At 40.6% G+C, this 576,716-nt stretch overlaps 7 protein-coding genes across 27 annotated transcripts in view; 4 read left to right on the forward strand and 3 right to left on the reverse strand.

The window, feature by feature from the left end:
- The first annotated feature begins 11,013 nt into the window (after positions 1–11,013).
- ZBTB20 (zinc finger and BTB domain containing 20) lies at positions 11,014–458,682 on the forward strand. 9 transcript variants are annotated; one of them, XM_015875890.2, is made up of 13 exons: positions 11,014–11,322; positions 59,219–59,351; positions 66,476–66,535; positions 98,155–98,276; positions 141,977–142,052; positions 168,088–168,173; positions 170,056–170,131; positions 283,811–283,915; positions 330,634–330,688; positions 408,922–409,018; positions 415,562–415,749; positions 435,589–437,202; positions 441,169–458,682. In XM_015875890.2, the coding sequence occupies exons 12-13, from the start codon at positions 435,609–435,611 to the stop codon at positions 441,585–441,587; spliced, it is 2,013 nt and encodes a 670-aa protein (XP_015731376.1). In that variant the 5' UTR covers positions 11,014–11,322; positions 59,219–59,351; positions 66,476–66,535; positions 98,155–98,276; positions 141,977–142,052; positions 168,088–168,173; positions 170,056–170,131; positions 283,811–283,915; positions 330,634–330,688; positions 408,922–409,018; positions 415,562–415,749; positions 435,589–435,608; the 3' UTR covers positions 441,588–458,682. The 9 variants fall into 9 exon arrangements, with proteins under 9 accessions (XP_015731376.1, XP_015731403.1, XP_015731370.1 ...); XM_015875917.2 differs by lacking the exon at positions 59,219–59,351 and adding an exon at positions 361,947–362,087; XM_015875884.2 differs by lacking the exon at positions 59,219–59,351 and having other exon boundaries at positions 283,806–283,915.
- A 20,713-nt stretch (positions 458,683–479,395) lies between these two features.
- DRD3 (dopamine receptor D3) lies at positions 479,396–490,391 on the forward strand. Of its 3 annotated transcripts, none has more exons than XM_015875863.1 (7): positions 479,396–479,471; positions 481,670–481,961; positions 485,836–485,948; positions 487,108–487,250; positions 487,729–487,925; positions 488,756–489,101; positions 489,472–490,391. In XM_015875863.1, exons 2-7 carry the CDS (start codon positions 481,680–481,682, stop codon positions 489,666–489,668), a joined length of 1,278 nt encoding a protein of 425 aa, XP_015731349.1. In that variant the 5' UTR covers positions 479,396–479,471; positions 481,670–481,679; the 3' UTR covers positions 489,669–490,391. The 3 variants fall into 3 exon arrangements, with proteins under 3 accessions (XP_015731349.1, XP_032303397.1, XP_032303399.1); XM_032447506.1 differs by having other exon boundaries at positions 481,673–481,961; XM_032447508.1 differs by lacking the exon at positions 479,396–479,471 and adding an exon at positions 479,590–479,976.
- Positions 490,392–496,958: 6,567 nt separating this feature from the next.
- On the reverse strand, positions 496,959–505,781 carry QTRT2 (queuine tRNA-ribosyltransferase accessory subunit 2). 3 transcript variants are annotated; one of them, XM_015875713.2, is made up of 8 exons: positions 505,672–505,781; positions 505,353–505,408; positions 505,188–505,264; positions 503,922–504,131; positions 503,078–503,277; positions 500,302–500,453; positions 498,782–498,902; positions 496,959–498,090 (listed from the first exon to the last, which is right to left on the reverse strand). In XM_015875713.2, exons 3-8 carry the CDS (start codon positions 505,260–505,262, stop codon positions 497,832–497,834), a joined length of 1,017 nt encoding a protein of 338 aa, XP_015731199.1. In that variant the 5' UTR covers positions 505,263–505,264; positions 505,353–505,408; positions 505,672–505,781; the 3' UTR covers positions 496,959–497,831. The 3 variants fall into 3 exon arrangements, with proteins under 3 accessions (XP_015731199.1, XP_015731187.1, XP_015731178.1); XM_015875701.2 differs by having other exon boundaries at positions 498,782–498,899; positions 505,481–505,700; XM_015875692.2 differs by having other exon boundaries at positions 505,481–505,700.
- CCDC191 (coiled-coil domain containing 191) lies at positions 505,779–522,216 on the forward strand. Its single transcript, XM_032447516.1, is given in 17 exon segments — positions 505,779–505,904; positions 506,069–506,267; positions 506,837–506,962; positions 507,467–507,645; positions 508,138–508,361; positions 509,166–509,322; positions 511,364–511,554; positions 512,293–512,378; positions 512,428–512,594; positions 513,553–514,019; positions 514,516–514,610; positions 515,248–515,330; positions 516,490–516,591; positions 517,704–517,847; positions 518,988–519,140; positions 519,482–519,636; positions 520,798–522,216. Coding segments are annotated over 17 exon segments (2,793 nt in total). The 5' UTR covers positions 505,779–505,796; the 3' UTR covers positions 520,955–522,216.
- A 2,210-nt stretch (positions 522,217–524,426) lies between these two features.
- Positions 524,427–531,885, reverse strand: ZDHHC23 (zinc finger DHHC-type palmitoyltransferase 23). Of its 2 annotated transcripts, XM_032447513.1 has the most exons (5): positions 531,679–531,883; positions 530,702–531,391; positions 529,794–529,961; positions 528,829–528,983; positions 524,427–528,698 (listed from the first exon to the last, which is right to left on the reverse strand). In XM_032447513.1, exons 1-5 carry the CDS (start codon positions 531,783–531,785, stop codon positions 528,685–528,687), a joined length of 1,134 nt encoding a protein of 377 aa, XP_032303404.1. In that variant the 5' UTR covers positions 531,786–531,883; the 3' UTR covers positions 524,427–528,684. The 2 variants fall into 2 exon arrangements, with proteins under 2 accessions (XP_032303404.1, XP_015731214.1); XM_015875728.2 differs by having other exon boundaries at positions 524,427–528,983; positions 531,679–531,885.
- Positions 531,886–532,125: 240 nt separating this feature from the next.
- Positions 532,126–575,190, reverse strand: GRAMD1C (GRAM domain containing 1C). 4 transcript variants are annotated; one of them, XM_015875660.2, is made up of 18 exons: positions 575,021–575,190; positions 573,520–573,648; positions 560,530–560,614; positions 557,632–557,735; positions 556,657–556,752; positions 555,449–555,529; positions 550,138–550,256; positions 548,840–548,960; positions 545,247–545,409; positions 540,377–540,520; positions 539,432–539,550; positions 538,268–538,410; positions 536,487–536,590; positions 535,599–535,778; positions 534,731–534,788; positions 534,117–534,227; positions 533,244–533,349; positions 532,126–532,350 (listed from the first exon to the last, which is right to left on the reverse strand). In XM_015875660.2, the coding sequence occupies exons 1-18, from the start codon at positions 575,093–575,095 to the stop codon at positions 532,273–532,275; spliced, it is 2,016 nt and encodes a 671-aa protein (XP_015731146.1). In that variant the 5' UTR covers positions 575,096–575,190; the 3' UTR covers positions 532,126–532,272. The 4 variants fall into 4 exon arrangements, with proteins under 4 accessions (XP_015731146.1, XP_015731136.1, XP_015731126.1 ...); XM_015875650.2 differs by having other exon boundaries at positions 540,377–540,523; XM_015875640.2 differs by having other exon boundaries at positions 540,377–540,523; positions 574,934–575,190.
- Positions 575,191–575,421: 231 nt separating this feature from the next.
- Positions 575,422–576,716, forward strand: part of LOC107320165 — an 8,860-nt gene continuing 7,565 nt past the window's right edge. For 4 of the 5 annotated variants that reach the window (XM_015875812.2, XM_015875820.2, XM_015875776.2 and 1 more), the window contains exon 1: positions 575,516–576,716. This exon is cut by the window's right edge and continues 661 nt beyond it. The gene's annotated coding sequence lies outside the window, so the exon portion shown is untranslated. The other variant, XR_004308950.1, reaches the window with a different exon arrangement.

Here is a 576,716-nt window from a genome sequence, read left to right on the forward strand (position 1 = left end):
TCAGATTGAAATTAGACCCTAGTGTTTCAGGTATCACAATTCTATTCTGTTTTGTTTTCATGGCAGCATTTCTAAGTGACAGATCCTAAATAGACAGCGCTAATAGAAAAATGCGGCCAGATTGTTCCTGTGCCTGACATTGTACATATAGGTATCATGACTCATAGGCTCTTGGCCAAACTCGATATAAGCAGCAGCAGCAAAATGTAATAACATTTCCTTTGGGACCATTGTGTAGTGCTTGAGGAGTGTTCTGCTGTCACTGTGTTGTCTGTATTCTCAGTGCTCCTTTACGGTTTGTGCTATTGAAAAATTAGATGCAGACCTGTTATCTTGGGTCAGATGTGTTTCTGCTCTTTAAACCATCTGTGGATTTGCCTGTTGGGATTCTATCTCATCAATCATGCCTGTGTGAGTTTTATTTTGGTGTTTAAAGTTGAGAAGGTGTAGGGAGCATCTCTCTAGAAGCTGGTGTTCCTTGGATGCTTTCAGCTGCCGAAAAGATATTCTCATTTACCAGTTTAAATACTGGTTTTGCTGCTTTTGTCCATATTTGCCATTGGCATATTCAGTAGTTCTCTATAGCTTATTGTTGGTGGTGCTGGATTTTTTTGTTTGTTTGTTTTGTTTTGTTTCTGTTTTTTCAAACTCTGGTGGCTGCAAAGTGCCAATGTTACCCTCTCTGCATGATTTTAGACCCAGAAGTGCAGAATCACAGAACTGCGTGGGTTGGAAGGGACCTCAAGAGATCATCTACTCCAACCCCTTGTTAAAGCAGGATCCCTACAGTAGGTCACACAGGTAGGTGTCCAGCCGAGGCTTGAATATCTTCACAGAGGGAGACTCCACAACCTCACACTCAGAGAGTTGCAGTCAGCAGCTCAGTGTCCAAGCGGAAAGCGGTGACGAGCAGGGTTTCTCAGGGATTGATGCTGGAATCAGTGTTGTTTAACATCTTTGTAGGCAACATGGAGAGTGGGATTGAGTGCACCCTCAGCAGGTTTGCAGACAACACCAAACTGAGCGCTGCAGTTGACACACTAGAGGGAAGGGATGCTATCCAGAGGGACTAGACAAGCTTGACAGGTGGGCCCATGCCAACCTCATGGAGTTCAGCAAGGCCAAGTGCAGGGTCCTGCACCTGGGCTGGGAGAGGAGCAGCCCTGAGATGAAGGATTTGGGGATGTCAGCTGATGAAAGACTCAGCACGAGGTGGCAGTGTACGCTTGCGGCCTGGAAGGCCAAATATATCCCAGGTTTCATCAAGAGAAGTGTGACCAGCGAGTCGAGGAGGCGACTCTGCCCCTCCGCGCTGCTCCCGTAAGACCCCACATGGAGTACTGCGTCCAGCTCTGGGGACCCCAACACAGGAAAGACATGAAGCCACTGGAGCAAGACCAGAGGAGGGCCACAAAGGTGATCACGGGGCTGGAGCACCTCCCCTATGAGGACAGTAGAAACACAAAACCATGAAGTTAAGGGTGCTCATGCCTGCTCCTAAAATGTGGAAGTGCTCCTGACAACGTATGATCACATTGGACTAAATCAAGTTACAATATTTTATTCCCAACTTTTAGAGTCTGTATTTGCTACAATTTTCAACATGCATCCTACTCTTAATCTACCCTGCAGTCAGCTGCTAGAAAACAAATTGAAACTATCATCTTTTACTCAGGTATGGAGGTTTTTTGGGGTTTTTTTGTGTGTTTTTTTTACACTCCTTGAGGGGAATGAGGTAACTCTATGCACTTTTCCCTGACTTTATTCCCCATTTTGCCTGTCTGCTCCTTGATGGCTTTCAGTCTTCGATCAATTCCATCAGTGTTAATTGGAATTTTTTTTCCCCATCTTCTCCTGTGATGAGAATATATTTTCATGTAATCAGTTTCTTTGGGCCCAGTGGTAAAAGGTCTGTCTTTGGGAATTTGGACATCTATTTTCCATTAAAATGAATGGAAAGAATTTGAGCACCTTTGAGCTATTGTGAAGCAAATATTCTTGCTCCCCCGAAAGGGATCTCTTGCAGTGAATGACAACAGATAATCTTGAGCTTTGAGACAGGTGGATAGTACTGAAAGTCTGTAAGTAAACTTTGTCATTTTATTTGCCTTTCACATAACTTTTCTGTTCTCAGAGGAGTAGCCTTTGAAGCGATCCCTAAGAACTTCCCTCATCATTAAGTACCTAACATCCAAAACACACCAGCATTGTTATGGTTCAGCTTCTTCAGAAAATGATGTAAATTTGTGTCCTTCATATTTTGAGGCAGAGATCTGACTGAGCTGATTTATGGCAGCATGGAAGACCATTGCTTTTTCCCTAGCGGTTTACTTCCTGTGCTCCAAAATTACAACTTTAATTTAGGAGGTAAAAAGCTCGTAGCCTCCCTGGCTGTGAGCTTCTAATTAAAGATTGCACTAGATGTGAGCTGACACTCGGTTATTTGCAGCCAGCTTCTTAATACATGAAGTCTTGGAGGCTTGAAGTTGTGTTGAGTTTGAAGACTACTGAAAAACATATAAATGGTAAAAATATTCGTTTATTTTATTTATTTTATTTTAACCATTTTTTCCAAGAAATAAGCAAGAAAAGACGTAATCCTATTATGAAGACTTTGTTGCTCTTCAAAACTTCAAGCCCTGAATAGACCAAAATAGCAGCTTGACAGAGTGATGCTCCATGCATTCTAACCCTACCTTTCTCAGAGCAGTTTTCTAACTGATTGATTACTAGCACTAGATGTGTGCACGAGCTGGATATGATGCCAGAGCAGCGAGATCCAGCTCTCATACTGATGGTGTGTTGCATCAGGTAGCCATTGGCAAGACACTTCCAGCTGTGTGCCCATCCCATAAACCCATATCTGGTAGCCCCCAGTGAAATTTTATGGTGTGTTACAGCTTTACTACACGAATCCCCAGGAATTCCAGACTGAAGTTCAGCTTTTCTTATTCAATTGGGTGGATGATGGATAGCTTGATATTTTTGTTGGATTTTTATTCAGACATGATGTTTCTCTCTTGCCTGGTGCTTGGACCGCAAATGGTCCACTGAACATGACTGGCACTTTCATTTCACTGTTGTGGTAATACCTTTGTTTCTGAAACAGAAAGCTTTAAGGTGTAGCAATATTTATAATTCTGATATCTGCTATGTTATCATGATATGGTAAAAACAAATGTTGATTCATTTGAGGGCCACAAAAGGGTTTCTTTAAAAGCCAGGTTTATATCCTGATTTTTACTCATTTTTTGTTGGCTTCTGGACAACTCACCAAAAGGAACAGTGGGGACAGCAAAATATCACTTAATACAGAGTTAACTTTATTCCAACTTCTGTTCATTTATTATTACTATTATTATTATTTTTTAGTTTGTTACGTGCTAGCAAATGCTTTGACAGTGTGACCTCTGATTTTGAAACAAAATAAATTAAATGTTAGTTAGTACTGATTAGTGGAATATTAACAATGATTTTTTATTTACTAAAAAATCAGGAAATTAAAGTTCCCCTGGCAAACTTAATTATGCGCAATTGCACAGATATTACAATGGGGATCTCATTATATGATCATAGACCATCCTGGTAGCAGTACTAAATATTACAGTTCTTACTAATAATTGCAAGGAACGTTACAGGAAAGGAGCCATTTGACCATAAAATAGTATCTGACTCAAGCTCTTCACAAAACCTGACTGAAGAGTAGCGCTGAAGTCGGTGCTCTTCATTTCCATTATGTCATTTTGAAAATATTATGTCACCTTGTTCAGTGTGTTCTAGTTCTGTAATGAAAGACTGTTTTGTTCAAATACAGGTAAAATAAAAGAGCTGTTTATCTATAGAATACTCAATCTTATTTCTGTCAGGTTTACCGGGTGACATCAGTACTAACCTCACCAGATCTTCCAATTTTTGATAGATTTGTTTGAAAGAAAGGCTCTTATCACTGTTCTTGCATAAATAAGACCCGTGGCTTAATTTTGAGTTAATACAACATTTTGCTTTTAATTTTTCTGGCTTTAAATAATAAACACTTTCTATTTTTTTTTTTTTCCTTCCAAAATAAATTTCAACTAATATTAAAAATAAAAATGTACCCCCAAAAACATCCTTTAAAGCAGCTGAGCAAACTGTGTTCACATTACCCCAAAATATTCTCCTTCAGGCCAAAATTGATGGTGTAATTGGAACCAGTCTTGCCTAGATTTTCTAAGCAAATTTACCTTATGTAATATAAAATAATATTCAGACCGGGACATTCCTTTTCCCTATTCCATCTAGTACATCTATTTGTTTTTTTTAATTCTTCAATTCTTCAAGAATATCTTGGACTAAAAGATTAGGAATAGGAAATCCTGCCCATTTGCATGCAAAAATAACCCTGCTGAGGTGATTTACTGATGGATCAGTTGTGTGAAAGGGAAATTTGTACGCTTAGTTTTAATGTTATTAGTGCTAGTATAACGTTTGCATCCTCACTAGTGTTTCCCCTGCATTTGATGTGGAGGTCACCAGGTCACCATTTAGGTTTTTTCTTTTTTTTCTTTTTTCCTTAGAGTGAGTTTTTCAGACTAAAAAGGACAAATCTTTGCTTGATGTTTTACTCATTTTCTTTTCCCCCCTGCTCTCTTGCAGTATTACTTTGCCCAGAGAGAAAAGAAAGAGAATGAAGCTCTTCTGTACACTGTCCAGGTCAACCTGTTGCCCTAACACCCCTCAAGTTCCTTTGTCTGACATTTCCTGTTACTTGGCTATGAGATTTTAAGGGAATATGTCCAGAAACTCTAAGCATAGGGACTTAGCAGAAATTTGGACCATCTGAATTTGAGCCCTAGGGTTAATTTTGTGTTGAGCTGCTTACAAGGGTCATACCAACCACATGGCCCCGAGAGTCATGACTTTTCAGTAACTTTGAGTTCTGGTCTGTTTGGCAAATGCGTTGATTTCCCCTTGCCTGGTATACATGGAGAAAGATCTCATATAGGAGTTTTCACACTGTGCCCCTATTTGAAGAAAGTAATCCTACATCCTATGAAGGGATTTCATGGTGAAGTAGTAGGTGAATAATGGCATTTAGTATTGCTAAATATTTTCCAAGTAGAAAGGAGTCACGCCCATAGGCTTGTGTGCATACACCAATTCACTCACTCAGATGGTCAAAGTTGCTTCCAAAATGTAGCTGGTAACACTTTTTACTTTTTTTCTCCATCTAGATCAGATCTTAATCAACAATAAAATCAATGCACCTGACCTGATATGACAATCACTAGAATCACAGAAGTATTTCTTTTCAGGTTATTTAAAGAGGGTAAAAATGAACTGCTGGCAACCTACAGCTTCAGCATTTTCACTGTGGTCCATATCAGAGCTATCTACGATCATTATGCCAGCAATTGTATCCTCCTTCATGCTCCCTGAATTTCTGGGACAAAAATAGAAATCTTTGATGGTCATCGTAGTTATGTGGTGGAAAAGAGTGATGGATGTGCTTCCTGACTTGTTTGTCACCATACTGTTCTTCTGATGATAAAACTACTTTTTAGCATTTGCTGATCAGCTTCTAAAGGATTTCCTGAAGTGAAACCTTAAATTTCTAGTTCTTTGAATACTGAGTTGCAATACAATACTTTATAATTAAATTATAGATAACCTTTGCAAAGCATATAGTTATATAACAGAGGGTGTACCATACAATGCAGTAGGGTATGTAACAGGATCCGATTCCATTGTAACTCCATGGCTTGGATGAAGGCCTTACACATGAGCTCAACAGCTAAATTGGTCACAGATTGCCTGCTGATGCAAATAAAGGTGATATCCCAGCACGCTGTAAATGGAGAGGGCAAACACAGATGGATCGGAGGCTGCATGCTTAGCTACAGGTTGTTGTATATTGAATAATTACAACATAATCCATACGTTCAAAATACGAAGTTCACATGTGACATCTCGAATATGTGCACGAACTTGTGTGGAGAGATGGAGACAGACTGTGTGAGAGTCTGATGACTGCGATGTATTTTTGTTCTTTTTATTGCAGAATGGCATTGTGGTCTGATATTGATCTTCTGGACTCTGTTTTATTAGGATTCTTAGTCCCTGTAGTACAAAAAACAAGGAATTGTGTGTGTCTGGACAGACTTTCTTACACTGCCTCAGCTCACTGATGTAGCAGCTATATTTACCTCACGCAGTACTGGAGTAATGCAGTACTGTTGTATCTGACGTGGGATGACTGTGCAGGCTAAACATCATTTTGCAGCTTTTGTGCAAGGTGGCCTAAGTGCTATAAAGGCACAGTCACTGTTCCTTTGCCAACATGCTGATAGTGTCATCATAAAAGAAAGTGGGCATTTATGGTACAGCGTGACTTGGAGGCAGATTTCCACAAAGCCATTGAAATAGTTGGAGACGTATCAGCTTTGCATCTGATCTATTATTCACCACATTCCTGGATTGCAAACAAAACAAAACAAAACAAAACAAAACAAAAACAATAGAAAAGCCAGTTCTTGTTCAGCAAACGTGCCCCAGCCTTGCCAATCAATTGGGCTGTCTGAGAGCCTGATCTATAAAGGCAACATAGCCTGAACTGACCAGGAAAGTCTGCCATCCCAGTCTCACTCTGGTTTTCAGCAGAATGGTTAACTCTTTCCATTTAGTTTTTACTGTCTGGGAAATGAGAATAGCAGTAGCTTTTTACCAAAGGGAATTGTGAGGTTTGATTTGTTAATAGGTATGTGCAAAAGGACTGCAGAATCATGGATCAAAGCTGCTAAATTAAAGGAAAATATTGCTTATTTGGAGTTCTGGCAGTAAGGAATGACTGCTGAGCTGGGGAAACAGTTGAGATTCTTTGAGTATTGAAAAACTCCAGGAGAGCGCAGTATTCCTCTCCTTCTGTCTTCAGCGTCTTCACCAGTAAATGTGCAGGGGTAAAGAGCATCCGCATGGTTCTTCTACATTTTTGTTGACCCCTGCTGATGTAAATCAAACACGCTGTCCTCCTGTTATCTTCAGATTTAGAAAACCTATTTTAATCACTTCATACAGGTACCTAATTTGAATCAGCCTGCCAAGCCGCAGGGCTCTTGTGCTTTTTTAATTGGCATCTTTCTCGTTACATTTGAACAAAGTTGTAAGGACACCGGCAGAACATGAATAGAGAAAACTAAATCACCATTCCTGCTGGACTGGCAACGTGATCGTGTGTATAGCTGGGGATTCTGGAGGATCTGAATGCGTTCTGAAGGGGACTACATGGAGGCAATCAAGTTCAGATATGTTGGTATGAGTGTTTCAAGGTCTTGTCCATACTATCTGGTAAAGAGCTGCAACAGAAATTTGCCTGGAATTTTTAACACCACTATGGTATCCTTACTTTAAGCCTCAGAGCCATTTAGGTTGTTGCAATACGTGGAGTTAGAAGTTTTCACCTAGGATCAGTCAAACAACCTATCTATACTGTCTATAATATCTGTAAGATAATCAAGAACCTCAAACTGTGATTCTGATCTACTCTTTCTGGATCAGCTGGAAGCAACAAGCAGGTTTATAAGAACAGTTCTTGGTATTCTAGTAAAGCAGAGTCCCTGGAGGTGGCGATGAAACTGTGACAGGGTAGATATGCAAAATACATCAAAAATAGTGCGTTAGCCCATCACAAGGATGAGCAGGATACCTAACAAGTTCATTGAGTCAGGCTTGCTTAAATGTCTGTAGAACTTGAAAACCAGCGTTTAATGAAGCTGCTGAAAGGCCGAATTCTTTCAAATGAAGCAGATCACAGCCTCAGGTGTGGTTATACGACGCCTTTTCTAGTTGTGGTTGCGTACAAGATCTGTCTGAACTCACCAAGCTGGTGAGCCTGGGAACATAAAAAAGAGAGAACAGGGCACTACAGAGCATGTTATTTGGCACTGAAGCACATTCCTTCCCTCTCAGTCTGTCATACAGAATCTTGTCATGTGTAACAAAGACTTGCACAGCCGTATCAGGTCTGGGGGACAGTATAACTTTCCCTGTTTCCCACTTGCTCTTGAAGATCAGCATGTTCTTAGGGCTCTGAGCTGAGAAGACAAGCTTACAGAGAAAGAAGAGTGTTATCTTTCAGGTAGACCAGTGCTTCAGGTGGCCTGAGGTATGATGAGAGCACAACCTGACCTCTGCTGTCCATGTAGTATGACAGGCATGTTCTTGAGCACACTCCATGTGCTGTGATGCAGGCTGGCTACTTACTCTTTCCTCTTCCTGAAGGTGAACCAAGTGCACTGGCACTAACCTGCTCATATACTTGAGAGGAGTCATGGAAACGAGGTGATGGTGAGCAGGCTCTCTCCAAATCTGGCCCTTTGAATCAAACAAATGGGCAAATAATTGCACAGACATTCTTGCATCGGGAATCTCTGTTCACATGCTCCACTCTTGATTGCTTAGGTGGACTAAATGGTTTATAAAGCAACAGAAAATCAGACCGTGGATGGTTTCTATTGATTCAGACAGGCACACGGGCGAGGAACCAGTTGTGCAGATCACAACTTGAGGGGTTTATCACTGAGATCACATAGATATTTTAGATAATATAAAACTTAACACTAACTGCACTTATTTCTCAATGAGGGCCAAAACTAGCTTATGCTGGAATATGCTTCGTACTTGCTTTCAAACAATCTTGATGTTTGATGTGCACCTAAACCCACACAACTTCAGAAGGGTTTGTTTCAGGCTTCAGTTTTGGTCTGGTTCTAAGAGTCTCCATATCAAACTCAGTTCTGGGGTTCTTACGGAGGTTCAGAGTTCCTCAGACTATGAGGAAATGTAACCTGTGATCCTGCTTAGATATGTTTATGGAATTTCTAGTAAGTTGCAGGAAGGAAGGATGTAGATGCCTCCCAAATTCAAGGTTTTAGGTTTGAATCAAAGACAAATCTGAGCACTGTTCAAACACAAGTGGTTCCACATTAGTAGATGTACTTTAACCTGAATGTCTGTTAAATATGAAAGGCTAAAGTCTGAATTTTATAAGAACTTGGTAAATTTGGGATCTCTCTTTAGATTTTAATCTCTAAAGTGAGTAGGACCAAAGAGGGAATGTCAGCTTATGGTAAGAACTCCGGAGTACTAAAACATTCTAATAACATCCTCACTTTGGAGTAAGTCTAAAATAGGAATTCAGAGACTTGTCGTATTATTTAAACTGAATATCAGTGTCTTGTGATTTTCACCAACTGGCTTTGATACAGACCACTCTTGATAAAGTATCTATTTCTTTATCCCATAGCATTGCCCATCATACAACTCTGAGATTAGAAAACAAAGCACTCCATATGTTTATGGTGCCATTTGCTCACGGAACTACAGTCGGGTTCATTTTACAGTTGGAAATACTGAGGCAGTGAGTGATCATTGGTCGTTTGGCACATGTACAGCCAGAACGAATTATATAGAGACCCACAATTAGAAATAAAGCCTCCTGGAGCACTTTCTGCTTTCCTAACCTTACATACCCTTCAATAAGGTGAATATGGTCATGGATTCCAGAGAAACAAATACATAGCGAGGCTAAGTTTTGCTGTATTTATATATCTATATGAAAACGGGCTGTTTCTAAGCGAAATACAGAAACGTGTAGCAGCTAACAGTGAACAAAACTAATCGAATTCACCAGTCACCCGGCTGGTTAATATTATAAAGCCTGCACATGAATCATGAATATACAGCCAGCCTCAGGGTACAGCTCCACGAATCTAGGGAGTTTACCTGTCTCTGTTAGTCAGTAGGCTTATCCCTTTTCGGTCACTACAATTTTGGCATATATTGCCTAATAATAAATGTGATAATAAAAATGCATTTGGGGGAGTCGGATGTTGTAATAGAGCTTTAGATCAAAAGCAGATTCGTTTTACTTAATTTTAGCCATCCTCCAGCTCGCTGCCTCACCTCATGGTGTTCTATAGGCTCCCTCCTCATTTAGGGCCAAAGGGGGCTGGGCAGAAGGGCTTTTTGGAGGTTCCTGTCTCTCCACCAACAACGGGGAGAGCCTACACAGCTGCTTCAGACAGGACGCTTAACTTTGAGTTGACTGCGAGTTACTCGAGGTCAATTGCCCATTAAGAGATTCGGATCCTCATTTGTTTGTCTGCTGATTTTCCACATCCCTGGAGGTGCTCAAGGCCAGGTTGGATGGGGCCCTGGTCAGCCTGAGCTGCTGGGGGGGGCAGCCCTGCCCACAGCACAGGATTGGAGCCAGATGGGTTTCCAGGTCCCTTCCAACCCAACCATTCCGTGATTCTATGACTCTGTGAATCTATGATTCATAGCATAGCCATGGCAATACCACTTAACTTTTCTTTTTTTCCCTTGGATCCAGTTTCTCCAAGTGCAATAATAGTTCCCTGCTGATGTTGTTGGAGGAGCTTTGGGGGTGAAATCCAGGCGCAAAACCTTGTTTAGCCACTTTCATGTGTCGTCATAAGAATCGACAGAATTCCTGTGACATCATAAGTTTACGTATGACGGGAGGCAGGGCTGGGTACAAATTATTTTGGAAGCAGCGTAGATGTGAGAGTATATTATAGAAATAAATGGAGATTGCGTGCATTGGCTCCCAGGTCTTTTGTCTGCGCACCTTGCTCCCAGCCTTTCCCCATCCAAAGAATACGAGCAGTGGGGTGAGCGTGTGCGAATCCAGCCGTCTATTTTAACTCCCCTCGGCCTGTTTGAGAGAGAGCTGAGAGTCTGATGTCTGCTCGCGGCACACCGCGCGCTGGATGCGTTGCACCTGTTCAGACATAAGCACTCTATTACAGATGCGGGGGAAAAGGTTCCCGATCCACGCGGGGACGTATTTATTGAGGGGGGTCCTATTATTTGCCGGGTTCTTCATCTGCGATCCCCGCCGTCCCCCCATTGTCTGAGGAGCCGAGCTCCGCGCCCGGCCCCGCCGCGCACCTCCCTGCCCGCAGCGAGCGGAGCCGGCGGGCGGCGGGGAGGAAGGTGCGGCGGGGCCGGCCCGGAGCCCAACCTGTTGCTGCGGCGGCCGAGCGGGGAAGGAGGGCGGTCGGCCGCCCCGGAGGAGGGCTTTGTCTGCGCCCGGCTCCGCTCCCCCCGCCGCCGCTCCCGCTCCCTCTGCCCGCCCGCTTCTCGCTCTCGCTCTCCCTCTCGCTGTGGTTTTTGTAAGGTAGGTTGCAGCGCGTGTGTGTGTACACAACATCGAGAGCAGGAAAATGGACTCATTAGGGAGGCAGGCGGTCGGGAGCGCTCGCGCTGTAGTGCCGGGGAGACGGAGGCTATGAGGAGGCAAACTGAGGACGGGGGAACAAGGTAGGCCAGCCAACTTTTGGAAAAAAAAACAGGGGGGAGATGGGGGGGGGGAAAAACCCGAGCCCGGCTCCGCTGCGCCCGGCGGCACTTCTTTCTCCAGCCCCCCCCAGCCGGGGTTTAATTTAGAGATGCAAGTTTGGCAGCGCCCTGTGCCAGCCCCACGGCCGGGACCACCGCGCCGAGGCCTGACCCTTGGAAACGTGCTTCCCCCCTCCACTTATCTCAGGGTGTGCCCCCTACCATTCACTTTAATCACTTTCTTTTTTTTGTGCGTGTTTATTATTATTTTTTTTTCTTTTCCCGATGGCGAAGGAAACAAACGCGTTTGTTTTCCAACACCGCTTCCAAGTAAATCAATATCTCGCACTCCTGTGAGCAGCCCTCCCCGCCCGGCTCGCCGCTTTCCTCCTCTGTTTATGCACTTCCATCTGTCCGTCCATATATCATCTCCTCCTTATTTACCGCTAAATGGGTTTTATTACTATTTGCCGACGACTTCTTGCCCGCAGCGCCGGCGACAGGGGTGTACGGGGACTCTTTGTTGTGTGGCTCTATGTCGGCTCTAAGTTTGAAGTCCAGGCTCGCCGTAGGTTAAATAAAAGCAGAAAAGAGAAAGCGGAGAAAGCAGGTTCCACTCCTCCTGACCGAGCTTTATCCGGAGGTTTTGTTGTTTGTCTGTTTGCCTGCGGGGGCGGAGGGGGTTAATTCGGGTGATCGTACATCGACTTTTTTCCTCTCGGGTATTTTTAACGTCTAATTTTTCATTATTAGTATTTTTTCCAGTTTCCTTTCCTGGCCAGAAAGGAGACTCAGATCTCAACTTTTGTCTCTGGGAGCTGATGTCACGTTATGGAGGCATCGCCGGGTTCGAAGGACCCAAACTTTGGCGGAGGGACTTGGTATCCTCGGCTGCCCCCCACCCTCCGCTCCGCGCTTCCGTCCGTGCCGGCGGGGACGGCAGGGGGAAGGGAGGGGATATATTTTTTTACAGCGGTGGCAAATTATGAAATCTATCGAGCCATTTTGTCCAGCACGAGTAACTATTTATTTACCTTTTTTTTTTTCTTTTTCCCCTTGCTCAAATATTCCTGCTTATTTGTCATTTCAAACCTTGAAGCTTTCCTCTGAATTAATCCTTATTTGTATGTATATATGGAGTTGGTTTTGGAGGGGAGGGGGGGGGTGATTGAGGAGGGATGTGCGATGCGTTTCGTCGCCCACTGAGCACTGTCGAGTTTTGGAGCCCAGATTTTACTGTGGGTTCCCGGGGCTGCTCGCAGCGATCCATTCGAAATGGTCCTTTTATGTGAGCTCCTGTCAGTGCTGGCTGAGGGCTGAGCTGCTGCTCTGCCGGTGACGGAGAGAGAGGAGAAAGGACAGAGGCAGCCGTGGAAGTGAGTTACATAAAATGTTCTGGAGAACCCGAAGTAATTATGTAAAATGGACGCTGATCGGTGGAGGTCTCTCCACAACAACAATCACCTTTTTAAAAGAGAAAATCATGTCTTTAATAGCGAGAGAGGCTGACTTCTTTCAAAATAACCACCACAAACAAATACATGCATTAGGCCTTTCCCCTCAGCACAAAGAAGTGCATAAAGCAGTATTCCCAACCCACCTGGGACTGCCTCGGAGATCCTCCGAAACCTTCAAACCCTTTAAAATGTTCCTTAAAAAGCCTTTTATTTTTATTCTGATTATTTTTTGCAGCCGGTGCAAACTTCTGCTGCCAACAGGTTTTTCTGGCTGTTGTTGCGCTGTTTTTTCTCGCTGTCCTTTAACTTGCAGCTCCCCGGTTGCAGCTGAAGTGCCTCCCCGCTGAACAAACTAAGTTAATTGAAATCCAGAGCAGCACATCTATTCACTGGCACGACAACTGCACAAACTACTTGCTCCATTTTGATCCAAAGCTTTATTCCAGAACCTGAGCGAAACTTTGCAAGGTTTTCTCTATCCCTGTGCCAAGAATTGGTGCCTCGTCTCTTAGCTTGGGAATGGCATTCATTGATTTTTTTTTTTCCCTTTCCCTTTTATTTTTTTTTTTTTCTTCTCTTTTCTTTTCTGCTTTTCACTCGGGCTTCTACATTAATACTTTGTTCATAGACTTCCAGTGCACTCATTGCTTTGCACTGCCTCTCCTCCTAAAGCTCGGACCTCCAGCTCTGAAGGTGGGACATGGGATCCCAAAGGCACCGTGGTCACCTACAGAGGGACGGCTGATATGGTCCCAGGAGGGGTGGCTGCGGGTTCTATGGGATGTCCCCTGTGGGCTGGCTGTGCTTTTGGGCTCCTGCTGCTGCTTCTGGGCCAGTGCAGGTGGGCAGCGTCCCACTGGAGGGCAGCGATCCTGGCGCTGGGGGTCTCACCCTTTAGCAGGAGCCCGGCTTCACCTTAATGTTTCAAACAACTTTTAGAATGACTGTGACATACCTCTGTGTCTCAGGACACCCCTGGGAAAGAAGCATTTGTGCACTGAAAGAGTTAGAATAGGAGAAATGTGTTGTTTTTTTCTGTATGCAGCAAGGCCTCTTTAAACTTAAAAACTTTCCTTCGGTAGAAGAAATCAGTTTACTTTGAAACGGTATATTCTATAAAAACAAACCAATCTTCGCCCTTTTGATGGCGCAAAGTCCATCTGCAAACTGGGCACAGCAGCAAAAGCTGCTTCAGGCTTCAGTAAACTTCCGACCGACATGCGATGCTGGGGCTGGCACCCAGCGAGCCCAAGCCCTGGGATAGCGTGGTCCGCAGGGCCGGTGCCCATGGAGCTGCCTGGCTTCGGGTGTGCGTTGTGTGGTGCAGAGCAGACAGTGATCCAGCACCCCCACACCGAGGTGCTGCCCCGGAGAGGTGCTTTCATGCTTGGTTATACCCTATGGTCAGAGTCAGCTTGGAGCAGGGCTGCGTGTGTGCTCCTGTGAGACAGAGCGAGGCAGCTGGGGCTGTGTGTGTGTGTGTCAGTTTGGGCCGCTGTTTGTTGTGGGTTTGGGGTTTTTTTTGTTGTTGTTTTATTTTTTGTTGGGTTATTTTTTTATTTTTTTTTTTCCCAAATGAGGCCAAAAATGGGGAATAAGGCGGTCAGATCCAAATACCAAACAAATACCGAGCCAAATTCATGTTAATAGTGGAGGATTTTGCTTTTTCTCTTACGGGAGGGAAAAAAAATACGGGGTTTGTTTATTTTGATAAAGGCAGTTGTAGCAATTTCCTGAGTTGGATATATCATTATTGTAAATATTGCTCATGCTTCTCCTATTTTCACATTTTCTTCATAGGCCCGGCTTATTCATAAGGGAAAACAGCTGCAGAAAATTAGAAAAATGGATTATTATTTATATAAAACTTTGATGTAAATAGGGAACGGTGTCCCCCGCTACAGATTTCTGTGGGCTGGCTTACAAATCCCGTACAAGAAAGATTATGGTCTTAGATAAATTGTTATTTAAATCATTTCAAGAGAACCCCGTTCGTTTTTGCAGGCCATATGAGTCTTTAGCAGCACGGTTTGAATAGGACCTCTGTTTAGAAATGGATGGCATGCTGTGGCCTTACAGATCCGAGCCGGTTTCACTCCTGTCCCATTTTATAGGGCCCTTTTACAGTGCGATCCGTGTGGTAAAGAGCTCCGCCTGAAAGAGATCTGTAACTGTTAATGGAAAATTAAACACTGAAATTTAACTTCAAGTTACTCCGTTGGTTTGGTTTTGTTTTGTTTGTTTCTCTAGCAAAACTTTCAGAAAACCCAAGCCCTTTTTCAGTGTTTTTTAAGACTTTTTGATGGAATAATGCACTGGAAATAGTTGTTTTTAAACAATAACTTGCTCCGTCCGTGAGGTCGGCAGTTCAGTCCGTGCTGCAGAGAGAAAAGGATGGCAAATCAAAGTGAAACTGACTTCATTGATTGCATCGGGGTGGCCCACCAAAATTCTGAGAGTAAACAAGCAGCATCAGCTACAGAAAATAAATGGGCTTGTTATTTAGCTTGTTATTCAGCTGGCCATTCCAATAATCCCAGCTCCTCGTGGTAAAGAGCAGCGCGTAACTGTGCACCAAGTTTAAAGGTGTCGTCGTAATATTTGCACTGTCTTAACTTGAGCAGATTTACGTGGGTTTTTCAGAATTTCAGAAAGGAGTGAATAAAGGCAAAAGCTTTCCTCTGGGACAGTTTTTGCTCTGACGGTGTTGCCTGTGTTCCTTATTATTTCTCTTACAAGGTAGCAGTTAGTTCTGACAGCAGCAATCCAGTCCTCTTGAATAGGTAAGTGGCGTTTTGGAATGCTTACTTCCACTCCACGTTTCCTCATTTGTATGGCTCAGATGTCAGGTTTCCCCATGTCCTGTGAAGGCTTTTTCCCTGTCCATACTGGTGGCGGCTCAGTCTTGGAGCTGCTCCTGCTGGGGTGATCACTGGGGTGGATATGACGCCAGTGGGACACTGCTGGTGGCCCCCCATCTCCAGCAGGGTGGGAAGGAAACAAGCCCAGCTTCTGCCCCATACACAGCAGCCTCTGTGTTTTGAATAGTTAAAACACAGCAGCGAGGGATTGGGCTGGTTAAATAGAGCTTCCCTTATTAAAAAAATGCTGTTCCTATGGTGGCTGGGGTTTGGCTTTGGTGAGACGAGAGCGTCCGGCTGCAGCCTGCCCTGTGGGGCAGATGCTCACCGTAGGAAAAAGCCAGCCAGTAAACGGAGCCGGCACTAGGTGGCACTATGGAAAGAGAGGCCGAGGAGCGTGCAAGCACAAAGAGCGAAATGTGGTGGTGCCAATCCAGGGTCCTTTCCCACCAGCTCCGGGGAAGGCAGGTGTTAGGGCTTTTAGGGCTGCTGGGGCTTCTAGGGCTTCAGCCTGACCTCGCTTGCTCTGCTGCAACCCGGTTCTGCTCCTCAAAGCCTCTCAGCAAAAAGAGGCATTCCACAAGAAACAAGTTCTGCCAATTCAAGCACTGGCAGCGTCTTCAGCACTTCATTCCTCAGCGTCGTGCCATACACCTTTCCTTGTGCTGCTGTGAAGTGAGCACAGCCCCCGTTTTCCAGCCAGTTTGCACGAGTGTTAACAGCAGTACAAAAGCTGAACACAAACCAGCACGTTCGTCCTCCAGTTTGAAACTAGCTCAAATATGGCCATTATATCCAGTTGTATTAAAAATCCTTCATGAGTGCTGTGAAGAGGAAAGGAAACCTGAAGGGGCAGGGCTGTGCGTGCGACCCTTAGCAGAGCGTCTGTGCTCTATCTGTCGGAAACATTTGGCAGGCCAGAAGTATTGCCATTCTGTAAGTCACGTCTGTAGATGACCTCTTAATGTTATGCTTCCGTAGTAAATTTATCTTGGGGTTGTGGTGGAGCTAAAAATGCAGGCAGCATGGTGCCATTTGATTCTGAGGTAAACATAGCATGGAAAGTACTGGCTTTCTTTTTTCTTTCTTTTTCTCTTCCCCTGGTCATAAGAACTGACTTTCTAATACTTTCTCTGATCATTGGCAGCTGAAAGTATGACCCATCTCTTGCAGATGCAGAAGTGAGAGTGGGAAAGTTGCCTTATGGACTTCAGAGTTTTCCTTTCAGCAAACTGAAAGTTAATTATTGATTTCTCTTCCCTCCCCAGGGATCCCAACGTCGTTTACTCTGGCTAGAAAGTTGGTGGTCACAGTGCTGGAATTTGGGAGTCACGGCTATGTGGCAACATGGGACTTTGCGTTCAGGCTGTCAGGAACAGATTAGATGGAGGCTGATATGGGAAAGAGTGAAAAGAGATGTGGGAGAAGCTTCCCTAAGGTTTTACGCAGGGTGGACGTAGAGACTGTTCTCCATGGCTTTGACCGGTTTGATAGCTAAGTGTGTCACCGGCGTTAGTGACTGAGGGGAATGCTGACAATAAAGCAAAACCAAACAAGCCCCCCAAACTTATTGTTTAGGCTCAGACACAAGAAAACCCCGTTTAACTGATAATGTGCTCCCTCTGCTGGCTCTCCAACATGAGCAAATGCAATTCCCAGGAGATTCGGCCACGCCCGCCAGGACAGTGCCCTGCAAAAACTGGGGTTAAGTAAGTGAATGGCTTTGGGCTCTCTTCTTCTGCTGTATTAGCTGGAGAAGCCTTCTTACAAAGTGTGCTACAGCCTTATATACTTGGCATGACACACCGAGTGTGGTCATGAAATCTCACTCCAGTAACTCAGGCTTCTTTTGCTTTGTTTCCAGTCTTGCTTATATTTGATAAGCTTTTTTTTCCCCCCTATTGGGAAAAAAATGGGGTACCATTTTGGTACCATTTTGCTGCTGCTTCCTCCAGGGTTCTTCCCATCTGAAGGAGTTTTAAATATGTTCTTGTTGGTGCTTCTGTCATCCATTACAGCGCACGTAGGATCTGAAGAAGCATGGGTGCAGCTAAGGCTTTGGCTGCTTCCAACTCTCTGTCCCAGTTAAATCTGCCTGTCAGCTCTGTACTGCTGTGCCCACTTTTTCATCCTGGCCTTTGGCTTGAATAGCGGCTGTTTTTTCGGGATGCTCTCGAACATCCTTCCTCGTTGTGATGCATCTGTATTTCTTTTCCAAACACAGACCCAATTGTTTCGTATGTTCCCTGCACAGCGCGTTTTCCCCAGTAGATCTGCTTTTAAAATCCAACATTTTATACTTTCATACTATGGATCATTTTGAAGTTCTGGATAAGGCTGAGTGTTGGAGAAAAAGCTGGAGAAAGCTTTATTAATTCCACTAGAATATTTGGGATGTGTGGAAGATGCCGGACACAGTAATCATATAGTGAAATACTGTCATGTATTTCCTGTATTTTCCATCCCTGGGGACTGTCATAATAAGGAACCTCACCTTGCAGCCACTAGCACGTTGGTGGGAGTCAGCCGTGCTGAGTTTCAATAGGGCTGGGCTCAAGTTCTCCATGTCAAATAGTGAAAAGTTTCCTCCCTGCGAGTCTCACGCTGCCCATCTAGGTGACTGCTTATTAAATCCTTACCCAACAGGGACAATAAACCAAACAGCCTGGTGGGTAGCTAATTGGCTGGAGTGACTCAAGCCACGTATAAATCTCATTTGTACTCAGAACATTGACTCTCTCTGGCCTCATCGGTCTTCCCAGTATTCATTCATTTGTAGACGGCCAGAATAGAATACAAAGAAAATCATCCCTTGTTCTTCTTTCTCAGCGTGTGTCTTAAGGTGCACATGGGATGATTCTCCGTTATTTCCCTTTCATAGACCCTGCAGTTTAGGGACCCATCTTCCTGGAACGTAAAGCAGGGAGCCTGGCCCCGTGTGGGCAGCCACAGCAGAGACATCAGGAAAGCGGAGCAGTGCTGAGAGCAGCTCACCCTCCTGTCACCAGGTCCCTTGCCATGAGGAATCATAGCAGGGGTTGGTATGGAGATGGCTTGCCCTCCTGCTGTACCTGCTTTGGGGATAAATAGAGAATTCAGCGCCTGGGGCTACCAATCTGGCACCTTTTGCTAGTACTAAGCTAATGACGTGATTAGGACCAGTACATGTTTTCAGCAAAGGCCGGGCCTCTGCTGACTCACGGCGAACTGCTTGAAGCCCAAACACTGTTTTGTTATTTCCAGCGTTTCATAAAAACGCTGCTTTTATTTTCCTCTCCGAGCCACGGCCAAGTTCTGAAAGCTTCAAAGGCTGCTCCAACCAGATAGTAAAAGTGCGTTTTTAAGATACAGACGTCTCCTAAATGAGTTGGTCTTTTCTGAGCTATATCAACTTCAAATCATTTATCCACTAAGTCACTCGAGCTCAGCCTGAAACATTTTGCTGCTGTGAAAGCAGCTGCTCCTGTATGAGGTTAAAAGCCAGTTGTGCTCCCGCAGTACATTTGGCTTTGCTGTACTTTGTGCTGGGCAAGAGAAAGCTCAGGCTTTTTCTCTGGCGCAAGGCTTTTTTTTTCCCTGCTAATCTCTGAGTTCCTTTTTACAGGAGACAGGATCCCATTCAAAGCTGTTCATAACAGTTTTTAGGCATTTTTTTAAACCTGTGTACAAAGATGCTAAATATTTTATTCAGCACAGAGGCGTGGAGCAGTATGAGAAGTGGCAGTCAGACTGCAGTGTAGTAGCTGGAGCAATGTATGCGAGTACATAGGTACCAGAAAGGATAACCCACTGATGATGGATGCAGAAGTCTTATTTTGGTTATAGTTTCTTTACTTATTTTCAACAAGTTGCTTAATTTCTCAATGTCTTAGTTCCACGTCTTCAAGATAGGGATAACGACACTTGTTTGTTTCTGAGAGCAGCTGGGAGATCGGTAGCCACAGCTTTATCAACTAGTTTTAATATTTCAATAATCTTTCCCTCTCTACTTTTAGTCCCGTCACCCTGAAAGTGCATTGCAGCCTCTTTCTTTACTTTAATGAGATTTCCTTATCCAGTCAAGGTTTTGAATGTGTAGTTTTTCATGGAGTCATAGAATGGCCTGGGTTGAAAAGGACCACAGTGATCATCTCATTTCAACCCCCTGCTATGTGCAGGGTCACCAACCAGCAGACCAGGCTGCCCAGAGCCACATCCAGCCTGGCCTTGAGTGCCTCCAGGGATGGGGCATCCACAGCTTCCTTGGGCAGCCTGGAGGTTCTCATGCATGTCCAAGAAGAATGGACACCTGAGGTCCTACTTGGTTTCTTTTTGGAGAAGTTTTCTTCACATGGACATAAGTGTTAGCATTTGCTTCAGTGGTAGAGATGGCAGTAACTGCTCAGCCTTAGTTGCGCACACTGTACCATGTAGGATCTCAGGTGAATTCTGAATGAGTTGTGAGCCATGTATTGCCACTGTAGTCATCCTTAGATTGCCTTTACCAATCTGCTGTTAGCAACAGAGCCGTCCCAGGTATGGCTGTCTGTGTGGCAGTGTGAGAGCCAACTTGTCTAGACCACCTCTGTACCCAGCAGCCACAGGGAAGTTCATTCTGATACCAAATAATTTTCACTTCATGTCTTTTTTTTTCTTTCTTTTTTCTTTTTTTTTTAGATAAAATGGAAATAAGTTGAAATGAACATTTCTGGAGTTCCCTGGTTGAGACTGGTTGTTTAGGAGCACTGTTGACTGAAAACAGCTTTAAAGAGTTATTGAAATCTGGTTGAGTGTGGTTTCTACAGAACATTGGCTTCTGTATGGGTGAAGGATACAAGTGGAGCATTTAGGAGAGGGGGGGATTGGGACAATGCGAGCAATAAAAAACAAAAGCTGAGACACAGGCAGGGGGCAGAGCTGCTCAAAGAAAATGAGGACCAAAAGTCTGAAGTTCATGCAAGAAGAGGGGCTGACTTGGTCCCACTGGCAGGAAAGGAAGAAAATATTAGCAGTGGGATTTGGTTTGAACTGGACCAGATTAGGGTGGGATGAAGCCACGGCTCTTCCCTTCTCCCTCAAAGGAGCAGTGAGCTGGAATTATCATCATACAGCAGTTACATTTAGAGGACCACGCTCTTGGGATAAGGAGTTCCATGTGAAAGTTCTGAACGCCTGTGTATTTGCTCAAAAGTTTATGGTTCGTGTTTTGCCTTAAGTTACGTTTGTGTAACAGTGGAGTAATTGCATAAAAATTAGAGAAGGATCAGCATTGAGCTGAGAGCCAAATTTAGCTTAGTATTTCTGGCTTACTGTCTGTAGCTGGCATCCATCTGAAGCAGTAAAGATGATGCATGGTACTCTACAAATGATTGTGGCCAGGAGACAAGTTTTCTCTGGGACAGTGCTACTGAATTTGACCTTATTTTTGCTGTTTCACATACTGTTTCCCTTGTGGCAGCATGCATGGGTGCATTAAAGGATTCTTACCAGATCATTCCTTGAAATTCAAGCTTAAGAGGTCCAATGAAAAGGCTTACTTTCAGGTGTTGGTGATTATTCTCATCATACCCAGGAAAGCCTGCAAAGAATTTAACATCCTCATTACCCAAAGAATTACCCAAAGAAGAGAAGTGCCAGTTCTGTCTGAGTCATTCCTGGGCTTTTTAGGTAAAGGAATGCTACCAGTAGTTCCCAACAGTGAGCAGTGAGCAGCTGAGTTCAGCTGGGAAAGGGGATGCCTACAAAAGATTCCAGGACAGTTTAGCCACATATAGCTGCTGATACGGATGAATAACACTAGGTGTTTCTGAGGAAACTTATTTGAATATCTCACAGTGTTCAACAAAAGTAATTAGTTTAGTTTTGCTTAACTCCAGTAGCTGAGTCAACGTTATCATTTCCATTTCTTAAATCAGGAACCGTCGAGGCACAGAGAGAAAGAGGAAGTGATGCCTTCCTTCCTTCCTCAGTTTATTGTATGAGCAAATAGGACCTGGAAGAGTAAAGACCATGTTCCATGGACAAAGGAAGCTCAAATGAGTCTTAACCATATTAAAATTGTTAACACTTCATATACATACATACATACATACATGCATATATATATATATATATATATATATATATAACTGTGTTGTCATAACACATATGCAACTTCTTTGCCACAGAAGTCTTGTACTTTCAGAGTGAGATAAAAAGACCTGATGTAACTGAAAATCGAGTCCAAATACATTTAATGTGCCCACATGTCAACAAAGTCTGACTTTTAACAGTGGAATTAAAAAATATGCATGTTGTGTTATTGTGTTTGCTTGTTGCATTATTATTTACTATTGCTCTGTTAGCTCAGTTAATGTAACTTCCAAGTCTTGTAAGCAACACGTAACTTTTGTTTTCCACTTGTCTTTTCCACTTTGAGATCTGTCCTAGTGAGGTAAGGAGTTAGAATTGAACCAGTTCTGCCCAAGAAAGAGGTGTCTGAAAACTCTACTGATCTGTCATTTCTATTTGTACATTCGAAAAGATAAGGGAGGACTATACCTCATATACATATATCATATATATATATACTGAAATAAACAGCTGGCTTCATGGGATTGTCATAAGAAGGAGGCTGAAGCTCTGTATTGCAAATAAAGACAAAAGTACTGACCAACAGTCATGTTGTTCTGGGCTTCTTGTGTGTGTATGGCTGCTTGTCTGCGTCACTGCTGGTAAGCTCTATGCGAGCTGCAGTTAGAAAGAGAGAGCATAGCCCCTCAGGGTTCTTTGGACACACTTATTTGAAGAGGATTGTTACTTGTCTGTTTAAACTGTCAGTAGAAACATAGCATATGCAAGTAATAATGGAAGCTTGCAAGTACTGGATTTGGGCAGAGCGCAAATATATTGCTGCTGAGGCATCTGTGAGGGAAAGAACTGAGCTGTTTGTACATTCGACCTGAAAGCTGTGCAGTAAATAACTGCATTTAACTTTTTGTTTCCTCTGAATGAGATTCAAATCTGAATTCTTGAAAACTTGCAGGCAACCTTTCATTTTGTCCTTCTTTCCCATGTCCCAAATGCCAATTTTAATGTTTATTGATTGGAAGGACAGCGACAGAATGTTTTGTTAGCCAGCACAATTAATATGTTCTCCTTTTGAGGGCCAAATTCATCTAGTTTAGTATGTTTACAGAAGAAAAGTCTGGAATTCACGGTAAGGTTTTTTCTTTATCAGACACATGTGGACTTACCATCATGGGATCTATTTGTGAGGTGCTCTAACAAAGAACACTCCTCAGGCATGCCTCACATTTGAAGAATCAAAGGGCAAAGTGAATGAATGTCCCTTCTAGGAAATGGATGAACCAGCTTTTTAATATGCGATCTCCAATTTCAGTAATCCTCAAGAAGCTTATAAAAGCCAGGATGGAGTAAAAAGCCTCCTCTTATTAACCTCCAGAAGGACACAAAGTGCTTTGGATCTCAAGGCTGGTCTGGATGCCAAGTGCACTCCTTAAGTACTCTCAGATTGTCTCAGCCTGCCATAACTTTTGGTAGACACAATGTGGTGCATCCAGGAGATGTAGGGGCCAGGTTTACTGTGAGAACTCCCACTCGAGAGAAGCTGATTGAGCTGCTTTGTACGGGGAAGCCAATAAATGACTTGTTTGTTTGCTTGTTTTCTCTCACTGGAGATTTTTCCCTACTATCCTTTTATTTATGCATAATGACCCGTTTCATAGATTGAATGGTCTTTGAGATTTGTCTCTGCTTGTAAGCATTGGTCCTAGGAAAGACGGTCCTCAAGACAATTGCATTTGAATACTCATGCCTTTTAGGACACTTAGATCCCTATAGCTGTAGGGAAATTCTGAGGATTAAATGCTTGCCTCTTCTTGCTACTGTCTTAATAAGAACCAGCGACTTTGTTTCCTCACTGAGCATTTCTGCTGTTATACCTTTACTTACATAGGTGAGCTTCTACATTATTGTTTGTATATGTCTTGCTTTCTTTCTCTAATTTGCTGAGGTACAACATTTGCTGCATATAATTAGGGCATGTGTATTCTTCAGAACTCCAAAGCAGTGCTTTATCTGGCATATTTGAGGTGCTGTGAACCATATATATCTACGTGGGTTTTGGGAAAAGGTGGATTGAAGAGCCAGTGGCTGTGTAAACATTAAGTCAGCAAACCCAATGGGTGCTTATTTCTTAACCATTTTATTGAACTCATCTTTTTGTAGCCCTTCCTCCTACTGCGATGGGATTAACTGATGTGCTTAGGGGGAAGTTCTCCTTGGCTCTCCTGTTTCTCAAAGCTGCAAACATGCTTAGAGCAATAGCGTCACGGGAGCTTGAAGAAAGGTTGGCAGGGCATTCCTCCTGGATGTTTGGGAAGCCTGGGTGTGTGATCTGCACTTCTGGCTGAATGAGTATTAACCAGAATGGGTGAGACTCTGTGTCTACTCAGAAGAGTTCTCAGTTTAATTCTGTGGAGAAAGACCAGGAAAGAAGCAACGCAGGAAACAGGTAGGCAAATGCCCACTTTACCATGTGCAAAAAACTAGAGAGCTTCAAATCTTTTTTTGCTCTTTGCTTATTTTACAAAGCTTTTGCTCTTCTCTATCATCTTCTCTTTTGACATCTGTATATTTGACTTTAACGAGAGCAGCATAGTAAGCTGAGCAAATGGAGTAGTGTTCTGTTTGCTTGCTTATTTTCTGCCTGAGCAGATCATATACCTGCTCCTTGTGGCAGAAAAGGCCATATGTCCTGACTTCTTTTCTGATGTGTTACCTTGTTGGGCATGCACAACAAAATGAAGCTGGGCAGAATTTAGTCATGGTGCACCAGGTTTCTCATGTGATACAGATGTAATGTCTGCGCTCAGGAGCTCCAAAGCTTCTCAGAATTACTGAATTTACAGTGCCTAGGTTGGTTGAAGTGCATCCTACATGACCTAGAGTTTCTTGGCTGCATTCATGCTAATCCTGCACTCACAAGGGACTGGGTCTTCCTAGGTGGCTGTCATCAGGAGTAGGTCACGAGTGAGATCAGTTGTCCATAAACAAAGGCCAAGCGTGCTTAGCACAATCTTCAAACACTGATTTTTAAATATTTTTTAATCAGGTACTGTTTATATTGACCTCAGATAGTGCGTCTGGAAGAAGTGAAGATGTGAGTACTGTAAATAAAATGACTTCTTAGTCCTTGTTACTCATCTAGGTACTTCACCCTTCTGTTCCCTAACTCTAAAATGAAGTGGCAGGAGGGCCTTCTTCGTGCCTTGAAGCTTAGCAAACATTTTGCCAGGCGTTGAGAAATCTTTAGGTGAAAAATGGTGGTGATGAAAAGTGTTTATTACCACATTTCCCTTCTCTTAATCTGGCAGGAACGAGCAGAAAACTCAAACACTTGTGTTACTATAAGAAACAGAGACATGTTCCTTTCAAAAACTTTCCTGGTAAGATGGGTAGCCTTTCATGCTGACTGGAAATTTCTCCACAGAAACATCTTCTGAAGCTGTAATCCTTTCCCTCTGTATAGTGTTTTGGCTGGTCACCTCATCAGTGGAAGAATATGGAAGTGAAACAAAAGAAGGATGTGCTAGAAGCAAATTTTGACTACTTCCAAACCTTGTGTTCCACTGAGGCTGGTGGAAGTTTGAACGCCAGCCCAGGGTTACAGTTTGCTTTCTGGGTAGCAGAGAATGAGCAGAGGTTGGGATGTGGGTAGAGAGGAAAATGAGACGAGCAAGTAGTGAGTGTGTGTGGAGTGGCTGGGGGAGCTGTCTGTAGCTGGGAGGAGGATCCGTGGGCAATGGGGAAACATGGCTTTGTCACGCTGAGGGACATTGCTGTGTCTGTACCTTACCTCCTGACAGAGGGGCAGGATTTAGGGCAGAGGTGAGCCTAAGTAAGATGGAAACAAAGAGTGGGAAGGAAGTGGAAGGTCCTGTGCTACGGCAGCCGCCGTTTGGTTGCCTGTGTTTATTCTTGAGTTCGTGGCGGTGCTGAATATCATTGGGGCAGTGCCGTGTGGAGTGTTCTCGGTATAAATAGAATCCATAAATAGTTTTGCAGAGAGTCGGGATTTTATTTTGCTTGTGAAGTTGGACCTATTGTGACTCTTGGCTCTGCCGTTTCTTTCCTTACCTTATTGCTGGGATAAAGTTTATATTGCTTAGCCCGAATTCACATATATATTAATACGCTTTCATCTCTTTCTCTGTTGCTTTGTTTATCTGTCTCAGTCTATCTCTCTGTGCGCCTGCTGCTTGTCTGCCTGCCAGTTTTTTCTTTGTCTCTATCACTTCATCATTGAACCCATCTGTGTAGAAAATGGGATATTTGGCTGTCTTGTATTTTTTTTATTATTTTTTTTTATTCGTGTCATTTTGTTCCCTCAGACTTAGGAGGATAAAACTCGCACTCCTGGGGGTGCCAGGCGTTTCAGATCTTGCATTTAGGAGGAGCTGTGATGCTTTTTGTGTCTGTTTGTCTGTCCATCTGTCTGCTGGTCTATAATAAGCTGTGCAGCGAGACAGCAGCTTACTATCTGTGTGTGTGAAATTAGCTAATTGGTGTTAGCAGCAATATTTTCACATGTTTTATAAGCAAAGTGCAGCAAGGTATATAAATGTAGATATGATCCAGAGACACACACACATACACACACGCGCGCGCGCACGCAAGCCTGTCGCTGCTCATGCATAGACGCTCAGAAGTAATTAATGTTAATAAGATTTTAATGTGCTTGTGAGATCATAATGAGGAGAAATGAATGCTGTGATTAGAAAAAGGTAACTGTGTGTGTGTTTTGGCTTAGAACAAGATTTCCCCTCTTTTTTTTATAAATCACAATTTCAGAACTTGTTTGTGATTGCATCAATCGGTTTTTATTTTCAAATTAGAGGTCTGTGCAGCCATTTGGATGATTAGCCAAATAAACGGGTAAAATCCTGATCGTAAGGAATTGTGCAGATTGGGAGATGATATATTTTTTTTCCCCTCTTAGAAAGCAATGCGAGGACGTAACAGGGCTGGGCACCCTCATCCTTCCAGCGTTACGGGGTGTTGTGGGTTTTTTTTTGATGCTGCTTTTAAAGCCTCATCAGAAACTGCTCCCAGAGACGGCGCTCATTTTTTACAAATAGAGATGTTTATCTATAGGTGTCTGCGGTGCATAATCAACCACTGAAACTATTGTGCCAAGGCACATTCCCGTTCATCAGTAATGATGAATCCTCAGAGTCCAGATGATCACGTGATGCTTTGATAATATTTTGAAATAATTAGTTTAAGAAAGAAGAAGCTCATACGTTTATATATGTATTTTTTTTTAGTTTAATCAGTCGCCTTCTAAAGAAGTCAGATAGGAAAGTGCTTGCAGGAAATATTTTACAAGCTGAGATGTTCTTTCATCCTGGATGCTGTGCAGCCACCAGAGCGAGGCTGGCTGGAATCCAGGTGGACACTAGGGGTCCTTCTCCCCAGCAAATCGGTGAAAATACTGTCCAGAGGGCTTTGCTTTCATTTGCATTCTTATTATTGTTATTATTTTGAGTCATAAAAGGTATCCAAATATTTAAAAGTTCTTACCTGATGGCACTGCACAAATCACCTCAGGTATCGGGGGTGGTTTTTTTTATTAACTGACGCCGAGAGAGTAAATATTTCGCTTTAAAAACGTACAATGTCTGCATTGTGTGCTCCCCACTTCTTTCTTTTGGTGCTGCCTGGCTCTGTTGGTGTTCAGAAATATATTAACCTGCGTTTGAATTCACAGATGATAATTAATTTCCCGAAATTGCTGGGGTAGCACAGCGGAGTTTGTGATGAGAAATGGCAGAACGCGGCGATCTGATGGCAATTTCCAAAATTGTGATGAATGAAACCAAATGTCAGTAGGTGCAACTGTGACGTGATGTGAGGTCTCCAAAGATGATGATCTGACAGTTCATTTATAAAGAATGGATTATTCTGGGGAGAAGAAACATCGGGCATTTTGTATATTTGTTATTCCTCTAAACACTCCCTTCAGCTAGCTGCTTTAATTCAGGAGTAAATTAGTCTTAGGCCAATGTAGCTTAACTGAATAAGGAGCTACAGGGAGCTTTGCTGTTGAATTAGAGCATCCACTCACAGCTTCAAGACAATTAAATGTGTGCATATTGAAGTTAAACTTTTGGTTGATTTGCCTTTCTGAACATCTCCGTGCAAAGTTGACATGAGAGACAGATAAACTGTCCCAAGAAATCCATTTGATACCAGGACCCCAGAACAAAGCAAATTTCAATAGTTCCTTTGCTCTGAAGAAAATATTCTGCCTCCAATTACTGCACTGTTCTTGTCAGAGCACTGGTTGTCCAGTCAGTCCTTGGATACCAGTGCTTTTCTGTGCAGTTGTTGGAGGGCCCACAGATAATGATGTTTTGTTAGTCACTGGACACGCGTAGGCTCCAGTACTGGGAGTAGAACATGACGGTACCGCACGCTTACAGTGACTTCTATAATTGCTAAAAGAAAGTGTATTCACAAGTTCTCTTTCCTTTTAGCAACTTGCTTATATTTGGCTACTCTGGTGTAGGGTTAGCTTAAAGTTGACAAAGAGAGATGTGCATTTTTCTTTGGTTGTGCTGAGAGAATATGTTGGGAGCCTAACAATGGCAAGCCATCTTGGGAGAGACTCATTTACTCTTAAAGAGGCCTATGCACACTGTGAAAATAGGAGCTCATAACAGTATGTTCAGATTGTGCCCTGAAGAATGTTTTAGAGCATGTTTGCCAGCCTTACTTGTATTACATCCGTTTAATTTGACTTTATTCCTAAGTGCACATATAAGGTTAAAATGCTATTGATTAAAGTTTATAATTGACGAACTGTGAGTTAGCTGAATAGAATCTCCATGCTAAGCAATGTGAGATTTGTCCATGTCACTTGCATGGTGAAAACTTCTGCATATGCATGGATTTTAGAAATATCCGCTTGTTCTGACTTTACCAGGGCAGCAGAAAGCGATCAACTTGAAGGGTTTTTTGGAAGTAGTCATCTGCTAGCCTCAAATTGGGTGTGTTTGTTCAAGTGTCCTGGCTGACCTTAGGTTTATCGTATGGTATGGAGACAGAGAAAGCATATATTCTGAAACTCTTGAGACTGAAGATTTTATTTGCCCAGTTCCATACCTGCGCTTCTAAATAAGCATCTACTTTTTCAAAGCGCTTAATACCGAGAGGCCCCTGCAGAAGGTGCTGGATGTGCAGAACTTTTAGTAGCATATGGATTTAAAAAGGGACAGTCTATATGCCAGTTTTGAAAATGCCATCCAGAAGACTTGGGGGTCAAGATGAACTTGGAAATTCCAGATAACAGGTACTTCTGGCAAAAACATCATTTCATATGTTTTGTAATTGTAGTATACAGTGATGTAAAAGCAGACAGCACCAAGCAACCAAATGGAGTCAGAAACACGAATCGCTACTGTAGTATGAATTTACTTGGTATCTCAGTTTTATTCTCTGGGGAACACGTGTCTCCAGTCATTAGCAGAATTCCAGTGGCTTCACAATGGCTACAGCCAGCACAGAAATATACAAAACAGTTTCTGTATGTTTACATGTGTGCTAACCCGTACACTTATGCCTGTGTTTACAAGTAGTGCATCTAGAAAGAGTAGGGATGTATAAGAGGCATTTGAATAACAAGTTTGGGTAATGGTTCAGCTTGTTTGGAAAATGTTGGAACTTAATCCTGTTCCTATTCCCCAAACTGTTCTGCCACTGACACTGAGAGAATTAGGCTCTTTTACCTATGCCTGCATTAGTTATTCAGGAAAAATTGCAAGCTTCCTGAGTTTCCTTGAGCAAAGCAGTATTACGTATGTATTACCTCAGTTAATATTTCCTATTATTATGATAGGATAAATAACTTTTTAGATTTTTATAACTTCCCATTGAACAAGTAGAACATAATTGAAGGTAAGAGCCTTTGTTCTGACATGTGAAGACCTTTCACATCTGACAGGCACTGTACATTGTGTTGGGGACTCACTTGTTTGGTCAGTCTCTACACATCCTAGTGATGCTAGTCTTTGCAATTCACATTGACCAACACAGCACTGCTGAGACTCCATCAGAGATGGAGTCTGAGATGGCATCTGACCATCCTGCTGGCCAGCTGAGTCTTTCTGCACGTGATCTGGGAAGCAGGCAGACATCACAGTGTTAGCAATATCTACAGGGCTTAATGTCTCCAAGCCCTGAGCAAAAGGGACGCTGCTGTAGTTACAGTCCAGGTAGTGGGAAGTACCACATGAGTTGGTGTGTGAAGTCTTATTCATTGGGCCACATGAGGTCTTCTTGGCATGCAAAAAGTTGTGAAATCTGATTCAGGAGAAAGATCTCTGTAGTTCTCTTTTGTGATCCATGCTAAAGATTGGACTAGTCCATTGAATGCATGAGCTGCTCAAGTACCCAGCTCTGCCCAGGTGGAGATTCTTACCTGACCACATGATAAATATCTTTCCTTCAGTAATGGTCTGGGTCACCTCAGCAGCACTTAGGGCAAGTCAAGTGGCATGTGGCCTTGGTAAGGCAGCCTGTTTTGCTCATGAAACACTGTCAATCTCTGCTCAAGATTGGGGAGAACACCCAAGGCAACATGGGGCAGGGAGCATGTGTAAGGTGAGTAGAGAGTAGGATGGAGAGCCGAAAGGCTGACATTGGGCCTTGCTTCTGTGGAAGAGAGGAAAGCAGGGAGGCAATGAAGTACAATCTGGAGGTGAGGCAAGTGACAGTAAGTAGTTAAATTTACTTCTGCTGCTTTACTGTGACTTGGTGCTGGAAACAGACCAGCTAAAAGGCCTAGCAGGTATTGGCTTCTGTTCTTAAGACTCTGTGTAGTCTCTGAACACAGTGGATTTATTTGTAAGCAATGTAGTGCATGCTGAAACCTAAGGGGTTGACAGTTGTGGTGTAATGAGTCTCTCTCAAAGGATTATAAGAGACACTGCCTCTTACTTCTGGCTTAGAGAACTTGTTCAAATACGTATCTTTCTGAAATCCAAGCATGAAGGCAATCACTTTATGGGCTGAAATTGTGTAATTCTGAGATATGTGATAATTTTGTAATGCTTGGTAGTTCTTGTCCCTCACATAGGTCTTTCTTTCGGAAGAGTTTTCTTTCAATACTTGTCCATGATTTTAGCCATTCTTGAACCTTGCAAACAAACAAACAAAAAGCCTAAGGAACACACGTCATCGTTTTCCCTATCCAAAAGAGGATAGACCATATATTTTGTTGTTTCTGATAAATATTTGTCCAGACTGTCATGAATACCACTTAATCTGATACAATTTAGTACCTCATTTTTCTTACCATCAGAAGGACTTAACCTAACCATAATCTTCCCTGGTGTAGTTTACTTCACTTCTTTCTTTTTCAGTCATTCACATTCCCTTTGCAACAGCTTTTTATGCCCCGGGAATTTGGGTAGCGCAGATATTTTTTTGCATTTTTTTCCTACTCTCTGATATCTATATTGATGACCATTCACACTTTTTTGGGGGTATTCCTCTGCTGTTTCTTGAACAGCTGTCTCCTTAGTTGAACAATTTGCATTTTTACACTTCCCAAAATTGAGTACAGTGGAAAGTTTACTTCCTGTATCCTCTGGGCTACACGTCTGCTATGATAAAGCCAGTAATGACAAATGAAAATGGCCCCTTGTTTAGCCGAAATGCCGCAAACTTATATTGGGTTTATAATTCCCCATAACCTTAGATCCTTTTCTGAAAAGCTGCTGCCCTTTCAGTTATATATTTTGTATTTATGTCGTTAATTATTTCTGCCTAGGTACAGTACTTTACCCACATTCCTCTTGAATTTCATCCACTGTCTCTAGACCATTACTTTTATTTGCCAAGGACATTTTGAATTTTATTCAGTCATTCAGTGCCTTTCCAGATTGAAGTTGTCTGCAAGTTTGATAAACATTTTTTCCCCCCATCATCTATGTTAGTGATGAAAATGTCTAATAATAATAATAAACTCAAAGCCAACAACCCAGTTGTTGTAGTCTTACATTTTAATAATGGTTGGACTCCTGTAACCAAGTGGTTTTTGTTAATCTGTGTGATGCTAAAACCGTGCTTGATTTCTTCTGAGTTTGCATAGAAGAATATTACATAAAACTGCCAAAAGGCCAAAATGAAGTCAAGGTACATTACAGTTGCTGAAGAAGCCACAAGGCTTCTTATCCTGTCGTGGAAGGAAATTAGGTTGTTGTTGACATGATTCGTTTTCAAATCAATGTTGATTGCTACTCATCTTTTATAGTTAAGTGCTCACAAGCTGTTTGGATTCATTCTTCAGGAATATTCTGGAAATTAGGCTCAAGCTGACTGGTCAAGAATTACCTTGTTCTTTCTTTTCCCTTTTTTCTTGCTTTTCATGGTAGATACTGTATTCATTTGTCTAGACTTCACCTGTCTTCCGCAAATTCTCAAAGACAGTTTCAGACAGTTCTTTAGGTATATTGGGATGAAATTCATCAGGACTAAATGGCTTGAAAAATGTCTGATTTTGCTCAGTACTCTCTAATCTGTTTTGCTCTTCTGGAGTAAGACTATATGACCATATCCTTCTTCATGAGTATCAAGTGAATTATCCATGTCTCTTCACGGGAAATTTTGAATGAAAGGTGACATAAAAAGGATGTTAAGCACTTCAGCCTACTCACATCATCTGTCAGTTGATCTTCCTCTCCATTGATTTACAGATCCACATTTTCCTTCATCTGCCTAATGTACTAACAGAATAGTATCTTATTATTCTTGGTGTCCCTAGTTAGTTTGGCGCTTTGTGCTTTGAGCATAATGATTTTGCCCCTTCATGTTTGTACTATTCTTGTACTCCTCATCATATATTCTGATACCTTGCTATTTTCTTTGGGCTTTTTATTCCCTGTCTTGATAGCAGTAAAGAGCTCGTAATTTAGTGACGTTAAAACCTTACTACTCTCCTTTATTCATTTCTATTGGGATAGTTTGTGTTTATGATTTTATTATAGTTTCTTGGAAGAACAGTTATATCTCCTTAACTTCCTTTTTCCTACAGACTTTCTCTGAGACTTCATTCAGCACTCTCTGTGTTGCACGTACACACTCTGTTTACCCATTTAGGCTACACAACTATACGGTTCCCCATAATTGTCCTTTAAAATTAATATTTGCCCAGTTTTTGTCCCAATGTTGTGCAAGTCTTCCCTGTTGCCAAACTCTGTTCATGTTCACTTGCCGTTTCAGCCTGCTGGAAACTAAAAGAAAGCTAGATGCTCTTTTTTTAATCTTTCTTAATAGCAATTTCAGAATTTTTTGATTGCAACTTGCTCCCCAGTTTTCTTTGTGTTGAAGAAGATACTGTCCAGATTCTTCATTTTCGTGTGGTTTCTTTTCGATGGGTCGTTTCTATCCCCCAGCTATTTGCTTTTCAACACTGCAGGTAAATACTGTTCCATGTTACCTTCCTCACAGATTAGCTAACATTTGCACATAGTTTTGAGTATGTTAATCTCTCTTTATAAGCTATTGTGCATTTTTGATGACTATTTTTACTTGTATTTAGGAGTGAGACACTCAAAATAAATGACCCTGGACAACAGATTAAACATATTTGTTGTTTCTTTGGAGAAGAGCTAATGTCGTTTTGGTGCCGCATAAGTTTTCCTCTTTATCTCTGTACAGCCGTAAGGTGTCCATGAAACCATTACTTTGGCCACTCTCTTGCCAAAAAATTGTCAAGAAATTAGTGGAGAATTCAGAGAAGAGCAACAGAAGTTAAGAGGCTGAAGAGATTGAAATATGAGCAAAGCTTACAAGAATTTCATATGTACAGTTTGGACTAAACGATGACTAAGACATATGATAACAATCTACAAGTATCTGAAGGGTGTAAAATATTAAGACAAAAATTTAAAAAAAATTAAAAAAAAAAAAAGGATTATTTTAAGATGTTCAGAGGGGTAAAATGCAGTGAGGAAAGATTTCAGCATGAACCACAAAACTTCCAGAGAACCACACGTGCTGGCTTCATGGAATGGAGACTCTAAGAAAGCCCACAGTTCCATGCAGGCCTGGGATAGCACACTGGTGTGGCTGAACAGCCAGGTTTGCCTGCTCCCCAAATTGTGTTTTCCTCTGTCTTCTGAAGGGAGAGCTGCAGCACAGAGGGTTCCTTCTGGTAGCAGCAGCCTGCCTTCAGCTGCTATTTTTGTGGATCAGCCCTGTTCTATCATACGACTGTACTTGTACCCGTCCATTTTAGAAGCGTAGGCAGAATCAGGCTATCACCAATAGAGTAATTAATCTAATTTTCAACTCGCTCCCTGCTGAGGTGTGAGAAACACCCAGGGAAGAGTAGGGCTGAGGGGACATTGTAGAACTGGTCTGTTGGTGATGGCTTGCCCTCAGCAGCTGTCTTTCCCACACACGCTCCTGACCTGGAAGCAGAGTGATTTCACAGGTAAAGTACAATGTAGGTCTGTAGCAAATTTGGTCATGTAGTTGTAAGAAGGTCTTACATGCTTCTAATCTTGGAAGAAGACACAGGGCCCATACAGAAAGGAAACCGCGTATCACTTAACAGTGCAGTTCTATAGAAAGTAGAGTGACGTAGGCAGAAGATCAAGGAAATGCAATGAGAATTGCATGTTACAGTATCTTGGCAAAGGACTGGAATGACATCTTAGGTGTTTTTCTTCTCCTTTTGTGCTCTTCTTTCATTTCTATAAGTTAGTGCAGTCACATGAAAAACTGTCTCCATATGGATTTTTTTTCCCCACAACCTGAGAGCACTCAACACCTGTTCATCCATTCCAATGAAGGCTGCAGGTTGACACTGAATGCTTAGATTAATTAGCATTCATTAATGCTTAGATTAATTATCATCCTAGTGAATCATAATGGACTAGTTTAAGCCTAAAAATACATAACTGTCCCAACCACTATTAACTGGGTTGGTATTTTTGCTTAGTAAAGACTTCTTCACTGTTTACAGCTTGTTTCGCGCTCTTAATAGATATTGACAGGAGGAGTGAGGAATACAGCTCTTGCTCCCCCTTCTGCCCTCTGTTCCTCATTTTTATTTCTGTGTGTATGCAAAACCATCATGCATGCCAGCTTGGGAAGCTGGCATCCCTCCTGTTAAGACCGAACTTACTCTCTGTTGCAGTATAAATAGTGCTTGCTTCCAACTTCAGAGCAGTACCCGTGCTGCATGCATTTTGTAGCTGTCTGGGAAGCAGGAGCTGTATTAAAGAGTTTTCCAAGTATATGAGGATTTTATATTTGTAGCTTTACATTTTTTGACTGACTTGAAGCACACATCTGGGGACAGGCCTTTAAGCTTTTGTGGTATTAGGGGGCTGGAGTTTTTCAGTTCTGGAGTGGTTCAGTTTAAGAAAGTCCTACTTCACTGGCATGTGCAGGAGAAAGAAAAGCAAATGCCATTCTTTACAGTATTCCAGATATAAACCTGGGAGTGCTCCCAGCTTTGGCAATCCTACATTATCTGTAAATCACTGGAAGAAGAGGGGGAAATTGCACCAGGTGAACCAGATATACTTGGAAAAGTCATCTAGTTTGCTAGTGTGAGTCTTTTGATTTGATAAAAGCACACTGTTCTGCTTTGTAAGCTGGGCAAAACTGAGGCCATTTGGTCACACAAATGATGCAGAGGAAGGAAGCTGAAGGGAGGTTTAAGAGAGGACATTTTGAGTTAGAGAGGTAAAGAGCCACTGCGGACTTTGCTGGCAGTATGTGAAGTTTTACCATCAGCAATTAGTCCTCAGGCTTTTGAAAAATGTTCTCTTAAAGTTACACAATAAAAAGAGATAGCTGTTTTTCTTAGACCCACTAAAACTGTTATCTTCCCCATGGAAAGTGCTGGTATATCTGCCCTAGTTATCACCCTTGGGAAGTACCTTACCCCTCCTTTCCTCTCTGTCACTCCTGGCCTGCTAAACCTTGGAGAAAAGGAATTACTTTATCCTTTTGTCTGTTGCATTTCAGTTTTGGAGTTGGGATGGTCTGCTGGAGACACTCAAGCAAATCTTGCCAAGAGGGATGCTGGGTTTTAGGGTTGTGCTATGTTGCTACAGATCATGTCATGTCCGTGGGTAAACAGTCCAAAAATAAAAGCAGTAAATGATACAAAAAGGAATCCAGTTATATTTTTATATCTCATTAAGTTTCGCTCCTCCTTCTGGTTTTACTGGCAGAGGTATAAGGGGAGTACACATCTCTGTCTGAGAAGAGGTGAAAAGAGTTGCATCGGTTGGGTGGGTGGACATATTCTTTTGCCCCCCTTCTCTTTTACTTTTTTTCTGCTGTGGGGATTAAATGGGAACAGGTTTAGGCTCTCATTTGTGGACATCCTTGTTTTATCATGTGTAGAAAACACCTGTTGATTTAAGAGTAGTTACTAGTATCCTACCCAGGCGTACTTTATTTAGGTCAACAGCTGAAAGAGCTGCTGCCCCAAGCTGTCATTTAACAGGGCAGATTATTTACTATTGCTGTGAGCCAAAGGTATAGGGTATAGGTGGGTGGACTTGTTTTTGAACCCTGAACTTTCCCTGTGTGGTGGTGACAGATGAGTAGGGTGGAAAACAGGCAAGGATCCACAAACACCAGCCTTGTGTCACCGTTTTGAGAGCTGTGCATTAGCTTGATCTGTCCCTGTGGAATACTGGCTACAAGAGTTGTCCTCTTTAGTCCCTTGTATTTATTGTGAGGCTGATAGCTAATTTATAATGTTATCTTTTGCTATTTTGGGTGGTCCTTGACTGCCTACCCTACAGGAAATAGCTAAGATGTGGTTGGACAGTTGTGTTGGAAGTTGACTGAAGAACAGAAGGATCCGGGGAGACCTCATTATGGCCTTCCATTGCATGAAGGGAGCATATAAACAGGAGGAAGAATGGATCTTTACCAGGGTGGATAGTGATAGGACAAGGGGGAATGGTTTTAAACTGAGACAGGGGAGGTTTAGGTTAGATATTAGGAGGATGTTTTTCACACACAGGGTGGTGATGCACTGGAACAGGTTGCCCAAGGAGGCTGTGGATGCCCCATCCCTGGAGGCATTCAAGGCCAGGCTGGATGTGGCTCTGGGCAGCCTGGTCTGCTGGTTGTCGACCCTGCATGTAACAGGGGGATTGAAACTAGGTGATCATTGTGATCCTTTTCAACCCAGGCCATTCTGTGATTCTCTGATTCTGAGATTCTGTGATTCTATGGCTGTTCTGTCCATCCAAACACCCAGGGCAGTCCAGAGCAGGAGAAGAGATGAGAGAGGTTATTGCAGGTGTTTGGGTTTTGTACGCACAGATGCCCTGAGGAATTCCTGCTATGTGTGTTTCATTTTGTTTTCTTCTTTTTTTTTCCCCCCCTTGCTTTGTGCTGGAATCCTCCAGCATTCTCAGCACCTAGGTTGTTAATGGCTTCTGGAAATGAATTACGGCTTCCAGGAGTGCTATAAGCCCCATCTCAGATTTGTTCCGACATCATGTGTGAGATATGGTTGGGTTCTGGTCCAGCTAACTTTTCAGTCTTTAAATTGGAGTAGTAAACCTTTTTCATAGGTTCATCCATTGTGTCTTAGTCTCGCCAGATTTTGATCCTGAAAATAACTGTTTTCCAGACAGAAGCTACAGGTTTAATAGAATGGGAGAATGTGGCTCTTTTTATAGCCATAATCCTGTGCTGTAAGAATTCTGTTTGTCTCATGTCCCCTACTTAGGATTTCTGTGTAGTTCTTTATACCATTCTTATTGCATGCAGTAAGGGGCATGACTCCCCAGTGCGGATCTGCAAACATGATGATGCGTGGAAAATTTCAGTTAGTATTTAATGAACTTCTTCATATATTCAGTACGAGGACATTGCTGAGGATGCAAGCCTTGGCAAGTAGAACTATCAACTGTTTTGTTTCGTTGGGATTTTTCTTTTTTTCTTTTCCTTTTTGCTACTTAAGGCACTGAACTTAAGCACACTTGAACTAGTAGCTAGAGAAAACATGATTTCTTAAAGTCATTTCTAGAAGCTAGTATTGTAAGATGGCCTTGCAAAGGCCGAAGAATGAGGTATTCCCAGAGAAAGTGTTAAAGAAAAGAAAATCTTAATTAAAGTATGTACAAGTTATGACTATTCTTCTTGTGAAAACACCAGTTTTCTATCGCTCCACTAATGGTCTTTTTGTATGGTAGACAAAGGCCCGTACGGAAAACAAAAGACTTTGTATCTGGGAATTAAAAAAGGAGTAGTTTCTTTGTTCCAAGTGACCTGTACTGTTAATTCTAAAAATGAAATAGAATATTTTTCTAAAAGCTTAGTGTGCAGCTCGTGCATTTCCATGGAATGTCCTTTACTATTCACTGACTCACTCCCTATTCATTTATAGTTAATATATGGCACTTTTACTGTGGTTCCTAAAGTATGGAGGTTATGTGAGTCAGATGCAATTTAGAATAGAGATTATCTTTAAATAATCAAAAACATACTTTGCCAAAAATACTTTAAAAAAGATAGAAAGCATCGAGTGTTCTCAAAACGAGAAATGCTTTTAAAAAATACTTTTTTCAGTAAATAAGGGGGAAGAAGTGTTATGTAAACCTGAGTGCTTAGCAGGCATCCGTTTACTTCCTCCAAGGAGACGAGGGGTTTTAAGATTTTCAGAGCTCGTGAGAAAGGCACATCCTTGAGTACTTGCACCAAGGACATGATGGAAACGTTTTCCCTTGAAAATTTGCAGTGTGAACACATAAGGTTAGAGGTGGCACAGATGATAAATTTCTTGAAGATTTTAATCAAGGGCGTTTTGGAGAATGTGGACGTCTGGATCTCTCCATAAAAACAGAAGGAAAAAAAGCCCCCCCCCCAGACAAGTACCTCCCTTTCTGCCCTATCTTTTCTCGCTTCTTTCTTCTTCTTATGTCGATTACGGTTTTCATAGTTTTTCATTAATGATATGGTGTTAGTAAGGGCAATTGTTAGTTTTTCTGCTGTGACTTTGAAGTCTCTTTGTTGTGACAGCTGTTAGGCTGGCGTTTCCTGGACATCAGTGGTGTATTATGATAGCTTGCCTGCTTCCCTTCTTTCTGGTGGATTTTCTCAGAAAGGATAGCAGACTGGCAGACTCAGATTCCTCTGTTATAAAAGCAGGAGGCGGATCACAGTGCACTGTAGTTGAGAGGAATGAGGGGATCCAAAGAATTATCAGCTTTTTTGTAACAGGGTTAGCGATGCGATCTACAGACGGAATGAAAGGGATCTCAAAGTTAGTAACATGCGTGCATCCTTTTGCTATTTGCTTTTCAATGTAGTGCAGCAACAAATACTGTTGGACAATCAAATTGATACCGAATGTAAGTTGAGGCCACATTATAATAAATGCATGTTTTCTGCTGTCATGAAAAAACATACCATTGGCCTAAGAAAAGTCCAAACAGCTCTGCAGAGATGACGTGTTTTCAACCATACACTAGATCTCATGTTTTTCAATTACAACAGGACTTTCTTCCTCTGCTGACATTAATTTTATTTTCTTTTTCTTTTTTCTTTTTTTTTTTAATAACCAAAGGAACAAGTATGTCTTGGCTTTCAGCTTTAATCTGGTGCTTTGTGTACTCTGATGACCTCCTAATCACACTCTCTGTGACATGGCAATCTACTGCTATGGAAAGTGGGTGATTTGGGCTGCCATGAAAGTGTTGATATGCTCGTGTATCGTGTGCACTTAGGACAGAAAAGTTCAAAGAAATGCATTAACCAAATGAATGAAATGTTACGGGAGCCCATAATTCAGCTACAGAGTGTCTCTCCCGGTTCATGAGTGGTTCTTTATCTGTGCTGTGACTTTAAATGTGAGCACCAGGTGTGAAGATTTCTGTTTATCTTTATTTCAGCAAAAACAAACACACACAAAAATTCAGAGCTGATGCAGATGATGAAATGTAAAGATGTGTGATGGGTTTAGTAAATAGTCATGGTGCATATGTCTAAACAAGAAAGGAGATTGTGGAATGTGGTATTAGTTTATAATGCTCTCCTTTCATTACTATAGAACCATCTGCCTCTCTGGCACGTTCCTTAAAATTTTACACTGTGGTTTATAACCTTCAGCATTGCGGTGGTGTTTCCTCTACTGAGTTAGTGGAATCATCTGTGCCTCCAGGTAAATACCATCAACATCTACTGCAAACTATTCTTCATCCAAACTGAAAGATATGACTGACCTTTTTTATTAAACGAAGAAACGAGTGTAGAATGTAATTTGAGAGGTGTGATGTAAATGTGAGTTGTGGGGCAAGCGTACACTCCTCTTGGCACCAGTATCAGTTCCTCTGTGGTCTTAGAGGCATTACCCAAATGTTCTACACGGAGTCACCCATCTGTAATGTGCAGATAAGGCTACTTGCCTCCCTGGTGAGGGTTATGGTGGGTAGTTAATATCTGTAAAGTCCTGTGAAAATGGAAAGTGTTCTATTAAAAATGAAATACATGGATAAAAAACATGTCCCTGCTGGATGTCCTCAATAAATTGAAGACTGGGTTAGTGAACATTTTCACCTTGACAATCCAGCACCTTTTAAGTGTGGAGTTGTGGTTGATAGAGGAATGTGTGGTCCAACATTGTAAATGCACATATCTTGTTTTCTTCAAAGAATAGTGTCATAATTTAACACTTAATGCTGAGCGTTTCTTCTGAAGGTTTTTTTTTTCTAAGGTTTATCTTCACCTGTTCAGTTTGATCAAATGGTTGGGAGATTTCAAACCACCCCAGCTTGCTAGGAATCTTGGAGCAAGTCAGTTTGCCACCTTAAGAATGGCTCTAGACAGATTCCTTTGGATGTGGTTTTAGAAGTGGTAAATGTTTCATTTGATGCATGGCTTTGGATGAAGGGTTAAAAGAGTAGGAAGTCCAAACTCAGTTTATTAGGTCTCTTGGGTGTTGTGTTTTATTTTTTAATTGTTGTGTTGGTTGGTTGTTGGTTGGTTTTGTTTAAATTATAAATACTTCATGAAGAAGAGGAACTTGAAGCTCCTTGCCTAGGCTGATCTTCAGTTGTGGTGTGGATACTTTGAGGGTATAAACCACAGAGGAAGTTGGGATAAAACAGCTACTTAAAAAGAGATTAAGGGATTTACTTCATTGCCTCTATGGGATGTGATTTAAAGGGAGAAGGACCCGCTTTTTTGTATCGCAGCTACTTTTATTGGCTATAGGTTTTAACCTCTTGGAAAGGTTCTTATATCTTTCTATCAGCCAATTTTGGCAGTTAATCCAGACCAGTAAACAGAATTGTATGCTGCACTTGATTTCTTGGTAATTTTAAAAGCCTTCAATGTCTTCTTTGACAGTGTAACTCTTTGGGCACGGATGGCATGGATGAGCAAGGACAATAGATAACTGTACTTAAACACTATTTTCCAGAGATAAAAGAAATTGAAAGTTGAGGTGCGAAGGGAAGAAGGCATTATATAAAAAGAATTGAACAGAGAGTGATGATTCCAGTTCAAATGACTTGCTAAACTCTCTGTGGTTAGTTAATTTTTTCCCTTGCAGAGTTATATTTGGGACAGAATCTGAACTTTGTCTTCCAACTTGCTTGCCAGCTACAATCAGTATGGACACTGTACTTTTAGACTGTTCAAGTTTGCTGACACCCTCAGAATTTTACAGTCACATTACTCAATAGCGTATTTTTTAGAAGGTTTTTGGTAATCCTTCATGGTGACTGATTTCTATGTGACAGTTTGAGAATGGTGTGATTTGGGGCAGTTGACATGGGAAGCTCAGTACTGTTATCACTTTCAGTAGGTGGAGGGTTTTTTTGTAGATCCAGAACAATATTATATGTCAGTTAGTTGATGTTGCAATTGAAAGGGTATTCTCAGTTGGTTCTTATTCACCTATATCTGCCTATCCTGTATGATAAAACTTTCAGCCTGCTTGAATATTCTTTCCCAAAAGCTTGACTCTAGATTTGTTGTCTATTTATTTGATCTTTATCAAATGTCCGCTCAGTATTTCAATAAGAGATCCAGTCATGCTTGAAGTTCTTACAATCAGTTTTCAGTAGTGGATCATTGAATTAGGAAGTCGCACCCTCTGCGCTTCTGCAAGGCTTGATTTACTGTAGGATTAAAAGCACGCAAAGTCACATTTCAGGAAAAGTTACCAATGCCTACAAAACTTTTCTTTATTTAAAAAAGTCAAGTATTGGAAATTGTATATTGCGACTGATTTGTTCTTCTAACTTAAAGATGGCCAGGAGGTGAGTTTGAACATCTTACTCTTGATCATCCATGCAGTTCATTTGCTAGCTCTCTGTGTGGTTACACTTTGAACTTTCTTAAGTAATTCTATCCAAGACCAGTGTGTTGTAGATAGAAATTAGCTCTGTGAAGTGTGAATTTGAGCTAGGCATTGTCGTGTAGGCTTAGGATTTGAGATTGGTCCCAGGTTCTTTTGTTTTAAAACTCTTCTCTGTTACTGTGTAAACATTGCTTCTGTGACCCAAATATTAGTCTGGAGAACAGGAGGCTCAGCTTATAGCTCTCTACATCTGCCTAAAAGTAAGTTGTGGCAAGGTGGGGGTCTGCCTTTTTTCCTGGGTAACAGTGATGAGAGGGAACGTGTCAAGGGAGGTTCAAGTTGGATATGAGGAAAAATTTCTTCTCCAGAAGATTGGAAAGGCACTGGAACAGGCTGCACAGAGAGGTGGTTGAGTCACCATCCCTGGAGATGTTCAAGAAGTGTGTAGATGTGGTACTAAGGGACATAGTTTAGTGGGCAGTATTGGTGGCAGGTGGACGGTTGGACTAGATCTTGGAGGTCTTTTCCAACCTTAATGATTCTGTGATTAACTGATGCAGAAGACTGAGGTAGTTAAAATGGTATAGGTTTTGCTGACAACTCTTAAGATGCTGTTGATTTGAAAATAGTAATTGGCTCACTTCTGTGTCTAATGAGAATTAGGAATTGACATCCTAATACACTTTTTTTTTTGCTGTGTTCCTTCATCAAGAAGGCAAAACAGCAGCAGATCTCATTGACTTTAAAGATGCATGCGATTCAATATGATGCTACTGAGATACTGCCATTTTGGGATACTCTACTGAAGTTAAATGAAGACTTGAAGACTTCTCTGTTGTAAAGGGTACAGTGCTCTACTGAGTCTGTGAACAAGTGGAAGCTCTCCTTTTCTTTCTGGACCCTCTGATTCCAGCATCATTCAAGATAAAGCAGACGGCTAAATAACCAGATGTTGGCTATCAACCTGCTCCCATGGATTCCGATGATTTATGCTTGCTAAGAATCTGCCTGATAAAGCTGAATCAAAATATGAGGTTTCTGTGCTGGCCGTGGCACTTCATTTTTGTTTATGGTCTTGGTCTTGTCTGTGAAAAGGCAAAGAGAATTTGATTAATGCTGTGATCATGGTTGCCTTTTTACTTGTCCTATTTCTGGTTCTTAGACTAGGTTGAGCATTTGTTAATAGGTTCCTTTGGAAGCCATTCAGTGTTAACAACATTCTCTTTCTTTGGAAGTGTTTAAGAAATCTTAATAAAAAATCAATACCATCCAACCTCCAGTGGTTTCTATCATGTAGCTTTTTCTCATTTATGAAATTTCGTTGTTGTTGCTTTTAACCAAAACCAGCCAGTTTTGAGTCTACATATTAAGTGTTCGTATTTTTGGTCTAGAGTTTGGAAATAGAAGTGTCTGATACCCAGAGCAACATATATATTTTTCCCCCTGTGTAAATCAAACACAATTTGATGGATTAGGTGTTCTTCATTTTTAGATGTGGAGTAGTCGTGACGTTGGAAGGAAAACAAGTGAAAAGGACAAAACCTGTTGATTCAGACTGGCAGTCAGTGTTCCAGAAACCTTAAAGTACTCTTTGAAACTTCTGGAAGGTTTAGCTCAGAAGATCAGGGCTCAAAAATGCAAGTAAGAAAATAAATGTAGAAATATTTCAGGTTAAATCTTTTCAATCTGTTTTTCTCCATGCTGCCTTCCAGCATCCTGTGTTTTCTCTTTGCATTCCATTCCCTGAAAACCTTTTCTACTTTAAGAAACCGTTGAAATGCTTATTTATGATCAGCATAGTATTCAAGGTTCTCCGGCTTTTGAGACACCGAAACCAGTTCTGTGCCCTTCATTTTTAGCTCTACAGCTCCCTAAAACACTGAGAGACATAAAGATGAGAAAAGTAGCTCCTCTGCACGTATCTCGTAGTTTTTGTTCAGTATGTCATAAATGTAATCCAAAACCACTCTGTTTTTTTAAACACAAAAAGCATTTTAAAATGCTCATCAGGACTGACAGCTTGTATGAAGATTCCACCCCTGCATAATTTAAAGCATCAGCTGCATCTTCCCCTAGTCCCTCACCCCAAGTTACCTGAAAATGAGTTTTGCAATGAGTTTTATAACTTTAAACAGAGAGCTGCTGCATACTGCCATAAATTTAGTTCCATATATTAAAAAAAAAAACAAAACTATATATTTAAAACTAAACACAACTAAGCCAAATGCATTTGAAAAATACAAGTAGAGAGAAATAAGCTAGCTTAGCTGGAACAACTTGGTCTTATATTTACTATCAGAACTTTAACGTGGTTTCTTGTGCAGGGCTGACATAGAGTTGTAAAAATAACAAAAAAGAGAAACAAAAGTAGTTTATAAGATGTAGAATTAGAGTATGGTTGCTGCTTGGTAACTGTAACAGTGTATGTGCAGTCTGTGGGTCTACTGATCATTCTTCTATTACAAACTCTCAGTATACAATGCATGCGCCAAGTTATTGGGAAAAGATCTATCTCAGCCAGTTAGGAAATCTTTTATGCTTTTCTCTCACTCTCAGGGGAAAAGAACAGAAAATCTTAAGTCTTATTTGCATTAACGTAGAGTTTGTTTATACATCAAAGCATCACTGTTTATACCTAGTGGAACTTGAGAAGAGCTCTTGAATCGACGAAGATTTGCACTTTATGGATCCATTTTGTACCTTTAAAGAACCCTTTTCAACCAAACATCTTCTTGAGCAAAAATATGCCATGAACTTACTGTAAAATGGGAAATAAGGAGACTGGGAATGGTCATTTCTTGCTGATATGACATCTAGAGAACAGTTTAGAAACACAGTCAGGCACTGGTTTTGGGGTTACCTTTTGGCAGTGAAAGAAGAGGGAAAATAGGAAATATGAAGAAATCACCAACTGTGAGTGCAGAAATCAGGCCAAATACAGTGAAGATCAGAAGTCAGCAAAAGAACATGCAAGCAAATGTGGGCAAATACATCAGAGAAAATTATATTTAATTTAACCATACACGATAATGTTGACACTAGTAGAGATTACATTTGGTTTGAGAGCTTTTAAAGGGTTTTAACTAATGTTATTAACAATTTCCTGGGGTTTATAACATTCCTAAAAAATTCCTGGTCAAAGCAACAGAACCACTTTCAGAGAGGTCACTTGCCTTGTGTCCAGTCACTTTACCCAAGATGAAGAACAACCATGTTCAAATCCTTTATTTGAATAAAGTTTTGTCCCTGATCCTTGAGTGTCTCAGGTGAAAGGCTGTGCTGTTTTAACCTTTTTAGTTTTTTATATAAGACTCAATGGGATGTGTTGGTTTTGTGGGGTTGTTTTTTTTTTTTGTTTGTTTTGTTTTCTGATGCAAAATAGTAAAAAAAAATGAAATTGTGAAGTTTCACGGAACGGAAAAAGTCAACTCGTCTAAAGATGCTGAAGTTGCGCTTTCAGTATTAAAGAATATTTCCTAAAATGTCTGTATTTAAGAACATAGGAAAGAATCGCAGCTTCTTCTGTACTGCTCAGGAGATGCGTAATCAAAACTCCTTTAAACAGCAAAATTGTTGTAAATAAGGACTTTTGTTTCCCACAGTACTAAGTTACAGGGAGCTGGTAAGCGAGGGAGAAGGTAGCTAAGCTTTCAACCTTAGGCAAATTTCTTGAGGAGGAATCTTTATAGAGGACTCTTGTATTTTTGGAGGGGTGACATATGAGTGCAGAGTGCAAGGGTATGGATTTGGGCATCCCACTTTCCTGGGGAACAGCGAAACTTTTCATTCCACAAAGCTGTGAGGTGCACATGCACTGAAAATCGGGTTTTACTTTGTTAAGGTGTGCCTTCACTCCATTCAAAAGTACAATTAAGAGATTGTTAGAGTTGTGATGAGAAGTATTCAGATATACAGGATTGGGAAAATCAAGATGGAACATTTTATTTCACAGAGGAGACTGGCAGTCTCACTTTTCTTTCTTACTGTTGTTATAGCTGAATGTTGAAGGAATAATCCATGTATTTTGTATGTTTGATTGGCCATTGGTTGAGGCACTTTGTCTCCCTGGTGTATGTATTTCACATTGTATGTTGATGCCTCACACGGCAATAGAAAAAGGGAAAAGCAATAAGGAAAGTGGTAACACAATGATTGTGAGGGGAGAAAAAATGAAGACATTTGTAAAACTGTGAACATTTGTAGAGAACATCTTTGGAGAAGCAGTAAAACCCTGATCTCTGCCTTGCTGATTTAAAAGGACTAGATTTTACATGGGTGGTTGGTCAGTTGGCTGTGTATTATAACCTAAATGGATGCTGGGGGGGGGGTGTCTAATATCCTATAATGGCAGAGGAACATGTATTAGACCTTTTATTTCTGCATATGCTAGTGCTTTTGTCATAGGTATTGTGTTTCTCTTGGCAGATCCACAAGTTTTAAATAAGAGTGTGTTTGAGCTTTCTTCTGGTAAACAGAAACATGTTTCTGATGAAATTTTATTGCTCTACTACTCAGGATTTTTAGATTCACAAAAAGGAAAGCATAAACTAAATGAAAAAGACATACGGGTTGTCTCATGTTAAACTTTCAGAGCTTTGTTTTACCCTGGATTGTGATTCAAAGGCGTTTGGAATCTTTCTGAGAAACTGTTATTGCTATACCTGTTTATTTACGCAGTTGGTACTGTGCATTTCAGTATCTCATCTGTTCACTATCCATCTGTCTTCAGTGAAGAGCTCCTGAAGCAGCATCCAGACTCTGAGATCAAGGTACTAGCCACCTATATGACACATCTCATACATCATGAGACCTAGTTCTTCTGAAAGCCATGATTGAATAGACTTATCTTCATGACATACAGAGCCCAGTCCTGTGCATGACTTTGGAGGTTTCGCCTTGATGCTGAGCTCCCTTTCCTTGGGTGCTGACTTTCTGCCCACCTTGCACCCACTGAACAGTCCTCACAGCAGCTTTCGTTCTGCATTTGACACCTTGCTCTGTTTACCTCACCTCTACCCCTGAAGCAAAAGCCTAATTCCATTGGTATTATTGAGTGGGTGGCCCATTATTAAGTGCTCTTTTTTCTTTTTTTCTCTTTCTTTTTTTTTGTCTGAAGGCCCATTATTCATTCTGTGTAGAGAAGTTTGCTCCCAGTCACATCTATCTACCTGTGTCCGTGTTTCAAGGATTTCCACTTTATTGACGTTTCCATTAGAGGAATTTGAAGAATGTTCAATTACATACAGGCCATGAAACATATTTACTTTCTTGTTTTTAATAGTCTGCCAACTGTTCCCTGCCAAGCTTTAAACCGGGCTTATGACTTTTAGATTTTTATTTTTTTATAACTGCTCTATTGTAATATATACAAGTAGTGTGTGCACAAATAAAAGCTCATACCATAGCATTAGAACACAGCGCTAGATTTTATCTGGAGGATTATTGCAGGCCTGTTTCTAATTTATATAATGTTTTCATTAATAGCAATACCTTTTTAAAATGCCCAATAAAACACTGTAGTGTTAGTTTAAATAGAAATTTCAGTCATTTTAGATATCCCCCCATTGTAACAGGTCAGGCTTTTAACAGATGTCTCAATAACTTTGCTATTAGCAGGAATATTTCATGAATTAAAATCAGGCCTCTTTGTCTCTGTCACTCATTCAAATGACCTACATATTTGGCAGATGGAGAGGACTTGCTTATGCATTAGTACTGATGGGTAGGGTTTTTTCAGTTGTGTATTTTCGGAGGAGAAGGATTTAACAAAAGTTAACGTCGTTTATTTTTTATTAGTATCATTCTTCAGTTTCCCTTTACAGAAATATCTTATTAGGCACATCTTGCCTTTTAGGCATAGACAACATCCAGGACATTTCTCTTGGGCACCAGCTTTCCATCTCAATGTAAACCTTTCAGTGAAGCAGTGGACAACTTTTTTTGCAAGTGTATGCACTAATGGAGTTGAAATAGAAGGTGTAATAATTCAGCAATTGAATAGGCTCTAGATAAAGCCTGAGACCTGGGCCTTCCCAGGCCTTTCTGGCTGTAGATTTGCTCGCTGCTGTCTTCTCATTTCTCTTCTTGGCATGGTGAGAGTTTCAGCATTATGCTAAGGGTCTCGCTTATAACAGCTCACTGAGATGTTGTTATGCCAGCACCTGTTCCTGAATCCTTTGAAGAATCAAAAAGGACCTCTTGAGTTGAAGATTTTGTTGACTTTCATGATGACAGCAGAGCTTGAGGCGTGCTGTGAAGAGTCAGACTACAGGGAGAGATTTAGTTGTAGATTTGGTCTGTTTGTCTTGTGCAAAATCACTGTCTGGTGTCCTGTGAACTAGTACGTACAGAAGTGATTGTTTATTGTTTTTGCTGTAAGTTTGATTGGAATGTAACTAGTTACACAGGCAATTAGAAAAACTCCACACCTAAATGTGCTGCCTGAGGAAGAAATATATTGCACAGTCATTAATCGAGAGATAAAGGATGCAGTGGGATGGAGTGAAGTTACCTGAGAGATACATTTGATCTCCCCTTTCTCTCCCCTCCCCGATGTGTACTATTGGGTAAGTCAAAGAGATGCTAAGCTTCTGTGATTTCCATTGACATCAGTGAGAGCAGCAAGTTCTTAACATTTCTTCAAATCAGACTATTTGAACTCTAGTGTATCAGTATGGTCTGATCAAATTCAGCGCCATTTGTCCAACAAATTCAATAAATAGGTAGTTAAGGGCACTGAGTAGATATTTTGTTGCTGAAGATTCTCCTTGTTTGCACAGAAGTTTAACTTTTTCTTCCCTGTGAGAACAGTCTACATGTTAGCGGACAGGAGAGCTTTCCCTGTGATTCCAGACCACAAGAATATTCCTGGGGTTGAAAACAGAAATCATAAACGATGTTATGTTGTCTTAAGTTTGCACTTTCCTAAATTCTCTGCTGTTCTTGTGAGGGGAAAAATGGATGAAATTCTTATGTGATGGTGATGATGATACTGCTACTAATAATGAGAAGAAATACAGTGTTGATGATACTAGTAATAATCACGAGAAGAAATACTGAGAATTTCAAAACTAAACAGATTGCTCCGGATAATATATATAGATGCATACAAGCTTTTGCCTTCTGAGAACTTTAGTTCTTTTTGTAGTTAATTAAGATAGAAGCTGAAGTCTGTCTGGTGGCCTAGTTCACTTTGGCTTTTAAGACTTTAAGGAGCTTCCAGTGTTTGAGGAACTGCCATCGTTCTGCTTGGCCTGCTATTCTATATGCTTTACACCTGTGTAATATCAGAGGAAAGAGTCTGAAAAGAGAGCATATATATTTTCAAAAGAAGAACGTAACTGTTGAGGCAAAACATGAAGTTGTGGTGTTAATCACCATCTTCCTGCATATCAGTGTTCTCTCTTAAATGGAGATTTTTGATTTATTCAAAGTTTTCCTGTAACAGACATTGGAAGCACAGTCCCATAGAACACCACTGGATGTTTATTATTGATGTTAAAAGTAAAAGATAAAAAATGTAATTATACTCTTTTAGCATTATCTTTTAACTCTTTTTCTTCTTAGGCTAGAAATGACCTTAAGGAGTGAGAAAGACACTTAGGCAGAGACAACAGGGGAAGGGATGTGGTACATCCTGCTCCCATTAACACTGTCAATTAGCACCATTTATCTTGAAATTTGTCCAGCTTGGAACACAAAGAATGTACGTCAGGGTTTGGGCCAGACAGAAACATAGAAAATGATGGTATTTGTGGAGACAGTAGCCAATGTGGGGGAGAGAGCAAAGGCACACAGTAATTCTAAAAAGAGCTGCATTTTTTGTGTGTGGAAATTTGATTATGAGATGATTCTTTCAACATAAACACAATTCTCTAAGGACTTATTAATGCTTCAGTAGCATAGTGGAGAGACACTAGTGCAGTCCGCTTTAATAGCTTTCTGGCTTGAACCCCAATACATAATGTTCTAGTAATAGTTTATGGGTGACTACAATAAATTGGTAGCAAGTGTTTTCCATTTTTTGGCTCTTCTTATCAGATCTGCTGGTGGAACATTTTGTTCTGAGAATATTGCAAAGGCAATTGATCTGCTTTGGATGTGTGCTCAAGAGTTTTGTGTCTTTTAAAATATATGTATATATGAGCTTTTTTGGCTTGTTCTTAGATGTACAGTGTGAAGCTGGGGGCCGCTAAAATGTTACAGGGGATCTGAACAGTTGGTTAAACCCAGCAGGACTCCACCTACCCTAAGTAGTGTTCTGTGAATACTGCCAAAAAGGCAGTTTTCCTTCCCCCCTGCCATTTCTCTTCCCAATACTGTTATTGTTCTGGTCTTTCCGTGCAACAGTGGAAAACTTGTTCGTGTCCATGAAGAAATAAAGATCTTTCACGCAGGTTCATTTTCAACCCAAATGGCTTTTTTTGAAATAGAAAGAAACATAGGATTTTTTTTTGCACTTCATGATGAGGGAAAAAAACATCTGACTAGAGATGGGCCTGATGATCACCTTTGATTTCCATTTGACATAGGGCTGAACTTAACTGTAATTACAGAGCGAGACTCCGTGGCCTCTATTATGCAGGAGCTGTCCTCCTTGGTCTTCAATTAATTCACAGCTCCAGATCATCTCTATGGTGAGCCTAATTGAAATATGCTGCTTTCATCTCCACTCCTACAACTAGAAGATGAACCTGGTAGCTGAACCCGGACCAGAAATGTCTAGCCAGTTTCTGTCAGTGGTAGGCCAAACAAGAGCTGTCAGCCCTTTTGCCTCTGGAATTTAATCCTCTGGATGTGACAAAAGAAGTCAGAGGTACAGGGTGTTGAGCAAAAAGCAAACATTGCCTACAAGCTGTTGAGTTGCGCCACTGAACATCCGGCACTCGTTCCTAACTCCATATCTCTTCTGTAAGCAACTAGAGTGCTGGTTCTTTGCACAGTCACCCAGCATAGTTTGTGGATGAGACTCAAAACAAAAATGGGTACGTTTCTCTCAGGTAACATTAAACACATGCAAAATTAAAGGACAGCCAAATACCTCCTTCGTTCCTTTAGTCTTCTTCACGTACCGGAACATTTGTTTTATATAAACGTTATATTAGAAAAACACTGGACTTGGGGCAAAAATCAAGCCTTAAAGAATGTAAACTAAAGTCTGGTGATCTCAAAAGCACAGAGTGAGCACATAGTTGAGAAATATTTCAAGTAACAGAATGTGGACTTTGCCTAGTTAATGTTATAAGTATCCCAGAAGACAGCAGGGGAGTCAGTTTGGTTGTCACATAAAGCTGCAGAGAGAGCTGGAGATGAACAGAGAGTACTGAAAACCTGGCCCTGAGACAGGATATGGAAGTGCGAAGTGAGTGAGAGTGAGAATTGGTGAAGGGAGTCAGAAACAGAGAAGTGCAAAATGATGGTTGCCATGCTAGAACCATTTGTATTGGTCTTTAGACTGTCATAAGCCTGATTAATGTGGATACTTGTTCTCCGATAAGTACTTACCTTATTATAAAAGCATGTTTATGGACTTAGTGAGGGAAAAGAGCATCTTAATAAAAGGGCATTCAAGGGGGACTCTGTCCACTTTTTTTAGTTTTAAACAGATCCCATCCTCTGGGTGTGCTCTGCTTTTACTGTCCATTGTGAACAGGGAGGGCTTTGGTTTTTTTTCTTTATTTCTTTATCTGAGTGAGATCACACAGTCATCACCCTGGGGGCACTGCTCCATAGCAGTTGGGTCCCATTTTCCTAGGGAAAAACCAACAACTAATGTTCAGATCCTGCTGTAGGAATCTGTTGCATATTGCATTTGTGGAAGAGCTGCAGTTCTCTGTCTTTCATCCTCAATAACAGAGAGGAGGCTTCAGGCAGTGCTGCGAACAATGCGTGAGCTTTCTGTTTCTCCATGCAAACAGAAATATATCCCATTTCCTGTTGGGGATTCTGGGCAGAGTCATCCAACAGATAATTTCCTGTAGTAAACATTGCAATAATTAGAGTTACTGTTCCAGAGCACTGAACTTTAAGTATCTTTTATTATTGCATTGCAGAAAGCATACAAGAAGCAACCCCAGTCAGATGTGGCTATTGTTGATCATTTCAATTCTGTTATGGCAAACGTACGACCTGAAGAATGCACTTAAAATATATGTGCAAGACCAAGCATGCAACTCGAGGCAGAAGTTGAGAAGGCTAAGTCAGAAAGGACAGTTAAAATTCATTTCCTTTCAAAATTTAAAAAAAAAAAAAAAAAGGTTTCTTGTGCTTCTCTTCTTTGTGAAGCAGTTTAATTATTTTTTATTTACCAAGGAGCAGGGTTTTTAAATGACTTCAGCAGAATATTCATATTACAGACAGTCTGTAAAGTCATCTGTAATAGTTAATGCTAACATGAGCATCATATTCCAACTCAGAAATGTGGTGACGTTGAGAGTGCCCTGCAAGAAGACTCAGTGAGTTTTGGTTCAGATCATTTGCCCTGGTTAATAGAGGACAATATTTCAATCATCTTATTTTGGACAAGTCTGAAGGAGAGAATTAGAGGGAACACGTTGATGAAAAAAAAGCACAAACCAAACCAAACTAAAAACCAAAAGTACAAAAAGCAATTGTTGAGGCATAGTTTTTACCTTCAATGTATTTCTTCATTGTATAAAGTGGTCTACTTACAGTGCTGTTATGTGTTTGGAATAAACAGTAGAGCTCTATATTTCACTGTAGGGTCTGTCCATAGAACGTGCTGGCTCTTGGCTCAGCTGTTTACATTTTTATGAAAAAGCTCCCATCTGTTACATCAAACTTGTTAATATAGGTCTACAGGATATAATAACATTAATGCTCTAAGTATCCAAATGAAATGTCAGAGTCCGGCTGCATACACTGAATTCAAATGTGGCAGTGTCCTGAAGCCACCCCTTCTGCTAACAGGCCATTTAATAATCCATGTAAGTATCTATGGATGTCTAAGTCTTCGAAGGTCTGTCAGGGGCCAGATGTACAAACACGGTTACAACATCCAATCCTCACGAAAGCTTTTCTACCATGATAGCACGACCATATAAAATTTGGCCTTGATTATTATTTTTTTGGCTCTGAAGCTACAGCACCATCAAGACCTATTTAAAACGAAAGCAGGCTTGCTAAAGGAAATCTCACAGCTTTATCCTGCTCCCAGTTACGTTAAAGGCAAATGAGCAGATAAGAAGAGTTATACTGTACTTCCATATGTATTTTGCCATTCATTAGACAAACAAACAAAAAACCAAACCAGCATCAACAACAGAGGAAACCAACACTTGGTGATTTGGTGTTTTTTTTTCCCTCCTTTTGTTTTTTGTGTTGGTTTTCTTTGTTTCCATTTAATACATAACCGAGTCCTTGATATTTTTATTTCTTGTATGAGCTACTGTAATTTATTCTTATAGTGGCCATCTGACCAGAATGAAGATGTATGCCCCCTGTTTTGATCCTTGTAATGATGGAGGGTGAAATGTAAGTTTGTTATATTACCTTTCTTGTTTCTACTCCTTTGTATCCATGGTTTTTTAATTTACATTGCATTGTGAATGAAAACCCTTATCTTCTGCTGGTTTTTTTTTTTTTCCCCTGCCACTCAAATTTTGCATCAACACAAAAGGTTTGTTCTTCAGTTCGTGTTTAGTATTTGGTCACGTTCATTATGAGGTGCATCTAGAATACACAGATCACATAATATACATAAAATATCATTTCTCACTGCTTTTTCCTTGATATCTCGTTATTAAAAGCTATTTTTTTAGCAGATAGAAACCCAGTCTATGCATAAAACTGCCTTCAAATGAGCTTTGCACATCTAATCATATGTATTTTTATTCCCAGATGCTCGGTGATCAACAGTAATTTCAAGTGGAATGGTTATAAATCATATTACTTATAAACAAATGCAACTGGCTAAATAGAACCAAGCAGAGGGTTAATAGTCCAATAATAATTAAAATAATCCTCTTCAATTCAGTAATAACTTTGGCCACCTGCCTTCATCCAACCCCCAACACCACCCTCAATACTCCTTACAAAAATATTCACATTACAGACAATCTTGTGTAACAGATTAACATAACATATCTGGAACATTACTCAGATTTTTGGGCAATGGCAATCTGAATATGTTTGGAAGTTCAGCTTTTTTTTTCTTTCTCAGACAGCATCCTGCTGTTAACTCTTGACTTTTTAAATCGGTGGGGCTTGGTGTAGCTGGAATGCACTGCCTGTGTTATTATCACATGGAGGATTTGTGTGAGTGCGTGTGTTGGAGCAGAAATACCACATGTTACAAGGGGTTAGCGCAGATAGGATTGTAAGGACTGGGTTTTCTGTCTTCGCTTTCTGATTTGAATGGCTGCAGTGCCTATTTGATGTTTGATTTTAGCCACGATAGTGAGTGATACAGAACAGGGTGCAAGTCTTTTTCATCAAAAAAAAAATAAGGAGAAAATGAATCTCACAGGTTCAGAAGCAGCAATGTGATCATCCAAGCACAAGGCTTGAAGTCAGGAAGCCTTTTTTCCTTTTGTTCTTTATCTCACCCCGAGTTGTTTTTCAGGTGAGTTTTTCTTGCTTGTAGAGCTGGAATCCTGCCAGGGACATTTGTGATGGAAAGCGATTGGGGCACCAGTTATTGTGGTAGCATGAGGCAGTTTTCAGACATGGTTCATCATTTTAGGTGTCCAGACATAGAAACAAAATAACTCTGTTCTCATTTAACATTGAAGTCCCCCTTTTTCTTTCTTCTTCTTGTTACAGATTTCGTCTTGTCCATTGCTAAAGTAATTGGCCTCCATAAATAAGTGCTAAGTAAACAGTCGAGCAATTTTTGCTGGTACATATTGTAATTCTCATTTTAAAATCACCTAATAAAGATTGCCTTTTAAATAGAGCTATTTGGATATATCAGGGGCATGTTGTACTAAACAAAAAAGAAAAAAGAGAATAATAATAAAAAAAAATGTCTCTGTCATTTGAAAGAGACCATTTAGCTTTTGAACATATTTGCTCCACACTAAATAATGGATGTTATTCTGAGACAAATAGAACATGGTCTCTATCCTTCTATTGGAAACTGTTTTCTTTTGTCTGAATACTTCACCCACTCCAACTGCCTGCCCCCGTAACAACAAACAGATTTGGCTAATGTGCATTGTAGGTAAATTTTAGGGCTGTAATATAAATTATTAATTTAATAAGGTTAATATTTAAATAACATTTTAATCATTAACAAAAGTGGAAAGTTCAGAGTTAAGATATTCTTCTTCCTCCCTGCAAAAATAAACATTAACAAATCAGTCTAATTCCTATGCATGATGTAGGTTGCTCTGGCTTGGGTAGTTCACTTGCAGTAGCTGACAGGTAGGAAGATATTCCTTTGGCACAGCATTATGATTACTTTCATGCCCTTATAAAAATCGTGCAGAAGTGTTATTGACAAGTTAGTACCTGAAGTAAGAACTATTATCATTATTAGCAAATGGGTTCTTAAAAGATGCTTGCCACTGAGTCAACTGTTTGTTTTCTCATCAACTTATCTTGAGAAAGAGTAGAGGCCATGGAGTGTTTTTCTAGTAGGTTTTGTTTGTTAAGCATAGCTCTCTTTGGAAAAGGCAGATCAGGGTCAACAAATTGTGCATGCATAGAAGGTTCAACTTTGTTCCTAGGAAAGGCTGTTACTCTTCTTTGGCTGTAGAAGACCCTTCTACTCTTAAATAAGTGAGCTGATTGACTGGGCATTGCAGACATGTTGCAGGATACAGCAAGAGTCTGTGTTTGGAATCCTAACGCCACCTTGGCCATAATGCATGAGCACTGGTCTGCAGCTGCTATTGTGGGTATACATCTTAACTGCCCAGGGAGGTTGTGGATGCCCCGTCCTTGGAGGTGTTCAAGACCAGGTTGGACGGGGCCCTGGGCAACCTGATCTAGTAAAGGTGTATGTTTGGTGGCCTTGCTAGGCAAGGGGGGTTGGAACTACATGATCCTTGAGGTCCCTTCCAACCCGAGTCATTCTGTGATTCTGTAACTGATAGCATAACCATTCCCAATGGCGATACCTGCACTACTGTGGGAACTGTTAGCTTGTAACTTTCATTTGAAACAGAGACTTGCCAAATTGAGAAGCAGTAGCCTGAGAGTAAGACCCCCACATCCACTCCTTGGGTTTACAGAGACAATGATACAAGCATTTCTCTTCTTTAAGGTTATTTCAGCCACAGCCACATTCATTTCTGCTGGGATTCAGAGGTACTTCCTTTTCTGAATACTAGGATTTCTGATGGCAGTCTGATAGTAGGCTGTCATGACCTTTCTTTTAAAAATCTCATTTTGATGTTTGCTGTGAGTTTTATTTATAGCCATTACTTTTATTGTGGCAGCACCTTGAGTATTCCTGTTGGAGTTCCACTGTGTGCTCAGTGCTACACCAGTCTCAGCTAGATGCAGCAATTTAGTGCCATTTGCTCACAATGCCAGCAGCTCCAGAAATGGTGGCCAGCATTTAGTGTGCCCAGAAGCTAAGAAGGAACGAGTTCTGATTGTCCAAATTGTCAAAACATTAACTGGTGTAGCAGAATGCACCTAACTCTTCATAAACTTCTTAACACAGATAGACCTTAGCCTGCCCTGGCTTTGCATCTGGAAAAAAGATATCAAGGGAACTCTGAGGAGACCTACTTTGTGCTGTGATAGGGATATACATTGCACTCAGTTTGACAGCTGGCACTTAGTCATGGCATCTGGGCTATCTCTATTGACAAAGGAAAAGGAGAGGCTTCTCTGGAGATTGACTTAGCCATGCGTATGATATGAAAAGGAGTTGCACTCTTGAGATGGTCACCTCATTCCAGTAGTGGAAGAAGCAGCCTATACAACATTCTTTTGGATGGACAAAGTTAGGTGAGATTATTTTACTCTTAATCCCTCTTTGTTGGTTTGTTTGTTTTTAACTGCTTCGAAAGGAAGAACAATATAGTTCTATTTGGTTTTGCTCCATCCTCTGTATACAGTACCTTGCAATTCTTAATGCTAGAGTTATACAAATGCAAAGCAGTTTGGAATTGCTGAGTTAACACAGCAGATTAATACTGGGATTTTTGTTGTGCCCTTTATATTAATTAACAGACAGGAAGGAAGGCTTTGTTGTTAACTCAGTGGATTGTAACTTGTGATGAAAGTTCAGCACTCTGTCACTGATTTCCTGAATAACCTTAAGCCAGCCACTTCATCCTCTGTGTCTCAAGACATCTGAAAAAGTAGCCCCCACTCTTTCCCTCTTGGCCTGTCTTGTCAGAAGGGTTCTTAACTGAAAAACAGTGATAGATTTCAGAAATTTGTCTAATTTAACATAAGAGGACAAAAACCTGGATAATCCCTTGACCTGCATTAAAGATGGGAAAAATTAAGATCTTTCTGGGTATGGTTGAGGAAAATATAGATAAAAGTCCCATACGTAGGTCATATGCATATATGTAATGAAATACTAGTGTAAAATGGATCGCATGATTTGAGGGCTAGAACTTCAAGAAATGGATTTTTACTATGTAAAGTATTTGTGCTCATAATTTAGAAACTCTACAGCATAAGAGACATAATTTCTTCATAGAAATTACTTGGAATTATTTTTGACTCTGACCGATTTAGGTAAAATTACGGTAAAGATTAGTTTGATCTCAAAATATCCATTCACTTTTACTGGGGAATCTTTAACTTAAATATAGAGTCTCTTTTGAATTGTTTCCTTCAGACCTTAATTTACTCAAACTTTATTCTATATGATAAGTAACATTCTCATAATGGAATTATTTCCTATCTTGCAGTAGAGCTTCCAAAATGGTCTTAATCCAAATACCGTGTACTGATATATCTCAGTTAAGGTTTTTGCTAAATCAAACTGTCCCGATGTCTTTACAGCAGAATGAATGTTAGAACTAAAAATGTCCTACTGATCCGAATATCTCAGTCTTCGTATTGATTAATCTCCTAGTTATTTTTGTAAAAATATTAATTTTTTATTAGATCCATCCTTACTACTTGGTCCCTATGTACTAATTTTTGCATGTTAATCATTGCAAAAAATAAATACTGCATCTGTAACAAATGATAGAAATTATAGGAAAAAATAAATGGAAAAGTGACATAAAGATTGGAGCTGTATTGTGGGTTTTAGTACTGTTTCAAGTGCATACTTAGAATTCCCCTTATATTTAGACCAGCCTAAGGAACTAGTTTGTGTCCATAACTCATTGTAAAGTGGCAAATATTGAATTTTTAATGTCCCTCGCTGAATATAACCGAGAAAAGATACATTTTCAAAGATATACTTTTTTTCCCACAGAGGAAATGTGAACTGAAATTCTGTGTTTTTGGATGTCAGTGTTGTTCATCCATTGGAATAATTTTGAAGAATTCAGCAAAGTACACGAATAAAAAGAATGTGAAATAGGCTCCATTTTGGTTTTGTTTTGTTTCAAAATAAAAAATTAATTGGTTTTGAATGTCACTTCACAAAAACATCAGCTGAAGAAAGTTTGGAAAGCTTTGGAAATGATCTTTTGACAGGGATGGCAGTAAACAGCAAGGGGTCCTTTGAAATAATACTGGTTACCTCATTATAAAGGATTTATGGATATAGTGACAAAATGGACAACAGAAGTATAAAAAACTAAAATATGTTGATTACTTACAATATTCCTGACTTTTTGATGAGGTTTCTCTGATTCACTGGAGTACTGTGAGCTTCAGAGGTACCTGGAGGTGTCCCTTGCTGGAAGGTTTTCATCCTGGGAAAGGTTCACTATTCTGGTTTATTGGAAGGATCATTACCTGAAGTGGTTCAAGTAATACGAAAGTTAAGAACTGAAGCCACTAGACCAAATCCATTCTTCATCCATACTTCCAAGGTAGTAAGAATTGCATTGGAACTGCTCTATTGGTCCTTTCATACAGGCCTTACTTAGATGAGGCTGAAGAATTCTCTTTATACAGCCCTTGCAAATGCCTGTAGGAGTACTTTTCATTCACTCTTTAAGTAGAGAATGAAAAGCAGTATGCTTTTCCTCACAACTAAAAGATGAAGACGAACAAATACTCCTTTCCAGGGGTAAGGTCTGAATATCACTACCTCCAAAACAGACATCTCTATAGTGAGATAACTGGCTGCTTTACTCAGAACTGCTTTCCGTCTGTTCCAGGAAAACCTGAGTCTGCTTTGGCTGTTATGGTCATTTGGAATGACCTGCTGCTCATGCACAGTACATCCTTCACTGGGGCCTCCAGCTAACATCGCTTAAGAACACGCGGGAAAGGGGCTGCATAATTCATGAGGTTGTATACAGCTTATCTACAAACCTAGTGAAAAAGTGGAAGTGCTTATAAACTCAAAGAGAAGTCCTACTTTTTCTTTGTGGATTTGGTAAAATATGAGAGGTTTAGGGGATATTTTCTGTGTATTTGGACAGAGTTGTCTCCACTGAAAGACTTTAGCAAACAAATTCTCTTTTCCTTTAGCTATGCAGCTTCTAAGGCCTCCAGTGGAAGATTTGGAAACAAAAGTTAAAGGATGGGGGGGATATCGTGCGTATATCCCCTATTCTGCCTCTTTTGTCTAGACACTGTAAACTAGTTTTTAACTCGATTATCATATACTCTTTTATTTTCTCTGTATGTCTGATGCTTGTCCTTATTTTCTTATAGTGGTAGGTCTGTTGAGAAATACATGTATTACTTATGCTTTTTTTTTCTTTACGTGTCAAACAGAATTATATAGCAGTACACAGTAAACAGTTCTTACACAATGCACTAAATATTAAACTTAGAGTATAACCTGCTAATAAAACGTTGCTAATGCAAGTAGGCCACCTAAATTTGAGACTGTGACAATTCTGTGATTAAATGCCTCATGTCCTGAATTGCACCTTTGGAAGGGTTTGGTAGGAACAACAAAATGTAGTACATAAATACTGACAAAATTATTAAGATATAAAACCAGTAACAAGGAAACAAATTAGGGTGGACCATGATAATCATTAGGAGTAGAGGATATAACATATTATATTTGTACAGGTTTGTAGAAGTATAGCAGAACTATCAGTGCACACCTCCTGAAAGGAACTTGGAACTCCTCTTATATTCAACATGTCACCAGGATAGACAGCATCAAATTAGCTCAGAGTTAGGTAGCATCAACAGCATATAGGAAGATGGTTAGTAAAATGGTTGGGTATGGACTAGTTAGTTGCAGGGCCATTATCATGGACCTGTGACATTGGGTTTTTTTAGAGGTGCAGGCAGGGTTTGCTTCAGCGTGGTGTCTTTACTGAGTGGAGAAAATGGGCTTTTTCCTGACACAATATTATCCTTCACTGCAACGCTTCTGACTGGATTCTTGACCAGCAGATCTGCAGAAACAGGAGAAGGTGCATATGCCTCACATGAGTCTTATTTTCACTTGGATGCAAGTTAGAAACAAGCCATCTCATTTACTGGTGAACACATGAATACAGGATCTCTTTACTCAAACTTTTATTTCTGTAATTAAAGTTCCATCAGGGTTCAGTGAGAGGAAGGTATTTTGGGGTTATAAGAGGTGTGTATTCTTCAAAACAGCACCACCTCTGGAAATACAAGTCCACACAGGCTTATAAAATATCTGTGTTGTGTCCTAGAATAAAGTACGTATTTCATGCTCTAAAAGTCTGAGGTTTGTAGTTGAAAAAGATTAAGTAAATAATTCAGAATTTGTTGTGTTTACCTGTTAATAATTAAGCAGGTTAGTCTGTGTACTTTTTATAGATGCTGAGCTTTATTTTTATATACTTGGCTCACATTCTGATTTAAACATTTGTAGATGTTTCTGCTAAGGAGATGAGAGAAAAGTCATCGAGGAGTTAAGTGTTGCTGTGGTGGTTTCACCCTGATGGGCAACTAAACTGCCATGCTGCCCTCGCTTCCCCTACTCTAATGGAGAGTGGAAGAAAGTATGATGGAAAAGAGCTCAAGGGTTGAGATAAGGACGGAGAGATCATTCACCAGTTGCCATTACAGACAAAACAGATTCAGCATAGGGAGACTGATGTCGCTTGTTGCCTGGAACTAACCAGCTATGAACCAGTCACTTACCCCTGGAGAGGAGAGTTGTCATCTTTATTTCCCCTTCTATTTTCCACCTACCTTATTTCCCGTGCTTTGAGGGAATTAAGGGTGATAATTATTTTTTTGGACAAAGGCAGATACGTTTAATTCCTACTTTCTGATGCCCATAACTACGGATAGAGGAGTCTTTTATTGTTGTAATGTGGCTTTTGGTCGACTTCAATCAAGGAAAAGTTTCAGCCTCTTTTTGTTTTAGAAGTAAAACCAAAATTTGGAGGGGAAAAAATAAGGTAACAGACACATCATATTTCTGTTTTCTTGAGTTGTGAATTAGTTACATTCTGGTGAAAAGTGCTAAGCTGACAGCTCTCGAGTCTGAAATCTTCTTTGTCATTTGAGTAGGTACAGAGAGGCCAGCAGCAGCATGAGCTCCCCTCACAGATATATTTAGAACTGTTCTTTGTGAGACTGTGTCCTGTGGCAGGTGATAGTTCAATTGAGTGGATCTGTCAAGGCATCTTTGTTTTCAGTGGTCATAAACAGGCCAATAATTTCCCACTTTCCTCTTGAATCTCTTTGTCTGTTTCTTGGGGCTGGGGGAGAAGTAAACAGTAACAAGAAGAAAACATGATTAGCAATGAAATGATTCTGTTTTACACTCAGTAGTTCTCAGTTGCTGTTTACGTAGCCCAGACCTTAGCACAGATTCAAACAGAACGAGATGTGGGTTTCTATTTTTTATTTTTCATGCTGCCAGGCAAGAATTCACCCCACTGTTGATAACATTCTCTCCCCACCTTATGCAAAGTCATTCCCTCATTTTTGGAATGTTTGAAGTGTTTCTTTGGTCTTGGCACTGTAAGATATCATTTGATATTTTCACTCCCCTTTTCCAAGGGTGAGAGAAAGCGCAGGGTATAAGAAAAGTCCATTGAAATGATTGGCATTAAAAGACAAAAGCTGCTGAAATGTGAGAGTGATCTTTGGTCTATATATTAAAAATCAAAGATGTAGAAAGACTGTTTATGTGAGAATTAGTAGCCTGATTTTTGTTGACAACTGAAGCCTTCATCTGTTACCATGGCATGTTTTATTTCACTGTCTGCATTGGTATTTCCTTCTGAAGAATTATATATGCTAGTTACTGGTACCACTAATATTAAAAATAACATTTGCCTCTCATGTTCCAGGCAATGTTTTCTGTTTAAGTTGAGTTAAATAAAGTTAAGAGGAGATTAAGCTGGTAGGCAGTGCTACAGGTACTCTGCTACTTCCCTTCCTCTATTGCACTAATTTGCCTTCAGGGGTCATTTTGTTCTTGGCCTGGACAGTTGATCTAAGTCTTCTGTATGGGTAAATATGGGCAAATAGTTCTCTTTGAATAGAATTTAGAAGTGCACAGAGAACTTGAATTGCTTTCTAGAAGACTTTATTCTGCATTAAGAAAGGGACTGGAACACTGAGTATTATTCTTTAAAACTCTTCCCTGCCAAGAAGCCAGTTCTTACCCAGTTTGTTATCTTATAGTCAGTGGTCTGTTTTTGGCAGTTTTCATGTAGATATTTTCTAGAATCTATGATGAAAGTTAAATGCTAGTCATTCCATTTATTTCTTCCCTCAGGGCAAACAAGCTTTTCTAGTGGAACAAGTTATAGGGATCACAAATCTAGTTCTCAGTAGACAGAAGTCCATATCACAGAAGACTTTACTACAGTCAGTAGTAATTGGTCTGTGGTTCTAAGTCCAATGGAAAAGACTGAATGAGCCACAAAAATCTTTCTATGGTCCCTCAGTTCAAGGCAGCGGGACAGCAATAAGCCTTAGTCAGTGAATCTTCTGCTGCTTGCAGTACTCTCCTGGAAATGAGATGAATTGAAACTCTCTTGCCAGATTAGGTTTTTTTTTCATAAGCAGTACATTCACACTCGAGTCTTGTTTCAAAAAGAGTATTGCTGCACTGCATTGTCCATTTTGTTAAGGGCATACTTTACCCAGTGTTCGTGAAAGGTTGACTGAACCTAAAAAGACCAAGAGATTTACTGGTAGTCTCACAGTGAGTCATTGTTTGAAATTCTTTTGGCTGCTGTATTCTTAGCATTAATCAACAGTGATTATTTTCATCTACTTGCTACCGGAGTTTAGTTTGCATATATGATGACTGTTTGGGAAGAATTGAATTGGAATAATGCTAATATAATTTATCTTATTCTTTGAATTTTACTGTTTGTTTATAGAGTCTTAAAATGGGAAGATCCTTGCTCAACTGTCATCCTATAATATCTTCTATCCCCTTGGCAAAAGCTCCATAAGCAAGAGAAACATAAATAAAATTTATGCATTCTTGACATACTCTTGAATGGAATGTAGTTATCTTAGTTTTACTTAATTTGTTGATAATTCACTGAATAGGATTTTTTTCATTCACAGCAAAAGTCATAAGGCCATGCTCCTTATATGGTATTATCATAAAGAAATGGATGAGTATATATAGTTCTTTCCTGTTAGCATTTATGTACTGTTGTTACTGTAGAAGCAAACGACACAGCAGAAGAAGCGTTTTTAATTTAGAACTGTTTATGTTGTGCATTTCTATGTTTCTTATCTTTATGGTAGATCTCTAACTAATATACTTCATCCTTGAAAACACTTTTTTTTTAGAAAACTATCTCAAGACTCTGAGGATTGTGATATATTTTGTGACCTTGAGGCCAGCAAGACTGTCCTAAGCCAGTGCTGCAGGATATTCACTTCTGCTTGGGTACATAGGGCTTATATTTCCAGTGGAACTGCAGTGTATTTCCTGAATTGTGTGCATAGTTTTTTATGTTGTCAGATTTTGAGTGCATTATCTGAAATAATTTGAGTCACCAATAAGCTATTGCTCCAACTGAAACCATTAGATGTAAACATGGAGATTGGAATTTAAAACAAAATGAACGGCTTCTAGTTTTAGATATATGCTCTGTTAGTGTGTTAGTCTAACAAGTGACTAACTCACATGAAAGTCTTGATTAACTCATATCTCATATAAAAGTAGTTGTAAAAACTACGTGGCAGAAATGTTATCACTTCCTAAACTTGGCTATACAGAAATTTGGAGCAGATCAATTAAAAATAGTGAAAATCAAGATAAGTAACCATTACAGTTACACTGACTTTTGCATAGCATCTTCTGGTAAGAATTTTAACTAAGAAAAAGGACAGGTGTTTGTCATGATTCGTTGTATGAAATCTGAGATTCCAGTAGACCAGAGAAGACCTGAGACTTTTGATTTCACAGAGATTGAGGAGATAATATCTAAGCTTCGCTGTAGGCCCAACTGATCAATGAGTTTAAAATAGAGAAGATTTTCATTCACCTCGTGATCGGTTTTCCTGTGCTTTTTTCTGCTTTTCATCCATTTTGAATTCCTCAGCGTAATGCACCCTTCTAGGTTCACCCATGGCTCACCCTGTAGAGAGATTCAAGCCATCTCTCACTGCAGCACGTAGTTTGCCAGCCAGTACAGAGCATTTTGTTAGATGAGTTAGACGTTAAGCAAAGAGCACAGCTTCATACCTGCTAGTATCATTTAAATCAAACAGACCCTCATGCAATACATCTAACAGCATCTAAAGGTCAAAATCTGATCCTCATTACTCAATATTTTAGGCCTTCTGTTTTGCTTTATTCATTGTCAGTGCAGAACTGTCAGATGATTTGAGACTGTGGTTGTGTGATGTTGGAAAGTGCTACCAGCTGCCGTCCAGTGTGTCTTTTCAGTCTGTGATAGACCTTATGAAAGCTAAAGCACATGCTGCACAGCCTTAGTTCCAGCAAAATAAATCATCTTCCCTGAAAACAGTGAAAGACACTATTCAGCAGCCTATGCTGCGGAGGCTAATGACTAACCCAGGAAGGCTGGGGAGGTGCCCTCAAGTGATGAACTTAGGGCATGGTTTGTTTGTTGCAACTGGAGGTAGAAAGCTTCCAGAAGACAAAAGGAACGCTGCAAATATGAAAAGAAGTTGTGAGTGTGTAGGCAGGAAGGAAACAAAAGCACCTCTGTAGTAGTAGGAGGGTGGTGGGAAGTCAGGCCTGGAAATGATGAACCGGAAGGCCTGCTGTTATTGCATTTTCTTTACCTCGAGTAAGCAATGCTCTGCATGCTTTCCTTCCTAATAAACTAGGTTGCTTCAAAGAGCAGTTCTTTTCTGTAGCAGCTTACTTTTAGCAGGTAGCAGATCACTGGTCCATTAATACAGCGAATCATCTGAGATGCAGGGAAACAAGTTTATGGCAGGTAATCGCTGTTGAATCAGTTCTTAAGTGTGATGGAGGGGTCAAAATCTCAGTGATTAAAATGTCTGTATCTTTGAATAGAGATCAAAAATGTCTGTATCTTTGAATAGGATCAAAAACCATCACCAGTGAAGGATTACAGAATACTGGTAAGCTTAGTTAGCCCATTTCTGCTATGGTTGAGCTGGTAATTGGGTTGGCCATGGGTTCCTAGGTGGAAGTTTGGTACTTAGGGGTGAGAAATAGATTCTGCTGCTCCTGTGAGAAAGCTCAAAGCCTGGCTGGACTGTGCTTGGGAACTGTAATCTGAGTGAATGTCTCATAACAGGATTTGGAAACTATGCTGGTTAGGTCCCTAGGCCTTATTCTGAACTGGTGGAAGTAAGGTGCCCAAGTCTAATTTGTGATGTCAAAATATTCCTGTTTGGTAGCCAGTCTGTCAATTAGTGTTATGCAGTACTAAGTCTGCTTTTAATTCTTTTTCAAAAAGCAGCCTATGGAGAGATTTTCTGATCATTTTAGTCACTGAAGCCAATTATAGCTGACAGATGGAGGGACATTATACATATTTTCTGTTTAAGAAAAATTAAAGAACCACTTTAAACTCTTGAACTTTTAGAGTATTTACTTGTAACTTTTTCCACAAATGCATTTGAACATGAAACATAAGTGGCGAAACTTTGGTTGTGACACCCATTTGTTTTTATCCCTGGCTGGAGTTAAACTACGCTTAATGGAAAAAATAAGTGTAATTTGTTTTCTTAAACATGAAGTCATATGAGTTGGTCCCTACTGGATCAGTGTTCAGTTGTGTAACTTCTCTCTCTGAAGTATGCATAGAATGCGATGTGTTGTGTGCTACTACATTTAGCTTATTTGTTTGTCACCCGTGTGCTAAATGTGAATGTGCAAGACTTTGTTTCCTTCAGGTCGCTGTATGTTGATGTATATACACTCTTCTGCTCACTTCCCTCACCAACTCCTACTTATTTGACTGTTATGAAAACTCAAAAGTGTTTTGTGTGCAAATCTCTAAACGTAAGCTCTAATATATTTCTTTTTTTTTGTTCCACAGCTGCATAAAAAAGAAGTGTTGAGAGCTGCTCTTAACCCTTTTGGAGCCCGAAGTCAAAAGGTAAAATTAAATGCTACTTTTTGGGTTTCTGAAGATGTTGGTAGTGTAATTGTTTGGAAATGCTATTTCCCTATCACATTTGAACTGAGATTTCCCAGAGCAGGGGTACAATAAGAAGACTCAAAATATTATTAGATCTCGTTAAGAGCACCAGCATATCTGGGCCTAAATTATGCAGGTAAGTAACAATTGGTAAACTGCAATTATGTGTTTTACTTAATATAAAAACATTGGCGTTGGGAGTCAGTGGGACTTTCGGTAGAGTTTAATATTGCTAAGGATTTAATGATTTTTGTCTCACTATAACTTGAGAGTTTTTATGATATATGAAGTTTTTTTCAAATTACAGTAAGACAAATCCTGTAGCTCTTTTCTCAGGCAAGAATCCCTCAATGGGAGTTTTGCCTGACTGAGAACTGAATGAGGTCTAAATAATTAGCAATTAAAATATTCAGTTATTGTGCTACTGTATATAACAAAGCACTGGAGGTATTAAAAATTGCTAATCTCCTCCTTATTAAAATGTTAACTGCTAAGCATAATACAGCTTTGCATTTTCTATCATTTGTTCGCGCAGTTCATTAGTAGAGGTGAAATGTTTGTGACAAATAGTCATTTGAACTTTTAAGGGATTGACTTTGTCGAGCAGAAGTGTGTATTGAAGCCATGATTTTTTTAGTCAAACACTAAATAATGTACAGAGAATAACTTCTTGTGTAGAACTTCTGAATATTTACAGAGCAAACTAGGTGGTAAGCTACTTGTTGGTAGGTGGAACTAAACAGTTTTAGGTATTCAATTAGTATTTGTTTTCATCATCAGCTTCTTGTAATGAACTCAAATAAAGAAAGTACAGATTAGAGATTGTCCATAGAGTATACTGGGCATGTAATCTGCAGTGAGAGTGTTGGGAGACTAGTATATGAACAGTTCAGTAATAAGTTAAGAAGAAAAGTTTGTGCATTTGTTCAATGATGCGTCCAGCTCAGTTAATTAGCATGTGAACTGTTTTATTACTGAGCTAGTCAAAATGAGGACCAGACTGTTCTCTCACCCTGTGTTGCTGCGCAAAAGAATAAAAACGTATATCCTGTCTCTTTTGGCGCAAAGCAGCTGTAGCAAGATGTGTTGGAGAGTGAGAAAGGAGTGGTGTGAGAAGGTGATAACTAGTAGATGAAAAAGGTGAATATAGTATTACTGGAATAATTTGGTGGTGGGTGAATTTCCCAAGGGAAGACATGCCCCCGAATACTGTTCCTCTCATAGCCTCTCCCTGGAGTAGATTTTGTTACCTCTTATGCCTGAAGATTTCTTCTAATCTTTCTGAAGAGCCATTCTAGGCCTGGGCATTTAATTGTTCCATGTAATGCTGTTGACAATTCAGGCCATGACTCTGTAAGGATTTACACGTGTATTTCACTTACAGCATTATGAGTAATCTTATTGAAGTAGATGAGATTAATTGCAGGACATAAAGCTAAGCATGTATATTAGTCATAGCAGTAAAAGAGGTGTAGTTTTATGTATTAGTTTGTGTGGAGTGTGGCAAACTTTTTAAAGATCCATAAATACATTGGATTTTCTACAGTTTGTGTGGCAGTTAAAGAGGAAGTAGTTTGTAACAAACTAAGCTTTTCTGCTTGTTCACCAAATCCACAATTTTGTCAGGTTCTCAGCTGTAAAGTGCGAAAAAGAATAGACTGCTTTCATTTTCCTTTTTACACGCACAGTTAAGATCATCTCATTTCTAGATGGAGGTTTATAATTTATTATAGAGGAGTGAAGAGGAAAGAAATCAAACAGGAAGATATGTGCTTGTGTGGACTCTTGTTTATAATTTCATCAGATTGGTACGCACCTCAGACATTTTCTTTACTGATAAGATATGCAAATCGTTCTGGAGCCAGCAGCAATACTTTCACCTGGATGTCGAAACTGACAGGGATTTTTAAATCAAACCTCAACAACAACTTGTATTTTAAAGCTGCTTTTCAAAAGATATAACCAAGTGCAGGTCAGTAAGTGCAGAATTGTTTTCATACTTTACTTCGTACTGTTGATTTTCCTTCCCTTCTGGAGAAGAGTTGCGGGCTTACCTGTGAGTGCTGGGTGTAACTATGGGCAACAGTGCAGACGAGCTATCGGTTTATGTGAAAGTATGTACAACAAAAAGCAACACAGCGTGAAAGTGAGGAGACTTACAAAATGAGATGCACCAGAGGTGATATCTCCTGGTTTTCAAGATGCCTGTATTGCACCTCCCATACCTTCATGTTGTCTGTTTATTCTCTCTTTTTAGTTTTAGTTTTATTGCACCTTCAGTTTCATTGTGTCCTTAATTCAGAACATGACAGTAGAAGCCTGTGGACCCAGTGGGAAGTTTGGGTGATAGCTCTTCCTTGGGGCTGAGGGCTGAAGTTGTTCAAAGCTCTGGATGTTAGTTGGGGTTTTGTTTTTAAGCTTGCATATCATCACAGGGGAAAGGGTACCACTGAAAGTACAGCTTGAGATTTAAGTGTTAATCGTGTTTATTTTTGGAATATTCAAGTCAAAGTCCACAGCTTATGATGGGACAATGGTTGAACCGTGTGCCTTTTCCTCAGCCTCAGTTCCTCTTCTTCCACCTGTAAATGTCTGCACACAAATGTATATTAACTCTTCCAATATAAGAGTGCCAAGGGCTTTTACTTAGAGCTTGTTTTCTTCTTTTTGTTGATTTACTATGTGTATTTATTAACCAGAAAGATATCTGAGCTGTAAACACTTAACAAAGGACAAAAACTTTTGCATTCCTGTTACTGTTTGTAAGTATATGTGTGGCTGTTGTGAGAGAAGGAGAGGTGATTGCTGAGATTATGGAAGATTGCAGTTTGCTTTTAATGACATGCCTACTTGTTTCTTGTTCAGTCTCTGCATTTTCTTATAACTCTTGGCTACTGTGTCTAAATTCTCATGTATTTCCCACTCTGGTCTGCATTGGTGAGGCCTCACTTCGCTGTGTGTATTATAAGCGCCAATGTATGAGAAAAACATAAAAATTCCAGAGCGTGTCCTAAGGAGGGCTTTAAGGTGAAGGGTCTGGTTTCTAAAGTGAAGAATCTCATATGCTTTGTGATTCCCATAGGTTATGGGGTCTCCAGAAATACACCTTGTGGAAAAGGACTTCCCAAATTCTCAAGACTTCCTCCTTATGCAGATTCAGACCACTGAAGAACATTTTGTTTATAGCATCTAACACTAGGACCTACACTGATGTTGTGGATACTTAATTCCTGCTGATTTGAGCAGAGGCACTTGCAAGTAATTAAAGCAAATGAAAAATCCATACACAGAGCAAAACCTTTCAGGGGGAAAGTGAGTTTACTGAAAGAAAGAACTCACTTTTTTTTTTTTTTTTTTTCTAAATGCTTTCTTACAAGGTCGTCTTAAATAAACAGTAAATGCTCTTGTTGGAATGGGAAAAAATGAAGCTCGAACTTTGATTTTGTTTTCTGCCATGGCTGAAGAAGTTACATCGTTGATAGGTAGAAAAGGCTGAATTTGGTTTCCCAAGGCTGACAACGTGATGTGATGTATTGTCTCATTGCAAAATGCTGAGTGAGGTATCAGTGAGAGAAACACAGTGGGTATTACGGTATGTTCACCCTCAGTGGACACATTGAAAAGAATCTGTAAGATATAGTAGAATTTTGCATTTTTGAACTTTTTCTTTGAAGGAATTCCTGGAGGGCTGTGAAGTAAAGCACCAATGGAGGGGAACAGCCACGATGCTTTTAATTCTTTTTTTTCCCCCTGATTGGCTGGAGGGATATTCATAGTTTAGTCTTTCAACTGAATGGATGCCCTTTAACCATCTGATCCAGTATTAGTACCAAGACTGCTCTTAACAATGCTGATACTTGCCAGTTGCCATTAAAGTTGTTTACTCCATGCTGTATAGAAAATAATTGCCTATAGCTGATACCAATAACTTAGCCTTACCAAAAACTATGTGTACGTATTAGATAAACAGTGATATTTGTCATGTTTATTCAACATCAAGCTTAACAGATGATCTTTCCTCTTGCAAGTTTCTTCCTTAGATGCAAAATCCAGGAGGGGAAATTCATCTACTTTCTTATGTTGGCATTATAGATTAGCTGTTGTTTTCTTTTTTCCTGTGCCGAGTTTGATTCCAGGGATCCAACAGCATTCCAGAGGGAGAGGAGAGAGCAGCGTCGCAGACTGCACTGCTGCTGCTCTACCTGCCATGAATAATAGCCCACTGGGCTAGTTAATCATTACGCTAACTTTTTCCTCTTCCTTCATTGCTGATTGCTGCCCAGAGGACATGGGTTCCAACAGTCCAGCTGTCAACAGAAAACTCAGTAGTGTGTGTATTTGTTTAGCTGCACATGTATATATACATATATATATGCACTGTGTTTCGCAGCGGATATTGAGGTAGAACTAACAATGCAAGGGCAGTGTATGCTATTCTATACAAAAATAAAAAGTATGAGAGAATGTTTTATTTTGGTGAAGACACTTGCAGTTTATCTAAGCAGCATACGAGTAGAACATGTCCTCATTTTGTGCTGTATGACTGAAATTGCAGGGTGTTAAAAACTTCTGTTCTTCATTGATTTGGGTTGATGAGATATGAATTATAAAAAGGAATGAGTGGTAAATCTTCTGTCTGGTGGTACAAGATTTCCTCTTCAAAACGTTAATGTCTCTCACAAAGTTCCATAGGTAAATCTTTCACTAAGTAGTATGCTGTAATCCCTTCTAATCTCCCTCCTTCCTTCTTTGCCTTTCCTTTTTCTCCCTTCCTTTCTCTCTCTCAACATCTTCCTCTTTTCCTCCTTAGTTCCTCTTTCTATAGGTGGGCATATGTTTGCTAGAGCTGATTCAAATATTTGGATGGTGACACTATGGTGGGGCCTCTGAACAACTTTCAGTGTGTCTCATTCAAATTTGCAAACTGTCCAGCTGAGACCATGCTAAGTTAGGCAATATTATCAATAGCAGAGCAGCAGCATTACTGAGTAGCTCAGTATTGTCAGCAGTGTGAAGGAAACCCTCTCTTCTTCCATTACCAGCGAATTAAATAGCAGACAACGAAGTGGGAGACAGCAAGACATGAACAGTGGTGTGAGCTGGACCATTTATATGTCAGCAGCAAGCATGTCTTAGTGCCAAGAAGATGATACAGACCATTCTGACTCTGGAAACAGCTCTGAGCCCATTTCAGCTATTCTCTCTGGTTGTTTTCAGTCAAACCAGTATCATTCTTATTGATATTAATAGGATTTTGGGGATCATACATGTCCCTTTGCCTCCAGAAGGCATGTCTTGACAGTGTGGCAGGGAGAATTCACGTAAATAGGCAGAGTCTGTTCTGAGAGACAGGAAGGTGAAACTTCTGTGTTGTTTTTTTTTTTCTGCAGGAAATGAATATCGAAGAAAATTAAGAATCAAGAAGCATTGCTAATCAGTCACTTGTGGCATGTTTTCAGTTCCTTAGGAATTTTCTTTTGACTTTTTAATTATCTGAGTTATGGTCCTTTGCAGAAACCGGACTAAAAACCATTTTCTGTCCTCTGAATTAAAATGTTTACAGTGATGTTTATAGGCATATGCAAATGTTCTTTATGAGATGGCATCGTCCCAAGATCTCAGTGCCCATTTATAAGAGGTTTCTTGTTAGTCATGTTCTAATGATTTGATTGGTAGGTGGTTTAAAGTCCTGACTGCTTGCCTGGCATATACCTTGAGGCTCCTTGAGATTCTGGAGGCTGCCAAACTGTAGGCAAGATCCTCAACCAAGACTAGAGAAACTTATTTACATGAGTCTTCAAGGGAGAATGTCTTAATCTCTGTTGAGACAGAGAAGCAGAGATTCTTGAAATTCATGTGGAGGTGATTGAGCTTCTGTAGATCTTGGAGGGGAGGGGAAACACCATGTAAACAATCTCACCTCCCTCCAGGGCTCTTCAGGAAAGTGCGTGGTGTTTTATGCAGCCAGATGTCTGGGGAGGAGAGCTGTGCAGGTTTTTGTATTAATGCACACATCCACCTTTCACTGAAGGAGATCTGCTTCCTATGGGTTGGAGATCTCCCTGTTGAGTTTTGAGCAGTCAGTTACACTTGAACGTACACTGAACTTCAATGTCCTGCAGGTAAACCTTTTGTCTCTAATTCTAGGAGTTCAGTAAACCAGGCTGTTACCCAAACTTTGTTTATTAAACTGAAACTCAGTGGTAGGTGAGAAGCAACATCAAATATGCACTTTCCTAGTACTGACCACTTGTGATAAGTGCTATTTGCATTATCTAGTTGTTTTTTTTCATAGCGTATGCTTAAATTTGATTGTTTAAATTTCCCAGATCCTCAGAGTTCTGTTGTTTTCTTTAACTCATAAAGTTATACCACCTGCCGGATTTTATACTCAAATGCTGAAAGGACCCTTCCTACTTCTGCTCCTTTCTTTGATAGAAATCCTTCCCAGTTCACTGAAAAAAATAAATAAATACATGTGCATGTAAATAATTTTCATGTCATAGTGCACTCCACGTTTATTTGAATATCTGATGTCTTAAATGGTGAAGAGAAGAATTTACTGTCACTTGGAAAGCAGGTATCTTTGCTTTTCTGGTATGTAGCTGTTAGTTTTGCAGCATGGTTAGGCTTGTGTTTAAATGCTTAGATCACATTTTTCTTTCTGGAACACATTATTGAGAGGGAAAGACCCCAGATGCAAAATGTCATTTTTCTATTAAAATCCTTATTCTGAACATTGAGTAATATCAGCGCTGAGGTTATATTTTGGCCCACTGGAGAATTAATACGTGTAAGCCGTAACAAAGAGACCTGAGCTTAGGTTTTGAAGCCTCAACACTCAGAGCATGTTGTTCTGGATTTAGCTTCCAGAATCAAACTTTTGCCTTCAGATAAAATCATACTTTGACTTTGACATTCACATATTTGGGTGTTTCTTAACAACAAGAAATGTGATTTAGCTGAAGGTTCCCCCCCCCCCCAACAACAACCACAACACACACACACACACACACACACACACACATTTTTTTTAAACCATTTTTTAACTGGAGTTTTTGTTTTTGTTTTTTTCTTGAAGTCTTGCCAATGGCAAAAGTAAGGAGGGAATGTGTGGACTCACATGGAGCGCTCACTAGGCCAAAAAAGAAAACTAAAAAGAACAACCCCCCCCTAAGCTATGTCTATGGAAACTTCACATCTCTCTGATATGAACAGAATGCAAGATTTGCTTCTTTACTGCTTTGGAAGAATCAAAAGAGCCTTTCCATTTACAGAACAATTTCTGTGTGTTCTAATTCAGTTTCTCACTGGAAATCAAACTGCTTTTTCTTTCTTTTTGAGGCATTTCTCTTGCATGCTTAGTCCTTCATGTACATACACACAAAAAAAGCACACAGATTCATGCATCCTAGGGAACTGGAGACTTAGGAAGGTTCGGTTTTCATAGGTTGTTATAAATATGTATTAAAAAAAAATTCCCATTGCATGTATTTCCCAAGGGGTGATAAATGAAATCACAAAGGAAAATGCTACAGCAAAAAGTAATGAAGCAAACTAAAATCTGGATTATCCTTTTAGGAAGTTACAGGCTCAAGTATCAGCATGGCACAGAAATGAAAAACGGAGCAGCGGGAGTCTTAGCAGTGTTTGGGTCTGAGGTTTTGTTTTTGATATTCTTCTAGCATGAAGTTACAGTACGATGTTGGCACGGTCTACAGTTGTCTCTTGAATCTTTATGGTTCTGGAAAATACCTGCTTGCGAAATACAGTTGAGATAAGAAGTCTTCATTGTTTTGCTTAACTTCCTTTAAAGCATTATTTGTTAATGCAGCTTTAGATGCGCTGAGCAAATATAATCACTCCTGGGGATGATTGCTTTAAACTGGGAACAAGTGCTTTCATTTTTCCTATTTAACTTTTCTTTTTTGCTAAGAGGAGGGGCTTAGGGAATGTCTGTTATTCATTCCCCCCCTCCCCAATATACTGCATACACTAAAATACCAGACAGTAAAACTTTCTCTTAACACAAAACTGCTATTGTTTCAAGACTGTTCTACTCCCACAGAATCTGTGTTGAAACAGGTGCCTCACTTGCTTGGCTTTCCTGGAGCACTTTCATGCCTTAAAGCACCGCACATACAGTGCACAGTGGCACTATTAACAGTGCAGAATGAGGCTGGGAGAAAAACTCATATAGGGGCTGCACACCTAGGTGCACTTAGTAAACAGAGACAGTTATCCTCATTAAGCATAATTAAACCTAATATTGACTGTAAACTGTTAGTTACCTTAAACTTCTCTGCAGACATTGTGGAGAAGGGATTAACTTAGCAGATAGGTACACTAATTACTACTTTCTTCACATTAAAGTTGCCATCAGGAAGGCCTATATTCATAAATAAAACATAGTAGGGGATGAGAGACTGAGAAATATGTAAATTCATTTGCAGAAAAAAGACCAAATTAAAAAAAGAAAGTTGAGCGATGCTACTGGAAGCAAAATGGCACTCTAGCTAATTACCATGAAAAGTATGATAAATCATGGACGTGTATCCTTGACTTCTGACTGATAGAGCCTGCAGAGTGCAATCTCTCATGCGTAGCTGCCTCTGACTGATTTAAACCCATACCACTATCGAGTTTGATGGGAAAGCACAAAAGTGTGTTATTTTATTTCCTTGGGTATTGTTGCTACCTCTTTTTCCTAGAAATGACTTGCAATTATTGTGAAAATACAGCCTGATTTCTTGTCTGCGGAAGAATTGTTGTTTGATGCAATTGACAAACAAAGGCTCTGAAGATGGTCGAGTTATGTTTTAATAGCTATATTTCCAAATGCAATTGATCTGGTATATGGAGACAATTAGAGAAATAAAATGTAAAGGGAGGGGCTGCCTCTGCTTCGGCGTATTTCTTCTCAGGGAAGAGATTTTGTGTCTTACAGCCAAGATCAAAAGTTAGAGACAGTTTTATTTATGAATTTGTTTATTTTCCTGTAGAATTGTAAGTGAGCCACACCACTTCTTCAGGGTTTTTATCTCTTTCTTTCTAAATTCCATAGTCTTCTGCACTTTACAATCCCTGCAAATGGCTGAACACACTTATCGAGGATTATTCAGATGAGAGAGGCTTCCAGGATGAGGCCATACTATGTGTTGTCATGTCACTGCTGCTACTGTCTAATCCCGTAAACACTTTACGTTTGAATACATAATAATTACATGATTGCTATTTGTGGGGGTATTTTCTGTTTTCCTACTGTATCTGTCCAAAGTGCTTTCTGCTCAGATTCTTTCAGAATAAAAGTCCATTCTGCTGGGTTAGTTCATGACAGGATAATGGGAGTACAGACCAAGCTTTATGAGTCACTGCTTAAGCCCCATGTTCAGGGGAAACTTGAGCATGCCAATGTTTTGGACTCAAGGTGGAAACTTATCATCACACTGGCATTCCTAAGTGGGTATTTTATCACAAAATTATTACTAGTATCTATTATCCTTTAGCTTTTTATGAACTTGCATCACTGGGCACACCAGAGAAGAAATCTAATATCTGTGATGTTTATAGTTTTACTGAAAGAAGTAAGATTTAATTTACTAGTGGAAGACTAGTTGGTTTGATTGTTTTCTTTCTTTGTTTCCTTTCTCTTTTCAGTTTCTTCTAGAAAAGATTTATCCCCTGTAATATTAATGAGGTGTGCATGTAGGAATGTGTACTTTCCAGATACCGGTATTATGCTTCAAGAAACAATACTAAGTAATTAACAGTATTTTCCTGCTCTGGTAACCCTTATTCTTCCTCTGTAGTTCTCTAGGTAGCCAGCTGCAGCATGTACTGATGTTATCTTCTTATCCTTCCAGCAGTTTTGCTGAATTTTGACAGAACAACCTTCAAATAAATGTATCAGAATTACATCTTAGGGCTGTGGATTTACGTAGCCACATTCTGTAGTGACGTGTACAGATGCAAGTTGGTCGTGACAGATGGTAAATACAAGAGGTACCCTGTGAGCAGTAGTGCCAAATCATTACCACATAGAAAAAGGCTAAAGGAAGAACGATTTGCTGTAGTAAGCTAGTTCTAGAGGCTGGTTTGTTCCAGCATGAAGGTATATCTGCATCTCTTCTCTTGTTCAAAACTATGGAAATGTATGGAGTTTTTACCTGAGATTCACTTTTGAGGAGCAGTTTTTTCAGTTTCTGCTTCGCTGGGAAGATTCAAAACAATTCTGTCATGAGTTGTTGTTGCTTATTTTTTTTTCCTCTTTTCCTTCCACGTCTTTTCAAAGGGAGAAGAGAGGGCTCAATGGAGAGGAAAAAAAAAAAAAAAGAAATAGGCTTGAGATGTGCAAGTTGGAAGGCTACTTAGTCTTTGTGAGTCTCTTTGTTATCAGGTTTCCTGGCCAGATTTCTCCAAGAGTTATTATCTTTATCTCAGGGGAAATTTTGGTCCCACTGCATCTGTAACAGTGGACAGTCTAAATGCCGAGCGAGGATTTCACTATTTGGCCTGTTAGTAACAGCTGCATGCTTTCTATCAATGGAAATAAAGATTGGGTTTATCAGCTTTAAGGGGAAACATTCAAAACTATTATTTTTTTTTATATTATTTGTTTTGTTAGCATAAGAAATAGGAATATAAATGGCAGCCATGCTTTTGGGAGGGAAAGAAACTATTCTACCTTTTATGTTAGAACCCTAAAACAAAATTGGATTCATTCCTCTCTTCTGCACATACAACTGGTGTCCACTGAACACTTTACGTTCACTGGGCACAATAATAATTGATCTCTTTGATCTCTTAACCAGCTCATTCCCTTCAGTCTTTTTAATTGTGTGCTTGATGATTCTAGCAAAACAATTATCTAAGTAATAATATGCTTGAATCCCAGTCATCTGCAAAGCATAGGCCAAGTTCTTTGAATCCATACTCAAGCAAAATTTCTACTGAAGTCAAAATTAGAAGCTTTGTTTCCTTGCAGATTTTTTTCAGACAAATTCCCAACTTACATTCTTCCCCTGTGCTAAGGATGACTAAACACATTTGTGGATGCTTGTAGAAGTTGGATACAGAGAATCCATTAAAAAAAAATAAAATAAAGGCAGATATTTTTGATTTTTTTTTTAAGGGAAAGAGACATCTCATTTAATAAATAATATTTCTTAATAGCCAAATGAAGTATTTAAAGATCTAAATTTCCATTTTCCTCACAGCTGGGTCCTAGGACAGACTGAAGGCAAAATGACAGAGTATAGACGTATCTCTGCAAAGAATAATATGCGGAGATTGGGGGTCAGGCTTTTAAAGATGGATGGTACTCTTCATGTGAGTTTAAGACGTATTCTTAATCAACCAGTTTAATTTTATTTGAATTAAGCAGAATGTGACTGTTTAAAATTCTCTCACATTTTCTACTGGATGTGTAATAGGTTTCAAACCTTTTTATCATGTGGATCATATGTGCCACAGAAGATACGCTCTGCTCTGAGCAAGTCCATCATTTCTTTTCTTCATCCAAAGTTGTTCCCTGTGGAATGATCTCAGGAATGATAGTAATAGAGCTTCCATCATTTTCCTTCATTTGTAATATCGGAACTCATAGCAAATGTGCTCGGCTGCTAAGATATTTCATCACCGAGGGATTTTAAACAAAAAAGGTTCGTAGCACATTTCACCGGTATCCTGGCATCTCCCCTGGGTGTAAACAGGCACCTTGAGGGAAATTCAGCTCTCACGTTTGTTCTTCCACCGGTCAGTTCAGCAAGTTCCTAAAAGAAATTCCTTGTTGACCTAGGGCCTGAAAGAAAGGGAAGGAGAGGCTGCTGCTGCTTTTTTCCATTATTTGCAAGGGAGGAAAAAAAGCAACAAAGGTTCTTTCTCATCAGCAAGATGTTTTAATGAGAGCTAGAGGGAGTCGTGCTATGAGTATGGGTGGGGGTAAGATTGTAAGAGAAAGCTGAAGGCTACTATTTTGGAATGGATGAAGAGAGGGACTTACAGAAACTCCTCCAAACGAGGACAGAATTTCCTTGTTACTGTAAGTACATTCAGCTACTTGTCTATTGGCATATTAAGTACCACTCTGTGTTGAGCAGAGAAATTTGCAGTCAGTCCTTTAAAAGCCTTGCAAATAAGTGTGTCCACTGATGCTTCTGTTTCTTATTCATACCCTTACGTTTTCCTGTTCACTGTTAGCCTTCCCCCATATGTTGTCTTCTGTAATGTTTCCTTCTCTCATTGTTTTCCTTATTTCTTTTTCTTATTTCTTTTCTTATTTCCTTTCCTGTTTCTCAGTAATTCTTCTCTTTTTGTGGCTAAATCCCCAAATATCTTGGTTTGTCCTTACACAAGTGAAACTCCTGTTGAGGTCAGCCAAGCCAAGGACTTCTCTTCCCATGGTTTAGCCTTCGCTTGATAGCAGGTAATTATATTATATCCATAGCAAACTCTTCGTATTTTGAGACATATACTTCAGCCAGTAAAAGGCTATTTCATTTACATTTACTTTTAGAAATGTCACTGAATTACAGATTAGAATCTTTTACCTATTTAAAGACAAAGATGGGAGTTTGCTTGTTTAATGTTCAGTAGGATCTCAGTGTTGAGTGTCCAGGGAGTATGAAGTGCTTAAAGCAAATAACTTAGGAACTGAGGAGATAATTATATATGAGAGGGAATATGGAAAGGAAAGAGAATGCAAATGCAGACAGGCCAAGACTGACTCAGTGCCACTGAATAATTCCTTATTTGCCCCTCCCTCAAGCACACAGATAGTAACCCTCAATAACCTATTTGCATTAAGGAACATTTTGTTGCATCTAAATTGTTGATGGAGTTGATGATTACTTTTAGCAGATGTTTGAGTGGCTGATCCCACCCTTGGTCTTTAAGATGTCAACCTATGCTCTTTTGTGCTGAGTAGAAAGTAGGAAATAGTGTTTCAGTGGTGTAGAGTAGCTTTATTTGGGAGTATAGAAACTCCTGTAAAGGTTGTTTATTTCTGCAGTGAAGTGGAGCAGATGAGGGCTTTATACAAAGCGAATGAAACATGAGCATCAGGTTCCTGTAAAAGAGTAGTCAAAACTGAAGTGGCATTGTCCATAATGAGTCTGACACGCTGTTACTCCCTGTCCTGAAACTAAAAATGACCACTCCATCTGGAGATCGTGAAATGGGCAATGTTGGTGTGTGAGGCAGAATTCTTAGTGGGGTGTCACAAGTCCAGTCCCCCTATTCCAACTGACAGTAGAAATGTATTTGGTTAGCTGTACTGAACAGAGAGGTATAACAAACAGACAAAAATGCGTACAGCCAAACTCAAGCAATGAACAAGAATACTAATATGAAAATAGTAGGACAGCGTTTTGAGTTTTGCCACCATCTCTCTGGACCTTGGAGAGATTACTGCCTTTCTCTGCACACTGTGGTGGAGAACAGTACTACTGTAGAGCTCTTTGGGAGAGTAAAAACATATATGTGGTTGGATGTGATGTCCGTGAAGGTCTTTTCCAGCCTAAATGATCCTATGATTGTATGACTTAGATTTGCAGGTATAATCTCCAAGATTTTTGAGATTGCATTTCTGGCATGCTATTACTCTGTAGTAGAATGCTTCACTGCTGGCAAATTCTTAATGAGCCAGTTTTTGGTTTTTTTTTTTGTCTTGTCCAGTTTGCCATCTTCATGTTAGATCGTTGCATTTCTAATGCAGTAGCTTGTGGCATTTTGTGGATATAGCACAGCTACTAGGTGCTTTGGGGTTAACAACTTCTAAGTATTTTAATCAGATAGGAAAAATGAGAAATGGTGGATCCTGTGTTTGGAATGACTACCAGTGATTTGTGGAGCTGAATGATGCTAGTAGCTATACAGCCATCAGAGTGAGCTTGGATTGCTAAGTGACTCTTTCACTTTCTATGGTGAACGGTGACTCTAAATAAGAAGTGTTTCCACCCCTGCCTTTAGGTTATAAGATCTGAATATCTAGTAATTAATGCCACTGTATCATTTTTTTCCTTAACTGCTACAGAAATACGAAATCAGATGCTCAGATGGCTTCCGTTGGCTTAGCTCCACTGAAGGCAACAAAATGTGATGCCAGCTTGTACCAGCTGAGGATCTGGCCCACAGTTAAAAGATTAAAAAAAAAAGAAAAAGGGAAAGGCTGCCAATATGGCAGGGAACATATTGAGATTTATGGTAGTGACTTAATCAGTAAAAAGTTCTGCTGGAAGTGATTATCTCTCTCTGCACGTTCACATTAGTCACTTGAGCTGGAGACATTAAAAGCTGGAGCGCTACCTGAATGGTCACGTTCCCACTTTGCACCCTCTCCTACTCTCTGTGCCGTGAAACACTGAGAGCATCCTGCCTCACCCACTGTTTTCTGGTTGGCCCTGTCTTCACAGGTCTGCTACACATTATTGGTGTCTGGAAATAAATAGTCTTTTGGGCCTGGCAGTTTCCTCGCTTGGTCCCATCTGCAGTGTAGGTTTATCTGGGGATCATTTTGACTTGCTGTAATATGAAGTTGAGGAAAAAGCCCTCTTCTGCTCTGAAGTGTTTGCCTATTCAACTTACTGATCAGTGACTTGGAATTTGACCTACAGTGTCCATGTCCAGCTGCTTTTGTATTACACCCTAAAAGTGCATGTTTAAGAAGGATAAACTTTCAGAAGTAGAATTATTCAAATATCTGAAGCCTACAAAGTACGTTGGGTTTTAAACATGTAGCGAATTTGCTCTTCTGCGCTCTAAAAAAAATAAAAATAAAATAAACTAATCATTAAAACATCTCCAGATGTAAAGCTCAGCTGCATTTTTTTAAGAAGTTTCAAAGGGAGCTTTGAATGACAGTCAGTCTCTTACCAGGATATATTTTCCTGCACTTCAAAGTAAGAGTGAGTCTTCTGTGGCATCTGTATCATGTAGGTGCTGAAAATAATGCTGGGGAGGCAGGACACAATGTTCCTCTCTTCTTTGTCTTTCACGCTCCTAATTATTGTGTATTCCAGGGAATGCAATACCTTAAGTGAAAAAATTGTTGTTTGTGTTGCACAGAAATTCAGAGCCCCGTCCATTTCTTACCGAGGTCAGTAAAAAGATTCCTGTCGCAAATTTAAACTAAAAGCATGTAGTATCTTCAAATTCAGCATACTGTAAGTATGATAATTGTAGCTGATTCACTTAAACAGTACATGGAAACACTTAAGCATAATGCAGAGTGCTTGTAAGAAAGGTATGGCTTGTATTAACACATGGCAATAAACCTTTCAAGCAATACTTATTCTTATATTCTCAGTATTTTTCAGATCTGCCAAAGCACTTTAAAAGTTTCCAAATGGAAATATATTTTTCTAAAGAATCCGAGAGTTGTTATACAAAGTATCATTATCCCCATGTGATAGATGGGGAAACTGAAACACCGAGCGGTTAAGTAACTTGCTCAAGGTTGTAGAATAATTCATTGCCAAGCTGGGGATAGATAGCTTCATGACACTGAGTGTTCCCTGCGCTATGCTGGGATTTCTTGGTGTTAAAGAAATGCTACCATACTTTTATGATACAATTTAAAGAAGCAGCTCAACTAGTTGTCTCATCTTTGCAAGTCTCTCAGAAAAGCACTGAGATGGTTGAACATCTCTATTAGCTGACGTGACCCTGTATAAGAAAACAATGTTTTTACACACACATAAACACACACACACACATGAGAAGAAGACTGAATGGCATCTTGGACTTGCCTGGGGCTGCAATCATAAACAGGGCAGATTCGGGCTGAAAAAGTATTGAGTTGAAATTCTTCTAAATGTACTTCAGCCTTCCAAATACTGTTCCCTGTATCTTGGACCAGAACAGAAGGTTAGTAGGAGATGGATGTCCCTAGTTATAAATAATTGTGACAACAACTAGCAGTACAGTGTACTTGAAAGAACAGTTAAGTCTCGCTGCAAAACGAATCCTAACTACAGAAATGACAGCCTGCATGGTGCTGTGGATGGAGGGCAGCTTGTAGTGCTATTCAGTGTAATAATACTTGTTTATATCATTCAGCTCAGAGTATCCCACAGTTTTGTAAATATCCTTGGGAAAGTGATCTAATGTTTCTCATCCTGGTATTATTTCTTAGATAATCACAGTTGGTGTAAGAAGACCTGGTTGATAAGAAGTCTAAAGGCAGATTATAGCACCTCTGGGGCAGGAAATAAAATCAATATATATTTTTTAAATTACAGTAGCTTTTACCTTAAGAGAAGAGTGTTGGTACATTTGTGGTCTGGCTGGCACCAGTAAAGCCTCTAGTTAATCCAGTTTCTTATTTTACTGAAGCCGCTGCAGAAAAGGATACGTTCTCTTTCAGATTCTCTGAAGCTTAGCTGAGGCTCAGTGCCTTGATGTAATTTTAAGGAAGAAGAGGATAACTTTAATATTGTTGCCAAAATGTTCACTTCCGGCAATTTCTAGAATCCCTGCTTAGAGTTTATATACATATATATGCATATATAGAGAGTCATTAATCTCCTTCACAGTATTTTGTCTTTTGACAACATAGGAAATATCTTTGTCCACCATTTGGTCAATAGCAACTGTGGAGACAAATCTGAGATGCATTTACTTTATGATCCTTCCTAAGTGCTTTCAGTGTTGCCACATCACTGTTGGCCTTAAAGTAGACGTTCTCATGGGCAGAAGACCCAGTTTGCCCCAGTATCAGATGCCCCGTTATTACTTCTGATGACAAGTAATGTTATATGTTGTATTTTGACAAGGTTACTTGTCAGCTTGGTCCTTGTAGCTGAATATATCTACATCTGGAACGAATAGGCACTTTCTTTTGGGAGTTTCATTCTTTTTTTTTTTTAAATGGGAGATGGTTTTGTTGTCACAATGTCTTTACCAGTGGTTCGTGTTTATTTGCCAAGCAATGTGATGCATTGGGTATTGTCAGTCTGATTCCTATAGTGACTTGTCAATAGGCACTTCATACTTGCACATCTTTAGAACTGGAAGTACATTAGGGAGATTCAAAAGCTTGCTTCTGTGCGTGTCACCTCCAGATGCTGCATCATCGCAGGCACAGAGAAGGAAAGATTTCACCCTGCACTTAACACAGAGAAACCTGAAGTAACTTGTGTTACTGTCTCACGATCTTGGAATCACATGAATAAAGCTGAAGTGGCAGTAAGAGAAATGTCTTCTTAGAACTTCATTACCATGTATGCTTTCTGAAGTCTATGCAGACAAAAAGAGATAAGAAGCTTTGTTGCCATTGACATTTTTTGCTGAAAGAATTGGTTTACCAAGTCAAGAAGAAAGTAGCTTAAAAGAAGCCGATAAATGAGCCTGTGTTAAACATTTCCATAGAGTTTATAGTATTATACTCCCCACCCTCTTGCCTTTGCTAGAATTGCCTATGGCTTACCTGATGGAAAATAAACCTGGGACCCATAGCGTGAAGCGGGCTTCCTATCAAGAACCTTGTACTCATACTATTGAGCTCTGACAGCAGATAACCTGTGGCAATGCTGTCCACAATAATTATGTGCTACCAACAGCTATCTTGAGGATGAGCTTAAGAAGAGAGCAGTCGCTTTGCCCAGGGAAATTTAGATTAGATGCAAAATTGAATTTTTCATAAGGCCTTGTTTTTACCTAGCTACGAATGTTTCCTTAGCACAAGTGAAAACTTTACACATTTTAGCTCAAACTGTACTCTACTAAGCCTCCTACATTTATACCCATCTTCTTGGCAGTCATCCCAAAATATGTTTGGGTTGAGGCATTACACATTACATTTGGTGAAGCTTTAGCATTCCCTGTTGCTCACATCAATCCTTATTTCTGTTTGCTCTTGTAATTTACAGTTAATGAAAATTCTAAGTTTACCTTTGTTTTTGTTGGCGTCTGTACAAGAGAACTCTTTAGCCTTTTCAGCTTCCCATCCAAATGGAAAGCTGAATCCAAAATGGAAGGTAAAGTCTATCTGAGCAGTTTCATTTTAGACAGAAGCCCTTAGCGTGAACGTCGGCATTGTAACATTTTTGAACAGAGAGCAAGAGAGCCTTCCTCAAGGCTTGACCTGTGCCTGCTCTTGTGAGCAGCTTGCTAAGTAGCAGACAGAAAACTAGACTAGTAGTTGATCATAACGTTAGGGAGCCAGATCCTAATGGCCTTAATCAGTTCCTGCTCTATTCCAATTCAGGCAAGATTCTGCCTGAAATTAACAGGAATTTGCCTGATTACCAACATGGGAACATGGCTAATAAACCCATACAGATGACCTTAGCGTAGTGTAAGCAATATTGACAAAACAAACAGGGAGTTATTGCAATCTTTTCTAACAAGCCTATTAAGACACAATTTGTCTAATTCTGTTAGATTTGCAGTTCAGGAAACGTGTTTTCAGTCTATCTATAGTACCACCCATGCATTGAGCTGTGTACTTGCAATATTCAAGTGGTAAACAATGGGCTGTAAGCATACGGGATGTATCTAATTTCTATACATACCCCAAGTCAGATAATTTTTTCAATTATATTATACCTGTAAAGACACTTTTAGTTTTGAGCCATAAGATTTCCTATACCGGTATAGAATTATCTTAAAATAAGCTTTTAAGTACACTTCTTTTCACTTGTTATTGGTACCTATAGGTTCTGAATTATTACTGTTTACACAATAATTCTTTTCCAGGTGAGAAGTGCTAATAAACTAAGGAAAAATCATAAGCCAGAGTTAAAATGCAGCTCTGTATATTTCTGGGGGGTAAAAGAAAATTCACAAAGGCAGTTCTGACCAGGCCTTGTTATATCTATCTGTACTGCTACGTACAAGCCATTTTTCTGTCATGTCGTAAAAGTGTAGCTTTATTGGTAAAAGAACCCTTATCACATTCGAAAACTTCATTTACTGCTTTCTGGTTCTTCTTGTGCTGCCATTGTAGGGCTGTGCAGTCTGACACACTGGAGGACCAGGCATGGGAGAAAAGCACTGTTTGCACCTGTTTAAAATCTCCAGTGCTTTGTGTGGTTCCTGGGCAACAGACAGGAATCCTGAAAAGCTAGGCTGCACTTACTCAATTGTTGCTGGCAGCTGTGACTTTGAGAGAACACATAGCAGCTCATTAGCAGGTTGCTTGTGTTATGTGACATGCACTGAGCATGAGAGACTCTTAGTTGAGCTTCCTCCCTACGCTGCTTATGAGCAAGACTTGGCTGAGGAAAGCCTCACAGAGCGGTGAGTTTCGTGTTGGTAAGGGGCAGGGAGGTGAGGCAAGTAGAAGTGAATTCATGTTTTGTGATTGGAAAAGAGGAACGACATCATGGGTTCTCTGTACCACTGGATGCTAGTTTCCTTTAGCAGCTATGTCTTTTTTTTTAGAGTGTATCTGCAGTTGTGTGATGTAGACGGTAACATTGAGTGTAATGTACGTGGATATGTGTATGCACACATCGCATGGGAATTGCAGTGTGGAAATAGAGGATGACTTCATGAGATAACTGTAAATTTTGTTATGAACTTTGATTTCTGGGTCTTGTTTGCTTTGAAGGACTGGAATTAAATCAGTCTTTGCGACCTTGATCTTGGCCTACTTAGGCAGCATCTTAGCAGCAGATGCAGTCACAGAGCATGTCTGATTGGCAAATTCAGACCATTTCATCTCCATACCTACTGAGTTTATGCCTGTTGGCTTAAATTAAGTATTTCTTTGCTCTTCTAAAAGGAACTTAATACGCTATAAATCTGTTTAAACAAACTGTAAAGCTACAGCATTGTTATGATCTGTTGAAATCCTTACCATGAGGCAGGAACAGACCTGCCATTGCCATGAGGTCTGCTTACACTCTATACCAGGTTAAACCAGGAGGAGTGATCTATAGACCAGTCTCTTCCTCATATTTGTATCAGAGATATCTTTTCTGCAGCACTAGAAAATCTCCTTTAGATACGCAGCGTAAATACTGACAACAGAAGTCATTATGTAGGATGAAGAAAAGCAAGAAGGAAGTCTGTCTATGAGGCAAATTAGATAGATAAACTCATGAAATAAGACCATCAGGGTGTGTGAATGTAAAGGTAAGATTATAACCACTTGTGTAGGACATCTGTAACCAGCGGATTGCCATCAACTGGAAAGGTTTAGTCATGGGCAACAAGTCTCCTGCTTTGCCCTGCCCACAGCTCCATTGTATAAGTAACTGCCCTGGCCAGTGACAAGGATGTGTGTTAAGCATGTGCAGCTGTCCATATGATCAGGAAAAAGAGGTTATGCGGACCTGGTAAATTTGGATTTGTCATGCTTCAGATGCACATACTCTGGTGCCTGTGTGTATTCCTGTTGATTTCTTTAGCTGAATAAAATAAAGCAGTAATTATTAGGTAGTAAGAGTATGACATGAACTTAGACTCTTTATTTATTTTGTGCTCAAGACCTGGGCTTTTTGTTTCCTCATCTAGAAAATGGGAATAACTGGAGATAGTTGCTGTTTGTGTGTCATATAAAAGCAGCATATTGTAAACTTTTTTTTAATTATTATTGTCTTCTTGTCTTTATCTGCTATCATTTCCTTTACAGTCTTAAACATGGGTTATTCTCTTATTTCATCACAGAGGGCCTTCAAAATTCAATATCTGATGTTAGCCTAAGATATTTGGCTACCAAATAATGGAATAAATGGAGATACATCTTTAGATAGATCCATGTGCATTTTTACTGTCTTTTGTCATGCAGTATGGAAACTGGACCACACTAAAGTTAGTGACTTGTATATTGGCATCACTTTAGTCAGGGCATAGCTTTCATTTGAGGACATTTGAACACATGGTGTTTATTCCTTAGAAAAACAGTTGTGATCCCTTTGGTTGGCCTTGTTTTGTGCCCTCTTGATACCATTTTCTTGATATCATCTTCTTGCTACAGGCTACCTCCTCCTCTGCAGGTACAGGGAACACAGAATTTGTCAGATGCCTTTAAATCCTGCTCCACTCTTCCTAAAATTCTCAGAAATTAGGTCTGTAGGATTTCTTCTGCTAGCATAGGGCATGCTGATAGCTGGTAATAATAACTGCTGCTTAGCACACACTAGCCATGGGTTGGATGCTTATGAAACACGAGATAATAGGTGTTGTGTTTTATGCACCAATTCATTTTATGCAGACCGTGTAATACCAAAACCACCCACTCACAAATAAAATGCAATAGAGAAATGACATTCAAATGTTAAAGGTATGGCTTAAACTCTCACAACCAAGGACAATAAAGTTGAGAAACTCATTCTGTTTATAAATCATTCTGTTTTCTCAGGCATTCCAGCTCATCTAGTCAAAAGGACAGACTCCCAGTCAGAGGATTATGTAAGATTCTACTTGTAGATACAGGAAGGTAGTTGGATATAGTAGCATCAAGTTTTAGTAGAGATGTGTTTGACAAGTCTGTTTTTAATTTCTTACTAGTTTGTGTTATAAATTACTCACATCTCTTTAACATCTTCAGGGGCTCACAGCCTCCAAAATAAAATGTCCCCTATTTCAGGGAGACATATTTCCTTTGTTACTGTAGAGTAGTACATCTGCATTCATATGCCATGCCAGATTTTTCACCATTTCCTCATGAACAGAGTTGCAGAAGGAAGATGTGATTGTGTGGGAGCTCTGCTATGCAAGCATAGCATGGATTATTCAGAAATATCAGCAAGTCTCCTTTCCTGTAGGCTCTCTGGTCAGAATTCGGAACTACCAAATACACCTTGATCAAGATAGTGTGACAGAAGGTAGCTGTGAGGTAGCTTCAGTATTGGTTAGAAAACCTACAGGGTTTAGTGACTTGGAATTGGATCATGTCTGAATATGTTTTTAGAGGGAGGAGAGAGGGGAAAAAAGTTTGTGTTGAGGATTGTAAGCATGGGCAGAGCTTGTCCTTTTCACTCTGCAGTCCGCTGCCTTTTTTTGGCCTTGTTTTGCATACTTCCACTTGTCCAGACAGGGAAATGCAAAGGCTCTTCAGAGGTTTGTGCTCATTCTACTCTATAAGTTTAATCATATGAGCAGGTACTGAGTGACACATTTTGTCATATTTGTGGTTTTTCAGATTAGTCAGAGCATAGGAAGAGTCTGCTTCAGCGCTTGCTAGCCATACTTGACTCCTGCATTTGAAGTGGCATGTTGATACATGTCAAATGGAAGACGAGGAAAAACAGAGGGGCGAAAGGAAGGTGTATAATTATTTAATAGATCTACATTGACAGATGGTATGTAATATGTATAACCAAATCAACTAGAAGCTGATTTTTCCTCCCAAAGTGCAGAGCCCTCCCTACCCAGGCTCTCAATAGCCAGCCTGTTTCACAACTGAACTTCCTTGTCAGCATTCCAAAGCACATAAAGCACTTGGTAGCATTTTTATTCTGCTTTTTCTTGTATGTCTTACAGGTTGTCTGCTCTGCTTAGATGCTGAGGGGCATGTCTTTAAGGGTCCATCAAGCAAACCTGACTGTACTGTCTTTGCTTTAAGAGGAGCATACACCAAGCACACGCTGGGGCACAGAAAGTTATAATATCAGGGCTATATTTACTAGCATTTGTTATGTTAGTATTCTCCTGCTTGTGGTTATCCTGTTGCATGGCACAGAAACTTAGCAGCAAAAAGTTCTGTTAAAAAACAAAAAAACCCACACACAAAAGTTAAAAACGAGATTTGCATGAGGTAATTTTATTGTCCTTGTTAATCACGTCTTCAGCTTTCTTTTCAAAGTTACTTTTATTTTCATTTTTTTTTCCCAGTGTTAGCTCAGCTACATTGAAATTAACTCGGAGAGGGTAAGGCTAATTTTCATAATTTATACAAGTGGGCCCAGATGGGGCTAGTTAGAGCCTGAGACTGGCCAGGTGGTACAGGCAAAAAGCCTTCCAGCATTTGAGATCGGCTATCGCAGTGGAGGAGCTGGTGGCATCAAAGATTGCAAAGTTCTCGTGGTATGGTTTTCTTTCTTTGATTTCTGCGTGAGTTGTTGTATAATGTAAGCTTGATTTGTGTGTTTTCATGTACTGGGGGAGATGTGTGAAGGAGTGGTTACGTTAAAGAAAAAGCTTTCTTTTAAAGAAAAAACACCATCTAGTTACTCTAACATTGTAGCTCTGGTTGATCCTGAAATAGTCAGCAGCGTGCTTCTCAGAGTGGAAGGAAAAACAAGGCTCTCCTGTGAATTGGAGCTGTATGGAAGAGCCACTAACTGAAGATTTCCTTGCAAAGGAGAATGCAGGATTGTGTTGTGCTTTTGCTAGGCTGTAGATCTGAAGTGAAGGCTTTGACAATACTAACAAGGTGTGCAAAGGGAAATCTTTATCAGGGAACTTGTTCATGGATATGGTTAAAACGAACTTGGAAACCTTTGAAGGTTTAGTTTTTGTGTAGAAGATGGCAGAATATTATACTCTTCTAACAAGCATATATCATTTCATTGCTATTTACACCGCTCCTTGATCATGCTTCCCCAGTTCTGAACTATCTTTATGTATGTAGCTGTCAGAGAAGACTTCCATTTGCTCCCTTACATCAGACAAAGACTCTAAGCAGGACAGATTCTGATTGTTGACTCTGAGAGTAGATTTTAGCCCATTTTACATAGATCAGATTTGGCACGTTATCCTATCCCAAGTGTCTGTTCAGTGAAAAACATGCAATTCTCGGTTCTTCCTGTTGTTTTGTTTGCCAGCAACCTGGCAAGCAAAACTCTTTTCAACTCCTGACCTGGCCGATGGCTATTTGAGGGCATAGAAAAAGGGAAAACAAATAGCGGTTAGTGATTTTTGGACTAGTCTAATTGTGTAAGGACTGAGAGTCATACGCAGTAATTCATTATCACACTGAAGAAGCGTGTTGAACTAACCACCGCACCTTTTCTATAGCTGTGGGTTATAGACTTCATTTTTGGCCATAGTGGGAAGCATTTTCTCAAGAAGGACAATAAGATTGTTAAAAGATGTGGGAGTAGGTCAGCTGGTGCCTACTATACAGACCTGTAGCCGTAAGAGTCTTTCTTTCACTTGATAGCGATCTGGCTGTAGTGTCGTTGTGTGAAACCCATGGTGATGCTGAAAGCAGCGTGAATTGTATACATCCTGTACATCAGTTTCACTGTCTTTAAAAAATGAAGTTTTTCTTTTTTTTTTTTTTTTTCTTTTCCCCCTTCCTTTGAAGTTTTAAAGCAGAACTTGCTGCTGACCCACTTTTGCTAACAGTTCTCTTAACTAACCCCTGTACTCGCTTATACTGTTTTTTTTTTCTCCTCTTCCACCCACTGTCTGTCTAGCCTGGTTTAAAATTTTTATATATGTACTTTTAAAAAATTGATTAGTTGGAGAGCTGCCCGTTCTTCTGCGCCGTATAATAAGGATTTAAAAACTGCACGCTGAATTCTGTATAGTGTAATTAAAACTGACCCAGATTTGGACCTGAGAACACCAGGACTTAGCCAAACTTGCCATGAGCTGAGTTCTGATGGCAGATGGGAGCTAATGAGGACACACTACACTCCAGAATTTCCCAGCTGCTTGGCCCCTTTTTGTACAAACAAGGTTTGGAGTGAAGTCCCAATCCCAAGAGCACGTTCAAGCAAATGTACTGCACCCAGTGTTTTGGGAAACAGGGCTGTGCTGTCAGGCTGTTTCAGAAAAATGTTAAGGCATTATTTCCAAAGGGCTTTTGCTGTGTATTCCCCTGTTACGCATATGCTGTCTTCCAGCTTCCATGTTATCGTAGACTGTGTATGACCATGTGATTCACAGTCTGTCTGAATATCCTCTCCTGAATTCTGCTAGGGAACTTCCACCTTAATTTAATAGAGTGTTAAAATCCCAAAGTACCGGGTCTTCATTTGACCTGTGGTTCCCTTCATTGGGTTCAGTGTCCTGGGACTGTTGAGGCAGATGTAATTGATTCCATTTGAAGCAGCTGTAGCTGGCATGTGGTCTCTCAGATTGCTAGCACCTGCTTGGGTATTTTTTTTCTGGTTGTGTTTTTTGTTTGTTTGTTGATGAATAGAAGTAGTGCCAAAACCAGCGTTGGTCTTGGAGCTGATAAAGCATTAGAGGTCTGTATCTCACTTCCCTCCTAGTCTAGCTGCCTCATTACCGGTGCCTGCAGTAATGTCGGTGGCAGCGAACACGAACAGCTTTCCATCTCTCCTTCCTGTTCAAGCCAATGCCCTGCCACTATAGATTCCCTTCTTCGTAATCAGTGGGACTTAATTGTGCTCAGGTGTGCAGAGTGTTTGTGCACTCCTTAGAAAATGGGGCAGCCCATGGTTTGCTGTATTAATGCATGTACCAAATCTATCTGGCACAGCAAAGTTACTTTTCATGTTTAACAGATGACCAAACAGTCCCAAATAGTCTCTTCAGTATTTCTGTTCTCTTCCTCTGGTGTTGTGTCCCCAGACATCAGTTAAAATGTTGCTTCTACAGTCAAAGTTTTAATAGGGTAAGATTTCAAAAGGGACTGTGAATCACTTGGTTGCCTTCCTGTATCATGTGATTTATCATAATCAGAGTTCAAATTAAACACGATGGTGCACTTGGTCAAATACAGTAACACACAGCAGTGTGGTTTTCAATATCATATTACAGGATGGCATATTGAAACATTAATTTTTCTAATATATCCCTCCACTGACTTCCCCTCACTTTGTGCATGAAGTTTATGTGCCTTTTGTCTTGTCTCTCTGCAGTCCTGCAGGAGAGATAAGGGCTGTATTAAGGTTCTTAATTCCATCTGTTTTTGTCTTCTCCATTTTCCCCACAGCTCATTTCTTGCTCTTTGCTTCCACAAGTTTAGTTCACATTTCAAGGCTGCTGTTCTCTACTTTGTCTTGCAAGGTGCCACTCCATTGTGGGGTTCTGACAGTGGAAAAGAGTGTATTTCTTAGTATAAGTGTAATTATGAACTCCTACTTTGTTTATTTGAAGCGGCTTTGAAAGCTGCTTTTGCATGCAATTAAGAGTCTAAAGCTGATTTTCTTCTCTCCTTTTAGCCTGCATCTCTTATTTTTATCAGGTATGAGGAGATGATGCAATCTGCCTGTGGATATCTGTGATAGAAGCAAGTTCTTTCCTTCTCTGGAACAGTCCATAGTTAAAGAGTCAGTCTGCAGGTCTCTTCATTTTGGTGAGCTCAGGCATTTGAGGTGTCTAGTAGTGACTTCCTCAGGGTCTGATAAATGCTTCCCTTTCAGCAGAAGGGAAATGGCAGTTGAAATGTATAAGATGATGGTATTTTGTTCTTTTTTTTCATTGAGTGTAGTACAGAGCAGATGCTTCTCTTTGTTTTTAAAGCACAGAAGACAAATACTTCAGATGTAGTGAAATTCACTTTTAAGTTGTTTTCTGTCATTAGGTACAGGTTATATGGGGTGGTTTAGGACCATGTCTGTGATTCTGCTGAATGTCTTTGAATGTTGTCAAGTAAAGGCACGGAGGAAGATGAATGCTAGAATTTCAGTTGCTCCAGAATCACTTATTTATAAATAGAGTAAGACGATGTCTCAGCTTGATTTTTCTGATGTCCCGTGGTGATCTGTTACATGTTGTTTGTTTGAGGGCTTGCTTTGTTTCTACCCATATTTACGCTTTGCTACTCCATTCTTGTTACTCACTAAAAAAATGCCTACCAATAAAAACATCTGTTCCCTGTGGTAGCACTTATAGCTCGCTGTAGTCTGGAAGTGACGCAACTGCAGATCCTATCTAATGAATAAAGCTTGAGCCATCATTCTAGAGGAGAAACTAATTGTTTCTTAATTTAAGCCTTAGCAAGGAGTGTGGCCCTCAAGGTTTGGGAATGTTTCTGTAAAGCATTGTTGCTATAAGTAGCTACCGTTGTGAATAAAATGATGGAGAATAAATATGAAGTATGTACGAGTGCCCAGCATTCTTGTTAAGATAGTAGGAGTATGGAAGGGAAGCTGTTCTTGAGACCACAGTGAATACAGCATCCATGGATTTGTAAGCAATAGCAAGTCAGAATTCCAAGAACACTTTATTTCATGTATTAATACTTCCTTTACTGTTGTAGGCTTTAAATAATTGTGAACTCTACTCTAAGTACAAACAGTACAAGAAAATAAACAGTATTTATGTTCATACGAAATCTATGTGGCAAAGATGAGAAGTGTATAATATTTTTTCTTTCCCCAGCCTACTAACATCCCAGACACGTGAGTTACAAACTAAGTTGTGTTTACAGTGCTGAACCATCTTTTTTTTATATCTTTAAGTTTTTGGTTTAGAGAGTGTACAACCCTTACCTGGATACAGTTAGCTGATTTACGTGAAGGATGCTCGCTTTTTGTGCTCGTGGTGTAGAATGCTTTCAAAAGTAAGATATATTAGTGACTAGCACAGTTGGATGACAGAAAGGACAACAAAGGAAGTTAATAAATTGATAATGAAGTAAGATTATAGAGGGTTGAACATGGATATCAGAACTATTCCAGACTTACTTCTTAATCACTGCTGCTCTGCTTTGATTCCGTCTATTGGCTTTCTAATGGCACCACCCTGAAATGTATTGTTGAGTTTTTGGAAAAAGACCACTCGACTTGTCACTTATTGGCAAGCATGTCTGCATCCTTGACAGAGGCCAGTGGGTTAAATGGATGACAGAGACAAGATTCTTCTGTTAGCCATGTGGTTGGTCCCTCTGGAAGACACTTAAAATAAGTTGACAAAAATATTTTGAAGCTTGCAGTACCCTGTCTGATCTATGTACAAGGATTTTCTTTTCTGGGCTTGTCATTCCATCAGCAAACTCCTACGAAATCAAGCAATCAGTGATGGATTTAACACTGGATTGAATATAGAAACTAACATACCGTGATTCTGACTAACAAATAAAAGCATGTATAACAAACTGATTTTGGGTACAGAGGAGGAAGTGCTAGGGAGCAGAGAATTGGCTTTTCATCTCACTGACTGTTTTTGAGAGGAAATCCCAGCCTGTATCTCTCCGTAATGTCAACCAAACATGTCTTTGCTGGAAGAGTGAATTGTAGTGTGCACTGCACACAGCTCCTGGGTGCTTCCAATATTCTCCCAATATGCTGCGCTAGACGACTGGGCAGAAGTCTGTGCTGAGCTAAATTTTATTGTTTTGGTGTTCTCCACCCATTTGCAATGCACATAAGCAGGAATTCAGCTCTGTCCCAGGAAACTTGTTTAACTTAATGAGAGCAAATGGCAGTGGGTGTTCCTTGCTTGGGACAGCAGTGCCAACATTTCCACTTAATTGAGACACATTTGGCTGGTTCCGGTGCTTCAAGTGGTTTTTAAACAGGTGTGTAATGGGTGCTGAATTCTAAAGCCTGCCTTTTTAATGCGGAAGTTGCCAAATGAAGATCGACAGAAATAAAGATATCTGTTGCAGCATAAATATTTTTCTTTGTATATTTATTCAGCTTAATCTTTACCTTAACTTGAGTCACAGGTGAATGGAGAGGTGTTTCTTCTCATAATTGAGAAAGCCCATTAAAGAGAACAACAGGATGTCTAACAAGGTGTCCTAATTAAAATTACCCTGCAATCTGAGCAAAACATTCATTTATACGTGGCTAAGGTTGACCTAAAACCTATCTAAATCAGGAAGATGATTATATACCATTCCCCCTCCCCCTCTTCCCACTGAAAATGAAACTTAGCATTCTGACACTAAACAGCCTGATTCTGTTCTTGGATTCAAGAGTAAGGGCTTTCTCTTCAGTGATTTCTAAAAAATGTTTTTGTGAAAATTTAAAATGGGTTTCTCTCCTACCCCCTCACTTTGCTAGCATTCATCTGTGGCTGCATTTCTGCAATGTTTTGAAAGCAGACCTGGTGTTGCTCCGTGCGTGCTGCAAGCCAGTCTGAAACCTTTGGTCGTGGTTAGCGTGCTGGTGAACTAATAAGCAACCGAGATAGCAGCTGCTTAGCAGGACTGATTGGCTCAGGCTCGACTTTGCTATCTGCGACTACGCAGTTTGTGACTGGCTTGGTTTGCAAGCTGAGTAATTTTGTTATCTCGGGGAGTGTGGGGCTGCATACATAATCTACGCCGTATCCACAACTGGATAGATTTTAGTTGTGTGTGTAAAAATGACCTATTCATGCTCTAGCTATTGTGTTTTAAAATACTGATGAGGCAAATTGCATTTAATATAATTTATCAAATCAAAGTGAATGCTTGAAAGAATTTGCTAGCTTCAGAAATATTGTTTGTATTTAGAAGGGAATTCTCAGCATCTTTAACATGACAGAATTGTACAAGCTGCAACTTGTTGCTACCCAGGCACAAGCTGGTGGAATTCTTTGTGCTGTACTTCTGTTTCTCCCCGTTTTCTAGACAGGCTGGGAAGGGGGAGGATTTTCAAAAGCATTTGGCACGGGCCTGAATGTGCTACTAATAGATGCAACTAGAACTATTTCCCCTTAATTCTAGTGGAAAGAGTATCACACCATTGCTCCTTTTTGATAATCCCACCCGTGAGGTCTAATGCAAAATGTAAGGAGACAGCTATGGCTTTTGAGCTGATGACTATCATGGGCCCACACTGACTCTTTTAATTTTCTGAGTTACTGTGACTTCCAGTTACAGTGAGTCATCTATGGTTGTTAACTGGCTAGTGAAGCCGTTCATTAGTGACTCCTTCTCCTGATGAAATTGTAGATGATGGTGCTGAGTGATTATTTGCTGCCATAGGATCTCTCTCATGTAGAGATGAATGTTCCAAATTGTCTGTTATCCTTAGAGCAAGCAAACTGAAGGAAGAAATTTGGACTGCAGTGTCTTCTGTATTCATCTGAAACCCAGATTTACATCCTGCAACTTCCTGCACAACTGCTAGGGCAGAGTGACTTCATAAATGGTGATGGTTAGAAAGCTTAGATCCCACTCTGTCCAGAATTAATGCGTGTACTCTGGGAAAAAAATAGCAAAAGGGGCGCTCAATATCATAACTGCAGCGACATAAAAGAAAAGTCCTGCTCTTTATTTCCAAACGTATTTTCTGTAGTCCTTGAAGGATTTTCAGGAGCTTCTGAATGTCCTGGTAACAGTAGTTCTTAATCGTGCGCTTTATCATTTGCCTTCGGCAAGAAAGCTCCATTCTTTCCTTTTGAATGTGGGACCTTGCCTTATTGCCTCAGGGAAGCATTACTGTAATGCATGTCACTTGAGGCTAATTCAATCTGCCACTTGGAAATTGCCCCTGGTGCAGATTGTAGCAGTGGACCATTATCTCAAGCTATTTTTCATCAAAGCAGACTGCATCTGTTCTGCATGATCTGTATAGCCCGTCAGTTTATTTTAGGTTAGCATGTGAGGTGATGGCTTTTCTTTAAACCTGTAAAACTATGATTGCTTTGGTTTCCAGTGATGTGGTAGGAACCTGTCTTTTTACCAAAGCAGTCCAAGGCATCTCAAGATATAGGTCCAGGGAAGCTTAGACTGACTAATGTTGAAGCCTCTCTGTTGCTGTCCCTGCACGTGTATATTTTTGCAGCCTCCTTAGCTCTAACCCCAAAATTTTGTGATTGGAAGCAGATTTGTCTGAAAAAAACAACACAAAAAAACATGGAAAAAAAAAAAAATCATTCAGGTTAAGGTTCCCTGGACCAGAAAATTATCTGATTCTGGCTCAAGGATGGGGTCAGGCACGTGTGTCAGAGGAAAGAGGAGAGAGTAGGGTAGGACTGTTGCAGCAATTTAACTTAGATTGCAGTTGGTGTGATACTGGAAATAGTAACCCAATGGTGTCAGCAACATAAGCTGTAAATACGGCAAGAAGTGATAGCTAAATGAACTTTGGCTTTGAAATTTACTTTCTTCACTGTTTGCTAAAACCTGCGTTTTGGTATGCATGACAAACTCTGAAGATGACACCTCAACCTTTCTATCCTTGAAAAAGGGAACATATGAAGGCTTGATTAATTTCTTTTATGAGATTTGGCTGTTGTACACCATTAGAAGCTGAACAGACAGGAGGGGGGGAAAAAAAGGGAAGAAAACATTTTTGTAAGCAGTAGGGAATTGTCCCTTTGAAAAACAGCTACAACTTCATTAACATTTCAACCAGCTGTAAATTAAAATTTGTGTCTGCAAGTAATCTATAATGTATTTGGAGTGCCAGAGAGGTACGTCAGGGAAGTGCTAGCACAAGCTTCCTCTAGGTACAGCTTGCAATATGGATCTCTTGCCAGTGTTTCTGTGCTGCGAGGCCTGTGTGAGAAGGCCCGCCACCCCAGCCTTGGGCCTAATGCTGGGCCTGCATGGCCATTACAGCTGGGGTGAGCGGAACCGAACAGATGATTGCTGAATGTGAAATACCACATCTGCTTGGTAAAAGCTAGCTTGGGTGAGCACTTGTTTCCATGAATACCCTTGTTCAATAGGTCTGCTTTGGAGACTGCAAAGCCTTTGGAGAAAAAGCTTTCTCTGATGTATCATGCTTTTGATGGACTTGTATTTGGAGCTTCTGCCAAGTGTTGCTAAAACTTTTTGTCTTTTGCATTTGTGAGATCTTAAAGATCCTTTTCTCCTCTTCTTGTAGGGAACTAGAGGGCTTGACACATCCCTTGCATCTTCCATTTACTCTGACCGCAGTCCCTCCCTGTTCTCACAAGTGGAGCTAAGCCCTGCTTCCCTTCCTCTTGATTCCCAGACTGCTACATGGTAAGTTTTCATTATCTCCGTACTTGTTGCCACAAGGTAAAATTCTGGCAGACTCAGTCTAAAATCCATTAGCACTGGGCACTGAGGGCAGACTACTTCATGCCCATCAGTGATCATTCAGTCCCATTCCAGGCTGACTGTGAGGAAAGGAAGATAGTATTGAATTAGCATTGGAGTTGAACTTCAGCATAGATTGTTATAGGAATAAAATATGAAGTAAAATATGTGACAGAATTAAATCCATCAGTTCTAATAAAGGAAACAGAAGAAAGCAAAGAAATCTTGGACCCTTAAATCCCATTAACCAGGCCAGAGAGAGAATGTGTTAAAAGAGAGCTGCGCTGTATCTTTTTTCATTGTTTGATGAAATAATCTTTTCTCACCCTTTAAGTGGTGTGTTTAAAAATCCTGGTATTTCTGAAACAAAGAGAATACACAGCCACCGAGCTAGCTGGTTTTTATACCTTCCTTTTCTGAGCATTGTCCTTCAGTACAATACAGAGCCATTTCTTTGTTCTCACAAGCTAGCAGTTAAATTGTATGTAAATGTATGCAAATTAGATGCTGTCTAATAAAGAGAGTCATTAGATGGAAGAAATATTTAGTTTAGGGGGGAAAAAAAGAAAGAAAAGAAAGCAGGTGTATTTTGCAATAGAAAATGTAAGATTGCAAAACCCCCTGAAACTTTGGGTGAAGGCTTTTTGTAAAACCATTAAAACATTTTCTAAGACTTGCCCTATTCTTGATCCTTTCTTCTATGCATTTTTATGTGTATATGTATGTATACTTCTGCAGTCTTTTCCACAGAACTCACATGGCTGTGCTGTATGTGTATGTACGTAATTGAAATGATATGTAAATACTATATTCATAAATAATGTTTATGATTACTTCAAACCATACAGCTATGAATTTACATGCATGTACTTTGTGTTAGGGTGTGTTTTTGATTTCTGAGTCTATACAGGTGGAGTCCATGTGGTAAATTTTACTCTCATGGATTGATTTATTCATCATATGCTTTGGCTGTATACATTATGCTCCCTAAATCATCAACACCAATTTTATGAACCTCTGTCTTCAACAATTTTAAAGCTCTGTTGTTTTTTTCTTCACTTTGTTCACTGAACCTCAGTGTTGGGTATGCTTCCAGTCTTTTGCTGGAATCTTTGACCAAGTAATTCCTTTTGAAGTATGGACTTGATTCAAGCCTTAAGTAGAGTGACTTTTCTGAACGTGACAAAGCTGCAGCCTGGAGCACTAAAATGCTAGGAACATGTCCTCAAAAGCTGGCGATCCCATGCCTATGGGTGGAGCACTCAGCATCCATCTATGCTCTGAAAGATTTAAAATAGATGAACCTTACATTCTTGTCACTTCTAAAGAGAAAATAATTAAGACTTTTATCTCTGTACCTTAGAATCTGTCGTTCTGATCTGTCAGTTCTTCTGCCCGGAGTGAGTAGCTTACGTAGATGACGTGGCTCAATTATTATAAAGTCATTGTTGTTTTTTGTTTCTGATGGTCAGTTGTCATGATTCTGTGTGGGGAGCCAATAGTTGTGCTTTGGGCATATTTTTTCAGTTGCATTTTTGCAAGTCTGGAAGCCTGAAGACGTATATGTGTATAAAATGTATGTATATAAAAATAATGTTGTTTAAATATTTACATATAAAGCCAAGGGATTGGCTTCCTTCCCAGAATTACTGGAACTACCTTCCCCAGGAACATTTGGACTTGAAAAATCTCTACAGCAATACTTTTCTTCAAAAACTAAACGACTTGTGTAATGAGGGACTAGCTTTGCACCCTTTGCTGTTCATACTGGTTCTGTTGTTTGAGGTGATAGAATGAGAGAGGGGAGAGACTCCTGTGCATGAGCAGTACGTTACCAGTTAATTATGACAAGATGCTCTTTTATTACTCTTCCCATCCAGTTTCTTACTGATTTATTTTATGAGAGAATACTTACCAAAAAATGTAGCACAATGGGGATTTTTTTCGTTGTTCTAGAACAGGTCCATGCAATGGAGTGCATCTGGGCCACATTTAGTCCAGAGGCAGCAGTTCCTGTCCAAGCAGCTGCAGGGCAGATGAACTGATCACTCAGAAAGAGCTTGACTCTCTGTTTACCCTTTATCCAAACTGTATTTTTTGAGCTACCAGCAGAGAAGCCACAGTGTGAGTCTTCTGCCTGATGGGGAAGTATAGACAACATCATTGTAAGGATGCTGTGGAAGGCCGGCAGTGAATATTTCCCATATAGAAGGAGGATGTCTTAATTCTGTTCAAGTTAATCTTGAACATGCATGGTATTCTTGGAAGAGAATACCTCGAATAGAGGATGTAAGGTGAGAATTGGAATGCAAGAAGAGTCTGAGCTTTAATATGAGGATGCTAGAGAAAGATAAAGTTAATAAAGTAAGGCAAAACAGAGGGCATTGTGGTGAGAGGGAGCTATGTAGTAACATTAGTAAACAGGAAATTTAACAATTTGCTCACTGACTTGGGACACTGCTCCTTTAGGTTGTCTGGAGGCAGCCTAGAGCTGAGTCACTAGTAATACAGGCATTTCACACAGATGTTTTCACAATTTGCAGTTTATATGCGTAACTTCAGCTACCTCTCAGAATCTGAAAACCTGTGTTAATCCTGAGACACTAACCAGGGATATTCCTGCAGAAGGCGGGACAAACTAGCTGTCCAAGACAGTACTTTGTCTCCCAGAAGTAGATTCCTCAAGAAGAACTCAAAACACATAGGCAGACAAGAACATGTTCGCACAGGAGAAGAACAATGCAGGATTAGGTGCAGTAGTATGATTAACTCTGTGTTCCTCTCCAGACTTCCTCTGTTTGATGACTAGGCACTTCTGAGGATACGTATGTCTCTGCCTTGCTCATCTTGATAATAAGGGTAATACAGCTTTCTACATTCAAAATATATTGTGGAAATATACGGTATCCTGAGGCACATTTGAAATGGGTGCAGACAGCGCTTTGAGGGAGGTGATCTTCCTCCACTGCTCTGGTGCAACCACATCCGCAGCACTGTATCCAGTTCTGGGCTCTCCAGTTCAAAAGAGACAGGGATCTCCTAGGAGCAGCCCAGTGGAAGGTAACAAAGATGATTAAGGGCCTGAAGCATCTCCTGTATGAGGAAAGGATGTGACACCTTGGAAGCTTCAGACTGGAGAAGGGAAGACAGGAAGGGGATCTCATCTAAAGTGAGGCAGTCAAGTCGATGGGAGTAGACTCTTCAGTGGCAAGCAACAACAGAACAAAGGGCAACAGGCAGAAACTGTAGGACACAGGATGTTCCATACAAGCACAAGGAAGAGCTTCTGTGCTGTCAGAGTTGCAGAGCACTGGAGTAGGCTGCTTAGAGAGGTGGTGGAGTCTCCTTCTGTGGAGATACTCAGGACCTGTCTGGACACCTTCCTGTGCAACCTGCCATAGGGAACACTGCTTTAGGAGGGCGGCTGAATTCCGTGATCTCTTAATGTCCCTTCCAACTCAAGCAATTCTGTGATCTTCCTATTGTAATTCTTCAGCAGTAGCACAGAGAGACACAAGGAATCTGAAGTTGTAACATGGAACAACTGGTATTTTCACTGACGATCTGAAAATAAATGACAATTTTTCTAAGTTGTATTCCTCAAGAGCTTGTGCCTCTTAAAAAAAAAAGTTGTAAGAAATAAAATATGCCGCAGTAAACTATTCCTAGAGCTAACGAACAGGCAATGGGACTAGCAGCTTTTGCTATTACCTACTGCTTATTATTGTTATTATTATTATTTCTTTTTAATTATGCAAAGTGCTAATCAGTTTGATTATGCACAGTGCTAATCAGGTTAATTATGCAAAGTGCTAATCAGTTGTTCTCTAAGCACACGAGGAGAGCAGAGGTGCTGGCAGTGAATGGTGGTTCTAGATGGGGGTAGTCACGGCAGTCATTCCTTATTAAAAGAGGAGTAGGTGAGATGACAGGGGTTTTTGCTTCCATTAAAAAATAAATTAAAAAAAGAAAAAAGCAGTGAGAGCGATAGTTCTGGTGGAGTAATGTCTTCTTTCACAGCAAGGCAGACTTTTATTCCAAGCTGGCTCACGCTGTTGGATAATTTCTGCTGGAGTTTGAGTGCACTGATTTGGGCAAATATATTGCAGAGGGGTCTTGTAATGGGTGGGATACAAGTTACCCCCACAAGAGAAATTGAGATGCAAAACTAGAAAATCACAAATTGAAGGACTTTTTCAGTCTAATGAGCACTCAACTTTTAGGCGCTGGTAACTAGAACATCAGTAGTGTAACATGAATGGCACTTGTTCACGTGTATGTAGGGTTGAATGCGTGAGTATTCATGTACTGCGTGAACATTCATCTTGTATTTCTTTCAGTATACGTTACAAACTATAGGAATGTAGGGTGCCTTATCATTGGGAGTGTACGTTCAGCTGCGTTTGCTCTTTCTCCTTAGTGCTAAATTGTAAATTAGAATGTTGTGTTCCGGTGAAATAGGATCTCTTCTCAATAAGCTGTGTTCTTCTGACAATTACCGAAGATTCAGTGTGCCCATTTTGCTGTGCTCAGTGTCTAATATCTAGCCAGTATTCCTTATTTGATTATATTTCACTGTTGGTGTGGGATACATAAGCACCACTTTTTACAGTTAGTAATGGCGATGACATTCCCAGAGCAGAGAGCTACGTGCTCATAAAAAGTCGTGGGTAAAGGATCATAAGAGATGATTTTGAAGTCATTAAAAGAAAAGATTAGTCTTCTGCAAGGCCTTCAGTGGTAGAAGGTTATTGCATCGAGTGCAGAAGAAGGTTTCCTTGAAAAAGTAATCATTGTGGATGGTTAGCTAAGGGAAGTCACAGGAAAAACTGAAGTATATTTAAGGTAGGAGGTGAAGCATCAATATAGCTTAAACCAAAGCCTAAACATTAATAATATTGCCTTCTTGGCATTGTCACTACTCCATAAGACAGAAGATACTCAGAATAAGTTTACTACCAAGTGTATGGACACAACTACTTTTTTTAGGTTTTAGGAAGCTAAACCAATGATCTGCTCTCAAGTCCAGTGCCTTATATCTGGAATAGAAGAGTATGTGATCTGAATGTTCAAAGGGATGCTCACAAAAAGCTAGGTTCCCAAATCTGCAGATGCTTTTCTCTCTGGTCAGAAAGAATCCTGTGAGGCTAATGCAGAGCTTTGCATACGCTAATAGTGAACCAGTTTGCTATTATTCCAGATGCTGATCTGGAAGAGCTCAGCCTGTTAGGCTCAGATCTGGATTTGACATGTAGTAGTCCAGTCCACAAGCAATTTCCATAGAATCACTGTTCTGCTTTCATTTGTTGTCGGTGGCCTTGTTTCTGTTTGCTTTTTCAGCACACTCTACTCCTCCCTCATCAGCTCTTTGATGAGACACAATGGGAGTGTGTGTACAGTCAACTTCAGTTGGGAAAAAAACTGGCTTCTTCATGTGATCCCTTGGCATCATACAGCCTTCTGTGAGGCAGATCCTTGCTTTGATTGCTGTTCCCACAGAGATGCACAGTTGCACACAGAGATATGTATACATACATACATATATATATACATATATATATATATATATATTTAAAATTAGATCTTTTTTTGTTTTTTGGAAGCTGGGCACCAAAACTGCAGCAGGAGGAAGAGAATTTGTTTGAAAGATATTGTGCTGCTTTAGGCACATTCTTTGTTATCAGCCAGATATTTTCAAATGGGGGTTTTATCCTTTGGAAATAAAACCTGACAGATTTTGTACTAGTATTAGTTATTTCCCCATCTCCCCTCTACCAGTTCAGAAGGTGCTGTATAGTTAGAGGATACTTACTAAGCCATTAGCATAAACCACACGTTAGTAGTATTGGTGTGGTACAGCTGTAAATATACCCGAAGCGTAATCATAATCTGTGTTGCATTCCACTATTTCAGATGACTGGGCTTCTGATGGATTGCGGAGCTAGTCAGAAGAATCACATTCTGCTCCAATTTTTTGTACTTTCTTTGTAACCCTGCTAAATTGCATTATCTTACTCTGCTTCACTTTTCCTTGGTAGTGAAATATGGATAATGATACAGACCTAACATGGGATGTGGGAGGAGTGTTAGAAGGCAAATGTATTATTTGCAAAGTGCTTTGATATCTCTGGATTAAAGGAGTTACGGAAGTGTGATGTATTACGGAGAGTTATCTGTGTTATTATGGAGCATCAGCGAATCTTGTGATCTTGAATAAATTTGTGCAAGATAACAAAGAAATATTTTGTGTCTCCCTAGAAAGTGAAACAAGTGGGTGAAGGAAGCTCAGCTGCCTTGACATTAGGGTGATAGGTTACCAACAGATGACAAAATCCAAGTAAAGAAATCTGTGCCTCCTGTGACTGAAGAAGCGGTTCTCAAGTGAACTGAGGGTTCACCTGTCTGTACAACAGTGTTGTTGCTGCCAAACTCCTTTTGTATCTTCTTGAGGACCTGGCCTTCAGAGGTGCACACTGTGTACTCTGTGGCTCACTAGAAGATGTCTGCTCATTGGCATTCACAGGACCGGGAGCTGAGGGGATTAATAACAAAAAGATCTAAAACGTTCACTCTGACCTTTTAAAGCTACTGACCTGCGTTCAGGTTACAAATGCACGGCATATTTCTCTTGAACTACAAAGGCTTTAAGTCAGTAACTCCATCAGGCTGGCACTTCCTTGTGCCCAGCTGCCATGACTGGAGTGAGGGAGCAAGAAAACTCTCTGTGCCCACGACTGTCTCATGGTGACACAAGTACGTGGAAGAAACCCCGCTGACAGAAACTAACACACTGACACTGTGTTTGTAAAAGTTGTTTTGAATGTCTTCTCCTATTGAGCTTATGCAACAGAGATAAATAAACACCATGTGTGGTGCAGCCAGGCTGAGTATTTTTGCTCCTAGAAATGTTTATACATTCTCTGGTGGTTGCTTGTATTGCTGTTTGTTGACTGTAAATTCCAGACCTAGATGTTTATAATGTATACATTTGTAGGAGCAGTGCATGTTGGGGAATATGGTGAAGGTAGGACTTTTTATGAACACAACCAGATGAATAGTGGATGGGTTTTTTCTACTTCCAGTGTGGTGAATTAATCTTTGTGCTCACAGTGAAAGAGAAGGCTGCTGCAGCAGGAGCTGTAGCTAAGCGGGACGTTTTCTGTTCAAATACATGCAGAGAGTTGCATGAGAAAGACCACCTAAGATCTGTCAGGTAGGAATCTAGCTAGATTATCTTTGCTTCCAATTAATAAGAAGTCTGTTTTGCTCTCGGTTTCATTGGTGATGATGACGAGGAAGATGTGTGCTGTTACTGGTGACAAAATTCCTAATAGCAGAGACCTCTGTAACCACTCTGCTTCTGGCTCAGTTTCTCTCCCTTGCCTTTCAGCAAACTTTTCCCTCTTTCACAACTGCTGTTGTCAGCATCTCAGTATCTTGAGTAGTGGGAGTGTGTAGAAAATTCTGGGAGCTGATGAATGCACTACTGTCCTCTACACTGAATGGGCATAGCTTCCCAAACATAACATTATGTTAAGTAAGAGTTAAGCTTAATCTGTCACCATTTTTGCTGGATGAGATGGGATTTTCCTTCAATTCCTGTTTCTGTTGTATTTGTGCAAGTCAAAATGAAATGTTTCTGATGCTCCAAACTGCTTAAAGCCTATGTAATGCTTTCCTTTTTGCTCCATCTCATGCATGTTCTCTCCCTTTGTTAGAGGCAGGTTTGGCTGACTCACATTTACTGTTACAGCAGCCTCTCTCATTTGCTTAGAAGTGTGACTGAGTTTTAACCATTTGTAGTTAATGTTATTAGCTTTAAATGTAACTTCCAGTGAGGACTTCCACTATGAGTTTGCTGTTTAGAGGTCTGATATGAATTATTTTGCCCATTCTAGAAGAGTATAATAGCACCTTCTAAGACTTCTTAGACCTTTGTGGTTTGTTCAAAATGAAGCTTTGAAAAGAGGCAATGACCTTTGTGACAGGGTTGATTTTTTCCCCCCCTTTCTTGTCAGTTGTGTATCTTGCAATAAGCTGCTTTGTGAAAATAAGGAGGGTTCTACTACCATTATCAGTTTCTTAATGAACTCAAGAGAAAGGTCTGTCAAGGGAGCCTGAAAGCTGTCAACCTGTTGATGATCACAGAGCGCTGATATGTTAGTGTATAAGACATTCTCTTTTTCAGTTACGTACTTAAAAATCCAGGGAATTAAATACACTAGCTAAGCAAGGTGAAAGAATATTTCACTTATCTGAAGTCAAATCTGTGAATGCTAGAATTGAAGCTGACTGAGCAGCCTTAATTTGACTTCCCTCTGCTTTTGCACTTGTTAATTATATGATCACATTCTGTTTTCTGTGGGAACCAGTCTTCTCTTACTACACCTAATGGACCTGGCTGAGAAAGAATATAGGTTCCTTAGTGGGAGGCTGTTTTCTATAAGATCAATTGCCTTTATTGCTGCAAACACTGGAAAATGTTTAATAAATGAGGCAGGAGAAAGCTGAGAAAGAACAGATTCTTAAGATTATGGTGAGTTTGTGTGTGCTCAAAGAAAAAGTGCTTGAATTGAGTTGCTTATAAAATCAGACATCTATAGGTGGGCTACAAATAAACCTGGTATTTCTGTGTTCTCTTATGAGTTCACTGCAACTCCTTTTAACTCTTCTACTTCAATCCTTCTAAAACATTCTGTTTATTTCCCTGTGTAGTGGGGGGAAAAAGAGGTTGTAGCAGCCTGCAATGTGAGTGTGTACCTGCAAACTGAGAGAGAAGGTAAATGATAACTTCCCTGCCAAAACAGCAGTTCCCAAGATTTTGGCTTTCGTTTGGTAGAAAATACACTATGTTCCATGTTACTCACTAAGAAAAGTGGGCACAGCTCTCTCTTCCTGACACTTGAACAGTTGCGTTGGCGATGCTGCTCTATGTAGAACCGGGCCAGGTTAGATCTCTAAGCACTGGGAATTCAGTTGTTTTCTTGTGCGTTCTTCTTTTCATATTTTATTACCATAAGGAGAACACAAAGAGTGCTTGTTTCCTTCTCTCTCTTTTTTTTCTCTCTCTGGTTGACACAATCAGTGTTATTTGAAGGGGGAAAAAAAATTGCACTCAGAATGGGAAATAGGGTGGGAAAATGTAATAGGATCTGCAAATCTTTTCTGTCTTGTCTGAGTAAATGGGAGCTGATGAGAGATGCAGCACAATGAGGGCTAGGGAATGCTAACTGAACTGGTATATAAAGATTGTTTCATTTTGCTTCATTTCATTTAACTGCGTTGAATTTGAAAAGGAAAATTGCAGCGGACATGGAAGTTTGCAGTGGAAACACCTCGGGTTGTTGTACCCTTGACCTGAACCTGGGCAAACATGGAAATGAATGTTAAATAAAGTAGTGCATGAATTCTGTAGGTGTGCTTCTGAAGCTACTTTTCAAAGAGTGCTCTTTCAGAAACAGCAACTCTGCCTCTGGGTTATTGTGCCGCTTCTGTCCTTAATCTCTTACTGTCCACTTAAGATACCAATTAAGGAAAGATGTGAAGTTTTTGGTATTTTCTGTTTTGTTTTACTTTGTTTTAATGAGCCAAAATCGTGCTGATTCTTAGACATGTATTTCGCAGGATTATGTGAAGGCATCATTTATTTTTTTTTATGCAGGCCTTCAGGACGAGAGAATGGGATTCTTTACCCCTTTTTACCCATCATGAAAAGTTCATCTTGAATTTCCAAGTCAATTTAATGCAGGCTAGGGCAAAACTTTGAGGAACTCAGTCCTAGGTGTGACACTATTACAGCAATGCATTCACCACTAGACAAATTTTACCTTCCGTGTTAGAAGCTGGAGTGTTTTTTATCTAACTGGAGTGGGTGCACATTGCTTACTGACGGGAAGAGCTGCAGTTAAAATCATGTGCAAGTCAGCTCAGTCTGAAAAGTTGTCTTTTGCATACTATTATGCTGCTTTAGGCATGGCTGATTTTGAAAAAACTGTGAGGGTAGGATATTTGTGGGTTTTTTTCCTAAGTCATGGAGGTCTGAAATAATGTAGCATGAACAGCAAGTATTTCTGCATAAAATTTCCAGCAGTACAGATCATAAGATTTGAGTCTCATTTAGGAGCCACAACTCTGGGAAATATCTTTGATGAGAAAACATTTAAAGATAAAGCCTTTTTTTTTTTCCTTCCCCCCCCCCCCCCCTCCAATCTGCTTTTAAACAAGTGAATAACAGTGTTCAACACTGGGATTCAACACTCTGGTTTTGGAGTCCACCTGATGTGATCCCAAGGCACATTTATGTCATGAGCAGATTTAAGCTGTTGCCTTAAAAAAAATTATAACTTCAGTAATTTTATGAGTCAGTCATACTTGGCATGTGTTTACCTGCTGAGCAGTTTGCTTTTGATGCTCATTTCCTTACCTGTGTCCCCAAGGCTGAAGTACTATTGGTGAGCAAGGGAAGAGAACTGAAGGGGATTGATTTTGCTTTCCTTCCAGGAAAAAAGAATGTTTTAATGGTATTGTAAAATTTCTGCCACTCTGATGGCAAGGGAGAGATTGTGTTAATCATTTTTTTTCCCTTCTCCTACTCATTACTAGACAATGCCACTCCCTCGTTAACTGAGGTCTGGCAAAGAGCAATGGTATCCATAGGGAAATGACTCCTCCTGGGTGAGACTCATTCCAAAGAGCATCTCTCGAGCTCGGTATCTAAAATCTGTGCATCATCAAGCACCGTGGATTCATGCGGCCTATTTTTGCACAGCTTCTTTTTTCCCCTGGTTGCAGTTTTGAAGGTGGAAGGACTTCCCACTCTGTAGACATAAACAATTCAATCTTGGACACCAGAAGAAGAAAAGTGAGGGGAAAAAGGTTCTCCTTTTTTCTGTGAGTGTGTGAGGCAGTGTTCCCACTGCGATGAGAAGGTGCAATGACCAGAGAGCTGTAGGGACTTTAAAAGCACGTTGTAACCCAGGAAGGTTTGGTGTTTCTAAGGGGTTGGGATGAGGAAGAAGGCTGTGTAGCAGCAACCAATCTTTTCTACCAATTATTTTACCCTAAATCTTTTATCCTGTGCACTCTGAATAGCTATCTTATTTCATATCCAATAGTAATTCGAGGAATATTCTTTTTAGCAGAATAAACAGTTTTTTTCTGCTTGACATGGAAATGCTTGTACAAGTAAATTTCACAGGCAGCTTATTCCCCCTCCCCCCCAATATTGTTTTGTCTGATTATACAACCTTGAAAGTTTAAAATTGACTGGTTTACTGTAAGAAGCATTAAGTAAATGCAATCTCTCTGTTTTTAATAACACTAGCTCAGATTTCATGTGAGATCACACTAGTCCTCCAGTGTAATTAAGTTTATAGTTTTCTTATGCACTTCAAATGCCTGTGATGTGCAGTTAATAGTATTTTTCAGGCAAGTATTAGGACACCTCGGCAGCGATGCCAATGTGGGCTGGTGTCTATCAGCAGTGCAGACACCACAAAGTAATGGAAATTGCAAGACACTCTGCTATAATTTGTCTAAAAATATGCATGACAGCAAAGCTTTTTTTTTTTTTTTTACCTGAGTTGAGAAAGTGGTGAGGCTCTGAATTAGAGTGAAGCTTCATAAATGAGTTGGGCGTGAGACAAGATTTTCAAGTTTGGCTTGAAGTCCAGCACTTATCGAGACAGAAGTATGGCTGAATATCAGAGATCTTCTGCATCTTGGATTTGGTATCATGACTGTACCAGAAATCTGATTTCTGCTTCATACATCTTGACTTAAAGGTGATACAAGGCTGCATAGGGAAATGTGGAACAAAAGTTTCTATGAACTTTTCCTCAGCGACTCTATATATATGTATGTATGTGTATATATGTATGTATATATATATGTGTGTGTGTTCACACGTGCACACGTATATGTATATAAATACATGAAGGGATCTGTATGTTCAATACTAGGGCATTCTTTTTTATTGCTAAGGAAATAACATTATAGAATAGATATATAGCAAGCTGAAGTAGAGCTCGCTTCAGCAAAGTTTTTTAAAGGCACAGTGAAGACCAATAGCTAGCGTGTGGGGCAGCTTCTCAGTGGCTGCCTTTTAAGTTCATGAGCTAACTCCTATGCGGTGCTTAGCCAAGCTGTGTGCTGTGGGGACTGCAGATCTGTGTAATCTCTGGCAGGGAGCCATAAACTAGCCGTTCCCTTCCTTCCCTGAAACAGCACATGCAAATGCTATCCAACTGTTTATTTTGTTCATGCAAATTTTTTGCCCATGCAAATTTAAGCTGCAGGTTTTATTCTTTACACGTAAAGAGGCTGGAATGTTCTTTGAAATAGGGGATAATAACAGTGAGAGTTAAGCAGCACCGTCTCTTTCCTTTTTCTCCTTAATCAAAGTAACCTGCAACAGACTTCATCAAGGCTGCTACTTCTGTGAGGACTGCAGGATTTGGCCCAACAGGTATTAACTCATATCAGTCTTCTGGGGAGCTTTCTTTGCCTGGTTGTCTGCCTTTTAGGAGGACTGCTCGGGGCAGGAAGCGAAGCAAACAGAAAAGGCTATTGGAGAACCTGCTGTGGCATCAACTGCCCATTGCTGGCTGGGAACTGTGAGCTGACATTTGAGAGAACGTGCTTTATATGAGAAAGTGATGAGTGAATAGAAATTAAAACAAAAGGATTGAAAACAGAGCTGTAATCAATCTAGCCCAGTATCTCAATAAACCAGGGATATTTTTTCACAGCGAATTTGGGGCAGATCTCAATGCCAGGGTCTTCCCCCTCTTTCTCTCCCCTTCCATTATATCTACATTTGGAAGGTGGATGGTGCTGACTCATAAATTAAATTGGAGTAATACATACAGTGTATATATATTTCTGTCACTTTGTCTCAAATTAAACACGAACCTTCTCCCCTGACAAGATGATAGAAAAGTTAATTGCTCGCCCTGGCTTTAAATTGGAATTTGAATTTGCAAAATGCTAAAGGTTTATGAGATCTAAATCATGAGGAGCTTAAATTACATTCCTGTGATAAAATATTAATAAATCAATTAAAACATAAGCCGAGTATAATATTACTTTTTTTGTAGGAACCTCGAACACAATAATTCATTAGAGTGTGCAGTAACAATTATTGTATCTTTTTTAATTTTCTTTTTTATTAGTTTTTTTTTAATTTTTTTTTTAATTTTATTTTTTTTTAAATGGGGGAAACAGCAACATCAGATGGGAAAGCACCACACAATGGTGGAATATTATCCTGATACCACATCTAGCCATCTCCTAGTAACAATGCATATACTTACAGAAGCATCTGAGCACCCCTTACTGCATACATTACAATGTGGCTCCCACATAACAAGATGCGTTCCCTAAAAGTTGGGGGCTGTTTCCCCCCTTTGCAGCATGGAAAAGAAGGGTGGCTCTATAGAAAAAGGGGAAGTGATTAAACTGCTCCTGCTTTTTCCCTTTTTCCAGACTCTTCCCTTCCCATTTTATTATTCTCTTCCTATTATCCTCTCCCTTTCTGGGTCCAAGATTGGTAAGATTTCAGTGTAAAAACAACTCAGTAATGCACGGGCCTTTCTGTGAAGCTGGCCTGAGTTTTGTGCAGGGGAAGCCTGGGCTGCAATGGATTTTGTTACTAGTTTTTGAGTTACGTTACGAACATCTCTCACAGCTCTAATCTTTACATAACCCATTTCTGCCTACTATATAAAGAGCACTTCAGGCACAGTATGAAACTTAGTTATTATTTGAAGAAGGAGGTGTTATGCTAGCTCAGCATGCATTTCTTATATGCAAACATTAATACACAAGGAATGCAATTATTATATATACCTGCACTCTTGTAGAGCCTGTCAAGGTGCAGATTCCTTAGTCAAGTGCTTTTTACCTTCTGAGAAATGACTGGACTGCACAGTTTATACAGCTCTGCTTGGTAAAGGGTCTAATTGCTATCATTACATTATTTGTGTTGCATTCTTGAAATGTTATTTATTACAAATTACATGCTAGTGCCAAATTGGCAGCTCAGCGGACTGATGCCTGCTGCATACATCCATAGCATAGATGCTGTGGGCACAGGGCAGGCAGGGTCTAAGCATTGTTAGTGCTGGCAAATTGACCACGTAACCCCCTGGTTTTACTCGTGTGGGCTGCTGGACCTCTCATTGGTGTGCTTTCTCCTACCTCCGTGTGGAGGCAGAGGGCTTTCTGAATAGACAGAGGGGGACTGAGCAGAAGCCCATGTTCAAGGTGAGCAGCCTGTGTAGGAGGCCTACAGATGAGAAGGAAGAAGTTTGTAGCTGCTGTCCCCCTCTGCCTGCTAGCAGCCTGCAGCCATCTCGCTCCCAGCAGTGGGGCAGCTGCTGTTGGCCAGCTGAAGGCAGTTAGGGCTGCAGTCAGCTGGGGAACGCAGCCAGAGGAGATCCAGGAGCAGGTGGCTGTTGCTCCTGGCCACCTGTCCAAGGAATGCTTTCTGGTGCTGCCCTGAAGCCATGCAGGCACTAGTTTGCCCAAGGCACGGGATTCTGCACAACACTCAGGGCCATCCCTGTGGTGAGAAGAGATCTGGGGGTTCTGGTACCTACCTTACCATGCTCCTGCCTGTCCTTGCCTGGGGGTGACTTCATCTGATAATTAACCTCAGGTTCCTACAGACTTCTCCATCTGCCATCCCTCTACTGACAAGGCCAATTGGGGTCCATTGTAATGACACAGGCTAGGAGAAGTTGATGTGGGTGTAGGGAGATGTTGCAGACTTTTCTTGCATACAGAGATGATTTCCAGTGGTAGCTAATGGAACTTTGAATGCCAGCTTCTATCTCAGTGATATCTTTCTGCTCATGAGGGGACTTGAAGTGGGAGAGTGCTTTCTTGTGTCATGCCACCCTTGCTGGGGAAAAAACAGATTGGATGCTTGAAAGGGTGAATCAATGCTTATGTACCAGCTCCTAAAATGGAAAGGAAGGGCATGAACTGGTCAGTGATAATGCAGATGATGGACTATACAGCTTTGTCCCATGACAATTTGTTTTTAGCTTCTGAAATGGGAAGACTTCCATACTTCTGGATGGCAGCTCTTGTCAGTTTCCATGTCTGCTGGGGGCACCAGGGTTCTCGCAGACTACGGTAAACACGATTTGGCTCCCAAGCGCTCATAATCAGGCTTACTTGTGCTGAAACAGAGATTGCTCTATTGCAGTGCCAGGCCTCTAGCAATACCAACTGTTAAATAATAAACAGGCCCTGCTTGTTGGCAGCGCCTGCCTGCCCCGTTGCCCCCGCCAAACGCTGGGCTTGTTTCAGGGTCTACCTGCCCACCTGCCTCCTGAAGTGCAGACCTGGTGTTTGGTGGAGGTGGAAGCAGTGCACAGACACCAGTCTGCGTCTAATCTGCTTACTTTATTATTCTTCTAGGACCTCGGGTGATATAGCAAACATGCAGTGCATTGGCAGCACTAGCAATGGCTTTGCTGTCATTCTGGATAATATTACAGACTCTTAACTGATGCATGGGATGTTTTTCTTCTCTCTGTTCATCTGCCTGTTCTTTAAGTTCTTTTTTTCTTGCTTTTTTTTTGGGGGGGAAAAGGGGGAGAGGGGGAGAGGGAGGGAAGGAGAGAGGGGTAGGTGGAGGATACTGGGGCTAATGGGAAGGACTAATTGCTCCTTAATCAGCTTTGTGTTTTTTTCCTGTGAATCAAAAATAAAGTGGCTTGTTCTCCTGGTGACAGAATGGTGTTGATCGTTTTACTACATTGAGAAGTATTACCTAACCCTTTTCCTGTTCTTTATGATTAGAATGGGCACTGGAATGAAGAACTCTTTGTTTTTTTTTCCTTTGTGAATTAAGGGATGCCATTATGAAAAACAATCTGCCAGTGGGGAGAAAAAAATACTGTATCAAATAAGCCCATATTCTTCTGTTCTGGGGATTTTTGTAGTTTTCTTTTAATTTCATTCTTACTGTGTACACTGTGCACGTGGAAAATGGTATGTCCTATTTTATGCAGAAGTTTGAGAGCTTGGAGATAAGTTAGGAAAAATATTATGATATTGTGAAGAGGAAGAGATTATATTGCAGAGTTAAAATATAACTGCATGAATAGATTAGAATGTACATATTAATTTCCCCTTCATTCTCTAAAACCTTGAATGGAACACAAGCCAGAATTTTCACTTGGTGTGATAATGATTTTTTATTATTATTATTTTTAATCCATATATGAAACGAATTTTAAACATAATATTATTTTCCCTTTCATATAATTAAAAATCCCTATATTTTGAGTCAGCTGAAAACTTTGTATGTTTCTGCACACGTAGCCCATCTCTGAGGGAATTTTCTCATCAGTGGCTTAACAGTGACATGGATGCTGAGAAAAAATTTCCTTTTTTTTTTTTTTTTTTTCCCCCAACAAATTTTACCCTGTGAAAACTGGTATTTCCTAAAAGTCTGGAGGGAATTCGATCATATAATTTCCTGTCAGCTCTATTTGAAACTCCACCCTTCTATGATAATTGTGGCAGGTGGCAAATAGAGGGGAGCAAATGTAATTAGTTACCAGAACTGGGAGCGCTGCCCTATCACTAGATTTTCCTAGCAGTGCATTGCTTTGCCATCAGAGGTCTAGGAACCCCTCAAAGCCTTTGCATTACTTGTGAATTACCTGTTAAAATAAGAAAAGCGAGAGGGTGAGGTCTACAGGTCACCAATGTTGGTCTCTCTTAAAATATGGAGTGTTTTGTACGCATATTGATTATGGATATTGAAAATGGATATCTCTGTATAGAGATATGTACAGTAGGTAAATAAATACAAATAACTATTAAAGGACAATCACTGAGTCAAGTTAAATACTCTAGGATAAGGTGGAAAAACTCAAGCTTAATGGAATTTTCAAAATAGCTAAATGTATTCTTGTCTTACTGTGGTACATTTGAGCATTTTTGAGTTATTTTTTAAAAATTATTATTTTATGTGATTGTTTATTTTTAATAATCTCTGGAGCCTTTGGCTGTTTGACGTAATCTGTGTTGAGACTTCAGCAGTCATCTACTATGTGTCATTTCCTTGAGTAAGAGCAGGTCTTTATGTATGGCCATTTGATTTATTCTTAATGGGGATAAGATGGAGATCAGTGCTTCCGAGTGTCTTCAGAATATGGGAGAAACAGAAGATAATGAAATTCTTGGTTGAGTTCTTCTTTTTTTTTCTTTCTGAAATGTGTAAAATTTACATAGTTTGAGACTTTTTTTCCCCATAAGAATGTTGAAGCGATGCCAACAGATAATTTTAGGGGGCTGAAGCAGGGCAGCTACAGGTATGCAGGGAGAGGCACTCAGGAGATTAGAGAAGCGCCTTCTCAGCTGCTATTGTAGAAGCTGGAAACCCTGTTTCATTAAGCAGAAAAATAAACTACAGAAACAGAAGACTCCCTCTCCTTCTTTCTGAAAGTGTTTCCTTTCTTAAAATGCACATTTTACTCCAGTGGGAAGAGTCTTTTCTTACTGCTGACACACTCCTTAAATCATATTGTTTTCAGGCAGTAGATAAGAGTGAGTAGATGAGTGACATTTGCTTGTAACTGTAACTAAAACATAGTTTTAGTGACATAAAAAAAATAAAAAAATTATTGCATTGATGAGCCGAACCATTTACTGCAAGTAGAAGGAAAATTCAAAAGTGGAGTTAGCAACAGAACCTCTCTTATTTCTGGCATTATCTGTAGCTGTACCATCTTGGAGTGGGATTTCTTTAGCAAAAACGTATTTCATTCTAAGAGGTGTCTGCTGAGTAACTGGTCAAGAGAATTGCTTCTACTAAACGGAGGCTGCAGGGAGCTGTAGAAGAGGTTCAGTAGGTGGTGCTGTTCCCTTGAAGCCAGTTCTGATGCTGTGCCCGGCAGAATATATAAAGGGTACGTACTCCAAAGATCCAGCCTTCAGGTAGAACCTGAAAAGCTAGCAATTTGTTGCAGTAAAAATCTTGTTTATTCGTTTCGATAGCTGTGGTGGTGTTGGTGGTGTACTTAAACTTTTGGGAGCATGGGTATGGGAAATACAGTACAGGATAAAATGCAGTGCTATCTTACATATACTTGAAGCTGGAGCTTGAAGAAAATTTCAAGGTCTGTGAGTTCTAGGAGTCATAACTGGAAGAGGAAGAAAAAAGAAAAGGAAAAGAAAGAAAGATTGAGTGTAGCAAATCAGTGACTATGAACTGGGAGATTTTTCATAGCTCCGTGGAAAGCATTCTTTCAGGTTGCACCCACTTTGGCCAAGAACAAGACAGAGCTGAATCTAGAAGCAGACCCAGTGAGAAATGCAAACATTCCAGAGCTAGGAGTTGTTTGACTGTGAGCTCTCAGCAATGGCTTTTCACTGAGCTATGTGCTAGTGGAATAAATAATAAAGAAAGGAGTGCATTTTTCAGAAGGTATGACTAGTGTATTTCCAAGCTGTCTCCAGATATCAGACTTTGTTCTTTCAGAAATGTTCAGTCATTGAAACTGGTTGCACAGTGCTGTGTCAATGCGTATCTTCTGCGAGAGGACCCTTTATTGAGGTTGTTCAGAAGGAACGTTCTAATTAGTTTTGGAGGTAACGTAAAATATAACACCAGAAGCTTCCTTTCATATGGTTTTGAGGACAGAAAGAACCATTGGATCATCTGTTTTGACATCTTCTGTGTCACAAGCTGTTATTTTTGCCCAGTCATCCCTATTTTGAACATAGTTATGCAGAGACAGCATCTCTCCATCTTGAAGCTATCAGGAGGTTGAAACTCCTCCCTCCCATTGGTAGTTTTGTTCCAGTGTCTAATTCTCTTGCTGTTTAAAAATGTGGGATTCATTTCTGTTTTTTGTTTGTTTGTTTTTTATTTGACTTCTTTCTTTCTTTCTTTCTTGGCATCACATCCCAGACTTTGGTTCTTGTTACGACTTTCTTCACCCGATTGAAGATCCCTTCAGAAAACAATGCAAAAAAGAAGAGTAAAAATGCCTTCCCAAGCCTACCCGCTACCTCCTGTTTATGCCTCCAGGGGCTGCTTTAGCCATCCTTGCCACACTGCACTGGGTGTTCTCCTGCAGTTGTTTACTTTGTGACCTCTAAATCCTTCTCAGAATCACTCTTTTCCAAGATGTAGCACACTCCCAACACTCAGTCCTGTAGATACGACATTTTCTTTAGCACATGCCATGCTAAAAAGCATTTCATTTGAAGGAACTGCACTTTGTGCAAGTGACTGATTGCTTACACCCACAGGTGCCCTGTTCTCCTGATCTTTTATCAGTCTACCTGTTTTTGCATTACCTGGATGTTTTTATCAGCTGTGCTTTTATAGCTTAGGAGTCATTGCTCTAAAATGCTGAATAATGCTGGGGGTTATTACAGTTTAACCTGAATCTTACTCTGGATTCCTCTCATTGAAGGTTCTCCAAGTAACATTTCTTCTGAGGGTTTCCATTAGCTGTTGGGCCGTTCAACATGTGCTTACATTGACAGAGATGGAATGCTGTGCAGTTGGTACTAAGTTAAAAGTTAAAAGACTGTTAAAATTTCACTCTGGGATGAAACTTGGTGTGTGAGATGAAATCTCAGCAAGTTGTGCTGAAAGTTCAGCTGTCCCCATGTGACTTCTTGGTGTTCAGATGCAGGAGGTGTGGGTATGGCTCCATTTGAGAGACAAGAAGAAGCGAGGGCTGTGCCCAGTGTTCTGGGCCCTTGGTGGAAAATGGTGTTGTAGGTGCTGAGTGGCCTTACTGGGAGGACTGCCAGGTGCCTCTCAACACTCTTGCATTCATCTCAGGCTGTTTAAATTTATGTAACTCATCTGTGCTAGTTTTACACGGAAAGAAACCCATTAAGCCCTTTCTATGTGTTAGTTTAAACGGGATAAGTGCTTATAGAACTGTAAAGGGTATTACATATATACCCCTATGTTCAATAAATGTATGTGCTTAGCAGAAAATGAAATCAGGTTTGTCTGTAACTTCCATGTGGTTGTGAATAAAATGCACTAGCCCTGGTGGCCACAGGCAGATTGGGGAAGGTCCCACATGCGTTTTAGTGCATTACAGAAGGTAATGCTGGATCTGAATTGTTCTTGTATCATACATAGAGCATATGTATATGCTCTGTGGGCATTGACACTGTACTCCCACGATCTTCTCTTGTTTGTACTAAAGCTCAAAGTAAAGCTTGATTTTCCTCAGCTGGTCTCCTCCTTTCATTTTTTTAAAGTTGACAGGCTGAACCTAGAGGGGAAATCCTCAAAGTACAGCAGAACTGTAGGTATGATGAGATGGCAGTGAAGAAGCTGTGCTGTTGTGGATGTGGGAGGTTGATGACTTCTATAAACATCGCAGTGTTTCTTTCTGATAGCTCAAGACATGATTTTATATTTTTTTTTCCCCTTTGAGCTCTTAAGACATTTTGCACATTAAACAAACCCTATTTTGTCTAGTAAGCCTGAAACATCTGCCTTTTATATTAGTCTCCAGATGACAAATGTTGAAGGGCTCTGCAAGCAAGACACATGGGTGATTGCTGTTGCTTCCATCTAGTATATAGAACTTCGTACGACATGGATGAGAGTTGTGTGTATAGATATATTTTAATTGCATTTGAAATGAATGTGTGGATTTTATTTTGTCCCTTGAGCATGTAGAACTCACCAAAATTTGGCTGTAATGCATTGCGGGGAAAAAGGAGGGAGATGGGGGGAAAGAATTAGAGTATACAAGAGTGACCTAATTAAAAAATTAAATTTGAAAAAAGACTAATGGCTTGTAGCTATGGGATAATGGAATTCGGGACACTGGTGACTACGCTTCATCCTAATCTTGCTTTTAATTGACAACAGGCATGTTTGTGCTTTATTATGGAAGGACTTTGTGATCAGTATACCTTTGTTCTGTGAAACATTCTTTTTATGAAGCTGTTCAGAAAAAAAACAAAAAACAAACAAACAAACAAAAAACCCACAAAAAACCCAAACATATAAAAAAATAGGATTCTTGTGTCCAGGGCTACGATTTTCATTTGGATCTATTTGTATTTTATTCTGAGATAAATTAGCTCTGACTTAAAACTTCCAAATCTCCTCCCTCAAAAGATACCTACTTGCTATCAAATCACTTAAACTTCATCCTGTTTGAGCTACTACAGAGTGAGGACCAATATTTCTAATGAGCATTGTGTGGCAAGTTAATGTTATCTTTTGTGAAAATTCTTTAGGGTTGGAACTCTTTCTTCCCTTGTAGAGCAAAGGATTGTTTTGTTGTTTATTTTTTTTATCTGACCCTTTGGGCATTACTATGGTACAAATAATTTAATTACCATAACGTATTGGTTGGAGAAGTTGAAACCGAATTTAAGTGATTTCAGTGTTGTAATGACAGATAAAATTCATGAGTCCCAAGCCAACTCTCAACTTGACAACTGAGCAAAATAACTGGAGTGTTACTTCACGTAGCAGCCGTTATCTGAAACTCTTTCAGGAGAAGATTCCTTTACAAGGCAGTGCTTAATGATAATGATTTGAAATAGCTTTTTTTTTTTCTTCTTTGTTTTGGTTTGGTGGTTTTTTTTAGCTTACTGTATTTTTTTTTTCTTTCTCCAATTTGTTGCCATTTTCCCAGTCTTCTTGATGAAAGCGGCATTGTACGTCTTAGGAGTTCATCTGTAAATTCAGTCTGTAAGCCCCTCCACCTTAAAAGTTCATATTAGATTTGGTGCGAGACCATGTGCCTTGGGGAGCCTGAATGATTTATTAAAATCCCCACCCTTCATCCCCTTCCAAATACGACAGTCAGAATTCAAAGTGAGAATAATTACAGCTATGCAGTTACAGCCGTTCTGAAAGACAGGGTAATATGAAGACTCCAGAGGAAATGTTAACAATTCTAATAGTTTTTCATGAAAGACAGAGAGACACTGTCAAACCAGAGGTTTAAACAAAGAATAGGTTGTTAAAAATAAAATATAAAAAAGGCTTAAAGGCCATCAAGGGCCAGCTGAGCTGTTAGACTGAGCGTAAGCATCCCAAATACTTCTTGTCTAAAACACTGATATCTTGCTAGCAAAAAAAAGACATGTCTATTATCTGCCCCACTAGATAAGTCATAGGGGGACAGTGAGGAAAGAAATAAATCTTTCACTGCCTCTCTCTGAAATACTAAATTAAGGTTAGTGGCCACGTTTGATAAAGAAAAAGTGTTTTGTCTGTGCTGCACGTAGTGAACTATTAGTACGGCTGCTGCATTTATACAACCCGAATGGCACGCTATTGTCCGTCATCTTTTTCTTTCCTCTTTTTTTTTTAATCCCCATTTTGAATAATGCATGAAAAAAAATGATCACTTCATAATGCCACAAACTCGCAGCAGGCAAAACTAATTCTACATTATATGAAAACAGATTTTATTTATTTAAGAGTAATATTTAAAGAGAACAACAACTTTTTTTTGACACCAGCTGCTGGGAAATAAATAGAATATTTTATGACAGGAAAAAAAAAAATCCAAATGTTTTAAAAGCTGTTCTTGAGAGATGGATTGGAAAAATAAAACATAGAAATTGGGCAGATAAATTTAAACTTATCGGTCACTGATGTAATTGGAGTCGTTAAGGGAGTGAAGGATAGTTTTCAGGAGGAGAGGGAAGTTAGAAGGAGTGGGAAATTGTGCAGGAGACAGTTTCTGGATAGCTGATCTCCATGTGCCACTCAGGTGTCAGCCCTCTCCTGTCCTCCAGACCAGATGTTTTATTTCAAGTGCTGGTATGTAACGAGCCAGCCACCTTTCTTTCTGTTCTTCTTGGTCTAGTTTTTCCATATCTGACCTCCAGTTGTAAGTGGGAGGAAACACGGAATGGCTGGGATACGAGGTAAAGCTGCAGCTTTCTTTTCCTTGAGGTCACCTGTGAGTGCTTCAAGAGTATTCTGGAGGAGGATGCGGGGACAAAAGGGGGAAAAATAGATCTGTTCCTGGCCCTACATGCTGCTTTTCCCCTCTGTGTAATCCTGCAACTGGTCCTGGCTTGGGGATGGAATGGGTTCCTTGGGCTTAATGCAGAGTGCATGAAAGCTCAAGGATCAGTCCCTCCATAGCTCTTGTGGCAAGAGGAGGAGGGCATGGGGAGCAGGGGAAAGCCTGTGCCACTGTTGTAGCTGGAAAGCATTGGGAACAAATGCCATCAGAATATAAATGCTGTTTATTGCATTTTCATTTAAAATTGTTTAACTTAAAAACTCTTAGTGACAGAGGGAATGTAAATCTGAGGCTGAGAGCCTGAGTCACCAGCAGAAGTTTATTATTGCTCCTGATAACAGCTGAATTCCAGCCTTCCTGTGTGCTATAAAAGGGGGCAGTTTTGTCTGTTATTGGCGCCACGTGCACTACTATCCTTATGGGTTTGTCAGCAATTTAACTCTGAGCCCCTATTGCTATGGGTTTAGAACTCGACTGTTAAAATTTCACTCTGGGATGGATCTTGGCATGTGAGATGAGACCTCAGCAAGTTATGCTGAAAGTTCGGCTGTCCTCATGTGGCTTCTTGATGTTCAGATGCAGCAGGTGTGAGTATGGCTCCATTCAAGAGGCAAGAAGGAATAAGGGCTGTGCCCAGTGTTCTGGCCCTCGGTGGAAAAGGGTGTTGTAGGTGCTGAGAGGCCTTATTGGGTGGACTGCCAGGTGCCTCTCAAGACTCTTACATTCATCTCAAGTTATTTAAATTTATATGAATCATCTGTTCACATTCATGCTAGTTTTACATGGAAAGAAACCCAACTAGCCCTTTCTATGCATTAAACAGGCTAAGTGCACTGCGGTCTTGCTGCAACTCAGGGTTTAAATACCACTTAACATCTTGCAACTAGATCCTGTGAATGTTAATTTTGTATAGAGCTTGGGCAATATAAAGTGCTCAAAGTATATGAAGTATATTGCTATTTAATACTACTAGTAACATTTTTCCAAAAGGTGGATTTCAAGGCAGTATCATAGTTGTAACCACTGGGTGATTATACTGATGTGACCTTTGCTCTAACCCAATGTATTTTGTTACAAAGCATGCTGTAATCACGTGAAGAACATCAAGGTATATGGATCAATAATTTATTTTTTTAATTTATTTTTGACAACATGCTGATTTTCAGATTGCTTAGAAACGTTTATGGGGTTGCCGTCTTGAAAATAATGCCATCAGGTTATTTTTGATTTTGTAACTGGTCAAGGAGATCAGATTGTACCTTTATTACAGGAAATTATTGAAAATCCTTTAAACAAAGCAAGAAAATAGTGCTAACAGGTTTATGTAGGTTTATAAGTATATAGGTCCAGCTGTGACATATAAAGTTGATTTGGGAAAATGACCTTTTCTGTACATCAGATTTAAAAGTATGGGCAAAAGATTTATGAGAAAGAAGATCTGGTGAGGGTACAACAAGACGCAAAGGACAAAAGCCATCACTAGTGGGTTACATTTTGATCCTGAGCTGTATGAAAAAGGGGTGTGTGTCTTTTGCGGTAATGAATAAATGTAAATGCCTTTTTGAAAGAAAATTTGTCCATGCTTTGCACATTCAATATTGTATGTACTTTTCAGTACTTGTTCATAGAATCATAGAATTACCGAGGTTGGAAAAGACCTTGAAGATCATCAAGTCCAACCACAGCCTAAACATAGTACCCTAGTTCTGTGAGGCATTTCATGGTTTGCTTCAATACAGTGATTAAAGGATAGCACTAGAGATGAAATTTGTCCAGTGAAACAAATTATTGTCTTGTGCAGTCACAAGTTGGAAGTAACTCTGGATTTCCATACAGATTTCAGTCTTCTGGATTTGCGCTACGTATGTGTAGCATCAAAATATGGTCAGCAACCTAAAATCAGGGCATTTAATTTTGTGTTGCAAGGTAGCAGTTCATTAGCTTAGACATTCTTCTGCTGAGGTCATCAGATCTGTCTATCCTTGCCTGCAAAAATAAATAAGTAAATAAATAAGTCGTTATCTTAAAATCCATCATTCTTGATACACGACTTTCATTCTTAATCATAATTATGTCAGGGAAAATAGTTAAATACAGTAATATGGGGATTTGCTACCAAATATTGATATGTGCTGCAGTAGAGATAGAAAATCCACGTAGCAAATGAGCAAGGAGGCTGAGTTCCATCATCTGGAACTAACTTTTTGCTAAACTTTATATGAATTTAGGCACTGTTAGTAGAGCATGTAAAAGGTTAAGGGGGTGCAAAACTGATAGAGTTCTGCTCGATCAGTCTTTGAGGTCTCAGTTTAAAAAGCATCATTAACTCAGTGTTACCTTTCAGTGCCATTCTAAAATCTTTCATTTTAGACGAGAGGCCTGTGTGCAGAATTTAAGAGGCTTATTCTCTTACACAGAAATAATGCTGCTAAGCTGCTAGAAATCTCAGCAGCTTAATATAAATGTTCAAATAAAAAGTTAGTATTTTAACTGTATAACCTTCAAATATAATTAATAATGAAATCCTAAGCAGGAGCCTAGGGGAAAGCATTTGGATTCTTTCTATTTGTGGAATAGGTGCAGGTCTCTAGTGTGCAGTTGAAAATAGGGACTAAATATGAGCTGATGATTTTGGAAATCACCGTGTGCTGCTGACTGTAGGGTTGGGGAATAAAGTAGAACATGGGAGAAAATGAAAATAAGAAAGGCCTGGGCCACCGACTTCATACTCAAAATTCCAAACTTTTGTACCAATTGGAAATACTCAAATGCAAAGCTTTTGGCCTCGGGATTTAATTTTGTTATTCTGCCAGCACATGAGCCAGTTATTTTATTTGTCTTCGTACCCCTACCAGTGCCACCCGAATGATGATTATTATATAATTGTGGGAAACTCAAATTGCAGTAGGAGGGTGTGTTGTGAGCACCTGTTGAGCTACCCTGTTAATACTTCTATCACAGCAAGATGCTTTCCACAAACACTGCCTCCCAGAGCAAGAAGGTGTTGTTGGGAGCTGATCCAAAAGTCGTGGTCAGATTTTAACTCAGAAAAGTCAGAAAGAAACCATCAGCTAACCAAGGGCATTCTCAAAAGTGGCGCGTGTTCTTCAGTACAGTCAGAATATGACTTCTCTTTTGGCACTTGCTGGATTTGGAGTCTGTGAACCACTTTCCCACTTAAAGAATGCGTGTGAGGGCCACTAGTTTGCTCCTTGATATTGGTGCTTAAGCTGTGCTGTGGTGTTAGGAACAGGAACTAGTTGATCATGTGCAAAAAATGTTGGCCTCAGTAGTGAAATAAGCAGAGAGGAAAACTGTCTGCATCTACTTTAAACATAAGGGATGTCCAAACTGTACTCCTCTGGAGTGTAGGTGGAAAAGGCAGATGCCCTGAAAATGACCGGTTATTTTTATTTTATTTTCCAGCTCTTCAGGCGGCTCGCAGCACATGCTGCAGGCAGGATTAAGGTATAAATGAGGGTCAAGTTATGGGTTACTGCACTGAAATCTCTAGAGTCACATGATTGTAAAAAAGATGCGAGTGGAAAATGAAGTTCTTTGTATCCAGTAATCAGCATTTACACGTTGCTGTCACACCATGAGACCTGAGGTATTGTAGTTATTTTCTGTATAGGTTGCCATTATGATGAGAGCTGCTGGAGAATTGATGGTATTAGCTAATGTAGCAGTCATGCCATTTGTTGGAGAAGAAAAATATTTATAGACTTTTAGTAAAAGACAAATGTCTGAAAAGACTGATGGTACCTTGAGATTGCTATATGGTCCTGAGGTCTTTTAAGCAGCCGTTCCCAAGTGATGGTCGTATCTAAGTGTGCCTTATGCAACTAAGATGTTGTTACTCTTTGATTTTTGAAACTAGTAGCTGCCTACTGTGAAGCTGTGGAAGCTGAACTAAACTTCCAGTCAATTTTTCTCCTTAATCCAGTTTCACAATAATGCCCTTGAGATTTTAAGATGGTAGCAGATAAAAATACTGGATATCCAGAATGCCAGCAGATTCCCCTTGCAACATATTCGAGAGTTTCATTTGAGAACTTTTCTTAGCAAAGTTTGTTAAAGCTCATAGGACCTGCAGATTGTTCATCTTGGCCAAAATCAGATCTGGAATGTAGGTTGAGACTTCTGACCTATGATGAAAAGCAGAAGACAATTATGGTGCTTCTGGGAGATGTATGCTCTCCCACCTCAGGAGGACTTCTACTCAGAAACGTTCTTTATCAAGACTGCAGAAGGTAGCAGAGGAAAAAAATGCTTTTTTTTCAAGAATTTGCAAGAAATAATTTTGATGAGCATAGGAATTAATGAATCTTTTCACTCTACCAGTCTACTACTGGTTAGTGTTACGATTGAGCGACTTGCTGTTTAAGAAGTTATGAGCTCTCACTGAAGCAGTTTTTTGTGTATTTGAGCTGTTTCTAAACCCAGTTGTGCACTGCTTCAGCCCTGAACTGGTACTAACGGATACAACAGTTCTTGTCTTGGGAAATTTGTACTATTTTTCCTACCTAGTTTTTGTTGTTGTTGTTTGTTTGTTTATTTCTTATTTATTTCTTCTTTAATGAAGCCTGTAGGAATCTGCTTTTTTTTTTTTATCCAGGTTTATACTCCTCTAGCATATTTGGTTGATATTGCTAAATGTATTTGAAGCATTACTAGGAACAAGGTATTTCCAGACAGCACACATTTTTAGCATTAAGGAAGCCAAGAGGAAAAAAAAACTGATATCCAGAGATGGATATCCTTAGTTATTCCAGGTTTAACCAATGATTTGCTCTCTGACCTTTGGTAAACCACTACTCTCTTCATGCTTTGTAAAAGATGATTGATTGAATCGATCTGCTCGTGGGATGAGGGCCATTTTCAGATTCCTGACTGAGATCAAGGATCTTTGTTGCCAAAATAATGAGAAGGTAGAAGGTAATGACAAACAGGCTGTAAGTATTTTCTTAAGATATGCTAACATATATATTGATAATGAGTCATACTGAAAAGCTTGAGCGGGTTCTTCTGGTTCAGTAATGCAGATGAGAATGTTTCCTGAATTAAGGAGAGCTTGGAGTATGGGCTGAACAGTCTGAAGAAAGGAGACCTAAAGGTTATTGCAGATTTTGAGAGGTTTACTTGAACGTTAGCTTCCCCTTAATAAAGGCATCTTCCAGAAACATAGATTTAATTCATTATGTAGTAGCTATGACTTACTGCCAATTGAAACCTACTGTAAGAGAAACAGACTATGCAAGTTTACTTCCCTGAATATAGTGGGGTGTTTTTTTATGATTTTTCTTTTTTTTTTTCCTTACATTGGCATGTCTGAAAAATAAAGCATCAGGAGCATCAAGGCATCCTTTTCATTCCTTTTATCTATTTGTGAGGTATGCTACAGCCAATTCTTTCCATGCCCCTTTGTTAAAAATTATTTTTATTATTATTGATAATGAGATGCAGCATGGAATCAGTGTAGTGAGTAGTTGTGTATCAGCGTCAGTTATAGCAAGGTTTTTACTGCCCAGACTATTATTTCCACTTTATTTCTGGATTAGAAAAGCCTGTAACTTGCTGAAACCGATCCACTGTAGGGCTTGCCTTACAGCTTTTCCAGATGATACTTTACGGGGGGGAGGGGATTTCAGCAACTTTCCCTGCTTCCTTGCACGTGCATGTGGCAGGGAATGGAACGTTACTCCAATGAGAGTGTTAGGAAGACTAGTAAGTCAGGCCAGTTTAAAGCTTTAAAGCAAACCTTAACTGGACACTGACATTAGGACTACAGGGAATGGCTTCAAGCTGCGGCAGGGCAGATTCAGGCTGGACATTAGGAAATATTACTTCTCAAAAACGGTGGTCAGGCACTAGAATGGACTGCCCCGGGAGGTGGTGGAGTCACACACCAACCCTCAAGGAGCGATTGGATGTTGTGTTGAGGGACATGGTTTAGTGGGAGCTATGGGTAATAGGTGAACAGTTGGACTGGATAATCTTTTAGGTCTTTTCCAACCTTGGTGATTCTGTGATTCTGTGATTCATTAATAGTGCATACGGGCAATAATTGGTTTTTAGTCATTACTATCACTAGATATTCAAACAATTGTTATGTAAAAACTGTATCCTACATTAGCTACAGGTGAGCAGTACTGCATAGTTCCTGTAGTTGGTTGACCTGCAGCCCCAAGTGGTCGTGGTCACCAAGGATGAGGTCATCAAAGTTAAGAGCTCTTTCATGAGGGAAGTGGCTTCTTCATTCCTGATCTTCACTTGCTCTTCCTTGAGGTTTTTATGCTTCTCAGCCCTCTTCCCACCCAAAACAGGAGTAGTCTCATCTGCTCCCATCATCACCTTGTTTTTAGGGCCAGCACTTTCCCTCTCCCAATTAATTTTCAGGATCACTCTGGTCCCAGCCTGCCTGCTATGTGTCATTTTTCTTATCTTAACAGTTTTAATATCCTTCATGTGTTTTGCTATAACCTCTTTTCTGCAACCGTAACACAAGCGTCTGTTTGTCCCTTCATAGTTACATCTTACCTACACAGAAGTGCCTAGCTGTGTTACAAAATACTTGTGCATTCTGCCCAGTTTTGCTTGTTGGTGTTATGGTGTTTTGAAATACTTGTATAGTTATTTCAGTGTCTGATTCCAGTGTACTTAGTCTGAGTTCAAGGCAAGCAAATATTTATATCCAGCCCAGCATACTTCTAATTTAGGTGTGCAACAGCCTCTCCTTTGGCTTTCCCGAAAGGCAGAGCTTTCTGCTTCAGTCATGCCCCCTTTCATGGTATTTGTTTGATTCCTTCATGGTGGTGTGGAATTCATCTTCATTGATGCTTCTCAGTATAGAACAGTGACCGGACAGTGAGAATAGCATGTAGAGTTCTGCATAGAAGATGACTTATTGTTCATGGCTTTTATGAGGCTATTGTGTAACCTCTCAAAGCTCATACTGCTTCTGATTAACTGAGTTTGTTACCCAAGTTAAAAGGTCACGCGTTAATTGCTTATACAGAGCTCAATTTCTGTGTGAGCATCAGGTATGAAGCTGAGCATTTGATATATCATGAATTTCACATTCCTTGATTACATAATGAAAGGGCTGGTGCTTTCAGAATTTGTTATAGTGCTTTGTATAAAGGAGATAGTGTTTTGTTTGCCTTGTTGTTTTCTGTTTTCGTCGTTGTCGTTCTGTGGTGAGGAAAGTGGAGATGAAGGTATTTCCTCTATGGGGCTCTGTGACGCTCTCAACTTTTGCCCAGTTACTACAGGCCACTTATGTTTTTTTATACTCTCTGATCCCCCCTACTGTGGGAAGTCTTTCTCCATCCTTGGTGGGAGAATGAAGTGCGACAGTGATGGTGTTAGGATGTCTCCAGAAGTAAAGTGTGAGGTCTTGACATGGGTAGACCTTTCCTGCAGTGGACAAAAATGAAAGGATGCTTGTCTGTGGAAAGGAGCAGGGTGGGTGTGACAGGTGAGTTCACTACTGTGTGGTTCTCATAGTATTGTTTACACAGTGTCAGTGTGCTGTGATGCCTTTCTTAAATATGGAATGTAGTACCAACTGTGAAGAGGTGGTTAAAAACTACAGAAGTTTTAGTTCGTAAAGGATCCTAGACAGTATTTAAATGTCTTTGCATGGTTGTTTGTTGTAGGCCAAGCAGGAAAAAGTTGCTGTTTTAGTTCTCAGTGTACATCCCAGTTGGCATGGCATTTATATAACATAACAAAGAACCATACTGCTGGGTTGCAAGAAGAGATTTGCAGTGATGATTCACTTCATTGTATTGCTCCTCTTCACCCTTGGCTCTAAACCTGAATTGTATTGTTTCAGCTTTTAATCTTCCATTAATGACACTGGTATTCTAGGGTGAGTGATTGTAACAGTTATCTGTAGGTGTTTCCCTGTCTGCAGCGCTATTTTAATTCTCCTCGGGTAGATGTGAGCTCTGTTTGAGATCTCTGCACTTTAATCTTCTTTTGAGAGAGTTTGGTATGATGAGAAAAGAAAGATCGGATTGTCATTCTTCCCAAAATTATTTGTCCAGTCTGGCTTATCTTCCTGTCTCTCTGCCAAGTAATGACTATGACAGAATAATTTTTATTTTACTAAAGGAGCTCACGAGATCCTTAAATGAGTTGACACACCATTTCAATTCCATACTGAAAGTTCTGTTGTTTCTCTTATCAAGATATGTCTTTCCCTGAGTATTTCTTGAGAACCTGCAGAAACTTAACAAACACTATTTTGAACTCCTGGAAGAGAAAAAAGCAACTTTCTGTTTAATGCTTCCAACTATAAAATTTAATATATTTATAATATATTTAATATAGTCAACCCATGTTCTGTTTCCAACAACTCAGAAGTTGTCTGCATTCCTTTCAAGAAAACTGCATCACAGATTTTGAAATGGAATGGTACAACTGGTATAAAATAAGGTATCGTTCTTAAAAGTTTTTACTTAAGGAAATTACTACAGCATTGTAACCTCAACTGTGACTTCCAAGTTGCCTTTTGTACGTTATATCTCATAATATAAAAACATGAAATCTGCATTTAAAACAAAAAAAGAAACAGCAAAGTTTACGATTGCTTTCAAACAATTGCCATTTTACCTAAAAGGGCAACGTGTTTACAGCCTGTATGTGAAATCACTTTTGAGGGTAATGCGTTTCCTGAATATCTCTATTTTTAACACAGTGATAGCTCAAAGCGAAGAACCCTTCCCAATGGGAACTGTACTTGTGGGAACTTAAAGATAGGGTTCTTAATTTTTTCCTGATACAAACACATATTAATGTGGGAGCCACTGTAGGAAATCTGAGACAGTCCTCCTCTTACTCGTCGCTGTGAGGCTTCTCTTCCCTCCAGGTTGGATTTGTGTAGCCCTCTATTTGAGATCCAACCACAACTAATTTCAGTGCAAAGTTAAATGTTGAATGCATTTTTGGCTGTCTTCCCACCACCTCAGATGCAGTTTAGCAACTGGGAATAAGGTGAACCAGAGCACTGCGACTAACCAGTTTTCTGCAGGCCATCAGCAGGAGTCCACCAGTGGTACATGAATTAGCAAGCTGCCCTATGAGAAATGGTGGTAATTCATTACTATTCTGAAGTGCGCTACAAGTTAACAGTGACCTGGAACATGTAATTAGTATTTTGCTAAATATAACAAAACACAGATTTAATGGGCTAATATGTTTAAGTGGCCTTTTGCTTAATGCAGTGGGATTTTCTACAGCATATAGAGGTTGTTCTGTACACATTTACTATGTAGAACTTCCTCTTTTTGGACTTTATGAGGCTTAGAACAAAAATGAAACAACTTTCTTCCAGTAATTCATCAATACAGTTATTTAGAAGGATCTTTATTTGTCTCCCTGGATGTCAGGCCTCTACTGTACTGGCTCTTTTTATTAATGCAGACTTCCATTCACTGAAAGCAGAGCTAGCAGCCTACATTTCTGGGCTTTTTTATATCATGGCTCAGGAGATGGTAAGTTCCTCTTTTGCCCAAACATGCACTCCAGGCATAATTAGGAAATATGAAGCTATTAATGTTGTAGAGCATTGTTAAAAAATAAAAGCTTAAACTGGAAGACAGAAACGAGTGAGGAAAAGTCTCATGTTGGACGATTGCTTACAGGGGCCCTGGCAGCCTGACTCTTGAGTTCTGTTCCAAAATCTCTCTATCTGCTGAAGGAATCATGTAGCTATAGTCAGCATTATTGTATTTGTGAGAAAATAAGGTGTTTCAAAACTGTTTCGAGGTTCAGGGGAAAAAAGGCTGAATATGTTTGGAAATTTCTGCCTAGTCATTGTACAAACTGATTATAGAAACATGAAATGGAGTTGAAAACAAGCCTCCATTTAGCTGACATTAAATAATACAGGGTTTTATGTAACAGTCTTTAGTAAACACAGATGCATAATAAGAATGTATAGTTGTATACAGTTCTTAAATTCTTGTTCTTTGTCTTACAACTATTGCTTCCCAAATCGGCTTCTTTTTACGTTTGTTTTTTTCTGCTTCCACACACAATAACAGTCCTTAAAGAGATCGCCACAGTGTGGAACAACATTAGGAGTTCCTGGTAAGCTCAATATATTTTTGCAAGCATGTTTACTGTGGAAGGTAACAGTTCTGACTTAGTGTTCCTTATCTATTGCTTATTATCTTTGGGGGAAAGAGTATGTAGTGCTCATATGCATAATTCCAAATAGAGTTTTTCAGCAAAAGGAACTAGAAGAGAAGCTAAGCAACTATTCCATGGTAGACCCACTTCTCTTGTGTAATATTTGTAGAGAACGTGCTTTGGAAGTACTGAGGTCTTTGGGGATGTGGCAGAGCAGGGAGGAGGAAGCTTTTTGGCTTTCCAAGCAGATTACTTGCACATTCCACTTAGTGCATATACGTCTCAGAGCTGTGATGATGAAATGTCTTGAAGAATCTCTGTTTTTATTCCCTTTAAGGTATAGTGAAGAACTGAAGAGTTTTGTTGTATAGCATGTAAATCCTTCTCTTTTTCTTTTTTTCTCCTTATTTGTGAATATTATTTTTACTGTCTTAGTAACTGGCCCTGAAATATTTTTCTGGGCTTAGTGGCAACGCAAAGGCATTAGATCAAGAATGTTCCAAGATTCAGATTGGCTGGTATTTGCTTATATCACTGCAACTGAACGGTACCAGTTTTAAAATGCTTTTTTTTTTTTTTTATGTTGTTCAGGAAATTTTAAAACAGCTTTGATTTCAAACATGAAACTTGGCAAGTGACTGTTCCATAATGTGTTCTAATCACTTCTGCTATTTTGGAAAAGGCTTGAAAATATTCAGTTATGAGTTTATTAGAAATCTAGTTGCCAATTGTGTATCTGAACTTTTCTTCCTCTTTATCTGACACAACACTGGAAGATAATTAGCATATGGTCTTGTAGTCCTTTCCCCAGTGTTAATGTTAACATGATGGAATTCAGTTTTGCACTTTGCTATGTACAGGATTTTCTTTTTTTCTTTCTTTTTTTTACTGTTAAAAACTTTTTAGACTGGTTTTGATTCTGCAGTTTTGTTGACCACCAGGGGGGTGCATTTGATTTCATCTGTTTAAATAAAACAGATTCTAGAACTGGTTGAATACCCAAACTTTTTCTAACAATAATAATTTCCTGCCTATTGGGGGTGGATGGGTTTTTTGTTTTGGGGGTTGTTGTTAGTTTTATTTTGTTTTTAATTGTTATTTTTATCTTCTTTGATGCAAATGGAGCCAGAGTGAATTGTAGTCTTGGAAATTTGAATAGTTCAGTCATTGCAGAAATCCTGCTATTCCAAGCTCATACATAGCATATACTCTTTATCATATGTATTTGGTGATAAATATTGCATTAGATATAAGTGCGTGCATGCTATAGCCCCTGCGATAACAACAAAGGTAATCTGTATTGGCCCAGCCCAACAGGATGCTTTGAATCCAGTCCTGAAGCCTATTTAAATATTCTTTGCGCCCCCCCCAAAAAAAAAGTATCTATTCTTTTTACAAATTCATTTGAAACTTATTTAGTAATTATGTGGATGCTTTAATGGTTGGTTTTGTTTTTGTACAATGTGGCTTGCTGCATAAAACTTTTGTTGTTTTTACTCATAGTGAAAGTAAATTGAAGGTTTTTTTCCGTTCTTTCAAATATTATTTCCTGTTCTGTTGGAGTGATCAGTTTGAGTTTTTGCTGATATGGTGGTTTTTTTGCTGTATTGTTTCCAAGAGAAAATGGAACAGAGCTTTACTAAATCGTAATGCAGGAGCAAAATTTTCTTGAACTTTTTTTACAGTGTCAACTTGGTCTTGTTTTCACTTCTCATAGGATGATATCTGATAAAGCAAGTATTAGGTGTGTTGACTTCACTGGGACATACCTGAAAGCTCACACTAGTATTACATTGAGGGTTTAAGCAGCAGGTTTACGATACAGTCTAAAGGTCTCAAAGTCCTTTGGTGTTAAGTTTCCAAAGATTTTGGAGATGAATGAAACTGGGGACAGGTTAGTAGCATTGTTCCTGGAATTTTGAATCTTTAAATAGAGTGTACTATAAGATGTTGTTCTGTTTCCTCCTTAGGCCTTGAGCTTAATGTGGCAGTTACATAAACTGAAATAATGTGAAATTTCTTGGCATAGTTTGTGTGTGATATTGTGCAAGATGAAGCTGGTTTTGGACTTCAGGTCAGCAGCCCAGTGGCAAAAGTACATAATGTGCCTAAGTGAAAGTGTGTATTGATTTTTGTTTGTATATGTGATAGAATAAGCTTACTCCATGCATAATCTGGAAAAGTCCTGATACTACTAGTGGTGCACCTGCTTGTGTGAATTCCTCACTTCACTTTCTATTACCCGTACTTTACAGTAAAAGATAACATGGCCCATCTTACATGTCAAAATCTCAAGATGTTTCCAAGGTTCTTGGTGGGCCTGCAGTGGGAAGTTCCAAGGAGGTTCTGCAGATGTTTTCCTTGCTGTTGCTACTCTGAGGGGTAACATAAGTGTAGTGCCATTTCTCATTCTCTTTATTCCTTCACTGTCAGGAAGAACTACAAATTCAGGTCTCTGTTGCTACCATTGCCCTCCTTGTCTTTTTCTCTTTTTTGAGGTTTGTCCCACCTTCATCCAAACTCTGTGCAGCAAAGGAAGGGGAATGGAAGCTCTGCAGGTGGGTTACAAGAGGTGGATTCTCACAGGGCAGATAGGGCAGCTGTTTGAGGGAGGTAGGAGGATTGTTAAATCCTGATACTTCTATCAGGCCCCAGAAACATAGGTGATGGGATGTTGAAAAGGAGCCAGGCTGCAGGATGACATCAGATTGCCTGGTAATGGACCATTAAAGAGAAGTTAAGAGACTGCTGCGTTAGTAAGGGACAAAGGACACAGTGGCATGCCTTGCTGCTGTTATGGAGCTTGTCCTGAAAATATTCAGCTGTCACCTTTAATTGCTGAATTCTTAGAGATATTGCAAATTCAGAAAGAAAAATTATCACTTTGATCTCCTCTGTCATATGACCTATGAAAAGAAAAAACACATGGCACTACACATACATCTCATCTCAGTGTAATGCCTTTCATCCAAGATCTTGCCCTTTCATGGATAAGGGTCAGACTGAACGTCTTCAAGGCAAGTCTTTGATGGAAGCAAAGGGGAGAGGAAGTTGCCCGTTACACAGCAAATGTTATGTGCGGGTAGTATCTCAATGGGGACAGCTCAGTGTTGCATCTTGTACCACAAATCAGCAGTGAAAAGGCTTTGACTATTCAGAGGGATGAAAATTCAAAATGACAATTGAAGAAGTAATTTGTTTACAAAGAAGAGTTTAAGGACGTTCTGTGTGATTAACATTTAAAATTTAATAATTAGAACAAAAATCTTTACCATAAGAAAAGAATCTAAATAATCTTGCTTTTTAGCTTGCTTTTTAGTTTGCTTTGTAAGGGAATAAGTTTTACCACTAAACTGGAGTAATGTGACATAGTCATATGTTTGCATAATAAAAACGTTGTATTTGTGACTTTAAAACCAAATTTTATGTGTGTATTCAATAACATTTTTGAATGTTAAGATACGTTAAAGCTGCGTTGCTCTGGCTATTTGGTCTTCACTGTTTGGACCTTATAATTTTGATCCTTAAGACCTTTTCACATTGGACATACATCTTATTTCTGAATCATCAGTTTTGAATGCTGTCAACATTTACATTCTTTTTCCTGTTTCTTAATGAATCTGTTTAAGGATAATAATCCTAGCCTCATTGCAAGGCATCAGAGTAGATTTCTATCTACTTCTGTCCTTTCTATTCTTATCTAATACTGTTGATTAATAACTCATTGCTTCCTATCTGTCAGACAGTTCTTATCCACCTCATTGTATTATTATCCAGACCATAATTCTCCAGTCTCTCTATGAGCTTCCTGTGTGGTACTGTGTCAAAGGCCTTGCTAAAATCCAAACAAATTATATCCGCCACATTTCCTTTATCCGCCCAGTTTGTCACTGCACTGAAATACCTATCACAATGAAACATTTATTGATGTAAGTTTCTGTGTTAAACCAGAATAAATGTGAAGGTTCTGCTGTGATTATATGATAGAGCCTGCTTCTTAACAGGTATTATCATTTTATGCACTAAAGATAATTTGAGCCAAGGGAGATGATACCATTCAACAGGAGCAGTGAGGCTGTGCAGATCAAAGCATTATGAACCTTGAAAAGAACTAGGAGAAGCTTATATGCTACAGTAACTTGCAAAAAATATAAGCAAAGTCCTTGAGCTATATTCCAATAAATGATCCACGAATGTCAGCTCCAGTTCTAAAAAGACAGGGATCTCCTGGAAGGAGTCCAGCAGAGGGCCACAAAGATTATTAAGGGCCTGGAGCATTTCTGATAAGAAGAAAGGCTGAGTAACCTGGGTCTGTTTAGCCTGGAGAAAGGAAGACTGAGAGGGGATCTGATTAATGTTTATAAATATCTGAAGGGAGGTGGGAGGCAAATGGATGAAGCCAGGCTCTTCTCAGTGGTGTGTAGTGATAAAACAAGAAGCAGTGGCCTAAAACTTTAACGGAGGGAAGTCCCATGCAAACATGTGGAAGAACTTCTTTACAGTAAGGATGATGGAGCACTGGTACAGGTTGATCAGAGAGGTTGTGGAGTTTCCTTCTATGGAGATAGGCAAGACCGGTCTCGACACCTACCTGTGTGACCTGCTTTAGCAGAGGAGTTGGACTTGATCTGTTAAGGTACCTTCCAACCCTTGAGATTCTGTGACTCAGAGCTGCTTCACAAGAAGCCGTATCTTTAGAGAAATAACTGTTTGGGCAAGGCCTCAGGCAAGCTGCATGCTGTCACTGTTCCTGTTCCTTGAGAACATAAACAGGATTTAGGGACAGCTTGTGCAAGAAAACAGTTGGAATAGGGAGTATCATTATTTTCAGCAGCGAACTTGATAACTATCATCACCCCTACATAGGAGGAAAGCTTCATGAGATGTTTTGAAGGATGCTGGGTCCCACCTGGCACTAACACAACCACCAGTGAAACTGCACTTCAGGAGTCCAGGTCAGGTCTTAAGTGCAGTTACAAGGAGACTAACTCTTCCCTGGGTTGACAAGTTCAGATACTAACGTGCTTTTACAACTGTGTTTCTCAAGTACTTCTTGCTTACTCTGTTAGCAGTAGGAATAAATGAGAGGGGTGGACTGTGCTATTAAAGAATCCAGTGCATTCAGCAGTTACAAGAGCCCTTGTAGTGAAACTGCATTCAGTGTGAATTTTGAAGTGACCGCTAGGGTTGATAATGTGACACATCTTCTATGTATTTGAGTCTCTAACTTTCTGAAACCTGGATTTCAAAGAGTGTTTGTCTTATCCTGTGGGCAGTATTTTTCATACTCAAATGAAAACAGTTCAAATGCTTTTTGGGGGAGGGAGAATGAAAAACAGTCAAAAACACACCTTTTTCCTTATCAAACTTCTTTTCTAAATGAAACAACCATAGCTTAGAAGCTGAAGTTTGTAATGGAGACAGGCTTCTCTGGTAAAGTAAGCTCAATAGGTGGATGCTGTAAGGAAGAGGAAATCTCTGTGGGTACACAGCTTTGCAGCGAGCTAATCACAGAATCACAGAATGACCCGGGTTGGAAGGGACCTCAAGGATCATGTAGTTCCAACCCCCCTGCCTGGCAGGGCCACCAAACATACACCTTTACTAGATCAGGTTGCCCAGGGCCCCGTCCAACCTGGCCTTGAACACCTCCAAGGACGGGGCATCCACAACCTCCCTGGGCAGCCTGTTCCAGGGCCTAACCACTCTTCTAGTAAAGAACTTTCCCCTAACATCCAACCTAAATCTTCCCTCCTTCAACTTAAAACCATTTCCCCTAGTCCTGCTATTATCAGCCCTTTCGAAGAGTTTACTCCCTTCCTGGGAGTAAGTTCCCTTCAGGTACTGAAAGGCTGCAATGAGGTCACCCCGCAACCTTCTCTTCTCCAGGCTGAACAAGCCCAACTCCCTCAGCCTGTCCTCATAGGGGAGGTGCTCCAGCCCCCTGATCATCTTTGTGGCCCTCCTCTGGACCCTTTCCAAAATCTCCATATCTTTTTTGTACTGAGGGCTCCACACCTGGACACAGTACTCCAGATGGGAATAACAGATGCAAGTTTATCATTATGACAAAGAAACCTTCAATCTGTGTTTTTTTCCCCCCTGTACTGCAGTGGCAGGGGATCTTGTTCCTAGCACAGTGCCATAGACCGTCCTCTACTCCAGCTCACCTGAACCACAGAACCCAGGTATCTCATACCTGCAGCCCTGTGAGCCATGAGCTGCAGTCCTGCATTAGGTTTATCTAAAGCTCAGCTCCATAGTTAATAGTGGGGACAGTGCATCTGGCACTATTGCTATACTGTGTAAGTGGCTCTGAGTTGAAAGCAGAACTGGAAATGTGCATAATTCATGTGTACTTTTGTAATAGTACAGTTTTCCAATTCAGGAGGACAAACTTGTATGGGAGGATCCTTTAAGCACAGGCATTAATTTTTGTTCTTTTTTTCTTTTTTTTGCTCTATTCCCTCAAGACAAATGTCTGACACAAAATAAACCTCTCTATAAAGATAAGACTCTTTGGAATAGTACCAACTGAAGGACATTCACCTTGAAATACAGAAGTGATGTAATGCTTTATCTACATTATTACGGTTTATACTTCTGGTTTACTAATGAGCCTAGACAGACCTTTGTGCTGATGTGCCTATACCACTTTCAATTTCAGAGTTTGCTTGTTTGTTTTTACATGGTGAGCCTGTACAGTGTAGATCTCCTTCTCTGATTCCTGTGACAAAGTCAGTCCATGACTTTGTGTTTTCAGATACAAAAGGTCAGAAAGTAATCTGGACTGTACCCTAAGCCATCATTTGGATTCTGAAATAGGAATGAGTTCTCTTGACTGGTCTGTGAGCTTATTTGAAAATTCTCTTAAAATTAATGGGTTTTCTGTTCTTCTTTTCTTTCTTTTGTTCTTGAAAGGGGCTTTCTTAATATAATCAGTGTTTTTTTTCAGTGAGTAAGGACATCCTTATTTCACATTTTGTTTGTAGTTATTTGGGGTACTGTCTTTATTTGCAGTTCTAGAAGCGAAAAAACAATATGATCAAGTACTTGGAAAATGATCAATTGATTGATGTTGTAAATTCTATGTAGGAAATGGAAAATATGTCAATAAATGTTGCACTACACTTTCTCCTACCCTTTTTTCCTCTCTGACCCCATAACTAATCCACTGCATGTGATTCTTATTAACCTCCTCCAGTTGACATCAGGTATTCAAGACAAATCAAGCCCTTACAGAACTTCCTTGCTGCCAAGAAGCAGATTGCAAAAGGCTAAGATGTCCTGAAATGTTTTCTAGTAACAAGTGATTTCTTTCTTCTTTACTTAATTTTTAGATTGAGTGAATGTGGTCCTTCCAAAAATGGTAAACAAGATCTCCATTGCCAGACAGACACGACATGTGCCTGTAGTTCATTGAATATTGCTGACGTGACTTCAGTCATGTCCAGTCAGTAGCTTTGCTCTCATGTTTTTCAGGCTCTGCATAAATTTAATGGCAAGCAAAAGTCATGAAAGAAATCATCAAAACATGTTTACCTTCCTGTGATTTGTTTTTGAAGCATTTACTGAGAGCCAACACTTGCCATCCTGTTAATGCTCCACTAATGGAGCTCATTTTCATACTCATAGTTCCTGTAATTCCAGTTCTCGGGCTTCTCCCAAGCAGAAGTTGACTGGCTGTTCTCAAGCCAGGTTCCTTGCTTTTCTCTAAGGGTACAAGGCTCTCCTTTAAGACAGGAGAGTTGACTTGTGTTAGCCATCTGGCTAAGAAGCCACCTCCTTTTCAACCTCCTGCTCATATGTACTTGGCTGAGTTTTACATCTTGAGACCACAAATTGCTTGGATTTAATGATATGATTAAGACTGCAGTGATTGGTGTTCTGTGCTTAACAGGGCTTTCTGTAGGTTGTGCTTTGGGTTTAACTCCAACCTGTAGCTGAAGCAGCTCCTTGCAGCACTCTGGCTGTGAACGCTGTGCATCGGATGTTGTGTTAACTCCAGCTTTTTCACTGCAGTTTTTCAAGATGGCAGCTGGAACAGTGTCATGAGGCTCCATTTCCTTTAGTTGGTGGCTCGTAGCATGTGCCATCTATGCCTGTTTCAAGGAGAGGGAGAGCTACATCTGCAAGCCTTACGCCCTGCTGCTGAGAGCTCAAATGGCAGCACTACATGTTGCCTTCCTTTGTTTTCCTTTTCAATTAGAAGAATGTGTGCAGAGCAGGAAGGACTTTGGGGTAACACTACTTGGAGAACATGCTGATGAACAGCTGTCAGTAGAGAGAAAGGGCTGTGCCTTCATGGTTTCGTAGGAGAGTGCAAAATGCTTCTTCATTCTCTACAATAAAAATGGTTATTTTGGACAAAATTTGCTGTGATCAAGTCCAAGCACCAATTTATTCCTATTTAGGTCATCAGAAAAGGGCTTCAGTGGTGCAGCCTGTATGCTGGCTCTCTGTACGAGGATACATTTCACCCTTGGTGAATGCTCTTTGTTTTCTCAGTTGAGGACACTTTTTCATTGCATTCATTACAAGAAATAGCTCCGGATTGCAAATGCCACTGCCCCTGTCCCTCCCAGCTGGCAAGCCAGCATTACAGTCCTTAAGATTTTAGAAAATGGGGTAAGGTAGGAAGGGGAAGGAAAACTAAAATGGAAATTCAGAGGCTGAAGCTTTTAGCACTCGTTTGATGGTTGTGCTGTTGCCTGGTTCTGATGGACTTGCAATTTCTATGTCTGGGTCTCTTCCCCCTTCCTCTGTATGGCTTCCTAGATGCTGATCAGAAGAAAGAAGGGAAGTTATGTAATGTAAAGATTGTGTAGGAAACAAGGAACATGGTTCTCAGATGATTCATCTTGCCAAGACACTTTGAGAAACATTTCATGCAAGGCTGCGCTGTGCAGGTGTTGTCCTAGGAAATCTGAGTGTGAAATCTTATTCCTTTTAATTCAGTGCTTACCGTTTCATTGTGCATGAGATTTGATGATGCTTGTTGTGCTCTCCCCTTCAATGTTGTCTGCTTTAATGTAGCTCATTTTGACAGACTTTAGCCCAACAATAACTGAGCTCACTTGTGTTTGTAGGATACATGTATGTATGAGCATGTTTGCACGGCGGCGTATCTCATGATAGAGCATGTTTCTTGCTAACATTTCTGGGGAAAGAATGGGGAGGGTTATATAACACCGAAGCCTGAAGAGCTGCTTTGTGTTTATGTCGGGTTTAATTTTGGTTTGCTTTTTGTTTTACTCGTAGGGGATCAAAAATAAAACTTCAGTGAGGAATTGCCCCCAGACTGTGGGACGTTTGAAATCAGTATTAGATTCGTGTCCAGAATTTATTCACGGCTCAGTCTCAGAATGCAGCAGTGAGGAAAATAGCTTTGACGTTGAATGGGGCAAATTAGGAAAAGTCTGCTGTCATCTTATTAAAAGAAAATCTGAGCAAGTTTTGATTTGTTTCTTTAATGAGTTGCTGCTACGTTGCATGTGTCTGTGTATATAGCTATATGGTTTGTTATTATGAGGTCAAATCCTGACAACTTACTGCAAAATAGTTTTAATTTATTATTAATATTTTTTGTTATTCTCACTTCTTCTGGTTTTGGAGCCTTTATAATTAGATATAATTAAAACCACAGGTTTATAATTCCAGTCTAACATTTAAACTCATATTTATGGTGTAACCCCCGGAGTTTTATTGTCATTCCAACTGCATTTTGGAAGAAAAGAAAAAAAATGTTTTTTGCATTTATTCAAATGCTTTGTCTATAACTACCACTTCTTAATCATTTGTTTTGCACAGCGAAATGACATTTTGCTTTACATGATACGAAGCCTTACAGGTTCGAGTGTAGCTATTTCATATCCCTTAACAAATGAGTGCAAGGGACCTTTTGCCTCGCGCACTTTAAAAACAGCTTTCCTCTTTTGGAACTTGTCTTTCTGCTCCTCCATGCAACAGTCTGAAGTGCTACATGCTGGAGAGCTGATTTTTAAAAGAATGTTGGCTGGCATTATGTAAAACCGCATCTTCCCTTTTGGTGCGAATGTTCTGGTCCAAACAGTGTCCTTGTTTTACAGCAATTAACGTTTTCCCCCTCACAGTCGCTGATATGTGACGGTGTTTTTCTGTCTTCTTTAATTGTGATTCTTTTTTTGTCTTTTTTACTTCAGTATAGGGTTGATGGTTAAAATTAAGTGGCAGAAGGCTTCTTTCCAAGTTATTCAGATATATATTTTTTCTGTAGAAATATGCATTGCTACTCTCAATTGCCTTATTCCCCTTCTTCTTTCACTGTAAAATAGTCCGGGAAGAGCTTCTTTTAACAAAAAAAAAAAAAAAAAGAAGAAGAAGAAAAAAAAAAGGCTACGCTTGACTGATAATGCATTGCTTTGGATGGTGAAACATTATGAAAGTTTAATTTTTAATTAAATCTGAAATACCAATTATAACTGAAAGAGATTTTAACCTGTTTCTTTTCAGACTGCCTGAAGTTACATTGTAGATGCTGAAATCACTGCACCTTAAAAACAAAAAGATTAAGCTGCGCTGCATTCTTGTAAGTAAAAGCTTTTCCGGTACCTTTTGTCAGTATTTTTCCTCAATATACATCCAAAGTGTTAGCACAGTAACTGCTCTTGGATAAAGGTCAAATTCCCCTTGAATAGGATTTAGAAGTTCAAAGGATGTTTTATTTGAAAATTAGAACTAAACTTGAATCTTTCAGATCTTTAATTTCAGACCCCTGAATAGATCTTTCCTTTTCGCTTTGATTTGATTATTATTAGGAATAGTGTGTGTCTGTTGACGTACGGTTCCTGTGGCTTTGTCAGAGAGGATTTCTGCTCTTTGGAGTGGAGATAATAGAAAATAGCAGAAGGTTCCTCATAGCATAAAATATAGTTTATTATCTTTATTTTTTGTAGTCGTCATAAAATGTCCCTTAGATAAGAAAAAAAGATGGAACATCTTTCTAATGACATCACAGGAGGCTTTGGCTGCTTTAGGACGTAGATGAAGGCAGAGATGCCTTATTCATCTGTGCTGCGATACAACAAAACAGTCAAAATAATGTCTTGTGTCTCTCAGTAAGAAAGAAGCCTCTTTCTAAGGGCTTAGTTATTCCATAAATGCAAGGCAGATTGTACATCTACCCTTATTTAGAATGTGTTTACCGAATATGTTTGGGTAAATAATTAAGATTTGGAACTTCTGAAGAACAAGCAAGTAAAAGAGGACTGGGAACTGCTGTAGATTCAGATACTCTGAATTTAATGAAATAATATATGAGTAAAAATCCGAGAATTTGAAAATAAGAAAGAATTGATTTTTTAGTTTGACAGTGCAAAGCTGTGGAGTATGACAAAGCAAAGTCAGTTTGTTTTCTTCTCTGAGCTCAAAATGTGCAGTCCATAATGAAACCCAGCGTCTTTTTCCAAAGTGCTACTTTCGTACTTCACTATTAAAGTATTTTAACTATTCCATAGTTATTGTTTTTTTTCCTTAACTCTCTATCTCCTCAATTATTTTTTTTCTCTCTCTCTCTTTAAATTGTATTTTAATGATTTAGTTTGAACTAGCTGAAGGTTACAGTACACTGTGGGCAGCTAATGCATGCCCCTTCCAGCGTGGAACACCAAGCATGACTCAGGCAGGCAGACTGTGCCATTCTGGCTCGACTCCATTGTGTTTTTACATTACTGGCAAGGGCCACGCCATTGTCTTGCTTAAATATTGTGCATCAACTGCAGGCTGTGGCTAGTGAATTGTATTTAACGTTTTCGCCTCATCACGGCTGAATATCTGCCACGAACAGCTTCCCTGGACATGAGAGGTTAACCTTGCAGTTTAAAAGGTGACATGAACTGCAAACACTGGTGGATTTGTTCGGTCCAGCAACAATTTAAAGGGAAATGTTAGGAGCAAGGGGAAAAGTTAGGGGACGTTTGTGAATCTAGAAATGCAGAATATCAAAGTTGTCTTTCTTTTTTGTGTGAATACCCAGGAGAAATTTTATTGGAAACCAATAGTAATTCTCTTTCCAAAATGTAACAGCAGAGTGAGAACTGAATTAAAGCATGTTGTTTGAATCCTTGGAATCCAAATGGTCAGTAAATCCTGCATAGACATCCCTAATGCAAAATACCAGGTAGAGATACATGGACCTCATGGATGATGCTGGAATAGGCTTTTTTGGTTAAGGAAGGGATGGGAATCTAGGAGGAGGAATAAATACACAAGTGCAGAACTCACATGCAGAAAAAAACAAAAAAATAACCTTTAAAGGGTCAGAAGAAAATCAAGGCAGAAATACTGTATAGCTTGCTCCAGACCAGAGTAAATCAAGGGCTGAACTGGAAATTGAGCTGGGGATCGTGACTCCATCTCTTTTCTGCTCGGTTCTTCTTTACATTCCCTGAAGTAGAGATTCAAGCGTCTAATTTTTGAATTTCTTGTTTCGTTTGTTTTATTTCCCCAATAATACCCCATCTGTAAACTCCTGGCTGCTCTTAAACTGTGTAGCCTTGGCATACAGCCAGTAATAGAGACAAATAAGTTGGGGAAACTTTTTATGTAAGCACATGTATGCTGTAAAATGAGACTGTGACTCTTACTATACCTTGTGCTTGTGTAACTGTAGGGGTACCCCTTGTTATGGAAGATAATATGCTTTAAGAATTTATTTTCTCTCAGATGTATGTTTACTGTAATCAGGTGTCTCTAATTCTGAGATCTTTAATGAAGTAAACTTTCAAGTATGACTTTCCACTGTTAACCTGAAAACAGTAAAAAAAAAGCAAGCTGTGCTTTGCTAGTTTTCTATTAGAGATCAGGATTGTTTTAATTGAAGGCTGGAACTTTGTTTTAGGTAGAGATATCCTTAAAATAAGTCATTAATAGAAAAAGGGGCCAAATTTTCGGCTGCTATAAAATATATACTTAATAAATGGCACTACAGGAAAATACAGATTCACAACACGTGAACATCTGGCAGGCAGCTGCACAAGAACACAGCCTTGTAAATGTAGTGCAGGCAGACTCTTAATGGGAAAGGTCTGTGGGCTGGATTCTTTTTATGTTGGGTGGTCAGATCAACTATGTACTAAAATTATGTGGATTAATAGGCAAGTAGATCCACTGAGAACCGTGAGTCTATTCAAATACTTAACTTTAAAGATGTACTTAAGTACTCACTGTTTGCAATTAACCCAAAATAGGATTAAGTCCAGTAAGAGGAGTCAGTTACCTCTGCTGATGTTCAACATGCATTTGATTTTAGAACTGGACAGTGGGGAAAGCATGTTGTCTGTGGAAGAAAATAAATTCTGTCCTCACAACCTGGAGACTTACACAAGAGATGCGCTGAATGTGGTTTAAGAGTAATGCTTTTAGTTACAGCTGTCTGATTTTAGGTGCCATTGGCTGAGGACAAGAGGGACATACAACACATTAAAGGAAAAAAATGAGAGTTTTTTTCAGTTTCAATCTTATATGGCCTTGTGGTCTGGTTACTGACCAAGAGGTCTGGAGTTTGAATTTTTGTGGATGCTGGCTCATTGGGTGGCTCTGGACAAATCATTTAACCTCTCTGCACCTTGTTTAGCAGATCAGGTTTTCAGTCTGGTTACGACTTCAGTACTGATGCAGCTCTGTGAACGTTATTGAGTTTGTTTTTGCAAAGCTCTTAGAGGAGAAATAGTAACCATTGTTATCATTAATAAATGTATTGTGTAGACAAAACATGAGGGATGGAGATGCAGTCACTCACGGAGGTGATCTTTCACAACTCACTTGTGCCTTTGTTTAATTCCATCACTCAAAGGTATCAAGGCCAACTCCAATTTATAGAAGTATTTCTCATGTCACTCTCCCCACTGTTGAGTATTTTATTGTTTGTTTTCTCTCCGTTTTTTTTGCTACTTTCCTCCATGCTGAATTAACCTTGCATACCAAACCTTATTCCCCTTTTCTGTATTATACAGCAGAGACATTCATATAGCCTCAAAATTAGAGAGAACAAATTCATTTTGTCTACTGATTGTTTGCTGATGATGTATGAAACAGACAGAAGACAGTTTGAATTTTCATAAGTTCAATTGAGCTTGCAGGCTTAAGGAAAGGAACGGGCAGAACCCAAGCCAATGTGACACAGTAAGCTGGCATCCCAGAGTGCATGCGGCATGTGTAACGTCAGGATGTCAAGGCCATACAGGGCTTCGTCCATCAAAGCAGTACTTTTAAATGAAGGAAGAATTTTGAAGCAACAAACAAGCTACCCCACCATGTTCAGAACACAGGAGAACTCGTGTTTCCTGATGGATACGGGATCTGTCCTTTCCTCCTATAAATTGCTGTTTTAACTAGAATTGCGTGTCTAATGTGAGTGTTATTGAGCCTTGCACATTCCTAGTTGCCATTACTCTGACAAAATCTGAACCCTGAATAGTTCACTAAGACCTTTTTGGATGCAGAAGGAGTAGCTGCATTGGAGAAGACACGTTTGAATGTGAAATAAGTATATAAGTGTGCTTCTTTGAAGAAAGATAAGTGTCTTGGGGCTGGCTGTCGCTGAGGAATTGTGTTAGTGCTAACAAAGAGAATTAATTTTGCCTTTTTCCCCCTCCTATACCAAGGCATTAATCCAGAAACTCATGGGGATAAATTCTGCCCTGATTTCTACCTGTGGAACCCCAGTGGAAACAGGGAGAGGTCATAAATGTTTGCCAAAGCAAAAACTGTCCCAGTGTTAAAATCGTTGAGAAAGTAGAAACTGGTTGGTTGTTACCTGGGTCAGGGGCATGCAGGGTACATAGAAGCGTCATGTGCTTCCAAAAATGTTCTTTTTATTGCATATATTAAGCAGGGAAAAAGAAAAAAAAAAAAAACAAAAAAAACCAAAAACTAGTGAGTGAAAAGTTATAACCAGGAGCTCAGTGATTAATTGTTCTTCATGTCCTCTGGGAGAAAGACCCAAAGAAATCAGTTCGGTGAGCAGTGAAAATTACCAAGGTACATATTAAGATCCATATTCTGCCTGTATAGGCAGTAGAACCCTGGGACACACAACCTCTAGGTACTGTGGAAGCAGGGGAAGTTTCTTTTTGAAGGAATGGGTTGCAAAACCACCTCAGGAGCGTGCCATAAGACTGGACATAGATGAGTTTTGTTATTCCCTTGCATTTCTCCGATTCAGCATACCATTTGGAAATGTTGGTATGTGGCTAGTACATTCCTGGTTAATAAAGCTTAAAAGATCCCTAGGGTTCTCATTTTTCCATCCTCTCATAACTAAAACCGTACTGTCTCTTCAAAGATTTCAGTGGGCTGCCAGCATTTTGTTTTGACCCTTCTTTTTTTAGAGAAAAGACAGGGGAGGGAATCATACATCCACCAAAAGGCAATATTTGGTTGCTGTGCATCTATATGGTTTCTTGACCGCCAGTGTACTAATCCTGATTAGATTCAGTTCCTGTTTTTGAGAAGCTGGATGAGTGGATACAGTCCAGGTATAGGCTGGTACAAAGGCCTGTGATAGAGATTATGGAGATAGTTTAAAGGTGCAAGTATGCAGTGGGGCTCAAGTAAAGCTTTGTATGAAAAGCAATTTCTCAGGAGATAATGAGCTTTCAGTTTTCTGAATTTTCATGCAAACATCCTTGAAAGATATTTTCACTTTGTGAGACTGCCAATCTCAGAATGCAGTTGGCCAGCCTGATAACATTTCTAGTTCTCAGGTTGGTTTTAATCAGTGCTGTTCACAACATAGCACAGAGAGGAGTTGGGAATGATTGTCAATCAAGTCTATCACCTTTGTTGAAAAAGCACACGGGGTGGTGCTTTTTCTAGTTCTATATGTTGAGACCATCAATTGCAGTGTACGGAAGAATAGAACTGACTTTTATTGCATATGGCAGCCCTTGTTTTATCAGAATACTGGCCACAATAGGTGAAGATAGGAAAATGGCTCTCTAGTGTGTGGTTGTTTTTGGTATATAAAGGAGTATGGTTGTGATTTACTTACGTTAAAAAGTCATGGGAATATCAGCACTGATTCCCTGAGTAGCAATACTGCAGTGCGTTGTAAAACACTGTAGTATTTCAGCACCTGAAGATGTAGCAGTGGAAAATCTCTAACTCCATTTATCGAAGCACTTGCTGATCTAACTCCAAGACAAAGGAGAGACCACAGATCATCGCGCACATATCAAGCACATATCATATAAAGAAACTATTATAAAGATTATAAAGAGCAGAGATGTCATTAGACAAACTACAGAAGAGGAAAAAGAACAACACAGGGCTGGCCTTTTCTGATTCCTGGTACTCTTTATTTTCTTATTTCCAAAATGAGATTCTTCAGCTAAATCAGTATATAACGGGAGGAACTCCACAGGAAAGCATTGTGGTTATTCCATATTTACATCAGCGCCCTTGGGGAGACTCTCACTGAATCATTTTAAATTCCTGCATCTGATGTAGGGCAGTCTGATGAATGTAAGATACCAAAAAATTCTGATCTGTTTTCTTCATTAGTGTAAGTGGTCTAGCTTTAAATTTTACGATCGAGTATCTGGTTCTTCTTATTGCCCTCTTTCCCGTCATTGCCCCTGCATCTAAATAATAGATTAGAACAGATTTTAATTTCAGTTGTGTCAAAATTGATCTATTGTTTTCAACAGTTTCCACTGGCACAGAAGAGATCAAGAGTATTTTTAATTTATTATTTTATTTATTTAAATAAATCATCTGCAGAACTGTACTGCTGATTTGTTCATTGCTTCGGTGCCAGTGAGTGTTCTGGAGGGTCCTCAAAATTCTGACAGGACATGCTGTGACTCCGTATGTGTTTTAGCAGTTCTGTGTTTCCTCGTGACAAAGGAATCATTTGTTTTGTGCATGTGATCATCCTATAGCATTCCGGTGATCCTGTGACTTAAAAGGACGTAGTTCTCGCTCCTTCCCTCTTCTTTTTGTACAGCTCTCCTTTAGAAGCATTCAGAAGATGGCAGCAAGATAGTCAGGTTGGAGGTAACAAGCACTTGATGGGGAACTCTATGCTTTTAGAGGCCACTGGAAAAATATCTGGCTTTGCAATATGCTTGTGTTAGTAATACTGATGGCATCTCTGAGTCAAAGATACATTTATGAGCCCACTGGTTTCCTTGGCAGTTGGGCTTTGTTGGTTGTTTTTCTGAGTCTTCTTCATAATGTTTCTACTGAATTTATTTCCACTCATGTGCTGTTAACATGGGAATTTTGAATAATGAAAATACTTAGTAGCATCTTTGTCTAGTACTTAGGAAGTACTGAGGGCAAAGGGAAGAATCTCACTGGGTGAAGTGTGATGCCTGGAGGATAAAGGTTTGGTGATCCTTCCACGGGTGCAGTTTCTTACCAGAAATCATATAATAAAAATAAGTATAATTTCAATTATACTGAAACAGAAAGGATCTTGTTCTCCTTTCTGTCATTAGTGTCCTGCAGAATTTCAGACGAGTTAGGTAAATTTCACTCTAAGAAATTATCAGCTGCTAAGACACATTTTATATCTCCCGATCCTTTCAGCAGCAGGAGGAAGACATAGATTTCCCATGGCTTCTGATAGTGGAAAACATTTCTGATGTCCCCGCGTTGTCAGACTGTCAGAGGCACAGCTATGTGATTATCGTTATTGTTATTTAATTACATTTAAAAGCATTTACTTTCGAAAAATCTTTTCCACTCTTTCTGTCATAATGTTTAGAATGTATCTATACCATACAGTAGTTATTCCTTAAGGCTCCTTATACCTAGAAAATCTTGTAAAAGAAATATTCTGTACAGTAAAGTAGACATTATTTAATGCTGAAATGATTCTTTGAGGCGCGTTGTGATTACACATGGAGGCTCTTGTGGAAGTCTAGAAGGGATGATGGACTTTTTCTTCTGACTTTTCCCTGATGAGATCGTAGGAATCACAAACATCTGTTCTTACAGTACACTGAGTCTCACTGCTGTGGCTCCTTGACCTTTATCCCGCTGTCTGAATGGGATAGGACTTTACCTGTAACCCAATCCCTAATGCTACCCAGAGACAGTGGTAGATGACTGAAATTTGGGGTGGCAGGTAAACCTGGAATTGTTTTGTGAAGGTTGCTCAGTCTATATTGGTTAGAAATTATTCCCCTTTCTCACCTTATTCATCTTTACTATTATCTCACGGAACAGCTTTCTTCTGTAGAGCTGAGGAGAAACTGGCAAATTCCATGTGCAGTTCAGACAAACTGGTCCTCTGCGAGGCTGGGCTGTGCTCCCGCTTGTGATGAAACCAGGTGTAAAATCCCCAGTCCCTGCCTCGATCTGTTTTTTTCTGCTCCTCTTGACACTGATCTGCAAATGGAGACTCCCATGCTGATAATTTCAATGTTGAGCTTTCAAAACTGAGTGCGTGCTGGCCTGTCTTTGTTTAAATTTAGAGAAATTGATGGAGCCCGTTCCACGTGTCTGAAATCCCAGTCTTCACACTTAGAACTAGCTCAAGCATTTGTCTGCCTCAGTTGACAATAAAGATATATGGTATCCATTGTCCTTTAAGTAGGGCCTCCCATTATGTCAGTGGGATTTTTGCTACTGGCCCGTTTCTGTGTTTTTCTCCAGTTTGCAATTATCTCTCTAATGTTAAGCTTCTTCCGTAGTTCATTCCTTGATGGCCACTTCCTGAAGAACTTTAGGTTACGGTAAGACCACAGTTGGACAGAAAGCAATAAACTGTAAGAAGCTAAACAGAAAATGTTAATGCAAATCTTACCTAGTTCAAATTATAGGGACTGCTGTTACACTCAGGTTCCTCTGCTTCCAGGCTTACTGTCACTGATCAGTTTACTAGTCCAGGCTAAAATGAGCTCTTCGCTGCCCTGTAGATCTCTATGAGAATAGAAGAAAACAAATTGTGTCCTCTTGCCTCTCTGCTCTCTCTACTTCATAACTACAACCCCAATTATCTTCTCAAAGAGAAGTTGTTTTCTTTAATGGGAAAAGGGTAACATATCACTACAATATCTTCTGAACATAGCTCTTGCCTGAGGATTTGGTGCAGCACAGAAGGTCATGTTTTACCTTCAGGCCCTGTACAAACAGGAGTAGCTTGCAGAGTGAGATAGCAAAATGTGAAATTAAAGAGGGGCAAACGTACACTTACTTTATATACAGTCACTTTATTCAGGCATGTTGTTTTTCTTTGGACTTTTAAAATAGAAGTTGTATCAATTAAAAATTTGTGAAGAGAAATAAGAGGGTTTGTTTGTATGTTTTGTTTTCTATCTATTGTGTGGCCTTGTTAGTTTTTACTTAGACGTTCATTACCTGTAAATCGTTGTGATGCGTGACACTGCATGTTAATCTGTTTCTTAAACTGGAAGGGGCACAGGTTTAGGAAAGGTAAAGGTTCAGTAGGTACTAAGGTAATGCTTAGTGACTGCTTCAGTAACACAGAACATAGTCTTTCTACAGGGACAAGTAATAATGCAAATACAAAAATATGAAACAATATAAGGGTTTACGTGGAAACTTCGATGGGTTCATTTTTGACTTTTCAATTCTGTGGAAAAGCTCAGTGTTGCTTCTTTTTGAATTCTGACTTTAAAAGGAAACAAGAAGTCAAACTTCCTGATTTTACTCGTATCTCTAAAATGCAACAAGAGGCTCATTAGCTTACTGGCAGAAGTAAAAGAATGCCCAAATTTTAAATCTCTAGACTCATTATATATATGTGTGTGTGTGTGTGTGTGTGTGTGTGTGTGTGTATGGGATCTGTTGCATGTTTAAATGCTATAAGAATGAATCTTGCCATGCTACAAGCTGCATCTCTTTCTGGTTTTCCAACATTGTTTTTATATCCAGGTACATCCGATTTTCTGTTTTCTGTTGGATTTCAAACAGAATTAAGGTCATCACCTCTCTCTTTGCTGACAAAGAGTACTATAATAGATAGATGAGTATTTGTTGTGAGTGCCAGGAGGAATGACTGTTTTGCGGACAGATATTGTAGTAGACGGAAGTATTGATTGGGTTTCATTGTAGTAAACATCGCCAGATGTTATCTCAGTGTGTACTGTTTATGTTAGTAAATAAATAAATCCTCCAGAGCACAATTATTCTCTATAATGTTTTTTCAAAAGTTTACTATTGTCTCCTTTTTTATGTCTAAGTGAACTTCCTCTGCTCTCTGTGCAGCTTGAGAAACTAATTAGAACATGTGAAACTGATTGCAAAATACAAATCCCGATCTAGTCTCAGATACCATGTCAAGGCTGGGTCTGGAATCTGTATATGCTGACATCTTGTCTTTGGGTACTCTTTCTTCATCTGAAACCATCTCTCATAGGAAATATATGAACTTCCCCCCCTTACCCCCCACACACACTGTTTATGTTTATGCTGGTAAACACCTTGTCATGGTTAACACCTGTGTTCTCTTGACTCTTGGCAGACTCTAAAAGCTGATGGGTCACTTGCTACACAAAATGATGATGAGGTTTCAACATGGGTGTAGTCTCTGAAGAAGACTGTTAAGTCCCAGTGCTTATAAGCTCAATGTGTTAGTTATTAAATAGGTTAAACCAGCTCTCAGAAGGGATCTCAGCTTCCTCAGAGGTTAAGACTCATGAGAGCCCAGATCTACTCTTCAGACTGCAGATGGACAGCATCACACTACATAGTAGTTCAGTGTGAGAGATGTGCAGATCTCCTGCTTCTGTGCTTTTCTAGCACTCCCTTTTTTCTTGTGTGGCAAGTGGCATGGCAGATTGAAGCATACTTAGGTTTTGAGTTCTCTTGGTATTATCTGCTCTCCCAGAAACACCAAGCAAGTTCACAAGAGGTTTTTGAAGTGTAGTTAGTACCCATAAAACTTCCTCTTAAATGAGAGCTGAAATTATCTACTGGGCATTCTGAGAGTGAGTTCTTTTTATTTTTGGTTAAATATTGGACTGAATATATTTGGTTAAATATTGGACTGAAGTACTGATCCTGTGCTTCAGTAGATTTAGCCATCTTGTAATTTATGACTTCAAGTAACGTGTATTTCCACAGACATCCAGGTTCCCTTGGCAAATTGGTTCACTCTGGAGATTCCCCAAAACAGACTTCAAACAGCTTCTGTAGGTTTAAAAAGATGCAATGTGTATATGAATTCTCTGCTGTGGACCAGCATTAATAACCTTACGTCTCCTAAGTAAAATAATCTTTCTCTATATCATATCTTAAGCTTTAACTCATATAGAAGATGTGCTTTCCCCCCACATTCTCAATATCATTATTGTCTGTTGTTTATGTGCCTTCCAGTTTATCAGCTGAATTTAACTGTAGTTATTCTCTGTATTTAGGTACCTTTAGAAATTCTTTCATTCAGTTTACTAGAACTTCTGTGAGGGAAGCATAAAAAAGTTGTATGTTTGTTTATGTATTTACAGGTATCCTTATAAAATTTGGCTATTCCTTTTAAAATATTCTGTGATTGTGGAAAAGGACCTTCAAACCCACATTTGTTCAATTAGGAAAAATGAATAGATAGCAAAGGAAGAGGAAAATATCTCAGCTTCTCACCTACTATTTCGTATTGTATCTGTGTATACTTCCAGTGATGACTCTGAAAACATTGAAGAGAAGTACTTGTTTCCCCAGGTCCCTGAGTAGCATGAGGAATACTTGTCCATTTAAAATGCAGTTCTGTTCCTCATCTCGCTTCCCTTTGCATAAAGTGCACGTCCAAGCAACATCCACTGAAGGAACAATTTCAAGCTGCATGCAAACGTCTCATCAGCTGTGCATTTTTCCTGTTTCTAAGGAATAAAGATCATAAGTGTGAAATGAAACATAACAGGGAGGCACTGGAGTGCAGATCTGAAGGTAGAATTTGCATTGGCTACACTTCAGCACAGATGGTAGGAAATCTTAAATCTACTCTTGAGTCCTGAGACCTTTAGCCCCTCAGGTTAGCAAACATATCTAAGGGAGGAAACTGGTGTAAGTAGTTCCTGAGGGACTCCGATGATTTATACTCCTTAGAAGAAAGAGCCACTGGGAATATGCCTGAGCATCTCTGTTTTGTTGGCTGTAGTAGGATTTTTGTTTAGTGCAACAGCTTTCCTAATCATCAGTTAACCAGTCATGTCCGTAATAAAGTAAAAGGTGCAGCACAACCCTCCTCAGGGTTAGTGTTCTGCAAAATTAAATGCCTCAATTGTTCCTCCCATCTAGGCAGGAGAAGTAGAGCAAAGAATAACCAAAGCTTGTGGTTACTGTCTGCACCCCCTTTGATTTTAAGGGGTAAGGAATGTATAAACTTGCTGTGCATCCTCCTCAATAATTGTGATAGAAAACATCTGTGTAATCTCCCATCCTCTGCTCTTGGCTCTGAAGTGATACAGGGACTTGCTATCAAACCAGAAGCTTTGAGGAAAATTTAGGACTCCTGATCTCTTGGAGAAACAGTTCATGTTTCAGGTAAACAGTGCAAATCTTAGCTGATTTGATTACAGGGGGATTGGTTTGTTTTCTGCTTGATAGAGAAAGAGGTGTACTTCTCTGTTCGTGCTGCACATTCATATATACCAACCTTGTCTTTTAATGGTAAGTTTCCACAATAAGGTGGGAACTCATTCTCATGGACCAGTTTAGTTTTTTGGGATCTCTTACATCACTGTGTGCAGTGATGCTAGTTAATGTTCATTGAGGCAGTGGGTTTGTGATTCTGGTTCTTGGCCTAAAGTTGATTGAGATTCATTTAAAAAAATAAATAAATATCAAATCACAAAGCCACCATGGGAGTTTTATAGCTTCTGTGACTATCTCACTTGGGCTAGATTTGAATCAGCAATCAGGAGGTGAACGGTTTTGTTCTTATCCCACTGCCAATTTCCTGAGCTAACATAATCTGTATGTGTGTGTTACAAAATTTTATTTTCCAATCGAATGCATCCATCTTTTAAAAACAGGTTAAAAAAACAAAAGACAAAATGTAAAGGAAATTTACCTTCCAAAATATACAGAGCAGTTATCAGGACTTTAAAACATACGTAAACATCAGTTCTTGCCAACTTAGTCATTACTAGGAGTTAACAACACGGGGGATTGATTGAGAGAATGATTGTTGCTGTAGAACGATGATTTAATAAGAGAATATCTGATAGATTTGACATGCTACATAAAATGTGCAGAACGGTTATTCTTTGGTAAATTGCAACTTTCGTTTGTACCCCTTACAGCCGTGTTTGTTCTGTGCCTTGCCACATTTACCTTCTTCCCTGTTATTCTCTTTCATTTCTATAAATCATTAGTATTCACCATTGTTAGACATGTCAGAAGAAAGGCACACACCATTTCCCTTCCCCTTCTTACCTTCTCTTCCACCCTCACCCAGTTTGTTTTCCTGTAGTCACCTACCAGCTTTGTTGTTCAGCAGGGCACTGCCAAATGTCTTGCTCCCCATTTTGAAAAGATGGCTACCGAGAAGTCCATTTCGTTGCCTCTTGCTACTGCTTTCTTCATATGCACCCACTTCTCACTGTTCTGGCTGATTACTGTCTATCCATTGCTTAGTCCTAGCAACATGCTTGGCGCTTTATAAGTCAGAAAATAAAGGCTGTCTCAGCTGTTGTTTTACAGGACAAATAGATGAAAAAGCCCTTCTATTGTTTCCATCTTTATGGAGGAGCCAGGCTCTGTCCTATTTTTCCAGCAGTAATTTACGAGAGGTTAGTTTTTCTGAAATGCCCACTACCTCTGTCAGGATCCTATTGCAAGTGTTGCCAGCATGCTTAGTCTTTTGTAAAGCCTGGTGGTGTATGCAGGCCATGCTCAGGTAATAGGAATCACCTTGACCTAAGCTTTTATGCCCTTTTCCAGTATATATGGTATGCTGAAGTTGGAGTCTGAGCTAAAAATGCTCTTTTATTTGCTTCAGAAAAATGTGGGGCTAGCCTTGCTGCTTGTACTGTATGAATAATAATAATTAAAAAAATAATCCTAGAGTCTGATTACAACAAATAAATTCCGTAACACCCTCTGCACTATTTCTGTTGTTGTGCCAAAGAGCATAACATAAAATGACTGAGAATAACATCAATTCAAAACAACGGCACATAATAGTGAAATTTGACCCTAAGCAAATTAAAAAAAAACAACAAGGTTTAAAAGAAACAGGAGGAAAAAGGCAAAAATGGGACTGTGGACTGACATTACAAACAGTGTCATGAAACTACAGCCAGAGGTGTAAGCCTAGAAGAAAGAAAAAGAGAAGGGGGTTGGGGGGCGAGTTACTTATGAATCAGTACAACTGTGCTTTGTTCTGCATGAGTGTTTTAATAGAGCAAGTGTAATATAAGGATCAGGTGGGCTCGTGGGAATGGAACAAAAGGTTTTGTAAAATTAAAGCAAAATAATTATAGCTCTAGGTGTAGAGTGAGCACACTCCAGCAGTTGATAGCAGGAACCTGTTCAGAATGGAGAAGGGAGGAGGGAGAAAGATGCAGTTAGAAAGCTGTTTTGGTTTTGTTTTTGTTTTTTTCTTTTTTAGTATTTTTGTAAATATACGTATGCACATGCATAAACATACCTACAATAAACAAATGTATATATATATGTAAGTTAGCAAAGGCTTATAATCTGTGACAGTTGCAAACAACTTTAGAAGTGATTAATAATACCCTCACCCCAAAATGCATTAAAATGAAAATTTAAGGAATAGTCTCAAATGAATTAATTAGCCCAAAAAAAAAAAAATCACAGCAGATCGCTGTCTTTTCAGTGGAATAGGGGACTAGAGTGTAAAACAGATGCGATCCTATGACATGAGATTCAAGTATGTTCTTCCTGTAAAGCCCAACAAGGAATATATAGAAAGTGCTAAATGCACCAATTAATTAAGCTCAATGTTACAGAATTGGATGTGATCTTCTGGGTGCCACAGGAAGGATTTCAGCAATACATTGTGTTAGAGGATCTCCCACATTTGGACAAAGCATTATTGCAGCTTTCTTGCAGAGGAGCTGTTTCCTACCTAAATTTCAGAGCAGTTTTACCTGTAAGATGGCAGCTTGGTTGATCCTGAGTTGGCCTTGACGTGTCTGGATTTTTGCTTTTACTTTCCTCTACCATCTGTGTTTGTATGCATGTGAGTGCTAAGGATGCTGTGTAAAAGTAACTCTCTCCCCAAAAGAACTTCTGCCCCATGATCACAGCCCTTTTTGAGCTGTTGGCTGTCCTCAGTGATGTGACGGAAGAAATACTGGAAAGACACCACAGGTGTACATCTTTCTAAGTAAGTCATGCTAGGTTCAAAATGTTTGGAATCTGTTCCAGTTGTGGGCAGTGACTTCCAGACAAATCCCTTACTTTTCTTTGTGTGTATATGAAGAGAATTAATGAACACCGGTTGCCTTGCATGGCACCTATGGGTGAGAATAGGTTCCTTTCTTCCTGTACACTGTTATGTAGAGTGCTACAAGGAAAGCAAGCATAAATTGATGCATATGTCCTGTGGAAAGGATCTGGTTTTGTCACAGAGCCACAACAGCTTCCCACTGTGGTGGAAGGCTTGTGACGGGCACAGCTATTCCCACCTGTCCGCACCGCGAGAGGCAGGCAGGCTGCAGGAGGGAGGTTGTGAGGCGGCCACGAGCTGTGGTAGCAGGCCCAGCTACTACAGATGGCTGGCGCGTGAGATAAAGCCCTGGCAAGGAAGGGGGCCGATCAGCCCACCTCCCACCACATTTCCACTTCTTCTGTCATCAGATTTCCCTTATTCAGAGTTTGCTCAGGGTAATTGTTCACAGACAATATATTTTTGTGCTCACGCTGTAATCAGAGGCTGTTGTCAGTTGGAGCAGAGCACATCTCTTAGGTGGTGCTTTCTGCCAGAACGTGGAGGCTGAGATCAGAGTGAAGCTTTACGAGCTCCATTTGGTGCTTTTTACTTCCGTCTTGTTTCTCTCTCTGCAGGGGATGTGAAACTAGATTTGTCCTGTTTCCACAGCAGGGTTTTGGTTTATTTTGTTTTTCCATAGCATTTCATTTGGTGGCGCAAATCCAGGGGAGAGTGTGTTGCAGAGATGGATTTGAATGTCAGACAGAAAGAGTTGTGTTTAATAAACTCTTTGTTATAAATTATAGAAACTAGAGAGCAGGAGGCCTGTGTTTAATACAAACATTCTGTGGTTAAATTATCACTTTAAGCGTTTACCCCATAACATAAAGAGCGATGTAAAAAAAGGAAACTTTGCTAGAGGGGTTTCTTAAGGGTACGAAGCTGAAGACTGAAATTCCTTAGTTATGGGCAGTCATCTCTAACTCCTTCTGCCTTCTGTCTTTTATTTCCTCTGAAGCATAAATTGATTATCATATAATCCACCCTGAAATTGAGTTCCTAAATCTCCTCTTTGTTCCTATAAGAGTTCTGTGGCAATAGGAAAGATCGGGAGTGTTTAAGAATAACCAAAAATCCCATTTACCCCCCGATTGTTCAGTATTGTGTCCCACTTGTATTCCTGCTTCTGTCTTTCATCTTAGAGGTGGCAGCCTAACAAAATTCAACTGACAGTATGGGACTACTTGAAAGAAAAAGGCAAAAAAATAAACAAACCCCAAAACTGTAGTAGGCTTTTAGGAATAAATAATAATAATAAAAAAGGTGTTTTAGCATCATAATGTGGTACTTGAAGATGACAGCCCAACATGCAAACAGTTGAATGTGCAGCTTCCCTTATATATAATGACTTCTGCTAATCTCTTGTGCTCACCAGCTTTTGAAAACTCCTTTCTGTTTCTATCATAGCATGAGTTACGTATCTGTGTTGATCTCATTTCAGAGTGATTTGTCAACATGAACCTATTGTGAAATTAAAGGTCAGTAGCAGGCCAGGCATTTGACAGGGTAGGCAATGCACACTGGAAAGGAAGAGGTCAGGAATAACACATCAAATCCCAAATCTTCAGATGTGCCTCATGAGTAGCGTGTTTTGCTCTTTAGGAACAGAGACGCTTCAGAGTGGAGCTCTCATTCACAACGAGACAATATGCCAGTATCTGTCACAGTCCAAGTCCTTGCAACACTATTGAAGTCAGAGAATTCAAGTCCCACATTTTTCAATTCTTTTAAGATCAACTCATTTTCCTTCTTTCTGTTCCAGTAAAGTTAGCATGCAGATATGCGCACACGTACATATATAGATGTACTGATTTTTGTTTTCCAAAGCATGGACGTAAAGTAATAAAAATAAAGCAGAATCATGTTAGTTTGTTTTTTTTCCTTTTTCCTTTTGTTTTCTGGTAAAAGGTACTTCATAAGTAGTTTATATTCCAGCTTCATTTTCTTCCTTTCACTCTCTGCTAGGAACAAAGTCAAAAGGATTAAGACAGGAACAACCCCGTATTATATAATTCAATAAATAAGCAGTGTTCCAAAATGCACTTAAAAAAAAAAAAAGAAAAGAAAAGAAAAGAAAAAAAATCCACTTTTGCTCAGAAAGAACTGATGCAATGCTATTCACATGTCCCTGCTTTCCTTCCATCTATTTTGGAATTCAATGAGCAGTAACGTACAGACAGAAGTAAAGTCTGCTATCCTTTTCTTTGTTCTTTCATCTGACTCTCCTGCTCCCAGTCTGTAGAAGAGTGAATCCAGTCTGGCTAGAGAATTTGCACCTTGCTTTTCTCATAAGGAAGATGAAGTTTTTTTAGATAACAGTAGGGACAATTTCTGGTCTCATTGAAGTCATTGGCAGTTTTCCAGATGATTTGTTATGAGATTTGGCCTTGAGAAAAAGGATCAGTCACACTCATCTCCTTTTTATTCTGAACTAGAATGACCCATATCACTACCCAGTGATGGCTGCCTAGGATACTAGCAGTGAATTTTTGGAAAGTGATCAAAAGTTCAAATATATGCAAGAATGCATGAAACCCACTGTCTGAGCAACCAGAGAGAATGCAGTCGGCCTCAGCAAAATACATGATTAAACAGAACCAAATAAAGCTGGAAGCTAGTTATGAAAGATCATCTATATCCATTTTATTATTTGCCTGTAAAATATTATGTTAGGATGAGGCCTGGAACAGTCATTTCAAACCTAAATGTAAGTATGCATCTTCCTGCATTCTCTAAAATTTTTTGGTTGCAGAGCACTATAAATGGTGCAAAACAAAGTCTCTTTTCCAAGTTCCCTACAGTGAACAATTTAAAAACATTTAGTTTTAGCTGGTTTTAGGACTTTATGTCCTCAGAGAATAAATACTGCCCCTTTGATCTCTAGATATAAAAGTCACTGTTTCCCAGGAGCTGGAGAAGATCTGGGGCCCCGGAGCAGAGACAGAGACACAAAATGAGAGCCTGGCAGCTCTGGTCCATTCCCAGCATTGCTGCTGACTCCCAGTAATTGGGGAAAAAAACTATCAGTGATCCCCAGCAATCCCTATTTCTGAAATGAATTTAACTGTACTCATTTGTTTTAGCAACATTCATTAAGGAAGGAAACAAAGTAATGCCAGATAAATAGTCGGTACTCTCTGACCTTACCATTAACTTCTTCCACATTTGTATGAAAGCAGGTAGTCTGCAAAGTAAATTCACACCTGATTTTGTGCATCTGTGTCCTTTGCGGTGCCCATTCCTATGGGAGAGGAGAAGATGAAAAACAATACTCGAATCCAACAGTTTTCCCTGTGTATTTGGAGGGGAGATGCAGAATGCGGGATGGCAGGTCAAAGAGAATATAAGATTGCATTACAATACAGCGGTGTCTGCATTTGAAAGCATTTCACTAACGTGTTGTTATCCAGAGTTTTCCCTTTCAACATTTCTTGTAGGAGGTGAATTTTCCAGTTGGTTTGACTTTGCTGTCAAAAAAGTCAAGCTAATTTTTTTTCTTTCTTCTGATTAAGTGAATAAAATGTTAAGAGTAATTAAGCCAAGGATCTGTGGGGTTTTTTTTTCCCTCTTTAGTTTCTAACCTAATAAACAAACTGCTTGTACCCATCTTCATAGAGAGATTTCAAAACCACTACTGAAAGTATACTGTAAAAACACCCTTTCTCACTTGAGAGACAAAATCGCTTTGATGACCCTCAAACCTCGTGTGTTAAACTCACAAGCAGAAATCATGTTTTTCATTATTCCTGTTACCTCAAGGTTACTTCAGGGCTAAGGTTTCCTGTGAAGATCAAACAAGAGTTGTGTTGTTTTTTTTCTATCCTGTCTTGCACATCCTCACTTATGTCCAGATTATGCCCTCTGAAGGTACTAAGCGGCAGTCTCTGTGGCCTTGGAGCTGGAGGGAGGATTGTTTGGTGTTTTAAAGGCTCTGATCAGCAGACCAAGAGAAATCTGGTTCTTTTCTCGTTTCTGGCTCTGTAACCTTGGAAAAGTCAGTATGTCTGCGCCAATGTTCCCCGGCTGCAGAGGGCAAGGGGATGCTATTTCCTTGCAGCATAGGTCCTTTGAAGATGAACTTGCTCTTGGAAATTGATAATAAGCATCAGAAAATACATATGTTGATCAGGTTCCCTGCATGTGCCCTGAGTGGGGATGTTTTCCTGCCGTTGCCCTGTCCTGGATATCTACCATGCTTATGGGCAGTCTGTGCTCATCGCTGTGTGTACCTTGTTAGCGGCTGCTTTAGGAAACTTTTGCTTCTCCCTCCACTTTTTCCCCAGCTGTTGAATAGGGCTGATGACATACAAGAGAGTTCTGCACGCTTCTCTCATGCTTGAGGGTGGTCTTGCCCAGCCTGACTTAGTACTTTGGAGTTTTCAATCCCCTTTTTAGGGAGAAAGGAGTTGTTTTAGAGCTCTAATGTTACATTTTTTCCAATATTTATTTTCTGCAAATGTTCATGTTCCCGATGAACTTCTTTTTGAAATGTTTTGCTGGAGCCTTATCCACATAGTCTGATCATATGTGCCCCAGATATAAACAGGAAGAAAAGGTTTCCAGTTCCATCTGCTGCAGTCTAGAACAATTTTATCCACCATTTGCTGAGGGAAAGCAATTCTGATTTAAAGGGCATGTAAGCTGTGTTATTAGTCTGATAGGATAATGTATTACATTCTTTTTTCCTGGTGGTTGTTTAAACCTGACCTGAAAGTAAGTGCAATGCAAGAGCTGTAAGTAAAGATGTAAAGAAACTGAAAAAAAAAAGAAAAAGAAAAAAAGCTCAGAGCTGGAATTTACATTAATAGCATAAACTGAGCACCTGGATAGTTGGTTAAAATCCCTCCAGAATGAATCTTTGACCAAACACCCAGCCAGCTCTTTTCCAGCAACTTTGAGCAGAGGTAAATGGGAAACCCAACAAAACAAAAAACAAAAGAACACCCAGCCAATTCATGGATGCAACTGCTTCAGGGGGACCCCAATTCCTTTACCACTTGGTAACAGTGTAGACCGTCCAAGTGGCTCCTACTGCTGGCCAGCCAGCTGGAGCACTCTCTCCTTAAGCTTGGCTGCCGACAGGCGTACCTCTGTAAATTTGGTGTTGGTAGCAATGGATTCCGGCAGAAGGAGCTCAGGGTTGTGTCAGGGTCAGCAGCTGGCCTGTGGATTTCAGTAGGTATTAACTGGATAAAGGCACAGCATCTAGCACCTGAATTTTAATTCTCCTGAGCCCGTTGAATCCTTTGTTACTCACTTATCGTTCCTAAACATGGATGGCATTTGCTGGATGTGTTTGCCTTTACTTTAAGTTTCCTATTTTGAGTTGTGTTTTACTCTTTTGTAGCAGCTGGAAGTGCCCAGCTATAGCTGGCACGTGGCAGTGACCCACTGTGTGTAATGCTGAGAGCCAGAACCGTGAGGATATGGGTTGGAGGTACCGGTACCGCCAGCCTTTGTGACCCCCTCCCAGAAAGCACCAAGGCGTGCTGAGAGGCACGCTGAGAGTGATGTTTCTTGCAAGAAACCACCAGAGGAAACCTGTTTAATTTTAGAAAATGAACGTACTTTTGAAACTGAAAGCAAACAGGGAGCTTCCACCGGAGACAAAACCAAAAGTGCATCTAAAAAGTTACAGTCGTCACGTATCCATTTGTCTGTCCGTTCCTAATTTAGGAGCAGTTTCTTGCCAGAAAGGACCCTGTTAGAGGCAGGGCCGCACGGAGCCCCGCTGCCGAAGCACAATGCCAGGCAGTGAGGAGGGGCGGCCGTGCTTCGCTGTCGGCCCCCGGGGGACGGCTGTGAAGGAAGGAAGCAGATCACAGTGTGTGAAGTCTGAGAAGTGACAGCGTTTTGCACTCAAGGCAACTGCACGAGGTTACCTGAGGACAGTGTCTGGCTCTGCTAGCTGATTGCTTTGAGCCTTCAAAAATCCAGTTAATGGGGGCACCTCTGAAGCAAACCAGATATCCCGTTTTACCGTGCAGTCCCTGTTGAGAAGAGTATAATTTTACATTAATTACACCGGATAAGTAAGAATTTGTTATGTTCCGACTTGATCCAGTAAATTCCCATTTAACCCAGTTGTCCCTATTAAGTGTGTCAGCTCTCCTTTCAAAAGCTCCACTGTGCAAAGACAAATTAGTGTATTAATGTGAAAATGCGCACTTTAAGACAACAAAAATTAGGAAACCCTTATCCTTCCTTTTCAGAAAGAATTATTTATTATGGAACATTACAACGAACTCTGCTTACAGTTGTTTATAAAAATCAAATTTATTTTTTCTTCACGCTTTTTATTTCCTCACTTCTAAGCCTTAACAGAATTCCAACTTGTCACTTTCGTTTTCATTAATGTACTTTCATTTTCTCTAATGTACTTTCATTTTGTCTAAAGTTGATTTAAAGTTTCATTTTCAGATTCTCACATAAATATTGAAGGGAAAAAAATGACCTGGAAGTACCTCCTAAGACTCATCTACTCTTTTCTGCTCTCCTTAAATTATACATAGAGTATACCAGACAATAGCCAGATCTAATTCTGAACTACTTTGTCAGTTTAAGTTCAAGCCTTGGGGAGAGCCATCCGTTTATCTTGCACGTAGATAGTACGTAACTCCATTCAACCAAAACTGAGTGTATTTTTCAAGACCTTCCCATTGGAGCACAGGTCCATTGCTATCCTATTGAAACCAAGAAAAGCTGTCTTTTATTCTGCCCTTGGATAAGTGATAGGTCCTAAGTGGACACCTAGAAATTCTCCTGCTTTTAGGAGGATTAACCATCAAGTGTATTATGCTTTTAGAATTTTCACAGGAAAGTCAGGCTTAGGGAAGAACAGAGCAGTGGAGTTTTAGTGTTTTGTGTGTGTGTGTGTTTGATTATTTTTAACCTTTCACATGCTATTTGTTTTGTCATCCTATTTCACTTTTGTTAAATGGTGTCTTGCGTGCAGAAGGTGGTCTCGGAGCTCAAAGATCTCCTTGCAGTTTGGCAGGTGGGTTTGGAGAGGAAAGTTAAATAATTTCTGATGTGAAATAACAGTCAGTTTGGGACGTGGCACTTTGAGATATGCGTACAATAATCTCAGAGAAGTCTGGATTGCTTTAGCACGTTATTCACTTGTTGCTCTTTAGCGTCTGATACATGGGGTACACGCAAAATAAATGCATTATACGCACAAAATAAATGCATTTTATTAAGAATGTTTGATAGCTCTGGTGCTGTTCTTGCTCAGAATGTGATATTTTAGAGTGCATGTTTGTATGCAAGGAATTATTGTTGCATTTTGTCATGTGATGGTTAGAATACGGGGAAAATGTGTTTCTGCAATATCACCGCAACATATAAAACACACGTGGTAATTCTAAATGTAGTAAAGTGTCCATGACATGATGTTAATCGTCAGTCTTTGGCTCACCAGTTGTTTTCACTCATGTAAGAAGTAACCAGACCCAAACTGACTCTGAAAGGTGATCCATTTCTATCTTAAAATGGATTTAAATGGAATCTTTCTGATGCCAGTCGGTCCCAAGTGGGTCATTTAATTTTTTTTCCTGCTGCTCTCTACCAGCGTGTTCTTGTTTTGTATTTCAGAACCTGGATTTTCATTTAGCAATTAATGTGGGTGATTCAAGTCACTCCTTCTGTATTTTATTAATTTTTTGCCAAATATAGTAGGCTGTTTCTCAGCCTACTGTTGATTGAGCAGAATGGGGCTTGCCTACACAAAATTTCTTAGGAAATACAAATTGCACATCCAGATTTTTAACTACACCCACTCCCCCCATTATTGCAAGGTGTTAATCTAGTTGTATGATGCTGCCTGCACAGATGCATACCCTCCTTAAAAATAGGTTATGTGCCTAAATCTTTGAGAGAACTAGAATACTGAATTTTTCTAGGTCTTGGTGCTCGCCAAATATTTAGCTCTTGTGATTTTTGTAACAGTTTTTGTGAAGGCTTTTCCATGCTTTTAAAAGGTGCTTTTAGTAATTAGTTTAATCCTGAAGTGCAGCCGAGTTCTTTCACAGCAGAAGCAACTCCTAATTTTAAAAGTGATTTTAAATTTACACATATCCATTTTAACGGTACGTTTGACTCGAGTACTTCTTATCCAGAAATCTACCCTGGAGAAAATGTTTTTAATCAGGTTAAAATGGAGGCAAGATAGGAAAAAAAAAGAGAGAATATGTTTGCTGTGGCTTGACTGCAGCAGTGCTAATGAGCTCTGCTCTAATACATGGAGGAACATATGGCCCCCATCTGAATACAAACTGGACACAAAGCAGTAATTCAGCTGAGATGTCCTGAATATTGTAAACTGGGTGAATGTGGTTGAAGGTGTTTATAAACGGTGGCTGAATCCCACACACTGACTCACTGCCTTCTAATGTCCGGGGCTCAAGGTGCTGTTTGTAAGAGTATAGAAAATGGCCAGAAGAGGGAATTCTTAATTAATGCTAACAAAATAGCTAACTGAAGTGTTATGTTATGAAGAAAAGACTTCTTGTGCTCATGACGCAGCAAGAGACGGATTATGGAGAGGGCGAGTTAGGAGAAGAAAAATCACAGGACAAGCAAATTGAGTATTTACTGGCAAATAATTGCTCTCTTAAGCTGTGGCTCTCTTCCTAAATTCTTGGCATTCCTGAGCACCAGAACTGTATTTTTTAAAATGCATCGTTACAGAGCAGATGCAAAAAAACCCTCAAAGGCTGGTATAACAGGCTTGTGCAGGTAAGACTGTGTGTTACTGCCTCTATTTCTTCTGAAGCTTTAGACTGACCGTTGCTTACGGACAGAATGCTGCTTTTTTTCTGTTCTGAAGGAACTGATATTTTAGTTTCACAGCTATATTCTGTCTGAAAGTTAGGGAACTGGAGATAGTCCTCTAGGTTGCAGTGCATGCTTTTGTGTCAGCTCAGATGTTCCGATGTGCATGAAAACAAAACAAGCTTTTAGGAGTCCAGTTTTATTTAGTTTAATTGGGTTCTGGCTTTTCTAGAAGTGCCTCTACTTAAAAAAATCTATGCAGCGATTGCATGTGGGCAGAAACATGCCTCTGTGTGCTTGCATTTCTTGGTACGGTTTGATTTCCACAAAGGAAGATTTTGGGAGATTGTATAGGGACAGAACTTTTCCAAAACAACTCTCAGAGTCTGCCCACATCCATATGTATTCCCTAGGTGTGGCTCTCCAAGGAAGTGAGATTTCTGGAAACTCCTCTGTTTGCATACCTGTCTCCGATTCCTTTAATCTTTTGAATATAGACACTTACAGCCAACTTTGATGGGAAAAAGTGGCCAAGGTACCGAAGCTTCAAAATGCTTTCTGGAAGTGGGCAGCTCTTTAAAGGAGAAAAACTCTTTTAATGATACCACTGAGGGAAAGGCTGCCTCACCATTTTACCCAAAATTATGCATCAGAGACCCCGCATGGACAGAAATCCATATAAGACAGCAGGTACTTTTGGCTCCCTGTGAATTGGCTCAACTTCATGGAGAATTTGATTTTTTGTTTATTCCACATGCAAACTTCATTTTGTGGTACTGAAAAGATCTGTTAGCCTGTCCTGTGGAGATCTGTAGTTAAGAATACTCTGTCTTAAATGGTTCTTTTTCACATCTTAATCACCAAATAACAAGACAGTATCATTAGCATGTTTTGTCATGCCTACAAACTGTTCTTCCTTTCTGCCCCCACTTCATGATGCACATTAAAAGCAATGGCCAAAACCATCTCACTTTCCACAAGTAAATAAAAGTAGTGTGTCCCCATGAAGAGTATAAATGTATTCTGTTTTACAGAGATTGGATTTTGGTTGTACCAGCCCTGTCGTATGGGGTATCCCAGCTGAACACTTGACTGATGAGCTTTCAGACCCCACTCTAGAAAGCCACCCAGTAAGCATTACAGAACCCAATATCTGGTCCTTCAAGAACAAATTGCTGAGTTCCTAGTGATTAGTAATAGTGATTTAACCTCTCCCACGGGGGCGGTTTCTCCTTAGAATGTATCAAACTGAAGTTGGCTTATGTCTTTAAACACAGGCAGCTCTCAGTCCTCATACCTTATTGTACCACAATTGTGGATATTCTGTTTATTGACTACTATGCCACTTATTTCTGTAATTATGTTTATAATGATTGTAATGGTTCTTTATTATTGTTATTAATATTATGGCAATAATTAGTACTTTTTAAACTCTCAAAACCTCTTGGCCCTTGTGATGTCTTCGTGCAGAGTCCTGCAAGTTAATTATATAGTATGTGGATAAAAAAATAATAATCCTTTTATTGGTTTTAATGTTCTGTCTTTTAGTTTTAATGACTGTCCCTTCTTTTCTTGGGAGGTCAGATTTATTTTATTTTCTCTGCGCAGTTACATTTATATCACATCTCCTATATTCAGTCTTTTTCATTTTCTCTGTCAGTTTGAAGATATCTAAACTTTTTGCATATGGAAAGCTCTTGGGGGTTTTAATGAGTCTTTTTACTCTCTGAACCCTTTTTGTTTCTTTTACATCATATTTGAGGCAAGGTGATCAGGGTTGACAGCGAAATCCGGAGGGACGGCATAACACTAACTTACGTATCAGCATTTACAGTGTTCTTGAAAGAATTTCCTTTGGAGCACCAGTCTGTGTGAGGTGCTGAGTGATCCTCACAATTGCTGTTTCCTATGTCTGAGCTGAGTGCTGTGAAATCATCATGTGTTGTGAGATGAAAGCGGTGTGAGTTATTTCTTTATCTCCAGTATTGGGAAAGGCTAGCGAGAGAATCCTGTGAAAAGTTTTTCAAAGTCAAAAGGGAGATATGTGGAGAAGGATCATTGTACCTTGTGTATTGTAAACTGGAAGGATTCCACAAGATGGTGATGGCTGACATCAAAAGGAAGTACAGCTTGTTCTGTGGCTTCTAGACCATCTGCAACTGACGTGGAAGAGATGAGAGGATGCCAAACAATAGCACAATTGTGATATAGTGGAAGTATGAATCAGGCATTGGTCTACCCTTCCTGGAAAACAGAGTCTAAGCCTGGGACTGTTCCTAGGAAGGCACACAGAGTCTTCATTTGTTTGAAAGAGATAAATTTTAGGCACTAATTCAAGACCAACAATCGCATTAACATGTCTGGATCAAGCTATTTCCAGTTTTGATTGTCAACTTTTATCTTTTTGTTTCTGCAGATTTATAGAGGCATGTTATAGAAATATGTATTAAGAAGTCCCTGGGTCCTAGGAGAACATATCAAGTTGACTCTGGCTAGAAGCAAGTGAGTTTTATTCCTGTTTCTTTCAGTTCATTCACCCCTTTTCCATTCACTTCTTGTCACGTACTGCTTTCACCTAATTTTCTTTTCCTTATTAAAAAAAGTTCTGACTGACCTGGTACACTTTAATATGATATAGATGATCATCATGAAGGTGATAAAGCATACTACAGTGCCTTCTCTCTTGTCCAAGAGATAACATAGGTTTCAAAAAGCAGATGGCTGACTAGAGAGCCCTGAGATATCAAAGACCTAACAGGTGCAGATACCAATTCAGCTTCTGCAATGCAAGGAATTTGTATTTCTCATAAAAATCAGGAAAAAAAAAACAACCAACCAACCAACCAAACAAACAAACAAAAAATCCCAAAAAACAGTGAAAGAGTGAACTCAAAGTGTCCAAATACATACATTTTAAAATATTATTTATGGTAGATGATGCATTTGTATGCCAGAAGTAGCAATCCATTGCTTAGAAGGTAAGTTTTGTAGCTAAAGCAAAGTGCTGAAAGGTAGAGACTACATTGAATTCTTGTGGTCATTGACCAGCTGAGTAACTTGCAGAACACTCCCAGTGTCTGTTTCTTGCACCAAAGCAAAACTCTCTATAGGAAAAGGTGTTTTGCTGCTGAAATGCTAGATACTGAAGTGGCTCAAAATGTGTTTCCAAAATGTATTTAATGTATCAAGAAAAACAGCACATGTAGGTCATTAGGAGAAATCACACCACTACCAATATCTCTTTCTATTCCTCTCCCCTCTTTCTTACATGTTTAATATGGGATTATCACAAAATATAGCCAGTGGCTACAGTTGGTTAAGGAGCTATGTGCACACTTTTTCAATTCTTTGTATTTTGACAGTCATGGTCTTCTCTGAGCTATCGATAACTTCAGATGCAGTTTATTTGCATGTTTGTTCATACTACCATAAATCCTGCTTTGGAATGAAAATGGCTGAGGAATCTAAATGCGTCATTACTAATAATATAATTATTAAAGTCATTAGGCTTTAATTTTGTGATTTTAAGCTTGAGCAGTCCAACTGAAATCTGTGGTGCGTGCTTATTGAATCAGTGCCATAGTGCAGGACTGGGAGACCTTCGTTGTCAAAGGTGGCTTTAAACACACTGAATCCTGGGATACCAGGGCACTTTGAAGTGGTTTTGCTTTTCCATAGACATCAGTAGGGTTATCCATGCAAAAGCAAGTAGTTTATACAAGATGACAAAATGACTCTTAGGTTGGTGGTGGAGAAAAAGATAAAGGTCTTAACTACTGACTTTCTGGTATGAGTACTAGAAAATAAGGTCTTTTAATTCACAGCAAAAATAAGGTGAGGGAAACCAAGAAGATAACTATTCAGAATTTTGGCTAGTAATAAGAAATTAGGATAGGGCAAATAATGAACACGAGCCTTACTGCCCTGGCACTGAAGCCTTTACATTTTAGATTGCAGTGAAAGTGTTTCTATATTTGGTCTATTAGAAAAAAAAAATCACAGTAATTCCGGTCACATTTTTAAAAGCTATGAATACAGGTATGAGAGAGTATTATAGATAAATTATCTGATAAGGAAGTTTTTCCCAGACTTACAAAATCTGTATTATGTCATATCCACAGTTTTTCCATAAAAAGATTTTTCCACTAGTCGTCAGCTTGGAACAGCATTTATAGAAGTTGGAAAAACAAGTCATGATACTTATAAAAAACACTGTGAAAAGTTAAAATGAAAGCTTCCTGAGGAGTTGATAGAAAAGAAAGTAATGGGGAGATTTTTTCTGCTTTTGTGTAAAAGGTGGGAGTGTTGACTGGAGATTACTATAGCCAACTGCAAATATATGAAACTGTTAGAGAAAAGATTTCTCTCCTGTTCCTATTTTCAGACAAATTACCTTCGTGGTCCTGGTCCTTTGGTTCCACGCAATTATCGACTGAGCTGAAGGAGATCTCCCTATAGCTGTGAGTAGTAATGAGGCTTTAGCATTTCTTTGCACACTGCTGCCGGAGAGTGAACCCTCTCTCCAGAAGGCTCACCTTTTCATTACCAAGGTGTCATTTCTTTTCTGCATATTTAAAGCACTGCTTGTGTTACTATACAATCCCTTCACTGTGGAGTAACTGAAAATTCAAGCTGACATAAGTACCAGCAAGCTTTTTTAACCTTGGAAGTGAAAGGTGGCCATTGACAGGCAGGAGCTTTGAAAGACAGGAGAAGAATGGATTCGTTTTGGATTGTAGTCAGAATGTTGTATAAAGGATGCGAAAAACTCAGAGGGATGCCACAAACACCCTATTAGGGAGATATCAGTGACAGAATGAGAGCTACTGCCCGAAACTGCTTGAGTTTTGACAGCATTATGTGATGACATCTGAGGTGTAAGTAGATGCCAGGCAGCGACAGTGTCTTTTGATGAAGTCATTTATTCATTTGACACTGATTTTTCCCTTGTACCATTGCATGTACTCTCCTGTGACATGGAATTGAGGTGATCTCGTGAAATTCCGAGAAAAGCAGAAATTAGGTAGACAAAATGGATGCCACTACCAAGGAAACTCTACTCAATACTCTTAGAAGTATTGGATACGGTGACATGAGTCAGTCCTCACCACACAGCACTTCAAGGGAAATGGATAAATGGTGACTGGGCACAACTCACAGCTCTGTGTGCTGTGAGGAGGTGATACCATGTGGCATATTTACTTGGGATTTCTGTGCTGGCAGAGAGACCAGGAAGGAAATCTTCTTATGATCAAGCAGTATACTCAAAGCAGCATTGGTTTTATGAATGTGAATGATAGACAGTGGTGAATCAAAGTATATCTGAATCCTATACCAGGTGATTGTGATGGGGCAAATTACAGAGGAATTTATGCGAGGATCTCTGCTGCTATAGCTCAGATGATTTGTCTGTGCTGCTTTTTCCTCTCTTTTCCAAGTTTATTTTGTATCATATATCATTCTTGTAATTGTGTTCTTTGTTGTTTCTCTCCTGACATGCTAAATCCCACAACACAGTCTAGTCTTGATGATTTCCTTCTCTTTCAAAGAGTCCCAAGAGAGAAAAGCAAGGAAGGTAGATGTATTTGACTTTGGAAAATGAGTTGATGCCAGTTGCAAAGGAAAGAAAATATATCACGGGGGTCTGCTAAGGGGAGGGGAATGAAAATATTACTTGTTTGTGACAAAAGATTGTCTTGCAGATTGCTTCAGCTTGATCAGTCTGAAGTCCATGTCTCACTGTTTCCATTACAAAGGCTTTAATGCTCCTGTTTCTTTCGGAAAAGGACTTCATCTATTTTGAATTAAGTCCAAGGCTCCCCAAATGTACTGTTTGCTTTCAGGCTCAAAACATGAGACCTATGCAGTGGCATCTCATTCTAGAGGGGCTAGAAAATGTTACAAGGTTTAGGTCATGGGCCAGGATAGCCAAGGAGTCAGCATGTGAGCAGCTCCATGGCAGCTGAGGATTGTAGAATCCACAGCCTTATGCTGATACAGTGAGCACTACTTCTGCAAGGACTTTGAGTATGGAGATATTTGAGCACAGAACAGGGCCATGGCTTCCTCATGCTCTGGGCAATGGATGCAAGCAATATGCTTAGCAGACAGGAGAACAAGCTGTCAAGCTATGCCTGGCACAAGGACCACAGGATGGGTGAGGAACTGAAGCATTCTGCTGTGCAGGGTGTCTGTTATACGGTGGGTTACTGCAGGGCTGTAATTAGATAAGGAAATCTCAGCCAGAATGAGTGAAACCCAGTAGATCTTTGTTTTTCATAAAGTTTGTCTGGTTTACTCATAGGAAACAGGACTTCAGGACCTGTATTATGAAGGCAGAGTACTGTTCATATAATACCTTCTTGGTATCAAGCCTGTAAGCAGACGCAGTTCATTCCTTCAGAGGATCCCAGTCTGGATTTGTTCACTGGGATTGATCATTACAGAGCTGTAGTACATTAATTCAAGTCCTTAGCAAACAGTGGCTCAGTATCCTCCCCAAGCCTCCCACAGCTTCCTGTTGTGAGAACATCGCTTTCTGCTGTTTTTCCTTTATCTGCTCCTGAGCTGTCCCTAATCCCTTCTGAGCATCAGCCCCTGTTTTTCTGCTCGCAGCAGAAAACTTCTTCAGTGCACACCTGTAGAGCTCATTCTTAACCTGCCATTTTCATAGTAGCACTTTAACCCTGGTGTTAGAATACAGCTATCATCCTGATATATATACATATAGAGGAAGAAAATAAATGCACCTTCTGGAAAGAGAGGATATGATCTCTAAATTAGAGGCAGCCACCCAACATGGTGTGTGATATGTTTTAAAGTTCAAGGTCTTTTTTTCTTTTCTTTTTTAGTGTGTTCAACTATTAGCATCAACTGCTGATGCATTTACCTTAGGCTTTTTTCTTTAGAAATCCTACAACCTTTTTGGAAATTTCCATTCCTCCTCCATTCTGCTTTTAAAAGAAATTTTTGTTTTTTAAAAAAGTGGAAGCAACTCTCATGTAAGATGAGCACATGTGAGTTGTCAGAAGGTAAATTCTTTGTGCTGTAAGCAGGCTTTTTTTTTTTACATGGGATAGCCACTGTGAAATGCAACAGCTCTGAACAACAGTTCACGAGTCAGGAAAAATACAATGAGCTGGAGGTGCTGCAGGTGGTGGCCAGAGGGAAGCAGAAAGAACTTTGGAGAGAGCAGTCCTAGCCAAGATGTTCTGGAGGGGGAGAACACAAAGCAAAAGGGAGCCAAGCCTGTTGTTTATGGGATAACTTGTTTAATTCATATACATTCTGATCTGTCACCAGATCCAGAGATATTTCAACAGTGAAGTATCGCTTTAAGGTTAAAGACTGCAACTAAAGGGGGGAAGACAGAAGTTCTGTTCTTTAGCTAGAAGGTGTGAACTTGGTGAACCATTTATAACATCTGTGTCTCATATTCTTTCTTTCTGAGAAAAGGATAGACACACGTGTGTGCTTCAGAGGGGAGCTGAGGTGCTTCATCCGTTTGGAAATGATTTTTCTCCTTTAGGAGACAGATGCTTTACCTTTCCCATGAAAAGCTGTAAATGTTTCAGAAACAATTAAAGAACCTTCCTGACATCCTCTTGGGTGAGGAAATATGATTGCTGTGGGAAAACTGAGGCAAAAAATCTGTCATGTGAATATTTTATTTTAATAGTTAATGAACAGGGAAAAAGAAAGTGTTACTATAAAACACATGAGCAAGATTGTGGAAAACTTTGGCAGAGAAAGGGACTGAGATAAATTCTGTCTTGATTGACATCTCTTGAAGGTCAAAGTGTCTACCCAGTGTATAAGGCAGTGTTAAATTTGCTCATGGTGTATATATGTAATCAGAAGACGTTGCCTCTTAGTATACTTAATTTCAGAATGCATGTACTGCATAAGGCTTGTTGGTAGAGTAGAATTAAACATATTGGAAAGTGACTACATAAAAAGATAAGCTTTTGGTTTCACGTCAACAATAATATTATTATTTTTTACATGCAAACCTCAAATTATTTTGTGAACAATACCTAATCACCAGATAGCATACCTCTTCAGGAGATCTCCAAAGGTCTTGATCAAAATATACCACACCATTTCAGGGTGTTTGTGCAAAATGGCATTTCCTATTTGGGAATTTGGAAATAGAGGCACAGAGAAATTAAGTAGGTCACACACCCGACAAGTGGCAATTGAGGAAGAAAAAACAGATGTCATGACCTTTTCCTCTTTCTTTAACTCAGAAGATCAGTAGTCTTGCAAGCATGCACACCTGTTTTCAGTTTAAGCTGATTCTTGTTCTTGCAAGGTGTGTGATGCTGCAGACGATCCAGTTGTTTTAATTCCTTCTTCTCAAGAGCCAGGGCATCAAATCAGTTACTCTAGGTTAGTGTCATTTCTTCACTAGGACAAGCCTTCCGTTTTCTATCTCTGCTAGATTACAGACTGAACACATACCAAATAGCATTTTAAAACGTGTTCACATTGTGGCAGATTGTAACTATATGGGTACTTAAGTACCAGTATAAATTGACCAGTTAACTCTAATACCTGTGGCAGTTGCTTTCCCCCACTAGACTTCTGTACAGTTATATCATTGTATTAATGCATCTGTAAGTCAAGCATTATATGAAAGAAAAAGAGAAACTTCAGCTGGTAGATTAAAAATTTATGGTGAGAAAAGACAGGGCCACCCATAAGCATCAGGTATACGCTGACGCTAAGTGATTATTTTAGATTTGTTTGCATGTTTGTTTTTAGCTCAAGCTTTTCAGAAATCGGCAAAGCCTTTATTGGAACTCAATGTGAGGTTTACCAAACACTTAAGCTGAACTATACCAGTACTGAATATTGTGAAAATCTCACTCCTACACATACCCACTTTCACTTTTGTGTTCTTAAATCAGATTTGGGAAGTAAATGAACAGAAACAGGCATTATTACATATCCCAGGAGAGCTAGTGCTTTCCAGGATGCTGTCTGTATTTCAGAATTGCTGTGCTTTTAATTGTCTTGCAGCCCGGCTTGTCTTTGCATCCAGTGGGTTTTCTCTCTGGCCTTGTAAAATCCATAGATTTGTGAAGTATACTAGGTAAGAACCCTTCACCAAGTTAGGAATGGCCTGTGCCTAATATGTGACATGAATAGAAACAAAACTAATTCTGTAAGATTCTCCTGAGAAGGAGGTATGTGAGGAGAACACTGTCAAGCCTTCTGAGGTCTGAAGTCTTAGGCTTGTTTCTTGGATTTAATTCCTTAACCGTGTCACAAGTTTTGGTCTGCTCAGTTCCTCTCCCTGCGCCTCCAATCCTGAAATCATCTAGATTCTCTGTGTTGAATGTTTATGGTTTTCTTTGTCACTTAGAGTCTGAATTATACTTTATTCTGTAGAAGGGAAATTCACTTCCTAGTGGTGTCGACAGCAGAAATATGTGAACTGGCCACTTCTGTTGTGGTCATGATGAGGTCTAGACTGACCACTAACTATATCAAAAGGAGGCTTAAGATGGAGGCTACCAACTGCCCTTTACTCCTAAGAACTAGGCATTTGCACTCTTTGTATCCTGGGAAAGAGAATCATCATTCTGAATGTCATGCTTATTCTCAGCATGATGTGTTTGATGAAGAAGGCACTCAAAGAAAGAATTAAAGCTAGGATGACATCAAAGCAAATGCTTCCATTTTCATTCTCCCTTCCATGGTGAATTAATGTGTGTAAGTAGACTATGGCAGTTTGTTCTAAAAATAAATTCTTCTCTTGCTCCTCAAACTACAGTTCCAACAACATAATCCCCTACTTTGCTTTCTTTGACACACCTTCTCAAATTTGCTGGCCAGCCCATATGGTTGCCTTGATATTTTTGCTTTTCTCTTTTGCATGCTTGATGTTCAGAGCTGTAATAGATAATTGCTGGACCTAGTATCTACTGATATTACATTGTGCTTTGCATGTGATATGAAGGGATGTTACTTCAGTGCACCAAACCTCTCAGAAGACTTTGAGATAAAAAGCTCAAACAGTGTCCCAGCTGAGCACTCAACACAAATAGTGGTGATAGGCATAAGAAAATGGGAAGAAGGAGCTTTTCAGGCAGGAGTCTAAGGAGACAACCTCAGTTTATGTCCTTCTTTAAATGGACAGTATCCTATGCATAACATTTTTTTATTTTTTTTTAAATAATAAATGTGACTGATCATTTTTTCTTCATTTTATATGTTACTTTATCATAACGTGACTTACCCTGTGTGGTGGTGTTCAGCATGCAAACATTGCAGATCAATACAATCCCAAACTCCAGCAAACTGTTCCCCTCAGCCAGACAGTGCTGACTGGACACAGTTGAACAGTCACAACATTGAATTGCATTCAGCTTGTAAAACTACTGGGGAAAATAAAAGTTCTGGAGAGTAAGTGGATGAGATCTGAAGTAACAAGCAAAGTGTGCATAAAAGGGATTTAAGACTCAAATCCCAAGCACATAATGTGGAAGCCAATTGGTAATCAATGGCTTTCTTTTCACGTGTTCAGTGAGGAAACACTTGTTTTCCCAGCTTAATGCATCATGAGGCAAGGTGGACTGCTGTTTGAAGCATATTTTGTGCTTGTGACTTTTTCTCTAGTCTCGGGCAAGTTATTGATTTTGTGTGGTTTTTGATAGCTGGAAACGGTGGCGCTGATTTCTGCCATAAACAGCTTGTAAAGATGTTGATATATTAGGGGACCAGAACACAGTGATCTGAGTAATACATTTGTCTGGTACGTTAGTAACATCTTTGTGAGCTCTACTTGTTTTCTTTCCCAATGAAAATGTACTTGCATACAAACAAAACTACATTTTCAACTTTTATTTCAGTACGTGAACATGAAGACAGAAGAGAGACATGCAGTTGCACAGTTGTGCTAAATATGTCCTCCGCTATTTGTGACAAAATTAGTTTTTGGGGACTCTACTGATTAGAACAAGACACAGAGTTATTACTGAGAATATCAGCCATAGGAGAGAAACATTCTCTGAGCTTTATACCACACTTCCCATTCTTTTGTCAGCTTACATTATAAATAAATAACAAAGCAATTTGACACATGCCCATTGATTAAAAATAAAAGTTGTCAGAGTGAGAGGAGAAAGACAAAAATATGAATTATTAATAACAATATTAAGCAATGCAAAAAAGATGCTTAACATGCAGGAAAGTCCCTGAAAAGTCACTTAGTGAAGGAGAAGAAAAGGACAGCCACAGAGACCATGCCTGCACTTCTTAGCGGCCACTTCCTCACTACCTAGTTTAGCAACTTGGTCCTTGAAGGTCAGGATGGCCATACGAGAAAGAAGGATGGCTCTGTTAATTTGTGTTATCTTGTTTACCTCCTCTCTACTATTTCTAACATGCGCTACTAGGAAGGATGAAGACATCATGTAAGGTATAGAGTAAATTGAAATCGATCATGTTCATGACTGAATTGACCATTCTGTGTTTCTGAGCAATCTTCTTGCCAGCGAGATTTGAACAACTGTTTGATAAAACCAATGCTTTTGCAGCAGAAGCTAGGCTAATTTAAACTCTTCGTAATTTGGTATACCTCAGATACCTGGGATTTAGTCAACAGGTATTTATGCATGCAAGAATATTGTTACTGCTAGTTGTAGTCGGTGTTCCGTGTATAGTGTATTGCCCCAGTTGATATATCAAACACTAGCTGGAGTAACTATGCAGTTCTTTTCCCACCTTCTGTTGCTTACTTTGGTTGCAGCTATTTTGATGCTTTCATTTACCAGGCCATTCTGAATGGTTACTGGGTATATTGACCATGATAGCAATACTTAATTTTCTATCTATGGAGATAAGATTTCTTTTTATTTCACTAAAGAGGAAAGGAAGAATAAGTATACTTGCAAAGAGCAAGAAAGACAACTACACGACTTCTCTGAAAACCGCAGGATCTCACATAGTGACAGTCCTAAGTCCTAAGCTTGCTGAAAAATGACTGTGCTCTGAGCAAATAATAATGCATGCTATTGCAATAGAAAAGCTAATCAGAAAGTTTTCCTGGTCAGGTAGAACCAAAGGTCCTATTGTCGTTAAAATGATGGCGTTTGTAGTGGAGCATCGTATATTTCACTTCTTCATGTCCAGTCTGAAGATTGCATTATGTGTAACTGGAGAATGATATCATAAAGAAAATGACTGCAGGAGTAGTAAAGCTCCTGGTCTGTGTTTATGATGTTAATGTTTTAAGTTAACAAACTGTTAATGAATTCACAAGGTGATCTTCTATTTATTGTGCTTTAACTCTGGAAAGCTCCCTTTTAAGCAAGCATCTTTGGTTCAAGTAAGGGCTAAGCACTTGTAGCTTTTATGGGTTTCATTAAGAGTCAGAAATGCTCAGAGCTTCTGAAAATGAGGTCAAATGATCTTCTTCCTGGCATTTAGTTGCCTATGGTGCAGGTACCTCCATCTCATCTCCTTATTTCAACTTCAGTTGCAGCTAGCTGGAGAATAGTAGGTACTTAGAGGTGTGATTCACCCGATCACAATGAAAGGCATCTGAATTACTCTTGTGTAAATGCCCACTTCTGTTCATATACTGTGAAGAAAATCTGGATGAAGCAGTTAAAAAATTAACCATGATTCTTCTGTGTGTGTGCCTTGAGCTGAATAACTGAAGTTAGGGAGTTGTTCTAGAAATGTTAGACTCGACTTTTCTGGTTCTGTCTGTAAAATGGGGGCACTGCTTTGTTTTTTATGCTGTGAGAAAATCACAGAATTGCAGACACAGTTTGAGCTGGAAAGGACTTCAAAGACCTTCTAGTCACAGTCCACCTCCCACTAGAGCAGGTTGTCCAAAGCCTCATCCAGTCTGGCTTTGAACACCTCCAGAGGTGAGGCATCCACAGCTTCTCTAGGTATCCTATGCCAGTGCCTCTCAACCCTCTGTGTAAAGAATTTCTTCGTAATGTACAGTTGCTTCTCTACAGGACTGTTCTCAATGCATTGTCTCCCAGCCCATATTTGTGCTTGGGATTTTCCCTACCCAGGAGCAGGACCTCACACTTGGCTTTCTTGAACCTCATAAGGCTCTCACAGGCCCACTTCAAGCTTACCGAGGTCCATCTCAGTGACATCCCTTCCTTCCATCATGTCAATTGCACCACTCAGCTTGCTGTCATCTGCAAACATGCTGAGGGTGCACTCAGTTCCCCTGTTCATGTCACCAGTAAAGCTGCTGATTAGTACTGGTAAGATGGACTTCTCTTATTAGGTACACTGTGTATAAGGGTAAGAGTTCTTATTAGCTCCTAAGCGGTTCACGTTTATGTTTTGTGATCTCTTTCTACTTTTACATGTAGTATGAGTAAACATTAGCACTGAGTGATTGTGTCAGTTGGTCTAAGCATGAGTACCATACACTGTTGCTAAATTTGGCTTTATATGAATTATTGGTCTCACTTAAATAATTAGTATTTCTAATTTGCTAGATCTGTTCCTCAGGGTTTTGGTGAATGTTAATTTGTACATTAAAAGACTGTTACTGGTTTGGAAAAGTTACACAAACCAATATTTGCGTAGCAGAGCCCAAGCACAGAACACACTGAATGAAACAGAATGGCTTCTGTGGCAGGAGTAAGGTGATGGAGAAGGAAACAGCCATCCTTTCTCACATGTACCCAGAACTGTAGCTGAAGTCAAATAAAGATGTGTAAAGAGATACTAGCCCACTATGCCCAGCTCTCCTGGGACTGAAAGGCTATCATTTCATAAATCTATTGGTACCATATTTAGCCTTATTCTAAAATCTATTTCAAATGTCTGCAAGGAAATCTTTAGATGTTTGAAGAATTTTGTCCTCTGATGAGGAGATTCTTAAAAAAAATGAGTAGGCTTTAAAATTAAGCAAAGAGAGTTAAGAGAAGCTTTGATAAGGAATTTTAAGAATCTGGGAGAAAGCACTTTAATAATACTGTTATAGTAATTTTCATCAGTCTTACTACACCCATGTGCAGTATTTCTGCTCTGTAAACTGAAGCATATTTATTTAAATGATTTGCCAAATATCCTATCATGGGTAAGTGGCAAGCTGCAAATGGAACCCAGGAGTCCTAATTTGATTTCTTGTTGAATTCAAAGACAGTATTCAAAGCCTCTGGAAGAAAAACACTCAAGAATTCAACAGTAACACTCTGCGTGAGTAGTCTCCCGTTTCAATAAATGTGTGGTTATGATATGTCTGCGCTTCACTGACCAAGGTCCCTGAGGTTGCTTTCAATCCAAACCCATGTCTCCTTTGTGGGTGCACATTGCACTACCAGATCCTTCACTGCTCTGAACCAAAAGTCTTGTTCTTAATGGACATACTGGGGAAAATACAGCCATCTAAAAACATCACCATTGCCAGTGAAAAAAAGCAAGTATGGGTGAAATAAAATCTGTAGAGTCATATGAATGCAAGCTGCAGCATGAATCCTTCTATCTGTGCTGGTTTTTTTTTGGTTTTATTGTGTTTTTTTGTTTGTTTGTTTGTTTTTAGAGAAGTGAAGATCAGACAGCAGAGGACATTATTTATCTCAAAACCCTGTTCTATCTATTTCCCATCTCTGTGAGATCTTGAATAAATGCAGATGAATCTCTGTATTTTTATATATGTATCTTGAATTTGACAGCACACTGGATGAGCTTTACAGAGAGGTATTTCAGTAGGATGCTATGGAGAGGAGGCTCTTCCCATCAGCTTGTCTTCCCAGTATTTTTTGCAGTGCGTGAGGACAAAAGGTGAGAGCAAGAGCAAATAACCACCTTAGAAAATCTCAGTAAACATTTAAACATTTGAAATCAGTAGGTTAAGTTGGCTGGTGAAAAAGTCTGGTGTAGATCTAGTCCATAAAATTCAACCTCATAATCTTGAAAGGAAAATTCAGGATCCAGGGGAGAGTCAGCTTGATTTGCACAGTCAGGACTTTTGTTTGTGAACTTCTGTCAGGACTGATCTCTGTATTTATATAAAATATAAAACTGTTGTTCTTCCTTAGAATTCCAGTTTATGCCAGAGTCAGAAGAAATGCTGTATGTTACAGCCAGTTTACTTTGCAGAGATAGACTATGAATTTCCTCAGCCAAGACATGGAGAGCATAAAGTGGAATTCTGTGAGCAGTTTCTCATTAATATCTAATTTTGTGTTTATTTGTCCAGAAACAGAAGGAATTTGATTTTTTTACATTTGTACTGAGAATAAGAAGGTCTGAAGGTGATAGAAAGGTACGGCTTAATACACATTCACTAGCTTTCTCTACAGTAGGTACTCGGTGCATTTTCTTAAGCACAGATATTTGGTACAACTTGATGCACCTTCTGATGCTGCTTTTCCTAAAAGCCAGGTGTCTCAGGAGTGGCAAGTCATATTTGCTAGTGGTGTCCAAATATGTTGAAGCTGTAAGGCTATTGCAATGGCTCTTGAAAGCTACATTTAAGCAAAAAAGAAAACTGCATATTTGTAACCACCTCTGGCACATGACTTAGTGATGATAATGCTACCATGCGGTGGTTCAGGAGAAATCCTTTTTCTAGCAGTTATTATAGGTGAACATACAGATGATAGATGTAGACCCATTGATCTCATTAATGATTACTTGATTACATTGGTTGATCCTCTGGCATTTAAGGTCAGCACTTAGGCCAGGATTTTTGCCTATAAATTATCATTCTGTGTATAATATATGCAATGGGCACAATGGACAGTTAAGAATAATTAGTATACAGTTTAACTTAGCTGACACGCGCTGAGTATGTAGTATGAATATGGCTTGAGTTCTCAGATTACCATGCATTTATGCTTACTGTTGGTATAAAAAGAAATCTTGAAGTTAAATTGTTTGGTTTTCTGGGCCTTTTTATTTTTTTTTGAAGATACAATTCTTATTAGAAGCAACACTGTGAAGTATGAATTTTTTTCTTCTGTTTCCTGCACTAGCACTCTCTACAGCTATTTTCTATCATGAAAATAAGCGTAATGACTTTTACAAACTCTTTCCTTTGTCCTTATCGCAGCAAACCTCCCATTGACTTCTGTAACTATTTTACCCATGTAGAGACCAAATCTGGGTTTAGAAAGGTACTTCAGGATTTTATGCTCTATTTAAAGGAACTTGAAAGGATAGACTTCTTTGGTGATGAAATCTGAGGAGCTCTCTGATACTGCCAACTGTTTCTAAACCTTTTCCAGAAAGCAGTCTATACATACTTTCTTCAGAAACCTGTATTTTGTTGATGAACAGGTCTGAAGGATTTTGCTTCATGAAACTTCACCTAGAACCAAACCTGGAGAAAAGAGATTACCAAGATCAGTTTGTTTATTTTATTCTCTGACGTGTTAGTGTTCCATACTGGACAGTTACATTTGCTACCTTTAATATTTGCTTTCATTTGAGCTACCTTGATAAAGACAAAGTTTATGGCCTTTGCTTACACTGTGAAGTGTTTTGATTGTATACAGTGAATTTGGTAAAGACTCTGTTTATTAATTTCATGACTTAATGATTTATTTTCTGGTCAATATCCAGCAGAGGAGATAAGAAGACTGAGGTTAACATCCCCTCTTGTCCTTGGGTCATGGTGTAGACTCTGGCCAACTATTTCTGATGCAGAGGGTTTAATAACTTTGATTAATTTATGATCACAAAGTGCTTGGGGCTCCTGGGATAAAAAGCAAAACAGAAGTGCAAAGCGTTATTCATGGAAAGTATGCTTGACATATTTAGTATACTATATTAAATATCATTTGGGGTTGAGTACATTACAAGAGTGCAAGTAACTCAGCTGAAGGTAGTTATGGTGATGTCTGTAATTGAGAGAAACAGGTTCTTAATCAGTGTATCACAGTTACAGCCTTCATGGTAACTTCATGGTTAGGTTTATGGATCAGTTTTATTCATCTAAATAACATATGGTCAAGGAACCGGATGCTTACAAAATCTGAGTTTGGGGAATGTTTGCAGTTACTTCTGGTATTGATGTCTGGGAATTTCTCTTCCTCTCCTATTTGGACTTAACAAGCCTTCAGCTGCCATTTAATTTCAGAGAGCAACACCATTCAACAAAGCATATATTCTCACCCTCTCCTAGGGGTTAGTAGTCGAAGTTTGTGTTTCTTTAGGAGCTCTGTAAAATATAACATGAATTCTGGATCTGTTTACACTGAGACAAATCTTCCTTTGGCTTTTAGTAACACAAGATTTTCCACTGTATCCCAAAGCCAGAATTCAGCATTTTAGGGTCTGCTCCTATGTAGTAGGAAGCACTGATGGAGCACGCTGTGAAATCATGGCTACGTTACAGTACCAACTTTTCTTCAGCTACAAAGCTCTCTTAGTGGAATTTTAGTGTTTATGCATAATGTGAGAACCAGAGGGATGTGCACATCTACATTAATATTTTGCTTTGCTGGCAATGGTTGCAGTTTTAATGAAAGTGTCATAAGACCTGGTGTTTTCCTTAAAAATTCCACTCTTGAAGTAAACAGATAATGTCAAGAACCTCAGTTCTTGTTTGTAAAAGTTTCTAGTCCTCATGATTGGAAAGAAGACACTGAATCATGATCAAAGCATAACACAGAGACTTAGAAATGAGAAAAAATACAAATATAAATATAAAGTCTGATACTTATTAGATTGCTTAAAAAAAATTTAAAAAACATGTTTAGAATTTTCAGGGAGAAAATGGTGAAAGACGGAAGGGAAACAGTATGAGATCAGCATTGGCGGATCTCATTTGCACTTCATTTTGAGTTTGGTCTGAGAAATAGTTTCATGGTCTGAATACCAGCTCTGAAATCCCTGTGCAAGTTGAGTATCAGCAGCATGACCTGGAATAAAATTCACACCTTCACACCTCTATAAAGAACCACAGCATTGAGGTTTTATTGCATATTTTGCTAGCCACTTACACAAAGATTGCTTAAATTATGTACTGTTTGTGCCTGCATCCATTCAAGGAAATCTTTGTGTTACTTATCAGTGTTTCTATTAGTTGACCAAGAGGTGCACTATCATCATTCATTCGTATGGTGTTTCTGCTTCTATGCCTGTTTGCATGGATGGGTTTCCTCTCCACACTCACAGGTACTCGGGCAGTGAAAGCATGAGCTCAAGTAAATTTCAGAAGTGTTATTTTGTTACATTGTGCTGGTTTAATTTTTTAAGCTAAGACTGTATGTATTGGTAAGGGGTATCTACCCATTCAGATGCCAGTTGTTAGGATTGCTGTATGAAAATCTGTGTCCTTTATTGTAAGAGAACAGTACTGTAAGATACCGAGGGTCTTCTGTGGCTTTGAAAGCTATGAAATAGCTTTGAAGATTTAAAATGTGTGTTTATGAATCATGGGGTGTGTTTTTGGTTTTTTGTTTGTTTTTTTTTCTTTCCAGATTCCATTACAAAAATAACAATAACAATAAAACTGCAAATAAAATAGTTCATTTGCCTAGGGAATTGTTTAGTTTGTTATTTGGATTGTAATACTGCCCCAGTTCCCAAACAGAATTAGGGTCTGTTTGTAGTAAATGTTTGAGTAGAAATTAAGAGATTGCCCCTGCTTTCGGTCTTCATAATCTACATGAGAGATTCATACAAATGAGAGGAGACGTTGCTATAGGCAAAATGTCAAAGGACATTTTGGAGATAATCCTGTTGTAGAGATGGGCCAAGCTATTCAGAGGCAGATATGAATCATGCAGACTGTGGTAGGCACAGTACCTGTTCCGTGGATGAAACAAAACAGTATAAACTGAGATTCTTTCCTTTCCTTTTCCTTTCTCCTTCTCCTTTCCTTTTCCCATTCCTTTCCCCTTCCCTTTCCTCTTTTCTTTCCTTCTTTCCTGTGCTTCTTTATTTTTTTTTAAATGCTGAATATCTTAAAGAATTCTGCTGAAAATTTGATTGTCAGAGAGAATATTTCTGATACTCAGCTGACAGTTTTGCATTAAAAAAAATCGTAATGCTGTCAGTAAAAGAAATTTCTTGCAAAACAGAAAGAAAAAGAAACACAAAACCATTCAGCTGCAAATAGATTGTAATTGAATTTTTCACATATATTATATATATATGTATATTTTAATTAGCCTTTGTTGGGGGAAAAGTTGGAACCTAGTAATAATGCCTGTGACTCACCGGTTTCTTTAACTGACATGGTTTGAATACTTGTTGAAAAGAACCTAAAATTGCATATCGGTTTCTAAGGGCAAATGCAATCACCCTCCATACTCTTTTTCAAACGTTTGGCATTCCCAATGGGGAGACCCCCCTAGATCTAACCAGAAACAGTGTTTACTGCAGCAGACTACAGGTGGAGATTATGCCTGGAATTTGAAGTCAAACCCTAACTGTTTTGGAGACGGGAGGGAAAAGTAGCCATTTGTTTGTTTTACATTTGATTATTTTTTCTGTCTCCCAAATAGAACAGTTCCTTGCAGGAGAAAATACAAAGAGAGAGATTCGGTTCTTTTCCCTGCCTTGCTTCCACCTGTAGATAATCTCCTGTGAGTAAATTAGGGCATATGCCAGGAGTGCTGCTTCCCCAGCCAGCAGCATAAGGAAAATGTCTGGCTGTGCAGAGCCAGATTTCCCATCTCTGTGTTTATTAAAGTTAGAAGGAGAAACAAGAGCTTTGGAAACTTAAAAAATGAAATGAAAACAAACAAACAAACAAATGCATCAGGTGGCACTTGATGTTAGGAATTTTAAATCACACTGACACAGAAACAAGGTTTTCAGCTTGTGTTTTCATCCAGTAAATATTATAGCTCCTTGAGAGCTTGAAACTCTTTAGACTTCATTTGCTAGACCACCTTAGAGCAGTTTTGAAGCTACTATCTTTTTCCTAAGATCAGGTGGATGTCTTTGGATCCTGAGGGATAACAGCGAATCTACGGAGAAAATGTGTTGTCTGCCAAATAGTTACGGTGCAGTTTAGGATGAAGGGAGCTGTATGCTAGCAGGCCTTAAATAATAATCTTCATACTGCCACAGACAGACACAGAGTATTTAAATCAATCTGAAATCCTTCCAGCTAAAAATAAAATAAAGGGAATGGTGCGACTTGGTGAATGCGTCTTGACCTCATGCTATTTTTACAAGTCAGACAGATGTGCAGCCCCTGATAAGCTGGTATCCAGGACTAGCTATCGAATCAGAAATCTGTGGACTCACTCTTCAAATCCCAGCACTAATCGCAATGATAAAGAGCTACCTTTCGATTAATCCTGCCCTGGACTTTAGACGAAAGATACTGCAGTTTAATTACTGAGTGAAATCCACTTTGTCTGATCTGCCAGCCTGCACTGTAATGTCATAATATAATCAGCTTCACCCCTGTCTGAAGCTCCAGGGCTGTGAAGTCCAAGGACTTGTTTGATTGGAAGAAATAAAACGATGTTCAAACAACCACCAGCCACAGTGCTGTAATTACCAAAATCTTGTTTGCATCTGTCTGTCATTTTTGCCATTGGTTTTTTATGACACTGAAAGGCAAGGAGAGGTTGTGGTGGATAAGAACAGCAACCTGACAGATGACAAATAAGATGTGGGAGGGTTTGCTTGAAGAAAATAATCATTGTAAAATATTCAGGCTAATTAAACTGGGTCTTTCTTATATATTTCCCATCGGCTTCAGTGACACATGCAGGTTCAAGCAAAGCCAGCCATTGGTACTGTCATCATATAATTAAAACCTGTAACTGATCTGGGATTGTCTCCAGCAGAGGTTCCAGCGAGGGGACAGGACATGTCAGTGAGTGAGAAATACATTTTTATCCATGTGAGAGCTCCAGCAGGGCTGCCAATGTGCGCAGTGTCCCCTAACTCCACCAGCTGCAGGCGCTGGCTATTACTTGAAGGTACCACTTCTTCAGACAGAGGGGTTGCTCCTGGCCTACTGGTAGGAATCACCAAATGAGTCTTGAGCAGATGTAGATCTTGGCTCCCACAGTTCTATGGGGTAGCATTACAAGTTCCACTAGAAACAATGGGAGAGTTCAGGGTGCTTCTGCTCTCTTAGTGTCATGCCTTTCCGTGTCTTTCTCCCTGACCTCCTTTGTTAGGAATGCCTCCAAGGCGTGTCGGGAGCAATTTCTTTTCAGTGAACCATACAGAAGTTCATTACCTGCTTCAGACTTGCTTCACAGTGCTCACCATATACTGATTGGGCAGCAGTAATGTCCTGTTGCCTCTAACCACAGCTGTACTGGTTCACTAAAAGAAGGTGAGAAGATGTAAGTTTTCTAACACGTGCTTTGTTTGAATATCTTTCTGGCGATTCAGGGAGGTTATGACAGAAGTATGGAAAGAAGCTGGCAAAGCTCTCAAAAATAGTTTGCTCTCAGTTTACTGCTGAGACAGAGATGCTAACGACCAGAGAAGGAAACAAAACTTTCATCTAGCTGCCCTTTAGGGAGGACACTCCATCCTGTGCTGGTGAGGTGAAATCTGACTGATTTTCTTAGTGTCTTTTGACTGCTTAAGCTTTCTTCCCCCAACCACCTTCAGAAACCTAATTTATCTCAACTTATTTTCTTATTGTTCTACATTCTTTGCTTTCCCCTTTGCATCTGTCTTGGCTATTTCTAGCTAGATCTTCCTTTTCTTGCTTGATGTATTCCCTACAACCCATGTCATTAGATTTGCAATGATTCTCTCTCCTACCATTCTACCATGGAGATCTCATCCTTTCACTCTTCTCCCAGCTCCACTCCCCTACAGACACTTACAATTTCCATCCCTATTCATCTGTTTTCATAGAGTGAGCTACTAGACTGTCAGAGTCACAACCACAGCTCGATTAAGGTCCCTGTGCCCCTTCCTCATCAAAAGACTGTCTTGTTCAGCACCTATGACTAAAGAGGCCAAGCATGGGATACCTCAAGGTATTCTGGAGTTATAGCCCGTGGGTGGATTTCTGTGCAAAGACCAGTTCTCTTCTGTACTGCAAAATCAGAGCAATGTCTTAGGGCAAAGACTGGGGATGAGGAAGAATAACAGACAGCGGTTGTTAGCTGTATGTGTCGCTGTCTTAAACTTGCAGTGCATTTACTTTCTTCCTCTTCCTTTTGTACCCTGTAGCTGACAGCGGTGCCTAGCATCGCCTGTCAGCAGGGATGGCATGCAGGGTGTTTTGCAATGGAAATCTGGCTTTAAACCTAACTGGGTTTGTCACTAGTGTTTTAACTTCTGAATAGTATTTAAACATTTCAGTCTATGGACTGAGTTTCAGCAGAATCTGTCCGAAAGAGGCTGCCTAGAGAATCATCTCCGAACCAGCTTTGACCAGCAGCAATGACCCTGGTGCTTTATTTGTACAGTTCTTTTGCCCTCGGTCTAATCCCTTACCTTAGAAAAAGAAATGTCAGAAGGAAGATGTGCACAGCTTCTTTTAAATCTCAGGAGACTACTTTTCAGTATGAAGGAGTCCATCTAGTTACATGGCCTTGCTAATACCCGCATACTACACTGATATTCTTGCTTCCCAGGGGAAAAATAGCAAGGGAGCCTGAAAAATAGTAATATGGACAGTTACTACAGATATTATTTCTTTTGCAAATGAGAGGATAATGGAGGGCACAGGGTTGTGCATAATGGCACTTTAAAAGGAAGGAAGAAATTAGTGTATTGATGAGAATATTTCTTCACAACTGGAGAAGGATATATGTGGGGGAGCGTATGTAAATACTCAGGTGTTAGATACGATTACAAGCATGCAGATGGGAGTCTTAACATACTGTCTGTCATATACTTTGGTGAGGTGTGCGAAGTTTTCTGTCTATGACACCATACTGAAACCTGGTTAAAACTTTAGGGCTTTCTGCATAGATAAGGCCTAGGTTATAAGCCTTAATAACTACCACCACGTTATTGGGGCTGCCATTAGCACTTCTCAGCAGACCTGACTTAGGGTGTTCCTTGCTGTATGCGTTGTTTGAGCTTCTTACCTTCTCTGGGAAAATGAGTTTCTCACTCTTTGCTCTCCATCTCAGTGATAGTTGTAGGTCCCAGTTGTTTAGAATAAATTCCCTGACATCTTCTAAGAAACCATGCTGCTATTAGCTCTAGTACTGTGTAAATTAATGTGTGGGGGTTTTTTGCTGAGCAAAGTTCAAGCAGCGATGATCTGTATTTAAAGGATGTAGCAGAGGTGGGAGAGCAGGATAAACAGGAGGAGCAAGGAGAGGAGTAATTTGAGGATGGATAGAAGAGAAAAAGGGTTAGGTTTATATCCCATCCTTTTTGGCCCAGTGATGTCATCAGCTCTGGTTCTTCACTGTTTATATTCCTCAGCCCCCAAACCATTTGCTTATCATAGCAAAATAGATTTGTTTGAGTTGGAAGGGACCTTTAAAGGTCATCTGGTCCATCTTCCCTGCAATGAACAGGGAGACCTACAGCTAGAGCAGGTTGCTCAGAGCCTGGAGAACCAGGGGCAAAATCTTAAGGCTACTCCTTGGCTGTGCAAGTTACTGGGAAATAATTAATTTTCTAATTTAAAATTGCATCATTGCGTCACTGTATTAGTTCTAGAGCTATTGACAAGGTGCCATTTCATCGTAATATCTTCTTTCTGCTTTACACTGGGGAGGAGAGGAGCCACATTCCCTGCTGAACAAACAGACCTGTGCAACAGCACAAACTAGCTTCTCATGTAGGCACTAAAGGGTTCCCTGATACAATGGGGCCACCAGCTTTGGGATTCACTAGAAAGCCCATCTAGATTTATACTGCTTTCTAAATGGAGGCTAAGGGAAGCCTGAATTTAAGCCCATGACATTCTGCAAGAGCAAACGGAGAGTTAATATTTTTGGTCTCTGGTCCTTCCAATGTTGCTAACAATATTTTAAGGGCAGAAGGCAACTACTAATTGTGATGTAACTTGAATGATTTCATCGCCCTACTCCTCTCACTCAGCTGGGACATTCATCAGCTTTCTGGTCACTGCTGACCTGGGATGCCAGCAATCTGGCAATCCTATAAAGCAGCTTAGCCAACCTGGAGATGATTTATCCGCTCTGGTTCATTTCTGTAGAGATATATATATATTTTATCCATGTATGTGCGGAAGACACTCTTGCTTACAACTGTATGGGGACTTTCAATTTTGGTGTGCTTTTTATGTATATATACTTAACAAAACCAAAACAAAACAAACAAAAAACCTGGATGAACTACATCATGTCAAAGATGAGGGAAGAAAACTTGTTTTAACATCTTGTTGCCAATCCCCTAGTCTATACATTTTTTTCTAAGCCCACTGCTCTAGTAAATAACAAAATATCCTTTTGGGGTATGTTATCGGTGGTAGAATCTTTCTCCCCTTTAGCATGAAGAGTAGGTGAGAAACCAGAGGGGCAGCTTGCGTGGCTGTCGGAGCCTCAATTGAATTCATCCACAGGTCTAAAGAGATCAAAATTGTTTGAATTGATCCTTTCTGTTGCTCCTGTGAAGAGAAATCCCTTAAGCTTTTTGCTTTCTTGTCATGTACAGTCTCCCTTTGTCAGTTCACGTCCAAGGTCCCCGTTTTCATTTTTTCATAGGGATAGCTGGAGCTGTCTTTATAATGTCTGCAGTGAGAGAGTAAGAGACCGAGCATGAGGCTGTGGGGAGAAGGATAAAATACACACGGTGAGCATCTGACCCCTGAGAACCTTTCAGTGTCTCTGAGAACCGCAACTTTATCAGGCATCACAGTTGTGGCTTCTGTGGCAAAGGATGACAACAAATGCAACTGTGCCCACCACAATTATTATTCAGATTTGAGACCTGGGTTTTAAAACAAGTGCATTTGGAGCAGAGATGTGGAAAGAAAGAGAAACACGAGTGTTGCTTATTGGGGACCCTGCAGACAGAAAATTATTGTGTTTCTAACACTATTGATTTTGTGCAGCAGCTGATATTTCAATCTGGGTGCAGCATGTCTGAGAGTCTACGCACACTGTCAAGAAGAAATATGATAGTGTCTTAAAAGATTAATAATATCGCTGGTCCTCAGGAGGCTTGTCTTAATTCACTGGCCTGTTCCTTGGCATGTACTGTAATTTATCTAGTCTGATTTGAATAGCAAATGGCAATCGGCTGCCATTAGGGAAATAGGCATCAGTCTTATTGATCCAGGATGGGCTGGATTTTATTTAAGGAGAGCTGCAAAATGTTATTAACTTCCGGATGAGAGGCTGCAGGTGGAGAATTTTTTTTGCAGTGTTCCAAGGGAGGGAAATTGCACTGAGTCTTGAAAGTCTTCAGATGGATAGGAAAAGGGGAGGATATGGGACGTGGGGCATCAACTACTACCCATTTGTTTCCAAAGAAACCCGTTATTTCCAACACAAATATTTGTTTTTCCAGGGCTATTTGTATGATTTTGTCAGTGAGGGACTGAGTTATCTATGAGTGAAAGCATTTGGTGAGAAGAAAGTGTGGTGGTTGATTTTCCATATTGATTGAGATACAGCTGGAGCTGCGTAAATGGTTTGTTTTCCAGTCCCCCTCACTGTGCTTAATAAGGGCTACACAATTAATCTCCAGACATCACACAGAACGTGTACTCCTTCTTACAGTCTGCTTATCTGTGTGTTTAGAGCTGCCACCAGTGCTACCTAAGGAGAGTGGCTGATGTGACTGGGAGGGAGGTATAACTCCATAGCTGTTTTAAGTCTTGGTCATGGGTTGCTCTTCATACCAGTCCTCATCTGAAATATCTGTGAGGGACAAAAGCCACTGTCTTTGGATAATCATTCGGTGCTGCAAATCTTATAGGTCCTTTTTTTCAGTGGATGTTATTGTTAAATATCATGCTAGAGCCATGAATGTGAGGAAAATAGAACTGGTGCAACTCCAGACTCTAGAAATAAAATGAGTGACTTGGCATTATGGTGATCCTGAAAACTAAGTTTAAAGAAGTAAAATTACTCTGAATACTTTGGAAAACTTCCAGTCTCACTATATGTCATAGTGAGATAACCTCCCCAGGAAGGGAAGAATGCCCAGCTATTTGATACGCTTTCAAGTTAGACTAAGTAGAACATCAGAAAAAATAGTGTAAGGAATACCTTTACTCAGGAGGGAGGATGGAGGGAATGATTAAATACCATAGGTCTCTCCAACCTTAATTGCTGTAATTCTTTCGTACATCACACTCTCCCAGCAGGAATCACCAGAAAGGCAGATTCAGGACTGTTAAAAAGCTTACAGATACTTCAGTTCCAGCAGGAGGCACTTTAAGGAACAGAGGAGGAGTGTCGTGCAGAGGGACTGCAAACCTACCCTTCAGTCTGATCAGGAATCACTCTTTCAGGAGATGGGAAATACATAATGGAGAAAGGGTTGGGGCAGGGAGGATGTCCACAGCTGGTCAGCGTTAGCTTTGGCCTTGAGAAGCTTCTCAAGGCTCACAGGGCAATCTCACAGTATTTTCAACCATCAGTCACAATAAGGAGAAAAAGGTGTGGGAACATTTCAGAGCATTAGCTTCTTGTTTCATGCATTTCTTTTGCACCTTAAAGACGGGAATAGGCAATAAAGCGCTACAGGAAATGGCCAAGCACAAAAGCAATAAAATAAATTGAAACTGACTTTGGGGTTTTTGTTTTGTTTTATTTTGTTTTTTTTTAGCAGCAGTAATTGCTATACATTGTGATGTTTGCATAAGAAATTAGTTAATGTGTAGGAAAATGACATGCGATACATTTTATTTGCCCAATGACTGTAGTCTCTGAGTGAATGACTTATTAAGGTTAATAAAAAATTTTTTGCTTGTGACTTGTAATAATCCAATTGCTAGAATTTAACATCCCCTCATGCATAGATGCCTAAAGGGGGGAAACTAAATTACACATACGTTCTAATGACCGACTGGCTATGCTTTTATTTATTTCTTAATGGCGATTTGAGAACAAACAATGTGTTCTAAATTGTTGGTCTGTCTGTCTTTCTGCCTGCCTGGGCAGGAACGTTATGGCTTTCTTAATTCTCCTGTGTGATTTATCATCTCCAATTCATTGTTTTGCATAACTCTGCTCAAAATGAAGAAATGTCATTATTTTGCAGTGAAAAAGTTGTCATTTGCATAATGCCTGCCATTAATTATTGTGAGACTAATGCAGTTGTTGATATTTTTAGGGCACAGTGGTACATCCTGCACCTTGTATAATGTCATTCCGAAAACATTGGTAGTTAATAGGTGCCACAACAATGCACAAATGCAAGAAAAGAGGAGGCAAAAAAAAAACTGGGAAGGGCAGAAAATGGAACAGGCTGTGATCTTTACTCGGGTTTTTTGTTTTCTGAAGTGCATGGTGGGAGGCGGTTACAGAAGCAAGAGATAGGAAGCTGTGACACCCAAGAGGATGAGGGAATGAGGAAAGTGAAATGCTCCCTTCTGCATATGTCAGTTGAGATGGACATAACTAAACATGCCTCGTGCTGGTGATCCCTGGAATATGAGAAAATTCACAGAGGTAGTTAGTGACTGTTATCCCATAGCTGCCACTTTCCCCCCTCAGTGAAGCCTTCTGTTATTTGTTTTAGTGTCTTATTTATTTTTATGTTGGAGTTATTTTATGATTTCATTTCAAAAATATAAAGTGAAAGTCCCTGCATATACATAACAAATATTATTTTATTATGTCTTCTGAGTCTGTGAGGGGAGAACAAAACAAACAGATCTGACCCCTATTAAGAATTTAATAAATCTAGTTATTGAAGTATAGTTCTTGATTTCATCTTTGCAGATGAAGTTCACTGCTATTTGAAAGGGTCTCTTGATGCCAGCCACCAGTAGTTGCAGAAAAATATCCTTTCCCAGTTAGACTTGTACGTGGCCAGAGAAAAACATCTTTTTCATTATGTTTTCATTGTAAAGTTAGCTGATTTGGTCTACAGATATTGGAAGTGGGAAGGGAGAAGAGCAACATTCTAAGGATCTATAAATTCCGTACAATGAGAACATGAAGCTGGATTTTTTCCAGTGCTTTTTCCAAGGACTTCCATTGCTCCTGAAGTACTTAAGTTGTCATGTTTTCTGAATAACATGCAGAGTAAATATAAGTCATAATAATCAAGTGAAGCAAACACTCGAGTCTCAGGCTGGCAGAAGCTTTCCTACATGTCTTGTTCAACTAGTACTGCTGCTGCAAGGTAGTTCGAATGCAATAAGCTTTCTTCTATGCCTTCTTCTCCTTTTTGGTCCTTAACAAGAGAATGTTAGTGAGCAGTGTGTTAACCTATAGCGATGGTTGCATGCTGATGGAGAGAAGTTAGTTCAGAAGGCCTACATCATCATAACTACTGCTTCGAGTGTATTTAGCAGGAAACAAAAAGCCCTAGATCCTTTGCTATTCTGTAAGATTGCTAGGTCCTCTCCTTGTTTGCTGACATGTCTTAACATGTCAGAAAGAGAAAAAATGGCGATTTACTCCTCAGATACTGCATTTCACTGCCTCCAAAGGGATGTTGTTTCTTCTCCTGTTTTCTGCCATTAGAATTAAAACAACAACAAAGAAAATTAAACCACAAAAGTTCAAATAATGCTAAAGAGTCTAACTGAAACCCACAGAGAGCAGGAAATTCATCTCCAAACATTGCCAGTCTGTCCTCAGCTCACCCTATTGTCACAGAGAACTGAAAGTTGTTTCTACAGTGGGTGATCTTACCGACCACAAATGCTGCAATATGTAGTCACAATAGAAAACAATAGAAGGACAGAGATGGAGCTTTAATCTTGGTTTCTTGGCTGCGGTAAGCATGAAACAGACCCATAATGTACATCAGGGTATTTTTCGTTGTGTTTTAATGTACTTGGAGCACAAGTGCAGTGTATGAAGTCTATTTCACAAGGTTGTAATTCATAGTCATGAACTACATCCCAACAATAAATTGCAATCTTTAACACTACAGAAATAATCTACATGTCAGTTGTTAATATACTCACACATACCACTGCCCCTGCTTTTTAGAAAAATATAATATGAAATACCTCATGTTTGCGAGAATACTACAGATAACCAATCAGGAGGAGAAATTTCTGCAAAACATTATAAAAACGAAATGCTAAAACTGATGATCTGAATACGTCCAAGGGCTATGCAAATCTCACAGCTTTTAATCCCTATAGCAGCTTTTCCTCCTTGGTCCATCCCTGATATCCCCACCCTGTTGGACAGCTTTTCTGCTATGGACAAACTGCAGGTCTGTTGGAAGAGAGCAAATCTTAAAAGTGCTTCTTCTATAGGATGAGTTCAATAGATGCTTGTCACTCTTTTGAATGAGAAGATCTAAATTGCCTTCCTGTCTTTGATATAGACTTCCTGTGTGGCCACAAAGAAGACACATCATTTCTCTCATAATTTTCTTAAATGAGCAATTATAATCATTCCAGACATCTAAGGATACATTGTGAGGATTAATTCATAAAGATTGTTGAGATATTCAGACACTGTAGTGATGAGTACCACAGAAAAGCCAGAAACAGAAAACATCTTATTTCATGAAAGACTTGGATGCCACTCAGTAAACAAGGCTTCGGGCCACACACTGAACAGGGAGGATAAAAAAAGAATATTTGAATTATTCTCATTCCCTGTAAGACTGTATTGTAACAGTGCAGTTGTTGTGACAGGCTTCATCTTGATATTTTCTTACTTTTGAGTGCTTTTCTCCGTGACCTTAGTGTTTCGAGTTAGCTTTTAAAAGATGTTTTTGGGTATATGATGGGCAGTAGACTAACTGCAGATCCTGGAGACATCCCTTCACCATGTGACTTTTGAATACACACTAGAACCAAAGTGGCTATCACTGGTGACTAAATAAAGTAGATGGTTTTTAACTGAGGAATGAATTCCACCAACTGGAACACCAGCCAGCAAGAAAAAACCTGCTGTATCCATATCACAAGTTTCCTGAAAGAATACCTTGTTCTCTAAACATTGTTCTTTCTGTTTCACTCTTAAGTCTTTGTTCTTAACAGTGAGTTTAGCTGTAATTGTACCTGGGGAAGATATTAATCAATATCCACCAAGTTGACAATGCAATAGTAAATCATCACTTTCAATCCTAATCCACGTGCTCCATAAATTCATTGTAAAGCCAGAATCTCTGTGATCTATGTGCTTGCTATCTTGAAGCTTAGCTGCTCTCTGATAAATTTGTCAGATTGGTTCATCCTGCTGTTTACAAAGTGGCAGAAGAGCCTTTAATTTTGTTGTGCAGGGCAGTGTGTTCTGCTTTTAGATCTTTGTGTTTTAAAGCCCTGGTAGATCTTACTGCTAAGATTTTTTCAATTGCTTTTAGAAACCATTTTTTCCTTTCAGCATTGAAAGCATCCCATGCCAATGAATTCCACAATTTATTTACATATTGTGTGACAAAGCACTTGCTTTTGTTTGCTTTGAACCTCGTACTTGATAACTTCTTTGGCTGCTTCCTAGAAATATGTAATTAGAATTTGGGAGCAGTTATTAACTGTTCACCTTGTTCTTGTCTATCATGATTTTATAAATCTCCTCTATATTTTCCTAAATAATTTATTTTCCAGGGCAAAGAACCCAACTCTTTTTATCTTAGTTTGTGCAGAAGTTTTTCCATACTTTGGACATTTTTGCTCTTTTCTCCATTATTTTAGATTGCTTACATCCTGTTGTGCAGTATAAACTCAAGCCTACATATAGCATTCAGTATGTGAATCTATTATGGATTTATTTGAAGGGTGTGATTATCTATTAAGTTTTATTTTCTATTTATGTCTTAATATTTCCCAGCCTTATCCTAAACCTTTACGATCAGTGCTGAGTATTGAGCTGATGCTTTCATAGGCATGCCCACAAGGATTCCCTACTCTCATTCCTATGTAGTAGTAGCTAATTTAGATTCTATTGTGTTGGATGAATGTGCGGGGTCATTTTCCCCGTGGACATTACTGTGCATTATTGACATTAATTTTTCACTTTGTTATGCAGTTTCTCAGTGTTACCAGGTCTTTTTACAACATTTCAGTTTTAGCTTTTTCCTGTTTTCTTTTTGTTTTGTTTGTTTGTTTTTTTGTATGAAGTGCAAAGTCTGTTGTGTCAGTAGTCCTGTTCTTTCCCCAGTCATTCATGAGCACGTTGAACACCACAGGTCTTAATGCAAACTGTTGTGGGACACTGATAGTAGTTGTCGTCCATTGCAAGAACTGAATGTTTATTGTTTCCATTTGTTGTGCATGTTTGAGACAGTTCTTAATCTGAGAGGCTCTTTTCTCCTATGTCATGATAACTCTCTTTTAGAGTCTTTCGTGAGGCTTTTCAATTGTTTTTTGCTCTTCTTTTTTTAGCAAATACAGCTACTTGAATCTCTTGCAGGAGTCCTCCTGAAAACTGTAGATTTGTGAAACAGGACTTTTCTCTGCAAAAAAACTTACATTGCATCTTCCCTTTTTGTTTTGTTTTTCTTTTTTTTTATCTGCCCAAATGTGTGTTATTTATTATGTTTTCTGCTGTTTCTATGTCGTACTTTATAGACCTTCTGAACTATGTGGATCTTCATAAAGCCCTTTTTTAAAATAGGCATTAAGTTCTTTTAGTGCCCACCCCAATATGTGCAATTGTTACTAGTTAAGTTCTTTCATGTATGACTTTCTTTATAACTGTTGCAGTGGAACCATTTTTTTTTAATTTCTGTTCCATATTTTCTCAGACTTTTCCCTTCAGAGAAAGGGTTTCACATGCAAGTCTTCATGAACTTCTCTGTAATGAACACGAGTCCAGCAAATTTGAGCTTTTGTTCTGTGAACATTTTTTTCACCTCGTTGTTGGCCTTACAGATTCTGTTCAGGGCATTTGGGAAAGTTGTTAACGGTATCTTCAGTATTTTCTTGCGCCTTTATTAAAAAATAATAGTTTTAAAAAGCACTCTTTATTCATTAAATATTACTTCCCCTCTTTGGATGATGTCTTTTTACTTCTAATAAACCCTTTCATTAAACTCATTAGAAAACAAAAAAATCCTATTAGAGATGTTCTTTCACAGGTGATTATGTGTTTGTTTTGTGAGTTCATATAATGACTCTAAATGCATTACCGTAGGGCAACTTTAAAAGTTCCTGCATCTAAAGATGTATCACGATTCTCTCCTGGAGATTTTTGCCCCCTTGCAATGTATTTTCATCTCAAGTGGCAATCGAATTATGACAGTTTACAACCTAACATAGTCAGGTAAATCAAAACTGTTTCTGGATTTGTTTAGTACCTCAGGCTGTAATTTGTTGTGCCTGCCAGACAAACTGCTGAGATGTTCCTAAAAATGATTGAGGCAGACAACTGGGGGTCAGGATTATTACAGCTATTCTAAGGTAAGGCTTTCCTGTTACATGTAAGAGACCTGAATCTCTGATAACACATCTTTTGACACTAACATCTTAAACCATTTTTCTCCTAACTTCATTTCAATTTCCTTTTTACTACATCCCTTACTTTAAATAGATTTTTTTTTCTTCTGAAATTATATACTGCCATAGTGGATTTTGCTATTATTTTTTTCCTATAGATAATCTGTTTTACTCGCATTATGACCATAATTGCAAGATGGTTCTTTAATATGAAAATTAAAGTAGGTTTAGTGTTCCTAGCACTGAATTAAACTTGTTTCTTCCTTCATAGTTTTTCTAACTAACTGCTGCTTCTCAAATCTTCCTTTCATTTCATGATCACTGTCAATATTTGGTATGATGTTGTACAGTATGATTCTAACCCTTTCTTTTTGGGCATGGAATTAAAAAACACAGCAAGTTTCACACAGCGTCTGACTTGCTGTCATCCTATTCAGTCAGTCTCTTATTCAAGCTAACATATTGCTGGAATCAGATATTGTCAGATTGTGCTTAAGAAATGTTTTTACATTTGTTTTCTGTATTGGTTGACACACTTTCCTGTCTTTTGGCTTGTCAAGAGTGCTGCATCCCTCAGTACTGGGGATACCTCTACCCCACAGGATGTACAAGATCTGGAAGCTCTCCCAGTAATACATTGTAAAAAATGTTTTAAATGGTTTTCAGAGTACATCAGAGTCACAATTATCTGAAGAACATGGGAAGAACACTGAATAGAGCTCAATAATCGCGTTTACGAGTAACCAAAATGCCCTGCATGCCCGTGGATCTGTGGAAATAATTAGTAATAGAAGCAATTTACCATTTAATTAATAAATGACAAGGGGCAAAACCTTGTCTGGGTTCACTGAATTTGGATAATTGAAGCTCCACTGTATTTTAGAATCTGAAATATTAACCATTATTCTGTGTGCTTGAGATAATAATCATTTAAAAAATGTGCAAATAACAGAATCTAAGTCTAGTTGTACTGTTTCTTCAAAGAGAAAGAATGTCATATAATGCCCTGAATGCAGGAAAAGTTTGTTGTATTTGATTGCTTTTTGAAGTATCTGGAGTCTGTTTCTCTTAATGTATAGATCCGTGAAAGCTTTGAACCTTTAACTACATTCCAGTGCCAGTGAAGGATTTCACAGGGCAGTGAATAACCTCTCACTGAAAGAAAGAAGAACCGGTAAAGCAGAACGTCTTGAAACTGGTTCTTATTTCAGCAGCCCACAAAGCAAGATTGATGGAGACAAAATTTTGAGATTGATGGAGATGAAATTTTTTAAAATGAAATAAGGAGGTAATAATTGTGCTCTATTAGAAATATCCATTCAGAATATGGAATATGGAAATTCGCTTCTGCTTTCCTCTGCTTTGCCTGTGTCTCTTGCCATCTCACACATTTTATAGTGCCTAACTCTGAGGCGTTGTAGCAGTATGGCTGAAGAACAAGGATAGAACTGCAAAAATGCAGTAGCTTTAGAATCATTCTTGAGCTATCAAAATACAGTGCACTTCTCTCCCTCATATTGTTTGTTGTATTCTATATTTTTATTTCTCAAATCTTCTTAATTCTGGCATCATCCAGAGGTATCCTAGACAAGAAAATAGATGTGGTCAAAAATGAGACCACACATTTCATTCTGACAGTAAGGACAATGGGTTGAGTCTAATCTCCTGCAGTTGAGCTGTCTATTGCTAGTAACCTGTTGGTAGAAACACTCTTTTGTACACAGGAGACTTACCTTAGTTCAATTCAGCTTGTACTATCCTTTTAAAGTATATGATAATTGTCTGAGGATAGGCAGTCCTTGCAGAAGCTTAATTCCAACCCCACCTTGGTGTTTCATTCACAAGGAATTGGAGGAATTTGCAATTAAACTGCTATGAAACCCCAGCTGTGCAGGTTCTGTCTGCTGCTTCCAAAGAGGTAAAACGATCATTGGTCATTTCATTCAAGTTTTTATTGTTGTGTCAAAAGCGCTGCAGAATTTAGCATGTACAGAGGTCTCTGCTCTTCAAGGGATCCATTACTGGAAAATCTGGGAGTTTGTTGCGTCAGAAATGATGAGTTGGCAGCGTTCATGGTGGTAAGGGAAGCTTGCTTATGCAGTGAGCCACATCCTGCCCTCCTAACTCTGTGAGTAACTCTATTGAAGTCAATGGTAATTACATCTATTAAAATCAGTGGAACTATTTGCATCAATAAGATAAGTAGGATTTGGCCCAAAGGTTGGTTAATATCAATGTTTTTAATCTCTCATTTTCATAAATGCTATATTCATTCAGCAATATAAAGTGAGGTGAATAAAGAACATTCTGTGCTTTGAATAGTTTGGCATCATATGCAGACAGGGCATGTGATTAATACCATATTGTTGGCTTTGTTCTTTGCTTTTCAGTTGTGGCTGGCAATGTCCTTTTCATAACTGCTGGTATCCCCATGAGCCTATACAATCACTCTACAGCTTTTCTGCGATGCCCTTAGAAATTTCCTGCACTCAATGCAAAGTATTTCTGTATTCACTTATCCTCCCATCAGAACCGTAAAATGTTTCTGATGTACTACTCTGACGTAGTAGTATGGACACTGTGCTCACCTGACAAAGTTTCCAACCCAGACACTTTATCTATGTTTTCATGGACATTACCATCACACTACAAAGTTATGCTTTGTGGTTGTGCCTTGGGGAAAGTCTGTAGAACTGCTTCAGTTGGCAATGTTAGACTGTCAACTATCTCAAATGCAAGCCAATTGTGCTTGCATTTGAGATAGTGTACTTCTCTTGGCTACCTAAGACAGAATTAGGGGTAAATAATATAAAATCCTGTTATCATCATAGATTTACAAAGATAGATGCTTTGTTAGAAAGTGACAGTATTAGTGCTTTCTCCTGAAAACAGCCAATTTACGATGCTAATACTGAAGTAGCATTTTGGTTCATGTAGAAATGTGACCCAGGAATCAAATCACTGAAGTTGCCTTCTAGTTTCAATGTTGTTAAAATCACATAATTAAGTGAAAAAAAAAGTTCAGTAGATAACATCTAGTGTGTTTCTTTTCCTCCAGTGAACTTCCTGATAGTGTTTAACTTCTTGGATGGCCATTTATTGTTACCAGGAAACTCCTTTTGTAAAGCAGACTGTAAGGACTGGTGGTTGTCTGTGCTATTTAGCATGTGTCAGTGAAGTGAAAGCCTTACCACAGTCAGAAAAGATTCATTAATGTGCCATGAAATTCTGCACTGCCTTCTCACAAGAGATTTCCGTTTTGTTATGTTCTCGCTTATGTGACATTCAAGACCAGATTCTGCTTTCAAAGAGATTTCAGGTCATTTGACTGACATTAAAGGATTTTCACTGATTTAACAGCAGAATACATAATTTATGACTACACATGAAGTCAGAAATACTGTCAATATTGTAATTGTTACATAGGTAAAACCTGCATGCATTCATTGTAATAATCCATTCATTTATTTATTAGTGTTAAGTTTTCAAAGGAAACTAGAAAATCCCATGAAAGACTCAGTGGAATTTCCTACAAGTTGTTAAAAAACCTGACAGGGATCAGCTCCCTTCTTATACTGTAGGAGTTGACAGTCCGTATGTCACTGTGGGTGCAATCTAGTCAGTTTTCCTGGATATCTGAGATATCTGCAGGTACTGCGCAGGCTGGGAAGATAAGATTTGGATCAGCAGCTGAGGGATGTGAAGGATTCATCCTTGTAAAGACAGAACACTATTACTCAAGTCTTTGCACAGTGAAGTATTACATGTGTTTACAGGTGATGTAAATAGTACCTTCCTAGCAAGTTGTATCTTGCGTTGTTTATCCAGTTGCACTTCTGTTCATGATATACTTCATAAACAGTTCATAAAAGCTAATGTATGATCTATCAATATTCTAAGAATATTTTTATATGTTTAGTACATATTATATATTTTGTAAGCGTAGCACAGATGGATCTACAGGCTATAAACATCAGTTAGTTTGTTAAACTCTGTCCTTTATAAAATTTAGTAAGCTGTTTATTGAATCTTTTATTGATTATCTACTAGTCATGGTAAGAGTATGATAACCTGTCCATGTAATAAATGTGAAGGTTCTGAGCTGAGGGTGGGATGGACAGCCCAAATGCAAATTCTTTTTAACATAGAATTGGACAGTAATAATGAAAACTCTTTTAAATTACACTGCTACTCAAACATTTCTTCTAACCAATTGTTGTAGAGCATATCTTTTAGCAATCAGATCCAAAAAGATTCTTACTTGTATATACTTAGAGAAATCTCAAGAAGGCAAATTAATTTTGATCCTGAACAGATGAGAATTCAGTAGCATTGAATTCTAGTTAAAAGCCTAGAAAGATTGATATGCCTGAGAACACTGTCTTTCAAAATAAGCATCTTGTAGACTGGTGAGTATCCAAGGGGTTCTGATTCTCTTGTTACCTTTACCCATTAATGGTCTTCCCCATATTTCTGATATTGGATTCGTGATCTCAGAAATATGAGGACCAAAGGTCGCGAGTGAGAAAGCAAACTGGGTTTTGTTGTGATCCCATCCATTGCTTTGTCATCCATGACTGGTTTTAATTCTTAAGGATATAGATAGCTCTATATGCATCTAATTGAAGCCATCTAGATTTAGGTTTTCTAGTTAAGATTTCTTGTTTCTAGGAGTTGAACTCCTAATAGAATGACTATTGCTTCATCTCTTTCTGTGATGAAATTACTGTGACTTTCTCTAGGGCTTTTTGTTTTGTTTTGTTTTATTTTGTTTTGTTTTGTTTTGTTTTCACGAAACAAAGGGAAATAATTGAACAGCATTTAAGAATTTTATTTCTATTTTAGCTTGTAACCAACCACATTTCAGTATTAAGAGTGAGGGAAGGTAAGGGAACCTTCATATTAGTATGAATGATGTAAGTCAGTTGGGGAGGATCTTTTCATTCATGTATTTGAGTTTCAGAAGAGTCTGTTAGCCTAGAAAAATATATATGGTTGAATGGTACAGAAGATCATTACTTCTTTCTGAGAGTTATTTCCACCACATGGATGAAGGAGTGGTTAAGCTTTATTGAGATGCTTTGATTTCAGTATGAATGATTTGATTTCAGTAATGCAGAGGACAGTGACATGTCAAGATAGGGAGAACTGATCATGTGTAGGTTATGGTAACCTAACTATCTGTCTCCAGCAGCTTTCATAAACAAAGTACATAAAAAAGGATGTGACTTTAATTCCTCACAGTATGTTTTTGTGCATACCGAGTCTTTTACCTGCTAATTCTACTGGACACAAAGGCAATTTGTGCTTATCTTCTGTTGTCCTTTCTCTGGAGAACATGGAGAAGAGCCTTGCTTTTCCTTCCCCACATCAGGCGTTTTTTACACAAGTGTGGTTCCTCTTCAGTTTTCAAGAAAATTTCTCAAGATTGTTATCCACAAAATCCCTTCTCAGTGTCTTTTCAATGCTTACTGCAGGGAAGAAGGTACTTTTTCTTTGTTGTGAAAGGAACGAGTGATTTGTAACATTTCTCCAGGAAAGCTGGGATGATCATTTTAAGTTAATAATGATATAATTAAATAGTTTCCTAAGGTTTTTGCCAGCATTCTATTTGTTGATGTCTTTCATTACTTTTGTGAAGATGATCTACAGAGCTAAACATTTTTCTTTTCCCATTTTTTTTTTTTTTTCAAGAACCTTTTTCTGCTGGCTTCCAAAGAGGGATAAGGCTGTTTTCTGTGTTCAAAGAATCACGGAAATATTTGAATTTAATAAAAAACCTGGAAGCTCCTGAAAAGACACATCAAACTCAGTGCTAATGCCCTGTAGAGCTGCCATTTGGGAAGGCCTGTTATAAAATTTTGAAATTCATCTGTTGATATTTCAGTTTCAAGGGCTTATTTTGTTTTTCAATCATTTGTAGAATGTGGGGGTTCAAGAAGGAAAGAAAGAACTCTGTGTTGTGCTAAGCTAGGTAGGCATTCCTGCAGCCTTCAAATTTTAGAACAACTTTAGTGTTTCTCTTACTGAATTTTCTAAGTCATACTTCTACTCTTCTGCAGTGTTTATGGGTTAAATTGTAGAGATATTGCTGTAATGGCACATTTCAGAAAGCACGCTTCCTACTCTTTTTCCATGTTTTATTTGCTGTTGGCTATAAAGGAGAGCTTCTTTTGTGCAGAGAGATGATAATGGTACCAGTTTGTAGTTGTATATTTTCAATTTCAGTTTTTGTTTGTTAGAAAGCACTATTGATCAGTTGTTGGCGATGAGCTTTCAGCCTCTTCTAAGATGAGCTGCTCATCAGACTTGGTCGGTTTGCAGTATGCATGTCATTCTTTGAGTTTGTCCCACAAGACAAAATAATTCAATTTTATAACTTTCCTTTTCTGTTTGCCTGTTGAGAAATCAAACAATTTTTATTTATTTATTTATTTAATCTTCAGCTAAGCATTGCTGGCCTCTGAAATTCTGATTCTACTTGTTAGTGCGTGGCTGATGCGTCTTGCTTCAAGTCTAACACGTTTGGGGCATCTTCAGCTTTGTTGAGATTAGTCAGGAAACGTGCATTTACCACTTTGTATTAGGTGGCTTCAGACATCAACTAAAGCTTAGTATGTGCACAGATTTTACACTAATATAATCGTTCTGATTAAATAGATTGATGTTTTTAATGAAGTAATTATACTAGATCAACTTCATGCATGGATATAGTTATACTAATACAAGATTGAGTTATATACCCATTGAGTTTCAAGATCATAAAACAACACAACTGTTTTCTTGATGCGAGGATAGGCCTTAAGTTTTTTTTTATTTTAATTTATTTGAAAGCAATGGGTTACTTTATCTAGTTTGAATTTTAACATACCATTAAATCTCCAAGAAATTATGTCCAATATTAACAAATCTAATAGAAGGAGTCCTAAGAAGGGATAGATGTATGTCAGATATTAAGGTAGTTTGGCAGACAGTGTGCCAAGAATTGAGAGGTATTTATGTTTTCACATAACTGTTTCCTTCAAGCAATATAAGATGTATTAGCTGTTTGTCCCAGCATGTATTTTCTCAGTGCATTGTATATGGAGGAAGGTAGATGCATTTCTTCTGCTCTGGTAACATTTGCTCTCTTTGTCACAAAAAGGAGGGATTTTGCATTAAACAGATCCCTTTTATGTTCTACCTACAGAATTTCAAAGAATGCCGAACAAATGAGGTAGGAGTTTATACTTCTGTGCATCAAAGAAATGCTTAAGTAGTTTCTTATATGTCTAAAGGCACAATGTAGGGCACAGTTTCTCAAAGAGAAACTATATTCTGTAATCAGTCTGTTGTTACCTCAATAATTAAATAATACTTTTCACTTTGGAGATGCTCTTAAACATGCTAAAACTATAAAATACCCTGCTGAGAAATAAAAATGAATGGACACTGCTAAGAACAGCATAAATGTACACTCATTACAGTCATCACAAGACTGCTATTTTTAGCAGTGCAGTAGCATTTTCTTAATAGACCCTTCCAGACTGAGGGAGCCCAGATACTACGTAGGTTAACCTAGAATTCTTCCTTTTCTCTTTCAAACTGGTATTTTATTTCTAGATATATAAACTTTTCAAGTACTGTTAATCTCATGTTACTCAGTACATAAAAAATTAGTAGTGCAGTTAAAAAATTAGAAAACTAAGATGATGATTCTTTTTTTTTTTTTTTTTTAATATAATTTTGAAATAGTTGCGTAAGCCATCAGTGGATAAGGTGTAACTTCAACAGTGAGGAGAATGTGAACAGAATTTTGTTCGACAGCTGCAATTGAGTGTACTGATCAGGAAATGGGAATAGGAAGACCGAAAATAAATCAAGTGATGATACGTGGAATAATTGTCTGCAGAGAAAATATATGTGTATTATATTTAAATGCCTTCTTGTCTGTGAATGATCTTAAAGCCCCTTTAGTTGGACCATCAAATACTGATTAAGCATGACATTAATACAGGTCCAGTTTCTCAGCATGTTGAAGTGAATGAAAGATGAAAATCCAGAAGTCTTTGATTTCAGAAGTAGTATTTCTGTTTTAGATAGCCAGCACGATCTTGGCAGAAAAGGCCTTTATAAGGATATTTTTTTTCTTCTTGACTGTGAGTTAAAGGACATTTTAGAACTTCTCAGTGGTTTTTAAATACACCCGATTCATTTCTTTGTCCATTAAGTTATAGTTATTTTAAGTTATAAGTATATTATAATGTTAATATAATATAAATAGATATTAATAAATAGTTAAATACATTACTTAAAAATATTTCTACAATTATAATCATAAATAATGATAAGTATTATAAGTTATACATTATAAGTAATGATGATCATAATCAATGTATAATTAGAGAATACATTAAATATAATGCAAATAAAATACATAAAAATATATAATTGTTCAGTTATTACCTGGATTACAGAGTAGATGTTCTTAGACTTGAACAGAGTTTTTCAATCCTGTAAAAAGATGAGCTATGTTGTTTGGCCAGTTTTGAAGTTTTGCGGGCTTGCATGAAGGTTATATGTGAGGCTACCTTTTTCAACTGCCCTTCATACCCAGTGGATTCTTCTTGTATGTGTATCTTATGTCTTTCCCCTGTATACCCAATAGTTTTTGGCATAGGGGTTCCTACTCCTTTCAGAGAACCCATGAGTGATGTGTTGAATCAGGAGTTCATTTTCACTGTCTTACAAATGACTGGAAAGCCAAAATGCAGCCTCTGCTAAGAAGGACACACAAACCTCCTGGGTGACTTTGTTGCTTAGCTTTGCTGTTATCTTGTGGAACCTCCTCCTCCAACATCCCTCTGAGCTGATAGGATGTGAATGAATAAAGTACTGAATTAGGACATTAAGATCATCCAGTGGAGACATGCTATAATCTGTTTCCATAACTGGCCTAATGCAGGCTTTATCATATTACAACATCACAGAGACCTTAGTATCACAGCATAAAGTTTAGTCAGTTTCTTTTGCAGTTCTAATAGACTTAGTAGAAGCCCAGCTAGCAGGAAAAAAAGGCTGAAACCAACCTATCTCTGACTGTGGTGACAGGACAGAGCATCTGGAAGCCTGCCTGGTGATGTGGGGAAGGGCGGCATGCTGGTTCTGCTAACAAGAAGGTGAATACTCCTGTTTATCCTCTGGTAATGTGGGAAAATGATGTTTATCCTTAAGGCCTAGGGAAAAGCACGACTAATGCTTGGCCTTAAAATTGCCAGATTGACCTGGATCTGGAGTCGCACCTTGTTCATTCCCTCTAGGGGTTTGTCTCCTGAACTGGCACAGGGTGGCTCAGCCCCGGCCTTTTTAATGAATAGCCTGGGGGAAGCTGCTAGTGGTACCATCAGGGAACCAGGCTGCAGACAGGCTGGCAGTGATTGCACAGCTGTGCCAAGCAAGCTTACACGGAAAAACTCCAGGCAAAATAACAGTCAAAATTGTTGCTGCCTGCGAAGCTACGGCAACAGAGGAATGTAAGAGAAACTAATTGTACACAGTCCTCTTTAGGCAGCCCACTGAATAATAAACCTTCCTACAGCCAGCTAGGGGTATTCATGTAATTGTTTGGTTTTCATTGTGTATCTGTCTTCATTTACGTTGTGTATGCTGCATATGTTTATATTTATACGAACCTTACTGTTGAACAGAAGCCTACTGTAAGTATGCATATTTTTGGATATACCCGTATGTGTGTTTATGTGTCTGTATATTTGTGTGCACGCACATGTGTGAGTGTATATATGTCTGTGTGTTTGAGAAACAGATGCACTGTAGGCAGATAAAGCAGATAAATATAGATTCAAATAGAAGCATAAGCCTATAAATATAGGCACTATATAGAGTGAAAGCAAGCAGATCAGCACACTTTCATTATTACTTTCGTTCGTGTAATAAACGAGTAGCTGACATTGAAATTACTGAGGGGATGACACTGTTGGCTTTCAGCAAATGTTGTGAAAAGGTAAGAAAACTTTTCGATATGAGCAGTAATTAAGATGAAATATTTACCATCTTTACTTATTTGCTTGATAGAATTTATCATATAGTTTTTACCAGAGCTGAAAACAGAGAATGAAAACTAAAGGTTTCTAACGTTACCTTAAAATAAGTAAATAGACATAAAAATTCTGACCAGCAGACTGAGCAACTGCTACTTCTAGTTTCTGTTTTTACAGTAAACCTTGTGCTCTGTGTTTGTTAACTTTCTGCTTCTGCTGCTGCACAAATCTTCTTTGCTTCAGGTCCTAGAGTCTTTCCAAATGATTTTGAGTGACAGAGTATTGAGAAGACATTTGAGTTCGTGACAAAATTAACTTAAAGAAACAATGTGAGTGTGTATGAGTGTATATGTGTATCAAATCCTTCCTTTTGCAAATCCCTGATGGCAGTTCTTGCATTTTTTCTCTCTGTTGCAGCAGTCCCCAGCTATAGCAAAGGTAGTTAGAGTCAAGAAGGTTTTAATCTTCCTAGATATAAAGAAAACGCTGGTTATTCAGGATGGCCTGGAAAGTCAAGTTTTTTATTTATTATCCTTTTTTTTTAATTCTGCAACATTTTGATGAGAGTGATCAGCTAAATCAGCAGCCAAGAGTCAGGCATTGTTTCCATCTCTGCTTCTTGCTTTGTGTGGAATCTTACCCAAAGTGTGTATTTGCTTCACCATTTGTGAGTAGAACGGATAGCAATTATGTCAGGGGGTTAGGTAACTGAATAGCATCCTGTTTTGTTAAGAGGTCTCATGGAACAAGGTGTTTAATGTCTCCTCTTACAACAGTGAGAAAAAATAAAAATATAAGAGTACAAAATGCTATTTGCTGTTTTGTACTGCGCCACAAACAGTCCCCTTATTTTTAATGCATTTGATTGTTTTCAAAATACACAAGTAGCTGATGTGAACTGACAAGTTTCTGTATTCCAGAAAACACAGTGTAAAGCAGAAGAGAGGTAAATGCCACCACACACTCAGATATGCACACACTCAGACCAACAACACTCAGTAAGACAAAACATATCCAAAGACAGAAGATTAAAATGTCAAGTGGTGGAAGGCTTGTTGTTTCACTCATATAACTCTGCTTTCTTAAAATGTCTACTCTTTCTTTCTTATTTTTATACCTAAAAATAAGCTCTTCTAGGTATATATCAACATTTAGATATCTGGATTGGACCTCAATTTACAATCACTTAGGTGCTTTTAAAAAGAGTTTCATTTTGTGTCATGAGAAGTACTCTGTTAAGGTGCTAATTTTTTTGCTCTATGTGTTGAGATACATGAACGCAAAGAGGAATCAGAAATTTTATAGGTACGAATAGTGAGAAGCATTTATAGGTACGAATAGTGGGGAAACTTGTGTCTGCCACAGAAGATGCTGGCACTTTTGCATTTCCTTGATGTAGTAGAAGAGTTTTGTAAAGCATGCTGGCTTTGTCCAGGTGCTGTTGCTAGTGGGTCCCGTGGTAGAAGCAGTCACAGATCCTCAGACATGCAACCTTGGTCTTACAACCATGCTGTTGGTCTGAGCATCCCTGAGTTACTCAGACTCCCCTAGATCAAACCTATAGAGTAAGAGTGATATTTGAGAGGTTTAAGGTGAACTAATATAATGAAGTGCGGTACTTCAAAAGTTAGCAAGTGCTATTGCCTATCCCATAAACACTTTTGAGTCCCTCCTACCCTAATACATCATATAGTATCCAGAGTAGCTTCAAAATAGGATTTTGCTCCTAGGAAACAACACAAATGTTAAGGTTTTTTGGATAAGGATTACATTGAGCCCCCAGTTACTGTAGAAATATGGTCTTTTCAAAATCTTGTAAAGAATATCTCCTCTGAAAGTTATGCTATCCCAGAGCATCATATATATCCCCCATATCACAGGGATTTCTGTGTTTTGTCTTCTGCATCCTTCCTCCCTTCTCTCCCTAATTCTGATACATTAAATTGATAGTTCCTCACTAGATTAAATTAGAATGCTATATTGTGTTTGCGTTAGAAAAAAATAATTTAGATATATTAATGTATTTATATAAACATTTTTATGTAGAAATAAATTTCTACATGATCTATGTCCTCGTATGTGTTGATTTCAGTCTGGATCAGATAATTGCAGCTGAGTTACAGAGCCTTGAAAAATGAGGTTTATTATGGAAACACTGACATAACCTCACTTATTTTGGTTTTGGCAGACACGACAATAATATCCAGAGACCTTTTTTCTGACTCTCCTCTTTGCTAGTCTCCTTGGATTTTATTTTCTGAGTCTTTGCCAATTTTACTGCTGCTCATTTTGACTAAAACCATCTCAGAAATATGTCAATCTGCAGGAACCATTAGGAAATAGATCATTATACATGTTTGGCTGGCTGGTTGGGAGGTGGGGAAAATTAAGTAACTTCTGCTGTGTCATGGTCATTTCCAAAATGGTGGAATGCAGGAGGTTCATGTGAAACAGCAGCCTTCACAAGGGAAAAAAAAAATCAAAGTAAATTGCCAGGAAAAACCTATTTCTTTCACTGCAATGAAATCCACGTTGCAAGAGGCCTGCAAAAGTTTTATTGATTATTTAACTAGCAAGAAGAGTTAGCAGGCATCTCTAATGTGTTTATTTTTTGTCTCTATCATTTTAATATTTTTTCATTATTTGTTTTGCCATTAAAAGTCCATGGCAACCTAACAGTATGCTTTTCTCCACCTACAGTCATTAAAAAGACAGAAACTGCATCGGAAAACATTAAGCTTGCATGCAAAATCATGAAATTCTAGAGTGATAACTTGTTTATAATGTTAGTGTCCCCCTCAGTCTTTACTGAGAAGTCACGTTGCTTTTTAGCAAATGCACAGCTATAGAATCTGATACATGCAAAAAGCATCTACAACTAATGTTTTTCTCTAATTAAAGACTAACAACAACAAAAACCCCAAGCTCCAAACCACTTACCTGCTGTAGTGAAAAATACGGCTACTTTGCAGTTATGTTGCATTGTAGGGAGAACATGCATCAGAAATGAAGAGCAGTAACATACCGTGATGCAGAATAAGAACAGTTAGTTAGTTCTACTGGCGTTTATTTTAGTTTTCTGGCCTAAGTATTTGTCCATGATGCCCTTGGTAAAATATTTGGTAGAATTTCGTAATTGAGTGGATTTTTAAAGCTTATAAAACTTTTTTTCTTGAAACACAAAACTTGCCAGTATTCACTTTTTAAGCTTTGAGTCTATTCATATTTTTCATTTTTAATGCTTTTTACAATGGATAGTTTAATCCTTTCTTTATTTCCAATTCTTTTAAGTCTCTAGATGTTCTTTTTTTTTCACATTCCCTATGTGCAAAACAGATGAACTTTTGTTTATTCAAGATCTCATGAAATTGCATATGAGGTAAACATTAAAAATAGAAAATTTGCACAGCAGTTTCCAACATTTTTTGAATGATTGAAGGCAAGCTGATTTTAATGGAAACTTTTGTCAGCTCCAGTTGACAGCCTCTCAAGTACAACATTCATGAGAACTGAACTCCATAATTTGTGTCCCCATATTCTTAGGGGATTTGGATCTCTCTTTGAACCTTTTCTGTACAGTGCTATTGCTTATAACCTAATGTTCAAACTAGTGTTTAAATGCATATCTCCTCTGGATGTTGGGAAAGCAAGCATAGCACTGTTGGCACTCCTTTTTGTACCATGAGAGCTTGCTTTGCCCCTCCTGAAAGTTCTCTATTTATGAATCTCTTTTACATATTATTTTACGAAGTTAATACATTTTACGTTTCTGCTCAATAGGATGAGGACATACAACAGTTTGTGGACGAACTTAAAATGTATTAACTAGTGCTGAAAATTTCCTCTTCACATGCATTCTATTAAACAAAGGGATTGTTTTGCTTTTTTATTTTTTTTTAATATTCTATTGGTCAGACTTCCTGAGACACTCACTCACCTCGTATAGCATCACTTACAGTTTGATTGTTAAGCATAATATCTTTGGATACCGGTACAGTCAGGTAGAGGTAGAATTTGTGGTAGACTTATGTGTCTCATGTCTTTAGCCCAGTCAACAGAGGAGAATCTACTTGGGCACATTTTTTTGTTGGCCTGACCGATCGCTGAATTATGCTAAGTGGAGAGAGCTGGGCATGCAATCTCAATCCTGTTCTTTTTTCTCTAAGAGTCAGTTTAATTTTAAGAAAAATCAGACTAGCTAGGACACACATGATTTTGTGTATAAAACATTTCTGGGGTTATTGCAATGCAGTTTCAGTTTTGTGCAAACAAAATGAATAAGCATGTGTAAGACAGTGAATTACTGTTTTCCTTTTCTCTCTAACCTAAAATCCCAACAGAGATTCTGAATGCATGCCGGCTGGTAGTATCATAATGTTAGTAGATGTGGATCTGAAAAAAAAAATATCAACAGAACAATCAAAGATGTTGAATAGCTGTTGAATTTCCCTAAAATAGGATCTACCTTTGTTATAATGACATGGGTTTTCTGTTTGCTTGACCTGTAAAGAAAAGCATGCTGTCCATTATATGGAGCTAGGGGAGAACAATATGTGAAATGCATGTCTTCCAGCAAAGATAATGCAAATGAAGCCTTAAGGGCATTGGTAGTTGTGGGTTTGTATGTTTCGGTTTTGGATGTTTGGTTTTTGTAATCAGCATACTCCTTTTTTTCTTCTGACACTAGGCTTGGTGTCTGCCGTGGCTTGCAATAAACCTGCTACTTTTAGTCTTCCAATTTGTCAGTATGCTTTAGAGATTTTATTAACACCCTCTGCATTCACATTGACATTATTAGCAAAATCCCCAGCCCAATATGTGAATAACTAAATTGGTGCCCAGTGGTTCAGAGTTGTGCCAGCCTAGTGCTGGCAGGGTGCTTTGTGGGACCCAGAGTCATGTAAGAGCAGGCAGCATTTGGAAACCTATGTCTTGTGTTGGAGGCAAAGAATTCAGCAATGTGTTGGGCATTCAGCTGTGGGAATGCAAGAATTTCAGCCTTTAGAATCAATATGCTTCTCTTTATAGAGCTAGGGTCATACCAGTGTCTAAATTGAGGACTCCAGGTGTGTGTTTGTCTGCGAGAGAAAATAACAGGAGTATTTTGGCAGTCCTAGTGAATGAGCAAAGCAGACTGTGTTTCTTGTTTCTGTTCTCCAGTTCCCGTATTACCATGTTACCTTAACATTTCAGAAAATGCCAGGCTTTGTAGCGCATAGTGTGTATCATGCCTTTGACTTAAGCACTCCTACAGGCCAGCAGATCCTGAAGGAGTGAGTCAAAAGTTGATCTAAAGTAGTGGAAGATTTTTCTTAACAATAACCCTCATGGCTGAATATGAGTTTCCTTTGCATCTTTATACTAGAGTGTCCACAGTGACATCAGTAACATTTTTCTGGAGTTTATAATGCAATTCAGGTGATCAGTATGGGAGGGAAGCCCCACTTCTGGCTGGCAGGTCTGGTCACTGAGCATTTGCTTTGCTGAAGGGCTGGCAAGGGGCATGAAAACATAGAGGATGGGAAACGTGCTTGGTTCAGAAAAGCAGAATTCTGATCCTGGATGCTTTGCCTCCCCTCTTTCCACAGGGCCACTGTGCATACGTACCTTACATCCCCAACTCACTCCTCTGCCTTCTTCCCTGCGCAGCTCTCTCCGAGCTCTGAATGCATTGTACGGAGCAGTGTAAATCAATAGTAACTGCTGACCGCCCACTCGGGGCTCCGTTACGCAATATCGCATACCGTGTACACTGAGACAAAAAGGGAAAAAGCTCACACAGGCTTTACATTCAAAAGCTCTTGCATAATTTTGCTTTTCTACAGCCAAAAAAAAAAAAAAAAAAAGGAAATAACAGATGGGGAGCCTTGCAGCTTTTTTTCCCTTTTCTCAGGCTTTACTGAAGGGAGTTCGTTGAACATCCGTGGTCATTTTCAGTGCCCTGTGCTGCAGATAAGCGAGCCGTACTTGCTCATGCTTTAGAATAAGGCTTTCTTCCATCTTCCAAGATGTGGTGCACTTCTCAGGTAATATGAGAAAAACTATTACAAAACATTTAAGGCTGAATTGGTGATTTGTTTAGCCTCGACAGAAAAAGAAAAACCTCCCTTGAACTGCTCGCTGCATGTTACAAAGCGAAAGAGGGACAAGAAGTACGGGAGGTTGGACTGAATTCTCTTGTGTCTTTTAATATCTTTTTTTTTTCCCTTTCTGAAAAGCAGAATACTCTTGCTGCAATATTTATGTAAAAAGCCAGTTATGTAACTCTCGCCTGCCTTTTGCTTTTGCTACCTCTCTGGACTGTAAGGCTCCACTGTTTTTCCTCCCGACAGATTGCATTAAGACCTGCAAATCCCAATGAAAGGAAGGAGCGACTGGGTGCCTGCAGCGCAGGCTTTAATTTCAAGCCTTTTTAAGGGCTTCAGACTGGAAGACAATGGATCTATTTACGATCTTTTTTTGGCTGCTGGAATTCCTATTGAGTACTTTCCTGTCACAGTGTGCTCTGGAACATCCGTGGCTTCTGCACTTTGCTGTGCTCTCCCCCCTTCTTTCTCCTTTTTTTTCCCCTCCAAACTTCAAATGTATACAATGGAAGTATCAGGTCACTCTTCACTTAACAGCAGCAAGTGCAGAAGCACAGTAAAATCTTATGTTGCTCTAAACTTATTCATTTTTATTGCATTTAAGTGATTGTTAGCCATAGAAATCTAGAAATTCCTTTAATAAGGATGAGTTGGGATATTTTAATTGATTTCAGTCAAATGTAAATGAAAAATATATAACCCTGCTAATTGGATAATTTAAGTAAAAAAAAAAAAAAGAGAGAAGGGAAGGGACTGTACTAAGAACATCTCATACTTTCTGATAACATTTCAGGAGGAAAATGTGCCTATATTGCAACCAATTTATTCATAGCTTAATCCTCTGAGGATCTGACCTGTTTGTGGTTGTGAGTATTGTGTCGGGTTTGTTTTCTTTTGCCCTTTACAAATAGTTCTTGTCTGTGTCCACATTCTTGGACAGATTCTTCCCTAGTGTAATGCTGCTAATTTTGTTGATATTACATCAGGGTGTATAAGGTCGATTAACAAGTTATAGGGCTTGATTCGTGGTTATTTTGAGGGGTTGTCCTGGCAATGTAAAGGAGTCATAAAGTGGGCATAATTTGTGCTCACTTCAGGAATAAGAGATAACATTTAAAGCTGACATCTGTTGATAATGATTCCTGAGACAAATTTTGAATGAAGCAAGGCTTTCTGAAAACAGGAAGTGGAGCATTTTAAGCTGTATCTTACGTATCTTATGTAAGTATGACGTACTGTAAGTATATTGTATAGGCTGCATTTCAGAAAATTGCTGGGCAGTACATAGATCTTCAGAGGGGTGTGAGAAAACCTGCATTCCCTGCTTGGTTCTGAAACCAACTCTTGCTTTAGCTCTGGGCAACTGAAACTTCTGCCTCCATTTCTGTCTCAGTACAAGTCTCTTAGGGATTAATGTAGCTACTTGCTTTATTGTGCCCTACTGAAGTATTCTCAAGTAATTTTACTTATTTTTATAAGGTGGATTTAAGTGCAAAAGCAAAAGGTGTTGAAATAATTTGGAAAGGTTATAAAAGTCATTTACGCTTCTGGTCAGTGTTGCCACAAAGACCAAAATGCAGGCACTAACTGTAAATAAATGCTAGCTGTTGATCAGAGGAAGTCCCTAATTGTCAGAGGATGAATTCTGCCATGTAGGAATACCAGGGCCTTGAAAACTCTGTAGTTGTAAAGGTGGAGCTGGATCAACTTATCAGTTGCATTTTATGACATGGCTGTATAAAGTGGAGGTGAGTAACCTGCCTTATCTTGACAATCCTTTATCCTAATGTCCTTAAGAGCTGTCAGCCCTTTATAAAATGCTTAGAGGATGTGTATGTGAGGAGCATGATTTCAATGTATAACTTCATCAGAAGAATGGTCATGTGTCTTTGAAAGAAAATAGCTTTCTGCCATTCTTCTCAGAGGTTTATTCTGTAAGTTTTTAGTCTGCTCTGATTACAGTGGAAGACTTATTTGAAACAGTTTGCAAAATGTGGTGATTTTTACCAGTAAACAGGTAGAATTCACTCTCCAAGGCATTTCCATGCTTTTCAGATATCAAGAAGTTTCTTTTTATACCACAAGGTTCTTTCTGACTTCCCAAGTCTCAGGTTCCCAGCTTCAATTTGCAGGCTTACACAGACTTGTAACCAGTTACTGTCCTTTCTGGATGGTCCAGTGCATACTTAATTATTTTTGGAGTAATTACTAATTAAACAAGATGAAAAACCATGGCAATGGCTGCTGCTAAAAGTTTAGTCATTTATGTGCAATTGAATAGCAACCAGAATGTGGAACTCTGTTTTCTGCAAAATATAAAATTTGGTTTGTGCTTGTAGTAGAGAGGGTGGCTTGACTTGACCAGACTTGACACATTCAACCTGTGTAGGAAAACACTCCTTCCATAAATTCATAGACAGAATAGGCAAAAATGATGGTTCAAGCAGCTTCTGGAATGGGATGCTAATCTTCAGTTTTACCAAACAGGATTTCATTTCATAACTTAAGAAAACTCTAGTATTTAAACCTAAGCTGTTTGAGTCCTACCACTATATAGATCTGTGCCTTGATTAAAATCAAGGTTGTTATTTTAGAGGAAAGTTTAAACATGAGCGTGATGGGGTTCAAAACAGCAACAACATGAGCTCTACATTAAATTTACTTTGAATTTTCATTATTTTTATTCTCTCACACGTGCTTGGTGTTGAATATATTAGGGGGAAAAAATAGTTAATACGATTTTACTATATCCAGCAATGTCCTGACTTAACTACAACCTCTTTTTTTCTTTTATCTATTACTTTTTTACAAGGTTAACCCCTACTTGTTCTTCAAAATAGAAGTCTGGTGCTTCAGTTTGGATTTTTTACAGTTTTATGTCCTACATTGTTAGCAATTCCCTACTGATACAATCAATACCATCATGTTTTGTTTGGTTTTGTTTGGTTTTTTGTTTTTTTTTTTTTACTCATAGGAGTCCCTCAGAGATGATGCCAGAAAGAATATTTGCAGAGTGGTTGTAACAAATGTGTCAGAGTCTTTTCTCTCATCACAAAACCTGTGTATGCTTGTTTTGCTGTTAAATCTGGTTCAGACAGGTGGGCCCTGGCACCTGCAGGGAGAAATCACTGAAGTCCAGCTACGTGGAGGGGTTCTTAGCATGAGCATAGTTCCTGTGACAGAGACTGGAAAGGTAGACACGTGGATGTGCCTTGCTCTTTTTTCTGGACAGTTGTTCATGTTTTAGATTAGATATTAGGAGTAAATTCTTTACTCAGAGGGTGGTGAGGCTCTGGCACAGACTGCCGATAGAATTTATGGATGCCCCATCCCAGGCAAGGCCAGTTTGGATGGGGCACTGGGAAGCCTGATCAAGTTGAATGTGTCTCTGCCCATGGTAGAGAATTGGGACTTGATAATCTTTAATGTCCCTTCCAATCTAAACCATACTGTGATTCTTTGATTCTATGATTTTCCTTGTTATGAAACACGATTGTTCTGTTAGAACTTCATGCCTTTTCAGAGCTAGCCCAGTGAGAGAATGGACCATGCAGTGTATCATACTTACTTTGGAAAAGGTGTAAATCCTCATTTCAGCCTCTGCTTTCATCCCTAGCAATTATTTTCTGCTAGTGTCTAGGGTAGGGAACGTGGCAAAACTCCTTTCAATTTACAGAATAGGAGACTTTAAAAGCACTCTTTAAGGCTTGACTCTTAGCCCATTAGAGAAATTCTTGCAGGGACAAGATACACCAAGAGTTCACCAGTGTAGGGAGGAGGAAGAGGATTTTTTGTCCCAAAGGTTTTGCTGATTTATTTGGGTTAGATGGACTCACTGCATTAACTGTACTGTGAACAAGAGCAAAATGAACTCTGTAATTTTTGCAATCAAAACAAATAAAAATGTCTTTCATAGAAAGTTTTTGTGGAACGGTGTTTAATAGAGAATGGTGCAAGAAACGTCTCTGCCCATAGATTTGGCTGCATATATTTCTTAAACAATTGTTTTGGTTTAAAGGCTCTATTCAATATCCTGATTGCCTTGTGCATCTTACATCAGTTTTAGAAAAAGATCAAGAAGTTTCAGCCTCGTCTTCTGGGATATGTCTTTTCAGCTTGCAAAGAGTCAATGGCAGCTGAGGCTGGAAATGGTCTGTTCTGCTTGGAGAAAGGGAGGGGCAGGTCCACGATGGCTGTTCGGCCGTTTCTGAGAATCAGCTGCTTTTTCTTTATACTGCAAAGATTAAACAAAGAATGTTAAACATTTCCCAATTTAGCATTTATAATGGAAAGCGGCTGTAGGGCCACAGCTCGCTGCTGCAAGGGCAGGCGTTCATATTTGGAGTTGCTGAAAAAGGCTTTTATTTTCTTTGAAGGCCTCTCCGTTCCTCTTCCAGCCTGGCTGCAGCACTTTGCAGTCAGGTGGAAGCAGCTTTAAATTTGTTACTTTCATTTAAGTAGGAGCTAATTTACTTCTGGAAATGGAAGTTAGAGCAGCCCAGCTATCTGCAAAGTGGAGAAGGAGACACTGTATTCCTTTAACTTTTCAAATGTCTGTGATTTTATTTCACACCAACGGGCAAGCAAAAATTGCCTTCCTTAGCTCCTGTTCGTAATAATATGTAGTATTAATGATCTAACGTCTTAGCTTCAACTCTTCATCTCAGTTTCTAAAAAAAAAATATCTGTTGGCTTTCTTCAGTCATCTTTATAGTTGCATCCAGCTTGGAACCTTTGAAGTAAAACGTTGGAGTTTAATTCTTGAGTGCAGCAGAATGACATTTTTGACCTACTGACAGCACAGCTTTTTCCATAGCATTTCTGTAGTGATTACATGGGGAACTGTGACTTTCTGTTCCTCATAGCAAAGGGAAAGAACTCCCAAGGATAGCTGCAAATGAAAAAGAAACAAAACAAAAAGGGGAGGGGGGAAGGAGGGGGTGGATTTTGACATGTTAGTGTTAAATATGGCTTTCTTGTTTTAGTTATTTGTCATGCTTTCTTCTTTTGCCTTACTTGATTGTCATGCTTTCTTCTTTTGCCTAACTTAAAGGATCTATAGTCGGAACAAATCCCTACCTCAAACTTTCTTAGTTGAAGCTGAGGGGAATTCCAGCTTTATGCAAATACATGTTTTGCTCTCTGCTGGAGTGAAATAAGTGTTAATAAAGTCAGTTTTTAACAAAGCAGCTAAAAATGTCCTTCGTCTCTCAATTGGACAGAATTCAGAAATTCAGCAGTTTTCTTGTCATCACATGTGGACAAAATCTAAACATCTCATATAATTAAAACATTTTCAGAAAAAAAATATTTCTGGTTTCTTTTATAAATTGTAAGCTCTGTAAGAATCAGATATCCATTTTGTGCCTTCTCTAGCCTGTCTGCAAGTAAGTTTTGTCTAAACAAAATAGCCTTGCACTCAGAGCTCACAAACATTTGTGTATTACTTAGGTATCAACATGACTAATTTTATTTCCCTCTTATAATACTTCAAATAGATTCGTAAATATTTGCCCATCTTTCTGTTTCTTAAGAAAAGTTTTTCAAAAAACCTTTTTTTTTTTTTTTTTTTAAAATTAAAAAAAGAAGTCAAAGTGTCAAAGCAATTGCATTTCTTATAGCATGTTGGCATTTTTGGACTGTGCATTTGCTTAAGTACGTGGAGAAAGACAAGACTGAGATAATGTAAGTCATGAAACTAAAGATGAATAATCCATACTTTGTTCTCTCACCATATTCACAATTTATATCCAGATGCAAGTAATAAACCAAAAAAGGAAAAAAAAAAATAGAAAACCTAGTTTGCATGTATTTTTAAAGTGATTAATGAAAAGCAAAGTTCAAATGAGGCCACAAATCCTGGTGGTGCACAATGGGTTGATTTATTTTGTAAATAGACCATGGATAATTAACCATAAAACAAAACTTTTCTTTTTTTTCTTTCTTTTTTTTTTTTTTTTAAACTTGCATAATGACACTGGTTTCTTTTAGTTGCTGTGAGTTACACAGAGGGATAACGACTTATTCACAACTGGTTGCGACTGGTTACAGCCAAGAAAGGAAAAATCCAAGAGCTGTTAGCGGAAAAAGGACGTTAAAACCCTGCTACACTTGTAGTTTTACAGTGACGCATTTGCTAACGGTTACAGAGTGGGTGAAGTTGCCCTTGTAGGATAACATAAAGAGAAGATACATGTGCTCTGATGGTACTTGCTGTGTTATCCCGTGCTTTGGCTTAAAACACATTAGCAAAAGACAGCCCTTGCAGCTGGGCTTGCGGTTGGCAACTTTATATTCACATCTAAATAACATTACTTCATGCTCTGTTATAAGCTTCTGTGATGGCTATATCCTCACTTCTCTGTCAGGGGGGAAGAGTCCTCCAGATATTCAGAATAGTCTGTCTTGCTGCCAAATCCCCTTGTGAGCCAGATAGCGGTGATAGTTTTTCAGATATATGATACAAGAAAACTGCCTGCCCAGTGTCCCCCAGGTTTGCGTCTTCTCATTCTGCAGTCATCCTTGGAAGAGATCTCTCGTGCCCAAGAAGGAGAATATCCAATTTGTTATGTGAGCACATTCACTACCGATCAAAACTACCAACTGGGGTTATAGCATGAAGGATGTAAATAAGCTGGAGCATGAGATGTTCAGATGGCAATATGTCAGCTTTCATTGCAGTTTCTATTAGTTGTCTGTATTCAAGTTTACTTGTCTCTTGCCAGCTTATTAGAACAATGAGAGAATTTCTGTAGGTAATGGTCAACTTGCAAGATATTGAATGCATCGCAAAGGTTCTATGTATGTGAATACCTTAGGCTGCTTTTACACACCATGATGTGCCTTAAAATTCTTTTGTCCATGTATATAATCTTTGAGGTTTGCATGGAGCTGAAATTAGATTGTGCAGTGTTTGTGTGAAAGTCTGCTATGTATAAAACTGAGCTGCATTTCACAGACATTTTAAGGTACTTGAAAAAAGCCCCCTTCATTCACAGCTGTAGCTTGGCTAGGCAGAAGTAGTGAGTAAAAATGCTTTAAATCAACACAGTTTTACATGTGTTGAATCAGTTTATCGTAAGAGTGTTTCAAGGCAGTGTTTGCAAGACTTCTGTGTCTTAAATTGGTCTGTAGGCATTAGTTCTCTTCTGCAAGTAAGGGGTACTTTTTTGTCAGCAAGACACTGTAGATACTAAGGAACAGATCATTAGTGTCAGGCTATCACGTGCTATCCCCATGAGTTTAATGTAGATAACAGGGAAGAAGGATTGCACGTGGAATTTTTAGTCTAGATCCCAGATGCAAGACATGACCTTAAATTGGCTCTTTGAACTTCTAACGAGAGAACTCCTGACTTCCGACTACATTGTTAATACCAGTAACTACAACACATGGGCTGCCACTTCTAATCTTTTTTTAGGATGAAGGGTCAGTTTGAAGTAGCACTTAATTTGAGCAAGAGACTCCTGTTTGTGGGTGGGAGTCGCGCTGCGGGCAACATGAGCATTCTATTTTCAAGTGGCGTTGCAGTGAAGACAAAACCCCAAAAGACAGTTAACTCTACTGTCTTCGGCTTCTGCTCAAGTCTGTCTGGAAAGGAAGACAGTGGGAAAACACTGCTATAATGTTAAGTGGATGCGATTGTCCTGTGGGCTTTCCCTTGAAACTGTTATTTCTCAGATTTTTACTTATGGAAATTCTAGTGACGTATGGAATCTGCTACATACTGTTTATAAGTTTGAACTTGGTTTTATTGACTAACTGAATGCTTTTATTTTGTGAAAGTCTTTTTCTGTGCTCCACATCATGCCAAAGAGGCAGAGGAGTGGTGTTGGCATATCATTGTATGAATAGGTCTGTCATTAAATATTTGAAATAGAAACATCTGAAATAGATCTTGCCTGAGAAGAACAATGGGATAACTAGAGAAAGCCAGTTTTCTCCAAATTCACTTTTGGGGGCTGGAATATTTTGCAAAAGAAAGGGAAAAAAAAGAAAAAGAACTGGGAGATCAGGTATTAGCATGGTGTCTTAAAAACATTGAAGCCTCAGAGCCTTGAAGTGAGACAATGAGGAAGCTGAGGGATGAGAGGGAAGAGGTATGATTAGCAGAGGGAGCTTTTTCTGCTTTCCTTTTTTTCTTTCGTCCCTGTATCTTTAAGATCAACTAGGGAAAAGAGAAGCTGATAATAGGGCAGTGAGAGTCCCTAATTTTGGAAAGGCAATTTGTATAGGAAATGGGAGGGTTTTTTTTACCATAATGTTGACCTAAGCCCAAGGACCATCCACTGCTTGTGCTGAAGATGCTGAAGGATGAAGTTGTGTTTGGGCATTTTGTGTTTTCTCTGGTCTCTAGATTTTGTGGTTCTGTTTTGCGGAGGCGAAGAGTGAGCAAGTCAGTCGTATTCCTCAGGCAGGGCTGCAGAACTCTGAAATCTTGCTGCTAGGAAGGGGTTACAGGCAGCCTGAGCTGAAGAAACATGCAGGATGAAGGAGAACACATTCAATTCATTTCAGACTGTGGAAGCTGTCAGCCCATGGACCCAATGTGCCAGAGGTACATTCAGTAGTCCACTTGATGTGGGACAGGGAAAGCTCTCTCAGAGTTGTGACAGAAGTAATTGCAGCTCAGGCATTTGAGCAAGCCTTTGTATTTCTCTCATATGGTAATGACCTGTTTGAAAGGATCTACAATCCAAACTCTCTGTTTTTCCCCCTACTCTCTTCCCATGTAGCGCTCCCCGATCTAATATTTGAAATAAAAAAACAGGAGAGCTAATCCCAGCAGTTCTCCCTGAGACTTTCCCCATCTTTGCTTTGTGAAGTGTGACATCAGTATTTCAGGAGGTAAGTTCAAGTTCAAGTCAGAAAGTGCTTTCATAGGGGACTAAGCAGTACTGTTATTTGAATCCTTGAATTTCTGCTCCAAGCACTGCATTTAGCAATAAACTTTATAACAAACAAATTATTTGGTTCTTAATGAGATTCTGTTCATGTCACAAAAAGCCCTTCACTGAACAGCACAGGGGGCAACCACTTCTCAAAAGCATCTCAACACTGAAAAGTATCCAGGGGTTGCCAATCACTGAGAATGATGTCATCATTTCAGGCCAAGCTGTACTTCAGCTCTCTACTGGTATTCCTGAGGGACTACTTTATATGTTGGGGCTCTTGCTGCTGCCTGGTTGAGGGGAAATCCCTGAATTCCACCTGCTTTAGGCCAAGATTTATCTTGCAGCTTCAGTCAAGCTTGCATGGCTTTGTGGTATTTTCCGTTCTATTCATTTGGAAATGCATGAGCACTGAGCAAGAATTGTAGTGGCTGAAGAAAAAGGAATTCCTGGGTACTAAATATCATCTTAATTTCAATTATTCTTGTATTTCTCTGTACATCAGACTTAAAAATACAAGACCAGAAACAACTAACATTCTCCTTCTCACTCACAATTCTTCTGTAAGACTCCCTGTGACTATATGTGCTTCTTAATCCTGGTCGGAACTGGTTTTGATATTTTCCCAAGTGGCAGTAGTAATTAAGGGTACCTGACCCAACAAGATTTGTGCTAGCAGTTACGTAAATGATTGTCTGAGAAAGCCTCTTGCTTTTCATACATCAGTAAGCTCTGCTGGTCTAAGGAGTACACAAGAACAATATACAAGCCAGATTATTAATAATAGTTAGATTGTCACTGATATGCCGATGGAATTTTAAAGTCATTACAAGCTTCTGAGGTGCACTAAAGAGTACTGAAGGACAGGACTAGAATCAGTGAAAATATCTGATGGAATTCTCTTCTGAGGGAAATACTTACATACTTGTTGATAAATAAAAAATAAAAACAAAAAGTAAGGAAGAAAGAAATGAATACTTCCAGGACTCAATTTATTTTCATTATCTGTATTTCCAGATAAAGCTTTTTTACATTACTGGAACAGAAATGCTTGTTTCAAACTTTTCTTTCAAAAAGGTATTCCATGTTCTCATATAAAATTCAAATGAAAACTGAAAGCAACAATCAAAACAGAATTATTTTGTCAAAATAAAACATTCGATTGATTGAAATGATTTTTATTTTTTATTTTTGATTTTTGATTCATGGGCAACTTTACAATATGCTGTTTAATTCAGCTGTGAAACAAAAGCAGATTTCAAAGGCTGTAGCTATCCTGTAAAGCAGAAGTGTTGGGTTATGCTTAGACAAGAAATTCACCAGAATTCTGTTAAACCTGTTTAAAAATAAAAGCAGAAATCTGCAATGCCTCTCATTCTTTTAAGACAGCAAAGTTTATTAGATGTATGAAGGCCCTTAGGCTTTGCAAAGGTCATGCATTGATGTCATTCAGAGCAATGGACTTCAAGTACACCCCGTATTCTTGAGGTGTTTTTAATGTTGATTTGACTTCCTATGGATGTTCATAAAATTACAATAACAATCCCATGGATTATGTGAGATTCTGTTATGGGACTTGCTGTGCAACAGTTGATCAGAATACGTCTCTTCAGTTATATGTAGGATCCCCTTGGAAATATATTGTCTTTCAGTCCATAAACAGGGAAGCTTTTATTACGTTATCAGCTCTACTGGCTTCCTTGAGTGGTTGAGTGGTTGTGAATTTCAATTTTCAAATTTTGGATGTATGACTTGGTTAAGTTGCTTGCAAAATCAATGTGTTTTCCTGTACATCCCACTTTCTCATGTAAGATCAGTATACTTAAACGCTACTGTTCTTGAACAGCGCCACAATATATGACGTGCCTCCGAAGCATATTCCGTTAGGCTATGTTTTTGACTAATCTGAAATTCTTCAGAACTGGCCTAAATCCAGCTCAGTGGGAGCGCTCTACAAAAGAACAACATGAGTTTAAAGGGGATATTTTTGACTGAGCTTAGGGCTGAGGGTAACGATTAAAAGAGATGCACATATTTAAGGATTGTTCTGTTGCTGGAAAGACTATCGCACATGGAATGTGAAGCACCTGACCTTGTCACAACATTGTGAGGACTGCTGTTTTTTGAACAAGGGCAAGCGTGATAGCCCACTCACTCAGTACCTCTGTTATTCTGGTGTGGCTTCTTTAAATTTGGCTAGGTGCAATATCCTATTCTTAAGTTTTTGTTTCTGTTTTTTGGACCTGTTTAGGGATATTTTGTCATTCAGAACTGTGGGAATACAAGAAAGACTATTCAGAGCAGAAGCTGTGGAGCAAGATAAACAGCACAGAACACCTGCTTTTAAATAAATATATGTTCTAAGGACAGCAGTGTAGTTTGTTCAGTATTTCTCAGTCACCAACCAGAGACAAGACAGGCAGGAATATGTGCTTTGTCTAACAGCTGTCTCCTGTAATCATTGGCTATTTTTTAATGCAACAAAGCATGTAACATGCTGTATCAGTAAGCACTGAATTTAGTGTTAAGAAAGCTGATTTAGCCTATGGAACATGTTTTGCACTGGTCTTGGACGTGAAGAGCTGGAATATTGAGTGTAAAGGCTTTTAAAAGTGTAGAAACAAAAGCTCCACCACTCCAAAGATCTACAGATGATTTGTTTATCTACCTATTTATTTATTTATTTATTTATTTAAGTTTATGTTGCATTTCTTGCATGCTGGTAGAGCACTGCACATCAAAAAGATAATAATGCAAGCATTAAAATATCCCAAGCCAACAGAAAGCATCTGTAGGTCTTGCTTAGCTGATTAATGTTGTTGGGTTGGTTCTTTTTAGCTTAACATACCATTAACGCTTTGCAAACTTATATATATGTGTTGAGGGTTGGCCAAGAGTTCCCTTATAATGGTTACGTTTGATTTCTGCAGTGCCTGAGTGTTTACAGACATTTAAGAGGACAGGAAAAATACACAAGAAACTGTTAGTGCAGGATCTCATCTACCAACTTTAGTCACAGGAGAATGTAGTGTGCTATAAACAGGATGTAAAGAAATATTTATAAAGGTACTTGGTGAAATCCTGGGATGCAATTGAAGTGTTTGTTAGCTGTTGTCCTAGGATTGATGGCCTATGTCCCTTTGTTGTACTGCTCTCTTTAATAAATAACACAGCAGACTCAGAGGTATGATTTAACTGGAAAGATTTGTATCATTAAAAACTTGTAACAGATGTAGAGAGAAAGCTATTCTGCCTCCCCTTCTTTTTTGGTGCCTTTTCTTCCCCCCACTGTGATAACTGAATGCTGACACATCTCTCTAAGCCTCCTCTTCTAGCCTGCTATTTACTTGCCAGTCTGACTTCAGACAGTCACTTCTGTAGTGTACAGGACAGAATACTTAGGGGTATGGACAAGGATGTGTAGTCACTTGAATACATCCTCTCTTGGAGTGAGAGTCTGGAGATTTCCTGATGTGCTCATGTACTCTTTCCATCCTGTCTAGAGGTATGCTTTTTCTGGACAATTGAGATTGTGAGTGAGCATTAATCTGAGGGAGTTCCCAACTGGAGGGTGTTGCCAACACTGTTGCCAGAGCCTTGCTAAGGAGACTGGCTTCCTTTCAGAATCAAATCTTTAGGTTTGTACAGTCTTTTAGAAGTCTTGACAGTCTGAAGTCACTAGAGATTCTATTTCTCATGGCATTGCTTCCAGTGGTAGTTCTAGGCAAGAAGGATAGATTTTTCCCAGTGTGGCTCCCACAAAACAGTTAGCAGTACAGTAAACATGGAATTGATTTAACTTGTCTCTGCTGTGTAACTCAGGTTCATTTTGGATTCCCTTTCCAGATCCAACTGTTTTGCAGCACTATAGTATGAAAAATGTCTGATTTCTATGTTGCAGACAATAAATTGTACAGTATGTTCTTAAATTCTTTCTTCTATAGCTGTTTGTAGAGCATCTTCATTTCCATAGCCTTCTACTATTCAGCATGAAATCAATTTAGGATTAGGATCCTTTGGTAAGAAGTCCTTCGGTCATTGTTTTATATGAGAACTTAGGATTCTTATGCTTCAGCGTTCAAATATAGATATGAGACTACTGTATTTATGGAGAAATCTTGATTCAGATTTGCTGTTAGGTGGGGCACATAAGAGATCGTGAAATATCCTTAAAGCTGAAACAGCGGGAAGCTGCTTACCTCATGATATAATAAGATAAAGTCATGAAAAAACTCATGTTTGCAAGTTCAGCAATAGAGCTGAATGAATTATTATCAAAAATTAATTTGGTTGCCATATATAACATTATTGTCCAACCAAATAAACACAGATTGATCAGTCTCTGATTCAGGAATCACTGGAGTTTATTTGATGACTACCTTCAACATTTGTATTCTATGGACTGTCTGTCAGTGGAGGTGGAAGAGAGGTGGCTGTGGGTTTAATGCTATTTAGCAAAAGCCTATTCTGCAGTTTTCCTCTCTGGCATCTATCTTGTCAATTTAGGAGTCTATAGTTTTTATGAAGGAGGCTAAAGAGTTTAACATTCATACAACAAAAGTCAACATTTAGCATACAGAAGATTTCTTACAGATTCACTGTGGCAAGGGATTGGAGCTTGATGATCCTTGAGGTCCCTTCCAACCCAAACCATTCTATGCTTCTACGATTCATGAATTCTCATGCATCCTTCGCATTACATTTATATTATTAACCCTATGATTGAAATGGTGGAAATAAACAAACAAAAAGGTTGGAGCAGGCTTAGCGCTGTGTGAGTGAGGTGGGGAACTGGGTGTTCCATGAGTGCATTGTCTTAGAAGACTAGAATGAAGCTCAGTGCCCATGTAAGCAGAAACATGTCAGAAGCAGCTGCAGTATTTGGAAAGGCAGTGTGGCACCTGTTCACTTCCCAGCCATCATGTAGTAGAAGGGTGACAGACTGCAGACCTCTGTTACTATGTTTGCTTACCTATCTCTGTTCCAAAGAGGTTTGGAATAGGTACTGAAGTGCATATGGCAGTCATTGTTTTTGACTATACTTCAGTATGTCCTACTGACTTTAAAGAGCCTGAATTCCGCCCTCTGTAAGTCAACCAACATACACAAAGAACTCTCAGTTAAAGGGCTGGGAGCAAAACTTAGTTCCTACTTTCCTGCCTATTAATTCAGTACATATCTAATTTGAAATCTGTTTACTACATACTCTTGCGTGCTTATTCCTTGGCACATGTGCTTCTTGCCATTATGGGGCAGATCCCATAGATTTTCTGCGTCATTAGTAGAGGGAGCCAGTCATTAAAAAAAATAAAAAGCTTATTTGCCTGAGCCGTTAAGATTTTTTCTCACAGTTCTGCCTGTGGCGCCTGTCACTAGCAGTCAAATAAGGACAATTTTACCATTCTCTCCTGCTGCTCTAATTTTTTTTTTTTCAGTGCCAGTACATGTATTTGTTATTCTTTATAACTCCCTTTGAAGTTGGGAATCCAAGGGGAATCTAAAACCGACCAGATGTTTCTTCTGCTGGAGACACAGAAAGACAGCAAGGATTAACTTTAACTGAAACTTAGTACTCTACAAAGCCCATTACAGTTAGAATATTCTTCTTTGGATAGATTTATTTATTATTTATATTTGCACTTGCCATCCTGGGTAGGTGATACCTCAAGTCATCTTGCCCGGGAGGAAAATGGATGATTTATCCAAGTAAACAGTGTATCAGCAGCTGCCTGCGTTGATTTCCCTTATGGGGTTTCAGTTCCATTACACTGCATATTTCCCACCCACACTCTTCATCCAGCATTTCATGTTGAGGAAAATCATTCCCATCTCTTTAGCTCCAGAGAACAGACATGTGGAAGCATCCAGTGGGAGGGCGGTGTCACTCGTGTGTGGGGACGGGTGGCACATGTGGGAAGGTACCAGCTGGAAAGCAGCATTATGTTTTAGCTCCTTCTGGCTGCTGGAAGGTGGGAGAAGGGAATGGAAGCAGGCACAGGAGAGGGGCTGTGGGAAGAACGGAATATGTTAACTTCTTAGATGTGAGGCAGAAAGAGCGGGTGAGGAGGCATGGGAAGGGCTTTTATTGACATCTAAATGCCAATTGGATGCTTTTGAAGGTGCGAGACCAGAGGAAAAAATATTTTAAACACCCTGTGATATTAAATATATTATGAATTCTTACAGGGTGACTGTGTCCAGGTTCTGCCACTGGCAGATTCTACTGATCTGAGCCTGCAGTTGTGGAAATAGCATGGTTGGACTTTGTGAAGGTCAGGATGGGTAGCAGCAAAGAGCACAGCTTTAGTTTCTCTGCTGGGCATATACTTAAATTACAGTTCAGATCCACCTCCGGATTTCAGAAACACCCCAGATTTCTGGAGAACTTTGTTGCCAAGTTATCTCATCTGAGTTTATGGGACTGACCGTCCCTTTGCCTCTCTGTCCCACCCGTATGTAACTTTGGAGCAGTGACCGTTTTCAGCCAAGTATGAAAGAACTTGAAAGATAATTCATTTTCTACAAAATGGATATCGAAAGAGAGGAGAAAAAACTCAAGCTAGTGCCCCTGCTGAGGGAAAGAATAGCAGAACTTATCAGTGGAGCAAGCTTAGGAGGAACAGCTGGCTGGCCAGCACATGCCTTGCTCCCAAGCAGTCACAGCACGTTGTCTTTTGCTCACTGAGAACTTTATCTTTCTTGTGGGAGAGGAGAGCTGCAATAATTGTTCTCATGTTGTGTAGAGCTTGTGAGCTCCAATCAGGAGCCTGTAGGAAGAGAGGCTTTGTTAGTATTTCTTTCATGTCTCGGCTGTTTTGTTTTTGTTGCAGTCCAGCTCTCCTTTTTGCTGGTAAGTCAAGGCACATCTCACATGTTTTCGCATTTCTCTCTTCTGTGGGGTTGCATCTTTTCCCTGCTTTTCTCTGTGTAGATTGGTTGTGTTGTTTCACACTAACTCTCAAGTCTTGATGTCGCAGCCACCATCATTGAGAAGTGGTGTTGGGTTCAGCCTAAGTTACTCTTTAATTGGCCAGATGGATTGCTAATGCCTTCACCGAGGTACTGCCCTCCATCATTATCTGTTGGATTTGCTTACTAATATTCCAAGGCCCTGTACAACACCGTAATTTGGTTTTAAACAAGGAAATCAGAACCTTGATAATTATATAGAACCTCCTAATAAAAATCAGGTGAAAACAAATGTACAATAACAAGGATTTTTAGAACAGCAAAAGGATTCAGAGTTCAGATTTGCCAGTGCCTCCATGTATTTAAAGCTGCTTTTTCTGATTTTAAAATATAGAAAGAAAACAAACCTTAGAAATACTGGGTGATTTGGGGGTTCTGTTTCTTTCTGAGAAAAGATAAAAAAAAAATAATCACATTTTCATTTTATATTCTGAGTTCCCAGCTTTATATTAAATGAAAACAAGTTAAAAATCGTGGAATTTGGGATCTACATATTTTCTCTTCTGTATTTTTTTGTTAAGGCGTCGAGGTAGATGGTATGAAAGGCATTTATATTGGTCCCTCTGCTGATGGAGCTTAACCTAATAATCCAGGACTTGGATCTGGCTGCTTTGATAAAAACACTTTCTGAGAGATTTTTCCATTCAACAAACAAGGAGAAGTTGTTTAATTGATGACATCAGAAATTAGTATCCTGCCAGGATTACATTTCTTTGCATCTTATTACTTAGAACAAAAGAAAAATAATATGCACTCATTCTGAGTTTTCAATAATTTTTTTCCTATATTAACCCAAAGACAAAGTGGAAAGGTCTACCACAAGATTGTGAGAGAAGATGGGGAAAGTCCCAGTTCCTTGCCAGTTAATACTTTGTCCTAGTTTAAGCACTTGACTCGCTTCTGGTGATTGCTCCATTTTCTTGTTTTTTATAGCATGCTTGATACTTTGAAATCTGCAGACACAGCTCAGTCTTTGAAAGGAAGAAATCCTCGCTCTGAAAATGCCAAATTAAGCTGTGATTCAGAATTCCCCGTAATTGTTAGGAACTTCGTGTACAGAAAAAGCCACCACTCTTCTGGGGTTTTCCTCCATTCAGCTTTAGTGTAAACTTCTTCTTCTGTCCTCTTCCCACTTTATGAGGCAAACTGGACAAGCAAAGCCAACATGAGGGAAAGTTACATGGTTCACATCTCGAATTTGGAGTTCGGATCTGTGTGGACACCTCCACTGCATTCTGAGATTTCTGTATGTATGTATGAATGTGTAAGACATTGAGTTTAAGTTATATACAGGAAACTAAGCCTAAGAAGTGTAGACTTTGTAAACATTTTCCTGTGTATATTTTGATGGAATGGTGAGGAAGGTATGGAGTTTTAAAATGTTTTTATGCTTTCATAATATGTCCATGGTCCATTTGAGACTGTTCTCTTTAAACACAGGTATTTAGATATGGCATAGACGTTAGCAAATAATTAAACAGGTCCTGCTGAATTGTGATGTTAACACTCCGAAGCAGCCCATCCAGGTGGACCTGCAGGCATCTTGCTTACTTGGGCCAGTTTGTGTTTTTTTTCCAGCTGCTATACAGTGGCTTAAAAGTTACTTCTTGTGCCTTTTACAGTGGTATTCTTCTGTATAGTAACACTACAAGGGAGAGTACACAGTGGAAAAGATTTGCTGTGGAAATGTCAGGTGCAAGGGTATGGCTTATCTATTGTCTGCGACATATTGTCTTATGAAGTCAAACAGGAATCCCTTTCTGCCTCTTGCAGTTGGGTATTTTCTGCCCAGAATGCTTATTTAGGGAGAGAGGATTAGGTAGCCCATAGTGTTGCTGCAGATATTCTCAAACACCAAGCAATTACTAGTGCTTCCTGCTGTACTCTCTGAAGGTGCCAAGTGTGTGGATGAGGTGGGGTCATGGACACAGCCTTAGTCTCCCCAGGCCAGCTGAATTATCCCAGCAAAGTAGTCTGGACCTCAGTGGAGCACGTTCTTGACTGATTCATATAGCTTTGTGTTCTGACGTTCATGGAATCAGAGGAATTATGCCTCTTGTGATCTCTTTCTTAAACAATGCTCCTCCTTCCCTCGTGATTTAACAGCTGTCTTGCAGCTGCAGTTCTTAGATCTACCGTTCTTAGATGTGCTGTTTGCCCCATGGCCTCTTTCATCCTCCTTTCTCAGGGCCCTGGTCAGACTCCTACTAGCTGTTGCTTTGCATCTGCCCTCACTCTGCTGGTGCTGATGTTCTGACAGCCTACCCAAATCCTTCTTTGCTCAGAGGAAATAATAACTCTCATTCAGTTGCTTTCTTAGCATTTATTGTGACATCCAAAGACAAATGCAAACTCATCTCTAGAATCATTATTCTCTTTGAAGAACAACGGATTGTCAGGGGAGGCATTTTTTTGTGTGCGGATTCACTTAGAAGTTCTGTCCCCCAGTGTGGTTCTCCAGCTGCCCCTGTCATATCCTCAGTTGTTGTTTATCCAACTTTTAATAATTTCCTTTTCATGCTAGAAAGGCCCACATAATTTTCTCTGTGCGTGCATGTATTTGTATTTACTTCATGTTTCTTTATATCCTTAAATTCATAGCATATAAAATATATAGGAAAAAAAATCTATTGCACAGGATAAATGTATTACGTATGCATATATTTTACATGCATATATAATTTCCTAAAATGAATATGGATTTTGCGTGCTTACATTTTAAGTTCAGTATTGCCGTCTTTCAGGGATCTTAATCACCTGGCATCACAACTAATTCTTGGAAGAAACCTACTGATACATGAATAGCTACACTATGCCCTATTTCTATGCAGAAACGAATTGAAAGAATACTTCTTTGTACTACTGAAAGAAATGAAGACTGGATATTGTTTCTCTTACTTAAAAAAGAGAATATCACTTAGTACATTAGCAATGGCATTACTTTCTACACCCGGGAATCAGCAATTTATGAAGGTATGTTTTCAGGATTGCCAAAGGTACCTTGAGCTACCTGTATAATGCTTTGATTAATGGATTCTTATTTTGACTGATCTCCATTTCCAGTAAAGATGGGAGTTCAGGCCTGGATTGGAACCAGCCCAAGGTGGCCTGAAAATCCCTAGCTTAATTTGTTCCATTAACATAAGCTTTCACCTAAAACTGTTAAGATGAGATCAGCACAAGGCTTGCCATTACAGAAGCGTGTGCAAATATGAGGGTGGAAAATTGTTCAAAGTAATTGTCATTCAAGTTCTCTGGGTAAGGTAGGAATATTGTTTATTTTCCTCTGAGTAACAATAGCACCTTTACTTGTAGCAAAAGAAATGGGAAGAAGTAGCAGAGAGACCATCCTTCCAGTCATGACTTTTGATTTGGCTGTCTCGGGTATAGTTAATGTTTAAGTCAGAGAAAGCCCTGACACTGGGGTGACAGAGGCCTTCCAAGAACTTGGTATGGAAACCAAGGCTTGATCTGATGAACGGGATTCATTGAACTGAAGGTAGAAAGCACAGATCTGTGCTGGAAAATGATTCCTTGCACAGGGGATCTGTTGTGAGTGTGCCACATGTGTGCATGGCTGCAAGCTGCTCACAGCTTTTCTTTCTGTGTTTCTTTTACACATTCTACACAATGAAAGTGTAATATAATGCTGGTTTTCCATCCTGTTAAAACAAGGGTAATCTATCTACTATATTTATAAAATGAACATTTTACAGGCACGAAGGACATTCATCCTGTGTTACATAAACTTAGGTGAGTTTGGTTCCTTTTTCCTCCTTTTCCCATGTTTAAGTTGTACAAAGAAGTTATTAAAGCAGGTGAGAGTTATGGAGATTTATCTTTAATCTGCACAGGACTTTAAAACCTTTTTTCACATCACAACTTATTTAACTACCTCTTTAAAGACAAAGAGGAACTCTGTGGCTGGGAGCTGAGGAATATGAATGCTTTAGTTGCCTTCCTGTGAGAGGAATACGATAATATTCTCTGACAGAGAAACTATAAGGACCAATTATCCCAAGCTGTGTCTTTCAGACAATGCTGTCAGGTTTTCCACTTCCATGAGCACAGCTGGGCATGTGGTGCTAGGACGAGAAATTCCACAGCAGCTGAAGTGGAGTGCACTGGGTGCAGGGCTGCCCTTCAGCACTGGATTTGGGAGCAGACACTAGAGAGAGGAGGCTGATGACTTTCTAAGGCTTTGAAATTGGAAAGGAAATCCAGTTCGGTTGCGTGAGGAAAGAGACTTTCAAAGGTGCCCCTTCCCAGATTGCTGCTTCTCAAAGAGTTTAATGTTGGGATTCAGACTCTTAACAAACCTGCACTGCCTTTGCAAAATACATGCCACCTACATCCAACTAAGTGTTTGGTTTTGAGCAAACTTGCTGAAAGGTGTGATTTTTTTTTTTTGGCTTGTTTGTTTTCTTCTGTAATACTGGTACCTGAAGTAAGCTACTGAATGTGGGGATAGTAGTTTGGTTTATTTGCTTTCTGTTAATTTTGTTTTGGTTTTATTTTTATAATAGAAGTACTTGCCCAATATTAGCTATCTGAATCTGGGAGCTCTGACAGGTAAAGAAGTGATCCAGATCAAACTCTAGTGGGCATTCAAATTAAAAGATCTCTTTCAGTCCCACTTTACTTGAAGTCAGACAATAATGTTGACTCCATCTCTGACTTTTACTTATGGAAAGCAGTGTATGTGTTAGCTAAACTTCAAGCTGGTAAAGTTCACTGCATACAAAGAGGCAAAGGGGTGAAGTGATCCAAACAATCAGAGATGATGAAATCCTGATCTGTTACTGTGTCTCCTATATACATTATGTTTTGTTTGATGTTGTATGGGGAACTGTTGGTCACAGTCTGAACCTCTGATTAACCATCTGAGGCAAGTGACGAGTCAGCTGTGGGAGCACAGGTGAAAGTAATTCAGCTGTGCTCCCAGAAGGGGGTGGAGCTTGACTCTGCCTCTCCTAGATCCCATTTGAGGTCTAACCACCACTAAGGTAGCATTTCTTTCTGGAGATTGCTCTTTCATGGAGTTTTTGTGGTGAGCCTCAACATTGGTGAGCATCTATTTCAACTGAAAGCCTCAGCATTGGTAAGTCTTTTCTTAGATACCCTCTGGTTATCTATTTACTCTATAATTACCACTATACCCTTGTATTATTCCAACTATATAGGTGTCCTGTTTGAAATATTAAATGATATAGGCAAATGTTTTATCTGTTTTGATCAGTGTGTGCTGTTCTTGGTAACTTTTCAGGTTTCTCTTTTAAAGAATGGTTTGCTGAATACTTGAGTTAGATAAACTTTGGGACTCCTCTTGGATTACCTTCTTAAATTATCATTTAGATTGCTCATTACATCAGATTACTTTGACTTTTACCTGCTGCTTTGTCCTAGTGCGTGGAAGGAATGGTCTCTTTTCTCATTCTTTGTGTGAATTTTTTCATAGAGCATTTCCCTGGCCTACCTTTTTAATGTTTTCTAATTTCTCCATTGAAAACTTGGGAATTCTGGATAATTCCCTAGCTAGTAAGACTGCTCAAATAATGGACCACAAAATGTAGGCTGTTAATTATTTTTCTGTGCAATGGCAATGTAATATGTGACAACGGAGCTTTTTGGTAACCAGTGAAATCATTTTGGACATACTGAAGTCTGGGATGATTAGCACTTAAATAACACCATGCTTCTGAGGATATCAAAACAATTCTGTAGCATTTAATGAAGGAGGCCTTCCTTCCAGACCCAAAGGATATGCTTCGCTACTTCTAACTCTCTTCATGGAGAAGAGAGGAAACTGGTTCATGGAGAGGTGAGGGACTAGGCAGTGTTATAATTAGCAGTTGTATTGCCTGATCAGGATCTCAGTCAAATGCAAACCGAAAGGAACTGCCTTTCAGTCCACTGTGTGCACCCTACTGGGACTTGCTGTCAGCAGGGCAGTCTTTCAGGAACTGTGGCATTGCTGAAGCTCTCTGCAAGCAGACAAATTGGTCATGCTGAGGGAGAAGACCCTGCTCCCAGCTGTTGTGGTGACAAGAGAGAAGGGAGAACACGAACATCTATAAAAATCATTCTGTTGTTTTCTAATGAAGAAGTTTTCTGTTCAGAGGGTGGTGAGGCTTTGGAACAGGCTGCCCAGTGAAACTGTGGATGCCCCGTCCCTGGAGGCATTCAAGGCTGGGTTAGATGGGGCCCTCGACATCCTGAGCTGGTGGGTGGCAGCCCTGCCCATGGCAGGGGATTGGAACTTGGCAGGCTTTGAAGTTCTTTCCAATCCAAGCCTTTCTACAGTTCTAAAATAGTAGGTAGATATCTGCTTCTAGGGGGAAAGACTAGATGAGAGCAAGAGTAAAAAAGAGGTAGGAAGTAAAAGACTGTGTGTGAGAGAGACTGATCTAGTGAATGAGTGAGACCAAAACATGTTGGACAAAGGAGGGAAAGGTGTGGAATATTAATATATATTTGCTTTCAGCTACTAGAACATAGCACTATATAGCTGAACATTTTGTAGTTTATGTTCAGCTCTGAACATTCAAGGTGTCTAATTGTGTACAGTTAACAGGTGTTGGAAAATACATGTAGTAAATATCACCATGATGTGTCTAAACAGGATTGTTTTATGATAATGGTCAACTTGAAATTTTTAGCCTTCACATGAGAAGAGATGAGGTCCTTGAGACATGTTGCTGTGGCTGATCTTTCTTGCAGTGTAAGAACACTGTGATCATCTTCTTTGTGTGCTCAGCCTGTCCATGAGATGAGGATATCAGACCCCAGACACTGTGTTAAATTATTTTGCAAATAGGTACCGCTGATTTTCAATTATTTTTGCCTCAGTAATTACAGCAAAAATGTACTCTATCTTGTCTTAGCATAATGGTGGTTTGGTGTGTTTGTTTGTTTTCATTTGTTTGCTTTGTTTGCAGCAGTATTTTAAAACTGCTGTACTAGGCAGATATTTCTAAGTTCAAGAGAGAACCTTCTAGGCAAAAAAGTACAGGACTAAATTTGCACTATGGGCAGTAAATTAATGCCTTCAGATTCCTTATCTCTAGAATGACTCAAGGCCAGATTGGATGAGGCTTTGAGCAACCTGATTCTCAGCTGTGTGTCCTATATCCTGGATACATACAACATGGGAGAGAAGTCAGTAAACTGGAAGAAGTTAGCCTGATGTGGGGTTCCATGTTGGAGCTGTGTCTTTATTTAATTATTCCTGTCATAGGAGGATGGTCTTTAACCTAATTTCATGTCATCTCTGTAGTACCAAGCAGATTAATCTTGAGCATCTCATCTAAGGTATTCTTCTGCACAATTGTTCTGTGTTTGGTTTGGAATACCAGGCTGCACCGCTGCTCTTCAAAGCTGGCTTCGATGCACAGCCATTGCTCCTCACTGGCTCCTGAGAGGCCTTTCAGGTGTATGTTTTGCATCTGTATGCATTATTTTCACTCTTTCTGCAGTTTTCTTTTCAGACAGTAGACAGAGCTGGCTCACTGCTGTTGACTCCATGATCTGTTTCCCATTTCAGCCCCCAACCTGCCTAAAAAGTTTAGTAGTTGGTAATGCATCTCCTGGAACTGATGTCTGAGCAGTGAAAGCAAAGTGAAAGGTAAAAATCCTTTTGGTTTGCATAGCAGGAGCTCTAGGGGTTCAAGTGAACACCCATTTTGCTGATTGTTATACCTAGGGATCTGAGGAAAGAGAAGGAGTTTCTTTCTAAGTAAATATGCCTATTGGAAGCCAACAGCCTCTCTTCCTTGGTGTTTTAGCTGGTAGGAACACAACTGAAAAGTAGTTTTTTTTGTGTTCTTCATATGGCAAATGTTGAAATATCAGGGAGATACCAAGTAGTTTAGTGAGGAGTGAGCGGTGCAGATGTACTCATATTTTGGTTTTGTTATTGAATCACTGCATGAATTTGATCACTTAATATCTGTGTCTTGGTTTTTCCTGGTATTTAGTGCAGGTTGCAAAAGTGCATAATGCAGTCACTAACGCTACGGTTTATTTCTGTAGATTCCAAGAGACCCATCAGTGCTTTAGGTAACATATACCCATTCAGTTAAACTTATGGTTTAACCAAATTGGGACTGGTAGAAACTTCATTATGCTAACTTTCCCCATCAAAACCAAATCTCTGTTTCAAGCCTCTCTGAAGCAACAGCAAATTTCTGGATACTGGAAAAGGCTCAGATATACTTGAATGAATTTATTAATAAAGTATTCCCTCACAACAAACAGATCTGGGCTCTTCTATAATTAAACAGTGCAGCAGTGCTACTTCTCACCTTCCCTTTAGAAAAAGCAAAAACAAGCACCGTGCAATGGTAGTTTTCTCTAAAATGAAAGTTTTGTTGCTTTTGAATACTTCCGAGTCTTCTATTATCATAAACATATGTTTTATTTTCTTATATGTTAATATAGTTTTTTGTTTGCATTCAAATGTTCTCCTGAAGAAAGAGCGTTGTTCACACATGAAAATCTTAAATGAGACTAACTTGAAACAGAAGTAGAACTAGCACATCTGTTTTAGTATCTCACAGTAAACCAGCTGTGTGTATATGATATATACATGCTAGTGGTGGATGTTAAATTAGATTTGAAGAATTTGTTTCAGCTTAATAGCCTAGAATGTTATTAGTAACACAGGTAAGGAAATTACTTAATAAAAAATATATGATTTTTAACCTGACAGTGTCCCTCTTAATTAAGTTATGAGATCGTTAGATGAATGATGTTATAAAAGTACAGCATGTAGCTTCTATTATTTATAACAGAATGCCAAAGAGCTAGCTCATACCGATTAAAGAAAGGAAAATCTCATTGAAATTTGCCATTCTGCGTAAGTGAATGGTGAATATTTCTAGAGAGTTCATAAAGCCTTATCTCAAACATAGCACACATCTAGCTCCTTTTGATACAGGAATTACACATGTTGGGAAAATAATGGTGATACCATTAAATTAATAACAAGAATATTCCTAACAGAATTGGGAATGTGATGAAAAATACAAATATTTCAATAGTGTTGCCTGATAAAATTTGAATTAGAACTGTGGATACCTTCACCTAATTTACAAAGTAGGAATCACATGGATTTTATTGGTTTATTTATAAGATCTTCAAGTATTGCTAATAGTTAGTTAATTGAGCTCCTCTACTAGGAACTCCTGTGGGAATTATTTCCTCCTGCACTAAGCTGGTCCAGGTTGTCTATCCTTAAGCACAGCAAAGTATAGAACTGCATCTCTTAAATCTCCAGATCTCCTAATGATGACAGCAAAGATTTGGGGTTTTCAAGTTTGACTCTTGACTTGTTGCAGGACTAAGGAGGGATGATGTATGATCCACGGCAGAGCTGTGCTGGCACAGGGCAGTGCTGAATCATTTCTGTCCTTCATAGCAGGTTGGGAAGCTATTCAGCAGGGACTGCAGAATCAAGCCCTAGCAACTCACCCAGGATGATCCCAGTTGCAAGGTAGTCCAGCTCAGTTGTACAGTAAAACAGCTGGACCCTTCAGAAAGTTTTTATCACCTATTTCTCAACTGCTGTTGGAGGTCCCTGACCTCAGTTCTTTGTCTGTGGCATGTCTCCTGCAGCTTGCAGCAGTATAGAGATCTCATGTGGTAAATTACTTTAAGAGAAGGAAGGATCCGGACATAAGAGAATCAAAAGGGTGACTATTCATTTTGTTGGTGTTTGACTTTTCATTAGTGGACTAAAGTAAGTTATTGTAGCAATTGAATTTCTATAGTTTAAGTGTGTTAGAAAGTGAAGCTATTGAAATCAATGGTAAAGTTTTGTTTTCTTACAGGGCTTTTTTGTTCATTCTTATTTTTTTTTCTTTCATGTTAAGTGTTCAAGACACTGCAGTTGAGTTGCTCTTAATTTCTTAATTTCTTAATCTCTTAATTTCTCTTTCCATTGCTTACCACTCTCCTTAGGGCTATAAAAGTAATATATGGAATTTCAGTCAAAGTACATGCAGCATAAGCAGATTACAGAGAAGATCTTGTAATGTATTTGAAAGATAGTCTGCCTTCAGAAAACTCCCAAACAACACAAATAATGAAGTAATTTGTGTTAAAGGCTTAATTCTGGGAATACAGTTTAAGGATGCAAACAACAACACACCTTCAAGAAAGTACATGTCATATCTTAACATGATTATCATTTTAAGCTAGTTTTCTATAGCACTTCAAGCTATAGCCCATAGAACTGATAGAATATAATCTAGTCTTATGATGATCATGCTTGGCATGGAAAATGAATGTATGCAAGGCTTTGGCTTAGATTAACCATGTGCCACAGATGAGTTCAATGCGTTTCCTGTTTCGCTTTATAAGCACCCTTAGTCCAATCCTTTAGAGACAGTTTTATCTGCTAATAAGCATAATTACAGTAATTCTGGCTGTCATCTATAGAGTTATAAGACATTCTTGTAGTCAGTTGTGGTGTTGAAGACTGCTGAGTTTCTCTGACCAGGGAAGTTCTACTGAATTCCTTAGAAGTCACTGGCACACCTAGTCTGGCAGTGCTTTTTCTACTAGATCATTAGTCAGTTATGAACCTTTGACTGTGCAGAGATTTCTACCAGGTAGACAAGAAGTTCTGGTTCTCACCTCTGGCCCCTTTGTGTCATTTAATATTGGATAGAGAGTGTCTGATTTTCCTCTGAATCATGTAGTTTTGAATCTGGACTGGTTTCACTGATGCTTGAAAGCTTCATCATTGTGCATTTTGCAGGCCTACAACATTTAAACCCAGCGTGGTGAGGAGTCTTGTAAATCTAACCATCTGCAGAGAGTTTTCAAGAGCATTGCAGAGGGAGGGAAGAGCTTTGACACAGCTCCACTGTAAATAGTGTGCTTTGAGGGACCTTGAGGTAGGAGGGCTATCCTGAAGACCTTCTGGCTGTCATTGCAGCTAACTGTAATATCTAACTTCAGCCATCCTTTCTCCTGTCAAGAGATTCCTTTGCCATATTTTTAAGATACAGTCAATCCACACAATTTAGAAATACTAAGCCATCCTACTTAGTTATTCAGTAGAATACCATGACATTCATGAGAAGTAGGGTAATCTGTCTGGTGACCGAACACCTGAAGACATCCAGAAACCAGAACTTGCTTATGTATAATAGTGGTACATATGAAGTGTCTGATACATCTCCTTATTTCAAGTGTTTGGTATGTCCTTTTAAACTGGTAGGGTATTTTGCCATTGACTTGAATTTAAATTGTGAAAGGATTTTTGTTTTGAGAAAAGATATCTAAAAGTTCCAGAACACGCACATCTGTTAGCCAGACGTCACTTCAAAACCCTAAGCTCAGTAGAAAGTTTTAGAGGCTTTGTGGAAAATAATGGACTGCTCTGGGGAACTGTGGAATATTGAGATTAATCATCTAGACAGAAGTTTGTGAGCCTAGGGACTATTCAGCACAGAAATGCTGAAGTCACTAGCAAAATGTTCTGGTAGGTCACTCAGTTCTACTGAAAAGGAGTTTCGTCCTTTTAACTTGTGAAATCCTGCTATCTAAAGGTGGGTTGGAGTACAGTAGTTCAAACAGGAACAGTGCTGATTTAAAAACTGTAACTGGTACTAATTTCACCCTCACTGGTATTTCTTTCATGCAACTGCTGTTTTCTCTTCCTAATTCACATTATAGTGAGGTATTTTTGTTTATTCATATGAATAGACAAGCTCATGAAATGGTCTCAAGCAGCAAATGGCTTTGGAAGCTAGACAAAGTGAACTAATCTCTGGTTTATAAATGTATTTCAATGCTGAAAGAGCAAATGTTTCAACAAGCAGCTTTAAAGAGGAATTGGGGTGTGGAGTTTCTGAAGGAAAGAAGTTGGAGGTGACAGCATACAGGAAGGCCTAAGCTCAATGGCAGACTGAGTAGAGAAATTTGATTATATAAAGAGGGATAATGGATGAATCAACTGGAAAAACAGACACCAGAGAGAGCAGGCAGAATACAAGAAAAGAAGCATTTGACTGTAGGAAAATAAAACCAAGCAAACTGAGCGGTTTCCTACATGCCAGTCTTTGAAACTGAATGGAGCATGCGAGGCTTTTAAAACATCATTTATTTCTTAGGGTGCTGGGGACAGGACCCAGCAAGGGAAGAAGTGACTGCTACCACACAGCTCAAGCTGCTTCAAAAGTTTGTCCTGTGTAATGAGTGGTGCAAAGCATCTCTGGATCAAAGTCACGAGACTAAGTACAAAAACTTGTTCAGAGGACAACTCCAGCATTCCCGAACCCCGATGGCAAAACTGCCAGCGTCCCATATGTGAATGTCAGGAAAACAGAGGATACAGGGGCATGGAGCCAGCTGTTCTGTTTTACTTTTTTGACTTTATTGTAGAAAAGGCTTTGTAGGATGAGAAAAGGAGGGGTCACCTGGTAATGCAGGGCTCAGTAGATTATCCACTGTTCTTTCCACTTGCCACCAGTTTGCCTTATCGTTTGCCTTATTCTTTGCATTATTCATCTGAGGCTGATCTTCCAGCCTGAAAGGAAGACTTTCCGAAAAGTTACGGGCAAGCAGTCTGAATGGGAACTGTTCTGCAAACTTAATTATAACATTTGCAGTTAAATGCAAACTAGTAACGATGCACAATGGGATTAACTGCGTTCAGCAAAGAGAGGCCAGGAACAAATGCTTCGGTTAGCTGAACCTGGGTTTGAATTAGACACCTTTCAGCATCTTAAAAGAAACATTCTCACCTCTGATTCAGGGTATAGCCCTTCTTTTTTCCTTTTTTTTTTTCTTTTTTTTTTTTTTTTCCCTCTAGTCTGTGAGTACGGTGAAATCATAATGAAAGCAAACAACTATGTTTGGTTCTCCTAGGGGCTATATTAAAATCAATGAAGCGTCTTTGTGATCTGTTGTTCTTAAAAAATGTACGAGCTGAGTCACTCCCTCAGCATCTCCTTCGTGCAGTCCAAAACAGGATTTCACCTCGGGTTTCAGTGATTGGTTTGGAAGCAGAGGGGAATTGTGGATGCTTTAATTTTGCTCAGGAGCAGGCATTCATATCGCCATTAGCCTCTGCGATTGCTGACTAGTGACAGAGGTGCCGTTCCTTTCAGGTATTGAAGCCGTTATGAGTTTGTAAGAGCTCAGTGCAGAGACTCTTCATGCCGGCAGGCTGAGCCCAGGCAAGCTCTTGCTGGAGTTGGTTGAGGTTTTCCCTAAGTGACAAATGAGTTAAAAAAAAATCTGAGGCAAGTTCCTGATCTTTTACCCAGGCACAACTCCAGCAACTTTGAAAGAGTTACTTTTGACTTACAGTGTTATAACACAGATCAGAGTCTGGGCTTCGATCAGGGCTTCGGCATTTGGCCTTGCTTCTGTGTAGGCTTTTATTAATTTATTTAGTTTAGAAAAATGGACAATTACGTTGACTTTAATAACCCTTACCTCAAAGTTCACATGAAAGAAAACTTTTTATTTAAACGGGGAGGGGGGGAGGGAGAAAAAAACCCTCTAAAAATAATAATAATAAAAAAAAGAAATGTTTAGCTATGGTCAGCCAGGGTGGGAAATTCCATTGTGGCTGCAAGCCCATGGCAGGTAGAGTGGAATTTAATGAAGGAAACTGCTGTGTTTTTGTGTCTTTCTGTATGTTTTTCCTTTAAAACCAAGAGCTGGGCAGGCTTCCCATTTGACCTGATGTGACCCAAGCAAATTGCTTCTTATATAAAAACAACTGCAGACTTGGAGAATGTGAAAATGCACTGTATCCTTTTTCCAACTCAGGGAAAATGAAAGCCTGAGAAACAGGACGGCCCTGTCAATACTCGTTGAGCAAAACTATCACTCAAACCCGATAAAGAGAGATTAGAACAGGCTTCCTTATGCCAGAGGGATTCAATGTAAGTTAGATCTCTTTATGTTTTGTGTTGGCTTTTTTAAACAGACACACTTACCGTCAGTAAGGGAAAAATCCATTTTTCAGATACTTCTTTTTGTAAAGAGAGGGGGGGAAAGGAGCACTTGTAAAGAAGGGCAGAGGGGAAGAAGGGGGGCGAAAATAATACACCCAAACTAAAAGACAGAAATTGATAATTGCTAAAACGTAGGCAAAAAGCCCAGGTTTTAGCTTCTGCTGTAAGTTGGGAGAGCGCAGGCACGGGGATTTCAGGGTGTGTCTGCTGATATTGTATTCAGATGTGTTGCCTTGGCATGTGTACTGACGGATTTATTTAAAAAACAAAGAAAAAAAAAAAAGAAAAAAAAAAAGCAAAGCATTGTGTGCTTGTGAAATGACTTCATAAAACCCTTCCCTTTATGAATTATTTTGATCACAGGGCTTGTTGTTTAAATTTCTAAAGTACGGTGGTTGTTTTTTTTTAATTGCCTTCTTTTCAGAACTGTCTGTTCTAAAGTTGGCACCTTCAGCATAACAGCGTGCGGAGATTAAAGGAGAGGGGAGGGAGAGGAGCTGGGGGGGGGACTGCCAACAGACCAAGGGGTGGCATGGTTCATAAATCAAACCCGCCTCTGCTGAGGGTCACTGCTGAAACAAGTTCTGAGCTCTCAGCCCCCTGCATGCTGTGCAGTGATCTTCAGTGGAGTGAAGAGCAAATACTCAACACGTCAATGTGCTGCCATGTTGCAGAAGGCAGAGTAGACTTCTGTTTGCTGTGCATTGCTTAAAATGGAGGTGAAGGACTTCTTAGTCAGGGAGGAAAGATGCTGTGATATGAGCTGGGTTCAGTGGGGCCTGTCTTCCCAAAAAGCTGGTTTTGTTTGTACTCAGTGAGCTTCTGACTGCTGGTTGGGGTGCTTCCTACCATGGCTTGTGAGCACAGCCTACACACTCTATAAGGACTCCAGGACTGCACACTAAAGGGACAGCTGTACAGACGGGCACTTACTTTTTAGATAGTTTTGCCCTAAATACTGTGTTAGGGACCTGCAAAGTCACTTTGAGCAACCGAGATCTACCATCATCATCATATAGGCCCTGTGTTTATTCAGAAGTTTCAAAGGCATGAAAATCAAAACATTCTACCAAATTAAGCCTTTGTGGCAGGGATCAGGGGAGCTGGAGTTCCCTTACTGTTTCTTTCCGCTTGCCAGTGGAGCATTTACAAGGTCCCTAGTATTTTTATTATTTCTTTATTCATTTCAGGCCTCTTGTTGGGGTCTGAAGGAAGGCCGTGCTTGTGACTGCTCTCCAAGGCTATATCTGCATATACAAAAGAGGAAGTCAGAATAGTCCTTAGCTGAAAAGAGCTTTTTATTCTGAGTTTCTATATGGAGTATTCAAATTTCTAGAGAAAGTTTAATTTTATTATTATTATATATATATTATATATTATTTATTATTATATAGTAAAATAATATAAAATATATAATATATAATATATTATATAATATATATATATATATATATATATATATGTATTTTTTTTTTTTTTTTTTTTTTTTTTTTTTGTGGGGAATGCTTGTATTTTCAGAAGGCTGTATGCAGAACCATGGGCCTGGCACTGATCTGAGGATAAGAGTAATAGTTTTATGCTATATTTATTATTTGATCATCTTCTCATTGCACTGTCTGCTAGGCAGACAGGTCACAGCTGTACATGTGTAAGATTATGACAGTGATTTAGGGTTCTAGATTATGATGAGGAAGATGCCGATTTCCACGTGAACAAAAAATCCTTGTTTGGCTGACTGGACACAATGTTAGAGCAAAATACATTCTACTTTTTCTGTAGGGAATTTTTCTGCTGGTAGCAGAGCTTTTGGGTCCTGGCCAACTTGCTTTTAACTATGTACAGAAAAGCTTCCAAAGGAAAAGAGTGGAAACCCTATTAACTTTATTCTGGAGAGTTTCTCTTGATTCAAAGATGCTTTGTTCTTAGAACCTCTTTCCATAGCCAAGTATATCGTAATTCTTATATAGATAAATATGAGTGTACTTAGAAATCTTCTATTAACTTCAGCCTCTTTCCCTTTTCAGATTAGACATCACTCTAATCTACAAAACTTTAGGCAACAGGAGATGAGTGCCATTCAGATTCCCTTGATGGCACCTCTTCTTGTTCCTTAGTGAAGAGAATCTATTAAATGTCACATGGTGGAGTTTGTATAGCATTATACTGATCTAAAAGTGCTTTTTAAGTTCCTATGCATAAATGCTATTGCCACTTTGGGTCTCTTCCATTACGGGCTACACTCTAAAGCTGACCATATACCTAACTTGAATTATGGTTTGTAAATCTCTGCTGCTCGTGCATTTGGCTGTAATGGTGTTTTTGAGAAAGAGTCAAATCCTCAACACAAATATTTTCAGTTGCACAATTTCTGTAGCATCTAATGGAAAGCACACCATAAATGTCAACAAAACGTTGTCATATTCTTATCATGCAATGTCTGGGGAGAATTCCTTCTTTTAAGACCTTACAGAGACATACAAATGTTTCTGTGGAACGTCTTAGTTTCTTTAAGAAAAGGTGTAAGTAATCCACTCCAGTTTTAGGTTAGTCTTACTGTTTCCCACGAGTGCTTCAAAATACATAGTTTTAGCAGAGGAATGTTGCAGCAGTTAGGATGGCAGTGCTTGTGGATTCAACACCAGAATTTTATGTAAGACCTATTCATTTCTCAGTTAAAGTCAAGCCTAGAACTATCACTGACTTCAGTGTAATTATTCATACAGATGCAGGAGCTTTCCCAGTAAGGCTGCATCGAGAGCCATTTAGCTAAGTGAAAATACTCCTGGGGAATGTCTATATGCCTTGGTCTGGGCTCAGTATACAGGTATTTCTGAACTTGAGTATTACTGAAGAAATTCCATATTGTTCTTTAAAGAATATAAAACAAATTCTCTAGTCAATAGTTCTGTTTCTATGCAGAATGTAGTAACAACAGTAAAAGCTACTGATGGAGTTATTAAAAATTATATGATAGTTACTGCAATTTGTAATACATAAAGGCTCAGAAAACTGATGTATTTGTTATGAAATTTGAGAATGTTTGAGAACTGGTTTTGGGGGGTTGTCACTTCTACTGGAAACTGCATTTGTGAGTATTGCAGTATTTTCACTACATACTCATTTTACTTTATACATTACCGTCACTGCTCTTTATAAAAATATAAAGACTAGTCTTAGTATCTTGAATTTGTATTTATCTGAAAATAATCTGAAGGAACGTATAAACTTAGGTCTTTCTCTTGTGAATAGTTATCAGTTCTTACTTAATTTTAAGTGTGTGGCTTATCCTGTAGGGCTAAAAATTCAGAGGAATAGCTAACCAGATGTAAGTTGAGCATATCTGTACGTGTTTTTGTAATTAGGGTTTTGCATTTTTAAAGAAACTGCACGGAAATCTTATCATCTGGTTTTTAAAACAACAAGAAACAATCACTTCTGGAATAAGAAATGAGAGCCTTATTCACTAACTTCAGACAGCCAAGCAGAGAACTGACTTTGATACTGCAAAATGGACTTAAAATAGAAAACTGTATTTATCAAATTTGAAGTGTAGCAAGTTTTTTCTTTTCTTGTACACAAAGACTTGCAGGATTTGAGTTTGGTCTAAAGTCAAAATAATTAGGGTACCTCACTCAAGTTGTTCTTGCTTCATTTACTTAAGAATGCATATACAGCATTTGACGGAGTAGAGTAGTATTCTATTTGGTTAAATTAGGGATTGAAGTTTGTGTAGTTTAAACTCATTCCGCTTCTAAGAATGATAAAGGACAGGAACACTATAATCATCTCGTTATATGAGGCCACAACAGGTGCAGGATATGGAAGAATGAGTGTTCTTTCTCTTCACATCTGTTCTCTGATGAACTATTTAACTCTTCTTGCAGGAATCTGTTTAAAAGCTTTTCCTAAGGCTTCTCTGTAGGCAGTTTGCAGCACTTTGAATGCACTGGAAGTAACATATACATGTGTCCTTTCTATTTCTTAGAATGGAATGAGGAAAACCAGGAATGTATGCTGAGGGATTCTCTCTCTACCTTCCTTCCAGGTACAGCAGAGATAGACATGGCTGAAAAGCAATATCGTTATCTGTTTCTGCTAGTAGGAATAACATTGATAACATTGTTTTCTGTTGTGTTTAAAACAATGGTTAGAATGGTTGTTTTACCTCCTATATGAGAATCTATCAGTTAGTCCAGTTTTGGTTTTTGAATCCCCAAAAACAAATAAGGGAAAGCAAAACCTCTTAAACATTTAACTTGAATTTCTTTCTGCTTCTAGATCAGGACAACTTGAGTTTTTCATCACACTAGATGTCCTCTTGCTGGGAAGATAAGCTGTGCTACAGTCCTTACCTCTTTATTTATCTCTGTGATAGAGATGCCCAGATATTTGAGCTTTTATTTCCTTTTTCTTTCTTTTTTTTTTTTTCTTTTAAATCAAGAGGTGTAGTCTCTTCTTAGTGCAGATTTCTTCATAACACTTATGGTGGTTTTAATGGGATCCATACATAAATCCCTTTTTTAGAGGAAGGGGTCTTGAGTGTTTTGTTTTTCCCATCTGCATGCTGGGAATGCCATCTGATGAGAAAGATGAAAGGAGTACCAGCTTACAGCAGAAAAGTATTAGAGGAATTTCTGCCACACATGCTTTCCCTGCAGTGAAATAAAAGCATGTGCTTATGGGAGAAGACACTTCAGCTTCCCTCAAGCCTTGAAGTGCTGGTATCCAGCATATGGGTCCAGCCCGTTGCTGCATTGTGAGCTCACATAATCGAAATCTCAACTGCGGGTGAAAATCCTTCCTGCTTAACCTTGGAAATGTGGAAGTTGGGATTTGAGATTTTTCTCCAAAATAACTGAAAATAAATTCTTGGTCTGACTTCATACGATGGGACAAATTTCTCTTTGAAGACACCTGTCTTCATTCTGACTAAATGCAGAACTTACAGGCAGTTTAAAAAAAAAAAAAAAAGTTAGATGAAATGTAGTAGAAGTGACACACGGAATGTACCTGTTGGTACATTTTCATGTCTGTAGAAGAATGATAGCAGGTTTGTATAATTTCTAATTTGACTCTTGCAGTTGAGTGTTCCATGACTGACACTGACCAGCTGAAATGGATCTCTACCTCAGTGAGAAATATGACACGTGGAAAGAATTGAATACAGGGAAACCATCTGTATTTCCAAGATGTTGCCATTTTACACCTATTCCTCAAAACCTTTGCATCTCTGAAAAATCAGTACCTGGCTGCAGTCATGCATATGCGTGTTGACATTTGATATTGAGCTTCCAATCTGGTCCACTTTTAGTGGAAGTTGGTCCAGGAGATATGAGAAAACTGGGCACTAGATGTACCCTGCACAGTTCAGCAGAGAGCCCAAGACAGCAGTGAATGAACTGCCTTTAGCAACGTAAGTCTGACAGCATGGCACTCTATCCAAACTAATAAGAATTGCCTATTCAAAGCATTGATTTGTTCAGGTTCACTATGATGCTTTTTCTGCTTTGCAGATCTGGGTTTGATTATACGTGTTCTGCTGTGCTTTGCTGGCAGGTTATACGTTCCTTTTCAGGTTGATATTGGGGTTAGCCATAGCAAAAAGGAATAGTACTGCCTAGAAGAAACAGCTCAGTTAGGTATTCATTGTTCACAAAGCTGTTTTTCAGTACGAGTGTAATGTGTTTACAGTTGTTTGTTACCACATAGTGATGCTTATATTTTGGGTTACTATTTTTACTATTGAATTCAACCCCACCTGCAGGTATAATGAGTATATATACAAGCCCATGAACTAGACTAGTGATGGGGAAGAGACTATTCTGGGAAGATATCACAAGAGGCTTTCTTTCTTTTTCTCCCATTTGTGCTAGATGCACAGTCCTGGACTCCACTGGAGATGGAAAACCAGGCTAAATGGAGCATCTGCTCTCTTATATCAACATGTGGCTTTCAAAAGACTTTATACATATATCTGTGTACCTGAATATATGCATAGATGCACAGCAAGCCTTTCAGTCTCCAGAGTGTGGTAATTATTTTCATCTTATCCTGTGACTTGGTTAGCAGGTCAGAGGAAGGTATTGGTCAAGAGCCCAGAGTCTCTTAATCCCTAGTTTTTCCTGTTACCAACACGCTTGTCCTTCCTGCTTGAACTTTTCCGCATACATCAGGGTCAGCCTGAACTGCCTATACTAGAGGTGGAATAGGATAGCTCTCTCAGAAAAATCCCTTTAGACCCCTAGATTGGACTATTAAGAGATTAATGTGTGAGGAGGGAGTGCAACTGACAGTATTCCTGCCTAGATGACAGGAGTGCTGCTTTCCTGCTTTCCGGTTGTTCTTGGTTAAGTTCAGTGGAGAATGAATTGAACTCACTTCACGGGACAAGTTCCAGGAATGCAGTGCTGCTACCATACCAGATAATTATATGTTAGTCACTGCATGTTCTTTGTGTGTGTGTTCAAATTCATATAGATGCATGTATAGTTTATTTATAAATACATAAAAATATACAAACGTGCCTACATTCATTCTGGGGAAACACTGCATTTAGGACTTCGAGTTCTAATGGCCTGGGGGTTAAGCTGTTAACATAATTTGAACATCTGTAGCAGTCCTTCTCTGGAACAGGACCTCATGTTAGTTTGTCTTCCTTGCAAACTTATATCTAGACAGTTCTGTATGATATGATCAGCACTTCATTTGTCTTAAAGAAGGGCAGATGATCTAAGCTGCTCATTGTATGATAATGAAAGCATGTTTTAGATGTGAGAGCTCTGGTGAGCTCAACTTTCTAACAGTGCTGTCTGACGCAGATTTCCTATTGTGGCCATGAGTAGATAACATCACCCCTTTGCTAGTGTTTCCCCATCCCAAAGACCATTGTGAGCCTTGACTAAGTAATATTTGGAAGGATCCTGGCAAATGAAAGCCAATTGTGGAAATCCATGAATTAAAAGAATAAGTAGTATGGTCTATAGGTATTCTGATGAACTTCATCTGAAACTTAGCTCTGTATCCTTGAGCTTTAAAAGGCAGAATAGATATCTGTAGTAGTACATTAAGTTTTATTCAGTAAAGAGGTGTCAGGGATATATATTTCTGTTTAGTTCAGCAAGCATTCACAAGTTTGAGTGGGCTTTTTTTCTGAGACCAAAGCACAGAACAGGAGAGTATTCTATTTTCCTTTTCCAGCTTTTGCATTGTGTCCTGACATTTATGTATATTGTATAAAACAAATTCTTAATGCTGCAGCTTCACTTACTTGGGAACTGACAAATATTTCTTGTCATTTTTACTTTCTTTTTGTAATTTTCTAGGAGGCCAAGCATACTGCAATGTGCAGCTCTTTCCAGACAGCATAGAAGGGCTTTGTTGGTGTGGTTAGAGGAGGCTACACTTGAACTGCTTATGTCCAACTTTTCAGTATGAAAATAGTGTGTACCTGCATTTAACAAAAGTTGTGTCTACCTCGTTGTATCATCTTTAGAAGCCAAATAATCTAAGCTATGCATGGTTGGATAGACTAAGCATATAAAAACTTCCTTTAAATTAGTCAGATCTTTGATTCACAAGTCACAGTTGAAATGAGTCAGTTTTCTTCTTTCTGGCACTGGGAAATTTAAGTAGAAAAGCAAAAGAATTCTTGCAGCATAACAATACCCTCCATTGTAACTCAGTGCCAGCCAGAGATACCAGGAAGCCAGGAGCTAGGCCAAATCAGCACTTATTTGTTAATTCCAGGAATGCTTCAAATATTTGAGGGCAGTTTCCGGACAGAGCGATGATGGCAGAGGGTTCTGGCATTACAGTTTGTTGAGGCATGATGAATCTTATGTTTGGATCTGTTCGCATTTGGGCACACGTTTCATTACACTTTAAGTGATTGTCCTTCATGCTGTTCCAGCAGGAATGGCAAAAAACTGTATGGATGAATAAAGCAAACAGCCCTTCATCAGAGTTCCATCAGAGGCCAAGTTCATTTTTCCTTTCTCTTTTTGGAACAGAATTTTGCATCAAGCCAGAGGTCAAAATTCAGGCATCGCAGTTGCGGTGCACTCACCTAACAAGTATGTATTGAAATTACTACATTTTTAGGTCATTTTTAGGAATAAAGAGAATTTGTCTTTCTTGTTCCTTATTTCCTTGCTTGTCCTAGTGCTTTCCTCACTGTATTTGTGTTACAGATTTATCAGGTCTTTTTTCAAGTACCTCCAACTCGTTGTACAGCCAACTATTTTTTTTCAAGTAGCCCTTTGCCTTTGTTACATCTGCATAACTCGCAGTTATTCTCCCATGCCAGGTCTAGCTCTCATTTCCTTGGTTTCTTTTATGTTTTTGGTGTAATTTTTTCTTATTTTGCTTCCATTCTCACAATATGAGTAAGTCTCTCACCCTATGATTTGAATGCAGACATAACGAAGAGAGATTCTATGGCTTATGTTACTAAGGGAAAACCATGCTACTTGGGAAGACTGTTGGAGCTGTACGTTCCTTAACTTGTTTGTTTCGATTTCATGGACAAATGTTTCCTTCTGACCTCTGTAGTTGCATTCAGGCTCTTGTATGATCAGTGCTTTACATCTTCTTGTGCGTACAAAATGCATACATATCAATGAGTTACCAAACTTGGTAGCATAAATTAACACAGGGGAAAAAACAAAATCTAACAGACAGTAAATTGCAAAGGGGAAAAAAAAATAGGTTTGAAAAGAAAAATGTAGATTTCTATTTTCCAGATTATTTTTCTGTAGTTGTAGGATTGTAATTACATCTCAAAAATCTCACAAGGCAATGCTGCTAATATCTGTCAAGAACGTATGGTCTTTGGCTTCTTCTTTTCCTGATCCAGCTGTGTAGTATGGAAACCAGCTTACTGCTCTTTTGTCACAGTCACCGTGCCTTTTCCATTTCTTTTTCTAAGCTAATAACTTCTTATACCTTCTTATGATCTGTCCTATTTACTCACTTGTATTAGTTTTTTCCCTAATTTACTGAATGTAGGTCTAGCATAAATCTGAATTTCCTTAAAACAACCTTTCTGCCCTGGTATAAGCAATATTCTCTTTATTCACTTTTTGTGCATTCCAGGTGCTAGGGCCAGACTCATCATTCTTCAGACCTAGATGAGCAGTGCTTGTTGTAACCAACTGAGAAAACTGCCTCTTGCTTAATTTCCTTTTTCTCTCCAAAGGCTTGATGGAATTTGTACCTTGTTCCACAAGCAGTGGTCAAGGATGACTGTTTCCCACTGGCCAACCTGGTCTTGTCTGCTACGCTTCTCTCATTTCAGCCATCACGCCTTAAACAAGGCTAAGATTAACTGTTTCTCCAACAGCAGTCTGTATTGCCAAATAGATACCAGAGATGAACACAGCTTCCTTCATGCTCACTAAATGAATTGAGACTGGAATAATGCATTTCCAAGAGGATGGTTCTTCAGCAAGTTCTGAGTAGCTGTAGAGATGGCCAGAAATGGTGAATACAGTGAATCCATTCTGATACAGTAAATAGTCACAGGAAAAAAGAAAAGAAAACAAAAAAGTTAAAATGGAGAGGAGCTATTCTCATTTGGGGAGTGGCAGGGAAACAATGGATATTCTTCATTAGTAGAGTGTTAGCTCAGTAAAATGTAGGGATTCATCCTGAATTTATTCAGAGGTCAGACTTTCCTGGCTTTCTTATTTCTCACTTTTTATTTTATTAACTGTGTGTGTAAGAAATTTAAGAAAACAAAAAACAACAACCATGCAACAAGCAGCATTTGCTTTCTGCAAACTTGCAGTGCGCTAGCACAGAGAAGGTATGTGTTCCTTGGGATAGGCCATTTTTATACTCTTATCTGATTAGCACTGTGTAGTTACATCTTCAATCAGTAAATGTGTGTGTTTTTAATATATACATATATATGCACAGATGCACATATATCATTTAAATAATTGTGGAAAGGTGGATAAATAGTTATAAAAATAAGCATTCTGAACAGCAAACAAGCTTAATGTACATCTAGAGGAAACTTGGAAGAGACAGGCCTTCATGAAGGAATAACATTGTTGAAACCATATGTTTTCCATGTACTAGAGAGACTGTTTTAATATACTACAAATGCATATAACCACAGAAAGTCTAAAATTAGTCAGGGTTTTAAGGAGCTGAAGACTGACACAAGTCATTCCAGTCAGTAGAGCACTTCTTTTCATCCAGATCCAGTGAATAAACTTATGTGACTGAAGTGAAGGAAGTAGTGTAGGGGCATGGTGTACCTCCAGCTTCTGAACAGAGTTGTACAAAACTTTGTTGCAAATTTACAGCATCCAAGAGGAAAAACTTTCTTCAGGCATTGTGCCTCATGGGAAGTATGGTGGACTAGACCACAAGTAACCTGAGTTCTGTCCTTTTTCTGCCACTGGTATGCTAACAAGTATTGAACGAGGCATTTCTCCTCCTTGTACTTTGAGAAACCATCATAAAATAGCAAATCTCTGTAGACCAGACTACTTTGAGAACTGCTGATGAAAGATGGTGGTTAGGAGTTGTATTTTCCCAGCTTTTACTCCCAAAGTTTGTTTGAGCTTGGAAACTTAAAGCAAAACTCAAGTGAGTGTTTATGGCCCTCAGAGTTTGTGCTAAAGTTCTACATAATGTTGCATACCGCATGTTTTCATTTTAATGGCTCCACTGCTACTCTGAGTTGAGCCCTCCTTTGTTAAAGAGCTTTGAAAATCTCAGCAAAACCTTCATCATCTGATCTGAATTAGGAAATGAAAACACGATCTTCTGTTAGGCTGTAATGGTTTTATCAGTCTTTGTAGCACTGTCTTACACAAGTGTTGTTCTCTTGCTGCAGGGCTCATGAGGCAGCTCTGCTCTGCTGCGCACCCTGCTCAGTCAGTTTCCTGTTTATCTAGATGAACTTCATCAGATGGTTTCATCCTTTATCAATTCTGGAATGTGTATGATAACTGAGGCATGCATAGTTATGTTGCGCTGTTCTGTGATACCGTGATACCATAGCCTCTACTGATCATGATCTAGGTTCCTTCATCCATGATATGTTGTTCTGAAGTGCAATGTAAAGATGACCTTCCAATAAACATGGACAGCTTTCTCATTGTAACAGCTATTTGCATTGTGTCTTGAGATACTTTTTTTTCTTAAGTCAAGTACAGAATCACAGAATGGCCTGGGTTGGAAAGGCACAAAGGTGAAAGTAGCTTGGAATCAGTAAGAGGGAACTTTGAGACCCGTGCTACCTGCTGCTGGTTGTCAGCAGCCATGTTGCTGCAGCACGCCGGCTCATTCTGCATCACCACTGTTTGCCATCCTGAGCCTTTTTGAAAGCCTGCTGGTAAGCTGCTAATTCTCAGGGCGTCCCTGTGAAATGGAAAACTGTGGTTCTACCAGTGGGACGTGTGGAGAAACTGAGATGAGGCCAAGGTTTTATCCTTGCCACTTTGTTCTCACACGTAATGTGCTTGTGAAGGCCTCCATCTTACTGCAACATTTTAACGTACTCCAACAGTGGTTTCCCTGTACGCTACAAAACAGGGTTGCCTTTGAATTACATCTGTGTTTTAGCTATGGGATGTCCCTGAATCTCTAAATCAACTTTATTTTAGTGGCTGCCTGATAGAAAACTCTTTCAGTACCCTGTAAAGCTCTGTGAGTGGGCTTCAAAGGCTTACTTTAGAGGGGCAAAAGGAGCACGTCCCAAGGGGGATACAATTCTCTGCTACATTGCTAGATCGTGATTCTTGTTTTCTTTAGAAATTGGTCTGTCCCAGAAAAACTTTTAAGGCTTTCATAGAGGGAAAAAAAAGCTTTTTTCCTTTCCTTCTTTTTTCATTTGGTAAATACAGAGTTTCTTGGATGAGAAAAGCAGAGAAAAAGTGGAGAATTGGGAGAAGGCATATAAATGACATTTCAAATAAGCTTGTTGTGTCTTGGTGGGTCTTTGAGAGACCAAGTGATGTCAGTTCGTGCAGGCTTTATCCAGTGATGTCCTCTCTCTGAGTTCTCTTCCTGTTTTTTCCATCCACTGTTCAGACAGTCTGCCCTGCAGCACTTATTTGTTCTTCTGAGATCAGTCACACTGAAGCAGTTGTATGGAATTAGGCTCTTTTTACCGTATCTGTCAAATAGCTTTTGGTTTGGTGGGGCTTTTTTTTTTTTTCCTTTCCTCCCCATTTCTCTCCCCCAGCATGTTAACTCATTCTCTATTAGTTTAATCAGAAGACCAAGAACATTCATCTGAATAGTCTCGAACTTGGGGTATATTTTAAAACTTAACCCTTTTTAATATAAAACAAAGTATTTTCATTTAATAGTGCTTACTTGTAAAACTCTTCATTTAATCGTAATAGGCTTCAAAGATGTTTGAAATTTAGAAGTGGGACTATATTTTACAACATTTCTGGTTTTGGTGTTCCCTAACCATGGGAATAACTGGCTCTTTCTTTTTGCTTGGTTCAGTCATAGAGATTATGCTAGAAACTTTGGGTTAAAACTGCAGGTAAAAGTAGTAGAAGGTAAATGTGCTTTTGGAAGTGAATAGAGTTTATAAAGCCCTGTGCCATGCATATCATATGGCCTTGCATCTTGGAGTGTATGTGCCCTCCTGGTGTGTTCATTGTAAACAGGATGCATTAATTTCAGAAATAGTGGCATATTTTTATCAACTCTGTGGAGATTTTTTTCTTTTATAATCCACATTATCAGTTACAATTTTCTCTCACTAATTATTTTAGGATTGAAATGGTTATATTTTCTTTGAGACCCGGGGGGATGAAATATACAGGGGAGAAAAAAAGCTTTAGTATTTTTATTTATTTATTTATTTAAATTTAAATGGTGATTTTGAGCATATAGAAAGAAATGGGGATTTAGAATAAGAATTAGAATAAATTACAGTATTTCTAACGTACTCAATAATATTTTTTGTTTCTGCCTCATTTCCAAACTACTTAAATGAATGTTGTTTAAGTTTGGCTTGTTGTAGATACCCTAGAGAACCTGGTAATAAATCAATTGCCAAACAAGTTAGTTCAGTAGTTTCAGAGTGGTCTGTATGCATAACATATGTAGATCGAACATCACTTGTGCCCGCATCTCACTATTTTTCTCTGTTGAGATCTCTCTCTATTCTCATGGAAACCAACCACTGATTGACAGTAATGCTGTGAACTTCCATTTATTAGCTAATGCATTTTCACTGACTTTTCATGAAAATCGGAGCAGAGTGGAGCGTTATGGAATATTCATGGAACAAAATTCCAGAAAAAGAGGTCTTAGGGTCAGGAGAAGGGAGGGAATGGGAAACAGATGCCAGATTGCCTGTAGAGAGTCCAAGCATGTGTTTTTGTTTGTAGCAATGATGCACATGCCTTTTGCGGGTGCAATTATTGCTTCTGCCTTTGAAAGTTTCACCATAAATCTGTTTCTCAATCTCCCTTCATTTTTGACCCAAATTAACCTCATCTCAGTACAGTTACTTAACCTTATTTTCTCTTGGGAATGTGTGTGCACCACCATGTTGTAGGTGTTCTTTCCTAAATGCTGGAGATCACTCTGAATTCAAATCCCTTTCTGGGCAGATTTAATTAATTAAATATTTCTGTCTATCTTCTTATAATCTGTATGCCCTGGATTTAATATTTCACTGAGTCACTGCAACGAACAACGCCACATGAGTGAAAAATGACATTCACCCTTTCTTTCTTGCCCCTGCCCTTGCCTACCATCCAGCTTTAAGCAAAGGCGTACGATCAGTAGGTAGCTGAAAACTGGGACTTAAGATATTTGAATATCCATTTAACATATCGTGACACTTTCCTTCTAATCTATCAAACACTTAAAATTCTGATTTCTCTTGTTCTGGCAATAGCTTGTCTCATTTGAGTGACACCTCAGGTCTAATGAAGTTGACTGCAGGTGACTCACAGCTAACTGCAACAGATGTGGGGTGAAAGCTTTTAGCAGCCGCGCACCTCCATGTGGGAATTCCCAGCCCATTGTACCCGTGACATTGACACGCTTCTATTTTCCCACATCAGACTCAGGCTTTAGCCTCGACCTGACAGATTTAAAGTCACATAAGCCGGGTCTCATCACAGGGTATTTTATATAAGAGGGAGTTAAGTGTATTAGCATTTATTAGTTTTGTTTGTGAAATGGACGGAGAATTGTATCTTAATTTTCCTGTACTCTGGGGCACTTTGAGCCTTCTATGAGTTTTCTAACTTGGATTTAATCCTTAGTCTGGGATGCTTGCTGCCAGGTAGTTAAATTCAGCTGCTGGTTGTGCTGTATCTTATTGAATAGAATACACACTAGTTTTAAATGTAATGTAAGTTGCTAGAAAGAGCTAAGTAACAGAATACAGAGCCACATTATATTACATACAAAGTGAGAAACTTCCATGCTCTCTCCTGAAAAGAGGAGCTCTTATCTCAAGAGCCTGTTTGCTACAGAGCTAACATACTGCCTATGGTTTTTTCCACATGCTTAAACTGAGTTTCCTGTGGTACATCCTGCAATGCATGGGACTGATGCTGGGAGAGTGAGAACTGTGAGACAGCTTACACACGTGAGCCCTGCATTGCCAGATAGGTTAAGGAGAATCGGATGAATCAACAGAGTTTCATAGTTTCTAATGTGCTGCTCACAGCAGTTTGAAGTAACTGCAGCCTGCATCAGGTCTGTCAAAACTGAGTGGAAGACTTCCCCCCACATGGTGCAACCAACCAAATGGGATGCTTACTTGGGATGGTGTATGGATGCTTTTGTCCTAAAGGCACCGTGAGCTTATTGATGCCAGTAGCTCTCTGTGATGCTATTTGTCAAGAAAGCCATTATTTTGAGCTAGAGGTGTGTATCTGGGCCCTCAAAATAGAAGCTATTTAAATGCATATATATGTGTTTTTATTTATTTTATTTTATATGGGGCGAAGTTGCCTGAAGCCTGTTTATTAGTTAATAACCACCTCCAGGTTACCGTCTCTAATCTCATAATGAAATTGAGTTAATAAATCCAAGATATTATTAAATAAAGTAAGTATTTAATATTACTTGTCCTCTTTGAATCCAAGTCGCAATACAACAGAATTTCATTTTATAAATAACACCTTTCGTGCTAGCACCACGGGGCATGATTCAAAAGAATCTAAATAGAACATGAATGCTGTAATCAAATGCAGACCCCGGGAAGGCAAATTAAAAAGGCATGTTGCTGGTTAGCGCAGCAGACGGGGTAAGTATAGCGGGTCACAGCAGAAAAGCTAGTTACAAAAACAAGGGCACAATCGAATGAAAATTGTTTGCTTGCCCACTCCAAACCATGACTGGCTGCTTCTCTGTCCGTGACCTATTTTTTTAAATAAAGGAATATTTAGAGAGGCTGTTACATTTTAATTGCCATATACTAAACAAGAAAACAAAAATCTCAACCCTGTGTTTGCATCTGGAGGACAATACCGGATTATCTATTTATAGAGAGCGAAGCTACATCTGGAGAAGACTTTTCCAGGTGGTTTATCTCATCTCTCTCAGTTTAACTCTCATCTGGTCTATTTCTCTTTGCGTGCGCCGCCATAGCCCGTGCATCTCCTCCTACACTGAGGAATGTATAGTTGAATGGAAAGCTGATTTGAAGTGCTGTGAAGCTTACCTTGAAGAGATCCTGCAAGTTTTCAGTTCAGAGGACAGGATTAGCAGGAGTGAAGGAAACTGGTCTCCAGGTCCTCAGAAGCCCAGTGTCAAAGACAGTCATAGCACAGTACAGCTCTCCTTGCAGTATATGTCTGGCTCTGTTGCCTATATCATGTTGCTATCTCTCCTCCCTAAGGGGGTTACAGAGGTGGAGCAGAGGTTAAGCAGAGGTTAATGGAGCAAAAAACAGAATTAACCTCTGTGAGTTTATTGGTGGCTGCTCCCAAGGTGGCCTCTGCTGCACTGGGAGATAAGGGGAGGAAAGCCTCTATCTCTTAGGCTCTGATGGGTCTCTTCCCCTTTCGTTGTGAAGGTGTGGGAAAGCATCAGCCCCCCTGGGGGCTTGTCCTTTCTTGGGCTACTGAAGGCAAGCAGAGAAACCCATAGGATGTATTGCTGCTATGAAAAGGATTATGGCTAACACTGAATTTTGTGTGTGTCTCTGTAGAACAGCAACAGAACACATTTAGTGTTCTAATAGCCAAGTCAGGAGGTGGAAATGTAACTGTGATGGTTTTCATTGTAAATATACATGTGCACGTGCATATGTATGCATCTATATTTATATAAGGTGAATATTACAAAACACTACCTAGAGAAACACGTTTTAGATGCCACCTAATTAAAACCCATAATTTTTTGAATACGGGTCCTAAGAAATAATGTCAGTTCGGTTACAGCATTAAGTTATATGGAGAGTAACAATAGTTGTTTGCAGTTGGTTTCTTGTGCTACAACGGGTAGGATCAGACCATCCCGATGCAAAGTAACAAATCATAAAAAGTGGTCTGTAAACACTCCTATGGAAAGAAAAATAAGATAAATAAAACCTTCTGGAGTGGTCTGCTGTGCTAGAGGTAAATGAAATATTTAGCGACGGCAGCAGCGGAAAGAAAAAGAAAGATGAGATCTTGCATCTCAAGTTATTAGTGACCTGTTAAAATACAGGCTGACAAGTGCCTTTACCAAATTAAAGCTTTGAAAAAGAGCACAAAGGGGAAATGTCAAACTAAAAAAACAGTAGAAAACGACCGTTTTCCTGGCTCTTGCTGTTGTGCAGTTCTGAGGCAGTAGCCGCTGTTAACAGGAGTGAAACAAAAGTGGCATGATTCTGAGGCTCTCCTGAAGCCTGTAATGGAAATAGGCCACGCTGACAGGCAGACAGTTGGAATTTGCTGAGATTTTGATCACAACTGCATGATCTGTTCACTGCTTGTGTTGTTTTGTTTAGTCTTTATTTTCAGAAACCTCACAGACTTTCTTCTTTTTTATTAGATTTCATTTGGTTCTCTGCTCCCCATTTTTATAGTACAGGCATTCCTCATGCTTAATGATAAATAATCAGAATGCCAGTGCTTAATGTAGTGTCTGCTATTGATCTCTGGACTGTTTAGTAAATGACTTACTAAACACACTGGACTGCTTTTACTTCCATCTATGTAAAGACAGCTAAGTTATTGGGAACCTAGGGTCAGATTGCTGCTTAGAAACATGGGAGGGTTTACTGTGTGTGAGTACTGAGAGGTGAATGATGAGCAAACCCAATGAATGAGCAAAGCTGCTGTAGTGGGACAGATATGCCAATGGCTGCTCAAACTTCTCGGGCTTCTTAGGGTTTCTCCCTTCTTGGAGAATGGAATTGGCCTTAAAGCACTTCACATGAGTGCTGGGAAGTGGACAAATACCTGTTCATGAATCCCCATGAGCTGTACATGTGCTGTGGATTAGTAATGCCCTTACTGAGTTTCTCCTTGAGGATATTTACTGAAATACCCAAGCAAAGTTAACAAGTAGCTATAAAGGTGCTAAAATAACCTTGGATTTAAGTCGATCATTTCACTGTGAATAGTGTTTAAGAGAGAGAATATTTGGACTCAGATTACACATTTTTAATTGTTTGGTATTAGCATGTATGACCAGATGGTCAGCTTTACAGTTTACCAGTCAGTCTGCTATAATCAAGTTGAGTTCCTTCCTTCCCACAGCTCCTCAGGTGTTGTATGGGTGTTGTTGCTTTCCTTATCCTCTACTGAGAAGTGTCTTGAAAATTCTTTTGTTTTATGAAGATCATCTTGGTACCGTCGATTTAGAAATGCTTTAACGATGGTTTCCCCCAAAAGGTGTAAATCTGAAAGAGCTGTGATTTACTATAGATTTCGCATTAGAAACCCTCAAGTTTTCCTTCCAATCGTTCTTCAAGAATCTTAAGCATAACTCTGCATATCTTGCATTCATAGACTGATCGTTGCTAACAAGAATTAGTGACAGCATTGCTTCGCCAGCAAGAACAGGCAGGTGTAAAGCTAATCAGTTTAAAAACGTGTTTTCATTTGTAACCTTGTGCATGCAGGAAAAACAGACTGTGCAGTTTTTTGAGCTTCAGGATGCTGAGATTTGGGACAGGTAGGGATAAGCAGTACACTCTTAAGGAATGAATTGCAGCTCTTTCTCAGATGGAAGAGTCCTGTAGAAATGAAGTGTAAATCGGGGCTGCCAAGACGTTTTCAGTATCTCATGGCCTTTTAGTCTTTTGTCCGACTTCTCTCCTGAAGTAACTCCTCTCCGGCTGTATTCTGCTTTTCTAGTCATGACCCGAAATGCAGCACTGCCAAGCATCTCGGCTCTCATCAGCAATCCGTGATCTTCTAATGCTGTACATGCCAAACAGATTTAATAAGCTCCCTAATAATGACTCGTAGCATACTGGTTTCTCATCGACTCAGGCCGTCCCCCCATTCTAGGTCTCAAATGTGCTTGATAAATTATTTGAATTATGCATTCTGTTGCCATCTGTGGTTCCTCATAAAGAGACTGCTATTTGCCGTGCGTTGTGCCAAATCATGCAATAGTTTTTGCAGAGCCAGAGACTGGACTGAAATCACCAAACTCGTGTCACTTGTGACCCACAGAGCAATCAAATGTGAGCTTTAAGTTGACTGTGGTTTTAGTGTTGTGAGATGAGCGAGTGCATAAAGTCTCTAGCCTGTAAATCTCAAAGATTCTAGAGAAATATGGGAGAAGTTTGTGCATATCTATTTTTTTTAAGAAAATACCTATATGAAATTATCTTACAGCTATGCATTATGAAATGCATAAAATGCTGTTTTTATATATATATACGCACAGACATGTATACACATGCACATGGACTGTGACCTTCTCCTTCCCCTTGCCTTGAACTTCCTCCCTGAATCTGTCCGAATGGCGGAGCGATGAGCATTTCTAAAGAAATGTAGCCCTGTGTGAAACCTTGGAATAGTGACATCTGTTGAATTTGGACAGTTTTGTTTGTCTACTGGGAAATCTCATGAGCTTCCCAATATTTTTTTCTGAGTTGGCGTTGCCCTCCTTCCCTCCCTCCCGGAAAGGGAGGGTGGCTTCAGGAGACATGGCTGCTTTCTCGTGTTCTGGTGCGGTGTAAAGTTTTCCGTCGAGAGACAATAATGTACATTCCTCTGGCAGGACGAGATGGATTTTTTTGTTTCTCTTGCTGTTGTTTATTTATAAGACATTTCCTCTTGCTTAGTGGAAGTTTGATCATAAGAGGCTCCAGTGATTTTCCTTCCCACCTCTCCCCTCCCTAATTTCTCTGCCTCGGCACTCGCTCTGGAACACAGTGAACTCAAAAAGCCCATCGGCGCGGGGCACGCTTAGCAGCCAAGCCTTGCCACTCTCCAGAGACTGTGAGGTGATTCTCCTTCGTCACCGCTTGGACCAGGAACCACAGCCCTGGTGAGTGGTGAGCTCCCAGAATTTGATGCGTCAAGGCTTCTATTCTCGGTGCTGCCGAGGCAAAGCAGGAAATAAAGGGTTTTTTGTTGTTGTTGTTGTGTTTTGTTTTGTTGGTTGGGGGTTGTGTGCTTTTTTTTTTTTTTTTTCTTCTTTTTTTTTCTTTTTTTTTTTCTTTCCCTTTTTAAAAAAGAATCAGCAACAACCACAGAGGAATATGGAGATGGGAGCGGACACTGTTGAGCAGAGAGAGAGCAGCTCCAAGCTGCAGGGCTGCACCCGGTGTCCCCTGCCTTGTGTCCCCGTGGGGCCGGACTCAGCAGCGGCTCTGAGGGGCCAGGGTGGGGGGACAAGAGGGCTGGGCAAGCTGGGAAGGGGAGGGCACGGGAGGGGGTCGAAACGTTAATCCCTCACTTAGAGTTTCTGTCTGGCAAGTTTTCATGCCTCTGTGTTGTGAGCATTTACATTATGCTCTGAATACCTGATTGCCCAGCCAAGCAGAAAAGAAACTCTACAGTGGATGCATAGTAAAAGAAAATGCTTCTGCAGAAGCCACCTCTGGGAATAGGAAGAACTGGTTGGTTTATAGGCTGCTGGTCCATTTGAGGGGGGAGGGAAAGGTTGCATTTATTTTATTTATTAATTAACTCTCTCATTTCCCTTTTTCTTCTTTTTTTTTCCTACTCTTGGTATGGAGAAATGGGAATTAGGAGGGGAAAAAAAAAAGTATTTTGGAGGACTTCATGTACAAAATTCTGGATACTAAAGAATTAAGTGTCTCAACCAACACTGAGACACTTAAGCAGAGTTATTCCCAGCTGATGGATAGGGAAGCTGAGGCACATAAAGTGCTTCCAGGGGAAGCCAGTGAAAGAAAAAGGAATGGGATATGCATCTGTAGTTTCCAACCCATATTACTCAGGGTCTCCTTTTGTCCTCTCCTGCCTGGCTAAATGTATTGCTTCTGTTAATCTTACGGTGCTGTAATGCTAAGGAAGGCTAGGGCAGTGTGTGGGTTGTTCCATTCATCTTTTATCAACTCTCATGTTATCTGAGTTGAAGAAGTGAATCATCTCTTGACTAACGTGTTTTCTACGGTTAATGAAGTAGGCATATAAGAAACACAGAGTAGCAGTCAAAATATTTTTATTTTGAGGTCTTATCCTGTTCTTTGAAACATGTTGTCCCTGGCAAAAGAACAAAATGTTTAACGGCACCAATGTATCTCACATTGGATATTAATTAGGAAGTGTTCTTCTCTGAGTTATCTTTTGAGTTTGATTCGTTCAGGAGGTATATCAGCATACATCTCTGACCCCCCATGGTAATACCTACCTCTTCAAGCACTGCTGTTCACCTGTGATGCACAGAGGAAGTCAAGTCACCATTCCCTGGTTTCAGGACCAGTATAAATTGGAAGGGCATCACACAATGACTGGTGTTGGCCAGTTTTTCACTGGAGCTGTCAGTGGCTTTGCCGTTGATTTCAGAACTGACCTAAATGTCAAGTCAAATGCAACCCAAGTTAAAAGTGCTTGCTATTTCATATAACTGATAAATAAAGCCATTGCAAGGGTTGGTGGTTTTTACTGCTTGGCAATTTTTGCAAATATTTTATTTGGTCCTGATCCATTTGGGGCTCCCAGTCCCTCCCAATGATTCAGTTTCAGTCTAAAGTTTGACTAAACCCAAAAACAGATGGCGCATAGATTAAGCCTCTGAGTGTCCTCTAGGCTTATTTTAGAACCATGAAGAACTGCGAACTCCTCTTTATTTATTTTTTATCTATGGAGCCCTAAGTTGACTGTAGATCTCCTTAAGCACTGTGCAGTGAGGGTTAGCTATTTCTCACGGTGCACTGCAGCCATGGAACCTCTCCCTGAACCTAAACTAAATAACTAGTTCTTAACAAAACCCACAATTAGGCTGGCGTATTCTCTCAGTAAAGAGTCATATACACACACAGAATAATCTTTATGTCCGTCAAAGCCCTAATCCATATGGTCCCAGCTTTTGAATAAATGGATGTTAAGATCCAAAGCTGGCATTTGCATCACCTTTCTACAGTGTACTCAAAGAAGCTGACAGATCAGAACATCCCAAACTTTCAGGCAGTTCACATCACAGGCGGAAACATAATGGATTTTTTCTTTTCTCTAAATGGGCTACACTGAACGCCCACACACGCTTTTTGGTCTGATCTTTGAAACTTATCTCTGATTTACTTTCTCCCTCCAGGCAGTATAAGTCTGAAAGACGTAAGTACTTCTGAAATGGAAAGTTCTTAAAGCACAGTGCAAAATGACTGAAACTTCAAACTTCTGCCTGTGTAACACTTGTTCTCTGGATAGACTGTAGTTGAGGGCTGTCACTCTGGTGACGTCCACCAAGAAGGCAAAACAATGTTGAATTTCTTTCTTAAGAGTCTCTGTGTTGTTCTAAACCTCTTGGTGTTTAAATTATTTAATTAATGTATTTATTCTGCAAGTCTCTGCAGTAGTAAAGGAACTTGTATTCACTAGTATTTGCATACAACAATGTGGAAAAAATCAGCAGTCTTTCTTATTATGGTATAAGCTGCTTATTGACTCTAGTCCAAGGTTATAATGGTTTGTCTATGGTGTAAAATCATTAGGGTGAAAATCTGCTATTTGAAATCATATTTTAACTGTCTTTTTAAACACTCTGGGACAGTAAGATGATGAACTGTCTCATTAGTGGTAACTTCTTTGCTTAGCACGTAGTGTATTTTGCCATGGCTTCTTTAAAAAATCAAAATGAATGCATACAGCTGCTCTTTTATAAATGCCCTGTTTACTTCTCTGGGGAGACATTTCAGTTGCACCACCCCTTCCAACTGGAATTCCCAAAGTGCTGTAGAAATGCAACTGAATTAAACCTCCTGCTGCTACCCGTAGGTGCAGTAGAGAAGGCATCATCTCCTGCCCAACGCAATCAAAGAGCAAATGGTAGTCTTTCACTTGTATTCAAACCAGCAGTTTTTGCTTTTGGAGAAGAGAATGTGTATTTATATAGTAGAATCCACAGCACAGTATTCAGCACACCGATTTTGTTTGATGTGATATGTTTTTTGTTCCGTTAACTGCATCAGCTGAGAACAAAGCACAGAAAAGATAGTAATTATAAAGATGCGCAGACTAATAGGTACTGGGACATTTCTGAAGTACAAGAACTTGAGCCATAGTGAGAATCAGTTCTCATAGTAAAAGCAGGTGCTTCACTGTGAGTACTTTTCCTCTTTTAAGGTATCTTAAATGTTCTATTAATTTATTTAATTCCCCCCCAGAAATTGATCAATGGCTTATTTCCCAGGGCCACAGCACTGAAGCAACGTTATTTTCCCCTTCTGTCAGAAAAGAAAGTGAAACTTGATTTGAAGTCATATAAGAGGGAAAGCTATGAAAGTGAAAGGAATTTGGTAGATTGGAGCCGGGTGACCTTTAAGGTCCCTTTGAACTCGAACCATCTGATAACTCTGTGATTTGCAAGGTTTCTTGGTAAAGTGGCAACTAGCTGCTGATCACTAATTATCAGCTGTAAAGTTGTGCTGTGATGTGAGACATTTGAACAGTTAACTCGTGATCTTAGCTGAAGGATAAAGGAATAGCAGTGTGCATGAGCTGTAAATTGAAGGCTTTTCTTACTGTCTTGCATGGGGAAAAGAGGGATGGATAAATAACATGATTAACACGAGGGGAAATATAATAGTCCCTGGCAGACCTGAACCTCTGTTGCAGATCTGTCACTGTGTGTTCTTTTTCTACATCTCACTTGCCCTTCTGGAAAATGGAAAGAGTTTTCTTTTCTGACCACACAGGACTGTAGGCAGCAAAACAACTTCATGCTTAGCAAGGCTGTAACGTGCTTAAAACTCCTTTAAATCCCGTGCATAGATCGCACCGCTGCTGCATTGTTTGTTTCTCCCTCCGTGTGTGTTTCAAGTTCCTAGAATAGATGCAAGTTCCAGAGCTAGCATGGGTTTGTGCTGCTGGCAAAACAAAGCAGGTGCAAATTATGGTGGAAATGAAATAGCTAGTGCTTGGAGGCGGTGGAGTGCCCAGTTCACCTCAGGGTATGTGTCTGAGTTCGCAAAACATGACTGTCATGCATACCCTGATTCATTAGATGTGTTATCCAGCAAACAAGAAAGCCTAATCATATTTGAGTGGGAACATTCTTATGATAAACTCTGCTTTAGTGAAACTCCATATATAGTGCAATTTCTCCCGGCCGCGTATATTACACGGTGAAGAAAAGCTACCCTGCTGCGTATCAGAAGGCTGTAATTTCATTTAGGGGGTCTATTGACATCGTAAACTGCAAGAGCAGAGCTCAAGTGGCTATTTAAGTCATAGGAACTTCAGACTGAAATTACTGCCTGGCAGTAATTGCCCCTCCCTGGCGGGCATGCGGGCCCCTATGTACGTACTTAATGTTTTCATCCATGTGCCTATAAATAATAAATCTCTTCCGTGGCCTCTGAAGAGAGCAGATCCAAAATACTGGCATTATCTGCCACTGTTGCAATGGGGCACAGCCCTCGGGGAAGGTCTGAGCATCTCGAGCTGAGGCGGTGGCACTTGGCGATGTGACATAATGACTGATGCTCCAGAGCTGGTCCTCTGCTGGACCCGGAGGTGTACACACATGGTGAGCAGTGAGAGGTGAATGTGCCTGTGTTGTCTGCCAGGGCCGTTTGTTGCCATCATAGCTGACACGTCTGACCTTTCCCACTTGTGTGTTGTAGACATCCAGCCTGGCACACGTGAAGATAAATGTGCCGTGCCACCTGCAGTCCCCAGGGCTACGGCACATCTCCTATTTATACCGTACCACCCTCAAATCACTGCCTGCAGTCCTAAGTCCAGCATGCTGCTGGAGAGGGGCAGTGGAGGGGAGAGGGTTCAGTGCTGCCCCAAACCTGTGAAATTTGGGAGCAAATCTGGATCCACCAGCAGCATCACCCAGTACACCTGAACAAGAATTTTTCCTTTTTGATTTTCAATGCACAGAGCTTTATCCAAATTGACAGACTTATGTATTTCACTTGCTTGGGTTTGTTTCAGGAAAAGAGTGAAGTCAGAGGGGGTTTGAGTTTTATCAGGAAGGTGATGTTAACTGTTCATTATAGCTTGTCAAGAAACCTCAAGTCTAAGCTGGGCACAGGAAGAGACTTTCAGTAGGGCTCTGGATGAGAATCATAAGGACTGTCTGCCTTATATGCCAGTGTAGGCATTTTAATTTGGACATCTGAAAACTGAAGAATGTCGAGTTCATGTAAATTTTAATCTTTGTTTCCCTTGTCCTCTTATTCTCTTTTTTCTTTTTTTTTCAGATACTGAGAAAAATAAGTATTCTTTGTACTCAGTGTTTCTCAGACCTTGGAGTGCAAAATAGGTGTCAAATTGCCACTGAGAACAGAAATTGTATTTCTTTCTTTTCTCTGAGCTGGTGTCCTGGTTTCAGCCTAGGCTACTAGTCTGGCCCTTCTTACATTTCATTTAACAGAATGATGGTTCACCATGTGAAATTCTCCAAAGTGTTTGGTCATAACATTACTATTTCCATTCTTCACAAAGAAAACTTTATTTTGATTTTGAAGCTGGCTGCTCTTTTTCTGGAAAATCAATTAAACCACGGCCTCTCCCTCTTAAATGGCACCATCCTGTGATTCCTGTGACAGCAGTATGGCTCACAGTGACACAGCGGCATGGAAAGTAAATAAGCAAGGTTTGCATAGTTATTAGCCATGGCAGTCAGCAGTAGCAGGGCAAACTTTCCTGGTCTGAGGGGAAGCTGTTCACGCTTGCATTTCATCTGAGTTTGAGCAATAAGCTACGTTTCTTAGTTTGGATAGATCGCTAATCTAGAGAACATGCTGAATATTCTTCACAAGTCTGTGACAGCACCGTGTAACGTGCTGTAAATGGGAGAAGTGAATTTTGATTCCTGTGTTGCTGACTGTGGGGATCACGGGTGCAGATATCAGTAGCATCTCTTTTTTCTGCTTGTGTCAACAACTTGCCAGGTCTTTTTGTGCCATTCCTTACCCACTTTGCTCCTTCTACTTTACTGGCTTCTGAATCATTATGACTGATGTTATTGTGCTGGCTGTGAGAAAAAAAAACGAAGTCCACAAACTGTGGATAACAGCAAATCCCACAATACAGTGAAATCAAAATAGGACGTTGTATGCCAAGACTTAGAGTTCTCATGGTCCTTATCTCTGTATGGAATAACTGGAAGTGGTTACAGTTTCCTTCGTTTAGTGTAACAGAATGTATTGAAGGCTGCATATCTTCAGTGAGATATTGGCTGCCTGATGGCATGTGTCCTAATTCAGGGACGTGATGTCCTGGCGTGAAGATAGGGGAGCCTTTCGTCCCACTGAATCTCAAGTGCCTGAAATCTAAAGCTATGTTACTGTATTGGTGTCTGTCCAACAAAGATGTGTGTTCTACTTGTACCATGTGGAAAAATGAATAAAATATCTAAAGTTAAAAAACAATTCATAAACACCATATGCACATACATACTGCATGCACAACTTCTCTTTGAAAATATTACAATGGGACACCCTTCCAGATTCTGATTGCAAAAGACTGTAACTTAATTTCTTCTACAGGTTTTTAGTCAAGAAATACTGCTACAGAGTCTGTTTGCTTTCAAATCTGCAAAAGTGTAAGAGAAGACATCGATCTGTCTGTCTAATGTAGCGTGTTTCTAAAGCTATCATTCTCTGTACTGGTAGGCAACAAAAAGTAATTAGTATTTGGGGATATTGAGGCTGAAATTGGCAAACTAACTTATCTGGCACCATGCTCTGATGGAGTCCACCTGACCCCAAGTCCTGTGCTGTAGCTACTTTGGTTAACTTGCCAGAGAGCTGATGTAGTCTTTATGGGAATGTAGGAACAGTGAGCTCTGCGGGTCTCTGAGTTGTGCCATGGGGAAGGAGTATCCTTTGGAGCCCAAGGTCTTAGGTGGGGGAAAAAGAACTTTTTTCATATGTGCAGCACCAAACTTCTCATGCTGTGTAGCTTCTCAAGGTGGCATCAGTGTTTCTGGTGAATTCCTGGCTCATCAGCAAGACCAACAAGTGGTTTGAGTGCTTTTTTGGTCCCATCTCCTGTTTGTCTGTTTCAGCCGCATCATCATTTGTTTTGTTGGCGTAGCTCTGCGGTTTCTTTATAAAACTGGAGAGAAGCTGTGGAACTGGGTTAGAAATGAGATGGATGACTTTGCTGCAGCAGGGGAAGATGAGGGAGTATCTGACATGCTCATTCTTCCCAATGAAATCTGCATCTGGTTTTAATATTAGATAGGATCGCTGAGGATAATTGTGGTTGGCCATTTTTACTTTTTAATGACTTAAAATGACCTGTGATGTATTAGGCTCAGCAGTGTCATTCTCGACCATGGCTTCAGTGTGAGACTTCCTGCTTTCATGAGGAGTGGAGAAAGCAAGGCCACTTCATCCATATTGGTGCTTTCAGCCTGCAGTATACTGTGGTGTAGAGAATGCTACAGCTGCTTTTACTCCAGAAATGCTAGTTGTTTGTTTGATATTATATCAGAGGGACTTGCTGCTTCTTCAAATAGACTGTACTATAGAGCAAAGAACACAAGTACAAGGGCACACTGAGTCACTGGCTGTATTTAGATGTGTTTTTGCATACTTTTGTGAGGAAAGATGTGTACTTAACAGGAGGAAGGCTGATTCTTCCCTGTCAGTCAATGGAAGGCAGAAAGTTTAGTGAGACGAGATCAGATGGGCTTGAATGAATTTTGTAGTTCTGAACGTATCTAGGAAGTAGAGCTGAATGATGTATAGAGAACTCCTCTGTCTGTGGAAAATTAGAGATTTGAACAAGATGAGTTTAATACTGAAATGAAATGAGAAGAAGTTTATGATTAATAGGGTCTGGCAGAGACAGCATACTTATATATAATTTTGGAGGGTTAGGAAATGATCCATGGGCTGACGGGAATCTGAGGGTTTAGGGGAGAGAGGTAGCCCCACAGCTGGCTTGTCTGTTCCAAAAGTTTTATGCAAGAGGAGTAAAATGAAAGAGCAAAATCTCCAATTTTAGTAATCCTAAGCAGCTCTTAAAACATTTTCTAAGATTAGAAAGATAAATTAGGAATAAAGTGTTTATTGAGCACAAAACAGGTTGTTGATACATCTTATCATTAGTCCTGCATGTGAAGGTTACTTCAGGGGAAGGCATTTTCTCTCTGGATCCTGCATCTTCCCAACTGAGCAATACTGGATGTGGAGGCCAGGTTCTTTCTGCCCCTGCGATGATCGACATGCCATCCTGAAGCATCAGTTGGCTACACTGACTTATAAATAACAAAATATGCAGATAGATGAAATTTGCCTTGTCTTACATGGCCACAGATGTAGCTCATAATCATTAAAATTACTCATTCGCCTGTGAGGAAAACAAAGAAAATTATTTCAGAAAAACGAAACGAAAAGGATAAGATTTACAGCTCTCTCGTTATCATCTTTATTCTAGGTAAATAATTTGTGCCTTTATTACATTCTAAAGAACTTTAGGAACTTGGATTGCATTCCCCTCCAGGACATGCTGAATTTCGATGTATTTTGAGTTGCACACTGTTATTTTGAATTTTTCCTTCAGAGCCACAATTCCTTCTCCTTTAACATTTTTCCCTATGTGGGAGAAAAACCTTGTATTTTCATACTGATGTTTTCTGACTTAGAATTGTCCTTCTATTCTACACAGAATAATTACTTTTAACACAGAGTTCTTAGTAAGCAAGTTTTGTTAGAAGTGAAGAAATTGCAACTTGTATCTTTGCCTGCCTCTCTCCAGAGCCCCATCCTTGTGCACTTTCCTTTAGGTGGCACTCCCACATTAACTTGTGTACAAGCTGAGCAGCTGTTTTGTGATCTGTCATTTATGTCTTGAAAAATGATGGAGAGACTTAGAAATTGTATTAATTGTGGTGTCCGCATCCTCTCTTCATTAGAAGTTGAAAATTGCTGTTCAAATATTTCATAATCAAAAATTAATCTCAGTCTACCTGTTCCAAATCATATATTACATCCTCTGGGGATGAATCCCAAATCCCCGTTACAATTTGGATGTTCTCTCTTCTGAGTATTGATTACAAATTCTGGTTATTGTTCACATACTTTGTCACAAGGGGAATTAATCTCCAGTTCCTGTCTACTGTTCTGGGACTGAAAGCTATCTATAATTAAGATTTTTCTATTAAATGGGTATCGAGAATGAGCTTTTCTGTCTACATTTTTTGGGTTATCTTTTGGCAAGGAAACTGAGTCTTCGCTCACAGAGAGATTATTAATACTGGATATTTGGGCCACCAGCTTGTAGGCTACTGAATTGAGGCATTTTGCAGGATTCAGTGGCATAGCTGTCTTGTTCTCTAATGCTGACATTTGGTAAGAAGATGTGAAAATGTTCACAGGACTTAGCAGAGTGGAGCAAATACGATGGCTGAGTGGAATCAGATTGCACTGCATCAGAATTGTAGAGCAAAATGTGAGCATATTTAGCGATCTTGAAGCACCCTACTGTTGCAAACCAGTTTCCACGTGAAATCAAAACAAATCTTAGTTGTGTGGAAGGGAAGAATAATCTGTGCTCTTTTTCAGCAGTGGATAGAATGAGAACAAACATTCTGTGGTGAGAGGTAGCAGCACAAAACCACCTTAGAGGCTGTATTTTTGATGTGTGAATCCGTGCTCTGATTTGCTGTTTCGCCTGTAAAAACAATTGCTGTATTTTTACATGGGTATAGTCTGTTGTGTGTAATGGTGCAGAGAGTAAAAGTTTTCAGTTTCAGAGCTGTGTAGATCCCTGGTTTTGTTTTCGTTTTAAAGGAGGGAAATCAGATCAAAACAGCTCTGAATTTAGAAAAAGTCGGAATCTGGACCTGCACTTTCTTGTTTCAGACCCACTGCTGCTACTAATAGACATGGTGTTTCCAGTGGCAACAGTTGGCTCATGCATTCTTTCACACTTCAGAAGATATCCCTGTTTCCCTTTTTTTTTCTTCTTCTTTAGCAGTGGGCAGCCCTGCAACCTTTTGATCATGCCGACTTTGTACATTACATGACTGAACTCAGCTATGCCAAACATCCTTTTAGAAAGTTGACATTTATGCCATTTGAAAATAAGAGAGGGAGAGAGAAGGGGAAAGGTAGAAGAATGAATCCTGACTGTTTCCTCCTGCCCTTTTGATTAGGAGAGCGGTAAGTCGGCAGAAGAGGTGGGACTTCTAACAAGCAGGGGTGCATGCAGGCTGGTTGTGGTCTGTGATGTGTGCACACACATGAAGGAAAGAAGAGGATGAAAGTTAGACAACAGCAATCAGAAATGATTACAATGAATTAATGGGTAGAAAGTGTAAGGAGACAATCAAAGAGACTAGATTAGAACAAGGAGGTGGCCTTTGATACTCTCCTAAACTAAATGAAGGAATTTGAATTCAAGAAACTTTCAAGGACCCTTTCAAACGTAATGATTGTGATTGTGTAATGTCTTTTATCTGTTCTTTCATTTTCAATTGATATTTTGCATGCATATATTATTAATTTTATTTTATGTAATCTTTAATACTTCCACTTCTTCCAGATTTCTTCCCACCTTTGTCTTGGAGATAACACTGAATTTATGGGAACAAAATGGCTGTTGTTAACATGCATAGCATACAAAGCAAACAGGGACAAGGAGACTCAGCAGTACTAGTGTTTGCAAAGGAAGACAGGGAGAGAAGCATCTTGCATAACTTCAGACAAGCCACGTGACTTTGTTATGTCTAACTTGATCCCTTCATTTGGTTAAAATGCCAAAACCTCATTAAAAAAAACCCGTGTCCGTTCCTGCAGTAAGTCAGACAGTTGCCCCACTTGCTCCCTTTCCAACACGTTCACTTAGAATTTTGTGTTCTTGAAGTGTTAGATTGCTATTTCAGTTCTTCCAGAAAAGAGACAGATTTCTACAGGCAGTGCTGGCTTTTGCTGAAGGTGAGCTACTGGGCTGAGTGAACCACTGGGTCAGTGCTTTGTGATGGCTCCTCATTTACATTTTAAAACAGGAGAGGGAGAAATGAGAATGGAAAAGGAGTGTGTGTGAAGAGAGAGTGGGCCAGAAGAGGCTGTAATGTTAGACAGACTCTTTAGAAACCTTAAAAACCTTTAAAAGTAAGTTTGCAATGATGTGTAAAATAGTTCTCAGTGTAAAAATCTGTATTGATTTTCTTCTTTGTTTGTCTACAGATTGTTCTCAGAATAGAAAGCCTTTGACATTTTGCCTTCTTGTATACTTAAATCAGTCATTTGTGTCACCTACTCTTACATGCGTGTGTGCTTTGCCTGATCTGCAGAGGCTGACTGCTTGCTACTTCCATTTGTAGAGTGGATAATGTGTTGGAAAGCCTCCTGCAAAACTGGCCGTTGTGGGATGAGTTATGGTAGGGAAGATCTGCTTTAGGTGGTGACCAGAGTGGGTAATGCTAATAGCTGGGTGTTGTAGTCTAAGATGCAGCTGATTGCCATGAATGCCAACTTGCAGGAGTCTGATGGCTTTCAAAACTTAAAGCTTTCTATGTTGTTAGGACCTGGAGATTAGCTTCAGAGTCCCTGTGCTCGTTTGCACTCAGAAAATTGATTTCATATTTCGGTTGCTTTTTTAATTCTTATTTATTTGCTTTGGTGATGGTAGTCCCAAATAACCTGCCTGACAAAATGACATGGAAACAAGCTGCTCTTGAACATTCCTTGTGCTTATTTTATAGCTGCTGGGGTCAGCAAAGGCTTCTATGGTCAGAGACGGAGGGTACTTAAAAGAACTTTGGGGATAGGATGAAGAATGTTGACTGTTCAGCAGAAAAATGCAAGTGGAAATCCACAGGGTCCTTCTCAGCTGCTGAAGCTGAAGGAGCCTTTGCAGCACATGTGTGGCCTACCTCACTGAGCTGATCCTGAGCACCAAGGCTGTGTTGCGCATAGCTCCTTCTCCATAGTACTCCCACTCCACAGCGTGCTGGCCTGCAGAGGGGGCAGCTAAGCCTTTTAGGAATCAATTGCCCAAGGGCAATGAAGCAAATAGCATATGGTTCCCAGTGGCTGTGTGCAGGGAGGCTTACTAAAGCCATATTTTTAACAGCTGCCTATAAATGGCCCATTTATACCTTTGCATACATCATCCCTTCACCTCATTCCTTTTTATGTGATGTCTTATGTGTAGATTTGTCATTTATTCTCCAACTGCATTTTGCATTATTACAGTTTAATGTTATTTGAAGCTCTTTCATACATATTTGAGTTCACTGATGTAAATGAAAAATGATAAATAATCAGCATACTTGGTTTATCTCATGACATGAAGATGTTCTATCCTAAGTTTGCCACTTGTTGGGTAGGATCAAGAACTCTATCAAGTTCAAGGAAGGGATCCAAGTACTGTCAGAATGACTCTAGAGTCAGAGTCCTTCAACATCCCTTCTTTGCAGTTTGGCCCCATTTGTGCCTCAAAATATGAACCATTTAACCAGTTCTACCCCTGTAAACTGTGTGACTTACATGTTTGGTTAAAGATCCAAGAGCATCCTGTCTCTTTTTCTTTCCCCCCCCCCCCCCCCTTTTCTGAGAACAGTCATCTCTCATTTTGGCTTTGTTTGAGGATGCTCTGTATGATCTCGAGGGTGTCGCCTCCTCGACCCTGCATCTACTGCTGACTTACGATCTGTTACAATCTATTAGAAATCTTGAGGCTTGAGGGCAGAATTTTGTGTAGGGATAAAAGATGCTTTCATGTTGGTGCTGTGGGATATATATATATATTTTAATTCTTTCTCTCATTCTCCATTTCATGAAAATTCATTAATCTGTGACATTTAAAGACTCTGTCTGAGAGGTGTCTGGAGCAGCGGCCGGCTGCATACATCAATAGTTTCTCAGAGTCTGGCACTCTGTCAATATTTGGGGGCCTCAGTAACAGCACTTAAATGCACTGCCTGCCAGCCGTCACGCTCTTAGCATGTCTGTAAGAGTCTGAATGAGCGGATATTAGCACGTCAAGTCCTTTCACAACTGGCAACACTTTAGAGACAAACTGCTTGGTAGGTATCTCTCCTCTTCCCTCCCCTCTTGTTTTCTGGCATGCCTTCTTTGTTTATCTGATATGATTTATGTATTTACACACAAATATGCATCCTGCAAGGAGGCATTATAAATCCCGAAGCTGGAGGTGGTATTATGGCATAATCTATATTAACAGTGGAAATGGGCTGAAGCTGGATTTGGACCCAGCACCAGATTAAGCTTGAGTTGACTCCTGGGCCAGTTGAGTCAGGAATGGAGTTTTGTTTGGATTTCACAGTGCCAAAATCTTTAGAGTTTAATTCCAAATAATGAGAATCTTGGACAAAAATTTTACAGGAAGTGCTACTGTGGCAATATTTCAACCAGCTCCAAACCAGAAGTGGAAAACAAGCCATTTCAAGACTTGGGTTGTATTCAAATCAAAGCTGTTAGAGCAGGTTCAGAATCCAGACCTTCTGTTCCTTTTTTAATCCTGTCCCACTGCATAAATTGGATTCACAGCTGAATATTACTCTAGAATACCCATGAAACCTCCCTGTTTAGTGGAAAAAATCAGGGAAGCAAAATACAGCTTTTTCTTTTTTTTCCCTGTGTGGTAAGCACAGTAAAAGATATTTTGATTCACAAATATTCATTGTGCTCCTCCCTTCCCCTCTTTTATTTTATTGAATATTACGATCAGAGAGTGATCGGTGCCTTTTATGATGCATTCATGACTATTTTCTCTTTATCCATTGTTTGCCACCTTTTGCTTGTGATGCTGCTGCGACTGGGGCTCTGAAAACATGCTGTCTAGAGATGTGAGTGTCTACAGTGTCTGTGAATTTAAGATGGCTTCTGAGAGCTGAAGTTTAGGCAGAAAGCAGTCCATGAAACTCCATCTGAATGTTTCTAAATATCCTTTTTGTAATATTCTTTTCTGTTCATATCTCATGCCATATATACCAAAAGGAGATGAAAGGATGGCTGCAGTGTGAGCCCTCCTGTAGGCACATATCCATGACTGAATTTTGGGAACAAATTCTTTGAAGAATGAATGTGAACTTGGGAGCACTCTGAAATCCCATCCTTATCATTCCTTCTTTACCACATCCAGTAACACCAGCCAGTGCCCCTCAGCTGTGACCTTCAGCACATCCTTCATTGCTAGCTGGAATCAACAGCTTCTTAATCCCTTTCCAATAACATCTAGAAACTTCTTTCAGTAAACTTCCAACCTTCCCCCAGTAACACCTGCCAAAATTTGGCACGACAACAAAACAGACAAAATTCTTCTGCTAGAACTACCTTGCAGGAGTAAGTCAGCAATATATATATTCATATATATATTTAACTATCCCTTCTCAAACATTTCATTGCTCTTTTTAACATATCTGATATCTTTATCTTGAATTTTCCCTTTCTTCAGCTACGGCTGTGTCTGATCTCCATTTTCCTGTTTGTGTCGCCAGAACACCTGCACTCATACAGTATTTTGTCACCTGTTGAAAAAAAATAAAAGGAAACCCCTGTGAAAGTTTACAAATCTCTCCACTGAGGTAGTGAGTAACAAGGGAGGCATTTATCCCTGCTCCAGGCCGGCAGCAAAGGGAAAATAAACAGGCTGAAGGCTTCCGTTAATATTGGTGATGCTTCTGGCTAGATGGCAGCAATGGCCAGTAAGTACAATCAACAGAGAGAAGGATTTATTTTTAATTATAATAATTGCTTCTTTAGCATGGCATGGAGGGGAAGCAGGGGCATTAGCGTGCGTGCGGGAATCGCTGACTGCAGATGTGGCCCTTGGACAGAGCACAGTTGTGTTGATGCTGAACAGCAGGGCCTGGAAGGCTTTAGTGGTCCCCTTGCAGGAGGCTGTGGATGAGGCTCAGCCTCACAGATGAGCAGGTTGTGAGATGGCAGTGGTGTGTTTTTGCCTGTTAAAGAGCAGAAATCAGAAAGATGGAGAGAAAATGGTACTCCAGGATACCTGAGGTGCACAGGACTGGGCCCGTACAACAAATACGATCATGCAGTTATTCTCAGTCTGCACTTTGTTCTGCCTTTTACGGTCTCAGCAAATTAGCACTCGAGCTCACAGTAACCCACGCACCTTTTGTAACCAGGGAGTACATCTCATGACATAATGGGGCACATTTTCAACTCTGTCCCCAGTGTTTTAAAAACGTGACTGATTTTATTGTCTGTGACAGCCCCGTACGCTCTGAAAAACCTCCCCACCCCCAGCCCTCAGCACTGCACGTCAAAGTTGAAGAGTTCGTCATTTCACGTTAGTTTCTAGATTATTTATTTTCTAAGAAACTCTAGTCACCTCCTGGGTAAGCAGTTGGGCCCTATAAGGGGGATGGAGTCTCCAAAGCAGAGGCACTCTGACCTCTTTCTTCCAGTCTCACAGACTTCTTCTACCTCTTTACAGATATGCCCTAGGACTGCATTAGGAGCTTGCATTTCTCACTCATACCAATTGTGATATTGTGGCCAAACCTCACAAGGATGTAGAGGTTACCTGCTAGGCATTTCACCAAGCAGTTTTAAAGCCACCTGTCTTGCCCTCCCTGAAGGGCTGAATGGATTTATCCCCAAATAATGGGGATATAAAAGTGCCAAGGGGATCCAGGGCTTCAGACATCATTCATTACATGTCCCCATTGGTTCCTAGTAGCAGTAAATGAGATGCTTTCTTTTACCACTGGAACTGATGACACAGGAAAAAACTAGACTTGCCATCCATTCATATTTTACCTCTATTAATAAGTAATTAATTAAAAAAGAAAATGATGGTCCCATGATGGGCCACTAAGTATATGCATGTGAAACTATTGGCATTAAAGAGATTTGATTGCAGTCAAGCAGTTATTTATATTATAATAAATCATGAAGACTCCAGTTAAGATAAGCAATCTGTTATATGAGATGCCATTCAGACACACCTCAGGAGGTGTATCTAATGCTTAGATTTGCTTAGAGGTGAAGGACAGACAGACAGCCATAAGGAATGAAATAACTCACCTTGGATGCGCAAGCTGGGATGCACAACCAAAACCAGAAAGCAAATCCCCCACCTCTCTGGTCAAACCCACTTGCATTGGTCAAGTGAGCTTATTCACTGCTGTGCATGTCTGACCCACACTGTCTTCTCCCATGTAGAATGAATGTTATAGAAGACTATGGCCAGGGCTGGTTTGCTGTTCTGCACTAGAAGGAAGGCCATCAGAAATAGCCCTAGAGAAGTCAGGAGCTGGTGGACTTGTAGTTTAGCCCTTAGATTTGAGTAAAATTGTTGAACAGGATATTTTCTGTGCCAAAATCTGCTTGTCTCAGATAGAAGATAGCTAAACCTATTGAAAATAGATAATCTGAGAAAAAAATTAAAAATATTTTGTGTCTAAACAAGATTTCTGAGTTTGTTTTGAAACAAAGCCTACTTTAATTATAATGTATCTAACACAAACAAATAGCTACCCCATTTTATAGGACTCCCAGGTGGTGGTGTTGTCTTCCTCTCTGTGTTCACAGTTTGGTCACCTACTCAAATCAGTTATTTGCACAAGTCTAATTCTAACTAGAACCTAGGACCCTGAGGACTTGGACTGTATATTTTCAATACAGTACATATTTCTAATGTCAAATACCTTGCACAGTGCTCCATATACAGTAATGGCAAGCAGTCCAGTACCGTGGGGTGATGGGGTCACTGGGGAAGACCCAGCACTATTTAGCTCTTTGTTTTCTTTGAGCTGCAGTAATATTTTGGAAGGTATTGCTTACAAGGTAAAATCTGCATTTATTTGAGCTACTTACAAATGGGATTCACTGAAAAGGTATCATTAAAGGGAAATAAAGCAGAAGGAACAAAAGGTGCATTGTCAGCAAAGTTTGATATGCAGTCACTTTCAGAGAACCTCGGTGCCACAGGAAAAATGTCATCATCTCACTCTAACACATCCTCTCTCCCTAAATGCTGAGAAACAAGCAAATAAATACAGGGGTTGTTTGTGAAGTACTGAGATGCAAATAGCGACCAACTATATCGTTGACTATTTCCAGTGTTTCTACCTCACAAATAATTTGGCTTTGTTCCTGTGTGATCATTCCTGTCTTTAAACAATTTCATTGAATGCAAAACCCCAGTGTCTGTTTATCTGTGATTGACTTTCAAGGAGAGGGTACTCTAGTATCTGCTACTTGTTACTTACATAGCTGGTAAAAATGGAAGGAGTTCAGAATTTCTGCTGTTACATTTTGGCAACTCTATATCATTAGTCTAACCTCAAAGTTCAGAACATTCGTATAATATTATTGTGCCGCTGAGACTTGAACCTTCAACAAGTAAGATACAGGAGCACACTTTCTCCTGCAGTTACAGTCAATGCCTTATTGTAGAAAAAATTGGAAAAGTGGAATTTTTACTGCTAGTGGTTGCATTTTTCTTTGTGCACTGACTACTCCTGTACTGAGCAAAAGCTTGTCTAGATCAGAGCACAGGACTACCTACTATTCTCATAATCCGTTTCCTTTTACAAACAGCAGTGACTGATCTGAGTAAGTCAGAAGGGAACATTCACATCATATGTAGCCACTTCTCTATGAACTTCATTAAGCCTTGGACCATTAGCTCAAGATATGTGATTATTTTGTTTGTTCAAACAGCTAGACGAGCCGAGTCTCCTCCGAGTGTTTCTTTCAAGCAAACCAGCATGACTGAAAACTGGGAGCGTGCCAGAAAATGTTACGTGAAATAGTAGTGGCAGGTTCATCTTAGTGTGGGCGGAGAGAAAACTGTACCTTCTATTTTCCTACTTCAAACATGCAGTGCCCATATGCCATAGATGAGCTGGTTTATTGATGGAGCATGAAGGCTACTACTTGATCTATTTCATGCAAACAGTGTGTGTGCTGTAGATATACTGTCTTCTGGATATGAGTATCAGCTGTTGATGCAGTCTAAACACACAGCATCAATATTCAGTATGCTATAGACAATCTCATTTTTCTCCTTTATATTTAGTGTTAGTGTGCAGAGCCAAATACTTGGGAAAAAAAAAAAAAAAAGAAAAAGAAAAGGCAGAGGGGGTCACATGATTAAATTAATTCCATTAATTATTTAGAAACAATCAAAGGAAATACAAGACATCTGGCTTTAAGCCCAAACAACTCATGGCACTGCTGTTGCCTTGTAACCTCATCAGCTCTTAGTCCAGTCATCTCTCTTCTTCTTTCATTAAGGACACAGGAGATGGCCCCCCTTCTTTCCTGCCTTATTTCTGGCAGCTTGGAACACAGATCACAAGACTGGGCTATACAGTTGTCTGATTCTGTGTGCATTAAATCTGATTAGTTCTATGATGAAAAGACATTCCCCTGCATCCCCGTGGTATACAATAATGTTTGATTAGCAGTGTGTTGCAGCCATAGGTTGCATTTTTCTCAGTATAAGGAACTAGATGATATAGGAAGGAAAATACTGTTGTTATTGCAGTGCTCAAGGTCCTTAAACACGTGTGTTATATTATGCAGCATACAACACACAGTGAGAAATGGTTCCTGTCCTGAAGGGTGCTGTGTGGGGCCAGGAATTGGACAAAGTGATCCTTGTGGGTCGCTTCCAACTCAGGATATCTTGTGATTCCATAACAGAAAGGCTAGAGAAGATATAGCATGACAGGGAATGGAAGGAGTTTGCCCAGGAAAGTGTAAGACCATGGCAGAACCAGAACTAGAGCCTGGGACTTACCCAGTCCACTGGTCTAGGCATACTTCTTTCTCTGGCTGAGGGCAGTGTTTCTGCCCTTTGTAGATGTGGCCAGACATTTTCCATTTGAATGATTTTTCAGCAGAAATTCTTTTTCTTGAAATATAAAATTTGCTTGGGAATAACTGTTTTACCCAAGAAACATCAAAACAAGTATTTCCCAGCTGCTCATTCTGGAAGGGTCTTTTCCTCTGTTCTCTAGCTAGTCTACAGAAAATGTCCATGTTAGTTATCTCTAGTAGATTTTTCTAAAAGCACTTATGGGGTAAAAAGAGCCACTTTTGTTTTCATTGTCCAGCTTAGGAGTTTTTGCTCCCACCCATAGTGATTACATCCCCATGATCAGACAGTGCTGTCTTCTGTTCAACTCTGATCCTTTGTTTTATTAGTATAGGTAGCTTCTTGCAATTTAATCATGCAATTCTCACGTTGCATAGCTAACTTAGTATATTCAACTCTGTAGAACAGTTTTACTGGAGCTGATGGTTAGGATTCCACTTTTCTGTGTACTGGTGAATGTGAACCCATTTTGATTAATAGCAAATGTGTTGAAGTCATTCTCATTACATTTAGTGTTAGTGGAGGGGTATTGACTTCTTGCATTAATCCAATGAGCGTACTTTCACTGGCTACTGTTCTCTTAATAGTTGCTGAAAGTTGCATTGAAGAACTCTTGGGGTTTTTTTTGTTTGTTTTAATTAAAAGGTGTTGAAACTTCTATCACTGTAAGGTTGCCTTGGCAGTCTTTTACTTACTCTTGACTATTGTTTTGAAGATGCACATTCCCAATTGTCCATTAAAAATGTGCTCCTGAAATGAAACGAGCTTCCTTGATTCTGTAAAGCTTACTTGAGACTACTTTGTGTGATTCCATAGCCTACACTTGTCCTCAGAAAATGATGGCATCAGATGAACATATTGGCTGTGATTTTTCAAAGTATGCAGTTAACCACATTTGATTCCCACTGCATTTGATGTGTGTTAACGCTACCTTCAACAAAGGCAGCGTTAGGCCCATGTAGAAGGCTTTAAAAAACAAACTCCACCTCTAGCACCCTGGGCTATTTGCAGGCAAGAACATATTGTAGGTGCTTATACTGCCTTACAGGGTGTTTGTTGAAGTCACTTAACCTGCTTTATGAGTAATAGTGCATTTGTTGCTACAATAGGTACGTTTCTCTAATGTTGTCCCTTTAGGTTTATCATATGTTTTCAAAATATTGTATCCTTTAAAGCTGAATTTAGGGAAATATTCTCCATATCCAATAACTCTCAGCTAAGGTATTCCAAGGTTTAATGCATTTGTTTATTTCCTCATTCTGAAGCCAATGGCTTTTATTTTGTTGTCTTCAAATGTAACCAGTTTGTTTATGTAAAACTTACTTTCTCTCTCTCTCTCTTTTTTTTTTCTCTCCCTTTACTTTGCCTTTTCGTAACATCTACATGGCGTGTTGATGGCAAGAGCAGCAGTGGTTGGCAGTTTTCCTCAACTTTGCAAGAGAGAGAGAGAGAGATTTGGTTGGAATGAAACCTTGCTCTTCGTACGGTCCACTTGAGATGCAGCTTTGAAAGGTATTGTCCCATTTTCTGTCTTGAAACCAAAGGTGAAAACCACTAACAGGTAGAGATCTCAGTGCCAAACCACCTGTTAATTCACTGCAGAAAAGCCCTTTGGCTATTTGATTTTCAGTATATCCACTTGGAACATTTGTGTGGCAAATAACCGCAGTATCTGTCTGTACCTGTGATTCTGGTAAATAAGTTGTTTGGGAATGTTTGGATTGAAATTTAGGTTGTTAGACAGATAAAGACTTTTATTATCATAGTCTTACTTTTTGCCTGGATAGCATTCACCACTCATATAATTGAGACTAATACTGAAAGTACCAATCCTGAAGTAATATTCTGTGCATGGTAAAGTGAAAGGAGATTCATTTAAAGTTCTGTGCATGGAGAGTCTAGATCTGCTTCATATTGGTGGTCAGAAGTGAGGTGTATGGTGAAACTGTGAAAATGAAAGCTGTCAATTACTCTGTAAGTTGTAGTAATACTTATCTTTCAAAATCACTACAATTCAGAAAATCATTTTCGATTGAGTTAAAATGTTATCCTCGGAGTGCTACACAAATGCTCCTTCTGAACCGTGCATTGCAATAACAGCCACTGTTTGTTAATATGGCATTAAAATTTTGGACTCCACCCACAAAAATTAATAACATTTTTGAAATAAAAGTGATGTAGGATACTGACACATTTATGTCCATATGTTCTTGGACGTGTGTCCTCTCCAGTGCAAGATAAAACTAGAAATATCAGATATTCTTATTTTTCTTATTTCCTGTAAAGCCATACTGAGAAAGTGGGAGAATGTAAATGATGGCAGATTGACAGGCCTTGGCCCGAGGATAACTGCACAGCCGTACCATATTTTATATTTTCGTATCCTCTCATCTATTCTGTTCTACTAGTAGTACTAGTTGACTTCCATCAATTCACATAAATGCAATTTAGAACAGACTTGGCCACGCTATTTACATTTGTGCAGATTGCTCCATGCTTGTGCAACCATTATTTCCCATGGATCTGCAGTGTTGTCCAGTGTCATGCAATGTTTCCATATGTATTTATGACTGGTTAAAGCATGAAAAGTGTTTTGAAACAACATGACAACAGTAAAAGCTTCATAGTAACGGGGCTACCCTTGGCTGTACATATTATATCCAATTAATGTGGTTACTGTGCTCTGAAGCCCTTCCAAAGCTGAATAAGATATTTGGAAACCTGGTTAAATACATTTTTTCCCCCAATTTTTCTAAAGATCTCCATTACAGATGCCAGAATGATAAGGAGACACTGAAATACATACCTTCGGCAGCAGTAATAATGAGGGATGTGAAGTATATCTCCAAAATCCAAAGGTGTGAATTCTAATCAGCAGTGAACTCTGCAAGAATTCTATGTAGTAAAACCTAATTCTGTGCTGAAGGGGAACACTGTCAACATCCAGCATAAAATAAAAGATGTTCTGTTCTCTGCTGCGCTATCTTGAGCCAAACTCGGGATCTAAAAGTGAAACAGGGTTCTTTCATCACCAGTCATAAAGATGCTGTAAGTCAGATTGTTCCCCTAGGCAATATTTGACAACGTAGTAAATTGAGCTTTAGGAACTTTCTACAAGATCGAGAACTCTGCCACATCAAAACACAGAGCATAGATCCATTATAAATTCATTCTTTCTGCTGCAGTTTTTGGAAATGTTTTGATGCTTTGACTTGGTACTAGCAAACTGCATACCTTATTCGGTATCTTGTGTCCCCCACTGCATCATTAAAACATGAAAGGGCTGGCAGAAATGTGATCTCATGCCCTCATATGATCCACATGTAATCTGCACTTTAGAGTTATCTGGTAGTGCATGGTATGTTAATGTCAATTATGATCAAGCACCATCGTCTGTTAATCCCCTTCATTTTGTCATCTTCCTACTTCCTTATTACTCCAGTCTTCCCAGAATATTGCACTGGCAGCAGTAAGAGCAAAAGCTGATCTGTGTTCAGAATGGGATCGGAAAATATGCTAGATTTTGTGTGTAGGTATCAACAGCTCCAATTCAGTGAGGTGTGTTGAGAAGAGTGAAAAAAGCTAAGTCTTGTTTCTTTCACTGAATGGAGCTAGAGTGGTACAGGAGAAATACAAGGACAAATTCTGTTTTATATAAACTCTAGAGAAACTAATGGATGGATAAAGCTTCAGAGTTTTGATTTTAGGATGAGTTTGAGCAGAATTAAAATTCATCTAAAATCCTTATTGTTTTTCTCTGCCCTCTTGCCCTTTGCTTTTCTGTGTTGTGTGATGAATGCTTCATGCCCAGATTTTGCAATTGCAGCTTTGTGCTTAAAAGCCACATAGACACAATGAATGTCTTTACTAAATTATATTTCAGAACTCTTGCAGGGAGTTTTGCAGTTTGGAAAGACAGAGCTGCATGCAGAGCTTTTCACTTCAGAAATGTTATGTACTTGGACCTATACAATTTCCTTTATGTTGGTAGGCAACGATCATACTCTCAGTCAGATGATTTTGGTCTTTGGGAAAGAAAAAGGGAGGCAGAGAAGGGAAGAACTTTCCAATGATGTTGATGTAGCTGTCTTTCAAACCTACTATTTGGAATTTGGAGAAGTTTTTTATTTGTTTTCCTTCTCTCTCTGACCTAATTAATTTCATGGGACCTCCCCATGGACATAATTTATGTGACAAATGAATTACATTAAAATTTGCCGTCATAGTATCAAACCTCTTGTTTATGTTAAATTTAATATGTTTTTGTTGTTTTCGCTCTGTAAATATTGAGCTACCAGTGATAGTTTGTTTTCTTTATTTTTTAAATAATTTTGGATATATAGCAACTTATTGTCAGTATTAAAAATATTTGAACACATAAATAATTGGGAAAAACTTTGTAATTAATCTGCATTTAGCAAGAGTTTTCTAAAGTGGCACTAGCTTCTCCTTTCTTAAAAACGTAGGTTGTTGTAGAAAAGAGTCAAATAGTTACTAGTATATAACTGTACTCACCAACTACAGCTTATTCTAGAGTAAAACCATTTGTTGGCTACCAGTCAATGTGTTGTAGGAAGGAAAAGCACATACCATTTTCCATGCCATTTCAGGACTGTCCCATCTGCAGCATTAGTAGCAACCTTTTGAAGCCCTTGGATCTTTTGGTTGGCAGCTAATACCGCTCTGTTTTCATATCTACTCAGTCTACTGACCTCACTAAGGTAATACACACATGAAAACATCTACCTTTTTCTTCCAAGGCTGTACTCACTTTTCTGAAGGGCTAAGGAGACGTGAGAGTGTGCAGATCCTGGTGAAAACAGCCAGCACTTTACTGACAGGAGCAGAAGACAGCTTGCTGTATTATGTGGCCAATTTGGAATTTATATGGGTTTTTAAACATCTTCAGTAACACTGCAGTGAGGTACTTATTCTTGAGGTTAGAGTATGACATTGTTTCCTTTTCCATAGAGAATAAAATGAAAAAAAAAAAATAGTTTAAATGTAGATAAAATTATGCACAGTAAATCTTTAATAATTTATGTTTTGATTATATAGAATAATCCAAGGAAAGGAACTCCTTTGGTAAAAAAAAAAATTAAAAAATGCACTAAAGACAGCAAAAAATCCCAGTGTTAATTCAGTAAAATATTCAAGCCAGTGCTTAAGGCTGTGCACCAGCACTGCACGGGTGAGGGACATCTGTGCCCCGTCACAGGTTTTTGTCCAAATGTGGCAGGGCTGCAGCGGCCAGCCAGCATCCAGAGCAGGATTCGAGGAACATCCTCTGTTAGCTGTGAGGAGCAGCAGAGCTGGTAAATTTGCCTCAGGGGATGATAGCAGGGAAAGGCTATTGTGCCTAGAATGTATTTTGAAACACTGGATGCACTTTTTTTTTTTTTAGTTTTCTATTTCCATGCCACATTCCCTGCTTTTATAAAGGACTCCTAAGTAATTTCCAAATTAAATTACTTCTTTAGCAGTTTTGTGACCCTCATAAATATGATAAAGACAGACACTCTGTCTCACTTTTTCTCGTGGTACTTAACCATCCTATGGCATGCTAAAAACCTTCCTTCAGCATCAAGACAGCATATTTCTTTGGTTAAAGTTCAGAGGCAAATATAAAATAGTTATTTATGTTAGGTCTGCTCTAGCTCTGACTTTTTTTTGCGGTGATAATTTATTTTCATTTCCTCAGACGGATTATAGAGAACATGGTGTTGTCCCGCAGTCCCCAGCTTTAATATGAAAATGGATCAAGTTCAGGTTCTGACACACTTGGCAGAGCACCATCGTTTCTCTACCCCTCCCTCAATCTGGGCCATAATTGTGGATATCCTGTGGACGGCAGCCCAGAGACTGCCAGTACTGGGAGCATACGGAAAGGAAGAGATGATGGCAATAGCTGTGTCGCTTGACCTGACATTTGCCTCATTTCTCAGCCACAGAATATGATGAAGGGAGCGGAGGGTCTAGTGTGAACTGCACGCAAGAGGTCGTGGTGTTTAGGAGCCATCTCCCCCCCCCCCAGCTAACTCTGATATTGTTACTAGGTGCTGTTTGTACTTTATGTACATACGAATAAGGGCTATTTTGCATAAGGAGAAAGAATGCAAAAATAGGTAAAATCTTACTGTAGGTAATTCCATTGCTTACAGTAAAGCTGCACTGGAAATAGATGTTAACCCCATAAAATCCCTGGGTCACAGACCACCTTACAATAGACCCTGACAGCTTTGTGGAGACAGATTATGTCAAGCCCTCAAATTTGGAAGTGTAGCAATTCCTCTGTAGTAAGATTGCAAATGAACACCCATTCGGAGATTGCCAACATTATCACAGTTTGTCAGGGTGATCTCACAGCCCACAAAGCGCCGTAAGAGATTGCTTTACAAGTTCTGAAAGATTAGAGTGTTGAAGTATGTGACACCAGAATGATGCTTTGATGCCTGGCTTTGTCAGTCAGCCAGACAAATAAATAATATCCGCTGTTTTTATTAGTGTAAAGCATAACAGGTAATGGAAAAGTATAGAGAAACGTTTCCTTGTCATGGCTACACAGAGCACTAAAATATAGGCTGAACAAAAATTGGATGCGTTAATGTCAAATCCTTAGAACAGGCAGTTGTGTACCTACGTGGGTCAGTAACTGCAGAATGGCATTTATGACTGTTTCAGCAGCTAGTACTTTAAAGCATTAGCATTATGGCATGGCTAAATGAAACAGCAAAAGTAGGCAGTCTTGGAGTTTGGTCCTTTACTGAAGCATGAAAACAGATATTGTAGTGAATGAGGGATGGAGTTCTGGCTAGCAAGGAGCAAAAAGGTCTGGAGTATGGAAGCCATGGGTTCCTCTCCCAGCCTTGGAAGAGGCCAGTGCAGCTACAATGTGGCATGGAAGTAAACAGCAAAAGAGTATGAGGTTCAGCATTTCTTTCCATGGAGGCAAATAGATGGGAACCATTTGTGTTGTAAAGAGTTCCGAAGAAGGCAAATCGGTCCATCTTTGTGCTTTAATACAGACTATTGGTATATTTTTATATATACTGAAGTTCTGCCAAGGTTTAGCCGTAGATCTGATTTATGCCAACTCAGCCTTGAAGTCTTGAGGAACAGAAGCTCTATGCTGCGTGTTTGTTTCCCTTGTCCAGTCTCAGGTTGCCATTACATTCTAGGAACTCAAGATCAGATGCAAGTTTATGTATCACTGATCCACCAACAGGTAGAAAACCATCTTTCCTGCCTTGACCCCAAATCATTATTTATCTTTGACCTTGGAGAGTTTTTGTGCCTAATTCTCCATCCCCAGGAGCAGCAGAGAACTTGCAAGTAGCCAAGCATCAGTTAACAGTTGTTTATACAAACCTTGAGACGCTTGGATGAAAGACCCTGTGCAAGGGCATAGAATTATTATGACTGTTATTAACTGAATGCCTAAACCTAGACAATGTATTTGCACATGTAAGTAATTATGATGCACTTCAAGGCATTCTGTTTGTAATGCTTTGTAATGCTTTGCTCTCCATTTCCTACAAATCAAATTACTGAGGGATAGATTTGATTTCCACATCATTTTGAAAATATTTTCTTTTTCTTTTTTTAATTTCCTTTGTATTAATTTTTTTTTCAAAGTTCAAAACACAACCAACTGTGACTAAATGCATAAAACCAAACAAAACCCCCTTAAAGTATAACAAAATTAAGACAGCCTAAGATGATATGCAGCAAACAATGTAAATCATACCTAACAAACATGGTTGTAATAATATACCTTATCCATGTCTGATCCACTAATAACAAATACTTATTCAGAGAACAAATAACTCATTCTTCTCCTTAGTGAGAGAGAGGCAAGCCCCAAATTCAAATTATATCTTGCAGTCTAAACAAATATGAAAAACCTGCCAAATCTTCTTATAGAAATCCCAGCAATCTTCCATTTTCACTGTATCTTTTGGGAACAATGAGATTGAGAGGAGGGGGAAAAAAGGGCAGTTTTTACTGGAAATGTGGGGCTTGATCTTGTGCCTTTTCCGTGACAAGTCCTTACTGCCTCCTGCTGAAAGGTTTCTGTTGTGGGTACTGGGTTCTGGCCAAAACCAGAAGGCACAGCCTGGTGTTGCTTTTAAGAATTAGGGATTTTCCCCCCTCCCCTCATGAGAAACTTCTCCAGAAGTGTAGGCAAAATTGTTATGAGAATCAAGATTGCTACTAGGCTATAATTAATACTTTCCTCTCTGCAACATGGCCAAATAGATTTCTGCCATCTTCCCATTTCCTTTCTGGTTGCAGAAAAGGTTATTATTTGTTTAACAGAACAGCAGCATCCTCTCTGTCCTACAGTCAGGGTGCATCATCCTCTTCAGCTCCTGCTGTGCTTCCCTGATGTGTATTTGCTTCAGTGGGGTTCTGGCCACAGTGATGGCATGGGTACCTGCAAAAGGGGCAGAAGGGGCAGATTTTCGGGTATCCTCCCAGCTGTAACATACCTTATTTGCCACACACTGCCTATTTGTCATTTGTGATCATGTTCTGGCTTGTCTCTGATGCCAACATTCCTTTTTCCCCTTGCAGTTTTTGCCTCATTGCCTTCCAGTGAGACCTCATTTCTGATAACTTTAAAAAAAAACCAGAAATTCTAAGAAAGATTTGCTCTGCCCTTTCCTTGGGGTAGAAAACACCTGTATTTCTCACAGCTCTTCTGTTGCCATTTCATGCTTTGTACTCGCCACCCTTTCCCTGTGGGCCAAGATTGCTGGTTTGGTGAGAGTCTCATCTCTCTGCATGTCTGCACCAGTGTAGCTGCTGTGGCTGCTGAGGCTCTGTGCAGGGAGGTGTAGCAGGGTGCCTCTGTGCGTCTTTTGACTTTCCCCAAAGCCTTTTGTGCTTCAAGCCAACCCCTTTGCCTCTTGCCACCTCTCCCGTGTGTCCCCTTAGCTGTTGCTTTACCCAAAATAACTCCGTGCCATCCCTCATACAGGGTGTTTCCCCTGCAGATGTGTGAGTTGGAAGTACTGCTTGGCTTAACAGTGACTCAGTGGGAGAAAGAAGGCAGGGAGATGCATGGTGTTGGCTCAGCTGAGCTCCTTCCCTAGCCCTGCTGCTTGTCCTCCACAACACATGGTGATGGATGCTTTGTAGAGAAGGGGAAGAAGCTCTGTAGTGATCAATGACAGAATGACCTAAGTGCTTGATTTGTGTTGGAGTTTTTCTCATATGTTCTCAATATGTGTATAAATACCTATATTATTTGGAGATCCTGCTGTTCTCCCTTCCTAGGGTAGATTTAGATTGGAAGTAAGGAAAAAGTCTTTTACCATGGAGGTGGTGAGGCACTGGAACAGATTGCCCAGAGAGGTGGTGGATGCCCCATCCCTGGAGACATTTGAGGTCAGGCTGGACGGGGCTCTGAGCAACCTGATCTAGCTGTGCATGTGAAGGAAGAGAGAAATGGCAATATCTACAGAAGCAGAAATGCCAGCCTTAGAGAGCAATCTCCTAGCAATGGACAAGCAGTCCTCAGTCCCTTTTGATTATCAGGAAGAAATTCTTAACATGCTTTGTGTATGTTCTCTTTGAGATTCTTATTAAATGTCAGATATATAGCCTCTTCCCCATGCATCTTTATAAAGCCCTGACAGAGAAAAGAACAGTTTAAGAAGGATTTGGGAAAATATAAGGATGTTTATGGCATATGTTCTGTGAGGCTGAAGAAGGTGAATTCACCTCCACGGTGGGTGGACTTGGTGAGGAAGGAGATGAAAACGCAAGTTCAAGTATAGGCAGAGCCTCACAGATCAGAAATTAGAATTTCCATTGCAAAATTATCTGCTTTCTGAAGCAGAAGCCTGGGTAAACCTACAGTGTTTTTGTAAGAATGTCCTTTTTGTAAGAATTCCTACTGACAAAGTGACAAAATGCCCAGAATATGGTTTAATGAAGGCAGAGCATATCATTTACATCTCAGTTGTATTTCTTTCCTTTTTTATTTTTCCTTTGCACCCATAAACCAAAATGTTTTGTATTTAAGTGAAAATTACTTATTTTTTATACTTTGTGATTCTTTGATAAAGAGAGATTGAGTTCTAGGCTTAAGCCTGTAGTGCCTGCCTTAGTCAAAGTGCATCAGAGACAAAGAGGCTCCTGGACTTAGCCTGCAGCACATCTGTGCTGCCCTACAAGATGAGAACTGAGTCGCTTGCTGAAAACATGGTTCAGAAATTGAAGTGATAGCATGCTGGCCCCGTGTGGGCTGATCTAAGCTGCACTGACACCTGCAATGAATCTTTCCAAATCAGGGTAGTAATTTACATGTCTCCATTCACATCCAGAGTCTTGTCTGGTGTTTATATCTCTCTCAGCTTGTCCTTATTTTTGTTGATTTAGTGGCAGTCGGTTTTCACCTTGTTGGATCTTCCTTGTGAAAGCTCCATTTATTTATTTGATCAGGATGAAGATGGTGAGTCTGTGGTGCATTCTGTGGTAGCAGGAAGAGTTTGCTTGTGTGTTGTAGGACTGAGGTGAGATGTGAAGGTGCAAGACCTGCAGAGCAATCCAAATCTTGTACTCTCCTCAGAAGGCAGCAGTAGCAGATGTTTGTGAATGTCAGCACGTATCCTTCAGTATGACCAGGAAAGTAATTCTCAGTGGGAATTTAACTTAATTGTGCTGAAGTGAAGCACAGTTTATTGATACGACTGAAGAGTTTTATACTCTGTTGTATTCTGGATATAGAAGAGTAATAAAACAGTTTCCACTTAGCACATCACCAGTACAGCCATCAGTTCTAGGGAATTCTCTCACGCACAGAGCCTTCAAAACAGGGAAAGTAGACTTCTACAGTACTTAGCTTAGTCTTCAAACTCTCTGCACACACATCTAAGATGTGCAACAATTCCCCAAGTTATGGTCTAGTGTAAATGCAAGCATATACAACTGCTTCCTTTAATCTTGCTGATGGGCAGCTAGAATGGACATGTGAAATCTTCATAAGGCATCAAAATAAACATGCAGATGTTCTCCATCTCTCTCTTCTTGCAGTCACCATGTATCACACAACACACATATGGTAATAGATTGTATGTCAGGGGAAAACACAGACTACACCCCGTGCAGCCATCACACCTTGAAAATAGACATAAACTGGTAAGTCAATATGAATACACAGCTCCTAACAGCCTAATAGAATAGATCGTACCACAGCCAGGTACATCTGTTCTCAGCACTAACCATTATCATTAGTTTAAAACACTTAAATTCACTGAGCTTCCGCAGGTCTGGGGACAGATTATACCAGGAAGAATCTGCTAAATAGATTTAGCAATGTAGCAAAGAGGGACCTTGACTACATTAAAACAGTACGTTTTGCATCTCGAAGGCTGTAGGCTGTTTTCAGAGGAGCACAGTCTGAATGAAGAATGAAGCTAACACCATGTAGCAATTTCTTTATCGCCATTTAAATGTAAGCTTGAAAGTCTTGGACAAACAGTTGTGCCAAACTGCAAAACAATTTATTTCTGAAAAATCAGGCTTGCCTTCTCTAGGAAGCCATCAGCTGTCCTATAGCATGTGTTCTCATCAGACAAATGCATGAGATACCAAGATGTAACTGTAACTGGACTAGAGTGCGAGTCTGACAGAAAGAATAAATCTCTCTTAGGTAGGAAAAGAAACAGAGAAAGTGAAAAAATATCTAATTTCTCCATATCGTGCTGTCTTCTTGGTCTAGTATCTGACTGCTCTGAAGTGTGAGATACAGGTTCTAGCACAGATATTGAAATCAATTCAGGGGATGCTTCAAAAACAAACAAAAAAGAGGTCGTAATATACATGCATCAACGACTGCTGAGATACTACGTTATTGCTTGTTTCAGGCTTGCTGTAGAGGGGTTTTTGAAGGAATGTGTGCGACTAATTCAGTATGAATAGAGAGGTCTGCCTCTTCAAAAGAGATGGAAGTGTAACTAGGCAAAATGGTGGTGATAATAATAAATATATGAAATACGGGTTTTGGTAATGAAAAAGGACTGAAAGATGTGGAAGAAAAATCCATGTATGTTTTGTGTGTTATTAGATATCAGGTCCAGGGAAACAGATAAAGCTTTAGCTTCTATTCTTCTAGATTTTGTCAGGGTAATAAAGAAAAGTGTTTCAACTACATGAATAGCAGTGGGAGACAAACACGGGTATCTTCTCCCAGACTCAGAATTCCTCAAGAATGCTCCTGCTATTAAGAGATATGACAGATATGAATGGAAGGGCATCCAATTTTTTTCAAGCTCATCCACTGCTGCATCTTCAGCAGAGGACTGAGATCCACTGCTTCCACAGCACCATCTTTTTCATATCCATCCCTTTACTCATACCGCAATTAAAGAGGAGGCCCAGCCATCAGGAGTTCTGTATTTCTCCACCACAGAGTGGGCTGGCTGTGATGTCCATTGCCATCATGAGAACTTATCTTTGGTCTTAGCCAGTTTGACCTGCAGTATGGCAAGCTGCTTTAATTGTTTTTTAAAGACCCACCCTTCCCTTTCAAAGTCCTGAGGATGATTCTTAATGAGAAAGATGGTGCACTGGAGACTTTGAAGCATGCTTTTCAGGGAGTCTTCTTTGAGCAAGGGGAGTTTGAAGAGTCATAAATTTTTGAGGCAATGTGAGCACCTTTGTGGAAAGAAGATAAGCAAATATGCAAGATGTAACTAAGCTCCATCACTTTCCAGAAAGTTCAGCATTGTCTTTGTGCAGAACATGCCTCTGGTGCAGTACAACAGCAGCACATAAAAGCTTCTATATTCCTAGCCTTATCTTCCAGCTGCCTTTGAATTTTTTGTAAAGCATTTCCTCTACTTACTCATTACCAGATCCTAGAAGTCCATGGTGGAAATCAAAAGGAAATTGATGTCAAAGGTGTGCAGTATGTAGTGTGGATGTCCTTAAGGAGCAGAAGATCACACAAAGCATCATAGACTACCACTTTCTAACCAGTTCTGGATATTAAATGTAACTATTATCTCATCTTAATGGACAGTACTTTCACCTTTGAGGTTCACTCCTTTTCTTCTCAAGTACAGTATAGTGTAATTAGGCATGAAAACTCTAGGACTTACTTAGAAAACTCTGCCTAGAAAAACAGCAGGTTGTGTGTGCTTGGGAGCATGGATCGTGGTGAAAAAACAAACAAACAAACAAACAAAAAACCACCACCAAGAACAACAAAGAAAAACCCTACTGGATATTAATACTGATTTCCTATATAGGCTACATCAAATCCTGCACATAATGCATGGAGTTCAGAATATTACTGTGACAACCCTGTTTCTCTGGCATAATCAGTCTGTCCGTGCTAAAGGACAGTCTGTAATTTTCTCAGGAGGCAGTCTGAGCCTGTGCACTTAATTCCCTGAGGAACTGCTAGTTAGCGTATACCTCACCACCCTTTGCTTCCCATGGGAAAGGCATGTCTTTCATCATGTCTCCTTAAATACAAATATAGGGCATCAAGCACACAGAAATGCCCTACCAGATCAGGAAACCATATTGTACCCACTTCTAACTCTGGAGAAAGAAGAGGGGGAAGAAATAATTCATAGTAGATGTGTGAGATAACACACGGACAGCAATACCTGGATGGTGCTCTGGCAGCATGGCAAAAGTTGAATAGAATAGGTGAAAAGCAAGAACTGTGGCAGGAGGAAGGGGCAGCTTGTGGCAAGAAATAACCCGCAGCGTACGCCTGTTTGTTCAGCCCAAGTGAGAGGATAGGTGGGATATAATCTTTGTAAGAAAAAACAACTAATAAAGTTGCCAAGAACAGATATTTTATAATCTGTGCTAAATCTCTGCTGGAAAACATGAACAGCAATGAAACTGAGAAGACACTAAAAGAAATTCGGGGCAAAGTGCCAGACGCCCAGACGGAAGCAGAATGTGGACCAAAAAGCTTGCGACAATTGGGTAATTATGGTTTATGAATTTCAGCTTTAATCTGTAGTTCAGTGAGTCCTGATTAAATATCTGTTAAACACAATTAAAGTTTGTTTTTGTATTTCACCGTCTTGATCAGAATAATTAGAGACTGCGTGTTTCATGTCAAAAGTAGCAAGAGGAATTTTAGTGAATGAACATCGTTTTTAAAAGCCATTTGTAGCACCAGCTGTTGGCATTATTTTATATTTTAGTGTTATCAGCATAAAGACGGGTCCTCTCAATGCTGAATGCTTTCCAGCAGGGCTAAGATGCTGGGAGAGGCGTGATATAACAGGAACCGTGCCTGGCCATAGGACTATGCAGAGCGCCTCAGTTGAAGCTCTCCAAGCTACAGCGTAAGACCATGCACTGAGGTGGCAGAGGGCAAGAAGTGCTGTAAGCAGGTCGTGTAGCACCCAGCCTGTGCTTCTCTGCCAAACATGTTTCAGATAGCAAGTGTGACAGGTGTTAGGAAAGATCGCTGGTTGGGGCAGATATCTGATGAGCTGAATTTGGCTTTTTTCATTGCAGCATCTTATCAGAAGCTCCAAGTGTCCCAAAGATTAAATGTTAGAGCGTTAACCCAGGATGAAAATCGTGGTAGCGTTACAAATGCTCTTGGGAAAGAACCCATAAACTGTGCCAACAGTACCTTAGCAAAGGCAGCAGGCTGCAGGGATGACCTATGTGGATACTGAAAAGGATAAGTATGCACATTCCAGTTTCTGCAGGGACTTCCTAAGTGGATTCATCTCCATTTATAGCTGTTTCAATTAAGTGATGAGAGGAGAAAAGGTCCTTTAAGCTTTTTCTCTAAAGAAGAGGAAATGAAAAGGGTTTAGTGGGAGGAAAGTGGGGTAGCTTTGAGTAAAGACACACTGAGATACAACTTCCATAGATAGAATATATTTTTTCAGGAACCTGAGGTGTATCCAAATGTCACCTGAGCATGGTTAGGGCATGTAAATAAATCCTGGGGGGTATGTGTGTGCATGTATGGCTGACCTGTTTTTAGCCTTCATCTGTCTCTTTATCCCAGTGAAGATGAATCTTCAGTCACATTTAGTGATGCCTAGGGAGGGGGAGTAAACCTCAAATAGAATAAGCTAAAAATTGAAAATGCCTACTAAAGACACTTGAAAGACAACTCCAGTTTCTCCTCTTGAGTAAGTGTTCCACTGCCTGTGTGTCTAGTTTACTTCAAATAATGTAGTTCCTTTGACCTTTTCAGTTTCTGTCTCTTTGATGAGTGTCGAAAGAAGAGGCATGCAGCTCTTGTATGTGGAGGAGATTATATTTTCAAGCATGGGACTGAGACAGCAGTCCTATTGAAGTCATCCTTCAGTAACAGCTTTTGGTCATCGGTGACCTAGAGAAAGGGGTCTGTGCGGTTCATCGCCATCATGCAGAACTGTTTCATTTGCTGGCAGTTTAATAATGCACCTGTGCAACAAGCTTGAAAACTCAAAAGTATTAGCTTATCCATAGCTTCATTTTTTTCTAACACAGGTCAGCTTTTTGTACTTTTTCACCTACCTTTCCAAGTAGGGGTGGGGGGGGGGGGGGGGGGGGGTGAGGGGGGGTGGAGAGGTGGGGAAGAAGTGCCAGAGGAAGGAGAATTTCTGAATTATCCTTCTAAGGAAACTATAGGTCTATTAATTCCTAAGTGAAATCAAGGTTAATGGTGAAAGAGTTGAACAGAACTTCAAAATCAAAGATAGTTTGGAAGACAACATCAAAGGCGAATCAAAAATATGGTGGTCTTTTTATAAGCTGCAAGCCCTGAAGAGATGGTGCCCCTAATAGAGCTGAGGGAGAAAGGATCAAAGTGATGATCGTATGTGTCTTTAAAGTAGAACGAATATCTGGACTGCATCTATGAAGAGACAGGTTTTGGATGAAACTTTCATAGCACTGGGATCGTTTTTATGATCCCACACAAGTTTTGATGCCCAGGTACAGTACAAATGATGAGATTTCACCAGGGAAAGAGGGAAAGCATATCTGACTTAGAATAGGAAAACTAAGACCAGTTCTTGTCTGCGGAATGGCTATATCTGTGTTTAAATGTGTGGATATTTATACATATACCACAAGTATCTTTTTAAGATGCTTGTTTTATTAATTTGATCCAAATCCTCTTTCTTCAAGAGAAATTTATTCTGGTGGGGGGAAATAAATAAATAAATAAATAAATAAAAGACATCCCTAGCATTTGGTTAAGTATGTGATTTTTTATTTTCACTTCATAAAGTTAGGAGGAGAAGGGAAATGGAGTTGGGGCTTTTCTTTGTCTTCTCTTGCATTTCTGGATTACTCTGATTTTCCCTCAGAATCAGCTGCTTAAGTGTATCTCATCAACTGCCTGAGCTTGTCCAAATCCACTACCCTTATGTCTGAGATAGATAAATAAAATCAGGACAGCGGGTATGTCTCTAATACAAGTGCCTTTATATGGGGACGGGGAGGGAAATGGAAATCCTGAGTAATAGCTCTGTGTGTGGGGGACTTTCACAAGGTGTGTACAAGCCTGGTGGGAAGAAAAAAAAAGAAAAAATGAGAAAAAGAAAGAAAAAACAAACAAACAATTCCTATAGTATATTCCTAGGAACTATTTCTTCTTTTGGCAATGGTATACATCGTTCTTCCACGGAGTTTTATACTAGCCTGAGGGTCATTTCTCTTTTAAAAGAAGCACTGACAGCTGTGATGAATGGCATTACCTGGGAAGAGGGAATATCTAGATGTTTAAACAGATCAAGTTTCTTCTTATAGCACAGTAAACATTAGGTCACAAATCAAGCTGTTCTACTTTCATGGGCAATCAGGATCAATTCTATGCTACTTAAATGTGAACTGGAAAGACTTAAGTATAGCCGCATGCTGACATTAACAGAGGATGGTGGTTTATAACCTGTGTACATTGTCACAGCTATCCTTTTACATGAAGTCATGGATGAATGCCATGTGCCCATGTAGAGTTGCCTCCTTGTCAGCAGGCAAGATTGCCCGTCCATCACTATTATCTGCAACGAGGCTCATTACCTGCCAGCCAGTAAACATCTCACTCTCACCATCTGCAGTGAATTACAAAGTGACTGGAAGAATCAGGATCAGTTTGCCTTGCAGAATGATTGTCAAGTTCATTTTCATCTTTGGAGGCCCTTTGGAAATGGAAAAGATGGTGACTTGGATGGGAAAAAGGATGATGTCCATTACCCTCAGGCAAACAAGCTGACTGATGCTATTCTTACATACCTTCCATTTTACCAGTGTGCAGGTGGCTGGAAATTTTCACAGCATGCAGGTGAAATAGTATTTTTTATTTTTGAATGGCTGTATCATTTGTGGTTTGTAACGGTGCCATTTCCACATGAGTGGTAATGTCTGATTCAGAAGAAGTTTTTTCTTAATAAAAATATTAATTGTGCTCAATACAAAGGCATCTCCCATTGACAAAGCTGATGCCAGCCCATCAGGACCAACTTAGAAAGGAGGATAGTGTGCCACAGTAGTTTGCTGTTAACATTTTGCCCATCAGTGTTGTTTTTTTTAAGGCCACCAGGTAGCTTGATAACGATTGTAAATTTTAGCATCACTGCATGGGCATACAACTAATTCTGAGCATCTGCTCTAGGGAAGACAGAATCTATTTTGCAAGCCTTTCAGGGGAAAATGTAACTAGAGAGGAAAATGAAGAGTGTGATACATTCTTGGTAAAGGATGTGTTGGTGATAGACAGATAGATAGATTAGAGATTCTGCTGTGGATAGCAGGAAGGCAGGCAGACAAAATGGGAGCATTAGGGAGCAAAGATTATTCTTATGGCTTCTCCCTCTGCCCTCCAGTACCCACATAGTGTAGAACCTGGCCTTGGGCTTGGATGTCCGTCCTTTCTCTTTGGCCTCTCTCCCAGCAAAATTCAGGGTTAAAAATAAATAAATAAAGAAAAACTGGAGTGATATGTGTTTGGTATGTCAGCCAGTGGCCACATGTGCAGTGAGGAAATTTTCTCTGAGAGCTCCCAAAGCTCATAATCATTGTGCAAGACATAATTATACTCTTTAGAAATACAGATCAGTCCATAGTAAGAGGAGGACGGGAGGGAGTGTTGCAGGCAGATTTTAACAAGTGTATGTGTCTCCTTTCTGCAACAATTTTGGTCTTAAGTGCACTTGGCTAAATTCTCATTCTCCCTTGGGAGGGTTACTGGAGGGATTTCCAGGCTTTTCTGTCTGCCTGCAGCAGGCTCATGGGGAGCAAATGCAATGACTACCAGTCATTGCACCTGCTTCAGAGAGGGGCAGTGCTTGCTCCCAGATGCTTGCCTCAGGGTGCCAACAGGAACAGGGGAGTAGGAAGAGGCTGGCACTGCTGGTTAAACAGACAGTCCTCTCTCCCGGGAGTGGTGGAGTGCCAGTAGGCACGCTATAACCACGTCTTTGGAGCTGAGCGAGTGCTAATGGCAGCATTTTGCCTGCTCCTCCATGGATAAAATGGAGAGGCTCGGAGGATGCTAATTTCCTCAGTGCTTACTTCACTCTCACAGTGCTTCAGAGGTAGCTAGTGTTCCGTTCTCTGTATGAAAAAAGCTTTGTGCTGCTACTTCAGAGGGCAAAATCAAATTAAGCTGGAGAGCAACGTGATTTCTAACTGTTTTTAACCATGCACTTATCCAGCCTAATCTTTGTTGTCAAGCTTTGTCTTTGATTGCTGAGGTGGAGAACCTGTTTAGGTCTTGTGACTTCTTAAACATCACTAAAGGTTTTCTGAGCAGAGATTTGTTCATAAAAAGGGTCTTCAGAATGACCTACCATTCTGCCTGTTTGTGGTACACAGACATCTGACTGACTACAGATGTTTCATCATTCTCAGATTTGCTATGTTTTGCAACTGGAACAAATGCTTTAATAAAGCAAATGAACAATACCCTCTGAACTCTTGAAGTGAATGTGGATTTTGCCTGGGGCAGTGGTGTCTGGAGGTTCACAGACACCCTTGCATTCTATCAAAGCAGAATAGTTTGCACTTAGTTGTTGAGAACAGCATTTTGCATTCAGGCATGATCGGATCCTCAAACTGGACGGAGGATTGCCATGTATTACCGTAACCTCTCTGGATCAAAGCTCATTATTTGGGATGAGAGGTGAATATCAGCCATACAGTGTTACCTATGTTGGGTTTGGCTACAAGTGTTGTCACTTTTTCCATTGACAGAGACTCTGTAGTGGAGGGATCTAGTTGTCATATGTCAGATTATCAAAACTGTGTAGGTGCTTAAAGGTGTCACTGACTGCCTGAAGGTATTTTCAGCACCACCTTAGCTAGTTAAGGTATGTTCCGTATGGTATGACACTGGATGTTGTTTCAAATTCTGCTTGCTGCCTGCTGTTATGTTGGATTATAGCAATTCTTCTTAAGATCTTTGTTATCATTGCCAAGGCTTGCCGGTTTTCCCACCAGAGGATTCTGTATTACCCTCTAGGCTTCTGTAGGAAGCATGTTGGAGGTGATGATGTGAGTCCAGTCTGCTGCTTTGAAACCAAAGTGGAGTGGCCATTCAGCAGCTTTGGTTGAAGCTGATAAGGGAGGGGAGAGGGACATCATGGTACAGCAGAGAAGGTTTATTTTTCAGGAACATACTGAACCTGGGTCACTGAGAAGCTGACTCTAGAAACAAGTCAGAAGGAAGACAGAATACAACACTGAGAGTTATAAATAAGAGGAAAGCAAAAAAATATGGAATTTCAACTGACTTTGTAAAGCACATAGAAATCTTGTAGTATGAGTGTTGCAGTGTAAGCCACAACAGCACAAATGCTGTCATTAAGCCTTGTTTTCTGAGGAAGGAATAGATAAACTTGAGGGGTGGCAGGCTTGGCGGGCATCTCGTTCACAGTGAAATACTGAACAGACAAATCAGCTGCAAGGGAGACTTCAGCCATTTTGCAGTAAGCACAGCTTGGCTTGATAAACAGCCTTTTAGAAGAAGATGCTTACATCATGAGTCCAGGCTTAGAGAAAAGCTAGTGACTGCAGCTCTCCTTTATGTTGTGTTTTGTCTATTATGTGCTTCCAAATGGTACATTTAGTGATGTCAGTAGAGAAAAGATGACTGTAAGTATCAAGCAAGAAGGAATAGATAGAAAAGAAGCTGTAGAAAGAGTGTATCAAGAAACCAGAAAGAGCGTCTGGCCACTTTTTTAGATGCTGTACAACCAGAATGATTGTTTTTCTCTTACTTGAAGCGTACTAAATTTACTTGCAAAATATCCAGCCCTTGGTTTGAGATCATTCATGTAAGCAAAAACTTTATTCCTGTGTAGGTTAATGTTTCTATAGGGATGTTGATAATCTAAAACATAAAACACAGATTTTTTAAGCTGAATTAGAATGAATAACACTCTTAGTTAGAGGTGTCAGCCTTCAGGAGTTTTGAAAGACCTGAGATAAACACGAATCTACGAATTGTGAAAGCTCAGATATCCTAACTCCAGCAGGTCAAGCATAAAGAAAAGAGATTGTCTAGCATAACAGCTGTGCCAAATAGGAGAAGTACTTGCAGTTCCACGAAGAGGAATTCAACACACTTGATATGCTGTTATAATAATTTAGGAATTTGTGTAACTTGAGAAGTGTTTTGGAAGTGCTTTAGATAGCACACTCTAAGAAGCAGAGAAAAATTGAAATGAGAAATATATCATGATTTCATAAATATCCTTTTACTTAACGTCATTTTTCAGAAGGTACATATAAAAACTCATTAGAGTTGATACTGAAATTCCCACAGAGTTCTGTGTGTCTTGAATCAGACTTTTGGCAACTCAACGCCCCGTAAACCGGCAAGAAAAATGTTTTGGAAACCTTTGATTTGGGAAAGTGTGATCACAGCATAGGCATTAAATTACTGCTCTTCCTTGTCATTGTTTGACAGTTAGTCCAGCTCTCACAACTCTACATCAAACTTATTCAGGAAGAGATAAGAGTGGAATTTTATACCAAGTGTGTGGTAGAATTCATATGAGGTGAACTTTGTGGGAATTTAGCTAGTGAAACACCTGCAAAATGCTGCTTAGATGTAGGATTTGAGGAGGACCTTGATTGAACTAAAGCTTTATTGGTTTAATGTTTAAATAACTGTGGCACTGTTTGCAATTGCAACATTCATTAAGGCGATTGTGGATTATTGTGTTGTTTGCTTCCTTTCCTTTTGTGCAATGTACTTAGTTCAGCAGAATGGGTATAAAGAAATGATGATCCAGTGTCCTTAATAGCATCTTTGTTGTGAAGACTGAGATGGTACAACGACTCCAGTGATGCGATCTTCTCATCTTTCCCTCATTCAGATCTCTCACTGTCTAGAAAGCATAAATATCAACTGTGAGACTGAGTTCTATTTCCCTTTCATTTGCAATTTCACAAGTTGAACAACTTATCGTTCATCAGAATTGAGAATATGTATGATTTTTTTTTTTCTGTTGTTGGAAAACTTTGTGAAATCCAGGCAGATGAGGGAGAAACAACATGCCCATCAGTTGCCAAATCCTCCTCAGGCAATGCCTTAGGACATGGTTGGCCATGTTTTAATTTACGTATCATGTTCCAGTGCTAAACCAAAAGGCCATGCTGAGGTATGGATGTGTTTGGTTACCAAGTCAGAGTCAGTGGTCATTTGGAAGCTTTTCTTGTCATTTTCTGTCTACATATCTGGAGCCAAAATTATATGAGATTAGTTTTCTCTTCAAATTTCTCCACAGTATTTTATTTTTCAAATAAGATTGTTAGAGGACAATGCTAGTGGTTTCTAGACGACACTAGAAAATGCACACCTTCTGCTTATTTATAGGGGAAATTTGAATCCTGTTACAAATAATTCTACTCTTTACTAAAGAACTTTTGAGACTGCATCTGCATGCATATAAGCAGGGACTTGTGATTATGTTGCAGATGATAAAGGTGTTTGAAAGCAGTTTTGTTATTTGAAAGCAGGGATGGTCTTAGTCTAGTAGGAATAATTGGAGAGTCTTCATTATCCAGAAATCTGGCTGAGCAAAATCTGTCTATGGCAAAAATTATAACCTTCAAAACCAGTGTTCCTTTATATCCAAACCAAGTAATTAGAAACTTCCTTCTCTTCTTTATTTGCCATGTTATCAAACGTACCTTTTGTTGGTTGTACAGTTCTAGAGCACAAAGACACGATGTATGGAGAGAATAATGCTTCAGATGTGTAAATGTATCTCAGGGTGTCTAAGGCAGAAGTTATGGGCCTGCCATATGCAGAGTTGAATACGATATCTGTGTGTATGAACTTGTAGATTGGTACACGTTGAGCATGGGAGGTTTTGGAAGAGAAAGATGGGATCTTATCACATTTTCAGTTAGAGATTACCGGTGAGGGTAACTGTAGTAATATATAGTCTTCAATATGTCGTTATTGTTTGCGGCCATTGGATACAACTGCACTCAACAAAGGGAGAGGTTTTCTTCACTTTAAAATGTAGCTATACTGCTTTGGGATCCTGAGGTCCTTCACTGAATCTTCTGCTGGGAAGAATTCTCCAGAAAGCAGGATAATCCTTCATGTGGCATTTACTCACTCGATTACCTTCCTGTATTTTCTGCAGGCCACTTCAGCTTTTCAAATTTTATTTGTTCTTGCCAGACCGCATTTATTCATTAGCTGTATTTATTGTAGTTATGGTTGAGACAGCACTTTTATTGTAAGGCCCCAATCTTTGGTGGTTTATAACTTTCTGAAACAATTACCTTTTTGGCTGAAATTTCTCAAGCTTGTTCTGAGCTCGGAGGTGAATAATGTTTCAGTAAGTTTGAAAAAAATCCATTAAGCCATTTATGAGGACTAGACGTTCCAATAAACGTAGGCGCATTTATTTTTTGATGACCTACTTATTCCAATAAAGTACATTATTATTCTGTTTTCTCCCGTTTTAATTTATGTTGTCTTTTAAGAGAGAATGAGGACATTTTATACTGGATTTTCAGACAGCTTTCAGCTGAGGTTTGTTGACATGCACGGGGAAGCGTGCTTGCTGACTGTGCTTAGCTCAGAAGCAGGACTGTTTATGGGTGCAAAGGGTTTTGGGTTTGGTGTCTTTTTCTCTGCAGGAAAACAACTCAATCCCTTCTGCTTGTAGTGGATGTTTCACAGAGTGCACATGCAACTCTAACTGTGCATTGCAGGACTAGAGAGACAAAATGGGGCCATCTTTGGAACTTGAATGGTTGTGCAATGATGTTAATGCAGTGTGAAGATTCAGATATTGCTTGTGCAAAACTAGTCAGTATACTTCTGCTGTCTGGAAGGCATGGGCTACAATTTTTTGTGGCAGTGGCTTTTTTTGTTTGTTTGTTTGTTTTTTGCATTGAACTTCTGCACAGACTGTAATTAATATAAATTCCATGTGCTTTGTCTTGTGTCTACAGTATTCTTTTTTAATACATGTGTAGTGTTTTGTGTTGTATGACTTGTATATTGTGTTGCATGTACTGAGAGGAAGGGGAATCAACTTCTGCATTCCTTATGCTACCATGTTGCTAATAGAACTCTACTTGATAAAAGAAAGATGCTCTAAGTCTATGCCAGTGTAACTGAGAGCAGAATTTGACCCAGTATGATTAATTGCACTGATGAACTTTGATGCTAAACTCCATGACCTTTGCACAATTAAAATCTCAACTTCAATATTGCATTAACCCAGCTTTTCATTTAATTATACGTATTTAGTTGAAAGCTCCAAAAACATTAATATTTTAAGTCTTTTCTCCTGTTTATAATTGAACTTTTTTGTGTGTGTGATTGTTTTCTGCAGTAATCAACAGGACATTAGCATGGACAGGAAATGAATCTGGAACTCTAGAGATTAATATTAATCTGCTAATGTCCTGTCCTGATGTTCTCAGGAATCCTTTCTTCTCCAGCACATTATGGTACTTTAGTAATCAGTAATTAGGGTAAGGTTTTCTCATGCCTGAACTATGTCCTCGTATATCTTTCATTTTCTGATTGCTATGGGAATGACGGTTCTTCCCCCCACGGACTCAGAGCAAAATGTAATGTTTCTTGTTCACCAGCCACACTGCTTAGACAAATGCAGGGTTTGAGGCATAGCATATTATCAGTGAGGAGATTTGGGGGTTAGTATTCTGGAATTTAACCTCAGGTTATATTTCTGTATGGCATTTGCCATGCCCCCATGTTATGAAATAGTGATCTTAATCCTCGTGCCAACTACATCAGTAATCATGTGCTTTGTAGTAGTGCTTTAGGAAACACAGAGCCATCAAGAGCTGATCCAGGCACTTAGGAGCCTGGGCTATGCAGAAATGCATGTCATGAGGGACATTCTCATCCTTTGATTAGGTAGTCCAGCAAGGTTTGTTTCAGATCCAGTTCCACAGCGTAGGGCTAAAAGTCAGAGGAACTGTGTAACCTTGATGTATCCAGCAGCTTCAGCATCTCCCTTAATATTCGTCACTTTTCAGCCCATTTATTCCCTTCTGCAAGAGACCCTGTTGTCTCAGCCCACAGACTGACTGATGCTACTGCATTCATTATTTGTAGCCTTAGGACTACAGTAGATTCCACTGATACTGCTTCCTTCTGTACGCATAGGAGTTAGCCAGGATATCCTGAGTAGAAAACAGCTCACTGAGCCATATTACTTGTTCGTTGTCATTTTCTCTTCTTACCACACCCCAGATGGCCCTGGAACGCTGTACCTCTGCAGCACTTAGGAAATGCAGACCTATCTATCTGTGTGAATACCATTTCATTTGCATAACAAAGCTGAACTGATTTTTGTTTCTTTTAGGATGTGTGTAGATCTGAGATAATTAGTTTTCAGGTTTTCAGAGAGTTGTGGGATTTGGGGAGGGGAAAGACAAGAAGGGCATGTTTGTTTTTTTGTTTTCCTTTTCTGGCATAAGTGCCCTTGGTTTTTATAATTAATAAATAAATAGATAAATAATCAATCGATGGTTCGTCAAAAGCTCACTGCATCTGTTCTGACTTCTATTTTTATTTTTATTTTTTATTCTTCAATTCCATCTGAATAACAGAAACTCCTCTAAAAGGTGCAATATTGGGATGCAGTATTGGCTTGATTGTAGCAGATCATTCTACGTTTAAAAAAAAAAGATAAATCATTGAAATTGTTGTGTTTTCAGTGTTTCACTTTTGAGAAGTCGGCATCTTCCAATGGCCATATGTTCTATTGGAAAAATCTCAAGTAGTCTTAGTTGTAGGCACCCAGATGATACTCCATTTCATGATATGTTCCATCGTATGGTATTTAGTATAAAAAAAAAAAGAAAACAAGAAAGTGATAGTAGAAATGACACCAAAGGCTGTTTTCAGAATATCCAGTTTAGAGTCAAAGCATTGCTTACAGCTTTAATTTCAGCAGTATTTATTTTAGCATAGGATACTTCCATTTTATCTCAGATTGGGCCATTTATGGCCTATTTGTTCCCATTAAAAATTCCTGCATTATCTTAGCCTTTGACTAGCCGATTACTTATTAGTGGTTTTGCATGATATTCTGGTAAATGAGCTTCTGCTGTTCTTAGAAGATGAAGTGGATGATAAAGTTGGAACAAGTTGACACTGTTTAACATAGCTGAAGATTTATGGAGAAAATGGTCAACAGTTAGTACAAGCAGGCAATTTCTGGGAGGTCTTTCTGGAATGTCACAGTCTTCTCCCCACCTTGTAGCCCATAACTATATATTCAGGTCTTAAGTCAGGAGTTAAGTTCAGCTGTTCAATCATTTTCCTCCTGCTGGACCACCAGCGAGAGAAAAGGTCCCATTTCAAAACCTAACTCCCATTTTGGTACTGAACATCTGTAGTAGTTAAAAGGAAATAAGAAAAAAAATATGATTTTAGACCTCATCCATAGTTGTTTGTTTGTTCTGTTGAGAGGGTAGAGGGGAAGCCCAGGTTCCTCTGACTGTACAATTTCTGCTGTGGCACTGAAGCTCAAAGGTGAGAGATTGACTTCAGGTGAGCAGAAAACTGAAGAGTTTTGACTCATGAGTGGGGATGGCTTGCACTACTGGTGTGATACAGATATCATTCCAAGCTATTTGCTTTGTCCCATCTCTTGGAACATCTGAGCTTGTTCTGAAGCATCCCCTGAACCATCACATTTTATTACCCAGCATTTTAAATAATGCTTTTTTAGACTTCTTCAGTTTGTGTAGTCTATAGCCTAGAATTGTGAGCAATATCATTTCAAAAATCTGCTTCATGAACATCTCAGGCATTGCTCTAGCAGTGGTGAAGAGTTGGGGCTGGCAGCAACACCAGATAGCCCAGTACCCAGGACTAGTTCTAGGTTATACCAGTTCATTGTGCTCTAGCTTTGAGGCCAGGTTCTTTTTCCATCTGTCTTCCATATGCTCAGCAGGAATGCTGATCTGATGTTTTGTACCTAATGCAGTGTGCCTACCTTACTATTAGATTTGAAAAACACAAAATTCTCCGAGGAAGTCCATAATATATATGTATTTTTAAAGCTTGGCTAGAAACATTTAAACTTCATGCTTCAATCAGGGGAGTTGAAGCAAGCAAGATTTCTTTAAACTCCCTTCAGAGCCCTTGCTTTCAGTATTGATCCAGTTTTGCTTTTCCAAAGGAGTCCTGGCTCTCAGAATTATGAGCAGAAGATAAAAGAAGCTTGCTACAGGCACAGCCTTTATGCTAAGGCTCTCAGTATCTTCCTGAGATATTGAAGGTCTTTGAGACCAATGGAATTTCATCATTTCTCCTCTCTTTGAACTGCCGTAGGGATCCAAAGTCCTTCCTTTTGATGATGGCATATTGTCTTTTAAGAACAACAGTTCATTTTGTAGCTCGAGTTTTTCCTTGGTGGCAAGGGGAAACTGAGGCAGGGAAAGACTAGATAGTACAAAGGAATGCAGAATGATTTTGAAGAGACCAGACTTTCTGCAGACTCCTCATCTGTTTTCTGTTCATTTGACTTTCCTCTGAGTGCTAATAGCTAAAGGACTAGGAAGATCAATTCATCTAAGTATCCAGAATGGTAGAAAACCCTTTGGATGTTTTTAATTGCAGAACTCAACTAGAAGTTTAAGGGCTGTGCTGAGCAGAGTGTTTTCTCACTTAATGTCATAGGCTTAGCAACATGCATTTCACATCTAAACAGTGTGGTTTTTTGTGGGTTTTTTTCGGAAGTTCATTGTATGTATCTAATAATAAAGAGCTGAATAATGCCATCAATGCATTTCTAAAGTTGTATAAAATTCAAAGTCCAAACGTGCAACAGTTCCCATAACAAAGTGCCTGGTACCTTTGTTGTTCATTCTCAGACTGGAATGGTTAAGGGATTAGTTACTCAGCAGCACTCTGGGTAAAGGATCAGACTGGTTTGCATTTTGTTCTAAGGCAATTCACCCTTCCCTGTGGCAGAAAAGGACAGTTGTATTTATACTGACAAGAACTGTAAATCAGACTTGGAATAAACGTTGACACTGGCTCTTTATTATTTCTGGGAGCTGGGATCAGGTATGCCTTACATTAATGTCCCAGCTCTAAGAGGCCACAGAGTACTTTCCAAAAACTAAACAATGCACACGTCCATTTTTTTGTGGGTTTCAGCTATAGTACATTGCAACCCACTGCTCAAACATCTGTTGAAGGAATGGGCCCATTAAAAGAACACTGTGTTGCTGTGATGCGGTGATGCATTTTAATAGTCTCTTGCTGTACTTTTTCATGCTTTTGTAGTTCTGTGAAAAACCAAGTTCTCCTCCAGCCTGTTAGCAGCGTTCACATGAACTTAATTGACCTGGGCTTCACTGTGGGTTCCACTTAAAGAAATGGGGTTACTGCTCAGGTATTCTTTCTTAGCATTGTGTTCTAAACAAGTCTCACAAAGCCTCAGTTTTCTTCCAGATGCAAGGATGGGGGGGCTTTGCCGGGCTGTTAATGGAGGGCTAAAAAGATCTCTGTTTCCAGTGTTTTTCATCACTCAGTTGTGTCAGATAGTCGTGGCAGGATAACTGCTCTTACGTAGTCATTTGCCTCGGGGCTAGTAGAATTTCATGATATTTTTCAGTAGCCCCTTGACCATGCTTGCTTCCCCATTTTCGCTTAAAGGTTTGGTTGTGACTAAAGTGCTTGCATATTTCATTGAAAACCATCTTGTTTTCTTAAGCATTTATAGGTTTGAGTCACAACTTTCCCATTTCTGGCAGCAAATAATGATTTGAGAATGGAAGACTGACCACTCCCTTAATGAAATTAAGATATTTTTTTTTCTTTGTACAATGCTCCAGCTGTAAATTACTCCTTTTTCGAAGCATAATTCTGCACTTCCACCCAGAGAGAAGCTTCTATATGTGCTTAAAGATTAACTGAAGCTAGGGGAGTTGCATGGTTGCTTTACTGTTATTATTATTATTGTTTTCTTAAGCAAATTGAAAGCCTAGAAGTTCAAAATACAGGTGATTCTTTCTATATGATGAGATGCTGAGCACTCACAGCTTAAGCAAGAGCTCTCGAACTTCCTAAGATCAGACATCTAAGACCTTTTGAACCAAATTCTGACTTCATCTACAAAACATATATGATTTATGTAATCGTAACTGTAAATGAAGGCATATTTCAGCCTCTTGTCTTGCTAACATTATTTTAGCTAGTTGTATACTGAAGGCTGAATGTCCCAGTTCTCTTTTGGTATTGAAAAACCCCACAGGTGCTTTATCTGAAGTACACTGTTTACAGAAGGTTATGGATGGCTTAACAACAATTTGCCTCGGTGTGTGTGTCTTGCTGTGGGAAGTCCCCAAGAACTGGTTAATTTTGTTTGAACATTTTATTTCATCACCAATCTCTCTATGTATTCTCAAAATATTTTCAAGATTTGGCCAGGACCAGGAGTTGGACTCAAAAACAGGTGCTGTAGCTTTGCAGTCCTGGTGCAGCTCCTCAATTCAGGGATGATGACGACACATTGCTTGGTCACTCCTAGATTAAAGCTATGTGCACAGGGGAATAGTTAAGCTCAGACTGGGCCCTCCTAGGCCTAAATCAAAGGCTTTCACCAAACTGAACCCAACCTTTGCTTCCATTAAAACGAGGTGAAAAGCATCTAGCCTATTGCGCATGCTTGGCAGAGCAAAACCATAGTTCAGTGCTGCTGTGGGAGATGGCCTCTTGAGACCTGAAGCTTCAGACCCTTGAAGTCAGGAACTTAATATAAACAAAGAGTATAAAGAATAGCACTGCATGTGCCTGTATAAATAGTGTACAAATCCGATTGTAATGAGACATTCCTGAAGTGATTTCTAAACTCTCTCATCTCAGACAGGCAAATTCCCTGTATGTTATACCACTGGGGGCCATGGGCTAGATCAGGAAGCACCAATGATGTGTTTCTTAGGCCTCATGGTTGCAGAAGTGTGACAGGAAGAAACATCTACAGATGTCTGGGTTGTACAGAAGAAACAGAGAGAATGGTTAAGGCCATCGAATGTGGATAGTTTATCGTGGCCTGGTTGTAACTTTACTTATATCATGAGGTACTTGATACCTTCTACTAACTGCGTAGTCCTGGGATCTGCCTTCTAGCTGTGATTTATTTTTCTAGTTAAGTCATTGTTCATCATTATGAACCGAGATTATTTTTCTGTGTGGGTTTGACAGAAAAGCATTCTTCAAGTTACACGCATTTTAGTTTTCAAAAAACAACAACCCCCCCTTTGCCCTCCTATAATCATGGTACTAAGTAATTATAACTCTTTACCCTTTGGTCTTCGCAGCATTCTTGTCAGATTAGTACAGAGATGGGCTTAAATCAGATTGCTGCCTCTGAGGCATGCAGCCGGCCCTGTACTATCAAGAGCTATTTAAATCTGCATCCAGATGCAGTCCTGTCTGAACACCAGGAAGTTAATGCGGAAACGTGCCACTAAAGTAAGGCCGCACAGTCACCAGATGCAGAAGTAATTGTGTTGTTATCTCTAAGGCTGAAATCCTAAAGGAGCAAAACTTAGTTGTGGAACCTGTTGAAAAGGAAAGGAAGAGGCCTGTTAGTTGACCTGGACAGATGTCGGGTGAAGGAATGCAACTGACACTTAAGAAGATTTGGAAGATCATTTGGGCAGTCCTTCCTGGCCACCCAAAATTTGGCATGAAGTGAAGAGCAGGTGCACCTAAGCACATCAGAGCATGTTCTACCTCTCCTGAAGTTGTAAGGTTGTGACTGCATGGATTTCAACATCCAGATGCTTTTAAGGGGGGAAGAAGACACGCAGCAAAGGATGAGGGAGCCCTTGCATGGACAGCAAGGGCTTGGGAGGCTGAGAACTCCTTTTCTGACTTTTCAGCTACAGCAAAGTTTGTACAGTGGTCATGTTTCTCACAATTAAAATTTTTCCTTATACTTGCTTAAATGCAATGATAGCCTCTTAGTTAAAGCAAAACTTGATATGTGGTAATGAACAACCCAAAAGCTGAGTAGATAAAGGAGTGTTTAATTGTCTTTCAGAATTCTTCCCTTTGTGCTACATAACAGAGTTTTGCTCTCTTTGTCCTATATATATTTTTTTGAGCAAATTCCAAAAGCTCCCTAACTTTGGTTACTTCTTGTTTGAAAGTCTTTGTGGATATATTTGCTTCTCTCTTCTCACTCACCCCCTCCTTTCCCTTCCCTTTGCTATCTACATGTAAGCTTATCATTCTTTCTATGGTTAAGGAATCCTGGTTGTCTTTGTCTCATATTTTGAGGTCTAGTGATAGGGGGAAGGGGCAGAAACTCAGAATGACTCATTAATCTTGGCGTCCTGAATGCTGGAATCATCTTCAAAGTGAGTATTAATTCGGGGGCAGTTGCACATATGAATCCCAAACCTTTGTAAGTTCTTCCCTTTCCTCCTCCTCTCTCCTCATGTAGTCCTAACAGATTTGGCAATTTCAGTTAAGCACGTCTGTGCAGTTTTTTAAAATCCATTACATAAGTTTGTTAGTTTAAGACTCTCTTTTTCAACATATGAGCCTAAAATGTCTTTGATTTAAAAATGGAACTTGGCAGAGAATTTGTTCATATGGTAAGATTATTTTTTTTTCAGTTTAGTTTAGTTTATAATATGTTTTAATCATTTTTGGTGTTTTCAAAACAAATGGTGAAATATGTATTTTCCCTTCTATTTTTGGCTACCCTCCTCAGAAAGGCCTTATTTCTTTTTTGTGCGTTTAATTTGGTGCTTTATGAAGCCTTTTTAGATACAGGGGCCTTATGCCGCAAAATTTAGACCTATGAAGTGGGAAAATGCGGAGATAGATCCTGCTGTCCACGACTTTGCAACTCAGGACTTTTCTCTGATGCCAAGCGCGGGGTCACTAGCTGGGGCTCGGAGTATGTACAAACATAGAAAGAAAAGGGAATACGAGGAGGAGAAGGGAGGAAGAAAGTTTCTATTTTCATGATCAGTGCCTCCTAGTTATCTGAGCAATTATTATTTTAAGGACATTTTTTTCACACTCTGAGATGCAGCTAAGCAGATTGCCACCAAGCAAAACTTTTTTTCCTATTCCCTTAACACAGGGACTCTGCATTTCCTGATTGCCCCTAATTATCTTCTTACAGATTCTTTTTTTTTAATAGTCTTCTTGGCACAAGAAAGAACTCATAGAAGTGATTTTTGCTCTTCAGTCGATGGTTCAAACCATGCTTCCTGTTAAAACCTGTGCACTGGAACTGGCTCCTCATTTTTCAGGGGATCATGTCTTCATATACCAAGGTCCCAACTCTGTAGGAAGTGGACAAGTAGGTTGTGTATTGAAACCTTCATGCCCAAGGCAAGTGCTCTCAGCCTGGGACCACAGAATAAGTCATTTCAAAGAAATAGAAAGCTCATTACTTGTCCTGCCAGTTGTATACAGTTATGCAGGAGACCCTGGCATATGTTTTCAGCCAAACAAGCTGAAACAGAATGCATTACATTTCTATAAAGACTAGCAGCAGTGAGGAGCAATATCAGCCTGTGGAACAGCCCTTTGTTGAAGCAAAGGAAGAGGTGATCACCCAAAGAATGTGTGATGGAGAGAAAAGAAGTTGAAATAGCACTTCAACTTGGTTAAGGTGTATGTGGTAAAGGGAAGGATGTTATACGGTCCAAGATGGGCTTTAGGAGATTAACTAGAAGCAAACACTCACAGAAATAAGAAAGCAGAAGGTGTGGGTGGTTATGGGGATTAGTACTGACATATGGAGCCTATCAGCTTGAAGTTACACATTTTTATCTGACCTAGATCACTCATGCCCCAAAACTCATTACTGTCAGACAGCTGTTGGGTGGCCTCTGTGAAGTGACTTAGGGGTCTGAGCCCAGTTTCTGGAGGCAGGTGTCCACACTGAACAAAACCAATCTGTATTAATTGGTCCCCTATACCTTGGAATCTAAGCAGAAAGACCAAGTAGTAACTGTTCACCGCAGAGACCATGTTGTAATATTTGATCTTGGATGTTTCTTCAAGGAAAGGGTTGAGAAACTTTGGCAGAAGTATCATAGGAAAAGACAGCACAGCTCTTTGTCTGCCTGTTCTGTGGTCAAACTCAGGCCATCAGTTTTTCAGATCTCTTGGACCAGCAGATTTCACTAGCACTGCATTTACTCTTACAGTATGCAGAAAGTATTACATAACTGTCAGCTCCTGCAATGTTGAATATACATCCATTTGATTTCTACTTTGGGATCATAGTAATATAAACAGGAAAACTACATTTTGAATTCATTAAGTTTTTCCTCCGCTGTTTATAAAAGATAAAAACTTCTCTCTCCTTTTTTTTATTTTTTTTTTTTTTTTTTTTTTTTAGGATTGATTGGTGTCATGTACATATTCGTTCACTTCTGTTTATGCAAGATAATAAGAGTATTAACATGGAGGTGGAATAATGGTGTTTATAATTCCATCACTACTGTTTGTATAAGATAAAAACAGTTTTAAAAAAAAAAAAAAAAACAGAAAAAGAAACCCCACAGTGAGAGAACATTTGCTGTTATGTACATATATTATTTTTTTCCACCTCTGTTTGTAAAGAATATGAAAGGAAAGAACATGTAACAAGTTGAAGAGGAGTTGGTTTTGTTTATATTTTTTTTCCGGGCTGTTTACCTAAGATAAATTAATTTATAGTTGATGTAGACTGGGAGAAGAGAATTGGGGTGAAAGAGTGACTAGCGGGGTTGTGCCTGATATTCTTAGTATGTTGTAATCCTCTCTTTTATTGAGAAATGTGAAAGATTTGTGCTGAACCTTTCTGGTGGGAATACGGTACCACCTGTGAGGCAAGGGACTTGTGGTGATGTTGTGCCAGCTAACAGAGCGCTGCCAAGGGGTAAGGCGTGCTCTCGGGGAGGAGGATTCTGAGAACAGCGAGGATACGGCAGTAGTCTGAAAAGATGTCGTGAATGTTAAACCCCTTGGTATCATCGTCTGTGGACTCAGTCCAATAATTGTGTGTCTGTATGACTCCTTTTTGTTCTGCAGCTTTTGAAGTCTAATCCTAATTCCTTAAGGAAGAAAGGCTTGTAAAATGCCTGCATTTCACTGAGAAAGGGGATGTTACCTTTGATACGAGATTTTACTGTCAGCTCTGCACCATGTTTAGGAGTCACCCTTGCTCATACTCTGGACATAGACATATTGATAGAGAAGGGAGGCTGGCAGATGTATTTCCTTGGGATGAATGCTGATACACAGTTTCTCAGTGTCAACCAGAAAGGCCATTTATAGCTAATAAAAGGACAATCGTGTGGACATTAACACATGCACACATAAAAAGTCCATGAGTATTCGCTTACTTTTACAAATGAGTTTGCTCCGGCTGCCGTCACACCCTCCATGTGTTTGCTTTGCGCAAACATTCGAGCGGACAGGCTTTACTCTAGTGAAGGCAAAAGGCCCACTTTGGAGTCACATGCTCCTATTCTCTTCAATAGTGAACTATCAGCTCATGCATGTATTTACTCTGCAAGTGGTAAGTGCTGTGAGATGTGGCTTCGCACACATTTCTCACCTCCATTGTGCAGTCAAAGTAAGCAGCTCAGGAGCTGTCCTGACCTTCTGCAAATGGCAATGGACATACTATGTGACTAGCTTAAGTAAAAACAGCGAGAGAAAATTAAACTGCATCCCTAACCAGGAAGCTACAGAGGGCTGGTAAATCTTGGGAGTATCACATCAAAAATGCTTTCTTTCTCAAAAGAATTCATTTTTAGAATTCCCAATCATGTCTTCATCTCTTCTTCCCAATTCCTTCTTCAGCTCAATAAACTGTCTCTGCAAAGCAAGCTATTTAAGCACATGCACGGGTCCATTTCTACTAAATAAAACCTGAAGTAAAGGTTAAATTTTAATTGCATGCTGGAGTCCCATTGCGTTCACACGTTTGAAGTTAAGCACAGGCTTGAGTACATGGTTTCAGGGCTCAAGGGTTTAACATTAATCCAGTCAGGAGGCAAAAACAATGCTGTTCATCTGTAGTGAGATATGGTCGATGGCATTGGTTGATCCCACCTCTGCACCCTTGTTCCAAATGCCAAGTACTTGAAGCAGACTACTGATGCTTAGTGAAGAGGAATGCTCAAGGTAGATTAAAAAAAGCATAGGCTGCATTGAAAAAAAACATATATATTGCTATCTGCTGGTGGATGTTCCAAAAGCAAAGAAGGACATGAATGGGCCAAGGAAATGATTCCTTGAAATTATCTCCCTACTTAATAACAGCCCCGTACTTTTCCAAGTGCTGACATTGAGATGGATGCAAAGAACTGGGATGGATTTCTCAGCTATGAAGAGAGCTAAAAGGGGCTGCAGCAGAAACTTTTATTTTTTAGGTGAATGTAAATTGTCACAGGTATAGAACGTCATTTCCTGAACCAAAGGCTACTGTCATCGCTATCTCAGAGCATTTCAACACACAATAATAAGTATCTTAATTATGGGGTTTCAGCACAAAAGGCACAAAAATTTTACTTTTCAGAGTTGTATAATCAAGTTGCTCCACCTTGCTATTAGGCATGAATGGCAGTAAGTGCTCCAGGGAAGCCTGGAATTGAAAGAACAGCAGGTGGGGAGCAGTGGGTCAGGATGGGTATGCATTTAGGAGAGCTGTGTGGGGAGTCCAGAACTAGAATAGCGGGAAGTGCTGTAAATTGGATTGAACACATCGCTAGTGGACAGGGTGAAAGATTATACAGCATTTGTCTGTGTGACCATAATGAGCTTCTTTCCCATAAAAGATTTGGGGAGAAAGTACTGTGTATGAATAGGGTCCCTTTAAGAAGCACTTTTAAAAGAGCTCATTTTCGATTCCAATCATGTATATGCCTCAGCAAGACTGTAGCCAGATGCTTGCGGATCTGAAGAAAACAGCCCAACCCTTTTCTTATCATCTACCAGAGATGACAGACTCTAAAAACTCAATGGCACTTTCGATAACTTCTAACAAGAGCTGGGACTTGCCTGGCTCCATTTGTCTGGTCAAGGCTGTATTTCTGTGATTTATCCCATGGAGGTTTTCAGCAGAACCTTACACTTAGTGTCTAAATTAATGATATTCCTTCCTTTTTGCCATGACAAAAACCACTCTGCACTATATACTTTATGCTAAAGTTTTTGTCATGGACATATTCTGTAAAAGCTTTTTCAGCTTCATCATTTTGACAAGCTGATTCCATTAAATCCTTCACGGTGATCGCTTTCGTACGGTGCGGATGGGAGACACTGTTTGCTTGTGTGATTTTCCCTTCTTTAGAGCAAGAAAACAGTGATCAACTTCAAGGTTATGCGGTGTAGCTTATCTCTGTCCTTTCCAAAGGAAAGTATATTTTGAGGGAGCAGAAGCATTTTAGATAGAGCAAACTTAGCAACTGGCATGTGGTTGTTAGCATAGTCCATAACTTTTCCTGGTGGCTCTTTCAGGATGTGGACACAAACTTAACAGGTTGGTTTGTTAATATCTGTGTCTATTAAAGATCTCAGGCCACAGAAGACATTTCTTCCCACTGTGTTTCTCACTCTTTCACCTGCACTGACATGGAAACAGTTGAGTGTTTTGACAAAGGACACCCTTCTTAGTTGTTCTCAAGTATGAGTTTAACTCAAAATCTGGTGAAATTTCGCCTTCGTTAGGTACCTTGTGTTATCTGAGGTACCAAATGAATCTGGACAAACACTGCTGGCTCTGCCCCTGCCATACTGGTAACTGCAAGGTATTGGTGATAAAAGCTACAGATGATAAATTAGAGATGATAATGAAAGATTCTTAATTTTTAAATTCATCCCCTCACAACATACCACGTGAGGAAGTGAGTTATTTCAATGTCAGGTTTCTGGCATGAGAAAACTAAAGTTTTGTGACTAAAGTGAAGAAGGACTTTATGTGAGGGACCAGATCCCACAAAATCTTGCTCCTGCCAAGGGGTGCTTTTTATCTGCTGTTGCTGCAGACTGACACAGTACCTCTTTGCTTGTTTCTAATGAAGCCTGTAGAAGTTTTCATACTGACCTCAGTGATGGGCATGACCACTGGTCTTTTCAGGCTAACTGTCAGAGCAGAATAGCATTGCATACAGCCTGCTTTTGCATAAAAAGAAAAAAGAAATCTCAGTAGGCTGCCAAGGGTATTCAAGCATCTCAGATTCCTTAATGTATTTATCCTTGCCACAAACCCAAGGCAAATTTTAAAGCCTTTTTTTATTTTTTTTTTCCTTGCCACCTGCTAATAGCTGCACCATCCTTCCTTTTCCAGAGCATTTCCACAGATACTCATATTTCTCAGGCTGACAGCTTTCTGATCCCCAAGACTGAATATCTGGTTATCTCAGCTTCCCATCTTATGCAGAGTTTATCTCCCTCATTTAAAACAGCAAAAGCACTGTCTGCATGCACAGACCATTATCCTGGTTGGGTTGTTAAAGTTATTGTAATGCTGACTTTATTTTCTGTAACAGTTCTGAACAAAATGTTTCCTTTGAAAGGTCTCAGACCTCTATCCTCCCTACTCCTAATCACAGTAATAACCAACCTCAAGGAGTCATTAGTGAAGACTCAAACAATATCCTGTAACAAGTCAGCTATGAAGAAATTGGCATAGTTTATCTCTTTGATTCATGTTCTTATGAAAATAATGGGTTGCAAAATAAAGCTAGCATTGCTCTTGTGCTATGCAGTATCCCTTCGATCTGATTCTTTCATCCTCCACCCACTGATCTCCCAAACTAACATGGAATATAACTACAATAGCTTTGTAAGATAGAGTTTGTCTATAGAAGTGATATGGTCTTACACTGTAATGCCAGTTTATTGTGCTCCATCTTAAACTGAGTCACCTGTGAACCTCCTTTTGTTTTTTGTAACTTGTTGCTGTTTTAGATAAGCTGGGAAAATGTTATAATGATTATATTCAAGCTCCACCCATATAGAAAGGTTTAGTTTTCTGAAGCATTTAGATGCAACAAACTATGTAAACTGAATTTGGATAAGTTCTTGGAATTGTTTGCTTTTGATTTTGTCTTTGTGAAATAGACACTTATGCTTAGTAGGGAAGCTGATAAATAATGTAAACAATGGCTTGCCACTAAGAGACTGTGCAAAATCTTTGTATCTGCTGTTCGGTTTGGCTTCAATAATCAAAGAGATCAGCTTTTCTTCATTGAAAGCAGTAGGCAGATGGCTTTTCAGGTTTCTTTAAGGACTTTTATTCTCACTTGATGTGGTTTAAACTGTAAACTGAATACGAAAAGAGACCATTTCTCAGTTTTGCTTTATGGATTAGAATAGTTTGATTAGAAGGGACCTATATGGCTCAAGTCCAACTGACTGACCAACTTAGGGTTAATAGAAAACTAAAGCATATTTTGGGGGATATTGTCCAAATGCCTTCGGAATGCTGACAGGCATGGGGTATCAACCACCTCCCTAGGAAGCCTGTTCTAGCATTTGGCCACTCTCTAAGTAACTCAGTTTTTCCTACCATCCAGTCTTAACCTCCCCTGGCACAGCTTTGTGCCATTCTCACACATCCTACCATTTAGCATTGAATCAACTTCCATTCCTTTGTTTATTCTTTCAGTGAAATGGGAATAAGGACAGTTGTATAACAAAAGGTAACATTATAGTATTATAATATATTATTATAATGATAAATTAAACTCATTATATATTCAAGAGCTTTAAGTCATATTAGCACTCCTCTGAATGAGCTGTATTGATTTGACTGAACTATACTGATTTTTAGCTTGAAAAAGCCTCCCCAGCCCATCAAATATTCTTGAGGATCATCCCATCATTTTCTAAGTGTGTAGTTGATCCAAAGGTAATGCCTTCTATTTATTTCCTTGGAAACTACAGCAGATAGTTGTAGTGACCTCTACATAGTCTCTTCTCACTGGTGACAAGTGACAGGATGAGGGGAAATGGCCTCAAGTTGCACCAAGGTAAGTTTAGGTTGGACATTAGGAAACACTTCTTTACAGAAGGGGTACTTAAACACTGGAATAAGCTCTCCAGGGAGGTGGTTGAGTCGCCGTCTCTGGATGTGTTTAAGAGCCGTTTGGATGTGGTGTTCAGAGATATGATTTAGCACAGGGTTGTTAGAGTTAGGTAACTATGGTTAGGCTGTGGTTGGACTTGATGATCTTTGAGGTCTTTTCCAACCTGGGTAATTCTATTATTCTATGATTCTATGACCTGCTGTTGCTACTGCTGAAAGCACACCACCTATCGCTTCACTGTACTCACATCCACTGCTTGGTCTCATCAGTTTTCATCAAGCATCAATGAATGTCAGTGGGTGCAACTTTTTTTGCATGGAGGAACTCAATCCCACACCTTTGTTTCATGCTGTTCTGTCAGACTGCCCCTCTGCTGCCATCTGTGACACAGCAACAAAACGTAGGGGAATACTGGTGGGAAGGTTCAACCTCTACTGCCATACCATCAACTTCCACCTCTCATGTTCTGGGCTAACATGATAACGCAGGAGGCATTACTTTCAGAGCGGCCCTTGTATTATTATTATTATTATTTCACTTGTTGACTGGGCCAGCAAATGAAATTGCCTAGCTATTTCAGGATGGCTTGGTGTCATATGAAAAGAAGTTCAGGACTGGAACAGTGTCACTTCAGAGAATTAAACCTATTGGAAAAGTTGCTGGAGACCTACAGTGTGGTTTCTTTTATTTTACGTTTGACAGACATTTACATTTTGTTTACAGTTACATTTTGTTATAATTTGATTCCATCAAATTATTATCTAGTGTTGTCCTCTATTATCAAATGGTTTCTCCAGGTAAGGTCAAAGATTAGTGGCCAGCTAAGCCACCCGGCTATCAGCACTCAAACCCCCTTTTCTGCAGAGTCACACTGGTGGTGAGGGTCATAGAGAGAGACATGTGAAAGTTAAACTGATCAAACAAGGAATGAAGAAGAGAGGTGGTTTAGATAAATGAGCAGTAACACTTAGATTTAGGGACAGGGTCAGATATGCAGTGGTAAGAGGATCAGATTCGGTGGTAAGAGACTGCCTTCTTACCTCTTCCACCACTCATTCCCACCTAAAGAGGAAAAAAAAACAATGAAAAATTTAATTCCCCTGAAACTCAGTTTTCAGGGCACGTGTCACAAAACTAACTGCATGCCATAGAGCACATTGTTCTTGTACCAAATAGAACACGAAAAACATTGTTCCCAGGAGCTGTTTTAATGGATCTTTATAAGATAGTTTTGATTTATTTTAATAAGCATAGAAAAAAAAGAAGCAAGTGAAAAATAAATTTCCAAGTATTGATTATGGCATCCTGGATTAAAAAAAAAAGTTGGTTCTCCTTATGGAAAACTCAGGAAGGGCACATACATAACCTGTCTTTATAGGCGCTCAGGGCTTAATGCTGCACGCACTGGTGCAGCTGCATAACCCTGGTGACTTCAGTGGGTCTGCAGGGGTTCACATGGGAATGAAATACTTTCTGTAATGCTTTTTGTCTAGTTCCAAGTATTTGTGTTTAAAGCAGTACAACTATGAAAAAAAAAAAGAGAGAGCATAAACCATATGATTAAGGATTTGACATCCTTACAACTTTCCAAAATGATCTCGCTGCTGCTTTGCTCCTGATTTAACAGTCACCCTCATATTCAAGTCCTTAAACACTGCAAAGAGTACACAGCTCTCTCCAAAGAGAACAAGATGGATTTTTCAAGTGCAGGGTAAGCCCAGCCTGAGGCCTCCCAGAGCTCTGCATTGCCCTCCACCGCCCCCCACTCCCCTGCAGCCCCCCCAGCCAGGCTTAACAGTGCCCCCCACTCCGTCCCACTGTGTTAGCTCAGCTTTGTGGTGCTTACAAACGCGGTGCCCTTTAGTTCTGATCTGCAGTGCCTTCAGGGAAAAATGATATATCGGAGTAGTTATGTCCCAAATTGAATGTTAGTCAAATGTTAAAATGAAAGAAATATTATGGAGAGTCAGCATGTCTCACTTTGGAAATAAATTACGTAAAGTACACTGGAGTGTCATGGCTCTTGGGACCACATATGATCCAAAGATAGCATTTAGAGGAGTGATCACAACATTGCTAGATTTATCAGATCATCCTAGAGGAACATTAATACCCAGTAAGAAAACAACAATTAGTAATAGACGGCTCCCAACCAATAACTTAAACTCATTTTCCAGGGTCACTTCCTCATATTAGTAACCTATTTATATGTATCACTAGAGTTTGTAGCAATTATCTCATTATTAATAGTAGACAACAAGCCCAACTTCACTAATTGCTTTTCTTAATACAGATGCATTTGGTTCATAGAACCATTCTTTTTCAACTTAGCATTTCAGTTAACTTAATTGGTTTGGTGTTATGTAGTGGTACTTTCTTACTCTGTGTAATCTGACTTCTTTGGCACTGCTGAGTTGAAAATGGGTACCTGAGTGTAGGTTAAGGGAACGTGGACCGTAGAACAGAGCTACAAACCTCCAAGCGGGGAAATAGAAGATCTGCTTTGCTGTGTATCCTGCAGAAAGGGGAGTGTGACTTGATATGGCTATAGTGTGCAACAAGGGATACAGCTTTTTAGCTGCCAGATTGACCCCATGCCTCAGAACAGCAAATTGACTTACAGCCACGTGCAGAGCTAATACCTTAGGATATAATTAGTACATTTTGGGTATGATACTGAAAGACACTTAGAGCCCTTAGGCAGGTATTCTTGCATATGTAGGTAGACAGGTGTTATATTTTCTTCTAAGTTTTTCTTCTGTTTAAGGACTGTTGGTGGGGAGCTTCCTTCTGTTGGTAGACCATGCTGTGTGAGACTGCAGCTGTGACGCAGCTGCCAACCAACCAAACCTCCTGGTTTACCTTGATTTTACAAATTCCTCAGACGCTGTCAGTAGTTACAGCTACTGAATGTTATACGTAATATCATTTCATGCCAACTTGAAGTCAAGATCCAGGCTTAAAACGCTATGTTTAAAATATAAAACAAGAATGTATTCAATCCCCACCTTTTTTACTTTTTTTTTCTTTTTTTCTTTTTGGCTTTTTGCTCATTTTGCTCTCATTTTGCTGAACCTTTTACAGCAACTGCTGTTGAAGCTGCAACGTGCTGTTGCTTCCGAGAGTTCTCCTGCTCTTCTTTGAAAGAAGTTTTCCTCAGAGGTGCTTTGTATAGAGACTTTTCTTGTCTGAAGTTCTTCTTAGGGAGCTGGAGACCTCCAATGGATGTTAATTAGAGTTCAGTCTGCAGATGTAAGAGATTCCTTTTCTTATTTCATCTACCTCATTGCTTTCACTGAGAACAGCTGGTAGGACTTACTTCAGGCTGAGTTACCTGAAGAGTGAATCGGCTCCTTGATGGCTTTTTGATTTAGCTTACAGAAACATGAAAGTCCAATTTTTGTTTGGATTTTTTTTTTTTGTCTTGTCAAAACCTAATATTATCCATCCTTGCTGGCAAGCAGTGTGTGTTGAAAAATCTATTCCATCAAGTATTTTCTTATACATTTTCTAGTTAAGGGTCTGCAAAGTTTTGTTTGTTGTTGTGTTGGTTTTTTTAATGCATTTGTGTGTGTGTGCGTGCATGGTGCTTATTTGAAGTATTCTTTACCCATTGCATATTTCTAAATTTGAAAAAGACAAGGCTAAGATTTTAGCTATCCTTAATTGAAAAACAAACAACAAAAAAACCCTCTCCTTTTATTACACTTTCTAGTCCAGATTTAACAATCTTAAGTAATATATATAATAATAATATAATAATATATAATATATATATATATCCATTACAATATGTGATAAGATATACTGCAAGTTTTTCTGTCTTCAGCTTTAAGAGTCAAATAAAAAGTCAGTTACCCTTTCTTCTGTCAAGTAAACTGTCTTTGGAAGATGAGTAATGGGCATATTCTCATTAATTGCATTTCAATTTTTTTCTCAGATCATTGTTGCATTCTTAATGCAACCATTACATGCTTATTTATTTCATTAGAAAGAGTATACATGCCTGTAGAACCAAGTTTTTTAGTGATATATAACCAAAGTACATGGGAAAGTATGTTCCAGTGTATAGCAACATACCTTAATTCTAACACATACAAAAACTCCTTAGCATTTTTAAAGATCATTTTATTTTGATTCTCCTGAATAGTAAGCTAAGACTTGATAAATGACCATACAACTGTCCCTCGAGCTCAACTTGTGGTATTGCCTTCCATTTGTGCTTTTTCACTGGAATAAGCTGTCAATTGTAAAACCATCTCAGTTTATCACTTTCCTAGCTCTAGCTCAATAGAGTGATGTTTATTTCCTTTCTTCCTAGATAGAGCAGCCAGTCCTTCTCTTAATACTCGTATGAATGAATGAATTCACAACTACGAGAGCTGCACTGTGGCACTGTCCCTGTTCTCAGAGGCTCACAGAAGTAAAGATGCCTAATTAATCCTTTGAGAAAACTATTGATTTCAAAGAGAGTAGGATTGGGCTTCTGAGGAGGTCAGGATTTGCAGAAGTGCTGCTATCAGGTAGAAACAGGTCTTTTGGACTGTTCCCATGCTTTAGCATGCTGCTGAAGTAGATGTCATTATCAGTCCCCAAGCAGACACCATTGTGCAATGAGGACTGTCAATACAGAGGAAAATGAAATTCTAGATACTTTGGTAGCTAAAGTAGGCATCATCTCAAGGAGCATGACTATATTAAAAAAAATATATTAAAATTCCTCCGTGTGTTGCCATGTAACTTTGGCTGATGTGGTTCCCTGCCTCATGTGATGTCTGAGGCTAAAGTGTTCTCATACGTCTGGTATCGTAGTACGAAATAATGGTTTGGGTTGGAAGAGACCTTAAAGACTATTTAGTTCCAACCTCCTGCAATGGGCAGGGACACTTCCTGCTCATCCAGGTTGTCCAAAGCCACATCCAACCTGGCCTTGAATACCTCCAGAGATGGGGCATCCGCAACTTCTCTGTGCAGCCTGTGCCAGTGCCTCACCACAATCTCAGTAGAGAATTTCTTCCTAAAATGTGATCTGCATCTATCCTCTTTTAGTTTAAAACCATTAAACCTTTTCCTGTCACTACAGACCCTAGTAAAAGCTCTCTATCTTTCTTATAAGCTCCTTTAAGTTTTGAAAGACCACTGTGAGGTCTCCCCTGAGAGAGACCTCTTCTCTGGGCTGAACAAGGCCAGCTGCCTTAGCCTTTCTTGGAAGGAGAGATTCTCTAGTCCTCTGATCATCCTTGTAGCTTCCTCTGGACACACTCCAACATTGCCATGTCTTTCTTGTGCTGTGGACACCAGAGCTGTACGCTACGGTAACATTTAACTGCCTTCCTTTGTATTTTTATAATTAAATCCTAATACTAAAGCAATTTGCATTTCTGGATTCCTCAGCAAGATGATTGAAAGGTGATTTAATTGCACAGCATTGCCAAGGTGATTGTTGGCTGTAGCATGAGTTAATGTGGAGGTAATAGAAGATATCACAGGGACTAAGATTTTTCTGGCCATTAGCAAAGGTGACTTCAAAAAGCAAACGATAATTAGCATGGGTTTCACTGAACCTAGTTCCCATCTGCTGCTATTCACTGGATTTTGAGCTGCTCCCCTTTGCTCTCCTATTAAAGATTTGCATGTATTTTCTCATATTCCCAGCGAAAAGGACACTTAGAGGAAAAGGATATAAATCAACAAATAACCTGCAGAAATATAAATCTATGTAGATTAATCCATGTTTCCTAAATTGCATACTGGATTGTAATTCAATCAAAGGGTATGGGTCTTGTGACGTTTATGAACATTTATGGATAGCATGAGTGCTCAGATTAAAATGTCAAACCTGGTATTCAGTTTAGAATCACATATTATTGTTGTTCATTAATATATAAAAACAACAATTATATCCACTGAAATCCTCAATTTAATTTTGTTGTGATCTGTCTGCTTTGTTAGAGATGCAGTGAAGCCTCTCTGCCCCCTCTGATCGTTTTCAGGGCTCCGCTGAATTTCAGATGGAAGAGTCTCCCATTCCACTGTATTTTCCCAGCACAGCACTGGCTCAGTTTGGCCTTCTTTGAACTGAGGGGTTCTCTAGTAACTAAATTATTGTCTTCACCCACCACTAGGACTGAATTGTAATTCATATACAGAGGAGGTATAGTGCCTCCAGGAGGAGAGGTGTAGCCAGACTCTACATCTTAGGTTCAATACACTCAGTAGGTGGCATGTGATAAAGCTCTCCCCTTTAGTGGTTCCATAGTGGTAAAGATTGAAAATGTTTTGAGGTGAAAGCACTCAGATTGAGATTATCTGAATCCATCTCAAGTTCTTCCTGTTTGAAGTGGTCCATAATTTATAAAGCAGTTGAATGAATAACATTTCTCATCTTGGTAACGTGTTACATCTGAGAGACCCTGAATCATTTTCACAAATGGAACAGAATCGCTGTTTTGATGTTTAACTCAAGCCATTTAGTGAATAAATTGTTAGAAGCAACTAAATTCCAATATCAGAAACAATCTGGCAGTTAAAATGTTAATTCCCTTGAAAGTAAGTGGTACTTGTGCTAACAAAGGTTAAAAAATTTCAAGTCCTCAGGTGGTTTACAGCCAAAATTTTAGCAACTACCAATGAAATTTGACAGGAGTGCCTAAGTCTCCTTGAAAATGATATTTAGATTCATAAATCAATTACCTGCTTACATAGCATAACTCGTATGACTGGATTTTACCATCTAACTACATAAGTAGAAATTCTTCAGCATTTAGAAAACTAATTCCTATTAAAATCATTGAGAGCTTCCTAAATATCCTTAAGGTTTATGTCTTACTTGTCTTTTTGTCTTTGTGATTTAAATGGCATATATTCACACAGCAGAGAAAGAGAAAGTGGGCAGAATCTGCCCACAATGAATCAAGAGCAGATTTAAGATTAGCCGCTGGCTATCCTGTCCAATGGCCAAAACAGCTTCCAAGTAATAATGATTAATTAACACTAGGGATTGAATATGAAAAAGATCAGTGGATTCCTTTTGTCTGCCCATGAAATAGTGCAATACTGGGTGGAAAACAAATGGCAGAGACTAGTAATTATTCTGCCTATAACAGAAAGAACTAAGAAAAATAGTCAGCTTTCTCATACTTCATTTTTTATGTATTATACAATAGTATATATTGAAGAAATCTACTGTGTTAATATAATGTAATTAGGTTAAGTATGTCTCTTGTGACAAACAGTGTCGTATGATGAAAAGTTTCAACCCAGCATTTTAATGGTTCAGGTTCTGCTCATGGTTTCAATTAAGTCTGAAAGATTGCACGGGGCACTGGGAAGAGAATTTGGCCCACTTATCTCCGGCATACGTGTGCTACAGTTATCTAACCTGGAATGAATCATAGTTTCCTCGGACACATTTTGTTTTTCAAATGCTTTACTTGGAAACTTTTGGGTTTTTTTATATATATATTTTTAGCAAAACTTGTAATCAAGTATCTGAACCAATTACGATCATTTAAAAAATTATGGTGTTTCAGTTCTGGTGATTTGCCAGATTCTAGTTTGCAGATTCCAGTATGTCCTGCCCGTCCAGGCTTACCCTACAGTTTTAATTGGGTATGACAGTCTTGCTCATTCCTTACAGCAAATTCTATGGTAATGTTGGTGTAAGTCATTACTCAGCACCTCCAGAGTCTCAAGCCATAATTTGTTGAATTCTTTGGCATCCGCGTCTTCAAAGTTGCTTGACGCTTTCCCTTAAGAGAACTTGTTTTATATTGCTTATAATGCAGCCAAAGTCTAACCACTGGGCTAAAATTTTCCATTCTGTGTTGTTTTTTTTCTCATGCTGGATGCCTCCCACTTTTTCTTTTTTTTTTTTTTTTTTTTTTTTTTTTTTTTTTTTTTACAACTTTTTTTTTTTTTTTTTTTTTTTTTTTCTTTTTAGCTCTGGGGCTCCAAGGCACATTCTTTGGCCCAGACCTCTTGTCTAAGGTTCTCCTGTGGTGCAACTCAGTGTCCCAGCTGCCCAAAAACCTGAAAAAAATAATTCCCAGCTACCAATCACTGCAGTCCTTTGCATACAGTTGTGTCTGTGGGCTTCATGTTCACTCTAAAAGGCAAATAAGGGATATAAGCTTAGCAGAGCAGGGTGTTTTTTCCACCTGAATTTCCCTGTTAGTTTTCATTGGAGTTATGGATTCTTGAAAAATAACAAACAGTGATGTGCTCTCCCCTACTCTGATCACCTCTGTCTTAATCCATCTTGGATCACTTCCGCTTTTCAGTGGGCAGAATGCATCTTCTCATCTGTCTCATGCAAATCTTTCAAATGTGCGGGAATAATCTGTTTCCTCTCTTCTTTAAAGAGAGATTTTGCAGTTTAAATAGGGTCTCTCTGGGCGGTGGCCTATCCGATAAATGCTATACACATCATTTGCTGTCTAGCAGTTTTTATGAATCTCTCTGTTCTTTGCTGTATTTCTTCCACTGCTACTGCTGGATGACCTAGCACTAGATAAGCATGCATGCTCTTTCTTGCACTCACCTCTACCACGCCCATAATTCCCACAAATAATAGCTACAGCTCTGAAGAAATTTTCTACTTTCCTTCCTTCTTTCTCTCCTGTGACAGCTCCTCCTTTTTCTTCACTATCTCAACTTAGGTTTGTACTTCTGTGAATATTTTTAATTGCTTTGAGTAATGAGCTCATCTCTTTGTAATTGGCAGGAGACGATAGACGAGGGCCATGGCTTGACTTAAGTACTAGAGTGCACCATAAGGATCCCGTGGTCTTTGTGCACTGTGCTCCTGGTACCCTGCTCAGCAATCTGTTGGAGGATGCAGTCTGTTCTGACTGCCGGAATTTCTTTCAGCTTGGAAGGCAGAACCAGACTGATCCGTAGCCTTTGTCAAATAGGAGTGCATCTTCTTGTTACAATTCAGAGCATTAGGCTTTGATTCATTTTATCCATTGCTTCATCCCGTGTTAATATGTTTTGCACAGTTGTTGGCAAAAAAGCTGAGATATTCCTTTGTAGGCTTTGGAAACCAGACCTTTCGCCTACCAAAAGTTTGTAATCCCTTAGCCTTTCTGTTTTGATGCATCCGTTCTCTTCTTGGGGGTTTCAGGATAACAAATCTGTCAAGTCCAAAAGATACTGTGTTGACAGAAGGAACTAAGACAACACAATTTTCCTGTGCAGCTATCAGCTGTAATGTAAGCATCCTCAGCCCTAATAATATGCCTAACCCCTCTTCTGTGAAGGTCAGGATCAAGAAGGCGAGTTCTGTTTTAGAGTCCTGTATCATCTGGCACGGCTGCTAAGAAGGATGCCATTCAAATCTGGCAGTGTTTTTGTGATAAGAGCATTTGTCCATAGGAGCCACAAGCCTATTTCACGGAGGCTGTTGAACAGCCACCAGAGGATATTTAGTCTCTGCTGGCTTGGAATTATCCCAGGACTGAAAAAATCCTTGGCCATTGCCAGTTTTCTCTGCTATATAGTTTTGGGGTCAGGTAATTTCAAAACTTCCAACATTTATGCAGTTCGAAAATTTTAAACACTTTTTTTTTTTTTTTTTTTTTTTTTCTCTCCTGTGGGAACTGCTACCATCTGTGAGGCTCCTCGATCCCTCTTTTATTTTGGTATCATTTAAAGTGCTTATTATCTCTTAATTTCATAATGTCCTTTTTTCTCCCCTTTCTTTGCAGATCACTCACAATCAATTTGTGGCCTTCCTCTGAAGGAACCTTTCCTGACTCTTGTGTAAGTATTTGCTACCAAACATTTTATACTTTTTATTGATTAAAGTTGTACATTTTGTTCGGGTTCCATTCAGATCAGTGCAAAACATTTGTGAACTCCTCTGTTGCTCCGTATGGCTACAAGATTCAGTACTGAGTTGCTGTACTGATGCAGTAGCCTAGAATTTTAAAAGCAGTATCACCTTCTGGCACTCAGTCTTAGTAACCTTGAGTGATCAATTGATCTGGAATTGATAAGATAATTTTTGGATGAGAGTATGTACATATCAGTTTGGAGATGTATTTCTTGTACAGGGTATTATGCTGTTGAACTCTGATAGTATATAGTATTTCCATGCTGTGCAAGAGCTGGGCAAGTGTAAGTAGCAGTCAACTAGCATTTCAACCCATCTCTGATGGATACTGTCCTGGTACCATGGAACCCTTCCTTATCCTAGTCCAATGTGCCTTCCCATCTAGTAATGATCTACTCTTCTGATCTGGGTAGATTAAATATATTGCATCTGCTTCAACACTTAACAGTTTCAGAATTAAAAACTTGTTAGTAGTTTATTTAGAAAATGTTATGTAGTGGTCTTTTCTTGCCTGTTCTCATTCTGTTGCATTTGTCTGCTGCCTCATAAGTTGCCATTGTAGTGACTTTCTTCATTGGAGAAAATACTACATAAATCCAGGTAATTGTGTTCTTAAGACCTTGAACAGGAAGAATTAAGATTTCAATGGTTTGAGGTTTTTTTGGTTGCTGGGTTTTTTTGGTATGTTTTTTTAGGGGAATAGGAGAATTAATTTTTGGGAGAGTTTGCTTTTTTCTTCTTTGTTTACTTGCCAAGCTCTAAGCCATGTGATGGTTTTGTGTACTTAGAACAAAAGTTTGCACTTTGCTAACAGTCTTTAATACATATCGGCAATGAAGTCTACTGTATTATAACAATGAAACTTTTTGTTGTGAGATAAGGGTAAATATAGCACTACCACATCATAATATTTACTATAATTAAGTAAAGACAGACTGAAGTTTTCCAGTCCACCAGCCTATTAAGCACTGTTTTCGGGTATTTAAGCTGTATTTAACGATTGCCAAAAATAATGAGGATTTTTAAATGTAGGATTAGAACTCCATGTCCAAATATGCCTGGACTTTGTGTTACTTCAGATCTCTATTTCACAATTTAAATTCATTCCTACAACCTGTTCAGAGTGGAAAGTAGATGGCTGTTAATATGCTGCCTGGCATTAAAGGAAAAAAAACATAGCACAGGAAGAAAAATAGCTCTTTCATAATTGGAAGAGGAATTAAACCTGCAAATTTATGTTCAAGTTGAGTTCTGGTTGTTGGAATTTCTTCAAAGGAATGCTGAAGTGCAAAGGGATACTCAGAATGTTTTTCAGGTGTGTGCTGAAACAAAGAGCTTTCTTTTGCTGATAGGAGACCTAAATTATGTGTCTTTAACATTTAAAGTTGACTCAATACTTTATACATGCGCAAAGAAATGGCACACTTGCTTCTCCCTCGCCCTATTGGCACAAACATGAGCTATGTTGCAGTGACTGCCAAAGGTGGGTAGTGCCAGCTACCACCGAGATGTATTTGAGCTGACCTCTCATGCCAATGATGGCCCCATATTTCTTTCTGTTCCCCTTTTCCTTTCATTATAAGGTGTCCCAAATCTATAATTTACAGCATACTATTCCTGTTTTGCTCTGATATATTTGCTGCAAATAAGTAGGAGTCTATGCGCGTGCATGGCTCCCTGTAGCAGTGTCAGGCCTGTGAGATGAGGGGAGCAGAGGCCCCTACAGAATACAGCATGGCTTACGTCTAATGTGACATTTATTTGACTCAGAAAGGCAATTGATTAAAGTCCCATCAGACCTTTGCCATCATGTATTATGTATTTATCCAGCAGGGGCGGTTCATAACAGCCCGTGACAAATCCTATTATTTTTGTTGCAGAACTTCATAATATTGATAAAAACTGTTAATGATGCTCAGGGCCTCAAAGTGCACACTGCTTGTGTTAACACTTCGTGCAGCAGCAACAAAGTCATTTATGTCTGTGGCAGGACTGCGTGCCATCAGCATTGGTACAAGCACATCAGTTTGTCTGTGCTGTAAAGGAAGACTCACAAACCTGTTTGTTCCTTTAAGTCAGGTTTATTCCACAGCTGAGGGCTTCTTTGCACTCTTCCATTCCCAACTCAACAAGCTCTGTAGGATCCTCAGTTTATTTCAGGCATGTGTATAAGTTTGTCCTGGTTGTACTGGCTCTCTTCTTTCTCTCTGTAAGGTAGGTCCTTCAGGTCTTTGATCTTTCAAGTTCTTTTGCATAACAGAAAAAATCAAATTGGACATTTTTGCATTAGAAGCTGTTAATGGTACCTATCAAACATGTTTCTGATCTGTAGATAATAACAGATTTGTTCTGTCTTCTGCTTCATTTCCCACTGCTTGACATACTTCTCGTATCCCTACCTACAACTTGATGATTATTCATTCTTCCTCCAGGTTATGTACTGTCTGTTTGTATGCATGTAGTCTGGTCTTCAGAGGTGGAGGGATTTCATGTCTCTTAGGCAATATTCCCATTTATTAATCTCTGATTCACTACAGTGTCTTCATGAGTTTAAAAGAAGCAGGTAGATTCTTTGTCGAAAACAGACCTTTTCAAGGAAGAAAGTCTTCTAACTACCCTTGAGCCTTTCTATCATAAAGCCTATGATGAGTAACAGTTACTGAAAATACTAAGGTGCTTTGCAGTAAGATAGACGGCTTCAAAAAAGAGAGGATACTCTTTTTACTTCTAGAGCACTACCCATTCAGGTGGAACCCATACAATATTGAAGAGTTATCTGCTGTTAGCTTTATGTAAGTGCATGGAACAAATGCCCCAAAGTGATCCAGATACAGAGAAGCCGCATGTCATATTAACCTAATTCCACGAACATCTGTTTGTTTCCTTGAAATAGGTTTCTGATCTAACTGGGGTGAACTCCAACATTATTCCTTATTAGATTCTGCACTGATTCTGATTCTCTTGCTTTGACATCATGTTAAAAAAGAAAGAAAAAAAGAAAAAAAGTGCCATTTATCCCTCAGGTTCATGAAGACATATTCTGTCAAGTAATGATGACCTAAGGGAAGATGAGCAGCATCTTACTGATCTCATCATAGTTATGAGAACCATCCATCATATGATCAGTGATTCGTGTGTCAAAAGACACCCAGCAGTGTTCCAGCCTACCAGCTGCCAGTTTTTGAGAGTATGTATTCACTTTATCAGACATCATGATGTTTGAACAGTCTTTGCTATCTGTTTACATGTTCTTGCTGGTGGTCCTTGTTTACCAGCAAACATTTACCTGTTAGCACTCTGAACCGTCATTGTGAAATATCTGCTAATTAGTAGCATCTGAACCCCTTGGTTTGTGTGCTCAGTGTTGTTTTGCAGATGAGGAACTTGAGAACAGCAGCAGTGAACAGGAACAGGGAGGAGGCATCTTTTCTGTTCTCAAGTTTCTTAAGAAGCTCTCCATTACTTCAGAGGAGTATAATAACCTCCAGGTCAAGCTTATTCATGAATCAAAAATGAACATTTGCAAAATGCCAAAAAAAAAAGTCTAGATGTAATAAGCGTCGTATTTACAACAGCTTTCAAGAGCTAGCATTTTTTCAAGAATTATCATACTTAATGTAATAAATTGACATGCAAATTGTCCAGAAGGGTCATTTATCCAATCATGAAAACAAGGAGTTGTTCAAAGGGAATGGTCACCTACACAGCGATTTGAGACAGGAAAGGGGTAGCACTTTCCCAGCCACTGTTTGCCTCCTGAAGAAAAGGAATTCTCCAAAAAAGAGAGATCATGAGCAAAGGCCCCATATTTGGTGTTTGTAAGTGAGAGGAACGGTGAAACAAGCTAGAAATAGAAGTGGAGGAGAAATTCTGTTCTGAAGTGTTTATAGAAATCAAACTGTGTAACTGAGAATGCACTCTGGGAGGAATGTTCCTATTCAAGTGCTGCAACTTCAATCTTGATTCTTTATCTGAAGACAACCAACAAATGGGCTTAAGAAAAGGACTTGCATTAAAAATGAAAGAAAAAATAAAAATAAATGGCTTCTTTAAAATGATTCTGATAAAGTTCATGGTTTTGTTCTAAAATATCCATGATAAAAATAGATTCTATCCAGAAAATGGTAGAATTAACTGGGAGGGGGGAAAAGGGCAAAACCTAGTACAAGTTTTTTATTTAAGCATTATTTTAAGTGTTAATATTCAACCTATTTAACAAATAATAATGGCTACCCATAGCTGTGGAGCTGATGTGTGGACTATGACAGAGGAATGTAAGCATTCCTGTTCATAATTGCAGAACCTACAAAATATCCTCTGATAGTGAATGAGATTGAATTTGAGATTGGCTAGCATGACAACTGAAAATGTCACCCTTTTCTGCCATTACGCTTATTGGAGATCCTTTTGTTCTGGGTTATTTTTCATCTAATTAGTGTAGTATAATGTATTGAGTGCTAGCTTTCCTTGAAATGTAACAAATTCAACAGATTACCACAGAAGAAAAAATGGACTTTAAACTAGAAACTTCTGGAAATGCAGTATTTTAGTTTTAAATAGAAAAAAAGAAAGTGACAGAAAGAAAATGCAATTGGCCAGTGCACTTTTTTCTTTTTCCTTTTTTTTCCCCTTAACTTCACACAGGCATCATTTAATCTGTTTGGATAGAAAAAAAAACACCTTGCTGAAGCAGTAGCAGCATTGCCTACAGCAGTTTGAACATCAACCATCCAAATATTAAGACGGTCCAGTTTGTTAGGTCTGAAATCGCTGTGCAAAATGGCACAGCGACAGAGTGTAGCAGAGCTTTTCAGAATAATCTCTTTGCAGTTATGGTGAATTATCTTCCAACCTGGGCAAGTGTGTTGCTGTTCTGCAGTTATACCACCACATGTCTTTCCCTTTTTTTTTTTTTTCTGAAAAATGCTGTTAGTCCTTCTCCTTATCTAAAAATTCTCTTTGATGCACCGAACTTTAACATCACGCTGTTTACCTGTCTCCTTAAAATGTACAACAGATATAAGACAGGGGAAAAAAAAGTGCTGAAAGCAAGTAGCACTAGAGGAGTGGTTATTATGAAACCAGGTATCCAGAAATAGATGGTTTCCCAAAAGCCACCTCTTTATCAAAAGGTCATAAATTTGACTGTTGAGACTGTCACTGAAATACTAGTACTCCCAGATGTCTAAATGCCAGACCAAGTCTCTAAATGTATGATAAGTGTCCTATGTATAGGACACCACAATTGAAAATGAGCTTTTCAGAGTATCTCATGCATTGCCTTATTCTCTCCAACTCTCACTTAAAAAACAAATTGAAGCCATCTACCATAGAGTTTTCCTGTGGGCCATTGCACAGCTGTACATATCAAAACTTAGAATCATACTATCCTTAGAGTTGGAAGGGACCTTTAAAGGTCATGTAGTCCAGCTCCCCTGCAATCAACAGGGACATGTACAGCTACATCAGGCTGCCCAGAGACTGATCCAGCCTCTCTTTGAAAGTCTCCAGGGACGGGGCATCCACCACCTCTCTGGGCAGCCTGTTCCTGTGCCTCACCTCTGTCCCTGTAAGAGACCTTTTACTTATATTCAACCTAAATCTACCCTCTTTAAGTTTGAAGCCATTTCCGCTTGTTCTGTCACCACAGACCCTGTAAAAGAGTCTGTCCCATTCTTCCTTACTAGCTCCCCTTCAGATACTGAAAGGCCACTCACGGGAGAACATTGATTAGTCTTCAGGCCATGCTTCATGAAGGCTAGTTTACCTCTTGGTGGGAATGGGAAATCTTAGATATAAAAGATTCATAGCAAATTAAGAAATAATGTTTTCTTCCTCTGAAGTTCTTGCTCATTGCTGCATCCATCATTTTGGATAATATCATACTGAATGTAATTCACAAATAGAGCCCCCCAGGTAATATTTTCATATGTTTGCATGCTCAAAATATTAGATTTTTTAACACAAGTAAAAGCAAATGCTTTTGGATTTGAATAGATCTTCCTCTCCTCTTTCACCAGATTGAGTTTTAAATTTAATTGAGTCACTGTATCAGTTTTCCAAATGCTGTTTTCTAATGTTTTAATTTCCTAAAGATATGCAGAATGGCTTGAATTTTCAGAGGCAAAATGAGGATCCCACCTTCAAATACCTTCAACTTAAGGTATTCTTTCTTTAACCAATCACAAAAGTAAGGATCAGTCACAACATTTGGACCTGGGCATGTGTTTAAATTTCATATTCATCTGCCTTCACTTATCCTAGATGCCAGTAAAAGGGATTAATAGAATTTCACTTTTTGCAGTAAACTCTGTTTTAGATAAAAGACAGAAATTAAGGTGTTACAGTCTGGATGCTCTGCAATATGCAGTGAAGGGTGTGAAGAATACCTACAATGTGTGATCAGCATATAACCAACCTCAAAGAATAGAACGTTTCACAAATTGTTTTTCAATTATTGCACTTAAATCCTTCAAGTTTTGATGCTTGGTGTGAATTTCTTGCTGTGAATGTCCATGCACGCATAGCATCATCTAGTTAGGACATTAAGAAATAAATTCTGCCGCAGAAAACTAAAAGAAAAGTGCAGCTTTTCTTCCAATGAACTTTAATGAGAAGGTAACATTTTTAGTCGTTGGATTACCTGTAGACTGAGGCATGCCTCAGGGAAGATTGTCAAGCTTGTTGAAAGTATGCTGCCAGATCATTTCTTTTGGAGCCTGCAACTTAACCTCACATCGATACCTTCTAATGTAACTTCTGTGGTATTGCCTTCACTTTACATCTTTGCCTGCCTGTGTTTTGATGCATGTCATCATAGCACAGGTAGTGCTAGTACGATAGTGTAGCCTTGCTACTCGTCAACCAGTTTGCCCTAACGAAGAAATCCATAAAACATCATAGCCTGAATAGATCAAGAAAAGCATGCAAATAGTTCAAGCAGAAGCAGTGGGGGTTTTTGTTTGTTTGTTTGCTTGTTTTCTAATTCTTCTGTTCACGTGATTTTTCTCCCCACCACCTTCTTCAAGCAGCACTTTGCTGTAAGGCAAGGACAAGTCTTTAAACAAGAGACCTAGGCATTCAGCTAGTAGATCTGTAGCAGAAGCTGCTTCCTGTTCTGGGAGTAACAGGGCTTCAAAAGCACAGAACAGAACTAGATGCTTAATGCACAAGTAAACTACTGAGCGACCCATGGCTCTCTCCCAAAGGACTGTAGAAATAATGTGGAAATGTTACCAAAAATTTATTGTGCAAGTGAATAATACCTAAATTTTGCTAATGACAAGTTTATTACAGATGATAAATCCTTATCTTGATGCTGACCGTGCTCCCTCTTTTTCCTCCTTCTTGTCCTCTCCTTTTGAGGGGTCTCAGAAAGCAAAATTGTGGAATTAGTCCTCCAAAACTTTTTAATTTAGAAAATGCTATTTATTTATTTTTTCTAAGTAAAAATTGTGTAAATATGGCCATCATTTTGCCCAACGATTCTGTTTTTAACACTGCCCTTCAGGTAAGCATTTGCTCACTTTACAATCCTTTTGCTAATCTTCATTTTACCTCATAATTTCCCTTGTGATACCATATCAAATGCTTTGCTGATAGATTTAATTTACTGCATTTCCTTTGTCTGAATAATCAGTTATCTTATCAAAGAAAGTTATCGGGTTAGTTTACTACAATCTACCTTTGGCAAACTTATGTTGCATTTTATCCCATTTTCCATTTGCCTGTATGCCTCTCCCTTTTTTGCTTGAACATTTGCTACGCTTGTGCTATTGAAGCTCCTGATGTTACATCAACATCAAACAGATGTGAGATCCGAATCAGTTTCAATAGACTGTAGCAGTCTTGCAGAATCCTATTCATACTCACACCGACAAAGTGTTAAGTTCTCGTCTGTCAGACAAATAAAATATCATCTATTATTTTCCATTGTCGTAACAGCAAAGGGCGGGCGAGCTGATTTTGAGCCTTGGCTGGTGAATGTTCATAGTGATTTGCAAAAGGGTTTCTAGAGATAGAATCAGAGACATCTACCTGCACATGAGAGTGCTTGGGCACTTGCATTAGCAATACCTTAATGTATGTATCAGTAATGAAAATCTTAATTAAGAATGCTGCATCATTGTCCATGAGCACTCTTTCTTTCTCTGTATGTGAAGTCCTTTGTGTATTGCAGCATCTACCTGGTCCAGACAGACAGAGCCCTTAAAGAGTGCATCTGGCAGATCTTCTTGTGATTATTAAAAACAGGCAAATGGCAAACTCTACTCTTCTTTTGTCTCGACACTGAAGCTTAGAATAGTGAGGCATACAGCATAACTTAGTTTGTTTATTTTTCATTACCTTTCCCACTTTGTTGTCATATTGGGTGGCTTCAGAATCCAGTAGCATTGACTAGAACTGAACTATGTAGCTTATAGTTACCAAAATGTGCACAGGCACCTAGCTACCCAATAATTTACTCTTCCCTTTAGAAACAATGCACTTGCCTGGGCCATGCTCTGTATGCACAAAAAGTATGCTAATGTGATGTGAAGACTGAGATTTTAATCTCTGTAAACTCAGGAAATTTAGAGTTAATGTTCCCACAGCAACCTTACCTCTGCCCCTTTCTTACAATTGAGTCTTTTACTGCACCATCCTTAGCTGTGGGTTTACCCAGGCAATACAGTACCCAGAGAAGAAAATGGGATGGGTAGGAGCTGCTGAGTTTTTCCCCGTAATTATATTACAATCACATTTTGTTTCTTGAGCACTGTCTATATGTGTGATGTGATTTGAAACAGATTCAGAAAGCCTCTCAAAAATGATGGACTAAGAATGAGTTACAGATGTACAGATAATAGCACAGACAGTGTAAGGTGAGGAAGGATACGTGCATGCACATATGCACACATTACTCTGCATGAAAGCCAATCAGAGTTGTGTCTTTTGCTTTCAGATGAGTCAGGCTGTCATCTCAGATTCACCGTCATGTCACTGACATTGATAGTTTCTCTGGACTCACACCTGCACAGTGGGAGAATATGTGCCTGAAGGGATGAGAGTAAAGTACTGCTATTTTCTTGAAATGAGAAGTAGTTAAGGAGTTCCTTCTTGTCCTTACAAATCCACAGAGTTTAGCCCCATGGAAAAAGCTGCACGTGCAGTGAATATCCTCTTGCACAGAAAGAGTTACTGTAGCCTAACCGGAGAACTCTTGCTGAGGCCATAGGTTTGCACGAGGCAGAAAAGTCACATATGCCTTTACATCATCATATGAGAAAATAGTTTTGAGAATGAAGTCTGTGTAATCCAATAATCAATCAAACTGCAGCTCCTGTTTCAGCCACCATTAATATTCTCAGAACCAATATTTACTTCACTAAGGCATCAAAAACTGAAATACCTCAGATTAAATGAAATGTTTAAATAAATGACTGCTTGATATCATGTCATTGCACTTTTATCTGGGCAGAGGATAAGCGAAGAATCTGATTGCAAAGATGCAATAATTAAAACTGCAGGAGTATTTAATGGTAAATTGAATTCAGAACCCTTACAGAAAACTATTGCCAGCCCAGTGAAGGCTGTATGTTATGGTAGGGGGAACAATGTTGTGTCCTTGTCTATCGTAAATAACAGTTCTGAACTTTTGGAGAGGAGGTGTAGAGCAAGAAGACAGTGCTAAAGCTACAGCAGTTCTCCTTAAAATGTGTTTGTGTCTATGGAGCAAACTATAGGCAGGACAGAGCCTCGTCCTAGTGCTCACCGGCCTCCTGTGTTGCACCTTACTTAGAAGTGACTCTCTTCACTTTTGGTGCTTGGGGTTTTGGGTTTTTTTTGGTTATTTATACAGTTGAGAAGTTTCAGTTTCTGTGGTGTCTCCAGTTAGAAAACCGTAGCTTAAAGTCTGGGAGAATCTTTAGGAAAAGAAAGATATTTTAATGTGGGAATAGCCTTATTATTTCTAAACCCAATGCTTTTGAAGATGGCAGGGCTGCTCCTTCTCTTTCAGGACTATGTATGTGTCAAATTTGATGTTTTAAAACAAAGCTGAGTTATAATTATACAAGCATGTTTAAGAAGAAGGAGGAAAAAAAAGGCTTATGGAAAACTTAGCAGCTGGAAACTGTTTTTTACATACTTGGATGACTCAAAAACAGCTGAATGAGTTTTGCAAAGCTTTACCAAAAATGTCATTTCTGGATTGAAACAAGGCATGAGAAATTTCTGCTGAAAAGGTAACGGTTTTAGAAAGATACAAGCAAATATAGACAGAGATTATTTAATTCATCAGCTTCGACTGTACAGTCCTTAATGTAATGCTAGAAAAATAAAAGAATTCATATTTATCTGGTTTTTCAAAGATTTCAAAGATCTGTGCTAGAATTTAAGGAACTAAGCTTTGTAGCTGTGAGTTAATCAAATATTAATATTTATATTTCATTTGAATATCACATATTCAAACAGGAAAACAAAGACACAGAGGAAGGTGCAGGGCTTGCCAAAGTTCGCGTAGAAAGAAAATGTGAGCATGTTTAGCACCCCCATGCCTTCAGATTGCTCAGCTTTTGAAGTGCAGCTGCTCCCAGGCGTGCTTGGCATTGTGGAGCCCAGGGCTCGTCCTTTTCCATCTCCCTTAGCAGGTGAAGAAAGAGCCTCACCCACACCAGGTACCCAGCTTGCCTCTTTCTGTCTCCTACCTCAGTACCAATGGTGAATCCTGCCCCATTCTGCCCCTGTGATCGTGGCACTGAGTTCAGGCCCCAGCCCCACACATGCTTACAATCCTCCTCCTTCTCCCCCAGGAGATGGTGACAGAGGTGACAGAGCTGCCACTGGCAATGTATTCTGGGGTCTTATTCAGGAAACAGTCCAATCCGTAGCTCAGCAACAATCATTTTACTGTTTGAAACCTCGGTTGGTGAATAAATGCCATTTTATTGCTGCTTAGTTTGGATGTTGAGCTGTGTTGGAGGAATCTGCTCTTCTTTCATACTGAATTTTGTTTCAGGGCGGTGTGTGTGAAAAATAACACAAATAGGAGTATTTTTGGATGACCATACTGAACAGTCAACAAGAAGAAAAGTACAGTATGGTGCAGGGAAATCTGTTTGTAGTAAAAGCAGTATGAGCTTGTGGCTTGCTGTTGGGATTGAGACGTGGGTTTTCACTTGAGCACTAGCAGAAAAGCTCCCTCTGATGCTGAAAGAATCTCATGCTTTCCTGTCAAAGCACCTCAGTTTCTCCCTCTCCGTATTAGCAGTAATCATGACCCAGCTCTCCAGAATGCTGTTCCATCTAGAAGTTCAGCTGTTATCAGCATTTTCGTAGAAATGCTGTTCTCACCTAAGAAACCTTCTCCTTGTTCAAGCTTTGCCCATCACGCAGGCTTCATGGTGCTCCCTCTTTTAGCTCTCCACAATGGCTGATGCTGAGATTGAGAGCAATGCTCGGCACTGCCTTGTGCATTATGCAACAGCTTTCCAGCAGCAACCCCAGGTTAAGGATTCAGCACTGATATTTCATTGGGCCATAAATATAATTCCATTTTCGAAGCACAGCTGATCTGAGGTCCTTGTGAAACGATAATCATGAGGGAGTCTTCAGCTTGCCATTTTACAGGCAAATTTGCAGCAGCCCCAGAATTAGTTAAGATTTAATCTGCTCACCTGCACTGTGGATTCACAAGAAGAAAACAATTGTATCTAGGCAGCTAGGAACACCTAACTCTTTCCTTGGAGAAAGAGTTGCATTCTGTAAGGCCCAGAGTTGCAGGCTGGCAAGTTCTGTGCATTTCCACTAACTAGTAGGAACAATACTTAAAAAACCTCACAACAGACCTTTGAATACAGTTGCATTGAAACTCTGTCTGAAAGAGAAACAAACTAAAAGCCAGTAAGCAAAGTCTTAAGAAACAAAACTATTTCAATGACAATACTTTGAATGCAACAGCTGACATCACTTAAAACAGCACAGGTGCACATGGGAGGCATGTCAGAAGCAAAAGAAACCCTGCGTCCTCTGTACAACCCCTCCACTTTAACCATTGTACCTTACCATGGCTGCCTGAGCACCTCCAGTTGTCACCTTTTTTGAACAGATTTTTTTCAAGCTTTGTCATGATTAATTAAAAAGAAATATGGAAGGAAAACAATGATCATTTTTGTTTTTTCTTGCCTACTTGAGACAGCAAAATTGGTTGCTGTTTTGGAGTGAGAGGCAAGTACAGCCTCTCATCTTCAGCAACATAACTGGTTTACAACCCATTTTGAACAAAGAGAGCCATGAGCACAGGCAGAAGAGGCTGTAAGAGCAAGAGGCAGCAATGCAAAGCGTTCTGTTGCATGTCTTTAACAGCAATATGACCCTTTGATACTGCATATGCACTAAGTCATGTTGAGCTTGCATAGCAAGGTTATGCTGGCAGTGCATGCATAACCAACTTGCGTGTGTATGCTCTCTGTGAACCGTTCTATCAGCCCATTTGCAGTTTGCCCTGGGATTTTGCAGTTTTGCAGTCTTGGAGATCTCTGGCTTGTCAGACAGCGATAAATGGAATTGGTTTGTATGGGAGCAGGGTTGGTAAGAGAATCAGAGCCCTGGTATAAAATAAAAGCAGCTATTTGGATTCTACTACCTTAAATGTTACTATTTCTCTCATTTTTTGGTGGTTTTTTTTGTTTTTTTTTTTCATTATTATTTTCATCTCAAGGTATTGGATTCTCCAGCAGTTAGCAAAATATTGTACCAGCATGGTTATTAAAGAAAGGACTGCCTCTTTAGTTACTGTGAGAAGGAGAACATGCCGCTTGTATGAAGGGTCTCAGAAACTGTGTTATTCTAAGGTTGATCAACTTTTTATTTTAAAATCACAGAAGCAGGCACCTAGACGGCATCACATACCTGGTAATTCCAGCTTACCCTGAGAAGTCTGTGGTCAGCTAGAAATCTGGCAGGTTGTCTCTCAGGTCAGGAAGTAGTTCTGGTTTACAGATTTAAAAGCCAAAATCTGTTTTAGTGTTTCTTAAATGTCAAAACAACCCTCTGACCTTGAAAATGGCTTTCTCTGTATGCTTTTTGTGCTCTTAAGTGAAAAACAGGCCTTTCTCTTAGTGAAACAGTGTAGCCTGGTAGTTGTCAAATCTGAGAATTGAGGGAAGAAAAAGTGACATTAACTCATCTATTCTTTCCCTTTGCCAGCACAAGAATGAGCGTCATTCGTATCAATGGCAGCTGGAAAGGAAAAGCCTTACTAACGGTTAACGCTGCTTCCAGTTTATTTCTGTGCCCTACACTCCATCTTCTCTGTCTGTATTATTTCAGAGCTTATAATAACAATACCCCGGAGGACAAGATTTTCTGCTGTAAATCAGAAGAGCCCTCCTCTTCCTCCATTTCAGTTTGTACCCTTCTAAGTGTTACAGGAAGGAAAAGGCTGCATTTAATGCCAGTTGCACACTTCTCCAGCTCAGACTGATGATTCCTGACTCTTAATATGACTACTTGCATTTAAATATGACATTTGAGCAGTCCATTTAGTTTATGTATCTCCAGTATTCTCATTTCCTATAGAGTCCTTTTGCCACTTCTGAATGTTTTGTGGTTTTTCTTCCTCTGAAAATGTGCCCTTCTTTCATCCCTCCTCCTTTTCCTCGCTGTTCACTCACTCCTCCAGTTCCATTACAGTGAATCACCAAACTTTCTGTGAGGTGAACTATTCTGTACCATAGTTATCAGTAGTAGTATCTAACATGAAAGCATTCTCCAACACTTTCTGCCTGAGGAGTTCCTGTGGATAACTGTTAATGAAGTAGCTCACCTTGGGGTTCCCTGAGCAGATAAATCATATTTTCACCATTTAGCTGAAAAGGAATCTGAGGGACAGTTCTTGATTTGACAGAACACCTAAACACAAATTTCTTTTATTATAAGGGTCATTTTTAAGACACTTTATGTGAAACCATCAGAAATGTCTACTTTGAGTTGTCTGCTGAAATGCATCTTGATGTGTAGTCTTTATCACAATCAATTAATTAGGTAATATTGTTATGTAGAGGTGAGGAAACGGGAGTATAGCATTTGCTTGAAGTCATACAACCTGAGTGCTGATGCTCACGGAGTTAAACAGCTTTCTTCTTAATCTTTTTGTGGTTCCATTCTTCACTTTCTTCCTGTAGCTGATCATTTGAAAGACTGAACTCTTTACAGACTCTTTGGTGAAGAGGCTGAATGTGGAGGTGTTAGCTTTAGCATTCTAAGGTGATGGTTATTCAGCCATTTTACCATGTAGTGTTATTAATTATTGAGTACTTTGAAATGTTAAAAAGTAATACCTGTCAACTTAATGTAGAGTGGTATGCCAACTTAATACAGAGTAAACACCTACTACTGGCCTGTAGTTTAATTATTTAATCTAGACCTAATCCACCATTCAAACCAGTTTCAAAATGAAGGAGGTTTCCCACCTCCTTCTCTGAAGAAGCCAGTCCACCTTCCTTTGCTGTTCCATTGCTCATAGCACGCAAAGATCAATCCTGCCAACACGTGGCACATCCTCCCTCATCCTGCTTCCTGCCATTCTTCCATTGTGGCCACATCCCCAGCTGATGTAGACTGGCATAGGGCCACCGATTTGAATATTTTCCCTGGTTGAACACTTGGCCCTTTGATTCTCAGAGAACTTCTCATTTTTAGTGGCACCACAACTGGCACTACTTGTTTACAGGCTTGGGACCATCTACAAGCAAATGCTTGCGTATTAATTACAACAAAGAGCAAATCTACTTGACATTTGATTTTGTTTTTCTTGTTCCCTTGCAAGTTTGAAAATGAGCTGCTTTTGGCAAAAAAATAAAAATAAAAAATAAATTCAAAATGCATTTCACACTTTTTTTTTTAAACTCGAAATAGGCCCCTTGAAAAATCTGACATGTTAAACACCACCAAGAAAAATGATTATTTGGACATATGGCTCTTCTTCCTGAACTTTGCAGAGAGGTTAGATAACGCTCTTTCACATCTTAAAAGACTACACTCCTGCTACAGCACTAACATATTCTTATGTAACAATTCAACACTGACGATGTTTCATCCAGTCCCGGTAATATAAGATTCATTTCTGGTTTGGACAGGTATGACGGACTGGGTTTTTCACAAATCATCTTTAATTTGTGGATGTTTTTTTTTTTCACTTACTCTCTCCTAAAGTAGAGTACAGGTTAGAGTAAATCACACACAAAAATACTTTGTGGCTGTCTTTTAATAGGGTTTTGCCTTTTTTTATTAGTATTGTTTCTATCAAACATTGCACATTTAATGCAGAAGTAAGAATAAACTTAAAGCCTCCACCCTTACATGGAGACAGACCCATTGAAACCTATCCAATTCTCTTCAGAAAACCTGTTTGATAAAGCTGCAAAAAAATTATGAGAATCAAAGAGAAGCGCCAGACTACCTGAAATGGTGAAGTTTCACAGAAAAATGATTAGCTTTGCCACAGCTGATGTTAGAATTCATGTACAGGCTGCAGGCACTTACAGAATGCATGGACATATAGGAAAACTGGCCAGGAAACAGCAGTTCCCCACAGCGAAAACATCTGAAGTTTTGGAGTGTGCTTTTGTCTTGGCACAGGAACTTCTTCAAAACTCTTTGAAAACTTAGGAGAGCCAATGGCTCAGCTGCCAACAGCTGCTCCCCGCATGGGTGAGACCCATCCAGGTTTCATATCACAGCCTCAACCACCGGGCTCTGGGGTCACTCTCTTTCTCCTTGTTGGAACCAGAGTTTCCGTCCTGGACTTAAGAAACTTCCCTAATAGTATTTGCATTAGAAGTTATGTTTACCAGAACTTGTTTAGCGTTCGGTGGCAAAACTTTGGAATGGAAAATTGTGGCATCACAGAATTCTGGAGTAACAAAAAAAATCAGGAGGGATCTTTTAAAGTCATCTGACTGCTGAGAGCAGAGCCGCTGAGAATCAGGTGGCTTTTTAACCAGATTTTATGTGTGTGTGTGTGTGTGTGTGTGTGTACACCCGTGTACTCATTTTTTCATTCATTGTGCTTCCAAATTTACATTTTTAGAGTAGTTTTAGATTCTTCCACCTAGAAGCAGAAACTCTTGGTCAGAAGCTGTCCTACGCCAGAACAGAAGTAACTCCTTTATGGCCACTGTCCAGCCTATTTCTTATGGTGCACATAGTTTGTTCCTTTAAGACCACTTTGTTTAGTGACAGTGGGTTGGAAAGGCTTATGCATGCTCCCTTGCTAAGTTGTAAAGCAGGACTAAGAACTGACATTGTCTGTGCTTAGACTGGACCCTCTTCCTGCATGGGGCAGGGACTCTAATTCTGCTTTCCTGAGTGTACTGCTGCTCTCTGTTGCGCGCAGGGTTGCTCAGCTGGATGGAGAAGTGGTCTAATCTGATATGACAGCTCCTACATTTTTATCTTTTAAGTGCTTTACTTATATGAATTAATTCTGGAAACACTCTTGTGACGTTACTCATTGTTATGATTCCCATTTTAGAGACCCTGTGTCTAATTCTTAATTACATTAATTCTTCCCTATGCTGGTGAAGTTCCAGATCTGTGAAAGGGTCTCCCAACTCAGGGAAATGGATTGCAGAAATGTCAAGGGCAAAATGAGAGTTCGTTGCCCTATAGCAATTCTCTGTTTCTCTAAGGTCAGAGAGAAATACCAGAAGAAGAATATAAAAGAGGCTCTGTTGATTTGTGCTACAGGCTATACAGGAGTGTGAATAGCTCAAGCCTGTAAGAGGTGTTGTATTGGCCAAAATGACATTACTGAAATTTCTGGCGCACTTTCTACAGTGTGGCCATAATCTTATAAAAAGAAAGTGAAAGCTGACTCTACGGCCCCTTTTTTTCTTTTTATTTGAGCATGTTATGAGAGAATTGACACACACACAACCCAGTAAAACCAGAAGGGGAGGCAATGAGCTGGAAGGAAGAGGAAGAGTTTGAGACTTTCCCAAGAAGGTGAGCCATTTCAAAGTAGGCATGCTGTCCTGAAACCAGGATTGTCTATAAAACTAATGGTAAACTGTGTTCCAAGATCATTAGGAGCAAACAGGCAGGAAAAATGAGTGATGAACTACTCTTGATTTCTTCCTGAGTGAGTTTTGTTCCAGTCACCTTACAAGCAGCAGCCGTGTCAGTGGTGAGAAGGAGATGGCAGTCAGCCCTGTCAGGGTATTCTTTTCTTGTATCCCCAGGATGTGATGGACAATCCTCTGTGCTACACCAAAGAGACAGAACTCTACGTTCTCCTGTAACTCTTTGGCTTCCTCCTTCACTCACATTGAAGTCAAAGAAAGATGATGGTATACACAGAGTTGGGACCCTTGCAGCTGGGAATATGTTCCAAAAACTGCCAAGGGGATTGGGGAGAGAGCATGTAGGTATTCATGCCAATGCAGAGCTGGTTGAGAGGAAATACTGGGTATTTTCAGAAAAAAACCTGATTGTTGGACAGAAAAGCCAGTGAGGTCAGTATTCCCCTACTGCAGTTGAAGTTGTTGGCAATATAGATTTCATTCTGTCATTCTGAGAGGGAGCAAGAAAATGTATAAAGAGAAGGACCAGTGTTGTTTTAGATATAAGTCTTGTGACTTTGGTGGGACTCTGATACTTTCGGCATGCTGAGGCTGTTCTAAGACTGCTAATAATACTGTTGTTCTTACATAGTTTTTGTCCTGTATGAGGAATAAAAAAAGAATTAATATTTCTGCTCACCACTCAGCCTATGGGAAAGCCTTCATGTCTTCCTATGTAAGTATGAGAGAAAATTAAGCCTCCTGGCACTCAGAATTGCTCCTCTCAGAAAATGACAGAATAGAATACAACCAAACAGAACAACATACAGTGAATTGAATATAACACGCAGTGCTTTTAATTTTGGAGCAGAGACACAGTCTGGTAACAGTATGGATGGCAGAGAATGGTAGAGTGAGATTGAGAGCTAATGTTTTCATTGTTTCCAAGTCTTCTGAGGCCCTCACAATAAACACCCATAGAATCATATAGAAATCATGTCGCCTGCAAAATCCACCTCTTTATTTATCTGTTTTTTAAGCAGTGACAGGGTTTCCTTCATTTATTAAGCAAATGCATGTGTTCCTCACCAGCTTGGTGCAGCTGAAGAAAGGTGGGAAGGAGTCTTGTTCTTCTCATGTCTCCTTAGCCAGATGTTTTATGGATCTGCCCTAGGTTGCACTGTTGCTTTTCCAGTGAAGGCGGATTGCACTGGTGGCTGTCAGAGCATGGCTCACTTTTCTGCATCTTACTGCTGGTGGTAATATGCAAAAGAGAACAACAGTATCTCTCCCAGCCCAGTTTGCAGTATTTTCACTTCTCATTCCACAAAGTAGAACATTGTATTCGTTTTGTCTAAGAGATAAATAATATGGAGTGTCTCTGATGTTCCCCTTATATTTCCTTGTCATCAGTTCTCTGAAGGGAAGTACGTTGGGAGATTCCTGGTGTCAGTGCTGGGTGCTTTAGGAACCAGTCCTGGGCATCCAGCAGAGTTTTAATACACAACTCTGGTAATCAATGCAGTAGGGAATAGGTTTGCTTTTGTTGCCCTGAAAAATCAAATTGTGTACAAGACAGAAATGGACGATGCTGCAAAGCAGGGCGGCTTTCTCACTTAGCATACAAAGCTGTCTAACATGCATAGAGATGTGAGTTTGCAATGATTGCATACCCAGATCTGAACAAAAAGAAGAGACTCACAGATGCCTGTGAGGATAAGCCAGTAAAACTAAAGGAATATATTGAAGCAACTTATCCTGAGATTACATAGTTACACCCTCTTTTCAGGTAGATGGAGCTCTTCACTATCCTTCATTACAGAGCACTTCATTCTCTGCAGAACCAAATTCTCCTCTGTGCCACCCAGATCTCTTAATTTCCCATTAATGTCAGCTCATGTCAGCTGAGTTGCACAGTGGAATGTTTCATATACATTAAAGGAACGAGGGCTGTGTCATTTCCAGGTCCTTCCCTGTCTGCTGCTGTTCTGTGTCCTCCTTTTGGCTGCCGCTGTGTAATACAAGTAGAAGTCAGAAAGCGAGGAGCTACTCTGGTGGCTTTGCCTTTCATAAATCCTACCGTTTGCCAGTGGCAAATGCATTTACAGTTCTCATATTTAAACATCTATTCCAATTCTATTGCCACATTGTCTTCCTACAGACTATCATGCAGGAGAGGCTGAAAGCTTGCTGCAGCACCGATTGCCTCTCCCGAAAGAAGCAGCAAACTTTATCCAACTGGTAGGATCGAGCTTTCAATTCTCACTTCTTTGGCAGAACCTTCTTGTTGCATGCAGTGATTTTTACGAAGGGTGAATAAGCTAGGGAGTACAATGCAAGAAACCATCGACGTGGACGCTAATGCAAGACTGTGATGAAATCTCAGGAGGGGAAGATGTTATGCATTTCTGGAGCTGCGCTCAGCCTTTTGCATTTAGATTCCAGGTTTGCTCTTGATTGAAATGCTGGCAGAAATCAGGAGGTCTTTGACTTGCGTAGCTTCTGGTGGGAGGGGACCTTCTGAGAGCAGAACTTAACAGCAGCACTTTCTACATTAAACAGTACAGGAGATTTGGGGATCGGTGTACCAGGAAGACATGCTAATAAAATATGTGCCACATAGTAGAAACTCACCTGGGTGAAATGCTGCTCCTTCTGATATCAATGGAAATTTCCTTTTGACCAGGGGTTGCTATGGCAGCAAGCACTGGAAATGAGAACAAGGACATTTTGATATGTCTACACTGTGGATTGCAAATTATGATACCCGAATTAGTTTTAAACAGTCTTGCAAGAAGTGGTCTAGTTAAGGCAGCCTGGAACATCACATGGCCTCATTTACCGCTAAGCAGCATGCTGTGCCGCACTCAGTGTCCACCCTGCCTGGGGTGGAGGAGAGGCAAAGAGGTACTCATTCTTGTGCAATGGGGTGAGGAACGGACTGTGACAAGGAGCAGTGTAGGAAAGAAGAAAACAGGAGGAACATAAGTCCAGGGAGTCACCTGAATGGAGGGAACGGAAGGAAGATGGCAGTGTTAGAAGTACCAGTTCTCCAGTCCAGGGGCTGAAGGGTCTCTACCCAGGGGTGTGCGTCTCCCTCTGCTCCATGGTATTCAACATAGGGCTGCTGAATCTCAGCATTTCCATTGTCAGGCAGACACTCTCGGAGCCATGGAGTACGTGTCACTCTGCTGGTGGCTGCTTGCTTATCAGCAGGTTTGTCCAGCAAATCTCTGTATGAGAGCTCTGCAGGTGCTCCTGCTCCACAGAATGGCATTCTGCTTTCAAGATTGCTTTAAGAGAATATCCTGAGAAATTACAGAGAAAACACATTACCGTAACATTAATGTTACTGAGTCAAGCACTTAAAAGTTAGGAAATGCCACAGTTAATGTTGCCTGTGCAACCTTACTGAGGGCCCCTTGTACCATTACTGTGGCCTGTAATTACATGGACATACAGTGGTTCTTGCAGTGAACTCCTGCATCAAGTGGTCACAGCATCCTTCATTAGAAACACAGCCCAGGGCTGTTTTGCACCCTGCTGGATTATTAGTTTGGTACCGACCCAGAAAAGAGGAAACAACCTGTCGGTGTCACAGTGCTCTGCAAAATCTCCTAGTCTGGAAGCTGATTGAGGCTTTGATGGCACTGTGTTCCTCTGAAATCTGCTTTAGTGGTGCTTTTGGTAGTGCCTTTTCTCTCATAATCCTGCTAGAGTACTGCACATTTTGAGTGGCAGCAATTCTTATTTTGGGGAGACAACTCGTAAGTAGCATTTAACAGAGCTCAATAAGTCCAGTGTCCCACATGTGTACGCAAGGTGTCTCTGTTCTGCCTAACCCAGTCGGTTCTTCCTCTTGTCTCTTCTGGGCAAATGGGCACCAACTGGCTCGGAGGGCCATCCACGTTAGTGCATTTTAAATGGAAGAAAGTTGCAAGAACCCATCTTTCCCTGCACAAGAGGCTGATAGAAGGGATTAATAATTTTGATGTCCCCTGTCAGCTCTCCACAGACAGTGAAATACATAAAAACTGCTACTAACTATGCCTGGAGATGTGCACAGAAGAGATGGCTGAATTAATGTAGAGAAGTTGCTAAGGCTTCTGTCTGCTTTTTCTTTTTTTTTTTTTTTTCCTATCTTTTTTTAAGCATCTGTACCCAAAATGTGAAGTGAGAGGGAATCCCTGAGCTCTCTCCTGAAGACCAGCAGTCAGCCGAGCTTTACACTCTTTCCCTACTTTCTTCTCAGATTTAGAACAATGCTTGCAGGTTAGCCGAGCCCATTTCAAAGTTTACATACAGCTCATAGAGCTGATTGGGAATTTCTGGATTTAGTGCTGTGGCAGTACAGTGGATGTATTTGACACATAGGGAAGATACCTGCATCTCACAATAAATTCGCTCCTCACTGTCCCTTTAGGGGGATATGTATGTATCCCAAAGCCCTGAGCAAGTCCCCAGCCCCTGACAAGGCACAGCACTTGGGGAGTGAGGGGACTGTGCTCAGCAGGTTGCATTAAGCTGCAATTACAGTGTGCTGGGGTAATGCTACTCTCTGCTGCCTGCTGTGGGGTAAGGGGTGCCCAGCCACACCTGTCCAAGGGGACCTGCGGAAGTGCCATAGGCTAAACCAGGCTCTTCAGACTGGACGGGGCCCTGAGCAACCTGATCTAGCTGTGGGTGTCCCTGTTCATTGCAAGGAGCTGGACTAGATGACCTTTAAGGGTCTCTTCCAAACTCAAAGAATTCTACGATTCTATCCTATGATTCCAGGTACCCCCTGCCTGGCACACAGCTCTGCCGTGTTTGTTGCCAGGATTAGTTCATTCAAGCTGCATTTCAGTTCACAACCTGGGGCAGAACGAATAGATTGCTTTGCCACCTATTTTTAGGTAGAGCCTTTTTTCATCCCTGGTGCCTGGGACTCGTCTATCCTAATAGCTGGCAGTGCCTTTTTACAGCATCCCCATGCGGATCCAGCAAACACTCGATTTGCCGGTGTGCATGTAGACACATCCGCAGCACAGATACGCTCTCAGATCTCGTGTAGTTCCAGGATAAGAAATTGTCACTGATCCACCAGGAAAATGTGGCTGAGCGGCCCCACAGCCCTGCTGTATGGGACCAGGGACGGCAGGGATCCAAACCCCTTCCCACCCAGGACGGGTGGCCGTGAGGCTCCGGGACTGTGCGTAGCTGCTTCGGTGGAACCTCCCTTGGCACGGCAAAGGGTGAGGGAAGGGATCGTCCTGTCCTGCTTTTGGGAGTGGGCCCCCGTGCATCGCTGTCTGACTCGGTACTTTTTGTTTGGTGGTAAGTTTTAATAGTTATCCTTGGAGGATTTTCCAGGCGAGCTTATCTGAATACACCAACAGTCTTTTTTGTAATATTCGCATTTCCCCTTTGGTTCAGCCGAGCCCACTGACAGATCATTCAAATTCAATTGTTTTATGTCTAAGCCGAACAGCTAATTAAAGTAGGGATGATTAACCTGACTGGCAGTGTCGCTCTCCCTCCCTCCCTCCTCCCTCCCTCCCTCCTGTTCCAATCAGTCTTTTTCTCACACTCTCTCCCTCTCTCTCCCTCTCTCTGTCTTTTGCTCTACTGTGGTTTTTTTTTTCCTCCCTCCTAAACGTGGTCTGCTTGCTGATGGCAGAATGGCACTCGGAGATTTGTGCATTGTGTCTGGTTTCCTACGGGCAGGCTGACCCAGTGCCTCTAGGGACTTATCAATAGACCACTCAGAAGAGACAGAGACAGGAGAAAGGAGGAGGGGGGGGGGGGGGGGGGGGGGAGAGAAAGAGAGAGAGAAAGAGGGAGAGAGAGAGAATCAATATCAAGAATAGAAGGAGCTCCGAAGCCATTTTTTTTTTATTTTTTTTTTTTTTTTTTTTTTTTTTTTAAAGAAGTATCAGGACTTGGGAAGAGGGTGACAAAGAAGGTTTTTCAAAGAGGCAGTGGAGGAGGTTCTAATAAATTTGGAAGGAAACAGTTCCCTGTCTTGGGAAAAAAGGAGAACTCCTGGCTGATTAGCATTCACACCAGGTATGAGATGTTCCCTACCCCTTATCACTGTCGCAACCGAGATGGGAAAAGCTTTTTTTTTCCTTTTTTTTTTTTTCTTTTTTTATTCTTTTTCTTTTTCTATATATATATATTTTTTAAACCCCCCCTCTCTCCCCCCTTCCACCCCCCCCCCCCCCCCAATCTCTGCTCTTTAAGGAGCCGGAGCGAGCGTGTATTTTGGTATGTCTGTCGCTGGTGGCAGGGGGAGAGGAGCTTGTGGGCATCGGTGTGCCGGGAGCAGAGAATGGAAGCAGGGCAGCGGGGAGGGGGCGCGGAGCGCGGCGCGGGGGGCTCCTCTTTGTGCACCCCCGGGGGCTGCCCAAGTTCATGGCCAGCAGGTGGATTTAGGCAGGGAGTTACTTAACGCTTGACCGCCAGTTTTGAAAAAAGAAAGAAAAGAAAAAAAGAAGAAAGAAAGAAAGAGAGAGGGGGGAAAAAAAAGACCTGCTTCCTATGTCTATTAAAGGAAGCTCCAATTTTTTCCCTCTCTCTCTCTCTCTCTCTCTCTCCCCTCTCTCTCCGCTTCCCTCTCTTCCTAACCAGACAGCGGGAGGGTTCCTGGCTCCCAGCCAGCCCAAAAGCCTCTAAGTGTTTTGCACTTGTTTCAGGGAGCCCGGGGTTTTTTCAGCATTTTCACTAGAGAACAAAGAGTTCTTTACAAAGGAAGGGGGAGAGCGAGCTTAATGCCGGAGATATGTTTTTCTATTTTTATTAGGGTTGGTTTTTTGTATGTGTGTGTGTGTGTTATTGTTGTTGTTGTTTTTTTCCCCCCTCCTAAAAAGAAAGAGGCAGAAGCGAGGCACAGAATGTGTGGCAGCAGCAAAATAGATTGAAAGGAAATTCGGTTCCCTTACCTCCAAATTAGAATTTGGAATTAATAAGAGCAGGAATGGAAGGGGGACGAGACCAAGTGAGTTTGCTATGTCGTTCTTTTCTCCCCTTTTTCACTCTCTCTTTAAATCTGATTGCTGTTTTGCCAACTTACTTAGTCCTTTTTTTTTTTTTTTTTTTTTTTTTTTTTTTCCTTTTCTGTTTTGGCATAAAAGTTATACCGTGAGCAGTTTCTGTTTACTTAAAAAATCAAGCAACAAATTCTTAGCGGGGAGGGGAAAAAAAAGCCAAAACAACAACAACAAAAAGAAGGAAACGGGGTGGTTTCAGTGGAACAGAAATACGTCGGTGGGAGAAGAAATCTTTCACTTTCTGGCACTTAGAAAAAAAGTTGGTAATGGCTTCTTGGAGCTGGAATCCTAAAATACAGATGGGGCACCGGCGTCTGTGCTCACGGCCCCAGATTTTCCCTGACCATCTGTCCAGAAGTCACCTCTCATTGGCAGCCCAAATGATCAGTCGGAGCTCAGGGATTTTTTGTTTGTTTGTTTGTTTGTTCGTTCCTCCTGGTAGATGGGACCCCCCTCTCATGGATCTCCATTTCGCCTTCTGAGTTGGGCTCTCTTGTAGAGCCCCAAATTGAGGGTTTGGGGACAGATCTCCTGGAGGTCCGAGGGATAAATGTGAGGGATTTTTTTGTTCTTCTGGCTGTGTTTGTCATATATACACTCTTTGTGTATTCACCTGTGGGAAAGGCATAGATCTTTTCACGTGCCGTATAGGGAGGAATAATGCATCATGTTTAGGGAGACAGTTAGACTGGAAATGTATTGCATCTGGTATATAACATACATGATATCTTCTTTTTGCTGCCTGCTGTACAATGGGTAGGATGTTTGAGAATATGTACCACTGCAAATCCAGTAGCTGGAGGAAGTGCTGTATTTAGCCAAATTCTGCCTTCCCTCCTTTATTGATTTGTATTTTCCTGGCACTGACAAATTACCTATCTCAGAGCTGCAATATATATCAGTTGTACAGCAAACAAGAGAGGAAACCATGCATTATATCCACTCTGCAAACAGAAGAAGCACCAGCTGTATAGAACTAGATGAAATGATGGGAGAGTTAGAGTGATCGTTTCTGGATATGGAGCATTATGATTACAATACCTTGATTTTTTATATTCGTGCTGCAGGCTTCCCTCAGAAGAGATTGCCTGTAAGAGCTAGACAGGTACCGCAGCTATATCTGTGGCACTGGTTGTGAGCAACGTCTCTGTGTGGTATGAGTGTGCACTGAGAATTAGTGCCTTAACAGTCTTCATGGAATGAAAGGGGGAAACCGTTTCCTTTGGCTCTGCTTGCACCGCTGTGGGAACACCGCTGTGCTGTAGGGAAAAAGTCCTGGTGGACGAAGCTTGTCCCTTGCAGAAGCAAAGTAAAACCAGCATAAATCCAGTAAGGATTTTGCAGGGGCTTTCCCAGGGCTCTGCTGGACGTGGCTGTGGCAGCAGAAGGAGGTAGCAAAATGTCCCAACCCTCGGTCTCATCTCGGTCCCTTCCCGACAGGTGATCGCGGCGCCCCGAATTAACGGGGACAGCAGCCTCAAGTCCAAACACTTTGTGAGCTCAATGAGGTAACATGAAAGGCTTGACAGAGCCACCAAAACCTGCTCACTGCTCTGCTGACAAACACAATGAATAGGCAAACTTCTGGCAAATTGCTAATTCCTCTCTTTTATTTGAAATGCTCCCTTTCCTCCTTCCTCCAGAGAGTTTTCCCAACTCCGGGTGGTTTTCATGGTCTCAGTGTTTTCAGTGACTTCTCTGTCCTGCTCCCTTACCCCTGAAAATGGGAAAAAAGAGAAAAAAAATCAGAGGAAAAGTAAACGAGAGCACTGAAATGGGACTTGGCCTTTGAAGTTTTCCGTAGGATAAGCAGTCTCTATGCTTACCCTCCCTGGATCTTTTTTCTTCCTCTCTCTCTCCCATTTTTTTTTTATTTTTTTATTTTTTCCAATACAAGTTGTTTTTGTGAGCAGTTTGTATCTGAACCGTGGAGCTGGTGACAGAGAAGAGAGGGCAGACAGGTCTGAAGTCTGGAGTTATCTCCTCAGTCTCAAGCAGAAGGCATCTTCCAGCCACTGTCCGTGCTCCCAGAAGTGCAGAGAAAGGCAGTCGCTGCCTATCGGGGACTCCTCATGGATCTGACCTGAGAGTCACACATTCACAGTATGGGAGAAAAGAGAGAGAGGGCAAAAAAAATAAAAAAAAAAGAGGGAAGAAAAGCTCTTTGAGCAGTCACACACTGGCTCTTTCTTCCTGCAGGCAATCCGCTCCAGCTCCTGGCGACGTGTCCTGCACTATCAGATATCATATGACTCTTTATTTGGACTCCCGTTAGCAGTATGGGCTTGCAAGGAGTCTGTTTGTTTTCTCTTTCTTTCATTTCCTTCTCCCTAGTTTCCCCCCAGTTTTATGTGTGAGTGTATTCCTTTTATAATCCCTCTTTTTGTGTTGAAGCTTTACAGAAAAGGGGAAAAAAAAAAAAAAAGAAAAAGAAAAAAAGCCTTAATTATTTCCAAGGGCTGTTTTTAATCCTCTGCCAAAATTGGAGTTCATTGTCAAGTTGAAAAAACATTGTACACCTTTCTGTTTTATTCTTCCCTTCTACTTCTTTCCCCTCCCTTCCTCTTACCCCTCTCTGTCCATCCGTATATGCATCCCTTTGGCTTTGCTGTTGTGCACCTGTGTCAGTCCCAGCAGGAATGCAGAGCTGGGGCAGCCCTCACTGAGCAGTGCCATTCGTTTCACTCCCGTAAACTTTTTTGCTGTTTGCTTGTTTAATATGGGCGCTTCTACCCACTGACTTCAACAAGCTGCTGGGTAGCGATCCCTTTGCCGGGCTTTCCTGCATTTAGCTGAGCAGCAATAAGTTAGGTCTGTCAGGAAATTAAATGTAGGGCCAGAGGTGTGTATCAGAGCCGCTTCGTGCATGCCGTCCCCAGAAGTTTGCTGTACTGGAGTGCTGGTGCCTAAGAACAGGCTGGGGAGAGCCAGACAGCAGTGAGAGTTGGAGGTGGGCAGCCAAGCAGACAGCAGTGTTCGTGGTCCTGAGTCCCTCTTCAGCTCAGTGTGATGACTTCTCTTTTCAGTGCTGGCTTGGGCTAAAAGGAAACTTGTTGCATAGAAATGCAATATCACATCAGCAGAAACAATTAGTTGCTTTAAAATATGTGAAATTGTTGCGAGAGAAAAGGTCTGTCTCTCCCAAACAGAGGTAATGTTTTGTTTTGGTACTTTCCTATGTGATGTTTTCATTTCTGTTTTTAAAATAAGGGTTTATTTTGACAATTAGTAAGAACCAATTTTTAAAGGAAGAGGAAGAAATCCTTAAGACATTTCAAAATCAGTAGGTTCAGAAGGGGAGAAATTTAGATCGTTGGGGAGGAACTCGGAGTGTTTGTTTCAGTTCTGTGCGACCTGAATTGTAATGCACTTTGGCAAGCAAACCAGCAGACGAGCTTTTCACACAACTTTGCTCCCTCTGTGACTCCTGCTGGATTTTTGTGAAACTCTGTGCTTTTCCTGTCTGAATTTGGTTGGAGCCGAAATCCTGTTGGCTCCTCAGTGTCACAAAGGAGCCGGTGACACTTCTGCACTCTGGTCACGGAGTGCCATGCCACTGGGCCTGGGCCCTCACCCCGCTGTGTTGCGCCAGGTTCTGGGGTGTGCGTGGCCTGAACACGGCCTGTGCTGGTGCTCCCCTCAGTGGGGCTGAAGATCTATAAGATTCAGTATTTCCTCCCTGGTGTATGCTTAGGCCAGCGTACAAAAGCAGTCTTGTATGTGAGGCAAATATAGGCACGGATTTTTATTTTGTTGTGAATCCAGAAACAACTGTGTTTCGCTCCCACTGTGCTGAACCACATCTAGGTCTGTCTGCTAGGTGGTGGTGTTTCTTTTCCCTTATCTGGCTGAGGCACCCTCCCACCGAAGCCGAGGCAGGTTTCCCTGAGAAGAAGCTAATGAAAAGCAGAGCTTCATTAACACTGGGATTTTGGATGAGCCACTCAAACTGGAAACCAGAAACTGCACTGTCACACTGCAAGGCACTGTCACACTGCAAGGCACTGTGTGTTAGACTTGAGGTAGACGTGAGCTGAGATGACTCTTGCATTCCCAAACTTTGTTCTTATATACCTCTAGTTCTGACTGAAAATTATCAATGGGGCTGAAGTATCCCTTATTCACTCTTAACAGCAGGCCCTTCCTTTTTGCCAGTGACCTGAATAAGAACTGAGAGAATCTTTGACCGCAGGCAATATTTTGCCTCTTCTCGTCTTTTCTCTCTGACAACTTGAAACAAGTTTTGCTTTAACGTCATGTGCTAAGGCACACTTGTGTTCCCAAGGCAGGAATCAGGGTCTTTTCTGGAAGAAATTTGGTTTTGAAATCAGTGTTAGAAATGCTTAAAATCTGCATGCTGTTTGTGCGCAACTCATTGTGTTCCTTGATACCCCACGTGTGCTTTGGCCCTCTGAGCCATTATAGCTGCTGATATTTATTTGTGAGCTCGTTCTCAAAGCCACCCATGAATTTGGGTGACTTGACAGTCAGCAAGAACTCGGCAGCAAGGCTGGAGCTCAAGGGCAGCAAGCCTGCAAGGCAAAAAGCAGTTCTCAAGCTTATGGCCATTTCTGCAGCTTTGGTTACAGATATAATCATTCTTCTCAAACTTTTGGAACTTTGCAGAGTTCTGTCTCAGAGTTATTCTAAGATAAAATCATGGTGAAATGCATATTTAGCTGCCTTTTTACGTAAATACAGTGAAGAGCTGCAGGAGCTTCAAAACCGAGTGTCACAGCTGATGTTTTCAAGCGTGGCTTTAGTATGGGCAGAGTAGGCCAGATGATCCCTTGCTAACGAAGTTTTGTTAGCATAGTTTGGAATCGGACGAATTGCACCAAAGTTGTACTTTGCTTTGGCTTCATTTCCCAGCTTTCATCTGACACTTTCTTTTTTTTTTTCTTTTTTTTTTTTTTCACAAGCCAGCCCAGTCCGGATCTATTCAGTGCCTGGGAGTGTGTTAGCCAAGAGACAAAACAGCTTGTCTGACACACGTCTCTTTAGTGCACCAGTGTGTGGCTCATGGGGCCTCAGACTGGATCACCACCATCAAAATATGTTTTCCTACAGCATAATAAGTCATCCTGCTGCCTTCCGATGTTAGGGATGCCCAGTCCAGCTCATGGTGAAAAGGTCTGCTTGCAGAGGGCATTTCACTTTGATTTAACATTTTATTAGGGCATAAAATTCATGTCAATCTAATGTGGCCAGTGTAAGGAACAAACTCAGGTTAATTTTTGCCAGGATGCATGTTTTTATTCCGTGTCTCTATTAGTGTTATGGCAAGATGATATTTCATCCTCAACACCAACTTTAGTGGTTTACCACCAAAAAGCAAACTGAGTTGAAACTCAAAGGTAAAGCTCATGTTATTTTGGAAAATATGAAGAAAGTCGTGGTTATTTTTTTCTTTTATTCTGTTTTTGTTTGTTTTCCATATGTGTTGGACAGTCACACTAAGACAGGAGCATTTCCTGATTAACTAATTACTGAAGCCCATTAATTTTTCCACTCTCAATCAATTTCTAATTTGTAGTGTTTCTTCAGATACAAAATGAAAATTCTAAAGATCTATTTTTTTTAAAAAGAAATTAAACTCACAATTTTTAATTTCATAAAACCCAGGAAATTCCAAGCAATGTTTTTTTGTAACTCTGCCATGTTGCACATGCCTCTCTCCTCTTTTCAATCTTTGTATTGGCCTTCAAAAAATCCTGGGAAAACACTCAAAGTTTGCCTGAGCCAGCCTTGTTGGTTCGAACTCTCCTGAACTTCTGGCACTTCCAGGCATCCATATCCAGATTTTGTGATTTGAGCTCGTATCTTTTGAAAATAACAGCACGGAATTTCCAGACATTATTTGTATGAACTTAAAATTTAAATGAAAATTAATAACTTAGCGTGATTCCGTTTCCACTGAAGCCAGCAGAAGCAGAATCCACATCCTCTAAGTGGACTGACACTTCCCAGAACATGAGTTTTGGCCTTTTTGGTTTTGACCATCTGGAGAGCAATTAGTTAGTTACATAGAATATTCTTTATGTAGTCCTTTGAATGAGACCCATAAAAATCTTTGACCTGTTAATTTCAACTACATATCCCATAAAGCCTTAAGGGCTAGCGTGAGAAATAATTTTTGTTCCCTCCTCCCAGAAAAAGAGGAGTTTTATGGTGATATCTTTGGCTGGAAAATCAGGAAATACCAAAGAAAACTAAGTGGGAAGAAGCCAGAATGTTCTTCAGTGAGATCAGCTGTTCTTTTTTTCTGTACTTATACATACAAACACACATACATACATACATACATATATATTTAAACAAACCCCAAAACTATATATATATTTTATTATTAATATTATTATTTTTCCTACAACTCCTGTTTGTATGACATTGTAACAGCGTGAAACCTCTGTCTGGAAAGCATGGCAAAAATGGAGCCTTTTAGAGCAGAGTCTCTGCTACTGATATAGTTAAAAATTCAACCTATTGTTCATGCAAAATAAATAAATAAAATAGTTTTATAGCAAAAGGAAATATTTATCTTGCAGCCTCTTCATTTTGTTTTATGTTCATGTCAGACAGTGTAAGATCATCTTGGTTCTTGCTTTGGAGGACTTCCGTGGAACTCTGTAGAGCTGCACAAAGCAGAAGCAGAGGATGAGAAGCTCTCTCATTTCTGATCAAAATGAAGTGATATGCCAACTAATGATGACAGAAATCTGGAGAGCTGTAGGTGCTCCCTTTTGTCAGAGATATAAAATAGAGATTCAGACCGCTGTTAGAGATTGCATAATGTCCTGGCTAAATTTCAATTAAGGTAATTATATTTGGCCTCCCTGAATTCCCTCTGAAGTGCCAGTTGGGCATAGTGATATTCAGCTCCTGGCCTGAACTCTACCACTGTGTTGCGTTGCACTGTTACGCAGTTGCCTATTTCTGTTCTGTGCTGAGTGAAGTAACCACCTTGGAATTTGGTCGTAGTAGCGTTAGCAAACACTACTCTTCCATACCTTCATTGGTCTCACAATATTTCTTATAGAAAGTAATGACTTGAGCCTCTTCTCCTGTGCTGCTTGGTGGTATTTGTAAAAATTAGCTCCATTTTACAGGTGAGGAAACTGAGGCATAGAGATTCTGAGTGACTTTTCTAAGTGCACAAAGCAAGTCAGTGGCAGAGCCAGGAAGATAACCTGGGAATGCTGGATCCCAGTGCCACGTGCTGACAGTTAGGAAACACTACCCCTCTGAATGTAGGTTATTGTTATTAAGATGCGGTTTATCTTTCATGTGAGTTGCCATCTGTTATATTGCCTACTCGCTATTAGTTACGAAAGCTATTCACATTTCAAATTGTTTTGCATTCTCACAGCAATTTAAGTTCGCAGTAGACTTTTTGACAACGGTAACGATATTTCTCATGTTAAAGTACTGGACAAATATTAACTCAAGGGTTGTTGGGGGTTTTTTTTGGTATATTTTTGCTATGTCATAAACATGCAGTTTAGAATGAATTTAATCAGAATTTGAAAATTCTGCTGTTTTTGTGATGGTTGGTTCCGTGTCTGTTAGTGGTACCATAGTTAAAACATGACTTTGATAGTTATGATGATGAAGATAAATATCCAAATGGTAATTGAGACATTGATAACTCTGTGTGTCTGGGGCCTAGCAGCTGTGTGGCTGCTAAGATCTTTCTAAGATGTAGTAGAAAAAAAAAATATTAATCTTGAGCTCTTACTGATGCTTTTGGGGATCTGAATGAGCCCAGGAAAACTAGGTCAATTTAATTGGAGGCAGGCTGGAAAAGTCCTGAGTATATGCTGGGACAGGGACTGAAGCTGTGAAATGAGAGAAGACTCTTGAAAATAAACATTGTTCTGTTCTTTCTGCATATGGATGGGCAGCAGTGGGACGCATTTGTTTCAATTAATCACCATTTTCAAGGCAGCCAAGAAGCCCTGGCTTGGGAAGGGAAACCTCAGCAAAAATGGAGAAATGTCCTTGTAATTAAAGGGGAAAGTAGTTGTTGCAAACTACTCAACATGTTCTAGCAGGTGGGAACGATGTGTGAGACTGCCTAACAAAGTCAGAGGCAGCTTGGATGCTGATGCCTTTTCATCTCTGAAGGTGGTCAAGCACCAAGGCCATTCATGATAAGTCTCATGTGGTTCCCTTCACGTGGTAATAAAGCCCATTGCATTTCTTGAAGCTTGTATCTTCTAGTGAGCCAGAACATATATTTCAGAAAGACAGGTAACCCGAATCTTTTAAGTCAATTCTTCTAAACATTTCAACATCCATTTCACTTTTTAATCAGAATTAGTCTAACTTCAGCCTTGATAGGATGCATAAAGCAGCCTTCATCTGTCAGAAGTCTTCTTGCCATACTTGTTACTAAGAAGTTGTGCTGATCAGGCTTCTTGATCATGAATTTATGGCAACGATAGTACAGTTTGAAGGCAGGGGATATGGAGTAGTGGAATTTGAAGGGTGAGGGATTTCTGGTTTCAGAAGAAATGGTGAAACAGGGAAGAAAATCTGTATGCAGAGGCAGTGATTTTCTTCCAGAGTAGGTGAGGCAAAAATGAAATAAATACTTGGGTAAATGTGAAGACCAGGTTATAAAGAGGAAGAGAGTCTAGAATAAGTGAGAGTCTTTAGAAGAGGCACAGAAAACAGTGTGAAGAATGAAGCATCATAAAGGTATTAAAGAACAGAAAAGAGAAACCAACATAGTTTGTGGTGGTCGGTAAGGTCCAGACAAATGGGGAAATAGCAGACTGTGTGAAGAAAGTAACAAAAAATAGTGGTAATTCACCTGAGGTAGCATGGACTATGGCTTCTAAGTCAGTCAGTAATTCCCTGTATAACAGGATAGCAACGAGCTTAGCTCACTTTATAGCTTTGAAAACGTAATGCTTTATTTTCAGGTTAGTGAGGGGCCGGTATGGTTTTAAAGCACTTGAATGCATTCAAACTCTGTGAAAAAACTGGCCAAATTTTCTGCCCAAGAACCCTCTGTGTTCAGGATTAAAACTCCGGTGTTAGGAAAAGGGAGGCCTAATTAGGTGAGTGAAAGCTCTTTCTGCATACATAGTTGGGTTTTGTTGTTCTTTTGTTTTGCTTTGTTGGTTGTTGGTGTTCTTTTTTTTTTTTTCACCCAATGACAAAGAAAGAGCAGGGTAAAACTTCCTGAGGATAACTGTACTTTGGTTTGCTCTGTCTCAGTCAGCCTCCCCTGCCATGGCACCACTCCTGGAGCACAAGGAGTTGGACCTGTTCCTCACCCCTCCCCCCTTTTGCAGCACAGCCTTGGAGGAGTCACTTAGCACCCATGTTCCAAATGGCTCCAAACCATTCCAAAACGAGCCAGTGGTTTCCTGCCTCAGGGCTGCTGAGATTTTTTCAGCTGAAGCTGAAAATGCTACAGAAAAATGCTACAAAGTCATCAGGTGCAAGCAGCAAGGTTGCCTTTATCTTTGGTTTTCACTTAGAAGAGTTGCTGCATCTTTATTTCAAATTTTGTCATTTCTCTCTTGTCTTCCTTCACCTGTGCAATAATTCTGTTAAAGTTTGTCCCTGGTGCTACAAAAGCTCTGTCTTAGAGTGTAACAAATCCTCTGTGCTTTGAAGATGTCGGTGTTCTCAAATCTTGATAAAATTATCTGGCTGGGGTAAAATTTAGGTTGATTTCTATTAAGAAAAAAATGCCTTTATTTCTAAAGGACTTTGGTTTTCTTTTCAAAATATGCCGAGTCCTCATCAGTCTGAGAAAATAGTGAGAGACAAAAGGTAGTTTCTAAGTTGCCACTTTAGGCCAAGCACTGAGATGCTGCCAGTCTGGACTGATCCTATCCGCAGACTGCAGAAGAAATACGTGTCTCATTTAAGAGCTTTTAAGAAGATATATGCTTTTATTGTATGCTTGGAGATACAAAAAAGAAGCCGGCCCTTCAGATTGGCTTTGTATGGCTGACCTGTTGCTGGTTTGATGGAAGTAAACTCTGTTGCACTCATTGCTTGCTAGAAACACTTATCTGGGTATTGTTGACTGACTGATCATGGAGGGTTGCACTCTGTCTGATATCTTTCAAACAAGGCTATCCCTTTGCATTTGTACCAGAAGAGAAGAGTAAAAATACTCAGAAGGAGAAAAAAAGAAGAAAACAAACAAAAAAAAAAAAAAACAACTGTTGGAAATATGAAAGTAATTTCTAAAGCCATTTCTGCCTGTCACTGGTGTGAGAAGAATTTTCATTCTCTTTAAGGCTATTTAAAATATACTTTGGGGCTAAAATAACAGAGAAAACGATCCAATCCATTCTTAGTCCTGAAACCACAATGGATAACAGATCCTTGTTGCCACATCACGTCCAATGAGATAGCTTACTGGAAGAATTGGTCAGAAAACTTCATTAGTGATTGCAAAAAAAAGTCAAAGAAATGAAAATGTTCTTTTCCCTTCCTTTTACTTTTTTTTTTCCAAGGCAGAGCAACAACAAATAAGTCAACAATGCTCGTATTGTTTAATTAAAGATAACTCTGTTTTTTAGGTTTTCCAATGTCTCTGGACCTTAATTCTTCCTATTTTATTTTATTATTTTTTTTTTTCATGAGATGAAATACCAGAAAACTGTGAAAGCAGTTAAAATTTTCATGAAAATTTTGCATTTTTAATTTGGTATAAAAGATGATTCTCTCGCTTTCTGCTGCCCTCCTGCCTCTCTGTTCCATATTCATGCACAGACTCCTAGCTGGCTCTGAATGGCACTTAACCATTCACTCCTTAGAATGAGCAAGTGGCGACTCCATAAATTTGTTGATTAAAGGTGAGATCGTGGTAGGGACCACCCTGGATTCTGGAAATTGCACTGCTCCTTGAAGGCACTCTTTGTGAAGCGAGTCAGGAATATGTTAGCATCACTTCTAATCAGGATGAATATCGTTGCAGTCAGCAGTAGTTGTCACAAGCTGTATGGGTACATCAGGAATCTGACATTAAAGCTTTCGTATTATAATGTTTCTGTCACCTACTTGATTCACAGTTTCTGACTTCTCTATTTTGGCTTTTTTCCTACGTTAGGACATCCTGGCATGGGTAATAAACCTAAATTTCTTTCATTTGTTTGAGAGGTTAGTTAAGGAGTTACGTGTGTGGTGGCACTAATATCTGGAGTTGTTCCTGTTAGAAGAGCAGTGCTGCTGGCTTGGTCAGAACTATCGTTTCTCTTCCTGCTGAAGGCACACCTTTTTTCTAAAGTATTAAAAGACAGCAATGGAATTCGCATACTCTGTGATGATGATAATATTAAAAATCATCATTTTAAAATAGATGTTAATACTGTTTCTCTGTCCACCTGTAGCACCTTTAATATTGAGCTGAATGAAATGGCAAGAGCATGAAGGAAGAAAACTAAATGGGCATTATTGAGCAGATGGGTGCATCTGCTTTGTTACTTTCTCACTGTTTTGTATTTGAGCTGTTTATTTTCACTCTCTGGCTGTCAGACATAACATGAATTAGAACTGAAAGACTCCTTCCTTGAAGTAGGACCTAAAGTCAGGAGTCACCCAGTCTCTCTGGTCACTCTGCCATTTTGTTGTCTTCTGTAGTTTCTGTCTTGCAAAAAAAAAAATAGTTCTGCAAATTGGAATTGCAGTAGAATTTACTTCCAAGAAATAGCAGACAAAAGAGAGGAAGAAATTTGTCCCAGTGGTATTAGAGGAAACCTTGAGTGATCTGACCTAGTCAAAAATGTCAGGAAACATTGCCACTTGTGGAAAAGTTAATGCTTCATTATTGCTCGTAGACAGATATACCTCCATAAAACACCTGGAAGTGGTCCACAGACCACAGACAGAATGTCACTAAGGCTAATTAAAAAAAAAAATAAAAGTGGGAAGAGAGCAGCTTTTATGAGATAAATTGGTCATCAGCTGGGGTGAGGAAGTAATCAGTCACATTTGAGTCTGGTGTAGAAACCCGGTGTGTGATAGGGTGATGGTCCCTTTCATCAGATGTTGACCACTGTAGGGGGAAGGCTATCAGACAGCCTGAACCATTACTTTGATGAGAGGAGCTCGCAGGAGAGAAACATAACTTGTGGTGAGGCTGAAGGTGAGCGAGGTAACCACAGAGTACACTGTAAGAATGTGGATTGTGGGAAGCACTGCTTATAGGGGCAGACAGATGGATTGATGTTGGCAGCACCGAGGACTATCTATTCTCTTTCACCATCCTGGAGTGAGGTGAAACCTGCTGCAAGTATTAACAGAGAATAGTTGATACAGGTCAGTCTTCACCAAAGTAACAATATTGGCATCGAGAGCAGAAAGTTTTGCAGATTTCTCTGTGTGTGCACTTGCTACTGGTGTTCCTGGTGGGTGGCTGAATCATCCTGATGGCATTCAACAGGAACCAGCTGCTGAGAATATTAAAATGCAAGCATTTATTCCTCTAGAGAGACAGTAGCATCTGCAAAGTTTTCCTGTCTTGATAGTACAGATAATCCCAGGGAGTATTCTCTAGTAGTTTTTAACTCTCAATTCATTTATGCATTTTCTTTAAAGCCGCGTGTGCTTTGTGTCTGCTCAGAGACAAGTCTAGTCTTAGATCTGAGGCCTCCGCAGGTCTCAGGCAGGTAGTTTGCAAGCCCTCTGCTCAGGCTGAGGAACGCTATGTGGGAAAAGGAATCCAGGCTTTCTCTCCTTCCTTCACCAACCCTTTTTTCATACTCCTTTTCTTGGGAAAGATGCCTTGGAGGCTGCTATAGAACGGAGCATGAGCCCTCTGCCAGGCCGCGGTTCTGTGAGTTGCATATCAGTGTGAGGTTTGGCTTAAAATTCATTGTGGCAGCGATTACAAGAAACGGTAAAAACTGCAAGAAAGCAATTTACTGATATGTTAGATAGGATGTTAAGCATACCCATTCCTATTTGTATTTGCTGTCATTAACCCTGTCAGGAGCAGGGAGTACTCAGCACCCTGTCAGGAGCAGGCTTTAAGTCCGACAGCTGTGACATATGAAGTTATAACCAGAACATCTGAGGGAAGGGGAAAAGAAGGCAGTAGAAACAGTCTTTTGCTCATCTCCTCACATCTTTTCTGCTTTCCCTACAACATGTTCTCATGCTAATAGTTTGTGAATTCACATACTAGCGATATTCATAGGAAGGGAATGGCAGAGATTCTGCCCGTGACATATGATGTGAGAAAAGGTGCAGGATTGTTTTACAGAGAGAGGGAAATGGAGTTCTTACAAGTGCAGCTGCAGTGTTGGCACAAGGAGGAGAAACAAGCTGTAGCCAGCCAGAGCTGTGTGGCAAAAGCAAGGGTGAGGACTGTGGGTTTGTTTAAAAAGCAGAATAATTTGGTGTGCTCGTCAATGTAGCATTGTATTAAAGTATTTTAACCTTATCGAAATAGGCTTGCATAAAATAACTGCCTACCTACAAGGCAGTGAATAGCTTAGCCCTGTTTTTCCAAGCTGAAGTATTAGCACGTCTGAGGTAAAGGAACAAATTCTCTCCGCACAGCAAACCTCCACTCCTAGGGTCCACCTTTCGTCATCTTTAGTCATCCTCAGAGCCTGGCAGGATGTGTCAACAAATGAAGGTTTTGACGGCATCTTACAGACACAACAAGTGGGACTACAAACACCACTCTTCAGAGTTTATTGATAGCCTCTCTCGTGATGTGACAGGCCAAGGAAAGCTGTTGTAGGAGAGGTGACAGCAACAGCAGCATTTTATAGCCTTTCCGATTTCAGCTTTGCCTTGGAAAGAGCTGCTGAAACCTCTTAGTGGTGTTAAGACATATAGTTTAATCTCAGTGAAGCATCACAGTGATGATGCATACATCAAAGACTCTGTTGTGCTTTCCCCTTTTTGTGTGAATTATGTTTGCTCATTTGTTTAGAAAAAAAAAATAGCATAATGATTTCAATTTTAAGAGGCTTAAGCCCAAAGCTTTGAAAAGTCTTAACAAAGAATGATTTAATGAACCGGCTATTGTGTTTATTGTTATGCTCAGCTACTTAAGTATGTCATAGGCTCTGCAATACAAACAATTAATGGTCAAGCTTCTGAGCTCAAGTGCTAAGGTCTTCTGCTTTTAGAAAGGGAGAAGTAGTATTTGAAGACTGTTCCCACTTAAGCCGTAGTGTAGTAAAATTGGATTGGGTTTAGACGTAATGGCTTGGGGTTGGATTTGTTGTTTGTTTGTTGGTACAACAAAACAACATAGAGCTAACTCCTGAAAAACAGCAGCACTAGAAAGTTTCAGAAAATACTGAATGATACTCAGCTTTCTTTCACCCCAGCATTTCCTCTGAAGGCAATTCCCTCTGTTAAAATAGTCATAGGGAAAAAAGCAGTTCTTGAGTTTTGCCTTAGTGTTGTTGGAGATACGAAGAGTGTTGCACCAGGACAGTCATCCTCATCAAACTTAGAGAAAGGTCTGATCCATATTGTGTATGTATGAGGCATCATGTTTTAAGTCCTTGGGGCATCAGGAGGCTCTTAATGCAGCTCTGCTGACAGTATGAGGTTGGTATGCATCTCAGAAGCTGTAAACTTTGTTTCCCAACAACTGCTGGAGAGCTGGGTTCTCCCGTGCAGTGAAGGCTATGAGTAATGTTAGGAAGATTCCCTTTTCTTTAATGCTTCTGTATTTTCTCATGGGTGCTTCGTGATTTTACTGCTTATCTGTGCTTCATATTTTGCACGAGTAATGAGGAGATGTGGGTTAAAGAGAAATAATTATTATTTTTTAGATGTTTATTGTGCTCAAATAGCACGATCCTCCAGGGCAATACCCCCCATCCAGTCAAAGCAGCCAGCAAAAAGAAATCTGGACACAGATTCAGCCACTAAGAATGAAGTCAGACTCAGAGCTATGATAATAAATTCCATCCTGAGAAGAAAGGAAAGTCTGAGGCTGCCAATGGAGCAACTGACTTGGAGCCATCTGCAGAGCTATGACTTGGTTCTCCCTTTGCCATCCTGTGGCTGAAATCAAACTACGTCTGTGAGTTATTTACCTCTTTGGCCACAGGAAAATAGCAAGCCTGAAATTCCCGCCAGTGCTGCCCACATAGCTGCCCTGTTTTAACCTCAGGATACTATGTGACACCTGAGTGGTGAGTTACACTAATGCTGTGGTAAATACACTACTCGTTCCAAAAGTAATGCCTCCTGTTTATTTCTGTGGAGACTGCAACAGATACAAGGAGCACAGTAATACTGTTTGATGGAGCAGATTCTCAGCTACAAAACACTATTTTTCAGCATAGTCACCAATATTAGCTATGCATTTTCATCAGCGATGAACAAGAGCCTGCATGCTGAGGTTGTAAAAAATATGCATCAGTGGAGATGAAGCGTAGTGGCTGTTGCCATTACTTAGAGACACCATCGACTTCCTCACTGTCAATGGGTGACAATGGTCAGGGTCAGTGGTCCTCAATGTCAGTGGGTGCTGTTTTTCTAGATGGAGGAATTCAGTGATATACCTTTGCTTCATCTACACTTCCATGTCAGATGGCATTCTGTCAGACTGCCCCTCTGTTGTCAGAGCAGCAACGTGTAACAGGATATTGGTGGGAAGGTTCAATCTCTACTACCATCCCACCAACATCTGGGTCTGACACAGTGGGCCATCATGGTAAGATAGGAGGTGTTACTGTCAGAGCATCGCTCATATCATGGTGGTAGTTATTACTGTGTTATGTTTTGTTAGGAATGTTTTATGCAACTATTTGGGTCAAGCCTTCTGCTTTCTCTACTCCAGTTTGGTCGATGGATGTTTCCCCTGACTGCTGTCTATTCTGTCAAACAGTTTCTGTGGGTGACAAAATGGAAAGCCGGGGCCAAAATAGTCGAGAGTTCAAAAGTTGCCCATTTGGGATATTGTTGTACTCTCTCTCTGGTTGGGAATAGGAAATGTAAATTCCAGAGCAGATAAAATTGAGGCTGTTTGAAATCTGACGTTTCAGACTGATACTGCTGTTTGGAAAGCTCCTACATGAGGCAAATGGAAGTGGATGCTGAGGACGAGGGCAAAGTAATGTTTGTCATTAGCGTTGTAGGCAAATCTGAGTGGTCCTTCACAGAGGTTTTGCAGAGGGCTAAAGGTTCCACAAGACAGAGAAGAGTTTTTGGCTTCTCGCAGTCTCTGATGTCCATATGCACAGAATGCTGTGAGGAAGAAAGAACAGTAAGAAAAATATCTCTTTTCCCATAATCTTCCTGTAAATCTCAGCCGCCCTATAGGGTAACTTCTCCATTAGTAGCTTTTATTTCCAGCCACAGGCGCTGGAACCACAAAGACAGGCATTCATTCAAAGATGATGAAGACTTCATTATGTTTAGAAAGTTCATCACAACACATTTACTTATACAGTGTAAAGTATTTTCACAAATTAAACCTAAGCGGTTGTCAAAATAAATGAACAAAGTATGCTCTGTGGTGCTTTATTGTGTATTTATTTATATTTTGCATTGTCTAATTTGAAAAATTCAGTTATTTGTGATAGGTCAGCATCCTCGCTACTAACTTGAATTAGGAAGATCATATTATTTTTTCTGACTAGATACCCTTCTAATAGCAAAAGCATTAGCTGAAAGGCTTTTATGTTTGGGCTGGAAGACCATGGTCACTGTAGATAATCCAAAGGATTATTTCATGAGGGATTATCCTAAATTAGTGCTTTCCCAAACTGCCTGCTCTCTCAAAGGTCGTGTCGCTTCTGCGCTAGACTCAGTGACAAGCCACATTTCAGTGTTTGCAGGAGGAGAGGTTCCAAAAGAAAGTGACGGAGGTGGCAGAACTGGGTGACATGTGGTAGGCATGTCAGCGAAGGGAACGGCATGCCACGCACCTGCTTTGTGGCTCTGCCATGCCACAAGTTAACATTTTGATGAGCAATTTCCATTCTGTTGTTTTCTCTCAACACATGGGGTTCAAAAAACAGTTAAAGGAAAACTGTACCCATTTGCTCATCCCAAAAGCCTGCAATTTCAGAAGTCTGCCAGATTAATTTTCACGTATACAGTGTTTTAGAGTCGAAGTACACATAGGAGTGCAGTTTATCGTTTGAAATTGTAGTGTGGTGGCTAAAGAAGAATAGGTGTACATTGCTCTAACTTTGTGAAATGCCTTTGATTGATGGTTTATAATGTAAAAAAAAAACCAAAAAAAAACCAGAAAATCTTTCTTATCATGTAATCAAAACCTTCAGAAGTTTCTCAAGTCTGTGTAATAGTTGTGAATACCAACCCCTACAGAAAGACTTTCTCAACAGCTGTGTACAAAAACAAGAGAAACACAACAATCCTTTTGTTGGCTACATTTCTGTAAAGAATCTGCTTTTTATAATCACCATGCTTGAACTAGACTGCCTTTAAACCTGCCCCAGGATGGTATAATATAATCTATTGATCTAGTATGCTAAAACACTTCATTGTTGTCTGTATTTGCTCCTTAGTACCCTGTGTGTGGTGGGCTGGAAAGGGGGGGGATGGCTGCAGAACTGGATGGCACTGAGGTGCAAGAAGTGATGTGGTATTACAGAAATGTGTTGTGTTGACCACATATTTTAGTCAGAAGTAAGCTAGCCCTTTGCTAACTTACCCTGAGAAGTAACTGCCACATGACTGAGGAAAGAATTAGACATGTATTTTCTAGTTAAACCTCTAATCTGATAGTCATAGAGCAGATTAGGTAGCAAATTTTGGCTACTGAAAAGTATCTGGCTACTGGTAGGCCTGTATCTGTGTAATTGGAAAACAGAAGAGATTCTCTCACTTTAATCTGACGCTTATCTCCTTCCTCCTTAAGGCAGAAGAAAAGCCAAGGGATTTAGTATCTTCCTTCTTTTCTTGCAGCCTACTGAGACTAACTATGGTTAGGAGCTCTTCTTGATGCGTTTTGTGGGAGGATGTCCACGCTGCTAGAAGCCTTTTGTTGCTGAAGTCTGAAGCCTTAAATCATTCAATAACCCCTTATTTTTGTCTTCCAGGAGAGCATCAGCTTGTAAAAAGTGACATGATCAGCACAAAAGTCAGCCTTTGACATGCCCTTTCACCTGCAGGTCATGTTCATGCACTCACTACTAGAGCAGTTTAAAGGTTTTCAGTAACCTTTTAATAGAGGTAATTTCACCGGTCCCTTTCAAGGGGTCCACTTGATTATATATCAGTAAGGAGAGATGGTATTTGAGAACAGTTGATATGCTCACAATTTTTGTAAGCAAAGACCTTGACGCGTTCCTCTGCAGTCAGTCTCCTTGGGCTAAAATTTCAACCTATTACATGGGGATTTAGCCACTCATTTCCCATAAACATCAATGGGAGTCATGTGGCTAAATCCCTGTGCAACACATTGAAAATGTATTCCCTTATGTTTAAAGTCATTTTGATGCAGATGTTTTCTTCTGCAGGAAACAAGTGAAACGAAGAAGCCATTTATTTCTTTTCATTTGTGTCTACCCCAGATCATCAAGCGCCCAAATTATCTTCTCTTCTGCCTAGGTACCGGAGTACCCTGTAGGATGTACTGAATCTATGTATGACACTAAGTTAAGAGGGCAAGCTTCAAGATGTTAGGGCAATGGATGCTAATTTGTATTTATTACCTACTCGTGTGGGGAAAAATTGCACAGATGACAGGCTCTCTCTTCACCCATGAGAACAAAATTTCTCATTTCTCTCAGTTCTCCATCACCTGCTGTGTTACATGTTAAAGGAGGGACAACATGTTCATTTTGGGGATTTAACTAGAGATCTCTGACTGGAAGTTGCATTGTAGGACCCACTATTTGCCTTCTTGGTTGACGTGTACAAGTTTAATGGATCCGTTATGATCACAATACAGAGTTAATTCTGCTTTACAAATGTCCTTGTTGAAGATGAGGAAGATCTTTTATGCCAATTATTGGAGGGAGTGGAAGTGAAAGGCTATCAAGATGTAGGCACAAATGTGAATATACTATTTCAGAATCATGAGGTATGATTTTCAATAATGGCATGTGTGTGCTAAGGTGCAATTTTGTGCCTGCAAAGAATTGTGTTCATAATAAATGGCAGGTGCTTTTAAAGCATTTAAATATTGCATTTTCTATTTCCACCTGCACACCAGGTAACTGGGTATTAATATGCTCCTAGTTGAGACCATGATTCATTGCAGGTGCAGTGCTCTGGAAATCAAGGATTGCATTGAGGTCCTGATGAAAATCATGCCCTCAGGCACATCTGATCTCCATTTTGATCAACAAGCCAAAAATAAGTCTTTTACTTCAATTACAGTTCATCTGATTTTGAACTTAATGATGCAACTCAAAGTCTATTGGCTTAGCTCCTGAGACCCAGGAAGGAGGATGTCTGGGACCTTGTCTATTCAGTGGAATAGAGGTTCCCATTAAAATCACTCTGATCTCATTACATGTCTTTTATTTGTTCAGAAGCTCTATTTTTGCTCTTCCTGGCCTTATTGAATCTGTTGTTGATTCATTGTGCAGACTTGGTATTAATGAAAAAGACTGCCTCACTCAGGTCTCTCCGGAGGGTGAGGTTTTCCATAGCCCTGTGTCTGTACAGCGCATTGGAAGCACAGAATCCGATGGCTTGCCTTGTGAAACTAGATTCGAGAGCAGCTTTATTAATAGGCTGATGAGATGTACCAGCTTGGCTGGGCTGTCTGCCTCCATAATGAGCGAGGGCTGCATTTTCCTTTCTTTAACGATCAGAAAAAATCCTCAGTTATGCCTTTCCTGTCCCCCTGCTCTCCACATTCCTATTTCAAAGGCCTCTTTAAAGGTCTCTATTATCTCAGCTGCCTTTAGGTGTCACTCGAAGCTTTGGGTTCCTCCTGTTCGCCCGGCCCTTTGTATATTTAGTTTTGCCCTCCCTGCCATTCAACTACTCTGGCAGCTGGGGACCCTTGGTCACCCCGCATCTACTCCATTCTCCATTGCCCCACTTGTCCATGCTCACCACATGCTTACTGCCGCTAATGGAACATTTTGATTCACATGGTTTGGTGCTTATGTAGGGCACTTAGTGGAAGGAATAAAAGTGTTTCATTTCAGTGGCTTTTCTCATTTTAAGGATTGCTAGGTGTCAGAGGCTGGGTCTGTATTGCTGGATTTGAAGCTGTGCTGCAAGAAAGCACCGTTGTCCTGCAATTTGTAGCAGATGGTAGACCTGAATTTTTAACTTTCGGAAGAGTGGAAGGGCTGCCTTCTGTCCTGCTTTTGTCAGGCACTGTCAGGCTGTCCCAGCTCCTTTCGCTACAAGACTTCAGGATCTGTTAATCTGGTCTTTTCCGTTTCAAGGCTGATCTGAACATTTTAGAGTGGGCCAAGTACTTTCTTGGCCTTCTGACTAAGCTTAGGTGGCTCATATGGTAAATCATTAATTTGGAGACTGTATTCCGCCTTTGCTGGGAGTTAAGAATGGTGTTCTAATAGCTTCCTTCCATCTGGAACAGTCATAAACCAGATGGATAAAGGATTGGCACCACTTATTTTGACTCTACCCAACTCACCCCATGTAAAGAGACCTTGCAATATTTCCCAGACAATTGTTGCATGTATCCAGAATAGCAAGCAAAAAAATATCGAGATCAGATGTGTGGGCTGCCATTTGGGAAAGCAGTGGAAAGGTGAGCAATACAATTATCCCTTCGTTTGCAATGCTATGTTGGAATCCATCATTAGAAACCACATATAAGATGGTTTTTAATCTAAGAATTACTTTAAAATGTATTTGCCAGGTTTCAGTTCTAAAGATTAGAGTACCTTGGGTTAAGACAGTTCAGTGTGGGATTTGTTTCTGAAATAGAATGGTAAGAGGTAGGCTTTCAAGGTTGTTGTGTACAAAGATCTTGGCAACTTGTCTAACTGGATCCATTCTCCTCCTCCCTGTTTGCACGAAAATAAATTCATCATGCTACATTTCACTGCATTCCTTTAATATGATTTAATAAGAATGAGAATATTGCCAAAGACTAAAAGTTGCACCTACATCGACTTATATGGTTAAATTAAAAATAATAATAGTTCACTAATGAATGGCTAGAAGGAAGCAGCCCTGATGTGTTGTAAATAACGTGTCTTTAAAGAACTGGTCTTTGGTCTGGGCTCACACTTTAGTGTTGGGAATGTTTCAGAAACAATTCTGATTCTGCTGAATACCAGAACAGATACATAATGGTAGCCTACTTTATTTTTGCTTAAAGAAATATGAAAGGGAAAGTCTGTAACATTCAAGTAGCATAATAAAAAGGATTCACAAAAGCTCCTTAAGCAGATCAGAGAAGTCATGTAGACGTGCATTGCAGAGTGCAGGGAGGTGAGTCTGCCTAAATTGGGAAAGGTACAGGAGGCTGTTGAAGCAAAACAAGTGCTTTTCCCTCAGTGCAAGTCGAAGCAGAACCACCAGAAAGATTGAAAGCCTCAGATAAAATGTACAGAAAAGAAGGACTCATTTGTGACTGGAAAAGCATACCCATGGAAAGATAGAGGTTCGGTATTTCAGCTTGAAAGACTGAGGGGAAATAGGTAAGGTTACTGTTAAAAAAGAAAAGGAACATTTAAGGGTAGGAAAGCTGCAAAATTGTAAAGATTAAAATATATATATATATATTTTCATTTATGATTATTGTGTTTATCAGAGATCTTTATGACTTTCCACTGATTAAGACCCTTGTAGACCACTTTCAGAGGGGATGTACGGAAGAAGAAACAAACATCAGTTGTGATGTATCATCCAGACCCATGCTGCATATGTATCCTAGAGCACACAGGGAACTGAGAAGAAGGTGTTGGAGCTCCTAGCCAAAAAAAACCCAAATAATCTGTTCTTGGAGTTATGTGGGGATGTAAGTAGTTTCAGGGGTTTCTCTGTTATTCTGAAAGACCAGGAAGTAAATGGATTTTGTAAATTTTGCTTCAGTAGTTTATAAATCATTTACCACTCCAGATAAAAACGTCAACAGCTTTTGTAGGCTTGTGAGTCTTCACTGGCTGTTTCCACTTGCTTGGAAGAGTCTGTCAGTGCCAGAGTGCTTAAATGCCTGCTGACTCCCCTTGTGAAGAGAAGAGACCTCTGCTCCTGGCTGTCATACCATAGAAGGCACCTTTTGAAGCACCGAATGCAAGGATATTCCTGCTACCACCTAAATTCTGTTCTGAGAAGCACTAGCTGGCATCTGGCACTGTGTATTGCATCCAGCATCCATTTCCTGGGATAGCCACAAAGATAGGAGAGAGGTGGGGGACATGTTATCACTACAGAAGTTAATAATTGAGTCCAGTCTGTCTTTGTGGTTTCACGATAAGGAATATATTAGAAGAGCCAGTTCCTTTTAACAGTTTCTGCCTGAAATGTGCTGGAATGTGAAGTGCTCAGATGAAATCCTTCCTGCCAGCACCTCTCTTTCTTCATCTTCTGCCATTCCCAAATAACAAATTTCTCTCAAGAAAGATGCTAAATTGAGGTGCTGGGTCAAAAAAAAAACGTGTCCCTTTGAGTAACTCATCAGCTTAACATACAGCTGTGCTTCTCATTATAAAATCAAATTAAACTGAACTATAAGAAAACGAAAGCACCACAGTAATAATCACAACATATTGGCTTTCAGTGTTGTTTCACCTGACCTTCAAAATGTGGAAATCCGTTTTCTGATCAGCTATTTACAAACTCCAGAAGAGAAAGCAACCTGTTAACGGCAGTAGTCCAGCTTCACTATTGCCGTGTTGGTAGCACTGGTACACAGCCCAGAGAGTAAAATTTACACTTGCACATACTATTTGCTGCTAACTCCTTATATTGGTGCTGAGTGCCAAAAACTCTGCTTGAAAAAGGGACCAGGAGGAAATCAGCAGTTTCTGTCTCTTGAAACGCCAGAGCTGTAGAAACTGCCTAGCAAATACCACGGGTCTCAGCTTTCTGAAAGCACATAGACTGTTTTTCATTATTCATCCCAGTCGTTCACAGTATTAAAGTTACATTACACTGGTCTTGCTTTTTGCCATTTTGGTTCAGTACGTCTTCAGTCAGCTGTTGCAAACTAGAAAAGCTGAAAACAAAAGACCTGATCCTGCTCAGAGGGCTGGTGTCGGTGATGTTAGTGAGACTACCAAAATAAGAAAGACCTGTGAGGATTAGGCTCTCAGTGCTCATACCGGCTGAAAATAGGTTGGGATCCAGTTCAAATCATCAGGCAGTGGTGGCAGCTAGAACTGCTCGATGCTGAAATCTGACATCTTGCGACCTGCCTGTGCTGGAGGCACTTCTGCGGCCTCATAGCAAAGCTCTGAAGGCCAACAAATCGTTCCAGCACCAGTCCCAGACTATGATCTAAGTAAATAAATAAATAAAAGAGACAATTCTCTCTGTCCTCAGCGCAACAAAACAGTGCATAAATACAGTCTTGTGAAATGACATCTGCTGTTCAGAGGAACAAAAGGCAGAACCGAGAAGGTCGTCATTTTGGCTTCTCTTACTTGTGCTTGCCTGAATTCTAACCATAGCGTTATTAACATAAAATGTAGCTGCTCTGCTTTCTGTGAGCATTTTCGTTATCTCTAATAAATTAACACCTTACAGAGGAGTGCTCTTAGCTTGCCATAACGACCGGCATGTTGGAAACATTGATCTCAAAATATGGATTACTGATGCGATCATTTGCCCCAGTTGCAACCTTTTGTGATAACCTCTAATGCAACAGGCATTAAAAAATACAGCATGTGATAACAGGGGCTGCTTAGATACTCCCTAGCAGAGCCAGGAAGAACTCTGTATTTTCACTTTGCAAACCTTGGCAAAGACACGATGCTATATATGCCAAATTTTCAAAAATGATGGAATTTTGCTTTCATGCCCAGGAATAAAATAGCCTAAGGTACCAACCAATAGAAAAATTGATTGGGAAGGGGAATACCCCAACAGTCTCGGATGCTGTTTTTGTATAGATTTCAGACACTGGCAAATATTGCTTAATTAGTACAGCAGGACAAAGGATTCTCTAGACTTTTTGCTCTGAGATCTACAGAAATAAACATCTGATGTTAAATAAAGCAGTAAAAATACCTTTGCATTCTGCATTCTGATCGACAAATCTCAGCTGAAAGTAAATGAAATAGCTGAAATGTCAACCCTGACAGAAGAGAGTACAGTGAAATATATATATGTATATAATACAGGTTAATAACTGCTTTCTCTGTTATTAAAATTGAGAGAACAAGTTAGTTTATCACTGAATCATTCCATTGTTAACTTACTGAATAGACCAATGCAGAAGTTTTCCAAATTTCTCTCCATTTTACAAAACACCAGTTCATTGCTGCAACCTGGAGTGAAGCTGTTTACAGCTCTGTGCTAAGTAGAAAGTTCAAATCAATTATTGTCCATTAGAGTTAGGTATAACTGATGAAATATCCCCAGAGGAGTATTGTAAATGTATCAAGATGTCCTCCCCCATTACAGAAATGGGGAGGCATGGCAAATTACTTACCTTCTCTCTTACACTTAATGTCTCTGAAATGCTGCCAGGCAGAAAAGGCTTATCTCGTCTCACTGGATTTAAGAGAGGTCTACGCTGTAGTCTGGGATATAAGGGAAGGAAAAAAGGTACTAGGAGAGGGCAGACCCACGTTAGGCTTTATTCTCGGATGGGACTAAGAAAACAAATATGGAGAAAAGGCGCTCAACAACCAACAGTGGATTCAAAATACATGCAGAAGATACCTGATCCAGAAGTCAGGAGAAGAGGTTTGTTTACAGCATAACTGAATTTTTGTGCAGTGAGCTATGTAATAAATGCATTCATTAAAACATACGCTGCAGTAGCATTGGGCCAGAACATCAAAACACATCCATGCTTAAGGTTGTCTCCTAATGGTGAAGCATGAGCATGGTACTGAAAGTAACTAGTATTCATGATTTGTTTCCATCAGGAAAAGAATCTTTAACCTGGTTCTCACTTGTTATCTATCTGGCTTCAGGAATGTACAGGATGTTGTAAAGAAGTATGGAAAGACAAGGTTCTTGCTAGGGATGTAATGGAGTTTGTAACTGCCAGGTGTACTATTCTTGACACCTGATTGCAATGCTCTCAGACTACTGTTGTATCTCTTCTGGTGTACAACATCTCTTCAGGATAGAATGTGAGTGATCTCTGTTGAATGTGACCATCAGTACCACTGAGCACGAGACAGTACAGTTAGGGAAGAAATACTGTCTTGGGCCCAACCACTCTCAGAAAGAACAGAGCAATAAGAATATCCTGGCAGAGAATGGAGGAAAGGAGGCACGAAGCTGGTGAACAGCCATATTCTTAAATGGTCTGTGAAAATGAATCTTGACCTAAGCAATGAGTTCAGGTGTATTAAAGACTCAGTAGTTGTCTGGTGTTCTCTTGAGCATCCAAAATGGAAATGCACAGTGCAATAGGAAGAAGTGTGCATCCCTCTTTAACATTGCCAGAAAACGTTACCAAAAGAAATTATAGCTGATGCTGCCCATGGAGAAGCTCAGACTCAAGCTTTGCAAAATGTTTGAAATGTGTGGAATGTTTAGCAATTCAGTGAAGCAACAGGAGAAGGCAGGGTCAGAAGTTAAAAGTCATGTGGGAGTGATTCCTGACTCTTTGGAACTTTTGGCACTGCAGCCTCTGCTTATCTCAGCTGCAATAAGAAACAACAAAGATGCAAGACCAGATTCAGTGATGTAGGAGTTCAGGAGAAAAGGGGTCTTGGCGGTCTTCAATTCTGAGGTGGACAGCCACAACTATTTCAATTGTTATGACATCACAGACTTGGAATTCCAAAGTCTGATTTTCAGATTTCTATGTATTAAGGATTTCTTATGTGACTCTTAGATGAGTAACTTCACCTCTCCAAGCATTCATTTCTAACCCTGTAAATAGGAATGCTAACCCATTAGTAATAATAGAATCAGAATCATAGAATCATGTCCCTTCTCTGGACATGGTCCAACGTATCTATGTCTCTCCTGTACTGGTCACGCTTCTTTTGATGTACCCCAGGATACAGTTGGGTATCTGGGCTGTTAGGGCACATTGCTGGCTCATGTCCATCTTGCCATCCACCAGTACCCCCAGGTCTTTTTTTGCAGGGAAATCTACAAGGATTTTCTGAGACAATATAGTATATTAAAGGTTTTGAGATGAACTGTAGCTACAACTATGTGACTCACATAAGCATCCAGGAATAAAGGAGTGTTAGGAATGCAGATCTGATGGAATGAGAGCACTGTAATCTGACCACAGTAAAGCATAGATTTGTTTGTACAAAATCTTCCATCACAATTACAAGAAGTATGGTGAGACCCAGCTCTCTTCTCAGTCCTAAATATAATTTTCAAAGCATTTTGCAAGTTTAGGTTTGTCACTCATAATGCATTAGTCATATCTCTGGTTGTTGGAACCTAGTGGATACTGGGCTGTGCACAAATTTCTATTGATAACAGTGGTATATGATCTCAGCATCTCGCATAAACAGAAGAAATCATTATTGACAGCTTTTGGAGTTTATCTTCTCCATTTTTCTCCTTGATTTTCCCTGTAAGCTACAGTGATTAAGATAAGCCAGTGGTGAGAGTAACAGCCAGCAAGTAGTAGGTGCAGCGAATTCATAGGTTGAAACAAGATGGTCTTTATGGTCCCTTTCAACCCAACCTGTCCTATGATTCTATGACTTTTCCTCTTGCTTCACTCATGGGTGTCATGGTCAGCAATGCTGAAGTGCAAACAGAGCAGCCTTGGGGATCATAGCTCCTTGACAACCATGCTTTTGGGGTAGTGAGAGGAGCATAACATGAGTGAGCTCAAAGGCTTCTTTTAAAGAAGACCAAGAAATGAGAGTTTAAGTTCCCTGCACTTTTCTGCTGCCACTGCCACCATGTGCTACTGTAGAAGTCTGTTCTCTGGGAAGAAAGAGCTGTATGTAGCTCTAAACTAGTAATCAGATTTGCTACCTCCACTTCCCTTCCACTCATGCTGGATGGAATACCTCAAGGCCTGAAGTGGGATTATCAGGAGACAACAAGCTGCAACCAGTAGCTAAATTGAGTAAGAATTGGAAGGTTTTTTTCTTTTGTTGGTACCGTGGCTGGACAGTGTTTGACACTTGGCATAATGTCTTCAAAGGCACAGATTTGGAGGCATTTCTTTCCTGGGAAGTAGAGAATTCTATGACAAGTTAGTAAAATAAATATTTCTATATGAATTTAACACATTCTTTATCACTCTCTAATTCCTGACATGCAACTCTTGGTAAAATAAAATAATTTACAGAGATATTAGAGTTTCCTATTTCAGTTGTTGGTGCTCTTCTTCCATCTTTAAAATGTCTTCAATCTCAGGCCTGGCAAAACGTCACAAAATGGTATCTGTTCCTATTTGTTGAGATAGTGCTTTTTGCTATAGTTCTCTCCTCAGGAATATTTCAAAAAGGTACTAGCGAAGACTTGTATAATTATGAATGCTTATGCATCATTTGGAATCTGTCGTCCTGTCTGAAGTCTGTCATTTAGTTAAAAACAGGAAGCATGTGACATAAGTGACCAGACACGTGGTATAAAAAACAAGGTAAAAATATGAATCATAGTATGAATAACACAGTAAAAAATATGAGTCCTTCATATATCACCAATGGGATGTAAACCAGTGATCCCACTTGTTCAGCACACATGAATAACAGTGTAATTTGTAAAAAAGAATTAAAAAAAAAAAGTCTTGCATACCAGAAATAAGAAGTCAAAATATTTCCATTCTGAATCACTTGTTCAGTCAACTCTACCAGTCCTTCATGACTGATCTTAGAGATAGGAAATAACTGTAAACAGATTGTAGAATAATTTGAAAACCACGTCTGTGTGGCTGTTCTGTACATAGTGTTGCTATATATAGTGTTGCTGATCTCTCAGGACTGTACAGGCCTCCAGCCCAGTTCTGTGTGTCCTCTGTACAAATGGAAGGATTGTCTTGCAGATACAGAATTCCCTTATTTCTTGTCAATGCAAAATTCACACCTCACATTCAACATTATTCCAGGAATCAAAATGACCTTTCAGGGGCTTTGGACCACTTCAGTTCATGGTCAGCTATTCCACAAGTGCTGAAAGAAAAAATGTGTATACAGTTGTTAAGATTTATACAGGGAAATGAAGAAGAAAAATTAATTTAGGAAGAGGAGGAAAGGTAGCTTTCTTTGTAAGTGTGAAGAAACTCGAGGTACTAGAAATCACACTGTGGAGGCAGATCAGTGACCTACAGTCTCTGCTGCAACTCCTGTTAAGGAGAGTACCATGATAAAGATGGCATTCATGTATTCATGATAGAGTACATATAGTGTTATTGACATGAGCGTAGGATAGTCTTGATGTCCATTTCGAAGTGGTTCTGCTCATCCTAAATAAAAGAAGATGCAGGGAAAGCGTTTTGTGTTCTTTAATGATACATATATTACAGAAAATATTTTAGGCAAGCTTCAAGCATGCTGTGTCTCTTAAGGAAAGTATGGGGGTAATTCATCTTATCTGTTCATCTTCAGCAAAATACTTCAGCTATCACAAAGTACAGCACAAAACTTGGGAAGTATTTAATGAGTATAAAATGCTTACAGGTTGTGCATATGAGTGTATGCGTTGAGGTATAAATATGTATTCATATACGCCTGTGAATATATATATGAAAAATAAGATTAAATAGTTTTTAATTTATATGCAAGTACAGGTATGTATTGTTGGAGTTCTGTGTGTGTCTGCAGACATAAACGTGTACCTTTATATATGAAATATGTGAAATGTGTTCATACAGTCACTAATTCTGGTCTTATAGCAGGGTCAAAAATAAGCATGACATGTCTGTGTATTAAATCTGTTTTTACTGAAGTAGGGACGTTTCCCTTCTCCCAAGGCAAGGCAGAGATTACAGATTGTCATAAAGACAAAATGCTGAACAAAGACTGGACTGTAGGCTGCTGCGGTTTTAAAGAGGAATATTGTATCTGAAACAGAGAAGAAAAACCTGTTTCATTGGATGGAAAGAAGCAGTTGTTTGAAATACACGGATTGGAGAATTGTTAATCTAATTCATGGGGGGAAAGGCTAGCCAGCAGGAGATGCGAATGTAGGACACTTAAAATTACTGCTGTGAAGAATAAATTTAGAATGCACATGTATGATTTATTACATGCATATCCCTTCCACATGTGTGACATACGATGCTTTCAGAGACAGGTAATAGAAAGAGATGAAATTGACTGACTGAGAAAGGCTGTGGCTTTATAGATTTCATTCTAGCAGTTTTGAGCTTTGATAGCAGGTTCTCTAAAGACATTACCCTTTTCAAACAACTAATTTCTGGGGAGAATAGCAAGAGTTTGTACTGTAATCCTTAGGTATGCAAGAATACTTGCTCCCCATCCTTTGAGCCTTATATCATCTTGGGACAGGTGGGTTATTGCTGTGATCATACCCCAGCAAATGTTCTTGCTGATGTATTTCATCAAAGACTTCTCTAAGCTGGCAATCTCCCTCTTGCCCTTGTTGAGCATATACACTGGAAAGCAAAGTGGAGGGAACTGGTGTTTTCATGGCTTTGTGATGAGGATGAAAAGCCCCCTTTCTGGATGTTCAGAGAGGAGACCTGGTGTATCCTCTGGTCAGCTCTGTGCCATTATAAATAGGCTGCTGTAAACAAGAGTACAAATTACTCTGACTTGTTCCAGACAGACATACAGTACGTGCAGCTTAGCAGGCAGCGTTCTGAGTCACTGTATGCAAAATAAGCTTCCCAGGAGACTCTGCGATAAAAAAGAAGAAAGCAATTTGTTGTTATTTCAGTCATCGTGACCAATGAGCTGCACAGACTATGGCTACCCACAGAGCCACCCATAACCCAGGAGTTGGACAGTCCATGGCTTCTGCCTTCCCTCAGATCATTAAACACACCGGGGTTCCCAAGTGTTTCTGGGCCACCTCGACACAGTCAACTTTTGTGTTTGGTTAGACTAAAAAAAAAAAAGTGACCTGTTAAAAGAGCGGTCTGATGTGTACAATCAAAGGAGAACTTAACCACTTTTGATGACGAGTCCATCCTGGCTGCTGCTGTGTGCTCCTGTCTGGATTACCTGGCTGCCGAAGGACAATTCGCTGCTTAAAAACCAAACCTCTTCTCATCATCTTGCTTTAATAGAAGAGGAAGTAGCAGAGGAGTTATTAACTGAGGAAATATCATTGAAAGTGATGCGTGATGCCTTGCATCTCAGCACGGAGCAGTCAGAAGAGTCTGAACAGACAGCCCAGCACCAAGGAAGGGCTCCAGTCTGACTGTGCAGATAAAGGAACGAGCTCTTTCTACAAATCCAAGATACTGCCATCCAGGATAGGTACACCCAACAGAGGGGACATGATACCTGAAGTTGCGGGAATCGTTTGAGAAAGTGCCATCACTTATAAATGTAATGAATTTCCTTTTCTCTCTTCTCTCTTTGTCATCTTCCCTATCCGTACAAAGCCACGGTTTATCTTTCTGTCCTCGGGAACAAGGAAGCTGCCAGGCAGAAATTGAAGAGCCTGCACTAGCACAGAATGGAGCAAAGAATTCTCCATCATCACTACCGATCCGACCAGCCTGTATTTAAGCTTTTTTTTTTCCTCCGTGCAGGCACAAATGCAATTAGGAAACCTGTGATTTCTCCTGAGTCTTGCCAGTCTGACAGCTTGGGAGAAGGAAGTGAGGAGAATGCAGGGAGTCACTGAGCTAACAATGATCGGCAGCCGCTCTCAGAACATCTCTCCAATCAAGGAGGGCGTATCGGGCACCAAGGTCTCACTTCACTCTGCAAACTGTGGCATCTCGGCACTTGCAGGCAGCGTGAGCATTGTCAATCACTCTGTGACAGCCAGCACTACCTCCACAAGCACTTAATTCCCCCTCCTGCCTTTCCTGGAGTGGTATGAACTGAAGAGGATAGGAAATCAGAGCTAACGAAAGGTGACGGAGAGAGACTGAGAGAGTTTATCATAATAAATGCAAGGTAAAGGTAAACACACAACTTGCAGCCCAGATTCTGTGGTCGTGTATGACACTGACAGTGCCAGGGATGGTGAGTAGGAACAGCAGAAAAAAAGATGCATTAGAGGGTACTACAGAATATATGCCTGAAAGTGGAAAGCAAGCATAAGGCTGGGGGAAAAGCTAGAAATGAAGACAGAGAGGCAAGTATAAACAGCAGATAAAGAAACAGACAGAATGAAAGGAGTGCAATGGAAGAGACAGGTGCAACTTACAGCGCATCCTTTCTTGAGATTGTCTGCCCAAAGGAGGTGGGTAGGGTCTTTGAAACCTTTGAAAGAGATTAAACTCACAATTTACCTTGAAATAAAAAGGGGCTTGTGAGTGTAACACTCTCGGCTGGTCTTAAAATATTTCTGTATTCTTGGCAGCATTCAGTAACACCAGCAGGACTTAAAGCCCTACAAATGAAAGTTAGCATGGACCCCAAACACTTCATTAAACACTAATGCATATACTGTGCAATGTCAGTGTGCACCAAAAGGCTGGATATTTTTTCTCAAAGCATTTCTGGTTGTATGTATGTGTTGCCTACATGCTCTAGATCACTTTACACAGATGAAATAGCTTGAAATTATCCATTCTTAGATATAAATTCAGCTGCCCATTACTTCTCAGGCTTCACCCTGGAAACACCCGTGGCTCTAAACACGTTCATGCTTCGATGTAGAGGCCTTCAAAATCTAGTCAGAGGTATTCCAGCTCGGGTGCCTGCAATTAGTGGATAGTTGTTATTCTGATTTTTCCTTGTTTCTCTGCAAATTGTGCAGCTCTGCTGCCTTTTCTCAAAGAGATATTCCGAAGACTAAGGAATGGGATTTTAGAGTGAAAAGCTGTTTGGCTACAGTGCAGTGCATAACAAAGGATCATTGGAAGCATTAGGTAGTGAGGTATTGCCCTCTCATTTTACACAGATACAAATAATTGCATATGGTAGCAAGCAGGGAAGGATGGGGCTTTTCATATCCTGAAGGCTGCAGCAGTCACTCAGGCTGAAGCCTCTTGCACCAAGATTGAAAGGGCAGCAAAGCGAAACAACGATGTTGCTCCTCTGAACCCAGAGGTTTGTTGTGTGCAGCCAGGGCAGATGCTTGCTTAGATGTGACTGAGCTGCTAAAACCAAAGCTGTGTTTACCTTCCACTGCCCTGCAGATCTGAAATGTAGCAGATCTGAAATGCAGCAGAACTGTTAGCAGCAGTGCAAGGAGAGCTGTGTGCGTGTGTTAAGTTTAGTTGTATATCAGACAGTGGACCCTGAAATACTGCTCTGGGAGGTAACAAGGAAATGTATAAACACTCTGCTCTGTCAGAAATGAAAAACACTTTGGATGGGAAAAGGTGCATCAGAAAAATGTCAAAAGGACTATTACAGCAAGGGTCAATAGAGAACCATGAACAAAATCTGCCAGATTTAACAGAACATTAATTTAACATCTTAAGCTTTAAAACCAAGCTTTTCTTCAGCTGATTTTGCAGGAATATTAGGGAATAATGTAAATCAGAGCCCAGCTGATGAGTCTGGGCATCTGTGACTTGATTTATTTTTGTAAATGTAAATAGTAAAATGACTGTTCAGCAAAAACTAACCTGTTATGTTCTGCTTTAGAATAGCCCCTTTTTAGAACCGGCTGCTTTTCTAATGTATAGCGTATGGGTTTCCATTAGCATCATTGGGATGACCTCATGCATATCCTGGGGCAAGTTTTGGCCCCAGATGTTCTATAATTAAGTTCTAGTGGCTCACACTGCAAGCTTGTGTTTTGGATAACTTACTTAAGGCTGCTAGCATTTAAATGGCCACAACCGGGGCCTTCATGTTAATGCCCCATTAATCCCTCAGCTCTGGGATCAGGTTTTCCTGCTTTAACATCTGTTGCACCAGCAGTCGGTGCACCTACGCTGTCAGCATGCAGAAGGTCAGAGGCACAGGGGAGGCTGTGCAGGTCTCTGCTAAAGAGACTGTTGCAACAGGACCACGGTTTGCATTGCATGCAGCCACGTTTGCTCCTCCTGCCTGAAAAAGCATCTTTATGTCTCATAGCCCACCCAACCTGGTAATAGCTTTGGGATTTCTCTAAATATCCCAGCCTCCTATTTGGATCCACCGGTATCTCTTATTTTAGTAGGAGCTGAATCAGCCATAAATTAGAGATTAGATATTCTAGTACCTAATACTTTATGTGCCAGAAAAATCTGAATTCATCCTTCATATGTGAAGTTACTTGTAAATGGAAATTAAAACCGGCTTGCATTTGACTGGCTTTTGTTGCTCTGGTCTTAGAAATCTTAGAAGCCTTGTCAGAGATGTAGTTGCTTTCTGAATATAGAAGCATGGTGTTGTTTACATTAGTATTTGGCGGGGAATTGTAACAAGATCTTTCTTGTTGTGGATCTTACTATGATTATCTGTGTGGGGGATGGTTTAAGAACTTCAGCTCGTGTGTACAGGGCAACTTCTTGATTGTGTATAGTATATTTTCTGCCACAAAATTCAATATATTGCTGCTCTCTAGATGGCACTGACTTCCATGTTGTTCTCAGGCGTGACTAAGGGATGCTTTAGGCATTCAAGGGGCTTTGTGGGTTTTGTTCTCATTCTCAGCTGATCAGTTTGGACACGAATTCACTCACACTCCTTGCCCCACTGGTTACAACACTGATGCCTTTCCATTCTTTCTCTCTCTCCAAATAGTTTTATTTGTGGGGAGAGCCTTATCTGTTTCCCATGCTTGATAAGTTGGCAGTGGGAAAGTGAACTATATGGGGTGTGAACATGTGGCCATGCAAACTGAGGGAAGAAGATCTGGACTTGTGTCTGTAAGTGGAGAGACCTTTTTAGATGTTGATATAAGGCACAATCAGGCTGTTCTTTGTGATTTTAAAGATCACATCAAACTTTCAAGAAGGCTTATTTCACAAATCTTAGCAAATTTTAAAAATCCCTTTCTGCTCTTAGAAAATTGCCGTGTTATCAAAGTGATAGAAAGCACACCGTTTTAAGCATTTTGATTCCCAGTGATTGCAATGCTCCCCTTGGTGTTCAGAAAAGCTATCAGCTGTCAGTCACGTCAGCAGAACCCATGGGGTTAGGAGTGCTGGTTTGGCCAGGCTGAAGGTCATTAAAGCATCCTATCTATATGGACTTACAGTATTAACTTTAAAATTAGCTTGCTCTTGGGGGAGTGAGGAGCATTGTGTTTCCTCCTCATATTTAAGTGTTATCCTAGCCATAATGGCTGTCAGAAGCATTTTGTCTGTCAGCTGCTTGGAAGTTCCACAGTGATGTACATGGGGTTTTAGGATACAAGGCCTGTCAGACCTGAGGTAAGTAATGAAATATTGCATGTATCTTATAAGCGCAGAGCACAAGTTATCAATGTGTATCAGCTGGAAGATGAACACACAACCTCAAGCCTGTAGCACCAGGCAGACACACGGTAGCCATGTCTTCTATTAAACTTAGCAGGGATTTCTTTCTGTTCTTTCAAAAGGAGCTATATTTGGCTTTGCAGATAGTCAGGTACATACAATTAGTTAGCGGGGAACTGTGGAAACTTAATAAGCTGCCCAGGCTGGAATTTGACAATACATGGGCTGCAGGGACCAAATCGGTTCAACAGATTTCCCTCTTGGGCTGCTCAGGCTTGCCAATGTATCGCAGTTCCCAAGTCCCCCACTTGTGCCAACACAGCTGTTAGTGGCACTGCACTATGAAGGGAGACAACTAATCTTTCTTTAAATCATGGATTTTTGCAGGGATTGCAATGGCCTGGGGAGTAATGAGAATACCTAATCTGATATTGCTTCTGAAATCACTGTTTTGTTGGACCTTCAGCTTCAGGGCATCATTTGCAAAGTAATTAGTACTGCATTTATGTTCAGCATTTTGTGCAGGAAGCACCATTGCTAGTGCAAACAGCTCAATTTCTCCAAAAAATCCAAAACTTAATGAGATTTTTTACTTCGCCTCATGAAAGGATCCCATAGTAGAGCTGTTCTCCTAGAGCTTAGGCAGTGCCAGGAGATGCTGCAACGTCAGGGCTACCTACTATCTGAGGTAGCACCTCCGGTGCAGGACCACAGGAGGCTAAATCAGTGTCTTTGGTTCCAAGCGGGATAGTCTTTTTCCCTTGGTTCAAAAATAGTGCAGAGAAGAACAGATGACATTCAGATATATCGCTAACCTAATTTTTGGCTTCAACAACACCACTGGTGTAAAGTTCATCCTTCTTGCTGAAAATAATCAGTAAAATCAAGTTTATTCCTCTGTCTCTACCTTTCCTTTGCTTCTCACCAGTTAGCTTTTTTTGCTTTCCAGTTTTAAAAGCTAGGAAGGCTGAAATGAGCTGGTACCTAGTCCCAGGTTTAGCTGGTGTTTTTTCTGTCTGCTGTCCTTTGCTGCTGGAGGTTATGGATGGGAAATGACAGGAGCGTTTAATCTCATCATTTTCCAACACCTGCCTGCCTTTCACTGCCACCCCCTGCATGGTTCTGTGATGGATTTTGTCTGGTGTGACTTTTGTGGTGTTTTAATACTTAAGTAAGAGGAGTCTTATTTTTTGTTTTATAAGCTTGTATCTGCTGTTCAGTAGTTTGGAAGAGTGCAAGACTCAGTCTTTCTGTCACTGTCTTTATGTTGCATTACAGAAAGACCAGCTCCCTTTTGCATGGTCAGATTTCTGGGTTTGTGATACACGTCCCCTGTAGCAGTTGATTGACTCACAGGTCAGAAGGTCATGTGTTCTTTTGTGTCATTTCCCCCCTGCCATTGTCACATCTGTTGTTTGATCCATACATGCTGCTCTCTCTTTATGCAATGGATTATCCACTCCTCTCGTGTGACCATTCCTTGTTGTGCCATCCAATGCTGAATGAGCCATCTCCTCAGTCCTTGATGTTTTGCTCCTTGCTGATCTGCTCCTTCCCTCTTACACAACACCATCTCATTCATAGTGCTCTTCGTCAACAATAATTTTAGTCTCCTCCTGGTTAATCATCATCTAACCTGCCAAAGTGTGTTTCATGGGTTTCCATATTTTTCAGAGATGGTTTTTAGGCCAGAAAAACACCGTGTACCTTGGAGTCATCAAACTGGAAAAACAATCAGGACCTGCTCAGCCCATCTCCCCAGGGCCAATGGAGGATTGTGTGTGCATCACATGTTCAGTGTTTTGTCTCGAGGAGTATGCAGCACAGTCAGCCTTCAGTTCCTTCCCTAAGGAGATTGCTCTTCAGACTTAGGCTATTTGCTCCCTGGAATTCATGTTACTGCTCTTGATTTTATCCATATTTTATCCACATACCTTCTATTAGTAGCTTTTTTTTTTTTTTTTTTTTTTTTTTTTTGTTGCATTTGCATTTTGCATTTTCACCCTTTTAATATACACAATCTTGGTTTCATGCCTTTATCCATTGTCATGTAACTGGGCTATGCAGATATAGCACTTAAGCTCTTTTTTTCTTCTTTATTTTTTTCATACCACCCTGGTCATTTATGCACCTCTTCTCTGAACTCCCCCCAATCTCTCTGATAAGAAGGTGCCCAGAAACAAATGTCATATTCCAGGTGATTTCACCTCAGAGCACCCACAGAGAGTTGCTGTATCTCACTGTTATGTGATGTGATTACTTAGCTTCTAATGGTGCTGATTTGTCTTGACTTGTATGTGTGTGTTAGGTCTAGACTGTGGCCATCATCTACAGCTCTTAAAAACAAACTTTTTAGCAGCACCCAGGCTAGTTCTATTTGTCTGATTTTGTTTTATCTTCTTTTAAGGCTCCCTCAGCCTCCTTGCTCTCCCTTTTTCCTGGAGCATAAGAGTATAAGCCTCTCATGTTGCAGGTGTTTCAGTTACTGCAGCTTGCTGCTGTATCTGCTTTCTGATCCACTCCTGTGGGCTAGGACTTTGAGGTCACCAGTTCCTATGTGTAGCAAATACCTTTAGCTTTCTAAGCCCATCCAAAGAAAAGGCATATGTTTCTTTGAGGATGATGAGGGAAAGGAATCACATTAACCTGTAGTGAATCTTTGTGCAACTAGGTTGTAAAGTAACATCAGCCTGGAGCACGTTTGGTCAAGGTACTTCACCCCAGTCTTTGTGTGGCTTGAACCTAGGTGTTATAGATGCATAGAAAGAACCAAGGAGAAACACACTGAGATAACATGAAATTTTTGGAGGTATTTGTATTCCAGTAGATGTTTTGTCCTAGCACTTGCAGTCAGCAGAGCTGGTGTGAGATTCAAGTAAACAAATAATCTGAGCAGCTTCTTAAAATGCATGAAATGTAAAAGGCAAGATTTTGTTTCTCTCCACAGTGCTCACCACCAGGTAAATCTACTTTGTCCATCTGGCAGTTAGATATTTTGATCGCTGATATGCTTAGGAACACTGTTATTCTCATGTTATCATGCTGTTTGTTCCTTAAATATTTACTCCTGGCATGTGTATATGCAGACATACCGAAGCTTATACCTTTCCATATGCCCAGGATGCTTTGGGCTCATGTTCAGCTCTGGTGTGGAGCCCCGTGGATAGCTGTGCTGTGGTGACCTTTGTGCTAACCACAGTGTCACGGCCTCTGTGCTAATTGCAGCTCAGTATTGAAAAGGCAGAATTTATGTCCTTGTTAGTGAAGCCTGTTCAGGGTAAGATAAGGAAAAGATACATACCTCTCCACTGTCTGCTAACGTCGATAGCGCAAGATAAGTAAACTGCGTAGAGTACAGTAGAAGGCATATGCTGTAAACAAGAAGCTATAAGTTGTATTGAAATGCAATATCCAGTGGATGAATGTGGCTGTGCCGGTCGTTTTGAACTGTTACCACAGCTTGGGTTTTTTTTGGTAGATTGAATTCTTAATCAGTAAGCTGGTCCATGTTTGGGCAGTTCCACCTCTTGGCTTCTTTCTTTACAATTAACTCACAGCAAGAGTTGGGGCAGTGATTAACCAAAACGTTGATGGATGGATGTGGTACAGCAGGTCTGTCACATGATAACCTGGTAGCTTCTGTTTGTCATTTACGTCTCAGTAAAATGATCTGGAAAGCTTGCATCAAATCAGAATGATTTTGTTTCGTTCGTATATCTTTCTTGATTTTAGTATGCTCATTTTGCATCTCTTTTTCTTTATTTCTAACCTAGCATATGGATTTAATCTACTAAGGGCTATCAATCTGCTATTACAATAACCAAAAGTTTTAAAAGGCCAGATCTATTTTAAACACAAGAGAACCACATGGTTGTCTAGACTCAAGGACTGGTGGGCTCTCCATCACCTCTTTTTTGCTAATTCTTCATCTGTTTGAGGGGAGGCAGTGTTGGAGAATGTGCTGAGCATGTTGCCCATTTGGCTGAGAAGCTTTAGACTTCCCCTGGAAATAGAATCCAGAGAGGAAGTGATTCATTCTTTTCCTGTGATTTCCAGGGAATTGTTGACTTATGCAGTCTCTTTTATTAGTCTCTTTTAGTTGCCCAAATCATTGCATTTCTTTCTGTCTCTCCTTCCTTATTATAGTTACGACGTAAAGACCTCAAAGTGTTTTCTCAACATTCAGGAGTTAAGCCTTATAAATTGCTCGTGAAGTCAGTCTGTTTCTAAGATGATTGGCCTTACAGAGAAGCTGAAGCACAGAGCACTGAAATGCCTTTCTCAAGGCTGGGCAGAGATTCCCCAGAAGAGGTATATAAGTAGGACCCAGATTTCCCTATTCCTAGTGCTGTTCTTTAAAACAAATCAAATTCCCTTTTGAATTCTGAAGATGCTCTTTGATGGTGTTGATGGCAGTGTAGCAAGCCTTGTTTCATATTTGTAAAACTTTGTATTTTCCCTTTTGATCTCACATCCTTTAAACCTTATTATTATTATTATTTTTACTGATGCCGGCTCTAATCTATTTCTATTTTTATTTTGGCAGCCCTGAGTTTTCCATCAAATTGGGGGAACTGGTGCTTCCTAAACTACTTCGTAATATTAAAATTGATGAGATTGACTTAAAGCTGCTTTTACTTTTCTTCTTCTTTTTTTTTCCCCCCTTTTTTCTTGCTATTTTAATAAAGGCAAATCAAACTGATATGTTCCACATTTAAACCTGTAACTTCTTTCACTTGGTATATTCTGATTGATAGCTCCATTTCTTACTACTCCTTTTCTATTATCATGCGTATCCATTTGTAGTAAAATACCTAGCTATCTTCGCTGTTGTATTTTCATACTCCAGTCAAAAAGCTCACTGCCTCTCAGTAACCAATTGCGAACCCTTTTCTTTTCCATCCTTTTCAGTTTCTTTGTGTGGCAGCTCAGTCCTACTGCAGACTGAAACCTTTGCTTCTTTTTTCTTTACTCGTACCGTGAAGTCACATCTGTCAGTGACATCACAGTGGGCTGCTGTGGGAAATCTTGTGATATCTGAAGGAGAGGATTATAGCTGGGTTAACAAAGCCATAGCAAGACTGGACTGATAAAGGTGTTTATCATACCATAAAGCATCTCAGTAATTAGAAATTGAAGTACAGACGTTTCCTGTTTTTTGAGGTAGAGCTGGAATTTTATCTGCTTTTCTGTCTTTTGCTTCATCGAGGAAGTTCACATTTATAAGCAAGAAGAATTAAAGCTGCACTGTTTTGCACACAGTAAGAGGGAAGGGAAAATGTGCAGGCAGGCTTGGTCTATAACATTGATTTGTAACCAACAAAGGAAATGTCTACTTATGAGACACAAATCAATGTAACCAGACTGTGAAAGTGCAAACAGAGATGTGAGAAAATTATTTGATCGTTACTCCTTCTTTGGAAAAGAGAGAGGGCCAGATTCTGCTCTCATTTACAAGGATGTAACTGCCATAAAAGCCAGAGATTCACCAGAATAATTATGAAGGCAATCTCATTTGGTGTCCTTCTGATGCCTGTAAGTGTAAGGCATTAGAATCAGGAAGGAGGCTAGGTGGCAATGGGAGGCAGAGGAAGGACACTGTAGCAAAGAAGATATGAACCAGGTTTTGTTATTAATGAGTTGTAGGTACAGAAAATATATTGATGTTCCTTCCCATGCAGAGATGACCTGTATGAACTGTGCACCTGCTTAATTCAGTGGAAAGCATAAAACGGTTTGCTTTAACTTCAGAGTTTGTTGCCACAGGGTGAGATATTTCCTTAGAAATGAACTGCTCTCCTGAGAATAATCTAGTCCTGCAGGTTCTAGCCTACAGGGTCCGTTATCTAGGAAAAACACATATTAGCAACAAAAGCCACCATATTTTGAAGATAATAAGAGAATTTTGTGGTTTCAGTCCATTTGGCCTGTTGGCACTACTAGATGCTGATTTGGAAGCAAACCGCTTTATTCTTTGCATGGGTAGTCTTTACAAGGACTTTATACTCTCTAGAGGGATACAGTTAGTTGTGCCAGTGCCAAATCTCTGGGGTAAACAGCTTCTGAAGCTGTGGTTTGGTGGATCTGGGTCCTAATACCCCATCAAAAACACTGTAGCCACATAACACAAAGTGTTGATCTGGGATAAACTTGCATACCAGTTCAAATGTTTTCAGAACAAATGGATTAACTTCATATGGCAGGCTTCGTGCCAGATCAGATATCACCTGTCTGCGCCACTCTGACTTCAGGCTAGATTATATGTCGTCTGTTCTCCCACAGCAACATAAACTCTTGCTAATTTGATAGTAATGTGATCATGTGCCCGTGCCCAGAGCAGGTCAGATCTATATTGCTGAGTGATCCAGTGTTAAGGGCTGTGGGCTGATAGTCTTGAGTCTGTTCATTAGTGGGGAAACTCCTCTCAACTTCAGCCCACAGAGGCTGAAGCAAACCCTCTTCTTTCAGTTGAGCACCTGGCTTCATTTTGTGTTCCAGTCATCCTCTTCCATCAGCAGATCCCTATTCTCATAGTGACAGTAGGCTTCCTCCAAATGTCCCCATTGAGCTCCATCAGAGAAGCGGGCCAACATGTGCATACATACTTATCCATCTGAAAGGCATGGAAACCCGGTCAGAGATAGATATTTTTATTCTGGTTAAACTATTCTCATTCCTATGGATATTGTTTTATTTATGTCACAATACAAGATTAAATCAGGACATGGCTTCCCAACAGGCAAACAAGGCGAGTCTGAACAAATGATGTTTTCAGAAGTTTTTGGGATAAGAATAATTTTGAAGCTAAAATGCGTGAAAGGAACATTCAGTAACAACAGAAAACTTACATTTGTTACAAGTTAAACTTCCCTTCAAAGAAGGAGATGCAACAAGTTCTTTCATCTAACTTTGTAAATAATTATTAATTAAAGTCCTCTTCTTAGTTTTTTCTCACTTCTAAGCCATATTGGGCTTTAAGATGGATGCCAAACTCTCCATGTTACTTGTCCCCAGCTCTCACATACAGCGAATATTTACCTTTGGGTTCTCCTTGCATCATGATATTTTAAAGTTAAAGTCTTTCTGTTGGGGATGGCTCTTATATAATACATGCTGTCATCTGGAGTGAGGCACAGTTGTGCATATTTAGCTGGTTACTTTGTAATGCGTCATTACAAGTGACCAAAAACATGGTACAGGAAGTTGTGTGCTTTTTTTTTTCATTGCTTATGCAACTCCCAAGCAGAAAATGTTCTAGAGAGCAGATGGTACAGAACAGTCAATTGCAAACTCCATTTTCCAGATGCATAGATGTTTCATGTCTACTTGAAACCAGTTCAGATGGTTTTGTAAACTTAAGACCAACTATTGTTTAACCCTTTGCTGTGCCACTGGTGGAAGTTTCCAGTGGCAGCTTCAGAACTAATAAAATAATCTTAATGCACAAGATGCTTAACTGGAATATGGGACAGTGCTATGGTAGGCAATTAAAATATTGATCCTGTTTTTTTAGAAGGGATGTTGCATGTTGAACATCTCATGCATGATTCGTGGTTCCTATTCCTTCCTCTTTCTTTCAGTTTTTTAAATAGTACACTGTAATGCTATGGCCAATATCTGAATTTCTTACTGCTCGACAAGGGGATTACTAGATAGTGAAAGCAAATTAATTTGACTTCCTACAGAAAAGGTAAGAACTTCTTACCCTAGGGCAGCAGCACAGTCAGCTCATCATGACTGCATGATACTGATAAACTACAGTTTACAACTCAGCAGGTTTCTTGTTTGATTTGTTTTTTTCACTTCCTTGGGTCTTTGGACTTTTCACAGTAGGCTTGTGGCTGCTCAGCCATCAGCTTTTATTTGATAATAAATAAAAGTACTAGTCCAATTTTTTCCTCAGTTGTACTCACAGAAATCTGAGATCATCTGAGTAATGCAGACTAACTTATTTGGAGGTTATCCAGGAAAGCCAGTGTGCAATTGTTGACCAGTCTGATCAGTTTATGTGTTCTAACACAATTTAGCTTCAGTTCAGTTCTGACTTTACTGTCAGGCAGATGGTGAATCCAAGACTGTCATAAGCAAGGCACTTGATCTCACAATACAAAATTGTTGGTGAATGTCCGTCTCTTAAACCAAGAGAATGTAGCAGTCTAGAATGGCTGAAGCCTGGTTCTTAATGTTGGTAATACTCATAATCCAAACTTAGATGGCAAGGTGTGTTGGGTGATGGTAAGAGAGGTCAGAAGAAACTTGTTTTTTGGAAAACTCGCCTGGAACAGCCTGGAATCTTTTAATTTCATTCTTCTCTTCCTTTGAAGAGTTTTGAGTTATTTGTTAATAATAATTGACACTACAATTGATGGACTTGAGAGCACATTCCTCTACTGCAAAGTTGTGTCCCATTTGGCAAGAGGACAGACAGTTCTATGTCTCAATGAACAGCTGCAACGTTACTGGGGAGAATTCCTTCTTTGGCCTGCTACTGAAAATTTAGAAGTTTTGTGAGGCTGCTATAATCTTGAGAAACTCCCCCTTTCAGCAGATCACTCGTGGATTACAATATGAATAGTATTTTTAAGATAAATAATTTTTATTGGAAGATCTCATTATTGATTTGCAACATTTCCTATTGGCCTTACAGTAATGAATGAGTTTCATATTTTCCTTCACTCCACCACGGAGAGAACAGAGGAGAGAAGAACATAATGGTTTGTCAGAGCTATGGGAAGGAACAGCTTCATTAAAATGTGTGCCTTCTCTAAGAGGCAGGTGGAGAGTTCATTTCTAGCAAGAGTTAAGCTTTCCCATCAGATTGACTCCAGTGATGGTCTTTGCCATTTAATGTTCTTTCAAAACCAAATGCTGCCGTTGCGTTTTCTTTCTCTCCCTCTTGCTGCTTGGGTTGTGAAGCAAATTGTATGTACTGAACTGGTTTCTCAAGGCAATAAGTAAAAAAAAAATAGGCATTTAAAAATAATAGTTGCCAGGTCCTGCAGCTCAGAACTGTTATATTGCATGTTAAAAGCTCTTTCCTTCCCAGAAGTGAGGTGTAAAAAGTAATATGAATATTTGTGTGTGAGTGGATGTGTCTGGGTCTGGGACCCAGACAGATTCCCTACCTGGAAATGGCTTGCTATTATTAGATATTCAGTTACCAGGGGTTATGTAAGACAATTGAAGCTCTGTTTTTTAACAGAGACATGATTCATGCTACTTGTAGTAACACTAACCACCTCCAAACGAGACAGAAAGCAGACACAGACAAAAGGCTGAAGAAATCAATGCTGGCTGAACACAGCCATTCTCCTGATACCTTCTCCCTCTTCATCAGCCCTCAGGTTATCGGCAGCAAAGTTTAATGCTAATTCTGAAGTCACCTGGAGTTACCAAGCTGATGCACCTGTATCCATGGCCTTTGCAGGGAGCAGCTGAGGCTGTAGGATCTGAGACAGGGGACAGTGCTGGACATGCTTTGCTGTGTTCTCAGCGGTGTCTCTGGTGTTCTGCTGGATGCTGAGGGAGCTGTGAGCAGAACTGACACTCCTACTGTATTTTCTCAATTACTCCAGCTGGGAAGGCTGGAACCAAAACAACTTTTGGCTCCTCTGCCATTAAAACTTCTACAGTCATTTTTATTGTAATGTGGAAGGAGAGTAAAGACCTGGAGTAGCTTTGAACTTCTGCCAGTATTCTTCATTAGAGCAAATTGTGAAATCTTATCGAACTAGAATAACTATGAGCTCCCCTGCAGCAAACGTTCCTGATCCATCTCTTATGGTGCCTCTTGTTGGTCATGGAGGAGATTAGAATATCCGCAAGCTCCTTTTTGATTTTATTCAATGGAGCAGTCTTCATATGACAGTTTCTGCTGGGAGATAGCAGGACTAAGGTAGCTGCCAGATTATCTACAGTTAAAGATCCAGTATCTTTCGTACAGGGAAAAAAGCAGGGTTAGGTTCAGAATACCAAAGTGAACACTGATGGGCTGTTTATCTACAGCATGTAACTCTATAGAAATAAAAGGTCGGGATGTTGCTGCCACTTCCAACCACTGCCATACCCTATTATGAATCCTTGTGGAAGACTGGGTCTTCTGTAAAATTTCATTTCAGCAGTGTCTAAACCATCCTGCATAGTAACTTCTGCTATCCGGGAAGAAGATGATGAAGACTTGGAAATGGTCTTAGCACACTGGAGACAGCCCTTCTACGTTAGCAGATCTTATTGGGAGAAAGAGCCAACTGCCTTCGGTTTCATTTAAGAAAGGTTTGAAATAACCAGAGAAATAGCCTTGAAGAGGTGCAAAGGAGAGCTGAATTCAAATACATCCCAGGAGTTCATCATTTGCTAGTACTGAAATAAGAAAACAAAAAATTAGTGATATGTTATTTCCCTTAATGCATTGTGCTCTATATATTATTGAGAACAGAAACTACTTCAGCAGCTATTAATGTTAGTAATCATTCTCCATCAGCCATACTGCATAAAGTTTTAGGAGAAGAGTGTGCTTTAAAAATGGCATTTAGTCATGTCTGTGACCTTTCCTGGCACTGGGTATTTAAAGCCCAGATCATGTGGCAATGACATCTCTACATTTCAGATAAACTAAAGAAAAAATCCTTTTTTGATGCAGCTGATACATAACTTAAAAAAGCAAATAATTATCACAAATATATATCACACCTCAGGACACATTGCTGTCAGTGACTTGACATTTCAAATGATGAGTTTCACAAACGTGCATAACCATCAGATTTGATTGAACGATGTTTTAGAATAATTCACATGTTCGTCTAGAACTTTTTTCATTGTGTTTTGGCAGTGAAGCATGAAACAGGAAATCTACAGTGGGTTTCTCTTTGCTTTTGAGGAAGCAAACGCTTTGATCAGTTCTACGTACTCCAAGGCTGCAGTCAGTTATTCCTCAATGAAACCAAAGCCCAGAGTGGCTCTGTTTCTCTGTGGATCCCGTGTGATATTTTATATATAGTTTTTGACATAAATCAAACAAGCTTTCATTTGTACAGTTTGAGGCCAGAGGCAGCAAGCACACAGGAAGAATTGTATGCATATTTGGGAAAACATGTTCATGGTTCTTTTTACCTAGTCTTTTCACTTTGTCGGTTACTGGCTCTTTAATGATTGACTTGCAAAGGAAATCTTCAGAAACTGGAGACAGTCAGACAAAACATCAACAAAAAACTTGAAGTCATTTGAGTATTTTTTTCCTGACTGTCAGTAACATCATTGTTTAGCTCTGCATTTGGGCAGTGATGAATCTTAAAACTTAAGGAAGATTCCTTGTCTCAAACGTGATCTTTAATCACAGAATCACAGAACTGCAGAGTTGGAAGGGACTTAATAGATCATTGAATTCAACCCCCCCTGTTAAGGCAGGCTCCCTACAATTGGTTGCACAGGAGATGCTCCAGACTCTTTATCATCTTTGTCAGCCCTCTGCTGGACTTCTTCCAGGAGATCTCTGTTTTGGTGGGGGTTTTTTTGTTTGTTTTTGTTTGTTTGTTGGCTTGTTTGTTTGAACTGGGGACCCAGAACTGAACACAGTATTCTAAATGTGGCCTCACCAGGGCAGAATAGAGGGAGAGGATCACCTCCCTCGACCTGCTGGCCACACTCTTTTTAATGCACCCCAGGATACCTGTGATCTTCTTGTCTACAAGGGCACACTGCTGGCTCATGGCCAACCTGCTGTCCACCAGGACCCCCAGGTCCTTCTCTGCAAAGCTTCTCTCCAGCAGGTCAGCCCCTAACTTGTACCGATGCATGCGGCTATACCTCATCTCATAGTTTCTGCAGACAACAAGTCTTGAAGGAGCAGAACTTGATTGCTATGACTTTTATCAGGTGATATTTTGTATCACCTTCCACAATAACAGCACTGCGGTTCAGATTTGTGATTGATGAGAAATACAGAAGTTGTGGCCAGGCATTGGATACATCAAATGCTATGGCGCTGAGACCATGATGGGAGGGGATTACGTTAAAATCACTGCCAGTAGTGTAAAGAGTGTAACACAGTTGCACTGTGTATTGGGATTTATTGTCCTCTTCAGTATCTTTGTTGATGACCTGGATGAGGGCATTGAGTGCACCCTCAGTAAGTTTGCAGGTGAGACCAAGTTGGCAGGAAGTGTTGATCTGCATAAGGGTAGGGAGGCTCTACAGAAGGATCTGGACAGGTTGGATAGCTGGGCTGAAACCAATGGGTTGAGGTTCAACAAGACCAAGTACTGGGTCCTGCACTTTGGCCACAGCAACCCCAGGCAACATTACAGGCTTGGAGCAGAGTGGCTGGAAGACTGTGTAGAGGAAACAGACCTGGGGTGTCAGTTGATGCTCAGCTGAACGTGAGCATCCTGGCTTGTATCAGAAATAGTGTTTCCAGCAGGAGCAGGGAGGTAATTGTCCCTTTGTGCTCAGCACTGGTGAGGCCACACCTCAAGTACGGTGTTCAGTTTTGGGCCCCTCACTGCAAGAAAGACATCAAGGCCTTGGAGTGTGCCCAGAGAAGGACAACGAAGCTCGTGAGAGGTCTGGAGCACAAGTCTTATGAGGGGCAGCTGAGGGAGCTGGGGTTGTTCAGTCTGGAGAAGAGGAGGCTCAGGGGAGACCTTATTGCTCTCTATAACTACCTGAAGGGAGGTTGTAGTGAGCTGGGGATTGGCCTCTTCTCTTGTGTAATTCATGACAGACTAGAGGGAATGGCTTCAAACTGTGCCAGGGGGGATTCAGGCTGGATGTTAGAAAATACTACTTTTCTGAACGAGTGGTCAGGTGCTGGGATGGGCTGCCCAGGGTGGTGGTGGATTCACCAACTCTGGAGGTGTTGAAGGAACAGTTAGACGTTGTGTTGAGGGACGTGGTCTAGGGAGAACTATCAGTGGTAGGTGAACAGTAAGACTGGATGATTTTGTAGGTCTTTTCCAACCTTGGTGATTCAGTGATTCTGTGATTATGCAGTCTGCAGCTAGGTAAAAGTACATTATACATTTGCAATTCTTGTTGCTGAAACTTTTTTTTTGTGGACATTCAGTACTTTCTTTAGTTCACCGTGTATGGGAATAAGAGTTTCAGAGTTTATGCTAAAGTATTTGCAAGGACAGCAGTCAATCAAACCACAGTAACGTGTAAGGGAGGAGGAAAAAACTCAGCTCATTCTCTTCATATGCTTTCATTGTTTTTGTTCTTCCTGAAAAATAATGTCCTTTCAGATTTCGTTTGACATCTCCATGATGTTGAACAGATTCGGAGAAATCACCAATATTTTGACAGGGTTCCTTGGCAATGAAACGTTCATGAAGCTCATCTGTCATGAGCTAATCTGGCTCATCTAGCCAAAGCAGTAGCTTAGGCAAATATATTACTGTAACAATTTAATTTCTACACATTTTCTTCATCTCGGTGATTGCAGTGATGGCAACTCATATTTCAGTGGCAGAAACATTGGCAATAACTGCAGCACAACAATACCTTTGTTTTTCATGTGAGAACCTTGCTTAAGCGGAGCAGTACAGTATCATATTGTCGAACCACCTTTTTCTTGATGACAAGGCAATATTCTGTATGTGCTGGCCATCTTCAGTGTTCATGGCACAGCTAGATCAGGTTGCCCAGGTCCTGATGCAGACTCATCTTGAAAGTCTCCAGGGACAGGGCATCAATCACATCACCAGGCAACCTGTTCTAGTGCCTCACCACCCTCACTGTAAAAGACTTCTTCCTTATATCTAACCTAAATCTATCCTCTTTAAGCTTGAAACCATTTCCCCTTGTTCTGTCACCACAGACCCTGCTAAAGAGTCTGTCCCCTTCTTTCCTGTAGCTCCCCTTTTGATACTGAAAGGCCGCTATCAGGTCACCTTGGAGCCTTCTCTTTTTCAGGCTGAACAGCCCCAGCTCTCTCAGTCTGTCCTCACAGGAGAGGTGTTCCATCCCTTGGATCATTTTTGTGACCCTCCTCTGGACACGCTCGAGGTCCATGTCTCTCCTGTACTGAGGACTCCATATCTGGATGCAGTACTCTAGGTGAGGCCTCGCCAGCAGAAATCAGAGGGGCAGGATCACCTCCCTCATTCTCTGGACTCAGTACTGCAGCCAGTTGTTTGCCCATTGAGCAGTCCAAGCATTAAATCTGTATCTCTCCAATTTGAAGAGAAAGATGTCAAAGGCCATGTCAGAGGCCTTACGGAAATCCAGATAGATGACATCAGTGGCTCTTCGCTTGTCTATCAATGCAGTGAGACCGTCATAAGAGGCCACTGGGTAACTATGCAGACATCCATATATATATGGTTGCTGTATATACATATACCAAACTGTATGTACAGCAGCATTCTCTTTAGCACCAGTGAGAAGACAGCTCATGGTCTGACAGACACACTGTCATGGTTCAGTCTGGCACTGTAGCTTGTTTTGCTGATGTAGATGTCTGCTATAGTGTTACATTGGCCTTGTAGTGATCTGCTTCTGCTCTGATTAAGTCTCCCTGCTACTGAGAAAACTGCCTCTTCCAGGTGCGAGTTTTCTTCACCACTTCAAATCAGGCATGCAAAGTCCCAGTAGATGCCTAACACTACTTTACTAATCAGCAATAAAGAAGAGTTCAGCAGGGCTCCCCTTCCTCTCTTAGTTCTTTCTGGTGAGGCAGAAGAAGCATCCATCGATTCTGCTCTCTGGACTCTGAGGTTTGGCTCCACATAGGTACCATCTACCTCACTTCTCTGCAAGAGTTAGGTTTATACACCTGACACACTAAACACAATGAGATCTTCATTAGTAAGAAAATAGGCAGCACCTCAGTTTATTTGTTAAATGGGAGAGAACATTTCCCAAAGTTCACAGTTGAGGCTTTGTATGACAGCCTAGGGCAGGAGAAGCCATTCAGCACAGGGAGCAGAGGGGAAGGTTGGTAGAAGAGTTGTTTATCCTTTCGGACCTTAGCTCTTAAGAGTAGTTAGCTGTTGCATTAACAATACCACTTGCAAAATAGCAAGAAATCTCAGCGAGAATCAGCAGATGAAAGCAATACCTAGAAAACGCCTTTTCTATGTGCCAGATTCAAACTGAAGGAAAAGAGTTGCCTGTTAAGGGAAGAGGAATTTTATACTCTCAGATAAAAGGGAGTGAGAGAAGGGAAAAAGAAACAGATACAGAAGAGTCATGCAGAGTGTGTGAGACAAACACTGGGAACATGATTTAGGCATTGCAACAAACTACACTGCTATCCCAGAATTCAGTATCAACCCCTGGGACTTCAGGGAGATGTTTTTTTTTTTTCTGAAGCACTTTTGAAAATGTGCCCTTATGGGAAATTGGCCTTTACTAGGCTAGAACAGTCCAGCCTCTTTAAACAGACTTTCTGCAAATGTCTAATCCATTAACAATTTAATTTCTGGATTTCAGACCTAATTACAGAGAGTGGACATACAGTGTTTCCAGAAGGGTACAGCAATGAACAGTTTCCTCTCAAATATGACTGTTGAGAAAAAAAATGTGTTATTCTGACAGCGTGACTTGTGCTGGTAAATGTTTCTGCTTTCTGTGGCACTCATTCTAGCCTCCATTGAGAAGGTGTTTTGTGAACAATCACATATCTTGATCTCTTTTTAAGGCACTGAATTTGGATATCCACAGGTAGCTGACATCCTACTTTGTTCACTTAATATAAATGCTGCCTTCTGCCCTAGGCAAAGGATGTGCCTTCTTTTGAAAAAGAATCTGGGCTCAGCCACCTCATGCAACAAGTTGACTTCTGAATCACACTTGCTGATGGCTAATGCTGCTGCTCACATCTTTTCCTTGTTGTTGCTGCTTTAAAAGTATCACCTAAAATGCTACTCCTGGAGAGAAAAAGTGGCCACAAAAGAATTGCATTTAGCCGAGCAGCTTAGTCTGGAAATATATCCATTATTGTGAAATCATCATTTAGAATTGACCCCACCTTACTTAAGAGACCTATACAATATGTGGATTAAGACCAAACGTGCTTACTTCTATGGCACTAGCAAGTTCTTATTTTCCTTTGCCTCATGATAGACTGTGCTGTGCCAGTGCAGCAAATAATAATGAGGAATAAGCTCCCAAGAAGCTCATCTTTTAATTTTTTCATTACCAGGGATCACACAGAAAGCAGAAAGGAGCAGAATTTCCCTGAAGATATCAGAGAAAAAAAAGTATTATGAGGATAAAATAAATAGCAATTAACTAAAGTATTGAGCCTTCTTGATCAAGAGTCACTAAGAGAAAGTAATAGAAGTCTGTGGTACCAGGTCTCAAGCCCATGCATAAAGAGCTGTTCCACCGATTGTCTTGTGCAGGACAGACATGTGTTGTTCCTAGTAACTATGGAATAATGAGAGTTTGATGATATCTCTAAGTGGAAGGAGTGCAGAGACAGAAATGCCCTATAAGAAATAAACCCAGAAAAAGCAGATTTCAGGACTGAGCGCCAGCAGGAAATTGATGTTGATAGTATTTCAGTCAGCTGTAAAGGAAATACTGTGGTGGTGGGTTGCTTAAAGATCCGTCAGGCCAATGCTTGTTTATGTGTGTTTTAAGTAATAGAATCTGACAGACCATATCAGATCAATGGTGCTGATTAATGAACAACTATGGAAAGGTAGCATGTGAGACGAAAGAGTCAAGACATGAGTTTGAGGAGAGAGGGGGAGGAGAGTCAATGCATCAGAATATGGAATTATGGTTTGGGATCCCATTAATCATTAGCATTATTATGCAAAGTACCATATTTTCTGCTGACATTGTGCCCACTGCATCTCCATTGAAGCTACTATAGAAATTGACCTTAAGTGTACATCTTAAATTACAATCTGTAGCACATCATAGCCATTGTAGAATAGACATTCCTTAATAAAAGCAGTAATACTGTTACTTGCACCTTCTAAATTAGTTAAAACTTTGGAAGAGCAAGGTAGAATGAATACGAAGATACGTCAAATGCTAAAGTTAGTGTCATTCATGAAAATATTAAAGAGATAACTGTCTGCACTTGTGGAATGCATTCATCCAGAAAAATTATCCTCTAAGATCTTAATTAAGAACATAGTACCTCATGGAACAGAGAAGTTAATGTTTTCCTTTTCTGAATAGAGAAGCACAGTTAGATCAAGGGAAAGTGGCTTAACCCTGTGTCACATGTCCCATTCATCTGCTGTCCTGTTTGTGTCTCTTTTTACCCAGTCTTCTCATGGTCAAAAGTTATTTTTCTCTAATTTTTCTGTAGCTAGATTATGGCTTTTAGAGCCTGTTGAAGTGTTTCCTTGTCTGTTAAGCTTTGTACGTCTTATGAAGCACCATCAGCATTGCTGGTTTTATATGCTTAAAAAGAACCTAACAACTGTGGATGATCTCAGTGCTTTATGTTTATCACATCATAGGAAAAGAGATGCATCTTCCCAAGCCATAGAAAAAATGATGGAGAAAAATTGAGATATTCTAAGTGCTTATTTCCGCGGGGGGGTTGGTGAGCAGATTTTATGGAAGACTTTGAACAGCCTATCTCTAACAACTTGTCTCTCTGACCCTTGATGTCAAGCCAGATTGAGTGCTAGGCAGCACTGCAGCAGAGAGCCACTTGGATTGGAATCCCAGCGACTGGAAGAAAAATAAATGACACACAAAGAGAGATGTGACAAAATATGCAGGATTAGTACATTCAGTTCCTTAGGCTTCTCTTGTGTGAAATTAGGAGTGAAGTGAGCAGGAGTTCTGCCGAAGTAAAGACTAAAGACCTCATCCTGTGATTTTTCTGCTTCTAGTGCAAGTTAAAAATGCATGTCGACTGAAGTAGTGGGCAGTCTTCAAGCCATGCGGGATTTATGCCTTAAAAATAGGAGGAATAGTCAGATAAAAGACAGACTGATGTGTGCAAAGTGGATACAAGAGGTGAGGTCAGCGTTAACAGAATAGGTGGAGCGCATATGGAAGTGGAAAGGAGAGTCTGAAAGTAAGCCATGCTGAGTGTTAGCAAGGGCTTCAATCTGCAGAATCGCTGGGCATTACTGCACCTTTGAAATTCAACCCTTTGTGCTGGTCAAAGGTGTCACTGTTTCATGAAGTTCTTTTGAGCTAACCTGATGCTGGCTGATGGTTCCACTCCAAGCTCCGGTGAAAGTCAGAGGTCCAGGCTGAGCTGAGGATATTTTTTTTTCCCTGTTTAAATGTTCTAAATCTGCAATTCAAAGCAGGCTTCAAAAGGGGAGAGTCCAAGAAAACTGGAATCAATGAAAATGTTTTTTGAGCCCCTGTGAAGTGTAGTTTGCCAGGTTTTGTGTAGCCTCTTGAAATGAGTACGTAGCATATATCTCAGTTCCCACTAAATATCGTCGTTACAAAATGTGTAAATTGAACATAAAACTGAATGTATATTTTGTGAAGCACGTTATTACGGTGGCATCTAAAATCCTTCACTGTGTCTTCTGGCACTCATACCAGTGTTCCTGCTGCACTAACAGTGGGGTGTGTTTTTTTATTGTGTTGCATTTAAGGGCATAAATTCCAGCTTGCACAGTGACATTAACTACCTGTGAGATAACAATTACATCTCTTATCATTTTTTCTTCACCTTCCTGATTTCTTTGATAAAGCAAATATTTGCTGCTTCTTGTCTGATCGGAGTAGGCAAAACTGTTTATTCATGGAAATAGCACCACTGGCTTCACTGTGGGTAGGACTGAATATGCTGATGTCCCAGGAGTTCCTTGCATAAGTGAAGTGAGCAAGATTTCATTCTGTCTGTGGATGTTAACTTCAGAAATACTTCCAATATCCACAACGAGCCACCCAAAGATTATAAGTTAGTAAAGGAGGAGTTCTGTTCGCCTAGCAATGGATTCAGATTCCCCCAAAGACGTAAATACTCCCAGAAACTTAGGTCTGGATGGTAAAATCACCCTCTAATAAATATTGGAGCTGAGGTTTCTCTTCTGATTCATTCCTGTATTAGTCCATTGAGTCCAACTCCCTCTTTACCTCATAACATTTCATCCATAAAGCTGTCCCTGAGCTGGACCTTCACTGGAAGGCTGACAGTAAGATATTTCACTGCTCTCACTGCCGTGGACTTGGTGGGAGATGAGTGGGGTTTTTGCTTTGATACAAACCATCACTTTTGTGATACAAGGACAGCAAAAGAAGTGAAGGAGGTTTTTTTCTTCCTTTTCCTACCTTTTAGTTTTGAGTTAGTGTTCGTCGCTGCTCTGAACAGGACTAGCCTTGTTCTGATGAGATGCATTTTAGTGCCAGGTTTGTGCTAGCTCTCCATTGCTTTTCTGTGCTCATGCCATAAGAGTGAGCAACTTCTCAGCAATGAATCCTACTGATAGCACTTTGCTGCCTAGCTCTCCCTGCCTCGACTTCACCAGAATAGGTCGCATGGGCAGCCTGTGGAAGCTGGGAGCCGATTCTGTTGTCATTTACAGCTGGAGCTGGAGAGACTGAACAAGGCTCCAGCCAGCTGTACTGACAGTGGAGAACGCCAGTTATCATTGCAGCAAGTTTTTTTGCTCTCAGTAAATAATTATTATTTCCCCCCTGACCTTTCCTTTTGCTTTTTTCTGTTTCAGACACAGCCTCTCTCTGTTCCCTGCCCCAATGAACGTGTGCACTAAGTCCAAGGCCTGGAGTAATTTACCTGAGGAGTGATACCATTTGGAAACCACTGTAAGTATATTTTATCTCTTACAAAAGACTGCTTGTTTCAGCAAAAGAAAAAAAAAATAAAATAAAATAGAAAGGATGTATTGCAAAAATAAAACAAAAACAAACTGCAGCACCTGTGAGCATTACTGATGAGTGTAAACTGAGTTTTTGCTTTTGGAATTTACAAGGAAATATGTGGGCAAAAAAATATGTCAATAAAAAAACTGTTAAATATTTAAGTCATAGCCTCAGAGCATAGTTCAGCAATGGCTGATGTGCTTGTGTCTCTTAGGTTGGAAGGTTCTACTTGCTTTCTGATCTAGTTTGTGCTCTTCTAGTCGGTTCATCCATGTTTGTCTTCAGAGTGTTTATCTTCTTTTTATCCTTATTACTTTTTAATGAGACACCTTTCCTCTTGCTGTTGTTTCATGCATTTTGGATTGAATTTACTGCAACTCCTTGAAGGTTTAAGCTATTTTTTCCAGGCCTCAAGTCATCTCTCATTTAGGCTGGAGTTTCTTTAGGCCACTGCAATTCGGTAAACCTAGCTGGATTATGGAAGCAGAGTTGCCTGAGACTGTAAATAATTTTAACTTTGTGTTGTGGTTTTACTATACTCTGAAATGATCAACTTCATGTTATCTGCATTGTTGGTTTTCCCTGTAGATCTCATAGTTCTAATTTGCTGTGATTCTCAGCGTATGCCCGTACTATGGCACTGTAGCTGTGGCTAAGATGCTCTAAGGGTGTAAGCGAGGCAAGTTTTGTAGGCAAGGAGTAACTTTCTTGAGATTTGTGGTTTAGGTGCAGAAAGGGACAAGTTGGGAGGCATATCAGCCTCACGTCAGGTCTGAAACAGACTCGGCAAATTTCAGTCTAAGTTTAACTTAATCTCTGAGTTTAACTTAATTATGTTAATCAGTCTCCTGTAAGGGATTTTGGAGTTTGTTTCACTTTTCTGCGTTGATTAAATTTTCCAGGCTTTTATTGCATGAGAACGTTGGGCCTCTCTTGTCAGCTCTCTATGCCTCCTATTCTTGCTTTTCAGTGTTCCGCTGGGATTTCCCTTTCATATTACATTTTATGGCGATGTATTCAGGAGTTTGTGTTTTCCACTGTATGACACAAACTTGCAATCAGAGATTTTAAACAAACTGCCAGTCATGTAGCTATAACAGCATGAAGATCAATGTGGCTGCAAAATCATCAGAGAAGCCGTGTGAATATTCAGGCAGTCAGTCTGTGCAGGACTTCTTACTGCTGAAGCAACACTTTTGGCAGGAAAACTGGGATGGCTTGGGTTGTTTTAATGCAAGCTTGTCTGTGGTAGCTTGACTCGTGGTTCTTCTCTTCAGTCACCCTGCATTTTGAGGTGAGGGCTCTGGGCAGATATGGCTATTCTCTTAGGCCCTTTTTCTTTTTTCTTTTTCATTTTTCTTTTTTTAATATACATATATATTCAGTAATTATACTCATCTCTCTCTCTTTCACTCTGTCAGTTTCTAAATATGTATTGTCAATGTCACGTCTGGAAGAGACACAACACTGGCAGTGATAAGCACTGATATCAAGAGCTGTGTTAGTCGTGTGCAGACAGAGGAAGAATGTGCAGCACAACACTCAGGGAAAAACACTCCTTCAAACCAAATGTGAACTGTTTTCACACCTTTATATTTTTAGTATCTGAAAAGCTGGGGTTTTAAAATTATAGGTATTTCTGTGTAAATTACTAAGATTAGAGACACCAGTGAGTTAAGTACCTGGCTTGGGCACTAAAGGCATCTCTGGCCTGAGGGCAGTTACTGGAAGGTGACATCATATCTGCTAAGAGAAGTAATGCCAGGGACATGGATGGGCAAACTCAGCCAGCAGCAGCACTTGTAACATCAGCAACCTTGTGGCGTGTTCCCTCCATGCTCTTTAGTATGCGATGAACAAAGGTCTGGTTAGTGACCCAGCCCTCCCTGTATTCAGAAGCTGAAAACTGCCTCATTATTGTTCATTATGTAGCATTATTCTCCTACAGTCACATTATCATAGCATCCCCCGAGAGCCAGGATGCTACTGTGTGTTCTGCACAGCTACACAGGATCCAAGACCTGAGCTAATTTGTTCACTGCTAACCTGGTGTCTCAGCAGAACAGAAGGCTGCCCTCTCTGTAAGGGTAGGTTCCACCCTGTGGAAGGCACTTGCAGGTCTACAACATCGATTTCCTTTTTTAGGGGGTTTGGACCTGATTTAGGGGTTCAGCTGTGAGAACATGGTAATCTGTCACTGGGAAATCCATTCTAAGCTCAAGCAGTGGTTACAAGGGCAACGCAAAGAAATCATGTGCAGAGCAAGTGGAGGTTGTGTACATGAGTGGCAGCAAGAAGAGGTAAGGTTAGCAGGGGCTTTAAAGGCGTTCCAGAGCTCAGTGGTGGCAAAGTTTCTAGATAGCTCTAAGGGTGGGATATCCAAAACATTACGTTCTGCCTTCAAATTAAGCAGAAAGGATTGTGTCCTACTTTGTAGCCAATGCCATCACTGCAGTAAATGTCACGTTGTGATTTGTCACCCATCTGAGGCCTCGGTGTGTGATACATTGAGGTAGATGGAAAGGAGGGAACACCCCACTGCAATGAAGACAGTGAGAGAAGTTTTGGGAAACAGAAATAAAAAGTTGGGAGGGATTCCTGCTTTACACAGGTCCTAGAAATCACTAATGCACGCAGTTTAGTTCAGGGATGTAAGTGGCTGCAGTTAGGCTCGTATTAAGTATTAAAGAGCATGCAGTTAAGAAAATGTATTTTAGATGGTGTAAGTGAACATAATGAGAAGTAACACAGTAAAAACAAAGGAATGCTGAAAATGAATACCAACAAAAGTACCTGAACACAGGATGTAATATAGAGATGAGTAGGTAGGATGTTTAGAGCTGCTGAATAAACTTCTTATAAATCAGAAGTAACTAGGAAATCTGTAGTGACTCTTCACATTCAGATTATCTTGGAAGGGTCAGTGTCATTTCTGTCCCTGACCTCTGGGAGTCTTTCCATCAGCTTCATATGCAGTTGTACCCTTCCTTTCTTTACTGTGTTGGCCTTCTGCTGTCCTTCACAAGAAGCAAAGATGATATGTAGCCTTCTGATGGTCTTCAGGATGAGTGCAGTATTTGGAAGGGCTTGTGGTGCACCTAAGTGTGGAGAAGGAGCTCAGAAATAACTGGAGGTTAGACCAGATTGCTGTGCTCCAAAGGCAAATTCCCAAGTCTTTTGCAAATATTTTCAACTTTCATTGCCCTAAACAACGAGTATATTGCCAGCTTCTTTGGATTAGTCTGTAGAAGAGGGCATGCTCACATGAACTCAAGTAACAAAGTAGGATGACTTTCACAACAGAAATCATCACACAAGACTGACAGTTAGTGAAGTCCAAGTAGAAGTAGTTATACTGTGGAAAGGTTTCACAATCAATATTTATTACATACTTCATTCTCATGGCTGTCCTTGTGCTTTTACTTATTTTTTTTACATAGCTAAGACAAGTCATACTCTTCCACAGTTAGTGTCCCATTTTACCTCTGGAACACTGAGATTTATTAGAGAGCTCACAGATGGAAGTGTTCATAGAAGAACTGTGCAATCAAAGAAGAAATTAGGTTGGAAGGGTCCTCTGGAGGTCCCTAGCCCAATTCCCATCTCAGAGCAGGGCTGACTTCCAAGTTGGATCAGGTTACTCAGGGCCTGGTTCAATTAAGTTCTGATAATCTCCAAGGATGGAAATGCCACAACCTGTCTTGTCAGCCTGATCCGGAGCTTAACAACTCTCCCTGTAAAGAAAGAAGCAATAAGATAGCAATATAGACTTTGTAAATGAATGCATGAATATTTAATTGGAACATATAGGTGAAGATCATAGCAGTAGGAGCTTTTTGTACGTGAGATAAGGTAGAACAAAAGGATAACAATATACTTCAAGCAATTGGAGCTTTTTTCTAGTTTTAACTACGTTCTTTAGTTGACACCTGCAGTCTGACATTGCAGACTGCAGAAGAGCAACAACATTTGAGTTTCTTCATAGGCTCTTTCCCTTACTGAGATTTCCTCATGTGGAGGCCTGCATTCCCTTCAGGTAGTGTGGAGGTGCAGAACATGTCTAAACAGCCTAAGAGAAATGAAGAGCTGCTGTATTGCGCTTAGTGTCATTCAGCACCACTGCTTCTCCTCCCATCCTATTGAGCACAAGTCACCACGCTACAGGGTTCTAATGTGGAAATGTGATGGTACAAGACCATCTGGAGTACATAGTGCCAGCCTGAGAAATATGTAGTCTTGGAAAGGAAGAAACAAGAGATGCTGTGCATAGTCTCACTGGTGTCATTTTTATTTCAAGTACAAATGAGTTCTGGGGTGGCAGTGTAGGATCAGAATGGATTAAAGGTAGGCCTTGGTCATTGCTAAGTCTAATAACACACACTGTCTGTGCTGGCAGCCTACAAGCAGTGCTTGCTCGGGCTGAACCCCTACACTACAAATAACAGCACTGTCCTTCTCAGTGGAGGAAGTTTTGTGTGGGGATCGAGCTAGAGCCAGAGGCTGTTCTGAAAGTGTACAATTTGAGCTAACCCTGGACTGAAAACAGACCTTAACTACGGGAGCTGAGCTTCCAAATGCACTCAGAGTCTAACTCTGTGTATATCCTTTGCTGCCTGGACAAAAGCCATGCTTTCTGAAAGCCTCTTGGGTAGCAATGCTGTTAAAAAACATTGATTTATACACACTGCAGTATCCGGCTTGTGCTGGGTGCACATGGGAAAGTCATGGGGTCAGGACATGATACGTGTGAGGGTGTGCAGTGGAAGTCACCAGAGTTAGTATGCCACGGATCTACACAAACTGCTATGGACAAAACACAGGCAGTCTGTACGCTTTAAAATATACATGCTCACGTGCAAGCTGTGCATCTCAGGCATGCTTAGCTATGTAGCAAGAGGTGGATCTTGGTGACAGGATGGGAAACAGACGGAGGGATGCCAGAGCTTGGAGTGACAAAAAATGCTATGTTTACTCTTCATGAAAAATATGCTTTTAAATGCTTTCATTTTCCTTCTGTTCAAGATAAAGTAATCTGGTTCAACCCTTCGCTGTACCTTTGCAATTTGAAGTGAGGTCCACTTTGTCATCTCCTGTTTGTTACCGTTTAAATCTGATTTGACGTTGGCCTGTCTTATTTGGAACATATCGATTATATACATGGAGAACATAGCAGCTTGTGCCTGTTGTCTGTGCTACATCTGCTGGGAGGAATTTTAGCCCTATTAGTCCAGAGCACATCGTGGCTTCGTCATTCAGCTTTGTTTTCCCCCAAATCGCCCCTGCAAGACCTAAAAACCGTCTTTCTGGGCAAGAGGGAGCACTTGGGGTCGTTTGGGCAGCTTAGGGATCCCACCGCTGTGTGCACATCGCCCTTAAATCCTGTAGTGCCTCAGTTTCCCCCCTTGATTTTAACTCCCCACTTCTCCTTCACCTTTCGATTCTGCTCGGCCTGTGGGTTGTTACAGGCGGGGGAAGTGGTTTGTTCCTTTCTTTTATGCTCGTTTAACTTTTGTTTTCTCCTCCTTTCCTTTCTTCCCCGAGCTTCGGCCGAGGTGACGCCGCCGGTCACAGTGGCGGCTGCTGCCCCCCGACGGCGGCCGAAGGGAAACAGCAGTAGGTCCCGGCCCTGCCCCCGGCCGGGCGTGCCGCCCTTATATAACGCCTTTATGTAAGCGCCTGGGGGCTGAAAAACTCCGGGTTGAGGCGTCAGCCGCAGGCTGTCCTAGGTGGGATATGGAAAGGAGAGCGTATGTGGGAAAGGAGCACCTGTGTGCCCATGCAGAAGACCTTCTGTGTGAATCAAAGCCTGCCACATCCCTTCTTTGTGCCTCAGTTTCCCCACCTGTGAAACAGATGTGGCAATCACCACCTGCTTACAGCTTCTAATTCCCTGTGTTTATGAAATGCTGCAAGGAAGGAGGCCTTAATGGCTTGTGTGCGTTGTGCTCATAGTACGTAGTGTCAGGCTCCAAAACTTAACGCTTTACTGAGCTCACCTCTGCATCTCAAAATTACTCCAGTGCTTTTTTTTCCCCACAAAACAAGTCTTTTCTCCTGATTCACGTTGAACTGGAAACTTGCATATTTGTTTGCTTTTCAGACAAATCTATTACGTTTCTGTGTAAGTCTATTGAGAATGCTACAGCCTTGGTTAATATTTGTCAAACGGAGCTCCGACTGTCTAAACCACTGGGACAGGTTTCGCTTTTATGTCATCAGTAGGAGCAGAATGAGGAGCTTCGTGCTTGGCCTCATTGCTGTAATACAGTCTCAGGGCCATTGCATCAGAGTCAAAACAAGGAGTAGCTTGTTTCCAAACAAGAAGCATGGAGGAGAGTCTTCTCTGCCTCCCTCCCTGCAAGGGAAAGGAGAGGAGGGAGGGGGGTGAGAGGGGGGGAAAAAGAAAGTTATCTTTAACAGATTCTAAAAATGCCTTTTCCCAAATATGCAGCCAGTCCCTTCAAAGGTCTCTTTGTTTATTTTCAGGAAGAAACCCAAGACAGCTGAAAACCAGAAGGCGTCTGAGGAGAATGAGATTACTCAGACGGGTGCATGCAGCGCCAAGCCAGGCCTTCCCTGCCTGAACCTTGAAGCTGTTCCGTCTCTGAGCCCGGCCCTCATCTACTCACCACATTCACCAACAAACTTACACGCACACACAAGGTCATCTGATTGTGAGTACACCAGTGCACTGCTGGGTTGCACTGGGGTTCTTGAAAGCGTGTTCCTTACTGTAGACCAGGTTTTCAAGCCAGTTGGATTTTCTTTCCATAATGGCACAAGCAAGACTTCCTCAGAGTTTACTTTTTCCCTTCTGTGAGAATTAACTCTGAAAAAAACAGTGTTTTATGATAAGGTCATGATAATGCAGTCAGACAAAGGAAGCTGAGAGCATGTTGATGGGTCAAGTTGCTGGCTGCTCCTACTTCTTACAAAGCAAAAAGGGAAGATCCTTTGAGCATGATTCCTAACTAGAGCTGTAGTTAATTCTCTCCAGATAGTCACATACTTCTCATTACCCAAGCACATCTACTGACTGGAATTTTCAGCCTGTTATTGTATTGCAGCGTCTGGCTCAAACATACTGCCTCATGAAGGATGTCTACTTCAACAGGGAGGAGCGTTTCTGTGGATGGAATCAGATTCAATATGTGGGAGTCTGGGAGATTTTTGTAGACCTGTGTGGTTGTATCAGTTTAAGGCCCATGTTTTCAGTGCATCCACTTTCAGATTCCTCAGCACAGGTTAATTGGTTTGTTTTTTTTTTTAAAGTTCATTTTGTTCTCCCCTACTTCCAGCCCTCTTCCATCTGCCCTTTCTTGCTCTCCCTCCTCCCCCACCAGAAAGAGGAAATAATTAAAACTGTATTTTGGAATGCCAGCACTTATCCTGTCAGGTGTTCAAAACAGTGTCATCTCACAGTGGTCCATACCTGAAAGTCTCTTGGGCAGGAACATAAAAGGTCTTGTCAGCCCTATCATTCGCTAGTTATATAAAACACAGCTAACCTCTTTCGTAGTAGTTTTAGGACACCGTAAGACTTGGAAGTGGGAAAAGAGGAGAGAGAATCATAGAATCATAGGAAGATGATGATGCCAGGTTTCAAGAGCTCAGAAGCCAATCAGACTTTGCAGAGGCCTATAAAAATATCAGGGCATGACAATAAAAAAATCAGATTAAAAAATATGTAGGTTTTTTTGTTTGTTTGTTTGGCCTTTTTAATTTAAAAATCTTGCCTCAAGGCCAGGCTTGGAAGCAGCTGGGTTATAGGGATCATAACTATCAAAATCACTTCAGCTGCAATTCATTCCTGCTGGCTTCTGACTGTATTCATTATGACCTGCTTGATTTTGATTATGAGATCTTGATTTTAGTAGTAACAAAAACATTTGAGAGAATTTCTTAAATCTCACCTAGTGATCTGAGGAGAAGAAAGAAGTGTTAAGCAGTTGAGCAGCAGGCAGTATGCAATTTGGTATGTAAAAATTCTCTTCAAATTAGAGATGTCAAACTCTGTCAAAGCTGGGATACAGTTTTGTCTTGTAATATTTTCTAAAAACAAAAGTCTTGTAAGAAGATGCAAAAATGAGCAGAACAAGAAAAAATAATCCTTATTTTCAAACAAAGAATCTCTTTATCCCATTCACAAAGATGAAAGAGTTCATTAGGAAATGGGATTTGAAACCTCACACTGATGGTTTTTGACAGTACAAATAGAAACCCATGAATGCAACCTTAGGACAGAGGCCAGCAGGAATTGTAGAGAACACAGAGAATGAACTCCTGCTTTTGTTTTCTGCGGTAGCCAAGTTTAGAGGTGAGGAATATTGGTGGAAGGCAGCGTGAAGAGGTAGAGCATGCAACTCTTCATACTCTTGTTCTGTGGACAAGGAGTCCTTTAGACCCCCAAGATTTTAATGTCCACATATCACCTTCCACTCCTGCTAAACAGCACCAATTTGACAGAAAAACTTCAAACCTAGACTAGGTTCCTTTCACATTGAAGTCAGGTTTTGAAAAAGGATTTTTAATAATGTTTTCAGCATTAAAATTGTTCTATCTTGGAAGCTGTTGAAATCTAGTTCCCAAAATACAGTTAGAGTCCTACAGAAATTCAAGAAATGCTAAAAACCTCTTGTGGTATTGATCTGTTAGTTGATTCCTTGTGCTTCGAAACCATTGGAAAAGCTCTCACTATTTATGATGGGTTATAACCTTCATCAGGCTGTATTTGTTTGGGGCAGTATGCCTATAATTAATGTTTGGCATTTTCTTGCAAAATATCAGTGCCAGTTTCTGACATGAAGATAAAATGAGGCAGGATGAATTTATGCTTGTATATTTACTACAGCTGTTTACCACTGTATGCGGTATTTTTTTAAATGTTGTTTCAGTCCCTGCTGCTGGAACACACCGATTGACCCAAGTGATTGACACTTGCAGTTCCCAGTATTTAAAAGTAGGCTCATTGTCATTACTAATTCCTTTCCTTTACCTCTTGCCTACCCTGTCTTTTGGACAGATTCTTTCCTCTCACACTGGAACCCCTCCTTTTACCCTTCTCTTTCCCTCCTCTTGGTATTATGCTGCCATATCTCTTTTTTCCCCTCAGCTTTTGGACCTGCAATTATGTCTTCCTTCTTTGGGCGGGCAGCACCTCCTGTCCTTCCCTATGCCTTGCTGACAATAAAGCACTGTTTCTTATCCCTTTTGCCCAGACCACTCTACAACCTCTACACTTGTAACTGAGTAGATTATATTTCATTCTCAAATGGACTCTTTAAACCAGAGTTACCAAACTCTGGTGGGATGTTTTCTAGAGGATGGCAAATATTCTGTTTATAAACTGGAATTAGACAGGATGTTTGACGGGAATTATTTCATGCAAGGTATCAGAAACATCCAGAAAGTCATCACGTAGGGTATTTCCATTCTTGGAAAAGTATACTGATGTCCAGATGGCTCCGTAAGTCCTCATTTGTGTATCTGGAAAAAAGTCTTTGATTTTATGGACCACCTATTCAAATCAGCTTGAAATCTTCACTGACCATGTTGCATGCACAATCCCCCCTTTTTTGGCAGAAAGCATCACCACATTTATTATGAGGAATATTCACAAGCCAATCTAGTTTGAAAAATCAGGGTGCATTTGGAATGATTCAGACCAAAATACTTTTTCCAAGAGTAGAAAGTAAAAACTCTGTGGTAGCCATCTGCTCCGCAGCCGTAAAAGCAGAGGTGAAGAAAGCCTAAGCAATAGACTGAATGCCAGTCTTACTGAAATGATTTCTTAGATGGGGGGGTGGGGAAGCATGTAAAAGTCATGCATGATACACAATATAATATAGAGCTTAAGGCAGTGTTTTCGACATGCTGCCTCTTGTGTTACTTCTTCGCAATGAAACAGGATTGTTTCCGACTATTTTAGGACTTTGGATTTGCTTGTAATGTATTTCCAATGCAGCTGAACCCTTGAAGCAAAATCCAGAACTCGGGAGACATTGTGTCCATTCCCAGCTTTTTCAGTCTTGGGAAATGCACGGTCAGGCAATGCAATTGTAGAAAGAGGTCACAGGAAGAGGTACATCCTGAGGTAACTGTTTCCATGTGGGACTTGGCAGACAGAAATCACCACTTTGAATTAATCTGGAATCAAATCACAGACTGAGCTGATAGAGCTCCAAATACCTCTAGCTACTCAGCTGTCGCAAACAGATGTAGCTGCTTGCTCAGAAGAAAGGTGTTCGTGCAAAAAAAACCTACAAAGTCAAGTAAGGAGTGAGACGAGGGTTCTGGAAAAGTTACAAACAAGCCACATATATGAGAGTGGTGCTGTTCGCAACTTTCCGTGCTCTTTCTTGTTCATGGGCAGAGCTACACAAGCTTGGTACTGTCCTACTTCTGGAGGCTGAACTCCCTCAGGTAAAGCTTTTAAAGATTTTCCTGAGAGGAACATTGGTCCATCAGGACTTGGCTGTCTGTTTAAAATGATTTGGTCTGTATAGGCCACTTATTTCAGGAGCCCTTTAGAAAGCTGTCACTATATATGTTTTGCAAGTGCCAAGAGATAAGATCATTTTGGCAGAAACTTTCACAAGTGCTAAGAGATACAAAAACTTCATTCAGACGCTGATGTATGCATCTTAACAGATGTGTCCAAATTCAAGGAAATCCCATGGGAACAGTGCAACTGAATCTCTTTGTCTCTATTGATAGTTAAAAGAGTTATTCTTAGATATTGGATGGTCCATCTGTGTAGGAATTTGTTCCAGACAAGGGAGAAGTAGCATCTTAGCAAAAACTTTCCATGGGGCTAAGAAGCAGATTGGATGGAGAGCACAAAATTCTTGGAGATCTGAGACTCTGATAGAGAGTGAAAGCTGCAAAGAAAAAGGAAGCATGGATATCTCTTTAAAAAAATAAGTAAATGATGAAACAATCATTGACAAGTCATTGCAATGGGGGAGGACGCCTTTAAGTCTCATCTTAGCAATGGGCTGGAGAGTTCTTGAGAAACAGAATGCAGTGTGTAATAAACACTTCTGACGATGGACCAGATGAAAACCACTTGTCCATTCATGCTCAAGTGATGTGGCTGACTGGGTCTGATCCCAGCTTTTTTTTTTTAACTTTCACAAGATGGGAACTTTGAAGCCATCATATTTCCCTTTTCTCTTTCTAAATCCTGGCTTTGGTATCTTGATCGCCTTCCAGCATAATGGGAAAAGGCAGAGAGGGAACCTCAGAAGATTCCTAAACAGAGCATTGAGAGTGGGCTTGAAACTCTAGCTTTTCATTTTCTTGAGCAACTAGGGGGATCATCCATTTCCTTCCCATGAATCAACAGGTTTGATTTGCCCACTGCTAATGTAGAGGCTAGATGGAGGTTTGGCCTCATCTTTATGTTTTAGGTTTCCTGTGTTTCTCTTTGAGGTTCTGTGGCAGGAAGAGAATGGTTATATGCCCTTATGGTCTTCCCACTTTGCCTCTGGAAATGTGTGATTATGATTCCCTAATAAGTGCTCTGGAGCTTTGAAATGGTTTCTACTCTGAGGGGAGAAGGAGGAGCCTGATTCCTTCCTTACAGAGACAGACAGTATGTTAATAGTTGTTTCATCTGTATTTTTGCTAATCTAAGTATGGTATGTGTTAGCTAATGCTGAATATTTTTAGGTTGTTTTTGGTGACCTAAGAAATGATGTATGTTTAGATATCTATTTTAGACAGTATAATAATGTTATAGGCCTTCTCTGCAGCAGCTCAGCTGAAAGATACCCATAGATCTCAAATACTGAATCTCATGAGACTTAGCTATTTGCTTATCTTGCAGAACATTCCGATATTTGTTTAGTAAATACTTTGGTTTTAAACAGTCATAGGTGTTTTCTGCATCTTGTTAATTGATATTTTTGGTCGTATTATTATTAAAGAAACGTCAGCCAAGAATGACTTGTGTTTTCACAGAAGCAGATGTATTGTTTAAATTGTGTAGATTCAGAAATAAATATAAGTAAAAATACGTAAAACTATAATCTGACCTCACTCTGCCTCTGTTGAAAAAGCCATTGCAGTACACGAAAGTGTTAGTTATATTATACTACTGATCAGAACTGGTCTCTATATTCCAAAGTGCACTAAGTGAGTTTTGTCAGGTTGGTCTCTCAGGCTTTTCTTCTCTTGAGAAATGACTAAAAACATACGGTACTGAAGTTTGAAAATAGATGAGTATGTTTTCAGAAACAGCTATGCGACTTCGGAGCCTAACTTTTACTGATTCTTAAATCACATGTAAAGTCACATAGAGGGTCTTCTAAATTTATCTGGTTCTCTTTAATGGTGATTCTCTTATTAGATGACCCAGTAATACTGACTTTATGCTAGCTTGTTAGCCATTGTGGCATTCAGTGCTTTTCTTACTGGTCTCACCTTGGAGAACTGTAAGTGGATCACGTGCATAACTTCAGCTTTGATTTGGAAAAGCTAGGAGGGTGTCTAGCTTTCATGGTTTCAGGGGAGAGCTTGAAGATATGTCCCCAGCATATGTATTACTTCTAAGTACAAGGAATAAGATTTAAAAATGTATTACTCTTTAAAATTCTAAATTTTCCATTCTTAAGATTTTGAGGTTGGTAATACAGCAGCATCTGTAAGTTATGCTGTAGCCACTGAGATGTACTGTCCAGTAAAACACTGGTAGTCCGTATCTGAGTTTACCTGTTCATGCTTTCAGAGTCTACCTCCCACAGATTTTTTGTTACTATTAAGTTACAAGTCTTTTTATAAATCCTTCCTTTATGTATTAAATCAGACCTTCAACTATTTCACTCGCTAAATGAGAGCAATGAATAATATGCAACAGAAAGTCTTTATCACTGTTTATAAAGACACAGTCATACTCATTTTCTGGTTTCGGTTTCTGGTTCGTTGGTTGGTCTGGGTTTTTTAATATGGTTTTGTTGTTGGCTGTTTTTGTTGTGATTTAGTTTGGTTTGGTTTTGTATTATTTTTGATAACAGTCTCCAGGACAGTGCTTTCTTCTTATCCCCCTTGAGGTAGCTTACCTTCTCCTATCATCCTCCATCCTGAAAATTAAAGCAAAATTCCACTGCATAATTTCTGTAACCTCTTTGATTACCTTTATTGCTTTCATAAATCAGTAGTCCAGCCAACCCACTGACTCTGCTCCTTGCCCGTTTAATCTATCAAACCACATAATCTAAGGCACTTCTTAGGTACCAGTCATTGCCCTGTAAGCTTTCTTTATCTGATATGTTTAAAGTATATTTTATTACGGTATTTGTCTTTATACTCCAAGCTGTTTTTCTTTAAATTTCCCATTTGTCCTGCCTAATCTTTGTTTTACATCTAGCCTGCAACAGTTTACGCTCTGTTCTATTAGTGTCACTTGGGCACGATTTCCTTGTTTGGAAAGATACATTTTCAGCTTTGATGAGCTCTTATACTTCATTATTTAAGCACTGTATTGTTTTTCTTTTTTCTTTATTTTTGTTGTTGTTGTTGTCCTTGCATATGGAGTCTAATACAAGTGTTGATAAGGCCACCTCCCTGCTGATCTTACGGATTGAAATTCCTCGTCTTTTCCTTCAAGACCCTTTCTAACTTCCTCTGTTATTTTCTTGCTTTTACTAGCTGTCTCTCCTGAAGATCACAGAGTCACACAGAGTCAAAGAACCATAGAGGTTGGGAGGGAACTCGAGGGATCATCTAGTCCCACCCCCCTGCTGAAGCAGGTTTCCTGGAGTAGGTTGCACAGGAAAGTGTCCAGGAAGGTTTTGAATATCTCCAGAGGAGACTCCACAACCTCTCTGGGCAGCCTGTTCCAGTGCTCTGTCACCATCAAAACAGTGCATTTTTTTTTTCTCATGTTCAGGGAATGTGAGCAGTCTTATAGCTAACAGTGCAAAAGGAAATCATGCAGGAGAATACTGTAGAAATAATCATGCCAATCGTTGTTATTTCATATCTTAATCGTGTATTCTTCTGCTGTCATCTCCTCAGTCCTATTCAGTTGAGATGACTGAACTAAATGTACCATTTCCTTAGCATGGTCCACAGAGGGACACTTCATGTAGCGGTCAAACACAAATGATTTTCCCATGTTTGACAGGTGACTTTTATTCAGGTTTATTGCAACTACGCAACTTCAAATCTACTAATGTAAAAATAGTCCTGGTCACCTTCTGTTCCTTTTCATCACTGTGACTTGCTTAGCACTAGAGCTTTTTGCTCTTTTCATCTCAGTTTCTGTGGTCATTTTCTCCTCTTTTCTCTTGTTTAGCCATGGTAGAGTAGCCATGTAATCCTTGTGCCATGATCCCACTCAATAACTTTAGAACAAGGTAGGGCCGGAACAGCATTCAAATAAAATAACAAAGTTAAACAAGAATAGAACAATTATTTTATTGTTCTTGTCTGACCAAAGGGAGCTCATTCATTCCAAACAGTTTTGAAGTGGAGTCTTAACATGGTACTGGGAGAGAACTTGAGAAATAGAAGCAAGATACTGCTTAATACTGCCTGTTAACGTTTATAAAATGTGCTGGTAGATGCTGCAGCAGGAAGAATTACATGTTTCCACAAGAAACATGATGTTTGATCTATTCCATAGGTAAAAATCAGTTGTAAGCCAAGTGAGTGCTGTTAAACTCCTTCCTATCAAGGCATTTGTTCTGGCAGTGTCATGAATGTATGGTAGAGCACAACAGCTTGTTCTTGTTGGCCAAGAAATGTGCTTGGTTCCAGAGTACACCAACTATTATTGTTTCTTAAGAGAATGCTGTTGTGCTATCTTTTTATTAATGTTTTCTATGTATGTTTTCATTGTCCATGAAGTCATTTACAAGGCTAAAATAACACGAGATCTAGATTTACCCATCTCCCACCCAGTAAGTGGAATATAAAGAGAATTCAAGATATCTAGTTAATCTGTCAGCACAAATAGCTCCTCCAGGAATTAACTGTGCCTATGAAAAAAAAAAAAAAAAAAAAAAAAAGATAAACAAATCCTAGAACCCCTACTCATATTTGCTTTGTTGTGTTAAACACTGAAAGGAGCTCTGCCCAGTTGGGATGAGCAATATATACTCTGTATCAATCTGTGACATGTGGTGAAATGCTTCTTCTTGAAAACCCAGGGGAGAGAAGTAGTATAAATTAAGAGTAATCTCACTACAGCTATTTTTGAGTTCTTAACCAGTGAAAATGTAAGTGTAGCAATATTGTGCATCTATTAAAAAATCTTGAAAGGCTCTTTATAACTAGATGATAGGAGTGATAACGTGTAATTTATTGATGTTACACAGAGAAAAAAAAAACACACAGAGTAGCAATTTTTGTGTGAAAAGGGGTATGATAGGAAGAAATAAAAACAGAGCAAGGGACTTCTCCCACCAGCTTCATGTCTGTCTGTGTGGCCATGTCAATGTCAACAAAAATACCACATGCTTTGATCCCATGTAGTGTTTCAAAAGAAGGCATAGCCCTTCAAAAGTAAAACCCCCAGATGTCATCTCTAATGTCCTTTGGCTGGGTAGAGGGTAAAATGTGCCTGAAGGCAGACCTGAGAAATAACTCTTAAGCACAACAGTAGTCTCACCTGTTAGTGTCTGTATGCATGTGTTTACCTGTAGTTCCCAGGCCTTCTCCCTGTAGAGAAAAAAATATATATCAGAAGTGACAATGTACATTTAATGGTACAGACCTTTCTGATGGTGTCAAGTCACCCATGAAAGCTGTGTTCTTTTTTATTACTGTCATCTATTGGTTTAAAGCATTCTGTCCTACATTGTTCTTCCTATCAAAACAAGCAGGTGGTTTTGGAATATGCCCATTTCCCAGGGTTGCAGAGGACTCAATGAGGACTGAGATTTTCCCTGTGGCCTTCAGCATCATTGACATGAGCATGTACTGTTTCCCACTGATCTTTGAACTGGAATTAGAATCAGGCCTGAACGCTTACCCCCTAAACTCAAAATAGAGAAGCCACAGTCTGGTGCAGTATGAATATCTGTCTCACGATATTTCTGAGTTGAGATATTCACCAAAGCACCCAGTTGTACTAGTTAACAATTACCCTTTCACTAACAGATAAAAAAGATAAATGGAAAAAAATAACGAAGTAAAATGTAGCTTTTTTCATGTGATAGTTTCCTTCTAGCCAGAACTGAGGGAGGCGCAGCCACTGGAAGATACAAAAGAGTCTTTTTCCCAGTCATGGGGACTGGCATTTACAGCTTTTCCTCCATTCCTTGTTTCTGCCATCACTACTTCTGTGACCGGAACAAAATCTCCTACATTTAAAGGCCTTTCTCTGGAAACACATAGGATATAAGCAGGCTGCAGTTCTCCCACCAAAGCCAACCATTTCTGTCCGACTGCACCCTTTTCCTAACAGACTGCTACTACAACTCCCCACAGAAGATTTTAGCTTCAATAGAAACCATCTAAACAGTTAATTATCTTAAGAGGTTTTAATCTATATTTTCCTTTTAACCAAAGCCCATAGGCTTTCAGGCTTGCTGTATTTAACCACGCTCAAACTGATAAGCTTTTCCTCCTTGTCTCTCTGCCTGGGGGGAAAACCTAACAATACAGCACAAATCTGAAAGGGTTCGTGGAATAGCAATTGTCTCTTTCGGGGACACATTTTAATATATTTCAACTGCTACCCCTTGAATTCATTCCTCCTCCGCACTCAGATCCCATCCTAAGCCCTTTCTCCTTCCGATGTATCTGAGAGGGGACATAAATTTCTAGAATCCAACACAGAGATGAGCAAAAGGGGACTCCCCATTCACTTTTCCTACATGTTTGCAATCTGAAATACGTTATTAGGGTTTACGCAAAAGCCCGTAAAGTAAGTGAAAGCATTCTAAATTAATATAGTTAGCTTTTAATACAGACCATAGAATATCAAAATACATCACCATGGTCGACTGTGTTTTTTCTAAAGTTTATTCTTTTTTTCCAAGAAACATCCCCCATTTTTTGTTTAAATTAAGAGTGTTTCAGCTTAATTCCGTGGGCACTGTTGGCCTATCTTACTTCTTTCCTAGTCGGTGGCTCTTTTGCTACATACCCTCTGGTGCAGAATGCCTTGTGAGTGACAGCACCTGGCACTATGGAGAAAAAAACAGCAATACATGCATGCACCTAGGCTTTTAAAGAGCCCAAATGCCTTAAACTTATAGCCAATTAGAACAGTTGGGCCATGCTGGGGCTTGGCATAATCGTGCATGAGCTGTCTGGGAACAAGCGAAAGCAGTTGAAACAGTTTTCATTTAGAATATTAAAATGTTCCCTAACGAAGAGGAGACAAGCACAGCCTGGTTTCTCTTCCTAGGAAATGGTGCCATCATGTGGCCGCGTTACTTTCTCTGTTTCCTATTACAAGAGGGTGGTTTTCTCACTTTCGGTTTTCAGTGGTTTGCCGATCCCACCTTTTGCTAATGAAAATCGGTTACAAGTGGTCAGAGCACAAGACTGAGCACCCATATCATGACATTGCCATCCAGGTGCTGTACCTATCAGTGCAGCTATGACAACAGCTCTGGTGGTTCATCTGTTGACATTGTGTATGTGCATTTGTGAGTAGGATGTTCATCATAAAGAGGCATAAAGGAATCAAGGCACTAGAGCAAGGCAGAGGAAATCTTGATTTTTATAAGCCTGGAGAACAAAATCTTATGGGACCTCTGGAATTAATTCTTGACCTTTCTCTAGTGTTGTTTACAAGTTGTTCTGCATTTCTTGGATAAATTGAGGTGCCCAGTTCTTCAGCAGATCTGGACACATGATGCTGCCCCCTCTTTTATATGCAAAACAAACTGAGGCACAGACATTGCTGCCCTGCAGATCAGGAGTAAATGGGGTTATGGCTGATGGACTCATCCTGCAGGCTTCCAGACAAAGCACAGGGAAGTGATTCACTACCTGCACCCCGAGCATCTTGCCTGAAATAGAGGCTTTAGTGCTCAGTGTTGAGGATTTAGGTCCACTGGTTATAGAAGCAGTTTTATGTGCAGAACACCTATGGTTTAGTCTTCAGTTTGATGAAAAATGGATATATCTCATCACTACAGATGCTGAAAAGGACAGGGCAATTAGCTAAATAAATCATCCGTAGGACATTTGCTGAACATTGCTTAGCCTGCAGAAAAAGCCCATCTTCTCAAAAAAGTTTAAACAAACTCTTATTAGCCATCTACTCGATATATTTTTTCCTTGGAGAATAAGGTTGTGTTCGTGTGTGCATGCATTTCTGTCTTTCAAGTAAACGTAGTTATTAGACTATGAAATTTAGAGAAGTTTGACAGCTTTCAGAACACGGTGATTCTTTCTTCCATAGATTGTATTACTGACACATTAATAGATGTTGTGCTGGTAAAAATACAGTACTTCCTGTTAAATGTAGACTGCTACATATTTTGATTCTAACAACAATCTGGTGGGGTTAGGGCAATTCGTGTAGTGTCATCTGGTGTTTGTTTTGGATAGATATTATAGAAGGAGATACTGATTTTCAAGATGTTCAAGCAGATGATTGGGTGAAAACTCCAGCAAACCTTTAAAGCAACAAAAAGCAAGGGCTGCTCCTGGTCAGATCTCCTGCTGAGGATACAAATGTTCTTCCTGTGTTCCTGAAACTCCATAAAGGCTTTGTGCCTTCAAGGCCCCTTTTCAGAATGAGGCCAACTATTCAGAAGAATTAATCTGAACAGTGTTGGATAAACCAGTCTCTCTGGCATCATTGGGATGTACTAAGAAGTCAGATACTACCAGGATTTCAGGATTTTATTCAGGTCACTTCTTTGAGTAGAAAAGTGTCCTTCTGTTAAATGCAGTCTCGGAGAGTTGAAACCCAATATAGGAGTAGTTTTGTCATTGGCGGCACCAGGTATGAATTTTTACTCCATTAATGCAGTTTTATTTTAGGATAGCTAATTTCAGAACAACAGAACATTAAACATTAAACTTCATCACTAGGGATAAATCAGGTCAGTGGAGCTGAAGAATGCATCATGGTTTTTGATTACTAAGGTTGGAACAGGAGATGCTGATGTATGGAAATGAGAAAACTTCCTATGGTAATTGTGGGGCTTTCATATGTTGTGATAGAAATGCTGTATTTCTAATGAACTGTCATGTTTATGCAAGACTTGATATTTTTCATTCCAAATTAAGCATTTTTTCCTGAGATGCTTTTTTTTTTAAAAGAAAATCTGTAATGGGGCTTTATTTGCTTGATTTTATTTATTCTATAAGGTATTTGAACAGTATTGTATCTGAGGTGTCTCAGGCAAGCCTTTCATTCATGTTGTTACTCAACAGAAACTCCAGCCTGAAAGATGGCTCCTTAAAACCAACGTGGATTTTAGAAAAGCAAACATTCTCTGTTGCAGTGCTGGATGCACAGGGTTAGGGTGCACATAACTTGTACATCCAGCCCCGAAAGTCTACAGATTATGTACATTTTACTCAATACATTACTGGTTGATTGCTACAGACTATTCGGTACAATCTGATTGGATTAAGGCCACTTGGTGAGTTTCGTTTGGCTATACATTCTATTGGCAAATCTAGTGGGTACTGTTTAGTTGTTACTGTTCTTTCCTTCCCACCCTATGTGCTACCTTCAAGAAGCTGAAGAACATAGGTAGCACAAGACACGCTGCAAAATATACCACAAGATGCAAAGCTGATGTGAAAGTATACATTGCGACTTAGTGGTAGAATCATTACAACATTGCTCAGCTAGAATATTGGACTAGAGTAATGGACAGATGGAATAGATGATGAAGAAGACAAGAATGAGGAGGGTATGTATGTCCAGAGAGTGTGAGGGGGAGAACAGTGTTTGGATTTTCTAAGGAAGACAGGAATAAAGAAGAAATATGAGGCAATTTCCAAGTATGTGAGAGTCTGTTGTAGAAAGGAAAATAGTCAACACTTCTCTATGTCTGTTGGAGGAAAGGATGATTAATTGATTTCCAAGTAGAGTACTAAGAAAACTTTCTTACTATAAAGATGGTAGACAGCCTGTCTGAGGAGAGAGTGAAAATCCCATGCATTAGTGGTATTAGCAAATGTCTTAGGCAAATTTCTCAGTGCACAGCATATCTAAGTTGTTCCTACCACGAGGAAGAGGAGTAAACTCAATGACTATACAAAGAACTTAAAACATTCTTTTGATAGAGCCAGCAGGCTGTGATCCTCCAGCACTTGATTTAGAGAGCAAGGGTTAGAGATTACCAAAACAAACCACTGCTGGGACAGAGAGTAAAGAGTAGATGATTATGCTGGTCTCCAGAAGCAGCAGGTTAATTTAGTTTGTGGTGCTTCCAGGAGCTGCATTACAGGTGTGCATATTCTATAGGAGATAAAATGCCTCCAGCTTGTCTTCAGTCTCTCGTAGTGGGAGGTCTTCTCAATGCAAGGCCTGAGAAGCTTGTCAAGAAGACAAGCTAAGGCAGCAATATCAAAATAGATCTAGTTAATCTTGTCTAAGAATCAGTGAGATGAGTTGCCAAACAATTTTCTGAACTCTTCTGCAGAAATTTGAGGCCAAAACTCAGTCCATTTACGTTTCAATAGGCCTACCAGCTCTGAAGCATATGAGGTGAATATTTCACCCTTGAAGTATGAAGTTAAGAGCAGAGCCTTTGGAGCTCCCCCTGCTAAGTTATTCCCGTGAAAGACCGCACAGTAAGCTTCAAACAAGAGCCTGGATTCCAACAACACAGGTAGTTTGCTCCAGGTGAAGGCCATGCACTGAGCTACTGCTGGCTTATGGCAGCTGCAGTGATTTCCTCATTGCTGTTTCTAGGAATGGTCAGTCATCACTGTGCAGTAAGCTTTGAGAGACTGTGATTTTGAAAGGCAGTAGGGAAAATCAAATCCCGTGATACCTTACAGTTAGAAGCTTTAAAGCAACAAACGTTGGCTTTGCAGAAAGGGACATCTAGTGGCTGTACAAAAAACCCTTACACTGTAAAACACACAGCGTAGCCATTTGTGCATGACCTTCAGTCTTCAGCATTCTGTACGTCTTTGTAATTGTGCTACACCATGCATTTGCTGGGATCATTCTCTATGTTTCTGACCAAAAAAAAGTCACTTTTGTGAACTGTATCTTTCCTCTTTTGTGAAGATCTATGGATTGTAGCTTTGATGTATAGAAACCTTCCTTCAAGCCGTACTTGATGCATCGCACGGCTTTACTTCCACGTATTTTAAAGCATCTTCCGAGAGTCCACTGCCTGCTGTTTCCTTCTGCCTTTGTACCCTCACTACCCTCCGGCACTGTACTTATAGAGGTTGTCACTGTCATTGTCATGGTAAAAATCTGCCTTCCTTCGAACACCCTTAGCATAGAAGTCAGCAGGAGGGGTGGATGAGATTCAAGGAAACACTAATCTAAGCACTCAGTCATGTATTACACAACAAAAGTTTTTCCCTTTCCCATCCATGTCGTGCTCCTTCTTACTGGTAGACGATGAATTCCATGCATGTTTCCGTGAATAGCCTGACAGTTTAATCGGTACATTTGCATATGGGGAAACGGTGCCTTTTTCAAAGTTGCACAGTGATATGTTTCACCTTTATGCCGTGCCAGCTTCAAATTGCATCTCAGGAGGATTGCAAATGTGCATAATCTGCGCTGTTGTCTGGGCTTTTATTTTTTTCCCCCTTTTTTTCTTTTTTTTTCTTTTTCGGTTTAGTTTTGTTTTCTTTCTTTTATGTCTTTTTTTTTTATTATTTTTTTCCTCTTTTTTACTTTAACTACCCGAACGCCCATTCATTGCCTATCTGGGTAAGAATGGCCTTTGCATTTTCAAACCCATTCTTTCCTATATGGTTTGTGAATACCCCTCCAATCAGAACTTACTTCACAGAAAGGGGACAAATCCATTTTACAGGAGTTTCTTAGAACGAGTCCATTGGGATCTCTCCATCATATTTACTGGACAAAAAGGGGAGGGGGGAGGCGGGAGGCACTTAACAAAGGCCACTTGAATTTCACAGAAAGTTTCCCACTGTCTCGTGTTTAAAAGAGTGGCAGGCCTGAGCAGAGCCTGAGACAGTAGTCTTTCCTGAGCCAGGCTTTCTATAGGTGAGTGAGTGTGTGTGTGTGTGTGTGTGTGCCTATGCACCCACACGTGGGTATTGCTGGATCTTGTGATGAAATGATACGCTCTGAGACATGTCTAAAGAACCGACACCAGCTGGAGCTTGCTTAAGATTCTAGCATTCTTTGTCAGCATGTCACATTAGCTTAGAGTTAAGCCTGGTTAAGTCCAGCTCTTATGGGAAACACCACCTTTGGTCTTTCTGCTTAGAACAATATAGAGTAAGAGACAACTCTGGAACTTGGATCTGGACATCGTTCCCTGCAGAGGGCGAGAGGCTGCACTGAACAGGGCAATCTCTAAAACTTGTTAGAGTGAACTACTGCTCCTTTTATGCTACTGCAGTTTGTGTACTAGCTTCTCTAACATAACCTTTGCAAGTGCTTTGGTTGTATGTTGAATGGATACGGTTTTCAGTGTTGAAAATCAAGGAAGGTAGACTGGGATAATCCATCCTCAAAACCTGCATTAGGTCTTGTATTTTATTTTAAAATATTAATTATGTGTCACTTCCATGCACCATTCTTCTTTTATCCTTAAGGAGTGAATTTCTTGTTTCTCTTTTGAAATAGTGAAGGTGTTTCAATTTCACTTGAAGAAGTAAAGAGACTAGACAAGGCTTTTTTAACAGAGAGCTCTGTTTATACCAGGCACAACTAAAATACCTTTGCCTTACATGGAGTGACTCAAATTGTCACGATTATATCAGTGTGTCATAATGTATATTTTAATGTCTACATTGTGTTTTGCTATATAGTTTGTAATGTGTCTTGTGCTACTACGTTTTACAACATAGTGATTAATCATGGTGGTAAGCCATAAGGAAATGAGGCAGCACATAGATAGGCAAGTAAAGAAGAATAACCACTAAACTTTAGCCGCTAGATTTGCCAATCAGATGTATAGCCAAACAAAACATGCCAACTGGCCTTAATCCAATCTGTTTAAACCAAATAGTTTGCAGCATCCATTCAATAATGCTCATGCTGCTTTAAATGTATTGAGTAAAATGCATATAATCTGGAGACTTTATGTGCTGGGCATGCGTGTTGCATGAAGTGAACCGCCATGGATACAGTGCTGCAATAAGGAATGCTTGCTCCTTAATACCACATTGGTCTTAAAGAGTTATCTTTTGGATTTGAATTTCTGTTCAGTAACAAAATGACTTTGAGTCCAGTTCATACACCTCGAGGAATTTAGTGTCCTAGATCAGTTTCTATTAGAGAGCTATTCACATCAGTCTCTTGTGAGCACACACACCTCTTTTTCTTAGCCTTGTTTAACCCTGACTGACAATTTTCATTGGCAGCTAATGACCAAATACATTGCAGCAGAGAGGGCTGCTGAAACTTGCAAATAATCTCTGCCTTTCCTTCTGTCTATGCTTGATATGTGAACAGGTAGTGAGATTCACTTGTCTGATTTCTTGATGTAGATCACAGTGAAAAGGAACTGAGGATGTATTTATGGGGAATTCAACTCACAAAATTAGTGCTTTCTGCCAAGGTTCATATGAACAAGGTAGAATTCTTTGTACCTTCTCAAATCAAGAGACCTGTCCATAGCATATTCCACCCTATGCATGTGCAAAGCATGTTTTTTGGTTTATTGAGTTAGACTGCTGCATATTAAAGAGTCAAAAGGAGAAACCAGTGAACTACAGGCCTATCATCCTGACCTTAGTGTCAGAGAATATCATGGCTTTAAGTTAAGCCAAGGGAGGTTCAGGTTAGATAGCAGGAAAAATCACAGAGGAGTGGTGGAGTAATGGAAGAGACTGCCCAAGGAGATGGTGGAGTCACCATGCCTGGAGATTTTCAAGAAAAGGGCACTGTGGAACATTGTGTAGAGTGGCCACAAGCATGGTTTGATGGTTGTAGTAGGTGATCTCCATGGTCTTTTCCAACCTTTATGTATGGAAAATTATGGATTCTGTATCTCTTCTTATTATCAAATTCCCCATTTGATAAAACAGAGGATAAACTAGATGTCATTCTCTTTTTCAGGAGAACATCTTAAATGCCTGTTCTCGTGAAGTGGAAGTAATAGGGTCAAACCAAGTAGTAAGCAGTGTTTTGTGATGGGGAGCATACTGATAGGCTGTCACTCAAAGGGAGATAAAGATAAGTGGGTACCCATGGAATAACTCACCATGGCCTACTGTAAGTCTTGAGTAGAAGTATTCTCTTTTTATCACTAATCTTCCACCTATCTGTTTCTCCACCAACACAGAGCTTTTACAAAGTTCCTTTCAAATCAAGGATATATATATTTATATATAATATTATATAATAATAATAATAATAAATAATAATAATATGTTTTCTGTACTTGTGTGGTCTGACATGCTGGGAAGGAAAGCATCTGGAACTATGTTGGAGGTCTCTGGAGAATAACTCTGTCTGGGTGGAGTAATTTATACATTATTTTGTGTAATAGTAATTGCAGTGCCCATGAAGGAAGGGCTCCAGACTGCTAAGACATTTTTCCAACCCTGTGATCAGCCAGATGATCAGAGGAAGAAGTTCAGGTTTCTCTGCAAAGCTTATAACCAAGACAGAAGTAATTCACAATATCTATGATACTGTTAGTAGCTTTCTCCTTGTTACAGCTTTCTGGGCATCCCCCTAGTGCTCTAACCTCACATCTTCTGGTACTGGCTAGCTCACATCTGTTAGAATCAGACTTCTTCAGACAGCTTGGCCTCATCAGGATTTCCAATTCCTGACCTTTATGCTTCCTTTTATCAGCATCAGCTTCACAGAATGAAAATGACAACCTGTGTCCAAGGAGATTTCTCTATGAAGCTCCAAAAGAAAAGAAGCTTGAGATGGCAGGAGTGAATAAATGAGAAGGAAATGGTGGAGGAGGGAACACTCCACATTTTCCTGCAAATTGTAATGCATAATGTTTCACTGCTTGCATATGAGATATAAGAATACCCATTGGGCCAGGCCAGAGTATCATTATTAGGTTAAAAAGCATGTGTATGAAACCACTTTTGATGCCATTTATTTTCTCTTTGTATTTCTGTTAAAGCAGACAGTGGCATTAAGCTTGTTTAATTTACTCATACTTCTTTATCAAATTCCACTTTTAGATTCTTACACACTCGCTGTGCAAGAGATGCTGTAGCTTTGGTAGGAATATTCAAGAAGAAATGTTCCATAATGCTAGTAGTGATTTTGCATTATTTTCCCTTCTGTCATTTTCTGAGAACCAAGGTGAAGCATGTACTGCAAGAGCCTAAAGAAATAATTTGTTAAGAATGATTTCTTTGTTTGCCTCTCAAAGGGCAGTTGGTTCCTCATAGTTAAAAGATGAAAAGGTAGTTTCTGCAACCAAGATCTAAGTAGATGAAAGCTGAGTAAAGAACAGGAAAAGAAATGAAAAAGCATTAAACCAAAGAAAGCAGGCTGGACATAGGGAAAAGTGAATCAACAGTTTAAGAAGTTATATGTGAAAGTTAATTCTGAAAGATACATTTGCTCTGTACCCGTATCAGTTAGATGCTTTACTAAACTATTCCCCATTTAGATTATTCAGCCAAACTAAGTCTTCCTTAGAGAAAATGTCTGTAATTTTCCAGTTTCCGTCAAGTAAATAACAGCAGGAGAACATTTGTTTATATGATGGCATTCTGGTGCCAATCAGAACTTGGGATATGCTGTAACTGAAGGGGACAGCTCATGTTAACTTTTTGCTTTGGGTTCTTATGGAGGACTGTTTGTCACTATTGGGTAGCAAATGTTCTCAACCACAACCCCAGACAAAACTGTGCGTGGGATTTTAGGAACATTTACAGTATAAATCTTGATATATTGGAAAGTGAATGCCAGCTTTTTGTACAAGTAGCTGTGGCATAAAAACCGGCATGCAAATTCCTTGAAATGACATTCTAGATAGAAACCACATTTTCATGTGGACTCTTTGCATTAACAAGTTGGTGTAAAGGGTAATTGAAGTAAGAATTTGATCATTTCTGGAGCAGGTCCACATTCATGCAGCCTAAAACCCAGCTCAGTGCTTACATTTGGCTGACTCTAGGCTTTTTAAAGCAATATAAGCTGGTAGGAAGTTCAAGGCCCAGAAATGTGGTTGAAACACCGACCAGCTACATTTTCATTGTCTCCAGAAAAAGGTTCAGAAGTTCAGAACCTTCTCAACTCTGCGAAAGAGTTGTATAATTTTACTTCTATCCTTAAAAAGGTGTTATCTTCTTATTAGTGCCTTTGTTTGTGACTTTTATGGTGTAATCTCTTTTGTTCTCCTAGTGGGCAGTCACCTTTGTCAGTATCCTGTCTGCAGAGGAAAAAAGACCCAATATCCTCTTCTCTTTTTTTGTCACCTGCTTTGCTACAGGTAACATCAGTTGCAAGGGGATGACAGAGCGCATTCATAGCATCAACCTTCACAACTTCAGCAATTCTGTGCTCGAGACCCTCAACGAGCAGCGCAACCGTGGCCACTTCTGTGACGTGACGGTCCGCATCCACGGGAGCATGCTACGCGCCCACCGCTGCGTGCTGGCGGCTGGCAGCCCCTTCTTCCAGGACAAGCTGCTGCTGGGCTACAGTGACATCGAGATTCCCTCAGTGGTGTCAGTCCAGTCTGTGCAAAAGCTCATTGACTTCATGTACAGTGGGGTGCTGCGGGTCTCGCAATCAGAGGCCCTCCAAATTCTTACAGCTGCCAGCATCCTACAGATCAAGACTGTGATTGATGAGTGCACAAGGATTGTCTCACAAAATGTAGGAGAGGTCTACCCGGTGATTCAGGATTCTGGACAGGAGACACCCAGAGGAACACCCGAATCAGGCACCTCGGGGCAGAGCACTGACACAGAGTCTGGCTACCTGCAGAGCCACTCACAGCACAGTGTGGACAGGATCTACTCGGCCCTCTATGCCTGTTCCATGCAAAATGGCAGCGGGGAGCGCTCCTTCTATAGTGGGGCTGTGGTCAGCCACCATGAAACAGCCCTGGGTCTCCCTAGGGACCATCACATGGAAGACCCCAGCTGGATTACCAGGATCCATGAACGATCACAGCAGATGGAGCGGTACCTCTCTACCACTCCAGAGACCACACATTGCCGCAAGCAACCACGCCCTGTCCGAATTCAAACATTGATGGGCAACATCCATATTAAGCAGGAGATGGAGGATGACTATGACTACTATGGCCAACAGAGGGTGCAGATCCTTGAGCGCAATGAGTCTGAGGAATGCACTGAGGACACTGACCAAGCAGAAGGCACTGAGAGTGAACCCAAAGGGGAGAGTTTTGACTCAGGAGTCAGTTCCTCCATTGGTACTGAGCCTGATTCTGTGGAGCAGCAGTTTATGACTGGTCTGGGCAGGGATGGACAGCAGGAACCTTCTCAAGCAGATCAAAATGATATCCCTGCTGATGGCAGTCAGCCTCAGCAGCAGCAGCAGCAGCAGCATGTGGATGCCAACTCTTCCTCGCCAGAGAGAGGCAACGACGTTGAAATGGACAGCAAAGGGCTCACAGTCAATAACAGCACCGAAAAGGGGGCTTTGCAGCCTTCTGTCAACACAACTGTTGCCCAACCATTGCCAACCACACAGATCTACTTACGCCAGACAGAATCCCTCACCAGCAATCTGAGGATGCCACTGACTCTGACCAGCAACACTCAGGTCATTGGCACAGCTGGCAACACGTACCTGCCTGCCCTTTTCACTACACAGTCTGCTGGCAGTGGCCCTAAGCCTTTTCTCTTCAGCTTGCCCCAGCCCATAGCTGGCCAACAGACACAGTTTGTGACAGTGTCCCAGCCTGGCCTGTCAACTTTCACTGCTCAGCTGCCAGCCCCTCAACCCTTGGCCCCATCTGCGGGCCACAGCACAGCAGGTGGGCAAGGCGAAAAAAAGCCTTACGAGTGCACTCTCTGTAACAAGACTTTCACCGCCAAACAGAACTACGTCAAGCACATGTTTGTACACACAGGTAAGAGTTTGTCCTATTGGCTTACACATGAAGCCAGGGAAAATCCTTTACAAACAAGGACTTAAGTTCCGTTTCCCAACCTGAAAGCCCTCAGCACAAACAGAAGGGAGAGGCTACCCAGGGAGCTGGTATCACTGAACACTAAGCTGACTGCATTGAAGTTGAGCCCCTGTGGATACACATAGGTCCCATGCAGGGGTCTAACTGTGCATGGTGCAGAAACAAGCTATTTTTTTTTGCTTGGAGTAAAAGGTGTCCTGCATCCATACAAGAAAATGGTAAGCACTTGTTTTCCTCTCCTGGCTGACCGGGCAACACTTGACAAAATTATAATAGAGTCATCGAAAGAGGAATGCACCTACTGAGGAAAGGCTTCCCAGTACTACAGCAGTAAGGGTTTAGGTTCAAATAGTGATGACTGGAATGACTTCAGGGCATGCTCATTCCTGGTGGAGTTGCAGCACTAGGTCCAGGCCTGGGTGTTACACACAGCACCTCATATTTTCTAAATCTCACATATTTCTATACAGTAGTACATTTGGAGTATTTCAGGAAGCTTTTCTGTACTTCACTGAAGTTGGCTTCTATAATCCCGTCTCTTGGTAAGCCAGATGTTTCACTAACTAGGACTACAGAAACATGGGACTCAGAAAAAAAATTAAAGTAATAAATGTAGAACACAGCAACAGCACCTTTTTTAAAAAAATGTTTTTATTATATGGTCTTTTGAGGCAATGTAGGTGACTGCTTTTACTACTAATCCAAAACTGCCTTTTCTAGCTTTGTTTAGTTACAAGTTTATAAATCAAGGAGATTATCTATCTGTCGATCATGGAGAAGCTGTCCAGGATTTAGGACTAAATTTTGCTTGCTTTAGCCCTCATCTCATTTTGATTTTGGAAAGAAATTCTAGTTTAGAGAAAGAGTAAATATTTCTCTCACCAACAAGTCTTTCTGTTAACATCAGCTCTTAAAATAAATGCTGGGTTTGTGATATGTAGAGTAGAACCTTGAGAAACTGCCTAAGGTATGGAAAGAATGTAAATCATACCTCCCTACTGTATCAAATAAATTTCACTTCCATGTGTGTAAGTAAACTTTTAACTATTTAATGTATAATCATCACTTAAATTAAAAAATCCTCTAGAAATCTAAGGCAATCATGTACATATAATTTACATGAAAGTTCACTTCTTGGGACTGATAAAATATGTATGGCTGCAAAGATCAAGAATCCTGAGTCCCAAGATTATCCTTTTGTGCGTGTTCATATTCTCTCTTTCTGTTGCGGATGAGTGGCTAAAATACTATGTAAATAGTATTGTGTTTTTCAAGAAAATATCCCATTAAAAAGACAGTCAGTTATATCAGCCTGCGTCCTTGTTTTAAAAGCTTGAAAGGCTATTTTTTTTTTACAAATAATTTCTGAGATCAGGTGCTTTACTTTTTCCAGTCTGAACTATGAGCTGCATGCAGTGCTTGAAGTCAGATAGAAGGTAATACTGAAAGACCTGTCCTAAAGTATTCCTAGATGTTACACACAGTCAACCAAGGAAACCAATAGATGTTTCCAGTCATTAATTCGTATTTTGTTTTTGTGGATCTAAGAATGCCCCAATTAATGAACTTCCATTAGCAAGGAGAGAGTTGTGTAAATAAATGATATCCGTGTTCGTTTAGAAATGAACTGGCACCTGGAATATCTAAGAAGCAATAGCCTTGAGCAACAGAGAGCAGGGCTTCCAAAAAACTTTCTAAAAATAACCTTTTATGCACAGTCCTGAAGGAGGTGTGTCTGCTGCTTGCCCGTTGTGTGGCTCTTGTGAGGATTCAAGGAAAATGAGAAAGATCTGGGAGATGCAAGTGTTTGAATTTGTCTTGCTGTCAAGAGAATTCTACTCATAAACCAAAATTTAACAACCCTAAGATCTCGCAATCTCTGTATGTTTTTAAGGTTTGAAGATCTATATTCTGACACAGCTTTTCATGCAGTGAAAGCACTGCAGTGTAGACACAGACCTACCTCCTTTTCTTCTTTCACATGTTGTTCCATGTGAACTGGCATTAAGGTATCCCACCATGTTCTCAGAAGTGTGGTGTTCTGGAAACACGGTGCTAGAACATATGCAGTGACCGGCACCTTATAAACCATTATTGCCTTCTCCTGTCTATCTCCTGCATATTAATACTGAGTAATTTTCTTGTGTTATTGGCCAAAAGCAGCCAAATATAAAAATAATGAACCAAAAGGGAGAACGTATGCATCTAATTCATGGAACAACTGATTTCAAGAGGAAGAACCATGGGAATAAAGAGTCTACAGTAGGAAAAGACAACACAGTGAGGAGATAAGAAGCACATAAATTGGCATAAAAAAAAGAAAACCTAAAAAGTTTTAAGACTTTTAGGAAGGAAGAACTCCCAGGAAGGTTTTGAAGCTAAGATTAGAAAAAAGCCAGAACTCAGCATATCTTAGAAATATGTGCAGGCAAAAATGAGGGTGTTTTTACAGCATAATCTTAACAAGGTCTAGAGCAGAGGAGACTGACTTATTACAAACTCTGGGAGATATGTTGCCTAAGGCAAAAATGAGCGCTGTAAATGTAATCAGTCTCTTGTAAATTAGCCTGACATGATTATAGCTGACACACTATCGTTTTCTACATAACACATGCCAAGTATATTGGCCTGTCTGTGCTCACCACACTACTGTGTTCAACAAAGCCAAGAAATGTAATTTTTTTTATACCGAGTATCTTTGACCAAGTCAGAACAAAATCATCATTGCTACATAGACATGGAGCTTGTGGATTCTATCCACAGGTGTTGCCATCATATGTGGAAGCTGTGGAATAAAGAGAAACAAAACCTCAGAAGTGACGAAAAAAAGTGGATCCCTCCCATCCAATCCATATGAATCATCCTCTCTTAAAACTGAATGTACCTCACTGCACAAAGAGTAAATAATGTATTACCATCGGAATGCAATGGTCCCTGAAAATTGACTCTTCAAGATTTAAAAGCAGATTTAAAGCAGTCCTAGGCAGACTGTAAAAGGGAGGAAGTAGGATGTGAAAGAAAAGGATCTCAAGCTAGGCAGGAAATTGCAGAATAGCCAAAGGAAAATTACTTTTCAGTCAGCAAAACAGAGGATGACTGTGTCTGTTTCAGAGTTATGAGAATGTCTCTCTCCTTGATAGGCAAGGGGCTGATGATTTGCCACATCTGAAATATACAACAAGAGATTTAAAAAGATTTTAGGCACCTTTTGATGCATCATTTGGGTTGTTGGATGTTGTCGGTATTATTGATACAGCTACGTATTTGTATTATGGAATACACAGTAATCCATATTTAAGATATTAGATTTGACCAGAAAAAAAGGGGCAGCAAATGTAAACTCTTATAAAAAAGCTGGATTCTCTCAGTAATCTTTAGCACCTCTCTTCCTAGAAATCTAAAGCAATTTGACAGAAAAGATGTATTACAGGTCAGCTGTTCGATCAATGATGTTTTTATTGCGTACAGGTAGGGAGATGGAGGCACTGAAAGGTAAAATAACCTAACCAAGACCTTCCTAGGAAGAAGTGAAAGGGAGCAGGACAGAAACACAATGTTCCTTCTCATGCCCAGGGCAGCAGAGGCTGTGCCATTGAAGCTGAGCATACATACCAGAAACTTATATCTCCACTGCTGTCTTTGCAATTGTTTGTTCTAGCGGATCACATGAGCTCCACTTTACAGTGTGTGAGTACCTATAGCATCCATTGTAAAGTATTGCGAATCCTCTGATCAAACAAGGTTTGATGTATCAAAACACAATTATTAACAGAATTACTTTTTCTTAGACAGAAGATCTCTCCAGAGATCCCTGCAGGGTTCACCATTCATTTACTGCGAAGGATCTTAACTCTGTTATCTTTTTTTGTTCTAATTTTCTTCTTCTCTCTCTTTGGTAACGGGCAGGTGAGAAACCCCACCAGTGCAGCATCTGTTGGCGCTCCTTCTCTCTAAAGGATTACCTAATCAAACACATGGTGACGCACACTGGCGTGAGGGCCTACCAGTGCAGCATCTGCAACAAACGGTTCACCCAGAAGAGCTCCCTGAATGTGCACATGCGCCTGCACCGCGGGGAGAAGTCCTATGAGTGCTACATCTGCAAGAAGAAGTTCTCCCACAAGACCCTGCTGGAGAGGCATGTGGCTCTGCACAGTGCCACCAACGGCACGCCTGGAGCCGCCGGCACCGGTGCCAGGGCCGTCCCCGCCGGGGTGGTGGCCTGCACAGAGGGGACCACATACGTCTGCTCTGTCTGTCCAGCTAAGTTTGACCAAATTGAGCATTTCAACGACCACATGAGGATGCATGTGTCAGACGGATAAGTAGAATCTCTCTCTCTCTTTGTTATGAACAAAAAAATAGAAACAACAACAACAAAAAGCTATGGCACTAGAATTTAAGAAATGATTTTTGTTTCATTTTTACCTTTATTTTCCTCTTTTTTTTTTTTTTTTTTTTTTTTTTTTTTTTTTTTTTTTTTTTTTTTTTTTTTTCCTTGCTGATGATTTGTTTTTTGCCTGCTGGTACATTACATTTCCGGAGGCTGGGTGAATAATAATTTTCCCAGCCTCCCTTGGATGGTGGCCTTAAGGCCAGGTAGTGCTTCACGAGCTCCACTGGTTGGATCTCTAACTACTGGCCTCTAAATACAACCCTTCTTTACTACAAAAAACAAACAAACAACAAAAAAAAAAATCATAAAAAATCAAAAAACAGACAGAAAAAATAAAAAAAAAAAGATTTCTTTTTTCTCACTTGTGAAGAGCACTACAAAAAAAAAAAAGAAACAAAATATATTACAAAATCTACAAGGCCTACTGTCGTTATAAGTACACCGCTCGCAGTGTTTCAATGGACATAATTTCACAATGCTGACCGCTTTTGGACTTCACAGTATCCAGTTAGAACTGTGGAATATTTTGCTTCTGGTTTAGCAGCAACCAGAGGAACCAAGGCCCTGCTGGTCTCCACCACGTGTCTGCTTTCTCACACACACGCATCCACAAACACACAAAAGGGCTGAGGGGAGTGCAAGGCAGTGTGGCTTGGATAGTGTGGAGTCCCTGCAGGGTGAGGAAAAAGAATCAGAGGTTCCTCACCTGGATTCTGCTCCATCCCACGCTCTCTGGCTCACCCTCCCCGCTGCTTTTCCCATATCATCATCACGTTACAGCAGAAACCAAGAAGATTCAGACAACGAGCAACGGTGGCTTTTTTTGTAAATTATTCAGTGTCTTCGCTGAGCCCAGGGCCTCAGCACAATCAAGAGGGACTTTCACAGAAGGCAAAGAGAAACACAGAGGAAAATCAAAGATATCAGAGGTTGCAACCTATGGATCTAGGTACAAGAGAAGGGTTAGTTCCCACAATCTTTGCAAAAAAAGAAAAAAAAAAAAAACAAAAAAGAAAAAAAAAACAAGTTGCATCAGGATTTATTCTTGTGGAAGAAGGAGGAATGGAAGGGTGGGCGGGGATGGGAATAATTAAAGAAGAAAAAGAGTTCTTGGGACTTTTTTTAATTCAAAATTTTATAGAGGGGGCAAAAGTAACGTTTACCAGATAGAATGCTGATTTTTTTAATATATTTACAACAGTATTTGTGTAAAAAAAAAAACAAAAAGTGAGATTGTTAAAGTAATTTCTCTTTTTTTTTCTGTTTGTTTTCTTTTTTTGTTTTGCGTACACTGCCACTAATATCTTCTCTTTTATTATATATATGAATATATATAAATATATATTTTATTTTAAATTGAGACTGTTAAGGTTAGCTAACCTGCTTCCAGATAGACGGGGGAGGGGAGATGATCTTGATTTTTATTTTAAAAAAGAGGAAGGATGTTTCTTAATTTTTATTTTTATTTTTTTTTCCGAGTATTATTTCTCTCTCTTTCTCTCTCTCTCTTTTCTAATGGAATCAAGAATTACCTGGGTCGATGAGAGGCTCTGTGAAGTCATCTGTGGGATTATCTACTAGAGTTTGTGCATCCTGCAGTGTTGGTTATACTTCTGCTTTGTTTTTGATGTATGTGGTTCTCTTTTGGCTCTTACCAAGGTTCTGTTATTTCTGGTTTTGATTCCATCTCAAAATTTATTTCCACTGAAGGGAGATTCCTTTTGAGAAAGAGATTTTCTCTCAGTGTTCCCTCGGTTTTGGGGATGGTTGAATTTGTAGTCTTTTTCTTGTCTTTCTTCATTTTTGCAAATGTATTAGAAGTTTTGGAAGTATGTAATAACTAGGATTCCCCTTATTTTTGGTCACTGGACGAGAATTAATACGCTGCATTGTTCTCTCATCCCTGCCTTGCTCGCTAGAGAGCTTCCATATTTGTATGGGAATCTGATCCTTCCCCTGGTAGTTTGTGCTGATGCCAAAATGACTTAAAACGTTACCATTGCGTATAACCTTCTTCATTTGCAAAAATTCTATCTTAAGGGCCACATCCCACATTCTCTGCATATGCAAAGCTATGCAAGGAATGTAGGATCAGTGTGAAAGGTTGATTCCTGATCTGCATATATGTGTTGGTGTATTGTATTTTGTTTCATTGTATTTGGGCTAGTGATCTCCCTAGTCATCTTATGTGTATCTGTGTGAGAATTTTCCCCCAAAGCCAACTCCCAAAGTACGTGGGTCCTTAGTTCAGTTGGATCAGAGTCTGACACTGTCTTTGTCTTGCTTGAAATCCATAGCTAGGATTTGCACCAGCTGCACTCTGGACTTTATATTTTAGGCAGAGAAGAAGCACCTAACAAAAAATATGCAAAAAGGAAAAAAAAAAAAAAGAAAAATTTTTAGTTTAGCTTTTACTTGCGTCTATACTTAAATTAAGCTTTCTTAAGTTTACGAAACTTTGCTTGTGAACTCTGAGCAATTCACATGAGACATTCTTTTATGCTGGACAACTTTCTAAATACTGAATCAATAGGATTACACATAAAATGTGTGATCTTTACACCTGCAGCTTCTGTATTCAGCACAAGTAACTCCATTGCTACATTCTAGGCCTGTTGCATTTCTGACTTTTTATAGGGAAAAATAATGGCACATACTTCAGTCTCGGAATCTTTCAGTAACCTGCAAGGTATTGTTCAGCAGATCCTAAGTGTCGAAGGCCTGATTCTCACTTGCACTAGACAGCGTAAAGAGACTTTGGGATGAGTGCCAGAGCAAATGAGCCTTTTATGTGGTAACGTCTTTTTTGTCACCAGTTTCTTCAGGTAGTTGAAGGATTTTCAAGAGGTATCTTCACGTTGTTTTCATGACCACACTGGTAATATCAGTGCTGACCTGTAAAGCTAGAAGTGAAAAGACTAAGCCTAAGACAAAGAGGAAGAACTAGTATCTGCTGTGTGAAGGCAGACTAAATCTGGAAATTCAGGTTGTAGAGACCAGGGTGGGTAAGATTATAGAATGATGAGCCTATACAAAATGATTTAAAGGCGTTTCTGTGAGGAAAGTTAGGCTCGTTCGTTCCTTTGTTATTCTGAGATCTTTAGTATTGAAATGCGTTGTGCTCTCCAGTTTGAAGAATTAATGCATTTTGCCTGGCTTAAAAATTTGTAGCTGTTCATTTGCCATCTGAGGTCTGGGGAAAAGCTGTTTAATTTGCCACTGTTCAATCTGGTCAACTATAGTCTAAATGTAGCCTATTATGAAATACGATTCTGATACCAAAAGAGATACCCATACACAGTAAGTAAGAATCAAGGTTTACATCCAGCAAAATCCTAATAATAGTTTAGAGTGAGAAGTCCTATCCAAATTTTAATTCTTAAATTTTCAACCTTTCCTAAATGAAAAAAGCATCATGTTTGAAATGCAAATTTATTACAGGGCATTATCAATTTAAAGTCAATTAAAGATCAGTTACGAATGAATGAATGTTGCCAATTAAAAGTAAACTCCTTGAAGTAAAGCCAAGGGATATAAATTGAATTCTAAATCACTTGACAGAAAGCTTAGGCCAAGGTCTTCGCTAACAGAAATATAAACAGATTTTGTCAAATGTCTAGGCTCAAAAAGCAGTGGCTAGAGTTTGTAAAATATGGAGCTGGAAATGCTCATCAGGTCACTTATGTATTTAAGCACCCCTCTGTGAACTTAGGAGCTCAAACATAGATCCCTTTGTCTTTTAAAATGTTAAATTATTTTTAGTAATGCTTCCTTCTGACCATAGAAATATTTGTGTACTATGTGAAAACAACTACAGTAGCTGATTTTTGCAAGTATTATTCAGCTACATGTATTGCTAGGCCCAGTGATCTACAAACTGCAGTTGACAGTGTTTAGGTGCATCTGTCTCAGTATGCTCAAAGGGTTTCCTTCAAAGCACCTAATAAAATTACATAGGTGAGCAAGAGTGGACAGTAACACGCATCCCTTTGATGTGTGAAACACACAACATCCTGCATTCCTTGAACCCGATTCTCACTTTCCCTAAAGCTCTCCTTATTTTGCTTCAAGCAATGGAAAATGGCATCAAATGGGGCACAAATTCACATGTAGAAATGAAGGCTTGTCTACACTGCAAAAGTGGAAGGAAGTTGTAGGGGAAATGAGAGGTAAGTGCCTTCTCGTACTGCTGCTGAGGCTGATGAAGTCAATTGAAAATGCAGGGACAGCCACAGCAGATTCACCCTGTGGACCACCTCTCTTGGTGTTCTGTCTCTAAGACTCATGTTGGATAATTACAAAGTAGTAAACATAAGGGAAAGATTTTCTATAATCCCTATTAGATATGTATCTGCTTATAACCTGAAGACATAGTGATTGATGGCCTTAACCTTTTTTTCCCATATAAAAATTGCATATTGTGGCAGATAATTCTCATTATCCTATAAAGATCTAGCTTATTAATTGATAGATGGCCCCACTGCTATCCTATGGAAATGAGTTGCTCCATGTAATTACTGCCTTACAGAAAAAAAAAAATCATTTTCTGGTTAAATTTGTGTTTGTTCATTGAAACACCGTTGTTCTTGTATCCTGTGAAAACATAAATCAGATGACCAAAATTTGTCTTCTCTTGCCCATTCCCCTGAAGCCTGCCTCTCTCTGGGAAATCTGAATCCACAAGGAATGCAGGACCATGAGATCAGTGTCTACTGGTCAGAAAGGAGATAACAGCTAGCAGCTCTGTGTGTGTGTATGTGTGTGTGTGTGTGTGTGTGCGCGTGTTGGGCATGTGCATCTGTGAGGTTCTCCTACAATATTTCTTGCAGAGGCACAGAAAGAACAGCTCTTACATAATCAGAAAATAACAAGAGAGTACACCAGTATTTAGACATTGTATTACGAGCATTTTGAGCTCATCACTTCTCTCACAAAACCCACATTAATCATCTCTCTTAAGGGAAACAGATGTAGATGTGTTGCAGGAGCTGCTTGGAACAGCAACTGTCTTGCTTCCACTAGACCCACTTCTGGCCCAAATTCACAATACACTAACGGAGAGAAGTATCATTTTCATCCAAAGAAAAGTTGATTAGTAAACCACATCAGCCCCCTTGTTTCTTACTGACCCCAGACTGACTGATTTCAGTCATCTTTAAGCTGCTCACTGAAAGCTGGATTGTTCATGTAGTGGAAGAACAGATCTCTTTCCTTTAGTAGTATTCTAGCATGTTCTGCCTCTCTTAGTATAGAAAATAAACCTTGCAGGGGGAAGGCACAAAACATACTCTTTGCATAAGCACTGAGTCCAATCCAAAAACATTTCAAATATAACCAGACCTCCAGTGTGCTTATGACTATGACCCTTTCAACAGTCTTATGGTAAGGTAATCCTGCAGCTCTCATTGCTCAAGAAGACTTTCTACTCAAAAAGAAGCATAGAATCAATTTAGTACCTGGTGACTATTCTCTCAAGAAAAACAAGACCTGGATAATCCCACCCTTTCGATTCTGCATCCAAATCCTCTGATCTGTTGAAAGACCTAACCTAACTGAAACAGCATCTCATCAGCCTAAAGCAAAATAGCTACCTTTCATTCACATTCTTTGATTTGTTGTTAATGTGACAGCCTGTGAAGGAGATGTAACCTGATGAGAACTTGACTTGGAGAGGTTCTGAGCCTCCTCAGCTTCCAAGGGGCTTGTCACTCGGTGGGATTTAGCCCCTGCTAAAGAATGACTTAAAAAAGAAACCCCAGAAAATGTTACATCTCTAGTCTTGACTTTGTAGATGCAATGAAAGCCCTTCCTAGTGCAATACAAGCAGTAAATAAGTTGAAATAAGGAGGGAAAAAAAAATCATGGAGAAAAAAAATAAGAAGCCTACCATTGGGGGTGGAAAGGTCTTCCAAAAACCTGGTCAGTTTGGATTTTAACCTCCCAGTTTGCACATTTGTCCTTAACTAAAGCAAAGAGCAGTGAAATACTTCTTTGGGAAGTGAATATGCTGCGGCTACAAACACAGTTGCTTAAAACAGAAATGCATCTGGACGGTGGAGTGTTGTTAAGTATTGTATACGTAGCAGAGTTCTATACAAGGCATTTTCTTCATATGAAGTGTATCTCGTGTTTTCTTGTATGAGAGGGAAGCAAAGAAGTAAAGTGATTCCAGGTGTTCTCTTTACACTGGATGTTGTTTCCAGCTGTTTCTTACCTTTTGTTACATCTGTGGGTTTGGTCCTCTTCCTGAGTCATCCTGTCTTTATCAAGTTGGTTGGCATCAGCTCCCTGTAAAACACTGGTGGATAAATCCTGCTCCTACCCCAAATTAATAACACGAGCAAAAGGCTGCATACTTCATTCATCTAACTTTGTGGTGATTTTTGCCATGTTCTGCTGCAACAGAACAACTGAGGAAAGTGCATAGCTTTGTTAGATGCACGCTGTAGTGCTCAGCTGTCTGTTTCTGCAGTGTCCTTTTCTTACAAAATGGATAGGCAAGTTTCTGAGGTCTATACATCTAACTAGGCATCTTTTCTATTTAACTTTGCTCCTTTTCTTTTTGTCACCTGGATATTTCCATGTTCTTTGTTGACAGCTGCAGAGTTCCCTAAAAGTATCCCATGTGGAAGATCTACTGTCTACTGACTAGAGGGGAGCAGTGCATTGAGGAATAAGGACTGCAGTCATGTAACTGCCCTGAAACACAACACAGCTTATTTCTCATTCTTCCCCTGAAGTCTTTTTCTTGGTTTTCATTTGTTGTGCAGTCTGTTGGAATCTATGGGATCTCTGAATAAAACCAAATTATATGTCCTCTGTGCACATGTGCATGCAGATAGATGTGTGAGTGTGCATGTGTACGTGTGCATGTGTAGCTAGGTAGCTAGCTAGCTCTGGATCAGGAAGGGGTTCCAATGCAACAGCAGTCACATTAACTGTGGAACACTGACATAAATCTGTAGTCCACTACTTAAACAGCATACATGCACACATATTTTTGGCTAATGCACTTGGTTGGCCAAATGCACTTATCTAGATATTTGCCCAAATAAAATGTTTGCCTCTGTTCAAAACTAGACTCCCAGACCTGGCCCAGTGTATTTTTGCTAATACCTACTCTGAGGGAAAAGATGAAATGTGCCTCTTGGACACTTAGCTACAATATAAATAAAGCTGTGTTGCTCAGTAGGTTTTGCTGGCTGAAGTGAGCAGCCAGGGGACTGGCAGCTCTAGGGCTGTATTGTTGAGCTCAGTCCCTCATTTCCACTGAATTTCACATTCACCTAACAGGGGAATAAAATGCAAAGAACAAAAACAAACTAACTAAACCACCCATAATCTAACATTCCTCTTTGTCTGCATTAAAAAGGATAGTAAAAAATTATCAAGTCATTGAACAGTTAGCAGTACAATTGATAGGTTCTAAAATAATCTCTTGTATCCAGAGACCCATATGAAACAGCTCTTTCCCCACCTCATATACTCTGCAACATCTTGGCTATGAATATCTTTGCAAATAATATGAATAAGGTAATCAGAATGTACAGCCACTAATAATTACCTTTCCTGTAGTCTTTGGCAGAGCCTTTTGAGGAACATCTTTAACGTGTCAAGAAGACTGGTAGATTATCAGGAGGAGAAGGAATTGGTCGGTGAGCGTAGTTAGCATGTATTCCACGAGAAGTGAAGGATCTCTGGAACACATTTTGCTCTCATTTCATTAGCAGGATGAATCAGTGTGTTAAACTACAGCTGCCTACTTTGGTATTGTGTGGCCCTGAAGTAGCTTTTTATTCTTTCTATTCTGGAATTCTTTTGTCATTGTCACATAAAGGGTAATTGATGATTTGAGGTGTTGGTTTTTGTTTTATTTTTCCTTTCCTTTTCACTCCTACAAAGTTGAGTAAACGTTATTCCTTTTCTTATATTGGTGGCATTTCCCTTCCTCGTTTGAGTAAGATGATAAATGCAACAGTTTTGGCTGGATGATTTTGGGGTGAGGTTTTCATTTTGGTTTGGGGTTTTCCTTTGGTTAAATGTACATTGTCTCTCTATAGTCAAAATGTCTGTGACTGTAACAGTATGTATTTCTTTTACTGGAGAAAATAGACTTTTTGGTTTTTGTTAACAGTACTAGTGACTTTGTGGAAAATGACAAGTTGCTATTTAGATCTGCTTAGTAAGTACAGTACACTACAATACAGTATTTCTGAAAACTAGAACATACAGTACACAATATATATAGCAATTCTATATCAATATATATACATAGTATAATCATTTAACTTTTGCATCTGCCTATGATCATAGAATATTTTCACATTTATCATTCACAACCCAACCAACAGCTGCAGCTACTTGAAGCATTTAACAATCATTATTACAGCTCTATTGTGCTTTTTCATATTATTTGCTTCTTTATTGTCTTTACAAGTATTTTTTTTTCAGGCTTTTAAAAATCTCTATGTAGCAAGATGTAGGAAAGAAATTTCTTATGAAAAGGTAAAACAGTATTAGGTTCTACAAAAAGTTAGATGTTGTTCCCTGCTATCCCTCTAATATCAGAAGAACAATTAATCAGGATGATTAAGATTACCTATTTGCTCTCTTCAAAGATGTCCTATTGTTTCATTTGCAAAAGCATCTGTCAGACTTTCCTCTTCCACTACCACCAGCCTTGGAGAAAGATGCCAGAAGTGATCCTTCACTCTTTCCAAATTCTATTTCTTTTGAAGTTTTATGATTTCCTAAAATTCTTCCCCCACCAAGAAGAAGAAATACAATTCTTTTTAACCGTCGTTCTGAATGTGGCCAGTGGAGTTTGACAAGGATTGGGTACAAAACACCTCCGTCCACTGCTATTAATATATTCCAATTAGATTTTCCATATCCACTTGAACATTTCTTTTTCAAAGGGCAACACCTCCCTGAAGTTGGGAGCTTCAGTTTGAAAGTTTCCCAAGGTTGCCTATGTCATCTTCCAGTTGGTTCTGAGCTTTGAGTCGGACCTATTTGGGTTTCTCCATGGAGCTGCTGAAAAAATGTCACTAGGGCTATTTCAACATCTGAACAGCCCAGAAGAAACTGATTAACACCCAAACATAGTGCCTTGGGGTGTCCTTTCCCTGTTCTCAGAGCAGATCACACAGGCAGCGAGTCTAAATCCAGACTTTGTGCAAATCCAGACTTATGAGCTTGGAAATTTGTTTGCTTTTCCAGTTTGACTGCATCTCAGCTGATCTTTATTCTTTTGGTCAGTAACATTAATTCGAGATGGAAATGTGTAATATCAAGTGGACGAGTCGTGGAGGAGGTATTCATTGTATCCCATTTCTTCCAACTGTAAGGACTGGAAGAAATGAGAAATGGTCACACAGATTATGAACTGTGCTTTCATTGAGAATGAAAAAAATCTGTGTCACTGCAAATCAATAAACTTAAAGTTGATTTTGGAGTGAGAGGAGAGGGAAAGTTTTTTCTATGCCACCTTTTGGTGTCATAGTGTTAGAACTTCAAGCACAGGAGTCATCAGGAGCTGGCAGTCTTTACAGACTCCTGCCATCTGCCATCTGCACTTACATGGAGGCCACTACCGCATCCTTTTTCTTTCTACACGCAGTTTAAAAGTCATGGTCTTCCAGCAGTGATTTCTAGCTCTGGCTTGTCTTTATACTGTGTATATCCATTTGTGAGGGAAGGAAGAGACTACTGACTTGCCCTATAACACAACAGATTATTTTGGTCCCCTTAAGCCAAAAAGGTGCCATTTCCCAAATTAATTTCGGTTAGCTGCTGTGACAGAGTGCTGATTCAGTGGTCCATAATTTCTGACCGTGGTCTTTGCCTTTTCCTTTGACTCAGTGCTAAATCATACATATTTTAGTAGAGAGTGTTCTCACTTCACTGAGAATGCCTGGTCATTTAAATGGCTGCATACTCATTCCATGCTTCCCCTGCTAATCCTTTGTAAGGTTCAGTAATTCATGTAGGATAATGACTAGTTAATATGTTTCTTGATTTAACTTCCTCATTGCCTTTTATTTTTCCTAATGCTTTTTTAAGCACCACCGCTCATTTTGCATCTTATACAGTTTACAGTTTATATTTTTAGGCTAAGAAGTGGTTTTACAAACAGGATGGTACCAAACAGGTAGATTATCCACACTAGAGATTGTACTTTTAGAATGCAGTGTGTACAGATACAATTGCCTAAGGGAAAGTGAAACTAACAAAATAATCAGCTGGTGAACACTATTTTAACATATCTTTTACATAAAGGATAGTCAGTCATTTGTGAATCCAGAAATCTTGCTTTTTTGTACACGTATCCTTTCTTTTTCATTCTCTGAAGAAACGCTAACCTTGAGAATCATTATGTTCTACAAACTTGTATGTGCACATTTTCTGTTTTTCTGAAGAGAGAGAAAACAGAAGGTGATACTGGCTTTGCAGTTTTCTAGTCTTGCATTGGAGACTTGCCTTGAATTGCATAAATATTAAGGGAAGACTCTATCCAAGTATTAGCTTTATCCTATTATATGGTTCTCATTGTTGTTTTCTGTTTCCATCTCCTCGTTGACCAAGTAGATCTCCTGGGCTAATGCAAGCCATATTTCTGCAGATCATAGCATTACTATTCAGCTCCCTTCTGCACTCCTTATCTGTTTATTACGGCTTTTGAGGAACGCGACAGTGGAAGCAGGTAACACTGTCACCACAAGAGGGAGAACGTTGTACTAAGAGAGCACTACCGTGTACTACTGTGCGGGGACAGAAAGGGATTCTAAAGCTCTAATCTGCAAGGCTGAATAAGAGGAGGGTCCCTCTGCCTTGGGGGAGCTTGTGCCAAAGACTGGGGGATCTTCCAAGAGAGAGGAGTGTTAGAAATCCATACAAGGGACTTGCTCTTCACCCACTCCACTTAGAGAAAAAGACTGAATTGTCAGCATCTGCTGCTGCTCTTTTTTATTTGTATATGACTATCTTTAGCTTTTTAAAATGTATAGTTCCTGTTTATTGATGGGAGAGGTGTCACTGTTTTAGTTTTTGGAGTCAGAACTAAATTAGTTCACAAGTATCTTCAACAAGTTTCATTGTCTTTTGGGGCGTCTCCTTTTTCCTTTGACATAATACCAGAATGTAGACTGGATTTCTGTGAAACTCAGGATCCTTTAAATCTTTGATTTATTCCCAGTTCCATATATAATGAGCATTCAGTCCCTTGGATCCCTGCTCCAAAGTTCAGATTCAAAGAAACTCTTACACTGCAGTGATACGAGAAAAAACCTGTGGTTTTCCCTATGCTCCATTCCTAATCAGCTTTTGTTGCTAAATGTAAGATACAGAGGCTGCTCAGTTCAGGCCAGATGTCCTGTATAACCTTCTTGTCAGCATCAGAGAGGTCTGTACTTAATCCCCAAAACAGAATAGACTGATGCTTTCTGGGCCAAATCCTGCAGACATGACTTGCAGACTCTTTTGTTGACTTTGTGCATCCTATCAGACTGGGAAAGCATACTTAGTCCTAAAGAAGATCATAGTCCTAAGAACTAATTTCATATACATCCTTTAAGATGTCACAGGACTGTTCCCCATAGCTTAGAATGTTCCTGCCCAAGGTTTTCACTCTTCCTAAAACTGACTTAAGATTTGATTTCATTCTGCCGGGCAGATTTTGCCATTTTTAAGGGCTCTGCGATTAACGGGACTGCTTCTTGCTGGGAGGCTCAATGAAAAGAATTACACAGAATACAGGGCAGGACAACCACTTCCCATTGAATAACACATTGTGTATTGGTTTTTGTCCATAAAGTCATAAATAGCCTTGAGTCCTTCATGCCACAAGTACACAAGTACAGAGCCTCTTTTGATTGGTGATAGCATGTTAATCTTAAATAATTAAACAGGAGGCCACAACAGCTAGTTTAGATATATGATACACAGCAGTTGCTTTTCCCTAATTTGCAGCATTGTTGTGTCACTTTTCTATTACTAGAACAATGTACAAGCACTTGGGGTGTAAATGAGAGCTATGACCCATGAACATTGCAGCAGTGATGTGAGTTAAATGATTCTACATTTCTGGCTATTTTACCCTTAGGCTCTCTTGTGGTACCTTGTTCTGTAATCATTTGGGCGAAATAAAAATGTTTATTTGTGATGTCTGATTAAAATAACCCAAAATTCAGAGAATACATAATGTTTTTCTTTAGACTTCCTTTAAAAAAACATATGATTGCATCTTGTGTGCAGGAGAATGGATGGGAGCCCGCATAGTTTGGCACGAGCTTGCCATTTTAGTGAACTGGACACCCTCAAAATACAGTCAATAGAGCAAAATTCATTGCTGGTGGTTATACTGGCTAAACTGATGTTTATAGACCTTACAGAAGAGCTAGCGAGTATTACCTGTTTTGTGTCTTGTGCATTCTTTGACATGGGACACACTGCTATGGCTCTGCACCCACGGACAGAGGGTTTAGATGCTTGGCCCCTTCCCATAGTTAGCAATTCAGTTGTGGTCTCTATTTTTTCTGACATTCTCATTGCTAAAAAGTAAACAGCAAGTATCCTCATGACCTGGCATTTTTCTGCTTTGGAGATGAATATTTAGGATTCTCACACTCTTAATTAGACTCTTCTTTAACTCCTTGCTTCTTTCTGTGCTTTTGAAGCCCTTCTAATCTTTAGAATGAAACAGAGTGTATCTGTGTGTCTGACTTGAGGACATGGTTCTTCTGTTTCTGCAAGAGAAAGAAAAAGGAGGAACATGTTTCTCATTTATGCTTTGGTTTATTTGTTGGTGTTTGCTTTTGTTTACGTTCTAGGTAGGCTGCAATATTCAACAAGGAACTGGGAGTGGGAGAAAAGGGAGAAGGCATGAGAAAGCATGTGCCTGAGCCTAGATAAAGTATCATGCAATATTACTCTACATACTGAGCAGCTGTAGACAGACTTGTACAGCAGCAGCAGGATTGCCCTAGTATGATTCTCTTTCTATACATTTCCCTTTCTTCCTCTTCCTCCCCCACTGTGGCCTCTTACACTCTTTCAGAGGTTCCCCACACTCCTTTCTCTCTGTTATGAGTGTTAGATGGAAGTTCTTGTGGCTGTCCAAACAGATGTTAATCTCCAAGTACTGGTGAAACCCCCGTTGTCTTTATTGTGTCTTTTCCAAGTGATACCTTAGTGAATGGCAAGCCCTGGCAGATGTTGTTTTGTTGAAACAGATCAATGAACTAGGGGAGACATAACCTGATTGGGATCTGGTAACCTACTCGCCTTTGTTAACTTCATAATATTTTCCTACGTATTTTCAGTTTTAGGTACGTAAAAGCTTATATGCCTGTCATTAAAATTCCTGCTTTTCCCACCATAGCTCTAGAAGAGCTATGAAAAAAAAGTCCTTTATATATATTTTGTGTGTATTTGAAAGGTGAGGGAGGAAACTTTTCCATGCACGTGTGACTCTGCGTGCGAGGGTGAAAACTGAAGTTAGTGTTGATCTGTCCATTTGTTTTAGGGCGGCCAGAGAGCTGCCACTTTGAGAAGTTGATTGCACTACAGAACCTTAGCTTGGGCACTGTTAAAATGAAGACTGTATATTGGGAACAGGGAAGTTGTTTGTTTTTTTGTTGTTTTTTTTTTTGTTTTATCCACACTTACACATGCCCTTTGCAAGGCGTACCCTTGCAGATTTTGCATCTGACAAGCTTGTGTAAAACCACTACTGACCTTTTTGCTGTATCCATTTAGTTCTCTCTTCTTTCTGCAGTCCCCAGAAAATGTTGTCTCGTTTCCATTTTCAGTCATTTGGTTTCTTACGTTTTTGATAATTATCCTGTCTACTCATGAGATCTCTGTATTGAGCAGGAGGAGGAGAGAAATTGAGGCATGTGAAAGTGTGACTGGGAGACTGCAAATCCCCCTTTGTTTGGGGGCATTCATATACTTTTACTGAGAGCTGATTTCTTGGGGGTTGGGTGGGGTGGGGAGGGAGTTTGTGCTTTTTTGGTCTGGATAAGGCTTTTTATTTTTGCACTAAGTATGACTGCACTGCACTGCATTGCACTACTGAAATGTATTTACAAGTGGTGGGATTGGAAGGGGCCAATTAAGCAGGAAGGGAAAGGAGAAAGGGATGGGCACAGAAATCAGATGTATCACAGACTTGACCAAGTTGAAAGATATCTGGGGGTATCTGTACTTTAAGAAATTAGTCAGACACTGAGATAGCTGTACTGGGTAGCTTCTGTAATAAGTAAATGAATAAAGAAATATGAGTAACAAAAAGCACTATAGCAAAAACAGAAGAGGCATCACAGGATTCAGAGCACTGTAGATCTTTTTCCCATATTTTAAAGAGTGTTCCTTGTGGCTATGAAAGAGTTAAGGGGCCTACTTAGCATAAATCTAGAGTAAGGCGCTTCAATTTGAAAATACCAGTTTCTAGTTTAAAATCTGCTCAGGATCTGCCTTGTCAGATGGGATCTTTTTAGAGAGATTCGGCTGTGATTAGTGTCCCTTGGGTGTAAGTATGATCTCCCAGCTCAAGAAGTGAAGCCACAAAGCAAGCTTACCAAAGGGGAAGGTCACTGGAAAAAAAAAAAAAGAAAAAAAAAAAAGCTCTTTTTTCAAAGGTTGTTATGGGAATGGTGCAATAAAGTCATTCTGAACACTCAATCAAAAGTGTTCCAGTCAAGCCTTTGGGGCAGAAGGAGCAGGCAGGACAAGTGGACAAGGAAGTGTGATGTAGAATTCAGTGTAATAAGGAATAATCCTGGTTGGACAAAGATGCTCTCAGGCATTTTTAGATCTCCAGTCTGATCTCTCTACTCAAACAAACAGTAAAGCATGGGAAAGGCTTCTGGCTGGAAACAAATGGAATTCATAGCATAGTGTTTTTACAATCATGATTCATGGTGGCCTGTATCTTGGTCCTCAACCCTTTAGCAAGGATAATAGGAGAAAAAAGAAAGCAATGGCAATGTGCAGCAAGGTCCATCTCTGCTGTAGCTTGTTGTAATCTATAAACTCTAAAATGTTTGTTTTGATCTCTTCAGTAAAATTATAATTACAACTTTTTCCAGAAGATAGAGTCATAAATAATGCTCTGTATAACAACTAGGAGAGGAGTGTAAAACATGAGGGCATCTGCAGTTGCAGGGGCCACCTGTCTAATGTGCACAGAGGTTTTTTGAACAAAAGAGAGGAGGCAAGCATCCTGTTCCTAAGGAAAGCCTACAGTAATTGCGTGTTCAAAAGTCTTTTCATGCCCCGAGTTTATCTGTAGGCCTGAAGCTAAGACCTTTTGGCATCCTTAGTATCAAATAGTGTAGGCCTTACACAGAGCTGCAAAGTGCAGAGCTAATTGTTGCTGGTCATTGTTGGGCTGCCTCATTCAAGAAAAGTAGCAAGAACTGGAGGAAAATAATATACCTGAGGCTGGTCCTGGGTGAGATGAGCAAGCCTGTCTGGAACCAGAAGAAAATTAATAGTTAAGAATGTGTCTGTCTAAGAAACTCTGAGACTTCCATTTTTGGTTAGATTTCATCAGTCCTGGCTTGGGAGTGCCAGAAGAAAACTGGAGATAACCCCTGATATGGTGCCAGGTGAACTATTGAATGGCTCTTCCCTCAGGAGCAGGCAATTCAGTGGAACACGTGGTCTCTTTCCAGTCCATCTGTGGGAATCCTGGAAGGCCGCCTTCCAGTAACGAGGCAGAGGTCACCCAACGAAAGCACAGTACGTTTGAGAGCCAGCATAATACAGTGTCTGGAGAGCACATTTCATTTGTAAAGTGGCATTTGCTTCCATGTGAGTGGTTATAGCTACAGGTTCATGATATGGGAGGGAATCAAGTCTTGTCTACTGAGGTTAGTTCAGGTTATGAGCCAATACTCCCCCTCCTAGGTTAGGTGAGTTTTTGTTTTGTTTTCTTGTTTAAAGCAACTGCATATATTGCTACTGTCAGAGTGGATTTGCGTTGTCAAAGAGGAATAGCGGACTACTCCCCCCAAAAAATGAAGCTGAGGGTTTACTGAGCCTGCTGTGTCCAGAGTGCCTTTCCTGCTGTGGTAAAATAAAGAACTTCTGTAGTTTGAGCTGTTCTGGCTGACTGATTGCTGCATACTCCTCCCTTGTGGGGTGACCTGATGTCAGCCGTGTTTGGACAAGGAGAGGAACACTGCATGCTTGCAATGCTGTGATAAGATGCCATTTGCACTAGTTTGTTTTGTTGTTTTTTTTTAAAGTACTGCGACCTGAAGAAGTGGGCTTTGAGCCATGCACAAATTTGAATTCAGACTGTTTAAACCTAGTTCCTTCTGACTCAGTTTCAATAAAACCAATCCCATCCATGTAAAGAAGAACCAAACCACTTTTAAAAGCCACATTCCAGCCTCTGTTCCTGTTCGGTTACAGCTCTCAGCCAGATCAGTTCCTGGATGTATAGTTGTACAGTGATTGTATAGCTTTACATGGCTTTTAAACAGGTTGTTCCTTTTTATGTGGTCAGTTTGAGACAAGTTTAACTGAAAATACGTTTAAATATAGCACAAACTCGGTTCTTTCAGCATGGTACTAAGGCCCCACATAAGACAGTGCTTGACTGAGAAACCAAGGATAACTTGAGGTTCATTTTAAGAAGCCAAAACATAAGTTGTTGATTAGAGATGCCACATAACTTAATGCCCTATTTTTTTCTCCAGATGGAGAAACACTAACTTCCATAATTCGCCTCCATATGTCATCCTGCTTCATTGTTGCACCTTTTCTCTTGAATGAAAATCACTTTGGCCAGTGGGCTAGATCCAAAACAGAACTTCCCTTTGCTGTTTGATAGCTAGTTTCTGTATGTTCCTTTGCTAGACACTGACAAGCACTACTGAGGATCACCTTGAGAATGTGCTGGGTCTGCGTGGCTTCGTTTCAGTTCAGTAAGATTCTAGTGATGTTTTCAATGTTATCGTAAGTGTGTAGCATACCCTTTAAGAAAATACTATGTTTCAGAAGTTCCAGTGAAAAAAAATATATATATATATATGATGGAGCTTCAGTCACAGTGCTATGACTAAGTTTGTATGGAACACACTTCTGATGGCTGGTGATGCTGACATTTACAAAGGCGATGCTAAAGCAATAGAGAATGTATGCCTTCCCATCCCTGTTGAACTTAAGAGAGCTTTTGCTAACAGAATGATCCCGGACTATCCTGTTAGAGTTCATCACTTTTTTTCCCCAATGGAGAAGGCTAAGCAATCTGTCACTTCAACTTCAGCAGTCTAAGTTTGACTCTAGACTATTCCCAAATGGCCAGCCAGCCAGCCAGGTGCCCTCCCTGACTGATCCCACTTACAGTCTGGCTGGTGGTTTGTCAGATCAGACAAGGTTGACCATGTCACAACCTTGGCCCCAGCTAGGAGCCTTGTTCCTTTTGGTTTCCATCAAACCAGGAGTGCAATTAGCAGTGAGTAGATGTCAGGTCAGCTTTGCTCCAAGTGACAAGAATGGCAAAGCTGGGCAGCACACTGAGCTACTGTTTTCCTTCAGGACACCAGCAAAGGCTGGGCTCTGGTTGCTGGTGTAGTTACAGACCTACAGCATCTGCTCCAAACTTGTTCTGATCAACTATGCTGTTGCCCTCAGATATGCTTTTTGTGTGAAAAACTGAATGCAGTTGTTCTGTTGTCTGTCTCCTCTATTCTGCATCATGGATGTGGCACCAACTTACTCTCACAGTGAACTTTGGTGTTGTTTTGCTGTTGTAATTAACATGTAATTCTACTGTAGACCAAAAAACATGGAAAAGAAAAAAAAATCAGTTTCAAGACATAGAAGAACAGTGAGTGAAAAGTGAAAATCACAGGAAGCAAAGGTGTGAGAGAAGCAGTGGTTAACTGTGCTAAGTTACAAATCTCTGAATAGCCTTACCTATTTCTTAACCAATGCTTACCAATCATCCAGTAGTGGGGTTAGATAGCTTTCTTGGCTCATTTGTACCTGTATTATATATATATAATATATGTACTATGTGTATATTATATATATATATATACACACATATAATTGTGTTTCTTTGGTATTGCTGTTGCACATCATGTTGTCTTTTATAATGCCTGATTTTATTGTATTGTACTTTATCAGTCTGGTTTGTTTTTGTTTTCCTTTTGAAGGACGGGAAAAAATAATGTTTCCTTTTTTGTTTTGAATTTGTGAGAAAGAAATGCACTGGAAGTAAACACAAACATGTTTTGCCATTTGAAAACTAAAAAAAAAAAAAAAAAAAAGAAGAAAAAAAGTGAAAAAGAAGGAAAACACACAGCCACGCAGTGGAAAAAGCTAAGAAAAAGCTCCCCTCTTCTTCCTTACAGTGGAAGCATCCTCTAAAATACATGCTAGAAAGAAAACAATCAATCTCAAACAAAAGAAGAGAGAAGCCTCTTTGATCCCAGCTCTGCAATCTGGAATATTTAAGCACAATGTTTTGCAGGGCTGGGCTCCTACTTGGCCAATGGGGCAAATTCATCCCTGGTGCAAGCAGATGTAATTGCAATGGAGTCAAAGGAGGTACACAAAAGATGGATTTGGCCACGCGTGCGAGATACTGCTGCCTTTCTGGTTGTAACTAAGTCCCCACTGCTAGATGTTACTTTTGTCGGTCTTTTGGCTGTATTAATCACGTAATACATATTAATCCATGTTTGAGGTAGGCAAAACACTTTCCCACTGAATAAGTCAATTCTGGATGCACCTTTGCGTGACACTTTGCCTACCAGCTTTCCACTGTTACCCGCTCCCAGCCGTGAGCCAATCTGATTAACCCTGGTCTAAGAGCCTGTCTTTGCCAGAAAACGGACTTGACTAGTAAAGTGTAGTAAAACGTTGCGTATTTAACTACTATAATCCAGAAATTGCCCTTGCACTTTTAAGGCATATGGAAAGATCCTCTCTGTCTTTCAAAACGGCTCTGGTTCTATTGCGAGTAAAACACACACACATGCATACAATCCAGGGGCTTCACACCCCAAATTCTTCCCGGGTCCCATACTCGGCTGTGTGCTGCCTCCCAGTGCCTGGCCATTTGAGCCTAGCGGGACAGATGCGCGTTGGAATAAATGCAAAGAGCACACCTTTTAAAAGGCAGATGATTTTCCTGTTATGCCATCATCTTTCAATCCCCATATCAGCTGATGATTTTCCTAGCCCGATGGCGTTCAATCAGTCGTTGAAACATTGGCTTTCTCCGTTTTGTTTTCTAAGGAGGGAATGTGGGGTGGGGAGAATAACGTGTTGTTTTTTGTAACTTCACAGTCCTGATAGTTGGTTTGTATCTTCCATATTTTATGCAAAAACAGACATTAGAAGTCAATAAACACTTGTGTGCCCTAGGATGAAAGTTAAGTGTTCAGGAAAAGAAAAAGACAAAAAAAAAAAAGAAAAAAAAAAGGTTGGCATTTTTCTACATTTTTGTGAAGACTCTTTTGGAAAGGAAGGGTACATATTTTTGTTGTGTAGTATTTTCTATTTTTGAATGCATTTTCTTGGTACAAGACTGTTTTGTGGAATTTTTTTCTTTTTTTTTTCTTTTTTTTTTTTCTTTTTAGTGAACACGTTATTTAAAAAAGAAAAAAAGAAAAAAAAATGAAAAGAAAAAAAAAAGAAAGAAAAAAAAAGAAAAAAACCTAATTGAAAAGTTTGCCCTTAAGGATATGCTGCAGTTTTGAGGTTTAAAAATAAATAAATGAAACATTCAAGGCGCGTGTTTAAAAAGTTGGGGGATTGTTATTGTTGGGAGTTCTTTTGTAATTGTTACGAGAAGAAGTTTGTAGCCACTGCTGTTTATTTTGTTTCAGATGAATAAGTAAAGGGATTGTTCTTGTGTTGTTTTTTTTTTTTTTTTTTTTTTTTTAATTAAAAAAAAAAAAAGTTATTTATGAAATGTCACAAACACTGGACTGTGAGTTTGTGTGGAAGCATTTTACCACCCTGTGTCTTCATAGAGCTGTTGGTGATCCTACTTCTCATTACTCTGCCTTATGATTTCCTGAGCACATCTGGGGGGAATGGTGGGAGGGAGAGAAACGAGGTGCATTTTTGAGACAGATAAATGTAAACAATGTTTGGGAATCCCCGTACGTGGACCTTCAGCTCTACTTCTTCTCATTTATACCACAGGAAAGAGAAAGGCTTGCAGGAGAAGGAAACCCTATGGTACAGTAGACTTAGCGGTGTGCAAGGGGCTAAGCGACCGAGAGCTGTGATGCTCATGATGACCTCTGTAAATGGCATCCCAGTTCCTTGGTAAGCAGCTCCCCTAGCTTGCCCATCCTCAAACCAGCAGCTTTTGGGACAACTTCACCAACCCAAGCCAACCAAAACCTTGGGGATGGTTTGCCTTTACAGTTGCCAACAAGCTTTTTTGGCACACCATCAGTGGGCACAAGCAGCAAGGAATGATGCTCAGTATGATCAGTGGGTCTGGATCTGAGGAGAAGTAGAGGCTGAAGGCAGCCAGAGAGGTGTGTGGTGTACACAGCTTGGGAGAATATTCTTAAAAAGATTGAAGAGCAGTGCTTGTGGTACTCATGGGACCAGAGAAAAGGGAAGGAGGAAGACACCAACAGCCGTAACAAAAAAAAACTGGAGATATGTAACTGGGCTACATACTAGACCAACCAGACTCTTCCTTCCTGGACAATAATGCAGCCAAATCTTGAGACTGTCAAGCAGACAGAAAGCTGAATGTGGCCTTCATTTCTCCTGCCTTTCCTTTTTATTATCCCTCTTCCTTTGCCCTGAGATTACTTCTCAGTGAGAGTCTGCTCCACTGAGCACTTTTTTTGCCCTCCGCCTAAACTGCCCTTGCTTTCAAAATGTGGGTTCAGTCAGGACTGAGTAAAATCATGTGCCTTCTTTTTCCAGTTTTGTACTTATGCCAACCTCCTCCCCTTCCCCACCTTATACACGCAAGACACAGAAGGAGGCTGCTAAGGAGTGCTGCTTGTCTGCAGGCATCCAGCAAAACATCAAGGTGGTGGTGAGGAGAAGGGGAGCAGAGAGAGCTGTTAACTCCTTTCCCTTTCAACAAATAGCATGTCTTCCCTGGCAGAGGGTGGCAGAGGAGACACCCTCTGACACCACCTCCTCTGATGGTCTCCTCTCCTAAGAATTAGTCCTAGCAGGCATGGGATAGCTTTTCACTCTGGTTCCTGTCCTGGCTGAGTGAAACGCTCACTCTATTGGGGTTCATGCCATTCACAAAGCATTTATATTGAGGAAACCAATGCAGTTTGTGGCCTTATCAAGATGACTTTTTAAACCACTACAAGACAAAAAGGCAACTCAATTTCTCCCCGAGATTTGTGTCGCTTTCTAAAAACCCAGTCCTTAGCAGTTTAGACTCCTTTAACCACAGTACATTTTAATGATGGTGGCTCAAATGACCAGCCAAGCAGTGAAGTACCGGACTATATGGTCTTGTGCTTTCTTCGCTGTAATCCCCACTGTCTGCTTGCTTTTCTTACTTTCTCTGTATTCTCTGCTTTACAAGCAGCCCTGTTGTTTGGTAAAAGGTGAGAGGAGCCAGTGGGATCCTGGCTCAGGGAAAGGAGTCGATAGATCATTTTTCAGTGTTTTAGCAGAAGAAGGATACACCAGATACCACAGCACATGCATATTATGATGGACAGGCTACGGTATTTTTAGGGCCAGGAAACCTCACCCTGTTATTGGAGCATGGCTTATTCCCTGGTCAGAACTATGAATCAGAAATAGCACTTTAGCTCTGGAAAAAGTGGCTTGCCACCCACAGCTGCTCTTGTGCACATGAGGCCTGGTTAGAAAGACACGGAGCCAGCTGCCTCTGCCCTCTCTGCTTACTTGTCTGCTGCACTGTGGAGGCTTTTTCCAGTTTTAAGAATCAGTGCAAGGCAGCCCCAGATAGTGCCCACCCAGCAGGAGGACCATCAACCCATGCTGCTGAGTGATGGCTAAGAAACATCCTTTCATGGTTTCCATCAAGGAGCCAGAAGCTGCTGTGGATGAGGGGCTGGGAATTATTCTGTAGGTCAGGCTCTGGGGACAATGAGGAGTAGCAAGGTAGCAGTGGGTGCATCTCATTAATAGTCTGCGCACGTACATGCGTAATCAGAGGAAGGGTGTAATCCTATCAACTTCTGGTGCTTATGGACAGAAGACATTTGTCCAAGGCCTTTTGTCACACTGTACACTTAGTATAAACTACATCACATGCAATATTTCCAAAAAACAAGAGAGAGAGGGAGGGAGGAGAGCACGGCGGGCAGTTGGGATTGTTAGGGTTGCATTATTTTGCATCTTTTGTAAAACTGTAAATTCAGCAGTGCCTTACTCCTAATAGATGCTGGCACTTGGGACACACATACACATGAAAGTATCAATGACAGAGCTAGGGAGAGTCAGACTCGTGCATCTGTAAGACAGAGGTCAGTGATCACGGCAGTGGAAGCTGTACTGGGAATGACATGGCTATGTCAGACGTTCAAATACTCGAGCTCTCAAGCAATTTCCTTTCCGCCACCTCCTGCCTTCCCTCCTTGCCAATGGTGCTGCCCAAGAATAGCTGCCTACACTGAGGCCTGTCACTGCCCCATTTGCTTTTGGTGTTGTCGAGTCAAGCAGTTCCGCATAGTATAGCTTTCCACCACTATCGTGTTTTCCATGGGGCATGTGAATGCCAGTTATTTTGCTTTAAATGCACTTTAAAAATAAAAATAAAAAAATCACATCAAAGCTCCAGACTGTTTCAAATGCATAGGGGAAGCTAGTGCATATATGTTTGAACCCAGTTCACCTTATCTCCAGTTGAAATGTACTCCATGCAGTGTGTATGTATAGAACAATGTGTATGCGTATGAGCACACACGTCAACCTTAACTATCAGCAGACTATAACCTTTCTCCTTAAGCTCATGAAACCAGATGCTACACAAACACAGCAGCAGCAGAGGAATTACGTTGGGCTCTTGAAACAGATCACAAAAAAAACAAAAGCAACTACTTGGTCCTTTCTGTAAATACAATAATTACAGGAGGAATTGGGTTGTAACCGGAATAAAAAGGAACGGTGCTAACTGAGTGAATGGGCAAAACCAACAGAAACAAAAACAGAAACTCAGCCCAATGACGCGGTTTGACTTTTACACTAATTCTTACATTGGGTTGTTTGGTTATGTTGTTTTTTGTTTTGTTTTATATGGGAAAAAAAAAAAATAATCACATCTAAATTGATCCACCTGCAAAAGAAAAAGCAAACAAAGTGAAACGCATCCTGGCCTGAGGAAGCTTTTTGTTTGTGGAGGATGTCAGAAGTCTCAAAACTCTCGGCCTTGCTCTCACATACCACATGCTCAATCAGTCCTTGTTTAAAAATGTCTGAAACTGAAAAAAAGAAAAAAAGAAAAAAAAGAAAAAAAGAAAAAAAAAAAAAAGAAAAAAAAAAACCTTTTTGAAGCACCTTACGTGGCTTTCCCATGCCAAGAGTGCAAGAGCGGGAGCCACCTTTTTTTCTTTGAGCACCTTACTGATGTGTTAATGCTATCTGCTGTCTTTTTGTTACCCATGGGCTGAGCGGTGGCTGCCAGTGCAGATGTGCGGGCGTGCGGGGCCACTCTGCACAATGTGGCACAGGAGTGAGCATGCGGCCATCACCTTCCACTTCCTCGTACATTGGCGGGGACCTGAGTGGAAATTTCTGGGTCTGTCTTAGCTCTGTTTTGTGGAGGGAGGAAAGGGGAAGACAAAAGTGCTGAGCAGTGGAGGGGAACAAATGGGGTGATTTCGTTTTGATGAAAATTCCAAACAGTCAGAGTGCGGAATGAATGGGAAGCTGCATCCCTGGGTCTCCACACCAGCAACTGCCTGCATTGAGCAGCGGCCTTGCCTGCATGGAGGCCTATGCATGTGGCTCCCCTGAGCCCCATTCGCTCACGTTGCTGCTCGCCTGCCCGTTACGCTCCACATGTGCACCGCGATACGGACATCTCCAGAGAAACATGGTTTGTGATGATGTGAAGAGCAGGTCAACAGTTTTGAGGGGTTAAGTTCCTTTTTTTTCTCTCATTATACTCTGTAAATGGTATGTCAGTTATCAAAAAACAAGCAAATAGAAAATTGTTAAAAAAATAAAAAATAAAAATACCTTGCATACGCCTTTTCTATCAAGTGCTTTAAAATATAGAATAAATACACACATCCTGCCAGTTTTTTCTTACAGTGAGAGTATCCTTACCTGCCATTTAATATTAGCCTCGTATTTTTCTCACGTATATTTACCTGTGACTTGTATTTGTTATTTAAAACAGGAAAAAAAAAAAAGAAAAAAAAAAAGGAAAAAAAAGAAAAAAAGAAAAATTAACTGTAGCGCTTCATTATACTATATTATTATTATTATTATTGTGACATTTTGGAATACTGTGAAGTTTTATCTCTTGCATATACTTTATACGGAAGTATTACGCCTTAAAAAAAAATACGGAAATAAATTTTACAAGGTTTCTGTTTTGTGTGGAAGAGTAATTGATGTTGCTAAGAATGATGTTTGTTTTTTTGTTTATTTTTTTTTAATGTTACCAGCACTTTTTTTGTAAGTTTCACTTTCTGAGGTATTGTACAAGTTCACACTGTTTGTGAAGTTTGAATATGAAGGAATAATTAAAAAAAGAAAAAAAGAAAAAAAATGAAAAAAAATGAAAAAAAAAAAAGACAAAAGAACGTGACAGGTGTCTTTGTGCATTTGTTTCTATTTTGGGGGATCCCGGTGTGATTGCTGTTAAGTCTGACCATGACCAGGAATGTCTGCTGAGCCCATCCGTGTGCTTGGAAGGCTGTCGTGTGGTGTTTGAGCTTGCTATAGATGAAATGAGTTTTGGACGCGGTCCTGGGTACCCTGCTCTTGGTGGCTCGGCTTGAATTGGGTTGAAGCAACCAACGCTGGGTTGGACCAGATGGACCCTACCAACCTCAGCCATTCTGGGATATGGTGGAGGACTTTCCACTCTGCTAATTGTAAGGGATTTGCACTAGAGCTGTGAGTGCAAGACCCATCTTGCACACCCTTCCCAGCACACCCCAAATGCCCAAAACAGATTCAATCTGTTTGTTCACATTGAAAGTGTGAAGATCTCACTAAGACTGGTGGGATCCACACTCACTCTGAAGGGCCTTTGGTGGTTTTCCCTCTGGATTTGTTTTCATTCACAACCATTAGTCCTCAATCCTTTTGTTTGTGTGTTAAAAAAAAGTAAATAAAATCCCTTACTCCCCCAGAGCATGTATGGGTTCATGCTGTTCACCAAAGAGTTTTGCTACACAGCTAAACTTAGAATGGTCAAAGTCATGGAGATGCTGCATGCAGTGGAGAAGTGGTTGATTAGAGCGGGACAGTGTTGCAATTCAGCAACTTTAAAAAGCAAATTTTTAAGTGATGCAGATTTTGTTAAATATTACATTTTAAAAATGACTAAAAAAGATGTCAACAGTGTCATTCAGCCCTACTCTCCAGCACTGCTGACTGAGCCCTGCCATTTTCATAGCAGATGTAATTCTTAAGTTTTCATACTGTTCCTACAGCATTCCAATTCACCCATGAGTTGCAATATCCTAAGACTGTGGGCATCCTGGTCTAGTAGTTGGTGATCCTGCCCGTGGTAGGGGGGTTGAAACAAGATGATCTTGAAGATCCTTTTCAACCCAGGCCATTCTTTGATTCTGTGATTAAGACTGATGACTTTGATTAAACACATTCAGTAGGCAAGGCCCACCAAGCTCACTGTGAGCTCACTCTTGAACCAATGCTATAAAACTACAGAATAGGTTTTTGAAAATTACACCCAGAATGATCTAAAAACAGGGTGTGGACATTGCCAATCAGCAACTTAGGCTGAGAATTAGAACTATTGTACAAACCAGAATTAGAAATGCAGATATAAGCTATGTTCCTACTCACTTCCTGAGCAATGCTTCTCACTGAAGTCTGTTCTCTCTTAACCAAAACCATATGGGATCCGGAAAAATATCTAATTTTGCTGCAAACAGCTTGGTTCTATTTACCAGCTTTCTACATGGAGCAGATTGAGAGCTCTAAGGAGAGACCAAGGTCTCCCGTCTTAACTTCCGCCTGGTGCAATTTAGGCCCATTTTGTCAACTCGTTTTCTACTGCATGCACTGCATATGAAACAGTTATCTTCTCTATTCTCCATAATGCAATGAAGTGTAACTGTCTCTACACTCCTCCAGTGCCTGTGTGATAGAAAGGAAGAGATTCTCTCACCATGGATAAGCCCCTCCACAAGGGGCTCAGAGGAGTATTTTGTCATGGAACTAGCATCCTGTTTCTCACCATCAGCAGAGATCCAAATGTGCCTCCCATCAAATGCCTGACAACTCCCGCTAAGAGAGTCTGACAAATGGGGTGGCTGTTGGGCATACAGTAGTTCACTCCTGTGCAGCTCAGGTAGGAGGCTGAAGCCTGGAAGGTTCCTATGGCACAACAAAGACACCTGACTATTCAGCAAAGTCCTCTCCACATTTGCTGGCAAACAAAGCACAGCACGCTCAGTCACTTTCACAGACCTCATGTATGATTTCCATTCTCAGTGCCTGGGGGTGAGGGATCACTTCCAGGCACTGCAGCTCACTGTGTTGCCGGTGGACCAAGCCACAGGTTCCTGAGCACGTTCTCTGTGTGCCACTGGCAGTGACTACCCTGAAGCTGGTTGGAATGACAAGATGCTGCGATCAGTCCTGCCAGGGCTCTTGTCCAAGAGACCTTGCTGCCCCTGTCCCTCATTATGACCAATGGTCCCTCATGATGAATGATGGTCACCTAGCTTCTCACCCTCCCTACAAGGAGGGATCCATCACAGCAGGGAACTCGCTGCTAGTTTTGTCAGTCTTTTTCCAATGAATTCTAGCAGGAACATTTACAGAAACCTGTTCAGAAGTGCAAAACTAATTAGGAAAAGGCTCATGAGAAATAGGGCAGAGTAGCAGCACAGAGCAGAGGCTTCAGTGCCTCCACTCACACCGCATCAATCCACAAGCATTAGGGCCATCCCTAGGCCCAGCTGTTTAGAATTTTGTCATGGGCTAGGCTTGCCATCACTTGCAAAATTCTGCCTGCCAGATAAAGATCTGTTTACCTTTCAGCCATTCATTTCAGACATTCATTTATACCTTCATACCTTTGCACAGCTCTGAGAGGTTTCCTTGCCTTCCTGGTGGCATAAACTTCAGGCACCCAAAGGGAACAGACAATGCAGGTAAACACAAAATCACCAATTTAGTGCGGGCTGAAGACTCTCTTTCTGATTTTATGAGGAAGGAAATCTTAGGGAAGCACTGTCAAAGGAAGCACTCTGCACAGTTCATGGGCTAAACAGGGTCCACCACTGCTCGTTACAAGCCTTTCCCCATCCTTCAGGCTTCTGACCTTCAAGAAGCCAGGCAGTTGTGTGCAGACTGTCACCAGACTAGCTGGCGTCTTCCCTACTGAGCACCTCTAGTGCCTCTGCCTGGGCTCAGACATTGCTCAACTGCACAGCCCAGATGTGCAACAAGTTCATTTTATGGCCAAGCAACTTGATTCCCAAGGGGTATACTTCACACTGTTTGACAACACAAGGACCACAACAGTGTGACACCCCCCTAGAGCCTCCATCAACAGCCAACAGTCCTTCCTAGCCCACCAGCAGGACAGATAAGCTTCATTGCCAGCTGAATGACACAGCTGCAGTTGTTTGTTTGTTTAAAAGTCAGCCTACAAAGGTCAATGGATTGATAAACTGCCCCACAAGAAAAATATCATCCATGTGCAATTGTATACAACATTAGCAAAGCCACACAGTATCCATAGCTGAGGATTTACAACCCATGCTTAGGCGACAGCAAAACTCCCAGATCAGGATTTTCAGTAATATAAGTCTGAATATTCACATCTGTATGTTTTAGGATATGGAAAAGGAAATGTAACTGTACTGTCTTAATGTTTCTAGTAGATACCACAGGATGCAATACAGCTGTCAGACATAGCCCAGTGGTTTCAGAAGCCCAGTCAGGTTCTTTGAATTCCTTCAGACTGGGTCCAAGGAGGCAGTTCCATGTCTTGAAGGCGGCTCGGTTCCAAAGGTGTCAAAGGACCTACACATCACCTCGGAACTGGGTCCCAGTCCCTTTCAAAAGCAGGATGTAGCTGTTCTCAAAACTTCTCACTTGCCAAGAATCATATTCTGCTGTTTCCTTTGGTTTACCTGGTCTCTTTTGAGGAACATTCTACCTCCAACAGCCCTAGAAGGGAAGGTGTGGACTTTGCTGCCATAATCCCACACTCTTGCCAGAGAGAGCTTTTTTGCCAGGTTTGCTCAGCTGCACCAGATCCAGCTCACCAGCCAAACATGATGTTGCCTTTGATGGCTCCAGAACCATTGCCAGGTGTCAGCATCCCTTTGGCCACGTCTCCTTTAGAAGGGGAAAGAGGAACGGCAGTCAGATGGGTGATGTAACAGAGCTCCCATTAAGGCAGGAGGGAAATTTTGGACCAGATGGCCTCTAGAAGTCCCTTCCAACCCTAGACATTCCGCACAAATTGTTGTGAATCCTTAAGCTTCCAGTCTGTTGCAGACTTCTGTCATATTCAGATGCAATCAGAAAAGGAGCAGAAAAACATAGAGTACAGGGAAAGATTACTCACCTCTCTAACTGAAGAGCATCAAAGAAAAGCAGAGCTCTCATCAGGCCCTGTGCACTGTTGAGATGATGCATACTGAGATCAATTGCTGTCCTGCTTCTGCAACCCATCCTGTCCCTGTGATGGCAATCAATAGAAAACCGCTGAAATATACTGAATGTGCCCAGTTGTTTTTGCCTTGTGTGGTCTTAGATCTCAACCCAGCTTTTGGAATCTGTCTTTTATTTTTAAAGTAAGATTGGCTGCAGTTTGTGGCAGTCTGTGTCTACGGTTCTTGAAGGCATCAACAGTGTGTCAGTGATGACACTCATACAGATGTAAAGACCAAGTCATTATACTGGTTGTGAGAGAAGGACATCAAGCTATTAAAAAGCATCCAAAGGAAGAATACAAAGATGGTGAAAGCCCTGGAAGGCAAGATGTATGAGGGGCAGCTGAGGCCCGTTGGTATGCTCAGCACAGAGCAGAGGAGCTGATGGAGGCCTGATGGTGGCTGCAGCTCTGCACAGGGAGCAGAGGGGCAGCGCTGAGCTCTGCTCTGTGTGACAGCGACAGGGCTCGAGGGAACGGCATGGAGCTGTGCCAGGGGAGGGGCAGCTGGGGGTCAGGGAAACAGTTTTCATCTTTTCCTTAGAGTGATGGGTATGGAACAGGCTGCCCAGGGCAATGGACGTGGCCCTAAGCTGATGGAGTGTTTGGACACTGGTGGAGTGTTTGGAAACTGCTCTCAGACATAAGGTTTTTTATTTCTCATCTAGTCCTCTGTAGAGTCGAGATTTGTGCTCTATGATCCTTGTGGGTCTCTTCCAACTCAGGATATACTATAATTCTATGGTTCTATAAATTCCTGTGTATCATTAAACCATGGAATTACAAGTGTTTTTGGAAACACATTTGTGCAGTGTTGGACTTGATGATGTCCAAGAGGTCCCTTCCAAACCCTGAGTCAGTGATTCTGTGAACTTGCCCACAGCTGTCCCACTGATGGACATCTATTTAGAGTGGCCACTTCAGCAATTGCCTGAGTTAGGAGCTCTCTCACATGCAGCTGCAAAGTGCTGACAAGCCCACACCAAAATCACATCTGAGCCTTTTGCTAGGTGTACTATGACAATATCTCTGGCACCAAGTGTGAGCCATGACAGAGGACATGTGTGACACAAGCACTTTTGCTGACCACCATCCAATCTTGCTCATTGAAACACACAAATGAAGCAGAATCTAGTTATTCAGGCAAGTTCTGTTTTCCACAATGCCACATCACCCATCATCAATTAGCCTGATGAATGAGACAGAGTCAGCTGCCTGGAAGAGACTGAAAACAAAGCAATGAAAGGGAAAAAGAAAATAAACAAACAATCAATCAAACAATGGGATCCCAACTTCCCAGTCGACAGCAGAACCATTTTTCCCTTGCATTGTTTGAGGCCAGCAGCACTTCAGGAAGAACTGAATGATAAAAGCAGTTTGCCCATGCTGCAAATGAGCATTTCAGACAGACCTCAAGATTTCTCACTCCCTTCCTGAACCACATGAAAGCCACCATCACTCAGTGCCCTCCAGGGACAGTACCCAGACCAGAGACCACTAGGACTCTATTTACCCACCCCAGCATCTCCAGCTTGGTCATGCTGCCCCCAAGCCATGAAAGCGTTGGGTCAGCACCTTGGGAAACAGACTAGGCAGCAAAAACAGGAAGGGGATTTACTGCCCAGAGTGAGGTCAACAGCCTGACTTCACAGCTGCTCTTTGCTTTGAGGATGCTTTATCTTTCATGATGGCTCTGGTCTGCCAGTGTGGGTCCCGCCATTGCCTCTGCCCAGAAGTGCATTAGTGACATGGGCTGGCTATAAATACAAGTTGATGGTCTTGAAGACCTCATGCATAAAAGTAACTTTAAAGCATTTTATGTTCATTTCCTTCCCCCTCCTCCTCCTCCTCCTCGAGGTTTTGGATAACGTCTACCTGAATCTATATATCTTCTCTGTCTCCCCTTTTCATCAGACCCTTCTTTGGTCCATCTGCTATCTGCTTACATGTCTTTTGGGAAGATATTTTAGAGACTGTGTTTCATCACACTGCCGAGGCTTATTTGGGTTTATGTCTTTGGATAGCTTCCAAAGGACTTCATCCAAGGGACTTAATTAGTCGCCATTAATAAAGTGTATAAACAGCTGCTTAGGAGGAAAAAAAAACCCAAAAAACAGATCATAAAATCAAGCATTTTAACAAGGCCACTAGGCTGCAATTATATGCAAGAAAGAAAAATGCTACCAGACCACCCTGTGCCAGCCCTGGGTGACATTTGAACAAATGCCAGGGAAATGTAATTTCTGGCACCCTTCTAAGTCCTGGCATCAATGCTGGAGCTGCAGAGCAGCTGCACTCCATAGAGCCCTCTACTCCTTCTCTCTCCTGAAGATGAGCACAGACAGCCATGGGTGGGAAGCAGGCATGTCCCCAATGCATATGGCCGCTAGACCATGGGCCCTGTAAGGTCTGTCCTAAAAGCATTTTTAAATAATATGACTGTCTGAACATGCTCTTGAGCTGACATTTTGTGAAAGACCACAAGGAAATACATCTCCCTCTGTGTCTGAGTGTGAAGTGGAATCTAGCAAAAACAGCTATATAACGATATGGCTGAACTTAAACAATGATGATTGATGTGTGTATTGGCCTGGGACCAAAGCTCTTCTGAGTGCAACAGGAAACACTGCTGCACAGAGGAGCAGCGGAGGGAACTGAGGATGTTCAGTCTGGAGAAGAGGAGGCTGTGGGGAGGCCTCATCATTCTTTACAACCATCTGAAAGGAATCTGCAGTCAGGAGGTGTAGATCTCTTTACACAGGTGACAAGCACTGGGATGCAAGGAAATGGCCTCAAGTTCAACAATGGGAGGTTTAAATTGGATGTTAGGAAGCATTTCTTTATGGACATGGCAGTCTAGCATTGGACCAGGCTGCACAATGAGGTGGTGGATTTCCCATCCCTATAGTTTTTTAAGAGATGTATGTCTTTCTGAAGTGTCATATAGTGGGGACCACGCATAGTGAAAGTTATCAGTTATCCAAATCAATGCAGGAATACACCTTACGGTGGTGAAGAAAGTCACTGGTGGGGTTCTGCAGTGCTTCCTAACACTAAGATACACTAAGTAAGGTTGTGGATGAAGCTGAATTGAAGAAAGGCCTTGCAGAGAAATGTTGACAGAGGGCTGGACAATCAGGTGAGGGAAAGGAATGTCTCTCTCTGCTCTGCTGTGTGGCCTCACTTCAACCGCTGGGTGCATCTGTAGATGCCACAAAATGGGAAAGACATAAAGCTATTAGGGAGTGTCCAAAGGAGGGCTATGAAGATGGGGAAGGGTCTGGAGGGCAAGGTGTATGAGGAGCGGCTGAAATCTCCTGTTTTCTGCAGCCCAGAGCAGAGGAGCTGAGGGGAGGCCACATGATGGCTTCAGCTCTTTGCAGGGAGCAGAGGGGCAGCGCTGAGCTCTGCTCTGTGTGACAGCAACAGGGCCCCAGGGAACAGCATGGAGCTGCGTCAACGGGGTCAAGTTGGGTCCCTTCCAACTCGGGATATTTTATGATTCGATTAACTCCTCGTTTCCCACAGGCCTGTTTTAGCAGAAATAAGTAAATTACCACATAGCTGAATAAAGATTGTGCCCTGCAGATGGTTCTGATTAAGCTGCTATTTTCTCCTTCAGGAAAAAGCACTTAACGTAAGATCTTAAGACCTGAGCTGCATGCAAACTGCAGTGAAATAGGAAGACGCAGCTAGGTATGACACCTTAGATTGTTCCTTGACTTCTAATGCCCTTCAGAGATACGGAATGGAAAAACAAAGAGCCAGCTGCAAGTCTCACTATTTTCTGTCCCAGGAGACAGCCTAGAACAGAAGTTTGCACAGAAAAGTTCTCAATAAGCTAAAGCAGATTTGGGTGAGGTAGGCAGAGGCACATGATTTATGGCAGGTATTTGATGGTGCAGGAGAGAAAAGGGAGGTCTACAAGGGGGAGGCACAAAAAGAGATGTCAGTTCACAGCCAGAGAAGTGTCCTAATCCACCATAGTAATTTCCACATGATGTATCTGTATATAGCAGCTAAATCATTGGATCGGATAATCTTCTAGGTTAGAAAAGGCCTTCAAGATACACAAGTTCAATCTTCATCCTGACCTACCAAGTCCCATCACTAAATCACGTGCAACATCTCTCTGTCTCTTAAATACCTCCAGCAATGGGGACTCCACCACTTCTCTGGACAGCATCTACCAATGCCTGACCAGTGCTTCTATGAAGAAATTATTCCTGACATCCTATTTAAACCTCTCATAATGCAACTGGAGGCCATTTCCTCATGTCCTATCATTTGTCTCTTGAGAAAAGAGACTGACACACTCCTCATTACAACTTCGTCTCAGGCAGACGAGAGCAATGAGGTCTCCCTCTCAATCTCCTCCAGGCTGAACAGCTCCTGTTCTGTCAGCTGCTCCTTCTTTACAGTTTGGCTGCTTTGGCAGGTGCTTTGGCAGCCCCAGCTGTTGGAAGAATGTGCCTCACAGCAGGATGTGGAGGGATCCCTATTAGCTTATTCCATCTCGTTTTTCAGGGCAGGAGGGAGGTTCAGGCTCTTAGCTCCTCAGCTTCTTTGCAGGAGAACATGAACTTCTCCCTGAAGACCATAACAGCATTTATGAATGCTATTGCCCTTTTTCGTGACTTTTCACTGGGCCTTCAACATTTTTCCTCCTGTGCCTACAGAATGTCCTCTTTACTTCACTTCCCCACTGTTTTACCCTTTACTTTCTTGGTCTCCTAAATGCTCCTCTGTGCAGCACTTATCCTCGTCATAATATTATTTTGCTGTATAAATTCATCTGCAGATGCAATTTCAATGGCAAATATTCCCTGCCAGATAACCTTACATTGCACTGCGCTGTGCAGATTCAGGATGCAGCCCCTCTGCTCAGACTGGAAATAAGGGAACAGGGAAGGTAAAGTGTGAATGGAAAGGAACTGACACCAGCAGGATTTCACTCTCCTGTGAATCCCATTTGATGTGAGCTGCAGTGGTTTCCCTCAGTTTCTCCAAGGAGCCTATAAAGGTTCTGTGAACTGCTGTGCATATGTTACTCTGAAGCTGCCTGACTTCCATTCTAGATAGCTGCTTCAAAATTGAGTAAGTTTTGTAAAATACTTGAAGCGGCTAATGCTGAATAAGCACATCATGCTTAGATGATGGGTATGAACTGAAGTTTAATCAGAAATTTGTGTGTTGTGCTGTGCAGGAAAGCTTTGTTTACATCCATTGGGCAAGCCATAGTCAGAGCTGGCTGTTCAGGCCTTTATGCAACCAAGTCCTAGAAAAGGTTAAAATGCAGTGTTTTAACAATGTTTGTTGTCAGGGGAACATCCTGGCTTGCAGAGAAAGCAATGAAAGCTGTATTCCACCTGCAAGGGAAACTGTTGATCACAGCCTGAACCCCTGATTAACCATCCAAGACAAGCAACAAGTCAGCTGTGGGAGCACAGGTGAAGGTAATTCAACTGCGCTCCTGGAAGGGGTGAAGCTTGACTCCACCTCTCCTAGATCCCATTTAAGGGCTGACCACCACTAAGGTAGCATCTCTTTCTGGAGATTGCTCCTGTGTGGAGTTTTTGTGGTGAGCATCCATCTCAACTGAAAGCCTCAGCACTGGTGAGTCTTTCTTGGATACCCTCTGGCTATCTGTTTACTCTGTAATTATGACTATACACCACTTGAGCAGTGTATATTGGACTCTGACTGTAGTGAGAATAAGCATGGTGTGAAAGCACAGCCAGTAATGGTGGAAAAGCCCTCTGCTGGTGGTTTATTTTGTAGAGGTTTTTTGCCCTTTTCTGAGCGTTTGCCTTTTTCTGAGTGACAAGAAGCCTAGAGACAGGTTGCATGGTAGAGTGTGAGAAGCTTGGAAGCATGGCAGGGAGGGGCAAACTAGCAGGAAGATTCTGTCTGAGGCCCTGGATCTGGGAAAGCTGATGAAGCTAGGGCTGGAAACTGAAGGAAGGAACACAGCATGGACTGCTAAGGAGAGAAGGAGAGTGCACAAACAGCTCCTGAACAAACAGCACTGAAAAATATTAAGGCTTATTAAGGCTGGTGGAATGAGAAGGAAGATGGAGGTAAAAATAAGAGAGAACATTGAGATTTATCTGAAACTTATTATTTGAAGTCTTTCCCAAAAAGCTTTGGGAATGAGTGTGACTGACAAGAAGGGGGTAGGGTTAGAGGCTGGGGAATAAAAGCAGACTGGAGGGGTTTAGAGGAAATGGGCCAGGCTTGGGAGCAGTGGCCTCTCTCAGCTTAATATGCTCCTGTGGTGGAGCTGGAGGGCAAGGAGTTCGGCAGCTCTATTGCAGTTAGAATGCATCTGTGCCTTTCTGTCACATGCAGCTTCCTGCCTTTCATTACCAGTCATACCATAGCGTACCGCATTAAATATATAACATAGTAAATGTTCATAAAGTAACAAAACATCTTAATTTTTAATGTATTTTCTTAAAATACATACAAAAGCAAGTAACAAACCAATAAAATTAGTGGGATACATGACCTTGTTTGCATCAAACCAATGCCTCGGGCTGGTTCCATGGCAGTGACTGCAATCCTCAGTGAGCTCTCCAGGTGTTTGTCAGAGATTTTGGATGAAGTTTTACTCTTCCTGTGTTTAATCCTTAAAAACAGTTGTTCAAAAATGCATGTACTGCCAAAAGCAATGACACAAATAAGGTGTGACTATGAAGTGAAGGGTATTTCTCTCTGGTAAGAGAGGTCTGACATAAGTTTGGTGAAGAGAGATGATCAAACTTTTAATTGCAACTTATACATTCCATTTGAAAATTCACGGGTGTACTTACACTGATTGGAAATGGAATTGCAAATAAACCAAAAATTGGACAGTATTTTCAGCAATCTGGAAACCACTTCTCAAATTGCTGTATCAGAACAGAAAGCTAGGCTGCGTGCTTTTGCTGTTTGCAGGGTTGTGTTCACCCAGTGTAACAAACTGGATATCCCCATTGGCCACCACTTGAGCTGGCACTGCACCCCATGTTCTGATCCCAATCCTGATGGGGCCACAGTGCAACGATGTCCTGTTGGTGCTGAGGGGCTGGGCTGCTCAGTGGGAAGAGCCACTGCCATCATTGTGTAGGGCGGGGAATGGCCACAGGGTGAGCTGTGCTGGGCTGCGGGTGGGATATGCCTGCACTGAGCACTGTATTAATGAAGGCCAAAGTGATTTAATTCAAACCTGCTTCTAGGTGAGGTACAATGTTATCTAAATTAAATAATCACATGGATTGCTTTCTTGCCCATTACACCACTGCCACAGAGAAGGCACGAGGTAGTCATTGGGTTTGTACCCCAGAGCGCACTTGGGCTCAGGGAAACCATGGGCACAAACAGAACCACCTTGGGGAATAGTATGCAAAAGAGTTTACATAGAGCAGCAACAAGATAGGCTGGATTTGTCTATTTTTCTCAAGACAGTGTCATATTAAAAACAGAGATAGGAAGGAGAAGAGGTTGGTACAGGGCTATGGTGAGGGACAGCTGGGATGAAGGGCTGAGAAGGCTGGTGGGAGAGGGACCACCAGAGATCTACTAACGTAGGAGCAAAGGTGCTGGGGAAGGGTTCAGTAATGATGCTCTGCAAGGTGGGGATCTAGGTGAGAGCATCAATACCTATCAGTGAAGAGCTGCATTTCTGCTGTAGAAAAACAAGAAACACCCCTGCTTCTGAGGAGGGTGACAGGTGTGAGGACACATCTCTTTATTGATTCTTGGTTATCCATTATACGTTGAATAGACAACACAAATAAAGCAAATTGCAGCAGCACCTTGTGAGACCAGTGTCCTAGAGCTGACAAACACTTCTCTAGCTACACTCCTTAAGGAACCACATACAAATAAGCCGCATTTAAAAATGCTAAAATTAGGCAGTGTGGCATCCAGCACTTGGCGGCTTCTTTGCACAGAGCTCCTGCTGCACAGAGCTGCATTCTTCAGCCATTTGCACCCAGCCTGCCATTCCCACAGCCCTCGCTAGACAGAGCAAGTGTCCTTCAGGAAGGATAGGCAAGGAAGGAGGGGCGGTAGGGTGGTTCTCTGTATTAGGGAGTGTTTTGAGGCTGTATAACTCAATATTAGGAATAATAATATCAAGCCCTTATGGGTAGGGAACATGGGAAAAGCCAACAAGGCTGACATCCTGGTAAAAGTCTGTTATAGACCACCCAACCAGGATGAAGAGACATGAATGGACTAGATGATCTTAGTGGTCTTTTCTAACCATGATTCTCTGATCCTGTAGTTCTCAAAATACACACTTCTAGTAGCAACATGTGCTCTCCATATCTTCTCTCTCCTATCCCCCTTGCCTACAGTTAGATTATCCTGGATATCTACTATCCAGGCAGCCATGGTCCCAAAGCATATTCATCAAGGTTACTCATTTCTTTAAAATTCTGCTTTCTGCAGTGTCTCCTCTCCTTTTTGCCCACCACAAGTCAGCCCATGCCCACAGATGCATGAAGCCTGTTCCCCATGACAGTGAGCCCTCTCAAGCTGTGCTGCAGCAGGTCAATGAGCACTTCCCAGTCCCATTGGGTCCACTTGGAGCTTCAGGGCCAACCCATACACCGCACTGCAGGGCATTACAGACCCCATCTCACACTTCGGGAAGCATCTCTGAGGCATTCAAGATACTTCTCCAACACCACGCTGCCATTCAGCTTTCCCTCCACTTGCAACCTTCCATCCTAGGTTTAAGGCAGGTTTTTCTAACTCTCTCCTTTCTAAAATCCCTCTCTCCTTTGATCTTTTAACTTAATTTTTCAGCTCCACGCACCAGCCGCCACCCCATGTTCTCACTCACCGAACCCCCCCCGAAGATCTACGGCCCCCACGGACCGCCGCCTCTCCCGCCCCCCGCTACTGCGGGTCCCCGCCCGCCCCCGGGGCCGAACCGGGGCGGGGAGGAGGCGGCACCGAGCCCGAGCCCCGCTCTGCCGCGGCGGCGGGGCCCTGTGGGCAGGGGTAAGTGTCGCTCACCGCCGGCCCCCTCCCCTTCCTGGGCCCCCCCTAGTTGCCCTCATCCCCCGCACCCCGATAAGAGGTGGGAGGGAGGGAGCCCGGCGGGGGTGGGTGCAGCGGGGCTCTCTTGGCAGAAGGGGATATATATGATAGCGATTTGGGTTGCGATGAGGGACGGGAGGGACCCCCTAGCAAACCGCGCAGCACCAAAGCCTTGTGCCTTTCGTTCGTTTTTTCGGGTGGCTTTGCTTATGGGCTGGGCAGCTGCTTTCCAGTGCTACGGACCCTGCCTTTCGTGGCCCCAGACAGTGAAGCCGTGTCGGTGCACAGCGAGCCCTGACTTGGGTGGATGCAGCGGGTCTGCTTTGGAACGCTGGGCTCGGTAGCAATGCTGGCTCCGCTGGAAATGAATTCTTCGCATCGAGCGAGCGGCTTAACTTCGTGATCGGGGTCAGGCAGAAGAAAGACTGAGAGGGAAGTGCAAGCACTTGCAGGTGAAACGCTCGTGGTAGGAGCTGGCTTCACCCTGTCCTGAAGGATGTCTGTGTTGGTGGGACGGGGAAGATCAGCTGGCATCCCGTTGAGCCTTTGTCCTCTCACAAGCACAGGCTGGCATGGGTAGCTTAGTTTGAAGGATGCTTCTATGAAAGGGATTGGAGCAATTATCACCTATTACACAGCTACAATGTGTAATACATTGTATACACAGTGGATGTTTCTCTTCAGCAGTAAGGTGGAGCTGGGAATATTTGTAGTGCTGGCGTTGCAATATTTTGGACCTTGCCTTTAGTATCTGTCATGCTGATAATGAGTTTAGCAATTGGAGCACTAGTGAAAATATAAAATAATAATTAAAAAAAATCAGATAAGAGGGGTTGAATACCATAGGACGACCCTGGGATGGCAGCCCTCATATACCTTGAAAAAATCAGCATCCTAAATCAGGAGCAAATCAGCATCCTGCATCAAAAAAGGGCAGGTTTCTGAGCACAATCACAAGCCCATTGTAAGAAAAAAACCCACAAAGCTTGCTTCATGCATCCTTCCATTATTCCATCCCAAATGACAAGTTGATTTGCTCTTCAGCACAGAAAGTGTATCTTCCAGTCAGACATGGAATACACAGAGCACAGTATGGATGAGATGGGGGCTGCACTGAGAAATTTGGCATGGTAAGCAGGGTTGAAGCTGAGCATCATTTGAACAGAAGGCCTGGGATGAGAACACGTTGTAGAAGAGGAGTAATTCAGCCTGTGGTGCTCACTGTGAAGCTGCCAGGGTTCAAGAGCCTTCTTGAGCAGTGCAGGTGCAGTCTCTGCCAGGCTGCTGAGCTCTCAACTGCATGAAGATATAAAAGAGTTTTTTTAATGAGGGAAGCAGGAGAGTGCTTCCCAGGGAAAAGATAGGAGCTCCAAGTTCTCATTTGGGTAAATGTGTTGAGTCTTCTAAGTGCTATGGACTGCTTTGTTTTAGACTGCGCTTATGCCCAGCTGGCCTGAGTGATACTGTGGTGTGACTTTGGTGCTTGTTAAAACTACTGCTGCTTTCCTTACAGCTGCATTGGTTGGTAAGATGAACTGTTCAGATGAACACAGTTGAATATGAAAAGCTGAAAGCTGAATGTGAGTCAGCAGAGTGCCTTGGGTAACCCAAAGGGCCGGCCATACCCTGGGGTGCACCAGGCCCAGCACTGCTAGGGCCCGAGGGAATGGCATGGAGCTGTGCCAGGGGAGGGGCAGCTGGGGGGGTCAGGGAAAGGGGCTGCACCACAGGGCGGTGGGCATGGAACGGGATGCACAGGGCTGTGGGCACAGCACTGATCTGACAGAGTTCAAGGAGCATTTGGACAGCGCTCTCAGACACAGGGTTTGGATTTGGGGTAGTGATGTATGGAGTAGGGGTTGTACTCAATGATCCCTGTGGGTCCCTACCAACTCAGGATAGTCTATAATTCTGTGGTTCTATGATAGAAAATGAAATATTGCATTCTTCTTTTGGCTTAGATTCAATGAAAAACAAACCAGGACAAAGTGGACTGTAAAATAAAGCTCTGCCTTTATTTGAGCAGAATGAAGACCTCCAAATTTGACTTGAAGTAGCATCACCAATGAAATATGACAGACATACACCATCTACCAAAAGTTGTCATTCTCCAGAGTTATTATATGGCTCCGTTTTCACTCATCTCTTTCTCTTTGCAGCAGCATCCCCATGGCACTCTTCACAAGAGCCAGCAGCCATCTTAACACCACCAGCTCTGTTCCCTGTGGAGCAGATAACACAACAGAACCTGACCTGCCACGCTCACACGCCTACTATGCCCTCTGTTACTGCATCCTGATTTTGGCTATCATCTTTGGGAATGTGCTGGTCTGCTTAGCTGTGCTGAGGGAGCGCACCTTGCAAACCACCACAAACTACCTTGTGGTAAGCCTGGCAGTGGCAGACTTGCTGGTGGCTACTTTAGTGATGCCGTGGGTGGTGTACCTGGAGGTGAGTACATCTTGGAAAAGTCAAGCAGCATTGAACCGAGGTACAACTGGCATGACTGTGTGCATTCAGGACAGGCCAGCTCTGGGACGGATAAAGCCCTTTTGCATTTCAGCCTCCCAGCTCTTTCTGGCACAGCTTTTTTAGTTTGAATGGCAACTGGGCTACCTCTAGTGGTGTCAGCTTTGGGTCTCGGCGTGCCAACAACACTTTAATTTGGTGTCCTTGAAGCTGCCACTACCAGCCAGGAGGGTTGCTGGTGTGCACTGTGATGGATTAGGAATGACAGGGGTAGGCAAGGGGGTGGAAATATCTTAAAGGAACTCATCTCAGAGTTAAGATCAATCCCTGCCTGCTGGCAAGAAAACAAAAGAATGGTCAAATCCTCATTTCTTGTGAAGCTTCAGAATCTTAATATCTGTGATGATAGCTCCAAGTAACGTTACCTAAGCAGGCTGACAAAGAGATGAAGCTAAAGATCATGCTCCAAAATCTAAGTCAAGTGAGGGTTTTCACAATATCTTCAAAGGATTCATCAAGCCCTCAGGGTCTTATTCTCACTTTCCCAAGTTTTTACACTGGGCTGATATAAATCTGTAGTAGCATGACAGTGGCAGTATGAAGAACATTGTCAGATACAGGATAGTAACAATAATTCCCCCACACAGTGGCAAAATCCTGAATTACTGAAGCCTCTCCAGCAGTAAACATTTTTGCTACAGTAAATACAGGAAAGCACGCTACAGCTGGCATTTGTATCTGTTCTCTTTAGCATTTTCATGCTACCTCAAGTAAATTGGTAGATCCAGAAAAATTAGAGTGAATGCCTACGAGCCAGAAGCTTTCAGCTGTGCTCATTGCTGTCAGCCCTGTTCCCATAATAACAGAGACAGAGCAAGCCCCTGAGCTATGGCCTCTACAAAGCCTTGCGCTCCTTCTCTAAGGGGCAAGGTGGGATCAGGCCAGAGGGTGGGTGAAGCATTCTGGTGACAGCTGCCCACCTTTGGCTGACCTCCTTCCCACAAAACAAAACAGCAGCAGAGAGAGATTTTAACTTGTGTATATGGACTATACAGTGCATGAATAGAAAATAGGACAGTACAGGACAACTCCAACAAATGCCAAACCAGCTGTACATGTGCTAGGATATCTGATCAAGCAGCAGTGGAATGGCAGTGGTCTGCAGCCCTCCTCTGTCAACAGGGCACACTGAGTAGCCAGCAGATCTCTAAAGTTTGGCATAGAGTGCAGCCATTTCCCTTATGTTAAACCAAGTTTCTCTCAAACTGTATCCGTTGCAGTCTCAGCAAGACCACAAGTAAGAGAAATTAAGGGTCTGTTGTGTGTACAAGCATCATTAATTAGTAAGGGCATTGATGGTTAATTATTTATGTATAGCATCACTGTGGAATGAAAGAACAAAGGATCATAATCCTGCTTGTGCGATCATGTTCCTAACGAAGTTAGTAGTGATATTTAGACTAATCTGTGTGGAGCAGCCCTGGTGGTGTTACCTCATGGGGTAGGAAGTGGTGTTGGAGAGATGGAGGCGATAAAGAAGGGAAGAACAATAAAAAGCAAGGAGTAAGAAGAAGAAAGTCAACCCAATAAAATGTCTAAAATAGACTGTGCATTTTGATTACACCTACAAAGTATTATTAAAATCAAATTTAATTTCAGACTGCTCATACAGGAATATTCCATTACCTCAAACATTCCAGTCTCAATAGAAATCACAATATTCATTGCATTAGAAAAGACTTACCAGTTGCTATTGCTGTGGAGAGTGTGTGCACACAGGGGCACATCTGTGGAGCAGCCTCTGCCCCCAGCAGTTTCCCACTTGTCAGCTGGCCTGTCTGAACGCATGCTTTTAGTTTCTCTGGCCTTGCAAAAGTATAAGTGGGATTTCTCAGCTGCAGGGTGCTAATGGCATCCCCGAGAAGAACTTTCTCTTAGATACAAAACTCATCGAGTGATCATGCTTAGAGGCACAGCTGCTTACAAACCTGATGCAACTTTGTGTTCAAGCTTAATTTATTCCTATCCATGCATCATTGTTTTAATACGATTTACAGATTCCTTCGTTTATTTTTAGGGATTCAGGAGAGTGATGGATTTGCGTAAGTTTATGAATGCACAAAAATGGTTTTTAGATTGGAAGACTTCCTAAATTAAAAAATAATAATGCTGCCGTTTTGTGGATAAAGCAGGGGGGTCCCCATGTAGGATAAGGTGAGAGCCTGCTCCATGGGGAGCATTAGCTGTTCTGTCTTTGACAGAGCCGGGATTTCATCCTGGTCTCTGTTCTCAGTTGTGCTGCACACACACTCAGTGGTAAGGAGAGATTGTATCGGCTCATCTATATGAGATTTGCTCTCATCATCTGTAAGAGGAGAATATTATTTAACCATCCGCCTCATCCACGCAGTTGTGAGGTGACATTCAATTAATACCTGCAATGTGCTTTGAGATTCCTGGATAAAAGACTCCAGAGGGATAAAGAATAGGTGCCCTGCCAGCACATGAAAACCGTGGCAAGCTATTGCTTCTGTAACAAAGATGAGTGGAACAAGAAAATAAGGAGAAGAAATAAAATTTAAAAGCATGAACAAGGCCTATAATAGAAAAGGCACTTCTTTGTTCAGTACTGGAATAAATTCTGTATTCTTATGTATGTAAACATCAGCTTCTTCACTGACTTCTGTGGGGCTGGCCCTCATTTTAATTCTGACTGGTGGAAGCTAGAATGGGTTTTAAGCCCAATGTTTTGATCTGCTGAGCATTCTCTGAATACAAGCAGCAGCTTAATATACAAGTGATGTGATCTGAATACCTCATCCTGAGAGGCTTCTCTTCAGAGCCGTTCCCACCGCCGGCTTCTTTGGTTTTAATGGTCCATATTCCCAGAGCTTCTCTTTGGGCTTTGTGTTCAAATATGCTCACAACCTTAGAAACTCCTTCCATTAAGTGCCTTCATGTAAACATCTGCCAGCATTTCCTGGTGAGATATTCTTCAGTCTTCATAGATCACACACACACACACACACAGCGTTGTATTTTGCCTCGTGCTACAGAAGGACCCTTCACAAGGTCCCACTAGAAGATTTCCAGTATTTATAATGATTTGGTGTTTTGAAGAGTGCAAGCAGATCTCAAAATCTGCAGCTAATGCACAAATGATGTGGGATTTCCTTAATAAAGGAACCTGCCTGATCAAGTCTGATTTAAGAGGGGCAGCCTTCAATTTGTACATCTTGTAACTTTCTAGTTGTGCAGAAAATCTGTAAGGTAGGTTTTGTTTTTCTTCTTTCTCTTTGCTTGCTGTTCTTGAAAAGGAAACAAAGGAGCCCCAAAAGTGCTGGACTTAGTTCAGTTCATCAGCGTCTTTTCTATGCTGGGTCCCTAAACAACATACACTACTTCAGATCTTAGTTGTATTCACTCATTAGGCTTATCTATTGTAGAGCGAGCTGCTTCCTTGCTCATCTACTGCAAGGAGCAGGTGCTCCTTGACCACCTCTCTCTGAGCCAGGCCACCATTGCAGCCTCAAGATCAGACCCATGCACAGCAAGGGCCGCACAGTATTTGGAGCATGGTGTTGCCAGATGAAAATGTCAATTGTGAAGATTTCAATGTTGGTCTGGGCCAAAACTGTACTTCTCCATCACAAAGACTGGCCGCAGCTAAATTTTTGTGATTAAAAATTCAAATCAAGCAGATCAAAAGCTAGGCAAGGTAGTCACTCAAAACCCTTTGTCCCAATAGCTTTTGATTCACATTCAGATCTAATAATTGAAATCTGTAATTGAGATAACTTGATGTTGAGGTGCTTGGAGGAGAGCAGAGCTGATGGTTTTGTGATTCCTCGTGCAGGTGACTGGGGGAGTCTGGACTTTCAGCCGCATCTGTTGCGATGTTTTTGTCACGATGGATGTCATGATGTGTACAGCCAGCATTTTAAACCTCTGTGCCATCAGCATTGACAGGTGAGTACCAGCTACATACAAGAGAATAGGGAGGTGTAGGCCCCAAACAACCGTGGAAAGGATGTGGATGTTGGGTTTGCACAGGCAGCATCAGCATCCTCAGGAACATAAGCTTTCCATCAGGTCTGTCACTGTCTCTGCAGCTATGAATATGGCGTAGCCCACTATGTGCTAGAAGATGTCTACACTTAAGAAAAGATAGAGATACACAAGCAGTAAAGCAGTATGCATTGATAGTCAGCCACATCCTCATTCCTTCTGAAGGCAGAAATCAGAATCAATCATCTAGTTCCCACTGAGTAGGGATATTCCCCCAGGAAGATTTACTAAAGAAAGTCCTGCCATATACATACAGAGGGGAGAAGATTACTGCTCCATAATCTTCAGTCTTGTCCTGTTTTTCTGTGTCTTAAAATTTAGCTTTTGCTAGGTGGCAGTGAAAGCTGGGAGCTAAGACCTTGGCACATGAGGTCCAGTTAGGCCCTAAACTTCCTCCCTATGGGGATCTGAAGGGGAAGGAAGAAGCACTACATACTGTACCTTTGTAATTTCTAGTTCAAAGCTGAACTAAAGATGCAGCTCTCAGCAATGGGCTGGACCAGTGTTTGTCCATAGGAGCATCTTTCCCCATTTCAGTTCACTTCTGCCACTGGACGATCCTCAAGCCAAAACTCCTGAGCATTCCAAATCCCAGGCTTGTGGAGCTGTTTTCTAAGACACACTGGCACCCAAATGTCCCTGAATACATGCCAGTGTGCAATTATCTGTCTGTCCACAAGGCCAAAACCAGGGAGGGCAGCTGAGGCATAGCAGAATAAGCCATGGTTGCTCCAAAGAGTGCTCCTTCGTAGCAGTGCACATGTAACCCTAGGGGGCTGAGGGGCCCACAAATCTTGTAGCTTCACAACACTAGCAGTTCTGCATGCATTTCTCCCCAGTGCTGCCAACTAACTCTGTTTTCCTTTGTTCCTCCCCACAATACCCTGCTTACCATTTTTGCAAACTGCTGATCCATCATCTGATCTTCTTTCCTCTTCCATCTCTTTGTCACTTCTACCATCACATTCCCTTTGTGGCTTTCCTTCCCCCTTTTAAAACCTGATGCTTTTCCTCCCACCATTCTTACCTCTCCTTTTTCTGGAGCTGGTTTGGTTCACAGATACACTGCAGTGGTGAAACCAGTGCAGTACCAGTACAACACTGGGCAGAGCTCCTGCAGGAGGGTCTCTCTCATGATCGTGGTAGTCTGGATGCTGGCATTCGCAGTGTCATGCCCTCTCCTCTTTGGCTTCAATACTACAGGTAAGTGACATCCTGAACAATAGCACACAGGGTGGGGCTAGCAGTGAAGCTGCCTTTTATATGGCCAGGTCATTTAGCATGGAACCTGCAGGTTTTTGAAGCTATAGGAAGTCTTATGGAACTGAAAAGAGCATCTAGGAAGATAACAGAAATGGGAGAAAGGACAAAGTAGAAAGGCTGTTCTGAAGAAGAATGGAAATAGAGGTGAGAGAAATGGGCATATCAATTGGCCAGAAGAACAAGCAGATGCATGATAGGTCATGCTAGATGATCTGAGGCAGAGCTGGTTTTAAACACCATTTAGGTGACTGAGTAGGCCACAGTATAATCTGCAATAAAGGAGACTAGAGATGCCTGCACTCCTGAGACTGCCCTTGTCTGTCAGCCAGCATATTACCTGCTTTGCCAATATACCAGGACCTCCTTTCAATGAAATGAAGCAGCTCAGCCATTCGTCTCTCTTTTTTCTCCTCCCCAGGGGACCCCAGTGTCTGTTCAATATCCAATCCTGTTTTCATAATCTACTCCTCTTTGGTATCCTTCTACCTCCCCTTCATGGTGACCCTTCTGCTCTATGTCCGGATTTACCTTGTGCTAAGACAAAGGCAAAAGAAGAGAACCCTCACTCGGCAGTGCAGCTACAGCGCCAGCACCAAACCATGTTATACACATAAAGTAAGATCCACATGAACACAGTAAGAACTGTCAAAAAGGACAGGGCATGCACCATCTCTTCAGAGGGTCAAAGCACAGAATGGAAAGCACAAAGAAGGGATATAACATCTTTTCATCCCATCCTTCATTCATTCACTGCGGTATCTGAGTTGCAGAAGCTTTGGTGAAGTCCTTTTTTAGCACTAGAAACAAGATATCCCAAGTGTATCTCTGCCTCTCCATCCAGGCAACTGGAAAAGGGCACAGCCTACACCGCTGTTCCTTCTGAGCTGTCTTTTCTCTGCCAGTGAGACTGATTTATTCATTTATTGATTTTTACTCTATGAAGTTTCATTCTTGAGGCTTCACAGACTCTAATGACCTAGACTATTAATAAAAACATCTTCATCCATCGCAGAGTTCAAAATGCTCAAGGGAACCAACACAGTAATTTGAAAGGGATCACCTGGTCAGGCAAGCTATGTGAGCCCATTTGTTTTAACCATTTTCTCAGTGCGAAGCTACATTAGGAATAGGGTCAGGATGTTTAGGGTATCAGGGCAAATACAGCACAACAAGTGAGAGGTTAGCTGAGCAGGTGGTTCAGCTCTTCTTGCTCTCATGCTGCTTCTTGGTGGGATAGAGACGGAGAGCTCTCACACTCTGGTTCATCCTTCTGATAAGTAAAGGCCAGTCCCGATCACTAGATTTTGTGCTATCCCCAGAGGTTAGTCTTAGCACCCAAGAAATGATACAGGCTAAGGATAACTCCTACAACTCTTCTCATCATCCTTTGACCCAATGAACAGATGAGATGGTTCCAAGCTCCTCTGTGGCATCCTCTTTTGCAGGAACACATCAAGAGGAAAACTTCGACAAACAGAAGCCAGGGCCCATTTTCCCCTTGTCTCCAGCTCAAATGCTCAGACCAGGAGATGTCTACCAAAAGGAAGTTGCTGACTGCCTTCAGCCTCCAGCAGTACCGCAGCTTCTGCCAAGATAGATCTCTCAGCAAGACACCCAGGACTCCACAACACAACAGGCTGGAAGAGAAGAGTAAGAGTAAGAATTCTGGGCTGGAGGTACAGAGGCTCAGTAATGGCAAAACTGTCAGCTCTCTGAAGCTAGCCCACCAGCAGCCCCGGCTGATCCAGCTTCGGGAGAGGAAGGCTACACAGATGCTGGCTATTGTCCTGGGTGAGTGAGAGCCAGTTCCCCACATTCACTGAGTACTAACAGGGAAATAAAGAAGCCCTCATCATAACTCATTAAAACAGCTAAGGCAGTAGACTTTCCTCCTAAGTTGTGGCAACTGTCAGCAGGCCACATCTATAGTCCTGTTCATTCACATAACTGACTCTGAGGAACCTGAACTCTTGCACTGCAAAGTCCCTCTCCATCAGGAATTAATGTCACCTCCAGCATTTACCAAAGGCAGACAGGTGTACCAGGCTGCAGGGAAATAGTGAAAGGGTCAGGGAAGAAGTCACATGTGTAGCCCTTTTTACAAGTTGTTGCTTCTCTCTGAAGTCAGTTTGTTTTCTTTCTTTCTTTCTGTCAAACTCAGGGACATTCATAGTCTGCTGGATGCCATTCTTCTTGATTCACATCCTCAACGCCCACTGCCCGGCCTGCCATGTGCCCCCAGGGCTCTACAGTGCCAGCACCTGGCTTGGTTATGTCAACAGCGCCGTCAATCCAATTATTTACACCACCTTCAATATTGAATTTCGCAAGGCTTTCATGAAGATCCTCTGTTGCTGACAGCAGGACCAGCATTACTGGTTGTTCTGGGAATGCATTGAACCTCATCCAAAGCACGGCCAGAATAAGGATTCATCCTGACTGCTGCAATACCTGCTCTCACAGCACAGCCCTGGGGAGACAGTTTCGATAACATCCCTCTGGTAAGAAAGGACTAGTACCTCAGGCCAGCACATCAGTCTCCTTGCCAACCCCTGATGTCAGCGCACAGGCTGGACCAGTTTCCCACAGCTGTTCTGGAGCTGTCCTTCCATGGTCTCCTTTCCCCGTGGTATTTCACAAACCCATCTCCAGTAATTCCTAAGTCAAAACACCAGATGAGTCCTTCTAGGCCATGTCAGCTGCTCTCATGCTAGAGCAGTCTAATGCGCTTCTCCCTGTACAGAAAAACCCATCCTGTGACAGTCCTGGTGTTTCTCCCATTTTCACCTCTCACTGTACAGGATCCAGAGAGACTCACCAGGAGCCCCAGCTCTTTCTCCCAGGCTTTGGCTTAGCAGTGCTGTTAGCCACTCTTGTTTGACAGCTTCGGGCATAACAACAGGTCATCTCTGCCTCCTACACCTTGGCTCCTCCATCCAGGCAGTGCTTCCCCTCTTTCCTAATACAGACTCTGATGGGTTTTGCAGTGGGACACTAGTGGACAGCATGTATAGTTTGTGTGGAGAGATGTTCTTCATATTGTAACTGCATTAATCCAATAAAACACATATCTAATTGGAAGTTCTGGTGCTTTTGTGGGAGCTTGGAGCCTGCCACAGGCTGCACATAATTCCCAGTACTGGGAAGCCTGCACTGCTGGCATGGCACAGCTGATCCGTGGCACACACTGTGCTCCACATGGCAGCAGAGATAGGATAATAAAGGTCCCCTGTGCTGGACACTATTTGTGATCAAGCCAGCAGGCAGAAGAGCCAGAAAGCATCTCTGTGTTAGTTTTAAGGAGAGTTAAGAGCATTTGGAGACAGAAGGGAGCTGGTAAAACTCAAACCCATAGGGAACAACAGCAGTCTGCCCAGCAAGGCAAAAGGAAAACATCCAAGCACTGCCTGTCTAGACATAGCGATGGCACAGCACCCATGAAAAAATTAACTAAAAAACACCATTTACCACAATTTCTTCTGGCAATCATTAGTCCCAACCTGCAAAGATCATAGAATCACAGAACATCCTGAGATAGAAGGGACACACAAGGATCACTGAGTCCAACTCCTGGCCTCACATAGGAACACCCAAAATCCAAACCCTATGTCTGAGCGTAGTGTACAGACACTCCCTGAACTCCAGCAGCTTGGGGCTCTGTTGCCCACTGCCCTGTGCAGCCCGTTCCATGCCCACCACCCTGTAGTGCAGAACTGTCCCTAACCTCTGCTGCCCCTCCCCTGGCACAGCTCTACCCTGTTGCTGTCACAGAGAGCAGAGCTCAGCTCTGCCCCTCTCCTCCTGAGAAGCTGTAGGTCGCTATGAGTGGGTTTCCCCAGCAGTTTTTCAGCACATTATGACATCAAATGTGACACCATACTGCATACGGCTCCATTCTGGACTGGGAAGGGTAATACAGAAAGATCTGGGCAGATCTTGGGTGGATAGTGAGCCTTCTCATGATAAGGTGTGGGATGGCATAGCTATATTAGAGGGACAGGGTGCTAGCAGGGGCCTTGAAGAACATGCTGCCTTGAGAGGTGCTGGCAACACTGCAGCACGTATGAAGTCCTATGATGATGAGGCAGTGACTTTTGGAGCAACAGGAGAAAGAAATGGGGAACAAGTGAAATATGTAAAAGTAATTAAGGAGTTGTCCCTTAAGGAAGTGAGGAGACCAGATGCTGAGCTGAAGTGCCTCTACACCAGTGCATGCAGATCAGGAAACAATCAGGAGGCACTGGAAGCTACTGTGCTCGTAAGGGAAACCGTTGATCACAGCCTGTACCTCTGATTAACCATCTGAGGCAAGTGATGAGTCAGCTGTGGGAGCACAGGTGAAGGTAATTCAGATGTTCTCCTGGAAGTGGTGGAGCTTGACTCCACCTCTCCTAGATCCCATTTAAGGGCTGACCACCACTAAGGTAGTATCTCTTTCTGGAGATTGCTCCTTTGTGGAGTTTTTGTGGTGAGCCTCAACACTGGTGGAGCATCTATCTTGACTGAAAGCTTCAGCACCGGTGAGTCTTTCCTTAGATATACTGTGGCTATTTAGTTTGTAGTTACAGCTATATGTTAGTATTGTTCCAACTATACAGCATTACTAGAAAACCATGATATAGTTGCTATCACTGAAACCTGGTGGGATGATTCCCATGACTGGAGTGTGGCTATCAATGGCTACAAGCTGTTCAGGAAGGACAGATGAGGAAGGAAAGGGGTGTTGCTATCAACATCAAGAGGACAGAGTGTGAAGAGTACCCTGAAGAATACTCATGAGCAAGCTGAAAGCCTATGGGTGACAGAGACCAAGGCATCAAAGGGAGTCTTGTGGTGAGTGTCTACTGCAGGTCACCAGATCAGCCAGAGCCTGTCGATGAGGCCTTCTACCTCCAGCTACAGGAGGTGTTGCAATCGCAAGTGCTCATCCTGCTGGGGGACTTCAACCACCCAGACATCTGCTGGAAAAGTAGCACAGTGAGCTGTAGGCAACCCAAGAGGCTCCTGGAATGCACTGAGGATAACTTCCTGAGTCAAGTAACAGACAGCCCCACCAGGGGGGATGCAATACTGGACCTGTTGCTCACCAGTGCAAATGAACTGATTGGTGACATCAGGATTGGAGGCTGCCTGGGCTGTAGTGACCATGCTATGGTTGAGTTCATGCTCCAGAGGGATATGAGACAGGCAGAGTAAAATTAGGAAGCTAAACTTTAGGAAAGCTGACTTCCAGCTCTTCAGGGAGACTGTCCACATGGGCAAAGGTCTGGAACAGATCTGGCAGATCATAAAGGCGGCTTTCCTCAAGGCACAAGAGCTCTCCATTTCCAGCTGTAAGAAATCAGGAGAGGGAGGCAAGAGACAAATGTGGCTGAGCTGGGACCTGCCGATCAAACAGAAGAGCAAAAAGAAAATACACAGGCAGTGGAAACGAGGATAGGTACTGTGAAAGAGTATAAGAAAGCTGTTAGGCTGTGTAGGGTTGGGGTCAGGAACAGAGACCTTTGGCTGGAACTCAGGAACAAAAGGATCTTCTCTTTGGAAGAGAGGGCAAGCTGCTTATGAGGATTACAAATATACAGTGAAGCTGTGCGGGGAGAAAATTAGAAAGGCCAAAGCCCAGCTAGAACTGAACTTGGCCACTAAGGTGAAAGACAACAATAAATATTTCTATAAATATATCAACAGTAAGAGGAGGGCTAGGGAGAATCTTGATCTCTTGTTGGATGCAGAGAGAATCACAGTCACCAAGGATCAGGGTAAGGCTGAGATGCACAATGCCTTCTTTGCCTCAGTATTTAATAGTAAAACTAGTTATTCCCTGGGTGCACAGCCCGTTATGCTGGAAGATAGCAATGGAGAGAAGAATAGGCTCTGGATAATCCATGATGAGACAGTTTTGGACCTGCTTTGAAAGCTGGATGCTCACAAGTCTATTGGGCCAGATGGATTGCACCCTAGGGTGCTGATGGAGTTGGCAGATGTGGTTGCCATGCCACTGTCTGTCATCTTTCCCCAGTCCTAGCTAACTGGGGAGGTCCTGATGGACTGGAGACTGACAAATGTGATGCCTGTATTCAAAGAGTGCTGGAAAGATTATCCCAGTAGCTGCAGACTTATTAGACTCACCATGGTGCAAGGGATAGTTAAGGAACAGATAATCTTAGGAGCAATCATGGGTCAATTAAAGGTCAACCAGGGAATCAGGCCCTGTTGGCATGGGTTCATTAATGGTAAATCCTGCTTGACAAACTTGATTTCATTCTATGACAAGGTCACCTGCTTAGTGGATGAAGGCAAGGCTGTCAATGTCATCTACCTGGACTTCAGTAAAGCCTTTGATATCATCCCCTGCAACATCCTCATGGAGAAGCTGGCTGCCCATGGTTTGGATGGGCATATGCTCTGCTGGGTGAAACACTGGCTGGATGGCTGGGCCCAAAGAGTTGTGGTCAATGGATTTAAATCCAATTGATGACCAGTCACAAGTGGTGTCCTCCAGGGCTTGGTACAGGGGCCACTGCTATTTAAAGTCTTTATCAATGATCTTGATGAGGGGATTGAGTATAGCCTCACAAAGTTTGCAGACAGCACCAGGTTGGGAGGGGGTGTTGATCTGCCTGAGGGTAGTAAGGCACTACAGAATGACCTGGGTAGGCTGGATTGACGGGCCAAGGTAAACTGTGTGAATTTCAATAGGGCCAAGTGTCAGGTTCTGCATTTTGGTCACAGCAATCTCAGGCCACCCTACAGGCTTGGGAAGGAGTGGCTGACAAGCTGCCTGATGGAAAGGGACCTTGGTGTACTGATGGACAGTGGGCTGAATATGAGCCAGGACACAGAGGTGCTGGAGCAGGTCCAAAGAAGGGCAGCAAGGCTTGTGAAGGGCTTGGAGAACCTGCCCTATGAGGAGTGACTGAAGGAACTGAGGCTGTTCAGTCTGGGGAAATGGAGGCTGAGGGGAAACCCTATTGCTCTCTTCCAATATCTGAAAGGTGTTTACAGTGAGGGCAGGATTAGTCTAGAACACCTCCCCTGTGAGGACAGATTGAGAGCACTGGAGCTGTTCAGCCTGAAAAAGAGAAGGCTCTGAGGTGACCTAATAGCGGACTTTCAGTATCTAAAGGGGGTCACAGGAAAGAAGGGGACAGACTCTAGCAGGGTCTGTGCTGACAGAACAAGGAGAAATGGTTTCCAGCTTAAAGAGGGTAGATTTAGGTTAGATATAAGGAAAAGATCTTTTACAGTGAGGGTGGTGAGACACTGGAGCAGGTTGCCCACAGATGTGGTGGATACCCTGTCCCTGGAGACTTTCAGGGTGAGGCTGGATCAGGCCCTGGGTAATCTGATCTAGCCATGCGTGTCCCTGTTCATTACGGTGGAGCTGGACTAGATAATTTTTAGAGGACCCTTCCACCTTTAAGGATTCTATGATTCTGTGAGGAAGGTATGTCAGAAGCACAACAGGGCATTGCACTGTGTTGCATGTTCACCTTCCCAGTTTAATTACGTCCTAGGGATGACAGATGTAGAAATAGCCAGGCAGTTCATCATCACCTCACTGTGGTGCAGGGAAGGCATTGCCTTTCCCATTCAGTATGTCCCAAGGGAGGACAAGGCATACTCTGACAGAAGCCATTCACACCAACAGCATTTGAGGGGAAGAAGCATTTTGCTGCAGGAAGAAGTTAACCACTTTTGTGCCAGTACTGACGGCCAGTTCAGCTTCTCAAGCTTCATTCTCATTTTGTTTGGAAATCCCTGTCATGTCAACAGCATGCGCTTGAGGATGGTAATGTGCTTGAACGTTTGTGATTGCGAGAAGGAGCTCATGCTGGAGGTGAAATAGCAGAACAGAGATGAAGTGTGTAGTGTCTTATGTAGATCACGACAGAGTGCTGTAAATAAGACCATAGAGCTGGCCTGCACTGTCATGTATTTTGTGTTTGTCCTCTCTATCACAGAGGAAGCCTCTTTGAAATTACTGAGAGAAAGTTTTAAACAGTATATTAGCAGGCAAAGGGCCTGTTCTAACTCAGGTTATGAATCATAAATCAGGGTTCAGAGACTAAAACCAACACAACACAAAAGCAGCTATACAATGCTTAAAAGCACTGCTGAAACCAGCCTGGAACCAGTTTTTTCTGTGTATAAAAGTGCCATGATCTGAAAGCAATCTGGGCCTCAGAGGTTTAGAAATAAATGGAACACCCTGCTGGAGTGCTTTCGGGCTGCAGCAGCTCCTGCAGTCCTGTATAGCCATGGAACAGCAGGCCTAGAAATTGTCAGATGAGGCTTGGTACAACCTGTCATGGGCACTGTCATAGCAATTTGCAGGATGGAGAGGGTTGAATGTACAGGAGGAGGATTGTCACACCTGGAGGAACGGAGAAAACCTTTTTTGTTACATCAAATTTGGTTTTCCTTTCTTAATACATTTTTAAGGCATACCTTTGAAACTGCTGAAGAGTCTGCAATATTAAAATAGTTACTAAGTTACTGAGCAGAGCACTGATGAAGTGGTCAGAGAGGCACAGAACTTAATGCTTAGCATATGGCCCTGCTGATTATTCTCATCAGAAATAGAGGAGCACAGGTTTTTATCATGGGGAAAGTTACACTAGAAGTTGCTAGTTCAATGTTTTTGTAACACACCAGCTCTTCTGTACTGTGCTCTGCTCTTCTGTGTTTGTTTTGTATTCTGCCATCTGGGAATGGAAGGCAGTCAAGGATGTTGTTGCAGAGTTTTCTGTGCTACGTAAAGGTAATAAAGAGCAGAAAATTCCTTGTTCTTAAATCATTTCAGTTTTTGCTTCTCTGTGGAAGGTGGGGGCAATAATTCTGCTTTTGAAATGAATTACATCATCTCTGCTCAGAAACAAAACAACTTTCTAATTTGGCATTAGAAACGTTGCTTCATTTTTACAAGTTGAAGTGCTGACAGAATGACAGTGTGTAAATACAACACAGTGGGGTTGTTGCGCAGTTAGTGCCATTCATTACTGTGTTAGATAAGGAGCAGATGTAGGTGACCAAATGTGGTTTTGCCCAGTACGAAGTTGTCTGCTCTTTGCAGCTCTAATACACACATGCAAGTGCACAGAAACTAAGCAGAGAACCATAGTGAATAAAATTAATAGTGTGACTGGAAAATTAACAGGAACACAACAACATGGAATGACTGGAAGGTGAGGAGGAAGAGCAGAAGTGTTATAAGACTGGTGTGTTATTGGTGCTTAGATTAGTCACAAAAATCCCAGCACGCAGCTTCTCATTACACTGAGGGTGATGGACAAAGGAAAGGAGTACAACCTAAGTCACAGAGTAGGGATAGGATAAGAAGACTGATCAGAGCTCACTCCCAAAGGGCATGAAAGGACACTTGTAAACTTAGTGATGGGGCAGCCAACTCAACAATGCAGGTAACATGAACAAAGTAGCTAGTGGTCCTTGTCATCCAGGGCATTGCAGGGCATTCCTGACAGATCTCTTCTATACAGGCATCCTGGTGCCTGAATGCTGGGCACTCATATATCTTGATGAATTTAAGTTTGTTCTCTGTCAGGCTGCCAGTTCATGTTCCCAGGAGTGCCGCAATCAAACACTCCTGGTTCCTCAAAGTGTGATGGAAATGACGTACCAGTGGAATTTAAGAAAAAAATCAAATAATTTATTGTTGTTTTGCAATATAAAATGAATAAATCCATAACTACAAAATCAGAGGCATAAAAAAGCTGAATAAAAGGAATGTGACAGAACAAAGCAATATCTCAAAATAAGAAATAACCAGAATCTTGATTAAAAGCCTTTTCTTGTGATACACCCCTTCCACAGCTCCATCTCAAACTGGCATTAGTGGAGCCTGCTGTAAGTCCAGTACTGGAAAGAAATGGTACGTGATCATCTACACACCCGTAAAGGACTGAAATCTTAATTCATACAGATGAAAAGGATACAGGGTAAAAAGGGCTGAAGTGGAGAGCCCAGAGATCATTCTGCACTGCAGTATGTATGGGTACAGTGCCTTTGTGCCACTAAATATAGCAGCATTTCCAACCAAGTTCTTCTTGGGGACATGGATGCTGGCAGTGTCCACAAGGAGCAGTGTGCTGGGCTGAGGCAGGATCTCACAAGGTGCTGCATGAAGGGATGACCACATCACTGGCATTTTCAGGGGAAGAGGGGCAAAAGACCCAAAAAGCTGCTGAGATTCCACTCAAGACTTCTCCCACATGGAAAGCCACCACTGAATAACTAAAAACAAAGCTGTCCATATTGGTTTTATGAGCTATTCAGGCTACCCTATAGCCTGAGAATGCACCAAGCCAATTAACTTCAAGGGACGTTTGAATAACATCTTCCTTCCCTGCTTGGAAGTGAGATCTTAAAACATCCCCTTACAGTCCCTCCAGGAATGGAGGCATTTTAGTACCTAACAGGTGATTCTGCTAGCAGAGAAGTTTCAACAGTCCTACCAGGTAAAGATGTAAGCTGCAACATCCTCTATTTTCTCTCAACTCACTAGTCCATCTTTGCATTTTCTGATCCTTGAAGTGCCTGACTGAAGATGAGCTTTTTCAGTTGATCCAGTTTGTTGTCTCTTAATGCATCTCGTATGGCGCCGAAGAAGCTGAAGTAGTGCTGAAAGTTGTGCATCATGAGCAGGACACCAGCCAGAAGCTCATTGCTCACAAGGAGGTGATGGAGGTATGCACGAGTGTGATTCTGACAACAGTAGCAGGTACATCCTTCCAGCAAAGGATGAAAATCATCAAAGTATCTAGGGAGGAAGACACATTTGGTAACATCAAAAGTAAGAAGACCCACTCGGGTAACAAAGACTATCTAGTTACTCTATGGCCTTTGCAGGGACCTGATTCATTGAATAGGATTCCTTGCTACTGTGAGATGGACTATGCTCACAGAGTGGGGAGAGAATGGAACAAATCAACACAGTGGACTACTAACGCACAAAAAAAGTTGAAAAATAATATTTCATAGCTGAGAATTTGCTCTATTAGTGTTATTCTGCACTTTGTGTCTGTTGTAGTCTCCATGGAAATATATAGGAGGCATTACTTTTGGAGTGACCTATGTACCATCTGAAAATGACTCAAGTTAGATGCAGAACAACAAAATGATCCTCAGACAGCATTTGTCAAACTACTATTTTCCAGCTGGAACATTGCTATGGCCACAGCATTTCAGCTGGATAAGCAATATGAAAATCTCTGGCTTTAGGGAAACGATAGCACTTTCAGCCATATACTGCTCTGTATATCAAGCTAGAATGACTACTTGACATTTCATTCAGTATCTAGGTGTACTTTACTTCCTTCAATAGTTTTGTGTTTTATGAAGTCTCCCATCCAGCTACTGACCACGTGAAACTATAGAGGACAAATACAGTGGGCAAAATACATAGTAGTGCCTGGTACAGCTGTAGGTTCTTTCCTGATAAACACATATACCTTTTCTCCTTCAGAAATATCTCAAATGGTGTCATTTCCGGGTCGGCTTTGACATCCTCCTCCTGGTCTTTTTCAGTATCATTTTTCTCCAGGTCCTGGGTCCCATTTTGTGTTACAGCTGCTATGAAACAAAAAGACAACCACCTTTAATCAAGAGTCAGCAAGGGCACAGGAAGGGTAGTAATATCCTACATTAGAGTATTTCTGCTACTCTCATACCAAAAGAAAGAACTCTTGCCACAAGTTAAACAAACGTTTTTCTTTATCATAGGTTAGTTAACAAAAACAGAATTAGAGACAAGTGAAAACTCATTTATTAGACTTAATGAAAAGTTAGATCTGAAATAACAGCACAACTTTTTGCTGCTCTGCTGAACTTAATTCTTAATAAAATATTTCCAGTCTGAGCGGCATGCTGACTCAAATGCAGTCACCTGAACAAATTGATTTTATTGGGATTCTGTTAGAACAAACAGGCTACTGATCTGCATTCAATCATTCTGCTTTCCATCCTGTCATCCGGCTCAAAGATTTAGACTTTTTTTTTCCTTTAAACAATTGAAATAAAAGAAGCTGATAGCACTGACGCAGGAGATGTAGGTTCCATATGTGTGCATTCAGTAGTCTACCTTAAAAATAAAAAACACCCCATAATTTTGTAGGTTGGCTTGTTGTCGAGCAGGAGATGTTTCTGGAAACATCAATAATGTTATTGTTTGCACAATCCACATCTAGTGAGTGTTGCACAGGAACTGAACAAAGAGGTTATTCCTACCCGTAATTTCTTTTGGCTTAATAATAAGATGAGATGAGGTAAACAACAACAAACAAAGAGAAGGGTTTAAAAAAAAATATGACAGCAAGCAGAAGGAAACAAGATGTTCTGTTCTATTTATCTGGTTTTGAATTATCCAAGCATGAAAAGAAACCAAGTACCACCTAGGAAGAAAAATGCAAAACATTGTTTTTTCCATATTAAAAACATTAACTGAGTCCAAAACAGGATGACTGCTTGAAGAATGGTTAACAGATGCTTTAATAGCTGCTATGCATGCTCCCGTCTCACAGCCCGGTGAGGTAATGCTTTTTGAACATCTTGATTCTGCTCTGATATGAGGTGATGGATACATGAACTGAAAGGAAAGCTACCCAGGGAAACAGCATCCCTAACTTTGGTCAGCTATAAAGGAAAAGGACTTCAAAATATATATTAAAAAGAAACAAACAAATATTCAGTTAAATGCAGAAATCGAGTATCAGAGCAGAACTCCATATACATTTGCCCAGCCCGCACTGCTAGCACTAACAGATTTGTAAGTGGTGTCAGAGGACAGATACACAGTTCAATCTACAGAAACAACCAAAACAGCCCACTTTCAAAAGCAACACTGGACAGTTGAAATCCAGCTTTTCCAGTGGCTGTTGCACTTAAATCAAGGACAAAACAACCCTCAAACACAGATTCCTCCTGGGCATGAATTATGCTTGCCACACTACCAGATGAAACGGACACAGCCTACCTGCTGCTTTGGGATCTGAATGGTAATCATAGCCAAACACCAAGGCACAGCCTCGCTCTGTCACCTGGAATGGAAAGAAGCTCTCAAAGATGTCTACTCCCCTTTCAATGCACTCGAGCACCTCATCTGGTTTGCCCACACCATGGATGATTCTGTAAGAGATGTGAAAGAAGATATATCTTAGAATATCCCAAGCAGAAGCAAACAGATACTTCAAGGAAAAGATGCATGTGGAACACACGTAGGTTAACCCTGGAATCACTAAACACAAATCAAGTGCATACAACAGTCTGTTGCCCCGAGCCCCACACAGTTCTACTATTTCCACACCTCTAACCAATCCAGTACACAAGAGTCTTTTCCTTCTTTGCCATTTGGAAGAGAGCACAATCACTCCATTTACCAAGAAAAAAAACTCATCATGTTTGTAGTGATTTAGTTTCTCTTACACTCACAAGTACTTTTACAAAATTCAACTAACAGCTATAGTTTAGAACAGATATTTTCTAAATCTAAATAATTACCATGTACCAGATACACTGACTTCTTTACTCAGTAACTGCTCAGGAGACAGTCTGAAAAGACTTAGCCTAGACCAGCAGAAACAGCAGTAGATGTTTCCAACAGTACAGGGTTCTCTAGGCACTTGAAGAACTGCCTGGAGCAGAATGCACTAAGGAGAAGGGTAACTGGAAATAGAAGTTCATAGGTCTTTTCTTCCTTCCTCTCCACACTCTGCCTAGTCAAGCCTACCTTTTCACCCTCACTGATGGCCTTTATTCTGTAAATGTCTCTGATTCACCAAAATGACTTGGTCAAAAAACTGGGCTGTAATATCTGCTGGGATACAATATTTTGAGCCAGGAACGTCCCAGCTGGATTGCCTTCAGTGGTAATAGGAATCCTGCCGTTAGCCAAATTTAGCTGGCAGCTTCCCTGAGGGCTCTGGTGAAGCAGAGGAGAACACAGTATTTCCTGCTCTCCCGAAGGTGCGTGGCTGAGCTGACAGCAGTAAAAGCTAATGTAGGGCAGTGATCTAAACAGATAATTAGAAAAATACACAGGGGCTGATCAACGAAGTCACAAGGTGCCATTTTTAATCACTTTTCTAAGTACTTGAATTAAACTGATGAGCGCAAATATGGAAGGGGAAAGAGGTACTGTGGGAGTGTCTTCTGCTTCAGGCTCTTATGAAAGGGAGAAAATAGCATTCAGTAGTTAAAGCAGTAGCTCTGCATGTGTGATCAAAACCCTTGCTAGAATTTAACTTTGTACAGACAAGAACAAAAGCTTGTTCTTGCGAGTTTTCCACCCCTACTAGAAAAAAAAAGAATAAGAAAGATTTCTACAACCTTAGGTTCCTAAAAGGACCCTAAAGGTCACATTCATAAGATCATTTCACTAACACAAAAAAACAGCTCCTTCTCAGGTGAGGGTGAGAGCATTTGGCTTCTGGAGAATTTCACACTGGAGTGGAACAGAGCTACAAAACAGCTTCTCCAGCCAGTACGGCAAGGGTGAAAGCAGGACTATCTGACACTCACTCAAGTTACTTACAAGACCCCCTAAGGCTACCCAGCTTTCTTCTTACATAAGGGTCAGAAACACTTGTCTTACTCAGACAAGCAAACTATTTGACAGATGAGGCAGATGCTCTGGTAGCCACTGAGGTTACCTGAGCAGATTGGACTTAATGCTCCCAGGGGATCTTTGCAAGTAGTTAAACCAGACAAAATGGCAATAACACAGCAAAGCTTCTAATTGTCAAGGAAATTCAAACCCCAGGCAGCCCTTAGCATGAACAAGCTGCAGCACCAGACAGTGCTTTCATATTTTCCTTTCTTTTGAACACTACCTGGTCAAACCAATGCCCATATAGCAGAGGACAGCACTGCTACAAAAAAAACCTAAGGGGTCCTTGCCATTCCTTTCAGGAAATAATGAAAGAAGCAGCCCCCCATACAAGAGCAGCAGCAAGAGAAGAACAACCCAGAACTCATAGAAAAGTTAGCAAACTCAACACAGTTCTAAGAAATCCCTCCACATTTGAACCACTAGTAAGTATTAGCACATCTTCTGGAAGCCTTTAGTTACTGCTAGTGATTGGGAAAAGTCAAGAATGCTGAAAATACTGTGTAGATTGACGTGGATCAATCAGACGGGCATAACCAAAACCACTGAATATACTGAGATTCCCACACTACGCCAGAAAATGCAATTTCTTTTGGCCAGGCTGTGTGAGCTCTGGTAATTCACAGACTCAGCACCTTAGGTACCAGGCCAGAGCACGCTGGTCATGTAAGCACTTACCAGTTCTGTTAGCACCCCTCTCTACTCTTCTCCAGCTCAGCCTGTACAGAACTGCAAACCTGACCTTTTTTTCCTCAGAAGAAGCCCCTGTAGAATGAGTTGATAATTTTTGTTCTAGCTGAACCTACAGAAAACCATGGCCTCAGAGGCCAAATGCAAACAAGTTCAGACAACAGCGAAGACATATCCCATCTATAATCCTTCCTCATAAAAACAAAGAAGACCTGAATTCAAATCTGACTATTCTCTGAATGCAGGGAATGCTCATATCCAGAACATGAGCACAGCTTGGTGTCAGTTGCAACTAAAAACTGAAACAACAGTTGAAGTCTGCAGCCTGACAGTGGCCTGGCACACACACAGCACTGAGCAAGACAGTGACTATATGTGATACTGCACAGCAGCCTGTAGATGCTCCTTGTAAAAAGATGGGTGAACTTCTTAGGATGTTGCCCATATAACTCACCTTGGTTTATCCTCTGGCAGCTCTGCTGTCACAGAAGAAATCAGGTTCAATTTGGTCTCCTTTGCCATGGCACGTCCCTGGAAGCCATCTAACAGAAAGCCACCCACGGGTCTCTTGGCAGTCTCCCTGGCTGATCTGAGCCTCTCTTCCAACACATCTCCACCTTCAATTGTCCCAAACATGACACTTCCTTGTAGTTCCTGGCCCAGAAGAAAGCAACAAGTGTTAGAGACTTCTGCCAAAGACATGCAAGATCTCACAGCACAGACTACAGACGCTTGCTACCTAAACCACGCGTTCACAGGAACTTGAAAGAGTCACAGCGATTCATCCTATGTAAGATGAATCATCAGACAACACTGTGAAGTCCAACTGTAAGGCAGAAAAGGATCAGGAGAGAAAAGATTCTGTTCTGAAAGTTCTGAAAAGAACTGGAATATTCTGGCACGTCCTCCTTCACCTGGAATTGAACAGATTTCAGAGAAAAAAAAGACTCGCCTCGATCTGAATGAGAAGATCTTATCTTGCCAGTGTACACAGCACAAAGGAAAGTGAAAGAAATGCACTACAGTAAAAAGCAGAATAATATAAAAAATGGAATTCTCTCAAACTAGTAGAAATAGTTGTTCTGTAGCAGGAGATAAGTTATTAAGAGAAGAGAAAGGCAGACGGAAATCCTACAGTGCTACTGATCTTACCTCCTCTAGGGCTGTCACCTACACATCTTCTAATATATATGTATAACAAGATCTCCTACTAAATCACATCCTGGAACTGACCCACAGTGCAGCATAGGCCAAAAAGCAGCTGCAATGCTACAGTCTTGACATCTTTGGGACCTTACCGGTGCCTCTTTCAGCAGCTGAAGGCATGCATCCAGGAAGGAAAGTGATCTGTCCACAGACTTCTTGGCCCTTTTTCTAGTAACTTCTCCAGAAATAGTGTCTCCATCAGCAATGCACTGGAACCAGTCCGGCTGAATAGCCCGCTGTATGTCCATGAACTTGGAAGCTGTCATTTCCATGCGTCCTGAGCTACCCCATAGGGATACTGACTGTCGATGAAAAATAGGGATGAAAGAATATGCAAAGGTTAACAGATCTTAAGTGCCAAAGGAGAGAAGTCTGGTGAAACACCAAATACTAGAAAGACACCGTAGAGATAAGATCTACAGCAGCATGGCTCAGATATTCAGTTGCCCTTGACAAGATGAGTGAAAGAGAAACGACCAAGTTGGGATTTCCAGGACACTCTTTCATGAAACCATCAAACACATGTAGCACAGCAACTTCAAGGTGTTTAGAAGTCTCTAAGATAGAGCAGTGCAAAAAACTACATGGTGAAGCTTATCCTGCCATTCACGATAAGTTATTGCATCCAAGCAGGATCCAGAACTGACTGTATCTAAGCAGATACCAGGAATTGCCCATCCAGGTGAGTGCCACAGCAGCCAGCACATTCCATATGCACTAGGTGGGAAACTGGCATGTTCTTAGGATGGAACAGGCAAAGGCTCACAAGGCTTCTGGGCTACTGAGACCTCTTCCTGCAGAAACACTATGTTCTTTCCATTTGTGGGTTTGTATCAGACTATACCTACAAAGACTGGGTTGCAGTTTTACTGCTCATCAGTGGCATCACTGCAAGCCTGTTCAGCACATAAATCAAAATGCACGCTTTACTGCCATACTAACCACCATAGCACAAGATTCCAGAGCTCTCTGTCCTATCCAAATCATCACTTAACTGAACAGGCTGCCCAGGGAGGTGGTGGAGTCTCCTTCTCTGGAGATATTTAAGACCCGCCTGGACGCCTACCTGTGTGACGTGGTGTAGGGAGCCTGCTTTGGCAGGGGGGTTGGACTCGATGATCTCTGGAGGACCCTTCCAACCCCTGCAATTCTGTGATTCTGTGATTCAGAAAAGACACTTCCAGCTTTATTTAGTTGGAGGTACAAGTGTGCAAGTGACACCCTTCTTAGTACAGAGAGTTCTTTTTCTGTATAGTGCATGAACATCATCTTATTGCTCTCCAGACACACCCACACAGATGTGGGGAGCTCTTGTTTGGGAACTTTAAGATTATTTCAAGCCTTTACAGTCACTTTACCTTGTTGGTGTTGTAACCAGAAGGACAGGGAGCAACTGGGTCCTGAAGGGAGCAGTACAGCACTGTATCCGGCATACCTGGGAGCAAATCAACAGAGCGGAGTGAACCAAAACAAAGCTAACACAAGCTCCCGGCTGCGACAAGCAGCAAACTCCCACACTTTACCTATAAATTTCGCCGCTCCCTCCTTGTACTCCTCCAGGACGTCGTGCAGCTCGGCCCTGTAAGCACACACGGAGATTAGGCAGGCAGGGCGCTGTGGCAGAGTGAGGCGCGGATCCGCCGTTACTCACATGGTGGGCAGCGTGAGCTGTGCCACGGCGGGCACCCCGCGGACCTCGCTCAGCGTATCTCGGGTGAGATGCGGGGCAGTGCCGGTCCGCGTGTACAGCAAGCAGCCCGGCAACGCCAGTGTGGCCGTCCCGCTCCGGCCCAGCCCAGCCAGCATGCCCAGCCGCCCGCCCGCCGCTCCGCACAGCTTCACCTGCATCACGAGAGCCGCAATGGACGGAAGGAGAAGGAACACGCGGCCCCGCCGCTTCCCTCGCTGTCCCCAATCGCCTCCCGTTACGGCATCAGCGAGCGACGGCGGCCGGGCAACGCGTTGCTATGGCGGCCCCGCGGAGCACTGTGGGCAGCCGGGCGGTCATGGAGCTGGCGGGGCGGAGAGGCGGGCTGTTCCGCTGGCGGCGCCTGGCCGCTCTGACCGGCCCGCAGGTAATAAATAGCAGGAGTCACCGAAGCAGGAGCCGGGACGAAGCGTGTCGGAGCGGCGGCGGCCACTCAGAGCTGGGACCGGCAGGGGGAGCCATGGCGCCGGGTGGCTGAAGGGCTGCTCCGACCGTTGTCTCCTTTAACAGCCGTAGTGTCTTGTGTGACAGTCCCACTAACGCTTTATATCAACTCTTAGATATGTCTGCCTTATCTTTAATTTAAAGAGCCTGGAGCTAGCTTCTGAGTATGCCGTGTCTGCTGCTTTTTGCCTTAAAAAGCCGAGGTATCCACGAGGGTTCTGTGATCCTGCAGCGAGGCTGGATGCTGTGGAACAGCTGCAAGAGTGCGATGAGGCCTGTATGGAAGGTGAGCCATACATTGCCTATGAGGAACCCCTTATTGATCCAACACCTGAGTCAGGTGTGGATGGGCTGTTACAAGCACTTACTGACGTTTAAAATTAAAACTGTGGTACATTATAAGGTGATTTCCCATCAACAGTGGAAATTTATCTGCAGTGTGAAGAGCTGGGAGGGCTCTTGCTTTCCTCTCTTGATCTCGATTAACAGTATTATCTACGTATATCTCACACTGCAAAGAAAGGTACAGAAAAAAGTAAAGTGCTGAACTCATTTACACAGGTTATGAGAAGCTTATATTTCCCAGCCAAGCATCTGCTTCCTCCTTTTACATTCACAGGTGCAACTTGCACTGCAGCAGCTGATGAAATTCCTGTTTGCCACTGTCCTATTCTATAGATCAAGAATATGAGAACGGAATTGTTAATCCTATTCCATTTTCTGTTGTAGATCAGCTTCTGGACATTTTAGAGTGTGTTTCTCAGCATGTGATGTAACTGTTCCAGAGGAAGAATCTTGCTAGTTTGCACTTACCCGTATATTTTTTAAAGTCATCAATCTCTTTCTCTGTGATAGCCCGAGAGCTGCTCAGTAACTGGGCTAAGTCCAAACTGCAACTGCAGCTGACAAGCGATGGAGAAGTGGAAGCTGGATCTGTCTTGGAAAATCCTACAGCCCTTTTGAAGTATAAGCAGTTTGACGGTGAGAGCACAGCAAAACAGCTCTTGGCTCTTTTGTAGAGGATGTACTGGGGAAAAGAGATGGGCTTTATGGCTTTCAGACTGACAGGTGCAAGCCACATTATAGGTGAAGATTTTTCTCTCCCAGCTCTTAAAGCAGCTGGACTTAAGGCTGCCCAGATGTACTTCATAAACATATGATATCTCCCTTGTAAAAGAGAGATCGTATTTCTGTTGTTTGTGGGTATGTTCAAGGCCTATCAGATTGATACAGCAATTTGAGATGCTTGGAGGCAAGGCGATAAAATTGGACAAACTGTTGTTATTGCTCTAGCACGTTCTGTGGAATACTGTAGATTAATCCTCATTGGGGATACATGGAGCACAGTCAGTGTGTCTGCTTTCATCAGAAATGCATTCACAGTCTGGGAAAAGCGATCCCTTTAATTATATTAGGCTTTGTAATCTGATGCAGGGATTTATTCATTTTAGACTAGCTTGAGATAATCTGAACTCCTCATTTCAGACTTGTACAGCTATCTGAAACATGAATTGGAAAGTTCTTCTGTCCAAGAGTACCTGCAGCATCTTTTGCAGAATGAAGCTGTGAACTGTAGGATAGTGGAAAACCTTAGACTTGAAGACACCGAGGGAGAACAAAAACCTGCAGATCCACGAATAACCATGGAGCTCAGACACAAGCAGGTGTGCACGCAAAGTTAAAAGGAATAAGACTGAAGTTTATAGGATTAGAGTAAATACTCAGTGACACTTGTTAGGTAGTCTCTCCCAGACCTCAGAAATCCCGACTTGGAGGCAAGTACACTATGATTCTCTTTCAGGACTTAGCTTCCACTGTGCTTCAGCTTCCATGTTGGCCATTCACAGTAGCGTGCATGGTCAGCTTTCACTGTTCAGGTGAATTTTCACTATTTCAGCTATTCAGGTTTTCCTCCTTTCTGAAGACTGACAAGAGAAGCTAACATGGCTCTTACTTCCAAGTATACTCTCATCAAGCAATGCTGGCTTAACCCCACTCTCTTGAACTGAGTTTTTTTGTGGTTTGAAAACAACCAGTTCAATCACTGCCAGCTACAGATAGGGTTGCATGCTTCCCACCCTGTTAATTTGCAGTGAAGCTCAAATTCTTGAGGCCTTTTCACCTATTTTGATTTTTGCCAATTTCCTCCTTCCCAGGTAAAAGAAAATCGACTGAGGCATCAGAAGGCATTAGAGTTTCAGAGACAAGAAAAGGCTCTGAGGAAAGCCATTCTGTCTGAGGCCAAGCTTCAAATACAGGAGGAGGACAGAAGGAAGGCCCTGAAGGCAAAAAAGGAGGATGAGGAGATCCAGAGAGAAATGGTGAAGCTACGAAAGGAAATGGCTGAGAAGAGGCAAACTATGGCAGAAGCATGGAGAATGTAAGAGTGGGGGGGGGGGCATAGAAAGAACCATATGGAAGAACAACTCTTTGTAGCTTCTTCAGGTAAATGTAAGAGAAGTGATGGTCCCAAAGGAAACATTTTCTATTGCTCTGTGTTCAGATACTTCCCACACCTTCTATCCCTCTGTTACTTCAGTGGCAGAATTTATCATTAGAGAGAAGATGGGCTAAAAATGTTGTTAGATTCCCTCTGGCCTTTACCGTTATGTAGGCTTAAACACAAAGCAGGAGTGCATTTGCAATACCATGCATTCTCTCCATCAATTCCACAGCCATAGCCAGCCTCATTAGCGTTTGATACAGCATGAAAGCCAGTATACTGAAGTAAATGAATGAAATGCTGGCCTACCTAGAATAGTCTATGTTGAAAGCCTACCACTTAATAGACCTCTTCTCCTATAAGAGTATAAATTATGTTCTTGGCTAAGAATTTTGCAGAGAGATGTTCTTTGCTTTTGCTGAGCTTGGATTGCCACAGAGATGTGACCTGTAGAGATGCCATTTATGTACTCAGGCAGCCCTAACATTCTAACTCTTTTCATACAGTTCCATTTTTGAGATCTTTTTATATTCTCTTTCATGTTTTATTTTGGAAATGCTCCAGACTGCATAATCATTGACATCCCAAACCTTGACTGGCGCTGTTCTCTAAGAAGACTGAGTTATTCAGCAGCTTTCTAAGTGCTATTGGTCACTCTCTTCATCAGATTAGCAAAAAGTGGAGTAAGACCTGTACTAGTATTTTCATTATATTAGATCTTGTTGTTTGCTCACTTTACAGGAAACAGAAAAGGCAAGAAAAAAGCCAGAAACTGTCAATACAGGAGGGATCTATTAATGTGTCACCACCCATGGACCTGAAGGAAGAAGAGCAAGGAGAGGAGAACCAGAGGAGGGTTCAGGAGCTACTCAGCAGAATTCACACCGATAAACAGAGAGTAAGTAGCACCATCCTTTTATCTAAGGCTCTGAACTACCTGCCTTCAGCTACTGTTTGAAAAATTGAAATAAAAAGTCCTGGTTATCAAATCTCTTCCTACTTTTTCCAAGTTCTGCTTGTGATATCAGCAAAGTACAAAACCAGGGCAAGAAGTAAGACTAGGAGCAAGAAATCTTGATCCCCCATATGCAATGTGTCTGGCTCTCAAGCGTACCCTGTGGGAGATTTTGCTTAAAAGTGTGGAAAAGATGTCACATCCAGAAAAGCTGCAGGAAGCAAGTAAAAGGAGGGGGAATTAGTGGTGCAGAAGGGTATGATAGTTTAAAGATTGCCTTGAAAATCCTAGTAGAGGAATAGGGAGTAGGAAGGGGAAGTATTGAGGGTTTAGGCTGACTTGAGCTGTGTCTCCAAGAGTTGAAGCATGCCACTGTATCTACAGTAATGGTTTCTTTGAGAATCCACTCCTACTCGGTGCAGTAGGATATTCTGCAATACTGCAACAGCTTGAGACAATCATGCAGACTTCAATAATCCCCAGTAGGAAGCTATTTCTTTTACTCTTCTTATTGACAGTTAATCCCCTATTTTCAAAAATATCTCAAAACTGAAGGGAAATAAAAACATGAATCTCACGGAATCCTGAACCCACCAACCTGTCAGTGGGAGATTAGAGAAACTGATTGGATGAAAAGCCATAATAACTCACTTCATAGGTAGCTAAACTGTAGGAGTGCTTTACATCTGAAATCAACTACACTGTCTTCCTGAGATAGATGTATAAATGTAGGGATTTCAAACGTTCTCCTTGATATTTCTCAATGTCATCATCCTGAGACCTTATAACAACAAGGAAGAGAGATGCACCTGCTCATTTCTGATGCTGCAGCCAGCTGTGGGTTAAACATCTACCTGTATCACATCCTTGTTTCAGCAAGGGAAATAAACTTCCCCATGTTCAGGTATGAATACCATCCATCATAAAACATTCTTAATTAAAAGAGCAGTCATAATTAACATCTACTTATCTATTTTTTTCCCCCTACAATCAAAGAATCCCATAGCTTTTACTGTGATTATTCCCCCAGCTTACTTCATCTACCCATGCACCATCTTCAAGCTTGGCTGCTGCTTAGCAGTACACAGCCTCTTTCCAGCATAGTTGAAGTTGTGAAGATAAGCCTAAATGAAACTGTAGAACAATTTAGAGCTGGTATAATGTGAAAAGCCACTGTTTAGCTGAGCTAAGCAATAGCGATGCTGATTATTTTCTTATAGCAGAAAGAAATAGCTAATGCATTGACATTTTGTCCTTTTTCTAAGTCTCCATTTGGAGATTTCAGTGACTGAGAAGAAGGCAATTAATACAAGGCATTATCACAAAAGGGGAACAGCTGAGTCCTGCGACTTGACCCATTTGGAGGATCAAAATGAGCAGTGTCTGCAGTGGCAGGGCTAGAATTATGGAGAGATTAGATAGCAAATTGCTGTTCTGTACAATGTAAATCACCCCCAGAGGCAGCGAGTCTGATTACACAATAGAGGAACGGTTTGGCTTCCTACTGGAACAAAGGTGAGCTTAGGTCATGTTATAAATCTACACTAGGGAGCATCTCCATTTTTGTCTGAGTTGAAATAATAATATTTAAAAAACAATCAATAAATATATCTATGGACTATTTGTTAACTATTTCCAGATTCACCCTTGCCTATAGAATCTGGCATTTTCTAAATATTTAAACATCTTTCTTGTCTCTAGAAATTGTTTCCATATTCCTTCCTCACTTCATTCCTTTACAGTTCGTGAACTGAGAGCATTTCACCTGAAAGCATTGAACCCTGTGGTATTTCTAGACCACTTTTTGCATTAGACTACATTTGTTGTGCATTATTTATTTTTACCTTCAAGGTATCTGTAGGAAGTGGGAATTCTAAAAAGAATCTTAAAAGCAAAGTCAGATAAGGGGAATGATGGAAAGAATTGGCATTTGTATCGGTCAATATCTTGCTCATTGTTTTCTTTTTTAAACTCTCCCATGCAGTGCATGCAGCGACATTTCTCTGCTTGGTTCAGACTCATTCTGGAGCACAGAATTGAAATGGAGAAAGCCAGAGTTCTTGCAGACTGGAAATGCCAACAGAAGGTCCTGCGAGCATGGAGAAACTACACGTGGGCCCAGAAGGTAGAGCAGGAGACACAGCGATTAGAAGTTCATCTTCAAGATCAAAACAGGTAGGAACCCTGCACTAAAATTCCTCCTTCTGCAAGTACTCCAGGTAATGATCAAAGGGTTGTTAGGCAACAAGAGGGAAACAGCAGGTTGTTGAGAAAACTGCTACATTGCCTACAGTCTTCTAGAGGCCCCTGTGTCACAGATGCAAAGGAAAGCAGAGGAAAAAAAGAGCTTTTGCACTGTTCTGCAACTCTCTCTCTCTCTAGGTATCTTTCCTGGAAATCTCACGCTGGCTGGCTCTGGGACTCAGCTAATATTAAAACTACATTAATAAAGAATAAATATGGCTTATCTCCTACTTCAGTGATATTACAGTCAAAATCATTTTGCCCAGTACCTTTCATTAAAGAGGCTGTTGGATGAATTCCCTATCAGCAGGGGAAAATTCTGTTCTTGCAGAGGCTCTGGGAGGCTGTGTGGCAAGGCACTGATACTTCCCACTCTCTGCAGCTGGCAGGAAAACAGAATGCCTCTTTAGCACCTATTCTGCTGCCCAAGGATGACAGGAAAATGCAAAATGGCAAAGAGGGAGGTTTACTTTCAAGTAATGGGCATCACTTCTGCCCTCCCATTCCTCCTTGGAGAAACAGCACGGCTCTAGAGGGCCTGCAGAGTTAAATGACAAAAAGACTCAGGAGCCTGATGGCGCAGCCTGGCCTGCTGTACTCAGTACAGTTCCAGGTGGGGCTTTGGCAGATGCTTCATTCCTATCATAACACAAATGCTTTCTCATTCAGGAAAAACCAACTGTCGGCAGAGCATAACCAGCGGCGGCTCTTGCGTTGCTGCTTTCTGGCATGGCAACACTGGAGCCAAGCAGAGTGTAACCACTGCCCCTTCCTGCTAGGATCTGCACAAGGTGATGTTAACAGTACCTCACAGTCAAAAGCAGCAGCTCAAGAGAGAGGAGACGAAAAGGAAGATGGCAAAGCTGCTGGAGGCAGTGTCACTGGGGAAGAATGGCTTGAACAGGACACTGGAGGTTAGCAAGTCTGAGACAGCGAAAGTAAACCAGCATCAAGTTTTGCAGCAAGACGAGGTAAAATCTTGTAATTTCATCTACTGGTATTCCAGTACATTCAGTACTCCTGTGCAATCTGAAATAAAAAGCACACTGTTCCAGAGGAAGGCTTCTTGTCCAGGGTTACCTCCCAGTACCTACCTGCAACTGTTCAGGAGGGAAACTGTTAAAGAGCAGAGGCAACTGTGAAGGACAGCGGATGAGTTTTAAAAATAACTAATTTCTTATGCAGCCAGAGAACAACCCTTCATGTACTGTGAGTCGCAGTCCCACCCCCAGATCACTTTTGCTGAGAGATTAGTTACATCTTTAATGCCTGCTTAGACTGAAAAAGAATAACACTTGACTGCATGACAAGAGATTTTTGTCATGTCAGTACAGCGCTCTGGTTTTTCAGAAGTGTGGGGGAAAAAAAGGGTGTCGGTGGGTATCTAAGGGTAATGCACATCACAAGGGGATAGGAGAATCAGAGGTTGCTTCCTTAAACTTCTCTTTTGTTGGGTCACAGCTTGCCCTTCCTTTCTGTCTGTAAAACCTATAGAGCAGGACCCAGTATGAAAGCTGACACGTTCACACATTTTACAAGTCAAGCTTTTCATTTCCTCGAGTGTCAGTGAAATTTGATTTTCTATTGTGTTTATATTATCAGAGTAGGTCAGTGCTTTCCTTTAAACGCTTTTATAAAGGTTGTGCTGGAAGGATGGGACCAAATTTGGAATTTGACCTAGAAATCAGTAAGTAAATCAGATATCTTGTGCCTCTTCTGAATAGAAACAGGTGCCAGAGGAGGCACTGCCTGATTCCCCACCATGCACCAGTTTCATGGTAATATTTGATCAAATCTGGAGAAAAGGCAAGATGTAGCTGCCCCTTATAGACTATTCTCCCATCTGAAAGGGAGAAAGCTTGCTTTAAATTAATGTCAAATCTTCCTTCTTGTTTTTGTTTTGTTTTTTTTTCCCACCCCCTTCCCCAGCCGACCAAAACATGCCTCATACAGGAAGAACCTGGCCAGACCAGAGACCGCTCTTATGGGGATGCTGCTCACATATCTCATTCTTATAGAAAACCTGAGTTTGACTGGCAGATCACCCTAAAACATGAAGCCCTGAGTGCCCAGGACCAGGTAATGTACAGGAATGAAATAGCTGGTCTTCCCAAGCAGTTTCAGGCACCCAGCCCGAAGACAGCTCCTGCTTATGGTAGCTGTTTTGAGCACCATCACGCCTTCCAGGAACATCTGACTGAGGAGCAGAAGCAGCAGCTTCAGAAACAGCAAGAGCTGATCCTTGAACTGCAAGAAAATCAGAGGCTGAGCAGAGCAAAAGAAGAGGCAGTGCAAGCCACAGCTGCAGCCCAGGCACTTGATTCAGCTTCACAAACCAGGGAGAAAAAAATGAATAGCAGAAAACAATCCAGATGCCAGAATGCAACCCCCTTGAGGTACAGGTCCTAGATAAAGCACGCTCAATTAGTCATCATGTCTTATTCCTACTCAAGTAGAAACACAAATTGACAGGAATATTTCCATCATATTAGTGCTATGTGCTGTTCCTCTTAGCAGAGACAGCCTCAAAGCAGTATCAGTCTGGCCACAGTTCTCCATCCTTTGTTTTTGCAATTGCTTGACAGCACATGATCTATACAAGGTCTACTTAGAATTGGCAACATTCGTGTTACATATAGTAGCAGCGTAGATTTGTTTAGTTAAGAGAGAGATTGTCATACTCAATATTTCAGAACATGCAACAGCTCTGGGTACTCATCTCTTTTGTAAGAATGTGAGAATTAATCAGATTTTGGGCAGAAGAAAGGTATACCAGGGACCTACAATGAAAACACAGCACAATGGAGAACAGAAACTATAAGCCTGTTTCTCAGTCATAGGTGGTAGTCTCAAGACAACATATTCACTGATTAATTTCTTTACTCTTCATAGTCTACCTGTTTCTCAGGAGCCAGAGAACACAAAGGCAGCGACACCAGGCAAGAGGCCCTCCAGCCAGCCAACCTCAGCTCATCCCATAGTGAAAGGTATTTTTCTATGCAGCAAAGACCATTCTAGGCTACTTCTTTCAAAAACTCATGTAAACTTGTGTTTATTTACCTCAACCTTGCTTGGTTGAGAACAGTATGCAAGTAAAACTTAACACTATTTTCTAGCCTGACCAGCTCTGGGAGAGAGTAAGCTGTTTTCATGGCTAAGTCTGGCATCTGTAAAACTTTCACGCTAATTGAACTGAGTACCTCTGTGTCACCATGGAAGAGAATTTCTGTAATGCAGTCACTCTTTAAATAAGCAATTGGAATTTCCTGGAGACCTTGTTGTGACTGCTGCTAAATAGGTTTCTTGATCTTTGGCACCCAATCAGGAAATACTGGAATGAAACTTCTGGACACAGCTCCTTTCATAATCCATCCTCATAGCTGTGACCATCAACCAAGGAAGGTGGAGTGACACTAAATGGGGCAGTCCTGAGTCTTATACAGATTTGTGGGTTCCTTTTTCATGACATTGTCAGCTTTCAGAGGCAGCTGAAAACAAGTTCCTTAGTGCTGGCACTGCTAGGTCAAGAGGAGACCTGGCAGCAAAGAGGGCATCCTCTATGTTCACCAAACTTGTACCATTGCCCTGTAGCTCATTTGCGTTATGTCTTCTTTGTTTCTGTAGCTATGGAGGAGAGAGCAATTCAGCGGGCAGAACGGAGGAGGAAACTAGAAGAAGCGAAACGACAAAGAGAAGAGGAAAGACTGGTATGGACAGTGGGAAACATGAAAAACTTCCACACTATTTTAGTGACAAAAAATGCTGTTCTAACCGCAAAAGCCCAGGGACCAAGAAAAAGCCCTTTAGTATCTAAATGGAGTTTTACAGCTTGTCAGACAGCAGATGTCCAGCATACATTAAAAAGAAAGAAAAAAGTTAAAAGGAAAAAAAGAGTTGCTGCTACGCTTGTATTCAGGGAACCCACTACCTTTCCATATCGCATATCACTTTGTGTTGATGCAGCTGCAATTCTAGAAGCAGTCTCCCTCGCCACCTTCCAGTACATTTTCACACTTAGCTTATGACCTTAACTGTCCTTGCCAAGGATGGGAAGAGTGGACGATGATGCAAAGATCCATTTGATTGGACCTGATAAACGATGGGTGTTTCTTTTCCCTGTTTTTCCTTTCTGGTTGCATGCAGCTTGAAGACGTGCTGTCTAACCTAGTAAAAATCCTGCACCTTGGTTTCTAGCAAATCTCTGCTGAAAAGAGAAGATGCTGATAATGTCTGCATAGCTAATATAGAAATTCTCTTATACACATCTAACAGAGGAGCCTTCTTAGCTTCAAGGCATTCATTAAATCTGTTACTAAGAGCATTAATACTAATTTGCATTAGGAATAGAAAGCTAAGAACCAGGGTCCTAAAACAACCAGTGTTTCTTTCTTCTCCAAGCATGAAGGATGCACATGCATACATGGAAACTTAAGCAAGCCTTAGATAATGCTTTAACCATAGGGTGGGCAGACATGTTTTAGGGTAGGTTTCTTCAGCTAGTGATCATAAAGATTAGAGGAAGCACAGTCATTGCAATCATGCACTGGTGGTGTGGGTTTTAGACCTTTGATGCATATGAGCAAGAGTTTTGTGGAATGAAAGCAAGTTGAGACTGACAAGGGTTATAGGTGAATATTAACCTAGAGCAAAGAAAGATGGCCACGTACAGGTAGTAGAAAGAACAGTTCCTCTGTCCTCTCTCTTCCACACAGTTCTTTGTCCAGCATGCATCATGTCTAGTATGTGACAAAGTCTGCTTCATTCTGGAGTTTCAGATATTAGTCAGAATGAGAAGAATGTTCTCCTGTGTTCTCCAAAAAGGTCACATACACTGAACTAAGTTGTATCTATTTTATGTGTTCCAAGGCCCAGCTGAAGGCTGAAGAGGAAGCATGTCAGAGGAAGGTGGCTGAGGAAAAGAAAGCTCAGCAAGAACAAAGACGAGAGGAGAAGAGGCAGCAGAAGCTGGTGATGAAACACATCTGTCTCTCCAACTTTAGCAAGGATAGGGAAGAAGAGCCATTACTCACTTGCACTCAGTCAGCTCCCAATGGTGTGAACTAAAGATCTTTGTTAGTAGAGAAGCATGCCCTAGCACCAAATGTATCAACTCACCACCATCTCCCTTCATAGCAACTTTAGAAGGGCTGTTGGCCAAATGCATGAGGTATATACTGTCCCCAAGTCAGCAGCCAGCCTAGAAGTCCCATGTGGTAAACATCCAGTGCTGAGCTATGGCCACATAACCCCCAAAGAGGGGATGTGTTTGGGCTATTCTCAGGCTGCTCCTTCCAATTGTAGGCTCCTCCAGCAATGCGATAATACCAGTCACAAACACACAATTTAGAAGTAAACAAGCCTGACAGATGGATCAAGGGCAGCCTTCCATCCAAAGAATGAGAATCATCCCTTCCTTAGAGCTAGCAATATCCAGCAGCCTAGGAATAGCCCCACATCAATCTTGTTACTTACAAACGAGCTGCCCTAGTAACCCAAACAGCACCACACTTGAAATCCCACAGGAATCCAATCTATAAATACTGTTCTACTTGGACTGTTTTAGAATGTTTAACCTTTAACTCTGTGTCTCAACCAAAATACTGTACAGTTATATAATACCCACATACCTTTCCCTATTCTTCTGTGTTTAAGCTAGGTTAAGTGATGGGTCCCTTGGATAAAACAGTTGTTTTCGTACAAGTTTTCAGTCTGGTTTCATAAGTGCAGAAAGCTACCCTTCGAGCTCACCAAAGCACCCCTCTTCACATTGATGAGGGCCTAGCAGGAGGTTGTTACGTCAGCACTACTGGCAGCCATAAACTATTGGAATGTTACTGTAACACCAGACTGCAGTGCTGAGGGAAGGCTCTGTGTTCACATACAGCCCAAGGCAATGTCTAGATATATCACCTTCTTCCATGAGGACTTTCAAGACAGCTTGCTTACTGGTTCATGTTTAGTTTGCACTGCTAAAGATAATGCAGAGCCTTACTTCCTGTCAGGAACTCCACCTCCAACACAACAACCTTAATGTTCGTTTCATCCTGACTGAATTAAAACTACTACTCTTCATATTGTAGAGAGAGCTGGAGAAGCAGAGAAGGCTGGAGAAAGAGCAGCAGCTCCAGAAAAAAGCCAGAGATCACTATGAGAAGGCCCTACTGAGAAAACTGGGAATGGTGCCATGGAAGAAGCTAAGGGAGCAGGCCAAGGAAAACCTGATGGTAAGTGCTGAGGATAAAGGAAAGGTCTGGTGCCATAGAAGGAAGGGAAAAGGAATGGATGTAGCAGAAACCTTAACGGGCTTTTAGGGCAAAGCAAAAATTCTTGCACACCCTGCCCTACATTCGGGCTTTAAATGAACTCACATGACAATAATCATGAAAGGTCATCACACCTGCGGGCTTTCTATATTCTCATTTATAGCTGGTTAAACACAAGCCAAGAGGACAGAGAAAAGAATGAATCTCAATCTAATGAGAAGTCATCTTCTGTTAGCTTACACTTGCTTGCAGTATGAACTGCCACTGGACTCAATGCCAGTAACACAGTAGAATTTAGTTTACCCCCCACAAATAATAAAGCCAAAAAGAAAAAAAATGATATGGTTTGAGCCTGCCAGTTCATTTGCACCACAGATCACAGCAAAGCTAGTTAGTAAGATACTGCCAAGCTGTTGTATTTAGTTAATGCCAGCTCATCACTAGGAGTTTCATTCTCCCTGGAAGCAGTGCTGGCACAGTGTTGGGCACTGCTGGAGGTAAGGCACAAGTAGTAATCCAAGTGACCAAAAGACACCCGGTTCTAGCCTTGCCACACCTTCAGTGCAGAATAACTAGTAGCTTCTGAGACCCTGACACATACATCTTGATAACAAAACAATGTCACTGTATGTGACCGAGTTGGCATAATTTAGTAGTGGTAGACTAGTAACACTCAACTGTATCCTGAAGATTTAGCCAAAGCCCAGGGCTAAACTGGCAAGCTTCCATTTTAAGTCACAGGAGCTACTTAGAGTATTCAACCCAATTCACATAGGTGTCCAGCTGGGAAGAAGCAGAGGGATAGCAGATGCTCTGAAAGTCCGTCCTGCTGTTCAGCCTTAAGGATTGGGTCAGACTAAACTGCTAGGCTGTGCCTCTGCTCCACAACAGGTCAAACTGTGTATCAAATTCAAAAGGATTCTATCTAGGAAAGACTCAGCATTCCTTGTTTTTGGGAACTTGCTGTGCAGTTTGTTCCAGTTGTCAGATAACTGCATTTCTGTGGTCTCCAAGAGCTGGGGTAATATACTATTGAGTCTGGTTTCAGGACACACATGCTAGTCTGAGTAACCAGCTGCCCTTTCTGTTGCCTTTGTTCAGGTGGCCCAAAGGCACCACTGCTTGAGTCTGCAGAGGAAATGCCTGATGAGCTGGTTCCAGCACACCCAAGAGAGACTCCTGGAGAAAGTGTCTCAGGCTGAGGACTTCTTCTCCCACATGTTGATCAGATGGTGCTTCAGGAACTGGCTAAAGGTTTGCCTGTTCCACAATGGAGAAACAACATTACACACTTCTTTACATACCTGCAGCACAGCCTTTGCTGGGTTATGTTATCCTCATTCCAGCACCACCATTCCCTTTCTCATAGGCCTTTCAGCTCTTCACTCCCCATCATTCTCCTCAGTTTAGGACACTCCTACGCTCCCCATATCCACTTTTACACACTCTGTCCCTGTTTCCCACTGATTTTCATCCAACTCCCATTCCTGTTACCCTTCACATCCACTGTCTCAGCGCTGCTCTGTATGTGCTTACTGGGATGGGGAATTGGGAAAAAGCTGCCATTCTTACCTCCCTCTGTCTTCCTTCCCCAGTACAGAGATTACCTCTTGGCTCTGGAGGAGAAAGCAAGTACTCTCCATGCAGTCTGCCTCAAGAGGAAGTGTTTTGGGGCATGGTTTGATCTGATCATGGAGGAAAAACGCACCTTAAGGGAGAAGCTGAAGATTGCTACTGAACACTGGAACAAGTAAGCACATTCCCTTGACGGCAGTTTTGTTATACACAGGTTTAATTCTACCCCACAGAATATTTTAGAGACTCTGCTTTTGATGGGGCAGTGATCTTCTCCCCAAGATTATGTGAAGTGGGTTATATACTGCTGGTATTTTGTTTCTGTGTTGTGCACAAACAACATCAGCAGAAAGTCCATACAGCCCGGAAAAGGAAGTTTAGTCATATCCTTTGCATGACTTTTAAACCTGCTGGAAGAAACTACAGTGAAAGCAGTTAAGTGGCTGAAACTTTCTAAGCTGATTAGCAGATCGGGCCACGCAGCTTCTGCTAAACGCAGAAAATCTCTAAGTACGGTTCTACCAAGCAATGATTGTGTAGGAATCACATTGTATTGTTTTGTCCACAGTGCATGTTTTGGTTTACAAATCCAGAGTTGATTCACTAGAAACTCTGCTTAGGGAATCTTTCTGTTTCTGCCATCATCAGCCTGATTTGACAGGAAAAAACACAGCAAACTTCTACTGTTTGTGACAATTGAAGCCAGATGCAGCCATTTTCACTCATTGTCCCACAGCTGCATCAACTGTGCATTTTAGCAGGGAGAAATGAACTACCGTCAAAGCTTAGCAGAAAACAGAAACATGTTCACCTACCTGCCCATGAATGTGTATCAGCCACACACAGTCATTGATAGGGATGTGCTTGTGTACACCTCAAACAGGATCTGCCAGGATCACATGATATAGCAAAGCTGTTCTAACTTGCAAAGTCCGTAAGGTCAGAATAAGGCATGGTTTAACCCAGCAAACTGGAGGAGCTGGGGAGAAGTCAGATGCAGGAAGAGACTGGATTCATTCTATAGTGTGACCTGTGTTAGGAGCAAGGCATGTGGTTTGCCTCATTACCTCTTCCTCCAGTGGCTGACAACAGGCAGTTCAGAGCTCAGCAGTGAGCTGTTCCTTAAAAGGGATGGTTGCTCCATATAAATCACGTGGGAACCCAGAGCAAGTACCTTGGTGAAGTGCTTAAACTTAGATAAGAAATGGAGTCCAGCTGTCTGTCAAATCCCACAGGTGTTTCGGGGGAATTCCCCCTCAAATAGCAGTCATCTTTTATCTGATGTACTAGGCACGCATCTAGAAACTCTGTTCTTTACAGCCCTCATTTCTTTCAGGAGACTCGTGCTTGATGCATTCAAGGCTTGGAGGCAGTACCCACTACTAATGAAAAAGGAAAGAGAGAGAGAGGAAAGGAGGAACCAGCTACGAAGGAGAGTAGCAGAAATTCTTCCTGACTTCCAAACGTGGCAGAATGAACCGAAAGGAGACTAGGAAAACAGACAAAAGGTCTCATTCTATTCAGCGTTATCTTTCTTCCAGGTGAAACAAATTCAAGATGTGAAGCCCTGTTCAGTGCAAATGGTAGTCTTACAGCCAGAGCAAATTCCCTGGGGCTACTGCTGGTCAGAACAAACCAGGTGGTACATGGAACCCAGTTTGATGATTTTACTTTTTGGACGTGGGGGAGAGTTCTTCCCCATGACATCCTCCAAGCATGAATTCTCCATAGGGATTTATGGGCTGCTAGCAGTAAGGCCTACAGAACCACAGGGTTTCAAGCCAAAACCATTTCCACACACAAAAGCTGCAGTCCTGACATGAATCCACCCCCACCTCAGGAAGCACAGAACTGAAATGTACCTATTAAGCAGAAACCTGGTGCTTTCCTGTTGCCAGTACTTCAGAGAATGACAAATTGACCAGAGTGCATAGACTTGACTGTCAGCTGATTCCTGCTAACCACTGCTGTGAACTTGGCCACACAAAGAACAGATTTCAGCTAATTGTGCCAGGGAAGTTTGGATGGGAGGAGGTGAAGAGAGAGCTGTTTATGCAAATCCTATTTACTAACAGACTGGGTCACAGCATCACATATGGATAATCTAAAACCTGTCTAGTTTGTGGTGCTGTCCAGTTCAGAGGTGTGGTGCTTTGATTTTGGTGACAAATGGTTATTCCAGGTTTATGAACCTCTTACTGTAGAATGGCTTAGGTTAGTGGGGATCTTGAAGATCATCCCGTTCTAACCCCCTGCCAACCATCAGATCTGTCTGCCCAGGATCCTAGCCAACCTGCCCTTGAATGCCTCCAGAGATGGGGCATCCACAACCTCTCTGGGCAGCCCATGCCAGTACTTTATCACCCTCTGAGTAACAAAATATATATATATTTTCCTACCATCTAACATAAATCTACCCTGTTTTAGTTTAAAGCCATTACCCCTTGTCCTGTCACTACCAGTGTGTGTAGAAGCTCCCTCCAGCTTCTAAGCACCCTTCAAGTACTGGAAGACCACAATGAGGTCTCCCCAGAGCCTTCTCTAGTCCAAGCTAAACAAGCCCAACTCCCTCAACCTTTTCTCACAGTAGCGGTGCACCAGCCAATTGATTATCTCCAAAATAACCTGGCAATACAGAAAATACCAGGGCAATGTAAGTAAGAGGGCAGTCTACTGTTACCTATTGTACTGGATAATTTCTTTTTAATCCTGTACATGCATTGAACGTTTTCAATAAACCCAAATCTGAAATGAGCGCAATCAAACTTTCAGTGTGAACGTGACAGAAGCTGACTGAATGGCACTAGACTGAAGTCCATGTCTAGGGAACATGGACCAGAGCTAAGCACCCCTGATTAAGCAGTGTAGGATAGGCCAGTTTCCTAGGCTTAGGCAGCTTTCGTTTCAGGAGATGTGCAGAGAACCCATAGCAGTTTGGCCAGGGAGCCTCCCCTCTCACACAAGCTGGGCCACCCAGCTGATTCTCAGCGCCTTTCTAAAGATGTCTGCCATACCCAGGCTGCCTCCCTCTGCATTCCTCCTAAGAACGTTAACATTTACCACTCTCCCCAGGGCAGATGGTGGACCTGACCACCAGCAGGTCAGATGAACACGCTATCCAAGCGCAGGGAGCTGAAGGTGCCTACATAGAGTGTGGGCGAGTGCAGACCATCTGGCTGCATTAAAAGCAGATTGCGAGAGGAAGCTACAAGCTGAGAGTGTTGAATAACTCATCTTGCAGAGGGCGAAACAAGCACTGCAGAAGGGTGATAGCTCTTGCAGAGGACTGAGCCAAGGAGGCTAGCCACAGGCTAAGCAGTGCTAAATCTCTCAGGTGTTAAAAGGGTGCTGTATAGCACTGGCTGCTCAGGAGTGCATCTAGTTTACTGAACTGTGGAGTCTTCCTCCAACAATGCCATAGTTGTGCATTTCGTGCCCACTCACCAGCCGTGAAAATAATGCTGCTTCTGTGGAGCATGACTGTACTTTAGGTTCTGGGGAGGGGTGAGTCAGCACTTGCTTTTGAAAACTGCTCTTTGTCTTCAATACTCTGATCTTCTAGGATTTTCTTGTATCTGTTCATAGTAGTTCTGACCAAGATTCTCCCACTGTCCCAAGATACTCTTCTGCTGTACTATTCTAGCAGCAAAAAACCAAAAGAAGATCCAGGAAGAGTTGTACTTTGGCACCCCTTTTGTCACTGCTGCAGCTAATCCCATACTGACACAGAGCTGGACTCGGTTGAGGAATAGGGTGGTGTTCAGGGACCAGGCACAATCATACTCAACCCAGACAAAAATCAGTGGGGAGATGAGAAGCCCCTCGGCTTCTCCACTAAATCATACCTCCTTGTCAGGAGAGAGGCTGTGCCCGATGTTGCTGCTGACAGACTATACAGGACAACCCAAAGATCCATGACATGATGTTAGAGGTTTGCAAATGAAAGCTCTAGAAAACAATTCCCATCAGGAAGGTGACACAGAACTTGCCAGACTTAGGAAACAGCTTCAGCCTGAAGCTGTGCTGCAATACGTCTCCTGTTGCAGTACTTGGTTAGCTAAAGATGTCAGTATTTTAATGCTGGTCATCAGCCCACACTCTCAGCTTAGATGCACTTCATCCTGTCAGCTCCTTGCTTTTCTTAGCAAAAGAGGGAGAGGGCTACACAGCCAGAAATTTCCAGAGGGAAAAAAAGACATTTTCACTTAAGTATAACAGCAAACTCAGAACCGTAATCTCATCACAAGCTGCCCTTCTCCTTATCCCCATTAATACTTGCCCTGCTGAGTTCTTCTGTGTCTTCCCAGAAATCTTTGACTACACTCAACACAAGCCTGGCTACTGCTGCTGAAAAGTCTTCACTGTCCCCAAGCACAAAGCAATCTTCAAAGAGAAACTGCTCAACAGCTGAGGGAAATGCCACCAGGCAAATCAAAGCTGAGCTCCGGGAACAATCAAAGGCACCTGTTATCCTATTCATCAGAAGTCATCTTGCCTTTCACGAGATGCATCGTTTGATCCTTTTGGTACCTTGGGACACATCTTCCCACCACCTGCACAAGGAATATCCGTGTCATTTCCAAGGATGGCTTAGAAAAGAGTTTAAAGGGTTAAAAATATTCATTTTTAGGGTTCTGTATGCACTGTGAGGGCAGGTACAGCAGAGAATGCAAGATATTGGACAGCATTACTCTAAATTCAAGGCCCTGGTTCAAATCACCACTGGAAGGGTTATCCCTAACTTTTAGGGTAGGGAGAACTGCCAGCAGGTCTGTTTCATCCCAATGTGAAAAAACCTGAATGTCAACAGTTCTGCAAGAGTATCTATTTCCAAATGCCTCCATAGCCTGCTGCTCCCTTGTTCCTATGTCCGCTTCACAGCTGAGTAGCAAGGAGATGGTGGCACTTGTTGGATGCTTGAGCTGGCTGTGTGCGCTGGCATAAATCAACAGGCAACTTCACAGATGATTTCTGATAATTTATTTCGATTTATAATCGCATCTATATGAAATCATTGGATACAATGTACTGTGGGGACAAACACACACACACACACCAGTCCTTTCAACAAAGCTCACAAACATTTGATAGAATTCTTTCTAAAGCTTTGGCAGGGGAGAAAAGAAAAACCAAAAGAAAAACAAAATCTCACACAAGATACACTCCACTCTCCAAGGCAGACAGTTCTTCCAGAGCATGTCATTTTTAATACTGTAATTAAATGCAGTTCATGAAGATTCTGGGAGGCTGAATTTCCACATGTCAGAAAGAACCTCACCCGTACGAAGATTTTTGCTGTACAAACACCCTACTAGCAGGAGAAAGTCTTAAGAAAACAGTTCTTCACTGAAAGCAATATAGGAAAACATCCATAATCACACACGCTTTCTGCCCTAATGAGGCAATATACATTCATACAGAAGGGAAATGTCAAGCACATTAAGACATTAGGCAATGAGGCAGTATCCATTTTAACTCTAGAAGAACTCTTTTAGCAAATGGCTTCCATCAAGACACTTAAAAGCAACCTACTTTGAAAAAGCACCATCATAGCATGAAGGCTAAATATGGTAAGAAATCACAAGCAGCACCAACTTGGGCTCACCAGTGACTCCTGCCATCTGAAGACAAGTTAAATGGAGAAACAGTCTATGTGGGGACCTGTGACTCGCCTACAAAAAGCAGCTCAGTTTAAGATGACAAAGTTAAGAGTGCCAAGCCACCATTTGCACAGTGTATCTAATGGTGTACAGCTCTAAGTACAGTCACCAAACAACAGGGTGCTTGTATTTGTACACAGAGGGCTTAACACTAGGACAGCAGCAACATTAGAACCCTGACCCTTCAATAAGACCAAACCTAGTCCTGAAACAACTAAAGGTCTTGGTTAAAGCAGGACTCACCCATTTCTAAGTCTGGGTGAAGAAACATCTAAGCTAGATACTACTCAAATACTTCCCTGTTTCTTATTTTCTCTGGGTACTCTCACACAGAAGACTCTGAAATGAGCAGCCACGTACCATTTTCTTAGTGCCACATTGACGCAATGCTGTTTTACTGGTTTTATGGACTGACTCTCTAACCCTACCAGGCTGCACTTGTTTTTAACATTATCCTCCCAGCACAGCCAACATTGAGCTCAGCAATAAAATTTAAAACAAAAATTGCCCTTTAATGCATAAGATATCACAGCAGCCTGCCTATGTTATAAGTGAAACAGGAAGCGCTGCCCTTTAAGGGCTTCTTAATTCTGAAGGCTATTAAAAGGAGAGCTCCAGTGCATGTATCTGAAGCTTTCAACATTTCTACCCTTTCAGATAGGGATGTATCGTGCTTTCTATCTCCAAAGGTATTCACAAAGTAAATCCCCTCAGCAAGAAACCAGAAGGGTAAAACAAAAGCCACATCCCTACAGAAAAAGCCACCACTGCTATGCAGACTACAGTGAAGTGAACTTCCTGCTCACTGGAAAATCAGCACTGCGCTCTCCTCATACAAAAACCCAGTCTTGGAAGCATTTTATTGTCATGAACGATTGTGACTCTGGATAGGGTGCAAAAATAGAACTTAGCTCAAGCACTTTGCCCTATATGCTATATTGGAATGGGCTTGATCAAGCATGGCAGGGTTACAATAGCCCAGCATCCTTGATTCCTAATATGCACTCAAGCTTACACTGACAATTGCACTAAGAAAGCCTCGGTGTAAGTAGTTTAAATTCTCCTGCACCAAAGCTCATTAAAAAGCAAGGGACAAGGCCACACTGATGTGCAGGCTGCAAATAATGAAAACCCACCCATGGGAGAGAATGAGTACAATAGGGTCAGCCAGCTGCCAGGAGAATGCATCTGTCACCTGCCCAACTCTGCTCCCTCCCAACCCAGAGCAGAACCACTCATCATGAAACCTGTGAGCACTGCTAGAGCTTGTTCAGTCTGCAGGTGTGATTGATGTCTGTGCACGTAACTCAGAGGAGCAGAAAGGTTGGCTACCTTCACAGCAGGGGTTTAGTCCAGGAGCTCATTCTGGCTTCATCTTCCCATATGGCAGCAGAACAAGGTTTGGGAAGATCACAAGCCTGCTAACCCTGTCTCCAGGGCTGCCAAGCTTCAGCTCATCTCAGCAGGCACTGCAAAATGCATATGTTCCACAGAAGCGTTTACAGATAACTCACACGGAGGAGAGATCTCTGTGTAAAGCTAAACTTCTAGGGTCAGACTCCAGCTCCAAACAGTGAGGAGATCATGCTTAGCTGCCAAAGAAATAGTAGAGTCCAGTCGAGTGCCTTTTACTTCACACTATTGCCAGGGAAGTTGTCAGAAATCTAAGTGTGTTCAGACAAGAGGCAGGAAGCACAAGAGGTGCCTCCTTTGCTTCCTTTAAAGAGCTGCTCACTGGTTGAAAAGGGATAAGAAGAAATAAAGGACGTTCAGTGAATCAGTAGCTGTTTCTGAACAGCCACATTCCAAGTGCAGCTGCTCCTTGGTGTTATCTGCTGGTTATAGAAATTGTAGGCGCCACTTGAGGAAACCAAACAGTGCAAAGTGGTGCATGCTCTTTACCTTAAACTGGGACACATACTCAGGAGCATACGCACCAAATATGGCAGGGATCTCAAGGGACAGTCCCAGTTCTGCTGTCCCTTAGCACCACGTACCATCTATTCTTTAGACAGTATGTACAACAGCGCACACTGAATTTGCATCACACAAGCACAACACCCCCTAGTTGCCTACCACACAAGCAGAAGCAGAACGAGTTTGATCTGTGCAAATCGCACATGTATCTGAAGGCATCATTAACTAAGAGGAGGCTCTTACCACTGCTTCTGCATCTTAGACTCAAGCCATATCTCTCACACCATGGTCCCAGACTTTTCCAGCCAGATGTTTCTGCAGGGCCAACACACAGAAAGGATTTTAAATGAAAAACAAAAGCCCCATCCCCCAAAAATAAAGTAGAAACCATCACCACTACAACCTTGTGATTTCAGTTGGAACTGAAGTCTAGGCAATAATACAGTTGCAGGCCACTGAAAGACATGCAGCCTTCTTATAGAATGGTTAACACATTCATCTACCTGCCATTGTGGGTCCACCTACCCCAGAAGCTGCCAGCCCCAAAGCATCCTCTCCAACTCTCTACACATGCAGACACCAAACTGTTCCTCAGCTTCCTGGCTTGAGAACACCACAGTCAGGCAACAGGGCAACTCCCAGCAGATTGAGTTCAGAGAAGACCGCATCACACTTGTTAGCAACACAACTAATCGCAACGTTGCCTACCAAAGCCATTAGCAACAAAGTCAATTCTCCCACAGACTCTCCTTGAGAGGGAGTAGGGCAGCTCCTGTAAAGCAACAACATCAGGCAGCAGTCTGTTCTCCCCTCACAGTCGAGCGTCACATGTTTCTTCAAAACATTCTCCTTCTTACTCTGTATATTTACACCGGCTGTCTCACGTCAGAATCCATTACCAGAGCAGAAATGTTTTGAGGAAGATGAGACAAGCCATCAAACCAACACAAACTCAGCTTACAAAAAAGAATGATGAGATCAAAGATGACACTCTTCTCACCCAGTCAGAGAGACGGGTCAAGTGATGAGAAGATCTTACAATGCCCTACAGGAATGTTGCTCACAAAGGCACTTAATACAAGCAATAGCACGTATACAGCTGGATGGGATAGAAGAAAAAGAAAACTGCACCAGAGATGATGGAGCACTCAGCGACTGCCTGAGCAGACTCCTTGTTTTCCAGCTCAACAGCATGGCTTCTGCACCAGTCCATCCGTTTTCTATATATTAAAGTTCACTCTTCTAATAACACAGAAGCATTGAACGTAGATACAAACCAGAGATCCCTTAAGCTGCAAGACACAGCATACAGTCTGAAATCCAACAGCAGGTTCCCCCTGATGCCAGAGTTCACACCTAATTAAACTCAAGTTCTCATAACCTCGCGCTCTTCTTCCTGCCGGGCTGCACAAAGCTTCCCACGGTGCAGAAAGGCAGCGGGTTCCCGCTCTCCAGGTTTGTGCATATGGCTTTACTGCTTTCCGCATCCTATTGCTGGCTGATGGCACACAAAGAACCGTTTCTGCTTGGGAAAGCCTCTGATGTCTGCGATGGGATGGGCAGCCCATACACCGACCACGACCACGAAGGAAGGATGTGGAGGAGGAAGTTCTAGTGGAAGGGGGCCGTTCCCCTACTAAGGAAAGTCAGTCAACGTCATCTGCAGAAAAAAGGGTGTCACACAATGTCTTCAGCAGAGCGCTGCTGGGGGGGAGAACCCAGACTCAAGAAATGGCCCCAGTTGCATAGAAAGCCCCTGTTATATTGGCCAGTGTCTATCACTAACCCACCCAGAAGCCTGCGCCCAGCGTTGTCCCGCAGAGCCAGCCGAGCTTCCCTCTCGGTCACGTTGTAGCTGATGTTCAACAGCTGGATAAGGAGGATGTATCCCATGCCAGCTGTTACAATAGCACAGTACCACACACAGGTGAACGACAGAGCAGAGCTGGCAGCAGGGAAAAAGATGGGAAGGAAGCCATTTAGTTTTGGAGCAGCTGCTTTACAGTGACTTTCCCTGGTAATCACTACCCTTTCAAATCCCTATCTACATCTGCCACAGTGATCTCACTTTGCTGCTTTCATCACGTAATCCTTGAAGGCTTTCTCAAAATTAAAGCTTTGTGGCATACTTAATGACAGCTTTTAGCACTACCAGAGCTGCTCTTGTACATTCCTTTGGTGTTACCTAGTGCTTCACTCTTACTGCTGTAAAGATCTTACTTAAAGAAACAATAGTGCTCACGCTTGACAGGTGATGGAGTACAGAAGAAGGCAGTCACTTTGCTGCTGTACTCTATACAGCAGTGGTAGAACGAGTCTCTGAACACGTGTTTGAAGCTCCTCACCCTGCTCCCAGCCAGACAAAGCATGTTAATGCTGTATGAGCAGATAACTTGAAGTGACAGAGCCATTAGACAAACGCCGTCTCCTTCCTCAATGAGACAGCACACTGATTCCAGTCTGTTGGACTATTGGCATTAGCTGGCAACAAACACCTAAAGTGTCTATCTACACAGGACGCTGTAAATAAAGACTTTTAAGTCCTGGCTTCTCCAGCAATTTGCTCAAATTGTGAGCTCTCTCACAGGCCCCCATCCTTGGCAAAAGCAGAGATGCATCCCTGCTTTCCAGAGCCATTTAAGGGCTTCTAGATCAGGCCTGACGGCCAATAGCACTGGTCCTGAGAACACAATGAAGAATAGCTAAGGAGCTAAGCTGCCTGGTCAGGTCTGAGTTCCCCACCCAGTTCTCTCACCTGTAGTCAGAATAGGCCCCAGGGCAGTAGAACAATGCTGTGAATGGGGTTCGTCCCCTGCAGATGGTGTCCAGAGTTAACATAATCCCGTACAGGGAGGTGAGCATGAAGAACAACAGTGCAAGGATGAATGCATGGTGGTTCTGCTCCCCTACACAGCTGTTAATCCTACAAAAAGGGAAAGCAAAAAAAGATTACTTCAAGGGGAGAGAAAAAATACGTTGGCTTCTCTTTCCTCTTCCCTCCCCCAGCCACCAGAGAACCTGATTTCTAAGGTCTCTCTGCAACACAAGAAGCTTCAAAGCAGCTTTATAGCTTTTTATAGAAAGCTTCTAAGCACAAGTCAATAGACCAGTAAGGTAGGAGTGGGCAACTGTGTACTCCAGCAACCTGCAGGTACCAATAGCTGAAACACTCATACCTCACTGCTCCTTGGTTAGAATATTGTAGCAATGACAGCTTTGGGTTCCCCTACATAGATCGAAAGGGCTGACAATAGCAGGACACGGGGAAATGGTTTTAAGTTAAAAGAGAGAAGATTTAGGTTGGATGTTAGGGGGAAGTTCTTCACTAGGAGAGTGGTTAGGCCCTGGAACAGGCTGCCCAGGGAGGTTGTGGATGCCCCGTCCTTGGAGGTGTTCAAGGCCAGGTTGGACGGGGCCCTGGGCAACCTGATCTAGTAAATGTGTATGTTTGGTGGCCCTGCCAGGCAGGGGGGTTGGAACTACATGATCCTTGAGGTCCCTTCCAACACGGGTCATTCTGTGATTCTGAGATACACAGATGAAAAGCAACCCCACTTCATAAGATCTGGGGAAAAAAAAAAAAAAAAAAAAGAAAAAAACCCACCCAACTTAAAAGAAAGAAAAGCAACAAAAAGCACATGCCTTTGGCAAAGCCAAACGTACCAGACACAGTGATGATCCAGTCTCCTCACACACCTGCCGCACAGCCGGCAGTGCCCCGCTCGGGCCGGCCTGACCAGCTGGCACTTGGCACACCAGTCCATTTTCACACCTTCCCGCCCCTCAGCCAGCGCTCTGGAGTGGCCTTTGCTCTCCCCATTCACAGAATGGCCGCTGGCAGCAGCTCCATGGAGCCCGTTGGAGCTCCCTCGTACATTCTTGCTGGGAAAAGCCTGCTGCGATGGCTTGTCATCAGCCGTCGAGATGGGAAGGTAGCCAGGGTCTTTCTTGGCTCTGGATAAAGCCACCAGCATCAGAATTAGCCCACAGGTGAGAAGCGCCACTTGGGAATACCCCACGTGGCCTCGAGGAACCACCTCCTGGAGAAAGACATAGTACATGTAGCCCAGGGAGAACAGTCCCAGGCTGAGGAAGAAGAGAGTCCGTTCCTTCCTCCTGTGGGTGAGGTAGTAATACCACAGCACCACGGCGGGGAGCGAGGTCAGCACCACCAGCCCCAGCAAGAAGTGCAGAGCCGCGACGTGCAGGAAGACGGGGAGCAGGACCATGGGCGGCACGAGGCTGACGTTCACCTTCACGGCCCCGGCAAACCACGGCACGCGGCACCGGTCCGCGATAGTGTCGGCGATTCTCTCCAGCGCTCCGGGGGGCAGCGACCTGCAGCTCAGCCACCTGTTCGGGGTAAAGCGAGGCGCATCGCTAGCGGCCGGGCGGGCAGACGTGGGTACCTCAGCGGCATCCCCAGCCCTTGAGGCTCCCCGCTGACTCACGGCCGCTCGCCCCTCTTTCCTCCTTCACCTCAAGGGGCCGCAAAGTTCCCCGACGGCCGACGAGAGCCGAACCGCCGCTCTACACCCGCCTCCCATCGGCCGTATATAGAAGGCAGCCCTGTGCTCTGAAGGAAGGAAGGAGACAGAGCGGCTCCCGACCGGCCGCTCCCACAGCCCCGAGGGCGCTACCTGTCGCAGGACTCGTCCAGCTCCTGGCAGTCGCAGCAGCACGCCGCCAGGTGGTTCCGCTCCCCCCTGCGGTCCACGTACTCGCAGCAGCACAGCGGCTCCTCCATCTCCTCCTTCCGTGTCCCGGCCCGAGGGCGCGGAACCGACGGAGACAACGGAGGGAACGGAGGCAGCGGGGCGCGGCCGCCCCTCTCCCGCCCCCCTCTCCCCGCCGCAGGTGCCTCTCGCTGCCGGCCGCCCCCGCCTCCCGCCCCGCCCCGTCCCTTCGATCCCCCCCGCTATTGGCCGCACAACGCCCCGGCCACACCCCGGCGCGGAGGCGGGGGGTGAGGGACCCCCTTCCCTCAGGGCCCGGCCACCTGACGGCGCGGCGGCCCAATGCTGGAGCCGGAGGGGCGGGACCGACGTGACGTGACGGCACCTGGCTTAAAGGCACAGAGCAACAGGTGGAGGAAGGCGGACGGCCCTTTATTCCACCTTTATTCCACAAAGTAGAAAAAAAATAAGAGTCCGAAGATGGTTACAGTCCCTACTTCACAAGTCCTTAAACACACGTCTTCTCTTCTGAGGTGCCGACATTAACTCTCATGGGCATTAACTCTCAGTCTTGCTGCTCTGTGTCTTGTTCAAGTGATCGAAGCTTCTTTGGAGCATGGAAAGGGAGAGCTTGAGCTGTGAAAACAAAGAATTGGGGAGCATGATGCGTTAAGTCTTTGCTCCTGCCCCTTGCAGCAGCCAAAGGTGTTTAAAAAGGCTAATAATGCTTCAGAAACTGGAACTGCTTGGGTAGCAGGCAAAGAAACCCAAAAGGTCACAGAAACCAATTCATTTCTACAGTGAAGCAGCCAGCGAGCTGTGATCAAAAGAGTTAACAGAGTAATAGCAATTCTGTGTGCAGAGACGTCTAAACAAGAAATAGGGGGGAAAAAAAAGTGTTTTTCTCTACCTTCCTGTAGTGTGTGGGAGAACACAGAGCCAACTGCTGATGGATAGAGGTACATGTGAACTCCCCCACAGCTTTCCTCATCTATTAATTTCTTCTGCCATATTTTAAGATTTATTAAAAGAGCTAAAAACCAGAATATTCACGGGTTGTAAATACAAACAGCATTTCACTGAAGGTTTACGTGGCTCTTTGATGCCGTGATTAAACAAAAGCTCTCTGCAATAGCAAGGAGGAATAGCTCAGATTAGCCTGCATGAAGAAACCCAGTGATGAGGTGAGCAAGTAGTTACGTTCTGAGTCTTGAGAATAGATGATCAGTTTTGAATAATTCCAGTCTTGCTTTGTCATGACTCAGAACTGCATCAACAGACCCCATCAATAAAGGCACTTTACAGGTTTAAGAGAATTGATATGAACGTTTTATTTTAGTCCCATGAAAGATCCATCAGAAACATGAACGTTTCCTTTGCATCAGATTCAAGCATAGGACAAAACTGAGGCCAAAGAGGCGTGGACTTTAGTTAGTATCACAAAACATTAAAAGCTATTCTGGCATAAAGGAAAAAAACTTGAGCTGTTGAAAAAAATGAGTATCACAAGGAAAGCTGGGCAGACTTACCTGCTCAAGCATTTCAATTGAGTCTCTTAGTACTCCCTTCACGTGTTTAACCTGTTCCTTATCATATTGAGGGATCTCCTCTTTCGATCCCATTTCTGGGGATATGCTGCAAGAGATTGAGATTGCATCAGAAACATGAAACAAGCACCTCTGTGCCTTTCTATCCCAAAGGAGTTGCTCTGTTACCATTACTCTGACATTGCTAAAAAAACATTGTTTCCAAAAGCCACAGAAAAAGGTGCCAGCAGTTGATTTTCAGTTCCTTTTGACTTGAAGATGCTGCCTCAGACCTTTACAGACAACAATCACCAAGAACAAATGTGCTCACATAAAGCCTGCAAATCTTTCTATGAAAGAAGTCACTCCTATCAGTTCTGAGACCTTCGCAATGGGAGATCACCATAATCATGACCAGGTTATGATTTATGCAAGTAGTGTAGGCAAATAAATAACAAGCAGCAACTTCTGAGCCTATTCCACGTGCCTGAAAGTAAAAGGCATCTAACACGAAGTTAGAAGGGGAGAGGGAATTTTGCATAAAAGCAGAAGCTAAGTGAATCTTCAGCGTTATATTTGAGATCATGCTGGTTCACACAGGATGAAACAAGTAATTCAGTTCTGTGCTCAGCAATATGATATTCACAGCAGATGAGTCACAAGAAGGTAATAAATGCAAGCTATGGTTAACACTTTACCAAGGAAGACGCAATCAGACATGTCACTAGACATCAGCATAGACCACAGAACAGTAACAAGTCATAGCAGCTTTTTAGAACTCACCACCAGGATTTGTTGTTTGAAATCTATTTCTTTCTATCAGATTCTGAAGTAAACTGAGGGAGAATGAAAGCTAAGATTGTGAATTCCACTTACTTCAACGAGCTCTCTTCCTGAAGCTGGACGTGATAGAGGGACTGAGCTGCATGCTCTATCTTTGACAGCTTGAGAAACAGTGTTATATTTAGCAAAACCAGGAGCAGCAAACTGTAGAGACCAGAAACATGAAGTCAGACAAAGTTTATATTATTACTGTTACAGTGCTACAGAAGGAAGAGCTGGGCTACAAACATCTAGGGAAAGAAAATCCTTCTGGGCCAAAAGTAACTGCCCCAGCGCTATACTGAATTTAAAGATTTATCTAAACAATTCTTAGCAATTAGCTTTAAGCTGTGTAATGCAACCTGTAGGAAATGACAACAGTGCCTCCTCTTGGACCTCTTAGAGGTAGGAGTGAAGAAATGTTAAGGATTTTTTGTAGGATCAGACATAAGAGACCTGAAAAGTGGACAAGCTTGATAAACCAGCATTTTAATTCTGTGTGTCCTTTCTGAAATCAATCCACCCCTCTCTTCTAATTCCTGTATTTACACTCCATATGGGTTAGGATTGGTTGTGCTACAAGAAACGTCAACATGCAAGTGAGGTAGGTACAGGCAGATAAAGACCAAGACAAGTTAAGCCATGTTTTAATGCAAGTAAGTACTTACAAGACACTCATTACTACAATGATGGTAGTGGTCCTACTAATAGCATCTCTTTTCCTTCCTATAGGGCATGGAAGAGAAGGTGGTTAAAAAGAACTGAAGAACATTTCTAATGCATATACACATCAGTGCTCAGCATTTTGTACAGTATAGCGTCACAGCTTCTGATGGACATAACAGAACACTTGGGTGCACAAGAGTCTCTCCAGAATTCACTTGATGCACTTGGTCACTTCTGTAGCCATCTCAGGCTGATCTCCTAAACAGTTCCTTACATTCACATTCCTTGTCCTAAATGAGGAACATGTATCAAAGCTGCTGCAGCATACACTGAGAAATACAATCTCCAAGGCAGAGCAGGAGTGGCAAAATTAAGCTTTCAGGAAGTAATCTCACCGGAGAACAGTGGTACAAAATCCACCATTCTCTGGTAAACATTAGTGAACCAGATGTTCCCCATCTCTTTAAGCGTAGCTAATATTGTACATGCCTGTACAATACAGAGGCTAAGTCTGTCACGCTTAGCGGCACAAGTACTCCAAGAAATGCTTCAGTGACCCAGAAGCTAAAAGAAGAGACAGAAAATGGACTCTTTAACATTACCAAAAAATGTAAATTTTAGCATTTCACTCCATTTTCATATCAGAGAAAGTAGGATTAAGTTTGATTTCATGACATATAACAACATAATAGCTGACTGTGTGTGTTCTTGGTCTGTTTTATGCAAGGCTGAACAGTCTACACATCTTCTGTCACACCAGTTAGATAAAGACGAGAGCAGCATACGCACAAGCACTTATCTTGCATTATTATAAAAGTTAAAATTTCTCAGGCAAACCTTACAGAAAATAATGAACGTAAGAATTCCTACCTATGATGCTACCCTGGGACTCTAGCCCCATGTCACCAGATGAGTGCTGGGAAGAGCGTTTGGGAAGTGATTCTGCCAGACTCCGGTGTAAAGTGCGTCGTCTTCGCCTCAGGGCGACTAATTTTCCAGAGTCTTCTATAGACTGGTTAATTGCATACTCCTCCATTAGCAGTTCTGATTCTGTAGTGGAAAAATAAGGTTCCTGAACTTTGGAAAGGAACATTGAAAAGCCTAGCCCTAGTGACTTAAATTGTAAGTGATATATATATGTGGTGGTAATGAGAAGAAAAAGCGCATCTTCCAGATGAACTTAAATCAGGTAATTGACATAAACCACATCCCAACCTACACAGTCTGTCCTCTTTGCTATATGGCGCTTGTACACTTTTCAGATATGATCTATATTCAGTCTATGCAGGATTGTTTAATGACATGTTAAGCAGCAGTTGGAAGAACACTTCAAGACACTGTTAGACTGAGACTAAGAATTGTGTTAGACTGCGAGCCAGCAGCCAGAGCTTGGCCAGGCTGTTAACAGACATAGCCAAGGAGCCTGCCAAGTGCCACTACTCTTCTTCTCATACCCACAAGCAAGGAAATACTTGTGTTAAAGACAGGGGCACACAGTTGAGAGTAACAGCTTTCCTCCCGCTCCTCATGCATCCTTCAGAAAGCAGTTGCTGACAAGGTATACAGGAGTTTTTGGCTACCACGGCTATTTATGTTTACACACTCCAGAATTGACAGGTATATTGATGACAGGAGATTCTTTTGTATGCTGCCTTCTTTTCAAACCATTATTTAAAGAGTCAAGTTTGACATACGTGAAAAAACACAGAGGAAAAAACGTAGCCTCCTGACTTCAGTAATAAGAAGAAAATGCCTCACCAAGTTGTTTGAAGTTCTCCTGTATCCCTCCCCAGGTGTTCTTCTCGATTACAGATTTGACAAGGCCCCAAGGCTGCTTTTTGTACTTTACTTCTGCAGAAACCCTAATAAACAGAATGCAACAGTGAAGAAAGGAAGAAAAAGGAAAAGAGGGAAAATACACAGTGCATTGTTAGGTAGCACAGTGATAGTAGAAATCTCTCTTCAGAGAGAAGCCTCCAGCTTACATCCATTGCCTGAAATATACCTGAAATACCAACTGGAGCTGTCTCAACTTTCCACCTGAGCAGCTCTCACACTGAAGTGAGGCGAGAAACAGATGCACGCAAAGACAACATACCCAGTGAAAGCCTCAGGAGATCTGAATGTCCAGATCACTGGAAAGAAATTAAGTTTGTCTTCTCTTCAGGTTCAGAGTTTCTCAACCTGAATTTCTCCTCTGTGAACTGTTCTGATTTTAACAAGCATTTGAAATAGCCCTGCAAAGCCCCGCTTTTTACTCTGTATGCGCACTCATGATATAATATGTGGGGCACAGCAATATGAGCATGTGAAACTCATCACTACCAACTACGCATCCAGTACTAAGAACCTACCTTGAGTAGATAAATTAAATTGTCTCTAAAGGAGCACAACACAGGGAGAATGGCATTCCTGATGTGTTTCTCAGGTTATGCTGGTCAGTAATGCTTCTAGAATGGAAAAGCACTCAACTAGAACCCTGCAGAGGGCTGCTTCTAACAACTGAACAAATCCCAAAGCTCTTCATAAAGGGACCAAATTATAGTCCACAATCTTTATTTATTAAAATGAAGAACACTAACCTTACTGGAATACACGCTTCTCTCCAGCTTTTTCATTTAATCATCCCAATCAGCATATGCATGCCAAGCTCCTACTCTAACAAAACAGCATATTTCAATAAATTTCTGAGCCATTCCAAACAGCATAAAGCCAGCTGTAATACTAGCATGCACGTTCTGTTCGATATAAGCATGCTACTTATAGTCAAACCCTGGCTTTTGCACTTATCCTAGGGTTGTCTCGTGCCTCAGATAAAACAAATAAAGCCATCAAAAAGGAGTAATGACTCACTCAGTCATTCAGAGTGGCTGTTCAAGGACTTTTCCTTTTTCAACCCAGTGGGGGAGGGAGTCTTCAGTACTTTTATAGCCAAGGATAAGCCAGAAGGAAAATTAGGCTTGCTTACCTTTCCTTACCTTATGTTCTGATGAAGTTTGAGATAAAAAGACTTGAAGAAAAACTACCAAAGATAATACAGTCTGTCACACAAATGCAGTGGACAAGTAACTTCATCACTTCAGGTGTTTTCAACAGGAGAAGAGAAGGAAGTGTCTCAAGTCTCCTCCACCTACCCTGATAGTAACAACAATGCCTAATCTGCTTGAATTGCCTCTCTGTAACAATGAGTGTGCTTCTTCACCTTGTAAAATCATTCTCCCATGCAGGCCATTAGCGAGGGTATCTCAAACTTTGTTAGAAAATATCTGGCACAGTTCTAATTTATCTCACTTATATGACTGCACTTGAAACCATAAGGCTGGGCAGAACCAGCCCACAGCCACAGAGATCATCTCTTATTAGTGTAAGCAGACATATGACAGGAGATAAACCAAGATTTTTATTTACTTTTTTTCCCCCAGAAGAGATTTCCAACTTCAATAGAAAACAAACCTTTTCTGTGCTGCAGGAAGATCTTTTGGTAAGCACATTTCAGCAACCTGCTTCCTCCCCTCCCACTGCACACCACTCAGGCTCACCGTAATCGACATTTGTGACTGGACGTGCGGCTGATGTAGTATCGGTTCACAGTGTAGAAATAATCATGGTAGGGGACATCGTGGGTCAGCACCTCAGCATCCACCTGATAAGACTGACCTTTCTGGCTCTGCTTATGCAGGATCTACCACAAAAGATAACAGAAAGGGATGGGTATATTCTGTATTCATGGGTTTTATTTCATTTTTTTTTTCTTCATTTCAAACCAAACTGCTTAGAACTGCTGGATCAGCCAATTCTAAGTGAACTGGAATAGATAGAAAGACCGAACAACTGTGACAGAAGTCTATTAAGAATGGTAAGAGTAGTGAGGTGGGATGTCTCCAACCAGACCCAGCACAGGAGGTAATAGTTCACCATTCTTCTTCTCCACTGACATTTCAAATACCAAACGCAAGACTGGCCACTGACTCTTGACCACAGTTCTTTGGGATTGAGCTGTGAGCTATGTTTCCCAAGCCATAGGCACAGAAATATTAAGGTTAGATCTGGTCCAAGCCACCTGTTCAAGCAGGGACAACTAGAGTAGGTTGCCTAGGACTATGTTCATCCGGCTTCCAAGGAAGGAGACTCTATAACTTCTGTAAGAAACAGAGGTTTGCTTTTGGTTTGGCACCAAGCACCACTGAAAAGAACTTGGCTCCATCTTCTTACTACTCTTCCCTCGGGTATTTATGTACATCAACAAGATTCTGCCTGAGTTTTCTCTCCCGCAGGCTGACCAGTGCCAGTGCTCTCAGCCTTTTTCCCATAGAATTACTGTTCCAACCCTTTATCTTCTAGCTCTTCACTGGACACTTCCCAGTAGCACCACCCTCTCTCATACTGGGGAGCCCAGAACTGGACTCTTGAATGCACTCTGTTTCATCTTTTCTGACTGCTCTAATTCGTACAACTGGTCAACACTGCTCTCCCCAGAGTTTTCAGTAGAAGTTCAGCCATGTTGAAGTTCAAATGCCCCTTTGATTTAATCAGTACTTATTCAGTAATAGTGAAAGGGATAAAAGAACACCTTCTGAGATATTACATTTGAATTGGAGATCCACATTCAGCTCAATGAACTCCAGCCCATGATCAGATCTGACAGACTGTACAGCTCTCCTTTGCTCAAATGGCACCAAACAGACACACATACAGACAAGTACCTGCTTCTCAGTTGCAGTCGTAAACTTCCCACAGAGTGGATTGTTAATTGTTACAGTGTATGTCAAAGTCCTCAATTGATTGCCACTGGAATCTCTATTCCAAGGGGTTGATACAGCATCTAAATGACAAATTATGCAAATGCACATGCAGGTCACCCAAAAGGCATCATCTCTGCCCTGTCATACCTTAAACTGCAGTTTAAGAACAGTGCAGAGAGGGAAAATAAAAGCAGACTTCAAGCAGTTAGTTGTAGTTTTTCTTTATTCCTCCAGGAAAAGGGAAAACTGTAGTTCACTAACTGAGCAAAAAGTGAGTCAGTAAGTAGCTGAATCTGAGTCTAATGAAAGAGGCTCAGGGTGCGGAGAAGAGTAAGCAAGTAAATGAAAACGTGCTGTTTCCCATCTGCTTGGAAGTTCAATAGATTCACTTAGCAATATTCAAAAGCTTTTGCAACTTTGCCTTCCAAGCTAATACTGAATGAATATTACCCTTTTAACTTAGTTTTCTTACCTTATTATCTCAATGAATAAAGCTTACTCATCCGGAAAATTAAAGCCTGCAAGTAACATTTAAGAGGCTGCAATAATTTCATCTGTGCGCCAGCAATACAGATTTTACTATTTCTGGGACACAATGGAATCAGAAATACCCCACAGAATGCAACATTTTTAATATCTTACTCAAAATTCAGGCATCAAGTGCAGGGCTTTTTTTTTTTGTTTTTCCTCTTAAACACCATTAAATGAAGTTCTAATTCAGAAGCACGATCGATCTACAGAAACAAGCTAGCTTTTAATGTCTACTTCCACAGAGGAAATACAGAGCTGCAAAATTCTTTTAAAGCAGGAGGAATAAAAATCAACTCAGTTCTCCTTAACATTTCTCAGAGGTTGAAATTTTCAGGGTAAACTGCAACACGGACAGAAGGAAGAAGAGTACATTACCTACTATGCTCCTGGAATTGAGAAACCTCTGCATGAAGTGAGAATTGGTGAAGAGGATTTCGAACATCTTGTCTGCAGTGATGTGGAAAACTCTGTTTATAAAAAGTCTCCCATAGAGATCATTCTCAGAGGCAGCCTCCTTCACTGCTACAGAAAGGCAGAGGGATCAGGTTAAAAAAATAACAACAACATTATGAAGTTTCTTCGTAGCATTAAACTTTATTACAGCTCAAATCCTTTCTAATCTTGCATCAGTAATTGCTTTTTATTCCCAGAAACCCAGAAATGTCAGCAACACATCATTTTGTAATGAGATGGCTTTCAGGAGCAAAGTCAAGAGCTGGTTTTCTAGACCACTTCTCACTATTTCCTTATACAAATGACTTGATGAATCAACAACGCAAGGTCCTATCACTTGCTGCTTGTTGGTTCCTGGAATGGCTCTGCTTTGTGCCTGTTTCAGCCACTCTCACAAAACATACAGAACAGAATTGTTATCCTGGAGGGAAAGCAGTTTCCTATGCCAACCCCAACTTAGTCTGCTTATGCTTTAGAAAAGAGTCCATCCTCAGCTATCAGTGAAGAAGAAAAAGCCAAACAAAGCCTAAAATCCCATCCCCACCAAAAAGCCTGACAATAAATCTCATGGAAGCAAAAGAAAGATAGGACACCTAACCTTTCAAATGATATAAATAAACACCCAGAGCAAGCAAAGGTCATTGCCAGCACACAATGCAAAGGTAGTCTGAATATCATGCTACAGTTCACAAAGTGCCCATAGGCTAAGGTTACAGCACTTAAATCGCTATTATTTGGTAGCAGTCAGTATTGATAAATGCAAGTACATCAACTAAGTACCGAAACAGAACTCCTCAGGGAAAACCAGTTCTGACTCTGAGTGGACTTCAGCTCTAGCACTGCTTCTAGCCTGCTAGAAGTCCCCATTACATATATACATGTCCCCAGAAAAGGTAGCAGGTAGCTAGAAGTTCAGCTTCAGTTTTCAGCTTATGTTCAGAATTTCCCCTCAGAGCTGAACCTGCCAAAACACAAAGCAAACTGTCTGCATGACCTCAGCTAACGAGGCCCCAACACTGCAGACCTCCTACCACAAAAAGCATTCCCCACTTCCCACCCTTTGCTAAGAGAGAGGGGAAGCTTCAGATGTGCTGATGCCTCCATTGATTACTATGCATCAGCTAATTCATATGGAGCCAGACAGTAGCTAATCCAAAGACCATCTTTTTATTACTTTAAGGTCTGTACCTTGCTACTGAAATATTTTTCACTTTAAGCATGAATCTCTCCTCCTTATACTAAGGCTCAAGCTAAAGAGCATCCACGGGTCTCATAATGCTTTCACTTATGGATGAATTTCTGTTAGCTGGTTTGCCTACACCTACAGCCTGGACACCCTTGTGATGGCCTGAAACATGCATGTATTAACACCCGAATTCCACACCAGCAGCAGCTGGTCAGTGCAGGTACTGAGAGCTTGACAAGTCACTTTCATCTTCTTAGAGCACCTGCAGAAATCCTCCACGAAGCAGTGAGCACAAACAGCAACATAACTACAGAATAAGTATGTACGTTACACACTTGCAATCTGGACAGAACACACAGCTCAAATACGCTCTTTTGCTACAAATAGAAATGCATGTTTGTCTGTTTCCTTTGGTTTAACTCATAGGTAAACATACCTACTTTTTATTTATCACAATTCCAAGGCAACGTCAAGCAATTTACCTAGAATTGGCTTAGAAATACTATTTATAAAAACATTTATCTTCTTGCAAAAATATCAGTCTAATCCCTTAGCCTTCAGTGCTGTTCTAACCCCTTAGCAGTATGCAATTACCAGCTGTTAACTCTCTCACACTGAAAACATTTATAGATGAATTGGAGATACTGTCTGGTAAGATAATATGAAATTACTCTGACTGCGGGTTAGGATCCCAGGGACCCAAAAATCCAGAAACAAATATTACCCTGAGTATCCTTGTTCTAAATAGAGACAGCAAACCTGCTCCCTCCCCCACTACCGCCTTGCACTTTGTAAGGTCACTTCCATCACTGCAAGGCAAGCTTGTGAAATACCGTTTGCATGTAAAACCATTACGCACCAGGGATTGCAGAGGTTTGAAAACATCTGCAGTGTGAGACAAGGAAGAGATGGAAAACTGGAGGGGAGTAGGGGGAAAATGGCCCAGGAAAGAAAATCCTGCTCATTGATTTCCCACTAATAACCAACAGCTTGTGAAGCTAAATACATGCTGCAAGCAAATTAAAGCTGAACCAGTAAGAACAGAGGCTATCCAACTAATCACTGAGACTTCTAATTTGTTCACTCTGTGGAGATGAGGGAGGGTCAGGGGAAAAAATAAAGTACATACACAGCTCTTGGCACTGCCTGGGATTTCGGTGCCCCTGGGAATAGGGGGAAAATTGCACACTGTGTGAATAATGTGCAGGTCAAAGACTTAAAACAGGCCCACTTCAATAGAAGTCAATAAGGCCAATTTTTAGACGGAACATTTTCCAGACACCACCTATTTAAAGATTGTGTAGCAGTGTTTGGCGTTATAGTAGAATTCTACTATATTTTAAAAGACCAAAGTGTTAAATTAACTTAGAGGAAGTACTGAGAAATATTGCTATCTTTTTCCTGCTCACAAGATAAAACTTAAACCTCTCATCCTCAGATATTTCAGAACAGATAACTCTCCAAACACCTAAGCAACAAATTATTAGTAGCTATACATTCAACAGAACATGTGCTCTCAGGGTTTTAATTACAGTGTCAACAAGGCAACACAACTACCCTTCTGTATACAAGGCTGTATATCCAGAATTTCACCTCTTGAAAAGAACAGGGCTGAAATAACTTCAACCAAACTATTTCCAACATTTTCTGCACCACGTACCCCTATCTGCAGGAGAAGTTCAACCACCATTGCACCCATCTCACAGTGTTAGTGCACAAGCAGTTATGCTCTCCTGCAGACCATGCGTTTGAGGTGGCTATTAATACACATAGAAACAAAACAGTATGTACAGTTATTCAAGAAGATCAGGAATTTATGATGTCCCCACACACAGCAAATGCTTTCTACCACAGAAGACCGTTTCCCAGCATCTTATTGCTCCCTTCTTTGTATAAAGTATTTTATGCTGCTGAGCATTGTAGCCGCATGTAGAAACTCTATATACAAAGAAATCCTTTGAGGAAACTCAGAATCTGCTGCTTCTATTTTGGTAATACATATTCTGTGCTTGAGCTAAAATTTATCTTCTGAAACATATAATTGAGACTCCAGATATGAACTTCTAGTTCAGCCAAGAGTTTGTCACGACTCAAACTTTATCACACTAATCTATGTAACCAAACAAGAGTGCCACGATACAGGTAGCAAAGCCTGTGGTGTACAGGGTTAGACTCCCTTTCCTAGTATGCAATGTGAAAATTGCCCAGGATGAGAGAGCTACTTGCCAAGGCTCTGGCATTCCATCTCCGGGTGTCAGGTGAGCCTGAAATTAGAGAATAACAGCCTTGAATTTGCTCTCACCTTATTTGCCAGGTCACAAGAGAGATTAACTGCATGGGTAAACCTTTGCCGTGTGGGTAAGCTAATTTCATCTGCATGAAGGAATTCACCTTGTAAAAGTATAGGGCAACTGCGATAGGAAACAGACAGGAAAAAATTCTAGGCATGAAGAAGGGAACCTGTGAGAAAAGATTGATGCTGTGTAACTTGAAAATCCTGCTCTGAATAAAAGAGACATATGCTGGGGGAGGGTGGAGAAATAAAAGCAGTGTAAGTTCAGTTCTCTTTTAAAGAGACACCTCCAGTTTCTTATGCTCTCTTTGCTCAACATCAGTTGCAGGGATGGCAGCTGCTATTTGCTGCTATCACTTAGGCACACAGTCCTCTTGTCTTTGTGCTGCTATTTTCAGTCCATTTCATTGGATACCTTTACTATAAAAAAACTCCAAAGGCTGAAAGAGTACAAAGACAACAGGAAAACTGCAAAATATCTCAACGCCAGAAGGCTGAAGCTTTCTGCAGCCTTACAGGATACAACTGAGACTGAGTAAACAACCTGTAAAGCTTGTTAAATATGTACAGGATTAAGCAGCAAATTGCTCAAATACACAGACTCACAAAAATGATACAGCTTGACACGTATTGAGTTGAATTTGAACTCGAGAAAACAGAAACAGTACTGGTGAGCAAAAGGAAAGCGAACTGAAATATAAATATGTCCTCAGGCAAAGATCACAACTTGACAGTGGGCCAATTCAATCGATTACTCTGAAAGCTTTCCTAGATACCCCACTGATCCCAATTTAACAGCATCTGCAAGCACCTTCAATTGTCGACTCTGAAAAAACAAGATGTGGAGTTGTTCAGACAGAACTTTCTGCCAACAGGTGATGAAAGTTCCTTCTCTGCATAAGAAAGAAAGTTAGCCACATATTCCGAAGCTGAGCTCTTCTGTCCTTCATTTGCACACACGTCACTGTCATCCAGTCTGGGTGCAAGGCACGCTCTGGCCTTACTCTTTCCCTAGGACATGCAAAACCTCTCACACCCATGAAAGCATGAAAAGTGAACATCACGTTGCCAAAGTTTTTCATTTAAGATATTAACAACTTTTTACTCACCAAAGGAAAAAAAAGTATAATAAAAATGTTCATTTTAAACACCTCCAACCATTTTTTCCTCCTGCCAGCATAAGACATTTTCAGCAGCTCTGTGAAACACTGAAAAGGCTCAACAAAATCAAAGTTCTCCAACTTACTCTGTGCGACAGAGGGGACAAGAATTAGGCCCTCTTATGGATTCCAAAGAGTTAAAAAACAAATTACCTTCTTCACTATCTGAGGCACTGCTCTTCTCTTGGAGATTTTCATTCTCATTGAGATCCAAGGACTTCTCTAAAGATCTGCTTCTGACCAGCTTAACAGATTTTCTTTCTGAAGATGGAAGAGGACTCTTCTTTATTTGTTTCTCACTTAGAGACTCTTCCACCTGAAAAAAAGCAACAGGAAAAAAAAAAAAAAAAAGCAATAATCATAGGCTACTGAAAAAAGAGAAAGTTATTTTGAAAGAAAAACAATACCACCAAAGCCACAAATTCTACCTGCTCAGTTACCACACAGTCAAGCACCAATTTCCACCACCTCAGCCACCTTCCCTTACTCTTTATCTCAGACTTTCACTTCGCCCTGGTAACCAGACGTTTATCAGCTCTGTCTTACCAAGAGCCACCTTAAAGAGGCAGTTTACTCCCTATACAGTTCCCTTCCCTGCATCAGTGCTGGCATTTACAAACTCATTAATCTAACATAGCTACTCCTTATTGGTCAGATTTGTTTTTTCTACCATTTTAGAAGAGGGTCCAACAATCCTAAGGGGAAGCACAATGAAGCAGGTAGGGAATATCCCTTTTTCACTAACATTTGGTCACCCCAGTTGAATATTTAAAACCTTTCTCACTTTGTAGGGCTTCATCACCTTTTAACAAAGCAAAAAGTTACATAAAGGAAAATCAAACAAAAAAACTGCATAGAGTCATCTTACCTATAAAATGGTACTTCTAGAAGTAAAGCAGTGGAGCATCATCTGCCATTTCCAATACAGAAGCAGAGTATGCCCCACAGTATCAACCACTGATTCAATGATGCAGCTCTGAATCATGAACTACAGTTACTGGGCATTAAGCTTGCACGCACAGTTTGAGAAGTAATTGCTAGTGAAACCACAAGCACAAGGTTTGGGTATTTCAAACTGCCTGCCACTTAAAATGCTTGTTTAAGAGTCCTAGTTTTCACGCTAAACCTTCCCTTAAAGCTCCCTCCTACTGCATTCAGCAAAAGAACCGGGATCAAGAACGGTAAAGCTCCCACAAGCAGTAGCACACAGATGGTATTAAATGAGGTTTCCTTAACTGAGTAGCTCCAATTAATCTGCAGTGCCATCATCCTTAAAAGATTATTCAGCATTGACTCAAAACTAAGAGCATCCGCTGCTTGAATAATCATCATGTTCTTCCTGTACTACTTGACTTTTTTCTAAAGAAAGACTATTTACTATTTTGTGCAACAGAGGACCATTAGCAGAAGGTGCGCGGTTGGAAAACAGACAAATGCAAATTCAGCCACAGGATGAGTGAGCAAAAATATTCCCTAAAGGTCAAACAACAACAAAAATATTACATCAGCAAAGGCAACCAATTAACAAATGCTCCTATGGAAAGGATCTACATGCCCGAGGTTATACTTGGGAACACAATGGGATGAGGATAGTAACCAACATTTCAATGATAACGTTCTACCAACACATGTAGAAAAGCAAAAGGAGCTAGTAGTGGTGAAACGTTCAGTACTGCCGCTGAGCTCTGTATCAATGCATTTCTGTTTTTGACCTACCAACAGAAGGCTACACGATAGGGAAAACCTTACAGAGCCTTCCGAAGAAGAGTAGGAGGAAGGTGGTTTCCATACAGAGATGGCCTGCACTTAGAGAAACAGACATGCCACAAGTGGTATTACACAGACCTCATTTAATCAACCACAGACAGCTACTGATAATAGCTTTTTCCAAGACGGTTCAAGTAATGCCAGCCAACCCCTTAATTAGTATAGATCTCTTTCTGAAGAGAGCTTGTGGTCTTCTTTTGTCTGTCAGAGCAGTAAGGAAGGAGTTAAGCCTTTTTCTCTCTCCAGTCTTTGGAAGGCAATTATGCTGTGCATCATCAGTGCAATGATATTTGATAAAAGCTTTCTAAGCACTGCCCTCTCTCCTCTTACTGCCCTTGCGCCTCTACAATATCTGCGATAATCCTATGCTGTGGGGAGAACTTTGGCATTCCTGAGAAATACCAAATGTTTAACACAAACAATAGGTATTTTAGCTACACTAAAACAGTAAACTAAACGCATTTATTTAATCATAATGTAAAACAGCGATCTTGATAACTTCTTTGAAGGGTGACTATTCAAAAAAGAATCCTAGAATTCAACCCTGCTCACGGGTCAAATCCCTGGGCACTCCTGCTTACCTACACTCCCAATTAGATTTAGCACCCGCAACTAACATCTCTGGGAGCAACACCTAGAAGGTAAACAAAACACTTTTCTACGCAGAGCCATTACTTTACAATGACTTGTTCTTGTGCAAATATGATTTAAACAAGTACATATCAAGGTTACCTGGGTAATTCTACTTACTCTAAAAAGTCACAACTCCGGCAGCATCCAGTCATCCCATGCCTCTTGTTCAGCTCTCCAAAAAATCTTGTTTTAGACTCCTAGGGCTCAGGGACAGCCATCTACACAGCAACTAAGCTTTTAACACCTTACAAACTAACACCTGTTTTGTTTGCTGGGTATCAGTCTCTAGCCGCTAACTTGCTTTTCCACTGAACTATTCAAAGCCTACTTAAAGCCCAAACGAGTTTTACCAAGTAACAAAAGCCAAAAGAACTGTATGATAATAAGGACTGTTACAAGCATCTCCTTTCTTCCCTCTGAATTTTTACAAAGCTGAAACAGCAACTAAGTAGCTGATCTGAGAACAGTGAAAGGCTTTGGCGCTCTGTTTGCTTTTCTCTGATCTTTCCCTTGGGGTATCTATTAACCAAGAGAAAATGCCTGCAATCTTTTAGGACTGTAACTGCACATAGTAGCCCCAGCAACCACACTAAATGCTGTGCACACCTCAGATACCATTACTAAAGCATCTGCCCTCTCAAATAGAGAATTATACTTACAAATTTATTCCACACTACAAAATACCCGTGTTTGTTCAGTTTTTTATTAACACAAAGGATGGGGAAAACTCACCCTAACCAAGGCTGTTTGGGGTTCTTTTATTTAAAATTTCATTTCCTGCTTTCTAAATTATCTCTGCAAGTTTAATTAAGTGGGGATAAAGTGAAAGAAGAGAGGTTTCATATATTTACAACAGAAAACTGACTTCTGAAGGCGAGGATAGACAGCATAACTTACCCTCTAATAATCTTCATGTATAGCAGGCATAAGAGTCTTAAGGAGTTTTTATTAAATAGAAATAGCACAAGCAAAAAAGCATTGGAAGTTAACTCAAGTACTACTTTCATAAAGCACTTACATAAAAAGGCAAAGTGTGCATAGGAAGATGGATAAAACGTGACTAGTTTTGTTTCTACAGCAGGGAAGACCAAGGCCTAAACCTCAGCATTATGCAGTGAATTAGAAACTCACACCAACAATGTTACCTTATCCTGAAGTTTGCTTCCCAAATATATTCTTGAAACCTGACAGTATTCATATCCAATTTCTGCTGTGAAAACCTTTAAGGCTACTCCCAACGAATTCCACAAATTGTAATTCCCATGCATTCTTATGCTTACAGATAGATGAGCTCAGCATATATCTTATCAGTTATGAATAGCAAGAAAGACTGAGTCAGCACTTACACCTGACAACGCGTGTCTGTTGAGCGATTCTCCTTCTGCTTGAATTGTGGATTCCCGAACTAAACCGACTGTTTTAGGTAGTTTGTCATCCCTTTCTCCAGGTTCATCACAAATGCTGGATCTGTCCAAAGGAAGAAATAAGATATATTTGGAGCCACAGTAAGTATAGAAGCATGGCTTTGTATAAAAATGAACAATGCAATTCTCATCTCCATTTTAACCTTCTCATGGGCAATTTCTGCACTCACACCACAGTTATTCTGCTAATATTAACAGCTACCGACTCATTCATCCCACATCTACCTCGTTTACCTCTCAAGCCATGTTACTCACCATAATCACCCCAATAAATCCAGCTTTTGCCTACGTTGTTAGTAAAAACCAAGCACAGGTGAGACAGAAAGCACGCACTGCGCAGAGAAACAGAGGTAGCTTTAAGCAAACTTGGAAAGTGCCTGAAGAAACTTTGAGACTTTTTTCCTGCATCCATTATTCTTGAGTTGCAAAGTACTGCATTTATTTATTTTTATGTTTTTAGACACATAAAACGCAGGAAATACTCCATGGGACATTTTTTGAAGCTTGTAGTGATCTATTTTCTTATTACATATATTCAGATAATGCAGGAATGAAAAAGAGATGCAAGTTACATTGTTCAAGTTTACAAAGTCGTATTTATTTATGTATGGATACAAAATTAAAACTCCACTGTTACAATTACACAGACTGCTCATAAGATAGGTCATGTTTATTCCAATAAATCAACAAAACCGCTCCAGAAAGATATCTATATTTAGTTTTTTCTAGCTTTCTAGTTCAACCTGGCTATTTTATTGTACATAAATTAAGCTAAAACCTGAGACACAGGGACAACAAAGTAAGCATTTCAGTCTCCATGGAGTGAGGAAAAGTGTTTGAACAGCAGATATAGCTCTATTCCACTCAGCCCTTCCAACCTGTTGAAGGGCATATAGATCCTGACTAAACACTATCAGGAGAAAAAGTTGATATTTAAGCTATCTTGCCCTCCCCCCAGGCAGATCCAGGGGCAACAAGGTCTTCCTATCTCCCTCTGTAAGGGGCCTCAGCAGCGTTCCTCTTTTAGACAATGAACACAATAGAGTTTTTATGCATATTAAGTTTATGCAGTTCTCTGCATCATTTTACTCTGGGCTTAACCTTTCAGGTAAGGCTACAGGATCACTCTGGAAAACAGTTTCTAAAGAAAATAATAATAATAAGTAAGAGAACATTACTTCCCCATGAGTATATCAATAAGCTTTATAGTCTCCTCTTACCGACACTGCCCATTGTCCTCTGATGATGAGTGGAAGCTCTCCATCTCCTCGGTGTTCAGGCCCAACTCAGTGCCATAGCTCTGGTGCACCAGCTGCCAGAATTCCTGCTTGGTCAGCCTCTGAAAGAAAGCGAGCTAGTTAAGAACTACGCTATGGAGCAGTAAGGCACAGTAGGTAAAACAGTAAGAAGTTTGAATTACGCCACAGCCTTTAACCTCACTTCTGACAAGGTCTGCAAGCATTTAGGTATCACATTTCAAGATTAGATTTCAGCATTTTGGGGAACTGAACTCCCATCTACTCCATGCACCGACCATTCACTGTTCAACCAATAACACTAGACATTAAAAAAGTAGCATTTCAAGAAAAAAAAATGCTCATAGTTGCAACTTCATCTGTCACCAGCGTTTTCAGAAATACCTTCAAAGCATCCCCCTCCTGAGTTTCACAAGACGTGGCACAAAACCAGTAGCTAACAGCCAGCCAGTCACTCATCCCCCTTTGATCCCAGACAAACTTAACAGATCCACACCTGTTTCCTCAGGATGTTTAGACCACTCTACCAGCAGCAAGAGACTAGCAGTCACTGTAGACATCAGTGCTAGCTCAGTCAGCAGCCCAGGGCAGCAGGTGGGACACACTGCTACAAGCTCCATAGGTAAAATACCGTGTCTCACAGCTGGCCACTCTTCTCCCTATAAGCTCCATGAATTCCACACTCCCTCTGAACATCAGGAAAGTTAGGGAAGTGAGTGTTACAACCAACTCATATCAGCAAAGTAAGCAACTAGTTTCAAAGTCCACTTTTTCTGGCAGGAAAAGGCAAAAATAAATAATAAAAAAAACCACATAAAAATAATAATAATAAAATAATAATAAAGGAAATACAGCAATACTGTTGTTGGGGTATTTAGTCAAAGACTGGCATCGCACTGGAAAATGTGCCACAGTCACGATCCATATTGATCAAGGGAACAGAATCATGCTAATGAGGCAGTAACACAGGTCTGCTTACTATTTGCATGAAATGATCACATTAAATACTCGTGCATTATTTAAAGGGCTTTTAAACGATCCCCTCCACCTCTTGGCTCCGCCTGCAGCGTTACACTACCTGCAATTTTAGCCACCCAAAAAAGGCCGCTCCGCAGGCATCAAAGTAAACGCTCACCTACACACGGTGGGTTCCTCACGCCGGGTGGCGGCCCCGCTCCACACGCACGCCCCTCCCGACAAACACAGCCCGGCACTTTCCCCCCCTCACCCTCCGGGCTCGTAGCCTCCGGCCGGCTCCTCCCCGCCGCTCCCGGGCCACCCCGGCCCGCTCCCACTTCCTGCTCGGCGGCAGGGCCCGGCCTCACAGCCGCAGGGGCTGCCCCCGGGCCGGCACCGCGCGGCCCCTCGCCCTCCTCCCTTACGGGGAGGCGCGAAGCCACGGGCGGCCTCGGCTGCTCTACGAGGGGACAGACGGGCTTTTCCTCGAGCACTGATCACCGCCTTTACTTGTAACGCTTCCTTTGTCCCGGTACAACACTGAACACGCACCTAGAGAGCACGGATCCCAACAGCCGGCACCAGCTGCCTCACCTTCCTTCCAGGGACACACTGTGTGATTCAGCTGTTTTCTTTACAGACCATGCCTACTTGTGTTTAAAATATGACTGAGGTATACCCTTAGAGAGCCCACCTCTCCACCAGAGATTCAATGGCAGGCACAAGGCCACCTTCATCCTGTTGCCCAGTCCCTTCTCCAGCTTATTTCCAGTCCTAAGAGACCTGACAATGGCTAAGCATCACTACGCTCATCAGCACAGTCTGCAGGCATATCAGCCTGCCCTTGGAAAGGGAACTCGGTGGTTCACAGAAAGAAGAAAAACTATGAGCTGTGCATTTTAGGAATCTATAAAGTTGTTTCCTGTGGTTTTAAAACGTCAATATTACTAACTTCTGTTTCTAGAGACAGGATTCTTGCAATCTGCTCAATTACTTCCAGCTCAGCTAGATACAGTAAGTCATTAACAGTCAGCCCAGCTTCAAATCAGACTTGCTCTGCTATAATCAGAAAAGATTAGTTCTAAAGGCAAAGAGGGCATGGCTTTTCTGGCTCAGATTTCTGTCTCTGAGCAGAAGCAGTCTGGAACGGCTCTGAACCTTGTAAAGCTGAAACTAAACCCAGATTACTCTGCCCACTCAAGGTGATGGTCTGCGCTGGAATATTTCTCAGTTCTTTGCATACAAAAAAAAAGAAAGGCTACAAGAAGCAATTCCTTTTAACCTGGAACACAGCATCAATATTTCATGTCACACCAGTCAAAGCGGTGGCATCAAACAGGCAGTCCTACAAAACACCATAAGCAAAGCTACTGATTTTTACCCTCTTTGCAAAAGTAAAGACAAGATACTCCATAAAGGTTTAATCTAGAGACACCCCACACACATAAACACACTCTCAGACCAAGCAACTCTTACATGGAATTTTGCCCAATTTCTTGATTACAATGGCAAAGGGTAGCAGTGAACATTCAGTTCAGTTAAAACTGCCTGAACACAAAGGTCAGAAATCGACCGGAGCCCTCTTTGATCTCTAAAACAACCTACTGCTGAATTCAAAAGTTCAACAAGACTTTTTTCAAAACTTAGCCTTAGAAGCTGGTTGATTTGGTGCCCCAGAGGATGTTTGCCACAAGAACCACAGTTCAACTAAAGTTCTGATCCCTTCTCACACTCACAGTCATATCTGCTTCAGTACCTGGAGACTGGTGCAAATCTCTACCCAGCAAAGCAAAGGAATAGAGAAGAATAACGATCCAACTCTAGGGAAAAGGACTCATAGGAATTGAGACTGAGTTAATATCTCGTTCTATTAGAAATAAGGAACACTGTGTTTGTTTGGAATTTGAATAACCTGCTGAATTATATTGTAATTCCTTCCTTCTCTCTCAAACAGGAGATATTTGACATCCATGAACTTCAGGAGAATAAAGAGACAGTATGAATGTCATTGCTGTTTCTATCGCTAACAAGAACTACTAAAGTTGTTTCTGCCAATTTGGAAAGCCTGTTGCAAAGCAGGAATCATGGCTGATTTAATAAACTGATGCATTATTTAAAGGCTTGGTGGATGTAAAAGCTGCTATCTGTTTTATCAAGGTTGGTGTCATGTCTCTTCCAGACCTACATTAATGATTCCTTATTTTCCATGATGCTCCCCTTCCAAACAGAAGCATTTCAAAAACAATGAAAAAAAAAAACAAACCCTAGAAGATTCACTTTAACTACATTTTGCAACAGGAATTAAATGTGGATTTTCCACCACACCCCAAACAGAAGTCTTCACATGGACATTTTAAAAAGAAAAGTGCCATCTTAAGAGGAAGGAACCCACTGATTCTAAAGGGAACCAAAGCTGAAGGGCATCAACTACAGAGAAGCTACGAGCTACAGCTCAGCTAAAGTGATCAGGAATCCTTACCAGAACATGAAGAAAATCAGCACCTTGGCCTAATTAAGCTTAGAGTAAATGGCTACATGCTGTTCCATGTCTTTCCTCTACACAGAGCAATTCCTAATCAAAAAGGCAGACTTCACAGAAGGCTACTCATTGAACTGTCTCTGAACATGACACTTAAGTACAAGGCAAAATGGCCACAAGATGGAGATCTGGTAAAGAGCATGCTGACCCTCCTGACAAGTTCTGCAGGGGGTAAAAGCTTAGAGTACATCAGGTAAAGCAGGTATGTCACTCTTCAGAAGAAGCGAGACCATGTAATACAAACTCAACAGCTAGGAAGTCCTGAAGAGGCCACAGCCAGCAACTGAAATTAACTGCTGTGCTAACATGACTTGAAGCACACGCAATTCCAAACCTCAGGATCAAAATCTGCAACTCTGGGATTATCTACCATCAGGTGGCGCAAACCAGCACTGTGACAATTGCTTAGTTGTTTACTACAGGCAAGACATGAATAATTTTATTTCATAGCTCAACAATACCATGTAATTGCCCAGACTGTTAGATATTTTCCATATTATCCATAGGGTTTAAAACATCTAGCTGCTATTAGAGGAAACATTAAAACCACATCCTTTTGGAAATGGTTCCGGAAAGATCATTATGTTGTCACAAACCTCACAGATTCCGACAGGATCCCTTTGACAACTACATCCCAGAAACACCAGGCTCACAGCACTGCATACCACACCAGATCCACAGAGGTAAGATATACCTTTCAAATGTATACTGTCCCCGTGATGAGGGCATGTGCTCATCTACTCAGTGCCTCTCCATAACTTGATTCAGTTTGAATAAGCAGTAAAGATTTTCATAAACAGATTCATTTTGCCTTAATTGGCACTTTCCTTACTTTTCAGCTCTTGGTTACACAAGTGCCTCCGGGCTGCCTTAACACTCATTTAACCAAAAATGTTTGTGGCAACTGCATAAGTCGTCCAACAGCTTTAAGCCTTTGGGTACCACTGCACTACAGAGTTTATATATAGATATTTCAGTGTTCAACTACAAATACATCGGGATATTTAAACAATGAGAGCCATAAACAGGAAGGAGATGGTTTTCCAAAACTGCATTACTGACACTGATGTTCTGCAACAAAATTCTCAGTACATTTTTAGAAAGATTAGCTTATGTGCCCACAAATTGAAATATAAATCAACCTAACAAGCAGGAGTTGCCAAAATACACTCCCATAATATTCAGTCTACTTTGGTTTCCTTTATTCAAGGTCATGGGAATTACACTGAATGGCTGGCAAAGGTTCTATCTTATCTGAGAAGGTGACTTTTGGCTTTTTCTTTTTTTTTTTCCCTAAAAGGAAAAGAAAGTTTTCATTGAAAAAGGTGCTTGCTCATTTGATTACAAGTTAGCCATAGAAATCTTGAAAGAAATACATACCAATATCTGCTTAAGTTAGTTTAGAGAAGCATGCAACCTATCTTCAAAGATAACCAGCAATGCAATACACAGCAGTATACAGGAGAAAAGGATAGGAAGCTGATTTGTAACCTGAAGTGCAAGGAGGTAAAAGAGACCATGAGGTTAGAATTCTGTGTCAAGACAGAGTTAATTTTTTCTTCAGGAAAGTCTCTCATCCTCTCAAGATGCATCTCCATATATTGGGCTCAGCACAGGCTCCCTACCTGTGTGATGTGGTGTAGGGAGCCTGCTTTGGCAGGGGGGTTGGACTCGATGATCTCTAGAGGTCCCTTCCAACCCCTACAATTCTGTGATTCTGTGATATTACAAAAGATTCTTTCGTTATTTAGCCACAGGCATCAGCACTTAGAAGCTTACCTTATCCAACAACACATTCTGCCATAAGCGAAAGATACTGAGGTAGCTTCTGTCTCTTGCACTGAATGATGTGAAGAAAAACTGCAGGAAAAAAAGGTATTAAAAGCTCACTTGTAGCTATTTAAAAAAACCACAACACTTCCTTATACCTTAAATATCTTAAGGTTCTCAGTAATTGCATGTTCCTCTCATATTCCTCACATTAAACACTTTTTATCACTTCTAACAAGCAACAGTTAGATCCCCAGTAGTCAGAGTATAAAACAGCTCTTACCCATCTGGGCATTCAATTGCAACCATTTGTGCCCCTCAAATACATAGTTAAAGTCTTAGGCCCACTTCCACATGGGAAGTGGAACAAATCAGATGTATATGCCTATTTCTTAAAGGCCACAGCCCTTTCCATCTTACCTCTACATACTCTTTGTATCAAATCTTTTCACATGGTATGTGAAAATAATAAATAATAATTGAAACAGGAGATCAAGTTGATGTGCCATTTGTAGTTTTAAACTATTTAGAAGTTGGTTCAGTAGAGGAAAAAAATATCTTTCTCAACAAAAGAAGTTAATCTTTTTAGAAGAAATTGAGAGGAAACAGCCAAATGTTGAACAGGAATCACAGCCCCTTCAGAGAGAACAGCTCCAGAATTATCCTAGAAAATTCTCTTTTGTATCCAGTCAAGAAGTCTCATTTTTGAGGCACTGCCAGAAGAGCTATCATACACTGGACATAAGAGCATTCCACATCACAGTTTTCAGTTTCATCCAAATTCATGTTCCAGAAAACAACTATTTCCACTATATAAAATTGGGTAGTTTATGTGTAGATTTCTCCATGACTCCGTATCACAGTCCTTTCACTTCCAGCAATTTCTTATGGAACATTTAAATCTGATAAGAACACAAAAATAACCAATTCAAAGGCATTCTGAATTCATTTCTTGTATTTTTAGTTATTAAGTAGACTTTGATAACCAGTAGGACAAGAATTCCCCTTTCAGGTTACTGCATCAGTGTTAGCAGTGGGGTCTGGAATCAAGCTACAGTTGATAGTTTGGCCTTTGTGCACATCAGCTTGCAGGTCTGCCTTCTAATTCTACTAACATTGAAAAACTTGTCAGGCAAAGCTACTTATTCCAAACCAGAAGTGCTCAGTTCTGGAAATTATCATTTATAAGACAAATGTTTTTAGATTCAGCTTTTCACCTTCTCTCCTTTTGTTGCGATCTGTATGGCATTTGGAATGAGCCGAGCAGTCTTCTCCTTTGTCATGAAAGTGATATCCTTCAAAGCAATAGAAATCTAAGCAAAAAGAGAATGATTTTTTTTAGATTTAAGTTAATTTCAATGAAAAGTCTTAGAACATGCAAGAAGAACTCAAACCTTAATCCCAAACACCAGGATGAAATACAAATAAGATTGTGAAGGCAGTTGTCTCTAATTTCTAACCTTCACAGCAAGCACTCCAAATTTGGAGCAAATCAAGATAATTTAAGAGCAATTTCCTCTTCTTTCATATTAGGATTAGAAAAGCAAGCGGTTCTCTCTTCTTTCCTTCCACCCCTGCAGCAACACTTCACAGTGAAGGGCAAAGTATCAACTATATAAAACCATACAGTCTGCGACTTCAAAAGGATAGGCTTCCTTTTTAAATATCAGTTCTACCAGAAAAAATTTATCATCAAATCCATCTGATGAAATTGAGCTTGAATTTAGTTGAGCATTTCTATATTCTCTTCAGTACACAAACTATTTGTTGCCTGCAATATGTTCATCAAAGCAGATAGAATTCAAGAGATTAAGTTATCAGTGTTCACAGCTGCATGTTTTGATACATCACCACCACCTATATATATATATCTATCTATACATATATACATATATATAAATAAATCATAAATATTTATAAAATATATCATTAAAGAACAGTGAAAGATCAGCTTTAAGATACCAGAGGAAAACAACTGCCAAATGTCTTCCTATACTGAATGACTGAGCAGGCTCATGGCTTGTTTCTGCATATAGACATTTCCAAGACTACTTTCATTTTATGGCACAACAGATTTGCATTTCCACTCAGGGATACAGGCTCAGCGTGAGATGGACAGGATAAGAGTCCCTCAAACAAACCTTACGTCCAAGAACAAAGAAATGGGCTTGAAGTACACTAAGAAATCTTACTGTAGTCTCCCATCGGAAAATGTTGCTGTGGAAACAGAGCCAGTTTTCAGAGAGATACAAGCGTCCTTGCAGCAGGATATCCTTCTGGAGAGCACAGGCGTAATCTATGCATAGAGAGAAAGTTTACTCACTTATTACAGTTCAGTATACCCAAGCATGTTAGCTTAAAATGAGATAATGGTATTACAATACAAATAAAAATTCATTTCTTTCACTCTTCTGAACTCTGACGGCAGATTTGCATTGGGTTGCACCCAAACCATTGTTCTGGGAACACTTCAAGGTCAGACTCAATGGAAATACCTGTGTAAAGACAATATTCCATATACTGATCCCATGTGCCTTATCCTATGTTTTCAGAGAAGAAGTAGGAATACATGGGAGAAGTAATCACAAGTCAAACATTAGAGAGCCTAAATAAAGTGATACACATCCAATTTATAGCATAACAGATTATACCACCAACTCCTATGTAACAGTAGTTCATATGTTGTAATACAGCAATAATTTTCCACCGAACAGATCCTAGCACTAGCTAGAACTATCTGCAGATTAAGACATTAGAAGACAGCTTGAAGCAATCCAGTTCTTCAAGCAAGGGATATTTTCATCACTTGACTATCATTTTTATTATGACGCTGCCTCAGGCTGTAACATCCCTACTAAGGAATATATTTCATCTGGAATGCAATTACCCATCATCAGATACCTGCTGATCAAAACTGAGATGTGAGGATTTGCTTGCACTTTTAAATCTTTGAGAGAATTTTCGTGAAGAGCCTGAAGAGTCAAACACTTTTAGAAGCACTCGGTACTAAAGTGAACATATGGAAATAAATGCCAAAGGTCCCTTTAGTCATACAGAAAAAAAGTTCAGACAGACAGACCACTTCTGAAAGCTCCAACCTAGATGTTACTCCGTGTTTTTTCTGTACATAATTAGCGCCTGTTCACACAGAACTTTGATGATTTCAACCGTAGAAGTATCAAAGTGTTTCTCCTTTTTTATTTTGAAAAATACTTTTTGTTTTCCAAGCTATCACTTTTATTTTGTATGTACCAAAAAGATGAATACAGTTCTTGTCCAAGTTGCAAGAAGTTCAGAAGTCTCTCATCATATTAACTTAATGGTAAATATGCATCTGCAAAGTTTTCACTACAATTTAAGAAATACTCCTGGATTTCCCTTCAAATGAGTAGAAATAAAATTATATAAAGTTATGCTACTTCTGTATAAAAAAATGCCCAATTCTTAGTGCAGCTGTTACTCAATGCTCAGACAGCACAAATAGACTCACCTGCAAGGCAAGAAACAAAAATGGAATAAAATACAACACTACAGGCAAAGGAGGTAGGATTTTACACTTGTCACCCTTTGATTTTTTTACCTCAGAGCAAAACAGGCAGGTAGAGTTCTAAAGAAACACAGTAGTAATAAGTTAGACGCTATAGTCCAAAATTATTCTCCAGATGACTTTCCCTACACCTCACATTGCACTGTGCTCCTCATCACACCTACTCTGAGTTATACTTCTACCCCTGCAGCCATCCCATCAGAACCATAGAGCACTTAAGGCTGGAAGTGACCTCTGGAGGCCATTTGATCCATTCTTCTGTTCAAGAAGAGAAAGCCAGATCATGTAGCTTTTGAAGATGTCCAAGGAAGGAAACTCTATAACCTCTCCAGGCAACTTGTGCCAGTAGTTATTCACTCACACAGTAAAAAAAATGCTTCTCAGTGTTCAGCCAGAACCTCCTCTGCTCCAGCTTCTGCCCACTGCTTCTTGCCCAGGTGCCAAACACAGCTGAAAATGGCCTGGCTACATCGTCTCCACTCTCTCTACAGATATTTATTGACATCTAAGAGATTCTCCCTGACCTGTCCAGGCCAAACAGTCCCAATCTCTCCTCATAGGAGAGGTGCTCTAAATCCCCTGATCACCTTGCACTCTTTCCAGTATGGAATGAACAACTTTGATATATTGGACAGTAAAAAAAAAAAGTCTTTGGTTTTCCAAGAATATCCCATGATTTTTCTTTCATTTACCAGTTTTTATGTCTTCTAAATATACAGCTGGCACTTGTCTTTCAGAGTCTTAAATTACAGGTTCCCACTATGTCACTTTCAGTCCCTGAATCTGCACCAATCAAGGTGTCAAGGGCAATGGTTCAAGCTTATTTCCAGAAAGCAAAGGAAATGCTAAAGGCAAAGTATGATTTGTTTGCTTAACTAGGTCAACGAAGCAACATTCTTTGCCTTTATAACATCTATAACAACTAATTCAACCATTATTAGTTTCCTCTTCAAAAAAATACAGAGGACTCTTCAAACACTCAAAGGATAGAAAATGAGCAATAACAATGCTTCAAGAGTTACCAAGTTGGTCATCCACACTGAAAAGAACAGAAAACAAATCCAGCACTCTTAGAATTTAATTCTACCTCTGTTCTTACACTTGCATTGTACAAGTCAATATAAGCATGTTTCACCCACAGGCTAAATGCTCACCATGATACTGTAGAGTAACCCTTTCTTCCCAGCTTGTCAACTAACAGGCACCAGTCACACCTTCACCACTTCCAGTGGGTATTTTGTCACTCAGTAAGAAGTAGCAGTAGTAAAAGAAATCAAGAAGCTCTCACCCAAATGAATCAAATAATTCTGTATATTTTTCTTCACTTCTCAACTCAAATAACAGTCTGCTCTTTGAGAAAGCAGGCGGTACAGGAGAGGACTTAGGGCCTGGCTTTCCCTACAAGTATTTGATAGCAGTTTAGACATAAGAGAATAGAAAATTCTCAGCTAAAGACTGAATATGCCATTAAAAAAAAGCCTTGGTACAGCTGCAGTTGGAAATTATTAGCCTAATACAAGAGCTTTTGGTGTAATTGTCTTACCTACTATGAGTCTTTCTGAATCTGGCAGATGAGAAAACTGTCTCTTGAATTCCTCACTCCTGTATTTGTAAGTGGAACTTGAGAGCTGCAACAAAGAATGGCCAAAGGTTATGCAAACAGATTTATTTTCAGCCATTAAACATCTTCTTGCTAGATCTGTAACTTTATCTTAAAGAGCAAATTAACATCAAAAGAGCAATAAGGAACTAGTGGCATCTAAATGTGACAAAGTTTCAGTAACTATCTTCCCTTATGCAAGTCTGTGCTCCCCAGAATTTAGGACAGGACGGTCCATGCTGTATGAGATCAGATGCTGGTTATAAGGCATTACAGCTGCTTGATGTCAACCTATTCCACTCAAAAACATAAGACAGACTTTGCAGGGCTAAGTCTCCTCTAGCATAGACTCTGTAAAGAGGGAGAAAACCCACAGCACAAGAGGTGACAGAGAGGATCAGGTCCTCACACAGGCCACCAGCTGGACAGAAGGACACCACCTGCAACACCAATTTCTAATTAGACTGCCACTGAGGGAAAAATGTTACTACGAAAGGGATTTTTGCTAGCTGCTATAACTAGATCTATAGGAATAAAAGCCAAAGCTTCCTTTCTAAAAATCTTAACAGCATATGGCTGCTATTCTCCCCTAAAGCACCTGTATCATTCCAAACCTTGGCATATATCTTAGACTCGTTTCTATTAGAAGACCAGTGGCTATTTATTTTCTGGGTGGGGGAAGAAGGGAGGCAGCAGAAGAACCACTTTTAACCATATAACCTTATGTTTACTAGAAAACACCCAGTTTTGGCACACTCCTGCAGCACATCAGTTGGCCAGCACCCTTTAGATACATCCATGGTTGCTTTCACAGTTTAGAATGCAACTCTTCAGCCACGGGAACACAAGTAAAGGTGTTTACGTGAATAAAATACACCGAGGACAAAGTTACCAACTCAGTTTTGCTTTAAAAGGATACCGAGTTCCTAAATGTTACCTCACATTACCTCTAATAACAGAAAGTCTTTATGTCTGACCAGCAGAGAGCACACACTCACTGTCCACTGATGTTCTGAGCACTGTAATGGAAAAGGCAGCAAAGGAGACAGACAAAATAGGTGCTTCTCCCAGAAGGGAAGGAAGAATGAATGCTTTAGGTGCAACCAACAGAGCTATCTTAGACCCATCTTCTAAGCTGTATGCTTACACAGTATTATTACAGCTATTTCTGAAATTACAAGTGTTGTATTAATAGAAGACGAGTACTCCAATAATTGGTTTCTTGGCCTTCTCATGTCACGCTATGAAGTGCACACTTTTCACTGATCATCTGAAAAAGATATTCAATGACCGCATCCCATCGAGAAAGGGTTGTTTCCAATAACTCTTAAGAGGGAAAAAAAGAAAAAAAGACATGGGAAAAAATTAGAAGCTACCTCGAATTTGTGAAGTTTCCACTTGTAGTTGCAGAGATGAGCATTACATAGCCATGACTGTCAGGCTGAAGTCTGAACCTGTGATAACACTACTCAAACTATGAGAAGGAGGAAAGAACTCATCTGCCACCAGAATAGAAGAAAATTGAAAGTTTTCCAGTCTGACATATGAAGCCATGCTTTTAAGGAGGAAGAGCTTTCTCCGAACTGGGAAATATTGAACTGAGCTATATTGAAATCGACCATTTCTGTGGTTTCAAGACAAAATGAACCAGGAAGAGAGAATCGAGACATTACAGAATCACAAACACTTTTATACCACTGCCTGAATCAGCCAGCTCAAGAGCTACAAGAATCCAAACCTTGAGAATCTGGAGTTTTACTTAGAAATTCAATTTCTTTAGAGCATAAAACTTGCTACAGCTTGTCTGAGAATCCCTTACTACCACTGACAAGGGCTCTTTGTCACATGATAAGCAGTATGAAACACTCTTATTAATTGTACTTTTCTATGAAGCTCTTAGAATGCTTATGAAGAACCCATGCCAAACCCTTATCTAATCAGCATAAGAAAAATGAGCACGTTGAAGCTTTTTAACCTTTTCTATTCCTTATTTTGTATGAAGAGTATGCTCACTTAGATCTGTAATTATTATGCACTCAGCACACAGCTCAGTGATTAAGACATTAGTCAGTGGACTCTGGAAACAACAGGAGCATTTTTAATACAACCAGGAATACTGATTTCCTTCATAAGAAAACAGACACCTGCATTTATATGAATATGGCATCTCTCATATCACCATTAGAATATTCATAACACGACAGTATTTCAGGCAGGTTGCCATCTCCAGGTTACAAAACTTACCATCAAATATTAAAACAAGAAAGGTAGACATTCAGCTGCACTATAAAGCTTAACAGAAGAAAACAGCAGCTTATAATTAAACTTAGAAATATACATGTATTAAGTCATCAGGCAAACACTTTGCCTCAGGATAATCTTAGGCATTTCTGGGCATGCTATATTTGATCACTAAGCAAACCATTAAGTCCAATCAACAACATACTGGTATTCTTTATCTAAAGCCACTAAATATACCAGACATCTGTAAAACAACATAAGCAGAAAATCCTCTTCAGCATCATCCAGAGTGTTTTATAAAGGCAGTTACTTTAGGATCAGGTACTACCTGGAGACATTGAACCAAGCGATTAACATACCTTGTTTAGAAATGGACCAGAGTCCAACCATATAAAGTCAAGTTCCAGAAATAAGGTCAGCTTAAATAAGACTAACCTGAGTTATTTATATGATGAAAGCCTGTTAAAAACAGTGTCCTTTCACATTTACAACACCAAAGTGTGGACAATGCAAACAATTTGAGCCACTTAGCAAACCATGGAGGAAAATTAAGCTAAACCCTGTCCCAAAGGTACCACAAAAAAAAAGCTACTTGTATGGAAATAGTTTGATTGCAGATAGCTAAGCATGCAAACAGTCAACCTCGGCAGAGCTGTGTACACATTTTTAAAGCTTGCAAATGACAGTAATAATTTTGCATACGGTTTGTTAACATTCTGATCTTGTTTTGAGACACCACAAAACTACACTCTAGCAGACAATTTGCAGTCTGTATTTTTGACATGAAGAAGTATATACAAAAAGCTGAGAGCACAGGTCAGATGACCTCACTAAGACAACAACTCGCAACTCGGACATCACCTGATTTTAAGAGATTCACACAAGCCTCCAAATAAACTCCTCAGTCCTGGAATCAGTTACTGTCATGTGCTTGAGGTCATACGTTCAAATAAGCCTATGAACAAACTGCCTTTCTCCTTTTATGTTCAGAAGCCTCACTTAAACATCAGAACATGGCCAATGAGACCACTGCTTTTGCTTTCCAGTCCACAAGCAAGGAGATTTAATGCTATCTACCCCTCTTGAAGACCCAAATGCTGTGCTGCCCCCCAAATACAGACAAACTTGATCTATACTTTCCTATCAAGTTTCAAGGGGTGGCTGAAGATAAATTACTTTTAAACCTACATTAGCACATTAAAAAGGCCATTAATCACCCTTGGTAAAACTTCTGCATTCTCAAAGAATGCACTGTTTTCTCCTCTTCCACTATATCTAAAATTCTGCTTAGTATCAATAGTAAAAGTCTTCAGGAGGACAACACACAGTGGGAGATGAATTTTGTACAAAGAGCGCTTTAAGTCAGAAGTATCTTTGAAACTTATCTGTAGAAGGAGAAATGCAAAAAAACAATCCAACACTAAACTTTCCAAGTCTAAAGTTTCATTAGTCTATGAGAGACCTGTGTCAATAACCCTAAACAAAAGACTCATTCAGCAACAGAAGACAAACTAGGATTTCACTTCCTTCAAAGCAGATACAGGCAAAACTTACCTTTAAGCAAAGAAACAATTCCCACAGCACATTTGGGCAGTGGACCCTTTCATCTATGAAGCACTGATCCCACTACAGTCATTTCTTCAGTCCAGAAAGTTTCATTAGAACTATTCCATCTAACCTACAAAGCATATGTTGTGCATCCTACAAACACCTATTCTTGTGTCAAAACTCCTGCTTTAAAATTGGAGCGGTGATGATTAAATTTCCTCCTGGGTAAGAAAATTTACACACTCACTTTACCTTCTTGATATAAGAAGTATCACCACTGATGGAGAATCTACTCAATCTATAGACTGAATGTTATCTTCATCTTGTGAACTGCTGCAAGCAAGCTACCCTCTACCTTCTTTTGGAAGACAAAGTTTCTCAAGTCTATTGCCAGGAATACTTTTTTTCCAGACTTGTTTACATGCTCTGCTGAATTCTCTTACTTTCAGTTTGCTTCTTTAGCTGTAAGCTACTGAGATATACACAGCATTGCAGGAGTAATGTCTAACACATATATCAAGGGCTCATATTTGCTATTAGGCACAGAAACACAGTGAAAGCTCACACTGACATGATGACTAGACTCCCTTATATTTCCAGAATCCTAGGACAGTTTTCTATTTCTTCAGCAAATGAGTGTGAGGCTGTATTTTGAATGTCAGACTTGTTCTATATTAGCCCTATGAAGGGCAAACACCACTCTCCTTTACAGTGATCCAACTATACTAATCAGACCTTAAAAGAATCACAAACAAATTCAGGGTTAGAAATGACTTCCGATTATTGAGTACTCTTAAGCTTTATTAGCAGTAACCTGCTATTAACAAAGATATTAAACTTGCACAGGGAAAGAACTAGTCACAGGACTTCAGGTGACTTACTGTGAAGTGTACAGTACATTGTGCACTTTGGGACTCAGTGAACACAGTTGTTTTATTGTTTGGTTTTGTGGTGTTTTTTTTTAAATAAGGAGCTATTTGATCTTACCTTATTATCCACACAGTTGTATTTAATTAATAGGTCATATGATTCATATCAAATAAGAAAAGCAAACTGCTAGGGCATCTCAGCCATTGTAAGTCATAGGAATATGTTCCCCACAAAATCCCATATATCCCACTTGCATCACGTCTCAAACAGCAGTCCAGCCCTCACCAGCTCCACTGCAGGCATCAAGCCCTTCTTGAAGTGATGCAGATTAAAGCATCACGTTTCTGAAAAGCAACTCTGCTTGACTACTGAAGAGGAAGACTGTATCCCAACTGTTTGTCATGTGCTGTGACATGAACACGGCTGGCCTGGAATCCTGCTCACAAAGGCCTGACTGTCTCTTCACCAGCCACCTTCTCCTTTCAAGAGCAGGACAGAAGGTTTCACGCTTGATCAGTGCCTATACAAGTAAAATATCAGATCATGGTGGAGCACAGCTTGGAAAACAGTCTATGAAATCCAAAACCAAAAGTTATCACAACTATAGATTCTACAGGCAAGAAAATATAGTACTACACAAGTTACTGTAAACTATGTTGCTAACACTAGGCTATACAATTAAAAATAAATCAAAGCTGCAATTTAAGTAAAAAATAAAAATTGAAACCTGGCTTCCTTCCAAAGCAGAAAGGCAACTCAAAAGACTCGATATGAAAAGATGGGAGACAAAATATCTTCTCAGATGCACAGCCAACTACAGATTAGCTTTCTACTTCTCCCCCCACACCACCAAAGAACAGTAGGAAGAATCTTGAAATACAGTGTTTCAGTTTATAACTTGTCAAGACCTCTGCAAAGTTCCTCCTTCAGGACTCCTTTCAGAATGAGCTCACTTTCACAAGCCACTATATATCATGGAAATAGGACTCAGCAAAAGCTACCCTAACAAGGTCTATATTTAACCTTATGGGGCTCTATTCTCTGCTCAATAAGGATGCAATTGAGCTATGCACATTACCAGAGGACAGCACAGGATATAGTTTCCAGGAGAACCCACTATCCAGAGGGAACAGTGCCTACTGAATAATGCATTTTGCAAACACAAAAGGAAATACACTTCAAGCACACACACACAAAAAAAAACAAACCCTGCTGGGAACACATTACAGCTGGAAATGCCCTTTTATCAATATGAGAAAGCCTCTTATCATAAAGGAACACTATAAACCTCTCCCTGGGAAAAAAAACCAACAACAAAAACACACCGATACTGTTTGGATTGAAAATATCCCCTGCTTATTCTGAAGCACTTGCTTTGCAGTATTTAGTATATTCTTTATGCAAGGAAGCGTTCTGAACCATTTCTAAATGGCAATATACTTTCCTTAACCAGTGTACTTTCATAACTACTCTGATTTGGATGCAAAAATCTCAAGTTTGACACGTACAGCGAGGAGTAAAGCATATGTTCGATTTCAGAAATAACACTGACTGAGGCATGAAGCTAATGGAAAGGCAGAAGACATGCATGCCTACACATACCTCCTCCTCCTCCAGCTGACTGCAGCTCGATCCAGTCCACGCAAGTCCTGGCCAACACTCAGTCAGTCTCTGCAGCTCCCCTCTCTTCACCCACTCTCTCAGAGCTAGTGCTGGCCATCAGCCAGCAGTGCCAGTGAGCTTTCTGCCAGCCTCTGCTCATACGCCAGCAGGGAAAATGGGCAGGAACTCACTGGCTTTGCAGAACTAGCACACAAATGCTACAAAAAAGAAGTCAAATCTTAATGGAAATGGGGCAGCAGAAGGGATTCATGTAAAGGTACTCAGCTCCAACCTAAAATGACCTCAGTTCTTAAACAGGCTTTGGAAAGCAGACTGAAGTTGCATAGGTCACTTTAAGTTCACAGAAGTCCCAAAGGGGACAACAGAGGAAACTACCATCACCAGGGAAACATCGGCTCTGAAAGGAGCACTTGGTCCTCAGTGCTCCTCTCTGTATCAGACAGCTACAGTCCCTGCATCAGCTGTACACAACTCTTAAAGACAGACCACATCTACATCATTTAACTTAGTATGTGACCAAACCTACTTTGGCACAACACCCAGTCTTTGCCTGCTTCTTTAAGTCTTCAAGCCCTTGCTAAGAAACCACCTCAGGCAGAGCTCCAGAAGATCAGAGAAGACTGAGGCTTGCTTCACACAGGGCCAAGCTGCCAAAGTCAGTACACTGCTGCCAGGAGCTCAGCTCTTCACAGGCACAGAACAGCTGCTGTGAAATTACAGGGCTCTTCATACCCAACAGGGCCCTCCACCTGCTCCCAAAGGGGAATAGTAGGCCCACAACTACTCTATTTGCTTTGTGCTCCCTATGCTTTTCTGTCCATCCCATCTAGGACCTGCATGTTGCATTTCTGCAAGTAACGATATGAAGTCAGGCTTTGATTACCTGTGCAGAGGGACATTCTGGAAGAAGGACCACCTGTGAAAAAAAAGATGGGCTGCTTGTGAGCATCAGCCAGTGCTGCCAGCAAGCCACTACAATGTGGAGAGGCTGCAGAGCCCTTTTGGCTACATACCAGCCATGCATCCCCAACTTCAACACTGTCCAAAAAGCTACTGTAACACTCATCAGGTTTCAAACCTACAAGAGAAGAGGCAAGTGACTCTGTGACACTGAGTAGGAGGCTGAAAATGCAGCTAATGACTCACAGGGAAGATCCCTCTCCTAGTACACTGCAGCTGAAGGAACTGAGGTGGGGGGCAAATGGATCTCGGCACATTTTTTAATCACTCTACCAACCAGATTTAAATCCAAATGCCTGCAGGAGAAGGTAACTGAGTACAGTGGGCACATATTTCCAACCACTTTACAAGCCACAGCTACACACTGCTATTAAGCACTCATCTTTGTTCACCTACTAGGGTGGTGACGCTTTGGATGGCACAGTCCTCTTGTCAAGATCAGCTGCATGAGTAAATAGTGTGAACTGGTTTCACCAGAACAACAAGGCAATTCTTCTGCTTTCCCAAGGCAAAGATAAGACACATCACAGGGAATCTCAAGGTGCCACAGGAGCACCAAGACACTTGGAGAAAAAGCTATAAAGGAAAATACTTGCTGGCATTTTCTCTCTCTTGGGAAGACAGATGGATATAAACAGTCTCAGAAAGGTATTGCCAAATATACTGGATACCTGTGTGATTCAGATCTCAGAAGAAGTAGTACAAAGAAATTTAAGCGCATTTCCTGTTGATAAAATCAAGTCATCATCTGATTAAACACTTAACTATGGAAGTTTGACCCACTTCACAATAAGGCTGGGAACTTCAGTTTCAACTGTAATTATTTATATAACTGCTACAAAGCATCTCTGAGGGCAGATGAAACAAACACTTTGATTTCTAAAGATGAAGGTTAAGTAAAGGGTTCAAGAGACTTGGACATTCCCATAGGGGAAAATATATATATATATATATATATATATATATATATATATATACATACCTTTGCCAGCTCTGAACAGAAACTTAATGTGCTTTTAGCTTCCAGGAGGCAAGATTTGATTTATTCAGCACCCTCATCAACACATTGCCTTGACTGGTAATGACTTCTTCAGCTCTGGTAGTAAAGCTATGTCTACAACATATCTTCTAGAGACTATTTTTTTCAGTATAGGCTACACAGAGCTAGGTAAGCACTACAGTTTATGATTACAGACTCCCATTCACTCTAATCAATATATCGAGTCCTGCTGGGCAGAAATAGCAGAAAACAGGAGAAGGTGACATGTTCTACAAGCAAGCTGAAGTTCTGAATGACTTTCACTTCCTTGAGGTTCAGGGAAAGTGGAGATGGAAGGTAGGGGTGGAGAACAGGAGTGCTGTGATCAGATTATGTATCTGTTACTATATTAACAAACTTAAAATATGGTTGATGTCACCAATGAATCTTTACATAATCAGACATAACCATCTGTTACATAGGATAAGAAAAAGCATGACTTCCAGAGTAATCATTAACAGCAAAGCCATTTACTCATCTTGAACATTTTTGTGTTTTTAGAAAGCAAAGTATGTGTCCCAAATCATCTAAACACCTACAAGAGATTCCAGATTGATTTTTCTTAAACATTTCCTAGAGATATTATTCTTATCATCCTCACCAGTCTGCTTCATATCAGCAAATAACAAGGCAACTAGTAATTCCCCTGATGTCACAAATAGAGATGTCTCGTCTTCATAAGCCAAGCATTCAGAAGTGCAGATGAAAAGAAAGCTTTATTTTGAAAAACAAAGTATCATGTCAAGTACACAACATTGGAGATGACATGACTAACAGAGGACCTTTAATATGGGACTGCCAAAATATATTTATTGACACAACAAGCCCGATAATCCACCCCTAGAGCAAACATGAGTCTGCATAGAAAGGAGCATCAAAGTATTTTATTTTTCTATCTACAGTCAGTTGATCGAACTCTTAGCAGTCTCAGGCCCCAGAGTATATCACCAGACATCTGTGCTGCAACACATTATCATTTGGATTTAATGTATGAATCTACATCCCCCCTGTACAGGTCTGAGTTATGTTTACTGTATTCTTGAGGACATACATGCATGCTCCCACAGATTAGCTCCTTGTATCAACTACATCCATGCTTGCCAAATCTCCCAATTCTTTTCCAAGTCTTGTGCAACCTTGTTTGTTCTGGTATCATGAAAAATAAAAGATGTCCTGTTTTAACTTTTCCCTGCATCACTCATTTGCTACTGTTGTCACGCAACTTCAACTGACCATCTCTTTAAACATTATTCTGCATTCAAGTTTTGTTCAAAGCATCTCTTACTACTTTTCTTTATAACACCTCTCTTGCACTCGCATTTCCAAGCCTCCCATATAAAAGCATTTTCCAGGGAGATGCCTATTTAATTTCAGCAACTCTTTCTACCTACCATTTTGTGACAAGGGAAGGACTTACTTTTTTATTCCTTCTTTCCACTGGCATCCTTCTTATGATATACATCTATGAGCTTTCCTTGACTGCTTATTAACCGAAAACACTTCCCAGACAGCATATGCTCACTTTGGATTCAATAATCCTTTTCACTAGCTTCCTTGTCCATCTTTATCTTTTTGTTCATCACGATAGGGAGAGTCAAGACTTCCACAGATTTCTTCTTCCAAGGATGTTAAACTTGATTATATTTCAGCACAAAAAATGTAAAAAGCGTAAAAAAAATAAAGATTCAGAGTCTTGAGATAAAAATTCCAGATGATGACAATCAAAGAGTCTTTGGAAGTTAAGCTTCATTTCTACCTGTGGATGTCAAAACCACATCATCAAAAATAGATGCAAGTTCTACAAAGGTCCAGTAGAGAGGGAAAATCCTGAGATGAAACTTCCAAGCAAGCCTTTTTCTTACTCCATGAGATGACAAAAGTCTAGTTGGGGAACAGATTTAAAAAACCCAAAACATAAAAAGCCAATGAAGCTGTCCAGGCTGTTTTTTTTTTTTTTTTAAGAGATTGGGCATGAAAAAATAAATAATAATAAAATCAGGCATATCAGAATGAGTTTGTTCTGCTCTCTTCTTTCCTGCTGCTCTTCCTTCTCCCCACTCACCATTGTCAGGAGAGAGGGATTATAAACCAGAGGCTCCCATCAGAGTCTGCTGTTACCTGCATGTGCTCACAACACATACAGAGCGTGAATGATACCTGGCCTGACTTTCAGAGGCATGGCACAACAGTTTACTCCCACTCAAATCCATGGAAAATTGAAGTCAAACCAGTTAGGCTTTAGCTCTGACATTTGGCTTCCACCAGAGAAACAACAGTACATACTCAGGAAAAGAAAAAAAAAAAACGGCTGAAAGCAAACAAGCCAGGCAACAAAGCTGATAGCTGAGTAGTACCATAGGCTATTTCTGCTATTGGAACAACTCCTTAGTTTTACTGACTCAAAGGTAGGGATGAGAGTAATAAATCCAAACCTGGCACGTGACACTAAGATCATCCACATTGAAGTGTTAATGACACACGCTTTGCCCACTGCAGCAAGCTGTCTTCCCTGCTATCACCTACACATCAACTGTGACTCAGTACTCAGGGAGTTTTAATGGTTTGTTTGTACACTTAAGCAGCTGATCATCAACTATGCAAGTTATTAAAACACATTTTCTGTCTAGAAGAGCAGGGAAACATGCCAATGACATAACGCTTTAATTAGAAGCTGCAAACACCTTTTTTCTGCCTTCCTTTTGCAGCATTCTGTCTATTGCTACTTCTAAGTCCCCTAGAGGATAAGAAAATGAGTAGCACTGCCTCCTATAAACAGATCAATAGAGGTTTTCTAAAACTGATCAATGCCACAAACAGCACTGTTAGAACTTTGCAATCCACAGCACCTTACTAGAGAACTGTGTCAATATCCTCCTCGTAAGTACAAGGTCATATTTATTCATCCAGATAAACATGAACTTCAAACAAATACCAAGGCCTTCAAGTATAAATCTTAGGCATAAGGCAACCTTTTAAACACACCAGAGAACACTTCCCACTTCTTTTTGTGGCTGCCAGAGGACTGAAGAATCCAAATCCCCGCAGAAGTTGTGGGCAGGCAGAAAACGACGCTGTGAGGACACACAATGTACTGAGCACAAAATACATGCCTAAAGTTCTACTCAAAGAAACCTTAACTTCAGGTATGCATCTCAAATCTAAAAAAGTAGCACAGTTATATCTTACAAATTTCAGAATGCCAAGCTTAGCAAGTCCTTGCTAAGTGCAAGTCCACTAAACTGACCCCAACCTAAACACGTTTCTTTCTCACACAAAGAATTGTTGACACAGCTGGTAGCTTATGTACCACAGAGTTAGTTTCCACAAACTAATTTGTTATCTTATGAGAGCTTAGCTGACAGTTAAAATGCCTACGCAACATCATTTGCTACCTATTTGAGTACAGAGGTAAAGCTGAGAACAGGCCAAAGGCCTTTTATCATTCTGTCTCTGTAGGAACAGAGTAGAAAACAGAATGATCCAAGCACTCCCTGACAAAGCAGTTCTCAGCCCTACTGGGATTCATTCAGCCTCACCCATTTATATTGGGTCCAGACTGCCGGTGCTCAGTTTAAAAGTATAAATGTGTTTATTGGTAAATACTAGTTTATACTGGGATCTGAGATGTGAAATCAGTGTTCTCACCATGAGAACATCCACTCTGCTTCAAAAGAAGTGATAGAAAGACACAAATTAGATTAAGAAAAGAGTTAGAAATCTTATCCCACAGTCCTGGTCACATCTCTGCTATTGACTCCCTATGGCCTTTAATCTTTCACCTGCTTAGCACAACGAACACCCTGATGACCTCATCAGGACAAGGATGTGGCAGTCCAGCGGATATCCCCGTGCACAATTCACTCTGGGGTGACCTGATGCAGAACCTGAGTCACGTTGTCAGATCTCTGAGGAAGGGAATCCAAACCTCTGATGAAATCAGGCACTACCACACCTGTTGCTGCATACAACATACAGCAACCCCTTCCTATCCAACAACCACCCATCCACTAAACTAACGGCAAAAGACATTGCTAAGCCCACAATTACAAGTTTACCTTCTATCAAGATACTGGGGGAAAAGAAACAAAAACCCAACCAACCAACCACCAAAAGCACAGGCAGAGTGTTAAAGACAGTGTTTCTTATTACATTCTCCACTATTAGTGAAGCAGCACTTTGGAGAAGAGCAAAAGGAATCCCCCCCCCCCTCTCTGCTCCCTTTTGCCCTTCCTATTCACAAATTCCTATTTTATGGAGTAAGTTTACATTTGTGAAAAACACGTGCTTACCTAGCAAGAAACAGACACTAAGGAAGCCTATTCAAGACTAAGCATCAACAGTACCTTTCTAAAGGCATAGGGATATTGGATAGGCTCATGAACCATGCAAGAAACTGGGAGACAGGACTGGGCACAGAGGTCTGAAGTCCTGTCACTAACTTGATACATGACATCAGGTAAACAACCTCATTCCCTCTCAGTGTCAGCTTACACTTTAGTAAGATGATAATGACAAATTATCTACCTCGCTACATAGGTAAAGAACACTTCATTAATTCATGACTACAAAGCAACCTGAGAAGAAGGGGTATATAAAGCTAGTACATAAACATATGGATATAGATAGAGAAACAAACTGGGGAAAAACATTACCCAAAAGCTCCAGTCAGCACTCCAGCTATACTGAGCAGGAACCTGCATCTTCTCTGTGCACGAGCTGTGAGTCTCTTGTGAATCTGCAACCAGCTGGGTAGTAACACCATGATCCACTTCATCAACTTCCTGTGAACAAAGAAGCGAGCAATGTCATTGGACAGTGGAAGAGAATGGTCCTGAAATAAGATGTTTAGCTCATATAAGAGCCATGTATTAAACGAATCTTGACATGCCAGATTTATCCAGGTGAGTGGCATGGAAACACTCCCAACTGACAGGCTTTTAATTGTTTTTACAGAGTGTGCTGCATTTAATTATTACTTACATTGTTATCAGAGCATATTAATCCCTCAGCAGCACCTCAACCTACACACTGAAGTCACACAGGCATGTAACACCTGAATAACACTAATAGGAGACACCAGCACATAACATACAGAGCATTAGTAGGCAGGGGGGTTGGAACTACATGATCCTTGAGGTCCCCTCCAACCCGGATAATTCTGTGATTCTGTGTGATCTCTAAGATCTGAAGGGCCTCGAAAAGAGTGAGAAAAGCCATGAAAAATCACATTATCACTAAGCTATGATCACCAAGACCAACATCAGCCCATATCCAATAAACCATGTCCCTCAGTGCCATATCTACACTCTTCTTGAACACTTCCAGGGATGGTGACTCCACGACCTCCCTGGGCAGCCTGTGCCGATGTCTCACCACTCTTGCTGACAAGAGATGCTTCCTAATATCCAACCTAAACCTCCCCGGTGCAACTTGAGGCCATTACCTCTCACCCTACCACTATTTACCTGGGAAAAGACTACCATCCCCCTCCACACACACACATGCCTTGCTACAATAAGATGCAGCACTTCAGAGACAGACAGCTCTACCTTATAAGAATAAGCAACAACGTTCTTCACTGGGGATGTCACTTTTATTTCACGAAAGGAAGCCGAGCAGCTGAGAAAGGGGAAGAGCTTCGCCCCAAGCCCCGCAGCAAACTGAAGCAACACCAACACTCCTTCCTAAGAAGCAGGAACCGCCGCCTAGAGCGGTAACAGAGAAGCAACAGAAAAGGCAAAGCCGCGTTCTCAGCACAGAGGGAGCCCAGCCTCACCACGACCTCCAGCAGCCGTCCCAAGCCACCACCCCACGCCGCAGGCACAGATCTTAACGCCGCACACAGACTTTCCGACCCGGTGCTCTGTAATTAAGTTCAACCACGGGCACCCCGCGGCCACACCGAGGGGAGCCCCGACACGAGGCCGAAGTCGCCGCAGGGGGGCACAAAGCAGCGGCCCCGTCCTCCCCGCGCCCGCCCCCTAAAACTTTACGGAAGGGCGGAGGCGTCGCTCGGGACTCCCACACCCCGCTGTTCCCACAGGGAAAGCCCCCCGCCGCCCCTACCTGCGCAGCCCGAGGGGGCTGGCGGGGCTTGGGGCCCACCGGCGGGGCCGGAGAAGAGCAGGGGAGGGCGCGGAGCGCAGCGCTTACCATGGAGGGGGGCGAGAGCGGCGCGGCGCCCGCAAACTGCCTCAGCGGGGCGCACGGCGGGGCCGCGGCCGCCATTTAAAGGGGCAGGCGCCGGCCGGGCCGCGGGGCGAGGACCGGGACGGGAGGCGGTTGCCAGGGGAGAGCGGCTCGGCGGGAGGCCGGGCCGGGGATTGGGGCCGCCCGCCAGCGTCGGGGGGCTCCCCCCCGCCCACACACGTACGGGTCGGGGTCAGGCTCACCGACGCTTTTAGGGAGCTTAGGTAGCTTAGGCCCCGGGGGCGACGGGAGGGGCCGGCACCGTTCCCCGCTTGTGGGTAGCGGTCGGAGTGGGGCTGTGTGTTAAGCGGTCAGCTCGCTCCAGGGGGACACCTACAGGGGGACAGGGGTAGCCGGAGTGGCAGAAGTCCGTGTGATGGACGTTCCCTCCCAGCCATAGGCCCAGGCAGGACAGCTGTAGTGTTGCTAAGTGTCTCCAAAGTGTAGAAGTAGGTGTGTGAGAAGCATCACATTCAACTGATAGCAGCCAGCAGCACCTAGAGCACTTTGTATTCCCTTGTCTTGAGGCTGGCCAGACTCAATGAGGCCTCACCTCAGCTCTTCTCACAGAATCACAGAATGAACCGTGTTGGAAGGGACCTCAAGGATCATGTAGTTCCAACCCCCCTGCCTGGCAGGGCCACCAAACGTTCTCTGAACTGAGCACAGCATGGGTCCTCAGCCACTCTCCATACACTTTGCCCTCCAGACCTTTCCACACCTTCATGGCCCTCCCTTGGACACTCTCTAGTAGCCTTATGTCCTTCCCATACTGTGGCATCCACACCTGCACCCACCTCTCAAAGTGAGGCCACACAGCATGTTCCCGGAGTAATCTCTATGATTTTTCAGGCACTGAAGTGAGACCAACCATTCTGTAAACACCAGGATCTTCTTTCTTACCCTTCTTGAAAACTGGGACAACATTTACTAGCTTCTGGTTGACTGGAACCTCTCCAGATTCCCAAGACCACTGGTCCTTTCAGCTAAGTGCTGTGTTGTTCTGCGTGCAGTCCCAGCTCCCTTCTTCAAAAATATCATACTTCAGAAAAATTCCTTCCTGGTAACTCCAGATCTTCCTACTCTCCCAGCACATTTGAAGCAGAGAAGAAATACTTGCTTCTGGGTTCTTCAGCCACCCCCCTCTGCGTCCTCCCCTTTTTATTGATACAGTTGTGTCACATGAAAATTAGATATTTTTCCTGCTGATGTCATTTGGTCAGCAAGGCCTTTTTGCTCTGAAATACTAAGAAAAGCAGTAATCCTAATGCCTCTCTTATCAGAAATGTGCAGCGCGTGCGTTTTGATTGGTGTGGAGCTGAGTTTTTAATGGATATTCAAGTACAATTCCATTATCTGAAGAGTCCTAAAGATAAACAAAATCATTAGCTGAGTGTGCTTCTGAACAGGTGCACTGTGAGAGGTGTCAGCCAGCTAACTGGAGTGGCATATGCTCCATACAGCTGCAGTGCTGTTGGCCAGGCTGCATGTTACAGGTGGGGTTTTAGGGCTGCTGGCGCGCTTCCCACACAGTAGTGTTGTGTATTTGCCTTTCTGCAAGCTCAGATTTCCACTTGCAGAATACAGCAGGTAGGTTTGGATGCAGATAAGCCAATTGTTTGACCGGTATTCCCCTTCCATCTAGTGGCATGGACAAGCT

Source organism: Coturnix japonica, chromosome 1, assembly GCF_001577835.2.
Source record: "Coturnix japonica isolate 7356 chromosome 1, Coturnix japonica 2.1, whole genome shotgun sequence".
NCBI lineage: Eukaryota > Metazoa > Chordata > Aves > Galliformes > Phasianidae > Coturnix > Coturnix japonica.

What these genes read in the sequence shown, in the direction of transcription:
- ZBTB20 (XM_015875890.2), top strand. Translation starts at nt 435,609, where the DNA reads ATGACAGAGCGCATTCATAGCATCAACCTTCACAACTTCAGCAATTCT. An exon ending in GCACATGTTTGTACACACAG is followed by an intron (nt 437,203 to 441,168) that starts GTAAGAGTTTGT and finishes GGTAACGGGCAG; the next exon opens with GTGAGAAACCCCACCAGTGC.
- DRD3 (XM_015875863.1), top strand. Translation starts at nt 481,680, where the DNA reads ATGGCACTCTTCACAAGAGCCAGCAGCCATCTTAACACCACCAGCTCT. An exon ending in CTTTGGCTTCAATACTACAG is followed by an intron (nt 487,251 to 487,728) that starts GTAAGTGACATC and finishes TCTCCTCCCCAG; the next exon opens with GGGACCCCAGTGTCTGTTCA. An exon ending in AACCATGTTATACACATAAA is followed by an intron (nt 487,926 to 488,755) that starts GTAAGATCCACA and finishes CCTCTTTTGCAG; the next exon opens with GAACACATCAAGAGGAAAAC.
- QTRT2 (XM_015875692.2), bottom strand. Translation starts at nt 505,677, where the DNA reads ATGCAGGTGAAGCTGTGCGGAGCGGCGGGCGGGCGGCTGGGCATGCTG. An exon ending in CAGCTCACGCTGCCCACCAT is followed by an intron (nt 505,409 to 505,480) that starts GTGAGTAACGGC and finishes GTGTGCTTACAG; the next exon opens with GGCCGAGCTGCACGACGTCC. An exon ending in AGCTGCTGAAAGAGGCACCG is followed by an intron (nt 503,278 to 503,921) that starts GTAAGGTCCCAA and finishes CTTCTGGGCCAG; the next exon opens with GAACTACAAGGAAGTGTCAT.
- ZDHHC23 (XM_015875728.2), bottom strand. Translation starts at nt 531,785, where the DNA reads ATGGAGGAGCCGCTGTGCTGCTGCGAGTACGTGGACCGCAGGGGGGAG. An exon ending in CTGGACGAGTCCTGCGACAG is followed by an intron (nt 531,392 to 531,678) that starts GTAGCGCCCTCG and finishes TACCCCGAACAG; the next exon opens with GTGGCTGAGCTGCAGGTCGC. An exon ending in GGGGCCTATTCTGACTACAG is followed by an intron (nt 528,984 to 529,793) that starts GTGAGAGAACTG and finishes CCCTGCTGCCAG; the next exon opens with CTCTGCTCTGTCGTTCACCT.
- GRAMD1C (XM_015875640.2), bottom strand. Translation starts at nt 575,095, where the DNA reads ATGGCGGCCGCGGCCCCGCCGTGCGCCCCGCTGAGGCAGTTTGCGGGC. An exon ending in AGAATGTGTTGTTGGATAAG is followed by an intron (nt 550,257 to 555,448) that starts GTAAGCTTCTAA and finishes GCTTTCTTTCAG; the next exon opens with AGGCTGACCAAGCAGGAATT. An exon ending in TGCCTCAGATAGTGAAGAAG is followed by an intron (nt 540,524 to 545,246) that starts GTAATTTGTTTT and finishes GCCTTTCTGTAG; the next exon opens with CAGTGAAGGAGGCTGCCTCT.